At 41.7% G+C, this 576,716-nt stretch overlaps 1 long non-coding RNA gene across 1 annotated transcript; it reads right to left on the reverse strand.

Annotated features, from left to right (window-relative positions):
- Positions 1–114,091: 114,091 nt before the first annotated feature.
- Positions 114,092–451,343, reverse strand: LOC141577372 (uncharacterized). The gene is made up of 4 exons (XR_012506251.1): positions 451,142–451,343; positions 450,401–450,616; positions 411,337–411,392; positions 114,092–114,183 (listed from the first exon to the last, which is right to left on the reverse strand). It is a non-coding gene; the product is annotated as an uncharacterized LOC141577372 (long non-coding RNA).
- Positions 451,344–576,716: the final 125,373 nt, after the last annotated feature.

The raw sequence follows: 576,716 nt of genomic DNA on the forward strand, positions 1-576,716 counted from the left end.
TTGATTACCTGCTAATAGGCTTGATGGTTTGAAAACCTCACCTTAAGAGATGTACAGATATTGAGACGGTCTTCTCTTTTACAGATGTGAAGACTATGGCCAAGAGAGGGAAAGCAGTTTGAGACAGAGCTCATTGGTAATTAGCAAGAAGCCACTAAACTGCTAGTCTAGGGTTGTTTTTTTTTTTTTTTTTCCTGTTGACAGGGTCACCATTCTAAAATGGCAGTCCTACAAACGGAAATAGCATTTATTTTGTGGTCTGAGGACTCTAGATTCAAATCTGAACTCCACCTCCTCCAGCTATGTGACTGGAGGTGTGACTTCGTCTCTCTGACTCCGTCTCCACCTCTGGAAAAGGGGGGGTAACCATACCCATTTATCAGGTGTATTGGGAAGGTGAACTGATATTAAGGCCTAATGCCTCAACACAGGTGAGACACCTCAGGTAACTAGGGGAGACTCTAAATAGAGGATGATAAAGGCTGAGGGTCATTGTGAGGTCAGCATTAACATAACCTCAAGCATTCTCAGAATTCAGTGCAACCTAAGGATCTTAGATGCAGAGAGAACGTTTGTACGTGTTACTGTGGTATTGTGGGGAGAATATCGGCTTTGAAGCCAAATAGACATGGCTACCAATCCCAGTGCTAGAACCTTCTAATTTCAATGAGCCTCAGTTTCCATCTTTGTAAATTGGGATATTAAAACCTCCTTCAAATATGATCCAAAAAATCTCATTCCTGGGCATATATCCAGAGGGAACTTTAATTCAAAAAGATACATGCACTCTAATGTTCATAGCAACACTATTTACAATAGCTAAGACATGGAAAAAACCTAAATGTCTATTAACAGATGATTGAATAAAGAAGTTGTGGTGTGTTTATTCAATGGAATACTACTCAGCCATAAAAATGAATAAAATAATGCCAGTTGCAGCAACATGGATGGACTTGGAGATTGTCATTCTAAGTGAAGTAAGCCAGAAAGAGAAAGAAAAATATGATATAATATCACTTACATGTGGAATCTTTTTTTTAAAAAGACAAATGAACTTACTTACAAAACAGAAATAGACTTGCAGATGTAGAGAACAAACTTATGGTTACCAAGGGGGAAGGGGGTGGGAAGGGATAAACTGGGAGTTTGAGATCTGCAGATATAACTACTATACATAAAACAGAAAAACAGCAAGTTTCTACTGTATAGCACAAGGAATGATAATTCAGTATTTTCTAGTAACCTATAATGAAAAGGAATATGAAAACAAATCTATGTATGAGCATGTATGACTGAAACATTATGCTGTACACCAGAAATTGACACATTGTAAACTGACTATATTTGAATAAAAAAACCTAATATTAAAAAACTAATCTCCTTCAAGAGATACTGTGGAGATTCACTGAGGTATTTTTTCCCATATTTTCTTTTTCTCTCTTAACCTTAGAAATTTTATGTATCTTTGAAATTTATCTTTTTTTAATTGAAGTATAGTCGATTTACAATGATGTGTTAATTCTGGGTGTACAGTATAGTGATTCAGTTATACATATATGTATATTCCTTTCCATATTCTTTTTCATTATAGGCCACTACAATGTATTGAATGTAGTTCCCTGTGCTATATAGTAGGACCTTGCTGTTTATCTATTGAAATTTATCTTTTTATTATGAAAAAACATCAAACATGCACAAAAATAAAAAGCATAGTAAAACGAACGCCCATGGCCCCACTGTCAAATTTCCAGCCTTCAGATGACACTGTAGCCGCAGCCAACAACTTGACTGCAACCTCATGGGAGGCCTTGAGTCCAGAGCACCCAGCTAAGCCACATCCACATTCCTGACACGAAACTGTGAGATAATCAACACTTACTGTTTCAGGTTGCTAGGTTTTTGTCACTGCTTAGTTATCCAGCAACAGAAAACTAAGATGAGAACCAAAGGAAATGATAAATATTAAAGCACCAGGTCAGTGCTTAATACACAGTACATCCTCAGGAAGTATTAACTTGCTATGAATGGTAGCAGCCTCTTAATAGGAAATCATGACAGACTCTGGATAAATGCTACAGCAGAGCACATAGAGGTAGTGTAGGAGCCTGAAGGAGGAAGCTTCCAAATCTGGAGTCAAGGGAAGAGTTCACGGAAGACATGAGTTTTGGATTGTTCAGGATGAACAGGGATATGAGATGGGGAACGGGGGGTAAGACTATGCTTTGTAGGGGACACACTACAAGCAAAGCCATAGACGGTGAGAGAGCTGTCTGTTTGAGGAAGTAAGTGGTGCAGTGCTGAGCAGGCTTACATGGCGAGAGATGAAATTGAAGTCAGACCACAGAGGACCTTAAATTCAGTAAAATCTGCTTTATACTGGACGCTCCCTAGAATCACATACTCAGAGAAGTAGAAAAGACTGTGGACATAAGATAGTTCTTTGCCCACCTCCTCTTTTTCAGGCAGTCCTCAAGGAAAGGTTAATTTAGGTGTTCAGTAAGGTGTTTACCCAAGTCCACTGTCAATTATCTCATTGTGAAATTGACAAGACAGGCAACTGAGGTTTTGTTTGGCCTGCGTCGCCTTGAATGAAAGTCCATACGCCCACACTTGTTGGCATTGCTTGCGTTATACAATAAAACCATGCTCCTCTTGACAGCTGGCATTTCCTTCAATCTGATGGACACTATGAATCATACATCCTTGATAAGTCTTTCCGACTTTGCTTTTAGCCTTTGGAAAATTCAGAACCAAATTTGTATCTCAACTTCCTGCTATACAGTGCTGGAAACCAGCTTTCCTCTGGCTTCCTTCAACTTTTCTAACTATTTTGCCATTCCCGTGGTTTCTTTCACCATTTTCATTATATTGTTTTAAGTCACTTCAGGTGTTTTGGGAGGTGGGGGTGGAGGTAGGGTGGGTTAAACATAAATGTATCTAAAGGATCATATTGATTCTATGGAAATAAAATTGAGGAAAATGAAGAATGAATCTCTATCTCCCTCAGGAATTCAGCAAATACTTGAATACTTTCTTAGGAAATACAAGAAAGAATAAAAAATTTGGGGAGAAGATGATGAATGACTTTTAGGACAGGCACATTTGGGATTTCTGGAAACAGAGGTGTCCAACACTGAATCGGTTTTGTAAGTATGACGTTCAAGAGTAAGGTGGATTCAGGAGGAAGACTTGGAAGTCACGAACTCAGCTGTTGAAGCCACGACAGGGCTGGTTTGTCAAGAGAGGTGGTCTCACCTCAGATGAAAGCAAAAGGAAGAGAAATGAGACATGGCCCTTTAACAAAGCAGCCGATTTCCCATAACTGATGGCGTACACGTGTACATTACCCAGTCGCCCTCGCAGCTCACCCGTGAATTAGGTAACAATGTTTTGATTCCTAATGTTAAATCCCATGAGTGAACTTGAGATGCTAATTTATATTCAGCACTAGAAATGCTTTCCATGATATTTTAAACTTTTGGAGGATTTATTTTCTTTTCCTACTGAGTTTCTAAATCATTTATTTCCCTGTGGTTTAAAAATAAAAATACAATATATTTGGACAAGAGAGGTTCTGCTATAAAAGTTACATGCTCAGTGTTGATGGAGAAATTTTGGTTGTTTCAGGATTGATTTTTTTTCCCCATGTCTGGCGCATGAAAGATAAAGCTAACTTGTATTATGAAATATGATAGGCTTTTTTTTTCATTTTAATGAAATGCTTTAAAAATGTAGAATCAGCGCTGACTTACCAGTATTTCCCAAGTAAAATGCCATCAAGTGCAAATATGACAAAGGACCTCTGAGTTTTCTGGTTGCCTAGTCTACACACTTACACGAAAAAGGATTTTTAAAAGTTTCCTCCACTCCTCATTCCCCAACTCAGTGCTGGTTAAGTAACCATTCATAAAGAAAAGATGAAAGTATGTGGACCTCAAATCCTTGTGTTTTGGAAAAAAATCGAGTCACCGAATGATTAAAATGAATTTCAACTAATAAGAACAATGAGAACAAATGAGAAAAAATGACTAGTGGAAATAGTGAAACCAGTTTTATCTCAAAGGCCAAAATTTCTCAGGAAATGAACCATGGATTGTTCTAGCTTGCTACTGAGGCTGCTTACAACCTTTGTGCTGGTTGAATGACCTCTGGTGGGAGCAGGGGGAGCTCTTTTCTTCAGAGCACACCAAGTGTTCTTTCAAAGTCATTAGCTGAAAGGTTTTAATGTGCCTTTTCACCTGGCTTCCGTCTCTACACACACCTGGCAATCCCTGCCCTTCTGCTGGATTCCACCATCACGAAACAGTCCCTTATTCAGCCAGGCATAGAAACTCCATCCATCCCCGGCTCCTGCAGAGCAGGTGACTGAGGCGCAGAGCTACCATATGACCTGGTTGACCTGCACGAGGAAATCAGTCCATCCTGTCTTACACGCTGCTTACGGCAGTGCCTCTGGCTAGCAAAATCCATTTCCTCTTTCTAGGCATCAGGGTAGGATAAATTTTTCCAGCCTTTCTCGCAGTTGGTTTGGGTCTTGTGACTGAATTCCTGCCAATGGAATGCGGGCAGAAATGAGGTCCACTGGTGCTTTTCACACTGTAACGTGCCTGCCCATCACCCAGGGATCTTGTTAAAACGTAGATTCTGACTCAGTAGGTCTGGGGAGGGGTCCATAATTCTGTGTTTCAACATGCTCTCAGAAAATGCCAATGCTGCTGGTTTCACTGACTTCCTTCAAGTATTCAGAAGGTATACCAGTTCCAGCCTAGCCATAAAATGTCCTCTGTAGACGTCCCCAGTCTCTCAACTATATCTACCCAGTTAGAAGCAGAGACCCTTGAGGGATGGGAGGAGACTGAATCCTGCGTCTCTGACTGGAGGAGCCCTGCTCTGGGGAGTTGCCTAACCCATGAAGGTCTGTGAGTAGAGCCAGAAGTCACTAATACTGTGTTAAGCAGGGAGTGTCAGGGTTTACTTGTTACTGCGGCTTCACTCACTCTAATACTCCCTCTTATCAGCTGCCTTTTCTGAGTCTTTCCTTGACTTACGATTTTGAATTAACTTAGCAAACTTACCAAATACCAACTTTGTGCCAGGCGTGATTCTAGGTGCTGGAGAATGCGTAGATGAAGCAGGCAGAGTTCTTTTTCAAGGAGCAGGGAGGAGAGATAAGAAATGGGCTCAAGTCTTGAATCAACAAGTTTCAAAGCCATCAGAGCCTAAGAAGTCTTGTGGCTGAGCTCAGAAGAGGGAGACAGGAGTCGGGAGTCCTGGTTGTAGGTCTCAGGAAAGGCTTTCTAGAAGTGGTCGTATTGATGTCAGTACAAGATGGATAAGGTTTAAATTTATAATACTTAGAACAGGGAAGAGCATATCGGGGAGTTATGAATGGCAGGAAAATGCACAAGGAAGTGTGGGGCTTGTCACTGCGATCAAGTGTCCAGTCAGTTTATGCCATTATCTCAGCCCTGGGGGTACCAACAAAAGTTATGTTAGTTGCTATAACAAGCAAGTCTTCAAGTTTCAGTGGCTTCAAAATAATAAAGCTTTATTTCCCACTCACCAGCCCAGCTACGTGGGTGTTCCTGGTCTCGGAAGCCTTCCACACAGTGAGTCAGTGGCCCGAGCTCCTTCTTCCTGTGGGTTCTTCCTGTCCCGGATGAGAGGAGAGGGTGGAGAAGGCATGTTGTGACCCAGGACGGGGGACACATCACTCCTGCTCATTGGTGAGAATCGGTCACACGACCCCCATCGGAAGCGAGGAGTACTGGGAAATGGGATCACTGACATGGCAACCAGGTGCCAGTGACAATTCCATGCTATGGCAGGGGAGCAGGAATCTCTGGGAAGCAGGTAGCCGTCTCTGCCGTAGGAGGGGGAGTACTGAGGAGGGATTGGGCTAGGGACCAGGAAGTCGGGTTTAGGGTGGTGAAAACAACATGTCAGTTTTGCGTTTCTTTCCTCTCAGTCTCTTCTAGGGCTCCATCTGGCAGATCCTTTCCCATTTGGAACCTGGCTGTGAGCAAGAAAACATCTGTGGTTGGAAAGCGGGGGTGGTGATTCAGGACTGTTTGGGACTTGGAGAGGATGCTCTTGAACTCTTTGCTCAACAAACACCTCCCTCCCACAAGGAGGCGAGAGGTCATCCGTCTGTCTGCTTTGACACTTTTACCCAGTGACCTTCAGGGCTTCAGACACCTTCCCCATAAGCTGGAGTGAGCACGGCACAAACTGTCCGTGGATTTGACCATAACTGACTCACTAAAGGTCTGGGTGAGAGGAGGAGGCAAAAGCAGACAAACAGGCACAGAGGACTTTGCCATCCCAGACCTGTGTCCTGTAAACAGTCTGTCTGCTTCACAGCCAGGAGTGAGCCCGGACGTGGGTCAGAGCTGGAGCCTTGACTGCTAACATCCAGAGCCTTTCACTGTGCAGTACTGTGTCTGGATGGGGTATGTTGCCCACAACTGGGGCACACAGGAGAGGCAGGATGGTAGGAAAGAATGTGGCTTTGGAATCAGACACAACTGGCCCCTGCCACTTCCTCAGCTTTGGGACTTTAGATAAAAGTTGCTTATTCCCTCCTAGGCTCAGTTTCCCCATCTGTGAAGTTGGCATAACACTATAGACCGTGAATGCTTTAGGACGGTGCCAGCACATAGATGTCCACATCATATACTCCTCCTGCAAACTCCCCTCCACACCCACTCCTTCTAGATGGAGGAGAGAAATCTGCTATCTCTTCAAGTTAGTTCATGCAAATAATGGGCAATAGCCACCTTTCTTGAGTTCCTCTGACAAGTCATTTAGTCCCAGCATCAACTGTAAGACAGACAGGATTATTCCCATTTTATAGTTGTTTATAGACGCTGAGACTCAGAGAGTACACCGGAGATAGTGACTTGGATCTTTCTACTGCCCTGGCACTGAAGACTGAGAGACAACAGAGCCAAAAGAATCCTGAGGAACATGTCAGGGCTGAAGGTCAAGTATGGGAGTCCGGAGACGTAGACTCTAACCCCAGCCTAGCCTCGGATAACAGAACCTTCATCTTAATCTACTTTCCCCCTGTTATAGTCACTTGTATGTTCGTTCATCAATTTATCTACCACCAATTAATTAGCAAACATTTACTGTGAACTTCCTCTGTCCTAGAGCCTTGCTTAGCAAGCTGTGGTTCCTGGGTCAGAAGCCTCAGCATTAACTGAGCGTTTGTTGGAAATGTAGAAACTCTCGGCCCACCCCAGACCTACTGAATGGGAATCTGCATTTTATTTCTTTTAATTTAAATTTTTTAAATAGAGATACAGGGGTTGAACCCAGGACCTCACGTATGCTAAGCATGTGCTCTACCACTGAGCTATCCCGACCTCCCAGAATCTGCATTTTAATGAGATCCCCAGGTGATTCGTAGCACCCAGTAGGGATTGGAAATCACTATCCTTGATGCTTCAATCTTGGCAGAAACATTTTTGGAGGGGACCCCTCCTCCCAGGACCCCTGCCCTCCTAGTCCACACAAGGAACAGTGGGGCAGTCCTAGGAAGGCTTTGCCCCGAGCTCGAGTACCCCTGTAACCACCTAGAGGCTGGGGGACCCACCCATTCTAGAGTTGGACGTGTAGGGGATGCCCCTGGGTCTTGACAGATGGGAGGTGCAGCCAAATAGGCTGTGACCTTAGGAAGTATTTGGGTCCTCTCATCTCCCTCTTCTTTGTTGCACCCAACTTATGGCTTTGGGGCTTCAACTGGAGGTGGAGGGGCAGAATCTGAGGCCTGAGACCTCCACACATGCTTTCCAAGATACTTCTTGTATTATCATAGCACCTACAATTAACTCACAGCCAACCTTGGCATCATAGTAATTCACACAATCATTTACTGAGCTGGGGTAGTAATTCTGTGGCCTTATGATAGCTCTGCCCCCTCCAGCACATAGATGTACCAGTAGGATTTCCCCTCCTGTTCCTTCTACATGCAAGAGAGGAATCTGTTATCTCTTCAAGTTGGTGTAAATAATAGTCAATAGCTACCATTTATTCCTTGCATCAGCTGTAAGACGGACAGTATTATTCCCATATAATTACTGGGCCAGTGGTTATTTCTAGGGTCATGAAACATGGCAAATGGGAAAAGCCATCACTCACTTCCTGCCTCATTTGGAAGAAGTTGGCTATTTCATAAGCAGCAACTCAAAATTAGGCAAAGGAGCCAGTGCCAGGTACGCATTAAGTTTGTTCCTGTGAACACTCTGGGGAAACCCTGCCAATAAGGAGCATCTACCGCATGCCAGGCACCGGGAGGAGTGACGGCACGCCACCTTGTTAAATTCTTGTGCTAACTTGGATAGCTAGCATCATACCCATTTTCAGAAGGGGAAACTGAGGCTTGGAGAGATGACACAATTTGCCCAGAATCACAGAGGCAGTGACCCATCCTGTGGTCAGAAAGGGGATGCTGGTAGATGTGGAGATTGGTAGCTCTGCTGCGGTGACATAGAATGGTAAAGAGAGTTGTCCGAAGGCAGTAAGGGCGCTGGGCAGACAAAAACAAAGGAGAGCTACCCCACCTGAACAGTCCCAGAGACGGAAAGTACCTGCTCCTGGTTTTTCCTTAGGTCTCCCTATGAGTCAGTGCTGGTCCTGGGACGGTCGTTTCTAAGGTCATCAAAGCAAACGCTGTTGGTTTAGAGACAAATATGGCTTCCGAGCAAAGTGAAATAACTTGCAGAAGGAGGAGTTGTTGCTTCTGGGCTGCACGTGTCTGCACTGTAAGCTGGAGCCCCAGGCGAGTCTGTCACTTTGGCCTAGAACAGGTGGGACTCAGCGCAGCACGTCACTCGCCAGCTGAGCGTCGTATGGACGTCCCCTGCTCTACTTGCTTCTAGATCGATGCCGTGCACATCAGGATAGGTGGCATACGAGAAGTTTTCTCTGTGTGTTTTCAGTTGCCTCCTTTAATTTTTTTGCCCAAAGTTTCCAAAATAATAGCAATAGCCAGACACCCGGAGCCAAGCTAACACCACGTGGATGGTTCTTCAGCTCTATGAGCTTTAGCACTGCTTGCCCTGTCTCCGCGGACACTCGTGCGTGGTGTTAGCATGAAGTTAAGGTCGGGATTTGCCTTTGCAAACTGGTGAGGTGAAGTCCACTTCATTTCTGTTTCTACCCTGGTCAGTCCTTCACGGTGGCAGGACCCAGGGTCTTCCTTCTCAGCTTTGTCCCTGTAGTTATTTCATTTGTTTCACAAATACTTGTTGAACCTGTTTTTGTGTAACAGGCTGAGTGAGGAGACGAGGCCCGCACGTGTCAGCCAGACGGGGGCTGTCCTTCGTCCTCTTGCTCGGCTGCTTCAAGTGTCTCCCTGTCTCCACCTCTGCCAACGTGGAGAAGCCTGGCAGCACCTCTTCACTCCAGATTTCTAGTGGGAGATGGGGGAGGGAGATTGCTTTGCACACCCTGGAGCAAACTATTTATAACGTTCTCCTGCAATATTTTCATCCTCAGAGTTGGTTCTGGGACACGGCCGTGTGCCCCAGTCATGGGTCTCCTGCCCTCCCCTTTCCCCAGCCTTGTCACCCTCAGTTTCCTCCATCCCACTCCCCTCCCCTATTCCCATACAGCCAGCTCGCCCCCTTTCAGGAATAGAACAATTCATCTCTGCCTCAGCTTTCATCTCCAATCTTGTGTATGTAAGTAACACTGTAAAGCTTCGAAGACTAGGATTCTCCAGGTTCCAGGATGCACATTCCTTAGAAAGCAACGTTAATCTGCTAGTTTTCAGGCCCCATTTAGATCCCAGGGGCCATGGCAGTAGTTCTCAAAAGTGATTTGGGAACTGGCCCCAAGATGCTGGTTAGGAATTAAAATTGCTGGACCCGACTCCAGATAAACAGAATCGGAATCTCTTTGGAGAAAAGCGGGGGATCTCAACTCTGTCTGCATATAAGAATCACTTGGAGAGCATGTTTGAAAGGCCCCTGAGGGATTCGAATATGCAGCCAGGATTTTTAATCATTGGAGTAGAGGTACCTGCATTGCTTGCAAGAACTCAGGTGACTCATATGCAACTAAGATTTGTACTGTGGAAATTCAGAGGAGAAAAGGTAATTTCCACCAGGGTTAGAGGAGGGAGGAAGGAGAAAAAAAAAACTCCCTAGAGGAAGTGAGTGCTATTTGAGATGGACCTGGGAGAATGGGTGGGATTTTATCAATTGTGGGAGAAAGGGGAGTATGGATGTTTTAAATCACTTCTTTTGTTAAACTCAAGGTTATTTAAAACAGAGCGAAGCCCAGCTCTGAGTGTAGCTCCAGCTCTGAAACGGCATGGTCATTTTCCCAAAAACCTTTAAATTGCCCACCCCTTCCACTAACATAAGCCCTTATCTTCCTTCTCAAGGAGTTGAGTAGCTGTTCACAGACACAGTCACTAAGGGCTACCCGTTTCTCTAAACTTTCTGCCCCACTGATGCTGTAAGTAATGAAACTACGCCAGAAATGCCACTACGTAAACATCCAAATCCATGTCTAAGATTATCTCTGACATCTGAAAGGGGCACAATGCCTGCTGACAGCCGCCTGTTTCAGATGGGGGTTCGAACAATCAGGCCAGTGTTTCCGAGGTGGCGAACACCGGCCGCTGTCATCAGAGGGTGCTGGGGCGGTAGTGGCAGAGGCCCGCACGACAACCATCCGTCGCCATGGAGACGGGCCGCTGAGAGCCTGCCTCACCCTAATGTCTGTTTGTTTAACTAACACCAGCGAGAGTCCTCATTAAGGGCTGTTAACACTCCGGGATGCTGTTTGTGGAGGCTGCCCAAGTGATAAGTGATGTTTGTGTTTACTCTCTTGCTCTCAAGAAGCGTGGAATAGTTTTGAAGTGGTTCATTTTCCATGAACAGGTGAGTCAGGTCTACATATAAGCCAACAGTTTGGGAGCAGAATCGCTCACAGTGAAAAAAAAAAAGTCCACAAGCGTTTGTTGGCTCGTAATGGATTTACTTGATTGTAACTGCAAAGCACACACACTCACACGCAATGCCTGCCCCCCCTCCCACACCCACGACACTTCGTTTATATCAGCATCCACTCTTAGGCTGGTGTTTGCTTAGTCCCCGCTCTGAGTTTACAATTCAAGTGTTTTATTTCCCAGCAGTGTGAGTGAATAGCGCAAGCCTGTGTTCACCCTGGAAGGGGACACCAGGATTGCAGGGCACAAGAAATGAATGAGGGATTGCTTACTCCGAACACATGTCCTCCGAGTACGAGCCAAGACTGGCTTTCCTGGAAGGTTGGCCTCCTTTAGTTCTCTTGTCCACTCTGACTCCAAACGTGTACGCTCATGGAATTTGCCAGTGATTGGGTTGAGGGGGCTTCTCTCCTAGGAAGTGTAAAAGCATCAAACAAATGTGTCCTCTCTGTCTGTGAGCTGCCCGCCTACCTCTGCCACGATACCAATCATATCTTCAGGCCTTAACATTAAAAAGTTGTCTGTAGTCCCTTGTGGGGTTCTAAGACCACCAATAGACTCATGAAGGTTTTGAGATTCCCCAAATCAAGACTGGAAAGGTGACTTTAGCAGATGGTAATAGTCATATGATTTGCTGTCCAAACCAGGACCTTTTGAGAGTGAAAGGGTGTGCTATGATTAATGTTCCAGGACTACCGGTCTTGGGTAGGACATTTGGTCTTTCCAGCAATAACAGTAGGTTAATTGAGGCCGTGCTAATATGCTAGGAATTTAACTCATCCTTCAACACATTCTTCTGTTTAATCCTCACAATAACCTTATTCAATAGACACTGTTATTCCCATTTTACAGATGAAGAAATGAGGGTTCAAGGAGTAACTCGTGTTAAATGATGCTTTTATAGTCATGCCCTGGTAAGAGCAGACATGTAGGGATTTGGACTGAGGTCTTATCCCAAAATGCAGGGGGGAGGGTATAGCTCAGTGGTAGAGTGCATGCCTAGCATGCACAAGGTCCTGGGTTCAATCCCCAGTGCCCTCAATAAAAATAAATAAATAAATAAATAAACCTAATTACCTCCACCCTCCAACAAAAGAGGAAAAAATAAAGTGTTCAAAATGCATGCACTTTGCTCCACACTGTATGGTTTCTCATCCTGTAATTCAGTGCTTTTTCTTTCTTCCTTTTTTTTTTCAAACTAAGTACTAAGGTACTAAGGAAACCTAGGTTACTGGTTCGCTACCAAATACACTCCTAAAGCCAAGGGGGAGACCGAAGAGGAAAGCACCACAAAGAGTAACTCCATCGTCACGTTTAAAGTGTTGGCCAGCTGGATGGGACTTCATTTAATGGGGAAGAGGGGATTCGACTGCTGGAAAGGAAAAAAAAAAAAAAAGGAAGAAAGAAGAAAAAGGAGAAGGGAAAGGAGAAGAGGAAGATTGAAAGAAGGAAGAGGGAAGAGAGGAAGAAGAGGAGAAGGAAGGATGGACAGACCACCATTCTACTTTAAGCCCCTAGTTTCGACATTGAAAAGCTGAGTCCCAGAGAGAGGAAGTTCCGTATCCAATGTCACGTAGCAAATCATAAAGAGAGGAAACAATGATCTGAAAAGTCCAGGTCTTTTGATTTTCAATCCATGTTCCTTTTGCTACGCTTTGCTGGGTAGCAAACAAGTCGAGAAGCCGTGTTGCTGGTTGGAGCTATTTTCATATTTCACCTCATTTTGACACTGCCAGTGAATTGCTGGTCCTTAGGGAAGCTTTTCTTGAAAAGGGGGGATTAAGCTGTTTTTAAATATTGAGCAGGAAAAGCTGTCACAGATTTCAGATATACTGAGGAAGAGGACTTGAATAAAGACAAGTGTATGCATGTTGAATTTTGTTATCTTTCTTAGTAAAAAGAAGAAGAGTATTACTGAAATGCCTTCTTTTTTTCATCACCATGGTCCTGGACTACTTGAAAAAAATTAAATGACAGTAGTTTCACGTTGGAAAGTAGAGAAAGCCACACTGATTCCTCAGTCCAGTCGGATCAGGGGACTGGAATGGAAAAGGAGGCCACAGGTAACTGCAGGATGTGGGGTGAGGGAATTTACAAGGGTGAAGACACAGCAGGGACTTAAGAAGTCATCCCCCCAACCCCCCACAAAGGACTTCCTAACTGTAGATTAACCCAAGGGACTGAGTCTTTTAAGAGAAGAGTCAGTTTGGGGACTGGGCCTTCGAGGGAGGGACAAGGAGGAAAATTCCAGTGGACAAAGCTTTGGGTTCCATCCCACCTTCCTCAGAACGGCTCCACTTTAATCCGCTCACAGTTACGAAGCACTCACTGGGTACTGGGGACGCCTCCAAGTACTTTACACGTGTTGATTGATTTCACTTTCACAACCCTGTTGTAATTCTCAAGGTCAACTTGCTAAGAAGTGGTGGAGCTGGAATTCAGACTGAAGCGATTCAACTTCAAGCCCACGTCCTCAACCCCACGCCACGCTCGCTCTGAAATCTCCAGGCATCAGCTGGAGGCTTCAGGAATGCTGGGGGCTCAGCGCTTGGGGAACGGCCATCCACAACCCTCAGTGTTACTGATGCTCCTTAGCAATGAGATAAGGGACTGGGGGAGCAGCGGGCATCTCCTTTTCTTCCTTGATACTGTTTTCCTAGCTCCTGCGCCTTGACCACTGTGTGGAAGACAAGGAGTGTTCAGCGGGGCCACTGGTAAACTCATTCTCCAGCAGATTCCTCCAGACTCTTCCACGTACTTTGCAGTTTGGGTTAGATGTCAGATTAGGGGGTGCCTGATCTCTGCTGTCCATCAGCTTTGAGCTCAGTGGGTGATGCTTTCCTCTGGGCTGGATCTCAGTAGGGTGTTTTAAACATTGATTTCCTGGGTATGTAAACCTGGCTAAACTTTCTAAACCAGAAATGTGATAACTTAAAAATCCTGTTTTATTCTTCTATAACTATGTATTCTAGGAAATTTGGGAGCCAACAGGTAAAGAGATATGTCAGAAGAGGAACAGACGTGAATAGAGGGAAGCTCATGAACAAAGAAGTATGGGGTCAGAAAGGGAGAAAAGACAACTACGTACTTCTCCCCAAAGATCATCCCTGTTACAACTCTTTATTGAGTGACCTGATGAACACGTGATTTCATGCAACTCTTCAGAACCCATCTATTATCTCAACCCACGAAGAAAGAGAAAATGTGTGTGTGTGCACTCATGTCCCATTGGAGCTTGGCTGGCTCTGTGGGCGTGCGTTCCTTAAGAAAGCTCACCCTTTGTGTGTGGTTCTGGTTGCGCCTGGGAGCCCCAGATCATCTTCCTCCCCAGGGATTCTCTCTTGGTCTTGCAGTGATTCATTTACGAATGTAGAAAATAGATACCGATTTTTCAGATGGAGGCTGAGCATTCTAAAGAAAGTTCAAGTCATTAAAACTGCTCTAAATTTCCAGGATTATGGCAAAAGGGCTGGGCAGAGAAAAAGAGTGACTTCTGTTCTTTGCTGCATCGTCGCTAAACGGTACCTTGGTTTCTCATTATTGCCTATAAAATAAGAGCAATCATATATATCTTTATATATACACACATATTATATGTATATATTTAATTTCCAAGAAGACTCTAGGAAAATGTTGCAAGACAGTGTGGACTAAATGGAAAAAATACTAGATTTGAAATCTGAGGACCTGGATTTAAGTCTTGATTTTATTCTGTATAAAATTACTAAGTTTCTTTCTCTATAAAAAAGATTATACCTACCTCACAGGATTGTTATAAAAATTAAGTGGGATAATGCATGTGGTAATATGTTGTAAATAATTTATTAGATATGGAAGAATCTGATGTTTTTAAGAGAGACATCGATCCATGTGGCAAATACTATATTCCAGACATTGTGAGCCCAAACCCTGAAAGCAGATCTAAGCTTCTACATTTACAGGCACACAGTGCTGCCCAGCAGTGGAGCCTCGTGACAGCCTGCAGAGGCATCTTTCACGGCCAGGAAGTCCAAGCTGACGACAAGGGTCAGGGGTGGGCTGCTGCCTTCCCAAGCACGGCACAGGCAGCATCTCTTGAAAGAGGGATGTGTTCCTTCCACCCATCTGTGATGAAGGCCAATCAGTAAAAGTGCCCTGATATTTGCCCAGGACTTTTTACAAGGAGTGAAGGAGTCGAATTCTGCCCATTCTACTCCAAGCTTTAAGTCACCTGATTATCCATGAGGATTAACACCTTTGTTTCTAATGAGGCTATTGGTCCACGGAAGAAGGAATAACTCCAGTGTTGCAGAGAAAGTTCACTAACATGCTGCATCCATGGTGGTTCTTCATCATGCCAGTGATAGCGGGATACTATTTCCAAGTGTGGATAATTAATCTGGTGTTCCTTTGTTGCCTTCGGAGACTGAGGACCATCTAACGGCAGCCCAGCTTCTTGTACCAGTGGCCTTTGGGGCCAGGAATCTGATTTTATCTTTTCATGGAATCCAGAACTCTCGGGAGCTAGAGAGATGGTTTGCCTTAATTCATTTGTGTAACCATGGGGAGAGATGAAGTGTTCCTCCTCCCAGGAATTCAAACTCCTAGAGCTCTGGAACCATGGAGAAGAAAGGAGAGGAAGGACCAGAGGGCTGCTTGCTCCTGGGGAGCCCAGGTCTTACTTTCGCTATTGGAATGTGGCCCCAGGGCGGGAGGAGGGTTCTTTCACTTGAGGTTTTGCAAACTCTGTGCTCTGCAAGGGGAGTGACCGCATGGTCACATCTGTCTTACGAACCCTTGTTTCCTCAAAGTCCAGTACAGTAGGTGTTCGTTAAATATTGAATGATTGAAGGAATAAATGAAAGGAAGCCTTTCTGAACAGTCCTTAAAACTGACATCCAGTGAGCCCGGATAGGAAATAGAAAGCATTTCGATTATTAGGAGTGAGAGCTGTGTTTGCATGTCTGATATTGCATCCCATCTTGACTCAACCAGGAAGAGAGAGAGAGAGACAGAACTGCATGCGATTCCTGTGGAATGGACAAGCAAACTGAGAATCAGAGTGATCAAGCTCCTTGCTCAGTGTTATAAGGAGACAGATCTCAGGGTCAAACCTAGGTCAGCCAGCACTTCCCCCAGCCTGCTGTGCTGAAAATGCCCACGGTGTAGACAGAGAGAGGTCTGCATTCACGATGCTGGGGGCTGAGGCGGGGCTGTCACTAGACACGCAGCAGAAGGGCAGTCATGGCATTTTCTTGTTGCTTGAAAATCCAGGTTCCCATGTCTTGAGATATGGGATTTTTTGGTTTTTTGAAGCTTTTGCACCAGTGGATTAAATTTGAACGTCCTCAAGATCTGTCACTGATGTTTTAGCAGATATGAAAACACTTGTTGGCTGTTTACTATGCATCTACAAGCTGCTAGAATAGCCCATGTATATTCTGTTATTCAATCCTCATAAGAACTCAGTAAGGTAGTATGATCCCCATTTTCCAGATGTGAAACTGAGGTTCAAAAAGTGTAAGTTATTTCATTGAAGTCATATACTACAGTTGGCAGAGCCAGTGCGTGAATCTAGAAAAGTCTATCAGTTAAGTGTTCTTTTCGCTTCTCAGTTTGATGACATTGCAATTGATTAAAAAAAAAGGGTGGGGGGGCGGGAAGGAATCTAGAAGCCCAACTAACTCTTTGAGAAGCAGACAAAAGGTGCCATGAGTTGCTCTGATCTGATTTCTAGGAGAAACCAATCTTCATTGATGGAAAAAAAAAAAAAAACTATCATCCTTGTGGCAAATCAATGCCTTTTTCAGTTTTCAAGGTTCCTTCTCACTTGTCCTCTCATTCAGCAAGTATTTATTGAATGACGACTCTGTGCTCGATGCTTCCTTAGGCCCCAAGAGTAAAGCTGGGAAGAGAGCAGAGTCCTGCCTGCCTCTGAGAGGGGGAGAAAGAGACTATAAGCTCTTTTCAGTCTATTTCTTTATAAACAGCTGTACTGTGATAGAAGCCACATACTATAAAACTCACCCACTCAAAACGGGCGATTCAGTGGTTTTTATCACATCACAATGTTGTGGGCCTATCAGCACTCTCTGATTCCCGGTCAAGTTCAAAAGGACCTCTGATTTGCCAGAAGTGACAAGTGCTCTGAAGACAAATAAGTGGGGAAGGGTGAAGATGCTACTGGTCTCGGGGTGATCAGGAAAGCCCTGATGGATAAAGGGATGTTTGAGCAGAAGCCTGAATGGGCAAAGGGGTGAGACGTGGATTTCTGGGTGAAGGGCAGTGCAGGGAGAGGACTCGCGGCTGGACCCAGACGTGGGAGCAGGCCCACGTGCTCAAGGAAGAGCCGAGAGATCAGCAATCGAAGGTGGGAGGACAGGAGAGGAGATGGTCTCACCCGAGGTGATAAGGGACGTGTGTGAAAGCACCTGGCGCGATGCCTGGCACACAGCAGGTGCTCAGTAAGTGCGAGCTGTGATGATTATGCTTATTATTCCTGTTCTCATCTTGAAGACACCAGGCACCTTGCTTCTGGAGCACAGGAGCTGTGGTTCCCCTCTGTATCCCCCCGAGAAGCGAGACCAGCTCTCTGCACCTAACACACGCTCATTAAACACCCATTGAGTCAAAGAACAGTGTTCAGCCTTTAAAGTCTTCGTCTTTGTTTGCTACAGAAAGAAGCAGGGATAGATGCCCGGATGGACGGGGAAACCACAAAGGCAAATTAATATTGAACAATACTTGTTTAGTATTCCCACGGAAGGGGCATTATTTTCTCTAAGGCCTTCAAAGTTTCTATTTCCACATGAGAGGTGGGATGAAGATTTTTTTTTTTCCTCTCGCTGGCCCGTTGCTGGAGGCAGTTCTGTGATAGGGTTTCTTTATAATTGGGTGAGGGGGTGTCTGGGTCAAAGTGACAGCCAACGTGTGCTGCTATTACAACACATTACACAAATAACCCCATATAATTGCTACCATCCATCAATTTGGGGAGATCAGTGGTGAGAGACGCTGCCAGTTTCTTGGAATGAAACCTAAAGCTCCAAATAGCTCATTCAGTCACACGCGCTAATCAATGCCAGTTTTTTTAAGGGAGGGTAAAATCGGTCTGGTCACCAATTCAACCTTGAGAAAGATTCCCCTGTGTCTCCTTCATTTGCGTTTGCAAGACTTTGCCCAATGTTCACTTAAAATGCTTTTTGTTCCCTCGTCTCTCCCCAAACTCTTTTTGTTTTTTTTTCTCATCCTAGTATTATTCTGTGCTCTGCCTTCCTGCTTGCTGTAACTTGAAGCCTTTGCTGAGCTGGCTGTGGACAGTTAGCGTTCTGATGGGCTTAGGTTAATCTGACCACTATAAGCAGCAGGACAGAACATCCTGGCTCCTATGCGGATTTGAGGAGTTCAAATCGTCCAGCTTCTCCATACACACGAGTCAGGTTAACCTGATTCTTTCTCAACTTCTTGTTTCATTCTGGGTTGGCAGGAGAGTAACCAGGATTTTAAAAAAACCAAAAACAAATGGAAACAAACATATTAGACCTGTGTCATTCAAAAAGTGTGAATCGGAAAACAGAAAGGCTTTTCAATGGTCCCACCTTATTCTTGAGCCCAGTCAGTGTCATATATGGGTCTTTAAGTACCTTGGGGCGGAGGCTGGATCTGTCCCATTTCCCCAGGGCATAGGGCAGTGTGTCTGTTGCAAAGTGGCAGAATAATCTTATTGAACCGATGATGAAGTAATGAAGTCACATTCTTGTTGATTGTTGCTCTGCAGTAAGTCTGAGAAACTCTGCAAACTCCTGGAACATTGTTTGGTTCCCCTGTGCACGGACCACGGGGTCTTTTCAAGGGCAGTGATGGCGGGGGAGGGTATGTGCCAACAGCTGCATGAGACAGACGAGGACTTTCCAGCCCCAGCACCGGGTCTGGCTTTCTTTCTCCATGAGAAGTTTACCCTCTTTGTTAAAAAGCCCCCTTCGTCAGAATGCCGCTTAGGTAGGAGGCCCTACGCGAGGACGAGAGGGGGCGCCTCCGATGTCCCTTTGGTCTCACGTTCCCTGCTCTGTCTGGGTCTCCCGGAAACATTTGTCCCGATGAATGCTTGAAGCTCATCAGGATGTTCTAGTCTATTACATTAGTCACAAGTACTTTTGTGGATAATTAGTAGGAAATGAAAGGATTCAAAGATGATTTGGTGCTTCCAGAAATCCTTAGAAGTTCTTTAAGAGGGAAAAATAAGTAAGTCTTGCTAAAAGCCCTCAAGCCTAGGGACATTGTTCTTTTTCATGGAAAATTGCTACTTAGAAACATGCTATAAAAGGCGTCATGCTTTTGGGTCAATGGCTACTATGCATTTAAATTTTCTTGGGCCAAACAAGATCCTGCCAGTGATAGTTTTACCTTTTCTAGGGGCTGGTGTAAAAGGATGGCGACATCAGGACCTCTTTCTTCCTGGCCACCGGCACACCGTAACGTAACAACAACAGTAATAGTACCGAACGCCTCATATCTGACCAGCACCTCGTCCTTTCTGAAGCTCCATTCCTGTGCCCTCTCACTCGATCTTCAAAACCAGCCTGCGAGATGGTAAGGCAGGTGTTGCGATGACGAAAAGTGGGGAAAGCTGACAACGACAATGACTCAGGGGCTCACAGGGAAGTGGCAACGCCGGAACTCAGGTCTCCCAATTCCCTGGGACGCCCCCCTCTCTGCTAGAAGAGGACACGTCGGGGAGGAGGTACGTCCTCCCAATTTTAATTTCTGTCCCAGTGGCTGATTAAACTTTTAAGAGAAGAGTCCCTTTGTTTTTGCTCCCAGGAGTCTGTGCTCCGATTGGCCCAACACAGACTTCAAAAAACAAAACCCAAACACGCACAACAAACAAACAACTTTCTGGCTGACCTTGTCAGGCGTGCTGGCTCTCGGGCCAGTGGTCAGGTACACTCACCTCCGCTGTTCATGCCAAGTTCCCAAAGAGCCGCTTGTCCCCAGCTCGTCCTGCGCTGCCACTTCCATGGTGAGCACCTCTCCCCTCGGGCTGCCGTCTGCAGGTCTGGCCTTGGAGCTCCTTTCTTTTCTGAGCTGCTGACATTGCCCTGGATGACATCCCTTTTCCACCGCCGGGTCTCTCACTCCTGTGCCTTTCCCTCCCTCTCCCTGCTCTACACGTGGTCCTGCCTCTCTCTCACTCAATGACACTTTATGGGCTTCTCCCATCTTTTCAGCTCCTCTGCAGTCCATCTTCTCAACACTCCAACATCCTCTTAAACCAGAAACTGTTTACTGAGCCCATCAGGAGAAGTCAAACTCTCCGCTGCATGGCATCGGGGCCCTCCGTGACCTGGACCCAGCCAGCCAACCTCACCCCACTGTCTTTCACTGTTGCCTTGAATGAGCCCCAGACTCCAGCCACACTCTCCCGGGCACTGCCCTCATTGTCTTCATTGAGCTCTTCCACCTTTAAGATTTGGCTCACCGATTCCATTTCTAAGGGTAGAGATCTCATAAGTCAACTTTCGAGCCTCATCACAAATGCTGTCACCTCCAAGAAAGCTTCCAGTCTCAGCTCCCCTAGGAAGGGAGTCTCACAGCTGGTGTCAAGGCCTCTGTTGTCTGTAGAACTGACTAATCTACCTACCACACTAGGTTGGGAGTTCCCTGAAACTCGGAGTCACAAGTTGAATTTTTGGCGAGAGATATTGGGATAATGGTTGCCAATGAGAGTAGAGATGGGATTGACTGGAAGAGGCATGAGGGAACATTCCAGGTGGAAGAGAATGTTCTAATTCTGGATCAATTTCATGAGTGTCTGCATTTGTTAAAACTCATCTAATAGTACACTTAAGATCTGCACAGTTCAGTATGTAAATATTTGTCAATTAAAAAAAAATCTTGTGTGGAATCATTCTAGACCAGACTTGGAAATAAGCTTGTGGCATGGGGAATCCATGACCTTGACAGTCAGTGGGGCCCCAGAAGCAACTTCTTGTAATGTCAAGGGAGGTTTCCAAGAGGAGGAAATATTTGGGGTGAGTTATGAAAAATGAGATAGGAGTCCACCAGATGGACCAGGAGGTAGAGTTTATTTCAGAATGAGGGAGAGCGGAAAGGCGGCAGGCTAGAAAGAGAAGAATCTGAACCCTGCAGGGGGCGGACATGGCAGGAGAGGTCAGTGCAGGAGGTGGAAGACAAGGTCACAGGAGCAGCTTGAGTGACTCAGGGGACGGCAGTTTCACCTGCACATCAAGGCTGGAGAATATGCGGGGCCAGATGGCAAGAGAGAAGTCTGGAGGCAGAAACTGGGGAGAGTAGTTAAAACATTTCAGAATGGATGAGCTGATTCAGGAAGTTAGAAAAACATATGCTATGTGGTGTGAAGATGAATTAGGCTCTTGCTCATAACAACAAGAATAAGGCAGTGACTTGACTGTCAGCTTGGCTGACTCTGACGTGGGCTCCGCAGCTGAGGGCGGACCTGAAGCTGGCTTCACGTGCAGACTCATGGCAAGAGGGATCATTGTTTCTTCTAGGAAGTGTCCAGGGAAATCAAACATGGTGGCCTTTCTCTCTGAGCTGCATAGCATTGTCTTCGTTCAAGGGACCTCCAGGGATGGGACCTTGTACACTGGATTGTCCTCGTGCAGTGGAACGAGACCATCTCTCAGCTCATGAGAAAAGAAGTCCCGGGAAAGGAATAACATCCCAAGATGACCAGACTGTGTGCCTCCTGATGACCACTACCTGGTTTCTCTATGCCTCTATGCTTCACTTGTAGACAGAGAACCCCACTACCTCTAACTCTATCACAAGATTTTTGTGAAGATTCACCGAGGTATAAAGAATCCAGAATGGTACTTGGCACACAATGAGTGCTATACACATGTTTTTCAAACAAATCTATGTAAAGTGTTACATAAAAAGCAGGGTTCTCAATGGGAAGAGCTATAAAAAAAGAACCTCCCAAGTGTCCTGGGGGTTTAGCGGTAGAGGAAAATGCCCAAAGGGAGATCAAATTCATTTTTAAAATCACTTTGTACTTTCGAATCATTTGAGATTTACATAATTGTTGCAAAGAGTACAGAGAGTTCCTCATCAAAATAACTTAAAAAAAAAAAAAGTGTCCAGCACTAACCATGTACAAAATGCTAAATTCGGCTCAGAGGTGAAGGTATGAGGGGGTGAGGTGGGGAAGGGACAAGAACCAGGCAGTAATGGCCCATCTAATCCCTAATACCTGTTCATCAGAGAGAACTGATGTGTTTATGTTCACGCGTTCACCCAGTGACTATTGAGAGCCTGCCAGGTGGTCTGCACTGAGGATTTAGTGGCAAATTCCTACATCCATCAAAGACCACTAGGCACCTGCTGTGTTCCTGGAACTATGCCAGGCACTAGGGCATGCAGCGTGCTGTCTCTGCGGGTTGCTATGATATGAAGCAGGAAAGAAAGAGAGATGCAGGGCTAGTGCTACGTGAGCTTTAAGGAAGGAGGATCATGTCCACTTGGGAGAAGGCATCACGGATGGGGCAGCTTTCGAGAGGCTGAGAGATGGATAACACGGGAGACTCACCTTCCCTCCAATAAACTGGGCTTTTGGAAAAGATATGCAGCCTTTACAGGACTTCAGACATTATACTTGAACCTGATCCCTTTTTGATAGTATGCCATTGACTAGGGAGTAAAAGGATCAAATCAATTGATTTCCTAGCACCTGTGTTCCAGAGAGAAAGAGTTGAGGGTGAGAGGGGGTGGGAGTGTGTGCTTTGGCGGGGAGAAGATGAGAGGGACGTTGGGTGTGGAGGGCAGAGACAGAGGGAGAAGAGAGAAGGGAAAAGGAAAATTAAGTTCTGTCTTCCTCGTAGGCAGCAGCAACATGTGAAGGATTTCTAGAAGCCTGGTCCAGGCCTTAAGCATTTTATGACTCAAATCATCTCTGGCTGTTGATTTCCAAGTTCTTCCTGCAAGAACACAGGGACTTGTTCCTTAAAATGACCCCAAAGAGTGTTGCAAAAGACTCACATCAGAAACCACTTTATTTTTAGTGACTTTCTCCCCTTCCTCCTGTGAGTGACTTCTTATCAGACGAAGGCAGCACAAAAACCCCGTGACCAGCTGGAGAGAGGGGCTGCCTACAGCTAGGAGACGGGTGGGCTCCTCCAGGTGACTCTCACATCCCCTCCCCACTCTCCATTCTCATCTGCTGTCGCTAACGTCTCGGATACAGTGAACTTTCAGAGGATAAAGAACAGATCTGAGCAACTCTGCATCCCAGCACACGCCTGACACACAGCAGGTACTCAGATCCTCACAAATAATTCACTACAGGATGATGGAAGCCTCACATTTGGCCAGAAGTGTCGTGACGCGAACTCTGGTGGTGTTTCAAGGGTGCATGTTATCGCAAGGTTGGCCCACCATGGGAAACAAAGACCCCACGGGCCCCCTGAGTTCCATCTGGCTCATTGAGATTCTCAACACCTACCCAGTGCTCACTGTTTCTAGGACTAAATTCACCATCTTCAACCCTTTTCCCTAAACCTGATTTTATTTTATTTTATTTCTTTTTAAAATCTATTTTTATATATAGTGGCTAACATTTGTAAATCTCAAGCTCCCGTGTTTATCCCTTCCCACCCCCTTTCCCCGGTAACCATAACATTGTTTACTACGTCTGCAAGTCTGTTTCTGTTTTGGAGATGAGTTCAAATGGTACCACCTTCCTCTCAGACACTCAGAAAACTGACAGAGATTCCCAACATTTCTCCTCTTTCCCTCCTCACATGAACTGGTCACCAGCTTTGGTCACTGCATCAACTCTTGGAAATACCCCAGCCTTCATCATCCAGCCCCATGTTGAGTCTCTTGACTCCAGTCTTTCGGAGCAGTCGTGCTGGACCACGTCTCTCTCTGGCTTAACGCTCACTGTGGGTTATGCATTCCTTTCATTCAAGTCCAGAATCAGGAATCTACACCCTCTTTAACACAACTCACAAACCTCTTCAGATCACTTTGCCTCATCCTCCCCATGCCCCCAACTTCTCGTCTGTCCTAACAAACTTCTCTTTGTTTCCTAAAAGCACCCACCAGCCTCCTTCTCATTTTGTGCAGGTTGAATCTTCTCAAAGCTCCGGGGAGGAGTGACGTCAGTGGGATTTGACCAATCAGCTCATTCTGCTGGTCCCTCCACTGCTGCTACAACCGACCAGAAAAACACCCAAACGGGGTAAACCCACGGCCATCGAAACACCACAAAAGTCATTGCAGCGTGAGCTGTGTGAGCTTAACACAATCAGAAATTTTGCATGTCTACCAAAAAAAAAAAAAAAAGAGGAAAAAAAACCCCTAAAACAGCCCTAAAACAAACCAAAGGCTAATTTCAGCCCCGGCAGAATTTAAAATGACCTCCAAAGTCCTGGGTTCAATTCCCAGTACCTCCATTAAAAACAAACAAACAAACAAAACTCTAATTACCTCCCACCAAAAACAAAAACAAAACAAAACAAATTTTAGGGGCGGGTACAGCTCAATGGTGGGGCACGTGCAGCAGATACAGTATTATTTCAAGAACAGTCCAGGTCAAGGGTCATTACTAACCTATCTCCTGAGAAACCAGATGTTGCCAAAGTTTACTTCACTTACTCCAAGTAATACTCAACATAAAATTATATTTTGTCCAATTTGGGGGAATAGAATTTTAGTGTTTGTTATAATGAGATTAACTCATCTATATTAATTTTTACCTTGATTCTCAGGAAACTGTCTCTGTGTCCCCAGCTGGGGCTCGGGACGGCTCACTTTGATCCCACAGTTTCTGCCCATGTCCTTCTGCCTCTCCCCCCAGCCTGACTTGGAGTCACTGGGTGGCAGGGACCATGTTTGACTCACCGCAGGCCCCAAGCACCCAACACAGGGCCTGGCCCTAAGTAGGTTTTCAGTGAATGAACGAGATGAGGGTAAAGAGTGTGGACGGGGCGGGGTCGGACCTCACTTTTACTCAATGATAATATTCAAACATGGGTAGCATCGTGACCCTCTCCTAGGTAGAAAGCAGACATGTGGCAAAGATTTCATTCAATTCATGAATCAGTGAGGGAACCAGGCAGATGTTATATAACCAGTTCAGAGGAGACTCCAAAGAACTGGCAGGGGACAGGTCAGGAATATCGAAATGAACGTGCACATAGAGGCCAGAGAGCAGTCAGCTGTGGACGGGATAGAATTTACATGTCTAGTCCAGAGGGGAGGCAAGCTCGTGGTCCTGCCACTCCACCATCTGTCAATTTACATGTCTATAAACAAGAATTTGTTTGTGTTGCTATTGGTGATCTACAATTTCCAGAGCTGTAAAAGAGCTTCCAGGAATCAATGAGACAAAGGAAGGTATCCTTTAGACAGTATGGAGTTTCCCACCAAAGCACACGTTTTCCCCTCTGGTTCCAGTCTCACCTGCGCTGACAGGTCCTGGGGAAGGGCTTCGGGGTCAGACATAACGGCTCCTTGAAAGGCCCAGGGGCCTGGAGACTTGGATTTCTGTGCAGGGAAGGAGAAGAGTTCAGAGGGAGGCAGCAGCCAGAACATCGTAGCTCTGCCAGAGCAAGGGAAAGAGCGTAGATTCAGCCCAAACTTTTCAAATTGTATTTTCAATATTCAATCCCACTTTGTACATATTTATTTCCTTATATAAGATTCAACCCCCAGAAGGACCAACTGAGACCCTGTAGGAAGGAGGCGAATCATTTGTCCCCAGATACCCTCCCCGGAAATGGCCTTTCTGTATCTCTGATGCCCTGCCCTCCACTCCCTCTCCATTCGCTGTAAAATCTCACTGCTTCCAAAGAATTGGAGCAAGTTTACAGTGAAATAGATGTTACAGATAAACATATAACTTTAAAATATCCTTGACAATTTTAAACTCTTCATGCAGACCTAACTTAGGTGACCAAAAGATGAAAGGGGGCATCTCTGGGACCTGCTTTAAAGAAAAGGTCAGAATGATTTATAAAGTGAGTGTCCCATCTTTCTGTGACGTTAACAGTTTGCAGAGCAATTTCCCACCCAGTCTTGGTAAATGAATATTTAACATGTGAAAAGCCTGTGTAAGTAGAGCTTCTAAAATGCTTAAGTTCTTCCTCATCCGAAGGCTTCTGTTTGAGCTTCTTTGTGAAAAGCACTCAAGGTTCATTGAATGAATGAATGAATGAATGACAAAGTGAGTCTTTCCCCTCCCTTTCAGTACCAAAGGTCAGTTTAAGCCAAGCCCGGGACTGAGTCATCACAAACTCCTGAAGTCACTCAGAAAAATCAAGTCTTACCAAAGATGATACATTCACCGAGACTGGATTAGAATGAGTTCTGTTGAAACTCTTCCATTTAAACCTGGAAGGTGCTGTCAGGGCTGGGCCTGCCCATCAGGTCCTGGATCATGATCATCACAATGGTGCCCTTGCACTGGGCTGGGCAGAATTTAAAGCTCTTTTACATACTTGCCTGACATGGATGGATCAGTCTCAACAGCCTTTTTGGTAAATATGGCGCAGATTCAGAAGTAACTCTGAGGTGCAGAGACATTTCAGAGGCTCATCAGCCCTTGCCCATAAACTACAAGGCAGATGGGCAGCCCCTGCCCCGTAGCTGGAGTGGCTTCTCTTTAAAAGGGGATATCATTCTTTCTCTTCTCTAAAGAGGCACCTCAAGCTTGTTGAGGTTACAGAGAAATCAGCTTCCCAATTAAGTGGCAAGCGGAGCAGAGCAGACCTTACGCAAGTTGCTCATACTTGGATTCTTCATAGAGCCCCCCCCTCCCCCTCCCCCTCTGGGCACGTGGCATTCTAGCAAGTTCAAAATGTCTTAAACTCAGTCTAATCATTCATTTGAAACAGAACTAAAAAATAAAAAAATAAAAAAGTAACAAAGCAACTAAATCCGAGTGTTGCAAACTCCTTTAGCAAATAATTGTGAAATAGCGTTGACTTCGCCAGTTCCTGTTTTCATTTTCCATAAATCTATTCTGGTATCATTTTATTCCCTTGAAGTAGATGTAGCAAGTTTCTCCGTGATTCCGAATAAAGCAGAGGATGATCAAAATCCCCACGAGGTCTTAAACAAGAACTGCAGCGACCCATCTCTGACTCCACGTTCAACTTAGAGACATTCCCTTTACAGGGAAGATTAAACATGTTTTAGAGAAGCTTCCGAAACTACTTGAAGATGTCCCCAGACTAATATGAACACATCTGTAGTGAGTGATTAAGCAGCAAGATTACACACTGGAGCAGCTCAGGTGAAATGCCAAGGTTTTAGTGACGTTTCTAAGGCACTTGGCGGATGGGGCGGCGTGGTGGGGCGGGGCCCTGTGGCTTCCAGCAAGCCCCTCTCTCTGCCTGCCACTAACACAGCTGTGTGCACTTGGGCCATTGACTTTGCTTCCCTGAACCTGCAGAGCCTCATCTCTGAGGAGGGTGGGTGCTGACGACCTTGATCTCACAATTGTTAGGTTGTTAAGGAGCACCAAGTGTGGGAAGGGGGCCTCCAGCTAGTCTAGTAGGAGCTCAGAAAATGATGGCTGCCATTGTTGCGAAGGTGGGAAAGGGAAGGGATGAAGAGAAAGAAATCGAAGCTTTGCTTAGGGGAGGCTTGACGCAGGAGAGTTTTAAGAACATGAGGGAAATACTATCAGAAGCAGATTGCTGTGTAAGCAAAACGCCCCATTATCTGAGGGAGGCTTTTGGGATAAAAATCTGACACCCAAATTCTTTCCATGAGCTACTAATAGCACCACAGAGCACAAATGGAAGGCATTTACCTTCCACCAGCTCTGCCCTGGGCTGGCTTTGAATGGGGCAGTCAGTTCGGGCACCAGGGCCCATGGCAGGCTCAGGCTGGAGGGGTCCAATCTGTAGCCTCTTCCTGACCCGTTGCTTCTCTACTGCAGGCCCACCTTGCCAGGCCTTGGCACCCCTCCTTCGATCCCTCTTTAAGTGGAAAGGCACCTGGCAATGGCCACTGAGAGGGGAGAAGTGCACCCACCCACCCTGCTAAGGCTCCTCATTGTCACGCTGGTTTTGCACTATTGAAATGAGAAGGGGTTCCAAATATCACTCTGGGGTCATCTGCCTTCATTTTGTCTGCCGGCCCAGCGAGCATTTGGTGTCAGGAAGAGGCAGTGTGGGCAGGAACACTGTGTCCCAGGGGATTCCCTTGCAGAGTTCTGAGCTGTCCCAGAAAACAAAGTCTCAGAGCTGGCCGGGATAACAGACCGAGAGTTGTGCCATTTGGGATCATCCTCTCAAAGCCAGACCCTGGGGCTGTGCTCGCTCATGGCACCCTGAGCATCGTGCTCACCTCCCTTGTTCCCTTGTAATTCCTGGTTCTGTGCTGTGGTTGGAGGGGGTTCCCACTCACCTTCCCCTGCTAGCATCTCCTGCTCACTGGGACAGCCCCCTACTCACAGCGCATCTGGCACCAGACGGTACCCAGCGTGCATTCCTAGGATGAATGACTTGAAATGAATGCTGTATTCTGGTTTACAGCTTTTTGTTCCAGGACTTTGGGTCCTCAATGACCTTTGAAAGTCCCCGTTAATCTCTTTCTAGAGGACCATAAAAGCTTGCATCATAAAAGGTTCAGCTTTGGGTCCGCCTACAAAGACGTAGCCTACATGGATGAAGGTGTGGACACCCGGAAAGGGGCGAGAACTTGCATTTACTCAAGGAGGTGACCTGTCGATTCACCACTGGACCCTTGGCAGCCTGTTTATTTGACCAGGGCTCCCCACACCCTGGGAGGCAGTGTGGTGTAATGGTTAGGAACGCAGGCTCCAAGAACCAGGCTGCTGGGCTCAAAACCTAGCTTTGGCACTTACTGGCTGAGTGATCTTGGTCATTAAACCTATCTGTGCCTCAGCTTCCTGATCTGTAAACCAGGGATAACAGTAGTCCCCACCTCCTAAAGCTCCTTGGAGGATTAAATGAGTTAATGAGTCCAAGTGTTAAAACACTTAGCACAGTGCCTGGCACCTAAGAGGCACTAAACATGTATTAAAACTTTTATATTCTATAAGATCTGAATAACCTAATAATCCCAATTCAATAAACATGTTCAGGCTTTGTTCTGTGCCAGGAGGAGCATGTGGATGGGAGATTCCAGATGAACAAGTCATGGATTTGGCCCCCAGGCTGCTTGCAAAATCCTTTTAATGGGAACATCGTGAAGAAATGATGGACCGGACCCAGCCTTGGGCTTGGAGAGGAGCAGACCCCTGTGAAGGCCAAGGGCAGACATCCAAGCTGCAGCTACCCACATTATACAGATGGGAAGACAGAGGCCCTGCCTGAGAATTGTCTACAGCTACCGGCGATCAATTGTATTTTCCAACAGTGGTGGCAACTACGCCTCCCATTCCACACGCATTTCTAGAACCTCACCATTTTCCCATCAAGAGGCGGAGCCTAATCTCCCTCCTCTTGGATCTGGGCAGGGCTCCCAACTTGCTCAGAAGGAACAGAAAACTACAGAAGTGATGCTGTGTGATTTCTGAGGCCAGGTTGGAAAATGCTGGGGATGGGAGGTGAGGTGGGCTCCCGCCTTTGAAGCTGGGACATTTGCCTTTGGGGCCCTGAGCCGACATCTGAGAAACCTGAGGTTGCCATGCTGTGGGGAAGCCCAGGTCACAAGGAGAGGACACGTGCAGGTTCTCTGGCTGACAGCAGCAGCCGAGCTCCTTGCCAACAGCCAGACATACGAGTGTAGATGCTTCCAGATGATTCCAGTCCCTGGCTGCTGAGTCACTCCCAGCCTTTGAGTTTTCCAAACTGAGTCTTCAGACACTGGGGAACAGGCTTCCAAAATCCCAAACCACAGAATCTGTGAGTATATTAACATGGTTATTTTAAGCCACTGAGTGTTGGAGTAATTTGTTACGCAGCAGCAGTGGCCAGAACACTGCCCTCAGACTTTCTGCTAGGACTCATGCTTTTAAGACTCTCAATGCTGCCTGCAGAGATAGCGGAGGAAGAAAGTATATGGACGGCACAGTTCCAAAACTTTGTTTTTCCATGAGCTTACAGAATTCACAGGGATCAAAGATGTTACAGCTAGAAGAGTTTCTAGAGCTGTCATGTATTGGGAAGAAAAACTGTTTCTTCTTTCCTTCTAGGTTTTTTGGGCTTGGGACAGTAAATTAGTGAAGTAACAAGGTTTGTTTATGTAGCCTTCTGCCCCCTAAACGCTGTATCTCTAGTGATAAGGATGTCTCTCTACCTTCTTGTACAGGGAGGGACCTTTCACGTGGGAGGTTTATTTCCTGCTTTCAGGGGGACAAAGGAAGGTCAGAGTGCCTTTCTTGTACCAACTGTTTAAGTAGCTTTAATTCAAAATAGAAGGCTTTGCGGTGACACATTCTGCTCTTCTTCACAGGCTCGCCAGCCGGAGGGTGTCACCACCAGCACCACCAGCAGAAAGGGCACAGGAAGGTGGTGAAGCCTCCCTCACCTGCCCTCACTGATCTTCTGTTGAGGGATCACAGTGGCTCATGCAGATGAAAATGCCAACTGGATACTGGAGCAATGTGAAATCTGCCCGGAGGGATGACAGTCCCTATGAAGAAGAGAGGAACTCTTCATTTGGTTGGCAAGATACTTCCCAACATTTTCTAGCCTCTGTCATTCATTTACTATCTGATACTTGCCCAGAATCCGGTATTTAACGTCTATTCTCTTGTTCAGTCCTCACAATCAGGTAGGAAGTAGTTTGTCAACTTCATTTGAGAGATGTAGAAACTGAGGCTCAAAGACTAACCCAAGAGTGCAAGTAGCCAATCAATGGCTTGGATTTAAACCTGTGCCTTCTGATTCCAAATTCAGGTCTTGTTATTCTTCTCTGAAAAGAATCCCTGCTCTAGAGCAAAAAAAAAAAGAAAAAAAAATTTTTTTTTTTTTTAATTTTAAAAATGTCTATTTGTTTGAAGGTTGTCAGGCAAGTGCTTGTTAAGGTGTGATGTTTCTCACTTTCCCAGGCCAGCCCTAAGTCCTAGAATTCGGTCTTTCATTTGTATAAGGAAGTTAGTTCTCTCCTCTGAGTGCTGGCTTTGTGTGGATGTGAGATGAAACCGGTGGTGAATTAGAAGCGTTTGCTGCTATCCATGGTGCAGGTACTCCCTCCCCACTGACTTCAAGCCACCAGGTGGATGTCGACCTTGGAGTTGAGAAGTGACGTGTACTTTCTGCTCTCGTGAGCGAGTACTGGTCAGCTCCACCAGTGGATGAAACTAAGCAATTACAGGCTTGTTGTAAATCTCTGTTTTTCCCAAAGCAATCAAACACCCTCCACTCAAAAATTTCAAATTTTCCAAGACAGAGAGCAAAGCGGTACAACTATTCCTGAAGTCAGCAGGACAGGGCTAGTCCTGAAGATGCTGTCTGTAAGATGCTGCGGTCCTGGAGTGGTGCACAGCTCTCAGCTCCAGAGAACTCCTGTGTCTTTCACCAGCAGCCCAACCCCAACGATACGGGCACCGAAGGCTGATGCCTCGGCGCGGCACGGCCACCCTGCTCGTGTTGGGATAGGGGTGGAGGGCACTATTGCAGGGCGGGGTAGGAGGAGACAAGCCCTGGAAAGGAAGCTCCCAGACTTCAACTTCCCTCCCCAGGGCAGCCATGTGGGCCTGGAGCCCAGAGGGTCCCCCTGGCTTCCACCCTTCTTGGATGTGGATAAAACGTTGAAGGGAGGAAGGGGTGCCTGGTGAATGCTAGGACCACTCCCCTGAGGCATGACTCTCTAAGAGGTGGGAATGCCCAGTCCTTCCCTCACTGCCTGTCTCCCCAGCGGCCCCTCCCCTACCCCTAGGTGTTGGTAGCATGTCCTGCTATTCCCACAGGAGAGCGGATGGAGTGAGATGGGTGGGAGCCTCACAGGGGAGATCTGGTCTAGATGGAGACAGAGACCTGAGGGGCACTGATGTGCAGGAGGCAGCTGACACCCAGAAGGTGGGGGAGAGGCCCAGCGTGAGGATGGAGAGTTGGTGGAATTTGTCCGCGTTCTGTAGGAATCGGCAGCTGACCCTGAGTACGGGCAGGCCGTCAGGATGAACCCGAGGGTCTCTGATTTGGCTCGTGCCCTTCTCCCTCCCAATCTCCTCCCACTTCCACAGACACACTGAACTCCCTGCAGTCCCTTCAGTGAACACCCAGACTCCTCGCACTGTGTCACTGTCCTCTTCCAGGACACGTGCTATCCCCTCCTCTGTTCTTCCCATGTCGCTTCTGCTGGTCATTAGAGACCCACCCAGGTTTCATCTCCCAAAGAACCCTTTTCTGGCCGCAGCCTCTCACCTCAACACACACACGCACACACGCGCACACACGCGCACACACACGCATGCCAGCCCACCGTCAGAGCTGCTGTGGCCAGTTAAGGCCCTTCACCCGCTCAGCCCCCATCTCCTCATCTGTAGATGAGGTGATGGATAAGCACTTGGGCTATTCTGGAGTTCCGGGGAAGCGCCTGCTGCAAGCCGGTGCCCACACTGGTGCCAAGCAACCACACAGCATCTTCATTCTAGTCCGAGTAGAAGCACCTCGGGTCAGGACAATTTATTTGCAGGCACTTACAATGCAGGCCGGCCTACTGTGGCTTGCATTCTATGCTGACATTTTCAATAGAGCCGGCTTAATGGAGAAAAATGACTTTATTCCCTAAACAAGACAGACTTTGGTCGGATTTGGGGTGGGTGGCGAAGGATCTTTTATTTACATGTCACATTTTTCTAATTCGGAGGAATTTAAGCATCCTTTTGGCCTTGCTTTCCATTTCCTATCCATCCCGTTAATAAAGATTAATGAAAGGACTAGAATCTATTGAGAAAAACAAATCAAAATGACAATTTTCAGTCCTCTTACCTAGAAACATGGCATGCCCAATTTGGGCATCTCATAAAACTCCATCCCGTTAAAACTGGTTATTAGGCAATTGATACTTAGTTTTAGTTCTGCTTACTCTCTGGAGATGCTGTTTTCCAAAAGCATAAATGTGACAGGAAATTTCTTCACTCCGTTTATCCCTAAGTAGTTCGAATATTATTTCATAATTGCAAATGGGCTTTTTCCTTCTTGTGCAGGCAGGCTGTGGCTGGTCTTCTTTTCTGCAGTGTGGGTGTGACAATATGCTTATGTCCAGGGGGACAGAGAAGAACAAGTAAGTTCATGGATGGGTGAACTCGTTCCAAACTGCAAAATGCGAATATGAGGAGGCAGCGTGGCCATGCGTCCTGGACAGGTTTCCAGCCCTGGGAGGTCCAGCGCCCTTTTGACATTTGATGGAAGAGTGAGGTGACATTCAGACGGGACTGTGGGAGGAGGCAGGTCCTAAGGTGCAGCCCCCATTAGTAAGTACAGTTGAAGAATCTGAAATAGAAATACTTACACAAGACCATGGTTTCTCCATGTTCTTGGTTTCTCCTTTCCTTTCACAATGTGTTCTAACGAAGGCCCCTTTACCCTCTACTAGGGGACAGTCCAGTGCCTCAACTTCAAAATTTGAGGAATTTGCACAGTCATCTCATGAAGTTTCCTCGTGAACGCTCTGCCCACGGGGGTTCTGCAGAAAGGGCAGAGCTCATTACTCAAAGCATTGAAGAGGCAGACGATTTAAAGTATCGATCTTTGTGTATTTCAACAAATGTTTTAATCTGACTAGTGTCAAAAACTCACTTTGATGAGACCAAGTATTTATTGATCAGTTACTTTCTGCTAGGTCTTAGGATGGGAGAATAGAGTTGTTTAAAGCTCCAAACCACTGTAGAAATACAAAATCTGACATACGAATAGTGTTTTTACAGATCTTACATTCTGCAAATGTCCATCAGTTTTATATTCTCCTAGGCTACCAGTGGGACAGGCAAGTCTGTGCTCTTTTGTAGAAACCGAAACGCAAAGAGAAGACTTGACTTGCTAGGGGATACACACAAACTGTTTAGCGTCCTAGTCCAAGGCAACTCCCCTGGATCCCTGCTTCTCAGGATTTCCCTGAAGCCATAGGTTGTGTTCCTTGGAAGCAGGGGCCTAGAATTTAGAATGCTTGTGGATGACACATGTTGAATGGATACAAAGAAGGATGAGGTCCAGGAGATCTCAACCAGGGATGGTACAAAAAGCGCATGACCAGACGACGGTCTAGGGAGGGAACGTATGGATGGCAGTGAGCACAGCGCCACTGGACACGGCTCTGGGTAAGGCCACCCTCGAGACCGGTCAGAGGGTGGCCTTCTACATGGACCCAGCCTTTGTGTTACGTTACGTACCAGATGCTCTCAGACATCCAAATGTCTTCCCCCAAACCAAGAACTTTGGACAAACTCACCTGAGATACTGGAAGGTCAAGGGGGCAGCTGAGGCTTCTGGTCAGGGAATGTGGTCCTGGCTGCCTGGAAGGGCCAAAGGTGTGCCATAGTGTTTGCTTCCCCGTCCAGGCTTCACAGACACTGTGGTCACAGTCTGACTGCTCGGCACTGAAGAATCCATTGTCAAGAGCCATGGTAGACCTGTCAGAAGCAAGCCATCCATAAGATCACAAAAGGAGTAATAACAAAAGATTATAAAATCATGGATTGATAAGTAGCGCAAAAATAGAGCTAATGAATAGCCCACCCAGTTTTCAACTAATTCTTCCTTCATGTGCATAAAAGCAAACCCCTGGATGGACTCCTCCTGGGACCCGTGCCCTACAGCATCCGATGCACTTCCATCTGTGCTGGTGCCTGCATGACATCTTGGCATGAGTAATTGTTATTTTCTCTATTTAAGTGATGAGGAAATTGCAGCTCAAGAGAAGTTACTGCTTGACCCAAGTGTGGTGGTGGTGGTGGAGACTTTGAATCCAAAGCCTGGGCTGTTTGCACCATATTAGGGGTCATGCCATGGCACTTCATGGAACTCAGAGAATCTACCAATGTCATTTGGGGACGCTTTGGTGGAGAAAGGGAGATCCTGGAGGGCCATCACCCTAACCCGGGTTCAACCATAGCAGATTTAGTTTTAATTTATTTTATACAGTGGATTTAATATACAGTTTCACTTGAGTCAAAGATTCTGGGCATATGAAGGTGCTGAAATTCATGATTCTCCAGCTTTTAATCTAACATTGCCATGTGAATAAGCCTGAGGATCTCAGATAATTTGGGTGGGGAGCGGATAATTAAGCTTATTTATTTATTTATTTATTTATTTATTTATTTATTTAAATGGAGGTACTGGGGATTGAACCCAGGACCTCATGCATGCTAAGCACGTGCTTTACCACTGAGCTATACCTTCCCCCTAGATTATTTTTTTTATATCCACTTGATTGTAGAGTGGTTGGAACTTGGGACTGATCTTCGTAGATGTCCCTTTGGTAACCTGAGCTTCTGTCATTCATGGCAAACCAGACTGGGTTGGTGCCTTGGTTGGAGCACTGAATCTTTGTGTGACCTTGAGCAAGTCACTTCCTCTCTCTGACCTCAGTCCTTATCTGTCCGATGAGGACATTGGACTAGATCAGCCTCCCGCCCTGACATTGCGGGGAAAGCTTGTGGGAGGCACGGAGAACCTTGCAGTCTTCCAAGATAAAGCATCCATGCTTACTGGCTGGCGGCCTGCCAGTAGGGTTGCCAGATTTAGCAAGCAAAAGTACAGGCTACTCAGTGAGATGTGAATTCCATACATACAGCAAATACTTTTTTTGTATAAGTATATTCCTTGCAATGTTTGGGATAATTATACTCAAAAAAGTATTTGTTGTATATCTGAAATTCAAATTTATCTGAGTGGGTACTTTATTTGGTAACCCTACCTCAGAGGTATACTGTCCTCCCTAATCCTTTAGCGAAGAATTGAAACAACTGAATAAGCGAATGACTAAAAAAAAATTTTTTTTAAAGAGAAAAAAGAAACTTGTTACATTTTGGTCCTGGTGAAGTCTTCCTTCTTGATTTTTCAACTTGGGACATCAAAGCACCCAAAATATTAAATGGACAAGGTAAAAACAATACTAGTTCTAGGTTTTCTTTTCATTTAATATTGATTTGTGTTGAAGAAACACAATTCTGTGCCCGTGTATCACACTTTGTGTTTGCCTTGGGGAGATTTTCCCCCCATATCTGATGATCAAACAAATGGCTCTTGACTTGAATGCGCCTCTCTTCTCCCTGCCTTAAACATGTCCTTTCGACCAAAACCCACACTGCCATTACAAGGAGTTCTGTTGGCTGTCTGGGTTTCCTTCAAACCTTATTATTTGTGTTTTAATATAAGCACACACAATCCAAACTTGCACTTTTTGCTTTTCAGCCAGTGATTGCATGTGGCTGGTGGTTTGGTGATTGTGAAATAGTCTTGAAATATCAGTGAGGAAAGTGTTCCTCCTGCCTTTGTGGCCCAACTCCCTGCAGGAACTTCAGGTTTCTCTCTGCCTCCTGGGGCAGGAGGAAGCACTGACTTGGGGTGGCCCGGGGCCAGGGAAGCAAAGAGGCTGGCAGGACCGAGCTCTCTGTGTTCGTCCGTGCATGTGCTCCAGACAGTTTTTCTGATGTCCTTTGCAAACATTATTTGGTCCTGTTGGGAAATTGTTTGCATCCTGGATAGAATCGGTGTCACACCTGGGCACTGCCAAGCTCGTGGGTGGGGAGGGAGGGAGAGAGGGACTAGCTGAGTGTCCCAGCTGGAGGATGGCCCTCCACTCTGACCCTCTATGTTCTGGACTTCGTCGCCCAGATTTGAATAAAGAGGAGGTGTGCAGAAGGAGGCACCGTGCCTGTGAATCTGGGGGCTTGCATCTTCCTCCTGCTGGACCTTGAGTCTCAGGGTCCATCAGCCATTGATTGTTGGTTGAGCTGATCTGTAAGACACATTCCAGTCCTGCCTTTCTCACTCACTCACCCATTCATCCATTCATTGTGCAACAGTTTGTTCCTCTGAACAGTTCTGGAAATAGAAAATTCTGCAGCTTGTGGAGAACAGCAACAGACTAGAGACTATACTTTTTCCCATTTGTGTTTGCCCAGGGAGACTCTGTGAAATCAAGGTAAGCATCAGAACACAGAGGCATCATCCACTTTCAGTCCATGCTATCCAGGCAGTAATCCTGATACGCGCTGTGCACCAGGCTCTGCATAGGGGACAGAGATGAAGCAGGCAGGGTCCCTGCCGTGGGAAGCTCACAGTCCAAGGGGACAGAGGGACAGGGAAACCGGCAGTCCCCATGAGCTGTGGCTTTTGCAGTGGTGAAGGGAAGGGCAGAGCCCTGCGGGGGAACCAAGGAAGAAGTGGTTCATTTACCTCTGCTGGTTTCTCTTATGGAAGTGACATGGAGGGGGTGGCCTGGACCATTGGGGCAGCAAATAGAGGAAGTATATGCAATCAAAAATAGAGGAGCGAGGAGGAAATAAAAGTTCGCATCTAACAGAAGCACAGAGGGAACTGACAAGGACCAGGGATGAGAGAGTAACTTTCCCTGGTGCTTTTGAAGTCGGGATAGTTCTCCAATGTAGAACAGGGCCCAGGGAACAGACGTGGCTCCTCGGTCAAGAGGTGACGCTTGCTGGATGTCAAAGGCAAAGCACTGGGAGCTCCTGAATCCCTGGGAAAGGGCCTCGGGGCTTCCCATGGGAGGCGGGGGAGGCTGCTCTCGGAGGTTTTGTGTTCCTCTTCAGGCCACCTGGTTTGGCCACTGCCGCAGATGGGGACAGGCTGAGCCCATGAAGGCCTTCTGCTCCTGGGCTCTCCGCTGATGTGTGAGAACTCCCATCCCAAGGGGCCCCTGATGTGTCCAGGCTGCAGCAGTCCACGTGGAGAGCACGGGCTGCCCCAGGGATGAAGAGCCGTCCTGCTGTCCTGACACAGGGCTTCCAGAGGCCTGCCGTCACGGAGTGCGCGTGGGGTCTGCAACCGGCCCTTATTTCCTCCCACCGAGTGCTCTCCGGTCGAACTTCCAAGTCCTTATCCACAAGCCCGGACTCTTCTCCTGCACCCGTTCCTCACCTGTGACACACAGTCCCTGGCACATTGTAGGCTGCCAATAAATATTCAAGAGTATGTCAATTATATCTCAATTTTTTTAAAAAGTGATGATGAAGCCTTCACTTGAATTAGGGTGGCCCCTAGCCCAGGAACTGTCATCTTAAGAAAAGAAAGGAGAGGGAGGTTGACCACAGAGACACAGAAACAGAGATGTGTGGAAAGGGGAGAAGAGAAAGCCATTCGGTGTCAGAGGCTGAGACTGGATGGACACAGCTTCAGGCTGAAGAACGCCAAGGACTGCCTGCAGCCGCCAGGAACTCGGGAGAGGCAGGAACAAGGCTTCAGAGGTAGCCTGGCAAAAATGAATGAATGAATGAATGAATGAATGCAGACCCAGTGGCTGACTAAATACTGAATGGCCTGGATGACTGAATGGAGCAAATGTAGAAAACGATCACAGGCCAGGATAACGGACGGCTCTCTGAGCTGGCATTAGAGCTGGAACCTTAGAATCTCAGGGCAGCCGCTGCTCCCTTCTCCAGGCCTGGGAACCAGAGAGACATCCCGGTCGGAAGGAGCACCTGTGCAAAGCGATGGAGGTGCTAAGTCAGAAAGTCAGTTTAGGAAACATCAAGCTAGCACTTAGGTTGAAGTAAAATATGTGGCAAGAGAGGCTGGCTGAGGACAAATCACGAGGGCGTGCAACAGTGTTTGGACTTGATCTTGTCAGCAAAGGGAAACTACATCAATTACAGTGCAAGAACTTTATTTCCATTGGAACTCAAGAATCTCCTTCTGGAAGCCTTTTATAGTTTATCTGGAATATTCTGAATTGCCTCTAAAAGTTATTTAAGTCATCTCTGAACAATGCTGTATTTCTGCGGACCACTCCTAGGCTTCTGAACCCGGGTAGGCCCTTAACTCAATATAGTGTCCTCGGCAGAAGATACTATGAGGACACCCGGGAAGAAGCCATGTGACGACAGAGGCAGAGACTGGAGTGAGCCAGCGACAAGCCAAGGAGAGTGGAGGATTGTGGGCCCCCACCCCTAAGCTGCCAGGGAGAGGCAAGGAAGGATTCTCACCAGAGGCCAGAGGGTCTCGGCCCTGCTGACACTTGAATAGCCTTCTTGCCTCCAAAGAATACATCCCCATCATTAAAGTCGCCCAGATTGTGGGCCTCTGTGATAGCAGCCCGAGGTAATTAACGCAGGTGCACACTGCTGGGACGGAGGGACTGAGAGTCTTTCCATCCTGCCTTCCTGTCCCAGGGGCCATGCTCCTGCCCGTAGTAGACAGAGGTGGACTGCTTCTCCTGGCAACGAGGTCCAGGGGTCTCCTTCCAAGGACCCTTCTGAAGTATCCGCGGCACGTTGCTAGGTGTCCCACGGTGTTCAATAATGCTTTGTTTGAGCCAGGCTTTAAATTATGGTTGAAGCTTCACAGAACAACATTGAGGGGAATTCAAAACATGGAAAATATTCATCACATCCCTCTCTCATAAAACTTCCCATTTTCCACGGCCCCTGCCAGCACTCTGACATTTGCATACACGTGTATGTGTTTGCAGCCTCAGTGCACACCCGTGCTTGGGAACTGCCCTCCTCCCCCTCCCCCAACATCACATCATCTTACCTTGTCGGCCTGATATCCCATCTGATCGTTATACCACAATCCTCTCACCATTTCACTCTTGTTGGTCATTAATTTAAGTTAATATTTCTAAATCCATTTAGATAATGTTGCAAAGAAATCTTTGTGTTTATAATTTATTTTCCAGTTTTACTGAGAAATAGTTGACATTATCACTGGATGAGTTCAAGGCATGTGGCATGATGGTCTCAGTTACATCTGTTGTGACATGAATATCCCAGTAGGTTCAGCGAACATCCATTTTCTCATCTATTAATAGATGAGATACCATAAAAATTGATGTGTTCACAAGTTTCGCTTCTTTTTGATTATTTCCTTTGGGTAAATTTCTACAATCCGCGTAGTGGATATCGTAGAAAGAGTTCACTATAGTGTTAGAGATTTTGTTACCTATTATTATATCGTTTTCTAAAAGAACAGAACCAAAATACACTGCCATCAGAAAATACGTATCAGATGGTGCTTTTTTACATTTTCGTTTTCTGAGGTTGAAAATGTGCTTATTTCCTCGGTGGGACCGTCCCTGTGTTACCTGATGTTTACTCATTACTCGACGGGTCCTAACTGTATTGACTCTCGGCAGACATCACAGACGTTACAGGAAACCATCTGTGCCAGCGTTTTAGAAATAATAGTTCTAGCCCTTTTCCTCTAATGGTATTTGTTTTTATTGACGAGAGTTGCATTTTATTAAAGAGAACTTACTGTTATAGAGTTGAATTTTTTATTCCTTTGGAAGTGATACTTTTATTTGCTATTTGTCATGTAAACCTTCCTCCAAAATTGTGATTAGAGATCCTGTTTTACTTCTGTTATTTCTATGGTTCATTCTAATAGTTTCCAAATTAATCCATTTGGGGTTTATTTTTTCATATCATATAAGGTGTAATCTCAATTAATTTATCTTCAAATTCCAATCCAGTTACATAAAATAACTGATTAAATAAGAGTTAATTACCCCAACTGCCGCTTCCTTGATTGTATACTAAGTAATCCTAGGTACTTTTTTCTGTTATAAAATTTCATGTTCTTGTCTTGAGTATTGTAAATCTTTATTATTGCTGCTTTGTAATTTGGTTTAACCGCTAGTATGTCTGCTTCTTCTGTTACTGCTCATTTTTCCAGTATTTTCTTTTGTGTATGTATTCCCAAGCATTTATATTTCCTACAAGCTTTAAATTTATTTGGGAAGCTCTAAAAGGAGGCCATTTGATATCTGAGTTGGTGTCCGTTTAAGAGACACATCCGTTATTGGGTGATCACTGAACTTGAACTCGAGTCAGCCCTTCTAAGCAGCATAGCTGTGTGTGAAGATCTGGGCTTTACAATTAGACTGCGCCTCGGTGTGAAAACAGTCCTGCCACCTGCTAGCTTGTCCAGGTTATTTAACCACCCTGAACCTTACTGCCCCTCAGCCACATGATAATAAGACTTACCTCAGAGGGGGGTCATTATAACTAATGAAGGAAGGGATGTGAAGCTCTCAGCACAACGCCTGTCACAATTTGGGCACTTAATTTTCATTTCCTTTTTATTTTCCCTCAGCCACAGTTTGTAGCTTCATTTCACCCTCTTAAGCTTGCCCTCCACTTTTATGCATTGTAGATGGCTTCCTTTGCAGCTTTACACGTCCATGGCTGCTTCTTGCTAGCGCACAAGGATGCTGTAGCTCGTCGCCCTTTTACCTTGCACCCCGCCATTCTGCAAAGCTCTCGTATCACTGTGGATGGTTCTTTTCAGGTTTTTGTGGATTTTTTGGATAGATACCGTGCTACTCTCGGGCTTACAGTTTCTGCAAGCCATTGCTGTGTTCCTTAAAGAGACGCTAGGGACTGGTGCCCTGAGCCAGGTGGAGGGGTGCCTCTGCCAATAGTCAGGAGCTCCTCCTGTTTCCCTCCCTCAAGGACCTCATTCTTGGGTCGCCACCCTCTGAACCTCTCACAGAGCTGAGCTCTTCCATAGGGAGATTCCAGATCAGAGTTCCCCCTCGACTCCTCCCACACCCATCCTCGGCTGGAACCCAGGAAGCCTGTGATAGTTTCAGATTGGCAGTCTTTTTTTTTTTTGACTTCCTGTGGATTTTTCACCTTCTCAGGTGCATGTTTCCAGGAGAACAGGCCCTTCAGGAGCAGAGAACACGTGGGACGGCAGCCGCCCAGGCGCCTGGGACTTGAGCTCTCATCGTGGCTGTGCCGATGCCTGGCTGCTGGACTTCTCTCTCTCTTTCAAAAATGATTCAAGGGTGCTTTATATTACAGGGAAAAATGTGGAAATAAGCATGGGGGGTGGGGAGAAAGAAAACAGGAAAGTAGGGGCTGGGAAAAAAACGGAGTTGGGAATGAGAAAATCACAAGGACAAACCCCTCTGCACTTGTATTTCACCAGACTTAACCTGGAGCTTCTTAGTAGTCAGAAGACAGAGAGAAATACTTTGAGCAAATTACTTAATCTCTAAATCTCAGTTTCATTGTTGATAAGATGCTAATAAAAACACCTGCATCATAGGACTGTTCTGAGGGTGAAATGAAATAAGGGGCGTGAAACCCTCAAGCAGCGTGTGCAAAACACAGAGACTGCAAACGCTGGGTTTTTTTGTGACTGTGATTTCTTCTGGGATTTCTGCTTTGAAGTCGGAAATCAACCAACTTTGGCACCGCGGCTGGTGCTTCCGTTGACGCAGCTCTAGAGTCTTCTCCTCTTTCCAACGTGGCAGAGACTGAGAAAGGATGATCTCTAGTAAACTACGTTACCCATCTATTGGGGGAAGTGGAGGAATCAATCTGCTGGCAACAGGCACGATGGCAGGTAAAAACAGCCGTGTTCCTTTGTGTAAAAGCCTTATTCCAACCCATTTCCCAAGATGAACTGGACTCCACAGAACAGAACATGAGAGCTTAAAGGAGCCTCAGAGGCTCATCCAGCGCCCCCTCTGTTCAGTCGGGAGAGTTGAATTTGCCAGTATTACTCAGCTAGAATTTGATGCTCAAATTCCAGTTCTTTTTCTTTCCAGTTCCCATTCATGAGAAGGACTCACGTGGAACTAAAGCAAACAAACAAACAAACAAAAATGCTGCTTTAGTTATAGTTTAGGGAAGTGAAAGTCAGTTTGAGTTTGGACCGTTCATTGTTTCCCTGTTGTCACTTGCAGCCACGAGTGGAACTGTCCGTCCTTCCTCTTCCCTCTAGTGGCCCCGGGATGTCAGGCTTCAGCTGCCACGGAGGCTCACTGGACGAGCTCACATCCTCTGGAAACGGTGGCCTTGTGCGATTTCCGTGTGGTGTGGAGGAATGCAGGCATTTACAGGACGCTGCTTTCCTCGGTGTTTCCACACTTTTACAGAGAGCGTTGCTCAAGCACGTCTTTGGGCTACTGAGAGCTTACAGAGGGTGCCTCTGAGTGCGCACATGTGCCCCAGAATCTCAGTGGAACCCTAGTTCAATCTGAATCTCAGGTTGAGTTCATCATGCAGGAGTCTGCAGCCGCAAGATGGGACGAAAGAAGCCGGGCCCCTCTCCTGCCTGTTGCTAGAAATTAAAGTCCACATGCGTGGAAGTAAGAAGCAGCCAGATGGTCATGTGACATGATGCAGGAAGGGAATCCAGCTCCCAGCCAGGGGCTAAATCCCTTTTTTTCCAGGCTGACCTGTGCCCAGTGTGTGGCTGGCACTTTGACACGCATCCTCACCTTACCAGCTCGTTAGCCCGAGGAGGTGGGTGGTGTTATCGGCCTCACTTGATTCACGAGGCCACTCAGAGAAGTGGGCTGACAAGCTCAAGGTCGTGGACACAAGCCGACCCAGGTTCCAGGCTCCAAGCCTCGCGTTCGTTCCTCGATACCTCTGCCATCTACTCTTGGTGAAAAGATAAGTAAAGAAAACAAACAAACTCAACCCCAAAACGAAATCAGTGATTTCCAAGCAAGCTTCATTTCCTCCAGTACCTGGTGTGGCCATTCGAGAATGACTTTTGACGTTAGGAAATCGTGTGCCAGGGAGATACTTGCTGATAAGCCTTGGTGCGGTGGTGATGCAACTTGATGATTTTAAAGAATTTATTTCTGAGGCCCCGACCAGCGGAGTTTGTTTATCTGGGGAGTTGTACTTCCTCTCTTCTCTCTCCTATTTCCCTTTCTGAACCGGTCACTCGGGATGCCCAGCTCCTGGTGCATCTGTGTGCACTTGAGATCTGAAACCCAAGCTGGTGCCACCACCAGCTGCAGAAGCACGCCACTCACAGTCATTTTTGGAAACCAAAAATGACGGGTCCCATAACTGTGATTAGATAAAGCTTGTAATTTGTGTTTGCTGTAGTCAGCGACGTGGTATTTTGGGACAAACAGCCGCTCTATGCTACATATAGCTTGGAATTTGCGGCTTTTGTGTAACCCGCCATTGCACGATCAAGGAGGTAAAGGACAGAGAGGAAGAGAGAAGGGCTGAAGGGAGGGCGGCCAGGAAGACAGACAGACAAGAGAACCGGGAGCGCGAGAGCGCGAAGGGCCCACAGGGAATATGTTGTTGACTTGCCCTCAAGAGGGCCCCAGCCCCCTGCTGTCAGACTCCTGAACAGCACAAGCCTCCTTTCCTACACCCTGGAGGCTCGTGACTCCCAGGGAGAGGCTCAGCTGAACCCCAGGCTCGCAGAGGAACCATTATGGAGGCCAGAGCATGATTTACGAAGCCCGCGTCTTTTTAGTTCGGCTGATAGATACTCCCTGATCCAATGCGTCAGTTCTCAAAGGTCGGCCTCCTTCCCTGTCCCCAGTTCTGGGAACCATGTCCTTGCTTTTCATCTGAGTCTCGGCTGGATAAAGACCTTCATTCATTCACTAAACATTGGCCTAAGGCCTTCACACGCCGGGCCAGGAAGGCCACTGGGGACATAGAAATAAAGTCAGTCTGAATTCCGGGCCTACGCACAAAGGCACGGTCAGTTCCATTATATCCTCTTCTCTGAATTTGTACAAAGACGGTGTCTTTCCCTGAACAAAGGAGGTATATCCCCCAGTACCCACTCATCTCTAACCCCAGATAGGAGAGAGAACTGTTGACGTCCTCAGGCTCCCCATTTAATTCTGCCTTAACCGCTATCCTCTTGCGACAGGTTTAAAGACATGACTGCTTTACGGATGGGAAAGAGGGACGAGGAGACTTGTCTAAAGACATAGAACTGGGTGGTGGCAGACCCAGTGTGGGACTCAGAGCAGCCTGGGCCCTAATCCAGAGCTCCGTCCTCCGGTCCCTTGATTTTAGGACAGCCAGGTTATGACTAGAAGTCATAAATGGAAATTATCCCATTCAGTCAATATTTTAATTGATTCTGGGGGACCCAAATATATAGCAGATATAGATCACACCCTTAAAGGGCTTACTATGTGGGAGATGGTAATCTATGTATAGAAAGTTATGCTAAAATGTTGAAAATCCCAAATGATCCCCAAAAGGGAGCAGAGAGAACTTAGTATCTGGGTAGTGAGAGATCACTTTCTGCAGGGAGCAGGTATTTGAGCTGACTCTTGGAAGGATATGGACGGAGAGGCGACTGAGAGAAGAGAGCCAAAGATTTTCATCTGGGGGGTAGCTGGGGTGCCGGGATGGAGAGGAAGGGCTGGGTAGGAACTGGGAAAAGGCACTGTAGAGAAAGGGGTGAGCATAAGCTCAGGGTTAGACATCTCAAGTGCCTGGCGTGTTTGCAGAAGGCTGTTGTTACCCAGCGTGGTGGGGGGATGAGGATCGGAACAGTGAGGTGAGATGCCCCTTCACGCAACCGTGCGGATCAGCGGAAGCACACTGACCAGGGAGCTCTCCGGAGTGCCTGGGTTTTGACAGGTTTGCACATCTCAAGTGTACCTTCCAGATTCATCTCTGCACCACATCTCACAGGCATTTTCTCGGGAACAGTGAGTAAGTCAAAATTCCTGCCCTTGGCTCCCTCTTTACTAAATTTTCAACTCAATTCAAGCTGTTTCCACGGTACCAAACAGCTGAATAAAATGTGACACAGAGTTGCTTGGGTTATATCGGGGAGAAAATCTGGATATCTGGAAACACCTGGAGAGTTTGCCATATATATATAAATACTTTGTATCTGAGTGTTTGGTAGTGGGGGACAGAGACAAAGTCTGAATCGCCAGCATGTCTTTTAGCATTTGGGAAAGGCATTCTTTTGAAGAGGGGAGGACCCTGTCACTCAGAAGCCCCACTTCTGTCTCCAGCCTACTTTCATCTTCCCTGTTTGTTGCAGGTATGACAAGTAATTCCGCTTGAAATGTTATAGAACTGGACTGGTCACTTCCTGTTGTTGTATCTTGAGGGAGGAAAAAATAGGCCATCTCCTTTTTTAAAGAATCCAGTTTATTTATTAAATATGAAAAATATTTCTTAAGACCCTTCTTAGTTTGAGGTCCTGTGCATAACCTGAGGTCAGAGGGATGACCAGGGTGCAGACCCCGCCTTGCAGGAGGTCACTTTTTCATAACTAAGTAATCTCAGCACAGAGTGATTGGAGCAAATAAACGTCAGTGCAGAAGGCTTGAGTGCCCAGATGACAATGCTATCAACAGGGGAAAAGGAAAAAGGCCAGGGAAAGATCAGGTGAGGGAGTAGTGTTTTCTAGGGCATTCAGGGGGTAAATAGGAGTTCTCCAGTAGAGAAAAGGGAAGAAGGCATCACGGGCAGAAGAGCACGGGCATGGAGACAGCAGACAGCCAAGAATGTAAGAAGTTCAGGTGGCGTCTGGGCAGGGTGCGGGCGCCATGGTGAAAGGTAAGGTCAGGAAGAAGACCAGGGCGACAGCATGGAAGGTACCATGGCTTATAAAGCTCTGGCCTCGTCCTGTGCTTCACGGGAAGCCACACAACCTCAAAGCGCCCTGCTCTTATTTCCTACAGCTAAGCACGCACCAACCCAGGACCTAGCCACCCCACTCCCAGATACACCACCAAGAGACGAAAGTGCTTATGACCACCGAAGACACGTTCTAGAATGTTCAACAGCACCTTTATTCAGAAGAGTCCCAAGCCAGAAACAATCAAATGTCCACCAAGAGAAGAATGGCTACCTAAAATGCAACATTTTCACATGCTAGAATACTTCATAGCATAAAAAAATGAATGAAATAATGATACTCGCTAGACATGGATGAATCTCACAGACATTACGTTGAGCAAAAGAAGCCATTTATATGGAATTTCATTTATATGAAGTCCAAGAACAAGAGGCTTAATCTGTAGAGGTGGAAGTCCAAACAGTGGTCACGGGGGTGAGTACTGATGGCGAGAGGGCATAAGGAGCCTTCTAGGGTGCTGGGGAGTGTCCTGTGCCTTGATCGGGTGGTAGTCATGTGGGTATATATGTATGTAAATATTCAACAGGCTCCACTCTGAGATTAGTATACTTTATTGAATATTTCAACTCAATGAAAAAGTAAACCAAAACAAAACTAACAACAATTTAAAATAAGCCTCTCTAAATAGAATTTTAGAAATCTGGTGGTAGTATTTGCCGTGACGAACCAATCCTCTTCCAAGAAGTCCCTTTCCTTGTGACCAGCGCTTCTGTCACCAGGTGATGTGTAGCTTCCATGGGAGTTTGTTAGAGACAAAGTGCCCTGTAGCTGGTGAGAACAAAAAAGGCAGAAACTGAACGCAAAGGCAGCAAAGTGAAGCGTATTCTTGGTAAATTTCGCTCAGAACGTCACCCTCTCCGCCTCTTGAGTGACCAAACTTCACGTGTTACGGGCATCCTCCTTACTACACATTCATCTCTCTGCCCGTACCAGTTCTCCCACAGTCTGTAAGGATGAACTGAAGTCTCTTTTATCTTAAAAAACAAAAACTAAATAAACAAAATCCCCCTTGGGCCCTGCCTTCTTTCCAGCTTTCTTGCTTACCTCCCTCTTCTCTCCTAAAGCCAACTTTCAAAAGCACTTTTTCCAACTCACTGTCTCACATGTCATTCCTTCTTCAAATCCATGGATTCTTTTCCCCCCTTATCTCTGAAGTCTCATCTCACTTGGCCTCTCAGTTGCCTTGGACATTGGTGATAACTTCCTGGAGCTGAAAATCTCTCTTTCTTGACTTTTGTAAGAGCCATATTTCCTGGTGAGCAGAACATGGTTATCATCTCCACCTCCGTGAAGGCTTGTGCTGGAAAGAATAACTGGGACACCAAAGCATATTGAAGGGAAGGCCGGCTGGACCACCTCCTGGGGCACCAATCCTTTGTGGGGCCAAATTTCCTGGGAGTGAATTGGAAACGTGGAGCCAGTTTATTTAGAAACTCTGTGTAACACTTTACATAATTGGCAAAATGTAAATCGGGCCCTCTCTCACCCAAGTACAAAATGCCTTTGAGTGGGAGTTAAAAAAAAGAAAAAGAAAGAAAGAAATGCCTTGCCAGCAATCGCCTGGTTCAGCTGCATATTTTTGCGACATGCTCGGGCAAGAGCTGTCAGCTGAAAACGAGGAGTATGTTGACGTGGTGTTCTTAAGTCAGTGATTCATTTCACTATCTAATTTTAAACCCTTTATTAGTCCTCCCAAGAAGTTAGTTTGATTCAAAAAATCACAAAAGACAATGGAAGGGAGGGCCTGAACCACAGAAAAATGAGATTTTTTTTTTAAAGAACATTCAATCTCCTTTGACCATGGGAGGGAATGATCAGAAGAACCTGTTTCTGAATATAACTTGTATTAAGAGAAAATAATTTTCTCATCAATCCCATTAAATGAATGTTAAACATGTATTTAAAGAATATTGTTTGAAGGTGTCCCAAATTAAGATCCTGCCAGCTCCCACCCATCACCCCAGAAGATGGATTAACTGTGAGCCAACCTTGCAATGAGGTGGGAAAAATCATGCTGAGAACATGGGAGGAGGAAAGAGACTTGCTCGATTCAGACTAGAAGGACGCTGTGATTGGTACAAAGGCCAAGGAAAATCAAGTTTGTGGAAAACAGGCTTGAGAGGAGTGTTTCTCAACCTTCATTGCACTTTGGAATCACCTGGGCAGACTTAAAGATGTTGATGACCTGGGTCCCACGGCCAGATCCAAATGCAATTGGTCCAGGGTGTGGTCTGGATTGTGGGACCTTGTACCACCTCCCCAGCAGATTATAATGTGCGGCCAGGTGGAGGGCCGCTGCTTTAGGGAACGGTTCAGCTGCCGGGAGCAGGCCTTCTCCAGAGAGGAACAAGAGCGGCGGTTCTCAAAGTGTGTTCCCTGGACCAGCAGCATCAGCCTCACCCGGGAACCTGTCCGAGATGCAAGTCTGCGGGCTCCACCCCAGACCTACTGGGTCAGGAGCTCTCAGGGTGGGGACGCCCAGTGATCTGTATTTATCAGGTGCTCCAGGTGATCCTGATGCACTAAGTCTGAGATCTAAGCAAAGGTGGCCTTGAAGGGGGGCTGGGGAGGAAAGCGGGGTAGCGGTGAACCAAGAGAGTGAGGCAGAGTCCAGGGGAGGGGCAAAGACGGCCACCTGGAAGGACCTTCTCTAAGGAGGGACTAAGGTGGGAGCACCTGAGGGAAACAAAAGATGCAGAGAGTCTGGACTTAGGCACAGAGTGATGCCCAACAGGTCCTCTTCCCAGCCTGGGGCCCTGCCGTTGCCTCTCGGTCCCACGTTGCTGGCACAGTGTGGTTTTCCCAGCAAAGTGGCCAATTGAGGATGTGACGCGAGGGCGCCTCTCCCCTTTGTGCAGGGGCTCGGGCTGCTGCAGTGGTCGGAGAAAAGAGGCTGGGGTTTCCCCTCGTAGTGGAAATGGCGGGACCCCGTTCCTGGCCGGCAGGGTGTTGCTTCTGGCCGTCTTTCACTTCTGCTTTCCTTTCTGACTCACCCCCAGCACAGGGGCTCTGGGGACGGTTGTCTCTTTCCCTGGAAGAGTCAGAGCCGGGGAATGACTGCCCTTCTGGGGAGCTCAGGGGAAGCCGACTCTGCAGCAGAGGGGATGAGTTGCTTAGCTTATTCGTTTTAGTTCCAGTTAGCAAATATTTTCAGCATGTCTGCTCTGAGCGGGGCCCTGGGCCAGCCACTGGGGACGCAGAGAGGATGCAGAGCTGGCTCCTGGGATGCTTTCATTCAGGTGGAAAGGATTTGCTAGTGGAGGAGAAAAATCCACAGATCAACATCCTCTGCCTGAGAGGTGTTATAATTAGAGTGATCTTTTAGGTTTACATCCAGATAGCAGAAGTGTGAGCTGCTAACAGTGGCTCCAGGACAACAGGTGTGAACTGGGACTTCCTGGGAGGTAAGGCCATGCTAGCCACACTGCAGCGGGTGGCATCACTAGTTGGTAGCATTGGTTGGCTCTCTACAACTTGGGGCTAGACCCCACTTGGCATGCTGTCCCTCTGTGGCTCCCCTGTATATACCATGCTCCCCCCGACACCAGCTCCCAGAATCAGCTCCAGCCCGCACAGAGTACCACGTCACTGCAGCGAGGACCCAGCCACGGCTCTGACACTCAGATATAATGGCCACGGTCCCCAGCTCTGCTCGCGATCCTACTGTGCAGTGTTGGACAGGGTGCAGACTTCTCCGATCCTCACTGTCTCCTCTATGAAATGGTACTCGGATCTTACAGAGGTTTGTGGGGTCTAAAGAGGCCATTTAGACCTCTTTTAGATGCACATCTTTTCTCCTCTTAAGGTCCAAGTTAAATGCCTGCATTTCCATTACACTATACCCTTTGTATATGTGTAATTGGTCCAGGGTGTGGCCTGAAGTGTGGGACCTTGTGCCACCTCCCCAGCTGATGTTTTACTGAACGTGGACATCAATTCTCCCACTCAGTGTCCACCTACAAAGATTACAACTGACCTAAAATGAGTTCTCTCGCTCCAGTAAACATTTTTTGAGCGTTAACTCTGTTCCAGGCACCGAACCAGGTGCTGTAACTCAGTCAGCCTCTTTTATCTTAAGCCTCACAATAACCTTGTGATGTGGGTGATGCAGGCGGTGCCAGACCCACTTTACAGAAGAGGTGAAACAAATTCCCCAAGGGTCATAGCTCAGAAATAGCAAGAACATCTCTGCCCCTAGATGAGGAGCCGCTTAAGGCAAGTACTTAGACCAGGATCACGGAGAGTGAGGCTGGACTCATGAGGAAACGTGGGATCTGGGTCCAGGATCAGGAATAGATAAGCAAGGCCATCACACAAGTGCAGGGTCAGATCTTGTCTCTACTTCAAATTTTGATATTTTGTTCATCACGGATTTACTTTTTGCCTTAACTTTGATTTTTTTTTTAAAGGGGCTCGGTTAGAATGTTTTTATCTTTATGCCCGAGTTTTGGCACTCCCTTACGTTTCGTGCCTGAGGTCAGCGCCTCACTCATCTTAGTCTAGCCCCAGCCCTGTGGGGACATCCCTGTGAGTCAGGGTTTGACGTGATACAGCACGAAGCCCTCCCCGCCAGCGCCCCTCCCCAGCGCCCCTCCCCCCACCCAGGCCAGTGTGAATTCGTATTAATAAACCACGTGTTCAGGTCTCAGGCCCTCTGCGTGCCAGGAACTTGCGCAGACTGCTCCTCCCCTGCGAGCCCTGAGCAGGACGCCACTCTCTCCTCCCGCCCAGCACCCGCTCGGTACTGCTAGGCACCCAAGGTCTGTTGAGGAATGACCCCAAGGCGAGGGTTTGGACTTTTCCAGTCCATGCAGCCTTTTGGAGAATAAATGCACACACGTCTGTGGACTTTGTAAAATGCTGATACAAGCTTCTGGATCTTATCTCTCCTTGGTAAAACCCTTCTTGACCTGCTGCCTTCTATTGCCTACCACCTCCATCCCAGCCAGGACCCAGCATGTTAACGGATGTCACAATTAATGTGTGTTGAGCATTTATTATGTCCCAGGCACCATCTAAGATCTTTACATACGTTCACCCTGTAGACCCTCATACCAAGCCTATCCAGTTACTGTTAACTCTACTTTGTAAATGAGAAAGTTCAGGCACAGAGAGCATCGGTCATCCTTGCAAGGTCGTGCAGCGAGTAAGTGGCAGGGCTGCGATCTGAACCCCGGGCAGGCTGGCGGCAGAGACCCACCCACCACCTGCTCCTGGCTCTGCCTGCGCTGGTGGAGATGGGTCCTTCCTGGACCACTGAGGAGAGCCTGGGAAATGGCCTTGTTTCACTCTGGATTGGGGTAGGTTCACATGACACTAAGCACGTGGGGGGAAACTGAATTCCTCAGTTATGGTGTGGGCTGAATTGTGTCCCTCAAAATTTTGTATTTAGAGGTCCTAACCCCCATTATCTCAGAATGTGACTGTATTTGGAGAGAAGGTCTTTAAAGAGGTAATTAAGTTAAAATGAGTCCATGAGGGTGGGTCCTAGTCCAATATGATGGGTGTCCTTTTAAGAAGAGGAATTCTGGACACAGACAGGTACAGAGGGAAGACATGTGAGGACACGGAGAAGACGACCAGCCACCAGCCAAGGAGACAGGCCTCAGAAGAAGCCAGTAACTGACACCTTGATCTTGACCTTCTAGCCTCTAGAACTGTGCGAAAAGAAATGTCTGTTCAAGCACCCAGGCTGCGGCTCTTTGAAATGGCAGCTCAAGTGAACCGCTGCATCCCCCAAAGTGAATATCTAAGGCGAGACACGGAGACACCACTCGCCAGCGCTTGGGAAACACGACCTGGGCTGAATCTTGCTGGCACGTGGCTTGCCCCCAGCCTCTCTTGTTTGAGCTACTGCCGATGCCCCGCTAAGGAGCAGAGGGAGGAAACTGTTGTATGTGGTCACATTTCTACCTTCTGGTCTCTCTGGAATGCATATTCTCTGCCCCTTTCCTATCCCACCTGTCAAAGGCCTCCCTTCCCTCGGCCTGCATCACTGTGTCATTGGTCAGCCTGTCCCTCCTCCTCCCACCTACTGCATCCAAAGCTTTCAGTTTAATTTTCTGAAAACCCAGCCCTGATCATGTAGGTCATGCTCCTGCTCTAAAATCTTCCATGGCTCCCCATTTCTTGAAGGGAAAAGCCTAGCTCCTCAGCTTGCTCTGATCTATCACATGTCAGCTCTCAGTGGGACCTGCCACGGCATCCCTTTCCATACCCATCACTGGAATCCAAAGGAAACTACCTGCTGTTTCCCACACGTTCCTCCTGCTTTCCTGCCCCTCTATTCTTGCTCACCCGGTCCCCTCTGCCTAGCATGTCCTTCTCCCCTTTGTATGTTTAAGTCCTACTGATTTCCCAAGCACAGTTCAAATCCCACCTCCTCCTCAAAAGCTTTTGCATCCTACCAACCACTGTCTCTCTCTCTTCTCAAATCCCAACACACCATCTCTCCTGGCTTCTAGGTCCTCTGCACCTTGCATTGTAGGTACTTATGCATTTGCTCCACCCAACCCCTTCCTACATCTGCAGACCTTTGAGAACTTTCTGGAAGGGAGGCAGCGTGGTGGCTTAGGAAGGGGACGGCACATGGAGCTGGTGAACCTGTGTGTTCACTCCTCTCTCAGTCACTTGGTAACCCCAGAGGGACAGGAACACTTACCTCTGCAGCCCTCGTGGTCAGCACACAGGAGTTCAGGAAATAATCAGGGAGCCAAAGGGCAAATCATCTCATCTCGCCGAATCTTAGTTTCCTCATCAATTAAATAGGAACGAAAATAATAATGATGGTAATAATACAAGCTTACAGGATAATCTTTACGAGGGTCAAAAAGAAATTTCTTTATAAATATTTTTTGAGTCTTCAGCTAGAAAGCGGACATGTCTGTATCCAGAAAACCATTCATTTCCTGTAAAGTCTTAATGCTCCACTAGCTTTCCTAATTTGACCAATAGTAAGTGCATGATGTGCTCAGTTGCTCTGCTAAGTGCTGTCACATGTTCCCCCATTTAATCCTCCCAACGGCCTGAGGAGGGAGGTGCAGATATTGTCCCCACGTCACAGAAAACTTGTCTGAGCTAGGTCTGAGCCACAGACTGAACTGGATGGGGAGGAGGAGCAAAAGACTGAGCCTTGATGGGTTAACCGGACGGTGCCTCCAGCTGGGGAGTGAGACGGATTTCCAGGATTTATCAGGACCACGATTCCCCAGCTGGGCTGGACCCAGTCTTGCGTCTCAGCCTTCGTGGGCCTGGCTGGTGACTGTGAGGATTTGGAATTTCTGGGCCTGAGCTGGCAGTGGGCTCCCTGAGCCAGGAGTGGGGTAGCTCTGATGAGTAGATAATTAGGATGCTTCTTTCAGCTGAAGATAAAGTCCAGAGCCTCACTCCAGCCATTATCCTGCCAACCCTAATAGAACCAGATTGATGGATACAGCGCGGAGGGAGTTTGGAACATTCTTGTGCACACTATATCACACTCAATAACCGCCCGTGCACAATGTGGGACTTTTATAAGCCATTACAAAATCCATTTTGAAACATCTCTGGGTGCGACAGCCAGCTGCAAAGCATCTGAAGTATCCCTGACATTTGGGCTTTAGTGGAGCTTGTGAGAAGCGAGGACTCCAGAGCAATCGCGCGCGCACACTCGAGCCAAGAGAACTCGATCGTAAGGAAAACAGATGCTCGCGTTACAACCCACTGTACATCTTATACTGTATTTCGGCAAACGCACTAATCCTTCTTGTTAGACAAGAACAGAAACCCCCCAAATGCTTTCCATATGTCCCATTGTCTTCCTGGCCCTTTAATTCTATCTCACAAGCCCCCAACTTAGCAACCTTCATTTTCATGCTAAACATATTACATCAGTTCTAACATTGATATGTTTAATATGAATACAATTAAAGTTGCTTCAACATAATCCTGGTAAGATAAACAGTGTTGCTATTATTATAAACATCCCTGCAAGGTCTCTTGTAAAATACTATCAATACTAATAGAAGCACCCCCCCTGCCCCCCGACCCAGATATTCGGACTAAACAATGCCACTGCCTCCCTTCTAATAACACATATGTCCAGTGATTTAAACATCGGTGCATCCAATGTAAACACCATTATAGCTAATGTAAAACAGTTACCCAGCCAGGCAGACCTTCAACCAGAAAGTTACTGAAGAGAAAGAACAGTTTCCTCGGCAAGAATGCATTACAGCCTGCCGGTGACATTTGCAATAGATTACTTAAACCCGTAAAGAAATGAAAATTGCAGGCCCATTTTGAGCCAGAAATGATGAAATTGGAGAGCACAGGCTGAGTACAGTGTGGCACAGACCGGCTTCTGCCCAGGGTCCGCAGGCCCGGTGTGGCCTGGAAGGCATCCCGCTTGAGTCTTTGTGCAGACGTGGCCTCAGGTACCGGGTCCTTTCGGTCTTGCATCCTGTCCGTGGTCTCCACCTGTGTGGGCTCGAAACTGAAGACTGGCGTTGGCAGAGGGTCAGTGCTCACGAGGGCTGGGGCTGGCTGAGCGCAGGCACCTGGGTGCCCTTCTCCCTGCGCTGGCCTCGCCTGGCACCACACGGAGCTATGGCTTCTCCCTCAAATTATGCAGCATTTCTTCCTTTCAGATTACGGAGCAGGCCAGGGCTTTAGGGAGGAGACCTAGTGACGTCTCCAGAGTCAAAGCGGGATTATCAGTGCATTCATCTGATTCCGATCTCCCCTGGAAACTCTAAAATAAACAGATGGACCCCCAGATGACAAGCCCTGGCCACGTTCACAAGAAGCTCTTGTTCATTCTTGCCTGCTTCCCCCTTTCTATCCAGTTCCATGATTTACTGACTCCTGCCGTCTTTACATCTCCTATTTCTGGAAACTTCTTGGGTGTGGTTCCAAGGATTCCAGAGCTGGGCTCTCTCTCTCTCTCTTTTTAATCTGTCAAGCCCACTCCTGCTAAATGCCCCAACTCACTGAGCTATGGCTACGGGGACTTCTGCAGGGTGATGCCAAAAAGCAGCAGCTCAAAACTCCAGCTCTCACCAAGTTGCAAAGGTCTCCATGCTACACTGTGAGCCAGTGTTCCTGACCCCCCACTCCCCTCAGGGCCTCCCGGGGAACTTTCCAAATGTCCCCAGAATTGTAAGGATCCATTATGATTCAGAGAAAGGAAAAGGAAATTGCCCAATTATTTCTTCCCCAAATACTTCAATCAAATTTGCCACCTCTCCCTTAAAAAATTTTCACAAAAGAATATTCTTTTCTACTGATGACAGAACTTGTCAATGATCACGGAATACCCATTTTCTCGGCGTGACTATGAGAACAAGCACCTGTATGTGTCCTTCAAAAACACGTGCTTGAGTATTCATCTGGCACTTAGAGTCAGCTCAAGGTTTCTCATCTTGGTACTACTGACATTTGGGGTCAGATAACTCCTTGCTCTGGGGGGCTGTTCTGTGCTTTGTAGGGTGCTTGGCCACACTCATCAGATGCCAGTAACACCCTCCCCTGACCCCAGCTGTAACAACCAAAAATGTCTCCAGACATGGCCAAGTGTCCCTTAGGAAGCAAAATCTCTCTCTGTCTCACACTCGCACGCACACGCGTGTGCACGCACACACACACATCCATTGAAAACCACCAAGTCAGCTGGATGAATCAAAGCATCTGACAAATGAATGAAAGCAAACTCAGATGCAAGTTCTTGTCTCCTTACTTACTGCCTGTGTGGTCCTCTTCGGCAAGGAAGTTAATCCACCTGAGCCTCAGTTTCCCTATTTATATAGTGAGGTCCATGAAATCCATGTACCAGGGGTGTGGGAAACCACCTACGTCTGAGCTATGTAAACCCATGACGTCAAATCCAAGGCACCTGCGATGCTGGTTTGCCTCCTAAACCAAGCATCCTCTCCTTGAAGGAGTCTGTGGAGGCCCAGAGCGTGGACAGGGTGTTCTCATTCCTCCAGAGTCTGGAAAGATGGAGAGCTGGAATTCCATTCCAGCTAAACATCATATTATGAATACCGGGCAACTCTTTCCTAATAAAACCCCAAACCATGTAAACACTAGTATAGTTTTCAATTTGTAGTCAGATTAGATGCCAGGAGTCTTTGGTTCCATTTTTTTTTTTTTAAGTGAAATCTTTACAGAGGATTTGAAAGCAAGCTATTTTCTGCCTCTCTGGAGAAGTGTAAGTTTTGGAAAGTGAGTCTCCCTGGAATGTTTTAGCTTCAACCATGGTGGATGGGAAAAAAAAAAAAAAGCAGGTTAAGTCACGTGATAGAATTTCTGGACTCAGATTCATCGGCTCATTTAGGAAGTGCCCTGTGGAATGAAATATGCACAGAAAGGAGGCTTTGTGTCATTCTAAAAGCTATTTTATGTCTTTGGGAAAGCAGGTGGGTGTTTATGTTCGTGCTCTTTTGAGTGTTCTGTTTTAAGCATCAAACACTTGCAAATGTTGTATCGCTAAAGTCACCCCAGGAAAAAAATGTCTTCCTATTGGGGAGGGGAGCATAATTCTCAACTCCCCACATCCTCATGTCTGTGCAGTACAGAGTCCACACCATTACCGTTACTCTTGGTGCCAATAGCAAAGACTCCACATCCACTGAGCATCTCCTGGTGGACTCTGGGCATCCAAGGATGCGCAGGTAAGTTTCCCACTCCGAGGCTGCCTGCAGCCCTGCAGGGACTGAGAAGACTGACCCCGGGGGAGGACGGACCCTGCTCTTCCCCTTTCCTGCAACAAGGAATTAGGTCTCAGGGGGCTGCTTGGAATGGAGAAGTAGTTCTCATTCCTGAAGCTCTCGGGACAGCTGAGCTCTGGGCTCCACTGAGAGCCCAGAGACCAAGGCACAGAGGTTCCTGTCACAGGAGAGCCTGAAACCAAACTCCCTGTGCTTGACAGTGAGCTTGTGAATGTGGGGAATCTGGAAGAGGGGGTAGGAGGGGGTTGCTGAGCTGACCGTGGGGTTGGCTGGCCCAGAGCCACTGTCCCGCCCAGGGCTGGGGGCTGGCAGAAGGAGCAACCCTGGGGGATCAGGTCACTTCCCGCCCCAGGGCTGGTCTCCTAGAAAGCAAGGGAACACCCAGCAGGGCTCCTCCATGACCTCACCTCCCATCCATTCTCAAGCATGCCCGAAATCAGCCCACAGACATCTCTTGAGCACCGTTCTGTGTTTAGATTAAAGGCTTCACACAGCCGCCTTCTCTTATTCCAACTGGCCCCAGGTCAGGCCTTCAGTTCCTCTAATTCCAGTCACCATCACGATGCAAGGGACTCCTTCATCTGTATCTCTCGCTAAGATCTCCTAGTGCAGCAGCAGGCTGATCTATCCGGCAGACTCCTGGAGAGCTCTGCTGGGAAGCCGGAACCCGTGCCTCCACTGGGAAGCCTCCTCTGGCCCCCAGCCGAGGTGGAGGCCCCTCCACTTCCCATCACACTGGGCCTCCCCCTTCTTGCATCCGCCAGCTTGTCCTATGGTCCTTCTGCTGGCGCATGTCTCCCGGTGACTGCGAGCACCTAGGGGGAAGGTGCCACGTCTGATTTATTTCTGCCTCTTCCGGGCTTGACCGAGTAGGTGCTCCGTGAATTCTTCTGGGGCGAAGCATCTTCACTGACTGGGGCTCTGGGAAGAGGGCAGTGCCACAGGGAGGGAGCTTATGCTGGCAAGTGAGTACCTGCCAGGGATGAACTTAAGGAAATTTGTGAAATTAAAGTTGTCACATGTGAACACTGACAACTTCCAGCTGCCTGTCCATGACAAGGAGGCTCACAAAATGTGGCCTGCATCCTCTCCCTCCATCCCACTCCTTTTCAAACGCCTCTGGAGCCTACAGGCCCACAGAAGATGAATTATCAAGGAGGCAGGGAGCCCAGGGCAGGACAGAGCCTCTCCGAGTTAATTTCATGTTCATTACTGCTTAGCCACGTCTGCTCATCAGTGCTGTTGGGAAGACATCTCCCGGCCTTGACAGGTGACTGAGAAGGGATGTTAAAACCACAAGCAGGGGAATCATAAGGTGAAAACACACAGCTTTGAGCCAGGAGGAACAGTCTGCCGCTCGTCTTCCACGTGCCGTGGGTGTGCAGAGCCAGCTAGAGTTGAGGATGAGTGGGGACCCACAGGGCCCCTCCGTGCCCGTCTGTACGTGCCTGCCTGATCATGGCTGACTTCTGAAAGTGGTAACTGCTGCTTCAGCCTGGTCATCCACATCCCATGCAAGTTCCCCTTTTGGCCACGTTTCTCCTGGAACCACACAGCGAAGGAGATTCTGGGAAATCTAGTTCCAGCTGAGTCGGCAGAGCGGAGTGAAGCACACTGCTGTGCTCTTGTAAGATTTTTCTGTCAGCCACATTGGTGGCTGCTGTTTTGGGATGAGGTGATGCATAAGTAAGTAGTCAGAAATCTACTTTTTGAGCATGACCTCTGAGCAGGAGTGGTTGGCTGGGTGATTTTAGGATAGCTTCTTGAGCTAAGATGGCCTGATGCATGCCCCAGATCCCTACCCCTGAGGTGGCTAGCCCTGAGAGTGGGCCCATAACCCTTGAGCTCCATTGGCTAGAAGGCCCTTATCTCTGGAAAGTGCTGGACTGAACACAGCCAATGCCCGGTGAACGCAGGGGAAAGCAGGACACTTCAGTCTCTGTGCTGGGGACTTGGGTGAGCGCCAAGTACCTCCAGATCTTAAAGCCAGGTGCCATCCATGAGGGGCATGCTAAGAGGGCTCAAGGGAACGGGGGGCTCAGTGTGTGTCCCCTAGGATGTGAGGCTGGATTTGATCCCCACTGGTGTACAAGCTAGGACTGAGACCCCCTTGCCCGGGGCTAGAGTGGCACAAGGAACCAAGTGCGCCCCTGCCCCACTGCGGGAGTCCACTCCGGAAGCAGTCCTGAGTGGCTTTTGCCCTCGACTCAGCTGCAGTGTTATTATCCTGGACAGAACTTATTAATTATTAAAATGAGAGCATTCTCGTCAATTAAAGTAACTGGAAGATTTATTATTAAGGAATGCCTGCAAAGGTCGTGGGCTTGATCTATGTTCCATCCATCCTCCCTATCCCCCTAAGGGTTGAGAAAGAACTTCTTAGTGAGGCTTATAACGGGAGACTGGTGGGAACGAATAAAACTGTCTTCGCCTTGCACCCACGAGCATCTGCCCAGCAGGGAAGCCAGTTACCCTGTACTGCTTCGGTCAACTTAGCCCAAGGTGGAAGGAACACTCCACTGGTGACTACAAACCATCCAGGTAGGTAATTTGAAACCTCTGAGCCTTAATTTCTCAATGGAAGTGTGGATGGTAACAGCGACTGCCTCACGAGGGCCTTCTCTGCATGTTTGCAGCGAGACCACGCCAGGCATTTAGCAGGTGCTCCGCAGGATGAGAACCCAAGGAGCAGCCCGCCCTCCTGCCTGGGCCCGCGGGCTCCCAGCCTAGAGCCTTGCTAAGTTCAGGACAAAAACCAGGACAGAGCTCAGCGCCCAGCAGTGCTTGTCAGGTTGACTAGGCAGCAACAGATGGCCCCGGGTGCAAATTTAAACAAGCACTGTGTGCCCGCTGCTCGCTCACGTGCTCTGCTCATTGGGCTCTGGGTTTACACAGCGAAGTCGCCCCTTGCTGCTCCGGTCACGGCTCTGGGCGAGCTGTGGTGGACAACGACTGGGAGTGAGAGCACGCCTCCCGGCTGCAGAGGCTCTGTTTACACCAGCCATCCTGGAGGGGGGCACAGGGTCCAAGCGGGAGACCTGGCGCTCCAGGACAAGGCGGCCGGGCTGAGACACAGGCCTCTCCCATCAGCGGGGCGTTCCTGATGGTTTCACTTCTCGGCAGAGTGCTCGGGCTCAGGGTAGGAAAGGGGCGAAGAGTGTGGGCTTTGAATTCCAACTGCCTGGCTCATGCCCCGGCTGTGCTGTGTGATCCTGAACGTGGAACGTAACGTTTCTGGGCCTCACTCCCTCTGCCACGGGGGCTCCCGCGAGGGGCAGAGGAAACGGCGCCATGAAGTGCCCTCAGTAATGTTCTTCCTTCTCCCACTTTTGTTCTTCGTCTTCCTTCACAATTTTCTGCTGTGCTTCCCTTTTCCTTCCAGGGGCCGAGCTCCCCGCAGACCCCCCTTCTCACTTTCCCCTAATTTGGGCTCCCTTACCTTGATTTTCAGGCCTCACCCTGTCAGCTGCACCCTGCTGGCCCCCATTGCTGGCGCCCCCTCCCTCCCCACCGCTGCCTCATCCATCTCTCTCCCTGTTGCTTTCTCTCTGTATTTCCACCCGGGTCCTCCACCATCTCTCCCCATCTCTGTGTTCATGTGACTCTGCTCATTCCTTTCCGCTTTCAGAGAGCTTTCTGCACCGACACCTTCTCTCCACTCTCCTTGGCCATTTGGCTGCATCTCCAGGGTGTTGCCAGACCAGCCAGTGGCAGAGGCAGGAACAAAGACGGGAAGGAGGGCCAGGTCCACCAGCCCTCTGGGGAGAGAGAAGTTGTCTCGGAAATTGTATCCCTGTGTGCCATTTTAGCCAGACCAGGACCTGCCCTTTGGGAAGATAACTTAACTTGGACAGTGAATCAATTAGTTACATACACAACCACACACACACACACACACACACACACACACACACACATGAATACAATACTAATCCTAAAAACCAAAACAAAATCAGAGCTTCAGCACCCCCACCCCCCAGGCTAGGAAAAATTATCCACGCATTTGGACTTCTCTTCCTCCCTCTTTTTTTCTGCCCACTGGGTTCAGCTGATGTTTTCCTGGAAGTGAGAATGGCCCTTTGTTGAGCATGAGCCAGAGGGCAGGTCATTTAGGAGGGCTGGTGGAGTGGCCAGAGCGATGGCTTCGGTCCCTGATCCTCTTTGCCTGGCACTTACCATAGAAACAGGCATCCTGCATTTTGACTGCAATGCAATTGAATCTGCAATCATAGAGACAGAGCTGGTGAGGTCGGCCTCACCGCCTGTCTAGCAGGGTGAGAGTCACGTGCTGGAGGGTTAAACTGGATGACGTACGAGGAAGGCCTAGCATATTACCTGGCACAGAGGAGGACTTCAGAAATGCTAGTTTCCTTTTCCTTAAGTTGTAGACATAATGAGGAATCACAACCCACAAGATCACGGCACCTTTGAGGAGGGAGGGGTCTCCCAGCCAACGCGGAACCCCACCTCCAGGGGCGTGGTCCAGAGAGCAGCAGGTGCAGGCTCTGCTTGACCCTCCACTGACGGGGACGCAGGCCCTCCTTCCCACTGCATCTGTGATGAGCTGTCATTGCTAGAAGGTATTATGCTGTCTCATCATTTCTCTCCAGTCCAACCACCAATCCTCATTCGTCTTCTAGACCCACATAGAAACATTCAGTTTATTCGTCCTCGTGGCAGCCTTTCTGAAGTCTGAGACCACTTTATGTGACTTCTGTTGTCCCTTCTCCAGAGCAGACATCCCCAGTGTGCTGAATCATATCGTAAATGACTTGATTTCCTGACCCCTCACTTTCTTGGTGTCTGAAAGTTAACATGACACAAAGGAAATATCAGGCAGAGGCAGAGCTGTGTGTACGACTCTGGCTAAGTCACTTCTCTGTGTCTTAGTTTTTCCATCTGTCCAATGGGCTTATCAATGAGATAAACCAAGTACTGTGCACAGTGCTGGGCCTGGAAGACATTAGCAATCATTGCTTTCCTGACTGTGCTGTTCCTGACATGGAGGATTTGTCCACATGACTCTCAAAGCGTGACTTGGAAGTGAAAGGGGCCGCTTCCAGGGAGCCTGCATAGCTCCCAGGGGTGGACACCACTCTGCCTCTGTCATTTTGGAGATGCTACTCCAACAATAAGCACTAAAGGCAGCTTTGGTGTGAGGCATCGTAAGGCTCCTTATCCCAGCCTGCAGTTGGGTAGGGAGCACGTGTGATCTTTGAACCATTAGGTGTAAATAGCAATTTCTGTTTAGGTTAGACTCAGCTCTGTTCACCTCAGAACATAACATTCCAAGCACAGCTCACACCCACCATCCCCTCCTCCGTCCCGGAGGCGGCTGGGATGGGGTGGGGAGGTCTCCAGTGTTTGTATGGCACCCAGGACTGCAGATGGGCGGCTGGGTCGTGCTCTTCTCCTGGGAAGGTGAAGGGTGCTGAATTCTATCAGTTCAATCAGAGGACAAATTCCAGACTTGAAAATGCGATCAGCAGGCAAGGGGAAACTCACAGCCATGAATGAGAAAAATAACTGCCAAAGGTGAAGGGATCATCTTTTTCCAAGTTCGCCTTTCACAGTCATTGGGGCTTGGACACGTTTTTGGCACCTGTGAGTGCCAGGTGGTAGCAGGTGCCAGAGGCTTAAGAAAGAAAAGATCACAGGTGAATTTAGCATTGAGAAGACTGTCATTGGCTTCATTGTTTCCGTAGCTGGGGAAAAGGCGTCAGTGACTCAGCTGCCGCTCCTGGAGCACCTTGGTCCCTTGGGGCAGGCCAGCTCTCTGGAGAAGGTGGGGACCTTCTGGTCAGGGAGATCCATGCAAGTTCTTCAAAGAAGTGATGCTCAGAGAGGGGTAGGATATAGGTCAGTGGTAGAGCACATGCTTAGCGCACGTGAGGTCCTGGGTTCAATCCTCAGTATCTCCATCAAAAGAAAAAAAGAAGAAAAAAAGTGACACTTATATCTTAAAGAAAGAAGTGTCCCTCTCCAAGCCCTAATTACTAATTATTTCTCATTTTGCATACTCTTCTTGTTCTGGCCTTCCTATACATATATTTTTAATGTGAGAGGTTATTAGGAATTCATGAACAATTTTTGTTTTTTCATTAACATCATCTCACAAAAATCTCTCTGTGCTACTACAGGATCTTTACAACGATCACTTAAAAATCTAAATACCTCACAGATACCGTATTAGGCATCTACTGCTGCCGCAAAAATTACTGCAAATTTAGAAGCTTAAATTAATATAAATGTCTTATCTTATTGATCTGAGGTCAGAAGTCTGGGCTTCACAGGCTGAAATCAAATGTCAGTGGCCTGGGCTCTTATCTGGAGGCCCTGGGGGAGCATTTGGTCCCCAGTTTATTCAGGTTATTAGCAGAAGTCAGTTGTCTGCCGTTGTAGGGCCGAGGTACCGTTTATCCTTGCTGATTATCAGCTGGGGCCAGCGCTTAACTGCTAGAGGACGCATCTGGTTCTCGCCTGCAGGCTCCCGTGTCTCAGAGCCAGCAACGGCGCATCAAATCCTTCTCACACTTGGAATCTCTCCGACTTCCCCTCTGCCACATTTGTCTGCTCCAGCCAGAGAAAATTCTCCGCTTTTCAGGGCTCATGAAATAGTCCTGAGCTCATCTAGATAATCCAGGGTAATCTCTCTACTTTGAGATTCCTAACCTTAATTATGTCTGCAAAGTAAGTGCCCTTTTCATGGCATAAACATATTCATGGGCTCCAGGGATTAGGGCACGGGCATCTTTGGGAGGCCATTATTCTGTTTACCTCAAACACTTAAGCTTTAACACTTAACCATTAGCTCTTGTTGGATATTGAGACAGTCGATGGGTGTGTTACTTATTTCTTTGTTTACTGTTGTAGATAACACTGTAATGAACGTTCTTGACACTTGGTTTTTGCTTCAGTAGGAACAGTTGCTTAGGTAACACCTGACGGTGGGATTACTGGTCCAAATTATGGACATCTTTACAACCTGATATTTATTACTCTATTGCTTCCCACAAAGAGTTGCACCTGATTATATTACTACTGGTTTTAGATTTAATCTGTTCACTTCCACCTTTTCCCTAGCTGAGTTTTGGCACAAACTGTAAAAAGAGGTTACAGGGCGTTCTATTAATTAGGCATTTTTGTCTTCCAAATAAACTGTGAACAATGAAGAAGCAAATTTGATGACAGGAACTCTGACTCCATAGTGCTCTGTGGGATGCTGAGATTCCCGCGGAAGGTGGCGGTATACAGTATTTTTCAAATATAGACTGTGATAGGTTAAGATAAATATATATATAGTCTAGAACAACCACTAAAAACTAAGCAAAGGGAGGAGATAAAATAAATTAAAAGCTTATTCTTTGAAAAGATCAGGAAATGAATAAACTTCAAACTTAAGTGATCAAGATATAGAGATGATCAAATCAGCAATCAAAGAGGCTGTGTGTGCAGATCCTATGAACATTTATTTTATAAACGGGTTTATGGAAATAAATTTGATACCTCAGATAAAATGGGCAAGTTAATAATACACTCTTAGTTTTTTTGTCGCTGCTGTGACAAATTACTACCACCTTGATGGTTGAAAATAACACGCAAATTTACTATCCTAGAGTTCTGGAGGTAAGAAGTCTGAAATGTGTCTCACTACGCTAAACTCAGGGTATCAGGATAATTGCATGCCTTCTGGAGGCTCTAGAGGACAATCCATATATTTGTCTTTTCCAGCTTCTAGAGGCCACTTGGCTCATGGCCCAACCCTTGAAAGCCACCGACATTGAACCAAGTCCTTTTCATGCTGCCATCTTTCTGGGTTCTCTCTTTTCTGCCTTCCTCCTTCCACTTATAAGGACTCTTATGATTGAATTGGGCCCACCCAGGTAATCCAGGGTTATTTGCCATCTCAAGATCAGTTTATTAGCAACTTTAATTTCATCTGCAACTCTATTGCCCTTTGCTGTGTAACTTAACATATTCACAGGTGCTGGGATTACGATGTTGACAGCCGTAGGAAACCATCATTCTGTCTACCATTCACATGGGGAATAGAACAAGGAGAAATGGAACAATAAGAAACAGAAAATATAAATAGCCCCATGTTTACTAAAAATAAATAAATAAGTGACTAAAAACCTGTCCACAAAGAAAAGTCTGAGTATAAATGGCTTTTTAGGGAGCTCCATTAAATAATCAAGGAAGAAATACCAATTCTGTAAAATGTTTCATAAAGGAGAGGTGGAGAGACTTCTTAACTTATTTTATGACTCCAGTATTGCCTTGGTATTAAGACAAAGATATTAACCAGACAGGATATTAAGAGAAAAGAGACTAATGTTTAGAGAGTAATGTCTAGGGTAAATAACCATCTAGGTTTGCCTGGGGCTGTCCCAGCTTTAGCACTGAAAATTGCATGTCCCAGAAAACCTCTCAGTGGCAGGCACTCTACATAAGGAACATAGATACAAAATTATAAACATAGATACAAAATGAACATAGACACAAAATTCCTTAGCAAAGTATTAGGGTATTAAATTCAGCAATATGTCATAAAGGTAGTACAATATGCCCCAGTGGGGTTTATTTCAGGAATTCAAAATTGGTTTAACAATCAAAAATCAACCAATGGCATTTAGCATAGAAAGAATACATGAGAAACAACATACAATTTTCTCAATGGATGCAGAAAAAATATTTGCTAAAATTTAACATTCATTTATGATTTTAAAAACTCTCAGCAAATTGGGAATAGAAGGTAACTTTCTCAGTTGGACCACGTATGAAAACCTACCACTCACATCATAATCAACGGCAAAAGATCAGATGTGTTCTCCCCTAAGATTCTGAACAAGGTAAGGAGACTACCACTATTGCTCAAAATTGACTTGACAGTCTTTTATAAATATATAACAAATAACCATACCAATACGTACAACAATAAATATAACAAAATATGTGCATGACTTCTGCATTGAAAACTATCAGGCATTGTTGATGGAAATTAAAGAAGATTAAAAAAATTAAGAGATACACCTGGTACATTGATTGGAAGAATCAATACCGGATTTCAGTTCTCCCCAAACTGATCTATTAACTCAATGTATTCACAATAAAAAATGATAGGCTTTAATTTTATTTGACTCTAAGATTTTTTTTTGAAAATGCAAAAATTCAGAACAGTCAGAACAGTTTTAAAAAAGAATGAAGTTGAAGAGCATGTACTACCTGGTCCTTAAATATGAAGCTATAATCAATATAGTACGGTACTGGCATAAGGACAGACATATAGATTAACAGAATGGACTACTCTGGACTCAGAATATACGGTTGATTGATTTTTAACAGAGACATCAAGAAAATTCAATGCCGAGAGGATAATCTTCCCCATAAATGGCACTGGAATAATTAGATATCCACATTCAAAACATAAACTTTCATCTTTACCTCACACAACAATTAAAAATTAATCTGAAATGGATCATAGATCTAAACATGAGCCAAAATTTGAAATCCCCTAGGGGAAAAAAAAAAGCATAAGGGAAAACCTTCTCAATCCTGGTACAGGTAAAAATTTCTTAGGCAGGATAGATAAAAAGCGTTAACCATAAAGAAAAACATGGAAAGTTGTATTTCATCAAAAGTAAAATCTTCTTTCTGTCACAAAACAGCATTTAGAAAATTAAAAGGCAAGCCACATATTGGGAGAAAAATTTTCATACAACATATCTGACAAAGGGCTTATAGCGAAGATATATATGTATGTATGTATGTATGTATCTGTATCTATCTATCTATCTATCTATCTATCTATCTATCTATCTAATTATCTGTCTAACTCACAACTAAATATAAGACAAATAGCCCTAATTAAAAAAAAATGGAAAACTTTCAACAGACTTCACACAATAAGATATAGAAATGACTAACACACATTCAACAACATTAACCATCAGAGAAATGCAAATTAAAACTTCAGCAAGATACCACTACAAATCTACTAAAATTAAAAAGATCAACCATGTTAAGAGTTGGTGAGTTCTGGAGCAAATGGGAAATCTTATACGGTGCTGGAGGAAATGTAAAATGCTTCAACAACATTGCAAAAGTCTTTGGTAGTTTTTTTTTTTTTTCCTTGCAAAGTTAAACATACATTTACTATACAACTCAGCAGTTCCACTCCTAAGTATTTCTCCAAAAGAAATAAAAATATTATTTTTTTACCTCAGGCTTGCAAAATTTTGCAGTTTTATTCACAAGAGCTCAAAATTGAAAACTAAACAAATGTTAATCAACTGGTGAATGAACAAAGTGTGGCATATCCATATAATGGAATTCTACTTTGTAATAAAAGAAACAAACTATGGATGCAAGAAAAACCATAGATGAATCTCAAAAGCATTATGCTGAGTAAAAGAAACCTTCCACAGCAGAATATACACGGCACGGTTCTAGTCACCTTAAACTCTAGGGCTGGTAAAAAATAACATATGTCAACAGGAAGCAGATCAGTAGTTGCCTGGGGCTGGAAGTAGAGGTGGAAACTGATGGCAAAGGAGCACAGGGGAACATTTTAGTTGATGAAACTGTCTTGGGGTTGTGGCTACATGCCTGTGTGCATTTTGTCAAAACTCATCAGACTGCACACTTAAATGGATGCACCAGGAAGGAGAGAGTAGATCTCCAAGCTTGGTACAAATGGAGTAGTCTGAGGCTGAAGGGAAGTGGGGTCTGATCACAGGTTAGCTGCTGCCACGCAGACCACTGCTGGTGCTGCCTAGGGGGACGAGGCTGAAGTACAATTGGGTGAAAATGTAAAAGGCTGGTCTCCGTGGTTCCTATGGGAAAAATGAGCCATGGGGCATAGGTGTTTCAGACCTCTGCTCGGGAAGGCTGGAGGAGCAGGTTACAAATGGTCCAAAGTCAAGTAGACATGGCAACTTAAGAGCAGAACACAGTTTGTTCTCTCCAGAGAGAGAAGCTCCATCCCACTGCATGATGAATGTAGAAGCTGTGCAGATGTCTGAACCCAGGCCTCAGGGCAGGCAAGGAGGTGACCAGCACACCACAGGGCTCTGGACAGACTCGCCGTAGGGCCTCCCAGATGGTCAGTGGGGATTTGAATGGGACTGAGAGGCTAGGAGCAGAGCCAGAGAAATACTGAAAGCAGTGTTTATTGTATATGATAGCTCCTAGATGTGGGCGCCTCTGCCAACCCATGATGGGGCAACAAAAGATTCCCTAAGAACAGGCAAACAGGACCGAAAGGGGGATTGTTTGCCTTTGTATGGAAACCACAAACTTGAAGCACTTCAAAACGCTAGATGATAATTTACATAATTGATGTGCTAATTGATTTTAGATCAACAAAGCAGTTACTTAAGATTTAGAGGGTGCCCCAAAGTGTGGTTCACACACTCCTATGGGTCTATCCTTGGTCAAGTCAGTTCAGGCATTAAGAGTATGCATTAGAAACGTTGGTCTCAATTGTCAGTGGACTTGTAGTTTGTAACTCCTTTTTCCTTTTTCCTTTTTATAGTTGCTAATTTCGGTACAAAATTACAAAAGCATTTAACTGAGAAAACTTGGAAATTCAAAAAAAAAATTGGTCCCTTACCATAAATAGTTTGAGAAACATTGCCACAGACCAGAGGACAGGAAAACTACCCCGCAGGCCAAATCCAGCCCATCCATTTTCTACAGACTATGTGGTAAGAATGCTTTTTACATTTTTAAATCATTTTTTAAAAAATCAAAAAAGAATATTCCATGACATGTGAAAATTACACAAAATTTATATTTCAGTGTCCATTAATACAATTTTATTGTGACACAGCGATGCTGATTAATTTTCATACTGTGTATTCTTGCTTTCACACTACAATAGCTGGTTGAGCAGTTGCAACAAAGACCACTGCGCCCGCAAAGCCTAAGATACTTACTGTCTGGGTCTTTACAGAGAAAGTTTGCCCACCCCTGCTCTAGAAATAATTACAACTCACCAGCCTACATTCTGGTTATCAGCTGTTTGAAAATCATCAAAACTAAAGTCTTTCTTCAAAACTTGTCCTTATAAACTCTGGGCTAATCCCTATAATGCAGCCAGGTGGGCGCCCTCGCTGGGGTCGCTCCTGTCCTGCTCATGGCCGCCCCATTGGTGCCCGTGACTGCCAGCATGTGGCTTGGCTCACCCCCCCCACCCCCCCCCCCCCCCCCCCCCCCCCCCCCGTCTCCGGAGGGAAACCGCCTGCTGCCTTTGTTGTTCTGGGCATTCCCATTCACGTTTTCACCAGGCCTAACCCTGCCCGGCTTGTAAAGTCTGATGGGATCCCTGCCCAAGGAGGGATGGCTGAAGGCGGGTGGAAGCGCCACTCCAAGGAGGTGGTAACATCTGAGCGAGAGGGCAGGCTGTACAGGCATGGGAGGCGCCTCGCGCCTGCGCGCCGGGCCTGCGATCGCTGAGCTCCTGGGGTTCCTGAACATGAAACGCACACACAGCCTAAAACAACTCATTAGCGTGCCGGGGAGAGCTGAACAGTTCAGGCTGCTCAAGAGTCCAGCGTTTCCCTAGGAAGGAATTTGCGGAGGAAGGGGTGGGACTGCGGGTAAGAGACTCCTCTACGTGAGCAGGAACATCGCACTGGGTACCCTGGCAGGAGCTGAACTGGATAAACAGCCTCATTATGGCGTAAGCCACATGGGGAGGAGTGAGCAGACGTCAGGGCTGGGCTTTTGATTTTGGGTGCTCGCCCAATCCTTGGATCGGCAGGGAGGTGGCTGGGATGCAGTGGAAAGAATACTACGCTTGATGCCAGGAGGATATGCCACTTACCAGCCGCGTCATCTGGGGAATCTGCTTTGCTCTCGGACCTTTGTGAAGTATGTCGTTCATGGGATAGTTCAGAGGATCACAGTAAATAGAGCAAGTGAAGAGTTTTGTCAACTGCAAAGCCCAATGCAAATGTGAGGGGTTATTATAAGGCAACTTGTGGGAATCGCATCTTTTAGTGCCCTGTATTGACCAGGGAGCAAATTTATGGTTAGGACTGGGTCAAAAGCTTTTTGACTTTTATGAGAATCACTGTAGGTCTTTGCTCAAGTTAAATGCTCAGATTGTAAAGTCCTTTGGAGACCCCATCCTACCTCTAGCCCAGCTTCCTCTGGTACTTGACTTCCTCTCTGCAACATCCTTGCTGGACGGTTTGCCAGACTCTGCTTACATCCTTCTGGGGATAGGGAGCTCGCTCCTAGTCGTGGCAGTCCTTTTTGCCTTGGCATAGCTCAGAAAGCTGTTTCTGGACTGATGTCTACTCGTTGGGCTTACTTCTGGGTCTTTTTTTTACTGTTTGCATCCCTTGGGTCCACTCAGAACACACCCAACCAATGCTGGCTCCATAAGAACCAATCCAATTTTCTGCATAAGTTGCATTATTTTCATAATTCTTCACCTTTTTTTTGGTTTCCCCTAAACTAGTCACTATCAAATGCATTAGTCTCCAGACCCTTTACGCTCAATAAATATCAAGGTCTCCAAATATCTTCATTTTACATGGATATATAGCTACTTATCTTATTTAGCTATTTATTTTATTAGAATTTAAACCAAGAAATTCAGAAAATTATAAACTCACTTATGAATAAAAATAAGAAGCCATTGTATGTTAACATAAAATTTTTTTTGAAAAATAACTGTGGAGTCCAAAAAGTGTTTAGTGGGAAGAATGACTTTTACATTTTTTGCTAATTTCTTTAATACCTAGCTTAATAGATGACAGTGGGGTTCTCATATCTGCTTCTTCGTGCAATCTGTTGCTATCTATTGTTTTGGTTGACAGGTATAAAGAAAATCTGGTTTCACATAGAGATGTAATGGGAAAAGGGGGAAGTATTTTAATAGCATTTCTAGAGAATTGTGTGGATATATCACATAACCTCTAGAAATCCCTGCACACCTGTGAGAGAGTTAAAAAAGGTAAATAATGCCTAAGAATTATTAGAAAAATAATTTTGACCTCCTGGACTCCCTGAAAGGATCCTTGCTCTGGCCCTCATTGGCTGGTAAATCTGATCTCCAGATTTATTTCTTGGGAAATAAAGGATTCTGACCAAATTAGTGCTTTCAGTCCCTTTAAGTTCTACATTCTAGAGCTTGACGGTGGGTCCCTCTGAAGAGGGAAGGAACAGTTGGTAGCAACGGCAGCTCTGCGGAAATGCTCCTGTGGAAGCATCACTTTGAAAAAGGATTTACAAGGCTGAGCTGTCATTTCTTTCCACGCAGAGAAGGAATTAGACAAGCTGGGAGTAATTCTAACACATAGGTAACCTATCATGTTGATCTCACCTGTGATAATAATAAAAAATATTAAAAAATTTTGTCCCACGCTAAGCAATGACTCAGAAAATGTCCATGTGAATGTGGAGATGTGCTGGAGATTTAAAACACTCAGAGCTCTAAGACCCACCATTATTCTGCAGCTTCTAACACTGAGCCTTGGGGGAGACCAAAAGGCTCCTTTGAAAATTATGCAGCAGGATTTAAAGACTCTACTCTGGGCCACTGATGCTCCAGGCAGGTTGACTGCTGGTCTGTTGCCAACGTGAAAGCCTCCACTCCTTTGAGTTTCTGTTTCACACTCAGGAGTTTCATTCTCAGGTACACGCATGCGCCCAGGGCGGAGGGGCTGGGGCAGGTGCAGAAGACAGCACCCACGTTCCCCCAGGTGCGCCTTTCAATGCCGTGCCCCTGTGCACCCAGCACCTGCTTCAGACTTGTGCTCGGGCTTGCTGACGCTCCGTGCTCTCCTGTGTTGTCCAGCAGAACTTCCTGTGATGATGGACATGTTCCATATCCGTGCTGTCCCGTATGGCAGCCATTTAGGGACATGTGGCTGCTGAGCATTTGAAATGTAACTGTAGAACTGAATTTTTCATTTAAAACCTTTAATTACTTTTAATGAGAAGAGCCCCATGTGGCTAGTGCTACCACACTGACCAGTGTCTACCCCACCCTGGTCTTCTCCATGTCTGAACGTTCCCCATCCACTGACCTAATAATCTCTTTCCCGGCATCAAAGCCACTGTTTGAAACCCACCTGGGTCACCCTGCTGGCTGGTGGCAAAGATCCCGGACTAGAATTCAGAGGCCTGAGTACCCTCGTCTGGGCCCCTCAGATCTAATCTGTTCTCTCGTATTTGGCAGTTCTCGCCTGCCCTGCTTTTAAAGAGTAAGCTCATTGGATAACCCACAGGGCAGGTAACTGGCATCCTTAGCTGCTCCCAATACTATGTTCTTCCTTGGGATGACTTACTGTTTATTATCATCTGAAGCAGAAGCAAGGCTCAGGGAGCCTTCCCTTCCTCTGAGCTACTTTCTCCTGCAGTGTCTCCTCCTCCATGCTTAAACGTGCTCTCCTTTCAGTCTAAAGCTGACTTCTCTTCCTGTCATGAGGGTCAACCCGATGGTACGACTGAAGGTATGACTTGACCTCACTGACAGGCTGTCCTGTCATCCAGAAGGACGTGCAGTGTCAGCTCCCCATGAGCTTCTGCTCTCTAACCAGGCAAGAAATTAGAGTTTCTGCTTTTGCCAAGACAAACATCTTGAAAGCCCAAAGCTGTCTCAGGCCCGAAGTGCTTTTTCCTCCTGATGTGGATTCTGCCATTTTATCAGTTCTGTTGCTTTGGTAAATTATGTAATTGTTCTTAGGTGTTTCAAATCATACTGTGACACTGATCCTTTACCAAAATGTCTCTGAGAAAATGGACTACTGAGGAAAGGCAAAGAAAACTAGCATTTTAATGAGCATCTACTTTATTTCAGGGCTTGTTCTTAGCATTCAACTTAACATTAGCTGATTTAATTTTCATAACCACTGTTTTATAGATGGGAGAACAGAGACTGGACACACACACAAACGGAGTTTTTAGGAAGACACATAGATATAATAAAACCACATATTAAGGAGAACAGGGAATGAAGAATACAGGATTCAGGGTGATAGTTACTAGATGTGAGGGGAGGGAGGGGAAGGAGTTGGTAGAAGGACTATGTAATCAGATGAAGGTTATTGTCAAGGTTCTAGTCCCAGTTCTGAGAGGGTGGTTTTGTCAGCACAGATGCTATTTAAAACAGCTAACTAAACAGTGAATGAAATAAAAGCAGGTGGTGCAAAGACCAATGATCAAATGTGTCATGAACCATTAGGATTAATTCAGTTCTATTTACCTGTGGCCTCCTAAGAACAAAGCAAATCTCTGAAAGGCAGTTTCCCTGGCTTTGTGTCATAGAGCTGATTTCTCATGGACATAAAAATCTCGTGAAGGTCTAGAGGCTCCTCCATCCTGCAGTCACACCAACTGGACCATGGGGCCTCCCAGGTAAGAAGGGTCAGAGAAGGATAAAAGAAACACACTGGCTATTAACTCTGTCAGCCTGCAAATAACACATGTCACTTCTGCTCACAGCTCATTGGCCAAAACCAGTCACATGAACTCAGACTAACTGCTGGAGAGACTTGGAAATGTAGAGGAGGGAATGAATATTTAGATGGTACCATCTGTCTCTGCCACATTTCATTTTATTCTCCCCTTGTTAGAGTACAGATGAACAATTCTAGGTGAGATTCTATTTTATCAATCCTTCCTGTGAGCTTCAACAGACAAGACAGCCCCCTGAAAGGAGCTTGGGTTGAGAGTCCGACATGTCTGGGTTTGGGTCTTAGCTCTCCTCTACTGACTTGGGTGGACTTGGGCAAGTCAGGTTCTTTCTCTGAGCCTGTTTTCTTATCTGTAAATTGGGGATGATGTTGCAGGATTACTGTTAAGGGTGAAATTGACCAAGGCTGTAAGGTGTCCACTAACACGTTGGAATCTGAGTAATTTACTAAATGGTAGTAATTATTACTATGAAAAGCTGCTATGAGGTCACTGTTTTAAGTTATCCAAATCTCGGTGTAGCTTCAGAGGTTGTCAACAACATTTTCCTTTATTAATGCTTCAAAATAAAGCCACAAAGCCCTCTCTGTGTTGTTATCTTGAACAGATCCTGTCTAGAACGAGGAAAACATCTGTGCATGCCAGAAGCCTGGGACAAATGGAATAGCTATCTCTTTCTCTGGCCATAAGGATGCTTAGGATTGGTATCCTCAGAGAAGCAAGTAAACACAATAGGCCAGGGTGGTCTTCAGAAGAGTATCTTTTCAGAAACTCTCTGTATTAGTTAGGATAAACTAGGTTATGCTGCCATAACAAACATCCGCAAATTCTCAATAGCTTAACACCAGAGGTTTATTTCTTGTTTATGAAAAGCACACTTAAGATTTAAGAGACTCTGAGCTACTTCCTCTCCACACTACAATTCAGTGGTCCACATATGAGCAGCCTCCACTGTGCTGTAACTATATTATTTGGAAAATACAACCTTTTCAGTTGACGTGGCAAGGGAAAAGGTGCTGGATATTACTGCACTGGCAATTTTTCTGGCCAGGAATTGACACCACTTCTGTACACTATGCATTGGCCGGAACTGGTCAGATGGCCCTGCCTAACTACAGGGGTTGTGGAAAAGTAGAATCTTCTCTTGTGTCCAGAAGAAAAAGGAAGCTGAATAGAGGTCACCACTAGAAGTGTCTGTCACATTCTTGTTCTCCACCCAAACTACAGTATAAAAAAAGGCTGTCTTCCATGAACAAGGGCACAACAAGAAAATTGTGTGTATATACAGTATACTACACAGTCCATATGCATCAAACTCCTCACTCTATAAAATCCTTTGAGTGTTGCTCTTCCATGTCTTCGTTTTTGTTGTTCCATTGGCCCTAGAATGCACTTCCCTTCCATCTCTACACTTCCAAATTCTACCCATTTTTCAAAGTTCCATCTTAAATGCCACCTCCTCATTCCTCCTCTCCTCTTGTGTTTCATTGTTTCACCCATTCTCCTACAGCACGTTAGCCTTCTCTCAAGATCCTCAGACCCATTTGTTTTCACTTTCTAATTTTTTGCTCAAACATTTGAATGAGCTAAATGCAGAGTACTGAAAAGGAACACGTGGAACTTGGAGTTATAATCAAAACCTCAAATCCGAGGCTCAGGAAATATAACTGTGTTCTTTACATGGGTAAAATTCTTCCTGCCTTTTAAAGTCACAGTTTGGTTGGAAATCAAGAAAAGAATGAGCAGAGAAGTAAGTACAGCTTCCTAGAAGAGGCTCTTCCCTGGACTAATGATCACGTCACTCGCTTAGGTCAGTCAGCTCGTCTGGTGGATGTCTGCTCCGTGCCTAGGACACACAGACAGGCACCACTAGCCAGGTGGGCCAAACGGTGAGACCCAGTTTGGCATCAAGATAGCAGTTTCTGGCAGTCACGACATTTCCTTTGGAAAGTGCCATTGCTTCATCATCCAAATGAAACTTAGTTATTAATCATAGCAAGAGCTGGTATCCAAGGACTTTGCTAAAAATGGCAGTGCTCTTGGGTTTCTTATACTTTGGGGGTCAGAGGCAGAATACCTACTGGTGATTGTTCTCGAAATACTTTTTCTAGGGACGGACATTCTTCTTCAGCAGCATTTCTGATGAAGGTTTTCCCACACATGTACTCACGGGGAGTGAAGCCCTTCTCAAGCCATGCCCCTGTGGGACCCTCCCTTGTGAACAGCAGTGACATGATATGTGTAAACCAAACCAAGTTTTCAAGACTAACACATGAAGGAATAAACACCCACTGAACTTCCCTGACGTTCTGGGCACCGAGCCAATGTGTTCACACACTTTCCCTTACTTAATCTTTACAACAGCCCTGTAAAGTAAGGTAGCAACCTCCAGCTCTGTTTTAGAGAAGAGACTGAGGTTCCAAGAGCTGGTGCCCCAAATCACACAGCTGGAAGGCACAGCAGCCAGACAGAGACGTGAACTCCCTATCACGGTTCTTGTGATCAGCGTGCACCATCAAACTCCTGACCTCAAGTTGTCCTGTGTTAGGCAAGAGGATATGGTCAGGCCGGGCTCCAGTAACCAGGTCACACCCTGGGCATCCTCATCCGTTCTTCAGTGGGTATCAGCATGATGCCTGCCTCTTTCAGAAAATGACTTAGAGTCTGAGTGAAGAGCTTCCGGTGTTCTTTACGACTCCAATAGATAGAAGAGAACACACATGCATTATCTCAGTTAACCCCCACGAACACATCACACACAGGCAGAAGTTACACAGGAGGAAGCTGTGCTCAGAGCAGGTTAAGGCGGGGGTCCGAGGGCACACCATTGTTGGGGGTGCTGGGACTAGAACCATCCTCTTATCACCTAGGGTCCCCTCTTTGAGTAACCACATAATGATAAAAGCCAGGACAGATGCTCTAGACCAGCAGCAGGATACTTGGAAGAGCCTGTGCAGAGAGTGTCAGTTTCTCCTCTACTTCCTGGCTATGAAATGGAAATAATAATTCTAATGTGTCAGGCTGATTGTGAAGATGGACTGGGGATAACGTCATGAGGGAGCCCCTAGCCCAGCTCCTGGCACAGAGGAGATATCTGAATTAACATGGGCTGAAATGCCAGCCAAGGATCCCCAGATGATTTCTAGAAGGCTGGAAAGAGACTGCCTCGGGCTCTTCTCTATAAAGCCTAATTCATCATCATGTGGACCTTGAGGTCAGGGTAGAGGAGGAAAAGGTAAGGGGAGGAAGGAGAGACAGGGAGTAGGTAAATCACCCAGGAAGGACCCCAGTTTCTCATTTACTTCTTTTGGATACAGCGGTTTGCAGGGCAGCTGGGGAGGGAGACTAGAATTCATTCATGACCTCAGGAGAGTTTTACCCCCAGTCCTGCGAGGGGCAGGCTTTGCCGGAGCCCTGGGAAGCAGAACTCTCCGGGTAATGGCTGTATTTCAGCACTATCTGGCTTTTCACAGCCAGCTGACTGATAAAAAGGATCTTGACAGCGAACCCACCCCAGCAGCGGGCAGTTAATGGCACTTTCGGCTGAGCTCATTTCTGGCACGAGATGCAGAGGATCATAAAGCAGAACTCTAACCTCAAGATAGATTCGATTTTCCAGATAGGGATGGTGGTTTCTGAGCCTTGGGCAATGTCAAAGCGCCCTGTTTCCAGGAGAAGTTCTGGTCTGTGCGGTGCTTCCCTGTTTGCCAGGCGAGCAAACACTTTGATCCTCCTGGCAGCTCTGCAGGGTAGATAAACTCGCCCAAGGTTATCATCCTCTTTCCTCCAGGAAACCGAGGCTCAGCGAGGGTAAAGGGTGGGCCCGGCTGGCCCGGCTGGCCCTGACCCTTGACTCGAAGACTCCTTGACTAGATTTCCTTTCCCTTAGGATTTGGTTTGCAGAGCAGGATTCCTGAAGGTTTTCTCACCTTTAATCAGTACTTTTGGTCTTCGTACTCTAAAATGAGGAAATTGAAGCTTTAGGAGAGATTACCTTCCCTGCCCCAAATCACACAGCTAGTAAATGGCAAAGCCGGGATTAAAATCTCACTTCGGACTCCTTCACTGACTTGGCCAGTATTTCTCCAAAAAGGATGCATTTGTGGTTCGTTCTCAGAGAGCCCGCAGTTCCACAGTTTTAAACATTTGGCATTTTTGTTTTGATGATGGTCTCAAAGAAATAATTTAACCTCTTATACATTTTTAAAAAAACTACTTTGAACAATGTTAGTGATCATTTGAGATGGAAAGATTTTTTTTTTTTAAATATATAAAATGAGACCTTCATTGCTTCGGTCTGAGGATCTCAGACTGTGTCCCATGACTGAGGTCATTCTCTAGGGTTCTATGAGGAATTTCTTTCCCCATATGAAAGAGCTTATATATTATACAAGTTTCAGGAACTCTGAACTGTGAGTCTCAGCCTCCCTGTCGAGAGCTGTAGCAACATTTCTGCATTCTCTCCTTGATGTCTCTGAATGATTATCATAATCATATTGAAGAAGAGAAATCAGAAGAGAGTTTTACATTTATACCCAAGGTCACACACCTAGGAACTAACAAATTCTAGCTCCACTCTCTGACGCCAAATCCATCCACGCTACATCCTAAGAAAATGAAAAATCCAGTTTGCTAGCCAAAGAATGACTACAAGTCTCCAATTTCTCCCTAAAAGATCTAGAGGGGCACAGATTTCAAGTGGGAGGGGCTGCAAATGAGAAATGTTAGAATCTCGCTGTTGGTCAGCAGGGCCCTCCTAGGAGGAGGGTGAAGTGATGTCAATCCCATTAGCCTTGGTGATCCACCTGTCCCCAAGCAGGACCATCTCCGTCCCTAGGCTTCAAGGTGATGATTCCCAAATTCCACTGTGGTGTTGACAGTTCTGCAGCCAAGCCTCAGCGTACTTCAGCTTTAAGCAGAGAATTGCATATGTTTGCCTCCACTTTCTTATCTGGACCGGTTCTCCCACGTCTCCTCCATGTGGTTTTCATATGGCTTTTATGAAAGCCTGAAGTCTGTTCCAGCTTGTTCTAATGTTGCAGTGTTTTAACTGCCATAACACAGTGGTATCAACAGATAAATCAGCTAGATATGCTGAAAAAATTATGGGCAAGAATCCTGTTCTCTTCACCCGGCCTAATTCATCCACGAGAAGAATCTGCCTTGGGAGTTGCAGGGAGAAGGGGTACGTGGAGCATAGACCAGAGAAATAAGCCAGTCCAACCATCCTATTATTCCTAAACTTCTGGACTGTTTTCACTTAAATCAATGGCAATTTTCTCTAGAGCTGTCCGTTCCCTGAACCTCGTGGTTCCTCCTATTAGAGTGTCAGCTGAGCCGTCTCTCATGTTCACCCGTCTCTTCTTTCTCTCTCAGTGATTTCATTTGCTTAATGGGGCTTTCTGCTGTGAATCAAGGCAGTTCAGGTTGCCGACGCATAATATTTTTGTATCACTAGGGACGTTCTTGTCCAGACCTCGGATTCAGTCCTCTCACTTCCCGAAAGGAGAAAGTGTCTGGACGATTGTTAAGAGGACACAGGGCACAGGCCTCTCTCCCCTGCCCCTCCACCTTCCCACGGCCAGAGCTTTCCTCTTGGCTTCATTCTCAGCATTTTGTTTAGAGTGCGATGTGGAGACTTGGGGAACATTTGCTTTTGCGAAGTCGGCTCTGTAATCCTTGGTCCCTGAAGTGACTTTCAATAGGAAGTCTGAATTCCTGCTCCTTGTCAAATGGATCTCGGAGGCTGAGAAATGAGTATTTGAGAATATTTATGATTTGCTTTCCATAAATCAGGGCTCTTTTGCCTACAAATCATTCTGAGCACTGTATACGGCTTTAAAAAATATGAGTCCATGCAGAGAAGACTGATGGGGAATTGAGGGTTATATGTTGCTCCTTGGTCCTGTCGCCAATTAGTTATGTGACTTTGGCAAGTTGCCCCAAGTTTCTGAGTTTCATAGGGGGTTGTAAAATTATTAAATTACATCCATCAGCAATTAATTCATTAGCTCAACAAACATTTATTGCCTGCCAACTCCCTGCCAGTCCCCATGCTTGTCCTTTCCAACTTTTGCGTGTTAGGAAAGCCTGACCCCGTGATGGGAGACATTGAGAGAAAGGAACTGGCATCATTTAACATTTACTAGGAGTCAGAAAGATCATTTTATTTGACCTTTGCAGAAACTCTGAAAATGTTATAGATGTTACATGATGAGGGACTGAGGCCCAGCGAGGACGAACGGCATTTGCAAGATCACGTCTCATCTAAGTGGTGGCATCTGGGCTGGAAGTCAGGTCCTGCTGGTCATTTCTCTAGGACTCACTGGCTCCCTAAGACAATTACATGTCTGTGTCCATTCTTACTATTTTCCAGTGTTCTAAGAAACTTGCGGTACAACTTGGTTTTCAGGTAAAAATGGAGATTGAGTTGCTCTCCCTGACCGATGTGGCTTTCTCTCACCAGGGCAGACTCCTCCCCATTCCTGAAAGTGGAGCAGTGCAAACTCCCCCGTGCGGGCAAAGGAGGAGCTGGTGGGCCCCCTGGGGCGTGGGCTCAGACTCGCTCCAGGATGCTTTTCCGTCTGGGGGAGGGAGTGTTTGGGAAGGCCCCGGAAGTTTGGAGTCCATCACAACTCTGCTCTGCCTTCGAGGTAAGACAACCTAATAGAAAGATAGCAGCTCACGGCTAGAAAATGCAGGAAGGAGAATCGTTTCACAAGTCAGAAGGGTAGGTCTCAAGGAAGTAAGTTAGTTTTGGGGCTGGGTTATGACCTGAAGCTCTGCACTTCCTAGAATTCTTTCTATTTATGTTTATGTAGGAGATGCTGACAAGTCAATGGCTTTGTGTTCCAAAGAGAAGGCTTTAAAATGACGGACTTCAGATGACAATATATATGTATCGACTGGTTTAAGTCCAGGAATCAGAAATCACTCTAGGTATTTTCAGCAGGATAGGGCTTAGTATAAACAGTTGTGTGCTTACAAAAAAAGCTGTAAAGGCTGAAGGAGCAGGCTCCAGGCTGGGCAATCCAAAACTGACCCACCAGAGGAGCCAGCACCTCTGAAGGTGCCACTGATGCTAGGGAGACCTTGAGTGGGAGCCACCTCCACAGCAGGAGACAGGAGGACAACTGCCCCAAGCTGCTATCCAGGGACAAGGAAGTTGGATCAGGAAGCCCGCACTACCGACGCTATTTCTCAATCCCCGGAACCCTGGAGAATAAACATTGTCACCTACTGCAAGAAAATCACAGCTTTTCTAACAGTAATGACAACCAGAAGCCAAAGAAGTGAATTCTACTTCCCTTCTTTCTTTCAAATCATCTAATTGGCTTTCCAACCTCTTCAAATATAAGAAGGGTAACATGAAGGTTAAAATGTCACTCCAAGTATCTACTGTAATGGGGGAAGGTAATTCTTTAAAAAGCTCCTTTTCCAGAACTACATAAAACTTCAAGCACAGAAGAACTTCCTCCAAAAAAAGCAAAGCAAAGCAAAACCAAACCACTTAAAGACATTCAACATCTACTCCTTTGAGAGGAGAAGCCAGCCCAATAACGGAGTCACTCCTGTTCGGTATTTAGGTTTTCTTTGTTCTATTCAGAAAGGGCCAAGCCATCTGTGCCCAACCCAGGGCCCAGGGCCTCTCCCTGCTTAAGCCCCAAATAGATGGCATCGAACATCACTTCAACCCAGTAGGAAGTTTTCTTATCAAAGAAAGCTGGGTCCAATGGGAAAAAGTGGTATCCCCGTCACCTTGCTAGAACAACAGATAGCAAGTGTAGGTCCAGTTTCATTTATAACAGACTCTGAGCACCAGCTCTGTCCCAGGCCCTGAGACGCTGTCAGGTAGGAGAGACGGTGCATTACGTAAATGCCATGATGGAGGTAAGCCAGAAAAAGTGCAGCCGAGTGGCTAATCCCGGGAATTGGGGGAGATCACACTAGAGGAGCCAGAACTCGGAACTCCGCTCCATGCAGTCGATCTGCTCTAGTTTGCCCACAGTCCACATCTTGAGACAGGAGTAAATTCTTCCTGGTGGCAGTGGTTCTGAAGATCAAGGTGCTCTGGTAACTCCTTGTGGTAGCAGCTTCTGAAATGGCCCCTATGACCCCACCTCCTCCTATTCGTAACTGTAGAAAACCCTTCCCTAGGCTGAGTGACTTGCTTCTAGCAAACGGAATGTGGTACACCTGGTGGGACGTCACTCCTGAGATTAGGTTACAGTCGAAAATGTGAAACGTGCTGACAAGGAGAAATCCTGGGCTCGAACTTGGTCTTTCTTCCCTAGCAATGACCTTGGTTTCCCTGGTTGACCAGATTCCAGATTCTCCCTCTGACTCTTCCACCTCCAGCCACTTCTGGTGAGCCATCTGTTCCAAGCAGCCCATCCTACCCCAGCCCCAGCCCCAGCCCCAGCCCCAAGCACATGCATCGTCCCCACTCAGCCTGGCTCCAGGACATCCTCTCCTACCAGTGTTCTCTCACATCACCTGCTACTGACCAAAGCACTTCCAGTCTCTGCCCTCTGCTTCTCCCAAACATCATCTCTCCAGGGACGTAAGGAGCACAAGGTGGTGGAGGCCGAGCCCAGCCCCATGAGTCAGTGCCCCTCAAAGTCAGCCCCTTTAGCGAAGGTCTGTTTTCAGTTAGCCACACATACTGCAGCCTCAGTTCAGACCCACTGAGAACTGCGCTCATAGTTTCGGGTGAGGACAAATGCATTTTCCAAGGGAATACAATGTAGTCAGGCTTTCTGGAAAAACCAGAAAGACAAATATTAAAATGCAAAGGGGGATTAAAAAAAAGGAAACATACAGAAACATTCAAGACAACCTTTTCTGTTTGTGAAGAGCAGAAACTTCATTGTTACTCTGTCATATTCCCTTGTATTTCTTCTGAAAGCATCAGTTCTAAAAAGAAAGACTTCTGCCACGCCTGCTGGTGGTCTGAGACAGCACTGGTCTCCAGGGAGCAACCCGAGGGCAGGAAGTGAGTTCATGAACCCAAACGGAAGACGCTGAGAGAGGGCTCTCCTTATTGTTGCTGGGATCTATGCTTTGCGATGAGACGGCGTCCCAAAGGTTCTTAAAGAGCCGCAGTCTTGTTTTTATTTTCCCTTCTTGAGATGGAGACAAACACCAGGTATCTGGGAAAGGTCTAATCCATGCTCTGTGGTCATCTAACGTTTTCCTTCCAGGTCTGAGGTCTGCTCCTCACCTCTTACACCTTATCTGTCAAGCTCAGGACTAAAAAGTGGACCACAGGGAATGTTCCACTCAACAGCACACCCTGTACTGATCAGAACCTCAGTCCTGAGTCCCTGCTCCTCTCCCCACCCTGGGAAGGCAGAGAAGGTACCAGAAAGTTCCTGTCATCTTTGTTTGGCTCATTCATTCTTTCATTTAATGAACAGGGAAAGTCTAACATATTGCAGGCTCCCTGCTAGATGATGGAGGTTCAGAGAGGACTCAGACACAGAACGTAACATTTAGCAAGTTTACGGGCTTTGGGATGCAGTGGGGGTACAGACGAGGAGGGGTAGACCAGGAACGGTGGCAATAAAGGGGATGGAGTAGGGAGGTCAGGGATGGCCTCCTGGAGCAGGTGACATGAATGCAGACACTAGATTTATGTCCCCTCCTTGCCTGTTCTTGAGCACTTGAAAAAGTTACAGCATGATCGCATCCTGACAACTTCTTTTTAAAGTACACACACATACCTAAATGTACTCTTTTTTCTTAAAGATAATTTTTTAAGAGCCGCTTTAGATTTACAACAAAATTGAGAAGAAGGTACAGAGATTCTCAAATATACTCTTAAGTCATCTCCATCCTGGGAATTTATAGCTGAGAAAACACAGTAATACATAATGGCGTGAATATACAGATTTGTTTTTTTGCAGCACTGCTCATTAAAATGCTTGGAAAATTAGAGAATTACTAAGTAATTAATCATATGTTCATTTTATGGGATATTTTGCAAATATTAAAAAAATAAAGAATGAATGCAGCTCTATAGGACGGCTTGGAAGTTGGGCTGTGAGCTATCGCTGAATGAGAAAAGCAAGACAAGCAGAAGCGTGTGCAAAATGATGCTGTTTCTGTAAAACAGTGACAAAAATCTCATGTATGATGGATACGAATATCTAGGTACTTAGAGAATTATGTATCCACAGGGAAATCTTTGGAAGGATGCACAGTAGGCGGTGCTGGGGTTTTTTCTGAGTCTCTCCCAAATCCATTCCCTACCTTTCGCCAACCAGCTCAGTGCCCTGGACCCTGCCTGACCTAATGAGCTATGCCTATGGTTCAGTGCACACTTGGGCTTCTGGTTGGTTCGGTGAATGGGAGGTACCAGCAAAAGATGAGAAGGAGGGAGGAATGTGAGGTCAGGGTATAGTCCCCCGGCTTTGTTCCTGCCAGTGGTGGCGGCTGTAGGTAGGTGTCACCCCTTTATGAAAGACCACAGAGCCTGGTTGGGGAGCCTCCATATGACCCCTCTCTCTGTTTAATCATCTTTATTTTGGGTCCTTCAAGTCTAGAGGCCTACCTGCTTTTGCTTCACCGTCTTTTGCCAGTTTTTCTTAACCCAGCTCACACCTTTAAAACTGTCCCTTTAATAAAATCTCCTGGAGTAGTATGAGCGTATCTGTTTCCTGCAAGGACCATGACTCATCTTGTTAACGTGGGGTGTCTGGAGGAGGGGACTGCAGATGTGAGAGGCAATGATGGAGGGGAGAGGAGAGGGAGATGGGGGAGCCGAGATAAAAAGGAAAAGAGAAGAAACACACTTATGGAGCCAAGCCAGTTTATGTAAGTGCGCGGGTATATATGAATGAAGTTAAATAAAACAATAAAAAAGGAGAGAATTTAAAAAGCACTCTACCCCTACGCCTTCTCTCCAGCAGTGATGCTATGAGGAGCCTTGCTCTTTGCTCACTCCTTTTGGCCTCACACGCCTTTTCCCCAAGCCCAGAATAGGAAGCTCACATGGGCTGCACTTCCTGGCTCTGACCCCAACCGAATGGCACGAAAGGGGCAAGGTCACTGTGAGTACATGCAGGATGGGGAAGGAAGACACTGCCCGGAGATGGGGAACCTCCTCGGATGCGCCAGCCACATCCCTTCTTTGACACACTCAGCGCTCCCCGCACCCCACAGCAGGCTTTATTCCTGCTGGTCACCCTGTTTGGTCCTTCCAAGTCCAGTTCATTATCTTTCCTCCCTGCTAAATTTCCCCAGACCTCCCCCTCCTTACTTTTCCAATGTTAATGTCTTTTCCCCTCATCTCTTCCCTTTTCTGTATATCTACTGTCTATCTACTGTCCCCTCACTTTTTTTTTTTCAACTGTGGGCCAATTTTGGCCTGTTTTAGGCACTAGCATGGGAGCTCCTGGAGGCCAGGCACTGGGTGCAATGCCCATGCATGGCGCCAGCACCTGGCCCAGGGCCCAGCGCTCAGGAAGTGTTCACTCATGGTGCACTGGATTGAATCGATTTGTAGATTTCTCAATGGACTGGATCTCTAAGCTGAACCAGTCCACTCTGTCATCTTATGGATGATGATTTCTGAACAGAGAGAGAGGAGGTGACGTGCTTGAAGTCAGGGTTAGCAGAGCTAGTCTGGAGCCCCCCATCCAGTGCCTGTTTTGAGCACATGCATGGCCTCTCGTGGTCTGAACCCTACCGCTCTCTTCCAGTACACGCTCTCAGCTGCAGGGGTCCTGCCTGGAGAGGTGTGTGGCTGGAAGTCCTTCCTTCTCTTGCCATGCTGAGCACTACATGGCTTCTCACTTGGCTCAGACTTGCTCCTCTGTGCCCAACAGTCTCCACTGCAGGATGGCTGCTGGCCACCAGTCCTGCAGGGAGAGGCGGTGGGGTGCATCTCTCCTGGGCCCTGACATCTTATACTTCCCAGAAATCTAGAGAGAAGCTGGTGAGTTGACAGCCCTGTTTTATTTCAGGAGGGAGAGGGGCTACTCTGCACGAATAACCAGAAAAGAAATGCTTATTCATCTTTTTCAGGCTTCCAGAAAATTTACATTTTCTGGACCCAAGGCTTGTTACAAATATCTCCCTAAAGAAATGATGGCCCTGGTGATTTATGGCCCAAAGCTGACTACCATCCAAAAGGATTATTAGACATTCTGGGCCAAAAAAATAAGTTTATGTCACACACACACATACACAGACACAGATTCTTTTTCTCTCTCTTTCAACAAAACTTAGACACAAGCTTCCCTATTAGGCTGCAGATTTGCCAGGGCCCATGATGTCACTGTGGCATTAGAATTCATCTCACTGCCACTTAGAAAGGCTATCCTTATGCGTGTCCTGGTCCCCTGAACCAGAGGCATCCTGGGCTATACTTTATTTTTTTAATTTTTAATTAATTAATTTATTTTTAAATACAATCTTCTTTATTGAAGGAGCCAAATTGGTTATAAACTTTGGAATTCCCACATGCATATTTTTAACCAATATTGATATGCAGTCATACAAAAAGTATTGTGTCATTTTAGGGTACTAGTTAGTCTTTTTATCTCTAATTAAGGTGAAAAGATTTTATTTATGCCCCAAATGCCCAACTGCTTAAGGGTGAGTAAATGATGCCAAACATTGAACTAAAAAATGTAAAATTCAAATGTTCAGATGGTTGCCAATATCCTTCGTGGTCTTGAGTGTTAATTAAACACCTGGATGCTTGATAGGATTTCTTTTTCCTTTTTTCCTATTTGGTCTGAAATTTTGATCCATATAGCAATAAACTTGAGCTTAACTATGACCCGTTTTGATTAACAGTGTTCTAACATGCTGTCTTCTGGCTTGAAAGAAAATTCAACACCATTGATTTTTGCAAACTAGTTATTATTATGGATAGAAGATGGATAGATGTAGTTTTCCCTTCAGCACTTTGAATATGTCACTCGATTTCCTTCTGACCTCTCGTTTCTGATGAGGAAACAGCCGCTGAACTTATGAGAGATTCTTAATATAAGATGACTTGTTTTTCTTAATACTTCAAGCTTTTCACTGTGTCTTGGGCTTTTAACACTTTGGCTTCACTCTCCCATGGTAGACCACCCAGAGAAGAGCGTTCCCATGAGATGGGGACAGAGTCAGAAGAAGAGGTTGTGCCTGAGATGCCAGACTCTCACTATTCTCACAGTGATGCAGGAGGTTTCTGTGAGTGACTGTTTCTTCCTTTGCTAGATGTCCTTATGATAACCTCCAGAGACGTCAAATGATCGGTTTCTTTAATACCTGTACCGAGTGAAATGATTGGTTTCGACGGGGGGTCTGCCAAGCTCATCGTTCTGCCATTCTGGAAACCCCACCTTCTATGATATGGCCTCTTCCTTGTGAAGAAAAAACTGACTGCAAGCTGTGGTGTATCGTGTGACACATCACGTCATTAATTTTGCGTTGAGTTTTTTTCATGCTGTTGACGTGTGATCTCATTAGGCCTTGCTTTATTTTATTTTATTATCATGTTAATAGCTCCCATCCCTGAATTTTTTTTCTCTATGAGTTATATCTAGAATCCATCATTGGCAAGACATCTCGCTTTCTTCTACCAAGATTGTAATTGCTATGCCTCCCTCTCTGGCTTCCGCCTACCTACGAGAGCTGTGAGTCCTGCTCAGTCACACTTCCGGTCTGCAAAACTCCGCTTCACTGTGTAGAAACAGTGTGGTCTTTGAAAATCTATTAGCCTCTCTAAAAATAAATTTCTTCACCTGCAAGGTGGAGTTGATATTATTGATAACTACAAGGATTATTGTGAGGATGAAATGAGGTGAAGTGTTTAGATCACGTCTTGCACACAGAAAGTATTAGTAAGCATAAGCCCTTAGTCGATCAGATTTGGATACTGAGATGGACAAGAACATGAAACATTATCATTGGAGGAGGGGGATATTTCCTAGAAAAACAAATGACTTAATCATAGAAGCACACGTGCTTAAACTTTACCCATCTCTACACACAATTATGTATGATAAGAAAAAGGTAAAACGAAAAATCAATGGCTGAAATAGTCATGATGGTAGACTGAACTGGTTTTAGACTTCTTACACAAAATGTGGCTGTTTGTTCATCTTCTTTCACCTTGAAATATCTTGAGTCTATACACAAGTTTGTCCTCCATCTGTTACCAGCCTATTCTCAACTGGTGTTAGTTAAACACTCTTATCTGTTCTCAGTATATATCAGAAGAAGAAATTACTTCTTGATTTCTTCAAGAAAAGTTTTATCTAGCCTTTTCAGGTCTGAACCCCTACCATGCCCTCTGTCTTGCCATCTCCCTGATGTAATCATACAATTTATATGTTGAATCAACTGGGCACATGAAGTACTTGTACAAGTGCCTAAAGAATGTACTTACACAATCTGGGTCATCACTTCAAATAAATGTTAGGTTCATATTTCTCTTTATACGCTTGAAGTTCTAATGCTTAAACAATACAATCACCAGCATACACCTCTTGGCTGGGAACCCACTGGTGCCTCTCTCTCACAATAAAAAGGAATAACATACAATGTTTACCAATTTCTTACAAAAAGAATCTCTGTCTAGAAATTATGCTTCCTTGTTCTTTGAATTATTTTTAAACAGTAAAGAACCATACAAACATGAGATATTAAGGTCAAGATGATTGTCTAGGTAATTCAGAAGGGATATTCTCTTATCTCGTCAATTGAATAATTTGGGGGAAAACATTCTGACTTGATCACCTGGATGATGACTTCAGTTCTCCACCTCCCATCGTTTGGATTGACAGAGCTTTTGAAATTTGGAAAGGAATTCCGCTGTGAACATAAAGTTGGAAACGTCTTCTTCCCTCACGTGGGTTTTTGCAGTATCGCTTAATAACCCTTCAGGGTCTCCAGACTAGCTTTCCTATGACCAGAGTTCATGTCGGTTAAAGGCAAAACTCACCTCTTGTTAACTAACCCTGCTCTTCTTTACCTGAAGGAGAGTGAGTGCAGGCACGCAATACCTTTAAACACGTTTAGGGTGGTGCCCACCTTTATTCACTAGCTAAAAAGAAAGTTATCTGCTGGGCAGTGTGACAAAATTGCATTGTGATTTCTGGTTCTCCAAAGAGGAAGAGGGAACACAATTCCTCCCCAAGAACTCTTTGGCTTGGCAGTTGGGATTATTTGAGTTGAGATAAAGGCTAATATTTATCCAACCAGCTTTCCAAATCTGACCTGCTATTTGGAATCTGCTCAATGGTGACCAAGTGTTGGTTATCTCAGAGCCCTGTTTGTTATCACAGCCAAGAACCCAGGCTGGTATCAAAAACCAGTATATCATCCGTCCAGGACTGGCTTGTTGAGTCATGCAGCAAAGCCTGAAGGGAGGTTTCCAGTTTAATTCATTCTAGTTTGTAGAAAGATAACACACAAAATAATGAAACCTAGGACTTGACTGTGGGTTTAAAAACCAGTTAATAATCCCAGAATATTACAGATGAAAAATAAGACACCCAGAGAGGATTAATGACTGCTCTGGGTCACGTGGCTGGTTAGTTGCAAAGTCACAGCTGCAGTGGTCTCAGCTGGCGTTACCATTTATTGAGTAACAACTATGTGCCAGGCACTTTGCACTAGAAGTAACAGAAGAGCCACCGTCCAGTGGCTTAGTTTATAAAGGAAACACATTGCTTACATAATTACACACAGTCCCAGCAGGGTTGGCTTCAAGGTTTAATTCGGTGGCTCAAGTGACTAATTAGATAGACTCCTCTCTCTTCTCTCTCAGCCCTACTTCCTTAGCATTGGCTCTCTTGCAGGAAGACTTTTTCCTTATGCTTGCAAGATCACTGACAGCAACTTTTGGGGCAAAAGTCTCCAGGGTTCAAATTCAGCAGATGTTAGAAAGTCTGCTTTGCATATAACTCCATGATAAGTCTCCACTGGTCCCCACTGGCCTGCTTTGGGTTTTGTGTCCATTCCTGAACCAGTCACTGTGACCAGGGGGATGGACTGTGTTGATTTGTTTAAGTCAGGACACACTCCCGGCGATGGATTCAGAACTGAATCCATCTACACCCACACAGCTTACTGTCCATGCTAATCTGATTCTGCCACTTGGCCGTCTTCACTAATGTAGCTACAGTTCCACTGTCCTCATCAATGCAGTTTTACTCTTACAGGGAACGTTTCCCCAGAAAGATAAAAGTTGCGGTTTACGTCATTGTTCATTTCAGGAAATCCCTGCCTAGTCTTTATAAACAACAAGCAAACAAACACAATTCAAATGAACATCAAACTGAATTTTCAACAAGTAGCATCAAATGGCCGTCAAGTCTCCGTGACTCTTTGAAACTGCCTCAAAACCCTTGATTGTCTACCACTCCCAAACTCTTCTATCATGCTCCTTATCCAACCCTAACTAACCTCCTGGCACTGAAAGCCTGTCTGAAACCAGGATCTTACAAACATCCCCACTGTGTCGCCGTGATGTTACTAAGACTCTCTCACGGCAGTGCTCTCCCTTACCTTGATAGGAATACACTCAGCTTGGTCTCACCCATTGTTTATTTTGATGTTATTTTCAGGGAGTCAGCATTCAGGATTAATTCCACTCAAAACACCTGTCTAGGGAAGTCAGTAGGGTTAGGAAGAGGGGAGGAGGGATGGATGGCCAGGACGAGCAGCAAATGTCCACACGTGCTCCGTGAGTGGGGCTCCAGCCTTTACCTCTTACATAGGTTAAATGACTGAGGAAATGGAGCAGGGAGAGCAGGCACTGGGCATCGCTCATTTGACATTTATTCTAGGGAAAGGAATGAATGAGAAGCCAGATGAGCCACAGAGTACAGACAACAGTATCGACTCAGCTGGGAAGACATGAATGCATGATCTTCCCCCCAAAATTCCTCTACCGTCCCTCGAGAGGCTTTCCACTTTAAGACAATGCTTTGAAGACTGGGGAGACTCTGAGTTTATTTCGAGGCAGCAGGAAGAACAATGAGCTTGAAGTCAGAGACCCTGGGTTCCAGATCCAGTCTCCTTCACCTACAAGTTGAGTGGTCCTGAGCAGTCACAGGACACTCTCTCTCCGAACCTTAGTGTCCTTACTTGTAGAACGAGAATGGTAAAACTCATCCTATTTTATTTTGGAGATGTAAAGTGGATAATAAATATGAAAGGAAAATTCAAAATGCAGAGATAACATATAGATGTTCTTATTACTAATTTTGTTAGCCATCCACAAATCCTCACTCTGTAGCTACTGTAACCAGTTTGGCTACACTCTGGCAGGATTTAGGACAGAGAAAAGTTAATTACCCCAAAGCAGGCCCACAACCTTGACAATGCACAATTTCCCCATTTGTAGGGGGACCTCATTTCTCCTGCTTTAATTCCTACATGGTCAGTGGAAAGAAAGAGTCAGGGAAATGGGTATCAGATTTGATATGACATTTACTGGATATCTAGTTTTGGATAAGTTACCTAGCCTGTTGTAGCCTTAACTTACTTATATGTAGAATATATAAAACACAGCCAATTGACATGGCCGTTGTAGGGACTGCATATAGCAGACTCTCAATACCGATGGTCAGACATGAATCTGATACTTAAGTCACATTCTGTGTGATGTCTTTGTGACAAAATTACACCTCTGTGTTTGGCCATCTTTGTGTACCAGTGACCCTAGAGAAAGGAAACACATGAGGGCGTGCATCCATGTCATTGTGAAGCTAACTGATTGTAGCAATAAGAACTTTTGTAATCCTGAGGATGAAACATCCGGCGACTGTTGCAAGGATAATTACTATGCCTTATAATTGCAGGTATTCCTGGACAGGACATTTCTTGGTATTCTGGAATTCTCCCAAAGTCGCAATGGTTGGGACACCTTCTGTCCATTTGCATTTCACGGGATAGTTTTACATAGCAAAGTGTTTCACAATGATCCGTGTCTCTCCCTCTCACACAAGAACCCTGGTGAAATGTCCCTTCTTTTCGTGCTTGTAGACGTTTTGTTCCCTCAGCAGGCTGCTCAAGGATGCACATGAACAGTTTTGAACGTTGGAGGCAGTGTGGTTCTGTCTGTATGGCTGCTGGTTTGTGTGGGTTATTTAATTAACATGACAGTTTAGATTTTGTGGTAGAACAAAATGAAAATTGTATTCAGTATAAAAGTTTAAGAATCAAAGGGAAGAAGTTCATTTTATTAGGGGCTTTGCGTTCTTCCTTTTAAGTGGAAGGATAAAGGGCCAGGAACATGGAGTCTTGGGACTCCCTAGTTATCCTGGGCCAGCTCAGCATAGCCTGTGTATGGTGGTGACTGCTGGTCAAGGGTCCAGATGGGACAGCCCAATGGTCAAGGTAATGATGAAGGGGTGAAAACAGCATGGCATTGAGACACACAGGTGGGGGATGAAGGGAAGAGAGTGAGAGAGAGGGAGGAAAGGAAATCATATCTAAAGAAAATTTTGCTTTTTTTTTTTTTTTGCTGTTGTATTTTTCCAAATCCTTGCATTGATTTAAAGCTGTTACTGAATACAGTTCCATGTAGAAATTGGTCCATGTAAGGATACAAACCCATGGAGGGCTGTGATTCTGAATTCTTAAGGGAGATTTCCCCTGCCACTTTCTATCAGAATGTGAGATATGCAGGTTTCTTTGCAGTCCTCTTGGAGGCAACGAAAGCCAAGTGGATGAACAGCTCACCATTACGATGAGCACGTAGACCTCTGGAAGCCCAGCTTTACAGATCCCTATTAGACTCCTTAGAATCCTGGGCTTATCTTCTCTCATTCACTCACCACAAGGCAGCAAAATGATGCTCAAGTTCATCGGGCTTGGCAAATGCCTTTGAATTGAAAGCTAGTTCCAGGGCTCTACCAGTCTTTTTGAGTTTCCACATTTATTCAGTCCCTGAATATTCTTTTATTTCTTAACAACTCATGTATTGGATGCGCTAGCCAGAGCAGTGAGAAAAAAAGCATCTGCATTGGAAAGGAAGAAGTAAAATCATCTCTGTTCTAAACAACGGAGGGAAAATGAACTGGAAAAAAAAATGAACAGAAGCTCATGGACTCTGGGGATGATAACACAAGATCTAACATTCATGTCACTGGAGTCCTGGAAGGAGAAGAGAACTGTCAACATAGAATCCTGCACCCTGCTAAAATATCCATCAATCAACATGATGCACTTGACATTTAAAGAACACTCAACCCAACAATAGCAAAATACACACTCAAGGGCCCACAGAACATACGCAAAATATATCCTAGGTCATAACACAAACCTCAAAAAACTGAAAAGAACAGAAATCATATGGAATGTGTGCTCTTACCACATGGACTCCAAGTAGAAATCAGTGACCGAAATGTTAGAGGAAAAGCTCCAAATACTTTGAAACTAAGCAACACACTGCTAAATAATTCCTGGGTCAAAGAGGAACTCTCAAAGGAGATTAGAAAAAAAAAATACATTTTTTTTTTTCACTGTAAGCTACCACAAGAAAAAAAAAATGTGACAATGAATATATGTATGTTCATGTATAACTGAAAAATTGTGCTCTACACTGGAATTTGACACAACATTGTAAAATGACTATAACTCAATAAAAAATGTAAAAAAAATAGATAAAAAGAAAAAAAGGAAAAAAATACGATGCATGCAAATAGAAATGCAACATATCAAAATTTGTGAGACACAGCTAAAACAGTACTGAAATGGAAATTTATAACACTGACGTTTAAATTAGAAAGGAGAAGGAGGCGCAAATGAATAATTTAAGCTTCCACCTCAAGAACTTAGAAAAAGAAAAGCAAAACAAATCTAAAGCAAGCAGAAGGAAATAGATAATAAAGACAACTGCAGAAATCAATGAAACTGGAAACAGAAAAATGATAGAGAAAATCAATGAAACAAAGAGCTAGTTCTTTGAGGGTTGTGGTATATTTATACAATGGAATACTACTCAGCCATAAAAAAGAATAAAATAATGCCATTTGCAGCAACATGAATGGACCTAGAGACCATCATTCTAAGTGAAGTAAGCCAGAAAGAGAAAGAAAAATACCATATGATATCACTAATATGTGGAATCTTAAAAAAAAAAAGCTAGTTCTTTAGAAAGACCAATAAAGTTGACAAAGTTTTAGCAAAATTCAAAAAAAAAAAAAAAAAAGGAGAGAAAGGAGAAGATTCAAATAATCAGCAGCAGACCTTGAAAATAAACAAAGAATAATAAAGAAAATGCTACAAACTGTATACATATATCTGACAACATGGATGAAATGGACCAATTCTTTCAAAAAATATGAAGTACCCCCACTCACCCAAAATGAAATAGATACTTTTAGTAGCCTTACAACTATTAAGAAAACTGAATTTGTAATTTAAAAACTAAAAGGAAGAAAATCTCCAGGCCCAAATGGTTTCACTGGAGAATTTTACAAAACATTTAAAGAACTAACACCAGTTGTATACATCCTCCAGAAAATAGAAGAGGAGGAAATTCTTCTCAATTCATTTTATAAAATATGCATAGCATTGGAATTCTAACCAACACAATAAGACCAAAAAAAGAGACATACACATAGAATACACAGAGAAATGGATCACTCACTTTGCTGGTGGGAATGTAAAATGGTACAGACACACTGAGAAACAGTTTGGCAATTTAAAAAAATCTAATATGCCAATACCATATATGTCAGCACTCCTGGGCACTTTTCTCAGAGAAATGGATACTCATGTTCACGCAAAAACCTGTAGACAAATGTTTATGGCAGCTTTATTCATAATAGCTTCATAGTGGAAACAACTCACTTGCCCTTCAACAGATGAGTGGTTAAACAAGCTGCGGTACGTCCACACCGTGGATTATGACCCAGCAATCAAAAGCAACAAACTACTTCTACGTGCAACAATGATTCCCCAGAGTATCATTCTCAGTAAAAATGCCAACCCCAAAGGTTACAACTGTTTGTTTGATTCCATTTGTCTAACATTCTTGAAATGACAAAATTATGGAAATGGAGAGCAGATTAGTGGCTGGCAAGGGTAATGAAAGGAGTGGGGGCAGGAAGGAAGTGAGTGTGGCTATCAAAGGGCCCCGTGAGGGATCCTTGGGATGGTGGAAATGTTCTGTGGCTTGACTCCATCCAGTCAATAGCCTATAGTTGGGATACTGCACTATAATTTTTCAAGGTGTGACCACTGAGGGAAATTGGGTAAAAGGTACATCGGAGATCTCCCTGTATTATTTCTTACAATTGCCTATGAATATACAAGCATTTTTTAAAAAGTGTTTTAAAATTTTGATCAATTAGGATGCCCAAGTTCATGTGATGAAAGGACTTGCTGGCTGCCACTTGACAACAAGTCCACAGACTGATCTGACAGTGCCAACAGATGTCGTCTGCGCAGTTTGTTCGGTAATTATACCTCATGGGCTCCATCGTAATTACAGTGGGACTCACACTCTTATTTCTCATGCCGGAAATCACCATATTCTCTTAGTAATTACTCGGGGTCAAACACCTTAGGCCGTGAAGGGTTTGCAACTGATGGTTGACAAACTGTCAAGAAGTCAAGAACTCAGCTTAATTTGGAGGCAGGACTGGGCAGTGGTCCACATTCCTTATTCGTCTACCGTGACCATCAGCAAGACAGCTGAAAGAAATTGTAAAGAGTGTTCTAACAACAAGTGTGTAGTTTGTTTTCAAGAATGATAGATCCCAGATAGTGCTTAATTTCTCTATTTACTGCTAACAAAATTAACTGAAGGAAGACATGATGACAACTCACTGGCGTGTGGTCATTGTCCATCTTCACTTGTTTCCCAAAGCGGAATGTTGGCAGGAATACTTAGTCCAGGATTCTCCAGAAGAGAGGCACTGCTTGTGTCAACTACCTGCTAGGTTCAGGGTATGTCATGAGCTTCATTCTACTGGAGTCTCACAACACTATGGTGATGTCCATTTTCCAGAAGGAGAATCTAAGTCTCCAGGAAAGTAAAGTAACTTCCCTGAGGTTGCAAGTGGAGTTAAAGAAAACTGAAATTTGATCTTGAGTCATTCCCACCACAAAATTCTACTGGTCATTTTTTTTTTTTTTTTTTTCCCTATAGTAGCAAGTGTTCCAACTTCTTCAAGACATTGGTCTCAGGGCTGAGAATAACAGCAGGTCTATGAGCCTTGTCAGCATTAAAGAAAAGGAGGAAGAAGCCCAGTTGGTGGAAAGAGCAGTGGATTTTGAGATCTGTCGTGGAATTCTTGTACTGCCTTCAGCTTTGAGGCTTTTACGTAAAGTCTTTCAGTTCCATGAGCATTGGTTTCTTTGTTTGTGAAAGTTATTGCAATAATTTAAATTAGATAACGAATGAAAAGTAGAGCGTAGGGCTTGGCCCCTTAGTTCAATACATGATGGATATTGTGGTTGCTGTTAGGAATTCCTTGAGCTTAGGTCAGGGCAGAGCAGACATTCTGGCTTTAGCTAATCATTAACTCCTAGCTTGCGACAGGTCCCTCTAGGCCACCTGCCTCTCAGGGATCTGTTCCAGGTACAGGAAATGTAGGAGCCTCCACATTTCCTCTTTGCAGTTTGAAGGCTCAGGTCCTAATTTAGCACTCTTAAGTCCTGCCAACCCATGTGCTCCAAAGGGAACCTCACTGGCTTCAATATTATCTTCTCCAGAAGACTTCCAGAGCTGGGATCCATCAGCTGTTTGCTCCTCTTCCTCTCAGCCAAGCTCACATGGAGATCATTGTAACTGCCTGTGCCCCTGTCCCCTACTAGAATGCCAAGGCCCTGGAAGTGGTAGTTAGCTTCACTACTGAGGCCTCAGGACCGAGCACAGGCCCTAGAAAAGAGAAGCCATGCAATGTATGTTTAAAAAGAAACTGGCAAATGGACAAGCACATGTATGACCTTCTGGAGGTTGTGCCGGCTTTTTGCCTTAGAGTGATCAACGCTCTCTCTGCTCACTGCCCCGGGGTGTGTTTGATGTCAGAGGGGATGTGTGTTGGCCCCAACCAGAGGCACTCTGCGTTGGGAAAACAGGAACCTTTCCAGCACTGCCGATGTTATCTTATCACACCTGTTAATTTTCATATTTGGCACTAAGTGTGTATAGAGAACCTTTCATGTGATGGACTCAAAGCACTCTGACTCCTGCGCTCACCTCTGTAACAGTATCATGTGCTATTAGCATCTATTTTTTTTATTTCCTTCCTAGAAGCAGAGTCACAGTCAGGTTCTCAGCTTCTGCTCCTAGGCTGCTGGCAAGACCAACAGCAATGGCCGGGGAGGTCTTCACCCAGTTACTTCCACACCTTTCTGAGGTCACGGGAGAAGGCAGAGGCCATGCGGGTTGTGCTTGCTGGTGGGCAGTGTGGATCTGGGAGAGTCCAGTATGGGAGAGGCACCCTCTGCCTCCTCCTCTTTCCTGTCTTCCCCTCTGAGGAGACACTGTGGTTCTGAATCCCAGCTCTGCCGCTCTCTGGTTGTTGACTTTGTGCATCTAAGTCTGATTGTGAGTTTCTGAAGCCTTAAAGTGGGGGTATTAACAGTCATCCCTCTAGGACTGGGGAGAGGGTTTATTTCTCAATTCCACAGTGTCTACTGATTGCCTGCTGTGTGCCAGGCACTCCTGTAAGTGAGGGGAAGACTTCAGTGAACACATTAAATCAAAATGTCTGCCCTCATGGTTCCTATCATCTAGAAGGGGGAGACAGGCGGGGAACAACATAATAAGTACATTCTATAGTATATTAGAAGGTGATAAGTGATGGAGAAAATGATGGCAGCAGGGACATGAGTACTGGGAAGAACGCGGATACAGTATTCAATAAAGTGGTCAGTGAGGCTCGCTGAGAAGATGACCCTGGAGCACAGACTTGAAGTTGGTAAGGAGGTGAGCCACCTGGATACCTGCTGAAGGCCATTCCAGGCAGAGGGACCAGCAAGTGCAGAAGCCACAGGACTGGGGTGGGCCTGAGTGTTCACGGAACTGCAGGAGGCTGATAACTGCGTAGGAATGTACAATTATCTAACCAAAAATTCAAAATATATATATTTTAAAGTTTAATTTAAATAATCAGATCAATTCAGATATTCAAATTCATGCAATAAAAGGGCCAGAGACAAGGTTGGAAGTGGGGAGAAGTGAGATGTGAGGCCAAGGAGGTGGGGGCAGACTGTGTAAGGCCTGTAAGTCATTCGAGCAATTTGGTCAGAAGAGAGACGTGACCTGACCTGAGTTTTAAGAAGACCCCTCCGACTGCTGCACTGAAGGGGACTATAGGCCAACAAGCAAAGAAGCAAGGAGGCCGCTTAGCCAGTTAGGGGTGGAAAGAATCTGTGTAAAGTACATAGAACGATGTTGCGAATGGAGCCTGGCAGGTGACGGGGTACCAGGCAATGTGTTATTAATCTAGTGTTGACAAGACACCGCTACCTGGTGCACACGGCCCAGGGTGATGGATGGCTACACTCAACCACTGTTTCCCCTTGGAGATGGATACCCGATGTGCCCTTTGGGAGAACGGTCTCTTTTGCCAGTGGGGCAACGTAGTAAAATAAACCCATCATTTCTGTAGTCAGACACGTCTATACTGGAATCCTGGCTCCAAAACTTTCTCTGTGGCCATGAGAAAATTTTTTCACATCTTCCTGAGCTGTAGTCTACTCTCTGGCAAACTGAGTAGTAACAGTCCTTTCCACATAGGGTGATTGTGAGCACTTGTCATTATGACACACATAAAGTGTCTGGCAATTGTGTGTACTCAGAATGCTAGTTCTGTTCGCCAGGCCTCGTGCTCATTCACGCTGGACCAGTTTACACTCTATATTTCTCTAAGTGATGCTTATTTCTTTTAAGTATTTTCTGATTCAGAGTCCTTCTGAAATAAAAAGTCTTTAATGTTTACTAAACTTTCATGTTTAATAAAATAGTCTCTTTAAAAGGCTGAGTGTTGGAGGCACGTACTAATCGCTCTTGGCCGAATGCCTGTGGGAAGCTTGTTTGTTCACATTATAAGGCTGACCCAGCACCTAACTGAGTGCTGGGCACATATTAGGTGCTCAGTAAATGTTTGTTGAATGAATGTGTCAGGCTATAATCAAGGACCCACTACTCATGTAACTGATGGCATCTTACTCTAATGATAGGCAAAAGGGAGCTAAGGGACAATTATAATAATGATACTTTATACCTCTAGAAGTTTTCAATGTATTAATCAGATTGATTCTTACAGTTAAAAAAAATTGGTCTTTTAAAATGTGTTTCTATATTACACAATTTTAGACCCTCAACACGAGAGCCCTGAATTTGGAGTCCAGAACTCTGGCTGCCATTTTGTCCTCTCTCTGTGGCCTTGTGTGGCCTTAGACATGTGGCCTATAGTGTCTGGAAAAATCATAATTCAAATATAAATGACCCTCCATGACAGCGAAGCTGAGAATATCCCAGAAGCCAATGGTCTGTGAAAGTCTTCTATGGACCCAAACCATTGTGTGCAGGGCATGGGTGTGGGGTGACTGCTGGAGCACGGACCAGTCTTCCCTTTTTCACTGTTGAACACTGAGGTGAAGCTAGGTGGGCAACATGTAACTGTGGGCAAAATATTTACTATAAATCATCTTCCTCATTTGGTGGTTTCATGTTAGGAAAGCAGTACACGCTTGCCATGACAAGACCAATGCCCAAAAGCTCTCTTTGCCCGCTCTAATCCCCTGTCCTCTGCCAGGTAGCCAAGGTCAACAGACCAAGGTAGATCCTTCCATCATTTTCTCTCTTCTCATTTATACACAATCAAATATAAAGACACATACATAGGGCCCTACTTTTTACTGAAATAGAATCATACCATGCTTGTTAGTATATACATAAATATATACGCACATACACAGGGAAGAGGTTTATTTCATGGGTAAACAAATGTGGGATCATATTATACATACTTCCCTGTATCTAGATTTTCTCATTCAATATGACCTCTAGAAAAATCCCTTCCTAAGTCAACTGGTATAGTTTGAATTTATTCTTTGCAATGACTATTCATGGCTAAGAAAAACCACAATTTACTCAACCATTTCCCTACTGATGGGTGCAAGGCAAGCTACTTCATTTCTCTATGCAATTTCTTCTTCTACCTAATCAAACTTAAAAGCTTTTGCACAGCAAAAGAAACTATCAACAAAATGAAAAGACAACCTATGGAATAGAAGAAAATATTTGCAAATGATGCAACTGACAAGGGGTTCATATCCAAAATATAAAAACAACTCATACAACTCAGTACCAAAAAACCAAACAACCCAATCAGAAAATGGGCAGGAGACCTGAACAGACATTTTTCCAAAGGAGACAAACACTAATGGGCACACAAAAAGATGCTCAACGTCACTAATTATTAGAGAAATGCAAATCAAAACCACAATAAGGTATCACCTCACACCTGGCTATCGTCAGAAAGTCTACAAATAATAAATGTTGGACAGGATATGGAGAAAAGGCAACCCTCATACTCTGTTGGTGAGAATGCAAATTGGTGCAGCCATTATGGAAAACAGTATGGAGGTTCCTTAAAAAATTAAAAATAGTTACCGTATGACCCAGAAATCCCACTCCTGGGCATATATCTAGAAAATACAAAAACTCTAATTCAAAAAGATATATGCACCTCAAAGTTCACAGAAGCATTATTTACAATAACCAAGATATGGAAGCAACCCAAGTGCCCATCAACAGATGATTGCTTTAAGAAGATGTGATACACACACACACAATGTAATGCTACTCAGCCATAAAAAAGAATGAAATATTGCCATTTGCAGCAATGCGGATGGACCTAGAGAATATTATGCTTAATGAAATAAATCAGAGAGAGAATGACAAATACTATATGATATCACTTACATGGAATCTAAAAAATAATGCAAATGAATGTATATAAAGAACAGAAACAGACTCACAGGCATAGAAAACAAACTTCTGGTTACCAAAAGGAAGAGGGAGTAGGGGAGGGACAAAAAAGAAAAGAAAAGAAACATATTGTTTAATAATAAACACATTGTTAAGTCAAAAAAAAAGAGGGGTTACTAATAGAACCTGTTTCATAACGCTGTTGTAAGGATTAAATAAGAAAATGCATGTAAAACACTGAGCAGAATTCTTGGTACATTCTAAGTGATCAATAAATATGAAAAATAGCTAATATTATTATTTTCCATAAAATGCTTTATTGGAGCAGGTTATCCCTTTCTTTTAGATTCAAATATTCAGAAACTTTGAAATGTTGGCTCTCTTGGAGTTCTCATACCCAATTACAGGTTTCTTTTTTCATATGTTTCTCCTACCCTTTTCATGAAACTCCAATGAAGCCTTTCTCTGTGGCTATTTTAATCACTCCCTTTTCCTGTTATCTTGGCTTTTCCCCGAGACATGGCAAATCTTCAGCTCAAAACTTTCTATTTGTCCTTTTTGAGTAAAGTGTCTTGGGGAGGAAGAGGCTTCCTGAGCAAGGCAGAAGCCAGGGATCAGTCCAAAGGGACATGCTCCTCCAGGGGGGACGCTCAATGCAGCATGTGGGGAAGGAGGGCTAAGTCTGGCACCAGCCAGATAAACTGGAAAAATCCAGACACACAGACTCCATGGCAACAGTAAAATAGCATGCTTGGCAGGGAGACTGAGCTAGAAACCCAGTGATGTAGACTGAACTGATGCACAGGGGATGAGGCACTGGACTGATAGGCACTGGTCACAGGAGTATGTGACTTTCCCCAGGGTTCTCTGAGGCTGGATCCAAGGCTCTCCCTGTTCTGGGCTGTGCTCAGAGACAGAGGGCAGAGGTCACTGTAGCTGGGTGGGTCTGGAGAAAGAGGAAATGGTACCATTGTCTTAACCAAACAATCCACATGGCTGTCTGTCGCCAGGCTGCACCTTCCAGACAGGTAAACAAATAATAACACTCAGTGTGACACCTGCTGTAATAGATGTAAGTGTAGGGACTGTGCGAGCACAGCGTTTATATGAGGCCCTCAACAAATGTTTGTGCAATGACTATTGAACGAAGCCTCTGTGCTTTGGAAACAAGCAGGAGAGAGCCTCTGCTTTTCCCTGGAGGAGTCAGGAAGTCTTCCAGAATAGCTGAGATTAAGTGGGTCTTAGGGAAAGAAGAAGGTATGGGAATTTTATACAGAGGGAGCTGTGCCCTGGAGAAGGAGATAAGAAAGCGTATGTGCATTTGGAAAAAGCCAGAAGTTTGATGTTGTTGGATCATGGTATGAATGAGACTTACATGGAGTTAGAGCAGCAGGTAAGGTCCTGATGTAAAGCCTTAATTGACAGGCTAAGGAATATGGATTTTAGAGCAAAGGAAATAACTGTCACCAAGAGAAGGCAGTGAGAAAGTTAATGACATGGTCAAATACGTCAAGCATGTATTTCTGAGAAGCTAAGTATGAGTCAGATAGAGACATCAAATTATCGTCCTGTTCTGCTGTGATACGATGTTTTTTATCTTTATGGCTACTTGAATAACTTTGACTCCTAACACTTTAACATTTCACATCTTGGTCCTTGCCACCCTCGGATATTACCAAAATAGCAGGGCGGTCATACCTCAGTATAGGAAGGTCTGCCAGCGAGGCCATTGGAAACCAAGCACTAAGTACTAAGTACTTAAGTAACTAAGTACTTAAGTAATCAAGTACTAAGCATCAGAAAGGGCCAGAAAGCATAATCAGGAGAGACGTGATACCATTACTGGGGGCCCTGAAAGATCTAGCATTTAGATTAGTTACAAATATCCTAGGGCAAACAAGGTTTTTGAGGGTCAGACTTGACAACAGAGCAAGAGAATATTAAGGATATTAGCTAAGGAATCAGCAAACTAGAGTTAGCATCTTGCTTTAAATCACCCAAGAGTGACATGGGACTTAGGCCATTGAGAGGCAATATCCTGAGAAGTTTATCGAATCCTAGAAATTTGTGGAAAAATATGTGAAGAGTTCCCTGACTTTCTCACCAGAGCTGGAATCTGGAATGCCATCACAGGGTGAGAAGATCATGAGGGGTCTGGTGCCACAGATGGAGCTGGTGGCCCAGGAGATGACACTTCGGCTCCTCATTAGAGCTCACTTCCGCACATGAGGTAGCGTGGCTACTTGATGCAGGAGCCGCTGGCTCCTTCTGCTACACCAGGCTCATGGAGACTCATTTGTATTTGCTTTTTAAAAGTAGTACACCTTCACTATTTAAAAAGAGCACAAGAAAGTGGGAAGTAATACAAGTAGAAAGAAAAAGGACCCTTTTCTTTTTTTATGATCCTACCAGAGGCGAGCATTGTTGACATTTTGTAGTAGTTTCTCCTTGCACTTCTCTCTGTGATTTGCCAGTAGTTGAGCTTGTAAAACCCCCCCACCCCACGCAACAAGGGGTCACCTAAAAAGGACAAGCTCAGTGTGGGCATAAAATATAGTAACAGTGTGTCTTTTAAAAATTCTGAAAATATCAGAATCAGGATAACAGTTGTCTATACTAATAAAAATCAACAGAATCAATTACATTTATTTTCCTTTTTTTTTTTTTTCAATTGGCAGAAGCTAAGATTTATTTAGCGTTCACCATCTTAATCCTAGAAATAAAACCCTGGGAAGTCGGCATCTGGTTGTCACTTTTCAGGTGAGGCTCAGTGAAATGAAGTGACTTACAGGGGTCAAACAGCTGACTAGGGGCAGGTCTGGGATTCAAACTCAGGTCTGGAGGACTCCAAAGCCTGTGGTCATCCCACCTCACCGTTCTGTGGTCACTGTTACACGCTACATGACTGCTTTTAACGCCTAGAGTTTAAAAAAAATTCCTCTTAGGGGGACCCTTAAAATTATCAAGTTCTATTAAGTTTTATTTTGAAATTCTATAATATATTCTAATAATGGATATTTAATTATATGTGTGACTGTCCATCATCTTTTTTAAAAAATAGACTTTATTTTTTAGAGCAGTTTTAAGTTCACAACAAAACTGAGTAGAAGGTAGAGAGATTTCCCAAGTATTTCCTGCCTGCACACATTCATAGCTTCTCCCATTTTCAACATCGCTCACCACAGTGATACATTTGTTACACTTGGTAGACCTGCACTGACACATCATTATCATCCAAAGTGCAGATATTACATCAGTGTTCAGCCTTGGTGGTGTACATTCTATGGGTTTGGACAAATGTGTAATGACACGTATCCATCATTATGGTATACGGAGTTGTTCCACTGCCCTAAAAACTTTCTGTGCTCTGCCTGTTCATCTTTCCCTCCACATCGTCTTTTGACTAGCCTTTCTCTAGGGACAGTCTCCTGATTCCCGATGTAGTGATCAGAAATCACATTTGTAGGGGCCCTTGCAGCTAGGTCACACCATGTTCTTGGTTTCACGAGTTGGATACATTCATACAGGACTTCAGACTGGAAGTGAGGATTCTGTAGAAAAGGCATCTTCCCAGGCACCCCATGTGCGCACGTGGGAGGTGGCAGAGATGCAAAGTTTTCAGAGGAGCCAGGGATTGCTTGGCTGAGTCCCGGAGTCAGAGTTGGCACCAGGGCTGCTGAGAGTGGAGCTTGGGTTTAAACTAAGTTCTTGGCATTTCCTATTTGGCATTGGCTCTGGTGACAGTAATGATCCTCTTTCCATCAGCCTTTCTGTGGTATATGTGCATGTGTATGTATTTTACAGCTTTATTGAGATATATTCCCATACCATACACTTCACTCATTTAAAATGTGCAATTCCATATATATGTTCATGTATAACTGAAAAATTGTGCGCTACACTGGAATTTGATACAACATTGTAAAATGACTATAATTCAATAAAAAATGTTAAAATAAAATAAAGTAAAATGTGCAATTCCATGTTCTTTTAGTATATTTGTAGAGTTGTGTATCCATCATTACAGCTAATTTTAGAACATTTCTGTTAACCTCTCCCAAACCCTCACGCCTCTTAGCTGTCACCTCCCAACTTCCCATCCCCCATGCCCTAAGCAACCATAAATCAGCTTTCTGTCACTTTACCTATTCTGGACATTTCAGATAAATGAAATTATATAATATGTGGTCTTTTATGACTGGTGTCTTTCACTTGGCATAATGTTTTCAAGTTTCATGGATATTATAGTCAGTATCAATACTCTGTTCCTTTTTGTTGCCAAACAAAAATCCATGGTATCCTGGTTTTGGATACTGTTTCTGGAAGCACACCCACAAATCTATTTCTCTAGCTTTTCTAAGGATTCTTTGATATCCTTTTAAATGTCTTTTTAATAAATCCATTTCCTGCTTAAATTAGCCAGAGTGGATTCTGTTGTTTGCAACTAAGAACCCTCACTGACACACTGGAATCTATTAAGATTGTGATTTTGGGGAGTTACTTAGACCGAGACAACCATAAACTAGGCGGTCTCCCAGAGCTATTCAGGGCCTGGTGTTCTGTCAGTCTATCAAAGTGAGACCACCCAAAATGGCAGTGGCCTCTGAGAGCAGACTCTCTCAAGATTGGATTTGGTTAGGGACAAGAACTTCCCTTCCCTTTGTGCTGACTCCTTGCTGCCCACCCTCTTCCCTCAGAGATCCCAGTCCCCCTCATCTCCACAGGGGGCACCCAGCTCCGCTGCCTTTAGCCAGGGCTCTCTTCCAAGTCCCAGCCTCATCCCTCCAACGCTCCAGTCTCTCTCTGCTTTCTTTAAATCCCACTGGGCCAAGGTGAACCCTTCCCCTTTCCCTCCATCCAGTCTCCTTTCTGACCTTGCTCGTCTTCCTTGGTGGTGCCGGCATTCCCTTGCCCGAGGACTGAAACCTCACAGTCAGCTTTGCCTCTTCCTTCTTCTCTGGTCACTTGCTGTCTATGTCCCCAAATGACCAAGTCCTGCCTTTTCTTCCTGGGTGACAGATTCCTTATATCATTTCCTTTTTGTTCCCACTTAAACCACTGTTATATTCAGGCTTTCATTAGCGCACTCCAAATGCCTTTAGGAACTTTCAAATGGGATTCTGCAACTAGCCTCTTCCCTTCTAATGCAGTGAGTGGCCTCCACACTTCAGATCATGTGCCCCATCAGAAAAAACTCTGTCTCTCTGTATCTGTCTCCCTCTGTCTCTCCATATATAGAGATGTATATATGTATATAGTTCACTTATAAAGTACATGAATATACTGCTTTAAAATAAATTTGCCTTTAAAACATACACACAAAAATAATTTTGAAAAGGATGAGATTTAGAAAGCACCAAGGAGATGTTGTAAAAATGTCCTTCCCATACCACAGCAGATGCTGTTGCCCATCAGCTGCCAAGACCATTGCTCTCATTGGTTCTCTGTGCTGATGCCAGAGCTATCTTCACACTGCAGATCTGTCCAGGTTGGCTCCCTGCTCAAGCTTTCCGAGACTCACAGGTGAACTGAACTTCTAATCATCGACCTAACTCCTTTCCCACCTACTGGGATATGAGCCCCTTCTTCGGTTTTATCTCAAGATGGCTCTACTCAGGCTGGTTGGTTGGCTTCTCTGAGCAAGCTCAAGACGCTGCAGTCTCCAAGACTTCCTTCCTGCTCCTGCCCTCCCACCTCAGAGAGCCATCCCCATCCGTCCGTGCCTGAGTTCAGTGTGCTGAGCTTCATTCGTCCATCAGAGCACAGAACCCACAGAGTGCTTTGCCAAGTGTCTGGTGAGTTGTCATAAAAAATCTCATAAGTCTACTTATTGAAGTTTCAACAATCAAATGACTGACATATTACATTTACACGTCTCATCATCATCACCCCCGTTTCCAAAGGGAAAACTGAATTTCACAAAACATGAGGGACTTGCCCAAATTCACAAAGCTGTAAAAGCCTCCCCAGACCTGGCATCCAGAGCTCATGCTTTCCCCACCATCCGCTGCTCCTCTAGTAGGATGAGGAACAAAAATGACTATTCAATTTAGTCCAGCCCTGGGGCCTCTCTCCCACTCTGTACTAGTCACCAGCCAGAACCCCTTTCCCCTCAAATCCAAGGTTCCCAAGTGGGGCTAAGACATTAACACTACCCACTTCACAAGGCTGCTGGCAGGATTAATGAGCTAATGTTTGCAAAATACTTTGAGCTTCAAGAAGAGCCAGGCGCCAAAGAACTACAAAGGGTTATTAAGACGGGAGACTTTAAATCCCCTTAACAAGCTCCCTCCTCTCAGAGCTAATCTGGTGTGGATCCTCCCTTTGCTCCTAAAGCCCTGGAGAGTTGCTCACCTCTGTAGCTCGAGGGTGAAGTGATGTCTTTTCTGCTTCCTCCATTTCCAGGACTTTCATCGCTTATAAATCCTTGAGCCACAGGTATTTTCATATGGCACGGGGAACCACCTCATGTTTAGAATCTTACCGTGATAAGGGCCCTTCAAGAGTTGGTAGCCCCAGCATCTCTAATGACAAAAGGCTCAAGGAGGAATGGCGCATGCCCGGAGATCAGTGGCAAGGGAGGCACAGAGGCCGTGAGCCTCGAGTTACATATGGCCCAGGCACTCAGGAGCGGGACTGGAGAGGCTTATACCATCTGTCCTTCACTCCTCCCCCAAGGTCAATTCCACCAGTGGGAGCAGGGACGGGCCCCCAAAGACATTCAGCCCGTCCCAGCCCAAGTCTAGATCCCCAGGTGGGAAAAAGCAGTGTGGTAGGGGGAAGGATGCCGCACAGCCCTGAGCTCCTTCTCCAGCCCCCTCCCTTTGTGACTGTGGGATCTTGGGCTGGAATTGGTCCATGGGCTCTAGTTTTCTGACCCCTATTTTAAAGCATAAGTCTGAGCATGTCACTTCCATGCTCAGTGCCCTTCAACTGTCCTCCCACTGCGCGCAGGGAGGGACCAGACCTTTGGCAGTAGGAATATTTTCTGTCTATCTCTTGCCTTTGGCATTTCTGCCAACCCCTGGCGATTCCTTGAACATGCCCTGTTTTCCTCATTCCCACCTTTTGTCTTGTCAAGTCCATACAGTTCATTCTTTTCCCTAGAGCAACCTTCCCCATCTTATTCTCCCCCATCTCCCTCTTCTTATCTTTTCGTCAACACAAAGTTCAAAAGTTCCCTTCTTCATTGACCTCTCTTGAGATTCCTCCACCTGTAAGTTAACACTACAGCACGCGGCATGGGCCTGCCCGGGCCAGGGATCAGGTCAGACCGCAGGGAAGCCCGAGTGAGTGGGACACACTGCCCTCCCGGAGCAGACGTGTAACGAGGGGACCTAAGACTGCTGTGACAGAGGAGAGGACCGAGTGCTGGGGAAAACGGAGGGGCTGGGCATAGGGTGGGGGCCAAAGAAAGCTCCCTGGAAGAGATGGAGGCTAAGCTGGAGTCTGAAGGGCACAGACGATTTAGCCAGAAGGAGGAGAGAGGATGAGAAATACAGTAATTCAGACACAGCCCGCAGCACATACAGAGATGAAGGATTCTCTCCCCCACCAGGATAGCAATTCTCCTTTACTCACTAAGGAAGAGACAGCCTAGCTTAGGCCAAAGATCAACAAAGTATGGCCCAATACCTGTTTTGTTTTTTTTTAATGGTTTGCGAGGTAGAAACAGTTTTATAGTTTTTAAATGGTTGAAAAAATCAACGAAATATTTCATAACACATAAACATTCTATAAAATTCAAATTTCAGTGTCCATAAAGATAGTTTTATTGGCACATGGCCATGCTCATTTGTTTTCGTACTGTCTATGGCTGCTTTTATGCTACGACAGCAGAGCTGAGTCGTTGCGACAGAGACCAGATGGCCCACGAAGTCGAAAATATTTATTATCTAGCCCTTTACAGAAAAAGTTTTTGACTCCTGGCGTGGGCTGTGGAATCAGACGGCCTGAGATCAAATCCTGAACCCTCTTCCTACCACTTATGGGACACTGGGGAAAATTCTCAACCTGTTTGTGTCTCTGTTTCCTCACTTGAGAATTAAAAATATGACTGTTATGAAAAACTGAGTTAACATGTTATTAAATATAAAATATTTCAAATAGTGCCTTGCATGTAGTAAGCACTCAATAAATGTTGGTATTATCACCACTGTGGCTCCAGGACCTGGCAGCGGGCTTGGCACACTATTACTCAAAGGATATTTGTTGAAAGAATGAATGACTGAGTAAGTGAATGGAGGTTTTGCCTCATCTGATTCTGTGTAGCCTTTTAAAAAGGCGGGGACAGGAATCCTGGTCTTCAAATGCCTTATTCCACTTGCCTTCTCTCTTGCCAGCACCCCCAGAACATCTGCTAGCAATCTGGACCTTGTGGCACTTTCCTCCTTGTGCTGTTAATTTTTAAATGAATTCTCAGGCCATGGATGATGGAAGAAAAAGCAGAGGGTGTGGGGAGGTAATCCATAAAGTATGGACAGTGGGGAGCCATAATTGTGGGGTGTATGCACAAGAGATCATGTTTCCAGAGAGTAGGGGGCCCCTAACATAGACAATTTCTACAAGCGAAAGAAAGGAAAGAACCATTTCTCAGACCCTCCTGTGAGTCCCACTGGGAAATGGTCCTCTTTACCATTTGGAACTTGTTCCGGCCTCCTAGGGAGGCCAGCACGGAAGACAGGGCCATGGAACGGAAGGGCAGCGTCGCTCGCTGGTGAGCTGTGTGCTTTTGTGCCTGCAAGGCTCTCCTGTGGTTTGGAAGAAGGCTCCCGTCCCTGGCAGGGCATCTGTCCTTTAAAAACCAGCCCAGAATGCTCTGAACACCTCCGGTGGAGCTCTGAACTCATCCTTCAGGGAACGTTTTATCTTTAAATTGACTGGAATTGCAGCGAGTCTGAGCTAAGCCTTTTGGGTCATCCAGTCCTGCTTCTAACTAGTTTTATTTCCCACATTCACCCTAACATTAGTTCGGGAGCCCCACAAAGGACGGAGTCTGTGGATTCACATCTGCCTTCCCCGTATATTCTTAGAAGTTATTAGCACAGACCAGAAGAGTAGGTGCCACAGAGTGTGTGCTGAGTTGGAAAACACACACACACACACACACCAGCTAAAGAATCCTTTCAATGTACTGAATTCCCAGAGGCTGAGCCCTGTCAAAAGAGAAACACCGCAGCCTATGGGCCGACTGGTAATGTTACTGTGTTCACTTCCACTTCCCTTCCTTGTTCTCAGCCCCACAGCTTGTCCTGAGATGGGAAAGGATGCAGCGTGGGGCTCTTAATCACTTACCTCCTGGTACATCGAGAACTAGAATCTCGCTTCAATAGTAATTACTGTGATTACAGCTCCCTGTGGAACTCGTAGGGTGAGCTCCAAACACAGTTCCTCAAGCTTGTCAAATCACTGCGTCGATTTGCTTATGAAAGGCAGTTCTAATCAAAAGGGGTAATTACAATATTAAGTGCCAAGCCTTGGTGTGCAAACTCTTGAGTCATAAGACATTAAACTTAATTTAAGTCCACTGAAGGCGGCTGCAGTACAATGCACTCGGCTTTCTGAGTCGAAGCGAGCCCAAGCTGGAAACTTCACTCCAGGAAAGTGGACAAATTACTCGATCTATTAGCCACTCAACTATCACATATCATAAAAGCCAGAGCACTGGCCTTAGGGAGCTGCTTCCTCTCTGAAGCCCCGACGCTTTAGGGGCTGCTGAGCAAGGCCCCACACTGCCTCACAAAGCTCTTAGCAGGCTGCTTAGTCTTTGGGGACTACAGTTTAGGCTCTGGGTGCGAAACCATTTATTTACTCATTCATTCATTCAATATATATTGAGATTCACCAGTATGCCAGGTCCTATGCTGGGCACTGTGGATGCTGAGATAAATAAGCAAACATGCTCTGGGTCTTCAAGAAACTGACCATGGTTTGGGAAGTTAGGCTCATAAACAGGCGATTAAACTACAATGTGGAAGAGCTATAATTAAAAAAAAAAATTAAATACGAATAGAAAGAGGAATGCCCCAGCCTAACTTGAAGGAGTCAGATAAGGCTCTGAGAGGAGGTACCACCAGAGCTGACTTAGAAAGATGAGTGGCCATGAGAGGCTGCAGAGTGTCCCAGGCAGAGGGACCAGCACATCCAAGACATGACACAGCGAAAGAGCATCACATATGTCAGGAAGCTATAAATCTACTTCACCATGATTTTGAAAAATAATACGTCCACATACATGTACGTGTACACAAGTGCCTGGACAGAGGCTGTGAAGAGGCCCAGGAGAGGGAAGCAGGCGCTAGTAACAGGGTGTCTTGTGGGTCATATTAGGGTCATCCAAGTCCCTCTCCCCAGAAAGAGGGTCAGGATCCAAGTGTTAGATTTTAAGGTATCTACACAAAAATATGGCGGCAATCAAGACAGACTCCACAAGCCCAAGCCGAGACACAGACGGCACACATGGACACAACCACCTCACCCCGGAAAGCCTGCAGGTGCTCCTGCTGGGGGTGGTAGCGGTCAAACACACACCGAAAATGACCCGAGTGCCCTCAGGGAGACACCCTTACCTCACTACCAAGTCTGATCTGGGGTGCATTAGCAGCAAGGGAAGTTCTCCCATAAAATAAGGGCAGGGATCAGTCATCCTGGCTGATGGGTGGCCTAGCGGACAAGTGTGTGGCACTGCTCATCAACACTTGCTTTCATTAACAATTGAATCATCCTTCAATTTGGCTACAGTGCTAAAAACAAAGACAGCACACATTTGAATTCATTTAGTTTAGCACTTGATTTTTTTTTTTTAAGAACATGAAACCAAAGATTTCAGGAGAAGGAGAAGAAAAGAAACATTACATACTCTTGCTGTTCCATGCTCTTAATATATTTAAAAGCTAATTTTCAAAGTAACACTTATGGTGGAGAAATGATTATTCCCATCTTAGAAAAGGAAGACATGGAGGCTCAGAGAGATTAAACAGTTAGTCAAGGACTGGAACCCAGGACAGTCTGACCCCCATACCTGGACTCTTGCTGTAATCTGCTCTCTCTACTGATGAGAATGAAGGAAGATAATTACATTATTTATTTATTCATTTTTCCTTCAGATATTTATTTGAAATAAACAAGCCTCTTAAAATTGGAAATAGTTAGCTACCATAGTAACCGTTCATTGAACATTTTGGATGCTCAAGCAAGAAACTCCAAAACTTCGGGGATGACATGTTCTTTCTCTATCTGAAATGGTTTTTTTTTTTTTTTTTCTCATTTTCTTCTCTTACGCACACATTTCCTTAAGAAACACTGAAAACGTTCTCTCTGTTCCCTGCTAGGCAGTAATTCTCTTTTCTTGAAGGTCCCTCTTTCATGAAGTCATGGCAGTCAGAGCGCATTATATAAGAATCTCACACAGCGTGTAAACAAGAGAATTCCAAGTACCAGCACTTCGGGCAACAGCAGAGAATCACAGAATTCTCAAGGTGAGAGACACCTAACAGATCATTTGTAGTTAACACCATAGAATTTGAATACAGATAAAACCAGAACATCTTGGAGTCCCTTAAGACTATTAACAATGTAATTCGCTTTTAAAAATCAAATAAATCATTGAAGTAAATCATTCAGTATTTCATCAAATTAATAATTTATTTTCATTAAATAAATCAACCCTGGGCCTGACACAGGCTCCAAGAATTGCAGAATGGTAGGTAGGTGTCATTCATTGCCTTCCTTCCACTAGAACCCAAATGAGACATGTCTCATTTGAAACAGCCAACATGTCTGCCACTGGTCATAAGCCACACTGCTTACCACCTTCACTGATACACAGTGACATTCAGAAAGGAGACCTGGCTGAGGAGGGTCTGGGCTCTGAAGGTCAAATTCATGAGTCTGATCTTCCCTTGATCCAATTAGCCTCACCATATTATTCTTTGCTAGATTTCAAAAGAGAGGCTAGAATGAAAAAAAGGGCACTGTTGCACACAAATCCATTCATCCACAGGAATAAACATTCATTCTGAGCTCAGGGGTCAATGACCAGGATATCAGCCCTCAGCACAGGCCTCATGATCTGAGACAGAGATATGGACCACGGGGCCAGTCTTACAGGCTTGAGACTCCCAAAGTAAAACTTAGTAATCTTTTGCTTCTTCGATGTTAGGAACAATTGGAGATGCTTTTGGTTTGATCAGGTTGGAAGGATAAAAGTTTGTTTCTTTAAGCTCTTTGAATGATTAAATAATTGCCCAGAAACCTCTTCTTTTTCACTTGAGACTTTCCCTTCGTTACTAAATGAACAATGACAATGACAATTACCTGTGGTGCTTTGCTGGTTCCTTCCTAATGTCATAAGCAATGCTAATCTCTGTTCTTATTTAGAGTCACTTCCAGTCCTAGACAATGTTAAAAAAAAAAAAAAACCCAACACTATGAGCTTTCATTTACTTTTTCTCTATTTCAACTCATAGCGAGTTGGAATATGAGGAGAACATGTTCTGGCTCCTTCTGGCTCAAGTTTAAAAGCCTGACTAATAGAATTCCATCCTAGGAACAGACCTCCTTGGGAGGTTCCTGGAGAGGTTTGGCAACAAGGTTACACTGGGTCACATCGTCCGGACCTTTCTGATACCCGATTTCCAGGGAGTGGGATCTTGGCTTGGCCTGTCATCGCAGCCTTTAATGTACAGTGTGAAAAGAGCAGTGGGAAGTTATTCAAGTGACAATGTTTCTAGACTCAGGTCTGCTGCAGTCACTAGCTCGGTGACCCTGGATAATTCACGTCCACTTCCTGGGCCTCCGTTTGCTTCCCTAAAGTCAGGGAGCTGTGCCTGACGGAAAACTCTCACAGACATAACATCACAGGTGTAACAATACGGCAAACATTTAATTGAGCACCTACTACGTTCGGGACCCTGGACTAACTGCCACCAATAAAAAGATAAATCATAAATGGTCTTATCTCCTGAGTTCTCCGGATCTAGAGGGGGGGGAGCGCAGATACAGGGAGTGTTGACACAATGTGGATGCTGTACTAGAAATTTATATAATCCATTATTCTATGGAATGCTTCCCTTCTAATCAATGGCATGGACTAAATGGCTTTTGAATCAGTGGAGTAAAAGTACAGGGTGTTCAGGATGGGAGTTCAAGTCAAAGCTCATGGAGAGATTGATTTACTAGGGGAGACTCATTCAGTTCTCAGTGTTGCTGTTTTTCTCTTCATGCAACAGTCTCCTGCGTAAAGGCAATGACAAACTGTGGAGACAGAGCTCCACAAACAAGCCTGTTATTAATCATTATCATAATGATCTGAACCAACCTGCTGAGCCTTTTGATGTTTGCTCAACTCCAGGGATTAAGATGCAAATCTGGGTGTGATCTCTATCATCCCTGCATTAGGAACTGTGGTCCATTAATCTCAGGCTACAAATGACCAGAGGTAACCTCAAATGGACACACAGCATTTGGACTTCCACCCCGGTGGGGGGCTCTATGTACCACTCCTGCCCTCTGCCCTGGCTCCCACAAAAGCCTGGGGAGGGCTTTCTAGGTGGAATCCAGCCAGAATGGTGTACTTTTCCTCTATTTCAGAGTCATCAAAAATATTTACCTTGTGCTTCCCTTCAAGTTGAATCCCCAGTGGCCATGGGAACTTGCCAAATATGACACTTTCCAAGAAGAATATCTTCATAACAAAATCTGTAAAAGATGAAAGAAAAGAGGGGAGGTACACAAACATCAAAACTCCAGGCATGAACCCAAGATCTAAACACACGGCAAAAAGATGTCAGGAATTGCTTTCGTCTTTTTGGAAAAGAGACCTGGGTTTGAATCTCAGTCCTGCTCCTGCTTCGCGTATGCCCCAACGGTGGGGCAGTTGGGACCACAGGATTTAAGAACAGGTAAATATCCAGGTTCGGTTAAGAGCTCTATGACCTGGCTCACATAACGTCTCTGCGCTGCCTCTGTGAAAGAAGAATATGAATATATTCATCCCCTATAGGGTGGTTGTGAGACGACAGCATTTCTGTAACCATTAAGTATAAACGGAAAGGAAGGTATCTCACAGGTGGGAGCTGTCTGTGAGCTCAGAGCGAACATAAAGGGAGCAAATGCATCACATTTATAAGCCTGTCACCTCTGCCCATCCTTCTGGCTCCCAGGAGGGTACAGTAGGGTTTCCCCCATCCCAGCCTCTACCACCCAGCTTCACTTGCCCTGGGGATGTGACTGTGCTGATGGGCTAGTCTGGGGGAGAATGCCAAGCCTCATTTTGGGCTCCTCGGGGTGGGTGAAGATGTGAAGTAGCCAGATAGTGAACGCTCCAGGGGTCTTTCCCAGCGTAGATTAGATTCCTCGTCTTTTGCTCGTCTAGATCAAAGTATCTGTATATCTCTACTGCTTCGCCGTTAAAAACTTCCCTGACCGCCCTGGCTTTCCTTTGGACCAAACATCAGTCAGTGGTCAGAGGGTATCAGTGATTTTGCAAAGACTCCTGGAATTGTCACCCTTGTACCTCCCCCTGCCCCCCCCTCCCCAGTGATGTTTTCTCATGTCAGGACTTTGTTTTTAAGGCAAGCTACAGACAGTTCAGAAACACACCACCAGGACAAAACAACCCTAAAACGGCAAATAGAGTAGCAGCCAACATGGTTTGATGAGAATATGATAGGAAAACATAAAGGCTACACAAAGTAAAACTTGAAGGCATGTTCCACCTCGTTCATGTATAAGGAAGAGTTCTGTGACGTGTCGAGTGTCTGTGCAGACAGCTGTCGGGGCGGTTGCTGTATCATTGTGATGTAGGTCTATTTAGTCTCGTATTTCAATAGTCTGAATGAATATGCTGCTTGGGAAAACCTTGAAATTCTAATGGACAACCTGATCGTAAGTTGTCTAAGAATTAATTGAAAAAGATAACTTAGTTTAGATAAGCAAAAGGCATACCCCCAAGAAATTCTCTGTCTGCATCTATGCCACTGTTTTCCCAGGCCGAGCAAAATGCCTGACACAAAGTGGGTACTCCGCGAATTAAGAATTTATCTCATTCTGTCAGTTTATTTAGGGTAATTTCTAAGGATCCTTCACATTACTTTTATTCCTCTTCTCCCACTAAGCACACTTAAACATCCTTTTTTTTGGTGATTATTTCTGACAGAGCAACACCATAGCTCACTTTTGAGAGAACACGGACTATGCAAACTACGTTACACTTGGTGGTTCCTTTAAGACAACCAAGGATGTATTCTGGCAGGCCTGTTCCTTTAAAGGATGTCTCCCTTTAAAGCTCCCAGTATACACAGAGTGCGTGTGTGAACATATGCTCAGGTCCCCATGTTTTATGGAAACGACACTGAATCATTTTGCAACAAAAGAAAGGCTGTGGATGCTTTTTGGAGGTGTGGCAGAGTGGCAGGATCTGGGCAAACCAGTCCAATGGGTGCACCCCTGAGCAGCCAATGGCCTAATGTGGAAGAAACCAGAATGAACTGTGATTACGGAAGGTCCGAGGCATTCCTCCCCGTGATCCTGGGATGCTGTGTTCTTCACGACACATGTAAGGAGGTTCCTAGCCAATGAATGACACGTTGCTCACCAGACTGAGAGCTACTCACACCTCCCCACTTAGATTCTCCTGGCCAACGAGCCCTTTACGGAGCTTCCAGCCCAATAGTTTTGGGTCTTCTTTCCAAGGAGCCCTAGGGTTTCCAAAAGCTGGCTTTGTGTCAGCTGCAAGGGGAGAGAAGGAAACTTCTCAAGTTCTTGAAGTCCCTGCTTCACCTACGACAGTTCTGATTTTGTTCACTTTCCTATCTTGGGATGCTTCTCATGATTTATTTTAAGAAAAGAGTACTTCTGCTTTAAAAAATGCTTGAAAACAATTTCATTTTCTTTTTAACATAGACAAACTTGGTCCAAGAGATGAAAAGTGAAACTGATCCATTCAAGGTTGCTGAAGATTTCCATGTTGCCAAATCTAATTCTCTTCCTCGTTGACCTCTTGGCAGCATTTGACTCAGTTTACCACTCCCTCCATTTTGAAACACTTTCTCTCTGGCTTCCATGACAACACACTATTTTAGAGTTTGTCCTTTGATACTGGCTGCTTCCTCTGGGTCTAATTTGCGGGCCCCCAGTACTCCAATTCCAAACGCTGTTCTTTCCAGGGCTCCGCTGTGGGCCTGTATCTCTTCTTCAACTACTTGGTGCCCCCGGGTGATCCCACCTCGTCCCATAGCTTTAAATGCGGTCTGAATGCCCCTACTCACATATCTGCAGCGGACCTCTCCCGCTAAACTCAAGCCTTGTGTATCCAACTTTCTGTCTGCTGCACTTGGATATCGACTGGGCATCCCAAACTTAACATTTTGAAGAAAAGTCTTGACTCTCTCACCTCCAGTCTATACCTTATCCATCTGGCCTACCCAGTAACTGCAGCCTTCCATGTCACCTTGTATATGGACTAGAGTAGGATTCCTGGCTGTGGACTGTGTTGCCAACAGAATTGCCTCAAACACTCTGGGCAAAAACTTAGCAACCATCCTAGATTCTTCTCTCTCTCTTGTCCCTACATTCAGCTGATCGGTATCAGGACTCCGGTTCATCAAATTCTTCTCCACAGACACCGTCTGAACTTACACTATTTGTTTCTCAACTACATTAATGGAATAGCCTCTTAACCAGCCTCATTGCCTGTTCTCCTGCCTCTGCTTCCCTCATAATCCATTCTCTCTACAACAACAGAATTTTCTAAAAGTGTAAATCAAATCACATTACTCTCCTGTTCAAAACCTGCCAGTTACCACCCCGGCTGCACTTAGCATACAGTCCACATTCTCTCCTCCAGCCTGCAGGGCCCCTGCCTTCCTCAGTGACCTCAGCTGGTGCAACTCTTACCCTCACTTCCCAAGTTCCAGGCACACAGGCTTTCTTCTGACACCTGGAGCAGTCCAAGCTCAGTCTGACGTTGGACGTTTATAGTAGCTGTCACTCCTGCCTGGAACGTTCTTCCCTTAAGTCTCAAGTTCAAGTCTAAATGTTATTGTTGACTTTCAGAGAAGACTTCCTTGACTTACTGTTCAAGTGTAGCCTCCCCAAACGCCTTCTAACATGTTTTCTTGTTTCATTTCAATCCTAGCACTTACAACTCTCCGGTTCTGCTCTATCCTTTCTCTCCTGTTTATTGTGGAATGGACTTACTCCCTCCAGTCAAGGTCCATGAGAATCGGAACCTGGCCTGTCTTGTGCAGTAATTTCGCCCCAGCCCCTGGAACAGTGCCAGGCACGTGATTGATATTCAACAAGAATGTATGAAGTAAATGAATGAAGGTGACTTGTCCAAGGACACACAGCCCTAGTAGAACCAGAATTCTGATCAGGCCTCCAGACTCCCACTTTAGGGAAGGACTCATGACATCAAGCTTCAGTCGTCTCTGCTCAGGATAGTGTTTTATGGATTCATGTAATGTTTTCCTTTCCATGGAGCAAAAGAAAGAAAGAAAGTTCCTTGAGTTGTAATCTCTGGAGTCATGAGGATATTTTACTGCCTAGAAAATAATCAACGTATTCAATAAACATTTATTGAAGGGCTATTACCTAGAACTGTTTGGCACTAAAATTATAAGCATGAATAAGACACAGTCCCCACCCTCTTTTCTGGGGAGGGAGAAAGACACCTAAATAGATGATGACAATATTACAATTTTAGTGGACATAATAATATTGGCTAATACTTACTGAGCACTTATTATGCACAGGGCACTCTTCTGAGGGTTTCAAGGGCTTAACGCAGTAACCTGTCATAGCAGTCCGATGCAGCATTTACTATTATTATTCCCTTTGTTTTGCAGCTGAGGAAATTGAGGCATAGGTTAGGTAAATGGCCCCAGGTCAGAGAACGAGCATGTGTAGAGGCTGTTACTCTACAATGGGGCGCGTCCTGTTGGTCACTATGCTATCCCACCTCTCTCGGAGAGCTGTGTGGGAAGCGACATAGAATATGGGGAATGAGTCCCCCCATCCTGGTGGCCAGGGAGATTCAGTGAAGGCTTTACTGTGGAAATAACATTTGAGCTTGGAGCTTGAAAGACGAGAGGGGCTTGCCCCCAGGGAGGCGTTGTGGGAGCATGTAAGGCAAAGAGAACAGCTTGTGCAAAGCCACTGAGTTGTGAAAGGGCCCTTTGTCTCGGAAACTTTGCGAAGTTCAGTGCGACCGGCACATTGTGAGTAGCAGGGAAGGGATGGGATGTAAAACTGGAGAGAGGTGCAGGGGCCAGGATGCTGGGTTTCTTCTACTGAAGGTTATGGAGAATGAGTTTCCCACCCAATGGGAGCAAGTGGAGACTTCTAAGCCAGCAATTTATACACTCTAAGCTCACTCTACAAATGCCACAGCCTTCATGCAGAGGGTGGACAGGAGAAGGGGAAAAAGCAGTAGAGAGACTATCTAGGAAGTTCTTGCCGTGGACCGGACAGGAGATGCAGAGGGACTGCAGGGCCTCGTGGCCCCCATCTCCTGCAGGGGAGCAAGGTGTGCCAGATGCTGCACGTGGAGGCAGAGGAAGAGCAGCTGCCCAGGGTAAGCTAAGCGTGTTTGCCTAAGGCGTGTCCGGGCCATTTCTCCAGCGACCAGGGAGGTCAGCAAAGTCTCGCTGGCCCTCGGCTCAGCTGCCCCACCCTCTGACTCCCGCCAGCTGTTGCAAGGGCTCAGGGACAGAGCCTTTTCAGCACTGCTGTGGCCTCGGGCCTTGTTAGGAAAAGACCTGTCTTCTTGGTAATGCCTGTGCCTCGGCCCAGTGCATAAGTGATGTCAACGCATTTTTCTCCTGCGTGTCTGTCACTGCTCTTTCACAACAGGGTTTAAACACATGCTGAGGTCATACGAGGATGGGTTAACGTGTTTGGTGCATTAGTGTCATTTTGTCATTCCTGTAATTGGTCAGAGGGGATGAGTTCTTCTGGTATTTAGACAGGAAAGCACGAGATTTCCATTCTCTCTCTTGTCAGCTGATGCACGGAAATGATCAGACAAGAAAATCAGTTTCAACCGACGGGTCCTTCCATCACCTTCCCTCACCTCTCCTCACCTGAGCATTTCCCAGAAGCGTACCAACATCCCAACTGCTCTCACGGTAAAAACATCTCAGATACTATCTGGGACTTTAAGGGATGAATAGCAGAAGGTGATTTGCTCCCAGTATCCCCCGCTGATTTTAAAGAAGTTATATTTTTTATCCCGTAAGCACCTGGAAGACTAGATATGAGCTTTACTTCAACTCCTGATCCCAACGCCTAAAAATATAGAAGTTGCTATTCAAACAGTGATCACCACAAAATCTCTGTCATTGATTTGGTTGTTTGTGTGTTTCAGTACATTGTGATTTTATCTACATAACACATGCTTGTAAATACCCGCAGTTGTTTTTAGACTTGGAGAGCTTTTACCAGCCTGGGGACTCCGCTGACCTTACCACATTAGAACAGGATGTGAGCTGCGATGTTGGAGGATTCCAGTACACTGAAAGACTGTCGCAGCAGATACACGTGTAAGGATTGTGGTTAGAATCGTTTAGGGCAGAACTTTTTAAAAGTGTGTTTGACACCCAAGTTATAGGAGTCCTTTTAAGGAGAAAAAAAATTCCACTCTATACTGACTTTGAGATGTGGTAGGGATCCTTTTGCCTTGGAGATTAATAATACAACAAAGAAACTGTGTTTTGTCCAAGTTTGTTTAAACATAGCATTTGCTTCTGCTTATAGTGACCACAGAACCATGGGTGTGTGTGTGTGTGTGTGTGTGTGTGTGTGTGTAAAACGATGCAAGAAATTTGTAACGAATGATTTTCTGATGTTTGACTAAGAAATGTGAGGTACAAGACCACAACCAGTATTCTGTCCTATGTATGGATTTTCCACTCAGGTTCTATTAACATTAGCTCTTTTCTTACAGATCTTTCCAAGCTTGGGGTGGTTGGTTTTAGGCCCATTTTCATGACCTTTTGCAATCTCGGATCTCCCATACTGGGTACCATGTATGTGGGGAGAATGCTCTAGGTCTTCTCCTATCTCTTGTTCACTTCCCACTCGCTAGTTAACCGGAGTCCACCGTCAGCAGGTCTCCCTAACACTGCTCTCTCAGCCATAACTAAGAAACTCAAATGCCAAAGATTTTTCTCACGTGCTTTTACCCTTTCTGAGCCAGTTGACAATTGTTTCAAAATAACTTCGCTGCGGGAATGCCGACTTGGGCAAGCTTTCAGGATGTTAAACCACGAAGGTGCTGTATTCCCAGTATCTCAGCCACCCCTCCTCTGCCTCTGTACCTCCCGCTTGCTTTCTTCTTCATCCAAATCATAAATGAGCTACTGCCTCATTGACTACGCCCTTTACCTGTTTCGTCTCATTTGACCTTCACGGTGTAGACTGGGAGGAGTAGCCCCATTTTGCTGTCGTGAAACTGAGATTCAGGGAGTTCAAGATACCTGGCTAAGGGCACAGAGTTAGTAAGAGGCCAGATAAGAAACTGCGTTTGGATTTGTCAAACTCCCAGTTCTGTATCGATTTATGTACTCCTGTATCTCAAACTTGGGTAAGGGGAACCCTGGATGAGGGCATAGGTAACAGGCGTGGAGAATTTCCAAGACTCTCCACACTACTTCAACGTGCTGGGGAGAAAGTAAATATTTTAAAATATTTTCACGTAAAACGAACTAGTTCATAATATGGGCCAGAATACATATTTTCAAAAGAATTTTTAAGATGGAACTGGAGCTGCAGTGAAATGTTGTGCTTTTTGAGGTAGCTTTGAGCCAAGCTCCCAGACTCCCAAGGATGTCAGTTTGTTCTCATATACCATTACAGTTACACCATGGGAAAGAAACTTGGCTTATACCTGGCTACTCCCCATTGCAAAAAACATTATGTAAGGTTCGAAGCTCAGTTCTTGTCTAATATTTTTCTACACTTTTTTGCAGTGGCTTCATCCATTCACATAGTCCTACCCGTGGCTTCCAATCTCTCTTTTGATATATGCCATTGATCTGTTTATTCATTCATTCATGAGAACTTGACTGCCCATCTGTCAGTAACCCACAGGGCATCTCTAGCTTCATGTGCGTCTAGAAACATGTAACAAAACATTCAAAAATAAAATTCCTTATGCACCCCTCCTAACATGTTCCTTCTCAGTGAATTTTACTGCTGTTTTTCCGATCCTTCATACTTGAAACGTGAAAATTCCCTTGGATCCCATGTTTGCCTTCATCCTGACCTTTATAGAGCTGGAAACATCAACTGTTCAGTTGTCACCCTCCTTTTCCTTTGTGGCTGTCTTGGGTCAGTCCCTTATTGGTCCTTGCTAGATCGGTGGTTCTCAGATGGGCAATTTTGCCTCCCAGGGAACAGTTGACAACGTTGTCGCAACTGGCACCTAGTGGTAGAGGCCAGTGGTGCTGCTAAACACCCTACCATGTACGGGACAGGCCCCCTCAACACCGTGTCCCCAAAGTCAAAAGTGTTGTGGCTGAAAAACCCTGGCCTGGTCCATGGGAAATCTTGTTCACTGGGTTCATCCTCTCTGCTTCTGCTTCACCCTCTATCCAGTGGCCAGATTAAGGTTTCTAAAGCATGTATCTTCTGAGGTCATCCCACTGTTGGAACCTTCAATGGTTCCTAGCAAATCTCTCATCCTGTCATTTAAGATTCTCCAAAATAGTTCTAGTCTTAGTTCCCACTCCCTCCCTTCACATCACACCATCACACCACACGTCTTACGTCAGGCTTCCTGGCAGGTGGCGTCCTCTACCCTTGATGGCTTTATTTTTCTCCTCCTTGCTCTCAGCCCTCCTATCACTGTCTATCCAAATCCTGCCCCTCCTTCCAGCCTGACCTCAAAGGCTACTTGCTTTCTAAAGCCTTTCCCGATTCCCCCAAATGGTATTAACTCTTCCCAGCTCTTCTCTCTGTGGGATGCTGCCATCAACAAGCTGTATTCCCCTGAGGACAGCAACTGTAGCCGGCTGCTTACAACCAGATCCACGCAACGCTGAGTCTCACTTGTCATGTTTCAGGGAGAATTAGGAGGGATGTGAAAGGAAGTGGGCATTCACACAGAGAGGGGCAGAGAGGGATGTGCGGGAGCACAGGTGGTCTGATCACAGTGCTGAGAACCAGTGGCTCAGTTTCATCCACTTCTTGAACCCCGTCTTCCATTGTGGGATCACTGCCACTGCCTCAAGTCACTCTCCCTCCCTCCCCCCTTTCTTTCTTCCCTCCTACCTTCTCTCACTTCCTTTCTTTCCTTTAGAACATTCATTCTCAAAGAGAGGAGCAGTGAAAAACGATTAATTTACAGAAAAAAAAAGACGAAGAAGGAGCAGTGAGACTACTATCAAAGGAAAAAAAATTAATTCTTAGGATATGAAAACAAATCTCAGCTATTACAATGGTCTGTGGCCTTCCAAAGCTCAACCTTACCCAAGGAAATCTTATTCACTTCTCTTGTTAGGCTTAATGCACTTTTTAATTAATGTTTTTTCTCTGTGGGGGAGGTAGCAATCTTTTTTTTTTTTTAAGTTGAGAAACTGTTTTAGAATAAGGTAAAGGTTATATGTATATACATATTTACATATTTTTAAAACCTACAGAAAAAAATTTTAAAGGGCTCTAGTCTTTTGTTTGTAAATAATTAGAGGAAATATGAAGCTCTGAAACTTTGGCTGTGATTCACCTCATATGTTACTTTCTCCATTTTGTCAATGAGGAAAATGTATTCATTCATCAAAATCTCAGTGGAGTGCCTACTAATTCACAGGATTTTCAAGGTTTAAGAGCACTAATTCGAGTAAAGCGCTCAGGAGCAAGACTGGCACACGCGAGGCACGCAGTAATGCAGCGGTTAGCATCACCGTCATAGGTACTATGAATATAGCGTTCACTGCATCCCAGGCTCTGTGCTGAGGTGCCGGGGAGTAACATGGCGGTCAGGAAGACAGACATCGTCTCCACCCTAATGTGGCTCACACTCTAGTGGGGAGACAGAAAATCACCCTAGGATGTGTAATTGCAAACTGTGGTGAGTGCAGGGAGCAGTAAGAGCATATAACAGGAGGAACTGATTTAGTGGTGGGAGGAGAGGGCAGGAGGAGTGAGGAAGGATCCCGAGGGCAATGATAATGAACTGAGATCTGAAGAATGAGTTGAGTTAAGTGGGTGAATTAAGATCCGCAAAGTGCTCCCCTGGGAAGGATGAAAGTATACGAAGCAGAAGGGAGATGGAGTGGTTGAAAGGCAGAAACACCAGCGTGTCTGGAGCCTAGAAAACAAGATGAAAAGTGGCTCAGGATGAGTCTGCAGAGGTAGACTGGGCACGGTAGACCACAATAGATTAGTTTTATCCTAAGATAAATTGGAAGCTGTTGAAGGATTTTAAGTCAAGGAGTGATGTGCTATGACTCAGGCTGTGGGGGAGAAGATGGATTGAGAGAGGATGAATGGCAAAAATGGAAGGGGGGTGATCAGTTAAGAGTTCTTGCAATAGTTCAGGTCTAAAGCGATAGTGGTGAAGATGGAAGCAGGCATTTGAAAATATTTAGAAGGCAGAACCAGTAAGAATGGATTCTATGTGGAGAGAGAATGAGAGGGAGGTGTCAAAGACGGCCCCTGGGAGTCTGGCTTGGGGAACTTCATGGATGATGGTAACATGTCCGAGGGCAACTAGTAAGTAAACAGCAGAGCCAGGCCTACGATCCAAGTTTAGGCCAACGTCCTGTAACATCACAGCTAGTTCCCAGTGGCTGGGGTTGATTTATTTCTGCTTCGGTGCTTTGTTGAAACATTGTACACTTGGATACGGACCTCACAAAAAAGTTCCTCCAAAGTTGGAAGGGTCTAACAAACTTGGACTTGGATTTAGTGAATTAAAATTCCTGTACCATGGGCAGGCCACTCAGTATTGCTGAGCTGGCATCTCATTCTGTTCAGATAGTTAAAATAGCCACTTCAAAAGGTCGTTTTGGTGTTGGGGGTAGCAAAGATGTAGCCGGTCCACAGTGGACCAAGTTCATCTGGGCTTGGAGTCCTGGGCACCACATTCCATCCTGCTTCTCAAGTCACAGTCATGTCTTTTTCTTTATAGGTTGTTTCCGTGACATGTGGGCCAAGAGGGACTTTGGGCTGGGTCTTTTTGCTCTGGTGTCCCAGGTGAAGTCAGCTGCAATTTCCTACATGTTAGAGGCTCAGGAAATGGGTGGAGACAAAACTTGCCCCCCCCACCCCGAGTCTGTCCCTCCCTATCAGCAGGTGGGCCACTAGAGTATTCTCTATGTTTGAGGTCTGGAAAATGGTAAGTTAGGAGCCTAAGGCAGATGATCTCAAAGTTGATGGTGCATAAAGGTCACCTGTGATGGCTTTTAAAATACAGATTCCTGGGTTCCACCACCCTGGATATTCTAGTTCAGAAAGCCAGCATGACAGCCGAGGAATCTGCATTTGCATAAGCTCCCAAGGGTGGATCTAAGGCTGGTCATGTAAGTGCTTCACTGAAACACTAGCCTGGGAGGTTGTCAGTTTGGCTGAGATTCTTTGAGGGAAGAAACACTGTCTGGGTCACTAACCCAGGGCCCAATAGGGTGCTAAATAAACATTTGGGTTAAACTGAATAAACACTGAATTTTGTCAGATTGAATTACTGTGTTGTGGCCCTATTTGCCTTCCCACCCATTCCAAGTCAACTGTGGATGAATCGGCTATGATTTTAGGCACCCTGGATTTTAGAGAGAGGGGTGAGGTTCAGGAAAATGTGTGTGCGCGTATATGTGTGTGATATGAGGAGTTGTAGAAATCCCAAAGTTACTACCAAGCACGTTAGAAGGATTTGGGATGCTCATTCTTAAGGCCCTGCTGCTGATGGAACTCCATTCCATTTACTCAAGATTGGTATGAAGATATGTAATTAAAAGTAAGCTCATGGATAAATTTGGGAGTGTGAGATTTACAAATGTTAGCCACTATATATAAAAATAGATTTTAAAAAAGGTTTCTTTTGTGTAGTACAGGGAACCTATGTTCAATACCTTGTAATAAACTTTAATGGAAAAAATATGACAATGAATATATGTATGTATATGCATGACTGGGACATTGTGCTGTACACCAGAGGTTGACACATTGTGATTGACTGCACTTCAATTAAAAAAAAAAAAAGTAAATTCAGCCAGCAGCCCCAGGCTGAACAAAGCACATGGCTCACCCCTGAGGCATGCCCCCTCCTCCCTGGGGCCAGGTGGCCAAATTCCAGGGGTCCCCTGTGCCCTGAAGGCAGCTGCCTGAGGGCTGTCCAGCTGGCTTCTCTTGACCACATAGGGTTTCACTCCCTTCACTGTGCCGTCTCATCCGCAGCGGCTCATCCACACGTTTCCTCCCCTCCCTCCTGCCAGTACTGAAATCTTGCATTGATACTGAGAGTCAGATGCGCCAGGGGCTGGAGCAGAACATCCCTCCAAGCACGGCCCCCGAGCGGCTTTCCTGTATAACTCACAAATCATACACTTGGTAGACACAGGATTTCAAAATACCATGAACAAGAGGATGTACTTACAGGAAACTCAAGGCGATGACTAAGAAGACCTTGGAAAGGACAAGGAAAAGAACGGCTAAGGGGGCTGGTATTTTCCTTCATGCTAACCAAGCTACCCTCTAAGGGTGACCTCATCACCTACCTCTTTATTCCCATAATCATTCTTCCACTTCCTTCTCCCAGACTGGTTCCTACTTTCTGAAGGAAGCTGATTCTGCCTGTGACCTTTGATTGAGCATGGAGTCAATGCTGGCTTATAGAAGGCCACCAGACGTAGGAGGAAACTGGGAGCGGACAGAACCAGCTTTGAATCCTGGATCCCTCACATGAGTGACTATGGATGAAGTCTTCCTCCCTAATAAGCACCTGTGATGTGCTCTATGCCTTCCAGGTGCGGAATGAACATCTGGGCAAGGAGAAGAGTTTAGAACTGACTCTGTGTCTCCGAGGGGTTGGAGGCCTGTCTTTTTATTAAGAGGAGACCCTGGGAGCAGGGTGTAGAGGTGCTGCCTTAAAGGAGTTGTTTGCTAAGTTTTGTTTTAGTACCAGAATTTCTGCTCTCCTTTTTAAAAATCTGAGTTTTAAATAAAAATGTGTTTCTTTTTCTCAGTTGTATTCTATAACTTTACAACATACCCCCCGTTGTACCTGTGAAAGCTCTTTCTAGAGACCTCTGTTGGGTGGGCAACTCACATGTTCGTGGAAAGCCACTGAATGCAGTTTACAGAGCAAGTCAGTGAGTCCTGGCCTGGACTGAAGGGACCCCAGTGGTAACAGTCTTTCCTAATATGATGTTTCCCCTTGCATTCTGAGAGAAACTTGGTTCCCCAAACTGAAAGTCACTCAGCAGAAATCTCCTGGTGTTTTCACTTGTGGTCAGTATCTGGATGAATATAAAGCCGTTCGGAGAGGCCATTAGAGAGAAGCAAGGACAAGTTCATTGGCACTGGCAGCTCTTCTTGGAAGCACAGTTCACTCCCCGCCGTCCCCGCCAAACTTCCTTGTCTGAATCCAGCCCTCGCTCAGAACACGCCCTCCCCTCTGTAATGTGCTTGAGAACATGAGTGCTTTGGGAAGGGAACGACCGGTCTCCCAAAGGTCCAGAGGTTCTGTTTGCCAGAGAGGTTGGACTGAAGAACATTCTGGGCTCCACCCAACCCTATATGAGTAAGAAATGCATTTTCATGCAGGACAAAGGGAAGGCATCTTATCAGACAGGATTTTACTGGCTAGGAGTGAACCAATGATTTAATTCGGACAGTGTGAACTGAGGAAAGAAACTACTAGTCTGTCAGCTGGTGAACCCCATTTCTAACATTCCAGAGCCCGCTATACCATCCAAACATCCAGATTCCTATGGGCCCTCAAGCTTGGCCTAGAACGTGACTCATTTATTGAGAACTACCATTACCTTCTGCTATGTGAGGCACACACACAAAAATGAGAAAACATATTAATACCTTAGACTGGTATCAACGTCCAGGACATAGCGACTGTTTAAAAGAGCTATTATTGTTTTTGTTGTTGTTTATTATTGCTATTATTTTTAGTTGCCTTTGTTCCTGGACAGATTTTCTGCCTCATACCAGTAGTGTTTGACATTGTTCATTATTGCCTTCTTAAACCTCGCTAATCCATAACTTCAGTGTTTTTATAAATAGATATATATCTCTATCTATCTATTATCTATCTATTTATCTATCGATCGATCTATCTATCTATCGATTGATCTATCTATCTGTCCATCTAATCTCCCATGTATTATTCCAGTCTTTTCTCTGGTTTCACTATAACCTAGTCTGGATTATAGCAGAAACTTCTTTAATCTCTCTTCTTCAAGTCAGTGAGCCCCTTGAGGGCAGGGGCCAAGGACAATAGGCTTTCGTGTGCTCAGAGTCGGAGAGAGGTTCCATAACTACTTGCTGAGTGCGTATGTGACCAATGAATGGCTAAGTGAATGAATGAGCTAGCATGCTAGTCTTTCCATCACTAGCCTTTCTGTTTCTGGCTAGTCATGCCCACTGCAAGTAGCTATCTCCCGAAAATTCCATCTTTATCCTGTTACTCCCTTACTCAAAAATAGAAGTGGCTCTCCCTTACCCTTCAAGCCAGCTTTCAAGCCATCTCCATCCTGTTATCTCACTCTGTGCAATGCCCTGTCCAATGCCACCTCCTACTCTTGTGAGCATAAATCCTAGTCTGGAGGTTGGACTCCTCTCAGGTGCTGAATTTCTGTATATTCATTCTTTCCAGATCCTTGCTTACGACTTTCTCACCTTTCTCTCTGAATATCCAAATCTGACCCATCATCCAATGCCCGCATCCCAGACCTTAGCAACAATACAGACGCCCCTTCTCAGAACTTTCCACACCCACGCTGCCTCTGCTTGGCTCCTTGTCAAATGCTGCCCTGTATTACTCTCTGACAGTCAGTTTACAAGGCCTTGAGGTTAAGAGCCATGCCTTATGTTTCTCTGGATGTGGACCATCATTAGAGAGTCTTGTCAAAGTGAACTAAATGCAACATGAATTTTACAAAAGCAAATTCTCTGAAATGTAAAGCTAAGTTTGGCCTTTCTTGTTTCCATCTAATCACCAAATTTACTACTTTAAATATAGAGTGGATCCAAATCAGTTCTTTGGGTCTCCAGTATATCTTGCATAACATGTAGGTCCTAATAATGGTGACAGCCATGGTAGCAGTTAATATATTTGAGTACTTACTATTCTGTGTGCAAGGCCCTGCACCAAGTATTTTAATATTTTAATTTAATCATCAAAATCCTATGAAGTAAGTTCTATTACCCTACTTTACAGATGAGGAGACAAATCAAGACTTCAGACATCATCAAGCCCCGACTTGTTTTCATGCCCAAGATCCTGGAGATACAGGGATGAGTCAGGCACTGTCTCTACCCTAAAGAGTTCAGAGATCAGGAGGAAGCAGGAAAATGAATAATTACAATTCAGTTTAATAAGTGTAATATCAGAATTAGTATTTGCCTTCCTCTATCAAATTTAAGTGGCGACCAACCCTCTCCAATGTCCAAACAATGCCTTAAAGATTTTAATATCAGCATGTAACTTCTACAGCCTTCCTCCTAACAATCTATAATCCCAGTTTAGTGGTGAGAAAACTCTAATAGAAGCAAATTCTAATGGAAGGATGTTCTAGAATATACCTGACCAGCACTCCTCTACATTATCAAGGTCATCAAAACAAGGGAAGTCCGTGGGACTGTCACAGCCAAGAGGAGCTAAGGAGAAGATGACAAAATGTGACATGGATATGGTGTCCTGGGTGGGGTCCTGGGATAGAGAAAGGCTAGCACATAAAACCTAAGGAGATTTGAATGAAAGGTGGACTTTGGCTAATAATTACGTGCCAGTGTTAGTTAATTAACTGTAACAAATACACCATACTAATAAAAGATGTTAACAGTGGAAACCGACTGTGGGGTCTGTGCGAGCTCTTTGTGCTATGGTCCCAATTTTTCTGTCAATCTAAAACTGTTCTAAAATATAAAGGCTACTAAAAAAAAAAAGGTATAGTTTACCCTTAAAATAAGGGTTGTGAGTGATGGTCAGGATAATGAGGCTAGGAAGGCAAGGAGGCAAAGGAGTCCGTTTGTGGTGAGAAGTAAACAGGGGAAGATGGCGGGCTTGGTTTTGGAGAGACTGCCTGGGAGAGTCTGGTGGGAAGCCCCGATGTCCAAGAGGCAGCGGAAGAGTTAATCTGAAGTCTAGAGGAGTGGAAGAGGAAGATCTGGGTTGAAGACACACACTGGGGAGCGTGCACAGAGGTGGTAGTTGAAGCACTGGATATTCTAAACACCATTCTGGAGATGAGCAGCCAGCGACTCTGTTATTACCGTGTGATGGATGAGCCGGCGGAGGCTGGGGAGAGCCAGTGTGATTATAACTACCCAGCAGCTGGGGCGTTCATCCCCGGGGGGAGCCCAGTCAGCCTTGTGGGCAGCCCAGATGCTGTGTTTTCCTTATTCTAGAAGGCATTTCCCGAGATAAACGCTGGATACGATCATTCCGCTGGTGAGTGAGTTGATCTAGCCTCAACCGCACAGACAGGGATCCCACAACAGAATGCATCCATGTTATTTGATACATTGGCTTTTCTTTAAAACAGAAACATTTAAATTCTTTCTTCCTTTTTAGGTTCAGAGTAATTATGTTAGATGAAACTATTTTGATAACCATCTTTCTTGAGGACACAGCACCTCAGGAGTTTTAAAACCTAAGTTAATTAGATATCTGATGTTAACAAAAGCTTCCATTAAAAAAAAAATCCTCAGGAGCTGCACCCCCCAGACTCCCGCTGTAGCAGAGGAATCAATGCTAAGTACAGTTTTCATCATCCGGCTGGCACTCTGTATAGTTAATCATAGATGTCTGCGGCCTCTGGGATGGAGAAGGCACACCCCAACTCTTACCCCCAGCATGAAAGACCCGTCACCATGATAAGATCCATGTTTTTCATGTGACAGTCCCAGTGAGCTGGGTCTTACATACACTAAGATATTAACTTCGTTGCGTATTCAAGCAATGTCTAGTTTGTAGGAAAAGGCCATTTCTCGGGAATACAAGGGGCGACCCTAGTCTTAGTTAATTTTAAGGTAAGGATCCCAGAGAGCCTGAAAAGCTGAGTAGAATTATCTGAAAGTGGGGCAAAATGACCAGGCTCCTAGAAATGTTCTTAGCAATAAATTCTCAAAAATGTAAAGTCTCCTGACTATGAGCAAATGAAGTTTAGAAAAGACAGCTATAGCCTGTGTAAATCCTCCCACCCCACCCCGAACACGCAGGCATGAACAAGCGGACGCACACACACGCAAGCATGCACACGCCTTTGACTTCCAAGCTGAGCAAGGCAAGAGCCGTTTCATCAGCTTTCTTTAGTTCAGAGAAAGAAAAAGTTGGTAGCGGGAAAGGCTGCAGCTTTGGCTCCTGGCAAAAGGCAAAGAGTGGGATCAGGGGCCACGGGCAGCCTGTGTCTGAGCACCTGCTCCGTCTCTCCCAGGCTCTGTAATCCCAAGCATGTTGCCTGGCTCCTCTGAGTCTCAGGTTCCTTCTGTGAGAAATGGGGATAAAGATGCTCATCTCCATTTAGTTAATACACACCGAATGTCTTCCAAGTGTCAGGTACTGTGCTGGGATATGGTGGTGAGCGAGAAAAACACAATTGCCCCACTCGGAGACAGGCGCTCTTCAGGAAGGCTGCCGTGAGTATCCAGGGATTCAGGGTTCTGAGCCTGCTTGTGACTCGGTGCCTGGTCGCTGAGTACACAACGTGACTGTGCTTCTCTCCCACCTCAAGATGAGCAGTGGAACTTGAGTTAAAGGACAGTTGAACTAAAGGACATTTAGCAGCATCAAGCCTAGGACCAAAAGGTATTCATTTACGGAGCCTCAAAAGATTTTAATAGTAAATACACTGAAAATCCAATGGGCTTTAGAGTCATAAAGAGGTGGCCCCCAAATCTTTGCCTGGGCCCTCACTACCTGTCCGACACTGTGCAATATCTATAATCTCTTTGAGGCTAAATTTCGTCATTTGTGAGCTGGGGCTACCGTTAGCGATACTTACCTAAGGCTGATGTCATAGGTGATAAAGGAAATATCGTAGGTGAAAAGGGCTGGTTCCAGGGCAAAGTGACATCCACACGTCAGTCACTATTGATTACGCTCATTGTTGTTCATGATGAAACGCCAGCTCTGACAACAGCCCCTGTGTGGTGCCTTTGGGGCTGAGGTGTTGCAGCCCCAACGTTAACAGATTTCATACGCTCCAGGATGACATCCAGTCACTGGAAAATAAGCCTCCGATCTTATTAGGAGCAGATCCAAGGATTGTGAGTTCTTTCCAAATAATAGCAGCACAAAGAGAAGGCCTGGGGACAGCCTCTCCCAAGTTCTCAAGAGCCACTTGCGGCTCCTACTTGGTCTCTTCCTTAGCTGACTTGCTCCCGCTCCACATCAGGGGCTGAGTGAAGAGCATTTAAGCACCACAGCTGACATCAACCTCTGAAACACCTGTCCCCAGCGATCAACCAGTGTTCTCATCTGAGGCCAGTTTCTTTTGGCCCTTACCACTCAAAGTGAGTCCCAGGCTCACCTGAGGAACCCCTGCAGCACCTGGGGAACCTTCACGATCTCCACAAAGTAGCATTCCGATCCTGACAGTCCAGGAGGCCAGAGTCAGTCTGAGGGATCGGCTTCACCACGTCTTCTAAGAGGCCCTGTAATGTTCATGCAAATAGACTCTTGAAGACTTCCAGAGTTTTACAGCTAGGCCTGCAGGAATTCCCCTGTGCTAGAACAGCATAGGGGGATTTGCTAGGGCTTAGTTATGCCAACTACCATAGTTTCATGAATTTATCATACAGTTTCACTACTCAGTACCTTTGCACATGTTTTCACTCTGCTTAGGGGAGCAATTCCTCCTCTGTTTGCCTGTACATTCCCTGTTCATCCTTTAAAACCCAGCTCAAGCATCCCTCTGTGAAGACATTTCTGATTCCCACTCTCTCTTTGCTTTACCAACAGAGCTGGCTTCAAATCCCCGGACTTGGCCCATTTAGTGAGTTCCCAAGAAGTGATTATTGTTTTCAAATTCTTGGAGTTGACCTGGTTTCTTCTCCAGTCTCTGACAATTAGACCAAGTGCAATTAGGGAGGCTGGAAATCAACTATGCAGTTGTGAAACTTTTGATTGGAAGCAAGATTCTAGGTTGCTCAAATGCGAGTTATGTAACATTGACATTGTGCAATGGGCAGAAGGACCTCACTGTGAGCACAAATTTGGAGGTTATTTCTAGTGTAATAGTACCTCCACCTCATTTCCATTGAGCCACCAGCCCCAGCAAAATTCTTGGTCCAGAGCAGGCACTTAACAAAGATTTGCTATTTCTGGGGAACAGGAAAAGAGGCTCAGAGGGGAGAGGATCCTGGGAGTCCTTCCCTCATCTTTTCTACGAGACTTAGTGACTTATTTGTGGAAACCCATGTTGGCTGCCCTGGAAGCCCTTTCCCCATTTGAGGGTAGTAATTAGGATGCAGGAGGCCATCTCATTACTGACGATGAGGCTGACTCTGTGTAGCAGTGTGTGTCTGGATGAAAGATGCCATCGTAGCTCAAAAGTCATTATTATCTTATCAATGTAAGTACTAATCAAAAAAAATGTTTGCTTTTTTTACGGTATGAAAACCACTATTTTAATATTCTTGGAAAACAATTCCTATTCCATATTCATCCCTCCTAGTTTTTTCTATTTGTATATCCTTCTGCCAAAGATTTCTCCCAGAGGAAAGAGCTGAATCAAGAAAAACTAAACCTAGGACCACCACACAGCAATCAGGATAAAGGGGACTTGGGCGATGCTCACCCTGAGGTGTGGAGCCACTGTGGGTCACGGCTGTCAATCCATCTCAACCCTTCTCAATACTTCCTTCCTCTGGAGGCCTCTCCTTGCTCCTCAACCAGAGGTGACCTTTCTTCCTCCACATCTCGTTTTTCTAAAGACACTTACCATGGCTGTTTGTCTCAACACTCTTAGTAAATTAAGAACTCCCTAAATTTGGACACTGTGACCACATGGTTTGGTGGAAAGAACATGCACTCTGGAAATAGACAAACTGAAATGTCAGTTCATTTTCTGTTGTTGTTGATAAGCTGTGTGACATTAGATAAATTACTCAACCTTTCTGAATTGGTTTCATCATCTATGAACCAGGGATAACACAACCTACTTTGCAAGTTAGTTATGTTGGTAGAGTAAGATAATAGAAATGAAGGGTTTGGCAGTACAAGTTAGTGCTCTGGGATTAAACACACTCCCCGACTAACTAACTCATCAGTCTGTCAAGTTATCTAACCTTTGAAGCCTCAGTTTTCTCTTCTGTAACATAAGGCCAATAGGATGCTCCTCACTGAGGGGCACTGAACAAATATGCACTGAAATGAATGTATAAAAGCTCCGTGTATGAAGCTGATTTTTAAAAGAATAGCTATTTTAAGGATAAGAGTTTCAGGGTCAGATGAGATCTTCTCTGATAAGGAGAGTAAGGACAGTAACAAAACCATTGCTCATAGGTACTATTACAAAAGGAGATTATAAAACATATTCTTTAGCCTTCTCCCTCGTCAGCACTCACAATGATGAACTCTTTCTGCTGATAGGCTCATACTGGTCTTTATTTTTGGGGTTATTATTTTCAAAGGAGAGCCTGACCCCAGGGAAGGGGCCTAGCTCTGGAGTCAGAGGCTGGGTTTGAATCTATGTTGGCCACACTGTGAGGATGGAACAGGGGAGAGAGTCAGGGGACCTGGTCCAGATGCTCACTGGTCTTGTGTGCTTGGAGAGGCACTCAGCATTTCAGCCTCAGGGTGCTACCATAAAAATCCTAGTAAGTAGATTAAAGAAAATAATGGCTGTAAACGTGCACTGAGAACTATAAAGTACCAAAAAGATTTGTTCCATAAAATAGTGGTGATGGTTCATTTTATGCGTTAATCTAGCTGAACCATGGTGTCCTGATGTTTGGTCAAACATTATTCTGGATGTTTCTGTAAAGGTGCTTTTTGGATAAGATTAACATTTAAATAGGTGGACACTGAGTAAAGTAGATTGTCCTTCATAATATGGGTGGTCCTCATCCAATCAGTTGAAGACATTAATTGAACAAAGACTGGCACCCACCCCCTCCAAGCAAGTATGAATCCCTCTAGCAGATGGTCTTTGTATTGGAACTGCAACTCTTCTCTGGGTCTCCAGCCTGACAGCCTGCCCTGTAGATTTTTCACTTTCCAAGCCTCCATTATCACATGAGCCAATTTGTTAAAATACATCTCTCTCTCTCTTTCTCACTATATATATGTGTATCACACACACACACACACACACACACACACACACACACACACAAACATCCTTTTGGTTCTGTTTTTCTGCAGAACCCTGACTAATGCACTAGTTTTTCATTTAGTTTATTGATATTAATAATTTCTCATTTATTTTGTACCTTCTTTCTGTCTGGGTGCTATCCAGTGATTTTCTAAATCACTAAAGAATATATTTAAATCACATTTTCTTTGGTTTGCTTGTTGTTCAATATATTTCAAGTAATAACTTTTCTTTCCATTATTGTCTTGGCCACCATCCATGAGGGAGGAAGGTGGAAGTAATTTTTTTGCAGATGCACTATGCATTGCACTCTGAGCTAGGCTGCTAGGGACATTTAGAGACATTACTTCTTACCACCCCATTAATTTCAGCATGCTATGCTTATTGGTCATGTATCTAGACTTACTGGCTCACTGCTAGGAACACTCCACCCTGTATGACACCAGGGTCATGATTAAATTTCCCTAGAAGATTCAGCGTAAACCCAGGTACCTGAATTGAGTACACCCAGCTTTGTCTGACACTTAGAATCCTTCTTCCTCCCACCACAGTGAACTGTGAAATGTGAAGCTTCCTGACATCCCTCTGGTCCTTCCCTAACACAAAGTTTCAACCCAGAATTATTATTATCATATTTCACATATGCTGATAAATGCAGCTGCCTAGAAAAGCATGCTTTAAAAAATCCAAGAGATGTGGAGGGCTGTGGCTCTTCTTGAAGAGTTTATAATTTCATGGTCTTTCTTGATTCTCTCAGTGATGCTATAAGGTTTACCTATTCCCCTCACTGCTATTCCCACCTTAACCTTGTCCAGAAATGGAGAATTTGAAATAATTAAAGATTTTCTGATAATAAATGGTGACGGATAAACTTGCCCCATTTTAGGTGAAAAAGAACATACCCCCCACACACACACACAGCCAAAACAAATCAAAATGAAAAACAATATAAAAAAAAAAGGGATCCAAATTGGAAGAGAAGAGGTAAAATTCAGTATATGCAGATGACATGGATACTATATATATATATATATATATATATATATATATATATATATATACACACAAAGTGCAAACCCCTTTGGGGTTTTATGTATATATATATACATAAAACCCCAAAGGCACCACACAAAAACTACTAGAATTGATAAAAGAATTTGGCACGGTAGCTGGATACAAGATTAACATACAGAAATCACTTGCTTTCCTTTACACTAACAATGAAATATCAGAAAGGGAATGTAAAAAAAAAATCCTTTTTAAAAATTGCATCAAAAAATAAAATAAAATACTTATGAATAAACCTGACAAAAGAGGTGAAACACTTATATGCAGAGAACTACAAAACAATGATTAAGAAAATTAAAGATGACTTAAATAAATGGAAATATATCCCATGCTCTTGGATTGGAAGAATTAATATTATTAAAATGGCCATTCTACCTAAAACAATCTACAGATTTAATGTGATTCCTATCAAATTACCCAGGACATTTTTCACAGAACTAGAACAAATAATCCTAAAAGTTATATGGAATCACAAAAGACCCAGAATTGCCAAAGCAATACTGAAGAAAAAGAACAAATCTGGAGGAATAACCCTCCCAGATTTCAGACAATACCATAGAGCTACAGCAATCAAAACAGTGTGGTATTGGCATAAAAATAGACATATGGATCAACAGAACAGAATTGAGAGCCCAGAAATAAACCCACACACTTATGGTCAATTAATCTTCAACAAAGGAGGCAAGAACATACAATGGAGTAAAGACAGTCTCTTCAGCAACTGCTGTTGGGAAAGCTGGACAGTTGCATGTAAATCAATGAAGTTAGAACACTCCCTCACACCATACACAAAAATAAACTCAAAATGGCTTAAAGATTTAAATATAAGACAGGATGCTATAAACCTCTTAGAAGAAAACACAGACAAAAGACTCTCTGACATAAATCTTAGCAATGTTCTCCTGGGGCAGTCTACCCAGGCAATATAAATAAAAGCAAAAATAAACAAATGGGACCTAATTAAATTTATAAGCTGTTGCACAGCAAATGGAATCATTAACAAAACAAAAAGATAACCTATGGTATGGGAAAAAATATTTGCAAATGATGAGACTGACAAGGGCTTAATCTCCACAATATAAAGACAGCTCATACAACTTAGTAACAACAACAAAATCAACCTGAAAAGTGGTCAGAAGACCTAAACAAGCAATTCTCCAATGAAGATATACAAATGGCCAATAAACACATGAAAAAAAAAATGCTCAATATCGCTAATTATCAGAGAAGTGCAAATCAAAACTACAGTGAGGTATCACCTCACAACAGTCAGACTAGTCATCATTAAAAAGCCCACAAATGATAAATGCTGGAGAGGGTGTGGAGAAAAGGGAACCCTCCTACACTGTTGGTGGGAATGTAATTTGGTGCAACCATTATGGAAAACAGTATGGAGATTCCTCAAAAAACTAAAAATAGAGTTACCATACAATCCAGCAATCCCACTTCTGGGCATATATTTGGAAGGAACTCTAATTTTAAAAGATACATGCACCCCAATGTTCATAGCAGCACTATATACAATAGCCAAAACATGGAAACAATCTACATGGACATCAACAGATGACTGGATAAAGAAGTTGTGATATATTTATATAATGGAATACTACTCAGCCATAAAAAAGAATAAAGTAATGCCATTTGCAGCAACATGGATGGACCTGGAGATCATCATTCTAAGTGAAGTAAGCCAGAAAGAGAAAGAAAAATACCATATGAAATCACTTATATGTGGAATCAAAAAAAATAGACACAAATGAACTTATTTACAAAACAGAAAAAGACTCACAGACATACAGAGCAAACTTATGGTTACCAGGGGGTAAAGGGGGTAGGAAGGGATAAATTGAGAGTTCAAGATTTGTAAATACCAGCTACTATATGTAAAATAGAGAAACAACAAGTTTATACTATACAGCACAGGGAACCATATTCAATATCTTGCAGTAACTTACAATGAAAAAAGAATATGAAAAGGAATATATGTATGTATATGTATAACTGAAACATTATTCTGTATCCTAGATATTGACACAACATTGTAAACTGACTATACTTCAATTTTTAAAAATGCATGTAAGCCATCAAAGCTGTCAAGGGCTGCCTTGACACACTAGAACTTTGTGGTGGGTAGTGTGGCAATGAGGATGCATGGCTCAACTTAAGTCCCTTCATTGTGACCTGTGATATCACAGCGCTCAATACATTTTTGCTTCTATTATTATCGGTTCCATTTTTCAGGTGAAGAAGCTGGGGGCCCAAGAGGTAAAGGAACTTGCCCCATACTCCGCAGCATGGTGCATGGAGTCAGAGATGAACTGAGAAACCATTAACTCCAAAGTGGGTGCTATGTCTGAAACACTGAAGTGCTTCCCAAAGAACACAAGTGCCATGATTAGAAATAAAAGTAGCTCCTTCTGTGAGCAAAGGGAGCTGCCACTTACATAATAGAACTGTCTTATGGTGGGGGTTGGAGGAAGTACCACAGGCCAACAGGATAATATAATTCAGATACTTTTCTCCTGCTTTCAATTCAGAGAAGCGATATCCCCTTAGGAACTGTTTGAAGGAAGTTTAAAATGAAAGGGCAGGGCCAACCCCACCTCCATGCTATGAATCACTCACCAGGAGGGTTGAGTTGTGCCTTCCGCATCTGGGCTCTTTTATTTTTAACTTTGCAAGCCTTGGTTATTCTGGCTTCCTAGGGGAAACCCCTCTGGTGCCTGCAGCCTTGCTCGAAGTCCCAGCTGTCCTTGTGAGCATCTAGCAGGCGGAAGGGGTGCAGAGAGGACGGCTGTCTTCTTGGCTGGCTTCCCTGGGGGAAAGATCCTGATTGCAGGGGTTTTAAAGCCTGAGCCCAAAAGCCACCATCACTGCTACTCCCTGCCCCAAACACACTCAGTTCAGCTGCCTTCTAGAAGGAATTTCCCCCTCTGGGTCTGGCCTGGCCTTGGAAACTGTGCTGAGCAGGGGGTGCCTTCTCAAGCTCCCACTTCATGGTTACAGATCCATCAGAAGGGCAGCCGACCCAGGGTACAGGTTCCATCCAACCACGCACCTCTTCTCTCCCGAGACCCTGCTCTGGACACCAGGTTTCCGGATTCCAGGCAGCGAAGGGTGGGGGCAGCACACAAAGACCAGCTGCAGCTGTTTTCAACAGAGTCCCAGCCTCAGGGGAAACGAGGAAGTTTCAGTTAGCTTGGGTACAGCACCTTCCAGGAAGATGCCTGGCAAAGTCCTACAGGAGTGTCAGGAAGTGGGGTGTAGAGAGGGGAAACATTAGCTTTGGAATTAGAGAAGACCTCAGTTTGGAATCCCGGATCCGCAATCCAGGAGTTGTCTGACCTTCTACTAGTCATTAGGAAGAATTAACTTTTTTTCAGATACTTACACATATTCAAAAATACTAGTAAATTAACCTCTCCAACTCTGTACAATCAGTAATTCCATCCAAATCAGTTGAGGGGAGCGTGTGCAAACAGCACAGCAGACGGGTGCTCAGTAAGTGTTGCTTCATATCCTTCCGTCAACAACTCTTTGCTGAGCACCTGCTGGCTGTCCTGGGCCCGGTGCTAGCTGGTCATTACTCTGCACTAATGCTGCAAGCGTGGACTCTGCAGTCAGTCCCCGGCCCTAACTTCAGTTCCTCTTCTTACCAGCATGCAATGCCAGCCAAGTAATTTCCCTTCTGAGTCCACATCTCCTCACTTGTAACATGGGGAGGACATTTACAGGACTGCTGTGGTGACTCCATGAGATCACACATCTAAGGCAGCGCCCGGCAGAGTGAGTGAATTCACACATCTCTTCTCTGCTTCTTCCTTTCTATCCATCTGCTAAATACTTAAAATGCTCAGAGATGGGGAACTTGCAAGATGCTTTGGATCGTTGCCTAAACCAGTACAAAGATTGCTCCTCATAACTCACTCTGCTGAGTGAATATTATTAGGAAGATTGGGTGGTCCTCTTGTCCACTGATACAGGTCATCATTTCTGTCCTCTCTCTGAGCGGTGCTCAACTTTGCTTATTCAATCATTTGGGGAACTTTAAAAAATATCAGTGCCCAGGCTTCCCTATAGAAGTTTCTGATGGACAGCCAGGAATGAAAACCACTGGTTCTTTCCCAGTGGTTCAGATTTCATTTGAAGAGGTTAAAGCTCAGAGAGGTTAAGTGAGTTGCTGGAAGGCAATCAGCTAATACGAGGCCTGGCTAGGAGTCCAAGCTAATTGTCTAGCACAACAGCCTTCCCATCACCCTGTGTTCTCTCTCACTGTCTCCGCAACGTTTAAGCACTTGATTGGCTTATCTGATTCAAACTCTAAGCAAGGCTTGAGGAGGGACCCCCAGCGTTGGCCTCCACAGAGCAGAGACAGCAGACTTCTCTGCCTGGCTTGGAATTTCACGGAGCATCTTCATTCCACAGACAGTTGCTGAGACACGTGCTGTGGCCTGCACGCTGGGCTAAGCCTGACGGTGCAGTGTGACTGAGACCCAGGGCCTGTCCTTGAGGAGTGATGGGTGGTTATGATGGGCCGAATTGTGTCCCCCCCCATCTGTATGTTGAAGTCTTAATCCCCAGCGCCTCAGAATGTGACTGTGTTTGGAGACAGAGCCTTTAAAGAAATAATCAAGTTAAAATGAGGTCATTAGCGTGGGTCCTAGTCCAATATGACTGGTTTTTTATGAAGGAGGAGATCAGGTCACAGATATGCACAGAAGGAAGAACATGTGAAGACACAGGGAGAAGACGACGGCCATGTACAGGCCAAGGAGGAGGCTTCCAAAGAAACCATCCCTGCCACCCCCTTGATCTCAGACTTCCAGCCTCCAGAACTACGAGAAAATTCGTTTCTATTGTTTAAACCACCCAGTTTACGGTACTTCATTGTGGCAGCCCAAGAAAGCTCTTACACTGGTTGTAAAAGGGAGACAGATGAGTGAGAAATTAGTCAACTAAAACATCCTGTGAGAAGTGTCAGGATGATCATGGGCTGGGGCTGCTATGGGAGCCCAGGGGAGGTCCCCGACCCCCGGGGGGAGGGGTTGGGAGGCTGGCAGAGATGGCTCCACTGGGGCAGAAACACTGAAGCTGGGCTTTCGAGAACAAGGAGAGTTTGTTGGGAGAAGTGGGAGAGTGTCATGCAGGAAGCCAGATGGCAGAATGTGAAGCTGCAGAAGTATGAGAGCGCATGGCCTGCGGGGTGAGTCGGGGTGGGGGTCTGGGGGATGGTGAGATGAGGCTGTGAGACTGGCAGGGGCAGGTCGTCCAGAGCCTTGTGTAGGTCCAGCTAATGGGCCAAGACCGGGTGAAGAGGAGCCAAGGAAGGGCATTCTGCAGGGGAGTGCCAGCTTACGTTCTGTAAGGGGGCTCTGATGGCCAGGTGGAGGCTGGGTTGGAGAGGAAAGAGCAAAGGCAGGGAGGCCGTCAGGGGCGGCCGCAGCAGTCCTAGAGAGGAATGCTGGGGGGCGGGAACGGGTGCACAGGCCCATGGCACAGAGCGAGTCTACTGAGTCCTCTGGTGAAACCTGGGTACAAAGGAAAGCACATGGAGGCTTTTCTTTAGAAGACACTGTGATTGATTAGGTGAGAAAGAGAGTAGGAAAATTCAAAGATGACTCCCAGATTTCTGCCTGGGACAAGGGGGTAGAGGGTGCCAACTCCTAGAGAAGAATTATTTTCCCCTACTGTCTTAGCTCAGGCTGCCATGGACTGGGTGCCTTAAGCAACTGATATTTATTTTCTCACAGTTCTAGAGGCTGGAAGTCCGGGGCCAAGGTGGCAGCATGGTTTCTGACGAGAGCTGTCTCCCTGGTTTGTAGATGGCCACCTTCCCATTGTGCGTGGCCTTTCCTCAGTGCGTGCTCACAGGAGAGAGAGAGAACAAGCTCTCTCGTGTGTTTTCTTATAAGGCAGTAGTCCCATCAGACTAGAGCCCCACCCTCATGATCTCATCCAACCCTAATTACCTCCCAAAGGGCGCATCTCCAAAAGCCATCACATTGGGACTAGGGCTTCAACATATAAATTTTAGGGAACACAGTCAATCCACAACACCTCCTCACTGAAAAGAGACAAATGATGGTGTCACATAGCCCAGCCATCTCCTCGTCCCAATTGACTTGGGCCTCTTTGACTATTTCAGGAGGAGGTTTGCAAGCGCATCTGTTTACATTCATTCATCTATCCTTCCGTCTATGGGGGGAGATGGTGGAAAAGGGACCTCAGTAGGAAAGTTAGGGCTAAGCTGTGAGTTAATAGTGAAGACTTTTTCTGACACAAGCATGGAAAACTCGGCTCCCAAGGACCCAATCTACGTGAGGCCCCGATCTAGAAATGGGATGCCAGCTGCATTTGATGCACCCCTGCCCTCAAGAATCTCATTATTTTGTAGATCCAGAGGAGACTTCCTCAGGAGACCAGCCTCAGGTCATGGACATCTTGCTTCTGGATATGAACGTCTTTAAGGATGACCTCTGTCGCTCTCCTCTCTGGGACAGGCCCGCATCTGATTCCTCAGGCAAGGGACAGTCTGCTCGCCTGACTCCTAAGGATGAATCACGCCCCTATCCTCTAAGAGGGTTGACTTGTTGGAAAGTGTTCTCTTAGACCTCACAGCTTAGAGTGTGTGGGTTTTGTCTAGTTAATCACGTTGCTGGCGTCAGGCTTTGTCAGCCTTTTTTTTTTTTTTTTTTGAGGCTTTATGGCATTCAGAGGGTTTGGGCAGTGGTCCTGTAGCCAACGTGGCTTCACAGCACCAGCAACTGGAGCTTGAACCTTTTTCCAGTTCTTTGACATAATTGATCGATCAGTCTAGTCTATTCTAAAGTGTCCCTCAGACCTAAGAGGTGACGGAAAGGATGGGCCTGTGAAAGAACACACTCCCCTGGGCGATTCCCACATGGTGGAAAGAGCCCACCCTGATAGACTTAATTCTGCCTCGTGTTTCCCAGTGACAAAGCACGTTCATTCTACCATCACCTTAACCTCTCAAATCAGCTCTAAGATACAGAAAGGGTGAGGTAGGTGGGGTTAGTTTTTGCAAAAGAGAAATTCTAACACTGAATAAAGGATTTACCCAGTATCTCATGGGGTAGGAATTGCAAGACAAACTCACATTTAATGATGTGGCAGATTCTTTGCACACTAACTTATCTAATCCACAAACCAAGCTAATGGGATAGATATTATTATGTCCATATAAAAGATGAAGACATTGAATCATAAGAGATTTAAATAGTGGTTTCAGAGTCCCAGCCCAGGCATAGCTGGGGCAACACTGACCCCCTAGTCTTCTATTAACTAGTCCAGTGCTTTTAATGGTTGTGCTGCATTTAAACTCTCCGAGCCTGACTACAATGAGGAAAATAGTATTTATGCTTAGTTGGATTTTGGGTCAGAAGAACCACAAATGGATATGTGGGTCACCTTCCCTATTTATAGATCTAGAAGTTTTCATTTCTTCGTATATAAAATAAACGAGGCTTAGTGGCATGAACTCGCTGTCCCATGCGCTCTGTCAGAAGTCTGAGCCTTCCAATGACCAGACATCTAGAGCAAGTAAGTGGCACCCCCCATGCCTGACTGCATCGCTCAAGACCACAGGCCAGGGTAGTAGCCCCTGCGTGGAGAAGGCCATGTCTTCTCAGATTCTTGTTTATTCTCCTCCTCTCATGTGCTCTGTGGCCTGGCAAGGAGCTGGGTACCTCAACAGCAAAGCCACCACAGTGGAAATGTCCTCAGTTCCTGGTCTAAGTGAGCCCAGCTCAGTTTCTCAGGCTGACAGAAGCAGTAATCTAAATGAACTGCAATAATTTAACCTATCTGACAGAGCATTTGCTAAGTCCGAAGACACGCAGATGCAAGGTCACAGAACAGGAAGGCGTTCTTCTGAAAACTGAAAGAATGGGGCAAGGGCTTTGCTCTCAGCAGCCTCTGGCCTTCCTTCCTGACACCCCCTCTTGGGACCCATGAGTGTTTGCGCACGGTTATTCCTGGGGCCACTGGATCTCAGCTCTGACCGACGGTGAAAGGGAGAGGGGCTAGGGCTGCTGCAGGTCAGGAGTTCATGTGCTCCGTCTCATTTAATCTCCATTTAACTCCTTTTTTCTGAAGTGGCTGTTGGAGCCCACCTTGCAGTTGAAAAAACTGAGGCTCTGAGAGGTGCAGTACGAAGCACTAAGGTAAATGGCTAAACCCGCGCTCTCGCCATCATGCTACATTACCTGCCGGCACGCACGGAGCACTTCGTTCTATTCCATTCCATTCTAGTTTCTATCCTATTCTACTATAAGTCATGGCTATTTAGACCCACACCGTTCCTCTCCAGTAGAAATGAGCAGTTTAAAGACAATGACTCACCCCTTTTGCTCAACCCTTCACCCCTCACCAGACCCAGAAAGGGGGCTTGTAGACAGTTGGTACCCGATAACGGCTTGTTTTTTTAAATTGGTTTAAACACTTAGATGCACATATACCTCATGGTTGCTTCTGCCCCAAACCCCCAAACCAAAACTCACTGGCCATGAGTGGCATTTTCTGTATCCAGAGCTGGTGGACTCTCTCCACTCTAACTAGATTCCTTGCCTTTCCTCTTGGGCAGCAGAAGCACCACTCATGCAGTAAACTCTTTTACTCAACACGGCTCTAATCAGAAGCGCAAAGGGAAGCTAGGTTATCTGGGGCAGGTTGTATAGGACAGTGGTGTTTTGGACTCTGCATATTCCCAGACCCATCCTGCAAGGTCTGTTTTCAATCTTCAGGCATTGTAGGCATCTCCTGGGGCTATAAGAAGAATGCTCTCATTTCAGGACCAAGTATAGCCAAGAGCCAACTTGGCAAGGGCCAGAGGGATATAAATTCAGAGTGACAACCTAAGGAACATGGTTTTAATAGAAACATACTTCTATTTCTTCTCCAATCACATGTTCACTGTCTGTTTGCATGGGGAGACCTGAACTACAATGAGGATTGTCAGAATTGGTAATTGAGGGGCTCTGCTTCTCCCCTAAAGCTCCCCTGACCTCCAGATGACAACTGTGAGAGATCACTTGGGTGGCTGGGGACTTAGTGAATTCAGCATTGTAGAGCAGCCAGGGGAAATGTAGGTATGATTTACTTTATGCCATGGGGTGCAATTCTGACCAAATTCACTCAAGAACATGTTAACAAATCCCTGGACTGTGTTGGGCACATGCTAGGTGGCAATGCTTCAATGAATAAGATACCTCCTTGAGAAGCTTGTAGCCCGGTGGAGAAGACAGACATGCAGAGAATTACCTACATTAGATACACAGCAGGTGTCACAGTATACATCTTTGGACATGAGATGGAAAGTGGAGAGAAGGCAGCTTCAGAGAGAATGCCTGAAAAGGCTGAACAGGAGTTTGCAGGATGAACAAGGAAGACAAGAGCACTTCAGGAAGATGGAGGCATCTTAAAAGAATGGAGTGTTTGGGGGACTAACACGATAGTTTGCGGGAACCAAGGTTGAGTTTTGGACACGGCGGAGGAGGAGGAGTTGCCAGCTTCACCCCTGGAGAATTACATGGAAGTGAGATTACATATGGCCTCAGGCACCACCCCGAGATGCTCAGACTGTCCCCTGTGGCAACAGCATGGAGAGACATGGTCAGAGGTTCTCCGTGGAACAATCACCGTGGCTGCAGCGTGGCAGGTGAAGAGATGGGGACCCAGGAGACAGAAAGACTAGAAATGGGGCTGATGTGGGGGTGTAAGCAGGAGTTGATGAGGGTCTGAATCAGGACAGGACAGTGGGACTGAAGAGACAAGAAGGACTGGGGATATCTAAGAGGCATCCGTCATAGACCGCTGTCATGTTACCCTGCAGGGAAATCACTTACTGCCTACCACAGACCTCGCCAGGGTACCAGGACTTTAGGAGGTTCACTCCACCTACTCTGAGATGCTTTGGTAAAGAGAAATGCAGAGTTTCAGAAAAGAACAGGTCCTCGCATACATACAGGGTTTATTGTTTATAGGGCTCCTTCATGTGTGTTATTTTATGTGTCATTACAGGAGTCTGAGAAGCACATATTATTAGTATTTAAAAGTATATTTTTGGTTTTCTGATTATAAAAATTTATAGAAACAATAATTGTAGAATGCTTGTAAAACTTAGAAAAAAGACTAGGAAATTAGAATTGCCCTAGTCCCCAAACTGATAATCAGTTATATGTTGGTAAACCAGTTGTTTAAACATGTTAAGTGAAAAAAAAAAAAAACCTATATTTCAATTTCAATTTTATAAGAATAATGACAACAAAAGATACATTTTTAAAGATTTTGTTGTGGTTACAAAATTGGGATTGAAATACAAGTAAGTTTTTTAAAATCCTTTTTTCTTTTATTAGCATTAAATTGCAAGTATTTTTTATGTTAATCAAAATGGCAAGCCTAGTTTTTCATTGCTGCATAATATTCTAACATATAGGTATGTGGAAATTTATTAATTCAATCATTAGTTTATCACCTAGATAAATGTTGATGGACATTTAGGTTATTTCCATGGATGAGAAACTTTGCTCTCATAATGTTTGCTGAATACCCTTTAGCATTCATTTCCCCATTTCATTTCTAATTATTTCCTTTAGAATAAATTCCTAAGAGTGCAATCTCTGGTCAAAGATATGCAAATTTCAAAGACTTGATATGAGTTGTCAAAGTGCTCCCTGGAATTGTTTATTCCAATGCACCACACCTACCCACAGTGAATTAGCCAGCCTATATTATCTACCTTCGTTAGCACTGATTATTCTTTTAAAAAATCTTTGTCAATCTGATACACATAAAATGATGTCTCATTATTGGGTTAATCTGAGCATCCTTATTATGAGTGCGGTTGAATTCTTTTTCTCATTTGATGGATAAGAGTTAGTGACTTGCCTGTACCATGGATCCAGCGAGCATCTGAGAGTGGACTCCTCAGGCAGTGCTCTTCCCACTGTACGAGACTGTCTCTTTGATGTGGGAAGAGGTGCCCTGATGTCTCCGTGTTGACAGGGCTTCCTTTCACTGGGGTCACACCCTCAGGAGCTCCTGGCCTGCATGTCAAGGCAAGAGCACACCCTTCCTCCTGAGGGCCAGCGGCTCCCGCAGCCGGTCCGAGGACCCAACATGCCGGGCTCTGGGTGGAGTCCACAGGTACGGTATGTGCTCAAGTGCTGGTTCCCTTTGAACCCTGGATGGAAAATGACACAAGGAACTGAACCCTATGTTCTTTTGGGAAGGAAAGTTTGAGTTGTCAGCCCTTTGCCAAAAACCCTTCCTTGTTCCCTTGTTGCTCTTAGGATCTGGTCCAGGCTTTGGAGTCTGGCATACAGGTCCCTGGGAACCTGGCCTGGCCGACCTCCACCACGGGGTCCACAGCATCACGTTTGTCTACACTGCACGTTTTCCTAGAATCTACCTGTTTCTCATGCTTCAGGCCTCAGTTTCAGTGTTGCTTCTTCAAGAAGGTGTTCACCTTTTCCTTGCTACCATAGCCCTCGGAGCTTACCTTACCTCCCCTGAGGGTAGGACTGGCTGTTGACACGTCTTCCTCCCTTCTTGAGAGAGAGGGACGTGTCTTACTCAATCCTGAGCCAAGGACCTGCACAGACTTGCCGGAAGGTCGCACATCTAAAGATGTTTGGACTGAATGGACATGAGTCCCACAGAGAACCTACAGGATTCCTTTTGAGATTGGTCTCAGGTTCCTTCATTCACCCAACAAGTGTTCACTGAAGGGCTTCGACGAGCCAGACGCAATCGGGCACGGAGACATTAACAGTCACTCCCGTTCCAGCACTGAGGTGCTCATGTTCCCAGCAGTTCCCAGTATTGGTGGCTCTCAGCTGAGTCCCCCTTTGGGAATGTCTTCAGCTGAAGAAAACCAACTAGTCCAAGGTTTCATCTCCTTCCTCAAGGCAGCCTTCATCCAAGACAAGTCAATGGGAGGGTGTCTCAATTTGGGACAACTCTCAGGGTCCGTCCCCAGCTCCAGTCTTCTCCACAGGGTCAGCCAGTCCTTCGTGGCCACTGTGTTGCAGTTCAACTTCTGTCCGCCCAATCCCGTTTCCCATTCTCTGCCATCCCAAAGACACTCCCCAGTACCCGTCTTGAATGCAAGCTTCCATCTCAGAGTCTGCTTGCTGGGGAACCCACCTTGCAACAACAGTAAGCAAAACAGACACGATGCCTGTTCTCACAGAGCTTCGGGGCTGGCTATGTCCATTACACCCGCCTTTGTTTCTCTCCAAGGAGAAGTCAAGGACCTGCAGCCCCAGTACGGCTGTGCTCATGGTGACACTTGCCAGTGGCCCAAGTAAAGACCCTTGCAGGCACACTATTACCTGCAGCCAACACTAAGGCAAGAACTGGGCTGATTTTGCAAGCTTGCCATCTTCACGCTTTTTCCATAAACCTGTTACTGAGTGTCCCAGATCCCTGTGCTGGTGCCAGGGACAGATGCCTAAGGTGCCGCTCTTGACTTCCAAGACAACCGTCTGGAGAGGAAGGTGGACAAGTAACCAGACGATGGGGGCATATGGAGATAAGTGTTGCCCTGAAGACCTGCGGAGTGCTGCGGGAGCTCAGAGGAGGAGCTGACGGCCTACTTAGGGGGCAGGGAAGGGCTCGCAGGGAAGCAGAAGGAGGGCAGCAGGGTGAGGGTGGGATTAGCAGGAAAGAGAGGGGAAATGATTTCAGATTGAAGCAATGTGTGTGTAACAGCATGACGGGGGGGAGTGAACGAGCATGTTTGTGCCTGTTATCTTATTGCGCTCCACAGCTGAAAGGGACTGCAAGGCCTGCTATCCCTGCCTTACAGGGAGGGAAACTGAGGCCCTTGGAGGCTAAACAGCTTAGACACAGCTGTTGGACAGCGGTTACCTGTGACTTGAACCTGACTCTTCTGACACCAAATCAATGGATCTGTCTAGTGCCTCGGCTGGCAAACACTGAGTTTTTCTTCAACAACCAGCATCATACCCAATGAGGATTAAAAGGACTATAATGTCAAGGGTCGGCTCTTGAAACGCTAACAAATAGCCTTAAAAGATCGATAATAGCATGGGACTAATGCTGGAGTTCAGGCCCATGCAAATGCCCTGGGGTCAGAGCAGAGGTATACCCTGGAGAAATATCCTTAGCCCTGTTGAATATTTGGTACCAGTGATTTGGACAAAGACATATAAGGTCCGCTTATCACATCTGTGGCTGACACACAGCTGGGAGGGATAGAAAAAATGATTGATGACAAAATCAAACTTCTAAATGATCTCAGTTGGCTGGAACGATGAGCCAAATTCAGTGAGATGAAGTGCAGCAGGGGTCCATTCGAGGGCCAGCATTTCCCCTCAAACAGTCAATTGTGCGAGGATAGGAGGGCGGCGCGGCCTGGCCTCCGGCCAGGAGGGAGAGATCTAAGGACTTCCTCAGGCCTCAGTCGAACTCGCAGTAAGTATTTAAGTTAAAAGTGTAACAAACCAGCATACTCTTGGTTTGTGTGACGATTATAATCATAGTTGTGGCTCCTGTCGAATGGCACGTTGAGGGAATTACCTTGTAGATGACTTAATGGGACACTTTACAGATCCCTTTGGAGGCAGCCTGTGGTGGGGGACAGCATCTTCAGATGGAGGAGGAAGTTGCTCACGCATTGCTTCATCTGGGCAACACTCCCTGTGTGCTCACCCCCCTGTGCCAGGTCCTGGACAACATGGAATACCGGCCTAGGAAGCACTGGGACTGGCAGGACTCGCCCTTCCATTCTGCCACCTACCAGTTGTGTGATTCTGGGAAAGTCACGAAGGCTGGCTAGGCTTCAGTGTCCTTATAAAACGGGCACATTCAATCTCATAGGGTCTTGTGAGCAGTGAATGAGATCATGTATATAGAATGTTGGACACAGAGCTTAGCCTGAAGTTATATTAAAAATGTTGCTTACTGTTAGCATCCAGGCAAATTCAGAGACATCTATAAACAGTCAGCAGGAACCCAGGTCCCTTGGACTTTGGTGTAGGGGTTAGGTCTTCAGTCTTCAGGTGGGTTTCAGGAAAGGATACTTTTTTTCTGTAGTTATGCCCTTACTTTATGTGTGTGTGTGTGTGTGCACGTGATACACTTCAAGATCAAGAAAGGAACCCAATCCTCAACTCACTGGGGCATTTAACAGATGAGAGAAAGAGACACTCATCCACTTATCAGAATGACACCCCACCATGGGCCCAGAACCTTAGGTACAAGAAGGTATCTGAATTAGAGTCAAAAGTCAAAACTGTATTGTTAGCCAAGGACATATAGGGCTGATTTCCATAATTCTGGGCTGTGGTTTCCTAAATCTACTTTGTTTCAGGAAAGGTTGATCTCTGGGCCTCCAGGTCTCAGTTTCCTCATCCGGGAAGTCAGAAGATTAGACCAAATTAGTGGTTTTAAAATGCATATGCTTGGAAAGGTGCTGGCCTGTGCTGAGGTTAAGTCCATGACATTCCACTCAGATAAATTCCTGACTGCGCCATGGAGGGCTACCACGCAGAAAACACACTGGCGGGCCTTGTCCTGCCGCCTTCACCTGCCAGACTCCTGGGTTACCGGATGAGTTCTCGTCCCAGCTCTAGGGGAAGGAAAAGGAGGAAGCTACTGGGGATTCACTGAAGTTGAGCTGTTCACCCGGTTCTCTGAGTAGTTCCCAGGATACTGTGAATTGAGTGAAGTAGTGAGAGTGGATACTTTCCATCTCCATCAATAAATCTCTTCAAAATCTTGCTTTTGATAACAGTATTAATAATGAAGTGAGAAAGCTACTTGGAGACAAGCTCACTTTGTGTTGTAATATTGCATATCTATACTAACTCGATTGACAACTTCTGCCAAGAAAAAATGTTCCCTATAGCATAAATAATAAAGCACAACTTCACATCCCATTTTTGTCTTACAGTTTACCAAAGTGTCCTTTAAAGTGACAATGTTAGATTGTCAGCTGTCTTTCCTTGGAAAGGTTGGTTGTTTTTCTTTCTGAGATTATGTCTTTTTTTTTTTGAGGGGGAGGTCTGTGTTAAAATTCTTATCCTTTTATGAAATGATTATAACATTTGATAGAAACTGCTATTTTTATTTTTTTATTATTATTTAATTGTATTACTTGGAAGAATAAAAAGTTAGCAACCGTATGATTGTTTCCCTCTTTAAAAATTTTCCCTGATCCATGACATACAAAAAGTGCCTCAAAGAAACCTAAATTTTATCCCTACTGTAAGGAGGTAGACTCTCCAATGTGGCTTGAGAGGGAGTGTCAGTTCTCCAGAATCTGATGTTGAACTCTGCGTCTGGCAATTGGCTGAGGACACTATGGAGGACGTAACAGGACAATCCCTGACTGCAGAGATCTTGGCATCATGAAGACGAAATAAGGGTTGAAATAATTTGATGTCTAGACAAGGCAGCGTCCCTGGCTGGCTGCTGACTATAGACGGGTATACTACACCACTTAGCTCAGCATTCAAGGCTCTTTGTCATTAGAACCTTACTCCTCTTCCTCTACAGGCTTCCTTATATCCTTAAACTCTGTGCTGGAAACTTCTTTGAAAGTCTGGAGAAATATATGTATATCTATATCTACTATCCCAACTACATGTGATCTGCAAGTCCGCAGAGCACTGTACCACCACTTCTTAGCAGCACGTTCGGCTTTATTGTGCACTTATCTGCGTATTTCTCTTTCTTCCCTTCCCATCAGACAGACAGACCGCCGCATCAGAGCAGGAGTTAATGTCATTCTCTCTTCCTTCCGGTCCTAGCAGAGCTAATAAACATGGGATGAGGTGAATGAAATTGAACACTTCTCCCTAGTTCATCTGACTCAAACAAGCCACACAAAATTACTAGGTCTTAAATTTGAGCAGGAAACCTCAGAACATCCGATGTCACCTCCTACTTGCTGTCTCCCTACTTTGGACTCAGAAAAAGCCTGAAATGGCCCTGTCTGAATCGGTTTTCTTTGGCTGAAGCCATGACAAGATCTGAAGTGTGAGTGGGAAGAAAAAAATGATGAAGTTTTCAAATCTGAAAAACAATAAGAAGTGTTGGCATGGGGTTTTTATGGGTTTGTGAGGAAAACGTGTCCATCCCCATATATTGATTCAGCAAGTGCCTTCTTACTGTCAGACAACCCAGCATGGAGATGCAGAAGCTGGGGGCTAGACAAGGCAGTGACCCTGGCTACCTGCTGATATGGATGGATGTACACACAGTTTAGGATGGAGAAGACCCAGTTCATCCCTTTAAGAGGAACAACATTGAGTCGTTCTCAAAAAGGAGTGATGTTGGCCAAACAGGAAAGGGAGAAGGCAGATGCAGATAAGACTCTGGACCAGACTGCAGAAATCAGTGATGCCAGAACAGAAATGGGCTTGATGGTTGTAAGGCCTGCGGATGCCGAGTGGGTGTACGTTTTCATACAAATGTATGTTTATTTTCTAGTGATTGCAATCACATTTGATAAAATGGAAGCTTTTGTTTTATAGTAACCTTACTCAATTATTTAATCTCTCCGAGCCGTGTTTACTCATCTTTAAAATGGACGTTAACATACACAGTAGCTATCTTAAGCAGCGTTTGGCATCAACAGTGGATAAAAAGTGCTTTGCAAATTATCAGATATTTTATTTTCACCGGTTTCTGCACACATGGTATAAAGCAGTGTTAGAGAGGCTATGGGAGAAAGGAGGGGGTGCAGAATAACTAGGACCTCTTCCAAGTCACGTTCACACATCGCTCGGTGACCCCACATAGATCACTTTATTTTCGTATCCCTCCCTCCTGCCTGATTTAGAAGGCGGGAAAAACTGTATCTGCCTTCTATCTACCTCCTCCAGAGATAGAGAAGATGATTTAGAGTCCAAGAGACAGTGAGTACCTTTGGGGAAAATGGAAGGCAAGAGTCTTTGTCATTCTCTCTTCCTCTCCGTGTTCCTTTTTTTTTTTTTTTTTTCTGGTCTTTGCCAAAGACAGTTTTTCATAATGTTTTTATTTTCCAAGGCTGGCAAGACCTCCAGCTTGGAAAACAAGAGTACTTAACTGCTAGCATGGCCTGGTTTTGATTTCAAACTTGGAGAAGCATGACAAATATATTGAGGACTAGAGATGCATGTCTACCTTAGAAGTAAGCACGGCACTGGGCAGATGGCTGCAGTGGGGAGAGCGTCAGAACTGGGGTCAGGACACCCGGGTTTGAACTCCTGTTCTGTTTTTCATTAGCTACTTGACATTGAGCAAATCAATTTATTTCTCCAGGTTCTTACTTCTCTTATGTATAAAGTAATACTAGCACCATCTATCATAGACAGTTTCGTGTCCACACAGGTACACAGTATATTTGCTCTTGTAGCACGATGCCCGATGGGGAAACATCATTACCTTTCCTTCTCTATCTTCACTGGCTCCCATGATGACCTGGTGTCTCATGGTCTTTAATATCATCTGCATGTTTATGACTCTCATCTACCTGGAGATTCCATGCTTCCACTTGAACGTCTGATAAGCATCTCAAACTTAACATGTGCAGCACTGAACACCCAGTCTGCCCTCCCCAACTTGCTTCACCTATAATCATCTCTATCTCTGCGAAGAGTAGCTTCTTACAGTTGCATAGGCTCAAAGCCTTGAGTCTTTCTTGACCTCTCTCTCTCAAACCCACTTTCAAATTATCAGCGCATCCTGGAGGCTCTTCCTACCTCCACAATGTATTCCAGAACCCCACCACTTCTCACCCCTTCCAATGTTATTATCTCAACCCAAGGAATTGCTGGCTGTCCCCTGGATTCCTGTGAAAACTCCTGACTAGTCTCTCTGCTTCTCTACTTGCTCATGCAGAAACTCTTCTCAAAACAGCTGCCAGTGCCATCTTACTTAAAAAATAAAAGAAAGAAAGAAAAGGCTGATGCTGTCACTTCTCTATTCAAAACCTTCCCAAGACTCCACTTCAACAAGTCAAGCCAAGTTCTTACTCATCATGACCTCCCGGACCAGCGTGGCCAGGCCCCCCATACCTCTCCGACTTCTGGCTCCTCTCCATCCACACTTGTCTCTACTGCCACAGAGCACCCCAGGCTCAGGACTTTCACTGGCTTCTTCTCCTTTCAATTCTAGCCTCCCAAATATCTCCATGTCTCACTGTGCCACCTCCTTCAATCTCTGTTCCAATGTCACCTTCTCATCAAGGAAGGACTTCCCTGACCATCCCATTTAAAGCTGCACCCCAACCCTGCTCTCCTGATACCCTTCCCCAGTTTATTCGTGTCCACAGCACTTGCCACCCGCCGACATTCCACGCTTTACTTGCAACGAGAACGTAAACTCTGTGGCAGCAGCTAGTTTTTACGGTACTTTCTCATTTATTCCTCTGTAACCATGCCTGGCCCCTAGCAGGTGCTTCACAAATATTTGTTGAATGAATGAATGAACAGGGCATTCTAACTAAAAGTGAGGCGCATCAGCACATGTAGTCCTGAAAACAACCATTGGTTACATTGGAAAAACTGAAGCTCTGTGAGATTAAATCATTTGTTTATGTTTACACAATGGGTGTGTTTATAGTCAGATTAAATCAGGCTCACCGTTCTCAAATCCACATTCTTTCTATTATGCTACAAAACATGTGAAAGAGATCCTAAAATTCCTGCTTACAGTTTTCTTTTTTTAAAAAAATGTCTGACCTTACCTCCTTGCTTAGTTCCTTCAGGCTCCGGCACCTAGCAGGATGGTTGGGTAAGAGAGGATTCGTGCCCCAGAGCACAGCCTACAGAGCGCTGTCCGCGGGCTGAGCCTTGGCTCTCTTCCCAGACAGAACCTCCTCTGTCCCCTCTCAGCTGGGGCACCAGAGTGTAGAAAACCAGGCTGGGGAGGGCTGGTGTTTCATGCAAACATCTCTGTCTTTGACGAGTCCCTTGGCTTCACGTCCCAGCCCCTGACACCTCCTTCCCTGTCAGGCGGGCTCCCGTCCCTAGCCTTCTGAAACAACTTTTCTCCTTCCTTCACGCGGCTTTTGTCTTCCTGCTCTTAGCTCGACGTTGTGTCTGGCCACGTGGGCCGTGTCGGCTATTTTTACTGACAGCAGCCACCCGCCCATATGGTTCCCATTACCACAAACTGTTACCTTCTTTGAAACCACTTTGCAAATGAGTGGACAGCAGACAAGCAGGAGGTCAAGTCCACGTGGCCACTCACAGGGCTTCCAGGATTGGCCCGGACAGGTATGTTAGTCTTGATGAATGTCCTTTAAAACCAAATTGGGTTAGACAAAATGCTGATTAATTACTTCATTTCCCTCCCTCCTTCTCCTTTTCCTCTGTGTTCAGTTCAGTGGGTTTTCAACAGGGTCAAGCTTCAAAGGGAGGCTGCTTTTTACTGGGACGTGAATTTGAGTTTTGTTTCTTTCCATTGGGGGAGCTTGTTCCACAGTGATATCTCAATGGGACATGGTGCATGTCAACGCCTCGGGGAGTGACAGACAGTGACGTGCAGCCATCAGCGCAGAGTATACAGGCATATGATGGGATGAGGTGGGCCCTGAGCATCCCCTGCCTCTGAGAAGATGAGAGAGCGCCCATTGCTAACACCTCCTTTGGCATGTAAAACACTTGAATTCACAGAACGTTTCAAACATCATTTTATTTGAGTCTCACAACCTTGCTGTGAGATTGGACTTTTTTGTTTTCATTTTACAGATGAGGAAACTGAGCTGTGAGGGGCTAACTGACTTTCCCAAGGCCGTGTGGCTAGTAAGAGCCCGAGATGGGATTCAACCTCAGCTCCCAGACTTCAGGCGGAAGCTCAGGCACCAGCCCCGCAGCTGCCTGTGTGGCTTGAAACAAAACCGGGTAGGGCTTGTTCAAAGAAGCCAGCAGCTCACAGTGGGGCCTGATGGGGCATGTTGCATCGAAACTGGAAGTTGGCATTGAGACCCAGGCTCACTGTGGCACTATAAAGCTGCCGCCACTCTGGCTGGATGACACTGAAGTGGATGCAAACAAAGGGCCTCTTCCTGCAGCGTGGTTGCCACTTGAACAAGGCCCAGGAGCTCTTGTAGCATGCTGAGCAGAAGCCTTCCAGAGCAGGGAGTGGGTGAAAAGGAGAGCTCTGGGCTGAGAAGGAGACTGGAGGCAGGTCAGGTCGTCCTGAGATGTCTTCCAGCCTGACCGTCTGTGACTCAGGACCCTTCTGCCAGCCACTCCCCGAGGTATTCATGGCTTCTCTCCCCCTTGCCCACCAGGTTCCAGCTCCGCTCATGTCTTTTCAGCTCCTCAGACATACACAGCTTTTTTCTGCTTCAGGGCCTCTGGGCGAGTTGTTCTTTTTACCTGGAATACTCTTCCTTGTTCTTTGCAAGTCAGTCTTTTCCACATAAATGTCCCCATCTCAAAGTCTTTCTTTGGCCACTTAAATGGGTTGAATAGTGACCCCCCCCCCAAAAAAAGAGATATGTTCATGTCCCAATACCTGGAAACTGTGAAGGTGACCTTATTTGGGAAAAGGGCCTCTGCAGGTATAATTAAGCTTAGGGTTTTCAAAGTGAGGCTTAAATCCAATGACAGGTATCCTTCTAGGAAGAGGGGAGAATGCAGAGACATGAAGGGAGAAACTGATGTGCAGATGGAGGCAGAGACGAGGGTGAGCAGCCCTGGCTGAGGAAGCTGACAGCCACCAGAAGATGGACGAGGCAAGGAACCACTCTCCCCTGGAGCCTTCGGAGGGAGCACGGCCCTGCTGACACCTGGATTTCAGGCATCTGGCCTCTAGAAGTGTGAGAGAATCCGTTTCTTTGTTTTTATGTCACCAACTTTAGGGTAATTTGTTACAGCAGCCCTGGGAAGTAATATAGCATCTAATTTACGCCGCACCCCTCCACACCCTCCCCACATACACATGGACACGTATTCGCTATTCATTCCACATGGATCCTTTCATGTCGACGGACAATTTCTAAATATGCCATCATTTGGGATGACTTGTCCTATTCGCACTTCTGGAGGGCAGGGACCAAGTCCACACCTGTCCCTCTCACCTTTACACAGCTCCTAGCACATCGCTGGCATGTAGTAGGTGCTCAAATATACTTATGAAATAAATATGTTCTGACTTCTCTGGCCTCACCTCTCTCCATACACTCCACTCCTGCCACAGTCCCCTCCCACTGCCCTCCCACTTCTCAGTCCCGCAGCTCCCCCGGCCCAGAATGTGGCCAGCCCCTTCTCTACCTAGTGACTCCATGTAGTTCTTCAAGGCCAAGTACAGAGCCTTCCAGTGGAAGCACGGCCTAGTTTCCTTCCACGTGGCCAGTGTTCCCGTCTCTGCTGCAACATGTAAAAGAGGGAACAGAATGTCTGAGTACTTGGCTGATGTCCCACGAGGCTTTAAGCTCTCTGGGAGGCCAGGACCATCCCTTGTAAATATCTGTAACCTCCCCCTGCACGGGGCCTAGCGCTGAACATGGACTTCACACAAGTGTGTTCATTCAGTGAGTCCACAGAAAATGGCTATTATAATCCATTTAAAAAAATACAGTTTACTTTTTAGGACAGTTTTAGGCTTACAGGAAAATTAAGAAGATAGTACAGAGCTTCCATTTACTCTGCACCCAGTTTTCTTTCTTATTAACATCTTACAGTATATGGCACATTGGTTCTAATTTACTGAACCAATAATGATGCATCATTATTATTGACTAAAACCCATGTTCTGCTCACATTTCCTTGGTTTTTACCTTTTTTTTTTTTTTCTGCTGTTGTTCCAAGATCCCAACTAGGACAGCACATTGCCTTTAGTCATCATGCCTCCTTGGCTCCTCTTTTTTTTTTTTTCCCTTTCAAATGATTTAATCTCAATTTAAGATGTACAGCATGATGGTTCGATTTACATATACTGTGAAATGATTACCATGAGTTTAATCAACATATATCATCTCATACAGACATGATAAAAAGAAAAGAAAAAAGCAATTTTTGAATTTATAAATGTTATAGGTGAAGATTTAATACCTTCCCCTCTCCTCCCTCATCTTCTCTTTCCAATTTTATCATATTTTAATTGCATCAATAATTAGTGTTTGCATCATTATAATAATGTGAATATTGTTCCCTGCAGACCCTATTAGAACACTGCGATGACATGTCCTTTTTTTTGTAACTGAAGTATAAATGAGCTATGACACTATGTTAGTTTCTGGCGCACACACAGTGATTCTACACTTCTATACCTTACAAAAGGGTGACCATGATAAGTCTAGTCACCATCTGTCATTATGCAAAGTTATGACAATACTATTGACCATATTTCCCATGTCGTACATGTCATCCCTGTGACTCGTTTATTTTATAACTGGAAGTCTGTACCTCTTCATCTGTCCCCACCATTTCACTCATCCTCCCACCCTTGCTTGGGCTCCTCTTGACTGTGACAGTCCTAGACTTGCTTTGCTTTTGATGACCTTGGCGGTTTTGAGGAACGCTGCTCAGGTATTTTACAGAATGCCCTCATATTGGAATTTAATGTTTTTCTCATGACTGGACTGGGCTTATGGGTTGTCAAGAGGAGGACCTCACAGATGTAAAGTGTCACATCATGTCGTCACATCACATCAAGGGTGCACAGTATCAGTAAGATTTATCGATGATGATGTTGACCTTGATCGCCTTGCTGAGATAGCATCCATCAGGTTTCTCCAGGGTGAAGTTTTTTTTCCCCTTTCCATACTATACTCTGGAGGGGAATTACTATAAGAAGCTACAATTCATTTTTTAAGCTATAATTATGCTTTGATGTAATAGGTGATGCCCTAAACAACATTCACCATTGATTAATTGTCACAACACTCGAAATGGGAGACTGAGAGTCAGAGAGGTTAAATTATCTTCCCAAGGTCATACAGTTAGAAAGAACAGAGATAAATTCAGTTTTATCTGACTTCAAAGTCTGAGCCCTTCACCATGCCCTTTTTATACTGCCTTCCTAGACTACCAACCAAATAAATTCTTAATGTGGCCTTCCAGGTGTCCTGGGTCTTGTTCTAATGAGAGTGAAATGGAAACCTGGGCTGGTGGAGGAATAATTTACCATCTACATTGTCTCTGGCAGCAGTTTAACATGCAGATCTAGCCTGTGTACCAACACAAACCTCTTTATGCCCCCCTAACACCATGAGCAGGAGTCACAAACTCACATCAGCTCTGCTTGGGAATGTCAGGCTATGGCTTTGGCAATCCAACTCAGGTATATAACACACTCAGAGCTGAGAGGAAGAGCAGGGCATAAAGTGCTTCAGGATTATTTTCAAGGGTGTAGCAAAGAAATGCAGTATAACATCCCAGACTATTGGAGTTTAAGTGACTTGAAGGCTCAGAGAGTGATAATGACTCACCATAAGTGACACAGGGAGATATTAATGGAGCTGGAACTAGAAATGATGTCTTCAATTTGGCACAGGATTCTTTTTATGTAACAAGTGGCTTCCAAGAAGAAGCAAAGTCATGGCTGATCATTGTTCGTACAAGACAGGCTCCATTGGTAACAGCAGGGTCTGAGAAATGGGTTTCCCATCACTGGTGCACCACTGGCTTCTTCATACCACCCTGGTGCCATTTTGGGGCCATCGTGGGACATATAACTAATCTCTTATGAGTCTTATCTATCCTCCATGAATAAATCCTTAGCCTCTCGGTGAACCAGGATTGACAGGTGAAGGAACCACAATAGAGTATATAAAAAGGTTGGAAGCACTAAAGAAAGAGGAGGAGGAGATTCAATGATCCAAGATCTTTCATCTTCCCTTCCAATAAGGAAGACAATCTGCTTCTCACTGAGGCCATTTCCAGAGCTTGGATGAGGATCAGTGAGGGAAGATTGTGAGCCCACTAATCTATATGATCACAAACAAAAATCCGGTAACACATGACGGACATATTTTCTTTTAGAGAATTCTATGGGATCACGACATCAAGGGCTACTATGATAAGTTAAGGACATCTAAAACTGTTCAGAGTAGATTCCTTTTAAGGTATTTGTATAATAATAACCTCCATAGTAACAAACATTCATAGAGAAATTTGTCTCCTTTATAGTCTCCTGGGTATGTTCCAGTGAATTTGACATGATTTCTCCTCTTTTACAAAGGAATAAATTAAAGCTTAGAGAAGTTAAATCTCTTGCCTCAGGCTATGGAGCTAAAGCTGGATTCAGAACTTCAACCATGATCTTTTGACAATTTAATGGTGATTATTTTTATTTCTGTTTGTAACATACACCTACGGATTCTACATAGTCCAGATATTCTAATTAGGTAACAACAGACGAGGTCGTTTCAGGAGATGGCTGAAATATTCTAATTCCACAAAAAATAAAAATGGGAGTGGGGAGCTGAGGGATTTAGGGTGGAATTTTAGGGGATCTTGTTGCTTCAGGGAAAGCCAAAGATGCCAGATGCAAAAGGGAACTGGATGAAGAGGAAGAGAAGAAAAAGGCATACATGAAGTTACCAAAAGGGATGAGGTGAGTTTTAAGAGGATAGAGTGGGAGGGGTCTTAGCTTTATACCTCTTTGAAGTATTCTCTGCCTCCCTCAGGCGACTCCACCTCTCTTCCCTCCCTTCCCAACCCAGTCCTGGATGGCTGCTCTTACCGGGGTTTTCTCTCTCATTCCATGAGCTCCCTGAGGACAGGAGCTGGTCTGATTCATTTCCACTAACGTAGCACTGCCCTGTCGGGAGCCTGGCACAATGCAGACCTCAGACTAGTGTTGGCTAAATGAACGAATGAATAATGAATAAATGACAATTGATGAGATGGGCTGAAGCAATCACTGGTCTATGTTCTTCGAACTCTCCTTTCTGGGATAAATCTCAGAGTTCTTTTTCAAGTGTAAATATAAAGGTTATGCAGCAGGAATCTCTAGAAATGACGATGGTGGGACATGAAAAGTCACTGGCTCAGTATGGCTGAGTGGGTGGAGAACTCCTTTGGATAATGGATGAAATGGAGACAAGGCGAAGACAACAGCACCATGACAATAAAGTTTTGAGGGACAGGAGCTGAGAGTTGTATCTTGAGAAAAATCCTAAGACTATAGCAATAGATAGAGATAACACAAAAATTGCAAATAAATTTTTTGAGTCTAAATTCTAAGCAATAATCTAACTTGGAAGTGAGAAGCCGAAGGACAGGGAAGATTGGACAAGGAGGTCTGAGGGAAGAGCTATTTTCCTTCCCCTCCAGAAAGTGGTGGCTCAGACACTGAGTCAGGGAGGGCTGCATTTGGAAGGTGTCCCCTGCTCACTAAAAGGAAGCTTTTGAATGTGGGAATGAGGCTGTTTCCAGATGACAAGCAAATTCCATCGGTCGGTAAATCAGGGCCACTCATACTTCCTTTTTCAAGACTCCTTTTTGTGTAAAAACAAACTAAATGAGCTTTCCTAATATAAGGTTTCTAGTCACAGACATGACAACAGACTCGGCTCACCTTCCCCGTTTCAACCTTCTCTCTGGGGCGCAGGAGTCAGGGATGAGTGGGTGGAGGGTGGAAGGAGGAATAAGGAGACTGAGGTTTCTTGGAGAACACTGCCAGGGGCCGGGGGAAATACTGCTGCTAAGGAAAGCTAACTTACTGTGTGCTGGGCACTGCATGGCACGTTTTACCTAGACCAGCTCGTTTCATCCTTACCACAGCCCTGTGACATGGGCACATGTATTATTTTTTTTTTTTTTAGTACTGAGGAAACTGAAGCTCAGAGAAGTTAGGTAATTGATCCAAGATCATATAGCTCATCCGTGATGAACAATGATTTGACTCCAGGTTCTTTGGTCTTATTACCATGGTGACTACCATCCTCTATCTTTCCCTGAGCGTTAGCAAAATATTGGTGGATATCATTGAAGCAAGCATCACTTTGGAAACAGAAGTCATTAAAACAAGAGATGTCTAGGAAAAACTGGAGAATAAAATATCTAGCATGCCGCCTTGCACGTAGTAAGTCTAAATCAACATCTCCCTTCCTTTTCCCTCTGTCCCATACATGGGTCCTACTATTATGGCCTCCTTTGACAAAGGAAAGATAAGCTCATTAGCGTGTGTTGTTCCCTAAGGTTCCCTTGGTGCAGACGGGGTCTGGCTTTCAAGCATTTGTTATACAGACCTCTCTGAGATGGGGTACAGGCCTTGGATGTGCACCTCAGGCCCCCGTTGGGGCACAAGACCCAGGCCACCTGCACACTTCCTTCTTGCTGTGTTGGTCTTTGCTGCCCGAAGGAACTTTCACAGATATGTGTTTTAATATGTTGACTAGTAATTGTGCCTCCACCAAGAGTTGCTCTATCATACAATTCTCGTATACAAGTCTCATATATATACTTATGAATCAGATTTAAGCACTCATGGGAATCTGGGCTTCTATGTACAAAACTTATCTGCAGTCATCCGTATGAGAAAGGAACTGGCAGTGAAAAAGGATAAAGGAGGTAAGCAGCTGGGAGAGCAGGACTCGAGGTGTTTGCTGGTACAGTTTCATTATAGTAGGTGATGAGAAAGTGTCTTAGGAACCACAAGGAAAAGTAGTAAATTATAAGTGTTCACAGTCCTACCCTCTGCCCTTTTTCGTCAGCCCATGAAAGGCAATTCTATCTTTCCGTATTTAGCTTCTTCCCCTCTCCCACTTGTATCAGATATTATTACATTTTTACAACAGAAAATTAGGCAGACAATAAAATATTTTTGAAGAATCAAAGATGTTGGAAAATGCTCGTTTAAATCTTTAAGTGAAAAAAGCAAGACGCAAAACTGTGTGATTCCAATGACAATATTTAAAAATACATAGGTGTATAGAAAAGATGATTGAAAAGAGCTGTTCTAGGATTATCAGAGTTTTCCCTTTTCTTTCTTCCTTTATTCTTTGTTTTTTCCACATCTTCTCTAATGAGCAGGCTTTATAACCAGACATAATCTTATTAAGAAAAGAGCTCAGCCTTTGTCCACTCCCTGATTACCGCCCCCATCTCCTGCCAGTAAACACTCACTCTCATGTCTAACTCTCACCCCCTTGACCTACACAGGGAGCTTAGGACTACCAGCTACCAGGACAAGGCACACCATTCACCCTCCAGTCTAATTTTGGTAGGGCGATCGTATGTCCAATTTTGGCCTTTTGAATAGGCATAATTATTAATAGTTCTCTCTTTCCTTCTGGAAGTCTCTGGTGTGAATGGTAAGATATATGTTCTCCCTGAATTTGGGGGATAGATAGGGACCCTGCACAAAGTCAGTGATGTACATTGCTCCAGTGCCCCTCAAGACCTCCCAGTTTGCTAAGGTTACAGCATCCGGAAGGCACCATGGGACGTTCAACAAAACAAAGAGCCTTGAGGGGATGGAGATACAGACGCAAACTTGAGCTTCTTCTCTGATAAACTGCATAAACATTGGACCTCCAAGCTTTGGTGTCCTTTCCAGTAAATCAGACTACAACGTCCATTTCTCCAAGCAGTGGCCTGGAGTAAGTGAGAAAATCCATACACAGTGCCAGCGGGTCTAGCCTCAAGCCTGGCAGGCAGAAGTCAGCTACCACCCTTGACTCCTGTCAGACACTCTGAGGTCAGTGACCTCAAATTAATCCTACCCCCTGCACCCCTCCACCCCACTCTCCTTGGGGCAGAAAACAGCGAGGAGGCACCCTGGAATCAAAGTCAGGGTGACTCAGAGAAGCAGAGCAGTGAATGGCATAATCACATCTGATTTATTTGATGACCATGTGGGGAAGAATGTGGGGGGAGATTAGTGACCAGAATTAAGGGGCTTTAAAGAACATGGGTGTCGCTTCCATCAGTCAGCAGTTCTCTAGCCATGAGGGCCATCTGCCAGGTGGTTCGATATGCACTTGATGTCTATTTGAGAACCCTAACCTCTGCATTCCGAATGCTGTCCTAGCCAGAAAAGGGGTTTATTCCGTGAATGGAAATCAAATTATTGAATTGGACTTTTGTGGCAACGGAGGTCTTCCATTCATCTGGCCTGACCCACAGTGACACCTCCTCCCCGTTTCAGACATGTTATAATTTGGGGTTAAGCCAGGATATAGGATGTCAGCAAACAGAAGGGAGGCGAGGAGAAATTATTCTTTCGACTCTAAGTCTAAACTCTCTTCTAGGTCCAGCTAGACTTATCCTCTGCAGACACCCCATTCCCTCCAGGCCCTGCCCCCTGCACCCACATCCCACCACCTTCTCTTGCCTCCCTGCCACAACCTGGCCTTGCTCTGCTGGCCTCCACCAGACTCTGGACTCTGGCCCGCCCCTTCCTACCTCCAGTAGAATTGGATGCTGTTGGTCTTGGCAACAACCTTGAGGCTACACTTGTCCTTCTACCAGGACTAATTAGTTACTGAATAAACAGCAAGAGAGCCTCAGGATAGGCCCACAGGCAGGACTTTCAGACTGGGTGGAAAATGTCAAGATGTAATGAAACTTCTGCTCTGAATCACATCTGGAGAATGAAATGTTGGAGGGAGCCAAATCCTGAAACACATGAGAAAATTAGGAGAATAGAGCACAGTTCTCCTCGGAGTTTCTGTGTCTTTGCAACATCGTTGGGAGGAGAGAAAAATTCATGTGGATGGGCAGGGTCAGGAGCTGCTTTGCTAAACCTCCCTTTGCTCTGGGTTTTGTTCCGTGGAGGCTGCATAAACCCGTGGTATTGATGGAAGCTTCTTCACATCTGTGGATGGTTCAAAAGAGCTAAAATTGGTGAAGAGTCCTCTGAAATGTGGAACATCTAAAATGGGACAGGAAGTTATAGGCACGTGGGTTGTCTGGGGTCAGGGCTCATCTCAAACGCGCTCCTGATCAGAGTCGCTGCAGCTCAGAAGCGAGGGGCAAACAACCTGGAGTCGAGTCCAGGTTCTGCTTTTTTGCTCCTGACTCTGGGTACATTAGTTCACTTTCTGGCCTTCAGCTTCCCATCTGTGAAATGGAGCTGGTAAACCTGATCTTGCAAGCAATTTATGGGGATTAAATGAGCTCATGGATATAAGGTACCTAATTCAACAGCTCCATTTATCAAACTGAGCAGCTACCCTATGCCTGCTCTGGGGATTCAGAGGTGCCAGTTGGATGCCCAGAAGGTGGCAGGTGTCCATCATGGCCAGCTGGTGGGGCGGGTTGGGGGTGCGGATGCCAGTGAAGGCGGCTCCAGTGAAGGCGGCCCCACTGGCTGCAGACACCCAAACCGCAGGAGTTGTCCTCGCTCCGCGTGCACCCTACTGTACCCTCACTTCAAGATGGGCTAAGCTGTTACCTCTGCCCCTCCCCCTCCACATCCCCCCAAGACATGTGGAGCAGCTGACTCAAGCACCAATGAGATAATGTTTTTATTTGCTCTGTTGGTTTCTTGTTTATAAACCTGGGCTCTTGGGAGAAGCCAGATCCAAAGGCAGGTCTGAGATGTGAAGGTGATCGCAGGACCACAGGGCCCGGGCCCAGCTGGGGAAGACACCAGGCCGCCACCCCTGACGGGCCTGTCTCAACTGCCCTGTCCTTGCACGGCGCCGGTGCTTCTCCTCCGTGCCCAGCCCTGGGAGGGAGGCTGTGGAGGCAGAGGCAAAGCTGACAGGGACCCTGCCCCGAGACCCACAGGAAAAGCCCAGAGGCTGTTACATAGTGCAACATGATCGAGCTACAGCAACAAACGCTCATAGGCTTATTTGAGGATTAAATTCATTGAAGCAAGAACTCAAGAAAACTGAACAATGATTTTACAGAAAGGGAAACACAAGCTTCAGAAGCAGCAAGGAGGCTCGGAGTCCAGTCTTAGGGGTGGGATGTGCTGGAATCCATGCTGGGCTCTGCTTTGAGAAGACCATAGAGATGTGCAAGACTCAATCCCTGGCTCCCCCTCTCCCCCCAAAGCTCTTAGGTCTGGTGAGGAGGACACGCGAAGAATCACACGGTGGTGTGAACCCTGCAGGAATACCCTCCAGCAGCAGGCAAGTTCCTGAACCTCCCAAAACCTGACTCCTTCACCTGGACCTACAGCCTCAGTGTCATAATTATTCTTATCTTACATGGCTTTTGTGAGGATGAAATGAAACGGTCTACAGCAGTAAGCAGAGCTCCCAGCCCGTTGTCAGCAGTACATGTGACTTAGTATGAAGATAATGGTGATGACTGGTAAGGTGTTCTCATGACCCACCGAAGTGGGTGGGGATGTGGTGGGGATGGGGAAGTGCCTGGAAAGCACCACAGGGAAGGTGACACTGGGTTGGGATGTGAAAGATGAGTTGGAGTCCAGCAGGCAGAGGAATCAGTGGGGAAGAGAACTGGCAAGGACGTGTGAATGGCAGGGCATTTGGGGAAAACAATGGCCACTTGATGGGAAGGCCAAGTTCCTTCTAGAGCCTCTAGATACGGGTTGGAAAGGTAAGGGGTCACTTCATGGACCTTAAGGACCTGAATGCCAAAGCAAGGACTATACATTTTTGTCTTGCAAGCCAGTGGTTTTCGATCCTCTGTTCCTCCCCTACATTCCTCCCACCTTCCCTTCCTCCTTCCCGTCCTTCTTTCTTTCTTTGTTCCCTTCCTTCTCTCCTTCTCCCTCCTTTTAGCAGTGGAACCTTTTGTTTAAAAGCAATCTTAAACAGAAGCCCAGTATAAAGAATGGATTGAGGTCAAACTGCTCTGTTGGAACGGCAGCCTGGGAGCTGTCATAGCTGGGGTTCCCCTTAGAAGGCAGAGCCTTGAGATAAGGGCTTGTGGGCAGGTCGTTGCGACAAGAGTGAGGATGCTGCGAAGCAGGGACACAATGAAGGAAGAAAGCTGACGTGGGGTGGCTGTATCTAGGTGATCATCACTATGGGCATGGGGGCTGGATTCTGCTGGGACCCCCTAAGGAGCACATAGAAAGTGCTTCAAAATTGTCTTTCTGAGGATGGGAAATGGGGTCACTAATTCACCTGTTTCTCTCCCCCACTGGTTAAGGATTGCTCCACGGGCTGTTAACTCGCTTGCATTTCCAGGCTGGCCCGAGCCTAGGTGCAAAGCAGGTGCCCATGGATGTCCTACCTCATGCTATTAGAGAAACCCCAGGGCACGGTGTGAGTGGGGCGATGGTGCCGCTGGGAGGCAGTGCCTCAGACCCGCCCAGCAGTGGCTGGAGTGGAAGGTGGGTTGAAAGGCAGTGAGGTGGGCAGAAGCAGCGTGAACGCAAGATCTTGGAGAGGACACGTGTGTGGAGCGGTGAGGAGGGAGAGGGAGTCCATTTAGGCAATAGATGTGATCTACCAGGTGAAAAATAGTGAGGGAGGGGACCTCACCACTTGGAGTGAGAAGAAAGGGGAGGTGGCTTTTGGAGAGTGGTCAGGGAGGCAGAATCCAGAGGACCTGGTGCCTGGGTGTGGGAGATAACGGCAGGGGAGGGACTGGAATGATTGCTAGGTGTCCAGCGGGGCAGCCAGCCAGCTGCTGACACCGCTCACACAAACAGGGCACTTAAAAGTGGAGGAGGTTTATTTTTCCTCTGAAATGGAACAGGGGTTTTCCCTTTTCCAGGTGGAGAGAAAATGAGCCCTTAGCTTTCCTGTAAGCCTCGCAACTGTCTGCATGAAACCAAAGAGATTCTAAAATCATGCAAATGGGGCTGGGGCAGGAAGGAGTGTGCACAGGACTTGCTTTTTTTTTTCTTTTCCCTCCACTTACTCTTATAGCTACAGAGCTACTGTCTTCTCCCCTGTCTTACAGACTCACAGACACTCAATTCTGTAAAGGCTTTTTTTCATGGATGGAGAATCTGACCACAATAAAGAGATAAACCCATGTTCACAGAGTGAGTAGGGACCAGAATCTCACCTGTAAACCAGGTGCACTCTCATTCCTCTGCCCCTCCCCTCCCCTCGTTTTTTGCCAGCTTTCTCATCTTACAATGGGTCTATGGATGCTCTGAGGTTTGGGGCCAGCATTTCCTAATCAAACAAGCAAATAAGCAAAAAGTCTTGCCTATGTACAGCCTTTAGAATATCTGATGCCATGTTCCAGATATTACCTCTCTTTTCTTTTCCCCAGGGGCACTTTTAAGCATTCTTCTTCTTCCTCTTCCCCTTCCCCTTCCCCTCCTCCTCCTCCTCCTCCTCCTCCTCCTCCTTGTATATATGTATTTTTCTTGAAGTCTAGTCAGTGTACAATGTTGTGTCAGTTTCTGGTGCACAGCACAATGCTTCAGTCATACATGAACATGCATATCTTCGTTCTCCTACTCTTTTTCACCATAAGTCCAGGTACTACCTCTCTTATGCCCCAACTGTCTGGGGTTTCATCTGGGATAACACTGGTCCACAGAGCAGTAATTAGCTCGAGGTCTCAACTGGTCAGAGTTGAGACCCAGCTTTCCTGGCCCTTTCTTCACTTCTAACACGGGGTTAAAACCATGCTCAGGGTATGAAGCACTCGAGCACGTGGCAGGTTCCCATTAAATGTTATTTTCCTCTCCTTCTCATCTGATCTCTTCCAACAAAACATGTTGTTGCTCCCATAGTTCCTCCAGCCTATGCATTCTGGAGGACTTTCTGGATTACTTTGTCCCTTTATAAAAGGACAAGAATTCTATAGACACTCCCTGCAGCTCAGACAACGTCTCTCATTGCTCTGAGCCCACGTCTCAGGATAAAGCCCAGACCCCTTATGATGTGTCCCATGTGTACCCCAGCCCCTCCAATTCTGCTTTCTTTTTGAAACCATCCCGACCACGCTGGGCACAGTTCGTTGTCCTCTCGGTTACAGCTCTGCGGTGAGAGCGCTCAGAGACCGGAAGTGCCTGCCTCTTTGGGGAACCGTGTCCACCAGGAGGCTGAGCTTCTTGAGAGTCAGACAAGCCTTATTCACGTTGTTTGCCCCTATTGATCAGCACAGAAACTGGCACAGGGCAGGCACTCAGTAAATATTCACTGAATTAATGCAGCAATAGATAAATACACAAACTCAGTGAAGCAATGAATGGGGATAATGATACCTGCCCCCTAATGAACTTGCAGACATTGTGGTAAAGATACAAGATATGTGAGAGCAGGGCAGACTATGAGGTACCAGACAAATATGGACCATCGTTCCCAGGGGTTTATAAAACGGACCCTGAAGTTAGCGTGTGCGCTCACATGGCCTGTGTAGCTGCTGTATGTGTTGCTGTTTGGGTGGCAGGAGCCGAGGAGAACCTTGCAAGTAAGCTCATTTATTCTTATGGAAGGAACCATACTGTAGTTTCTGTATGGAGGTTTGCATAGAAAAAGCATTCAGATCATATTCAGATCAACAGATTCAAGCCATAGGGCAGTCTGCCATTCCCATGGAGTGGGCCCCTGGAAATTCCATCTGGCTCAAGTTGATCTTAACTTCCTAACGTCACTCAATTCTCTGAGACTCAATTTTCTCTACATTAAATGAAGACTTATTAGCAACCGCCTCCCAGAGTCGCTGTGCTAGGATTGTGCAGATAAGACAATGCATGGCTAGAAGGTGCCTGTCCTGGTGTCCGTCCCCCAGTAAGCGTTAAGTGGCGGTGCTCCTGGTGATGATAGCGCTATAGATGAGGCTGGCAATTGGTCGCTCCCGGGTTCCAGGGCAGCACTGGGCTAGCAGGGCGAGCTGAGTACCGCTGAAGAACAAAAAACGTCAGCTCCTCCGGGAGAACGGAATCAGGCGAGAGGGATACACACGTGGAGCGAAAACAGCTGAAGCTGAGACTAAACGAGCTCATGAGAAATCAGGTTTGTTTTGTCATAAGAGATGGATGAAAAGCAGGGTGAAAAAACAGGAAACTGGGATCCTGATGAACCAGAAAGAAGGGCAGTAGTTGAAAAAAGCCAGATGGCTCCTTCTTTTTCGTAGCCTTGGGTCCACCCCCCCAACAAACAGGGAACTACTCTGTATGAATGATATTGTGGTCATTTAACTGGGCTCGACTGCAAGGCATGCTGGGGTCTCGGGGATCCTTCGGGATTCCCTTGGCCGGGTAACTGAGAAGGAGGTGAGATAAGGCCAATCCTTGATGAGATATGAATGGTGGGGCTACAGTGCCTTGGGTATAACTTGTCATGCACTGTGTACTGTGACCTCCCTAACCCAGTAACAACTGATGAAACCAAACGTTTGCTCTCTGGCTGGAATCTAGACATCAGGTAACGAGCAGCAGCCTTGAGAATCCAACTTGAGCATCTGCCCTACAGAACACTTCCTGCTATTTGCTGACAAAGGGGTCGGATCAAGTTCTCTCTAGAGAAGTTGTGCATATGACACTTAGAAAAATTCAGTGAAAAGGAGTAGCAATAGCACGGAAAGCTGTGAGTAGAGGGAGAAGCAAGTGGAGCTAGAAAGAGGAACAGAAGGGAAGCGCTGGCGTAAGGTGCCCTAGAACAGGGAGCCCCATGACCGCCTCAGAGGGGGCAAAACTTCCAGGCTGCTGTTGGGTCCTGTGTCACGAGGCATCAGGGGTGCTGTTCTCCCCGAGGCCTGGGAGAGCAGCTGCCAGTTTCTGGAACTTCCTCACTCCCCTGAGTATCTTTCAAAAAAAAAAAAAAAAAAAAAAAAAAAAGAAACACTCTGTGTCTGAGGCAGCCTGACTTTCTGTTATTTGCGACCGTAAAGAGACACCTATCCACGTGTCCTGCTTGAGGCTTGGGCTGCACCTACACTGAGAGCTACAGACGGTCTGCAGAGGAGAGCTCTGGGTCATTGTCTTCATTCTTCCAATCTGCGTGCACGGTTGACCCTGGGTCTGCTCAGTTTAGGAAACATCCTGCTTTATTGACAAAAGGCCTGGGGTGGTGCAGAGAGCTCAGGACTTAGAAAGAAGGCAACTTGATAGAGATGTGTCCTCAGGACCCTAGCCAAGAGATCTAAGTCTCAGACCAGGCATTTGTCGAAGCAGGAGATGGGATTCACGTCAAGAGTGTGTGTGTGTGGAGGGGGCTGTGGAAAGCCTGGGGTATCAGTGGGTACCACTTGCCTTAGATGGAGATAGGCTTTAAGCACCCCCAGGGCACAGAGCTGCCCAGTGGCTTCAGCCGAGCTCACTGGACAGCTGTCATTACTGGCAGTGATCAGTGGCAGGACCCCTCTCAGAGCTAACTTGCTGTTGTACCATCTCCTCAATTATGAACAAAACTGCTGAGCAGGTCGGGTAGGGCTGGACTTGGAAGCTGAGGGCATCATGGGTTGTTGGAGAGTCAGCCTGGGGCACTGGGGTTTATCCATATCACAGACACTGGTTATATATATTCTCTGCTCTTCTCCAAGCTGTGGTGTTAAGAGAGTCCATGTCCTCATCTTCTCTAAATTTCCAGCTCTCAACGTGGTGTCAGGCCCACAGGAAGTGTTTAGTAAATCACCACAGAATTTATGTGTAGACATTTAGAGCTGGGGAAGCATTGTCCTAAGAAAAGCAAAAACCTCAGATACCAAATCTCATCCTCTTCAACCCGAGGCCTTCTCAGGCAACCAGAGGTAGGATTCACTAACACACTACATTCACCAACGCACTACGTGAAGCAGAGGAAGCTCTGACACGGAAGGAACAACTCATCTGGAGACAAGGCTTCAAATCCTGCCCCTAGCATTTACCAGCTGGGAGCCTCCCAGAGGACTACCTAACATCTCTGGGTTGGTTTTCTCTTCTGTGAAACAAGGAGATAATGCCTATTCCCGGGGTAACTGAGGAACTGGTGAGATGACACGTGAGAAAACAGCAGCCCACAGCGCAGCTCGATAAATGTTTGCTGAATGGCAGGTGCCACTCTGGTGACTGAAGTTCACTATGGCTCAGTTCTGCTTTTGGCCTTGACTCATTCCCCCCCCCCCCCCCCGCCGTTGTCTGTCACCAAATCATTCTGGGTTCAGCCTGGTTCTTTCATAAACTAAGAGGGACATTCACAAGGTGGGCTGGCACCTGGTAGGAAGCCACCCTTGGCCAGCTACTGCCCATCCTTGGGAGACAGGCAGTGATAGACAGGCACTGAGCGTGTGAATCTGTCATGGGAACCGCTTCTTGAGGAAAGCATGGGCACCTCCAAAGGAAGGGATTCAGCAGTGCCAGCTGATGGGCACCCCGGCAATACCCCTGGTATTTTAGCAAGCCTCTGAGCTCATGCAAGTATCACCTGGATTAGAGAAGCCACCGTTTAGATTTGCTAAATACATGATTAAATAAGGCAGAATGGCAAACGAAAGGCAGAGTGAAGGTGGTGGACTTAAAAACTTACAGATTGAGAAAAGGTCATGATAACTTCTTTATATCTCTCCTGGGGAAAATGTGCACAAAGCAACAGATTTCAACCGCAGAGAGCATGTGGATGAATAATATGAAAGGGAATGTATGTATGTACAAGTATGACTGAAGCATTGTGCTGTACACGAGAAATTGACCCAACATTGTAAACTGACTGCACTTCAATTAAAAAAAAATGAAGGTTAAAAAAAACGAAGAAGATTTCAACGACAGAGAGCACGAGGCCTCACACGGAGGACTGCCGGAGGGCTCCAGGCTGGGAGGCGGCCCTGGGGAGTGGGCGACATCGCGGCAGGCATGGCCTGGACAGCCTGAGCTGGGCTCTCTGTGTGTTCTCTCTCATCAACACGGCAGGCCTGCACAGTAGAGGTTATTACGCCTATTTTAGTGAAATGGAAACTGATGCTCAAGCTTGTTAAGCAATTCACCCAAGCTCATGACATTATTGAGAGTCAGAGCTGGGACTTGTCTATCCAAGGGGTATTGTTCCACTGAATCACACTGCCCTGGGATCTTTCTGGTTCATAAATTACCTTTTAATGTAAATGGTATATGCTTATTCTAGCAAAAGTCAGAGGAGCAGGATTGCAGGGTGAACCTTTTAGTTAAGGAGGGTGCTGGGAATATTCTAACCAACTTTCCACTGTACCTCACCAGTCTATGTATTTGGCACACCAATATAATGGCCCAGGTGCCCCACGGCTCTACTGAGAGGCTCTGTTCTCTTTGATCTCTCCAAAGCATCAAACTCTGTGGAGCCATCTCTCCCTTCGTTGGCTGCACCAGGCATGGCTAAGGTGATAACCCCTTAGTTCTACCTGCTTACCACTCTCTCCACTCTAATCTCCCCTCCGGCATGGACGCCCAAGTGATCCTCCCAAAGTCTGGCTCTGCTTCACGTCCCAGGTTTGCATTCAAATCTAGGAGGGCCATCTCTTACAGGTCATATTTGGTCCAGCTCTGTGGTCTGACATTCAAGGACTTCTGCCAATTCTCTCAGTCTCCAACCTCTCACCTTCAGCCAATCAGAACAATCAGAACAGATGAGTCACTGATCCCTAAACTCTGCTCCTCCTTCTCACCTCTGTGCCTTTGCTCATGCCAACCCTAGACATTTCTCCTGGGCATCAGTATCAAAATCACACTGATAATTCAAGCCTGAGGACAAATGCTGTCTCCTTCCCCAATTCCACATCCCTTCCCCTTTGTATTGCTGAATACAGTACCTGGAAAACGACTGCGATCAAGAAATTCTTATACGTTCATCCATATATTAATGAAACTCCTACTCTGGAGCACTGTGCTAGGTGACGAAGGACTGTTGACTGTGTTGCAATTGGTTATAGCATATGTACTGAATTTTACAGTTAAAAAGTATCTTCATCTCCATGCTCTCATTTGATCTTCAACACAGTCTGGTGAAGATATGTAGGTCAGAGAAGTGTTAACAGCTAATATAAGGTTCGGAGAGGTTTGAATGACTTGTTTCAGATCATATACACAAGAAGTTAGGAGCTGGCTTTCCAATCTCTTAAATTCAAATTGCTTGTGTTTTTGAATCTGTCAGTTAATACAGAACTTGAGGTATCTGTCTTTCTTTTTGTTTTTTTCAATCAATTTTAAAATTTTCCAACTGTTGTAATTAATGCATGACTATGATTTTTTAAAAATCAAATACTACTAAAGTTTTTACAATGAAGACTGGCAATCTTTTCTCTCTCTCTCCTTTTTTACCAGTTCTGACCCCACATTCAGAGTTTAACTGTTATTAACTACTTTAACTGTTATTTAATCAGTATTTGTGAATAAAATTTGTATGCTCTTTCTTGATATATCAATTTTAGACATATGTTGAGCTAGGCATTATTTATTGACATTATCCTGATATGGTGATTGAGTAATTAGTTCTCACACCACACCACCTTGGTGGGCGTGAAGTGGTGTTTCATTGTGGATTTGATTTGCGTGTCTCTAATGGCTAATGATGTTGAGTATCTTTTCATGTGCTTATTGGTTACTTGTAGAGCTTCCTTAGAGAAATGTCTATTCAGATCATTTGCCCATTTTTTAAACTGGGTTGTCATTTTATTATTGAGTTGTAAGTGTTCTTCATACATTCTAGACACAAGTCCTTTGTCAGTTACATGAATTACAAATATTTTCTCCTTATTTGTGGGTTATTTTTCACTATCTTGAGAGAGTTCTTTAAAGTACAAAAGTTTTAAATTTTGACCAAGTCCAATTAATCTATATTTTTTTCTATTATTTTTGCTTTTGGTGTCATATATAAGAAGTCTTTGCCTAACTACTGTAATTTAAATGTATTCCTATATTTTTTAAGGGTTATAAAATTGTAGCTCTTACATTTAGTTCTCCACAAATATAGAGCTATTTTATATATATATACATATATATATAGTGTTATTAAATTTATTTTTAGATGGTTTACATCATTCAATTTATAAAACTAATTTACCCTTTTTTTTACCTGTTAATATTCCAATTACTTATAGAGTTATATAGAGAAGTTATTAATTTTTATATATTTATTTGTAACCAGCAATTTTTTCTAAACTCTAAGTGCTTAGTTTTTTTTCTTTTGGGATTAAGAAACAGAATTTGATAATTGACTGTTAAATCTCCTTTTTAAATGTCTTTTTTTTTAATCTCTTTGTACTTTATTTCACTGACATAATTCTAGAACAATCTTAAATCATAACAGATAATAGTCGACATCTGTGTTTTGTTCTTAAATTTAGTGGTAATGCATCTGGTGTTTAATTATTAAGTTTGAAATTGACTTCTTATTTTCTTTACCATGTAAGAGCTATCCTTCTATTCCTTCTGTATTAATTCAAGTTTAGTAAGGACAGCATGGTAAATTTCATCAAGATGAGCATGTTTTCTGTCCTTTACCATCTGATGAATGATGTAATGCAGTTATCAACATTTTCAGTATTGAACCATCCTTGCGTGTTTGAAACGAGTCCTGCTTGGTCAGAGTGCACTATTCTTTTAAGATGCTGCAAGATTGGATTTGCTCACACTTTATTTATGATACTTGCACAAATGATGTTACCCAATATCAGTATGTGCCAAATCCCCTTTCTTGAGCCAAAAGCCAAACTACACTTAGAGAGTAAGGGGAGGTTAGCAAGAAAAGGCCCCGATGAGATTTCATGATCTCATTTCTGCTCATTGTGGAGAACCTGGTCATTGTCTATCTGACAAAGTGCTTCTTCTGTATCACAGTTTCTCACTCCAAGGTCCTGATCCTATTTTAGCAAAGCACAGAAAGAAGTGCTGAAGCATCACAGGGCAGTCCCAGTAACATAAAACGGCAACCCCACAGTAGTTATACTACCATTTACTAAGTATGTAAAATATGCTGTCCCATACTTGACATTACATGTATTATTTCTTCTTCTTCCTCTTCCCCTTCCTCCTTCCCTTTTCCTCCTCCTTCTTCTCTTCCTCCTTTATTATTATTATTTTTTTAATCAGGAAAAAATATTGGGATATTAATTTGTGTTTTCTACTTGATAGGGGGTTAGAAAAATGTGTCTGGAGAAAATTTCCCTCCTTCTGAAGGAGTTATTAAAGGCCTTTGTTTTACAGGCCTACAAAGAAGAGAAAGTATCTAAAAGACACCCTCATGCCTACCTCTACCTCCAGGCCTTTGTTTGAGGGACCTACTGAGGGAAGTCAGCATTTGGGGTGGAGAAGGAGAAAGAACTGGCCCTACGAGGTTAAGCAAAGGTTATCATCCCAGAGGCTGGGGTTGGGGAGCATGCTGTGGCAGGTTCCACAGGTGTCAGGAACTTTTGCAGCATTCTTAGAAGTGCCAGGACCTCTGATGAGCTGGGGCGTGGATGCCACAGAATTGACCACTGAGAGTCAAAATCTTGAGATCTTTACAAAATAGTCCAATACTCATGCTTAGCATGATGGCAAAGACTTTCCTGTCTGTGAATGGAAAAATCTTTTCATTTTAACATCTCAGTGAATAGTTATGAACTTAAGAATAGAGTACATTCTTCTGTCTTTCAGGTACCATGTACAAGGCCAAGAAAGGAAACAAGCCACTTCAATGCCACCTTACCAAAGTAGTGGTTAGGGAGCAAATTCCTATCTTTTATCTATACAACTCTCATTCAAACCTTAGGTAGTTTTTTGGGTTTTGTTTTAATCATTGTTCCCATTTTCAGATAAAGAAATTAATAAATACCTGGAGAGGTTAAGTAACTTGTCTAAGGTCATGATACCATTTTAAGTTGACTTGAGTTCAGACACCGTGGCTCAACAATTCTGCTATGCTACCTTACTTAAAAAAAAAAAAAAGCTATTTCTTACTGACGAACTATTTTGTGCCAAGTAAAAGGCTAAATGCCATATGTATGTATGTATATAGCTAGATATGTGATATACATGTATGCATTTATTAATTTATGTAATCTCCAACCCATATAAAAAATTTTCAAGGACGTTCTTCCTATTATATTAATCATCTCATCTTATCATAAAGAAAAAGGAGAAGAATCATTCCATTAGTTGTTAGACCTAGTATCTAGCCCCAGGTCTGCCGCTAACTCTGCACCTCTGTTTTTTCACATATAACATACGAACAGCAAAATTTTACTTTCTGTACTAATTTGGGGATTAAGTGAGATATTAGAAATAGCAGGATCTTGTTAACTGTTAAAAAAAAAAAGCAGATGTGCACACGTGGACCTTGCCTTCTACTGAGATCACAGTCTGCACTGGTCATCACGACTGACAGCCTTTCTCAGCAGTTACCAGGATACTGAGACATACATTACAATGCAGACGGGACCAGGACACCAGGAGTTGGACGCTGGCCTTGGAAACTGATTGTTTACATTTGTTTGTAGTTTCCTTGAAGCAGAGGTTAGGTCATAGTTCTTCTGGGCCTGGCAAAGTCAGCTGGAAACTGCTAATGGCCAAGCCATCTCATCCGATTGCTTCTTTCCAGTCTTTCTCTGCATTCAGGGAAGACAAACAAGATGCACTCTCATCACCACTCCAAGGAATCTCCCTCTGGCAGATATGCTGGAGACTCATGTATGCAGCCAGTCTACAGGGCTCAGAAAGGGGTCTCCTGGTATAAACCAAGCCATCACAAAGAAGGTCCAAAGAGACTTGCTGTGCAGGTGTCTGCACTCAGGATGACATCAAGGCACATGTCTGTGCTCTGAAGTTGCCACTGAAGTTGCTCAGGACAAGCTGCTCTCCAGGCTAGTGACGGAGGGGTCTAAAGTATTTGTAAAATGGTCACTACAGCCAGCTTCGCTGGGGTCACAGCTCTGTAGCACTCCCCGCAAAGCTGCCAAACCATGTCAAAGGCGATGGGGGTTTCAGGGGGAAAGTTCAGTAGGAAACCACTGAGATTTAGAGACAGATTCTTTTTTCATCAATATTGGGAAAGTGTGTCTGGAAAAGAAGGTATCTGGGGACCCAGTAAGCACCATGAGGACAGACACCTATCCTTTACTCTGTGTTCGTTCTATACTCCAAGGTTCCTGACAATGCCTGGTGCATACGAGATGCTCTATAAATACTGGTTGGCATCTGAGTGAATGAGTATTCTGGCAGCGAGTGGGGTGGTTCCCCTGCTGGAAGTCTTTGTGCAATTCAAAACTTCTTCTTATGAAGAATTAGATTCTGCACTAACCTGCAGTTTTTCCTCATCAAGAATTACAATGCCAGGTGTGAAGAGAGAAACAGCCCTGGGCACAAAATCAAAGGTCCTGGGTCTGAATCTTAATGCTGCCCTGGCCAATTGTGTGGCCCACGGAGAAGTCACGTTAAGGGTTTTGAACTTGAATCCTCTTATCTAAGAATTTAGAGCAATAATTCCTCCCTCATGAGGCTTTTTTTTTTTTTTTTTTTTTGCATAATTCAGATCACACGTTTGTGTGGGATCTGCCAGTACAGTTTCTGGGAGGTGGCATCAGAGCATCAGAATGTGTTTACATCCTGGTTCTGCCACTTATGGACTGCGTGTCCTCAGGCTAGTTACTTAACTTCGCTAAGTCTCCTCTTCTTCATCTCTAAGAAAAAGAATAGTAATATCTATTCCATTGGGTTGAAAAGATAATGAATGTTAAGTACTTAATATGCTGCTTAGAATATGATAAGAACTTATCATTGTCATTATTATTAGAAAGATGAAGCAATTTGCATATCAGTCTTTGATAAAAATGCTTATTGCTTCTTAAAGATTTTTTTTTTTTAATAAGCCTTTAAGACCGTAGCCATTCTATGCCCTTGTGTTTCACCACAGAATTTAATTTTTGCCCTCTTGCTTCTTTTGGAATACAACCACTAAAACATGAAAAAAAAAAAAGTTTATAAACTGGATAACATCCTTTGCCCTTCCCCAAATCTTTAGGATATAATGCAAGTTCATGATGCAGTTAAGAAAGAAGCTTAAGCCAAGGGACACCTATCCCACTGAGGCAACATGTGGCTATTTCTCCAGTGTAAGCTCGCAGAGAATTCTCAGGTCAGACAGGGTTTCTGTGCCTCAAGTTTCTCATCTCTCAAAAGCAGGTTCCTGACAGAGTGTTGGAGTGAGGCTCGAAATACAGGGTCTATATGAAAAAGCTTTTTAACTGGAAGAAGACTGAGGATACAAGTGCTACAATGTGGTCCTCAGAGCAAATCTTTCATTTTCCCTTCTGGGTAGTTGAAACACCCTACACAGATCCACCTCTTCCCTGTTTAAAGAACCATCCATGGCTCTCAGAAGACTTACGATTTCTCCTCTACCCTGATCTCTGCCCACATGAAACTGCAGCATTTCCATGATCTTCTTTCACAGCTGGCATCCTCCTTCTTATTCTAAATCAAAGAGGCTGCTTACAGAAATTCTGAAGGTCAGAATTCTCAATCACATACTCCTGCCACTTTGCAGTCTTAACGACTGACAAATGGCACACCCATAGGGAAGGCTGTCCTTGCAAGAGCTGGCTCAACACCGCCACCTCCCTCCCCTACCTTATTCTCATTTTCCACTTGCTTCCTGTGAAGCCCTGGGGAGTCTCCGAACGAATCCTGCGGTTAGGAGGCTTGGGAGAGGAGCAAGGGTCTGGAGGGCCCAGAATGAGTGCAGGTTCCTATCTTGGCCACACAGGGCTCATGATGCAGAGGGCTAGTCAAGACAGGTTCCTTGGCGCCACGAGTGGGTCCAAACAGCTGGCTGTCTGTGTCATACCCTACTGTTTTACCAGATGCTGTTCTGTGTCTAGCTTTATCTCACCACATTGTGAGGTAGGAATAATTGCCCCGTTTTCCAGATTAGAGGATCAAGGCTCAGAGAGGTGAAGGAACCCATCTGAAATCACACAGCCGGTGAATGGCAGAGCTGGAATTCAAACATGAATCTGCCTGACATTCAACCTCAGGTTCTTTCCCCCCATAACAAACTACATCCAGGTGGTGAGTCAAGATAAGTTTGTGGGCCAAATCCCAGAAATATTTTTGCCTTGGTAGTAAAGACATTCTCCAAATGAAAATAGAGTATTAATGAATAATTTCCCAAGAAACTGAAATGTTGGGATGCTGGTGATAGCACTAAGGAAAACCAGCAATTATCTGAGCTGGCCAGCCTTCCTCCTGAGTCTTCCCGTCTCAAAGACCCAAAGGTTATTTCTGATTACATCACCAGCCGCACAGTCCCCGTTCAGGAATCTCGAAACCACATATGTGACTCACATGGCGTTGTTATAACAGTAGGAAACACAGTAACTCTGCTTTAAAGAGCGTTCAATGAAAAGCCAGGCTTCCAGAAACCAGTTTCTCGGTTTGTGAAGCACACAATCTAAGCCTTCCTCCTGTTGACAGTGTCCTAGCGTGAGGCTGTGCATTATGTGACCTGATGGCTCAACAAGACTATTTGCTTTCACAGACTCCGTGCCCGAGCACGTTCCATTGAACTTAGAGCAAGTGACTAATGAGCATTTCACCACCGTGACATTTTGAATTGCAGGCCATAGGGATTGTCGTTTGGACTGAACAATATATTAGAGATGTTTTTAAAAACTTACATTACAAAATCATTCTGTGGAATTCATAAACAAGAGCTCCTTCAGTCTCGTACAGGGCTGACAATGATGCTGGTCAATTACAGGCATTTCTGAGTGAAGGAAGATGTCACTTCTCTTTTTCCAAGTATATGCTGTTGTTTTTTTTTTTTTTTTTTTTTTACAGATTTTTATGTGCTTAAAATCAGGGCTTTTTCATGGTTGGATCAGCAACATGGGGACTCAGAAATACTCCACACTCTACAGCGTTCACATAGAAGTTGAAGACCCGGCATTTATTCCAGGGAATATAAACAGGGGCGGACAGAAATGACTAGACTCAGACACAGGCAAACATGAGTTCAGTGTCAAGTTCTGCTCCCTTCCTCGCTGCATGATCTTAGAACATTAACTGAATTTCTTTGCACCTCTGTTTTCTTGTATCTAAAACAGGGAAAATAATTTTACTTCACAGGGGAGTCCACGAGGATTAAAATAAGATGATGGGTGGGAGGTGCTACCTGGTACATAGTAAGTGCTCAGAAATGTGGTTTTATTCATTTCTTTGTCTCCGGGGGAGCAGTGGACAACCAGATAAGCAGCGAGACAAGTTCTCAAGGCGAGACACAGGGACTGGGAGAGAGCACGGGGGAAGAGTTTGGTAGGGCCAGAGAAAGGGAAGGACGGAGAAACTGGAAGCCACTCTTGCTTAACGCCTCCCACCATGTGCCAGGGATCAGACTGGGTGTCAGAGGAAATGGGATGAATCCTGTTAAGAGACAGGAGAGTCTAACTCACGTCGACTGCTTTGACTTAAGAGCTTTGCTCTTTGGGGCTTTCTCGCTCCTGCCTTTTTAGGTGATATAAGGAGAAGGGGAAAGGAACATATGCTTTTATTTACTTGAGGGAGGAAATAAGAGAGAGAGAGAGAGAGAGAAAGCCAGAGCCTAGTGATGGCCCATTAAAACTCTGATAGAAACTGAAATGGCAGGGCCTTGAGATTCCCTTGTCATGTTATGGGTTCTTGGGCATAAAATGATAGAGCACCACAAGTCTAGTAGTTATTATTGGAAAATTAAATAAAAATATACCTATCAAGATAAAGACCTAATTTAATAGTTCTCTAGATTTTGCTTTGTTTACTGTAAGGAAAGTAAAAGCAGTTTTATTTGAGTTTGTATTTGTCTCTGCAGAGGAGTTCCGTGTGGCTGATTCTGCGTACACACAGGCAATCTTTTCCAAGAGATGCCAGTGTTTGCAGAACTGGGATACAAGCTCCAGATTTGCTCATAAAAGCATTTATTGTCTTTTGGGGGGTGATTCGACTGGTCTCGATGGGCAGATGGATAGAAAACTCTAGTGAAGGAGGGGAGATGACCAAGCTCATATGTGCACAGAGGCTCAGCAAACAAGACTTTGCAGCAGCCTCTATAAAGTGACTTCAAAAGATTTATCTGAACAGTGTCCATCAAAACGTGAACGTACACTAAAAAGCCAGAGTGGATCTAGACTGCATTACATCTGCTCAGCAGGGTGTGTGATGAGGCGGACCTTCCCAGTCCCACTCTACCCTGAGAACGCCATTAAAAGTTGTTGACCATTTTTCACAGTAGATACCAAGTTATGCTGGAGGTACAGAAAGTCTAGGGACAAGCAGACTCATTGGGTGTGATGTGGGGAATAAGTGGACATGTGGATGCTCTGCCCAGATCCCCAAGGATCCCTTTTACATTTCTATGCACCCCTTCCCTGGCTTCTGGTGCCACTGTTTCTAACAGATGCTACCCTTGGGCTGCCGGGGACACTGTACCCAACAGCTCAGAGAGCCGGAAATACCCAGGAGTTTACAACCTGCGGGGGCAGCCCATTGCCAACAACTGACTGGAGTGAACAATCTGAACACTCAGCTCGCTGGCCTTGGGTCTGGATGAACTCGGTGTAATTTCTACTCTGGAGCCTCCCGCGGGATCAGGCTGAGGCTGGACTTTGGCTGAAATTGCACCTTGCTTGCCTTCTTCCCCTTTCTTATCTTGCTTCCCTCACTCCTTTTCTAAGTTCTCCTGGGAACACTTCCCTAATAAATCACTTGCATTTGTTCTGTGATCTCAGGGCCTGCTTCTAGGGAAACTGACCTAAGGCAATGAATCAATCCAAATGCTTCATATTGAAATGGATGCGTGTGCTCGCGCGCATGCGCAAGTGTGCACGCAAGCAATTTTAACTATTGTAAGCCTACTCTTGTGACGTAAAGGGGGCCTGTTTGGTAGGGGGACCTTATAGCTCTCTTTGGAGGGATAAAATTGATTCTTCCCATCCCTGTGTTGAGAGTGAGGCAGGGATGGATCCCTAGGATGGAATTGTGGACTGCGGATTTTGAGAGAAATCTCTGCTAGGAGCAATGAGAAAAGTGGTGCTTTGGCGCACGGTGAATCAGGGGAGAGAGAATGAGAGAGAGAACTGCTGACAGCCTGGAGTAGCTGCGGGTCCGGGCAATGCAAAGTGTCCTGTGACTCCTACAGCAGCGACTGTTTTGAGCTTTGGCAGCTGGAAGAAGTTGTAAGTGGCCACCTTCACAAACGTGTGGATTATGCAAGTTTTCCTCAGGAATTCCCAGGAAATAGTGGAGACCATGAGATCCTGATATTTTTCAAGAGACAGCGACCCATTCAGTAGGCATTCAGATCACATCATCACACATTCCTAATAATCCAGTCTAAAGAAACAGCATGTGTGCTTACAGACGTGGCTGCCTCTGAGAGTCAGGGACTCACCATCAATAAAAACATCCAAACAGAGACAAGAGGGGCTCTGATCAGGCACTCTGTACCTGGAATGCCAGTGTCAACTGGTGAGAGAGGTAATCAACCAGGGTGGTCCTTTCAGTCCTGGAGATCAGTGATTCCATAATTAACTAGAGTGTGAGCTTGGCAGAGACACTGTGGCATTTGCTGCTTTTTCCCACAAGAAAGTGTTCGTTGATATTTGGTGTGATCTTCATAACTCCCCCTGCTGAGGGGTGACAAGGATGGAAGGTGGACAATCTGAAGGTCCGGAATTCCATAACTTACCAGATTGGCTGGACAATGATCCCCTCTTTCTTCAGTAGCCGGAGTTTCATCAATTGCATTGCCCATCTGGCTGTTCTTACACTGAATTGGTTATTACGGGAGGTCTGGGACATGTCACAGGCAGGCTTGGCCCTGCCATATCTCCACTCATGCTAAATTATGAGACTCTCTGAGTCCCATCGCCATTTGCCTCACTTGGCCCCACCTGCAGGCTGCTTCGTACTGTCATTCCTACCAGGTACACGAATTTCATCATTGTGCTGCTGGTCCAATGGGAGGCTAAGTTTGATCTCCATGGACAATACAAAAGAGATAACAAACATAGGCCAAGAAAGTTTAAAAAAAAAGTGTGTTAAAAACTGACATTGGAGTCAGGTGAACCCAGTCACTTCAATTTTTTAAACTCCTTAATATTTGAATGAGTCTTTGTAAAAATAAAGCCTATGTTGTCTCTGATCTTATGAGAATTAAGCTTCCAATATATGATCTGTTTTCTCTTCAATATCAATGCTCACTTTGGGCTCTGAGCTGGATTATCCAGGGTCTCCTCATGGGATAGTGGCTGGAGCCCAGGCCTTCTCTTGGAAATTATCAAAAAGAGCTGGAAACCCTGGGAGCGGGGGTGGGAGGTAGGGAAGAAACCTCTCTCTACTTTGAGGGGAAATAACAGGGGCAACAGTGTCAAGATCTGCCTCCTCTGTGAGAAGCCATGGGATCTGGGATTGTCAAGACCAAGGAAAGCGTAACTACTGATGGAAGTTACCAAATGGCTCAGAGGAGGACAAGAAAAGCGTCCCATGAAGAATGCTCAGCTGTAAACTCTTGGAACATTTGACAAATCAGGGTGGCAATGAGAAGGGGAGGGGGCAGGCCTGTGCCCTCCACCTTCCCCTGTAGACAGTGCAGCCTGGGGAAGAGAGGGTTACACTGCGTGTGGAGGACTCGCTTACTCTCCATCTCCATTCACCAGAAATCCCACTGGGATATTCTAATCTCCTTGGAACACGCTGCATTATCTGTACTTTTAGCACAGCTCACGTTTCAAATGGCAGGCTGCGGAGCAATCTGATTGTTTTATAGGCACAGCCAAGAGAGGAGCTCCGATTCCTTTCTCTTGGCCAGGTGCCCTCTTTGAGGGAGAAGACCTGTGGTGTATAGGGACCAGCCAAGAGTTTAAAGATTTCAGAGACTTCAAAGGCAGGGGAGGAGCCAGAAACAATAAAAAGGAAAATGATAAACATTCAGCTTAAAGACCGGCTGAGTTAAAATCCCTGAGAAATTACTCTGAGCAGAGCTAGGGGCCGATTCTCAGAGGCCCGTGGCAACATTCCACGGCGTTACACAACGTTCCAAGAAGCAATTATTAGCTTTGTTTTAGTTGTGATTAGCACAGCTAATGACTCGTAGAGGCGGAAAGACAATGAAAGTGGAGAAGGCGAGCCCACAGAAAGGGGTTTCTGCTCCAGGCCAGTACTCTCCAAATAAGGGAGGCGCGTCCCACCTTCCAGGGGGCCTATGACGCCTCCACCCATTTTGAAAATTTGATTTTTTCGAAAGGCAAAAGCCATTGCTGTAGAATAGCTAGATGAGATCTGTATTATTAAAGGACTCATCCCTTCCCGTGGGCAAAGCCATGCCGTGGGACTCTGCATCTTTCGGGTCACGTCTACCCAAAGGCCAGGGGAGAGAAAGCGATCAGCTGAAATGTTAGGTCCAAAATATTGGAAGAGCTCAGACTGATTGTTCTGGGGGACTTAAACAGCTCAAGTAGAAGAAAGAGAAAGGAGATACGATTTAATTCAATTCAACAGCTGTATGTGAGCATTTACTCTGCGTCTGACACTTTTCTGGGGATGTGGGACATACCAGTGAACAGGGCAGAGAGCCCTTCTCTCATAGAGCTTACATCCTAGAAGAGGAGGCAGATGGTAAACAAAAGTCACAGTACCAAACAGTACGCTCAACGTTGATAACTGCTGTGGAGGAGAAGACATGTGGAGTGTGGGAAGGGCACTGGGAAGGGAAATCAGCTGCAGAATGAAATGGGTGGTCAATTTCGGCATCGGTAAGATGGGGAGATCAAAGCAAAGACATGAGGGAAGTGAGGAAGTCAGCCTAGAGGTTTTGGGGGAGGAGACTTCCAGAAAGAGAGAAGAGTTCCCTCGAAGAGGCAAGCCAGGAGTGTGCCCTGTGTGTGCCCTGTGTGTGCCAGACGGCAAGGAAGCCAGTGAGGCTACAGTGAAATGAGTGATGTGGAGAGAAGATGGAGACTCAGAGAGATAAGAGACTAGGGGAGGTCTTGTAAGGTCTTTGAAGCTGTTGTGAAGATGCTGTCAGGGTACCATATTGCCAACACCAAGTCTGAATGCCTGGGGACTTGAATAGCTCAGACAGCAAAAATAGAGAGAAAAAAAAAATCACACAATCCTTGCCTTCAAGCTGCTCACTGTCTAGTAGGAGAGGTACGTAACTAAACATACAATAGCAACACATGTGACAAACAGATAAATTCAGCAGACAAAGACTGATGTCGGGATAGAGAGGAAGGTCCATGATCCTGTTCGGAGGAATCAGGGGAGACTTCTTAGAGGAAAAGATATCCGAGCCAATTGGTTAAAGTCGAGGAGAAGTTTGTTGGGTATTTTACTTTACAGATGTGTCCATGGGAACAGTGAGACTCCCAGGAGGTAGGTGGCTTGCCCCAGATTGCCCGGCACTCAGCCTCCAGTCCAGGCTACTCCCTAGCAGAGCGGCTGCCTCGCCCAGGGACAGACCCAGTGGGAGTTCTGTTTGGAGTGACTCTCGTCCAGCTTCCCGAGGCCATGGAACGAAGAGCCGCTGCCGAGCCTACTCTCTTTGCTTCTGGTGTTACTGGCTGCGCCCCGTGGGAGCATCTCTCAATGAGATACGCCCCTTCAGTAAAACCTAGAACTATGGACATTGCACAGATGACCTTGTGCAAATGAATTTCCCACGGTGCTAAATCCTAGAGCAGAACAAGCAAGATGTACAATCAAAGAGAAAAATGTGTGGGTCATCTCATAAAGGATTCACTGGAAATTTAAGGTCTTCAAGGTCAGTAAACCAGAGCACTGAAATGTATTCTTGGGAGAGTAGAAAGTTTGCAAAAGCTGATATGAGACAGACATGGGTTCATACCCAGTTTCAATCATTTGCTAGCTGTGTGCCCCTGGGCCTGTTTCCCTCCTGTGACATAGGATCATCATACTTGGCTTTCCCGCCTCCCAGGACTGTCCTAAAGATCACAGATATGAAAGCGTGTGGCAAACTGTAAAGCGCTGCATCGCTGCTGTATCTCTTCATTCTAGAGGTGACATTTAAAAACTTTTCATTGGCTTACTTGGTGGATAGGACACGCTCTCGCAGTCTTTTGAATGCACAGCCTCTCTGTATTAGCGATGTAAAACCTCACAGAGGGCTCCTGTCTAAAGCCTTGATGTTACAGATGAGTCAACGAGGGTGCATTTGAGATTGCACAGCAAAGCAGGGGCAGAGCTGGGCCTGGACCCCCTGACTCATCTTTCAGAGCTCTTTCAACCAGACGACGGATTGTAACTAATAGAGCCTGTGAGTGAAGGCTCTCCCTGCTTCTGGCTGAGTCAGAGAGACAGGAAGTATCGTTTCCTCCTTGGGCTCTTCCACTGGCAGCACCTTGCATTTCCTCCCACAACAAGTACTTTCACTGGTTTTTCTTTTTTTTTCATAAAAGACTATTTACCCAAGCACCTACTGGGTACTAGACTGACATAAGCGCTTACATAAAAACTGCTCTCTTTAACCTCCCAGTGACCCAGTGAGTTGTTAGTGACACCATTTGGCAGATGAGAAAACCGAGGCTCTGGGAGCTGGAGACCCTCTCCCAAGATCACATGGTTTGGAGACAGCAAAGCCACGCTGGAGCCCACTTTTGATGGCACCATGCCCTGATGCCTTTCCACTTTCCCCGAACTGTGTATGCTACCTTCTCTTTTACCCTTTGGCAGAAGCTAGGCGTCTGGATTAGAAAAAGAAAAATCTAATTAAAGAAAGCAACTGAAACAGTGGAATCTGTCTTCACAAATAAACGTGATGAGTAAGAATTAATTAATCACAAATTAGGCTTTGGGGAGGACTTGATTTTTTTTTAATTGCAAAAAAATGGAGCTAACAATATTCTCCACAACACAGTCACTTTTATCCAAAGAAGTTTCACACATACGATGAAGATGAATCATAGGTAGGATTTATGAGGGAGTCTAACATGTAGACATGTGGGAGGACCTATTAGAGACCGTGTCCATGTAACAACAGAGGCACTGATTTCAGAACTGCCTAAGTCAGAGGTACTTGGCAGATGTGGTAGATTCTTTGCTGTTGTAAATATATCAACGTATAAAGAGAAGAGTGAAAATCACCCAAGCTTAGCCATCCAGAAGTAATAACTTGTGACACTGCAGTGTGGTACATTTTTTCCTTTTTGTTCCCAAACTCTGCTTTTTGAAAACATTAGCTGGAATTAGACTGTATATAAATTTATATATTTTGGTTTTTTTTTCACTTGGTGTTATTAGTATCATTTACTATGATATAAAACATACTTTAAACATAATATTTAGTGAATAAATCGTATTTCATTATTGGAATGAAAGAAAAAAAATTTCAAATACCCTGGAGGGGTGCAAAATGAGGACAAAAACCAAATGTGGAAAAAAGAAAAGGTGAGATGGGTTCCAGGTTTTTGAAGCAAAAGGTAAGGTCTTCATGAGAGAAGACAGAAAGGATTCTCTCATTTCAGGGATCCCTGACCTCCCCAGGTCTCGTTAACATTCCTGTGGCAACAGTTTGGTTGACTCAAACTGGCTGGGCGCCATAGCGCAGGGGTTGGAAAACCTTTTCTGTAAAGGGCCAGAGAGCGAACAGTTTAGGTTTTGTGGGTCATCCGTTGTCTGTTGGAACCACTCAACTCCACCGTGGGAGCAGGAGCAGCTATAGACGGTACGTGCACAAATGAGCCTGGCTGGGTACCAGTCACACATTTACAAAAACAGGTGGTGGGTGGCACTTAGCCCTTCAACGGCCAAATCAGTCTTGTTAAATCAGTCTTGCTCTGGGCTGGGCTCCGTGCTAGACCCTGTATAGACACAGAGAAGAATACAATTTTGCCTTTGCCCTCAAGGAATAGAGAGAGATAAGAAGAGGGATTGTTACAAGGCAGCCTATTAAGAGCGGTAAACAAGAGTGGTAAATCAAAGAGACGGAAGCAAGGTGGTCTCCTCTGAGCGATGAGGAAGGGAAGGCCTCACAAATGGAGGGATGTCCAGCCTGGATGTCAAAAACAGAGTGGGAGTTGACGTCCATCTGCCCATTCCAGTGGTTGTCTGTTGGGTTTCTTCTCCTATAAGGTTTGGGTGTGTCTCCATGGAAACATCCAAGTCCTAAGCCCAGCCCAGGCCGGTAAAATTTCCCAGGAAACTGGTGGGCACTTTCCAGAGCAAACTTCACTAAACTACTGCCCTGGCTTATTTTTCACCCTTGTTTGATCAACCTATGAAAACAGCCGGTGCCTCTTTGAAACCTTCTGCATTGTGTTTCCTAGGTGTGTATACATGTCCTACAAGGTACTAAAGATTAAATCACAGGGAGTTGTTTTAAGATACAAATTCCACCCCCAGCTATGGGGTAACTGTGGCCTGCATAATGAGTGCCTACTATGTGCAAAAGGAAGTTTTCCTGGGCTCCTGTCCAAGAGAATCATCAGCACTCAGTTTCCAGCACCACCTACAGCAACAGCAGGAGAACTATCAGAGAGACAAAGGGTCCTGCGACGCTGGGCTCAGAGGGAGCCAAGAGAATGCATGAGGACATGGAAGGAAAGGGTAGTTGTGTTGGGGGTGGGGATGGGGCAGGCGGTGGTGATAACCGTTCCTTTTGTGCAGAAATCCAGCTGAGGTGAGTGTTAATAACCATATTTCCAGTCTTGTTAAGAGTAACCAAGCTCTCCAGAGATTCTTGAAACAACAGTGCTCTCTAAATACCCAGTGTTTTTCCCATACTTGCATGTTAATCCCTCCAACTCTGTCTAAACCAGCTGCTAAGAAAAACTTAAAACAATCCCCACAGATTTTTGTGAGAGCAGTGATGTGGGAAAGATCTGAAGTTGGAGGAATGTGTCAAAAGAGTTCTAGAAATTCTTTCTACTTAGGGGACTGGAAGGTTTTGAAATTTACATCTAATTAAAATGTGATTAAAATATGAAAAGAAATTTAATTTCATATTCAAGTCTTCTACTTTGAAAATTGTGAACAGGGAGCACAGTTTTTTGTTTTAAAGTAAGTAAATACGTAATGAGAAGTTAAGAGAAAGATTTTTTTAACATGTTTTTATTGAGTGATAATCATTTTACAATGCTGTGTCAAATTCCAGTGTAGAGCACAATTTTTCAGTTATACATAAACATATATATATTCATTGTCACATTTTTTTCTCTGTGAGCTACCATAAGATCTTGTATATATTTCCCTGTGCTATACAGTGTAATCTTGTTTACCTATTCTACATTTTGAAATCCCAGTCAGAGAAAGATGTTGAGAGGTAGAGAAGGTGATATGGGAAAGAAAGAGGAAAAAAAAAAGCAAAGACTGGAATCCATAATAAAATAGCTTAATTTTCTATAGATGGTGAAAGGAAGAGAGTAAAGGTTGAGGAGAAAGAATCAACTATAAGTAAAGAGAGAAGAGTTGGAAGGGAGAGAAAACGGGGAGGGGGTGGTGAGGAGAGCAGCCACATGCACATTAAACTTGAGAAGAAATTACTATCGGGAATCTTCCTGGATAGAATGAAGGCCAACTGCGTTTAGCTCTTTACATTCTCATCCTTAAACCCCGGATGCTCTGCTCTTACTGGAGCTGCCACAGCAGCCCAGCCAGCGGGAGGGTCTGTTCTGGTTGCTACGGCATTGCTCAGATCGTTCTTCCTGTCCCCATTCTGGCTTCCCTTGGGTCTACGCCTCCCCGCCGTCACCTTTCTAAAACACAGGGAAGGCCATACCACTGCTAAACCCTTCCAAAGCTCCTTCTTGCCCCCAGAATCAAGATGGTTCATCTTGCCTAGCCAGGCACTTGGGGCTTCTATGATCCTGCCCCAATCTGACTCCCCCAACTTTATCTCCAACATCCTCTTTTCCAAACATTCCTTGTATTCCAACCAAGTTACAACACTTGCTCTCATGAGTTGGTGGTTTGATAGAGTCATAACCTGTGTCTTCTTGCCTCTGTCATTTTGCTAAAGCAATTCCTTTTTCTTGGAATGCACTTGGGTTTATCAGTCACGACCAACTCCTACCTCAAGGCGAATTTCAAATGCCACCTCCTGATCAAATTGTTCTCTAATTTCCCATATTACAAATTCTTCCACCTCTGAAATCCCATAGCCCTTTCTCAGTACCTCCAAATTTGAATGCGTGCATGAAATCCTATAACCCAGTACTTCCAAATTTGAATGGGCGCATGTAGGCAGATGATATATAAAATATATACAATATATGACATTATATGCATATATAACATGTAATATATAGAGAGTATTATACAATACATCATACATGCTATAGTAATTTTAGTAGTTTTGAGTACTGATGCAAGAGTATCTATATAACTCAATGGAATAGAAAAGAGAAGCTAGGAATGGACTCAAGGGCATAATTTAGTATGAATTTAGTATATAGTAAAAGGAGCATTTTAAATCAGCAACTGACTATTCACTCAGTATCTATAGCACTTTATATGATTTCAAAAATAAATTTAGATGGATTAAAAACCCAAATTTAAAAAAATCCACTACAATGCTAATAATAAGAGAATATATTCTTGGGGTAGATAAACCTTAAACAATATATCAAAAAAAAAAAAAAAAGGAAAAACAATAAATATGACTTAATTTAAATCTAAAAATTCCTGACTGGAAAACGTTAACCTGAGCAAGGTTAAAAGATAGGAAATATACTAGGAGAAAAAAAATTGTTATATAGGACACAAAGGCTTAATACAAAGAGTATGTAAAGAGTCTATAAAGTTCAAGAAATAAAAAAATGACCCAATCAAAATAATAAGTAAGTGACATAAGGAGGCAGTTCACAGACTAGAAAATACAAGTGGCTAATGAACACAAGAAAAAATAGTGAACTTCAGTGGTAACCATAAACTCGTCTACCATATCCATTTTTAATCTATATGGTTTATAAAACACAAAAAAGTTAATGATATTATAATGTTATGGTGAGGATGTGGAGAAGCAGCACCTCTCATAAAACTGTGGGTCTGAATATAACTGATAAGTTTATTGTCATAAGTAACTTATTAAGATTTACTGAAATGTAAAATGTGTAAATTCTTTGGCTTAACAATTCCATTCTAAGAGTGGATCTTTCTGAAATATATACACATGTACAAAATAATGGAAATTTAAATGTGCAACATAGCGGAGATGGTTAAATAAATGATGACATACATATTGTGGAGTACTATGCAGCCATCAAAAGGGACGAGACAGAGAGATAAATATGGATGTGGAAATTTGTCTCGGTGATATTATATACTGAAAAAGCAAGATATGCTTATGGACAAGGAGGTAGGTATGGACTGTACACTTTCTGCAAGAGTGTACATCGGTGATTAACTTTGGGGAGGGATATGAAATTAGAGAAGATTCTTCACTTTTTATTTTGTGCTTTCACTTTCATTTTTATTGCTATATGGCTTGATTTTAAAAAATGCTAGAGATAAGTATCACTTTTGTGATTCTGTAAATGGTAAAATCAGTATTTAAAAGGATAATTGTAGCAGCTACCATCTGTTAAGTACTTAGTTTCAAAGCATCGTGAAAATTGTCTTAAGTGGGTCATCTCATACAACCCATAAGCTAAAGGTATGTGTTAAATCATGGAACAGATCAAGAAACTGAGTCAGAGAGTTTAAGCATTTGCTGTCCGGAAATCTGAAGCATAAGCTGTGGAGCCAGCTTAGAACAAGATCTGCCTAGTGGCAAAGCCAACACCCTTGACTGCAAGAGAGGGTGAGAATATTTGGGAAGGAGGGTGCCCTGGCAGCAGGGGCTGGGAGAGGTGGGCTGGAACACATGAAGCAGTCAGGGCCAGGCAGAACCAGGGAGATACAGGTAAACCTTAGAAAGCACTGAAAGGCCACGTGGAAGGGTGCATGTGAGCAGTAATGTGAGCCCTGCCTGCTGAGAGGCATTGCATCGTAGTGGCCATGTGGTGGAGAGGGCAGAAGGCAGGTACTTGTAAAGGCACAGGGTCAAAGCTCAGACAATTGTCCTAGAGAAGGAGTTAATTTGTTCCGGAAAAATCCTGTGGGATGGGGAGAAGGCTAGAAACTTCAGCTCAAGGAAAAAAAAAAAAAGGAATAGGTATAAATATATATTTTTTAATATCCAGAAGATTCTGAAGGAAACATTTAAAGGTTGGATTGACTGGGTAAGGAAGGCAATCCCTATTACTAGAGAAGTCCTGTCTTAGTCAGGGATGCTGTATGAAAAACTGAAGCCTGTCCTTGCAGGTGTTTAAAGCCTATGTCAGCAGAACCATGGCATATACTTTTTCATGGAAGTGAACTGGTGTGGAATGCTGTTATTTTTTTTTCCCCTGCCTCATACCCATCCCCCACCACTTCTCTCTTTTATTTGAGAAACGACTTTTCCTTTATTGGATGCAGTCCTGATATATCCATCAAGACGCCCTCACCTCTCCTAAACCCCATGAAGCCAATCCTTCATTCCCCTTGGAATTTGAATCTTAAGCAGAGTCACACAAGGACTGAATAAAATGGTTAAGAGATTTTTTTTTTTTCACCCAAAAGATAGTGACTTGAAAAAGCTATCTAGTCATCTGGCCTGTTCCCTGGAGCCTCTCAAGGGCCTGTCCTATTGCAGGTCTAAGGAGTTAGCTAACACTTCTTATTCCAGTAAAGTCCTTGTCTGACCTAAGGTCGGCCACAGTTAATTTCTACAGAATCTTACCAAAGAACCTCAAGTGATACAGGAGGATTTATAAGTTACTAGTGCTCAGAATTCATCCTTTTGGTCATTCATTCATTCATTCAGAGTGTTAGATTTCTTAGGCTCTGTTCTTGGCACTGGGGATACAGAGCCCAAGAATCCCAGGTATAAACGAAAAACAAGCCCAAGAAGCTAAAGGAATCAACAATGAGGTCTATAACCCATCCCGGGGTGTATGTGTGTGTTGGGGGCGCTGTGTAAGGAAAGATTTCCTAGGGGAGATGACACTTGAAATGAGCCAAGAAGTTAACCTGCTCCATCCCTGCTTCTTTTTCCATTAGCTACTCAAAGTCATTGAACTTGTGTCCCTAAAAGCACCATTAGTAATAAAGGAGTTAAATAGATACTCATAGGAAAGTTTGAGAAGATATGCATTTCGAAAGTTTCTTTGGGAGAATGGTATGAGTTTCAAAAAAGCAACAAAAAATGAACCCCTGGAGTCCAGCCCAATTCTGATTTAGTGAGGCAGGAGTCACTGTGTAATTGCATACTTTTTTTTATTACAAAGATAATGGAATCATAAAATATAAAGAACACTGGTAAAAATTACAGATATGACCTAAATGTGGTCACATGGAGTATTCTGTCTCAATGAAGTGGAGAGGGGTATTATCTCCTTGACTTCAAAGTTGTCCATCTTGCATATTTAACACTTGGTAGGTCTGTGCCATTAATTACAGCTTTTCAGCTTCTGAAATTCCATGAGACTTGGGGGATATATTGTATCCCTGTGTTTATACACAGTTATTAAAGGCAAGCAGGGTTTGGGGCAGACCTTTGGAATGATAATGTTAAACTATAATATAATTTATTTGAACCAACATTTATTAAGCACCCTCTTTATGTCATGCTAGAATCAGAGGATACAAAAATGAAGAGGATATTCTGCCTTTGAGGATCTGTCTGTCTAGTGGGAAGACGGATTCAAAAAGAGCTAACGATGTGATTGAAATGAACTTAGGACTATGCAAACACAGAAGAAAAAGCAATTAATTTCACCAAAGGCTACCTGGAGGGCTTCACAGAGGAAGTGACATTTGAGAAGGGTCTTAAAGGGTATGAAGAAGGATGACCTAGGCAGTGCAAAGACCCTTGAGAGTGAACGAGCCCAGGGGCCTCATCTAGCACTGTGTCTGATACAAAGGGGAAAGGAGGCAGAGGGCTTTATCCGAACATGTGATGGTATCCCCCACTCTACTCTTTATTAAGGATTGCCATCATTACGGTCAGCACAGTGTGAGAAACTCAATTGCTCCAATTCTTCATTCCTTTCCTCTGTAAGAGCCACATCCTTACTTGCCAATGTCTATAAATTTGATGGGTTGCAAATGTTCAGTCTTTCAATGAACATCTTCCACATACATCACAATATGACTTTTCAGAATGTTGTTTTCTGGGTCTAGTTATGGTTTTATATTAAACACACTCAGATCATCACTGAACTTCTACCTGTTCAGAAAAGATAGCTATTGGACCATGGGACTGACAAGGTTTGTGAAAGGTCATCCATCGAGGCCTTTGGAATACTGCTTTAGGACTTTAGATTATAAATAGTGATGGGAGATTTTATTTTGCCTTATCTATGAGAAAAATGATTGATTAATAAACAAACGAATGATAACAAGCACAATTATTGAATTGATATTTTGCCTGCTCGAGGGCAAAAACTTTGGCCACAGAAAGGAACTATTTGCAAACAATTAAAGATATATAAATTAACTCCTTTAAAATACCATATGATATCACTTAAATGTGGAATCTTAAAAAAAAAAAAAAAGGACACAAATGAACTTATCTACAAAACAGAAACAGACTCGCAGACATAGAGAAAAAACTTATGGTTACCAGGGGGTTAAAGGGGTGGGAAGGGATAAATTGGGAGTGCGAAACGTGCACCTCTTGGGGAGGGATGGAAATGTTAGCGATCTTGCTTGTGGTGGTGGCTTCATTGGTGTACATACCAAAACTCGTCAAATTGTTCATCTCAAATATGTGTGGTTAACTGTACAGGAATCATACCATTATGAAGATGTTAAAAATTAATTCTTATTCATCCACTAAGGCTGTTATGAAAAGGACTTCATACAACACCCATTCTAGTGCTTGGGGCTAGACTTCTACGCCCTCACAGCGCCGAATCATGCCTCCCTGTGGCGTGTCACACCACCTCGTACTAAAGACACTCAAGTGAATTTGAACTTTTCTACTCTTCTGTGATCTCCATTGGAATAGAACTTATGTCTGCTTCACCTCTGATTCTTCCATCCAATCAAAGTACCTAGAACTTTATATTATATGACTTAATTATTTAATATTGTGTAATAAACATTTTAATGCATAGAGTACTCTGCAAAAAACTGACTGTTTTTATAATTATAGTAAGTGTGTACTCCTTCTGTTAATTTTTTTTTTTTTACTGCCCCACCATCCAACTACTCCAAATTAAGGGATTTTTAACTGTAAGAGGTTCTATTTGAAGCTGCCTCTGAGGTTAAATAACTCATCATCATACTGCTACTCTTCTGGCTGAATAGAATTGATGTGTCTTATCGTTTAGATTTGATGATTCTTCACTTTGCAGATAAAGAGCTGTGTGAATAACTTTGGACAAGGAATTTCAGCGGTCTGACTTCCAGTTTTCTCAATTGCTAAATGGTGATGTGCTGTCTTCACTGTAGGACTGTGACGAAGATGAAGACAAGGCATGTGACTATGTGAAGGATGACACAGAAGATGATTAGTTATTGCCATTAAGTGTTGAGACCTTGTTCCTCAAGTTTTTGGTAGTATTTCCATTGGCAGAGAAGCACTAAGTCCTAAGAAGTTTCATTTGTTTAGAAGCGTCACTGAGGGCTATTATCAGGCACAAGGAATTAAAAAATGGATGAAACCAGTCTCAGCTCTCCAAATTCTGTGGGGTCAGCAGTTACATAAGCCAATGACTACAAAATATTGTGGTAAAGCCTACAAAAGCGGCAAATTTTCAAAGGACAAGGAGCACACACAAACCCCTTGCTCTGCCTGAGGAAACAGAAAATGCTCAGAAGAAGTAATGTTTCAGAGGAAACATTTCCGTTTCAAACATTTTGAAAGGCAGCAAAAATAAAATACTATTCTTCTCCCTGAAAAATGTCCATGTCTTAATCCCTAGAACCTGAGAATGTGTTATTTCACATGGGATGAAAGGGACTTTGCAGATGTGGTTAAAAGTAAGCATCTCGGGTGAGGAGATGGGACTGGATTGTCCAGGTGGGCCCAATATAGTCACATGAGTCCTTAAAAATGGAGAGCCCTTCTGTCCTGGCTCTGGTCAGAGGGAGAGGTGAATACAGAAGAATGGTCAGAGTAATTGTGATGTGAGGACTCAAACCCACTTCTGCTTTCTTTGAAGCTGGAGGAAGGAGCCATGAGCCAACGAAAGTGGATGGCCTGGAAAAAGCAAGGAAAGGAATTGTGCCCCAGAGCCCACGGTGAGAAATGCAGTCCTGCCGACACCTTGACTTTAGCCAGTGCGATCCACGCTGGACTCCTGGCATCCAGAACTCTAAGACAGTACATTTGTGTGTTTTCCAGACACTAAGCTTGTGATAATTTGTCAAAACAGCCATAGAAAACTAACAAAATGGGGGAAGGTTCACCAAAATGGAGGCACGAGCAACTGCCCAAAGGCATACAAGAAAATGGTAACTTCCAGTAACTGCGAGTGGTTCCATGTGGCTGGAGTGTTATTTGCATGGAGGAGGAAAGACAGGGGAAGGGCCGGAGAGAATCAGGCCGTTGGTGATAACAGGAGCAATCACAATAGCAGCAACAACATAATTGTGTTAACATTTATTGGGCATTTAATGCGGACCAGATGCACGCCTAAGCGTTTTCCATGTATTAACTCTAAACCTCAAAACCGTCCTATGAGATAGTAACTACTATTATCTCTCTGAAATCACGTCACAGAGATGGCTAAGTAGCTTGCTCGAGCTTAACACAATCCGGTCCAGCCAGGCTAGGATTCAAACCCCGAAGTCTGGCTCCAGTGTCCTCCCTCTAACCCCACACTCTGATGGGCAATATTGGAGGCCATGGAGGGGTTTAAGCAGGAGCGAGACCATCAGAACTGAGGTTGGGGAGCAGAGTGGAGAGAAACAGAATGTCATTTCTTTATTATTTGCAAGCTCTCTTTCTCTCTCTCTCTCTCTCTCTCTCTTGTTTGCCATGGAGAGACAGTTAGCAACACAGGAGCAGACAGGAAACTAGGAAAGTCTAAGGGAGAAAAAGGAATTGAGGAAAATGACACAGAGTGAGCGGAAGAGAGATTTCTCAAGGATGGATACCTCTGCTGCAAGTATTTCCAGTGAAATTGGCTGTTATTATTTCACAAGTTCCAGCATCCCTTCCCTTCCTGCTTTTTGACAACAATCAGAAATCGCTTCCTTGGTCCACACTTCCTATCACTAGTGATCACTTGGGGGGCTGTGTGTGTGTGTGTGTGTGTGTGTGTGTTTGTGTGCGTGCGCTTAATTCTTAAAGACCAAAATATTTTCAGATACGTATTGCAACACTGTTAGGTCATTTAAAAATGAGCAGTATCACTTTGTCTTCTTGTGGATCCCACTGGAGATCCCATTTGGATGCCTGTCACTCCACGTGTGCAGACGAATTCCCACAGATCGTGGGTTTTCTCCTGTTAGCTCCTCACCCTTTGTCTGCTTAGGGATCTCCTCAATGAATAAGTGAATGAATGAACAAATAATTGAATGAGTGAAAGAATCCCCTGAAAGCAGACTTTATGCTAGCTCCGGATGAGCCAGGAGCTCCTCGGAAACTATACTTGACAAAACAAAACAAAATTAACAGGTTGCATCTTAGAATTATCTGGAGATTTTAAGGTAGACCAGTGCCCTGGCCCCATCCCAGACCATGAGAACAGAACTGTTAGGGGTGGGGCTTGGTTAATTTTTTTTAACATTGATGCAGGAAGAATTTTTTAGAAGAAGAATTTTAATTTTAATTAAATTTTAATTTCAACTGATGCTGGAAGTTGTGAAATAGTAACGGCCAATTTCACTGGAAATATTTGCAGCAGAGGTATCCATCCTTGAGAAATCTCTCTTCCGCTCTCTCTGTGTCATTTTCTTCAATTCCCTTTTCTCCCTTAGACTTTCCTAGATTCGTGCGGCTGACAGTTGATTTACAATGCTGTGTTAGTTTCTGGTGTACAGCATAGTGATTCAGTAGCTTGTATCTGAAGCATTCTTCTACTCCTTAGGTCATTCCTTTCATGTTCTCTAAAATTAGGAAACCACCCCTCTAGGCTTGTGACCCCCTCCTTGGGTTTGATTAATTTGCTACAAGAGTTTACAGAATTGAGAAACATTTTACTTACTAGATCACTGGTTTATTATTAAAAAAATATAACTCAGAAACAGTCAGATAGAAGAGATGCATAAGGCAAGGTATGTGGGAAGAGACACAGAGTTTCCATGGCTTCTAAGAAGGGGGCGCTCTCCCCAAATCTCCATGTGTTCACCAAGTGGGAAGCTCTCTAAGCCCTGTCCTCTGGGTTTTTATGAAGGCTTCATTACACAGGCATGGTTAATTAAATCACTGGCCATTGGTGATTGAATTCAATCTCTAGTCTCTCCACTCCCAGAGGGACTGGACAGAAAGTTCCCACCCTCTTATCCCATGGTTGGTTCCTCTAGTAACCTGCTCTCAGCCTCAGGGTGACCTAGGGGCATTTCAAAGTCACCTCATTAACATAACAAAACACATCTTTACTGCTCTCATCAATTAGGAAATTCCAAGGGTTTTAGGAGCTCTGTGCCAGAAAAGGGAACAGAGACCAAATATATCTGTATCTACATATCTTATTATAAATCACAGCTTTGCAAATGCACCTAGGAGTTTATCCTTCACAGCATCACTGTCATCTGAATAGTTCTCATGTCCCACTGGGGAAGGAAAAGCAAAAGCATTACTGTTCGCACTACTCTGAAATGCCACATGGCGGTGGGAGACCCCCAGGCTAATCTGCTCATTATGTGCACAGCACTTTACAGTTTATGAATGCTTTCACAGTCCTAACTTCCCATAATCCTCTCCACCCCCATGCTATTGGGATAACAGGAAAAAGACATCATCCCTATTTCACCAAAAAAAAAAAAAAAAAAACCAAAAAAAAACCAAAAACAAAAACAAAAAAAACCCCTGACGCTTAGTGTCAGACTTCAAAACTAAGTTTCCTCTCACCAGATCACATGCAGAATCACAGAAATGTACTTTACATGTTTCAGGTGATGAGTCCTGGCTTTCCTTTACATACAGGCATGTTGATGGGCTGTTTACTCCCAAATGACTCAGTTGAGATAGCAACGGAGCTCAATGAACACATGTCATTATTGCTTTTGAAAAACGAAAAGTGCCACAACCTGGATTGACATGCCGACAGGTAAATGAGGGAGACTCTTCCCTTCTCTCCCCAAATCCATGGGCATTGTCCAAGCTGTTCTAGGTATATTTGCTGACAAAATCTCCAGAAAATTGCTGAATGTCATTAGTCTTTATTTGCATGACAGGAAGAATTTCTCCTCTGCAGTAAATCCCTCCCTGGCTGGGCTTTGGGAGCTAAAATCATCTCCCATTTGGAGATGCCCCATGGCTTTCCTGGGATGTGTCTCCATTTGGCGTAGAATGGATCAAGGCTCTTTCCCTAAGCCCCAGCTATTCATGCCTGAAACCACAGACTCCTTTTCAATAAGACCAATGAGCTGAAATTTCTGGGGCCCTGGAAAACACTCCACTTTCCCAATTCCAACTACTGGAGGATTTGGGCTGGATCTCTGGGTCTTGCATAAGCCGAAAAAGAAAAAAAAAGAGAGAGAGAATCCATCCCTTTGGGGAGCCCTGAACAGCTGCCTTATTAGTTGTTTGTGACAGTCAGCAGATCCTTCAGAGGCACCATTTGGATCTGAGAGACTCTCAGCTTCCTTGTGTCCTGATGTCACAGCCCACCAAGGAAGCCAGGTCCGAGGCGTGTGGGAATCCAGAACATTCCAGACGCCCCTGAGATGGGCCTCAAGGAGAGATTTGCCAGGTAGTCACTGATAAAGAAGACAGATGACTGACCGTGTGACTCTACTCACCAATAAGCCCAACCGGTGCAGAAGAACCAGGTGCAGGAGAGAGTAACTGCAGGGCGCGATCTGCCACTTACTGTGCAGGCACCACTCAGCTACCCCCCAACCCCCGTCACATCATGAACATTACAGTGCTCTCTGAAGAGGGGCACAGTATCCCCATTTCTCAAATACTGAGAAGTCAAAACAAAGCCACACAAAACTCACCTCCAAATTTTTAACTCAACAGCCACTGAAGGATGGCGCATTGAAATGACTCCAGTTTACACCCCTCGGCAAAAAGTGTGCTAACACATTCAGAAAATCTTTTACTGTTCCTAGACATTGTGAAAGGATGCCCAATTTGTGGCTCTTTTTAAATGTGCTCCTCCTCCACAGTTAGAGGCATCCCCCAGAGACCTGGAAGCTGCCAAATGCCACCAGAGCACTCGTCTCAGTGCATTATCATTGCAATGAGAGAAAGAGAGAAATTCCGAGGAGCTTGGCTAGCCAGTCAATGTCATGTTGATATCCTGGAGTTGCCTATGGTTGGCAGTATTCACACCATGAAAATTAGTAAATGCTACAACTGAGGACTTTTCTCCCCCCCAGAGAACTGGTTCTTAAATATTTACCAACACACCCCTGACTTAACATTGCATTCAACTGAGGGGACCCATTATTTTGCTGGATTATATTCTCTTTCTCCCTCATCCCATGGTGCTATTAAGTCCTCTCTCTCTAGTTGTGCACGTCTGGAGAAATTCTGGTGTTATGTTCACAGATGTCAAAGCAACAGACTGTCTATTTGTAGAGCGCCTTTACATTGTTTGAAGTGATTTCGCACACATTTCTTCATTTTGAGCTGTCCCACAACAATGAGAAGGATAGAGTTCATACTCTTATTTCCAGTTTGCCGACAGGAAATGCGCAGTTCGAGTGGCTCCATGGGAATGGGAAGGGCCAAGGTAAGGATCTGGGGATTTTCCCCACCACTTCGCTGCCTCTGGAAGTCCCTAGACAAAGCATCCACTATTTCCAGGACAGACTGTGGCCAGCCCGGGAGAGCCAAACTGCAGTGAGGGCAGAAACAGCTTTTATGTGGTTTGGGGCTGTATTCCGTGATTCTTTATGTAGAAGCAAATTGTCCTTTTAATTATTGTGTGGGCTGTACTGAAATAGATGCACATTCCTTGAGCCACTGGCAGCAACCAGAATGGCCCAGGTGTTCAGCGTGAAGATCCGCCAAGTTTCAAACTTGATGCTCATAATTGGGAGTGGTATCTGTACTTCTATGCAGAAAGTTTTTTTTTTTTTTTAACTAAGCCTTTGGAATATTGTAAATTGGAGGCACAATGGAATCACCAAGGCCTTCGCAACATATTCCATTATGGGAAAGAGCTGGGGACAAGGTCGTGGTGAGCAGTGAGCAGTGGGTGTTCACTGGGACATTAAAGGATCCGGTCTTGCCCACTCTGATCTGCCTCAGGAATGAGAATCTTATAACTGTTGCCAAAGGGTAAGCTCATTTGTTTGAATGCCTGGGACTGTTATCTTTGGAGAATATCCCCCTGTATTCTCATATAAGTTTGACACAGGAAAGCATGTTAGCCTACACTATGTAAAGCCCCTATATAGAATTGGGGTTTCCAGACAATGAAAGCAAAGACAAGACCAGACCCTCATCATGCATTCCTCTCTGTCCTTCTGCCTTGGGGCCAGGGTGATCCTTCCCTACTTGCTTCCCAGCTCAGATGACCATGAACACCCATCCCTTTGCTCCTCCCCAAGTGCTTTACCACAAACCAAGCCTTGTCGCCGTCTCCCCTTTTCCCTCCCCAGAGATTAGGCACCCCCACGCTCCCAAACAACTTGAAAAGGAGGCAAATAGCTCACCCTAAATATGAATGACCCACACACCAAGGCACTGTCTCATGCCTCTGGAGTTTCACAGGATTCCCTGAGTGGGTGTCATTGCTTCGCCAGTGTCCCCTCCCTCCTCCTTTCATAACATCACCTAAATTGCTCAGCAGAGCACTTCTGCTCCTCGGTGTCAGGCTGTCTTTGTGGGATTGAGCGTCAACCTTAGGGAGATGTTTAATTAGAGCTTCTTCCCTCTCCTGGCTAAGGGGGACCCCTGTCCCATCTAAGTCACTCAGACCCTCCCAGGAACTTGAGCAGTCCCACAAGGGTGAGTACAGCTTGCACTAGCTCATCCCAGGAGCTGAGATGTGAGAAGCCCGTCCACAGCTTCCTGCAACCTGGATCTCAGGGCTGCCCTGGATCCTGGTTTACCCATGGCCTCATTATCTTTCCTGTGAATTCACTTATACTCTGCTGATAAATTCTTTTTTGGTTTGGTTTCTCAGGGTAGTTAGTAGATCCATTGCTCGTGATCAAGAAAACCCTAATTGGTTGAGTCCCAGGTTAGTGAGAATTTTACCTGCTGAGGCTGGGGCTCCAGTCACTGCCCACTGGCATCTCTGGGCAGGTGTGCATGTGGCCCAGTAATGGCACATCCCCACTGAGCTACTGTAAACCAAAGTGGGGAGTGGGGAGTTGGGAAAGAACCCGAAAACAATGTAAAACTTTGGGTTATAAATGACCAAGACCTTGACTGACACTGAATGAACACACACTGGGAACTTGTATATCTTCCTCAGTTTGTTTCTGAGATGACTGATTTGTAATGTGACAGAGCGGGGCCAGGTGACCGGATCCTGGGAAACGATGATGCTATCACTGTGGAGTTGTCGTTCGCTCGGTAACCACAAACTGAGCGTCTTCTCTGTGCTGAGCACCGGCCCAAAGAGATGGATAGCATACAGCCTCTGCCCTTGGGTGATGCAGTTAGTTTTGTGCTGGGGGAAAATGGCCCAGGCTGGAGGCACAGGGTAGTGATGTCCTGGCGTAGAATAATCAGGGCTACAGCCATACCGCGGAGGCAGAGGGGGCTTCAGGGACCCGGGGACCCAGTGAGTAACATAGAGAGCTAAGTCACATGAGCCAGTTCCCTGACCTAGGTGATGGTAGTTCCCTTATATTAAATGGCCACCCTTTTGTTCCCCTCTGGTGGGTACTTGGGAGAGAATTGAGTCACTGAGGCTCGGAAGTCAGTCCATTTTTATTTTGTTTCTCTGGATAGTTGCGCTTCTGGCCGCCCAAGAAGAGCAGCCCCTCCACGGTGGCGAACTCGGAGACCACACAGCAGACCTCCTGACACCTGCCTTCCTCACAGTCCTTGTTCTTTCCGAGACAGAGAAACACACACAGCAGGAAACTGCTTAGCAACTGCATGCAGCAAATTAGGATTCCAAAATATTCGTGTGGGTTTTTTCCTCCTCGCTTTGTTCTCCTGTTTTGTTTTCAGTTGTTCATGATTCAGTTATTGTTCCATCACACAACATGCTAACCGGTTCTGCAGGCCCTGCGATGGGAACTACACTGAGACCATGGCTCGGCTTCCTGGGGGGCTGCAGGCAAAGGTCGGCCGCGATTGTCCCTTGGAGCTGGCTGGCCAGGGGCAGCTGCAGGGGCTCGGGATGGGCAGCCCCAGGGTGAGGCTGTTCTTAGGGCCCCTGGGATTCTCTGGGGCCAACGCTGCGGGAGTTTCCTTTACTCTCATCTCTTTCTCAACTTGTCAGGCCCCTTGTCATCATTGTCCCTCCCTATCTCTGTACTCTGGTCAACTCCCAGCCTTTCCATGTTTTCTCTCTTGGCAGGAGGAGTCTCTCACCCATCAACCTCTGACTCTGTCTCTCTGAATGTACATCTCTGTGCTTCTGTGTTGTTCTCTGAGTCTCTCTGAGTTAGTCTCTGTGTTCTCTGTGTCTCTACCTCTGTTTCTCTTTTCTGTCTCTTTTTGGTCTCTGTCTCTCTCTTTTCTGTTTTCTCACCGTCTCCCTCTGCTTCCCTTTATTTCTGACTCGCTCTGTGTCCCTGTCTTTGCCTCCTTCTGTCTCTATAAGTTTCTGTCACTATGTCTCAATCTCTTGGTTTTCCTTTTCTCTCTGTATCTCTGTTCTTTTTTTCTCTTTGTTTTACTATTTCTCTCCGCCTCTCTTCTCTTTCTCTCTCCCTCTTCTTTCCCTGCCCCCAGCCCTCTCTCTTTTCGAATGTTTTTGAAGCTCAGCAGCTTGGCCTGCTTCCCAAATGAAATGGGCTCAGTTCTCAGGAGAGCTAATATTGCACGTTGAGGGTTAATTTTTCTCCCTCCTCATCAACTTTCCTTCCATTGCAGAATCTGTGAGTCTGGCCAAAAGCGCTTCCGAGAAGAGGGCCCACGTGCCGTGGCAGAAGCCACCCAGCCACGCTGCACCCCAGAGAGCTCCAAAGAAGGCGGGATTGACAACTGCAGCATGCAACGTGCCGGGATTTCTCTGGCCTTGCGCCAGCTAGTCAGAGGCAATTAATATGAAATCAATAGGCCAAATCGACGTTTTCAGAAGTTAGCTCAAAAAAATCCCTGAAGATTAACCAGCCTGTGGCCTTTGCTATGAAATTGTTACCACACCACTTTCTTTTCTTTTGAAAGTCCAGATGGGCAGATAAATCCAAAGTGGATCAACCACATCTGTCATTCCTCTGCACAAATTACACCCCCTCCCACCACTTCCCTCTTTCCTCTCCAGCGTGCAACGGCACTCAGAGCCTGGGCTGAATTCACATTTTACGCCGCACTGTAGGTTTTGAATTCCCCATTGTATTAAGAGGAACCGCATCATGACCTCTCTGAGGCGAAGAGCTGGCAAATTCTGAAATCTGCTTTTGCCAAAGGCCGGAACGGCAGAGGTGGAGGGGACTGCTTTCTTCCAAGCTCCAAATGGGCCAACAGCAGAACCCAGTCCCATCGGCTCCCTCCTCCATTGTTCTGAACTAGTATTTCACCCACAGCAGTTTTTATGGCTGTTTTCCAACTCCAAAGCTCCCTTTTCCACATTTGTTAGGTGATGTCGTCTCTTACCCAGTTGAGAGATGAGGTTATTACTCAAATCCTTTCCTGAGTAGGGCGGGGGGGGGGGGGGAGGAGAGAGCCTGGAGGGCCCCTTGGATGAGTGTCTTTTATGCAGAGTGGCCAGAGTAGCCACTGCTGCTGGAATCAGGGTAGCCTACAGGCTACCTGAGACAAGTCTGAAAAGGTTAAGATGGTACCCCAGGATGTCTGTCTAAATGGGTCCTGGAAACAAGGAGGACTTCAAGTAGATGTCAGAAATGGAAACACCTTGGGAAGACACAAATCAAGAGTACCGGGAACACAGCATTAGGAAATGTTTAAGACGTTGCTCTCCATGCTGCCTTTGAATGTTTCGTGGGTGGATACACAGGGGTGTCAAAAGGCTAAGGACAGGTGGACAGAATCTCTAGCAAAGTCAGGAGACTTTTCAAAATCAGTTCCTCTAATTCCAAAACACATGCTCCTTAGGTAGAATAGCAAGTATTTCCTCAAGTTTCTCTATGGCAAAGCAGCCCAGTGAATGTACATTGTTTTAGGTGAAGGACACCTATTACTTTCCCTTTAGGATTATTAAGAAAAATATAAGGAATGTTCTGTTTTGTGTGAACTGAGACTCTTGGCACAAAGATAGGTTTCACATGAAAAACTACATTGCAGAATTCCAGAGTGGGAAGATATTTAGAGATCCATGGATCTATCCTCTTGGTTTGACAGATGAGGGAACAGAAGCCATGAGATAGAATGTCATATAGGAGGTCACACAGCAAGTGTGCTGGAAGGTGACCACACTCCTCAACTCCAGCATCGCAAGTTCACCATGTGGTTGTGTCTCTTCTTCATGCCACGCTCGGAGGACCAGGGAATGAGAAAGATGTTGTCTGAATAGAATGATTCTCCTGGGTTTTGAGGCTATAAAATACAGTTGTCTGGAAAATTGAGAGAGGCTAGACTCACTTGTGTTTTGCATGGCTGTATCAAAAGGATACGCAGCAGCTCTGGTCAGCCCTGCGGTTCTGACACTAGTGATCTTTGTGGTTTGATCGGAATGCCATTTTGCTTCTAATCAGAGCATGGCTTGAATAGCATCCCCTCTCCCTGTTCCCTTTCTAGATCCCACCTTGGATCTGGAGAAGCTCTGGCTGTGTCAGCAGCTTGCCAGGACCAGCAGTCCTGAGCACATTTATCCCTTTTTTGCCTGGGCTGACTTCAAAGCCTGCTGCCTGGTCCTCGTCCCAATGTTGGCTTGAACTGGGCAGTCTTTCTCATTATCCCTACTATTTGTTCAAGGCTACGTGACAGAGATGGCTTGCTGGCACTGGGAATCAACAGCTTCTGCCATGTGCCAGACGCAACCTTGAAGTGCAGAATCAGACCATCACCTGGTCCAATCACAGTTTCTCCCCATCTCTCCCACCATCTGCCAACATCTGTATGCATGCATGAGCCCCTGTGTGCACGTTTCACAGGTTAGTATGTTGAATCTCACAAAAGAGAAGCAACTTGCCCCAAAGCACACAGTCCTTTGTGACAGAGTTTCATTTCAAGGTAGAAACTTCACTATACCGAGCCACCTCTCCATTCTAACGAAAAGAATCCCTTTGGGTTATTGTTTCCACCTGCATTTTATAGAAGTACATTTTTAACTCCAGTCTAAATGTTAGGTCAATAAAACCAGGTCTGGATCATTTCCTATGAATACAAAGTAACTGGAATACAAAAATATATTTTTGAAAAATGTTAAATGTTAAATGTTGAAAAGCCAATATTCATTAAATGTTCCCCAGTACTGGGTCTTATTTTTAAGAGCTTCATGTGTATTAACTCATTCATTCCTTACAAAAGCCCCACGAGGTTCGAACTAGCATTTTCCAGCTTTACAGGTGAGGAAACTAAGCAACGTGGAGATTAGGTTACTTGCCTGAGACCACACTGCAGTAAATAGCAGAGCTGGGAGGCAACCCAGGGACTCCGGCACCAGAGTCACACTTTTAAGTGCTATGCTGGGCTGTCAAAAATATTGTGGCAGCTGAAGAAATAGTCCAAATCAGATACGGTTAGGTTTACTGGAGAATAACTGCTAACCTCCAAGCCGCTCTCTGCATGCAGCTTTGCATCTTTCAGGGTATGATTTCTCACTGGCTGCTCAGACCCACGCGGGACATGGAGTTTTGGAGAGGAAAGTGACTTAAGAGGTAACTAACAGAATCAGTCCAAATGAAGAACTGTCACTTCATCCTCCATTTTACATAAGGGGAAACTGAGGCCCAGGGGCATCCAGTGAGCTATATCTCTCTCTCTGCAGGGAGCCTGGCATGGTCGTTTCCATGGGGCCAGTGCTGTACACACATGAAATTCTAAGTCAGATCCAGTCTCTGGACTGAATGATTCGGGGCCACTGGACTCCTTAGACCCCTTGTGGGAGCCTGGGATCTCCTGCACTCACGCTGGAGAGATAAGATTTGTCTGCGACCCAGGCAAACACTATAGGAGAACAAGAAAAGAATTAAGGAGAGGAGTAAGGTACAGGGTGAGCAGGGCTGAGCCTCTCTGAGAAGTCAAGGTGCAGGTTCCTGTGTGTAGGGGTTGGACCCTTGATCTGGACACCCTGGGGGAGGAAGCAAAGGCATCAGTCTGGTCCTGCAGGACACAGGGTTTGCCATCCGTCAACACAGCTCCAATCTCAGATCAGTCGCTCTGGAGTCTTGCTTGCTTCGTATATAAAATAAAGCTGCAGTACTACTGATCACGCTAAATTGTTTAGTGATCAAGATAATAAGAGTGAGTATTTTCTTATTGACGGTACACAGCGGGGCATCCAAACTGCTTTTTCTCCCCCTTCTCCTCTGCCAAACTCTACCCTCCTTGATAATGATCTAGAGAAGGCGTTAAGGGGATTTTATTTCCTTGCAAGAATGAAATGAAATGAAAAATAATTTTGAATTGTTTGCTTGTGTTAGGGGTTTTCAACTGTGCCGTACAACTGGCAGCAATGGGTAGCTTAGGTGGTGTTAGTTCCTAGGGCTGCTGTAACAAAGTACCACAAAGTGCGTGTCTTCAAACAAAAGAAATGCATTTTCTCACAGTTCGGGAGCCAGAAGTTCAAAATCAAGGGTCTAGTTCTTTCCGGAGGCTCTGAAGGAGAATCTGCCCCATGCCTCTCCCAATTTCTGGTGCCTACTGGCAGTCCTTGGTGTTCTTTGGTTTGTAGACTCATCACTCTGGTCTCTGTCCCTGTCTTCACATGGCTGTCTTCTCTTGAGTGTCTTCTTCTTTTCTATCCTTATAGGACACCCTAATCCTAATCCAGGATAATCTCATTTTGAGACCCTTACCATAATCGTATCTGCAAAGATCCTTATGCCAAATGAGGTACGTTCTGAGATTCTGGGTTGACGTGATCTTTTGGGAGGTGGTCCCTATTCAACCCATCACAGACAGATTCAGCAAGAGAAAACAGACAGGACTGCCTGTGGATCCTGTCTTTGCCACTCACCACTCACTTGGGTAATTCTGACCACATTTCTCTCCCTCTCTGGTCCTCAGGTTGCTCCCCACAGTCTCTGATGAGACTGTGCATGAGAGAGAACTTTGTTAAATGCTACCTGAGACTGAGCAGGTTTTAAAACAGGGTAGTGGGGAAATGAGAACCCAGTGAGAAGAGACTGAGCAAGGAGGGGTTTGCTGGCATCCTGTGAACAGCAGCTGACATCATTTCCCCCAAAAGCCCCTCCACAGTCAGGGTGCCCCACAGCCCTGTACTAAGTTGGCCAGTTTGACCCCCTCTCAACTCAGCTGCTGTACCTTTCTGGAACTCACATCTCTAGGCTTAAGCGAGGAGGCGTGATGCCCGAGCTGCCTGCCCACTGGTCCACACTCCCTCGGATGAGCATGCAGATAATGTATAACCGTGTTGATCAACAGCCATGTGACCTGAAACCCATTCAGTCTGTGTGACTTGTCAGTGGGCTCTCTGTATAGACTGTAACTGCTGAAATGCATGTGTTTCAGATAGCTATCTCCTAATTAAGAGTTTCTGATGAGCCACTGACGGTAATGTACTTGCCCATGCTAATACTGTCTCTTCCCCTGGAGGATCTGCTGGGGTGGATCTGACGCAAGGAGAGACAGAGTGTCTCTAGTGTGTTTTAATTAGGCACTTGTGCCCTAGTCACGGCCAGCACCAGTGCCAGACCTACTGCGAAGCTGTTTAGATCAATAACTATCCATTGATGTCTGTTCTGAGCAGGTAGTCCTTGCTTTTGAGGGATCTCAGCCTTCAGGGAGGGGACACCACAGGCATGGACCACTAACTAGCATGCAAGGTCATCAGGGCTCCTTACCAGTTCTGGGGGGTGGGCTGTGGGCTGAGGGGTACCATCAGAGGCTTGGAGTTCAGTGAGGCTAGAACACCCTAGGTGAGCTTTTCATGTGGGGTGAGCAGGCAATGATCAGGCCAATGTGGAGCAGGCCAGCACTCCCAGCAGAGGACACAGCCTAAACCAAGGTGGGGAGGTGAAAAGGACAGCAATGTTTGGCATGTGGTTGTCACTGGGCTACACGGAGAGAGTGGGAATGGATGAGGCCAGGGAGGCAGGCTGGGGACACGTCAACCAGTGCTTTGAAAATTAGGCCAAGGAGTTGTTCCTGCAAACATCAAAGGAGGTGTGACCATGTTTAATTGGGAAGGAACCCGATCAGGATCGTGCTGTGGAGAAGTCACTTGCTGTAGCCTAGAAGGCCGATGAGAGGAGGCCAAGGGAAGGAGGAAGGGAGAGAAGCTCCACGTTCAGGGTGATGGTGGCCCGAATGGGGCAGTGCCAGGGGAACGGGCAAGTAGAACTGACAGGATGAGAGAACTGTGTGCGAGAGGGTGAGGCACGTAGGCGTGAAGGAAGATACTGACGTTTCTGGCCAAGTCATGTGCTGAATTGTTTTTATCTAAAGCTGCCTTTGATATAAAGGCAACCCCCATCCTGCTGTTACCATTTGGAGATTTTAGGTGCTGGCCTAGTAGCTGGCTAGTGAGCGGTGAACCTTGGAATTGGATGACAGACCCTCTCTCTCCAACTCTCTGTACCACTCACCTCCTTTGAGACATTTTGGAAAGTGAAAAATGCATTTCTAAATGCCTTCTTTGCTTTAGATGAGAAAATAATGTGCGTGGAGTAGGTAATGCACTAAATAGGAAGCCAGGAGACATGGCCCCATTATCTTTCCACTGGGGGTGGGGGGCCTGAGGAAGAGGATGGAGAAGGTCCCTCCCTCGGCACCTTCTGCCCTACGCAGGAGGGGTTCCCTGAACAGAACCAAGGGGACCAGCCACACTGTCCAGAGGCTTGGTGTGGCTCTTACACAGTTACCCAGGGCCCATGCTTGCTTTAACACTCTGCTGTTGCCAACTTAAAATTCTTAACAATTTTAACAAGAGGCTCCACATTTTCCTTTTTCACCAGGCTCGCAAATTCTGTAGCTGGTCGTTCTTGGGAACCAGCTTTCCTGCCCATCCCCTGTCCCTCTCTGGCTGCTGCTCCTCCAGCGATTCCCCACCAGCTCCCCTGCGGCCCGACTGCTCCTTTGATCTGAAACACGGGCTGGTTCCTGGGTCCACACAGAACAGCAGAATGATGGTGTCCAGCACCAGATGTGATTATCCAAATCACTTCCTCCTGTGACCAGGACCTGGCTTAATATTTCCCAGGTACCAGGTGTTCCCCAAATATCTGCATGTGGAAGGGTTTGGGGGGCTCCATTCTTTTCTCTTTCGATAAAACAATTAGGTCATTTAGAATATGAAAAGCTTTGAAATCATGAAAGCACTTTATTTGAAGTTTGGGGAAGAAAGGACTTTGATGGTGAAAGAAAAGACAGCTATTTCCATTTTAAACAAGGAACCAGCAGGAGAGATTTCTGTAAGAAATAGTAGCTTGGCCTCCATTGTCCAGGATGCTGGTTAGGGACCCTCTAAAACCACTCCTTTAGTAAACCGAGACTAGGCCCAGGAGGTAGAAGTTGCAGAGAGAAATCTTAGAACTAAGAGCAATGAAGAGCTTCTAGCATTCAGAAATTTCTGGATGGGGATTTGACCAACTCATAAGGGAGCGGAGTGCTCATCTCTGGAAGCGCTGAGCCCGCTGTATGTCCAGGCCCAATCCGCAGACGGGCGGACGAGCTCCAGGCATCAAATGAGCACTTGGTCCAGATGGAGTTTAAGGGTTTTAACAACCTGGCAACATGTGTGCGATTGATTATAATGACTCTGGGACACTGAGTTTTTCTGACCCAGTGAGTCTGTCATTCTTCTGTTTATACATAAAAGCTAAGGTCACCTCCTTTCTTTTTATATTTCTGCAGGAGGCAAATGGAGAGTCCACATTCCTGTCTCTACCATGTAACTTATAGGCAGGAGAATACTGTTTGCTTCAAATTCTGTCATGATTCCCTGAAGCTTGGGACCCTCTCTGAAACGGCTGAGTGAAGAAATGATCCAAGGCAGTGAGAAGTAATGCAGAAACTAGCAACATGGATCCTCTTGAGATAAACAAGATCGGAAAGGGTAGACCCCGGGGGCGGTTCTCCCAGGACATGGGTTCCCACAATCCTAACCCATCCTCCCGACTCTGCTGCTGCAGGGCTGGCCAGTCTCTGGGGTGTTCCTCTCCGCTCAGAGCAGGGCTAACAGTGTTAGCACCAGCTGGCCAAAGGCCTGGGGAGAGGATGTTCGTGAAACGCTAATAGAAACCTCTGTGACCCTTTAACGTCCCGGTGTTCCCAGCATTTCCTCAGGCATAAGCCACATCCTGGAAACAAGCCACGCACAGGTATATGAAGACGCAGCTGGAAAATGCCTGTGTTTATTCAGTTAAAAGCACGGAAAGCGCGGGTCTCAGAGTCAGGAGGTTTTGGAACTCATCCTGGCTCTGCCTTTGAAGACCTAGGTGGCTTTAGCCAAGTTCCTTCTCTGGGGGCCTCATTTTTCCCATGTTAAAAATTCAGATACTAATAGTCCTACCCGATGTGATGGTTATGAGGGCTGAGGAGGTAACATTACTCAAATGCTTAGCAAAGCGCCTGTAACGTTGTAAGCACTGTATGAATAGTGAGAACAAAAGAATCACTAGACTTTACAGCAACCTTTTAGGACGGGCATTCACATCACCACTTTACCTGAGGAGTCTGATACAGGTATCAAGTGATATACCTAAGATCATATAGCTGGACCCAGGGCTAGATCAGCTACGAGATGACTTGCAATTCTGATACTCAGTGCCTCCGTCTTTTAAACTGACAACTTTGCCTGGATTTCATTTGTCCTTTGGTTCCAGGGGGCACCAGCTAGAGGCAGGAAAAGTTCACTTTCAAGCTCATCTCCAATTCCATTCATGACGTGGCTTTCCACTGAAAGCCACTTCAGCATCAGCATTTTGCTCGGTGTCAGACATGGCCTCAGAGGCTCTGACAAGTCCTGGCTCTGAAACCTAGAACTGCTGGGTCCACTTTACATCAGTGATATGGAGCCTGGGTCTCCCAGCTCAGCAGCCATTCTAAAAATGTTCTGGGGTTGCCAAAATCAGTGTCTAATCCTGTTACCCCCCTGGTGGTCCCTATTGCAGATCAGTGGCATCAACATCTCGATCTTCCAAGATATCAGAATGTCAGAGCCATTCTCTCCCTCATCCTCATAGGTAATTTGGCCACCAATTCTGTCTGTAAGGAAAGGCCCGTCATGCTGCTTGGAATTCCTAAATGAATAACCATTATCTACAACTTATCATTCCAGTCCCTTCGAGTGGGAGCCCCTCCCTAACTTCCTCTCCTCTTCTCCCATTTCACCTCCTTCAGCTTCCTCCTGTTGGCGTCCAGGGCAGCCAGCCCTCCAGACACAGAGAACCTTTCGTATAACCTGAACGCACCACGACCTCCCCAGCCTTCCCATTCTACCCTACACACTTCAGGAGACATGTCCCATCCTTCCCTCCTCTCCTGTTAAGATGCTTAAATGCCCCTCCTCTCTAACTCTAGATCCCTGTTGCCTTCCTTCTCAAGGACCTCACCTTGTCTCTGGTCTCTTCCTTTTTTTAATTTGTCCCCTTCTATAAGCCTAAAAACGCAGACTCTTTCCCATTGTAGCAAAAGCCCCCAATATTCATGTTTCCTTCCAGCCACCACTCTTCAAAGCCAATACTTCCTGCCTCTAAGTCTCGGCCACTTACTTCTCAATTCATTATAATCCAACTTCTGATCTTTCCATCCTACTGAAATGGATCCTTCCCATGGATCCCCAAACCATCTTTTTCCTAATTCTAAAAAACCTAATCACTCCCAAGGTAGTCTGACCTCTCAGAGGTACTGAATGACTCCCCACTTCATGAAAGGCTCTCTTCCTTAACCCTGAGGTTTGTTGATTTTCCTTCTATCTCCCTGACTACTTCTCAGTTCCCACTGCAGACCTCTCTGCCTTCCCTTTAAGTACTTTTCCCCCAATGAGAACTCTACCAGTTACGATGGGCTAGGCTTTGCTGCACTAAAAAGCAAACCTTAAACTCTCAGTGACATGCATTTATTTTCTGTTCGGGCTTCATGTCCAATGCAAGGCAGTAGTAGGGAAGATCCAAGAACCACGGAGAGACAAGAACTATTCCTCAGAAAGAGCAAGACTAAGAACGAGTCAAGGAAAGGCCACCATTTTCCTGGCTAGATTTCAGAATTGCCCTGGTGAACTTTTTAGAACAGGAATATCTACAGTAGCCACCCTATGCCTGTCCCACCATTGTGTGTGGGGCAGATAATTTTTCTCTTGAGTTTACAGGTGTTCAGATCAAGAGGATGAGATTCTGGACTTCAATTTGATGCTGTAATAGAATGAGATTCGGGGGAGCCTTGGGGAGGAATGTGTTTTGTATGTGGGAGGGATATGAGCCATTGGGGGTTGAGATCAGATTGTCACAGCCAGCCTCCAACATAGCCCTCAATGATCCTAGCCTTCTGGTATTTACATTCTTGTACAGTACAGCCTCCTCCCACATTGGATAGGGCTGCCCTGGGTGATCAATAGGATACTTCAGAAATAATGGAGTGTGGGTTTTGAGATTAGGTCATAAAATACATAGCATCTCACTCATCCTGAAGGAAACCAGATGCCATGACGTGAGGGCATCAAGCAGCCCTATGGAAAAGTCCACATGGCAGGAACTGAGACCTGTTGCCAACATTCATGCAAGTAAGTCATGTGGGCAACAGATCCTCCAGCCCCAGTCAAGCCTTCAGATAACTACAGTTCTTGTCAACTTTCCGACTGCAACCTCACAGGAAACCCTGAGCCAGACCCTCCAGATAAGTGGTTCCCAAATTCCTGACCCACAGAAAGTATGGGGGATGTAGATGTTCACTCCTAAGCCTTCTTCTCTCTATTTTTGCCTAGTCCATGTTAACTCTTCTCTAAATTACTGCAGCTGCTTCTCTAATCTGTCTCTTTGCTTTCATATTTCTTCTTTTTCTGCAAATTACTTTCCTTACAGGAACTTGAATGAAATGTCAAAACATGAATCTTAAAATTCTTTAAGGATTTCCCTTGTTCTCAGGATAAAATCCAAACTCCTCAACATAGCCTATAAGGCCTGCATGATCTGACTTCGATAGCCTGTACGTTTAGATATTCAAGGCTCTTTTGACTCAAAATTCAGACAATCCTTTTTTTTTTTTTCATTTTCTAGAATAAGCCTTCCTTTTTCTTGACCCTTGGTTGGATTTCTCACACAAACTTCTCTCTGCCTGGAACACTTCTCTATCCTCTTGTCTCCCCCAAACCTCTGTGCATCTCCCATTGACCCCACATCTCTGAGAAGCCTGTCCTAACTTTCTCTTCCAAGTTTGGAAGGTGACCCTCACCTGTGTTCCAAGACAAATTATACCATATCCCTATCACGGTATTAATCATTCTGTAATATTAGCTTATAATTAACAGAATTATTAAGAAATAACTACTTGAAACATATGCTGTCTACCTCTGAGTCTTTGGCAGACGTCTTCTCTGTTCAAGAGATTCCTGTGCCTCTACCAGAAGGTATTCTTTGGTCACAGAGCATGTTTGACTCACACCCAGGGCAGGCTGGAAGCACGGCGAGGTTACCCTCAATCAAGGAGGTATACAAGTTGACAGATAAAATAACCCATTTTGTCGCGCCATGGGGACAATCCTGAGGTGTGCTCTATGCTGTTTCTCAGGGAGTCCCGGGTGGAACGGAGACCCAGTTGCCCACAGAAGTCACCTGCTCATGAACCCACGCTTTATTATCTGCTTCCTCTCCCTGTGCACCTCACTACATTACTCTCTCATAGCTCCTTGAATCCTTTTCTAAATATAAGCTACTTGCACATAAGCTCTCAGGGACTGATTCTGGAGTAACCTAAACTAACTCATTACTAGTTAGTCAGCACTTACCATGAGCTGGACACTGGGTCAAGCTCTTTATGTGGGCTACATGTTTTAATTTTCTTAGCAACCCATGAGAGAGGCACTAATCCATAAAACTGGGGCAACAATACTCATAGGACTTTCATGAGCATTAAGGGATAATTCATGTAAAGAGCTTAGCACTTGGGATGTATGGTAATGCATGTAAATAGCTTAGCACTGAAAGAGAAGATGGAGCCAAAGAGTTTAGCAAGGTCCTCTGTATAGTAAGCAATTAATTACTTGTCCAAGATCCACACAAATGCTAAGTGGTAGATTTTTACCAAATTCTGCCAGATTCTATTGCTTTCAATCACAATTCTAAACTATCTTCACAGTTGTAATCTCATATATTGAACTATTTTTCCACAGCAGACTGTAAGCTCCATGAGAACAGGAACCATCCAATTATATTCAGCTTTATCCCTAGAACATGGCTTTCAGTGGATGGCGAGATAATTGTGTAAAAAGGAGTTGATTCTTCCCTTCCTCCCTACCAACTCTGTTTTATATTCAGCTTAGGGTACTCATTACTCCAAACAATTCTTTGGAGCTTTGGAGTAGTCATAAAAGTTATATATAAAAAGAAAGTGTCTTCCTTGAAAAGTCTAATTTTTATGTTTATTCTTGTTTCCATTTCAGGATAATAGGGCATTTCCATCACAGGAAGGCAGCATATTTAGTGGTAAGATCATGCTGGTTTTGAAGTCAAAAAGAATTGGTTCAAATCTAGTATTTTCAACTCTATGACCTTGGAAAAAACACTTAGCCTCTCTGACCTGTAGTTTTCTCATCTATAAAACAGGGATGGTCATACCTCCTATACTAGTTATCTACTGTTGTGTAATAAGTTAGCTCAAAACTTAGTAGCTAAAGACAAGAAACATTTATTATCTTACACAGTTTCAGAAGGTCAGGAATCTAGGAGTAGCTTAGCTGGGTGGTTCAAGCTCAAAGTTTCTCATGAGGTTGCTATCAACTTGTCTACTGGGGCTGTAATCAGCTGAAGGCTTGACTGAGGCTAGAAGATCCACTTCCACGTCCACTCACATGGTTGTTGGAAGGGGTGTCAGTTTCTCCCCATGTGAGCCTCTCATAGCATGGTATCTGATTTCCCCAAAGCAGAAGATCTGAGAAGGAAAAAGAACACCCAAGATGGAAGCCACAGTGTGTTTTATAATCTAATTTGGAAGTGACATACCATCATTCCTGCCATATTCTATTGGTCACACAGACCAATGCTGGCACAACATGGGAGAGGGCAAGGATGTGAATAGCAAAAGACAGGATCCTTGGGGGCCATCTTGGAGGCTGAGTACACCACCACCCATATACAGCCGTAGTGGAGGGTTTCATGTACTTAGTAAATTATTGTCTCTCAAAAAAATATAACTTCTGTTTTATGCATTCAAAAGAAGATACATAAATTCTGGAAGCTCCAGAACACACTGAGCAACTCAGAGTTTAACAGTCAGCCCAGCACAATTACCATCAAAGAAATCTAGTTACTAAAGCTCATACTTGGCTGAGGATGAAACCCGTGACACCGATGACAGCCAACATTTATCTACAAAGATCCTTGTAGCCTCCAACATTTATTTACACTTACCATTCAGTCTTAATTTCACATCATCATACATTTCACTTATCTCCACAACTCCATAGCATATAAATTATTATTGTCACACTTTTCAAGTATCAAAATGAGCTTTAGAAAGATTATATGATTTGTCTAAGAGCACTCAGCAGTTCAATGGTCAAGTCAGGATTCAAATCCAGGACTTCTCAATTATCTTATCTCTCTTTCTCTCTCTCTCTCTCAGTATACATATGGAGAGTGGCGAATGTTGTTATTTTTGCCCTTTGCAGTAACATCTACATCAGCACATAGTCGTAACTTTAGGGCTCCCTTGCATGTGATCGTCAAGTTTTAAGCAGCCCAGCATCTCCCAGAGCACATCCTGGTTAGCACACGGATCCCTGCAGTACTGGTAGGACTGCCTCAGGGTTTTTTTTTTTTTTTTTTTTTTTTCACTTTACGGCACATATATAGTAGCTGGTGCATTTTTGCTTGATCCTTTTCCCTCTCACTACCCTCTACACACATATACACACCCAGGGAAAAGGTGGTTGGATAAGATTTCTTCGTCCACAGATTCTCTGTTAATAACAGGCAAGTGCTTCCTGTCAGGGGCCTGCTGAGCCACAGGGTAGTGGATGAGGGCTGTGTGTGTAAGCAGCACGGACCTCCCGCCAGCAAAGAATCCAGACAAAGCCCGCACCCACCGGCCCTTGGAGTCCTGAAAGCAGGTAAGTACAAGATGCAGACCCATAGAGTGTGACAGTTATTCCAGGGACTTGGACTGCTGGGTTCACAGGTCATGACGCAGCCACATGGGTAGGCCTACCATTCAACCTGCCAAGGGAAGAATCAGAGAAGCAAGGCCGTGACGATCGGGGAGCGCAGCTAGGCCAAGGCACTGGGATACTGCCTGTATTGTACTGGCCGCTCCCCCAGCACCCTATCGCTCAGCCCCACCTGCAGCCCCACCTGTGGAGGCATGGGAGGGGCTATTCTTACCCCAACTGGCATATGAGGAGACTGGGGCTCGAGGTAAATGGCTTGGCCAAAGTCTAACAACTAACAGTAACCACACAGTAATGACTTCTAAGTTATTAACTTTCTAACCATTTACACATAAGAAACAGGCCTTTTGGTTGGGACTTATTAGTGTGTCTCTGTAGGTCACTTATCAAAGATCACGATGCAAAGCCCTTCCTCTGCACCCTGGGTTATGCTATCTTGCTGCTTCTGGACAGGGGTGGGTAGCACACTTCTAGCTCGTCCTTTTCAACTTTTTCCTCAGTCCTAGGATTCTAGTGACCCCAGCATCTCAGCAACCACCACCAGTTTCCTTCCCCAATCGAAAACGATACCACTGAGTGAGCAGAAAGATACAAACCCCGCAACACACACACACACACACACACACACACACACACACACACTCTCTCTCTCTCTCTCTCTCTCACAGAATTTTCTTTTCTACACACCCCACAACTGGTCCATAGGAAATACAAATCCCTTGCTCCAGCAACCTAGGAAAGCAGACTGGTGTCAAAGCCAGCATGCTCTCCTGATTCTGACCCTGAAGCTCTTAGTCTCATACTCCGTAGATTTTCCAGGCAGGAAGGACACCTGTCAAACATAAAGAACACACTTCAAGTTTCTCTAAGTGGTCCTATTGAAGTCCCATCGCTTACCTTGAATTGAAAAGAAATTAGCACTGGAATGGTTCTCGCCAAATAATTCTCTTAACAAAATCCACCCACTTTTATTCAGAAGTGGTTGAGGGGATTAAATTGAGACAAATAACAGCTTGGGCTCATGGTGTGAACTTGCCTAGTTTCAAATGCTTGTGCCATATGATCTTGGATGAGTTAAATCTTTTCTCTATGCCACAGTTTGGTTATCTTTAAAATGTGGGTAAGAGCAGGATTTAGCTATAGATTTTCTCTGGGGGTTAACTAAGATAATGCATGGAGAACACGTACCAAATACACTGAAAGTGCCAGCTGTTATTCTGTATAACAAACTGTAAGTCTCTGTATAAACAGTAGATACTATCATTATAACAATGACCTGGTAGGTTCCTCAATGATGTTGGAATCAGAGTTTATAAATTTCCTTGAATCTGTGACCTGAAGTATTCGTAAGTAAGAACCTGCTTGAAGAAAAACTCTAGATAATTTTATCACTATTTCCATACAACTTGCTGACACATTGCAGATGATTATCAAAATTGCAGTGATAATATTTCTGTAGAAAATGAATAGGGCTGCTACTCCCTCAGTCTCTGGTGTGATCATTTATTCATCCCCCTTGCTGCTGGAAATACTGATGACAAGGGCCTGGGATATCCTTCCTTCCTTTTGAGACTGGCAAGTACAAATTCATCAAAATTCAGTTCAAATGTCATCTCCTCAGTGAAAGCTGACCTTGACCAACTTCCACAAAATAGAATCACTTCCTTCCCTCCTCAAGATTCCCACAGTACTTTGTACAATTCCCTCTGGTCTAACTGCAGGGCATCTGGCTTCTGCCTGCCAATGTGGCCCCCTTGGACTGAACCCTTGGCCCTCAGTCTTAAATATGACTTCGAGTCTGGGTGCTGTCCTTCATTCCTGAGCTTCACCCATACTTGGTGGCGAGTGTGACCACACACTCTGGTTTGTCTCCCTTCCGCATCCTGATAACTTCACTCCAGCTTTCAGACCCTTACTTGTATCTGACAATCCAGGGTCTTCTTGTTCCTAATGGAGATATAGAAACTAAACAAGGTGGAATTAGAAGCTAAAAGAGCATAGAAAGTGAAATGCCTGTATTTGGGAGTGAAGAGGATGGAGAAGAGAGAAAGAAGACAAAACGTCTCAGATCTGTGTCTTGAAGGCAGAAGTGTTTTCCGGGTGGAGATGTACACGTATGAGTTAATTTAAGGCAGATACAATAGCACTGGCAAAGCATGGAGAGGCATGGGAAGCGGTGTCATGGCAAGAAGCAGGAAAACACTGATTTATGGGAGTGTAGGACGGGAGGGCCAAGGAGAACCAAAGAAGGTGACTATGGGAAGGAATGAAGGTCAATGAGAGCTGGCTTAAAGAGCCCGGGTTTTGTTATCTATGCATCATGGAGAGATCTAAAGTTGTTAAAAGAAGAAGTGCGGGAGCTCTTCTTCAGGAAGTTCACCCTGACTGCCATGAGGTTGGTTTGGAGGGCAATCAACCTAAGGTCAGCCCTCCAGGCTGTTTCTTCAAAATGATTGTTTCCCATCCCATTAATACCCATCTGCTATGGCTGATGAATGTCTCTAAAACTTGGCTACAATGAGGAAGAGTCTCTGCATGGTGTATGCATGTATATATAGGTGGGGTGGGGGAGCAGTGAGGGCACAAGGGAAGAAGGCACAAGATGTTTGATCCTGGTGAATATTGGAGGATGGATGCAGCCAGGCCTGTGGTCTTTATTCAGGAAGAAGACCAAGTATTCAGGAGGACACTGCTGTGAAGCAAAAGATATAAGGAGCCTTGGGAAGCAGATGGGCAGGAGAGAAAGAAGCCAGAAAGATACAGAAGATGATACCTGAACTGTCGTGGCATGAGTAGGAACCGGTTTCATCACCCTGCTCATTTGTTCTGAGCCTGGGATTTCCCTGAGCCCTGTTTCTCTGCTTTGCAGATAGGGGGATAGTCACTGGGTAATGTGCCCCTCCTTCTGCCGGAATCCTCTGTTCTTGGCTGAAGGCCACAGCTCAAGTCCAGCCTCTTCTGCCCCTTGCAGGATGGGATAGCCAGTGGTAAGAATTTGCACAATGGCCTGAGTGGAGAATTGGGCCCCAGCTTTCTAAATTTTTCATTTCTTCTTCTGGCCCAGGACCTTCAAGGGACTGATACAGAAAGATGGACCCCGGGTATAGAGTTCAGGGGCTGCTAATTTTTTGGCTGATACTGCATTTTGCTTCCAAGTTTGGAAATAGGTACAGCAAGACCTGATCTTAATAACTGTAAATTCATTCTCTGAGCCCCAGAGAAAAAGAGTTACCAGAAAGCATTTCATTAGTATGGAATCCTAATTGTGGCCCCAGGTCATTAGGTTTTAATAAATCAGTGTGCCTGAATGATGGCTTAAGAGACTTTCTATTTCCAGGAGAACTGACAGGATTACGAGAAAAGTTCCTAATAACTGGTATCTCATTGCAGAATCTTAATTACCGCAGAATTCAGAAGAAGCACCTGATGGCTCTACAGATGATTTGATTAGAAACCACATTTTTATATCTCTCCCAGATGAGTCAGTGATAGCATCCTTTGGGAGCCAAGTTTGCCTGTAAGGTCTCATGCACACAATAAATCTCAATGTTGAAGAAAAACAAAATTCCTTCAAAACTTCCACTTTCAATTTCTAGCCTAACAAAACAATTGCTATTTTTTTTTTCTTGACCAGAATTTTCCAGGCTAAGGAGAGGTTGGAGTTATAGTGCTATTCTAGTCAATATTTCCTGCCATTTGTCAATTATTATGTGTAGATCATGTAAATTCCATGGCAGGAGATACGAAGTTCCACAACATATGAAGTCAACCTATTCATTCTCAGTGAGTCCCTGGAATGGCTACATGCTGGGTGCTGGAGCAGGAACAAGAGTGAGCAAAAAGAAATATAGTATCTTGCTCTCTTATGCTTACAAGTTATTGAAGCAGATACACCTAATCAAAAAGCTATCCAAAGAAATGTAAAGGAGCAGATATTGATGCAATGAAACAGTAATAAATAAAGCTTGAAGTTGACCTATATTAATCAGAGAAACCTGGCTTTCTGAGGAAATGATCACTGGGCTGAGATCTAGAAGAGTAGAGGATGATTTAGTGAAGGGAGGTCACGGGAAGGGCTGGGCGGCAGGGGGTGAAGGTGGGAGGTGCATTCTGGGAACAGAGAAAAGAAGGCACCAAGGCACCGGGGCACGACCGAACTGGAAGGTGGTCAGCATGCTGGAAAGCAACGCGGATTGCATGTAAGTTGTCAACCTGGAAAAAGAAAACTGATCATAATAACCATGTGTGCTATGCAGCCAGATGAATACTTCAGAAAACAAGTGGTAAAAAGAGAAAAAGTGTTGAAGTAGTTTAAAGGATTATCAAAACGTGAGCTGGGGTCTGATGAAAAGAAATCAGGATGGGAGTGGGGAGTGGTAGTTGGGTGCCATTTAATTTACGGTGGAGGCTCAGGGAGGAATTTCAGGGGAGGTGGTGTGTGAATCGAGCACCAAATGTCTGGGAATTAGTGGTGAAAATCAGGCAGAGGGGAGTGCGATCCAATGGTGCAGCTCAGAATGGCTGGGGTGAAGGTACATGAGGACACCTGCAGAAGGTGAGGCTGGAAAGCAAGCGGAGGCCCAATAAGAAGAGGCTCTGAAGGTCGGGCAAAAGAACTGTAACCCCAAGAGCACCAAGGAAAGAGGTAATGGTGGGCGGTAGGAAGTGCTGGGGCCTCTGGTGAACTGGCTTGGACCTGTCTGATCTGGGCACAAATTCAATTTGTATAAGTCACGGTGGCTAAATAAAATCTATCTGCAAGTCTTTATCTTCTCCTCTTGCACTGAAAAAATAGTTCAGTGAGAATAAATGGACAAAGGATATTTTACTTGGAAAAGGGAAAAGGAGAGGTGTGTGAACGCATGTGCATATGTGCATGTACAGGTGTGTGCTTGTGTGAGGGGAACAGGAGTGAGGTGAGAAGCCTGAGAAATGGTTTCAGGTATGTGACAGCTTCTGGACTTGAGATATATATGCCCTTTGAAGTCCCTTCGATGGCCAACAGAATGGAAACTAAACTCCCCAAGAGTTCAAACTCTTTACTCTCACATTTTCAGACAACTTTCCCACACACCCCTGTTGTCCCTTGTCACTCTAGTCAAGGGAGGTCACCTGCCATCTCACTTCCATGTGTGGCTTTCTCCACCTAGGCTGTCTTACCCCAGGCATCACCAATCTCTAGCGACCCAAATCCTTCCAAGAATCATCTGAAACATCGCTTCCAGGTAACTTCCAGATCCCCACTGGGAAGGATGCTCTTCCCCTCTGAGCTCACATGGTCCTTGCACTCCCTTCTGTTTTGGATACAGGGAACAGCGTTTGAGTCACAGTCCCTAAAACAGTCTAAACAGATACTTGGCACATATTTTCAGATGACTGAGCAAATATTTAAACAGCTGTGTCCATCTTTTCTTGATACTTGGAGTAAGATCTCAGTAAGTGTCTTACTCCTCTCTGTAGCCCTCACAGCACGTGAAAATTAAAGGTGCACAATCGGCTTTAGGTGCTGAGTTTTTGTAAGATTTATGTGACTGAGACTCATTTAAAACCAAGTTTGGTGGCATCATACAATGGCACTCAGTTCGAGGGGGAACTGTTCCTCTGGGGGTGGGTGTTGGGAAAAGCGTAAGGCATTTCTGGTCATCTTGATGGCTGGTGAGGGCTCTACTCCTGTTTAGTGACAGGGATCAAGAAAGATAAATATCCTAAAAATCAAGGGAGAGTTCGGCACAACAACAACAACAACAAAAAATGGTTCCACCCCAAATTCCACCTGCACCACTTAAGAAGAACTGGCCACTTTAAATGATGTTAAAAGACTAGAAAATGTTTTGAAGAAAGTCACAGACTATTTGCCTCTGGGGAAATTAAAAGAAAACCAGAAAATGTTGTACTGATGGCCTTTCAACCCCACCCAGCCCTGTGATACTAAAATCCTGGGGAATGCAAAATCCAGGCCAAGTGATCCAGACAAGGAGACCCACCCCTTCGCGTCATGAAGGGACCACCTCAGAGATCCCTGCTTCCATCAGCAAGTGCTCAGGCTCGATGGCGCTCTCTCTAGCCAGGAGAGAGGTTGCTTCTCTGCATGTATTTTACTCCTGGAGAGATAACTCCCAGGAAAGGCATATATTTATATTTGGCACACGGATGATACTATAAAGCATATGACCAGCTTATCGTATGTTTTTTTCTTTTCTTTTTCTTCTAACTAAGTGAAAAGCAGGAGTCAGCTCTATGAAGTATGGAATGTGGGGAGGCACTTGAGGTAGTGGCAGGGATAAGGGTGGCTGAATGTCTGAAAGGAGAAGTGACAGATCTTATAGGACTTTGTGAAACTCCTTACCTCTTCACTGTGATGGAACTGACCACTCCTTCCCTCCTTCCCTTACATTTTATATATATATGTGTATATATATAGTTTTAAATGATAGTTAAATTCTCAATCACCGATAATTTTATTATAACAATGTATTTTGATAATATTGTGATATTTAATGTAGTAATATACTGAATCATTAATATTATTAATAATATTACAATAATAATTCTATCATGATAAATAATGACTTTATTTTCCCTACTAGTCCTGGAGTTCCCTGAGAACAGTGACACTATTTTTTAAAAAATTTATTACTGTGTTCCCAGGACCTAAGAAAACACCTGGCAACTTCCTCCCTTATACCTCATATACAATTTCTGTTTTATTCCAAAGCACATATGATTTTTTAAAATTACATCCATGCCACAATCTATGGCACAAAATCTTGAGAACAGTAAGTATATTGCACTCCTTTCTGTGTCCCCAGAACCCAGCTGAGTTCTACATACTCAGAAGGTGCTCAGACAATTTTGGTTGAATCAAATCAAACTGACAGTGGGAATTAACTGAGTATTGAAAGCTCTACTGTGAATGGTCTAAATGCTGCATGATGGTACTATTGAAGAAAAATATATTGAGGAAAAGGGAATGATTAAGCTGAAGGAATAAAGAGTCTCTAACAAATGCCTCACGAGGTAACATTTATGTACCGCGGAAGACGATGAGTTTCTTAACAAAGGAAGGACTCAGGCTGAGTGGAAACCTTGGCAGAAGACATTTGGAGACTCAGCCATCAATTCATAGCAATTGGACTCATTGTCAAAAGACATGTGACTGGAAACATCCCAGATGCTGATGCAAACAAAGGTTTTATCTGGTTTCTCTACAAATATAGATTCATTCAAAGAGTCTCAAGAATATCCTGTCATATTAGTCCAGGAGAGAAGAAACTAGGGATAAATCGAGAAATAAAATACATTCCGCAACTTCAAGTCATTCCTAAGCCATCTCTCTCTCTCACAATTAGATAAACCAAGAAACGTTCATTTAAACTCTTCTGAGTTAGATTTCTGTAACTTAAAACCAAGAGCATCTGGGCTAGTGAAAGCACCTACCCCTGCTTTCCCCAACACATTATTTAAGAAAAGCTTTTGATTTTTTGAATGAAGTATAAAGATAATCCATTATTTTGAAGCCAAGGATCCAGTAAACATTTTTTCCTTTCCCTTTAAGCAACTAATCGGAGGGGTAGCAATTCCTAAGTGTACTGGAGAAAATTCGATGGCTCTGGGTCAATGGTTTAGAAATTAGACTTTTTAAACTGAGAGATCATTGACTGTCCAGGATGTTTGTTCTCAATCAAAAAGGAGCAAGAAGAACTTCAGAGAGAAAGGCCAGTGAGGAGTCTTCCCTCACTCCTGCCACCAATGGTCCTGGCCTGCCTCTTTGAGACAATTACCAAAACTTGACATGGCCTCTCCTTGGTTCTCTGAGTGAAGGGAGGAGTCGGCGAGTACATGAACCAGCCGTTCTTTTATTCACTCCACAGGAGAAAAGATGACAATGTTGAGTAACTGGTTAGCATCTCTGAGTTTTAAAGTCTGTCTCTCTGAAGAGATAGGTTCTTTGTGGCAGCAGCTCTCCTCCCTGTTTTGACCAACGCTAAATACTAATAACCATTTTCTACAATCATGCTGATAGCGACTCCCTGTTGGCTTAATGATGACAACAGAAATCAAAATCATGACCTGGGTATATATGTGCTTTCCATGGAGCGTATCACCATACTGTTTTAAATAAATTTCTATGGCCCTTTTAGAATTTTTTGTCTCAATGAATACGTTTACAATGAAAGCTTGTGAAAAATTACTCCCCAATCCCAGCACCAAACAGTTACAGTTCTCTGATTATTTATGTCTCTCTCTCTCACAGGAAAGTGAAATGCAGCCAGACTTTTCTAATTTGGTCTTCTAGAAGTCAAATCCAGGAGAATATGCATGAGGAAGGCCTCTGGCCAAAGGCTGAATCATCTCAAACGTGTTTTCAGAGACATCGGAGCACCCCACTTTGGCCTTAGGTATTTCAATACATTCAGGTACATTCATCTCCAACAAAGAGAAGTTGGAAATGGTCTGGATCGCTTAGGTTAACAAACACAAAGGCCTAAAAAATAATACTGATCGAGCATTTACTCTGTCTAGACATTGTGCTTAGACTTTTGTAAATATTATCACATTTTCCCCCACAAAAACTCTGCCCATTTTACAGATGAGGACATGGAAGCTCAGAGAGACAAACTGCCCAAGGCCAATCAGCTACTAATTATGGAGCCAGGATTCGAACTCCAGAGTCGCTGCTCCACACTTAACAGAGCGAGGGATTCTCCCTGATTCCCTTACCTGCCGTGGTGTATCCCTCCAGCAGAGTGGTCCCCACAATGGACTGTCATTATTTACCTAAAACTTTGAAGACACTACCAGCTTCTGACCTTTTAATTTTACTAACCTCCCTATGTGCTGAACATTGCTTGGCCATCAGTAGGGGCTCAGTAAATGTTTGGGCAGTAATGGAATGAATGCATGCATCCTTGAATGAATGGAAGCATAAAGCGACAATAAACCCACCTAACATAAATGGTTGCTGCCTTCCCTAGCTTCCTATTTGAAGTTTTTCTCAGACCTTTTCTGATTTGCTTCTTTTCCAGATATACTGGAAACTGTGCATGATAATTTGTACAATTTAGTGACTCTTTACAGAATGGAATTCTGAGCAGATCCTTTAGGTGCAAACCTGATTTAAGCCAAATCCTGCTCAGAAATGCTCATAATGTAGAGAAGCTGGCAGGAACATGACCATCCAACTACAGCCGGTGTGTGCCAAACCAGGATTTGTATGAAGAATCCATTTGAGCAGGATTAAGTATCTGTAGGCTTCACAAAGCAGTTAGTGCTTGAGATGGGCCTTGAAGAAAGTTCGAATGAGTAGGATTTCAGAAAATTAGTGTTTCACGGTCCGAGAATTTGCTTCTTTCTCTAGGGGTTGTATGTTTCCTATGAGCTCTTCAACAGTTCCCACTGTTGGGAAAGGATTGAGAGATCCAGTGACAGTAACGACTGTCTGTGATGAAAGAGGCTGTCACCCGGGGTGACATGGCTGGGAAGAGTCCACATCAAGGCTCTGTCCTCTGGGGTGGGCTAAACTGTCCACGGCACCATGACTGTCTTTGAGGACATCTTTGCATTCCTGGGAAATGGTCTACATTCCTTACTACAGTGCACTCAGCAACTCCCCCTGCAGAGTACAGCTCTACCTCCTGTCAGCTGTGAATGGAAGTAATTTGTTTATGGTTAACAGAGATCCTATCAGGCAGGGAGGAGACGAGGAACCACATCTTATCATCCAAATCTGCCACTGCTTTTCTGCGGTATCCATTACTGTGTTATAACCATGGAACCCAGACACTCGGGGCAAAACAGATGCATGGGCTGGCGATACAATGCTCCTGTTCCAATCTCCGGTCACCATGGGTGGAGGAGGAGCCGAATGAGATACTCATCTGATTGAGATCCAATGGCATGACAAAACAGAGGCAAGCAGGGGTAGGGAGAATCCGGAGAGCTCACATGAACTTGGGAGTTTGTCCACACCCCCAGAGCCAGGGAGGAAGCTTCAAGCTTGGGCTTGGAGCCAAAGGGGGCTCATGACAAGAGATGAGACTGGTATTTCCCTCAACTCTCATCAGATCCCAACTGGTAAACAGCATGAATTACCATGGTCTTCGGCTTCTTGATACTTCACGAGCTGCAAGATAGCCTTGGTGTCCTCCTGCACAGGGTCAGTCCATGCTACAATTCAGTTCTCATTATTTCTTGTCTAGAATGTCACAGTAACTCCCTCACTGTTTTCCTTGCCTCTGCTTTTACCCACTCAAGTTCATTCTACACATCCCAGCCAAGTCTACCCAGGACCATCCCCTTGAAGTCCATCACTTATTCTACATCATATATAACAGCGCTATCCATAGAATTTTCTGCGGTGACAAAAATGCTCTGTATCTGTGCCATCCAATGTGGCAGCCACCGACCACGTGAGCCTACTGAACCTTGAAATACAGTTAGTACAACTGATGAACTGAAGTTTTACTTTTGTTTAACTTCAACTAATTTATATTTAAAGACCCACACGTGTCTAGTGGCTACCATATTAGACATTGTAAGTCTGCAGAATGTATCCAAGCCCTTTAGCCTGGCACTGAAAGCCCCTTATGGTGGTGTCCCAATTTACATTACCAGTCTCATTTCCTATCACATTTCCTGTCTGCTTTCCCCACAAACAGGCTTTTATTTTAAACCTCTATGCTTTTTTTCCCCCAGCTATTTCTCTACTCAAGCATCTTTTTCTTCATTACCCACTTAACAGATTAATATTCAGATTTCAAGATCTAAACTAAATGCCACATCCTCTAGGAAGCCTGTCTCACCTTTTTCCCCACATAATGACTCACTCCCTGCCCTGTGTCCCCAAAGCTCACTGCATCTGCATCTATTACAGCAGTTATCACACTGTATTGTAATTCTTTGTTTACTGGGGCCTCTCACCTACTAGTCTGAGAACTACAAAGGGTGGGGACTAGCTTTTATTCATCTCTATAACCCTAGCACACAAGGAAGTCCACGCTGGCAAATGTGTGGTGAACAGATGCAAATCTGCAGAATGAATTCATCATTTAATCAATCAGTGTTTAGCTCAAAGAGCTCCCTGAAATGACAGAGCCATTAGTAAACCATTGTAACATCAAAGCGGCTGAGGCCAACCCGTGATGTCAGGGACAGATCTGTATCCATGCGATGGTGCCTCTAGTTATACAAAGGGTCAACATGGAACTCCCAAGTCTACTTTAAATCTGAAAACACATGGACTTGGGTGGATGCTGCTCAGGGAGATTAAGCTGGAAGATGCTGGAAACTGCAGACGCCACTAGAATCCTGAGGCTTCTGGGCACTCAGTACCTTTGAATAGTCACTTAGAGGTGTCTTTAATAAGCCACACACAGAAAGACAAATATTGCATGATCTCACTTATATGTAGAATCTAACAAGCAAACCAATAAAGAACCCCTTATTCTTCACTTAAGAGTGGGAGGAGGACCTGTTGTAAGTACAGTATCTATGGTTAACAATGTGGTATTGTACACTCTAAAATACAGGATAGATCTCATGTTAAATGCTCCTACCACTTAAAAAGAACACAAGGAAATTTTTGGAGGTGATGTATACGTTTAGCACCTTGATTGTGGTGATGGTATCACAGGTGTGTCTTGTCCAAAGCCAGAAAGATCTATACATTATCTGTGAGTCTGTGTCTATTTTGTTACATTTGCTTGTTTGTTTAGTTTTTCACACTTAACTTGCCCTCTGGGTCCATGGTTGTCCGTGGGGAGGAGGAAGGAGAAAGGCAAAATAGGTGAAGGGGGTTAAGAAGTACAAACCACCAGGTATAAAATAAGTCAGTCACAGGGACGTCACATACAGCACAGGAAACAGTCAGTAATATTGTAACTGTTATATGCCTGAAACTAGTGTAATATTGCAAATCAACTATACTTTAAAAAAAAAAGATGTATATGTTAAATGTATACAGTTTTCTGGTACATCAAATATACCTCATGCTTAAGTATTTTATTGTTGATGTAAACATTACAGTATGGAAACAGCCAATGCTCAGTTTTCCCTTGGCTAATTAGCCAATAAAGGAGTGATCTAAAAAAAAGCAGCAGTTGGGGAGAGGTGGGGGGATGAGAAGGTGAAGCACAGAGGATTTTTAGGGCAGTGAAAATGCTCTGTATGATACTATAACGGTAGATATATGTCATTATGCATTTGTCCAAACCCACAGAATGTGTAACAGCAAAACTGAGACTTAATGCAAACTATGGACTTTGGGTAATTATGATGTGTCAATTCATTGACTGTAATGTAACAAATGTACCATCCTCTGGTGGGGATGTTGATAACCGGGGAGGCTATTTGTGTGTGTGGTGGGGGTGAAGAGCAGGGAGTATTTGGGAAATCTCTGTACTTTCCTCTCAATTTTGCTATGAATCCAAAACTACTCTTTAAAAAATTCATTCACTTAAAGATGTTTATTTATAAAAATGCACTTGTATCATTTTAGGCTCTGTCCAATAAGGATTCGAGTCAGTTTACAGTAAGGGCCAGGTATGTAGAAATTCACCAAAAACTAAGCAGTAAAGCAGAACCAAATACTTAAGAGAAAAGAAAAGATTGGGAGCTTTAAGGGGTAACATAATTCTCCTTGATGTGGTGGAGCTTCATGTTGGGCTCTGAGTTTCCCAGCAGTGCGAAAAAACAGGAATCCAAAATTCTGCAGCGTTTTTTATCTGAGCAGCAAAAACCTGTAAAAGCTGCTTAAAAAGATAAACGTGTTTGTTTTGGGGGATTGTTGCCATTTTGTTTTGTTGGGTTTTTCTTTTCCCTTTTCCCCTGGGGCTTAATTTTTAAAGAAACATCTTACTTAGGAACTCATGTGAAGAACACTGAACAACAGAGAGGACAGTCTCTTACACTTGGAGTGTGAGCTTTGCGGGGAGGGACCACATTATCCTTCATCTTTAGATTCCTGGAGTCCAGAGGGGTTGCTGGCTCTGACTGCTGAGTGAATGAATCAGCGTATCACAGACTCGTGACTGTAATCTCACAGCAAGTACAAAAGCAAATTCATACAACCAATGCTGGTAGCCACAATGTTCGCGATCATCTCAGTATGTGATCTTAAAGAGCAAGTCAGGGAAGGTACAGTACGTGACTCCAGTTAACAGTCTTCCATTCGTCTAAGTTCCAATGAATAAAATGTACAATACGGTTGAGGCAACACCGCTGTTCAGCCTGAACAGGCCAGTATGGCTGACCCACTTGCTTTCAGCCAGAGTCCACCACGAGTGAGTGGCCAACGTTAAATATTCCGATTATTCCCTGCAGAGGGGAAGGGGCATACCATTCTTTGCTTGAACTCTTCTTCCTGAATTCATTTAAAATTTTTAAATAAAAATTATTTCACTTTGAACAAATTTTTAACTAATAAGAAAAACCTTGAATGCCGCTCTATTATATGTATATCTATTTATCTATCTGTACATGAAATAGAAACCTGTATTATGCCATTGTGCTAATTGACAGTATGAAATATATTATCAAGTGGGATGGACGCTTGCATGGGTTCTAGAGCCCTTTTTATGGATAGTTCACCTACCTGAGAAGCCAAAATATCAGAAAGTAGCCTGATGGACACTGAAATCCAAGCAAGTGGAATTTGCTAAATTTTCTCAATTATTGGCAGTGCCCTTGGATTTGATCCCTGATTTTTTTCTCTCCAATGTACCAGGAAACTTCCAGTCACAAGGTCGTGGCTAGTGTGAATGGGTCAAGATATCTTCTTTCTGGGAGCCTCACACCCTTGGCCAAGTTTTCTAGACAAAGTGCATGAGGGGTATTTCAGGTTAGGAAGAAGCCAGACTGACTCTTGCGTAGGCTTTCTGTATGAGTAAGAGAAAATCTAACCACCCCAATCTTCTGGAGCCGGTAATAGAAACAGAGGATATCTGTGGATATTCGTCCTCCATTAAGGCTCTTAGCCACTCTGATCTGCTTCTCTCTGAATTCCCATCTAAGTGACATCAAGGAGAACAGAAGGAGTATAGTTGTGACCAAAGACCTCACCAATAAACTCTATTTCACAAGAAGGAGAAGAAACCACAAAGTCTTTAAAAAGGCTTTTATAGACAAACTGTTTCTAAGCACGACCACACTCCTGAAACACTCAACGGTCTTGGGATGCAGGGTGCTGCTGGAGTTTATCCAAGACTTCAGATGCTCTGAGGATTGGCCATTATCCTTGCCAGACAGGCTTGTCCATCTTCCCATCAGTTGCAAGACATTTAATAAAAACAGGCTGTGTTAATTCATGCTTGTTTTATGGACTGCTCCACAGGGCCTCAACTGGGTAAGCCTGCAAGACCCAGCCGTGCATGGCAAATGGCTAAGCAGATGGTTTCAGTTTAGATAGTGGCTGTCAATGGTTTGGTGCGAACAGCTCTTGCAAACCAGCATGAAGTGAACAGATTGCATGGTGGCTGGGAGAAGCATATGTAATTGGAAACAGTAGCCACTTACAATGGGGGCACATTTTCAATCTTGATCAGAGTGGCTCCAGTTTTGAAAAAGAGGGTTGATTAACCAAATGTGTTTTGGGCTGTGATGAACCCTATGTTAAGAAAGTTAAGGTAGCATCTCAGGAGGGTGCTGGGCATGCCTGGTTTGCTGCATGAATCAAGGATGTCAGGGGCCTAGAACTAATCCTGTTCCCTAGAGACTGGGAGGCACTGGGAGAAATCGGGAGTATGTTCAGAGGAGCCCAAGTGGCAAGGTGAACACCGTAATAGCTGGAGTTACAGTGGCAGAGAAGGTCTGGTGGTTCAGGCAAACTGCACAGGAAGGAAAGACTAGGAAACACAGAGATCCAAGGTGTGCGGGATTTTTGGAGAAAGAGGACATTTGAAAGTCTGCAGCCAATGATACAGCCAGGGTTCTAGGCCAGGGCTAGATCAAAGAATGCGGATCTTGAGGGTAAGCAGTTTGAGCAAGACAGGAATATGTCCCAGAATGACAGTGAAATAAAAATATTTGCTGAAAACAGCTACAGGGCAAATGGACCAAGGCATTGGTCTTGCCTTGGGACTGGACCATAGCCTCAGAGCCAACTTTGTAGAAAATGTGCCTTCAATATTTGTAAACATTTAGTGAGTAACTCTCCGGTCCTGAGATACACTGAGGATTCAAGGATCAAGGAGACAGGTGTGATCCTCCTTGACCCTTTTGCCTATAACCCCAGCTCTCCCTCTCCATCAGCACTTCTCTGGGGAAGGTTCTGCTGCCCTCCTTGCCTATAGCAAACTCTCCTGCTATTCAGTGTGCCATGGAGTTGCCATTCCCAGCACCTAAATTTTAGTTTTTCATGTATGGGACAATGATCTGATTAACTCCCATACTAGACTGTATGTACCACGACATTGGGAACAATTTCTGTTTGTTTTTTTTTTCCTCCAAGGAAGAATTAGTTTGTTTCTCAGGAAGTAAACAAATGAGAATATTTGCCTAATTAATGTATGGATGAGTGAAAAGGGAAAAATTATTTTTTTTTCTCAAGGTTCTCAGAACTCAGGAAATAGAATGATAATGCCAAGGTAGAAAGAAGTGCTGGGCTTGGTGCCCAATCTAGACTGTGGGAAGTCAAGGAAGACTTCCTGGAGGAGGTGGCCTTTGGGTTAAAGTTTGAAGCTTAAGGTGAAGTCGGCCCAGCAAAGGTGGCAGGGACAGCTGGGGAAACTTGATATAGAAGATGGGCTGAAGCTGCTTCAGTGCTTCCTGTCCAATGCTCCCTGTTCCTGGGAAATGGCAGGCAGAATGAAACCACTGTTGGGTGTCCCCTGGCTCAGCAATGGAGTACACGGGGCAGAAGGAGAGGGGTCCAGGTAAGGCCTGTATGGGATAGAGAACCAGATACTGTGGAAATAGCAGAGTATTTCTTGGGGGGAAATATTGCCCTTCTCTGTCAGAGTGAATGTCAAAATGACAGAGCCTGAAGTCTGATTGCCTGGGTGTTGCAGGAGCCACAAAGAGCAACTGAGCCTGCCTGAATTCCCAGGGCCTGACTCTGCTCTGCACTTTCCCACAGTGGCCTGTCCCGGGCCTGGCTCCATCTTCGCTGAGCGTCAGGAAGGCTGGCCGCCAGCCCATGAGGTACCCTTGGCAAGGAGGGCTGGGATTGCAGGGGCCGCCCACTAATAGCCAGGCTTTCTCTGATACGACGGTGCTATCTCCTTGAGTCAATTTCCTCTGGCGATAACACTTACCCAAGCAAACGGCCCATGTGAAGGAGCTTTTCTTTCCTCTGCCCATTTCCATTGCCTGGCTCAGCTCTTTTGGCAACGTCTGAGTTGCTGACGTGACAAGGTCACCCAGGAGTTGCAAGCCACCCATATGCACTGGTTTTGAATCAAAGCAGGCTCAATGCCATGTGGCCCAACACCCTCACTTGACAGATGAGATAGTTGAGGCCCAGAGAGAGGGAGAGACTAGACAAGGTCCCACATAAAGTTACCAGCAGCAAGGAGAGAGCCTGGGCCTTTTGAGGCTCTCCCTTCAGGTGCTGAGTCACCAAAGAAAACAGGTGATGGAAGCTGGAAGAAACAAGCCACCATCGGAAACCCCAGTTTCAGAAAATGGGTCTTTGGATAGTAATCAAGCTGTTGGACCCATAACCCATACCTAGAGACCCAGCTGTGTGACTTTGGGCAAGTTGCTTTACCTCTCTGAATCTGTAATAGAGGGATGAAAATGATCATAATTTTTACATTGTCCCTGCCCTTGAGAAGTTCACAGTTCAATGGAAAGACAGGTGTCCTCAACGAATTATGATATAAATTTCAATTTCCACAAATGTGTACAAAGTACACAATTAGTCCAGTACACAATTAGTGCAAAGTACACAAACGAGAGTTTCTGGGAGTGCCCGGGTGGGCTTCCCAGAGGAGGTGAAACTTTAGAAGGGTTTTTTTTTTTTAGCAGATCATCAGATGGGCTTGATGGATGGGCATTAAAGGCAGAAGAAACAGTGTATATTCTAAAGTACGTTGTAAGAACTCCCCACCATGTATTGTGATTGGAGTATCATGTGCAAAGAAGTGGACAGGGGCTGGGATATGTGGCTGAAGCCAGAGTCAGAGTCCATATAACAGAGGGCAGGAGGATGGCGGTCAGACCTGAGATGAAAGCAATCACTCTGGTTCATCAAGTTCAACATCAAAATAATCAAGTCAGTAGCAAGTGAAATATACCCCTCTGAAATCTGCTGTGAAACCTAAACTTGCTTCATTTTCAACACACCTTGTATCTTACTATAACTAAATTGTCAGTTTGAATTGTACTGCTTGCAGTAGTTGAAGTTTGATCATTTTAAAAGGGCCACAAATATAGAGTTCATAACTCTTTTATGGCTACATATATTTAAGGAGCACAAAGTCAAGTTTTGTAAAAAGCTCATTTGGAGGATGAAATATTAGGAGCTGGACGGGAGTCAAGGAGGTAGTCAGAGGGAAGTCGCAATCATCCAGGTGAGAAATAGTCTCTGAGACAAAACATTGGTTTTAAAATGTGGACTCCTGTGTCACGCTTTCTGGGGACGACTTCAGGAACTCATATTATTTAATTTGGATAAGTAAAATCACTTCTCTAAACTTCTGTTTCCACTTCTGTAAGATGGAGATAATAATATAGCGGAAGTACCTCATTAAAAAACTATAAAGGTTAATCATAATCCAGATGAAGTACTTAGCACAGAATGTGGCCAAAGTATATGTTCAAAAACAATTAAAAGAAAAATTCACCAAGCAAACACCAACCAAAGACAAGGATTAAACCAAGAACAGTGTAAATTAGACAACCCTTCTGCATGTTGACATGTGATTTTGATGTGCAGGGAGAGAAGGGAAACTGGAGGAGGGAAATCTTTGGGACTGAAGGTTCTGAGAGCCCCAAAGTGCAGCCAACAGAGCCCCAGGTGGATTCCTTTCTGAGCATTTCTCTGGTTGCTCAGCCTGCTCTCCGGGGGTGAGAGGGAGGGACTGCAGGACTCACAAACCACAGCCAGGTGAAAAGGGATGCCTTCACACCTACAGCTGGGCCTCCCTTCGGGGCATCATTTACCCACTGCTAGAGGGTTTCAGTTAGAACACAGAGCGGGAAGGCAAGCAGAAGGCCCACTGAAATATAAGGATTATTTAAAAGTGAGCACCGCACCTGGCACTCAGCTGTCAAAAATAAGAGCCGTGTCTAAATAACCATCCCTGCAAATCTTCAGATCTCCCAGGCTGAGGCTCAATATTTGCCATCCAGTATCCGTCTCTAGTTCCTCTCCCTCTGCTCTATACCAGGAAGTAATGACTATTAAACATGTAAATGATAAATGTGGCAGTTCCTTTCATAGTCACATTTTAACAGGGAAAAAATATTCAAGGATTGTCTTTATTCTTACCCAGATCTCATGGTTTTATAAACTCCATTTTCATCATAAATTCTATTTCCTATAATTGCATTAGGTTTGAAGAAAAGTTGAAATCTTCCAGCTTAAACGAGGAGGAAATGTATACTGTTTGAACTTTAATATTCCTTTGTATTCGAGCAACATTACGCCTCTGATCAGTTTAAACACAGTTTCCAGAGAACTGAAGAAGTGTAATCGAGCAGAATTTGAAAATCTCTAATTTAAAAGTGAGAGAGAGAGAGAGAGACCAGGATTGACTGATTGAATACATTGAACAAATATTTACTGAGCTTTAACTTTGTCATACCCTGTGATCTGTGCTGTAGATACAACAGTCAGCTAAAATCAGAGTTTAAAACCTCCAGGAACTGTTCTTCCAGTAGGGGAGACAGAGATTAATCAAATTCAATTAATAACAATATAATTGTGTTTAACATTGCAAACGGCGTAAGTAGAAGTGTGTGCAGCTGGAAGAGTGCTTAGTAGGGAAATTCGATCTACTCTCGGGGTTCTAGCCCCAGAGAATCACAGTGTTGCCACTTTCTAACCGTGTGACCTTGTCAAGGAACTAAAATCCACTGTGCCTCAGTTTCCACATTTGTAACTTGAGGCTCTGGCTTTCAGGGTTGCGGTGAGGATCTTAAGAGCTAAAGTGTGAATGTGCCAGCACACACAGGATGGTCTACAGTGAGTGCTCAGTAAATAGTCTCTTCCTTTGCTCTTGCTTCCTTAGGTTATTAATACTTCAGGTAAAAACAAATTACTTTCAAAACTGTATATTTTGAAATTATAGAGGTAGAATCAGTCAATATATTTGGATTGACAACGTAACTGCCAAAATATTCTCTCTCTTGTTTTGGGGGGTTTTTTGTTTGTTTGTTTCTTTGTTTTTTGGAATCACTTTAGGCCAGAGGATCCAGGACCAACAAAGATAGAAGGCAGGGTAGGACTTGGGCCCCCGCATCTGGAAGCAAACCCTTGACACTATGTCGCAGGCAGTTCACAGCACGCTTAGTCCTCTTCATCTCTACTCACTGTCGAGTGACTAAGTGCAGCTTAGGCAAGAAACAGGGGTGGAGCCCTGTTAATATTTCTCCAAAGCACCTCTTCCCAGTCACTAGAAACTCAGACACCGCACGAGGCCAGAAGTCGTTCTATGGCCACCAGCCCTGAACGGAAGCGGTGGATATAAAGCAGCCCTTTCACAAAGTATGAATTTAATCAAACTGAAAAACACCATGTATAGAGAAAAGGGCTGCAGAGAAATACACAAAAAGCATAAAATGGGAAACATGATTTTTTTCCTCCTCCTCTCACTTCTATATGTCACCCTAAACATTATAAATATCACATACATGTATGGTGTGAGGGAGTGTTGTAACTTCACTGATTTGCATGTGGCTGTCTTGTTTTCCCAACACCAGTTGCTGAAGAGAGTCTTTTCTCCATTGTATGTTCTTGCCTCCTTTGTCGAAGATTAATTGACCATAGGTCTGTGGGTTTCTTTCTGGGCTCTCTATTCTATTGCATGGATCCATATGTCTCTTTTTGTGCCAGTACCATGCTGTTTTGCTTACTGTAGCTCTGCAGTATTGTCTGAAGTCTGGGAGCATTATTCCTCCAGATTTGTTCTTTTTCTTCAGTATTGCTTTGGCAATTCTGGGTCTTTTGTGATTCCATATAAATTTTAGGATTATCTGTTCTAGTTCTGTCAAAAATGTCATGGGTAATTTGAAAGGGATCACATTAAGCCTGTAGATTTCTTTGGGTAGTATGGCCATTTTAACAATATTAATTCTTCCAATCCAAGATCATGGGATATCTTTCAATTTCCTTAATCAGTGTTTTATAGTTCTCCACATATAATAAGTCCTTCACCTCCTTAGTCAGATTTATTCCTAAGTGTTTTATTTTTTTGGATGCAATTTTAAAAGGGACTGTTTCCTTACTTTATTTTTTTTCTGATATTTCATTGTTAGGATAAAGAAAAGCAACTGATTTCTGTATGTTAATCTTGTATCCTGCTACACCTGGTCAATTCTTAATCATCCTTCAAAACACCTCAGCCACCACCATCCCCAGAAAGTTTTCCTTCATTGGAAGAATAATTCATTTCTAACTGCATTCATTAGTGCATATGCTATACAATCTTGAAACTACTGGTTGCTTATCCATCTATCTAATAAAGCAAGTACTTCCATCAAGCAGGGTGTATCTCTTTACACCTTTGTTTGCAACAAAGGGACTGCAGATGTAAAGATAAAAGAATAGACTTTTCTTAAATGTTGTATGCATGATAACTGTGTGTCACGTGAATAAAAGCAGCAAGAAGATACATTAAGTGTGCTGCAGAGTAGGGATGAAGTGGAGAGACACAAAGGATGGCAGGGAAGCTGATAAATACTGGAGATAAAACATAAAGATATATAGAATATAGAAGCAAAGGGACTTATCTTCACATTATTGGCATTGGAAGACAGAAAATGGTAAACATTTTGACAACTCTAGATTAACCAAAAGGGAGATGGGAAAATTCAGAAAAAAACTGGAATATTTAAGTTCAGCATAATGACTGTTTCAAAATTACTTTATGACTTTTTTTCCTATTATTATCATCAAAATTCCTCCAGGGGAGTCTTATTCTTGTATTTCAGGATCTACAACCCTCAGTATAGTAACTGGCTCCTAGCAGCTACTTCCTACATCACGTTGAATCAGACTTAAAGGCGATAATATAGTAGATTAAAATAAGATGGGAAGAAATGCAGTGAGTACAACTGAGGAAAAACTGCTTTGAAAAGTAAGTATAGACTTTGAGTTAAAGACTAAAAATTGTACACATGCATTTTCCTCTCCTTCTGTCAAAACTCAAACTGAATAATAGTTTAGAAACTGAAAAATAAAGACAGAAACCCACAAGGATAAAAAATGTAGGAGAAAACAGAAATTTTTTGAAAACAGGAAGCAGATGAGAACTGAATTAGCAGACCCAGTAAAGCTGAACTGTAAGCCAGCAGTAGAGAAAGCTGCAGAATGCCCAGATTTGGTAGCAGTAGGTACCTCTGTAAAGGGAATTCAAAACAGGAGGATTGTTTGAAAGTATGTTTGAAAATCAGTGAGCTCTCTACCTTTTACCACGCAGCTAAGTAACTGTTACTGTTACATCCGGGCAGAATATTGAAGCCTTTTTCCCCTCTCATGAGGGTACGACAGCAGATTTCAAGATTAGAGAACACTACACAGAGCTGAAAAGTGGGTGCCATAATGAAAAGGGATTCTTGGATTAAAACGTGCATACCACATATTGTTATTCAGACTTTCCCTTCACACAGCTTCCAGGATGCAGGGATTAGCTTTACATCCTCCAGGAAGAAGGCTGGAGGAGGCTTATCTGGGGAATCTGATCATTTTGAAAGAAATCTGTAAATACTAACACTGAGGTATGAAATGGCACAACCAGAAACCATATCCTGGTTTCGTATCAGGGAACATCCTTCCACGTATGCAGAGATTTTTAGTGTCTCGCACTTAAATATGAGCTATTTGGGGGAAACACTAAACAAGAAAGACAGAGACCAAAACGAATAAGGAAACAAGAAACACAGCCTAAGCAGGGACATGAAGATTTCAAAAAATCATCATCAGTTGTCTCCAAGAGGTGAAAGAAGAATTTGCATCAATGGAATAAAAACAGTATATGAGAAATGAGAACACGAAAGGCCAGGAAATTTTTTTAAATGAGAGCATAATCAAAAGTAATTAGAGGGGAGGGATTAAAGGCAAATCTCAGAAAATCATCCAGAAAGAAAAATAAAGAAAAGAGATGGATAATAGAAGAGGAAAGCAGATGAATCATATAATCTGAAAAAAATGGAACTCAGAGAAAAACAAGATGTAAAACAGAAGGCTAGACATCATTAAAGAAAGAAATCAAGAAAAAAATTCAGAATTGAAGGATAGAGTTTTCAGGTTGAGTGGGTCCAGCATAACAGATGGAAATATACCTACATCAAAACACACCATCATAAAATCTTAGATTACTGGGTACTGGGGACAAAGAGAATCTTCAAAGTCTTTCAAAAGAGAAAAAAAAAAAGTTTTCATACAAAGGATTGAGAAGCAGAAAGGTAATAGACTTTTCCAAGCACACCTAAAAGCTAGAAGAAAATTCAGCTTATACTCAAAATTGATTTCCAGATGAGGATGTTATAGCTAGCCAAACTATCCATTAACCGAGGTGATAAAATATAGATATTTCCAAACTGCAAAGGACTCAAAACATGGCTGATACAACACCCTCACTTAGGAAGCCATTTGAGAATGAATGTATACCATTAAGAGAGAGACAACCAAGAAAGAGCACAGGAGAGGGAAAAGGAGAATCACCAGGATGAAGGCGGAAGTCCCAACGTGTCAGCCACGTAAGAGTTCAAGAGAACAAATGCCCACGTAAGAGAACTTCGTGGGACTCTGAAGTATTTCTTCAGGATGAAATCAGTATTACCTAATGTATCAAAATTGAGATTTGTCATAACTTGGGAAGAATTTGGGGATAAATTAGTGATCTGTAAATGAAAAACTAAGCAAAAAGGAAAATCTTTTGGAAGACCGTAAGATTGTGCAGGAAAAGAAATATACAACATGGACCAACTCTGAATAGCATTTACAAAATCTTTTAAATGTAAACTCTGAAAACTGATCAAACCACAACTGAGGTGTAGTTATCTTGGACTAAATAGGGAAACAAAATGTGCCTGGGCTAAGTGGAGCAGAGGGCAAAAGAGATCTCAATCCTCATTTCCCATAATTGGAAATTAATTGATAATTCCTAAACTAAAATAAAAACTAAGAAGTAGCATTCTAAGCATGTTATCTAGAGGATATGGAGGCAAAAATGAAAAGAATAAGCTAAAAGAATGAGTGTACATACTTGCAAGTAGAATTATTTGATTGTTTAAGCTATGCATGTGAATCACATTGATAAAAATTCAAAATAATTTAAAGAAAATAAATGTTATCAAGTTATAGGGAATAATAAGACATTAAATTTTATCCTTGGTTTTCAGACACCATTTTAATTTCTAAATAGATACTCATATTCACCGACACTCTTGCCCTTTCTTTAAGGATTTAAGATACCCCCTGGGACAATTTAACAATGTTTTATTTGCAACTTAGAGGCTAACAAATCATTGCTTTTGCGATTAGAATTGCTCTGGAAGGCTAAGCCTGGTGGCCATGTTGTCTGTTTGCTTTAGCGAATTAGGTTACAAATGCTGAGCAAAGACTCTGCCTCTCCATTCTGTATGTGTGTTTACTCAGGCAGGTACCATTTTGTGGCAAAGCAGATAAGATCTGTTCCCAGGCCTGTATGGGGTGACAAGTATATTATTTGAACATGTGGGAAAATTATTTAAATAAAAAAAATGCGCAAGATTATCAACACCTCTATCACTCAGTTTAAACAGGAACCAAATAAATGTCACTCTGCCATCATGTGCTTTTCAGCTTATTCCCGAAGCGTCCACAGAGGACAGGGAGGAAAGACGTTGGTAACAGCTAAGAATGTATCGAGGTGGGTTTGAGGAAACTAAAACCTGCAGCTACCATTTATTGGATGTTAACAAGTTTTAGGCACTAGTATCTTATTTAAACTCTGAATCTACCCTATTGGGTATTTACTAATATCCCTAGTTTACAGATAAGCAAACTGATAATTAGCATTTAAGCAACTTGTCTAAGTAAGAGAGTTGGGAATCCAATTTATGTCTATTTCATCATTCAAAGTCTTAATATTTGCACTACTTAGGTGGGAGCTTATAAATTTTGTTAACACGGTGGGGAGTTTGTATATTTGTGAGCATATGTGCATACACATATACACACATACACACACATGTTTGTTGAGAGAGAGTTAAAAGACTAGTAGAGGATCTGGACATTCTATTTTGATCTGTTACCCATGTGTTCCCTCCCCCTTGCAGTTTTTAAGAAATAAATGTACCAAGAATAAAGTCCAACCCACTCGCTCTGTCTTTGCAACTGTGCAGCTTGGTTCTGTGTATCTGTAGAGTCCCTTGGTGAGCTAGGCTGAGTGGTGTGGAAAATGCCTGTGGCCTAGCTGAGACAAAGCTGGTCGCCTGTTCTCCTCTGGCCACTTTTCTAACCAGTGTTGTCCTGGAGAAGCTTGTACTGACTTGTGAGAGTAGATAGCTAAATTATCAAAAAATTTTCCAGCCAGTTGATGTCAAGTTGGTTGCTTGATATGGGCCATGGTCTGGGTAATCACACTAGAGAATTTGGCAAATGCTACAAATGAGAATTTCTTTTTCTTTTTCTTTCCTCTTCTCTTCTCTTTTTCCCTCTTATAGTCATTAAACTCTTCCCCGCATAACACTGCCTAAACCAGTACTTTAGCTCCCTGAATCTAACCAGTCTTCTGCAGAGGAGAAGCCAGTCCAGGAAGAGACAGCAGGTCAGTGCAAGTGCAAAGAGCTTCCCCAGAGCCTGGAGCAGAGCTGATCCATGTCTCCTGGCCCAGACCTTCTGAAGGCAGGCAGGAGCTTCTACCCTAACCTGATTTTGTCAGAGAAGGTTGGGGAGGAGCATACAATAAAAGACAATGAGAAAGTCAAGAGTGAGCCAAGACAGATGGCTGGATCGCCTCCCAGAGCAGCAGCCTCTCTCTGCCTCTTCTTGCCTCACCTCCTTGTTCTGGCCTCAGACTTTAACCCCTTTGCTCCTTCACAGAGGAAGTCCCATTCTCAGGCACAGTGACCAAATACTACCTTTAAACTTTACCCACCTTAAAGGACCTCCTTTTAGGTCAGGGAGTCAAAGCTTGTTCAAAGCTACAGCAACTTACTAGTTGTACAACTGGAAGTAAATCATATTACCTATTTGAGCCAGTTTTTTTGGCTGTAAAATAGGGCTTTTACGATCACCCTTTCAGGGTTGCTGTGAGGAACAAATGTCAAGTTTCCTTACACACTGCCAAGTAAGACAAATGTAAAGGATTGCTATTGTCATTGTTATTGTTAATATTATGGTTGTGGATTTTGGCATTTCTATGAGGGAAGAAATTAGGAGAGCAGAAAGAATCTAACTGGAATTATGCCACCCATCTCAGAGACTCAAACAGCTTATTTGATGAATCTTGAAATGAACAGCCGGGTCAGGAAGACATCGATGCTCTGTAGCCAACATGGCAGAGATCACATTAGCTCATTCCTCCATCCCTCCATCCCTAACAACACAAAGAGGTTACACCATACACAAAGCTGGGCTTTGTGATATAGCCCAGCCACGTAAGATGCATCTGAGGCACACGTGAGCATGAGGACCTTATCTGCCAGTCCATCCGTTTCTTTGCCTAATTAATCTTTAAAGCTGGGTTTTAAACTGGGGACTTTGAATCCTTGAGCTCTTTGTTTCCCCAGCATGGGCTTACAGGGATGTTGTCTTCACAGATGGCACCAGGCAGAGGTGCCTTGCTAGATAGTCCCGTCAGGTAGCAGGTGGGGAGTTGGGAATAGAGTTATCCTAATTTGTTTACTTATATACCAGTGGCCCATAGACCACTGGGCACTGCCTGTGTGTTTCTAAAGCCTCTTGATAAAAAGTAATAGCATCACAGAATGGCTGGGGGTGGGAGAGGTTAAAGCTCAATCCCATAATCTCCATAACACCTCTTTCTCCTCATCAACACCAATAAATGCATAGAGACTGTCAGGACAGCATGCTTGCTGCACAGAGGTGGTGTGATAAGTCCGCCAGCTCCTTAAGCAGTCGGAATATCACCCCTCAGTTCTCTCTACACGGAAGTTTGGAGCTGCCAATCATGACAGCCACCTCTGAACAGCTGAAGGCCTGTAGTTTAGAGGAAGAAATGGAGTTGACTGGTGTGGCCCAGATCTAAAATTTCAGCAGGTGGGTAGAATGTCCAAGGCAGCAGCGGTGGCTCTGCTAAAACAGACCTTCAGCACGAGCAGGAGTCCAGCACGCCAGGCTGCTGGGGGTGCACACAGAGCGCTGAATGTGGCTGGGTATGCACGTCACATTTCATCAGTCACACCGCAATAAGTTTGGAAACTTCTCCCAGTCTTCATGGAAGGGAAATTCATTTCGGAAGCATAATCTTTTTTTTAATCAGAGTATTTCACCATTTATGAGGTCTGGGAATGAACTACAAATGACCTCCACTTTCCTGTAGCCAGGCACTGCCTTGAAAGCTCTGTGAATAATACATGAAGGAAATTCATTGTTCTCATTTGTATCACCGTTGGTGTGATGGTTCTGTTGACAAAAATGACTGTTATATAAGTGTTTTCTGTCTGTGTGTGTGTGTGTGTGTGTGTGTGTGTGTGTGTGTGTGTGTGTGTGTACATAAAGCAATAGATCAATTTCTTTTTTACTTTACTGCTTGAGGAAAGTTCGTCACAACCTATGAAGATGTATGCTTCTGATTCTGAGAGTGATAGGTTATATTCTGTTTCCTTTTTCTTTTTTGTCTTGACTAACAAAAGACTCAGCTCAATTTGGTCCTTACCTGTAGAAATCACCTGTGAATTAAAATTTTTAAATTTTTCCCTCTTCTCTAAAGGGTGCTAAAACTGGAAATATGGCAGAAATTGAATGAGTAAATATATGAATTAAATAATGGAAGAATAGATTCACATATGAAATTTTCTACTGAGCTGGTCTTTTAGAACTCCAAGCTTAATGTTGGATGGCTTTATTAGACTGTGGCCTGTTACAGGTGCCTGAAGTAACTAGAAAAGATTGATGTGTATTTCAAATTCATTACATCTTAGTTTACCAAACAGTAGAACAGGACAGTACCTATACTTCTCCTAGTAGATAAAATATTGTCAGATTCAGTAAGTGTATGTTAGAACTCCCAGGTTATACATATAATTCTTATTATACACTTTTGCTTCTGTGGGGTAAAACTTAACCTCCCCATTTCCTGAGAAAAGAAACACCCTTTTTTTTTTTAATGATGAGTAATAAGCATGTCGAATGTTCAATAAATTTGTACCTCACAGGCTTTGCTGTCAACATAAAGTTTTGCAAGGCCGGATATAAATTTTGCAGTAGCTTTGTGAAAGAAGATGGGTGTCAGTTTTGTCAAACAAACCAACCTGTGTAATAAAACATTCTGTGTTTGATAAGCCTTTTGTCACCAATATATCTTGATTAAATTATCGTCATGCAAAACATGGACTTGGCAGTGCCAATGCCAATATTGATACTGACCTCACCTTGGCCACCGAGCACAGAAGAAATTTTTCCTTTTATTTGACTTGTTATTTTTTTTTCGTAAACACGGTCCTGTACATATTTACTCTCTCAGCCTCCAGTGCCTCATATCCACAGATACTGGACATAATCAGGCTATCACATTTCCTCCAGATTCATCCAGCTCTGACTAACTTTCTTATTTATAAGATATGGCATTTATCTGAACAAATCCACTACTGATAAATAATGATCGTGCGAAAAATTGATTTCCAAAATCACTTCCTGTGGTATACATGATGGCCTCCAAGAGGAAGAGTTTAATTTGATGAATAATATTGATTAGGTAACATACACACACACATGCTGTAAATGTGTAGTTTTCTCATTATGTTGATCAGTGAAGTAACAAGATTGGTAAAAATAGATTATATCATTATAAGCTATAAAAGGAGTAGTCTTCTTGAACAGGTTGATTCAATTTCTAATAATTAAGATTAATATACATGGGTACTATACTTGCAGTTTAAATCCAGAGAAATTATATATCAAGATGAATATCTACGCAAGAAGAGATGTAATTGTATTTTCCCCAGTGTATTTTCAGGATTCTATTAGCCCCACGATTAAATGCCAGTTGCTATGCTTGACACCACATACAGCTTGGAAACTGAAGAGCCAGGGGTTATTTAATGGGATGCCATGAAGTGACGTGGCAGTAACATGAAGAGGGTCCCACTATCCCCTGTCCTATCACTAAAGGGACTACCATGAGACACTGATTCATGTGAAAGCATGGAATGAATTGATCCTAAATGACCTTGAAGGTATAAAGCCTCTGACAGTCTCTGCAAGTCTAAGGTACCTTATTTGTAAACTGGTAAATTATATCTACCACACTATCATGATGATCAATGAGAATGTGTGTGAAATGTTGGTACCATGGTTGGCATATGGTAGGAGTTTAATAATGCTATTTTCTTTCCCTAATTAAAGATTAAATTAGCCTCAACATGTCTTCTCAACCTTGAATTAGACAAAAGATCTGGTTTTACACATGATCTTAGTACAATAGGCACTGGATGAGGAGTGTGAGAATCTGGGCCCTGATCCCAGGCACTAACCTCTATGAGAATTTGGTCACCTCACTTCCTCTTTGAATTTGTTTACCCATCCATAAATGTGATCTCAGCAATTTCACTTACACATCTGCTTTAGTCATTCTAGGCCATTCTGGCTTCCCAAGAGTCTTCCCTAGTAAAGGATGTTCTTGAAGTGAATATTCTGGTGGTGTCTTGGCACCTGTAGAGTCCCTTAAACGGATTTTTTTTTTACTACAAGGAAGGGTTAATATCCAAACATCTTAATCCTCTCAGAATAGTTTTTCAGGGGACATGATGAAAATATTAAGTCCTGGGAACTACAGAGCAGAACATAGAGAAGACCAAGTCTATTATCTACTTAGAATTGTTATCCATCGTTCCCAGTTCTCCTCCTGGCATACTCCTTCCACACCTTGACTGTCTGGTCTGTTCCTTTGGGATTAAACTCCAACTTGCATCATAAGGAAAGGAGATGTTCCTTCTTATTCCTCTCAGGTTGTGTTTAATATTCCTTCCTCATCCCCACACCTTGTGCCAGACCCTTAATAAGCTTTCACTGAGGAATATTAAGTAGCATTAGGCAAGCAGTATAATCAAGTATGTACATTAAAGCGATCATCTGGGTGGCAGTGTTGAGCAGGATCTGAATAGCAACAGTCTGCCCAACATGCTACTGAGTACTTAGGGTAAAATGATGACTAGCCAAAGTCCTTGCCCTCAGGGGGCTCATAGTTTCCTGGGAGAACAGGTACCCTCAGGTAATGAAGAGGAAGGCACAGAAGAAGAAGACAAAATCCTGTAAATCACAACACACTCCCTGTCATCAGCAACAAAACTCATTTTCCAAAAAATTTCTCCCCAGGTAATATGGTGCACTGCAATGGTTTACAAAGTCTTTAGGCTGGAATCCTTTGTTCAACCTAAAGGTTAAGTGAAAGAAATAACAAAATAGTTAAGGAAAAATAGAAGTAGTTCTGATAGAAGTAGGATAAGGAGGCAGAAATCTATCCTTCCATGATTCAATCCCAGTCATGGCTTCCAAGCATCCCGCTGGCTCTATCTTTGCTCCCAGCTGACAAAGGCAGTTCTGTTGAGTCGGACTTGGTTAAATGTAGTTAGACTATCACAACCTATATTCTGTGACAAGACTTGCCATTTTCACTCTTCCCACAGCAGCCCATGGACTGTCTATCTCTAGACTAAGTCACTCACATTTCAAAGGGTCCTTGTCTCTAAGTTCTGGAATATTTTAGGCTGTCCTCTATATACTGACATCACCCCTTGGTTAAATGTCCCTTCTTCTGTAAAACCTTTTGTCACTCCATAAACTGGTATAAATATCCTGTCTGAGTACACTCCTTACTTTCTGACCCTTCCACCACTATAACATCCTTTCCATTTTATTGTCATTTCTTTTTTTTTTAATCTTTGAGATGGACAAGGGGTGGCGCCATGTCTTGAACATGTATTTTTTTTATTCCTAGTACTTAGTACATTACCTAAAATGTTAAAGGCACTTAAATGGTCTCGCTCTTTTTTTATTAAATGCTGACTGAGTGAATAATGAATAAATGAAGAAGATAGAGTATTTAGTGGTCATCCAGACTGCTTTTAAAATTTCCAGGGCAACTTTGGAATTCAGAGGAAAAGAGTTAAACACTCTACATGACTTATTGAACCTTGACTAAAAGTTTGGGGGTGAATCTTTTTATTGTCACTTTACAGATGAGAAGACTGAGGTCAAGATGACACTGTGAGTCAGTGAAAAAGCTGACATTTCAACTTGCACTTCTTGGGCTTGAGCCTATGTTCTTTCCACTCATGACATGGCATTGCCTCCCTACTGGTGAGTGAAGCAGTAATGATATCCTGTCCCATATGTAGTTCTTTAGAGTGTCAAGGATCTTTCACAGCCAGAACCTCCTTTGTGCTGGCAAGGGAGCTGTCACTTGGGGGATGCACTGAGCCCTCTGCTCTGTGACAGAGCCAGCTGCAGAAGGCACAGCCAACAGCTTCCAATCAAAGGAAATCCTGAGAAAACAGCTTCGGGGATCTACTGCGATTCTCCCCGTCACAGATCTTGGCAATAAATAATACATGAAAAGAGATCAGCTCGTGCCAAGGTGGACTTCAAAGAGAGCAGAGTGGCAGTGTTGGAACCCTCCATTTGGCATCCGTGTCGTCTGCCCATTCCAGAAGTGAATTCGCAGTGGGAAGAGTGGGATGAGTGGGATGAAGGGAATGCCTGCCTCCCCTGCAGCTGATCTGTGGGAACTCTGTGCCTGCAAGCTAACTCTTGCTAGTCTTTAAAGAGAATTTCCCCAGCTCCAAGCCTTAGAGCTAGGCCTTGAACCAGTTCAGTGACATGTGTTCTGAGCTAGTCCCAAACAAGCACAAACACAACAGCCTCCACTGATCAATGCAGCAGGACTGAAGGATGGAATCCAAAGCATGAGCCCTGAGAACAGAAAGTTCCAGCTCTCACTCTGTGCAAGCTGCCATGAGCTCCAGCCATGCGTCCTGCAGCCAAGGATGGGTGGCCCCCGAGCAGGAAACTCTTTGGCAGCCTCTGCTGCGTGCTTTGCTTGCTGACAAGAGCACACCCTGGCCCCGGTTATTGCCCTTATAAAACAGCTCAAGTAGGATGTGAGCCAAATGTTTTAAATGTGCCTGGAAGAAAAATGTTAACTATGAATCCATGCAGTAGAACGGTACAGTACGACTGCAACAACACACAGTCCTGCTCCCGGGGGAGGGGCCGACAAGGAAAATGCAGCTGCTGCCCAGGCTTCCAGTGGCTTCTCCTCTTCCTTCCGCAGCAGTCCTACAGGGGGGAGGGCTGCCCTGATAACCACTTTGCAACAGAATCTGAGAAATGGGTGCCCTTGTGGCTATGATTAGAGAGAGAGTCACAGAATTCTCAGAGATTTTCCAACTAGGAGGGTCTGTACTAACCATTTAGTTTGCATATAAATAGAAAACAAAGTTTAAATCCATAGAGGTCATCAGCAAGGTCTAGTCTTTCTTATTAAAATTCATTCTGCAGGTTTCCAGTCCACATTTCATAGAACAAAACTAATACAGACAGAATATCTTCCATGTCCAATGCCTACTGTCTACCAGGCACTGTTTCTAGGTATTTTTCCCATATCTTATTGAATCTTTGATACAGTTTTATAAAGAAATATTATCACCTACATTTTAAAGAGAAAGAAATCAAAATTGTCATTGTTTCTGCAAACCGTCCACCCATTAAGTGTTGGAACAAGCATTCAATCTCAAGAACCCTGACTCGAAAGCACACGTTCTTTTCATTGACTCAGATACCATGCAAACGGCGTGAAAGTTGTCTGTTATTTTTCTGTGCTACCGACATGCGTTTTCTTCCAATAATTCTAATGAAGATATTCAGAGGAGGTAATTAGTACAACCTCTGATTGCTTCCATTAGGAGAAAACCTACTTTGCCCTACTTCATGGTAAAATACCAGAAGCATTACAATATTAAAAAAGATGCAGATACCCATCAATGACATTAATACTCATTATTTTCCTGGACAAGTTAGCCAATACTATAAAGCAAGAATCAGAAAATAAAGCAGAATTCTGGGGAAAAGAATATAAAATTTATTTTTAATAAGTGATTGACTAGATAGTGTCAAACTAAAGGGGAAAAATCCAGAGAAAAAACTCTTAGGAGACTAATAAGAGAGCTCAGTAAATCAGCCAATAAATTAGTAATTAAGATTAAGAATAAAATCATTAACTCTTCTATATAGTGGCAATATCCACTTAAAAAACATGGTGCAAAAGATTGATTTTACTCATATTAAAATATACACCTAGGTAGCTTTAATAAAATTGAGTGATCTTTGGAAATAAAACCTCAGAGTTTTATAGAGATGCAAAAGAAAATTCTACAAAATCAAGAGAAATTTTAAGTTCCCAGATGAGATGAATGAACACTGATGACTGATCTCCCTAAAATAATACATAAACTTACCGTGATCATAGCGGGGATTTTATATTAGGGAAATGGTCGCAAAGTTATTCAGAAGAAAACAGATGAGTAATAGAGCCAAGAACAAGCTTTATCACAAGAGAAATGAGAGAGAGTTTGCCCATCAAAACAATCATTTAATCTATCATTAAAACAAGATCATTTTGTCATGAAACTAGACAGCCGTATCAGTAGAACATAACAGAAAGTTCTAGAACAAGTGTAAAATACTCTTGAACTTCATGCATGATAACAATAGAGGCAGTAAAATTCAATGAGGTAGGAGTATAATATTCACCAAATGATATCGGGAGCATGACTAAAAATATGGGGAGAAATAAACCTTTACTGATCCTCATCTCACATATCCAACAGTTCAAATTCCACATGTTTTATAGGTCTGTGTAAAAACAAGGAAAACAATTATTCAAAAATGACCATAATAGTAAACATTTAAATTATCTTGAAAATGGGGCATAACCTAAATATAACATAAATGAAAGAAATCACAAATGATAACACATTGACCACAAAATATTAGATATTTTTTACACAAAAACATATACAAAATTAGAAGAGAAATAAGGAACTGGAAAAACATTTTCAACAAATCTAAACAATGAGGGTTTAATATTTTTAAGAAATATATCAAAATACGTCTTACAAAGCCTTTTCCTCTAATACCCATTAGAATAATCATAATAGTAACAACACAACAGTCCATTCTCACCAAGCAAACATTCATCTAGCTGCTCTGTACCCATCATCTCACCTAAACCTCATACTGCAGAGATGGGGTTATTATTCATGTGTACAAAGTAGAATAATGAGGCAAAGGGTGGTTACCTTATTTGCACAAGGTCATACAGCTAAGTAAAAAATAAATAAATAAAATAAAAACCAGGCACATCTGTCTATAAAGCTCTCTCACTTCTCAACATGACCCTGTACCAAAGTGGCCAAAGGCAATGAACAATTATTTCACAGAGGAAGAAATGCATTTGGTCAATAAATATATGATAAATGTACACTCTGCTAATAATCAAAAACATATAGGAGATCCCATTTTTAGCTATCAAACTGACCAAAAAGTGATAAGTAGGAAGAAAAACACAGTGCTGGTGAGGTAGACTCCTTATAGCTCATGGAGTCAAAAATTTACAAAATCCTTCTAGAAGGGAATTTGGCAAGAGAAATCAAAAGTCCTCAAAATATTCTTACCCAATAACTCACTTCTAGGAATTTACACTGAGGGAATCATCAGAGAAACTCTTAAGAATGTTTTCATTTATAAGGAAACTCACTGCAGCACTGTTCATAATATTTTGAATAAAGAATTGAAAATAAAATTAGTTAAATTGTGAAACATCCAAAGCGTGGGTGTAAGTTGGCTAAATAATGTCCCTGCTGTCCCCCTAAAACATCCAGGTCCTAATCTTCAGAACTTGTGAATGTGTTACATTACATGGCAAAGGGGGAATTTGCAGATAATGATTAAATGAAGAATATTGAACTGGAGAGATTATCCTGGACTATCTGAATGGGTACAATGTCATCACAAGGGTCCTTCGAGGAGGGCGGCAAAAGGCTCAGAATCAGAGAAAGAAGCAGAGAGAGGAGGCAAGTTGTTGATGGAGACAGAGATTGGAGCATTGTAGGGCCACAAGCCAAGGAATGCAGGCAGCTGGAAAAGGCAAAGAAACATATTGTCCCCTAAAACTTTCAGAAGAAGCCACGGCCCGGCCAATGCTTTGATTTTAGGCCACTGAGACTGATTTAGGACTCCTGACCTCCAGAACCACAAGACAATAAGTTTGTATTGTTTTAAGCCACAAAGTTTGTGGTAACTTGTAACAACAGCAACAGGGAACTAATTTTAGTACCAAAATACCATTAAAAATAAATGATACAGGTCATTTTGAAGATAAATGCCATTTGAAAACAAGGATAATAAAAGCTAGTAAAAATGTTAAATCATAAGTGTCAACTGTCACCAAGATTTGACAGACATAACATTTCAAAGCAAGACACCAGATCAAGATACAAATTTCTAAGGGAAATAGCTATTTTAAAAAGGCTACATTACTCTTTAATCCCTTATTTACCTGTATAGTATGAAAATATCCAGTTTTGAAAGTCAAGAGGAATGGGGGGAGAATTTCTTTGGAGAGAACAGTTGCTGTGGTGTGAGTGCCAGCTATGGATGTCCACAAAGTGTGTGTGTGTGTGTGTGTGTGTGTATGTGTGTGTGTGTGTGTGTGTGTGTGTGTTGGTGGGGAGAGTGCCCTGAAACTCATCTTAAACCTACTAAGAAGAGTTTCAACAGGGTCCCCCAGAAACTTGATGTATGTTTCTTGAATTTGGGAGTCACACAGCGGAAAATCTCCAGGGAGGGAATCAGCTTGGTGAACTCTGCTGATGGCAGGAGTGAAAGGAGATGGCTGTCTCGGATGGCAAGCATTCCTGCAGGAGCAAAGAAAATGTTTCTCATAGAGCAACTATTGAGAGAGAGTGAGAGAACCAGTATGGCGCTGGAGTTCTATTCAACGGACTCCTGGAGGGTAGACAGTTGACATGAGTTGGAGAAGGAGAGTGCATCACCAGCATCAAGAGAACTGAGGATAAAGGCTCTTGGGAGGCATGGTGCAGGGGCAAGAGTGTCTGGAAGAACATGTTAAAGGTCAGCGAGAGCACTGATTTCAACATCTGCCTCGCCAGAGAGTGGTACCCGACTTGGATACCAGTCGCTAAGAAACTACTAGTTCTTCCCTGACTCCAACCCTGGAGGGGTCAGAACTGAACAAAATGGGAGTGAAGGGCAAAAACTGAGAGTGGAAGCCAGCCACACCTCCTTTGCCTTCTTCAGGTTCTCCTGTGGCAGCCAGCATGGCTGGGGAAGTGTGCAGGACAATTTTAAATCAGTTTTGATTACCCTAAAGGGACATGGAATCATAATTTCTGAACTGCAATTGTGTTTGTTGAAAAAGAGACCATCAGCTCTCTTATCACTTAGGCATGATAATGAGACTTCCCAGTGTTTCATTTTAGGACAAGCAGGAACTATTCCTTCCAGTTAATTAAAAAAAGACAGTGGAAGAAATGAAATAATTTTGCTTTGTGATTATATCTCATGATTTGTTCTAAGACACTGGTTACATTATGCTTTTTAAAATATGTAAAGAAAGAAAGAAGAAAAAGGAAGAAAGAAAGTGGAAGAAAGAAAAAGAAAGAAAAGAAAGAAAGAAAGAAAGAAAGAAAGAAAGAAAGAAAGAAAGAAAGAAAGAAAGAAAGAAAGAAAAGAAAGAAAAGAAAGAAAGAAAGGGAGAGAGAAAGGAAGGGAGAGAGAGAGAAAGAAAGGGAGAGAGAAAGAAAGGGAGAGAGAAAGAAAGAGAGAAAGAAAGAGAGAAGGAAAGAAAGAAAGAAAGGGAGAGAGAAAGAAAGAAAGGGAGAGGGAGTGAGCAAGGAAGAAAGGAAGGGAAGGGAAAGGAAAGGAAAGAAAATACACGAAATGTTAGTAGACTTCTTCTGGGTTGACTAGATGATGCACGAGTTTTATTTTCCATTGTCTTCTCTTTCCAATATTTTTACACTTTTATAATCAAATGAATAATTTTTATATGCATCTACCCTCCCATACAAAAGATCCCACTCTTGGTGCCTACATAGCATGTGACTTTCTTAAAGGAGAGTTCCAAAAATGAAAATGTCTTGGCCATGAAGAGACTGGAAGAATTTCTTCACTCTTAAGTATCATGGCTTCAAATCAATGTATTTAATGTAATCAATAATATTAGACTGTTGATTCATTATAGAAAGAACCCACACATAATGGGCAGGAAACAGTTGAACAATAAAACCCCAGTGGCCAAAAAAAAAAAAAAAAAGAGCTGGCAGGTTTTAGCTTCAGTTCATAAAACCAGGGTGGCATTTCTTAATGGAATACAGAAAACACTCAGAGAGACCAAAAAAAAAAAACCCCAAAAAACAAAAACCTCGGGATAACATGGAGAGGGGAGAGGGGGAGAGAGAATTCAATTTAACCCAGAGTGTTAGAGTAACATTTTTGATTTACCCCAACTGCAACAACAGTACCCATCCTAGAGCACAAACGAAGAGAAATGTAAGCAGGAGCTGAAATATAATTGGGAAATCCCTACCTCCAAGAGGATTCTTGGGATGATGAAGTGCATAACGTTTATCATACTCAGTGCTTATCTCCTCGTAGGTGCCCTGTAAAAGTTAGTTCTCCTCTCTTCCCAAGTCCCCTCCTCCTCCCTAGTCCCCTTTCATAAACATATGGGCACCTCACAGGGGTGGTTTGGCACCAGATATCTCCTCATCTCTGCTTTCTTTATTCCATTTCAGACTCTTGGGTGAATTGTCATGCCTGATATGGTTGATTTCAAAGCCAAGTTTAGACGATGTGAATAATTAAAATCATGAAACTTAAACTCTCAAGTGAAACATTTCTGGGTCCTGCACACAGAGGAAACTTGAACGTTGAATTGGAAAGGAGAAGCCAAACCACAGCCAAACGAAAAAGGCTACAAATCCAGCATTTTAGGTACCACAGAAAATTAAGCACAGCAGGCAGAAAGGCAGCAAAGTTTATCTTGAGTCTGGGCCAAGAGTGAGCCAGGAGGAAAACAAACAGACAAACAAAAACTCTCTAGTGAAGTGTACTATTCATCTAAGGTTCTGTGGATGCCACTTCAACCTTTGAGTTAATCCCAACTAGGTGCTGGTCTATGTTTCAAGACTACTGAGCAGATAACCATTTGCAAATACAACTATGCGAGGCCATGCATTGTCTTTAAATACAATGGTAAAATTAAAGGTCTTTGTGGAGACCCAGAATAGTTCACAGAGGGTTCTGTGGTTATCCTGGTGCCTACACTCTTTAATTCTGCAAATGCATGTGCTGAAAAACGCAACAAAGATCCCTCCTGATAGGCATGTGGCTCTTGTGGGATCTAAGATTTCCTTCTATCAGAACAGCATATCCACAAGGAAAATACACCCACAGTTACCCACACACATACATACATGTATACAGACCCTCACGTTTACTCCAGCCAGGCAGGCGCACACAGACACACATACACATCCTGACATGTCAACATTCACATACACGTGGGCACAGGCTGCCATACACAGGAAATTCAAAAACAGAGGACAGAAAGTCATTGTTAAAAATAAAATTCAAGAATTGCCAAATGAGGTAAAAAAAAAATAAATAATGTGATCTGAAGGAAAATCTGGTCACAGTTTTAAGTGTCTTTTTCTTTCCCCTTTGGTTCCACCCATTTTTCAAATGCACTTTGCAGTATTTAGTATAATGGCCTCTGCTGGAACTGGAAAAATTCAAATACTTCTGCTCTGAAACTACATTCCCAGAAATACAGCTCAAGAATGTGTATTAGAGTAGGTTCAGAGGTAATAGCAAGGTTTCCCATCTATTAAGGTAAATCTATCAAAATAAATAAATAAATAAAAAGATCAAATGAACTTCACCCATGAAGATCATTATCTCCAGTGGCAAATAAAAAAGGAAACAAGAAAGAAGATCTTAGCACAGTTGCCAATAATCTTGCTTCTTTAAGACAGCCAATGTCTAAGGTACAGATTACTACATTAGAAAGTCTATACGAACAACATTTGCAGTAAATTATTCTTTGAAAACCCACTTATTCAATATCTTGAGTGTCTACTACTTTGCCAGTCTCCACTGTAGAAGCAGCAGGGTCTTCCCTCCAGGAGCTCATTACCCATATGGTTGCACACTCTGCACCGCCTTCAAAATAATCATTCTTACAATTTACCAAGGATGAGAAAGAGGGATTGCTATTTCCCCTATTTGGCAAAAGAGGAAATGGAAGTGAATCACTCCGGAAGTTAGAGGATTCAAAGGCATGTTGAAACTGGCCTAAAAACTCTGTTGGAACAAACTGTCCTTGCAATAGGCTGAGTACCACATGCAGTGCAGAAATATTCACTTACCAGCTGGAAAACAGCCTGGAAAGTACATGAGCTGCCTTGTTAGGCTTAACCCTGATGGCTACAGCAGAGCTTCACATCTCCGGGACTGGCATCATTTCACAACTCTAACCAACATTCAGTTCCCCCCCCCCCAATCAACCAATGTGCGATGCTCTGTGGTTGGGCTGGCAAAGCTGCATTGCAAAGCTGAAAGAGCTGCTTCCGATTTCAGCCCGGGGCCTACTGTGAGGGTGTGCAGCCTCGATGGTCACCGAAGCAGGTAGGGGGTGGTGGCTGGAGGACTCTCCCCGGGCCTCCTGCTGAGTGAGCCCCCTGCCCTGCATTCTAGAAGAGGAAGCTAATGCACCAGACGCACCCCTGTCTTTCTTTTCATATGCTTATGAGATGCAAACAAACACTGCTGATGCTCCTCCCAAGCTAGATCTCAGGGAGTACTGTATGTCACCAGTGGTATCTTCCTGTCCACAACTTGCCTGCAGACTACTAAATCCATATGTTCAGCCATGATTTCACGCCTGAGGTTCAGGCTTGTATCTACAACTTCCTGCTGAACATTTTCACTGGAATGTTCTGCAGGCACCATACTCAGTGTATTGAAAAACAGAAGCTATCTGCCAAATATCCACCCCTCCAATAATAACAAAAAAGTCCATATTCTGTAGAGCATGATTCAGCCAATGTTTTCCTGTGAAATGTCAGTCATTTTTTTTTGTCCTTATCGGCCATATGTTCTTAGTCATAACTCTGACTCTGCCATTTTAGTGTGAAAACAGACATAGACAATATGTAAATAAATGTGTGTGGCTGACTTCCAATAAAACTTTATTAACAAAAACAAGAAATAGACTGTTTTTGAACAGTCCATGAACCACCCATTCACATTCACTCAAACCAGACACTCCTGAGTTCTTCTAGACTTTTCTTTTCCCCTAATCTTTCACACCTCCCAATCATTCACTAAATCTTACCAGGCTATGTCTCGTAAATGGATCTCAGATCTCTTTACTACCACTCTACCACCAATGCCTTTAGCTCAATTACAGTAGTTTGTGCTATTTTGAGCATGAACAACTGCCATGAGCAAAAATGAAGCATATTGTACGGCCACCTCCCAATGATCACCATTGGTTTTACTTTTTAACTCAGCAAATACTGAGTTCCTGCAATGTATCATACATTGTACCAACCACTGAGGGGTCAGTGATGAGCAAGAAAGACATGGTCCTCCCGTCTGCAGAGCTTTTTATAAAGTGGGTGGAATATTATTCTAAAGACTATAAACTATCTCAGACAATCTCTGAAAGTGGCTTGATTTTATCTCCATCAACAGCTTCCCTCAAATTAAAAGCCAATTTAAAAAGAGAATTTGTCAAACATTTACTGAAGAGAAATAAACTATATACATTCTATATTCGAATATACACCAGTTGTTTAAAGTAAATAATAAGTATGAAAGCAAAACCATCTTGCTCATCAAAAGAGTAAGATATTATTTATCCTGTAATAATTTCTGAAGCATGTGTTAAAGGATTTGGGAATATTTTTATCTCACCTTTGAGTATTTCTGGGTATTCTAAGTATCAGACTTGGTTTGTATCAATGGAAATTGCTTAACACATTTAATCCATTGTAGGAAAAAATCATACTGTTTAACTAAATTTAAAATGCATTCCCATTCTGGGAGTTATAACTCCAGTGGTATAAATAAAAAGGGAAGAGGTGAATAATACCATATAAACCCTTCTTTTTATTCAAGACAGACCAAAGTACCTTCAAAAATGGAAACTGGGATGTTTTCAGATGCAGTTAGATTACATTGGGAGGAAACTGGGTCATCTGAGGCTGGAGAAGATAAGAACTGGGTGGGTGGGGGCATAATCTCTGCATTGAAATGAAAAGCTAGGATAGACAGACATAATGATATAGAGAGTTTGATACTTTATATATATTATGATATATGATATGTCAATATGCTGAGTTTGTGGTGCCTGTAGTACATTCGAATGAGGATGTTCAGCAGGATGTTATAGATACAAATCTGGAACTGAGGCATGAAATTATGGCAGAACATAAAGATTTAGTAGTTTGTAGTTTTGGTTGCCATGTTGAAACAAACAGTGGCTAGGCACCTAAAATGAAGATGTGATATGTACTGTGTATAACATGATACATACAAAAATCTACAAACATACAATGTATAAATAGCATATAAATGGAATATAATATATAAAGGATATATATACCTAGACATGTCTTATAGACATACACATATATGTATCTGTACAAGTGTATATGTATGTAACAACACACAAGACACATATACAACATGCGGAAAATACAGCTTTACCATTTTAAGTCAGTGAGATCCGAGGTTGTGTGTTACTGCAGCTTAATTTAGCTTATGCTATTAATATACTATTTAAAAATCCACTTTCAACTCTATAAAATCAAAGTGATGAAAAAAATATTTTAGAAAACTGTTGAAGTAAATGAGTTGTTCAGGAAGATTACTTGGAACACAGTCTGGCACAGGGTGAGTGCTGAATAAATGTTACTTATCACTGGAACTGAACTACACAATCATCCTAAGATAAATGCCCATAATTTCTCGGTATATGTTTTGCAATTATTGCCTGATACATGAGAAAAAAAACACTGTTAAAACACTTTAACAAGGAAGATTCCACTAATAGATTAATTTAGCAAGACAGTCCTGAGTCAGCTTTTATAAAATATATTTCATCACAGAGGCGCTGGGCACCACCACTGCGCTGGGAATGGAGAATCCTAGGCTCTGGAACCTTCCACTCACTGAGCTTCAGTTTCCTCCTCTTTGACTAAGGGGTCTGAACTAGATGGTTTCCAATGCCCTGGCAACTTGTAAGTCCAATGGCATTCTAGCAGAATACATTTCAATATTACAAATGACACATTCAGAGAATGAAATAGTAGAAGGTGGCCCTGGGGTACATTTGTTTATTCCGGTTCAGCAGTGGTGGAAATTTGAATTCCAGGTGTCCAAGCAAAGTTCTGGAACCCAGAAAGGCTCTGTAGCATACCCAGGAGATGCCCTTCCTTTCATTAGCTCCCAAGCCTTGCAGGGGATGGCAGGCTAAGAGCCAGGCCTTTGTATTATAGCTTTGTCGACATTTTGTGGCCGAGCCTCACGGGAATCATGACTGACGTGTTTGACAAACGTATTCCACATTTGTGTCCCCCAAAGCACTGGCGTGGGGGTAACAATCTAACACCTGCCACAGTGGGGCAGATCAAACTAAAAAGGCCTCTGACATCTCCAACTTTTATTGCTATGATTTCATAGTCAGTCTCTAAGAGTTCACACAATAGCTGAGTGGCTGGTTTTTAGCCACACTTCAACTTAGAGAAATCCTTTCTTAAGATCTTCAATTTAAAAGCCATAAAATGCCCTATGCTGCTAATTTGTAGTGAAAAATGGCTTATGACATCGCTGCTGGTGGCAGTATAAATTGACAAAACTTTTTTGGGGAAGCAATTTTAACAATATCTACCAAGAACAGCAAAATAATTCATTTCATTAGATTGAGTGACTCAACTCCAGGAAATTTATTTTAAGAAACTAGTTCTCTAAAAGGGGAGAGGTGAAGGAAACTAAATGCAATCCTAAATTTATCGTAGTGCCCTCCATCATAGCGAAAAATTAGAAACTTTAAAGTTCTCAAATGGGGATCAGGTTAAATAAATAGTGCCATATCCCCTCAATTGAATTTGATGCAACAAATAAACTGTAATTTAAAATACTATAAAAAAATAAAAAATAAAATAAAATACTAAATATTCACAGGACATGTCTGATATGCAGTTAAGGGACGAAATCCGGATATACCATGACCTTATACAGAAAAGGAATAAAAAATAAATGTGCTTGATCTACTAAAGTGGCAAAATAATTAGTAATTTTTTTCCTTTATTAATTGATTTCTGATATAGTAATACTATTGAATATTTAAGAAATAAATCTTCATTGGTAGAAAACATCTGAGAAGAGTCACATCATTCTAGTTTTATAATCAGTTTATTCTTTTTTCCATTTTATTCAAAGCTTGTACTTATGTCTTTCCTCTAGGGAGGAAAAAAGATTTTAATATTATGTGTAAAGTCTTATAGAGCTATGGGTTTTTTATACCTTTGGTGTTCTTGGAAGAGAATGCATATTGATTTTCATGAATTTATTTGTACTTCCAGTTTAACTGCAATGCAGTTTTGGGTTTTTTGGTTTTTTTTTAATCCAAAGCCAAGGCAAAGTGGTCATGATTTACAAAATGTATAACAACTTTTTTTTCCAACTATAAAGTCAGTGCTTGTATAAAAAGCAGCCTGGGAAACATCACACAGGCAGAGGGAACCATCAAATAAAGGCAAGTTGTGCTGCATTATCCTGGGATGACCATCAGTTTCCATCTGCTGTGAAGAAGGCAGCTTTGGCCAAAAGCAATTTCACTGGCCAAGACATCCTCCCCCTGCACGGCACTGCTTTTCCAGGCAGTCTTATTTAGCATGCCTCTTGCAATTCAAGACCCTTTTTTTCCCTTTTCTGCCAATCCCCACTTCCTGAAACAAATCCTCAGTTTTAGTTTGCAGCCGAGATTCCCATTCTCTCTGCCAAGAAACCTGTGAGAGCGGCGGCGGTGCTTTTATCTTTGAAGGAATGTGCCAGTGCAGGAAGCCAACACCCATCAGAGTAACACTGACGCAGGTCCATTCAAATGTGCTGTACTCAGAGGAGGCGTGGCATGGTGGGAGGGCTTTCTGGGTTACACAGGAAGGGGGCTAAGATCTCACTTCTGCCCCTTGCCCAGTTTTATAGCCTTCACCAAAGTCATTTATGTTCTTTGAGCCTGAGTTTCTTCATTTTAAAATGGTAATCACAATTTCAACCAAGTTGCTGTGATGATTGAACAAGATAATGATATGCAAAGCATCTGACTCAGTAACACGCAATAAATACTATCTATTATTACTATCTTAGGTGTTTTATTTAGTGGGCATAACCAGCACAATCTACCTTTTAATATACGAGCCAACACATGTTGTCAAATAAATGTAAACTGCATCATTGTGCCATTTTCACTTTTTTCTTTCTCAGCGACTTTTTTTGACTGGCACCGAACTCTTCATATAGTGTACATATGTTGAAATTGGTAGGGCAAATACGTAGAGAAGAGGGAGAAGAAATAACAAGGGAGGTGTGGCTAGGCAGTTTGTCCTTTACCAATATAAGACATATAACTTGATTTCTGTTTAAAAATGATCATAAAACTAGATAATAAACACCACTTTTTTGAGACTTAAAAGTGTTCTTATTGGTTTCGTGGCACTTAATACTTTCAGATGTCCATTTATTTCAGCGTTTGAATTTTGAATCTCCTTACGAGACAATTAACGTATGCACTCATTTTATATGTGACTGTGTTTAGGCTGCCTGTCATTCAACTCTCCTTCCATCGGAGGGTAGGAGGTGGGGAGGATTTCCCATTGCATGTTCTCCTAATGGCAAGTGAAGGGAAATTTCCACTCTCCCTTTGGCAGCCAGGGCACAGGCACATAACAGAGACTGAGCCAAAGATACATCTTGACTAAGAAATTAGGATCGGAAGCAAGAGATGCCAAAAAGACATGCAGGCGGAATTGATTATGGTGTCACTCAGCAGCCACGGTGTCCAAGGTTGGTGTCCAGTAGTGGAAGCAATGACCTACAGCGCAAAGCACTGTGTCACAGCAGCGGAGGCCACATGTCACAGCTGCAGTCGTGTCCAGCAGGGGTGGTGCTCTTGCTGCCTGGCTTCCAGACGCTCTTTGAATCTTGTCTGCCAAATCTACTTCTTCAAGCTTCCATGAATTAGAAAAATTCTCTTATATCCCCAGGGAGTTTGATGCTGCTGCTTGTACCCAACGAGTCCGGCTGGAACGCCATTTTTCTCCCTGTGAACTGTCACTGACACCTGTGTCTTCACTCTCTGTGGATCCTTCCCAGCCCAGGTTCTTTATATATCATCCTCAGCCTGGTCTCAGACTTCAGTCTCCATCAGCCTCTCCCCTTGAAAACTCTCGGCGTTAAGGACTTGACTTAGGCGGAGGGGTACTAACTAAATGGGATGATTAATTTTCTACGATGATCTTTAACTGTGTTAGCATTTTTTCTAGACCTAATAGGCTTTTTGGCCCTGTGTCTGTCTCTTCACTTGCATTGCTGTATTTTTCTCTGCCCATCTGTTCACAGTTCCTAATTTCTACTTGTAAGTATCATGTTTGGTGTGTATGAGGGTTTAATTGTGTACACTAGGGCAAAGGCCAAATTCTTTCAGGGCATTTAATGTACAACGTTGTTATACATTTGTAAATACATTCTTCATAACTTGTGGGTTAGTTTTGTTTCATTTTTTCAGAACTCATCCATCCTGCAGTACCTACCAAGTATGGTCGCCCTGTCAGAAATGAGCGAAGGACTTGCCCCAGTCAATAAGCATAAAAACCACAGTTCAAAATCTCTGACTGACATGAAGATCCAAGTGGGGCCTTTCATGGATGCAACTGGGTTTAATGTAGTGAAAAATGATTCTTCAAGACATCTTCTGAATTTTCTACCCTGTTCTATAGATTGGGACCAACTATTCAGTCATAAATATTAGGAAATAGTTCCCCTACCCTTAATTCTATACTTCCCACCCCTACCCCCAACCCCAGGGAGTAGGAAAGATTTCTCTGAAAAGTTTCAGCTCTTTTCTCTCTTTTCTGGTATGTGTGTGTGTTGTGCTTTGCATCTGCTTCCAAATGGAAGTATACCTGGAGCAGAGCCCAGAGGCAGCTCTGGGGACTTCAGTCTCTCTGTTCTTACTCTGAGACATGTCTATGGCCATGATTCTTGAGGCTAATCTGGTTGGTTAAGTAAGCCCATTTACTGAGCTAAGACAGTTCTTTCCAAAGTCTAGATTTGAGGACAAGGAGAAAGAAGCCTGCTCCAGCCACATTCTCTGAGCCAGCATTACTAGCAAAAGAATAGTTATTTTGATCACCTTCTCTGTGACTTCTCTCTCAGCTGGTTTCAAACACAATGTGTGTATGTGTGTGTAGACATGCCCTGTGAGATTGGAAGAGGTGTAGTGAAAGATTCAAGTAGTTTCCGTGTATTAAATCCCAGCTGTGGGTAGAAGTGTGTAGAAGTCATCCTAAACTAAGAGAGAAAAAGTAAAGCTTAATTTGTTCTCTCTCTCTTGATGCCAACAATTTCATTCTATTTCCTTGAATAACTTGGGCTACAAGATGACCTCCCTCAAATGACACATATTACATCATATGCACCAGGCACTGAGCTAGACACCAGATCTGTCCCTCCGAATACAAAGGAGGATACAAAAGCAAGGGATGGGGCTTGGGGGTGGAAAGAATGAGCCACATGGCGAAGAACCTTAAGTAAAGTGCTAAGGAAGGTTGGCTTGACCTGGAAGTTACTAGCTATTTGAGACCTCAGCCACCTACTTACCGAAGCAAGTCTGTGACCTGCAGAATGGCTCCAAGCTCCTCAGAGCCCTGATACTTCACAGATTTCACTTACCGGCCAATCAAAGTGAGAGACAGGCCAGGTAGAAGGGCTCTGGGTTCCACCAGCTCCAATTAGGAAACTTCCACTTTCACTTGAATTGTATATTGATCTGGTGCATTAGGATTCCTCTGAAGAATTTCAGCCGAATTTTGCATCTCAGCCAAAACAAGATAAAAACCAAACAGGTTTTTTAAAGATAAAACTACCAATTTACAACACTCTATCCAGGACCCTTCTGCAAGTAGCTAAGATTAAAGGCTCAACTTATTTTATTGGTGAAAGTGTGAATCTCAGTTTGCATGCCCATGTGTACAAGAAATACACTTGTCTTCTCTTTAAATCAAATTAAATATGACCCTGAGTTGTCAGTCTACCAATGAATGCTTTCAGTTAAGGCTTTATGAAAGGCTATTTTCTACACTGTGAAATTTCATAAAATGTGAAATTAATTAAAACCTACTACCTGCTTGAAATAGAGGTTGAAGAAAACATAAGGAATGTTATCACAGAGTGACTCTTCAATACTATGAAATGCAGGGTCTTGTTTTGAAATCACTATGTAAAGTGTTGACTTTGTCTTTCTAATCGCTGACTCATCTTCCTGGAAAATTAATTTTGAATTACCAAAGAAGAAATCCCATTGCTCAGCATGAAGCCACTCCAGGAACTTGTGATCTTTTTCTTTTCCCTTTCAAACAGGGACAAAAGTCAGCTGCCCAAGGCTAGTCTTCACAGAAGCTCCTGGACAGGGGCAAAGCCTATCCTTTAAGACCAGACTTGGCAGTCTGGGAAGAGGTTTCTGTCTCCGGACCCAGGGCTCTGACAGGCACTGCATGAGGCCGGGTGACTGAGAAAGTCTTTGTTTTTTGTTTTTTAATTTTATTTTTTATTGAAGTGTAGTTGGTTTACAATGTTAGTTTCAGGTGTACAGCAAAGTGATTCAGTTCCACATATACATACAAGCAGAGATGTGTGGCTGAGCTGGCTGAGTTCCCACCAAGACGGGGAGGAGCTGAAATAACAATCAAGAAAGTTAGCTCCTCCCCGTCTTGGTGGGAACTCAGCCAGCTTAGCCATGGATCTCTGCTTGATTGTCATGGGGGGCTGGAGTTCTTGGCTGTGAGAGAGAGGGAACCAGGAATGGCCCTTCTATAAAAGCATAATATCAAGAACTATTCTCAAGTCCCATTAAGAGGCAAGTCAAAGCACCAGTACAATACCAGCTGAGTAGACAGGAGGAAATCAGGTACAAGAAAGAGCCAAAGTGACAACACCAGGACAGAATGTGCAGCTTCAGAATGCTCATCGCCCTTCTGTGCAAGGGTGTGGACTGTCTGTGAATGCTGCCATAACAGGATCCTGGTAGTAGAGGGGGCTGAGGGGAAGGCCAGCAACTCCTGGGACAGGGACAGCCTGGCTCTAGTCTGGGCTCAGGTGTCACAGGTTGTGTCGTCTTGGATGTGGTCCACCGTGAACACTCTTGGTCCCTTGCCCTACACCCTGAGTCACCTTATTGGTGGACCACAGCCATTGAGCTCAATTAATGTACCTAATTCTCTCAAATATCTTAAAATTGTTGGCTTAGTCCCTTTCTTTTTCCATATTCACATGGACCAGTGGGAAAGAGTCCCATGGCCAGACAAACGCCCTCCCCTCCTCAAAGGTGTAGGCTCTGAGAGAAACATGACAGAAGAGCAGAGAATGAATCACCAGTGGTTCCCAGCAAATCCCAGGGATTGATAGAAGTGCCAAGATCATCAATAAACAGGAGCTGCAGTATTGTCGCTTGACATATGACTCTGTTAGTCATTTTCAAGGAGAGGCTCCAAAGGTAACATTGGTACGAAGAACACACGGTTTCCAAAGAAACACAGGAATTTCACATATATTAACTGTCTTCTATATGCCAGGATCTGTATCTGCATTGCCTCATTTGAATCTTAAAACATCCCTGCAAAGTGAGCATTATCTGCATTTTCACAAAGGAGGAGATGGGTGATTTACCTAATGAAACCCTCTGGTAAATGGCTGAGCTGGTGCCCAGTACTCCTCCCTCCCCGTGAAGTGCTCTGTGCAGAACACCGCTCTCCAGAAGAGGACCATCTCAATGGTGCAGACCATCATTTTGATACCTACGTTCAGGTGTGCTGGTCAGAAGACATCAGTCCTATTGATTCACAGTCACCCTTTATAGAAATGTTCTAATTACAGCCAAGAGCCTGGAAGCACATGGACCAAGCTACTCATCATTGGATCAAAACAGGAGCTCATTATGTCCGTCCCAAAGAAGAAGAGAATGTGATTATATGGCAGGCCTATTTATTCCTCAAATCCCATTCTGAGAGTTGCCTTTGAAATTGGTACAGAGTACTTTTAGAAAAAAACCTTAATTGCTCCAGCCTTGGTCTGAGTTTGACAACAGGACACAGACAGGCAGCAAGGCAGTTCTGAGTGGTCAGCCTTCCCCTGGGTGGGGCATAGGCCAAGCAGCTCATCCACGGCCTGCTAAGACTCATGATGTCACTACTTTATTTCAACCTCCAGAACCACAGGAACATACAAGTTCAGAAGAGAAAAGACTGGATGATCATCAGAGAGCATTCTCCTCCAGAGAACTGCACAGAACTCTCCAACTTATATAAAATTATAGGTAGCCAGGGAATCCCAGAGAAAGATGTCACTACTTTCTCTTGGGGCTCAGAGTACTCAAACTGTCATGTTACATCAAATTAGATTTATGGTGGGAACCTGAAGAGCCTGGGGGAGGTGATTCATTTCATTCATTCATTCATTCATTCATTCATCTTCTTCTGTACTTCCAGAGCACGTGCTTATGTTAGGTTCTGGAAATACTGAGATTGCAACGAACAACATAGGTGAGCAATAGGTACCCCCTACCCTGAGTGCCTGGAACTTAGTAGGTACTAAATAAATAGTTACTAAATAAGAGAAGACTCTCGCAAGACACATTTAAAAGAGAATATAAATAAGAACGTTATTTTACTGCTATCCATTTGACCTGGGTTTTGAAGGATGGATAGGATCTTGACAAGCAAAAAAAGGAGAAAAGAAATCCAGGTGGTGGAAATGATATGTACACAGACATGGAGGTAGAAAAGAGGATGTATGTTTGGGTGCTTACCAGCATTCCTGCGACACACCGGGGTGTGTGAGGGGTGCGAGAGTTGCAGCTGGAGAAATGAGCAGGGACATACCCTGCTAAGCCAAATAGCAGGACTCATCACGCAGGCAGTGGGGCAGGGTGGCATCCTGACCAACATTATGTTCAAGAATGTAGCCCCAGAGCAAACATGGATGACTCAGCCCACCCTAGCATTCCCAGGAACCATGCTCAGCCTTCTCCTTGTGCCGGTGGGTGGGCAGATGTCTCTGGGCAGGAAGACCAGCCGCCTGGTGTCACTGCACACACATCTGCCTTCCATGGGGATTCTCCTAAGCCTGACGGCACGAGGAAAGTTTATTCAGAAATCTGGAAGGCAAAATTCTCCCATGGTTTTACTCACGTTTTTGTTCTTTTTTTCCACTTAGTTCACATTATTTTATTACTATAGTCACAGGATTACTTCTTGCTGCTGCTTCTTTAGTTCTCCAACAGAGAAACAGTCACTTTGAACATCTCTTTCTCTGATTGGCAGATAATTCTATCCATACTTCAGCCAACCTCCCTTCAGACTCATCCTTGGACTGATCTCCCCAGCAGACCTCCTGGCCACCACCTTCATCTCACATTTCCCTTGACATGTTGCACGCTGACTCAAACCTTGATTAAAGGTAGCAAAAACACGATCAGAAAGAAACAGAAAGAAGAAAACAGAGTAAGTGCAAAGAGTGGCAAACATCTATTCAGTGCTAACTCTGAGCCAGCCTCAGTTCCGAAGATTTTCTTATCTACTAACTCACAATGGGATAGACAGCAACACAAGGCTCCAGACAGAGGAGCTGAGCAGGAAGACGAGGATACAGGAAAGAGGAAGTTAGCTGCCAAGAGACAAGTCAGCTCTCACCACTTCCTTTCACTCTCACACAGCCTACTCAAGTGTCTGCCCAGCAACTGTCTCCCACTGTCTTCCATCCACCAAGGATTTTGTTTCCAGTGCTTCTATTCTCACTCTCATTCCTCTTCCCTAATGGAATCCGCAGGGAATAGGGGAATCTCAACCTTCCCACTCAAGAAGGTTTATTCTGTTGGAGACGCATCAAATACGCCTCATAACTACTGTGTGAAAAACCTTAAACAAGCTTCACCTCCTGAAAATAAATCATGAAGGCAAAAGGAAGCCACTGAAGGTGTTGGAAGAGGGAGTAACATAATCCAGGTGGTGTTTCAGGATTGGTGACAGAGGGTCTTGGTTTCCCCTGAGTTTCTGGCTTCACATACTGGCAGAACATTCTAAAGGAGAGTTCAAAATGATAAGAAAATGACTGCAGCTAGACAGGATGAGAGTACTGTTCACAGAGTCATAGAGTTGGCCTCACACCTGCTCTTCAGTCAGAGTTTGAAAGACTTTAATGCCTTGAACCGAAACCAGCCTGCTCTATCCTCTCCCCTCCCCATAACTTTTCACCAGGCTGACAGCCAATCAGAGGGAATCAGAAATTTACTAGCTCCCTGAGTACTTGACATGGAATTATAGCAACTTCCCTTGTGCCCTCTCCATCCCACCTTGCATCTTCCTGTCTTCAGATCCTGAGGCATGCTGCTAGCTTCTGGACATCCAGCTGTACTGACCCATCCAAAGGCCTCCATCATCTACAGGATCTGTTGACCATCCTTTCCTTTGCTCCCATTCTGACTGCCCTGCCCCCTCCTGGCCAATCCCCCCTACTTATTTCAGACATTCATTCAACAAACAATTATTTAGTATCCACTACAACCTGAGCATTCTGCTTAAGGACAGTGATACAACTGTGAAAATGGTCTCCAGACCTTCTGCCCTCATGGAGCTCAGGAAGAAGAGAAAAGTCAGCGAGCAGACATGTGGAAGGGGCTGTGATGGGGAAGAAATAGGTAGTATGGAGGCAGAAAGCCACTCTAGCATGTCATCAACTCCCAGGAACAAAATGACCACTGAAATCACACAGTTTGGAAAACTCAGCTGACTTCATGAGTGTGGGTGTGAATTTCATAGTCCCTGACTCAAAGAAGGATGGAGTAATAACTAGTTTAAAGAAATTTAATTAAAATCATGGCAAATTTAATAGCTTCTTTGCATAAACGTGGCCAATTCAAGATAAAAGCTTGGTCAGCTCAAGGTTTTCTCCTCCTCTTTTCCTTCCTCTCCCAACATAATCTAAGTTGGGATAAAGATGGAGAAGTGGTGAGGACTTTCCCAGCACTAGTACAGAGCCGTGTCTGAGCCGCACCCATGCCTCTGCGCCTCCCTTGCCTGTCCCATCACCGGCCTGCTGCCATGTTGTGGACCCACTCCTATCATACCCGAGTCCCTCCTCCTGAGTCTCCTCTCCACTCTGTCTCTGGGAGCTCCAGACTCTGCGTTTCTACCTCCAGAGGATGTAAAACACAGTTAACAATCAAACAACTTCTCTCCCTAATGAGGACTCCTTTTACTTTATATGCAGAGCAATTTATCTTCCTTCTCTCTTAACTTCTGCCCTCCACTTTAGGTCCAAGGCCTTATCTTTGAATAACCACTAGCCTCATCAAAATATTTTTACAATGAAACAGCAATATTCCTCCAAAGATTAACTCCGTTAAAACACATAAATAGGCATTTAAAGTTCTTTAAAAATGAACTTTTGTTTTCCTTTGTCCTGCTACATGTAAAAAAGTTCAGTCTAAAGTCTATTTTCTCCCCCCTGAATTGTACAGCCCTCCAAGCACAAGCCCGCTTTCCTACAGAATGATTTTAGTTTTAGTTGTTTGTTCAGTTGCCCCGGGTTCCCAGGTGATAAAAAAAAAAAATTGCACGAATTATGGGAATAAATTTGCCTAAAGATCCTTAACAACGGTTATGAAAGCCCTTCGTCCCACGGTGACTGTTTTGCATCTTTCCAGTGGTACACGTCCTACCAGTTGTGTCATTATCATAATAAATTCAAGACACAAATATCAAGGACTTGGGGGCTACATGCCCTTCTAGGTCACCCAGGCCTGTATTCCTCCTGTAGCACAGAAAATGGAAAATCAGCTCTGTCCTTACGATTTTAAGAGAACATGTTTTCAGAGGCCTGTTTCCTAAAAAGTTACAGATCAGTCAACAAGATAAATAGAGGAGAACTCAAGACCCACTTATGGTTAGTCCTACAGTTAATTTAAAAACAGAAGGGACTTTTCTTTTCCATACATATCCTCTCACAACCACACTCAGTCTCCTAATATATCCTTGATTGGATTTCAAGAGACGTGTTCTACCTCCAATCCCACCAGCCCAATATGTATCCAAGATGGACAAGTTATGCTGGGCATGGGGTAAAATCCAGGTGGACGGCTGCTTGTACGACAGCTAGCTCTGTGGTGGAAAGGATTCTGAAGTTAAGATCAAAGTAGGAGGGATACTACAGAAGGCAGTCTGAGGCGGCTTAGCCAGGTTATCAAGGTTTTCACCAAGAAACCGAAAGCTCTTTGGGCATCAAGACGAGGACAAAACAGCTGAGCACATAGTGAAATCACAAATGTGTGAAAGGTGTGAACTGCTGATGAGGATGGTGCCAGGGTAAGGCACCTTGCTGAGCTCCTCGGAGCACTGGTCCAGTGCTGGTGGTACTGAGTGCATTCTGCGTGGGTGCTACCTCCAGGAGCAGGCTGACACGTGGCCTCTCCTGAAGGCATGCTGAAAGGCTAGTCCACTGAAGAAAGAGGAAAAACACATCTTACATACAGTGAGCATGAAGTCAGTTGAATTTCTAGGGCCATGTGGTCCCCATCATTCCTTGTCTCTCTTTTCCAGGCCTGTGCTGAGCTATAAATTTTTCAGAGAAAGATTCCAGATAAACACAGGCTCCTTGTTAATGGTATAAGTTCGGAGCTCCTTTAAAGGATGATGAACAAATTACTTCTTTGCTCAGCCACACAAAACTCCGCAATTATGCTCACATTTCAGGACTGCAAACTATGAGGTGTGCAGGTAGCCAAACTAGGCCTTGATATATGCCCTCTAAACAGCAGAAGTTTATGCTCCAACGGGCCAGAGATAACCTTGGTACTCTAGACCAGAAGCAGAACATCCCCGACACTCTGCTCTCTAAGCCATGAGCCCCGAAACATTTGGGTATACCTAAAACCCATCTGCCCTTTTCCACTTAGGAAGAGGAAATGGAGAGAGAAAATGTTTTCTTTCAAAAACATGAATTTTTGCACGATAATGATGATTAGAGACCCATTTTATATAGGATTCTTCCAAGGTCACAGAGCTAGCATTATGGATTTAGAATTTAATCCCAGATCCAAACCAAACATCTACTATGCATTATGTCCAACAAAGTCCTGCCAAAAGGAAAAAGGAGAGGATGGGGAATACGACTTATTCGCCAAGGCCCTGGGATAGCAGGATTTCACAGATTTTCAGTGATGGTGCTGGAGTCTTCAGTAGAGCACTTGATTCTTTTGAAGAAAAGCCAGGATAATGGGAAACACTGAGTTTGCTTTGTAAGAACCCCTGATTTGGCTCTTCCAAAGGCCACCTTTTCAAATAAAATGACATGTTAACAGCATTTTTGCTTTGCTGAGTTTGAATGGCCCCGCTGTGGCAGCAGCCCGGAGCATGCTGGGAAGAGGCAGAGTTCCAGGGCTTGTCCAGTGACCCAGCATTGCCTCTCTCCTGACCAGGACCTGCTGCTCCTGAGGCTAAAGATGAGTCAGTCTCCCTCCAAACCAAACAGTAATTAAGAGAGGACGCATTTTTAGACTGCTGTGGTCTGGTACTCCGCTGGCAGCTTTTGAAAGCTGCCAGAGCCCTGCCAAGGGAAAAGGGAAGAGACTGCCATTTTTTGGTTGAGTGGCTATGACAGACTGGGCACTATGCTAAGTTATCTATGTATTTGATGACATTTCATCTTTTTTTTTTTTTTTAACTTCAGTATAGTCAGTCACATTGTGTCCATTTCTGGTGTAGAGCATAATGTCCCAGTCATGCATGTACATACATATATTTGTTTTCATATGACATGCCATCTCAACAGCATCCCTAAAAGATAGGACTTTCTAGCCTCATCTTTTAGGGTGACAGAATAATGTTCAAAGAGAATTGACTTGCTCAAGGCCACTCACCTGGGACAAACGGCTTCTAGAATTTAACCCTAGATCAGCCTGACTCCAAATTCTATTTTAATTTTACTACATCAATTCTTGGCAGCCAAATTTTAATGCTCACGGAATTTGCCACATGCTCTAGGTCCTAGTTCCTCAAGAAAAAAGATGGGAACAATGGAGGCCTGGGAATTCCATATTAACAAGACCCAACTCACATGTATTCTTCAAAATTCAACACGTGTGTCTTCTCCTGTAGGATCATGCTCCTCCCTCAACATATAACTTGTGTCTGTGCACTCTCACTGATCTGCAGTAAGTACAGAACTGAAAGGAAGTAAATGTTTACAGCTATTTGACAGAGTAATGCTTTGCAGTGAATCAAATAACAAGATATTATGTATTACGCATGTCTTTTATTATGTTTTTGTTTTATGAATGTCTTTTTTCTTTTTCTAGTAATTCATTTTTAATGTGGGTTTACAAAAACATCTTATGTAATGAACTGAAAATTAAGGAAATACAACTGGTTCTTCACCTCAAGTTTCAAAGCACTGCCTTAAAGTTTGAGAGATCTTCGAGCATCCATTAAATGAATGGTATGATGTAGGTCTGTATAACTGAGGGCTCTCCCACTTAATGGGCGGCTTCTTGCTAAAAACCATTTCTGATCTATACCACTAGCCACCTCAAGCATTTCTGATCTAAAGGGAAGCAAACCAGCAAGGCAATTAAAAGCATAGCGTCAGAGGAAATTGGGTTTTGGTCTACAATTTAACAGCTGCTTGATCTTGAATAAGTTAGTTTTGCTCTGACTTAGTCTCCTCCTCCATAAAAAAGACATACATGAGAGAAATGCAAATTAAAACTAAAATGAGATACCAATTCACGCCCAATAGGATCAAACAATGAAAAGAGTAATAAATGCTGGTCAGGGTATGGAGAAAGTGAAATCCTTGTGCGTTGCTGGTGGGAATGTAAAATGGTACAGCAGCTGTGGAAAACCATTTGGCAGGTCTCTAGAAAGCTAAACACACAATTACCATATGATCCAGCAGTTCCACTCCTAGGTATATGCACCAAAGAACTGAGAACAGGGGCTCAAGTAGATATTTACACACCCATGTTCATAGCGGCCTTATTCACAATATCCAAAAGGTGGAAAAAACCTTAATGTCCACTGATGAATGAATGAATGGATAAACAAAATGTGGTATATGCATAAAATGGAGTATTATTCACCCCAGTTAAAAGCTAAACTGAGGCATATTACAATTTTTTAAGAGTTTATTTGAGCAAAACTTGATTCCAGTTGGGCAGCACCAAACCAGAAGTGGTCAGGATGCTCCACTGACAGTAGCTAATGGAAAGACTTTCACAGAGAAAGTGTGACACAAAGCGATTATTTGATATATTGATAAATGCTATAGCTTAAGCATTTGTCTTTTGGAGGAAAGCTTGTTTGTGATTGACTGTATTTATGTTTCAGTTTCTTAACTTTGAGGCATTTATAGGCTAGGGTTTTAATTTGCTTACAAAGGCCATGCAGGTGTTAAAGGCACCCCAGTCTAAGGGCCTCCTTGTTTAATCAGTTTAACAATCTTAAAAAAGGAAGGACATCTGACACATTGTGACATCACGGATGAATTCTGAAGACATTATTCTAAGCCAGACACAAAGGACAAATATTCTATGATTCCACATATATGAGGCGCCTAGAATAGGCAAACTCATAGAGATAAAAAGTTCTAATAGAAGTTACCAGAAGCTGGGGAAGGGGGGCAGATGGATTGTTACTGTTCCATGGGAACTGAGTTTCAGTATGGGATGATGAATTCTAGAATTCTAGAAATAAATATTGGTTATGGTTAAACAACATGGTGAGTACTTAATGCCATTAAACTGTATACTTAGAAATAGTTAAAGTGGTACATTTTGTGCTATGTGTGTTTTGCCACAATAAAAAGAGAGAGAGAGATGGTATTTCCCTACCCGTCCTCCTGATTTCTGACCGTGGTCAGCGTGAGTCGTATTGCTCAGAGACCGGAAGGAAATGTTCCAGACCACTCGATGAGGGACTTGGCAATTTTCCACACTTTTCCAGTGTTCTCTAGTAAATGAGTCTTCCTTTCATGATTGGGAAATAAAGAATATGTAAGAAATAATTTTTGTCTGAAAAGTAGGATTTAAAACCCAGTGTTTTCTCCTATCAGAACTGAGAGGGCTTCAGCTTTCACAGATGACTAGGCCATGGAGTGACTATTTTTATTTAGAGGCATCACCACAACCAGCTAGACCCAGCCCCATTTTTTCTGTGTTTTTCAGTGTCTTGGGCTATTTTTCAGGCATTTAGATGATTGGTGAAACTCCAATGGCGCTTGTCGAGAAGACGGTTGCTCATAATTGCTAAGGCAAATTTAAGGCACATGTATTACTGTCTGTCTTCAGTCATCTGCCTTTGAAGTGGGCTTGCCACTGAGCTTAACCTCAAGGTTTGCCCTGATGCTCTGCTGGTCTCCCAAAATCACTTACTGCAGTTAGTGGTAAAAATGCAGGCAGCACTTGGGGAGTGCAACTTGATGTACTCATTCAGCAAATTCTAATGAAGCAGCTCTTGGGCCCCAGGCACAAGGGATGCAGGGGCACTCAGCGTGGCGTCTCCTGACGACAGGGGCACAGGGTCCACAGGGGCAGGGAGAGGAGTAGACACACAAATAAATGGAACGTGACAGGCTTCATCACCAAGTTAGCCGAGCATACTGGAAGCACAGTCAGGGCGTACACTATTCAAGAAACCTCTCTGTGGCCACTCCATCTAAAGTGAATCTGCTCGGTGGCTCTGTCTGGTCTTTCTCTCTCACTCCCATCTGTCCCTATGTCACATCACCTGTATAATTTCTTTCATCATTAATAGCTTATGCTGTCTTGTTTATCTACTTGCGACATACGCGGTGATGAACGCTCTGGGGGCGGGATCACCTTGTCTCTTTTGGACAGCACCGAATGCTCAGCATCTAGAACAGTGCTCAGCTCTGGGTAGTGACACTTGTAAAATTTCCACCGGGGAACTGTCTAGGGACAGCCACCTGCATGGAATGGGAATAGGACTAAAGCTCTATTTTCAAATAAGCCCTATGTTGCTTGTTTTGGTGACTGCAGGTTTATTTGGCCTGGCTTTGGTGAGGAGACTGTCACAGATTAGGAAAAAGCAACTCAAAACATGTCCTTCCTAAACACTCCCCTGTGACACCACTCTCCCATAGCCTCTTGGGACTCCAGAGGGGACCATATTTGTTTATTTTACACTTGTAATACAATTCAAAGTGAAGCACTGCCAGAAAGAGATTACAAAATTTATGCTGCTTTTTAAATGTCTGCATGTAATAAAAGAATGTTCTAAACCCAGAATACAATGTTATTCTGTTAGTCACAGAATAACTCAACTATTTCTTAAAAATTGAATTACAGTGCACCTTGGACAATGTGTTCCAGTTATGGGACACAAATTTAAAATTATATAAGTGACTTCTCATGATCCTGTAAGTATTCTCGCTTGAAGAAAATGCCTCAAGCCTCAGTTTACCCATATGAAGCCCATGCCAAGTAGTTTCCAGGTCCCATTCCCATTTTAGCGTGCTCTGTTTAGGCCTTTCCTGGGACACAGGAACTGCTCACCAAGTGGCTTGTAAATAAATGTTAAATGAATACACGTATGAAGGAATGAATGAATGAAGTCAAGAAAGGAGAGTACTTGGGTCGCATCTACAGAAATGAGAAGCATTCTCAGAAACTTGGTGGAAGGAAGATAAACAATTGTGCAGGCTGAAGGGACAGGCATGCAAAGGTAGGCGTTGACAAACAGAACCATATGTTCCGGGAACTGCAAATACGATAGTATTGCAAACACTACAGGGGGCACAGTGCCACCTGCAGTGTGACAGCTGGTAAGGGGCCAGATCCACTGGGCTTTGGGAAGAGCTTGGAGCTGACAGGGAGGCAGTGAAGGACTTTAAGTAAGACAAGCAAATATGATTGGACCTGACTTTTAGAAAGATCATTTTGACCCCAGTGTAGGGCAAGGGCCAGCAAACTATGGCCTGTGGGACAAATCTGGCCCTCCACCTGTCTGTAAATACAGTCTGCTTGGAACACATTCCCGTTCACCCTCCTGCGTATCGTCTGTGCAGCTTTCGCACGGTAGCAGCAGCGATGAGTAGTTGTGATGGAGACGATTGGGCCCACGGTGCCAAAAATGTTCACCACCGGGCCCTTTACAGACAAAAAATGCTGACCCCTGGTCTATAGGAAAAGGGAGGAGAAAATTAGTCTAGAGGCAGGGAGACCAGTCAGGAGCCTGCCAGGAGCCCGCAGAGTGAGGGTGGAGACGGGGGCAGATTCGAGAGATGCTAAAGGAGGAGAACTGTCAGGACTCAGTGTTCACTGGAGGATAGAAGAAGGCTGCTCGGAACAATTCCCGTTTCTCTCTTGGGTGACCAGGTAGAGATTGCATCATTTACTGAGAAAGGAAAACTGGTCCGAGGACAGGGATACTGACTTTGCTTTTCAACATGTTGCGTTTGAGGATCCTCTGAGACATTTGGTGGAGATAACCAAGCCTGGGGCAGCCTGGAGACACAGACCTAGGGGCCCTCAGCATGGTGCAGGAGGTGGTTAAAGCAGCAGGGGACAGTAAACGCAGGGAAGAGCTGTGGACTGATGATGGAGCTCTGGGAACCACCCCCCAACTCGGCCCAGAGCTCAGCTGGCAGCAGACGAGGCGTGAGGAGACAAGGGCCCAGGGAAGGCTGCCTCCTATGCAAAGGCTAGTGTCCTACTTCCTCCTCCCTCTCCCACCCAGACATAGTGGGGCTGGGGGCACCCTCTTCTGCCTCCCAGCTCTCAGGACACCACCACTTCACCTTAGAATGGCCTCCTCCTGAGAGGCCTGTGGGAATCTAATCATTTTTCTATATATCTCACCAGCACTGCTCTCAGGCCACATCAAAGTGATGGCAAATGTCAGGATGAAAAACAGACTGCTCCTTGAGAGGCTCGGGAGCGTGCAGTGATGGACCAGGTTACTCTGTTTTCATTCAGGCATAGGCTCATCGGTGGACATTTGTTCTATCAATGTCCGGTTAAGGAACTGTCTATACATTTTCTTTCAGAGACATTTCAGTCAGGCCCCTGTCCCCGAGATCATAACCTTAGCTCTGGGTTTAGAGGAATATATATGACATACACACTATAGATATATGTTTGCATATATTATATATGTAAATAGATACAATATATTTCATATGATATATATGACACATATACACATGCACTTTTTTTTTTTTTTTTTGGTCCAGCTGACAAACTGATGCCTGAAAACAGAAGGAGCTTGCAAAAAGGGTCCACAAATTTATGGCAAAGCTAAAAATTCCCATGTGTTCTGACTCTAACCCTGGTGGTTCCTCTGACCTGGTTCCTTCTCCATGTTTCACAGCCTTTACCATCTTGATGTGGATTTGAAGGCTGTTCCTCTCCCCTTCCCACACCTTCCACTTGAGCCTTCCCTCGCCCAGGATGGTGTCACGTAGACACACACAGGCATAATGTCGAGGTTTCAAGGGATGCAAAGCTCATTCTCCACACCTCTGAGTTTCCTTGAGCACTCTGGCCTCCTGCCCTGCCCCGACTCCTCCCTCAAGAGGTACAGTCCCCTGACAGGGGGATGGAGGGACAACTGTTGCTCCACGGCTCCTTGTGGGTATCTTCATAAACATTCCTGAGCCTGGGGATTTGTTCGACTTTTCCACCTCCACCCCAAGCCAAAGTGATGCGGTAATTATGGTTCAGAGGGTCTTCCCTGCAGACCCCATCTTTCTTATGGTTTAACTCTTCCAAAGTCAGGTGCACTTGACTCTCATGCTAAAACATGCGTCCAAACAAGGTTTTACTATTTTGAAAGACATCTTTTGATATACATCATGCTGACTCTTGCATCTGCCTTTCAGTTTGTTCCAACTGTAGTTAGAGATTAGGGAGCTCATCAACTTTTCAGAACAGGGAAGCAGGGATTTTCACAAAAACTGCAGTGTGTCTGTGTACGGTTTGGGGAAGGGAGAGGTTGGCTCTGATGTTTTGTCTTCGTGGTAATTTATGTGAGACTCACATGCTTTACTGCTCTGGGAAAGAGGAAGTCCGAAGCTGGGAACACTGTATTTGGCTTAGGAATGAGGCCTGTCACAATCTGGCCCTGGGCTGCCTATTCACCTGGGCTGCCTATTCACCATGGCTGGCTGCTGTGCCAGCAAATTCATTTTTCCCTCAAACATGATCCAAATCTTCCAGCCACTAGGCCTTTGCACCTTATGACTCTTCCTACATCTCCACTTTCAACCTTAGCTGGAGCCTCTGTGTGGTAGGTCCTGAACCAGGTCTAAAGGAGACATGAAAAAGAATAAGCTACTTCAAGGTATGTACATTTCCCAGGGCTTCCAGAACAAAGTACAACAAACTAGGTGACTTAAAACAACAGACATTTATTCTCTCAGTGTTCTGGAGGCCAGAAGTTTGAAATCAAGGTGTCAGAAGGGCTCTGCTTTCTCTAAGAGGTAGAATCCATCCTTGCCTCTTCCTGGCATCTGGTGGGGCCCACAATCCTTAATGTTCCCTGGATCACAACCGCATCACTCCAGCCTCCGCCTCTGTCACCACATTGCCTTCTTCCCTGTGTGTCTGTCTGTCTCTGTGCCTTCGTATGGCACTGTCCTCTTCTTATACGGACTCCAGTCATGTTGGATTAAGGGGCCACCCTAATGACCTCATCTTAGTTTGATCACAACTAAAGAGATCCTATTTCCAAATAAGGTCACATTCATAGGTACCTGAGGTTAAGACTTCAGCATGTCTTTTTGGAAGACACAATTCAACCCACCACAGGCCCAATTCATTTTTCAAGGCTCAGCTTATATCCCTGGGGAATACACGCCAGTGCTCCAACGAGATGCAGCCCTACCTTCCTCTGCCCTCTCAGGAACTGGTCTCCTTCCTTTGGTCCTTGTCTTACACTGCCTCACAGACGTGAATAATCTGGAGAAAACTACCAAGAGCAACAGGTTGTGCAGGGAGAAGAAAGCATTCATTTGGGCCCAGGATACTACTTTCTACTTTGCACAGCCTCTCGTAGACCACAGAGGTTCAGCATTCATCCTTTGGCCTGACCAGAAACTCTGCATAGTGATCTGGCCCGAGGAAGCCTCTCACAGAATCCAGGACTGAATGGAGGCGCTGGCATAAACTAACCACAGCTGGCCAGGAAAGCCTTGGCTAACGGACACCCCACGGGTCCCTCTGTGGTGTGCATCTCAGCCTGCCTGCCAGCCCAAGGAGCGTCCTCCCGCTGACTTTTCTGGATATTGCCGAATCCAGAAGGCAGGCTCCTCAGGAGCAGCATGTGGCTTGGCTGAGACAGGGCCACCTCCTCCTCCCACCCCGGTTTTCGCAGCTCCCCGCAGCAGCCCCGTGGCAGGCCCAGGCTGCTTCTCCACCTGCATACCTAAGCCACCCCGCTGGCCAAGATGAATACCTACAGCCTTGCTTCCAGCACGAGTGGGAGACGTGCTGCACCTTGAGAGGCCAGCAACTGGTGATCTGGACTGAATTCTAGATACCCACAAATCTCTAGGTTGCAACCATTGATTTCGCCCAGGCCACAGGGCAGGAAGACGGTGTAACACAGAACTCATCAGAACGAGATCCCCCTGCATTCCAAGCCCCCGCTCTGTCCTTTAGACAAAGCTCTGACCTCAGACAAAGTTATACAATTCTCTAAGCCTCTATGATCGGTCTCATCTTGAAAGTGATGTAGTGACAATTTTCTTGCAGCATTACTGGAAGCCAGTTTAGTGCTTACAAACATGGGTACTAGAGTCAGCACCTTAAATTCAAAACCAGACCATCAAGCTCTAGTCTCCTCAGCTAGACTGTGATTAGTCAGGACAACTGTATTAGTTTCCTAGGGCTGATCTAACAAATTATCACAAACTTGGAGGCTTCAAAAACAAACGTTTATTTGCTTACAGTTCTGGAGGCCAGGAGTCTGCAGTCTGGAACCAAACCACGATGTCTGCAGGGCTGTGCTCCCTCCAGAGGCTCTAGAGAAGAACTCATTTCCTGTCCCTTTTCAGCCTCCAGAGCTGTACTCCTTGGATTGCGGCCTCTCTGTCACCTTCAAAGCCAGTAGCATCTCGCTCTGCTTCTGTCCTCACACCACCTTCAGCCTTCTGTGTCAAATCTCCCTTTGTCTCCTCCTATGAAGACACTTCTGATTATATTTAGGGCCCACAGGATAATCCAGGATAATCTCCCCTTCTCAAAATCCTTAACTTAATCACTCCTGCAAAGTCTCTTGACGCATATCAGGTAACATTCATAGATTCCAGGGATGAGCCCCAGGTATCTTTGGGAGCCATTACTCAGTGTACCACAACCATATAACAAATATGGATCAGCCAGGGTAGCCTGCACAGACCCCTCAGAATGGCCTCCTGCTTTCCTGCCTCTTGGGAGGGGCAGAGGCGTCCAGGAGGGTGGGAAGCCACTCAGGGAGATCAGGTCAGCAGCTATTTACTAGCTGGATTTAAATGATTTCAATGTTTCAACACCCAGCCATACCAGCTAAATGTGAGTCCTGCTATTAGTAAATACCTCAGAGAGCAGTCATCATGATTAGATTACAAAATCCATGGCAAGTACTCAGCACAATGCCTGGCATATAGTAAGTGCTCAATAAATGTTAGCTTTTACTGTTATTATTAGTAGTGGCATGGTGCCTTCCAGGGGGCCTGAGCTCTGTTCTGAGACAACTTGTCCCATTGAAAGATGAGTGCTCCCCCGGCTCCACCAGGCTGCCTCTCTGCTATCCCTTCAGGCAGACAGACAGCCCAGCATACCTGGGTGCTGGCCCTCTTGGATGCCAGCTCTTCCCCTCTTTCTCAACTTCTTCCACCCTTCTCCCCGGATTTGCTTTCACTCTCAGCTCCCTCCGATTTAGGACTCAACCTATCTTCTGCAGTTGGCATTTCAATCAGAAAGTTGGACAATATATCCACTCATCAAGTCCCCAAAGAATAAATTATGCTTCCTGCTTCCTCATCTACATATTATATGCTAAGGCCAAGGATTCATCGGACGCTTCCAACTGCCTGGAAGTGGCCAGCCATCCTAAGCCTGGAGTTTGTGCACTGGAGCCAGGCTCTGACAGTTGGGAGAAGTCCCCTGCTTGAAGATCTATTACTCTGAGTTGATTGACCAAGACTGGAAGAGGGCCTCAGGCCATTCCCACCCCAGGGCTGACTATAAGCCTGCTCATGGGCTCTAAGGTAATTGACTTCTCATGAATCCCACCAGAGGTGGGACTATTGGAATCCTCTCACAAAGGTTCCAGGCATCCTTTGGTGATAATGACTAGTTAACCTTTAAGTTTACGTCCCCAACTTTTTTTTTTTAATCTAATACTTGGAGTACCAATTCTGGGTCAGAACCTTTGCCAGGCTTGGAAATCCAAATTCACTGATAATAGCTATGGTTATTGTTCTAGAGAGGGTACTAGGAACTTATACCAACACTCCAACTATAAAAAGATGCAGAAACTGAGGCTTACACAGGTTAAGTAACTTGTCAATGGTGTTGCCAGGTGTTCAACTCAGGATGTCAAAGTCTTACTTTGTTTTGTACCATACTGCCCACGAATACAAAACAATCCTTGCACTTAGAAGTTTCTATCTAGTGGAAGTATGTTCCATAATTAAATAACCGCCCCCTCCTACCATCTGAGCGAGGTAGTAGGAGCATGGAAAAGAGAGGTCCTCTCTCCTCTGCTAGAGGACAAGAGTCAGGAACGTCCTCAGAGACCCCCGGATTTAAGATCCCACTGTATAGGTGGAGAAACTGAGTCACTGAGGGGGACAAAGACTCCACTGAGGCTTCACAGAGAGCATACAGAAGAGCCAGGACCAGAGCAGCCTCCTGTGGCCCAGCCCACAGAACCTCTCTCCACTACTCCTCCCCACTGCCTAGGCCCCCAGGAAAGGGAAGAGTTGGGATTATGGTTGCCGGATTTAGCAAAAACCAAAACATGGTGCCCAGTTTAGTTTGAATTTCAGACAAACAACAGACGCATTTTTGTATATGTATATCCCTAGCAATATTTGGCAACTTGTCGAGATGGATCCCTGGGCATTGGGATCCCCAGGGCTTTGGGAAGAGGCAGGTAGAAGAAGAGTGGCATCCACTCCTTGGTTGATTTCCAGCTGATTATGTACAATTCAGAGAACTGACAGAAGGGGCCAGAGTGGAAGACAAGGGAGAGGTTCAGTTGATGCGGGATCAGAATCTGCAGCATCCAACGAGGCAGAAGGTGCTCACTCACAGAAAAACGCTCCAGGAAAGGAAGGGAGAAGGAACATGGAATGACTGACAACAGGAGCACTAGGGAGGTAGCACAGAGGAAGGGGAGGGGAACTCGGCCCCAAATAAGGGAACAGTTCTCAAAAGAAGCAAAACTCTTCCAAGAAGTGGCGGTCACCAGGAGGACTGGGTAGTGGTAATGGGGGCAGCCCAGGCCGAAGGAGCAATTCAAAAGTGCCTCCTAAATTTTTGACTCTCCCTTCTAACCTCCTTAGTGTTTGGTAGCTTGCTACAATGGAAAAAAATCCCAAGACTTGACTTAAGAATTTCCAGTCACATCGTCACCACCTCCAAGCTCTGTGACCTGGACACATTTACACATTTAAAAAGAAAAGTTGTTTTTCTTTTTAAAATGGGATTCATGGAGCTGTTGTTCAGATCAGATAAGAAGATGAAGATAGAAATTGATAACGTGCTTGTACAAATGCTAGCTCTGATTGCAGTAAATGCTAAGTGTCTCCTGAATGAATGTTGTTTTTAGGCTTCCTCTCTCTCCCCCTCAAAAACAAGTCAGGATCTTAAAATAAATCCCATTTGTGAATTGAGTCCTCTGCCGCTTCATCATTCCTTGCTCTTCTAGCTTAAGAGGAAAATGCCTGAATGATTGGAGGCTGCGAAAGCCCCAGATCCCCCTGGGTCTCTGGTTTCCATTGCCATTTTGGGGAGCTGCCTTGGCTCTCAGCAGCACACTGGGCACTATTAAATAATTTCCTGTAGCAGCAAGTTGTAGGAGATGGTCCTTTAGTACAGAAAAGTTTGGGGGATGAGGTCAAGCAAGGATTAGTGGCGTTTAAAAGTAATTAAGTGGAGGACAGGGGTGAGAGTTAAGGCAATGGGGAGCCAAGGGAGAAGGAAGATGGGAGGAGGGAAGATGGGGTAAGGGGAGGAGGGGAGGAAGAAGAGTTAGGCTGTGCTAGGATCTGGTTACTCTCTGCCTGCAAGTTGGCAACTTTGGTGTCTACAGCAAATGATTTGAGCTCTCTGAAATATTTTTCTGATCTATTAAAGAAAATAGAACCCATTTACAGATGGGCTGAGCTGATAATGATTGGAAAGCATTGGCAATCTTACTGATATTTATGTAACTCCCTATGGTACACATTCTACATTCTGATCCATCATCTTACTTGGATATCAAACAACTCAAGTGGGCAAGATAATGATTGTTATCCATGCTTCATATTGAGATTCAAGGAGATCAATGATTTTCCCATTATCAACAGGCTGGTAAATGGCACAGCTAACTGCTACTGGACCAGCCACTGTCCTCTGTGACACTGGCACCACAGAGCACCTGTGGTGGGCTAGGCCTTGGGGTGTGTGCTGAAAGTGAGGTCAGCCAGACCAGCCTGGTCCCTGTCTTCAAGGAGCCTGACATCCATCAGGGAAGACGGACATTTAGTAAATAAGCATGCAGTTACGTATATAATTACACACTATGCTAAATGACACAATGAAATAAAATAACTAAGGCTCATAAAAAGTAAAACAGAAGGGAGATAACTTAGATAGGGAAGGGTATATAGAAGGCCTTTATCCTAAAAAAGTTAGGCTGGGACTAAGTATGCATCTGATTTAGCCAGACCCAGAATGAGGTATTCCAGCCCTAAGGTACAGAACTGCAAGGAGTCTTCTCATGGTCAAAGTGCATTTTTTCAAGAGGGAGAGAAGTGTTAAGACTTGGTGGAGAGCTGAAAGAGGGTATTTCAGTGGCTTCACCTAAAAAATCACTGGAGGGAGGTTTGAAAAAGTATCGGTGCCCAGATCCCACAGGCAGAAATCATAATAGTTGGTGTGAAATACACTGTGGACGAAATAATTTTTAAAAGGTCCCCAGGTGACTCTAATGCACAATCAAGACTGAAAACCACCGGGCTAGACCTTTTAGAACAGGATTTTTTCAATTTTCTCCTAGCAGGAAGACACTGAACATTTTTAAGCAAGAGGTGAGTCAATATCAGATCTGTATTTTTAGATAATCGCTCAGGATGCCGTATGGAGGTCAACAGTGGGGATGTGAGTGAACAGACTTTCGATAAGGCAAAATGCTTAGGAGGCAACAGAAATTCCATTTTAAAAAAATCTCCAAACCCGCGAACTAGCATCAAACAACACTAACAAATGTAAAATGGCATTCATGGGACGTGGATCTCATATATAAAATACAAGAGTTAAATTAGAAAAAAAAATCTTAGACTGGAAATATGATGCTGTTGTCTTTTGTAGTTATTTAAGGTTGAGACCCTCCACATCAGTGGCCTACTTGCTTTTTTGTTGTTGTTGTTAAAATATAAAGTAATCTGAGTTTAGCCTAAATCTAAGCCAGCCTTGTCTCCTCCTTCATCACCCTCCTTTCACATTCCCATTGTTTACGCTACTTCCTGATTCTCCCTCCCAACCCCAGAGCTTCAGTTTGCCTGTGTGAGGGCCGAGCAGCCTCCTATCTTTTCTTCCTGGCCTTGAATTCACCCTCCACACTGATAACAGATAAATCTTTGCAAAAAGCCAATCCGTTCATTCCTCTTGCTGCCTACTACTCCCTTTCAGGAGCTGCCTGTGGTCCTCAGAATGAGGTCCTTTAGCATGGCAGGCAAGACCCTCTGCGACTCGGTGGGCTCCCACCTCACAAGATGCTATGGCCCTCCTCACCTCCATCACAGTTCCTCCACTTTAGGCTTTCCTACCTCCCAGCCCTTGCCCAGGTTTTTCTCTCTGTCTTTCCCCTCTCCCTTCATCTGCATAGCTCCTGCCCATCCTTCAAGATTCTAATTCTGCCTGCAGCCCGCAAGGAGGCTTTCCCTTAGACCCCTGACTATATCCCTCACCCACTCCTCGATGAGCTGGCTGCCCTTCTGGACTCCCATAGCGGCACCTGAGTTTGCATTTATCTCACCCAATTGTCAGTGGCTTGCCTGTCTCTGTCTCTCGCTTTCCACTAACCTAGGAACTCCTCTAGGGCAGACATCATTCCTCTTGATGTCACCAGTAAGTCTGAAAAGTGCACAAAAGACTATATGTGAGATTGAATTTTATTCCAGGACTCTGGAATTTGCTTTACAACTGAGGGAAAAAGCACAGAAGAAGTCATGGCTACCTTATTTTCCAAGATTTCCTCCCTCCCTCTCTCTCTCTTTCTCTAAATATATATATATATATATATATATATATATATATATATATATATATATATATATATATATATATATATATATATATATATATATATTTTTTTTTTTTATTGAAGTATAGTTGAGATTTCTAGTTGTACCCAGTCAGGCACTGCACATATACTTTCTAGATGCTTTTGAGGTGCTAAGAAACTTGTTTTGCCTGTAACTGCACATTTTTAAAAAGAAGTCTGTGTTTATGTTTTCCAAATAAGATAATTATTTAGAAAGGCTTCATATTGTATAATTCCATAGATATTACGCTGCTCACTAGTTACAAAAATAATTGAGTAATAAAAAATAATTTATGCCTCAGAAAGATGACTTAATTTCACAAATGAGTTATACTCAAGTAAATATTTACTTCTAAATGCAATTTTGTTGAAAAGCCTCTTAGAACACTTTCATTAAGCTCACATGATGTATAGGCTATGTAGTTATTAAATCATTATTTGGAGAGATGATCATTTTAAATAAAGAGAAACACATGCTTTCAATGCATCATACACTTATTTAGGGCTGCTTACTTGCCAAGTCTTGAGGTGACCACAATACCCTTGATTTCACACACACACACACACTTCAAAGGCAAGTCCAAAACAGAGCCATGACCTCTTCTCTCCATCTCACTGCTTTAACCCTGGTCAGTTGCCACTTACATGGATCCTTGCAGTAGACTTCTACATCTCCTAATTTCACCCTTGTCATCCTTCAGTCCATTTTCTGTACAGCTGCTAAGTGAACTCTGTAAAATCTAAAACACAGTATAACACTCACTTGTTTAACACCTTCCAATGACTTCCCAGGTAACTCAGAATAAAATCCAAACTCCTTACCTTTGGCAAGAAACACCACGGGACCAGTCACTGCCCACCTGTCCCACTCCTGATGCACAGCTAGCCCCTCAGGCTCTCTATGTCCTGGGAAGTTCTCTCTGCCTTGATCACTCAAGCTGCAGAGATTCTGCAGTCACCATTCCTTCTACCTAGAGCGCTCTTTCCCCAGTCTTTCACATGGCTAACACCTTCTAACCATTTAAGCCCCAGCCAGAATGGCGTCCTCTGAGAGAGTCTCCCTTCCTTCCACTCACTCTATCCCATAACTCTATTTCTTCACAATACCTACCTCTTGCTGTTGGAATTTAGCTTGCCGCTTTGCCTATTTTTAATTTTGACCCCCTCCCACCACCCCCTTTGAATAAATATCTCCATGAGAAGAAGGGTCAGCCTTGGCTTGTTCATAGCAGTATCCCCAGGGCTTAGAATGGGGCCCAGTTCATTGTAGATGTTTGACAAAATGTGCTAAATGAATAAATTAAGACACGATCCCTGCCTGAAAGATCATTCATTTGTAAAATTAAACTGAACATGAGACACTCTGGGACAAGTGCTGTCGTGGGTGAAGAATTCCTAGAGCTTTCTCTTCCCCGGTGTCGCCCCCGCGCTTTGATGATAATGACAGCATCCTGAAGAGTCCTGCCTCCTCTGTTCCTTTTCCTCACTGCAGTGAGTGCTCTGTTCTGTACTCATGGCCTTTAAAGATACAGTGTTAACTCATCAGCCCCCATACGAGGTATTTCAAGTTCTGGTTCCAGCCAAGCTCAGTGGTTTCACGTCTTGCCTTCTTCCCTACTCAATGTATCCTTCAATCCTCTGAAACCAAAACACTAGCAGATGCCAATCACCCTAGCTTTGTCTTTCCTCCATGCTATTAACATCCTGTTTCCTCTGCCTCTAATTCCATTCTCCATTTCTTAGCCTGGCTGACTCCTAGTCCTTGTTCAAGGCTCAGGCCAGATGATATCACGTCTAGAAAACCTTTCCTGTTTCTCCCAGCCACCTTCCACATCAGGCTGGCTTGGTGCTTCCTCTTTGCTCCTATAGTTCCCTGTGCTCAGCTTCATCCTAGAACTCATCCCACCTGACTGTTTCTGCCTTTTTTTGTCTCTGCTTTCACCACCAGACCAGAAACGGCAAGAGGCAGTCTGATTTATTTGATTTATCACAGAAGCCTCAGTGTCTAACATAACACACAATAAATAGTTACAGAATAAGTAACTGAATTAGTGAATACATAAAATACATTTTCAGGAGCCAGGAAGAACAGTGCACTGAAATGAGAGGAGGTCAAATCTGAGAGGCTTCCAGAAACAAGCAATACAGATCTGTGGTCACCTATGAGCAATTCCAAACCCAGAACTCCAAAAATCAAGCCTTTTCATAACTGATCAGATGGCAAAACTTCACTTGATCCATTTAGTATCTTTATTTATTCCACTTAGCATGAGTATTCACATGCTTTTCTGTAAATTATTAGCATAACTGAATGCAAGGTACTGCCCTAGACTCCGATGGCAATATTTTGTAACATAAGAATATAAACTCCATTCTTAAGTATTCTTAAATCCAAAAAGGTTCTGAACTCCAAACACTACTGACCCCAAGGGTTTTAGATAAAAGATTACGGCCCAGTATTTGAACTGTCCTAAAGGATGGATACGATCCCAGTAGACAGAACTGTACAAGAAGGAACAGAACGTACATAGGAAAAGCCTTTGGATTAGGAATGGTGATTTGCTGGAAGTCATCTGAGGGAAGAATGTTTAAATTGACAGAGAGATATTTAGGTCTGATGGAGTCCTTGAATTCCAGGCTAGGGAGACCAAACTTTCTTCTTCAGTGGTGGAAAGCCAGCAAAGGATTTTTAACAGCCAAGTGAGGTCAGGTAAAGCGTATCTAACATCTGGAAATAAACTGTACTCATCTTACTAGTTATGTGGTGTTTAACTGTTCTGAGCATCAATTGTTTCACCTGAAAAATGGGGATAGTTTAAAATGAAAATCAAACAAAGAATACATGTGAAAATGTTTTATAAGTTGTAAAGTTCTTTTAAAATATAAAGTGTAATTATTATGAACTGAAGGATGGATGGGCAGGGTTTAGGGGTTCAGTGTTACACAGGCTGAGTATGTGGGATCTCTAAGAAGCAATATCCAATAACCACATGGAAGCCACAGGACTCGGTGCCAAAAAGCAGCTGTGGAATTTGTCAAAAAGATGCCCCCACTAAATTTTAAAAGGGAGTGAATTGCCTCCTGTTTCATTTACATGAATTGAAACAGTGTATTTCTAAATTTAAGTTTCTTTTGAGAAAGGGGTAAGGAAGCACATATACAATCTTTGAGAGGATGTGTCACGAAGAAGCTGGAACATTGAAATCGTCAATCCCTTCATACAGAGGGCTCTGTCGCACTTTATTGAAAAAAGATGGGAAGTCACTGGATAATAGACACTGTTATGTATGGATTTTTTTCCCCTAAATTAAAGGACTGAGGGTTTGTTCTGCTTCTGATATTTCTTTTCTTCTAAATTCTTTTTTTTTTTTCTTCCAAACTACATCTCTGAGAACACACTGAAATTTAATAGACTGCAGTAACTGGAAGGACCATTACTTTTCAAATATCAGTCATTCTGTAGATTGAGACTGAGGTCCAGAGATGGGAAGATCATTGCAACATTAGTCAGTATAAGAACATGGTCTGAAGGCCAGTCAAAGCCTTTTTCATTTACAACAGTGACAGAATCTATTGCATGGCTGCAGACAATGGCAGGAGCCTGGAAAGAGAGAAGCAGATGGTGTCAACCACGTTTCTTCCCCAAACCAATGAGTGGCAGGTGTTTCCATCTTTTCCCCCTGTGTCTTCCAGCCTCACCTGGCACCTCACACGACTATACTTCTAGCTGACTTTTCCCAGCCTAACAGTAGCCTTCTTCTAAATAAGATCTCCTTATCCACATGCCTACCTCTTCCAGATCCAGAACAGCTACCTGATAGCAACAGCTTTGCTCCTAGAAGGAATGATAGAAAATTCTGGAGCATTTTCATCTCTTGTCATCAAAAGACGATGTATCCTTAGCAGTGACCATTCTGTCCCACACTGCTTTCATGCAGGCATTGGCCATGTGGTTCCACATATACAGTTGATGAGCTGCTCACCCAGTGCTACTGAGGATGGACACAGGGGTTTGGGTAGTTCTGGAGGATGAATGGTTATGTCTAGTCCTGCTGTGAGAGATCCACCCCAGTGGGGAGAAAATGGACTGGTCCCGAGCAGGGCAGCAAGTGAGAGCGGGCAGGATGCACACATGGAAGGCGAGTCTCAGGATCCATGACTGAATGCCACTCCGAGGAAGGAGAGAGAAGAGCCTACTCAAATACAGCAGGAATTACCCCTGAGGTGGTCACCAAGCCATTTAGAATACATTTAGCCAGATTATTCTGGAGAAACAGTGAAGGGTTTGGGTGGGGTGGCCAAAGGAAGACAGGAATGGGCAATTGAAGGATGGTCCAGAAATGGAAAGCTTGGCTTTGGTTTGCTCCTTGAGTGTTTTTCTCTTAATGCAGTAGACAGTTATGGAAGAAAGTGAACAGAACCCATCTATGAGTCTTTTCTTTCACCCAATCCCCTTGTAAAGCAATGATGAAAGAAAGTCTACCACAGATAGCTGGGCAGTTTGCGTATACTCTCCAGGTTATACAAAAATCTGTGCTGAAGCCAAGCTGTAATTAACATCCATGCTTTCAACAGCTAGACCAATTAGAACCAGCCCTTTCTGCAAGTGTATTTGCTTCCACATATTATATACATGACACCCACCCCCACACACTTTCTACATGTGTGTATATACATTTTTTTTCAGGTTGTATAATCATTCATTCATTCATCCATTCCATCAATATGCATTTACTGAGTCATCCTGGTACTGATAATACAATGATGACTAAAACACAGAGGAGTATTTACCATACTGTACACTTTGAAGAATCCTAGAGGTTTTTCATTGTTGGGTGTTTGTATTGTTTTGTTCTGTTTTCAATCACCTTGATGGGATAATAGAATTGAGTTTCTAGCTACCTACTGCTCTCTGTTTCTTCACTAGGAGTCTTCTTTGGGGTATTTCATAATTAGGTTCCTCAATCTGCCCAGGGATGGTTTAGTTTTACTTTTTCCAAGTTGCTTTGTCAAAGCTATAATGAATCTTCCTTTTTCCATAGAAACACCAGGCTCTTGTGAAGCTTTTCCTGCCCTTGCCATTCTCAGTATTAATCACTAATAAACTCTTCCTCGATGTCCCATAAACACCTCTGACATTGCATTTCTTTCATTTGATTGAAATGTCAGTTACGAAGTTTCATTTCCTTCTGAGCTCCAGCACATAGCCCAGGGCCTGGTCCACAGTAGATGCTCATAAATGTAGTCCTGAATAAATTTAATTAGGCACAAATGTGTTTGCCCTATTGAAGTCATTGTCTAATTCAAAAGAAGACATCAGATGGTCTGGAAGACAGAAATATCATGCCAGCCCGTTAATCACCCCAAACTGTGGAGATGTGCCCTGCCTTGGTAAAACGACCTCATGGAGAGACACTGATGTTTTGAGCCTCACTCTCAGTCACCATGGGAAGGACCCAAAATAAGTCCCACATCTGAGTGAATGGGAGGACGTTAATGAGTGGCCTGGATGAATTAAACAGGCCTGGTTTGTTTCATACTCAGCCTGATCCAGTTTCCATGCATCTTAGGACAATAAGGACAAATATTTAGGCAATGTTGCAATCCAAATAAAACAAAAATGTTTTGTGATGCAGGGGGTGGTTAGTGAAGGAGCCTATAGAGTACGTACCAAATGCCCAACTGTAGAATCGTTTCAGGGAGAAGCTGGGTGTCTTGGAAGATTTAAGAAGGTAGTTGAGAGTTGTGTGCAGCCCATCAGTGCATCAAGATTCTGTTTCTCAGCTTATATAACGCAGTGCAAATGAGCCCTCAGCTTCCTTCCAGAGGAGAGCAAGGCTGACAGTGTGGATCACTCTGGCACGGTTTATTATTCCCACAGCTAATAAAATCCACAGCCTGGCAGTTGGTGTACGATCTCACAAAATGGGCTCTCGCCCCTGAGCAGTACATGGCCAATCTAACATTTCATCTTTGACACTGTAAATGTTAGGGACCCGAAAGGCATTTGAGGAGCAATAGCTTAATTAGACACATATTTCCTCATCAACTCATTGTTTATTCATTGTGGTTCATTCTAATACAGGAGAAACAAACTAAAAGGCTGTCAAACGAAAGAGATCCTCACTCTTCTCCTCACCCATTCTGTCGTACTTTTACAGAAACCATGAGCGAAGCAGATGAGGGTCAGAAGTATATTTTCTTGACTGCAAGGAAATACACTGAGATGTTTTCAATGGTAGAGTTGAACAGTAGGCATGGGACTATTTTTTCTCGTAACTGCTATTCTTCTAAAAATTTTTAATATGAAATATGACATATGAACATAAGTAAAGAGGTTTACACTGTACAAATAGAGCTTGTAAAATATTGTTGAATACCCATTTACCACTACTAACGTCAAGAGATAGTCACCAGCACCCTAGAAGGTCCCCTTCCTAATCATGATGACTGCCCCCTCCCATCCGTAAAGGTCCACCCTCAACTCTTACGGCAATGAATTAGTTTATCTTCATCGCTTAACCATTTTTCTATACCTCCTGAAACAATATACTCTTTGTCTATTTTATAACTTTATATAAATGGACTCAAGCTGTATGTATTCTTTAGAGTCCTACTTTTTTACCCAACATTATGTTTTTAAGATTCATCTGTGGTGTTGCATGTATCTGTAATTGATTTGTTTTTATTGCTATACAGTATCTCATTATAAAAACTCTTTGACATACTGATCCATTCTAGGGTTGACGAACATTTACACTGTTTCCAATTTGGGGCTATTTGGACCAAGATAATATAAATATCTGTGCTATAATTTCCTGGTATATATGTGTGCACACTTCTTTATGGTATAAACTTAGAACAGAGATTGCTGGACAAATGGTTGTGCATATCTTCAACTTTGATATGTATGGAAAATGTTTTAATATAATATAACAAATATAGTATCTTTAATAATAAAAAGCATTTTACTTTAATGAAGGGAAATAATACTAAAAAATTTTAATGGACAGATGACTCAAGCTTAATTTGGAGATGCCTCACACACAAAAAAAGTCACAAAGTCACTGTGCCTATTTCATCATGAAGCCAGTGGATCTCCTTTAGTGTGATGATTTCCTTAGCCCCTTATTCCAGGGTTGTAGGAATGGAAATGAGGGGTTATGAAATAGGAGATGTACCTATGAGTTCGTTACTTAACTGAGAACACGTATTTTCCAGACTTAGGGTGGTTTTCTGTAATTTAGTAGAAAATAGCATTAGACTTCCAGTACTCATTCTATATTGAAGGTTCTAAAAGAGTAGATAAAGGCATCGAAAAACACAACCGGTGGGAGATATATGGAAAAAATTAGATGAGGACATATGTTCTGGAGAAGAGATAACTCAGAAAAATATGACCCCAGCACTCTAGGCTCAGAAAGGTCTCAGCAGGGAGGAACAAACAGATCTACACAGCAAGACTTTGAAAGAAATATATGCATTTATTTACAAACATTGTCTAGTGCTAATTATGTGCCAGGTGCTTTTCTAGACCTATAGGTGGGGTCTCCCAGAGGTAGATGTCAGACGACTTTTTCAGCAGGCTGGATAGTCTCATCTCAGCAGTTGGAGAACTTTTGTCTCTGGAGGTACAGGGGCTCAGAGAATGCGTTCTGAGCTGTGTAGAGTAATTCACACACAGGGTGCAAGATTTGTTCTGCCCTCACTAACTCTGTGACCATGGGCCAGGACTTAACATCTCTAGGTCTCATATTTATCATCTATAAAAAGGGAAAGGATACTTAATAATAGTACCTTCCTCCTAGGGTTCTTCTAACCACTCTGTGTGTGTGTATATAGGCATGTATATGGATATATAAAGGCTTAGCATGATGCTGGACACAAAATACGTACTCAATATATTAGCTGTTTTGTTTGCTTTTGATGTTTTACAAGATGACCCAAGGGTAACTTCTAATGCTTTTTTGTATTTCCACTGAGCTAGTGAGCAGAGCACAGATTTCTTTGACAAAGACTGTGATCAACCTCCTAGATGCTCCGTTTCTGAGCTGCATGACCTTATGCAAGTTACCACCCTTTCTGAGCCGCAGTTCCCTCATCTGTAAAAGAAGAATAGTCACAGCTCTGCTGAATGGTGGTTGGAGTGACCAATGGGGTAAGTGATGTAAAGAGTGTAGCATGAGTCTTGAGAGCCAACAGGACTTGAGTCCTCTCCTTGCTCCCAGGCAAGCTACTTAATTCCAATCAAATTCCATTTCATTTGGGTAAAAATCATGATAATAACACCTGCCACAGTTTAACACAAGTAAAGCCCTTAGCATAGGCATGATCTGTAGTAAGGCCTCAAAGCCTTTCTTGGCTTCTGTTGACTTTTCTGTGAAATGGAGAAAGTAAGGTCAGTCTTTTCTAACTCAGGATTCTAGTGAGGATCAAATAAGATAATGGAAGTAAAATCACTTTTTAAACTATAAAGTGGCATGATAATAAAATTTTAAATTAGCAAGAGCCTAAACTAGCAGGCCAGGATTTATATGGCCTGGCTTTGATAAAAATAAGTAATAAAAATGCTCTTTTAGCATTCAAGATCCTTCTAAACAGTATATCCACTTATTCATTCAACAATTATTCAACGAGCATATGTTACATCAGAGTATTTAAGTAACAGAATTCTTCTTTAAAATTATTTTGATCTTGTCCAAAAGATGACTATATGGCAATAATTAGAGAGAAAGAGACACAAAAATAAATAAGGAAAGAAATTGGGATTAAGTACAAATAAGAACAAAAAAATAAAATGATGCCAGAGGTAAGATTAATCCATGAAAACTAAAATATAATTCCATACTCTGATTAAGATAGGTTGTATGTTTTCCTCACAGGAGACAATGCAAAGAGAAAAGCAATTGGTTATTATTTTTTCAAAATGTCATCCATTGACCTCAGGGCTGCTTATTTCCTTTCTCCATCACCTGACCATCTGAATTTTCATACCTGCTCATTGTGTCTCTGAATATTTGACAAAAGTCTTTTTTTTTAAATTTAATTTCTTGTGGTGGGGGAGGGGTAGGTAGTTAGGTTTACTTGTTTATTTATTTTGGGGGGAGGTACTGGGGATTGAACCCAGGACCTTGTGTAAACTAAGCATGTGCTCTACCACTTGAGCTATACCCTCCCTCCCAACAAAAGTCTTAATGCCTATGTAAAACTGTCCTGCTATTTGAAATTAAGGATATGGGGAATGGTATCCATAGGTATTCCTGGCAAAGCTCTTTTGGAAAATAATTTGGCAAAAGTGGTAAAAATGTTAACCACCAGTATAAAAATTCTTAAATTTCATCCTAAGAAAGTGATTCAGTTCAAACAAAAAACAAAGGCCAAGGAATAAAGATAGTCATTGCAATTCTATCTATGACTGGTTAAATTGAAAACAACCCACTAATGTGAAAAATGGGGAAATAACTAGTTACAATACAGAATATCTTTTCTACTTGCTTATTCTGGAGACATAATAAATGATAATCATGACTTTGCCAAATTGGCTCCGTTTCCTCAATGAAACTTGGAGAGTGGTATTCAAAATGATTTCATTGATGCAAAATATATAAACTGAAGACTGGAAAATAAAAATTAAAATGCTATGATGTTTTATTATGGAAGAGTTATGGATGATTTTGTTTCACATTTTTTAAATTGGCTTTCATTTTGGTTTGGTTTGGCTGTGTGAGTGTGTGTGCGTGTGTGATGTGAGTTCTTTTTCACCCCAAAATGGGGCAAGTTTATTGTCTCCATCACCATTTATTATTAGAAAAGCTTTAATTATTTCAAATTCTCCATTTCTGGACATTTCTGGGAGTAACCAGTGAGGGGAATAGGTAAACCTTGTAATATCGCTGAGAGAATCAAGAAAGACCATGAAGATATACATTCTCTTCAAGAAGGGCCACAACCCTCCACATCTCTTGGATTTCTTTTAAAGCATGCTTTTCTTGGCAGCTGCATTTATCAGCATATGTGAAAATATTATCCAGGGTGCATTCTGTATTTTCAGAAATGTGACATGATAACATCCCTTAAAGAAAGGGATTTGGTGGTGAACATTCATCAATTTTCTCATGGGACTCCTTGAGGCAAGACCTTCTGTGTCATGTCAACTTTTTCCCCCCTACCAGCAAAACTGGAAGATATAAGGAGAGATAGCATCTCAGCATCTTGTCATCATTGCCTTTCTAACCCTTATTCACCAAACTCCTTTCCTGGAGGAGGCCAAAGTGACAGGAGGAAAAATGTTGCTGTTATTGCCTTTTTTAGGGAAACAATGTCAAAGATAAACAATGTTTACAGATTTAACCCAAATGTTAGTCATAAAATCATCTTCCAATGCTTGGATGTGTAATGAGACATCTAACGCCAAGTTAATACTGTCAACAGAAACCTTATCCAACTTTCTAAACTGTCTTCATCTGAACAAGCAGCTCTCAGGATACTATAAAGGATAATCCCATAAAACAAGTCAAAGGGCACATTTGCCTAGGTTTTATGCTGCTAGATCCTGATCTGTTGTCCCCCAATACAAGAGAGCACAAAGTTCTTTGGGAACAGTGTTGGTAGAGTAAGGACCCTTGTTCAGGCTTCCTTTCTAGAAAGAATAAAACATTTGCATTGGGCTCCTCTTTGAAATGCATGTGAAACTCTCTTTAACCACTGAAACAACGGACTTAACTTGACGGTCACGTTCTACTTCATGAGAGCACGACGAAAAGACACATACCAGGAACTATGTCATGAGTCACAGTCATGAGACCCCAGGTATCAATATGTCTGAACCAGGGGTGAAAAATAGGGTTTACAGAAACTGGAAAGTTGGCTCAGTTTTGCCGAGGCAGCAGTCTGAGCTGAAGTGATTATGATTTCCCATTAACCAAGCCCTTATAACTTTCTACCCTGTCAAAGATTTAATTGGTTCTCTTTGCTGCCATGAAATGTCTCCATTGGTCAAAGTTTCCACCAAGACATTTCAGAAGCAGGTGGCCTCCTTCCAGCTGATCTTCTCTAAACACCCTCCAGCCTATGATGTGAGAAACCAGGTAAATCTTCCAGAGAAGGGAAGCAATGATCATCCACTCACCTGTGTTCAAGGATGAATGAGGAGTAAAGGTCACCCATCCCCTTACATGCATGGATGAATTAATAGACTGAGAATGTTCCCAATGAAATAAAAACTATAGTGACAATAGATAATATAGCACTGCAGAGACAAAGCAGCTATATTTGCAAAAAGTCTTATATAAAAAAGAGCCATTTCTACTTTTTACTCTCAATAAAATTCTGGGTAAACTTGGACTATAACACAAAAGATAAAAAGTGATTAAACAGTTAAATATACTGTTTCAAATTTTTAAATATTAGTCACCCACAGGGATCTGCCCCCGCCCCCCATTTAATTGCTTTCTAAGATGTGGATTTATTGTTAGGCATAAATAAACGAGAGCAAGACAAAATAAGAAAGTCACAAAAGGAAGTTAAAATGCAATAGCAAACTTAAAAGTTGCTTTAGAAGCAGTAAAGGACAGAATTGACAGTGTGTAAATTCCAGGTTGTGATGTAGAAGACGGAGAAAAAACTCTTCCAAAATGCAACAGAAAATGAGGAAGTGGGAGAAAAATGAAGGAAAAAAGATGGTACATATATAAGACAAAGAACGGTGATACTTCATTTGTGTTTTTGAATTAAAATACTAGATCAAATAAAAGAGAATTAATATATAAAATTATAACAAAAGAATTGGTGATCAGAAGCACACTTAATATGGAAACACCACAGACACTTCTACTAAAACAACAAGACAAAGACACTCTTCTCACTGCTTTTATGTTACTTCATTTTGTGTATGTATGTATGTATGTATGTATGTATGTATGTATGTATTTATTTATTTATCCCTTCTCTCATTTCACTTATTTATTTGTTGCTTTTTATCCCTCCACCCAAGACCCATTCCTCTTCTTTCACAAAGATATCATTCCAATGTTTTGGTTTTCTTATGAGCTTTATTAAAAAGTGATTTCTATACGGTAAAATTCACACAATTTAACTGTACATGTAAATGAGCTGTGACAACTGCAGTCATGTAGCCACTGACAAAATCAAGATAAAGTACATTTCAATGACCCACCAACCCCAAATTTCATCCTTTCCCTGTCCAGGCAACTCTCTTCTCCCTACTTTGGCCCCTGGAAGTTGCAATTCTGTTTTCTCTCAGTACAGTTTTGCCTATTCTAGATTTTCATGTAAGTGGACTCATACGGTATGTAGTATTTTGTGTTAAACCTCTTTTACTTCATATAATGCTTTTTAGATCAATACAGAGTATGATCATGTGGAGAATGTTTATAATAGCTCTTTTATTTATTTATTAATTGTATACCATTTTAAAGGTTACTTTCCCTTTACAGTTATTACAAAATATTATCTATATTCACTGTGTTGTGCAATACATCCTTGAGTCTCTCACTCTCCCACCTTATATTGTTTTCCCCCACTTCCCCAATGGTAACCACTAGTTTGTTCTCTATATCTGAGTCTGCTTTTTTTTGTTATATTCACTAGTTTGTCGTATTTTTTAGATTCCACATATAAGTGATGCCACATAGTATTTGTCTATCTCTGTCTGACTTGTTTCACTTAGCGTAATGCCCTCCAAGTCCATCCATATTGCTTCAAATAGCAAAATTTCACTCTTTATTATGGCTGAGTAATATTCCATTGTGTGTTTTGTCTTATATATGCTGGATATTAATCTCCTATCAGCCATATCATTTGCAAATAGTCTCTCATTAATTAGGTTGTCTTTTCATTTTGTTGATGGTTTCTTTTGTGCAAAAGCTTTTAAGTTTAATTAGGTCCATTTTGTTTATTTTGGCTTTTATTTCCCATATTTTAAGAGATGGATCCAAAAAATGTTGCTGTAATTTATGTCAAAGAGTTTTGAGCCTATGTTTTCCTCTAGGAGTTTCATAGTATATCGTCTTACATTTAGGTCTTTAATCCATTTTGAATTTATTTTTGTATATAGTGTTAGAGAATGTTCTAATTTCATTCTTTTACATATGGCTGTCTAGTTTTCCCAGCATCACTTATTGAAGAGACTGTCTTTTCTCCATTGTATGTTCTTGTCATAGATTAACTGACCATAAGTGAGTGGGTTTATTTCTGGGCTCTCTATCCTGTTCCATTGATCTCTGTGCCTGTTTTTGTGCCAGTATACATATGGTTTTGATTACTGTAGCTTTATAGTATAGTCTGAAGTCAAGGAACATGATTCCTGCAGCTCTGTTCTTTCTCAAGATTATTTTGTCTATTCAGGGTCTTCTGTGTTTCCCCACAAATTTTAAAATTATTTGTTCCAGTTCTGTAAAATAAAATAGTTATTTAGCATTCTTACCCATCATCTCTGTCATTTCTCTGTTTGCTTCTATTGACTGATTTTTTTTCCTCCTAGTTATGGGTCATATTTTCCTGCTTATTTGCATGCCTGGTAATTTTTAATGGAGCACTAGAATTCTGAAGTTTAGATTTTGGGGTACTAGATTTTGTTATTGTCCCTTAAATATTGCTGAGAGTTGTTCTAGGATGCAGCTAAGTTACTTCTAATGAGTTTGATCTCTTTCTTGCTTTTAAACTTTGTTAGAGTGAGTAGAGTAGCATCTGGTCTAGGGTAATTTGGTCTCGATACAAAGACAATAACCTTCTGATAACTTTGACCTAGTGCCTTATGTATTAGGAGTCCTTCCTATTCTAGCAGGTGAGAATATGAACTATTTACAGCCCTGTGTGGGTTGTGGATTGTTCCATCTACCCTGTTCTGGTGACTCTTTTATCAGCCTTTGATAGTTTCTCACATACATAAATAGATCAATACTTGGCTGAAGACAACAGGAGCCCTTCAGAGATATCCAGAGTTCTCTCTGCATGCAGTTTTTCCTATTTGATTTTCTGCTCTGTAAATTCTAGTTATCTTAGACTCCCTAAATTCTGAATTCTGCCTCCTGAACTGAAGGAGTCCAGTGGGCTCTGACTGGGATCCTTCTCCTTATCTGTGGCCTCAACTGCCTCCCAGCAATGTACTCCCAGGATGCACTAGCTTTGTTGTCCTTTTCTCAGGAATCACTGTTCTAGGCTACCTAGAATTAGAATCAGCTTTGTTGTCCAATGTCTAAAAACCATTCACTCATACATTTTGTCTGATTTTCTAGGTATTTAGGGCAAGAAAGTATGTCAAGTCCCTGTTATTTTAGTAGCTGGATATTGGCATGAGCCAATATCTCCTACCCCTTGGACAGCCCGTTGTTAAATATTTAGCATCATTGGATTAAAAGCAAGCTTTAAGAGGAAGATAAGATCTACAATTTATTAAGCACCTTTGTTATGATCCTTGACATCCAGGCAAACTTGTGATATACTTATTGTTACCCAACTTTGTCCATTAAGAGATGAGAGTCTTAAAGAAGTTAAATTATTTGCTCAAGGTACCCATTCAGCTAGAAAGAGGCAGAACTCAAACTCAAACCCAGCTTTGTATGGTTGAGTCCAAAGCCCATGATCTTACCACCATACTGTGGGGTTTTACTAAAATCCAAAGTCCACGATTCTCAGATGGCTCACAGACAGCATTTACTTATCACATTAATTCTCTTTAGCATTTTTATTTCCCTCAGTGACATTCAGGCATTTGAAAAACCACTGCAGCACTTCCAGTACATTCATCAGCCTTGCTCCCATAGCTCCAAAGTCAGCCTCCCTATTAAGATTATTTTTCAAAGAAACCATCCCAGAATCAAGCCACTCTGCATTTCTGACATTGAAAAGATATATTACTACACTCTGGTGACTGCAATGTTTAGAACAGCTTTGGAAGAGTATTGTATCAATTATATTATCCCTCTGGGAGCCCTATTAACATTAAAATGTCTTATGAGACTAGCTAAAGACTTAAGCAAAGAAAACCTCTTCTACTAAGGCTTCCTCATATTTTATAGTTGTTAAGGAAAAAAAAAATCCACCTTGCCTCTCCCTTTGCACATGACACTGGAATAGATGACTCTTCTTGAACTATTTAAAGCAAGTTATCTTAGAAAACGAGAGGCCATCTCAGAATGGATTACCTCACAGCAAAAGCCATGCTGTGTAGGAGGTGATGTGGAGACAGCATGGATTGGAATAGCCCATACCTGGGTTCAGATTCTGGCTCTATTACTTACAATATCAACAAAACAATAACAACCATTATAATTTACCAAGCAGCTATTCTGGACAGGGGCTTTACACAGTCGCCTTCATTTAATTCCCACATTTAACAGTGTAATATAGATATTATTCTTACTTTAAACATGGGGAAACCAAGGCTAAAAGAAGGTGACGTAAACTCAGCCAACTCAGACGGGTAGAGAGTGGTAAGTGGCTTATGAAATGACTCCCAACGACCCCTATCTCCAGGTATTCACACCCTTGTATAATCTCCTCCGCTTATGTGTGGGCTGGATCTAGTGATTTTCTACTAGTAAATAAAATACAGCAAGTGAGATGGGCTGTCACTTCCACAATTAAATTATAAAAGACTGCCTTCCATCTTGCTTGTGCCCTCTTTTTCACATGTGCACTTGGACGGACATGGTAGACAGTCGTGTCGTGAGCTGTTCTATGGAGACACCCATGTGGCAAGGAACTGAGGACAGCCTCTGGCCAACAGCCAGGTCCACAGTCCAACATCCCATAGGGAACTAAATCCTACCAGTAACTACTGAGTGAGGTTGGAAGTGGATTTCACCTTGGTTGAACCTCGAGATGGGTATTGCCTTGGCAATACCTTGACTACAATCTTGTGAGAGACCCTGAGCCAGAAGACCCAGCTAAACCCTGCCCAGATTCCTGACTCACAGAAACTATGAGCTAATAAATGTGTTATTTTGAACTGTTAAGTTTTAGGATAATTTGTTACACAGCAATAGATAACTAATACAGCTGATAAGAAACAGAGATGAGGGTAAGAAACAACCTCAAAGAACAAGTTCCTTCTTCTTGGTTAACTGACTCCTTAAAAGCCACATGACCTTGGGCAAATTACCTAAACTCCCTGAAACTCCTTAAGTACATGAATAAAACAGGGATGATGACCATACCAAGGTGTTGCAGAGATCATGTACACAATGCCTTTGGCTTATCTGTCAGTTAAACTATGAAAGATGACAAAATAGTGAAAGGTTCCCACAGGCGAATGTCTTAATAATGCCAGGTAGTATATGATGGCGGGGAGCTTGGGTAATAAAGTAGTTACAACATAGATTTTGTAGGTTGGCATCCTGGGAAACACAAATTTGGGAAGCATCGTAGTTACATAACCCAGGTCCAGTCTTTTCACATCTGTGGTATGTTTCTCATGGGTGCAATGATAATAATGTACACTTCACAGGAGTGATCTGAAGATTAAATGAGATCATGTGTGTGGAATAACTGGGATAATATCTGGAATATAATAGACACAGTAGATTCTAGCCATTTTTATATTATTTTTCTATTTAGTATTATTTTTACTAATAACAATAAGCATTTTAGGGACCTGGTACAGGTAAGTAAAGAATTTCTGGATTGAGGCCTTCTTAGTAACCCTCATCATATTCTGCAGTTCCTCTCTACTTCTTGAAAGCATCAGATAAATCTGAACATATAAACTTTGATTCTCCATTTCAATCTCCTTTCCCCTCTCTATTTAGCAGATGTTATAGCAGGGCTTCTCCACTAAGAGTTATGCCCAAAAAGAACAATGGAAACAGAGAAAGCCTCCATCTAAATCATGTGCTTGACTCCCCACTTTGGAGTCTTCTGAGGGATTAATCACCAGATATCTGGTCTACTGTACGTATCTACAGCCACTTGTGATGCCTCTACAGAAAATATGTGTGGAAGTAAGCTCTCACCATGCCCCGTTTAACATCTTTGAGAGTAATAGCAGAAACCATATCTAGTTTGTTTATTTTCATGCCCCCAAGCAGGTTTTCAATCAACATTTGCTGAATTAATCAAAGAACGGAACAAACATGGTTTTTTACCTTCTCTGGACAATCATTGTTTGATTTTCTAAAAATCATTGTGTTCATGAAAAAGTTTGTACAGAATTTGTTGATGTACTAGGTGCATGCAGCAATTTCACTTCCTTTCTTTCTATTGTCTGCTCTTATGTCCTGACAAATCTGGTTGAAAAACAAAAGAATTTGTCTCCCATATACAGACTCGATATCCACTCAGTTTCCTGTGAAATAAAATAAAAGAAAACAAAAAAGCGAACTGCAATAACAACAATTATGTGTATTTTGTTGAGCTAAGTGTGGGAGTTTACTTAGAAACTGAAGCCACTCAGGACTATGTTAGCCAAGATTCATTTCTGTAGTCATAAAGGACTCATTGAAGGCATGCTTGTTTTTAAACCTCAAAGATAAGCTGGATATATTTAAAGATGTAGTATGTCATGTGGTTAATCTGGAACTAACTAGCCCTATGAGTTTAAGTAAATTACATAATCCTCTAGCCTCAAAAAAGTTGATGAGAAATATCATTGATACTGTATTTTACATACTACCCACTGATTTCCCTTATACCCGTAATCAAAATTATCAAATACATAGACCAAAAAAGTTTGCAGAGATGATCTAGGAATGGTTATTTTATAAAAGTCACAATTTCACTTATTCTCTCTGTTTTTTATGCATTCATTCAGTGGAACCGGAGTGCTCAGGAATTAAAGAAAGATGAGAAGATTTATTCAGTTAGAAAAATCAGCACGATGTGAACCACATTTTAGAATTAGAAACAGCAGTTATATTAAAAGGAAGAAAACTCCTAGACTTAGAATTTAAAGTGTGTGTATGAGTGTGTGTGTATGAGTGTGTGTGTGTGTGTGTGTGTGTACATCCACATGTTCAAATTCCTGGCCTCCTCTAATTGGCTGAGTAAACTTGAACAAATCACTTTACTTCTTAGAGTCTCAATTTCATTATCTGTAAAATGGACAAAATCACTCTAACCTCACTTTGGCCCTGCTGAGAGGTTTAAAGGAAATTCCACATCAAAGTGCCTAGCATAGCTCCAGGCAGATAGCAGGCACGCATTAAAAGTTTGTTAAATCTCAATATGAATAGCCACAAATGAAGTCTAATTAGAAAATAATTACATAAATCAAATCTTTGAATGATTAATAGCAAAAATAAATTTTTTTCCCTCCTACTCCATTTTCTATTTAATGTTGAACATACTGCAACAATTAAGGGCCAGAACTTTGTGAAGTGACTGCCATAAAAACAGAGCTGAATTTATTTAAAATAATAATAAACAGTTATTGCATTCAAAATGTTCATATCATTTAAATTAAAGTCCAATTCTGTGGATTTTGCTAATAAAAATGTATTAAAAATGTCCACTCCTTCAAGAGCAATTTTAACTTTTCAGAATATTTTTATATCCCTTATTGTTGGACCACCTAGCGTCAGTAGAATCAAATAAATGACAGGTTTACAATAATTTTGCAGGTCCTTCTGAATACTGTTTTTCATCCCTAGAGAGCTTGATCCTTATTTTGTACAAGACAGGGCAGCTGTAGGTTACAGAGGAGAAGTTCTCCTGGGACCTGCCTCATTCACAGTGCAAGTCTCTCCTGTGAGCTCCAGCTGCGTCTCTGTGAACATTGACATGCCAGGTGGGCCTGTCTAAGAACTCTGTTCTTCTCTCTTGACACACTTTCAGATGCGGGTTTTAACAACGTCTTACAGGCTTATGTATTCCACATCACCGTCCCAGGTCTGTCATCTCTCCAGCACTTCCTGTGTAAGGATATGACGGACATTTGTGCCACCTTGTCCCATCGTGTCCTCAACTAGATAACCTTTCCCTCACTGAAACTGGTTCCCTCTCTCCACGATTGGTGCTATCATCCATCCAGAGGACATGAGCCAGAAACCTGGGATTACACTTAAACTCATCTTTCACCTTCCTCACATCTCACAACTAAGGCTTACTGGTCTTATCTTCTAAATCTTCATCAGTTAGACCTATTATCTTCTTGTCTGCTCTCTGTCACTGTCCTGCTTCAGGCTCACGGCATCTTTTACCTGCCCTACTGTACTACTTTCCTATAAAGTCCTCCTTCCTCTAGGCTTCTTGCCCTGCTTCAAACTATCCCTCATCACCTGACAGCCATACTGGTAGTCCTAGAATGCAAGTCTGACTATGTCTCTCTGCTGCCTACAGTCACTTTACATCACGCACGAGGTTGGAGGCAATGTAACTTGGCATCTAACACTTGATATGTGTTCCTGCTCTGTTCTCCAGCCTCATCGTCTACCACTCTCATTGTTACAATAATAATGAAATAATACTAAGCTTCTTAGAAGAGCTTTCTCTACAATCGGTGCTGCTTCACAACCATGTGCCATTTTGCCTGATGTTTCTTTACACAGACCATCTTTTCATCTTCTAGCACTTCTTCAAGATTCAGCTGAAGGTTTGCTTCCTTCAGGAATCCTTTTGCAACATCACACACGAGCACCTCCATTCTGGAACTACACTTTCCTTCTGAACTAGTCTGAGATCCTTTTTAGAGCAGAGAACTAAGCAGCATAATGTTATCTTTAAGAATATGGGCTCTGAATTCAGGACCATGGGGTGGAATCTTGTCTCTTCTAGTTATTAAGCCAGATGACAAACTACCTAGACTCTTTGAGCCACAGTTTCTTTATCTTTTAAGAGGTAAAAATAACACTGGACTCAAAGAATAATTATCAAAATTAAATGAGCTGAAACCCAAAGGATGAGAAGGAGTTGGCATGCAAAGACTTGGAGAATGCACATTTCAGGGAGAGAGAATAGCAACAAAGGCCCAGCTGATGAAACATGGGGCACTGAATAACTTACAGTCAACAGCCCCATTTCTCCCCTAATGTTCACTCAGCCTGGGGTTATGGTTTCTAAGAGAAAACAATGAAGGCTCCAGAATTAACACATGGTGCTTTGCAGAATCTTACAAGCTGGAATCTGCTTCATTTCTCCTGCCTCATTTGGATTCTTCCCAGACTTTACTATCACACTTAAGCTTTGCGTTAAACTTAAAAGCCATCAAAAGTGGTGAAAGGGCTACATTGGCAGCACCCCAGAGGATGAACATAAATGCTGAGCACAGCACTCTGGCAAGGGAACTTTGGAGAGGGCAGTACCCAAAATGGTGAGCCTCTGGATGAACACTGCAAAGCACATACATTCAGGGAATGTGGACCTCTTGTCAAACTTGACAGCAGGTTTATTTTCAGCATGAGATGCATTTGCCAAATGAACAGAGACTCAAAGATCTCAATGGTTTTAAAAATAATTTTTACTTTATAGGAGAGAAATAAAATGATTTATGAGTTTGTCAGAGAACGGATGTTGCCTTTTGAAAAAAAATTCCCCCTGTTCCAAAGTTTCATGAATTGCAAATGAAACAGCGGGTGATATATATGTATACGTGTGTGGTATATGTGTGTGTGTGTGTGTGTGTGTGTGTGTGTATGCACACATGTATCTTAGTGCTTGTCCTCTCTCTTCTTTGCCTCCGTGGTTTGGAAGCCAACTCCACTGTGTGCCTTCACTGACGCTGCAAGCAAATTGTAATTATAATGCTGAACAGTTATTTCCAAGACAAACCAAATCTGTGTTCCATTAAAGTCATGGAATAGTTAAACATTTTTTTTTATTCCCAACTATAATAAATAACAGGTTCTCCATTAAATCTGATGCTCCAGAAGTCAGAGGATTCCACATGGTCCCTTTCGTGATATTTGGAAATAGATTTTGATGGTGTCCCAGGCATATCAGCAGGAGGTCAGTTTAACTTAAGGTTTATCACGCTCACTGTGGTTTGGACAGCGGCTACATGGAAGTCCTGAAATGGTAATCGATTTCCTCCCTGAAATGCTAAGCTTGCCTGCCAACTACTAAGCATATTCCCTCTGGGTTGTTTCGAGATGTGAGATGGAATCACAGAAATGAGAGTGATAGCTTCTATGGAACTAGAGAAGAGGAAATGCTGCACTTTGGGAGTTGTCTCAAGAGGAGACCGTAACACTTGAGTTTTTCTGTTCATCAGTTTGCAAGAACAGTTCTGATGATATATTTTTGTAAAACTGTCTTTGAAATGAAATCTTCCTCTATAATTCATCAATTGTTGTATGCCAGTGCTCTAAATTTATGTTTATTCAGAATGTATTTTGATGGTTAAAGTAACTCTTTAAAGAATGTTTGTATAAAAAAAAAAATGTTCTGACACCCACCAGCAACCATTTACTGCCTATAAAAAGTCTAGTTTGCATGCACTTTCTGCTTGCTCTTTAACATGTTGCAACTAGGCTGAAAAGTAGCGACTAATTAAAGTTTTCAATTTAAAAAGACCATAATCTTTCAGTCAGTTCTTTACTCAGCAGATCCATGTTATATCTCCAGAGTAGGGGGATCTTGCTCTGTTTATATTTCTAAAGATCTCCCTAATTTTCTTACAAGCTCAGCTATGCATTTAAACAGTGGGTTTCAAATTCTGGGTGACTCACATCAAGATATACATTTTATACTGTAACCCAGTACACACAAAAACTTCTAATTCACGGAACAATACTTACTCTTAACATCTACACTACATTTTGACATTTTCTTTTCTTTTTTCTTTCCTTTCCCTTTCTTTTCTCCTTTACTCTACTTCATTCCAGTCCATTCCATTTTTAAAATGCTAGTCACATCCATTAAATTGATTTTCCTATACATCAATGGTTCAAGGCCTACAGTTTCAAAAACACTAATTTACCAATTTAAAAGAATGGTTCTCCTCCTCTTTCTTCAACATTTTACCCGAAATGTATTATGGATTTGTAGCCTAAGGATATCCAAGTTACCATGCCATCTCTTAACATTTACAAGTCTCTTTATCCTCATCTCTAAAATGGGAATAAAGGTAAATAGCACTGATAACACAGGATTGTTGTAGGAATTAAATGAGATCATGTACAAAAAGCACTTGGCTCAGCCCCTAGCACATAGGATGTTCCCAATAGATGATAACGAATCACTACAGTAGACTCCCATATCAAATCTCACCCTTGTTGCCCCTCAGGAAATATCTCTAGATATGATCAAAAGGGGGAAAAATTAGTAGAAAATGCCTTTTAGCTCTCCAATTGGTAGTTTCTACTGATTAATATTCTTAATTCTTTTGTACTCCATGTGGGGTAGGGGCCTATCACTGTTAGAAACACTGAGCTCCCTTCACCAGTCTAAATAATGTCCTTCACATCTTCCCATTGACTAATTACACACTGTATACTGAGAGAAGCTTGGCCAGTTATTTATTAAAGGATTCTAATAAATAGCCAAAAGCTGCGCTTTTGAGTTACTTAAGTTTACCTCCTATACCACGTAAGGAACAAGTCGCTGCTGAGTGGGCCAGGGCAGGGTGTTCCATGGGCATTCTCTCTCGTCTCTCTCTCTCCCCTTATCTCTGACTTCCACCCTCCCCTTCATGACCTTCTCTATCTGCTGCTTCTTCCCTTTCCTTACACTGTGATGAAGTTGTCCTCATCACTATGGTTCTTCTTAATGTCTTTCAAACTCTGCACTTCTTCCTTTGGCAGTTTGGTTTCTATCAACCTACAGATGAGTAGACGATGGTGGTTGGGTGTGAAGGCATGCTTTTATTCCAGTCTTCGGCCTTCTGACTGTCTATCTCTGCCATATGGAATGATTTATCATTCTTCCAATTTACTAGACTGTCTCTGTGCCTTTGTCTAGGCTACCTTCTTGTATGCAACTCTTTCCACCCCACTCTACCTACTTCATCTGATCATTTCTTCATTCCTCAAAATTCAGCCCATATCTTACCTCTTCATTCCCTGACTCCCCAGGCAATATTACGTCCCCCATATCACGCCACAAACTTCTCTTTACTATAAGCTCTTACCACCCAGTATTATAACTAGCTACCTTTCCCAACACCAAAAGCTCCTTTTCACTTCTAAACTCTCAGAAATGAAGGAAGAATAGGTATTTAGTGAGTATTGGTTGGGGATTTAGGTAACTTGTTAGTTAATTTCTAATCCAGCCTCCTGTGCTTTGAGGCTGAATCACTTGAATTCTCTAGAACCACAAGGATGTAAAAGAATGTCCTTTTTCTCCTACACCCCATGAAACTTGCTTGGTCTTTCTTTGCCTAAGAGTCAGCCTCCTGTGCCATCAGTAGAAACTTCTTTCAGTGACATTCTACAGGTTGTTTCACTATCGTTTGAATTTGGATGGATACATGTGTGTGTCTGACACTGCAGCTTGAAACAGTCAGTATCTCATCTTCTATTTGCTTTTAGATTCCTCAGCTTGAGCCCATGTACAAAAAGTTAGCTTATTGTCTCCTGATTATTTATTGACATTTGAGGCAATGGAATGTGGCCCAGATGGGGATCTCTGTCTAATGGGGAAAGTGCTTCCTCACAAACTTGACCGGAGTTCCAAAACTGGAGCCTGTGTGGAGGGTGCAGAATTCTTCAGCTGTCAAAGAGCTTGGCTCACCATCAGTCAGCAAGTAGGGTCAGACTCACAGACTACATATCCATTCACCAGTCACTGAGTCTAATACTTTCTCCCTCTGCCACGTCCTAAACCTACACCAAGCAGCAAGCATGACCAGACAGAGGTCTTGCCATCAAAGAGCTCAATGTCTGTTTAAATGAAGACCAGTAAATAGATCATTAGAATAGAGTGTGATAGAGGTATGTATAAAAGTAGGGAAGACAAAATAGTCAATGACAAAAGTATAACAAGACCTAATGTAGGAATAGTAGAACTCATCAGGTCAATAAAGAAATAAATACTTTTCCACGTATGTCATAAGAAAAATTATTTGAGAATGCCCAAGGTTGATGAGGCCTCAGAATTTTGTCCCTATTAACTGCCACTTGAAGCCAGACCGCTTCAGAGAATCAGAGAGGACAGCTGAGCAGGTGGCAAAGGAAGGAGTCAGCATGAAGGCAAGAATGTCTAGAGAAGAGAGTGCCACTTGGGAGACTTTCTTCTTTAATCTACAGGCTGCGTGTTAAAGCAGGTGCAGGAAGCTGAGCAAAATTCAACCACAGTGTTCTGGAGCAGCAGCTAGAAACTGTCCCCTATCACTCTATATCGCCTGGTCTTCCTACTTTTGTGATGGAAAAAGTGGCAAATAGGGTGGTGAACAAGATGACTCCCAAAGTTGCTGCCCTATAGTCACTCTACAGTGAGATCACCAGCTGACTTTAGGATCTATTTTGTAGTGATTAAAGGGAAATCTTCAAATGCTGAAAAGTCAGGACAGAATAATCTACATACTCAATAGCCCCAAATCCGTCCAACAGTTGTCTTAAAATTGTCATTGTTCTCGCTTTGTCTCCTAAGAGTCCCTAAAACTGGCTTGGTGCAGATTGATCCCTAGGCCTTCTTTGATTCTTTTCTTCTCTGATATGTGGTCTTCTCTTGTGATCATTCATATAACAACTGCTAGATGGAATTACAGGTTACTTGAGCTGGATGCAACTCCTCACTGCACACACGTGGGATCTTATACCCAAAGAGGGGAAGGGACTTCACTAAGACCACACAGTTAGTGGCAGACCTAGTCCTCCCAATTCCATTGCCTTGTCTCTTGATGCTATGCCTTCATTTTGGGAGATCTAGTCAATCATCTGTAACAACTCTGCCTCAGAGATGCAGGCCAGAGGCTTGGAGAGTGTTTAATACCATGGCTATGATTGCATAGATAATAAACAATGAAAGGAAGCATTTAAACCAGGAATGTTCAATTCTACTATTATTTCTCTGCTATAGTGTACTGGGAAAACCTACATGAACAAATCAATGCTAGTAATCACTCCTGTCTTTTGAGGAAAACTCATCTCTCAAGTACTGTGAAGTGTCCTTAGACACCTAAGAGGATGTATTTTGATGTGCCCTTTGAACATGATTTTTAGCAAACTTTCTCCTTGAGAGAATAGACACAGCTCCATGGAGATCTTTGTCTTGTACATTCTTCAAGGGGTCTCATGTGGTTGGGTCACATGTCATGTGGCTGGGTCACATGTCATGTGGCTGGAGTGTCGCAGGGAGGGGTTTTTTTGTTTGTTTGTTTGTTTGTTGTTTTTTTTTTAGGGAAGTTCTTAATTAGTCACTAAATGGCTGGAGCAAATGGCTTAGATGCCTCTGTTAATAGAGGCATGCAGCAGGGCCACAGAATCTTGTCTGAACAGTGACAAGGTCATAGGAAAGGAGAGGCTGCTATCGCTGTTAAATTCTCAGCACCAGTGAACTATTTTATGCAGTGTCTGAACAAGAAGGAATCTGGAAGCTCATCTAATAACCTCCTCATTTTAAAGTTAAAGGAGACCAAGGGCTGACAAGACTCTTCTCTCAGATTACAAAGAACAGAGAGAATTTAGAACTTCTCTGACCCAAAGTTTGAGTCACTGGTTCAAGAATTTGTACAGACTAAGAAGAGTCAAGTGCAGTTATTATTTATAAAGAATGAACTGAGGCAGTCATCTGACAAACTGTGTCCCATGGGGTTTGCATACAGCTCTCCTGGCTCACATATGTAGATACTGCTGACTGCCTAACTCAACTGCCATACTCTACTGTTTTTTTTGGCTAACAAAACTCCAATTTTATTCATGTGGTCACATGCACAGGCCCAGATAATCAATCATGATTGGTGTGAGTCAGCCATGACCATTCCACTTCCTTTCATCAGCGATTTACTCAGAGTTGAGCCAGCAATCCAGTTATGGCCAGTGAGACATTTAGGAGAAGTCGCTGGGGACTTCATGATGCTTGGAGCTGTAGTAGCCATCTTGTGATCATAAGGGGAGACACTGCATGCAAACTGAGGATAATAGAGCCAAAGGACCAAGGGAAGTAGAGCTCTTGGTGACATCGTTTAGTTGGCAAACCAACCCTGGGTCCTTACACCTCTACGCAGCACACTAATCCAACCGCAAATGACTTTACTGTTTAAGTCATTCATAATGTTACTTGCAGCTGCCTTTATTTTAAAGATATATGAAGATAATTTCCAATAATGGCCAAAACTGAAAAATTACTTATTCATTAATGGGCAAGTATGTTTCTCAAAAGCAGGAACTGTCAGGACTTTCATTCTTGTATTCCCAAGGCACAGGTCAGTGTCTGGCATTGTATGGATGTTCAGAAAATGTGTAAAGTATATATGACATGTATCCCCACTAGACATATACATTGCAGAATAAAGCTTGGGATGGATGTGACTAAACTTGAAAATCGGCCTTTGTTGAGAACCTAACACAAGTCAGCCCTTGTTCTAGTGGATTTCTGAAACCAGTATGGTACCAAGGGCAGGACGGTGTGAGATGTCTACCTTGGGTACAGGCAATGAGGGGTGTATTAGCCATAAAGATGATAAAACAATACCGAAAATGGACTGAACAAATGATCTGCTCTTTATTATCATCGTGAGGCAGAAATTCTAAACGTCTGTGATAAAACTCCCCCGTTGAGAAAAAATTTTTGTTAGTCTAAATTCTAAACAGTTGTTGTGGTGACTATTGAGTTTCAATAATACATACATGAGCTTTAAATTAACACTTTTTTGGGGGGTTACTTATCCTTTAATAAACATTATATTCTACACAGAAGTTAATTCAGAGAACTCCCAATTACCAAGGCAGCCCTTGACAGGTACAGACCAGCTATGAGCCTTGATGTCTAGATTATGTTTGTGACAATTTGGAACCATTCCAGCTAGGACTAAGGGCAAGTATAGTGCACATCCCTAGCACTTGTGGTATTACCTATCCGTATATTTAAATGGGTGATTCTGAGTGAACATCAACAACATAGCAATTGAAAAAGATGAATAAACAGAGCTAGAGTTATCTCATTTCTGAAATTTTTCGGTGACCCCTTGGAGAACTGATCTGCGTCTAAAACTTAAAACAAAATGAAGGTACAAGGTATTATGTTACTGGCTGTTAAGTGCAAATTTTAGCCCATAAATGAATTTAAATTTTTATGTTGTGAATTTTTAGATGAGGTTAATTAGACACCAAAACCACTATTTACAAGGAGCCAGAATCAGCTTAATCAATGTACATCAAAACACTACACTTGAAAATTAAGCCTTGAGATTCAGCATATAGAAATTGTACAAAAGGTGTGCAAAACTATACAACGACAAGATGCAAGAAAATGAATATTTTGCACAGGAAAAAGATTCAAATTTCAATGAAGAATGAAGAAAAAGCAGCAGAAGATGCTTGTCTTACAATGCTAGAAAAAATCAGAAGTACAAAAGGGTATTTGACTGCCTCAGTCATTTTCTCAAGAAACTGGACACTTGTTCTAAAGCAATTGGTCAAATAATGTCAATATTAGTTATCATATAGACATTTCCTTGATTTTTGCAGAAGATTTTACAAAACATAAGACAGTTTCAATAATTTTCTGGTGAAGCTGTTTTAGTGGATTTGTTTTTTAAATTTCAGAGACATTTGAAAGCTGCTAGAATTGACTTCAAAGACAAAGACACGTCCTATATGACAATTTCTCGAAGTTACTGTGAAATGGGGTTTTCAAGGAATCTTATTCTTTAACTATGTATGTATCAATTGATTCTTGTGAAAGAAATAATTTTAATTAAAATTAATAAAAACAAAGAATTTTTGATCAATTATGAGAGAAGACAGGTTAATTATACTTCAAAAACAAATAAATAAATAAACTCATAGAAAAAGAGATCAGATTTGTGGTTACCAGAGGCAGGGATGGAGGGAAGGGGAGTTAGATGAAGGTAGTCAAAAGGTACAAACTTCCAGTTATATGATAAAAAAATACTAGGGATGTAATGTACAACAGGATAAATATAATTAGCACTGCTGCATGTTATATATGAAAGTTGTTAAGAGAGTAAATCCTAAAAGTTTTAATCATGAGGAAAAATTTTTTTCTATTTCTTTAATGTTGTATCTGTATGAAATGACAAATGTTCACTAACTTATTGTGATAATAATTTCATAATGTAAATCAAATCTTGATGCTGTATACCTTAAACTTAGATAGTGCTGTATGTCAATTATACATCTAAACTGAAAGAAAAATAAATAAATTATAAAATTAACAAAAATAAAGAATTTTTTATCAACTATGAGGGAAGATAGATTGACAAGTCTGGCTATACTGTCTATTGAACATAAATGAGCAAAGAAGACCAAATTTGACAAGAATAGAAATAAAAACTGTAATATTATTATGTAAATGTATGTGTAAGTTTTTTCCCTTTAAAAAATACTTTAATGTAATTAAAAAGCATTAATTCTTTAATTTTTTTCTTTTTTTGTAATGTAATTTTCTATTGGCATGATTATATATATGTTCAAAGAAAAATTTACTGTCTATTTCTTTTCTTGTCACTATGAGTATTATTTCATTTCATGATTATTACTGAAGATCACTTTGTCACTTAGAGGAGAGGGGTGCTCACAATGATCTGTTTTCATGTGTCACATATGTTAGGCTCACTACTTTTAGCAGCTGTGTTTTACAAATGAGAAAACCTAGGCTACAAGAAGTTAGGTGTTCAAGGCCCCACATGTAAGAACTGTCATGAAGACAGTCCTTTGTGAGGAACCAGATGATTGCCGCCTCAGAGCCCGCAGAGCACAGCAAGGCCATGCTTCAGCACAGCACGGGGTACAGTTAACCATAAGCTGACAGAATGTTGTGGTCAACTTCATGTGTATTCATAAATTTTACTTGAATATAAGTCAACCCTATTCTAAAGCCTTCCACCCAGAGTCCCTTGCTTCACCCAAACAAATTGTTCCACTAAAAAAATAAATATCAACTGTGAAACAGCCTATTTATGTAAGCAAAAACATTATCTAATCCCCATTTATTATGATTCATACACATACAATGCACTTGATTATACTTTTTAGTAATGTTACATTTCTAGTAAAGTTTATTAAAAACAGAACTCTTTGAGAGAAGAAAAGGGAATCACTATGAAAATCCACAATAAACCCCATATTCCCAGGCTTATTCCCCTAGTTAATGTCCTTCTCGAAGATACACACAGGAAAGGCGTATGGGGCCCCTTCTCAGCTGTGTTATACTATGTTCTGTTTCCATGGGAATACACACTAAGGAGATGAAATCATGAAGTACTCTAGAAGGTGCTAATATCTCAATGGGGCATAATAACCCACTGAAAACATCTACATTCACATAAAATACGTCACAGGAGAATAATGGAAATTTGGGGGAGGAGAGGGAAGGAGCACCATAGACATGGCAGATCAAGTTGATACAAATGCCATACAAATGCTAGCTTTGAAGCTGTATTTAATAATCATGAGTCACACGTAGTATTAAAATACCACTGTTGTAATTTAATTTGGTCAGGGTCAGTGTCTACCCTTTGCGTATCCAAGTATCTCTCTTTCAGTCCCTCTCTTCTGTATGTTTTCAACCCAATGGATATTTTTCATCATCTTTTCTATCATTGTCATTATTCTCCATCTTATCTTCAGTTATCGTGATATCAAGTGCCAAGTAGTTTACAAAGATCATCCTTTTGTATTTCAGAATGTACTTATCATGTGGGAATTACTTTTTTTTTTTTTTTTTTTTTTCCATTTTGCTGCTGAGGAAGTTGAGAGTCAGGGAGACCAGCACAGCTCAAAAGCAGGATTCAGGACTTGAACCCAGGTCCTTCTGATGTGGTCTCCACTAAACCTTACTTCCTCACTGATGGCACTGATGTCTGAGGTTCCTAATACATTTATTTCAGACTTAGCAGTTTATAAACATCCTGTGAAATAAGACAGTTTCTTGCAGGGATAACAGGAATCCTAGCTTAGTCTCCAGCTATCCCAGCACAGATAGTCAATTGGGAAGAACATGCTCTAAGAGTTTTCTCTATGAATCAAATGCCATGATGGTTTTGGATTAAAAGATAGTTCAGAATATGTATATCTAAGGAGAAGGCAGAAGAGGAAGGGAGAAAACTGCAGTGAATTTATCTGAGAATGTTCCCTTCTGGGCCACATGAATGATAAATGAGCCATGTGAATACAGAGGCCAGGGCACCAGCTGAAGGAGCTCTGCTCATGAAGGACTCTAACACATCGGTACAAGCTGGGCTGATCAGGGCACAAAATGTAAGCCAGAGTGGGAGAAAGGACACTGACCTAGCACTGCATGAAAAAATGATACAGCTTTGGGATCAGTTAGGATCAATTATCTGTAATAACAAATAGATTAAAAAATGTGTAATGGCTCAAGCATAGAACTGTTTCTTGTTATTTGTTTGCTTTTGGCTTTGTTTGTATATTTGGTTTGTGTACGTGTGCATGTATGTGTGCACGTGTGTGTATGTGTGTGTGAACTCAAACAGTGCAGTACAATTCTATGTTGGCAGAATGATTCTGGTCACAAGTCATTCAAAGATTCAGGTTCTGTGACCTTCAACACAGTTTTCAAGGTCATCTCAGGTATTAACATTTAGCCAGTTGATGTAAAGGACATAGAGGACCACCATGGGAAATGCAGTCCTGCTGGGTATTCATAAAGGAAAGGAATCAGGCTGCTGACCAGTTAACAGACTCCAGGAAACTCATCCCCACCGACATGGGAAGCTTTGGGAATGTCAGTTAACAACTCAGATATCAACATTCTCAAAGAGGATTCCAGTCCTTGTGATGGGAAAGCAACCCCTTATTGTGGCTTCACAGTCAGCAAGAAAGGCCAGAGGTAATGGAAATCTACTGATAAGAAGAAAGAAGATGGCTGTTGCCCAGAGAGAGCAGAGATGTCTGCTCAAGGAAAGGAGGTTGAGTAATAATAGTTACAGTGAGAGTCACAGATACCTAAAAGTTCAAGTGCTTATTTTTAAATATTCAGATAGCAAAGGAAGAAATAAAAGGGTAACAAAGATTATTAATAATCATTCCACCTGGAGATTAAAATTATTAACATTTTGGTGAATCCTCTGCCAAATCAAATGTAGGCTCTAGCTTGCTCTCTCTCTCTCTTTCTCTCTCTGTACAGTTGCAGTGTCCCACAGTATCCCTGGGGAACTGGTTCCAGGACACCCACAGATACCAAAATCTGCGATTGCTTAAGTTCTTCACTATAAAATGGATAGTACTTGCATAAAACCTATGCATATCCTTCCATTTACTTTTAAATCATCTGGATTTCTTATACCTAATACAATGTAAATGCTGTGTAAATAGTTGTAAATACAATGTAAATCCTTATAAATAGTTTCAGGCACACGGCAAATTCAAGTTTTGCTTTTGGGAAATTTCTGAATTTTTAAAAAGTATTCTTGATCTGTGGTTGGTTGAATCCATGGGTGGGGAACCTACAGATACAGAGAGCCAACTGTATACGTATATACATATTTTTAGATGACATACCATACTTCTGTTTTATAGTCTGCTTTTTTCACCTAACCATTAAAGATTCTTGCTCTTGTATTAAATAGATGATCATATAAATGATCAAGTCAATTCTTCATAAAAATAAAATCTTAAGTCTGTTTCTTCTTTATTTATCTACATTCTTTTTGATTATAAATAAAGCTGCAATGAATATCCTTGTTCCTATATCTTGAGTCACTCATCCAGTTATTTACATAGGAAAAATTCCCAGACAAAACAATGGATTCATCACATCATTCATACCTACATACTTGGGTGTGTAACCCTAAAAGTATGCACATTTGAAAGTTTGAAATATACTGCCAAGTTTTGCTCAAGAAAATTGTACCCACTTATATTAGCAGTATATGAATCCTCTATCCCTATAGTTACAAATACTAGATATCTTTATTATTTTTTAATATTTGCAAAAAAAAAAAAGCAAAAATGAAACTCCCATTTTTATTTTAATTTGCATTTCTTTGATATGTAGTCAGCATCTATTCAAATGCTTATTGGCCAACCTGCATTTACTGCATCTGAGTATCTGGCAGCTCAGTGCCCTGCTCAATTGCTGTTTCTTTTCATAATTTTTTTTACTATGCTAATTTTTATTTTTCGGTGAACTTTAAAACAATTTAATTAAAAAATCAAGATTAGGTTAAACAGATAGGTTTGCTTAGTGAATAATGGTATCAGTAGAGTGAGTAGTCACACAAGAATCAAGTGTAACTATTTATTTCTCCCTTTTCATGATTTTTGATGGAATTTTATAGTTTTCTTCACGTAACTTTTATTTTTTAAGTTTATTCCTAAGTATTTTATGTGTTAAGCTGTATTTTGTATCAGAATGTTCACCATTGTATTTTACCTGATCTTTTTTTGTGAGATAAGAACTTTTTGAGTTTTGTATATTCATTTTTTCACCTGCTACTTTATTGGTTTCTCTTTTTATATCTATGAGTTTTTAGTTGGTTTCTTCGGTTTTTATGAAGTTAAAAATTTGAATTTTTTTCTGTATTTCTATCACTTTATTAACTGTTAGCATGGCTGATTTTTCCAAAGAGTGATGATAACAGACATGCTTGATTCGTGTCTGACTTTAAAGGAAATGGCATTGTATTGTTAAGGAACCGACAGGCCAGTCAAGAAACAAGCACCACTCTCGGAGGGTTGGAGTACTCAGATGTATTACGCCGGCGGGCTCAGAGGGGCTTCTGCTCCGAAGCTCTGAGCACCTCCAAGACGTGCGCATGAGGTTTTACAGGGTAAAGTACAAGCTTGGGGTATTCGGCCAATAGGCATGGAACAGCTTTAGCAGCATTATCATCACAAAAGTGGAGGTGGGGAGGCAGCAAACCAACATTCCAAAGCCAGATATGTATCTTTGAAAATCCAGCTGGATAGCAAAAAAACATAAACAGCAAACCAACACTAATTAACTTAGATTTACAAGTTAGTCCAGCAGAACTCAGATCAGTATTCCAATACTTAGACTTGCGAGTTATCTTGTTAGCCCAGCCCAGCCTCTCCTTCACATTCCTAGACCTGTGAGTTATCTTGTTAGACCAGTCCAGCTTTTCCTTCACAGTATGTGAATGTGTGTATGTAAATGTGTATATTAAAATATGTTTATTATATGAAGAAAACAGCATCTTAATCTGTTCCTCCTAGACTTTTAATAAGGAACAATCAATAAAAGTTATTAAATGCCTTTTAGCAGCTATCATGGTACTTACAGAAAGTAATTCTTGCACCTAGGTTTTTGCATTTTGCAGGGAGTTTCTAAGCAAAAATGAGGGAATCATGTAAGTTATATTGTATTTATTGCCTGTAACAGGGAAGGACAAATCTTTAATTCTGTGAAGATGCATCTTCAAAATCTCAAGTTTAGCCATCTACTATAAAAACAACTTCAGTGCACTTTTCAAAAATAAATGATGACTACAAGCTGCTTAAGGAGAGCAAAGTCATTGCCATGAAACTGAACAAAGATCAGGCAATTACGCAGAAAACCTGGAACCTTGTTGTCTAAAGAAAGGGTTTATAATGTGAAACCAAAATAAAGATGCCCAGGGGCAGGTAAGAGATAGGTATACAGTTGCTTTGTATGCTACAAAGAAAGCAAATGGTTGCTTTTTAGAATCATCTTTTTTTTTGACTTATGGGATCCTTCAGGGGAATGAAGGAGTTGATCTTTAATGTCCCTTTCAGATCTGCTAGGCCAAAAATCAGGGACCTCTAGAAGAGGCTGCTAACAGCCACTGAAAGCACAGCAAAGAATATCAGAGATTTTAGAGGAAGCGGAGATAGTTTTGTTTTGAAATAACTGGCTTGGAAGGACTGACGCATCCAGTAGGGAGGGAGAACAGTTTTATTTTCTCCAGGAAGCCTTTCCCTACTTCCTTCTCCAGCTCAGTTCTTAACAAAATGAGACTCTTCCCTCCTTCTAATCTCTATACCGTTTAACCTGCCTCTGTTTGGCACTTTCTCTTCTAATTATTTACATACGTGTTTTTTTTCCAACTGGAAAATAACATAATTGAAGGCAAAATTCATGTGTTTGTATCATGCCCACACACACCTGATAGCACCCGAAACAGTTCCCTGTGCACAGCATTGTTCAGTAAGCACTCATTGAATGAATAAACGAGTGATAAACATAAACTTAACTTAAGTCCCTTAACAGTATTACAACTGATACTATTAAGAATAATAGCAAAGGTTAATTTTTTATGAAGTGCCTGGTATGTGCCAAGATTTTAATATGCATTATCCCTTTAATCTTTATAATGGACCTAGCAGGTAGATATTATTCCTACTCAAGAGATGAAGAAATGAGGCTCAGAGATGTCACTTGATTTGCCAAGGCTCACATAAAAGAGACTGGAAGACCTTTCTTGACATCAAAGACCATGCTCTTTCCAACGTGCCAAGTTGTCAGGTGTCAATAGGAATTTCAATCCTACTTATATGAAGTCTTTGGTGTTCCTATTCTGCAAAGATTACTCTGAAGAATTTTAGAAGAAAAAAAAAAAAGTGTGTTCAAATGTGGGTGGGATTTCCAATGAGTTTTGAAATTGGAGAGAATGTATTGCCAAGCACTAAACAAACATTGAATCTGTTTTATGAGTTAATGGATTAAGCTGGATTTCAGTGGCATTCCTGTATCATACACAGCATACACATGTTCATGCTTTTCTCCAGAAATCTGGAGCAGTTGGTGTTGATCACAGACACTGCCAACTAGCTGGATTGTTTCAGAAGGATGCTACATACAGAGTTTGTATCTGGGATTGTTGCTTATCCGAAAAAGTTTATGAAAGCATTTTGACAGCCTAAATGATCCTCCTGAAAACAGAATAGATGGTTCCCTAAAATATCTTTTCTTCTTTTAAAATATAAAGTTTTTGAAGGCAGGAACTCTGCCTTCTACTTTCTGTATAGAGAATACGCTGCTTGTAATACATGCACAATAGTCATTTGTTGAAAGAAATGAGGAAAATTTAGTCCTATGGAGTTTAAGCCCATCTGCACTGGTTATACCAGTAGGTACTACCAAATCTGGTTTTCTTTAAACAATTCTAATAGCCTTGCAAGGAAAACTTCAAAATGAAAGGTGTAAGCAAAAACAAAGGAAAACAAACAAACAAACAAAACTCTTGGGCGCCAGTTCATGAAAGGCCTTCTGTACCATGCCCAGAGAAAGAAAATATCGCTAGAATAAGAAAATTGAAAAACTAGACAACTAGCTTCAAATATTGGGAAAATTTAAAATAAGGCTAGAAAACTTTTCAAGTTGCATTCAGTATCTATAAGTTGTTAGTGTCTTTCTAGAGGTTCTTGCTAAGAAAGGTCTGCGACCAGATGCAGGTTTAGGAAGTAAAAGGTATTATGATCCACTCAATGTCTGATGGTCATAGTCTCTGATCATAGTGTTGGTGCTTTTGCAATGCATATATTAAACACCCTAGGTTTAAAAGGAAAAAGAAAAAAGAAAGTGAAAGGTTATGCCTTTAAGAAATAGCTTGATCTGCCAGAGTTATTTATTCAACTGTAAGACTTAGTAAAGAGGCCATTAATTTCTCTGACAAAATATATTTATTGAGGAACTTAACTGCTAAAAATAATTTTTCCTTTATTGAAAACTAATACCCTCTATGTCTATATATAGACCAGAAAAAAAAAACATAAATTAAAAACTCAGTCAGTTTGATTCTGTTACCAAACTCAAGTCTGGCTGCTCGCTACTCGAAAATCAATACCCGAGACAGAAGCAAGTGTTGGTAGAAGGGAAGTTGCTTTTAATCTGAATGCAGGCAAACTGGGGAAATGGTGGACTCAGTGTCTCCAAAATACCAACTTCAAAGATTCTACTTAGCCATTAAAGTTTTAAAGGGAAAAGGGGAAGTAATCTCAGTTAATCATTGAGATAGGGGATCAGACTCAGCCATCTCCCACTGTGTGCAGGCTGGTGGACTCCCCATGGTCCTTCTTCAGATGCTACCTTATTCACACAGTTTGTTTGTGCGATTACTAAAGCGGAAGCTAGGGAAGAGATCTGGTCATCTGTTAATGACTTATTCATCATTTCTACTTTGATCTCAGGGAAGAACCAACAGGTTAGGCAAGGTATTGTGTGATCAAAAGATCTGAAACGTGTGCTGGGGCCAGAGATGAGAAGAGCATGGAGCACCTGGTTTAAGGTGAGTTACAGCATAGCTTTGCTAAAGTGACAAGAAAAGGGGCTTCCTGCTGAGGGTGGTTTTCTGCAAAGAGCTGCTTACAATTCTTCTATCAAGTAATATAAGAGGGCAACTTTGTGCCTTTCCCCCTGACCCCGTCTAAAACGCATACATATGTTTGCAAGTGCACATACATAGGCAGCCGTGGGACAAGCTAACTAACCAAAGACAAATACTAGCACGAGGAAGCCAGGCTGTGGAAAACTCTAAAGTAACACAGGCACAACAGTGAAGACTCTTGCTGCCAAACCACAAATAGTTTACGAAGACGAACATTGGTACTATGGTTTTCACATGCTCGGAAGCACTGGGACTTAGAAGTTTCCCTAGAGGGGGGGAAGAAACCTCCAAATGCTGCCTAATAGCAGTTAAACTTAGTGAAAGATGGTTATTTGAACCTAACTGTTTGCATGTCCAAATTTTTCTCCAGATTTTATCTTAAATTTGAAAACAGAGGTAGATGCTTAATGATTCACACTTTTTCATTCAAAAATAGTATTGGCTACAATCTGTGTTATCCCTGTTTCTCAGTCATGAATAGCAACAAGGAAACTTTCTTTTAAATCTCTTTTTGTAAGTCAGTGTTTGCCTAGTGGCAAAAAGTTTAAGTGATACAGTAAATAGTAAAATAGAGTGAATTATTTCATACTTATACCTATAGGATGACTCTGTAACTATCTGACCAGTTTTAGAAAGCATATTCGTTGTTTTAGGAAATAAAGTACTAGGGAAGTTCACTAACGAAAATAACCAATCAGAATTCTAACTTGCAAAATACACATTTGTGCTTCTTCATCTTTGGTTTCTAAGGTTTTGTTTGTTTGCTTGTTGCCCAAGTTGTTTTAAAAAAAAAGATTCTCTCCTAATATTCTACTTTATTTAGATTATTGCTCAATTTTCTTTCCTTTTCAATAAATAGGAAAAAGCAAAGAACAAACAACAACAACAAAACCCAACAACAACACCCCAATCTTAGTCAATAACAGTGTTTCATTTGTTCACATTATCTAATTCCGGATGATTTTGTTTTACTCCATCTGAGCTTTCAGCTGTCAGGTGCCTCAAGTCTGTTTTGAAAATAATCAGGATATGAAAAAATAATAAATAAAGGATCATTGCCTAGACCTTCTAACTCCAATTCCAGAGCTTCTCCCCCACATGACGGCTGATTCTGCTAACTTGAATAATCTTGTAAAGGAATATAAAATTTTATTACAAATCATCTCAAGGAATAAACAACTATCCCAGTTGTGCTATGTCTTCAGAGGCTGACAATCTTCTGTAACAACCATACCAGAGATATAGTGCCAAATGGTGTTGCAGCACTGCGCCCAGTGAAACTGTGTATTCCTGGCTACCAGCAAGGACCCAGAAGTGTCTGTTCTTTGGTTCTCCCCAGTTCAGGCTTGCCAGACAGCTCCTTCACATACATACCATCCCAACTCTCCCCTCCAACCATCTCATGAGTCATGAAAGCATATTTTCTACTTAAATCTATACTACCAACTATTTTTTTAACTTTGGAGGCCTTGATCCTGATAATGGCATTATCCAGCCTACTCACTGTTTTTGCTTGGTTTTAATGGGTGTTAATGGAACAGAGTGGCTGCAAACACTTATGAGTCGTTCTACTTGATGTTCTCCAAGTAATCCTATGATCACCCATGCTGTCTTTTGGCTTATGTGTACTTTCCACTGGGATAGTCTTCCTCCTGTGTCCAAGTTCTTCAAGGACTAACTTACTTTTCCATCATGCCTTCCATGCTCAGCCCTGTTGAAAGTGATCTCTTTCATTTGAATTTCTGTATAATTTACTCCGTGTTCCCCTTCCTTTTTTTTTTTTTCATCAAATAAAATAGATTTTAGCTGAATGTCTTAACTTCCTAAAAGACTGCAAGTTCCTCCAAAGCAGGATCTTTGCTTGATTCATTAGGTGCCAAAAACTTAATAAAAGCTCAGTAAGTTACTTATTTGCTCTGTGAATAAATAAGAGAATAGAATTTTAAAATATACTATTATTAGACGTATATATTTTAGATTATGTACTTTTACTAGGACTGAGAGTCAATTTTTAAAACAATTAATCATGGTTCCCAAGATTTTTAACATGTGATATCCTCCCACTGCTTGACTTTGCAACCATGTATCTCCCGAGTCTAGAAAATGATTCATGGCATTTTTAAAAATTATCTAAAGTTAGGTTTCTATTAAAATATTTCTTTGGATAACTGTTACAAAAGTAGGTTTGAGGATTACAAATCATGGTCAAGTATAACAAATGCTTCTAAGCATGAACATACTCATTAGAGGCTATATGAATTTCCTAGGGCTGCTACAACAAAGTGTCACAAGCTGAGTGGCTTAAAACAACAGATACTTATTCTCTCATAGTTCTGGAGGCTAAATGTCTAAAATCAAGGTATTGGTAGGGCATGCTTCTAACACCATCAAATTGGGCATTACGATTCCGACATGCGAATTTGTGGGAGACACAAACATTCAGATTATGGCATGTCATTTGTTCCCTTTGGTTGCAGGATATGACATTTTCTAGCAATAGTTTTCCTAATATGAAACTGTTATTATATTCCTTTCAAAAACCCAACCTGGACATAAAGTAGGGTTCCTTTAATATGCTGCTAAATTTATTTTACTAGTGTTGTATAGAGTACTTTTTAAAGTTAATTTATATATGAGTTAGGTTTGAATATTTTGTTTCTATTGTTTCTATCAGGGTTTCAATATTATAATTATGATAGTTTGTGAAATTAAGTTTTATCTTCAAAAACATTAATGCAAAAAGATACATGCACCCTAACATTCATAGCAGCATTATTTACAATTGCCAAGATATGGAAGCAACCTAAGTGTCCATCAATAGGCAAATATTGAATAAAGAAGATGTGGTATCAATATACAATGGAATACCACTTAGCCATAAAAAGAATGAAACTTTTCCATTTGCTGCAACATGGATGTACTTGGAGGGCATTATGCTAAGTGAATTAAGTCAGGAAGAGAAAGACAAATACTGTATATGTGGAATCTAAAAAATAAAACAAACTAGTGAATATAACAAAAAAGAAGCAGACTAACAGACATAAAAAACAAACTAGTGGTTACCTGTGGGGCAAGGGAAGGGGGTAGGGACTTAAGGGGTACAAACTATTAGGTATAAAATAAGCTACAAGATTGTATTGAGATTGTATTGTACAACACGGGGAATATAGCCAATATTTTATAATAACTATAAATGGAGTATATGTAACCTTTTTGGATAAAGGTGGAAACTATCCTGTTTGCTTAACATTTTTAAAGTGTATTAAAAACATTATTTTATTGTTATTTTGTTTTAAATTTTAATTTTTTTTAAAGTTTTATCCTTTTTTACATTTTGGAACATGTTTTATAGAAGTTATTAAAAGTTTGAAATCACTTATAAAAATGTTTGAACACAGAAACTTTATGTCTAATAATTTGACATTTAAAAATTTTCTTTCCTGATTATTGACCTATTTTTCCCCTTCTCCTTGAGTTCATTTTTTCTAATTATTATTTTTTCCCTCCACTTCTACTTTATCTTGTGTTGCTATTAATAATTCTTGCTTTCCTTTTAATTGTGTTTTCCTGCTATTATCTTTGCCCATCCTTTTATTTTCATTATTCTTCATTATTTAGTTTTGTTGTGTCTTTTTAAAACACCTTATGCTTTAATTGGGGGGCGGGGTGGGATCAGTCTGAAAAACCTTTGTTTCTGAAGAAGGGATTTTGTCTCTTCTATGTTTATTCTTATAAAATATCTTAGTTCTCATTTGGCCATTTTAAAAAGAGTTTGTGACTTTAATGTTTATTTGATTTGCTAAAAATCTGTTTATATATATATATATAGATTATGTTTTCTTTGGTTATTTCTTCCTTGGTGATCAGGAAGGTAGGGAAGAGACTACATATCCTGGATCTTGATGGCTGAGTAATCAGATTGAGTCAGTCCTGGTGTGGGAACTCAACACTTTGTTTCATGAATAATAATAGCAAAACCCAGTAAGGTGAACTGACTAGTCTGAAGTTCCATGACTAATTAGCAATAGAAGTGATACTAAGATCTACTGCTCTTAGCTTCAGGTCAGTGCTTTCTACTGCCTCAACTTGTGAGAAAATTTGCCCTGTTTCATGTAAATGAGCCCTTTCCTCTTCAACAATTCCCAGCCCAAATGGAAGAAGCACTTTTTTCACCATTTCAATGTTCTCTACAGAGGCATGGAAGGCATACACCCACAGAGAATGCAAAAATAATGTATTAGTTGAAGTTGGAACTTAGTGAATTATCAATAAGCTCATCATATTTTCAAAGTTCCTTTCATTTCAGCTTAATCCTGAAATTGGTAAAAGAGATTTAGGGATGGTTTTTGACATTAAGGAGCTCACACCTCATTCAAGGAGGCAGACGCATGAATAAGTAATTATAATACATGGCAGACTCTGTTGGGCGTTACAATTTGGAAAACATCTTTGCCATAATAAATACGGCATTCAGTGACATTTACTTATAATTCTCTCTCATCATCTCTCTTTGAAGAAAATGAGTGTTTCAAAATACTTCTAATAAAGATGAATTTACTCATTAGTCTTATTATAGGGTGGGTATTTTCACTGAAGAACACAAACCTCCATACAAAAACATACACACAGGCACATACTGAAACAGTAAAAGACCCAAGTTTGTATTTATCTGTAGCAGCATGGTTCACTTGCTGAGGGAAAGAAGGAAGGAAGGCAAGGAGGGAAGGAAGGAATGAAGGAATGAAGGAGGGAGGAAAGGCAAGGAGGGAGAAAGGAAGAGAGGAAGGAGGAATTGGGAAGGAAGAAAGGGAAAGGAAGGAGGGAACAGCTGTTTTGAAAAAGTAAGAAAGAAAGATGACTCATGAAGGAAAGAGAACTCCTTCAGTCCACTTCAGTGTGTGTCATCTCTGAAGTGAAACTCTTGTGAGTTTCAATGTCCTTATTTGTAAAATAATGATTATGCCACACTCATAGGGTTGTGTAGAATTAAGTTAAACAAGACAGCAACTGGAGGCTGCTGGGTCGTGGCAAACTCTCAGTAACTGGTACAATAGATTGTTACTCACGTTAATTGAGCATCTTTGAGGGAGCTGCCTGTCATCCCATTTAGTGCCTCTGCAGCTGATTAATTTATTTCAACAAATCTGGGCACAATTACTCCCTACTATTGCAGACACACGTAAAAAAGTGCTTGGAATTTTTACTTTTTGATAAACCCTTTAGGTGACATTGACACACTTTCTTTTTGTTGCACCTCTAGACACTCCCATTTCTGAAATTAACTCATATTGCTCTATGCACAAATTAAATTCCAGTAAAAATGAAAGCTGCAATAAATCAACGCACCAAATTTTGTACTTCAAGGGTGATTCCATAAATCACAGAGAAATTTAGAGAGTTGTCTTGAAGAAAGTTCCAAGTATCAGAGAGATCTTTTTAAAAGTGAATAATTTATGGTTAAAATAGACCTTGAGTTGCCTTTTTAAAATGTATCCGCTGCCTAATTATTATAGTAATCTGGAGATGATTCAAGCTCATCTTCGAAAAGGTGCTACTTCTGAAAACTACTTTATTTATGATGTTCCATAAATGCAAAGCATTACCCTGACTGATAAATGACGGCCTCTTTTTGTGAATGTTGTGCTGTCCTTGCTGCAGGAAGCAATTCTAATAGTTTGTTTTTTCCTCAAATAGATTTTTCCCATGTGTCCTCTATTGCTGCCATGCTAAGAATTTTTGAGGGAGCCAAATACATATTCCAGGTCATTAAGACCTTTTCTTTTGTTTTTAGGAAGCTTTTGGGTTTTTAAAAAATTTTTTAATTGAAGTATAGTCAGTTTACAATGTTGTGTCAATTTCTGGTGTACAGCATAATGTTTCAGTCATACATATATTCATTTTCATATTCTTTTTCATTGTAGGTTAGCAGTTTCTTAAATGCTAAACTGTCATTTTTTTAAGAATAATACATGGTTATTTACTATAAATTGGCTTTGTGCTAATAACTTTACTTACTTGGACATCAGGTGTGCTAGGAGTTTTACATATATTTTTTCATTTAATCCTCATAACATCTTTGTGTGTGGTAGGTACTGTTCTTACCATTACAGTACAGAAACACTGTGGGCTAGAGAACTGAAGTAATTTAACGAAGTTCTTACAATAATGGAAACAGGACTCAAGCCCAAGCAGTCAGATGGCAGAAGCCAAGCCCTTAACCCCTGCTCTATATTGTCTCCAGGTTAGCCATGACATATTAAGAGAAAAATACAAATTTCAAAACAGCATGTAAGGAAGGATCCCTAGTGTGATATAATACATCCCCTTGGAGGGGGTGTGTGTATGTACAGATACATAATATATATCATATATGTATATGCATACACGTATTATATTTTATATAATATAGACATCAAAAATGAGTTATTATGTAGCACTTTTTATAGTAAGCACTTCCTATATGCTAGATATTTCATATGCATTATCTCACTTAGTTCTCAAAATAACCCATTAACATGGACACTTTATTATCGCCCCACTTTACAAATGGGAAGAAGTACAGAAAAGTAAAGAAATTTAACCAAGGTCATAGAACTAGCAAGTGGTTAAGCTAAGAATAAACCAGAAAATGACATATATATATACACACACACACACACATACATATATATATACATGGATGTATATACACATCCATGCATATGTATATATATATGTACATATGCACATATATACATAAATTTAGAAGGAGACTAACATAAGTTCACAAAATGAACTTAAAAAAATTAAATCTTAATATGTGATCTCCACTGGCCAAGGTCACCCTTTCCTGCACTTACAAATGGGTACTGTCCCTGACTGTGCCATGATTCTCCTTGTCTTTTCTTCTGTGGGTTCTTTGGTCAACCAGATTCTTTTCAGACTGGCACATTCATTTTTTCAGAGGTGGTGATATCCTCAATCAGATCACTGTAAAGTCTTATGGCCTGAGAGACATTTTATCTCTTTCTGATGACTATGCCTCTATTGCAGGGATCAGCAAACTATACCTTTGTTTGTTTATTTGTTTTGTACAGTCCATGAAGTAAGAATAGTATTTACTTTTTAAAAATGGTTTAAAAAAATCAAAAGAAGAGTAATATTTAATAACATGAAAATTATATGAAATTCAATGTTCATAAATAAAGTATGATTGGAACACAGCCATGCCCACTAATTTATGCATTGTCTACGACTTTTTTGCACTACAATGGCAGAATTCAGTGGCTGCAACAGAGAACATATGGCTTGCAAAGTCTAAAATATTTACTATCTGGCCCTTTACAGAAAACATTTGCTAACTCCTGCTGTATTCTAATGCGTTGTGCATTTATTTTAATGTTCAACCTTCTGGGAGCTTCTCTTCTTTCCAAATTCATTCAGGGAACTTCATTATTGCCCTATGTCCTGCTTTGATCTCTCAAGGACATGCCAATCTCAAACAATCCTTTTCCAAACATGATCACACGTTTTCCATAATTGTCTCATTACACAGGAACTTGCTACAGTTCCCAGTGGTCTAAGAAAACCTGGGTATAGCAAAGTGGACAAGAGACTGAGAGTCCAGCTTACTCACAGTCTTCCTCCTCTCTGGATCTCTATTTTCTCATCTATAAAATAAGCGCACTGTACTAGGTAGCCAAGATCATTGTTACTGTGGCATCGTGTGCTTACAGTAATTCAAGAATCAGTATTAACTGACTATTAACCATATATGGGTAAGAAAAGTGAACGTGAAGAGAGTTCTTGCCTTCAGTGAGCTCACAGCCCAGCACTTGTCTGGAATTATCCAAAAATTAGCTACCCAGGGGTTCTTGGTAGGATAATACCCAGACACCTACTCCCCACCAAGATGTGTATGCCCTAATTCCCAGACCCTGTGAATATATCACCTTAGATGTAACAGTTTATCAAAGCCACCTTACTGACTACTATCCCACATTGTGTCTCGTAGGTTAACCATCTGACTGCTGTGCATACTTGGGTATGCCCCTCTGCTATTATCCAATGCAGTTTACTGAGGAGAATATGGAATTGTTGGTGCAAGTGACTTGTCTATGGTCAAGGTACTTAAAGGTAGACAAGGATCCAGAAGAAATAGTCCATTCATTCATTTAATGAACATTTATTGATTATCTACCATGTGCAAGACTCCGCTGCTACCCAGGGTGTGGGATTCTTCCTGCTGAATCAATAGTTCCTAATACCCAAGATTTGGTCCCACTGGTCCCCAAAGCAATGCAATGCTTTGAATAATTTCATCTACCAAAGAAATAGAGTCTAATATGTGAAAATTTATTTTACCCCTACTAATTAATGGCATACAGAAAACTCAGAACTCCTGAATTGATAAATTTTCTTTCTAATCACGGGAAAGCACACAATTTTGAACATTTTGAAGTTTGAAAAGGACTTGCTCAGAAACCTCAGACCAAGAACCACTGTTGTTCTGTGCTTGGATCACTAAATGTTGATGTCTTAGCCGCCCTTCAGAGCCAAAAGCGAACAAGGTCTGCTGCTCATTTGGGTCATCAAAGATGAATACTCAGTCTCTCTCTGTTTAAATCTAGAGAGAATTATCATAGCCTTGAACACTTGTCCAAATGTTCTGAGAATTAAACAAGTTCCATGCTATTAAGTTCTTTGGATTAAGAAGGAAACAAGGGAAAACTGTGATGAGGGACAAACTGTCCTCTGGAATCCGAGTTACTGTTTCCAGGCTGCAAAAATGGAGACAAAAAGACTCAGAACAGCAGCTGTGGGAATACAGGGAAAATATAAACAAACTGAGGGTGCTGAGAACTACTAGGATGGATTGCTGAGAAGACATTTATGAAGAACAGAGACACCCATCATCTCTCTGTACTGACCTACCATTCACTCCTCAATATGACTAAATTTTTATTGCCATCATGCATCTAACACTGACTCACCAGGGACACCAACAGCCTTCATCTGCAATAACTGCCAAGCATACACACACTTCAGAATTGCTTTTGCTTGACACTGCTGACCACCTACTTCTTCCAGAAACCAATTATGGGTTTTGATGATGCCATTCTCCCACAGTTTTCCTTTCCCCTTAAGTTATTCCTTCTCAGCTTTTTCCAAGCTTGTCTTCTTCTATCCACTCCTCAGGGGTAGTGTAACCAGAGTCCAAAGGAGAAGACTCTCTTCTCTTTCTTCTCTGTTGGCATCTTGTTTCCTTTCATGGCTTCAGCTGTCATCTAACCACATACCTATAACCATGAAAGCTTTATCTGTATACAAGCCCCTAGTGATATGCCCAATCTCCTACCAGACATTTCAACCAGGACATCCTTGAGGCTTCTCAAACTCAACAAGACCAAAGTTAACTCTACATTCTTCCCCTGCCCCTAAACCTGCTTTATCACCTGGATTAGCTTCCCATTGCTGCTGTAACATGTTATCACAAACTTAGCAGCTTAAAACAACACGTTTACTATCTTAAAGTTCTGAAGGTCAGAAGTCCTTAAATCAAGATGTCTGCAGGGCTGCACTCCTTCTGGAGGCTCTAGGAGAGGTTTCCCTGCCTCATCAGCTTCTAGAGATTGCTTGCATTCCTTGGCTCACGGCCCCTTCCCCTATCTTTCAGGGCCAGCAGTGAATCATCTTGAAATCTCTCTCTTTCTCTCTCTGAGCTCTACTTCTGTCATCATGGGTCATTTTCTAACTCTGACCCTTCTGTCTCCCTCTTATAAAGACCTTTGTGATTACACTGGGGCCCATCCAGATAAGCCAGGCTAGTCTCCCCATCTCAAGGTTTTTAACTTATCACATCTTCAAAGTCCCTTTTGCCATGTAAGGTAAAATACATGGGTTTTGGGGATTTGGGTATGATTATCTTTTGCGGGGACATTATTCTGTGCTTGCTCTCTCAGTAATGACACTATTCATTATCTAGTGATCCAAGCTAGTAACCTGTGGTGATCTTTGACTTCTCCTTCACCCCCACACATCTGGGCAACCACCACATTCTACAAGGTCCACCTCCTAATCTCCCTCCATTATTCCTCTCCACATCCACCTCCTCTAGTGCCATTTGAATCTCTCCTGCTCAGGTAGACTCTATATAATTTGATCCTAGTACTAAGCTTTGAGATAGAAATATACAAGTCTTTGAATACGTTTGGGAAATTTTTTCTTGACATTTTAATAGAAAGGAAAAACACTGTCATGGAGATCTAGGGAAGTGTTCTATTGCAAAGGTACTGTGGTAGAGTAGTAAGCCCCATGGGTGAGGAATTGGAGGCTGATACTGAATTACAGCTTGCCATTTACTAACCCAGTCACATCTGGCAAGTTATTTAAGTTCTCTAAATCTTGGTTTCCTCCTCTGTGATATCTAACTTGTAAGTTATTCAGAGACTCAAACTGCAGTGACGTAGGTATTTGTACTATTCGTATGTAAGTTGTTAGTAACACACTTTGATTCAAAGGATGAGCTGTTATATAAGCATGATCAGCCAGAGCCTGGAAACATTTTAATATTCAAAAACTCAGCCTAGGCCATCTCAGGCCAATAAGCATCAATTTGTCTGTCTCTCAATGGAGCTCAAATACTTACAACTAGGCAGCAAGCAACTTCCTGCTCATTCTTGTCCAGGGGAGGTTCCATTTTTATTTTTAGACAAGTGTGTGGCAGGGGAGCTCTTTAAGAAAAATAACACTAAATTATGAACACAACATACATTATAAAAGGGAGGATTTGGAATGAAAAAGGAAATCACAAAAAATATAAATATCTTTCTTTGCAAATATTATAAAATCATATGACCATGTGAAAGCGGCTTGAGCAAGTAGCCTTGAAGCTTAAGCTTTAGCAGCTTCAGAGTAAATCTTTTTCTGCTTTGTCTGTTCCTGTGTAAAAAAGAAAAATCCACAGTTCTTATATTCTTAAACATCATGGTTATTCCCAACCCCGATGCATATAAAATAACTTCCCTATTTGCAAAATTGAGGTGCTAAATATACTACTAGCAAATGTTACAAATAAATGTCACATGGACTCTGTGGCTTGCTAAGCATTAAACATTCCTGCTACAAATTCGTTTCAGTCCTGTACTAACAAAAATCTGACTGGTATGGGGATTCATCCTAAATTCCAAACAGAGCTGTGAGGAACAATAGAAAACGTTTGCTCCTTAAAGGACTAGATACACATACCAAGAGATGGCTGAGCTGGTGGAACTGCCACACATCCTGGAAAGCGTGATTGAAACGAAAAGGCAATGGGTCTATTGTTTTTTTAAAAAATACAATTTGTGGAGAGAAATGCTGTGGGTGTTGTGGTGCTCGGCCCAGACTAACATTTCAGAGCCAAAGCACCGCTGCAGAAGCTGGGAATATCAGCTCCCCGACTCACAGCTGCACCCTTCACTGGGGACTGCCCTCAGCTTCAGAACTGTCTCTGGCACAGCTCCACCCTCTCCCATTGGTCTGCCGTCGATGCAGGGCTATAAATGCCCAGCCCCCTGCCTCAGTTTGGAATAACTCTGAAAGAGCCATCCTAGCTCCAGAACCTCCGTAGGACTGGTTATGGCCCTACTGGCAACCACACTGAGGGGCAACTCCTCCTTTTTCTCAATCCCGCCAGCCTCGCTCGGTGATCACAGGTGAAACTACTGAGAGCACACACCAATCACCTCTCACCTCAAAGTCTATCTTCAGGAAGCCAGTCTAAGACAATTGACATGAGCGTGCCTAAAAGGCAGACTCCAAAATGAGATCTGGAAATGGATTTGCTCAATGGCCAGCTGCAGAGAATGTTAAATTCTTAGCTCCAGCAGATCTCCTATACAAAATAAGGGTTGAAGAGGGAAGGAGTGGCACAAAGGCAGGGATGGAGGCTTTGACTCAGGCCAACAACTCATCAAGACTGATCTAGCTATTGCTTCTGCCATTGTCTAGTTAATAGAATCCAATGCTGAGCCCCTAATGTGGCACTGCCCCTTAAGGAAACCAGTCATCCACAGGCAAACCTACTATACTGTTTTGTAGCAGACTACAATTCAATCCTTTCCACCATGGAAAGAGCAGTGATTCATATTTCTGGAAATGTGTTTGCCTTTCCTGCCTACAGCACCTTGGCCCCCACAGTTATCCAAGAACTCATGGAATATTTGATCCACCAACATGGGATCCCATACAATACTGTCTTAGATCAAAGGTCTCATTTTCCAGAAAAAGAAGTGCAGCAGTGGGCATATAATCATGTGAAGCCATGTTCCTTTCATAATCTATGCCACCCAGAACCCACTGGCCTGAGGGAATGGTAGACTGGCCCCTTATAGATGTAGTTGAGGTGCCATCTTAGAGAGGATGCCCTGCTAAGATGGGGCACCATCTTCCAGGAGGTGGTCTACAGCTTAAACTAATGATCTTCATATGGTGGCAGATCCTCAGTAGATAGAATACATGGAGGTAGAAGCCACAGGGTAGAATTGGAAGTGAAGCCAATTACCATTATCACCTATGACCTACTTGGAGGATTTACACCTCCTGTCTCTGAAGTCTTAGGTCTTTATAGGTCTAGAGATTCTGCTTCCCAGAAGGTGAATACTTCCACCTGGGAACACAAAAAGAGTCCCACTGAACTTTAAGCTCTAGCTACCACCTGGTTGTCATTTCAAGATCCCCAAACCAAGAGAACCACAGATGACGAAAGAAGTCACTATATTTGCAAGAGTAATTAATATTGATAATCAGCAGGAAGTCCATCAATTCTTGGTTTGGTAATCTTTCCTAATTGCTTTTAAGATGTCTTCTTCACCTTTGTTACTCTGAAATTTAACATGTGGATATATTTTTATTGATCTTGCTTGAGATTTATTGAATCTCCTAAGACTGAGCACTTGTGTTTTTCACTAGTCAGTTTTGGAACATTCTCAGCTATTATCTCTCCAAAATTTGCTTTGATTCTATTCTCTCATTCTAGTACCCCAATTAAATACATATTGGACACCACTGACCAGGGGCCACATTAAACTAAATATATGCTGTGGGGCTCTTGAACCACAGAGACAGAGTGAAATCTAGACCTGAACATGAGTCTAGGCAGGTGTGTGGTTAGAAATTCAATTCTCAAGGGGGACATATACTCCCTTCTGTCCAACTCCCTGCCCAGCCACTCTACCAAAAGCCAAGGCCAAAATGGTCAAGTATACTGCTCTGTCCCTCTGTGGGCAGCTTTTATTTTAAGTGACACTTTTAGGACATCTTGGCGAATCCCAATTTTTTGGCAAATATTTCTGTAGTCACACCCCACTGTGCTCAGGTCCTGGACTTTGTCTCCTACGTTCTGCCTTCCTGGCACATTCAAACTAAGAATTGAAGATCTGCAGCGTCCATCAGGGCAACCCACACTTACTTATACCTTTAGACCACACTTTCTTGTGTTTCTCTCCTCTGAGTGTTTTTCTTACTTGCCACAAGCTCAGTCATGTTTTTACAAAACAACTGGATCTAACTTTCTATGTTCCCTCTCCCAAGAGTGTTTCTCTGCATATCTACTCTGCCTTATTGCCTTAAACAAACAGATGTTTAAAATTCCTCATTTTGCCTCATTTCTGAAACTTCCAACTAATCTGTTTTGATGTTCAAAAGACCTGATTTAGAACCTCAGCCCTGCCACATTCTAGCTTTACAAATGGGACATTACTTCACTTGTCCTTTTCTCAGCTCCCTGGCCATAAATGGAAGAGAAGATGAGCTTACTTCACAGGGCACTGAAGGACTAAATGACCTAATGTCTATGCTAATGCAAACTAGGGGCACAATCTTATTTATTCTGAATCTGGGCTATGATGGCAGATTAGAACGAACTCTGTATCTATCCAAGGCCTACTGACAGCTTCCTTTCTCCAGCTCTTACAGACCTGCTAGGCTGCGTGATGGCCTCTGGCTCATTCATGAGAACAACTAGGAGAGGGGTTACCATAGCTGATAAAGCCAGGACTCCAAAGACCACCCCGGCAGAGTTTCTTTTAATTTTCCCAAAGGTAAAAGAAAGTGAGGGCGTCACAAGGCATTTGTTAAATGTTAACCTTTGTGAGTTCTTCCTAAAAATTGTTTTGAGTTTCTATTTTCTTTTCTTTTTAAAAAATTATTAAACAACTGACATTGCACACATTCCTTGTATGTTTTCAGAACTGCTAAAGTTTCACGGTCATGTTGTAGCTTGTTGGTGCCGAAATGACCACACTGTTCTTTTCGAACTAGGCCAACCTATTCCCATATCAAGAGACTTCACGGAGTGATTAATGTCCATGTTGCATCATCCTGATTTAGTTCAAATATAGATAAATGGTAAGTGTGCACAAAAGCTTTTCATTCCTAAGACTCAGCTTAAAAGTCATCTCCTCTTTGCAACTTTCCCTGACTTTCCCCTCCCACTTCCAGACAGAGTTAGTCACTTTCTCCTCTTTGCTCACTCAGGACTTCATGCAAACATTATCTTAAAAGCTCTTACCCTTGGCTTGGTATCTTGTCACTATTTGTTTACATGTCTAGGAGATGTTCAGTCTCTTAAGAGGAAGGGCACTATATTATTCCTCTTTGTAACTCCAGCACCTAGCATACTGCCTGCCACATAGTAGGTGCCCAACACATGTTTACTGAGTCAAAACAATAAGCTTTTAAAATTATATTACATGCCAACAATTACATAACATTACTGCTTAAATTCAATGAAACTAAGATTTTAAATGTCAAAGTATAATTATTAAGGTCTAGTAAAGAAATAGTACTCTTTAAAAGGTACTTGGATGGTTTTGAGGTCTAATCTTTCCTTAATTCTATTTGGTGTTATTTGGGTGGCTTGATTGCTAGGTGATTTTTTAAAGGAATTAACTTCATAGAGTCTACAAACACCAGAATGAGAAGGGGATTTTGAAATTATGCAACTTAACAATGTCAATTACTTTCCTTGCTTTATTTCCTTCAGAGTACTTATCATGAAATCAAATTATATAATTTTAATGCTTTCAGGCTCTTTTTCTATCACAGCTTTTAGATTATACATTCTAAGAAAGCTGGATCCTTGCTATCATGTTCACTGCTATGTTCCCACTTCCTAAATAATGCCTAAGGCATAGCAATTTCTTAAGAAATATTTGTTAAATAAATGGATAGATGGATGGATGATGAGTGAATCAGTGAATGAATGAATGACATGTGCAGATGGGAAAAAGGACTTGTAGAACTTAGATGTAAGTCTTCTGATTTCCAGCCTAGCACCTTTTATGCCCCCAAATACTGTATCATCCTTATGTAAAATAGCTCAAGTCCCCAGAATTGAACCTCGATAATCTCTGTTTTACTTTCTTTTTGAAGTTTGTTGCCACTGCCATAGTCCAGGGCCCAGCATTTACACCTGTTATATGTTTTTGTGTCTTATTATGTGCAGTGGGACTTATTAGATATCAATGCAGGGTGGCATCAGTCAGGAGCAAGAAAATAGGAGGAAGAAAGAAATAGGAGGTCCCTTTCTGCAGATGTCCTAAACCTTAAAAAAATTATAGGAGCATCCATCCATTCATTTATCCAACAAATATTTTTAGTGAACATCTATTATGTGCCAAGCAATCATTCTAAGTACTTGGTTGCTTAAGTAGAGCTCAGATTCTTTTGGGGGAGGAGAAAAGAGGAGATAGACAAAAATAATAAGCATAAAGAGTAAATTAGATAATTTGGCTAGACAGTGATAAATGCTATGGAAAATAATAGAGCAAGGCAAGCAGGATTGCGAGTGCTGGGAAATTCCATTTTACCCTGGCTACTGTGTCAAGGATGATCTGTAGAGGATTGAGGGTACGGTCATAGAGATCTGTAGGGAAACCAGAGAAAGTTCCACTGTACATAGCATGTGCTCACACACACACACACACATCCCACACACATTAACCTATCCACAGAGGAAGCTGGCTTATGTCAAGCCCAAAAAGAAGTCCTGTGGTTTGCAGAAACAATAGCTGCTCCTCAACCAACTGGCTGTGCATCTCTTCCCATGATTACATCCTTCATAACATCCCTGCATGGGTGTTACCAGCCTCCTCTCACACATTTTCAGAAACAGGGAGCTTGCTGCTATCCAATGCAGCCAGCTCGATTTTCAGACATCTGGGTCGTTACTTTCCTGAGTCAGTCTAACTGAAATCTACCTCCACCGTTTCTACCCACTGCCCTACTTCAACAATCACATTGGAGTAAGATGGAAGAAACATAAGCTTGGAAGCAGCCAAGGCCTAGGTATGAGCTACAGCTCCACTGTTCCCTGGCTAAGTGACTTTCTGCAAGGCACACTTTTTCCTGAGCCTCAGTTTTCTCATCTACAAAATGGAGATAACAGTTGCATGATGGGGGCTCATCAAATGTTAGTTCTTTTATCCTGGCACTAATCTGCATACCATATTTACCAAAGTAAATAAAGCATGGGTTCTGCCTTCAAGGTCAGACCCACTCTTCTGAACATCACCTGTTCCTTCAGCCATTGCTCCTTTATAATAGGCTGAAGTATTCTTGCCTCTAGATTTGCCCAGCTTTGTCCATACCTACCTGTCCCATTGCCTGGCCTTCCCTATTTAGATTAATTGGGTTTAAGAATCATCTTTTTGAAAAACTACCTCTAATCTCAGGTTGGCTAGGAATAGCTTATTCTATAGGGTAGTGGGACAATCTGGACTGAGATTCAAGAGTCCATGGGGCCCTGGCCCAACTCTGTATCCAGTTTCCTGTGTAGCCTTGGTTAAGTCATTTTCTTTCTTAATTACTTGACTACCATATTTGTAGGAGTTCAATGAAATGAGTTTGTACACTTTCTGATTTGTAGCTCAGACACCTAAGATTCTGTGAATTGGATGTGGGAGCAGAGGCAGAGGAGAGGGGATCTGTCCTGAACCCTTGCAGGGACATGCCAACTCTTTGAATAATTACTCAAGCAGACAGTTCTTGACACTTTTATAAGCATTCTCATTTTATTATTTTGAAACTTCAGCAAGACTCTAAGTGGTAATGCAAATGGCCTCTGATTACTATCGGGGAACATTCTCTGAGCTTTTCATTCACTGCCATCTACAACTATAATTGTCTTTTCAAAGAAAATATACTTCTTAATTACAAGGTCACGCACTGAAAAATAAAATTGAATCTAGGATGCGGAATGAGTAAGGGATGTGTGAGTGCCTCAGGGATATGTTTTGTGTGTGCGGTGTTATTTGTCTGATCTTAAGAAAATGAATCAGAAGCCACTTAAAATCCTTACCGAGATTGCATGACCAAAATCAAACTAAAAACTTGGATGAAAACACAGAGTTAAGATAACCTAGCAAGATCAATTTCCAAAAGCTGCCTTTGCAGTTGAAATATCTCAACACCCATTTTTAGAGCTCCAGATGCTCATCTTCACAGTGCTTGGTGAAGGGTTTCTTGGGGGAAGGGAGCGTGAGGGAGTGTAGGGTTCTTTGTGGAGGGTGACTGGAGTAAGGGAATCTGTGCTCTGGGTCTTTTATCCAGAGGTGAATTAGGGGAAGCCACTGCACAGCAAGTCCCTCAAAGAGTTTTAAGGGAAAACAACTGTGGAAGAATGTGGGTTTGTAACCTTCCTCTGTATATCAGCTCTTTCAAATAAGAAGTTGGGGGAGGAGTAGGTCTGGGAATTAAAACAAGCCATTTCCTGTTTCTCAATTTCCTCAACTGTGTTGGTGGGGTGAGGGGATGTTGTGAGGGACATGGTATGGCTTAATCTGAGTATTAATGAAATATGGGAGCAACTCCCAGCACTGGGAAAACTGAAGGTGACCGTGAAGATGAAAATAGACCTTCTGAGGGCAGTAGGATTCATATTCCTTGGCAAAGAACAGAGGTGCCCCTGACAGGAGGACAGAGCTGACACACCTGGAGTCATCAGGAAACAGGGTGCGTTCATGGTGAGTGGAGAAGACATTTGGTGCAGTTGTGGGAGTGACTCCGCTGTCCTATGGACGGGTACCTCAGAAGAGGGAACACTAATGCTAGACGCTCCAGTGAAGGTCTGAACTCACACTTTGGCCCAAGAAACCTACCTACTTTCATTTGCTGAGCCCCATCTTCCTCCCTCCAGAGTCTCAGTAACAGTAAAAGGAGAGGAGCCTGACTTACAGAAGAATTTATATCCCAAATTCTCCATCTTCCGAATTTAGGAACAAATACTCTCGTGAACCTAGGTGGGAGTTTGGTGACTGGTATTGCTAAGTTTGAATTTGAGGAAATAAACGTTACATGGGAGCCCCTCAGGAGAGTAAGTACAGTGGGAAGAAAATAGGGGTTTCCCTTCTGTCTCCTCCTTTGCATTCCTATTTTGCTAAGGTTGCTTTAATAGATCTTGAAGGACTGATTCAGTCTCTCCCACTCCTCACTGTTGGCTCAGTCTTCTCAGGAACAGCAAGGAATCAGAACTGCCAGGGAGGAGAGCCAGGATGGCGGAACAGTGCACAGTTCTCCTGGTGGGTGGCAGGCTTAGATGTCCACCCCCTTTGTGGCAGCTGTAAATCAGGCCTCTCCAGATCTGCACAGGGCCCACGGCCACCTCCGTGGTCTGTATCCACACCAGGAAAGCCCAGCTATGAATGCTTCAGAGCAAGAAAATGTAGGCTCAGCTAGAACTTTTGAGAACTTGAAAGATGACTCTAATGCCTTCAGTTCCTGGCATTTCTTCAGGCCTGGACTGCTACAACCAACTTCAAGGTCAGAATATCTGTGAAAATGCCATTGGTTTTTCTGAGCAGACCTATAAAAGGAATCAAACTGAAATGACCAGGTGAAGACAGTTTCTGGGTGAAATTCTTGTTGCATATTTCCTCATCTTCAAAATTTATTTTAAAACATGACTTTCCTGGGGGAGGGGATAGCTCAGTGGCAGAGTGCATGCTTAGCATGCAAAAGGTCCCAGGTTCAATCCCCAGTACCTCCACTAAAAACTGAAATTAAAAATAAATGAAAAAATATATAAGGAAACCTAATTACTTCCCCATAAAACAAAACAAAAATAAGATGACTTTCCTATGCTTCAGATGATAGACATCTTGCCTTTAAATGGCTCTAAAGTCCAATATCAACCAGAGATTTTAGAAATATCAACTTTGATTAGAGGCTGCGATGAATCAGCTCAATAAAATACATACTTAAAATGTATTCTATTTGAACAGTCTTACAACCGGTGTTATGAACTGAATGTGTATTCCCCTACCCCTGCTGCAGATCTATATGTTGAAATCATAACCGTAATGTAATGGTATTAGGAGGTGGGGGCCTTTGGGAGATGATTAGGTCATGAAGGTGGCACTTTCAGGAGCGGGATTAGTGCTCTTAGAAGAGACCCAGAGAGCTCTCTCACCCTCTCTGCCATGTCAGGACACAGCATGAAAATGGCCATCTGCAGCCCAGAAGAGAGCTCTCACCAGAACCTGACTAGGGTAGCACCCTGGCATCAGACTTCCAGCCTCCAGAACTGTGAGAAATAAAGTTCTTATCTATAAGCCACCCAGTCTATGGTATTGCTATTCTGAATAAGACATCCAGTAGTAGGTTTATATAAGAAATGGTAATTAAGTAAGTTCATTCAGTTGCTTCCCAAGCCTTCTCACAGCTTACAAAGCCTACTTGGCCTGGCCCCGCTCAGACCTCCCAGACCTCATCTATTATTAGTTTTCCCTTCTCTTGCTCTCTCCAGCCACCTGGGCCTTCTTGCTCTTCCAGCAACATCAGGTAGCACGACCTGACTTCAGAGCCTTGCTCTCTTTCTTCAGCCTAGGCCACTCTCCTCCTGGAAAGCCACAGGATCAGAAACTACCCTCCCAAAGGATCAGAAACTACCTGAAACAGCAGCTGCTCCTCCTCCATCTCCCTAGCAGGCTTTATTTTTTTTTTTATCACATTAATTGCTACCTGGTCTTATAGAGCTTTCTGTTATTTTGTATCCGACTCTCCCACTAAAATATAAGCTTCATGAGCCCAGGGACTTCAAATCTTGTTACATCCTCAACGCCTAAAATGGTACCTAGCATACAGAGGCCTCTTAATAAATATGTTGAATTAACTTTTTAAAACTAGCAAGTGAATTTTTTATTTTTCAGATACCATGGTAAACACTTTCATGTATATTATCTCAAAAATGCCGTCTTAAGCATCCTCTCTTCACCACTCCATCTCCTTCTGCACGTCTTTCCCTCTGCTAATGGAGTTTATTGCTTAACTACCAACGATTTCAAAGGGCGTTGTCTAGTTTTCACCCACAGAATTTATCATGTATTTATTTCTTCTTGCCCATACCTAGAGAGACAGGGATGCTTCTGGAAGGTAGCAGCGTGTTCTTTCTTGTTCATCTATTTTCCCAGAGCCAAACCAATTCCCAGGCAGGTAGTAAATGTTCTAGAAGTATTTACTGAGTAAATGAAAAAAATGAATGAATGACATGCCAGGTAAAAAGAAAAGAATAAACAGAGGCAGAGAAAAGAGTCTGGCTTTCAGAGGCAGAGCATTTGAAAATGGAATTTAGAATCTTTCTTATATATTTATTTGTTTGTTTATTTATTTATAAATTGACATACAGTTGATTTACAATATTGTGTTAAGTTTCTGGTGTACAGCATAGTGATTCAGTTATACATATATATATATAATTCCTTTTCATATTCTTTTTCATTATAGGCTGTTACAAGATATTGAATATAATTCCCTGTGTTATACAGTAGGACCTTGTTGTTTACTTATTTTATATATAGTAATTAGTATCTATAAATCCCAAACTCCTAGTTTATCCCTCCTACTGCCTTTCCCCCCTGGTAACCATGAGTTTGTTTTCTTTTTTTTTTTTCCTTTCAGGGATAAGGTAAAGTTTTATTTAGATGCTATTTTTATTAACCAAGCAGACAAAAAGGAAAGGGAATATATTTAAAGGATATCAGTCTTTTTTTAATTAAAGTATGTTCAGTGTACAATGTTGTGTTAATTTCTAATGTACAGCATAGTGATTCAGTTATATATATTTCTCTTCATATTCTTTTTCATTATAGGCTATTACAAGGTATTGAATATTAATTACCTGTGTTATACAGTAGGACCATGTTGTTTATCTATTATTTTATATATAGTAGTTAGTATCTGCAAATCCCAAACTCCCAATTTATCCCTCCATCTTTCCACCCTGGTAACCATAAGTTTGTTTTCTATGTCTATGAGTCTGTTTCTATTTTGTAAACTAAATAAGTTCATTTGTGTCATTTTTTTAGATTCCACATGTAAGTGATATCACATAATATTTGTCTTTCTCTTTCTAGCTTAACTTCACTTAGTATAACAATCCCAGTTACATCCATGTTACTGCAAATATCATTATTTCATTCTTTTTTATGGCTGAGTAGTATTCCACTGTATATATAGATGACAACTTCTGTATCCAATCATCTGTCAATTGAAGTTTGGGTCATTTCCATGTCTTGGCTATTGTAAATTGTGTTATTATGAACAGAGGTGCATGTATCTTTTTGAATTAGAGTTTCCTCTGGATATATGCCCAGGAAAGGGATTGCTGGATCATACAGTTAAGTCTATTTTTAGTTTTTTGAGTAACCTCCATACTGTTTTCCATAGTGGCTGCAAACTACATTTCCACCAAACTCTGTAGGAAGGTTCTCTCTTCTCCACACCCTCTCCAGCATTTATCATTTGTGGACTTTTTAATGATGGCTATAGACTCAGATTTAGATTTAAATCAGTCTCTACCACTTACAAATTCTTTAGTCTTGAGCAATTTACATATGCTATGCTTTGGTTTTGCCTTCTATAAGCCAGAAATAGATCTACCTGCTCATAGGGTTAAGTAATATAATGTAGGTAAGTGCCTGGCATGCTTTTCCTTTCTTTCTGTATGAAGCAAAATGGGTCCACATTCTCAAGGTGTGATAACCGATCTGACTGGGATTTCAGGCCTAGGGAGGGGTGGGAGAATGGGGAAAGAGAAGCTGACTACCTAACTGTCTCTATAATGGGTTTCTCTACAAGTGACTTTCATCACTTTCACATTGGTCATAACAGTTGCAATTCCCAGACTGGTGAGAGTTCCTCCATATTGCTTTAGCACTGATGGTTCCCTCTACCTGGAACTGTGTGACCATCCAAGACACTTCTATGATCACATGAGAAAAACTTGCTCCTTATAGCCTTCCTGGAAGCAAGACACATACATACATTTTCCCATTGGATCTTTCTTTGAGTTTAATTATCTGTCAAATAACAGAATTTTAAGCAGACTTAAGGAAGGTCTGTCCTCAATCCAGCAGCTAAAAATCCTTTCAACATTCATTTCTGTTTTAGTTCTTTGTTCTCAACTCAAAAGAAGATTTTTCTCCTGCATAATCTATTTCTACCTGTATCTCACAATCATGAAAGTTGTAGTTTCTTCAAAACTAAACTACAACTCTGCTTGCAGAATTTTGTTGGAGTTGCTTAGGGAACCAATTAATCACACGTCCTCTGTTTGAGTCCTGAATCTATTAAGAAACAAACACTAGAGCCAAGCAGGAGTCTCAATACCAGTACTAATAATGGAAAAGCAGTATTGGAAAATGTGAGATGAGAACTCTACATAAGCTTCTACTTTTCCCTAAGTTTTAGATCGTGAGACCCACAACTAAAGTGAGTTGAGCTTGACAGCTTCCAGCTACAATGGGCATCACTACTTGCCTCACTGAGTGTAGAGAATGCAAGAGACAAGAGTAACTCATGAGTAGCATTGTTTATCTGACCCAAAAGAGAAATGTCCATTAAAGTAGACTTTCGCTATCTCACCAATGTCTGGAGCCAGGAAGCAGAGCAGTACTTTTAAGTGGGTAGAAGGTCCTATGCTACAGGCTGGCAGGAAGATGAGGGGAGGAAAGGATACTGCTCTGGTTGTCCTAGAGCTTTTATCCTGCCCTTAGAAGACCCCTGACATCTCATGCATTCTTCTTCCAGAATGTAACCAAGTATAAGGCCTCCTCCTATGTCAAATCTAATTTAAACTATACCAGTTCTTTTAATTCTTCCTCACATAGCCCTTCTAGAACCATTCATTATGTTTTGTCATCCCATTCCTAAACTTTGTCTAAATTTCATATTTTCTAAGTCAAAGGATCTGCTTAACGCCCATGGCTAAGATCAACTTTATGAAAATTTAAAAGACTCTCCAGCAATGTAAAAACCTTCTCCACACTGTGCCTGATGCATAACTTGTGACCCACTGTGACTCTGAGCTCTTCTTCCATATTCAGTAAATAGTTTATTCCTCTCTCCTGAGTGACTACTTTGTACTTTCCCTCACCAACCCATCTGACCAACCCCAGTGGTCAAGAATATTCCTAATTGTAATTCAGCTTTTCCAAGGGCTTGCACTCACAGATGAATTTAATGAGTATAACTACCATTCATGTACCTAAGATGTTAATTAAATTCCTAAATACCCCAACATCCTCCAATTCACTCAAGGGAGAAGAGAGCCGCTGAACAACCACCAAGCACCTAACCAAGTTCAGACTCTAATTTCCGAGAGCCATGTAAGCACGTGAACAGCTTGGAAAATGATCCCTGTGGTTGCAAGGACCAGGACATAAAGGGGTGGACAGCTTGACTAGCAGAAGAGAGATGTAATATGCTGAGGGTAAAAGAGACCAAACCAATAACAAGCATGGCAGAAATGATAATAACCTCCTACATAATATTACACCATGAGTCCTTCCTTCGCATGGGGAACCTTGCATCCACTACAGTTATCTCGTCATTAAAGAGGAAGCTGATGGTAGGTAGACTAAGCACTGACTCTGCTATCAATTTTCTAGTGTTACTATTCTTTAGGGCTGTGACCTTCAGCAAATCACCCTACCTCCCTGAGCCTCAGCTTCCTCATCTGAAAGATGGGTATGATAATGACTAGGTCACAAGGTTGTTTTGTTGCTCAAATGGGACTCAGGATACAAAAGCACTTTGGAAACTGAAGTACTCCACAAACTGAAGGAATTATTATTGCTAATAATAGTTATTATTCCATTACCTGCAAGGCATATAAAGGGATGAATATTGTGTTACCCATTTTACAGATGAGAACATAGGGGTATAGAGGCCCAAATGATTGTAATGTTGGAAAATATCATAACCTTCAGAATTGGGTGGACTTGAATCTCATTTACTAGGTGTTTGACCTGGGGGTAGTTACTTTACTTCTCCCAAATTCAGTTTTCTTCTATAAAATTTTTTGTGGGAATTTCCTGAGATAACGCAAATAAAACACCTGCCATATTATCTAACACCTGTTTTTAAGAAACAAGTGTTTAAGAGTCCATGGGCTCTTATTGGTGGCAACATTTAAAGGCCAGGCTTCCTCCATCATTTAAAAATATGGTTCTTAAAAAAAGAAAAACTGATGTGCTATAAACCATGGCAGCTGCAAACCCAAAGGTTTGGAACAGAGTGACGGGGTGCCCCAACCCTTCCTCTGGCCTTTCTGAAACAACAAAAAGGAAGAGCTTAGCTAAGACGGGGTGAGGGTGAGTGCACCCCATGGTTCCGGGCACTGTGACTTTCAGATCCCTTCTGTCAGCTGCTAGGGTTCCCCGCACCTCTCCTGTACTGCTGTGATGGGGTAACACCCCCATCATGTCAGAAGATTCTAGAAAGTCAGTAAGATAATTTTGTTTAAAATTTGTTCTGAGCTTCCTGCAGAAAGGGGCCCTTAAGTATCAACATATAGGGACAGCCCAAAGTAAGAAGCCCTGCTCTGATCTGGTCAAAAGGACTGTGTGTGTGTGTGTGTGTGTGTGTGTGAGAGAGAGAGATGTGTACTAATGCAAGTGTGTGCTTGTGAGTATCTGTATGTACATGCACACACATGTGTGTATGTGCACACACACATGTGTGTGCGTATGTACAGACACACACACAGCTTACACTTCCCTGGAGTCCTGCTTGCTATCCCAAGAAAGTAGTGAAGAGAGAGCCTGAGGTGAGGACAGAAGACCAGAGCCATGGTGTAAACCCGGCTCAAGGAGGCCCAGGTTCTGGCTGCCTCCTGTGACTCCTTCTGCCTGAGACACTCTGCCTTTTCCTCTTCGCCCCGAGAACAACTCATTCCTCCCCTCTCCAGTCAACCGACCTTTTCCAGTGAAACCATCCTTGGCCTCTTAGACTTGGTCCAGCCCTCCCCTGTTACAAACTCCAAAATCAGTTGTGTTCCACTCCCTTGAGTAAAACACCCCCCTTCATGGCATTTATCAGGTGTGTGATCTTGCATTTGTTTGGGTGATTGATCAGTTTGTCTCTCTCACTAGGCTGAAAGCTTCGTGAGAGCAGGGGCAATGTCTGTTATTGTTTACCAGTGGCTAGGAACATGGTAGATCCTACAAAAATATATGTTGAATGAATAAGTGAATGAAAGGAGAGTGAATCAGTGAGTGAACCAATGAACTGATGATTTACTGAAACAATCAATCAGTGATCTTCTCTTAGAGCATTTTCCTCACTTATAAAATGGGAACCATAAAGTCTTTTCCATCTGCCTCATAGATAAGATACTGGATTACAAAAGCTCAAAACCAGCATAGAGCTATAGCTGCTGAAACCATTCTCCTTAGACATCTGGAAGCTGGAGGTCTTAATCACGGCTCTTTTCCCCAGAGTTTCTGATTTAATTGGTCTGGAGAAAGGCCAGAGCATTGGAATTTGCTGCAAGTTCCTCAAGTGACTCTAAGGCGTAGCCAGGGTTGAGACCCATATGCTTGGTATTTCAGGGAACCTCACGTGGAGTCATTCCTGGCCTCTGCCTTCAGTGTCCTGGTCTAATGCGCAGGGGAAGACTGAAGATAGATCCTTACATTAGAATGTGCCAAGGGCTACAATGCAAGTTTGTATTGCCAGTGTTAAGATTAAATAAAGAGAAGGAAAACCTTCTCTGCTTGGATAGATTGTTCAGGAACGGCCCTACAGAGGCCATGCATGAGTTCCATTTTAACAGACAATTCAGAATTCACTAGGTAGAGCCAGGGAGGGCTTCCAGTCCAGACAGCAAACAGCAAGTCCAAAGATGCAGTCCTGAGAGGGAAAGCTCATCAGGGACTCTTCCACATCTAAGAGTGGACATGATATCAGCAGGAAGATGATGTGGAAAATGATGCCAGAGAAGGCAACCTGACTTGCATTCTTAAGAGGAGAAAGGCACTCCCAAAACTCTTTGGTGGAAGACAGGATCAAAACAATGGTCAACGGAAAGAAATGACGTGAAAGACAATTTTGAAGAAATCAGCTCCCAGCGGCTCCATGGACTTAAGCGGCTGCAGTAGATACTTTAGACGATCGGTGGTCCAAATGCGGTCCCCCAACCAGGAGCAGCAGCATCGCCTGGGAACTGGTTAGAAATGCAAAGCTTCAGATCTCACTCTAGAACTACGAAGTCAGAAACTCTGGGGTGCAGCCCAGCTGTCTGTGTTTTCACAGGTCCTCCGGGCGATTCTGCTGCGTGCTACGGTTGGAGAACCACTGGTTTATGGGAAGTCCCTAGAGGGCTGTAGCTTTTTTTTTTTTTTTTCCCCCAGGATATAATTCGCAGAGGTTGATATCAGAAAGGGCTCTTGGATAGTGCATTTGATTTACCAGCAAATTAACATGAGTCTTGACATATTCAAGGGGCCTTAAGTCTTAAGGAGCTTTCCCTTCAGGGAAGCTGAGTTCTGCCAGCAAGAAAACAGCACCCTCTGTAGCAGGACAGGTGCTCTGCCTGACAGCAGAGAGGACAAGGCCTTGCTCAGGGCAACACGCAAGCACGATGCCTCCCCCAGCTACAGGCTGCCAAGCCTGCCCATGGGTCTGGAAATCAGGGCAAGGCAAGATTCCCACGTACAAAATTAGATCTTGGAAACAGGTTAGTTATCTTGGACAGACTTAGCACAGAGGAATGTTATCACTGTACAAATCTACACACAGATCTATATGAAACTGAACTGAAACCATACAGTCTTTCAAAGGGAAAACCATCAGCCAGAGAGATTAGAGGAATGACAGGATGCCTGTGCTATTCCTTGCACAGAAAAGTCAGGAACCAGATTTCTGTAGGTTGTCTGAACTCGAGTTCTCCCCTACCATCATCATAGCCTGGTCTGTCCTCCATTCTGAGTATATGCAGCCTTCAGGGGACACTTACAGATGTAGTGGCCTTTTACAGTTGCCTGTCAAAAAGAAGTTGCCCAAAGTCCAAGGGACAGCAGTCAGTCGCCGTGTTTATTTTTCAGTCGCCAATTGTAATTATTTGTGAATAAGTGAACAAGGAAAGCACTATGGCGCTGCATGAAAACTGTGAAGGAAGCACTGGATGTTGTGAAAATATTTTTTTCCTTCTCCTTAGTCATAAACTTTTAGCACCTCGTTGTTTTGCTGCCTCCCTTTCCATGTTGATCTGGCCACTGCTGTGTCAGTGGGGAAACACAAGAGGTTTAGCACCGGATGGATCAGAGTGGGTCCTACACTCACCAGCTGGGTGACCTTGGGCAGATCATTTCACTTCTCTAAACCTCAGTTATCTGCAAGATAGGGAAAATAAGAACCTACCATTTTCATGAAGATCAAGGGAGGTGATGTTTACGAAAAGCCAGGACAGCAACCGGCCCACTCTAAGAGATCAATAAATGTGGTGCTTTTCTCTTCAAATCGCTGTGAAGATTACTTGAGACCATGTGTGGAAGGGAGTTTGTATGCTGTGAATGGGTTATACAAATGATGGTTATAAAATTCTTTTTCTTCCCTTTCCTTCTTCTTTTTACCTCCAAGCCTCTCTTTATCATCATTTGTTTTTTATAGGAATTACACAATGTCATCTTTAAAAAAACACCCAAGTATCCCTGCCTCCAGCTAGGTGTGTTACAGATATTATCTCATTTAATCCTCACAGCCATGAGTTAACTCTCCCCTTCCTCACAGTTAGGCAAATGCAGCTCCAAGGAGTTTCCTGTGGTTTGAAGGGCTCTGCAGCTAATTATTGCCAGGACCAGCTTTTGAGGCTGGCTAAATCTGACACTCCACCCTGCCTCCCTGGGAAAGACCTTGGAGATCCTTACAGCCCAATTCAATGTTGCATCCACAAGGGACTTGTCCAAGGACACAGAGCAAGTGAGAGCAGCACCAGGGTTAGAACTCACAGATCCTGATGCTCAGGCCAGTGCTCCAAGTTCTCTGCTTCTACATGTATTTGAGTCAGACTTTCCTGACCCAGGGGAGGAAAGATTTAAATCATCTTTTCCCAAACTCTCAACCAGGAATCTCTAGTTTGACAAAGAAACCTCAGAGGCTGCTTTCTTTGTGGAGCTTCTAATCCCGGAGTTGGGTGGAGAGAGTGGTGGGGGTAGGGGGAAAACTTCAGGAGCTTAGTTCCTGTTTATCCATGTGTCATTCTTTTAGTCCCTGAGGCTATAATATCCATTTAGAAAGATTAAATCAAATGGGATTGAGGACAGAGAAAGAAGAGCTAAGGGGGAGGCAGAGAGAGAGAGGGAAGAAAGTAGAACTCTCTAAGCATTAGAATAAAGAACCTAAGACATTACTAATTCTCAAAAAGGTCTCACTTCTTACAGACAAGCTGCTCCTTGGGAAATTGCGGGCAGGTGAAAGCAGCCTGGGTGATTCTTTTTTTGTCCATGAACCTGGCTTTTCTTTCCAGCATTCTCAGGTGCACTGGAGGCCCTGGGAAGAGAGAGGGCTTTTTCAAAAGACACTTCCACCTCCTAATCCCTGTGCCTACAAACCAAATATTGATCTATTTAGTAAACCAGCCTGTGGCAGGAGAGATTGTAAAGCCCTGTTTACTCAGCAGCTGGGCCCCCCTGACAGCTGTTCAATGGGGGATTATGATGTCAGAGTGGTAATTACACTATAAACAAGGGATAGGGAGAATAAAGCATGAAAGGAAACTGTGGGGCTAGTTACCAAGCAACACAAAATATGTAACCTGAAACCCGACAAGCATGTAAATTTCCTTGCAAGCCTCCCAGATGTCCTCACTTTATGGCCAGCGCACAGTTTCAGTTTCAATTTGTTTATTTGCCCTTCTTCAGTCACAAATGTGGAGCTGAGAACGTTGAAAGACAGAAAAGCAAGCAGAGAAAAATGGGGGGGGGGGGGAGGAGGGCTTGTACTTTCTTCCTAGAATGTAAGAGGTCAGGAGAAAGCTCTGGGCTTCTCTCTTCGGAAAGATGCAGAGGTCACTGTTCAAGGAGGGAGCAACGCCAGGTAAATATAAGAAAGTAAGTCAGGGAAGAGGAAAAAGAGAGAAAAGGAACAGAAAGTAACAGGATGAAACTAGTGAAATGCAAGGAGAAGGAAGAGGACTCCGTGGCAGGATCGGCCCCCAGGGCCTGCAAGGGGCCCTGGAGCGCCCACTGCCACAGCCCCACCTAGCGGTTGCCCCACATCTGCTCTCATGCCTCTGGCCATGAAGCACTCACCATAGCGCTTCGCAGCCTTGCCTTTCTTTGGGCAGCTTTATCAAAAAGTTCTTATGATGAACTGGAATCAGCTTCCCAGTTCTGGACACCTTCCCTCATGCCCAGAACAAGTAAGTCACAGCCTTACAGAGATTTGAAAACAATGACCAGAATATCCTGTGTTTTTCTTTTTAATTCTGGATTCTCATCCCAGCAACAGCTTTCTCTCCCAATAGCTTTTTCTAGATGAGATTGTTTCTTGCTCAACCCTCTGAACAATTTTCAATTTGTCAATATCCCTCGTAATTTAGGATTTGAAAATAGACACACTCTATCAGATGAAGTCTGACCTCACAGAACTAAACAGGATCAACCACAGCTCCTCTCCCTGGCCCTGCCCTCCTGTCCCCTTGCTTTGGAGAGCTGTGAAGGCTTGCAGGAGACGGCTGGAGCAGTCTCATGACAGCTGATCCTTAAACTTTCAGGAATTCTGCAAGCCTGTTTTTTAAACCACTGATGGCTTGAAATCCACCACGGTGACAGTATTTACACCACAGATATTGACAAATCTAACAGATCAGGGCTTCCTTTCCCCATCCTACTCAGAGCTGGTTTACCAGCTCACCACTATTTCTAACCAATCACATTCAACTTCTTTTGGAGTTTAGTGATTCATAGAGGATTGGCAGAAACCTGTAGCCAGAGAGCTACAAACCAAAGACCTCCATACAAAAGCTGCAGAAGGATTCACCCCCACTAGATCTAAAGAACATGGAACAGGATTTTGGTTCCCCTTAACTCTCTCCTATGTACACCCTTTGCTGACGGAGAACATTTCTCTTGGGACTAATCACATCATGGCCACATAAATGTCTACAGGGCATTCCCAGAGCCAGATGCTGAATGGCCAGGTTGAGGGGAAAAAAGGTGTTCACTGAGCTGACCTGGGCACACACACAGCAGCTGTACAATCAATGGCTTCTCTGCAAACTTGGGAATTCTGTCAGATTTCTTCTCCTCCTAAATTCTAGTCTTAACTGTCTAGAATGACAGTTTGGTGACAAAACTATTTTCCAGCCCTGGACCAGCCACTCCCTTGGTGTTTGATTGGAAGCCCACCCGCGTCCCTCTCTGGGCCTCAGTTTCCCTGTCAGCATGAGGACTGAGTCTCAGGACTTTAACTCCAGATGGTGTTTGCAGCTGGCTTCAGCTTGGGCCACAGTACTGCTATTCTCACAAGCATTGTGAGCAGAACTCGGCAAAGGATGAGCAGCATTTTTCCATAAGTTAATTCTCACTGTGTGGACTTGGGTCCCGCCTCCACTCCTCCTGTTGTCCGGGGGATGATTTGTTTGTTGTGACTCTCCTCGGATGTACCACAAATGCTGATGAAACTGTCCTCGATATTGCAGCCCTGGGCCATGTTATCTCCCAGAGAATCCCACCCAAGTCCAGGCTAATTTTAAGTTACTTCCCGAAGCTGGGCAACCAAGCCTCAAATGAAGCAGAAGTCTGAAGGAGCTTGGCAACGTCTGCATCCCTCTGCAAAGAACCTCTTTTTGGCCCTTACCTGAGCCCTTCTCAAGAGAAAATGCACAGGGGTGTTTTCTTTTGCCGACGTTATGACAACTTAGGAAGTGTCCCAGTGCTGCTGCCCTGCATCTTCATAACCTGTTCCTTCCAAGAGCCCAGGTTTTGAAGTAAGAGAGCTCAGCATCACTTGCCCGCCCACCTTGATCTCCTCCCCCATCACGGCCCCAGCAATACTGGCCCCCTGCTCAGCATCTTTACAGTTCTCGCTCCCACTTCCTGGACTGCTCTTCCCACTCAGGTCCCCGTGACTTGATCCCTTTGAGCATCTGTTCAGATGTTGTCTCTCAGGCTTCCCTTGACTACCCAGAATGAATAGCAACCCCTCCACCCAACCCTCCCTAATCCCCTCTGAGTTTAACCTGTCTGTTACAGACTGTCAACATCTGACCATGATGTATTTACCTGCATTTAACCCTTCCCCAGAATATTAGATCCACGAGCATGAGGGCTTTGTTTTGCTCACTTCTAAATCCCCCAGTGCCTGGAACAGGGTCTGGCACATGACAGATACACTATAAATATTTACCAAATGAATGAATGTACAGCCAATCCTCATTATTCGTGGATTCCATGTTTGTGAATTCACCTACTTCCTAAAATTTCTTTGTAACCCCCAAACAATACTCAAGACATTTCATGGTCATTCACAGACATGTGCAGAGCAGTGAAAAATTCGAGTTGGCTGATGCATCCATTCCCAGCTGAAGTTGAGCAAAGTGAGAGTCTGCCTTCTTGTTTCAGCTCTCACACTGTAAACAACTGTCCTATTTGCAGTCTATTTGGTGCCATGTTTCTCACATCTTGGTACATTTTGCAGATGATTTTGTTGTTTACAGTGGCCCCCAAGCACAGTACTTAAGTGCTGTCTAGTGTTCCTAAATGCAGAAAGCTATGATGTGCCTTCCTGAGAAACTACATGTGTTTGATAAGCTTCATCCAGTCATGAGTTATAGTGCTACTGGCTCTGAGTTCAATGTTAAGGAATCAACAATATGTATTAACTAACGTGTCCTTAAATAGAAATACACATAAAACAAGGTTATGTATGTACTGATTAGTTGATGAAAATGTTGTGACCAGAGGCTCACAGGAACCTCACAGGCTGAATTTCCCCTAGGAGCAGTAGTTCAGATTTACTAATTCAGTTCACAGAGACATTACAGACCACAACTACCATGAATAATAAAAATCATTTGTACCTGGATTTGAATCTTGAGCACTAACCCATTAGCAGCAATGGTGATTTGGAGAGTGACTGTCATTTCTGAGCCTTAGGTTCCTAATCTGTATATTGGTTAGTAACCTATGCTCACAGCTGTTCAAAAGAATATGTGAGACAATTAATGTAACCAAATGCCTAGTATAGCATCTGATCCGTACAGGGTAGATCACAGACATTCACTCCTCTTAGCTTTCTCTGGTCCATATACATTTTTGCAATCTACAGGTCAAATACACTTTGCTTTCTTGTGTTATTAAAAGTGTTTCTCCATGTAGTCCTCAGGACTTTGAAATGGCCCACCAACTATCCTGATCCATTCTCCTACTGTTGCACATTATGCTTGAATCAAATTTTGAATTATACAACAAAGCAACTTATTTTTTGTTAATGTAACTTCTCCTTCCCTCCTAAGGAGTTCATTTCTTTACGATAAACTCTCGGGAGAGAAATTACTAATTCGATGAGTACAAACAATTATTTGGCCCTGCGAGTAGATTTCAAAAGTGGTGATAAGATGAGAGACTTCCTGGCAGATACTCAGCTGGGTGTGTGTGCACAGGACTTAAAGAGGTTCACCAAGTGACTCACCCATTCTCCCGTGGCTTTCAACCTCTCAGAGAATTCAGACCTGGCAGAAGCCTTAGCAATCACCTCATTATACCTAGGAGGAAAACTGAAGCTAGAGAAAAGAAGTGAATTATCCAAGATGATATGACCAGTCAGTTCCAAATAAGAACTAGACACCAGTCCGCTGACTCTCAGATCAGTGATCTTTCCACCACAACTTGGCCAGAATGAAAAGCAACGTGTTCCTATCAGGTGTAGTAATGCTGCTTCCTCAAGCTTTTAGGATCTATCACTTTAAGGAAAAGAAACATGATAGTCTGTTTTCTACTGAGAAATTTAAGCATGCTGTTCTGTTCTATTCATTCCTTCTCTTTTTAACTTCTGTGTTGACACTGCGACAAACAGGATAAAGAAGAGGCTCTGTATCTTTTCAAATTAGAATTTCCTCCAGATATATGCCCAGGGGTGGGATTGCTGAATCATATGGTAAGTCCATTTTCAGTTCTTTAAGGAATCTCCATACTGTTCTCCATAGTGGTTGCACCAAATTACATTCCCACCAACAGCGTAGGAGAGTTCCCCCTACTCCACACCCTCTCCAGCATTTACCATTTGTGAATTTTTTATAGCAGCGTTATTTACAACAGCCAAGATACAGAAGCAATATAAATGTCCAATGACAGAAGATTAAATAAAGAAGTTGTGATACACACACACACACACACACACACTGAAATACTACTCAGCCACAAAAAAGAATGAAATAATACCAATCGTGGCAACATGGATGGACCTAGAGATTATCATACTAAGTGAAGTAAGCCAGAAAGAGAAAGACAAATATATGATATCACTTCTTTGTGGAATCTGAAAAAATGACACAAATGAACTTACTTACAAAACAGAAACAGACTCACAGATACAGAAAACAAACTTACAGTTACCTAGAGGGGATGGGGGTGTGGAGGGATAAATTGGGATTTTCAGATACTAACTACTGTATATAAGATAGATAAACAATAAGGTCCTACTATATGTACATAGAATAACATTCAATATCTTGTAATAACCTATAATGAAAAATATGAAAAGGAATATATCTATATGTATAACTGAATCACTATGCTGTACATCAGAAACTATCACAACATTGTAAATTGACTATACTTCAATTAAAAAAAAACAAGAAGAGGCTTTGTGCTCAAGTACAGGGTTCAACATCAGAAAGCTGACCAGAACATTTCTGTCCACGCACCTGTCATTAAATTCTTCTCAACTGTTTCCTACAGGAGGTACAAAGACTGCAGCTCCTCTCATGAGACTGAAGCAAAAATTGAGCAGTACTTTTCCAATATGAAAATACTAGATCTATACATGTAAACCACCGCGACAGTAATTAATGGTTCTTAGAGAATGGTTCTTGAGGAATCATCCATTCTTTAGTACAATTTTCAAACCACTCTAGAACTTAGCTGTATACTTTGCCTCAAAAAGTTCCTGATGATATCAGAATAGAACAAAACAGAAGTTAGAACAGTTCCAGTTTCCTATGGAGCTGTTTTGATTTCGGAAAATACTCTCCTTGTTCAATTCCTGCCAAGAATGACAATTACCCAGACATTCAGGGAACTAGCCTCTATGCTGGACCAATAAAGCCAATGCTCCTCAGACACAATGAGTAAGGGAAGTAAGTAATCAGAAATCTATACCTCAGTTATAAGTTTTAGGTATGAGATGGCTTAATCTGCCATCAGAGTGACTGTATTGACATGAGAACAGACTCTACTTTCTCTCTACAGAAGTTAATAGCCCCCTGTGTTTGCACAAGGTTGCCTATCTTTATAGGAAGAAAAGAAGGAAAAGAGGCGGGGAGAGAGGGGAAAAAATTTTCCTTTGAGTCCTACAGAAATCTCATATAAAAGAAAAATATACACTGACCATAAAAAAGAAATGCATATCCCATTTCCTTAACATTCAGTAAAAAAATGTTTTCTCGTAACCAAAACCAAAGCCTTCTTTTCTTTCCATTTGGATACGATTATCTGTCTTTTATTCCAATCAGCAGCTGTCATGTATATCTTGAAAAGGGTCAACTTCTCCATGAAGCCAGTTCTTATTTTTCCATACAGAAACTTATCTACTCTAACAATAGTACCAAGAACATTAGCCAAGATTTTAGCTATGTTTAATAAAGATCCATCAGCAACTATGTATCTAGTGCCCCCTGCATACTCAACACTATGCTAAGGAATGGGAGATGTGCAAATAATTGAACAAAAATATATTCAACTCTTATTTAGCTCCTGTGCTAGGATGACAGAAATACGTCCATCCGTCCATCCTAGATTCTGCTCCTGAGGAACTAGAAGGGAGACAGACAGGAAAAAAAAAAAAAAAACGAAGAAGAAGAAGATATGATATAGCACCGGTAGAAAGAAATGTAAGTTACAGATATAAGACAATGAAGGAAAGAATCAATTCCAGGGGAGTAGGGGGTGATCATAGAAGTCTCCACTGAGGAGGCAACTGCTGACTTGTGAGTTGGGAAGAATAACTGGGGATACTCCAGATGAGTGCCATGAAGGGAGAAAGGACACGGCAGCCAGGGGAACCCTCAATGGAAAAGCCTTGAAATGCACCAATAAAAGGGAGTGCAGAAACAGTAGACTGGAGGTATAGACTGAGGATGATAAAGGCCACTGAATGCCATGGTGAACATTTTGGGTTCTTAGAAGAAGCACCAAAAGGATTTTGAGAACTCTCTCAGGTAGCAATAAGGAGGGTAGACTGAGGGGGACAGGTACCAGAGATAAAGAGATCTTACAGGTAAGAGGTCTTTGCTGCGGCCCCAGGGATTAAGTGAGAAAGGGAGAGCATAGAAAGTCATGTCGGGCACTTGACCACAGAGAACTGCCCAAGAAGTAGAAATCCTCTATGGTAGGTCAGCGTCTCTTAGGAGGAATCAGGAACTGCCTGAGCCTGGTGACAAACTGCAGAGCGGTCCTAGGTACTCTCCTCTAGCCCCTGAGCTTTCCTTCCTCAACTAACTGATTCTTCATTCCACAAAGTGAAGGAAAGCAGACATTCCTCACACGTCTTCTCTGGCCCAATGGATATACAGCTCTCTAGCTGAGAAGGGGTGTTATAGAAATCAGTCCAGGCTGAGTCTCACTGCAGAGCAAATGCCAAGGACTCTAACATGGCAGCTGTCAATTAGAAAGTGACTTGGCATGGAAAATACTGACGAGCTAGGGACATAGCTTCCTCTCTCTGTGCCCCACCTTCCGTCCCCCCAGTCTGAAAGTTAGAGGAAGCTGGATACAGAATGCCTGCTTGATGGTTTTCCTGAGAGGAAAAAGATGATTAGACCACAGTAGCATCCCAAGACTGTGCTTTCACAGGGACGCCTCCACCACCTCATCCTCTGCTGACTAATGTAGCAAATACATGTGAAAATGTACCCACTGGGAAAAGCCAGAAAAGGAAAAGCACACAGACAAGGCACCAGACACCAAAAATGGGAGGAGGGATGTAGCTCCTATGACTTATAGATGTCCCCCCCTCTTCGGTCCCATTGGTTCTATCCTAAAGCGGGGCCAAGCAGACTATCCCATTCATAGCCTGAATCAAAGTAACTGAGGCCTTGATGACTCGCTGACTGCTGCAATCTGTCCTGAAAGTTCAGAAGGGCACATGGGTAAGGCAGTTTTTGGTAAACAATAGCGCAAACAAATAATGAGGGCTATAAACCATCATTCTAAGCGATGCACCATGGAAGATACTGGGAACATTGTTAATTTTTTTTATTAGGCCAACCTTTGAAAGAGTATGCCTCGTTATTTTAATTTCAATTACTATAACTCACATCACTGGATTCTTGTTCTACCAGCCCTACTACTCAGACACATTCACAACAATCAGCAATTCACTTACTTGACGGCCCACAAATTACATTAAAAGGTATTGATAATTTCCACTAATCATTTATTTTGAACAAGACATGAATGGAGAAGAATGTGGAAGTGAAATATCTTATGAACCTTCTAATTTTGATCTAAAGGACAGATTTGTCACCACATAAAAGCACAGTGGGTAATTACCAGATGGTTAAAATGACAATTAACTCCATCCTCAATAATTATAATTTGACAGACAATAAATCAAAATGGCAGCCATTTGTAAATAAACACCCACAGAGCCACTAAACAGCATTGCACAATAGCTTAACCTCATAAAACTAGCAAACTAGTTCTGACTAGTGAGCAAGTAAATCTCCCAAAGACCAGAGAGAAGCAAATTTTTGGGTCACCATGTTCCTACGTTCGTCAGCTGGACACAATTGAGGGCCCAATGTTGTTTTGTTTTGCTTTTATTTGATTTTTTTTCTAGGACAATTATGGTTATTTTCCACAAAACATTAGGTCATTTTAAAATACAGGATTATGACTTTTGGATTCAAGTGAAACTGTTCTCTCAAATAGCTCTACCCCAGGGCCTTATATACGCCTTAGGATACAGACACACAGCCTTGACCACTAACAACATCTACAGAGTTTACTGCCCTCTCTCTTAAAGATTTCTCCTCACTTATCTTCATTGCGCTCTCCTACTTCTGTTTTTCAGGATTCTTTGCTTGATTTTGATAATAATAATGGTGTCAGTATCAATAACAAAAACAAGCTTTATTCTTTTGTTATCTTTTGCTAACTGATTTCTATACATTTTATTGGCCAATTCTCTTAGCTCTCTGAAGTGGAGATCTTTTTTTTCCAATTACTCTTGAAAATATGAAGGCCAAGAATCATCCAGTCATTTGCCCACAGTCATAAAGCTCATAACTGGTGGAATAAAGACAACTCTGCCACTTCATCTGCACAGTCTTTAATTATTATTTTTCCCAAATTTTATGTGGTTTTTTTTTGAATCTCACTAAATATCTTTCCCTTGGTCTGTCTTAGCTATTCCCACATATCTGTCACCTCATTGCTAAGAAATCCCAAATCTACCTTTAACATTGATCTGCCTGCTGAGTACCAGATTCTTGCAGCAACACCCTGCTTTAGTTCCCAGCTAGGTTTATTCTTTCATTCAGCAAAAATCTACTGAGCAACTGTGGTCAGACACTGTTCTAGGCACAGAGGAGAACAATACAGAAATCAGTGCCATCAGGGAACATAAATTATAGATGCAAGACAGTGGGGGGGAAGACAAACAACAGATAAAATCTAAAGGTAAAATAGAGAGTCTGATAGATGGTGATACATACCAAAGAAAAAAAAAGTGCTGAGAAGTGGGGGAAGGACTGGGAGATCATAGGTAATAGGGAGCAGCCAGTTTAGAAAAGGTAACCGGAGGAGGCCTCACTGGGCAGGTTACACTGGAGTGAAGACCTGGAGGAGGTGGGGGAGCTGATTTGATGGGCATCTGAGGAAAGGCCATTCTAGGCAAGGAAGCAGTCATTGGAAAGCCTCATAAGCAGAAGCACACCAAGCATGTCTGAGACACATGAAGGAGTCCAGTGAGGCAGCATGGTGCCAGAGAGGCCTGGAGCAGGAGAAGAGGATGTCTGAGTAACAGTGGGGTCATGGGTTGGGAGGGTTGGGTCATGCAAACCACCACTGTAAATACTTTGGAATTTTACTCTGAGTAATGTGGGATGTCCTTGAGAAGCTATGGACAGAGGCACCATGATCTGACTTCGTTTTATGAGCACCACTCTGGCTGCTGAGTTGTGAATAGGCTGAAGGAAGGCAAGATGGAAAGCAGGGAGGCAGTCTCAGAGACTGTTTCAATAATTCCATAAAAGATGATGGTGGCTTTGATGAGAGTGGTAGTGGTGAGATGGTGAGAAATGGTCATATGCTGTATATATTTTGAAGAAAAAGCCAACAGACTTTGCTGAAGGGTCAAAAATAGGATTTAAGAGAGAGGATTTAAGTCTCATGGGAGACTCTAAAGAATAGAGTTGCCATTTACCAAGAAGGGGAAATTTGCTGGGAAATAGGTCTGGGGGTTGGGATGAAGGACAAGATCGGGAGCTTAGAACTGAATATTCCCAGGTGGATTTTGTACACATGTGTAAAAACAGATACCTATTATTTCCAATTCAAAACATATACACACAAACATATCACATTCCTTCTCCTCTATATTCCTCATCTCCATAACAACATCACTATTCCATCCAGGCATTCATGCCAGATTGAAGGGCCCTTTTTGATGCTCCCCTCTCCCTTCCTACCACATTTAAGTATCCCCTAGTTTATTCCACTGGGTTAGAAAAGTTCTCATGCTATGAATACACCTTGTTTTTCTGTTCCACTGCACAGATCCTTCCCTCAGCCCAGGTGATCCACCCAATCATGTTCTACCCTACCTTGCTTGGCCAATATCAACTTATTCTTCAAGATACAACTTAAATACCTCTTCTTTGAGGCCTTCTATGAGTCCATGGGCAAAATTAGCTGCTCACTCATCTTACTCAAGTATTATTTATTCCTCAAGCCAGTATAACTTTTTCCTTTGGGCATTTGTTGCTACCTGTAGTATAGTGTGCATGTGGGAGTGATGAGAGATGAGGCCAGAGGAGGAAAAAGGAATGAGTTCATGAAGGACCTTGAATATCATGCTAAGGGGTTGTACTTAGTCCTGAAGTTGATAGGGAATAATGACATTGCTTGAAGAAGATGAAGGGTCTGGTTTAATGTGAGTCTTCAAGGATCCACTCCAGGCCCCATGTGAAGGGTGAGCTGGATGTTAAAGAAAGTCAGGCAAGACTTGATTAGCCCCTGAAATAAGGTAGAGATAATGAGGACAGAGAGGTGAAAGAGATTTGTCTTTTCTAAGCTAGACTCCATGGCAATTGGGGATAATAACATTTATTAAGCCTTGCCAGTAAGCGCAGTCTTAAGAATACTTCTTGTACTAACTCATTTAACTTGCTCAACCTTCTCATAAAGGAGATGGTATTCTTATCCCCACTTTATAAAGGAGTTAAACTAAGACACAGATAGACTGACTAAGTTGCCCAGTTCACATAGCTATTAAGTAATGGAGCCTGGGTTTGAATACAGGCAGTTGCTCTGGGACCCATTCTCTTTTCCCCTACCCTATACCCTTACAACATAGTGAATTAATATAAAACTATATTTAGCTGCAAGAGAACATTTTCCTAACAAATATCAATCCAAATTAAATGTTTACTTCAAAATTTTTGCAAAATCACCCTTCTAAAATACACCATTCATGAAGAGTACATGCTGTAACTTGTGTTTATATGGATGCTTAGCCACTATGTGATGTTTTCCTTAGTCTTTTTTCTCCCTCAGTCAAATGAGGGGAAACATCTAGCATATGGAAGCATTTCCACGCTGCAAGTTATGCTGAAGGGGAATATTATGCAATTTGCAAACACTGTCAAATGAAATATAAATATGAATTAGAAAAATGCGACACAGAGACAATAATATCTTTGTATCGATGATTCATTCAGTCAATCATTTTTTCATTCAGCAAACATTAATCAGGCACCCACTCTGTGGCAGGGACCCTGGTCAGCAGCGAAAAGAGATGATTAAGACTTATCCCTTGCCATGAGGAAACTCACAGCCTATGATTTTTATTTTTAAATGGCCACAGCTGAGCTGAATGAAAATCTTGCAGTTGACTCTCCGTAGCCATCTTAAAGATAAACAGAGTTCTATGCTTTGATTCAGACAGAACTATGGTCTCTAGCCCAGCTTCACCTCTTACCAGCTGGACATGTCACCCCATCTAGCTGACCCTCAGTTTCCTCAACTGAAAATAAGACACTAATTTACAAAATGATTATGGGAATCAGTGATTAAGCCCAGTGGATAAATGCTAGTTTGACCCAATGAAATTAAATGAATGACTCCTGTGGTTATTTTTCAATCACCAAGGGTCCAGTCAAAATTCACAAGTAACTAAACATTCCCACCTATTCCAAAACTAGCAAACATTAACAACAGCAAGTAACAATAAACCAAAACCACCCTAGTAGCTTCAGCCAAGAAAGACATGGCCCTCACTATCAGGAACTGAATTGGTCAAGTTCTTGGAAAAGCAGCCTATGCCTTGTCAACAGCTAATGCATACTAGGAGGAAGGACAAGGTTTTGAGCATCAGTCTATGGATGGGGAACTAAACTTGTTAAAGAAATGGTGAAGACTTGTACAGCAGTTCAGGGAACAGTTCCTTAGAACCAGTGTCCCTACAGAGAGATAAAATTGGAATTCTCCTGAAGATGTCCCAACAGGTTTTCTTGCCAGAAATGACACCAGCCAGATGGTTGGTTCTCTCCCGACAGGGGGACCCCAATAAACAGGTTTCCAGGAACAACACAGTACCACCCATTGCTCCAGTGATGAGTCAACAGGGGATTCCCAGCAAGAACTCAGTAAGATAAAAATGGTCAGACTGGTTCTCCAACTTTCATGTAGTAGACATCTCACCATACAAGGATAACTGATAGATGGCTAATTGGAGGAAATCAACAAATACCAAACACATTCCATATGTTAAGCATGGTATCAGGCTCCTTCACTTGGGCAACTTCTTTAATATTCACAATATCTCAATTAGGTAGGTAGGTAAGTAGTTATTATTTCCATTTACTCGATGAAGAAACTGAAACTCAGAGAGGTAAGCTGAACTCTTCTGAAGCTCTCCAACAGGTTTTCTCCAGAAAAGATCCCAAGATTTGACCATTAGTAGGTAGAATTTGAATCCAGATCTTTCTGACATCTAAACCTATGATCATTCTGTTATGCCGCTCTATGTCTCAGAGTAAAATCTGAAGTTGGTTGGTACAGGCTACCCCAAGACAATTTCTTCCCTTCTCTGTCATGGACTCCCAGGAGAGGACCTCAATGATGAATATTCCTAGTCTCCCTTGCTCTTTGGCTGCTGGCTGGGGGCCACCAGCAAATGATCTGAGGATGTAGGGAGAGAGGCTGAGGAATTTATTCTCCTGTTTCCACCCAGCCTTGCTGTCCTGAGCCATGCTTCATTTCTACAGTTACAGGTCCTGCTGGGCCTTCCAAGGTACTTCCACAGCTTCAGCCTCTAAGTCTTTCCCCTTGCCCCTTCTGCCTGGGGCAGTAAGAGTTTCCTGATATTGACAAGTCCTGAGTGCCTCATCATTCCCTGTAGATTCCCTTAACCATGCCCATGCCTCTTAAAAACTCTCTTCACAAAATTATATTCAGTTAAACCCTTTTGAGTGTGCCGTTTGTTTCCTGCTAAGACTCTAATGATATATACTGAGTTAAAAACGATTGTATATTTAATTCCACCATAGTTTAGACTTAAATTGGTCTTGGGTATCTAGTAAATAGCATCAGCTTGCATCTTATGGAAATGAATCAGCTAAAATTACAGTGAACACATTTTGTTTGGATTTGATGAGCTCGCTGGAGGGACAATAAACTCCCCACATGTTACTGGCAACCGCTGTGGTGAATGAAACTTCCCAGTCACACTTGGAATGTGATGTTTTTCCATGAGGCCGTGCTACAAAGATGAAATCCAAAGAATATGAAAGCACACTTTACAGACCCTGCCAAGAAGTTCTCTACAATGTATGCAAAATGGAGCTAAAAGCATTTGTAACTCTGTCATAGAAAGCAGGGCTTCAGTGGGGAAAACTTGACTGAAATCACTTGAGCTCTCCTGTCACTGGCTTTTGGAAACGATGACTGAGTAATTTGAAAATGAACTGAGAAAAGTTTCAGTCTTAATGGTCCTTTTGAAGTTTTCACAGGGCTCCTACAAAATAGGAGTCTGTCCAGGAAAGAAATAAATCAAATGGGCCAAATGTGCGGCCCCAAGTCATACCTCAGTAGGTCTGTTACTTGAGGGCTGAGACTCTGTTTACACATATGAGAATAAAGTTGAGATCTGAGCTCCTTAGCCCCAGAAGTATGCTCCTTCCTCAAAAGAAAACTCACCAAAAACAATTGCCAGCTACTTCTGAAAATTACCTGCACAATCATCTCATTTTCTGCCTTCCCCACACATAAAGACCCACCTTACAGTAGGTTATAGGCACAACACAGGAGAAGTGTTTGTCTCTGGGAAAGTTTAAGGAGACAGTTTTGTTGTTGGGGTTCTTCAGTCTTATGGCTTTAGCATTATTGCAAATATGGTACTTCAATTTTTAGGCACTCTCCCCTGAAGAGAATACGTTTGCTCTTCTAAATCCACCTATGAATGATTTAGTATCTATCTTCCCTCTCTCCCCACCCCATCCCAACAAAGTTTTCTTGCATGGACTTTATACCCACAGTAGAGCACAGAGTAGGTGCTCAAATACTTGCCTGAGTCTATTGATATTTCTAGTCTGTGACAACTTTTTGGGGGAGGGGGGTGGGAAATACGGCTATAAATAGCATAATCACATTTTAATTGCCCTAAATATTGGAAGTGCTCTTTCGCATTCATCTCCTAGCTGTGTGGCTTCAGGCAAGTTACACAACATCTCTAGCTTTCCCCACCCATAGACCAGGGACATGAACTCTTGCTTCATGACACTGTTGTGACGAGTAAATACTACAATCCTTGTGAAAGTCCAAGCATGATGATGGACACATGAAAAAGGCTTCCTAAAGTCCAGCCCATGCCATTCCTTCTGAACTGATATCATGGACATACAACATAAGCAGGGTGAAGAAGACCTTGCACCTAGGCAACCTTTTTCAGGTTTCTGTAGAGGGCCAGCAGTATTGTTAAGCAGCTCACCAGTATCTGGTTACTAGGTATATTTCAGATGAAAATTTTATGTTTCATGCAATTTTTCCATCTCTGAATCCTCTCCTAGCTCTCCAGAAGATGCCACTTGGTACCTGATAGTTTAATAAGTCTTATACCATGTGTGTCTCCAACACCATTTACCTCATTCCATCACTCTCCTACTTCAACCATCATTTACAAACACTTCCTGTGTGCCAGGCACACTACCAGGGGCTGAGATTGCAGTAATGAATAAGACATGGTCCATCAGCTAAAGGAGTTCACATTCCAACCAGGAAGAGAGAACAAATTCTACAGTGCAGTCATGATGGTGGAAAATAGAAGATGCTGAAACCAGGGCCAGGATAGGGTGAGGCAAGCGAGGTGCCTAAGGCGCAAAATTTAAGAAGGCACTGTCAGGGTCATGAGACTTGCAGAGTTGGCACTTGTACTACCCTCAGAATGAAAGCCTGCTTAAATTTATGTGCAAAACACAGAGGAGAAAGACCCAACTCTTCTCTATGGAATCTAGGAAAGTCTCTTGGAGTAGATGACTTAAGTCTCTGGGAAGGGAAGGAGTCAGCCAGGCACAGAAAGGCAGGGACTGAATGTGACAGCAACCTAGGCAGGTGTGTCAGCAGATGCATGACGGTAGAGGTGAGAGAGTGTAACTCAATGGTGCGCCTTCAAGTTGACTGATGTAGCGGGATTACTATAAGGTAGAGGTGGCAGTGAGGAGATGGTGGCAGGACAGGGACTGACTGGGGACGAGTCAAGGGTCAGTTCACAAAACAACTCACAGAGAGACACTTGCTGTATATTTAGGAGGGCCAAATAATTTATCATTGAACCAGGTCACTTTTGAGGGTGAAAGGGGCTACTGTCTACAATTGTTGGGGCAGCAGATCAAATCCGGATATGTCTGTGTGCAACGCATCCACATTACATCACAACTTGATATCTCCCGACTTCATCCTACTGTAGTCTTTTCCCACTCTCCCAGGTGTTGGAGATATTCCACTCCTTTTTTGTATCTAGGGAAGACCTAGGGGAAACAGAAGAAGTCCAGAAAATGGGAAATGGGGGAAACAAGAAGTCCAGTAAAACTCTTTTATGAATGTAAGTTTCTGAACCACGTTGAGGCCAGTTTCACACCCTGTATATAAGGACCATGTTTCCAGCTCAGCAAAGATCTCTCCATTTTTTAACAAATCTAAACATGAATATGTTATTTGAGTTTTGACTTTAAGCAGGAAAAGGACTGCAGTATTTCTGTTCACAGTAGTGAATAGGCCAAAAATTTTTAAAGTTTATTCCACCAACATGATGCCAGTCTGCCAGCTTACATATATTACCCTCTAAGGGATTCCAGAGATTTCTGACCAAGCTTTGCAGATACATGGCTGCTGAATGCAATGAGATTCTGGATTTGAGTGTGGTTTTGATGCACAAACTAGAAGACTGATGTGAAGGAGAATACTCATTCACTTAAATGATATTTAAAGCAGTTATGATTTCATCCATCTATCCCTCTATGTATCTATTTCACTTTTTATTATTAGTACTATTTTTGCCTCAGTTTGCTCATCTTAAAAGTAGTGACAATAATAGGACTCATGATGCTCTCGTGGTGTTTTGGGGAGAATTGAATAAGAAGATAAGGCACTTAGACCAGAGCCTGGCAAATTCACTTTTTATTATTAAATACAGAAAAGTAGAGACAATAGTGTAATAAAACACCTATATGTATAGCGCCTGGATTTAAATGACAAGTTACAGCTTTTCACTACATTGTACTTCATGTGTATATGCACATGTGTGTACACACACCCAGTGCACACACGCACAATTTCGAAAGTGAAACACAGATATCAGGATATTTTCCCCTTGAATACTTTGTTATGCATTTCTAAAAGATAAGAACAGTTTCCTTCAAGTAATAATACCTAATAAAATTAATAACTAACAAAATCAGTGGTAACTCCCCAACATCATCTACTACAATTCTCATATTCAGTCTCCCAGTTGCATTCCAAATTTTCCCAGGTGTACCTTCAAGCTTGTACCAATCAAGGACCATGTATCACATTTGGTTGTTACGTCTCTTTCCTTAACTTCTTTAAATCTAGAACAGTCCCCACTCCCTGGGCCCATAGAAGAGGCCAGGCCAGTTGTTACATAGAATGCCCACTTTCTGGACTTGTTCCCTTATGGTAGTGTTTCCTCACGCTGTCTATACCTTTTGTTTCTACTAAGCTGGAAGTTGGATCTAAAGGTTTGGTTATATCCTAGTTAAACATTTGTGACAAGAATACATCAGAGGTGAGTTGCTTTACTTCATACCGTATCACATTAGGAAGCATGTTATACCTCATTACCCAAAAAGGATATTAGTGATACTGATTGACATCAGTTAAATTGACCCTATGTATCGGGAAGAACCCTGAAGTTAGGGAGGTTAGTAACATGCTTACTGTCATGCAGTGAGTGGTCTTTCCTTGTTCCTTAAACATGTCAGTCTCTTTCCTGCTTCTGCTGTTCCTTTTACCTGGTATCGTTTTCCTTCTACTCTGCTGAACAGCACAGACATCCTTACTATTTCACCTTGAATAGCACTTTCTCAGGGGTGCTTTCCTTGACTGAGGCAGATCTCCCTGTTATAGTCTTCATTTAATGCCTTGCTTTCACTTTGTAGTAAAGCAAGTTACTGTGCTTTACTATACATTATTAAAGTTTGTGATTTAAAAATTGCTTGTATGTATTATGCCTTTCTAACTAAACTATAAGTTCTAAGCTATAAGGAATCACCTAGGTCATAGTTACATTTGTAATCTCTAATAATTCATGAGGTCTAGCACAAAGTAAGCGCTTAATAAAAAATAATTGAAACTATGAATAGAAGAGTGAGTGAATTTATCATTTCATACTTCTAATCACACATCATGTCTAAGACTGGTTAGTACTTCTGGTCCTCAGTCTTCCATACAGTTTCAGCTTTGCAATCCCTCTTTCGTCAATCAGGATGTCTGCAACATTAGGGCCTTGGGGGCCCCGAGATTTGGGCTCTAAACATAGTTACAGAGCAATTCATTCCTTCATTCATATCAATTACGGGGTGGCGGGCACAGTAGTAAAGGATAGAGCAGGAGCCAGGAAAGGTCAAAGGGGATAGCTCACCAGATTTGGTGTAGGGGAAGTAGCGATGTCAAGGGTGATTTCCGAAATGAGCAGACTCCTGATCTGAATTGTAGAATTGTTTACCAGTTGCCCAGGGGAATATGGCTAGCTGAGATGGGCCTGCCAGGTATATGAAACAGCACATGCAAAGACAGAGAGGGAAGAGACAATATGGCACACTCAGGGCCTTGCAGGTAGTTTGCTGTGGCTAAAGAGTGAGCAATGAGACCAGAAGCCAGAGATGTAAGTGAGGTCTGGATCACAAAAGGTCCTCTAGCCATGCAAAGGAGCTTAAACTTTATGCAAAGTGTAACTGGGGGCCAATGAAGGCGGTATAGCAAGGAGTAAAATGAGTACCTATGAATTTTTAAACAATTACACAAACTATGGCTCAAATAAAGAAGAAACACATACTCTAAATTCAATTCAGTGAGTGTATCAAATTCAGTTTGATAATTCTTGACTTTGTCAGGACATGTGTTTTTGTGCTTCTTTCTCCACTTGCCAAATCAAACATGCCTATGGCGCTGTGTCGAAGTAGCGTAATCTGTTACTTAACCCTTCCCTTCTTCAGTGAAGGGAAGGTTGAATTATCATATCACATAATTACTCACACATGGGACAGCCACCCCCCAACCCAGGCTCCCGCCCCTCAAGCTGTCCCAGATAGTTGGGTTCTGCTGCTGGTTTGTCATTTTTATTTATTTAACTAGAGCTAGAAACATGGAAAACAACAGCCTCTGAGCACGTGGATGGGTTTCCTTGCAGGAGTCTGAGCTGGCAGTTATTTTAATTAGTAACACATTTTATAAGGGCAGAATCAGAAATGGAAACATGTCAAGGCCTCTTTAGCTATTGAGCTTGGCAGACTCACAAGAGTGTGCCTGGGCATGGTAATCAGCTCTTGTCTCCTCTCCATCTCTCCCAAGGGAACCATGTGAACAGACAGCCCTTTCCCTGTGCATACAGCTCCCTACTCGGGTACTGGAGGATTTATCAATACCACACACCAAATGCTGAGCATTCAGGAGTCCTCCTGGAGCTAGTTCTGGGAAATAAAGCCTTCTCAGGGTAAGCCAGAGTCATTTCTCTTGTATCTGTCCCCAGACCAATTCCTCTCTTCTCACTCCATTTCAAGAATCAATCCTTCTAGATCTGTATCTCAATTTACTAAGTTTATCTCTTTAACATCTACTTTGCTTTTAAAATATGATTTCTCCTTTTTATTGCCACAATGGTTTCCCAGAATCCTGGAGATATATGTGTATGTGCATACAGTTAAGACTTGAGATACAGCTGAGATGAATCACAGTGTACTCATACCATCTAAGAAGGACAGGCAACTGTGTATACTGTTCTAATAGGAAGATCTCCTCAGAGAATGAACTAAGCTCACTGTGTACTAGCCCTGTTTCCTTATCTTTTCCTTATCTGTTTCAATTCATAGTCACTGAATTTCTTTCTGCACCAGACATATGTTCAGTAAAAAGGATAGAAAGAAACAGGTCTGTGACTACGAAAACTTCTCAATTTAATGGGGGAAATTGACTCATGGACTAGTTTAAAACAAAGTGGCAAGAGTGGTGATAGACACACATGTTTCTTTGGTTTACAAGTGACAAAAACCAATTCAAAGCAGCTTATTAAGACGGAGAGTTTGTTGGCAGACGGAAAATATTGCGTTAAATTCAAAGTCACAGTTTGGGGTCAACCAAACTCCCTGGGATGGGCTAGAAAACCTTAGATACAGCTTCTCTCATGCTCTCACTCCTTCTCGGTGTCTCTTTTATTCTCTGCCTCATCCCAAACCCCTACTATTTCATTATCTAAATTTAAAGAAATATCCCAGACTGAAATTCACCTCTTGGTAACAATTCAGAAATTTCAGAGCAGATAATCCGATTGGATTAGGTATCCTTGATCCAATCAGCTGTGGCCGAGTGGCAATTAACTTATGCAAATGCAAATCAATATTCTGAAACCCCACATATGCAGTCTCTAATTTCCTCTCAAGAGAAACAAACAGTATTTTCCTATTCTGTGTTTTTTTTTTCCAATAAGACAATTAAAGTCAATAAATATCTTTAACATGACTAGCTGGTAATTTAGTCCCATTCTTTGAGGAACACAGAATCAATGGGAGTCAATTCTTGACTTTTAAAAGAGAAAGGGATGGAGGAGAGGAGAGAGGAAAAGAAATCCTCATATCCTAGGAAACAAAATGCACTCAAATTTCAAGTATACATTTGACAAAACACTGCTTTGCAACATGTTCGATTTTTAGGCCAAAGATGCTAAGATTGTGGCTTACCTGGTAAGTATGCCTTAGCACCAATTGGCAGAAGCCCATAAAAAGAATGCTATGGATAGAATGTACTAGAATCCAACTCCCATAATGTCTAGTTTCAAACAAGCCCTTGCTCTGCACCACAGACACCTGCTGAAAGCTATAAGGCCTTTTGAAGGCCACCAACCTGAACACCTAAACTATTATTTTTAAAAAGTCTCTTCCATCCTGGTCCAACCACACATGAGTTATTATGATCTGTCACAATGCCTCAGACACCAAAGCACTTGTTAATTCATTTTGGAGCACCTTTGGGTCAAAAAAGCCTTGACTTTTAGGCACATGGCCTCAGCTTAATATTTGTTGTTTTGATATTTAAAACACTTCTTAAAATATACGACTGCTTTTGCTTGGAGAAGCTGGCACCCACAGCTAAACTGGCAGAAAACCCAAGTCTTCTCAGGAGGCAGTTACAATAAAAAGTAGCGAGGGTATTGGCAACAAACTTTACCATCATGGTAGGTGGAGTCACTCTTCATTCATTTTTCAAGCATTCATTCAACCAACATGTGGTTCCTATTGAGCCTCTTCTGCCTGTGAGATTCTGTGGGGAATCCAAAGCAAACCACAGCCACCAAACACACATTGATTCCAGTCTAGAAGGAGAAATAGATAAGAACCCAGATAGCTAAAAAGTGAAGCAGAGTGTACTAAACTACATACAATGCACTGAGGAAGTTTGGAAGAGAATGTAGTAGGCAAGGTGCCTGACCTTGGAAAATTGAAAAACTGAGGTTTAAACTCCAGGCTTGCCATTCCTAGCTTCCTGACAACCCTGTCAAATTTTTATTATCATTTAACTTTAGTATTTTCATCTGCAAAATGAGGACAATAAGAATATTCACCTCAAGGATTGTGGTATGCATAAAGTTAGAAAAGACTGGAAAATAACTTGTTATTGTGTGGAAGAAATGGCATTTGTCCTAGGCCCTAAGTGATGATTTCTATATTTGAAAAATAATGTAAATAATGTAAAGTTATTATACATGTTAACTGTACAAAATCTAGAAAATATAATGTGTTAAAGAAGAAAGATAAACTCCAATTCTTGTTTTCAAACACCATTGGAATTTTGGTAAATCTCTGCCTGGCCTTCTTTCTTCTCATATATTATTACATATAACAAATAAATAATATAAATTTCCTATATTTTAGAGTCAAATAAACTATTTATTTCTCACAATTCTCTATTGCTTTTTATTTTAGAGGGCCTCATCCATTCCAAAATTTATATACTACATTTTAACATATATTATAATATATTAAGCTGGGGCTTCCTAAACTGTCTTTCACAACTCAAGGATAATAGGACAAGATTCAGTAATAAACTATGAATTAAATAAGCCAAAAGAAAAACAAGGAAAAGCTGCAACAAAGGAAAAGTCCTATATTTCTATCATGAAAAGAAGTTGCTCACTCATTAACTCACATTTTTACATACAGACCACGTGCAGCTCTGCTAAGTTCTGAGGATTATAAAGCTCAGTTAGACCCTGCTCTTCGGCTAAGGTGAGAGAAATGGTCTTTCAATGAAAATCGCCTGACCAAAGGCAGCTAGAAGTTCTTATTTAACTTTATGGTAATGGGAAAAGGAACTAATGCATTACATACAGAGCTTCTACCCTGCATGATATAGAAAATACCATTTTCTTCTCACAGTAGCTCTGAGAGGTGGATGGGAGCCCATTTCACATGTGAAGAGACTGAGGGCAAAAAGGAGATGTGACTTGTCCTATAGTTAATAGGTAGGCAAATTAGAATTAGAATCAGCTGGCTTCATGGATGTTTAATTCATACAGTCACATGCGGCTCAGTGCTCAAAAAGGTTCCAGTTGTCACCATCTTGAAATTTTTAATAACTCTAATTATAAAGTTGAGTTTTGTAAATGAAGTATCATAGGTCAATAGCACATGTTTCGGGAGCTTGGAACCTGCAGCTCGTGTGCTCTCCTCTGCCACCCGCCCCCTGATTGCCTGGATGGGTTCTTGGAGTCCTGCTCCCTGACCCCAGCTCCCCATTGCCTGGCCTTCACCTCTCCACACTCAACCACTGGGTCCTCCACCCAGGGCAGCCATGAGGTTCTGTTGGCAGAAAGAGGCCTGTCTTCTGCCCTTGCCCTCCATACCAGTGTGTGCCTGCGGGCACGAGGAAAGTTAGAGTCAGGCACGTGCCCTGCAGCACCTCTGGGTAAGGCAGGCAGTGGCTGTCCTGGCCATGGGTTAGAAGCACCGCACATGCCTGGCAGGTGCCTCAGTGGGGACCTCTTACTCATTCCCATACAGGTACCAAGAATGTCCCTGCACAGAGGTTGCAGTCTATTAGAGAGTGATGCTATAGAAGGAGGAGACGGACCTCCCCATCTGGAGCCTCATTTCACTTTCCAAGCCCCATGTCCTTTCTTTGGGCTCTGCCAATTATGTAGCAGGTCCTGCCTGGAATCCAGACCAGAATGACTTCAAAGCCTTTGTTTCCTGCAATGTCCCACAAAGTTGGGGATCATGTGCGACAGAGTGTGAGCTTGAGGTCAGAGGGTTTCAGCCAGTCTCGCACTGGAAGTCCTGGCAGGAACCTGGCAGCTCCCCTGCAGTACCTCTGGAGCTCTGCACCACCAGCTTCTGGGAGAACATCCACCCTTTCCCCAAGCAGCAGCTTTGATCGTATTGAAGTTGTGTCCCTCCTTCCCTCGCTCCCCATGGGGGAGCCTCTCTGTTTTACTGTGCAGAAGTAACTTTTTCCATCTACACAATCCTCCAGAGAAATCATGCCAGCAGTACCAGGTGGATAATGTTGGTGGAGGCAGACCTGAGAGATCTTGGAAAGTTCTGAATGCCCAGTAGGAAGGAGCTGAACTGGGGAAGAGGCAAAGGGAACAGACATACGGGGGAGGATGACAATCATCTTGGTTTTCACAGAGCTGAGGAGTTTCCCAGGATGTGGAACTTCTGGTGCTAAGACCAGACAGCCCAGAGCAAAAGTTTGGTCACTCTAGAGGGTCAAACCACAGAAACAGTGAGCACTAATGATGCCAGTGTTTCACAAATGCCAAAGATCTTTCCCTTCCATGATCAAATCTCATTCAGGCAATAACCATGTGAGAAAGGCAGAAAGGGTTACTGTTCCACTTTATTTATGAAGAAACTGGGGCTCAGAGACTACAGTGATTTAACCCCAAAACAAACAGTTAATAAGTACTGGAACAAGACTGCCAATTTATATCAGTTAACAAAATAGAAATAATGGGGTCTGATAACCGACTGAATGTGCTGAGGAAGAAAGAGAAGATGGGCTTTTGAGTTGACTGAGAGCAGAACACCTCCTTGAAAAGAAATGTGGAAATTCAGAGGAAAACACTGTTTGGGTTGGAGTACATCATGCTCTGAATCCCCTGAGTGACACAAAATTCCATAGTGGGCCAATGTCTTGAAAATACTAAGCCAAAATTATGTTTGCCTAATCAGTCAATCCGTCTTGGATGCTGTAAAGCAATGAGACACACCTTGGCAATGGCTTTCTGTCTCTACTCAGGAAATATTCTAGGTCACCTTCCTGACAAGATAAGCATAAGAACTGGCAGTAAATTACTGTGACTATACAGTGGGCAGGAAGTCAGTAATATTTAGCTAATTCTCTGTAAAAGACCTGAGCATGGGAACCACAAAAGTAGCCCAGAAGTGAGAGAGGAGGAGAGGATGGGATGCTGTCTTTAGGATTTCTTTTTTTCATTTACTCATTAGTTTGTTTTTTTAGAAATCAATTTTCAGAAACCAGGTTATATTCAGGGAACGCACAGTCACAGTCCTGCCAGTGAGAATCTCATTTATTCATTACCGAAGAGTACAGGCTGCCACCTGTGCTATAATACAGGTCTGTCAGTGTTTGGGGGAAAGTCTCCAGCAGAAGTAATATAAATGGGACCTTGAAGAACAAGCTAAAAAGTTTCCAAGTAGATAGGGGTAGAAAAGAGCAACTCATTCCCGTACTCAACCAAAATTATTTAGCATAATAAATAATTATGGCCCTCCTTCAAGTGACTTGTCTCAAGGATACACAGCTCAGGAATTGAGTACAAGGCTATCTGACTCCAACTTCCACTATACTGGGACACCTCCAGAGAGGACAATGACCTTCTGAAAAAGGGCAGGGGCTCTGGGTGGAGGATAGGATTTGGGTCCAAAGATGAATTCCCCTATAGTCCTCTGCTGCAAGCTTACCTAAAGTAGGTACACAGGTGGAGAATTTATGGAACGGGTACGACAAACAGAAGCTACCACTTCTTAAAGCACATATGCTCCCAGCACTGAGCCACATCACATTCGAAATTCATCCTAACTTCATTTCTGATGCCAAAATGGAAACTCAGAGAGGTTAAATACTTCACTCAAGGCCACACAGCCAATAAGCCAGTGCCTTTCTGACTCATATCCTATGTTCTTACCGCTGTGCTGGACTTTCCCCAAAGCATGTAACTAATGTGTGAGTATTTAACTATGAAATCCTCACTCCTTCATATCTTACATTCCACCAATTGCTCTACTTTTATAATCATCATTACTCCTCCTACTACTATGAAAGTTAATAACTAGCAAGCAGGACTTTATATGACAATCATATTTTACAACCGAACGACTTCTGGGCTCTTCCAGGCTCTTTCAGCAGGGAATAGCTAAATAAAATTAATCACTGCATGAGGTTTAAGATCTACTCCTACTCTTGAAATGCTCATTTCCTGAGAACTCCAGGATAAGTCTCAGGACCAATTTTGCTGAGTTTCATTGGTGACCAGCGCATTTGAAAACTTCCCTCCCTACTCTCCCAGCTTTTTTTGTTTTTGTTTTTGTTTGTTTGTTTTACTGTACATTTGTTTAACTCTTCCAAAATGCTAGTAGAAGTTAGTAAAGTTGTGCAAGACCTCACAGGATCAATCTAGGCTATTCAAAGCATATGATAGCACTGGGTACTATTTTGTGGATATTATTCCTCTTGGTTACAATATTTGACAACCAGAGCTTTTGCTACAAACAAAGTTGCAATTACAAATCAAAAAAAAAAAAAAAAAGTATCTGGGCAACACACAGAGAAAGGCTATATCGCTGAAATTGACTCTTGGTTTTTGGAAGCAGAAGTGGGGCAAGGGAAGGGGGAGGAAAGAGGATTATGCCTCTTAAATTCAGAGATTCCATTCAGAGAGCATCCCAGCCTCACTTCTGTGGCCGAGAACTTCGACTCCAGCTTCCATCTGGTTTCCATAAGGCAAGGGAACTTGGCGAATGGCTAGCCACGTAAGTGCAGCACGTGCACATCCTGACCACGAGCACCAGTGAAAGACGCCAAAGAGAATGAAGAAATTTCCCTCGGCCCCCTCTGTACCGTGTAGGGCAGGAAAAGTTGCTTTCGAGAGAAATAAAGTTCTCTTCCACCCTGCCGGGCAAGTTCATAAAGAACTAACCATCTAACTGCATCAAAAATGTCCAAACCCTCAATGATGTGGTATTACCAATTATTCTAGAAAAGTCAGGTATATGTTCCAACTCCACTGCTGCAATTAATTCTATACAGCATGCGCACAGGCAGTAGGATCTAAGAGAAAGAGCCTAAACTTGGATCCAAATGAACATGACAATTCTCTCACTCACTAACTGCAGGGCCTTGAACAGCATACTTAAACTGTTTGAAAAGTACACAGAGAATCCCTAATTTATGAGATTATTACTGATGATCCATATAAAACATCCTGTACACGGTGGATATTTAGTAAATAATTAAGGTTGAGGTGATGTTTTCTTCCAAGACTTGTAGTTATTAAAACATGCTTCCCGTGTGTCTGGCCCTAGGATACTGCACAGGTATTGCCTTCATCAATCTCTTTAACATAGCTTTGTTGTTTTTAGTTTACACAACTTACAGTGCTGCAGTTCAACGGCCATGGAAAACTCAGTCTGTAAGGCATCTCCAGCTCCCCTCCCTCACCTTACCAATGAGGACACTGAGGATGCTGCAGCAGAATAAAAGGCCCATGATATACAGCAAGTGGGTGGCAGATCCAGACCAATCCAGTGTCCTGACTCTCATTTTTTCTGTCAGCTATTCCACTTGTTCTTGTAAATCTTTCTGAAGCTACAGTAATTTCAGTCATTCCGCTAAAAGCCTCACCATAGAATTACAGAGCTGAGATGTGAAAAAATTCCTACATTGCTGTTTCGAGCAGTGAGGTAGTCTGAGGCGCCAAAGATGACTGGTTCCCAGGAACCAGTGACTGTGACCTAGTATGAAAAAGGGACTTTGCACATAAATTAAGTGAAGGATCTTGAGATGGGGAGATTATTCTGGATTATCTAAATTGGCCCAATATAATCACAAGGGTCCTTATAATAGAGAAGCAAGAGGAGTCAGGGTCAGAGAGAAGGCCATGTGACAATGGAAGCAGGGGCTGAAATGATGCACTTAGAAGATGCAGAAAGGGGCCAAATCAAGGAATACAGACAGCCTCTTACAACCGGAAAAGGCAAGGGAATAGATTCTCCTCTAGAGCCTCCAAAAGGAACCAGCCTGGACGGTACCTTGATGTTAGCCCAGTGAAACTGATTCGAGCTTCTGGCCTGTAGAACTGTAAATGCATAAATTTGTGTTGTAAGTCACTCAGTTTGTGGTCCTTTGTCACAACAGCAGTAAGATACTAATACAACAGTGTAACAAATTATACCAAAAACACTGAGTTAGAACTGAAATATCCAACAACCAGAGATTAAGTAAATAAATTATAGTGAAATACAATGCAGCCTTTTAAAAAAGTATTGATTCATTTTCACTGAAATAGGAAAATGTGTATATTATAATTCTTAGTAAAAAAGCAGTTTATAAGATAGTATATATAGAGTATGACTCCATTTTGAGAGAGAAAAGAAAAGAAGACTGGAAATATATATTTTAAATTACAGTGATTATCATTGGTGATAGAATTTTTCTATGTTCTTCTATGAACTTTTCTATATTCTCCAAATATGATGCAGTAAATGTGTTGATTTTATAATTAGCAAGAGAAATTCTTTTTTTTTTTTTCAAATAAAAATATACTTTTCCCTGATCCTTTCATTCTATAAGATGGAAACATGTATGTAAAGAAGGCACTGGCTCAGGAAAGGGACAGCCAGATCAAAGCTCTTAAATCAGAATTTGGAAGGTTAATCTTAATTTACAAAACATATACGAAGCCTAACATTGAATCATTCCCATGAAACCCCAGAGAAATGACACACGCTTCCCTCTTCAATTTTAATTCCCCTTCTACAGGCTGCCCTTCAGTAATTAGGAAGCATTAGTAAGTGCTTTCTCCCTTGGACAAGTCATTAAATGTATTGGAAAGCATAATTGGATGTGGCGTTTTGCAGACTTGCATGGAATCTCCCAATGTAAATGCCATACCAAAGGACTCCACTCTGAGGAAAACTGAAAATTAGAGATACTCTGATATTATAGACAAATTATAAAGCTGTGAGATTTAAGTGCTTACCCGTTCTTTACTACTCATTTCTGCTCTATTCTTAGGCATTCTTTGACTCTTATTTCTTCTCATCTCTGTCTCCTCTGATACCCCTTAATCAATTATCCCCTGATCTTTCTTGCTATTAACACTGTTTCCTGTCTAACTCAGTATGGAATATTCCTGAGTTACTACAAAGTTCCAAAAACTGTACAGAGTTCTGGGGTTACAAAGATTCATAGAACAGAGTCCCTACCTTCAATTAATTTTCCAATCTGGTGGTGCATACAAGCACACACAAAAGAAATCAATCTCATATAGGAGAAGTTTCATTAGAGACTCACCGAGTTCCAACAGCACAAAGCAGAGATTGGAGCTGAGTGTAATTCCAACAGAAAAGGAATGATTTCATGGCGGAGGTACCTGCTAGTTATTTGCCTCTTTGTTCTGGGATCCATTCCTCACCCGTCCCCCTGCTCTACACTATGTCACTGCAGGGTTGATGCTGAAAACTACATTTCCCGGGTTCCTTTGCCATCCAGCCTCAGGCCAGGTTCAGCCAGTGGAAGGCTCAAGTAGGAGACTGAACGAAGGCAGAAGGCCAGGGTATTTCTCTTTCTCCTTGCTTTAGGTGACATCTCTGGCTGTGGCTGAATCTCCCTTGTGCCACAGCTCCCACTGGATGGCCTCAGCTCCTGGTCTCTAGGAATATTACCTCCTCTGTTACCCCTCCAGCCCTAGCCCTAGCCATGCAAGCAGCTTCCTGTTGATGCTAGTCTTTCATTTGCCTCCCTCTTCCCCGTTGGGCCTCTCAGCTTTTCCAACAGCTTGTTGACTTGTTCCCCAGGTTAAATACCCTGTATTTAACTACCAGCTGTGGCCTCTGTACTCCAAAAAGTCTGAAAATCAGAAAATTCTCTACAGGCAAAGTAAAAAAAGAAAAACATTCTAGGTGGAGATGAGAGCATGACCACACTACAGAGTGAAGAAAAGTGACTAGGGCAATGGAGCTATGTCTTGGGAGTCACTGGGGAATATACTGGAGAATCTGACTGGAAATCTAGGGAGAATCAGATCATAGAGGCCCTTGAGCTGACAAATTGAGGAGTATAGGTTTTACTCCACATGCCTGGAGAGTCACTGAAGGTTTTAATAAGCGCAGTGAGTGACAGACTCACTCTTTAGAAAATTCAACCTGTAAACAGCAAGAGATTCAACTAAGTAATGTTAAGGAGAGCCTAACGCGGGGTAATGGCAGTACATATAGCAAGGAGCGAGTGGATTTAAGCAGAGCCAATATGACTTGGTGAGAAGAAAGGGAAGTGGTGCTGGTGTCTGGGAAGTGGTAATAAGCCTGAGTGACTAAGGATGTAGCCATCCCAGTGACCAGGAGGAAACTTTGGAAGCAGGCTTGATCTGGGCTGTGATGACAGGAAAAGCATCTATTTTAAAAATATGAGCTTGAAGCTCATGCGAGACATTTTGAAAGACATTCTCACCCCAATAACAAATTAATTTGTGGGACTGTAGGCAAAATTTAGAACATTTATGTTGACAAGAAACAATCATCTTGATTAAATTAATACATAATAATTTTTAATGTTGTCATTTTACTAATGACAAAGTCATAAGACTATGATATAATGAATGTACTATTAACTTGTTTTTATTAGTATTATGTAGTTAGATGAAAAAATATTTTCATGACCCATGTTTTAAATACTGGGATGGAATCATCAGCTTTCAGGGATGATAGAAAGAAGGAAATTCAGTTTGATCCTTTTTCTAAAGGTGATAGGGGTTTTGTTCTCTTCATTTACTCCAGACCAGCATAAAGGGTGTAGAAATAATTAACATATGTGTCCATGTATAGTCTTCTAACTTCTTTATCTTTTTAGACACAGAGAATGTCTACTATATAAACAATTTCCAAATTTCATTATGAGTAAGAAACTTAATTAGAAATTCAGTGCCAGTAATCTGACCTATTAAAAATTAGCATTTTTAAAAGGAGTGATTCATTTCCCTATAATACCTCTTGAACACAATCTTAAAGACAAAGAATTTATGGGGTTTTTTTTAAAGAGATTTGTAAAGTTAGTGTACTTTACAGTAATGTGACTTTGTTAATGTGATTCTGGGGTCCTGAATAATCCCTGAGTTAATCCACTTGTTCCAAAATTTGCAGATGCTTTAAGAGAATTACTGCCTGAACAACATGCATTTCAGAGCTAGAACGTGAAATTGAGATCTTTTATTCTATTTTCCAGAGGAGTAAACTGAGACCTGCAGGGAACTAGATAAGTTGCCTGAAGTGTTGCAGTTAGTCACAGAGTCCAGCCGTCTTCCCTATCCAGCATTCACACCATCACCATCACATGGGCCTTTGGCCTTCCAGCACTGTGGCAGCCTGTGGCACCACACTGCATGAAACAGAGCTTACTAGTTGAGCCAGGGCAAGGAGACTCCCAGATCCATCAGATTTCCTGCCTCTGATGACAAGTAGGCTTCAGCGAAGAACAAGGTTACTCAAGTTCTCCTTTGAGGAATATGAGGTTTTATTAACCTTATTAGACATTCACTCTTCTGGCTGTAGAGCTGCAGGTTTCTGCATGCAGTCTACCAGGCCCCAGTGGGTCTTCCTGCCAATGCTATGTCTAACAGCAGCAGGATGACTCTGTGATGGCTCTGATCAGCCCTCTGGTGCAAGCATAATGGATTTAGGTTTAGATACACACAAGCCACAGAACAGTCAAGGGAGACTCTGGCTTGTGATAAAGTCATGCACATGCTTGCAAACACACTGCACCACTCCCTATAGACCCCGAGTGCCTCCCTTCATAGAAGCTCTTTCCTGCAGGTTGTACATCCTCTAAAATTCTAGAACTGCACAGTAACCAGGCTGCTTTCTTTTCCCAAACAACTCTTTTAGGAGGGTCACTATATTTCACCTCTGTGACATGTTAGGGTCTAAAGACAGTTGAATGACTTTTCTTCCCTGTTCTTTCTCTCACAGGAGATGTGACTGTTTCTTCTCAGTGGCCCAGGGGCTCTGGCTCTAACATAAACCACCCATAATTGACCCGACCCTTCCCTCTACTAAGGGAGTTAAGAGAGAATGGATGTGTTATCAAATCAACTCAGATGCTCAGGTCCTCATAGGGTGTTATGGACTGAATTGAGTCTTTAAAGAGGTAAGTAAGGTTAAATGAGGCCATAAGGATGGGGACTTAATCTGATATGCCCTTGTAAGAACACATCATGTGAGAACATAGTGAGAAGATGGCCAAGATCTGCAAGGAGAAAGGCCTGAGGAAAAATAAACCTGCTTAACTTTGATCTTGGACTTCTAGCCTCCAGCCCATGAGAAAATAAATTTCTGTTGTTTAAGCCTCTGGTTTTTTGTTACAGCAGCCCTAGCCAACTCATACATAGGGGGATCCAGAAAGTAACATGGTTCTAGACCTTGATTCTAGAACCTAGCATCCAAAGGGTGCAAGAAGCTTTGTGCTTTATGTCACTAGACATGATCAAAGCTGACCAATTTCCCTTTGGAGGAAGCATAAGCCAAGGTAATCAACCTCTCAAACAATGGAGGGGAAGAATGGTGGCCTTGCAGCAAGGTGGCAGCCATGTAGCAGGGTCATATTTCATGGAGTGACCCATATCCAAAGACTATCTTGCTCAAGCAAATGTCTATTCTATCAAACATCCTTAGTCTACACTTTACAATCCTAGCATACGTAGTAAGAACTCATTAGCTCAAACCTCTCATTTATTTGAAATTTGTGATAGGAGTTATACTAATGTTTATCTATATACAAAGCATAATTAGGCAATAAATCAATCAACTTCAAGGAAACGGTATATTTACTTAGCTTAGCTTCAAGTGTATTAGAAATATGTATTTTCATGTAAATAATGACCAAGTCTAAAGTGCTCACCTCTCTTCACAGAGCAGCTCGCTCTCTTTGTCTCTCACCCTAGAAGAGTGTGGTTCTTAATCCCTACTCACTTGAAAGTTGATTTGGAGAAATGAGGAAGATAATGAAAATCTAACAGAACCCATAAAAATGAAAGGATCAATATGATTTTTTTTTATGCTTACACATCTTTAAATCTAGCAAAAATATCTACCACATAGTAGGTACTCCATAAATGTTATTTCTATTCTCCTTTCCCAACGATCTAAACAATAAGTTTTACTATGGTGATTGATTTAGGTGCTAAAGGATCACAAAAAGTTCATGAATTATAAAGCTGAAATGGAATTAGAGACTATCACTTCCACCTCCTTTATTCTAAGATATAGGAACTGAGACCAACAGAGGTTAGTGACTTCTTCAAGTTCATTTACTCATCAGTAAATACTTTTTGTGTGGCAAGCACTGGACTGGTCACAGAGTTGGTTGTTGACAAAGTCAGGACTAGCACCCAGGACCTCTGACCTTGAGCTCCTTCCATTCCTACCCCCAGTGCTGCCCTTGAATTAGTTTTTAGTTTTTTTGGTTTTTTTTTTTAAGAAATTATGATCTCGGGCATATCTTGGGTACTTCTGTCTATGTGTATTCAGTGTTGATTTCCTTTCCTTGAATGTGGTAAAAGAAGATACCTAAAACTGGTAAAAGAAGATACCTAAAACAAATCCTAAATACTGACAGGATTACACTTAGAGAAAGGAAGGAAAAAACCTACAAATGCTACTTAGGGTAATTTGAGACTGCCTAAGAAGTTTCATTGACATCGTATCTCCAGAAGAACTAAGGCATAAGTAATACTTGCTAAATGGAACTGAATGTAAAATGTATCATGATAGTAATATCAAGAAAGTGTGAACCAAGTCAGCAGGAGGGCTTCATGATATGAGTTGCACTAAAGCTGTGGAGGTGGAGATGGGGAAGTTGGGAACAAACTGAGATTATTGTTGAAGAATGACTAAAAGTCCAGAGAAAGAAAGGAGTGGTGTTCAAGAGAGAGGGAGCAGAATAAACAAATGTCCATAGAAACATATACTGAGTGTAGAATCTGAAAATGTTTTAGAAAGTAGGATGCAAAAATATGTCACTATTAATAACTTGAAATCCTCCTAAGAATTTATGTAAATAGGCTATTTTCCGTCAGATTCACTTTTCTTGTAAACTAGGATCTTCCAGCCTCCAAGAATGCCTTGAACGCAAATGTAACAACTTTGTTGAATAAGTCAATATTTACCCTTTTTTGTGCTTTCTAATCTAAGCTTGGCCATTCAGCTAATATTCTCAGTAGTGCCGCTAAACTGGCCATAGGAAAGCTTGAGAGGAAAGCTTCCCAGGTTTGTGAATGAACCAAACATAGACAGTATTATACCTGATTTGCTCACAAATCGGTCTTAGATCACTGATGCAAAAAAAAAAAAAAAAAAGGAGTGATAGTGGTAAATTTCTCCAGAAGAGAATTAATGAAATCTGAACAGCAGCGCACACGCGTGCGTGTGCGCACACTCACGCGTGTGAGCACACTCACACACACACATACAATCTGCCCATCTGTTTAATGCTTTGGAATCTGTAACAGGGACCAAAAAAATGTCTGTTTTGTACAGAGTCCTGGAAACATTTAGAAAGAAGAAAAATAGCAGTTCTTGAGGAGACACTTCAACTTTCCCATGGTTATTAAAAATAAAAAATCTCGATTCTGGCATATGACAGAATATCCGGTACCAGGCTAGCTTTCCTATTATAAGCTTTAAAACTAGGAACAAATAATTAGAAAATTAAACTTAAAAGTAGTATTTGCAATACCATGAAAAGCATAAAATTCATTGAAATAAATTAATGAAAGATGTACAAAACCTCCATGTTAAAAACTATCAAATTTTCTGAGATAGATTTTTTAATCTGAATAAATGTACAGGTATACTATGTTTATGGATCAGAAAATTCAGTATTATTTAATATGTCCATTCTATACAAATTCATTCACAGATTTAACGCAATCCTAACCAAAATTCTAGAAGACAAAATGACTCAAAAATTTACATAGAAATGTAAAGGGTCACAAATAGCAAAAGTAGCAGTAAGAAAAGAAAAATGGTTGGATGAGTTACACAACTTAATGTAAAGATCTATCATGAACTTTGTTAAGACATCATTCTATTGACTAAGGATATAGATACAGATCAACAAGAAGGACTATAAGTCAGATATAAACTCATATATATATGGCCAGCTGATTTTTGAAAACTATACCAATGTATTTCAATGGGAAAGTAGAGTTTCTTCAACATAGGGTTCTGGAAATAGTCATACATCCATGTGCCCAAAAAACACCCAAAAAACACCCAAAACCCAAAGAAACCAAACCCAGAATCTCAGCTCCTACTTCATGTTGTACACAAACTTAATTTAAAATGAATCACAGACAAAAGGTAAAACTAAAAATTCTAGAAGAAAACAGGAGAAAAATCTCTGTAATCTTTGTAGGCAAACAAGACACAAATTTCTTAAACAGGATACAATAAGTATGCATCATAAAAGATAAAAATGATAAATTTATCTTCAAAATTAAAATGCTCTATCTTTCATAAGATACTGTTTAAAAATGGAAAATGTCAACCAATAACTAGAAAAAATATTCATGATACAGATATATGACAAAGGACTAGAATATAAAAAGAACTCTTCCAAATTGATAATAAGAAGAGAAAAAACAAAAATAAACAAACAGATTACCAAAGATTTAAACATAAACTTGATAAAAGAAGATATTCAAACATAAATAAAAAGATAGTAATATCTTTAATCATCATGCAAATACAAATTAAAACTACGATCAGATCCCATTATATACCTACAAGAATGGTTAGAATTAAAAGACTGACAATACCAAGTGTTGACAAGAATTTGGGGCAACTCATACATTGCTACTTGGATGGTAAAATGGTAAAATGTCACTTGGTGGATTCTTCTGAAGTTAATCATACACTTAGTGTACAACTCAGAAATTTCAGTCATAGGTAGTTGCCTAAGAGAAATGAAAACATACATTCACAAAATGATTTTATATGAATATTTAAGGCAGCTTTATTCAGAATAGCCCCAAACTGGAAATAATCCAAATGTTCATCAGCTGACGAGTAGATAACCAGTATGGTATATTCAAACAATGGAATACTACTCAGCAATAAAAAGAAATGAACCACCGATAGATGCAGCAACCTGAATAAGTCTCAAACATTATGCTGAGTGGAAGAAGCCAGACATGATAGCATCCCATCCTATCTGATTCCATTTATATGAAGTCCTTGATCTTGTAAAACTCTTATATAACTAATTAATAGTGATAAAAATCAGATAAGTTTTTGCCAGAGGCAATGAGTATGGGGTTGGCTTTGGTGAAAATCTGCCAAAAGCCATGAGAGAAGTTTCTGGAGTGATGGAAATGTTCTGTATCGTACTGAAGTGGCAGTTTCTCTTATGTATACATTTGTCAGAACTCATCGAAGTATACACTTAAAATGTAAGCACTGTGTCAATTATACTGAAAGAAATGTGATTAAAAATAAAAATTATAAAATAAACCAAAACATGCATAGAACTTTAAAGTTTACAAAGGTGTTTCAATGTTCAGTTGATCTTCTTAACCCTTACCACCACCTTGTGAAATAAGCATGTACACAACCTTCTCCTGTGAAAAAATTACAACGGCACAGTCTGTTCATGAGCCACAGTGTCTTACTTGCACACAGAATTCATCCCAACCCATCTTGGAGAAATGAGACCCACTCCTCTATGCACACAAATTATAAAAGCTGCTCAGGATGGAGCATCACCTAGATTTTCAGGGAGAGGGTGCTCATAATAATAATGGTTATACCTAATACTGTTTATTTATAAGGCCCTGCATCATGACAAGCTCTATCCAAACAATTCTCAAAACAATCCTGGGAGGTAGGCCTTATGATCCCCATACACAGATGAGGACAGTGAGCCTCAGTGAAGGGACTTGCCCAAGTTCACACAGCTAAGCAGCAGAGCTGTGGACCCATATCTGACATAGTCAAAGCTGCAGCTCTTTACATACATAACACTGCAATGGCTCCGTATTTGAAAAAACTGGAGCTGTTTCTTCCTGGCAACTAAATTTACCCAAGCAAGTTGGCTGGGAGTGGTACTCTGGAGAAGACTAAGGTGAGATCAAAGGAACTTCAGGATTAGGATCATGTGTTCTATACCCCAAAGGTGTCAGTGCCTCTCCTAACCCAAAGGGTGGACACTGAGCTCCAAAGGAAAGAGGGGTATCACTCTGCGAGGAAACAGGGAGCCTCACCTGGGCACTTGTGCTGAACACTGATGTGAAAAAGGAGGGGAGATTTGAGCATGGCCATGCAAGCAGTAACCCCCTGGTATGAGATGATGTTTCTGGTAGAATACCTGAAGCCACAGTGTCCTTGATGCAAAGTATTGTGGGATGGAATTTTCATGCTGGTAAATAGTAATGCACACCCACTTTCTTTAAAGAACAAAAATTGAAGAGGTATCAAATCACAATGGAGTATTACAACATACTTGGGGATTGAGTGTTAACTCTTCACATTTGGTAAAAATGAGTTTGAGGCTAGATAATGCAAGGTTAAAATTCTGACTCTAATACTAGGTTAAAATCATGACTCTGTACTTGCTGTCTGTGTAAGCATGGGTAAGTTAGTTTACTCTCTGAGCCTCCCTCAGTTTAGCTGGCAGACGTAGATAACGGAACCTACTTCCTGGTACTAATGTTAAGATGGATGTTTGCAAAGTGCCTATGCCAGTGCCTGGCACTGGGTAACTGTTTGACTCTCTTCCTCCTTTGAGTAACCAACCTGTGATCTTGGGTTTCAACCTCATCTTGAATCCCTAAACTTCAGTCCTGGCTGTATTAATTTGCCTGGAACCCCATTTTCCTCCAGGGCATAGAGTCTGCTGGAAGTTAGTCTCTCTTCCTGAGTCTTACATTCCTCCTGCACCCAGGCTTCATATTGTCCACTGCTTGCTTCTGGATCTGCTGGGTCTTCACCGGTTTTGCCCCAATACTGTCATCAAACTGCCCAGGACTCCCTAAAATCCCCTGCAGCTGGCTCTGATGAGAGGGGCAGGAACAAGTTTCTGTTCTGATAAAAACTCAGTCATGGAGGCCCCGGGCCTTTCTGTTGAATCCCCTCCTAATTGGACCTTTAAAAGGCAAACATGATCATGCCACGTTCTTGATTAAAATCTGCTTCATTTACCCTCAAGATCAAGTCCAAATCCTTAGTATGACTTGCAAAGTCCCAGAGGATGCGATTTATGGCAATCTCTCTAACCAACCTCCCCCAACCCCTGCCACAACCAGCCCCACACATGTATTCTACTTTCCCAGCCACATTGAACTACTGCACTTTCCAAATGTGCTGCACTCTTTCCTGCCCCAGGGACATTGTACATCCTAATTCTATTTGCTGGAATCCTTGTCTCCCATCACCTTCAATGTCCTTCTGCCTGGCTCATCACTATTCCTAATGAATCATTTAGCCAACATCTGGAAAGTTATCTCTGATTCCCAAGGCTGATTCAGGGTCCATCTTGTCTGCATCCTTGGATCTCTAAGCTTCTGTTATAGGACAGATCAATTGGCTTTATATTTTTCCCAATAGACTGTGAGCACTTTGAGAGTGAGCCTGAATGTGCACTGCTGTTCCCCTACCAGGGTGGCTGGCATCTAAGGGACATTAAGTGAGCACTTGAAGCATGAATACATGAAAAAAACTACAGCAAGTCAGGAATGACAAATGATAATCATTTAAAGTAGGCTATGGTCCCTGGCAAAGACAGCCCATAGAGGAAAGAAAGCAAAAGTGAGAATTTCTACAATAAACTTTCTGTCAGATTTCCCAAAGGATCCCAGCAAATGGGGTCGACTGCAATCCAAGACCACTGGACCACCCTGGAAAAGCAAAGCCCTCTTCTCAGAGTTGCATGGAAACCCTCTCCACCTACATTGTGTTCTCAGCCCACTCAGTCTAGAAATGGAGTGTCACATTTTTCGGTCTGTGCTGTGTCCTGACCTGATCCAAAGTTGACGGGAACAGCATTCTCTAGGCACAAAGAATGCACCCAGACCCACTGATTAGGAATGCATTTTTCAACCAAAAAGTTTGGGAAGAGTTAAGCAGCCTGGAAGCTTTTAGCGATCTGTAGCAAATGGGATTCAGCACAAAGACCTCCCAGAATGCAGAACTTGTCCCAGACAGGAATCAAATCTGTCTCAGATCTGGTAAAGATTTCCAGGGACTTAAGTAATTACCAAAGATCTATTTGCAGCAGATTCCCAAGGTGGACACTAAGATGCCTAGGATCTGTTCTCATGTGAGACCTGCAAATGCAGGCTTCTTTGTCCCAGTAGACTGGCAAATTTTGACAAATATAGGCTTAGTTGGGTCCTTGAGATATAATTGTACAGAAAGACTTCAGATCAACTTCTAGCCTGGCTGTTATATGGATGACTGATGACTATCTCCTACAAGCTCTATTTCCTCATCTCTAAAATGCAGACCTACTGAAATTGTGTTCCCAGAGGACCATAGATTAGGACACTGGATCTGACAATGCACTGGTACAGCACAGCACTTGAAAGGGTAGTCTCTGGGGTCTGCATGCCTGGGTTAAATCTGGTTCTGTCAACTGTGTATGATTTGTTTTCTTAACCTACAAGCCTCACTTTCCACATCTGTATAATGGAAATAATGAGAGGACGTATAAGAGTAAAGATTCAGTAGGATTTTATATTGAATATATTTTATTTAATATTAAATCCTTGCAAGCTCCTGGAACACAATAGAATCAATATTTTAAATCGCCATGAGTTAAACAGGACTGTCCTTGACAACGTAGGGCGCACAGCAGCCACAAGACTTACCAGAACAAAATCTTTGCTCAAGTGGTCCACCTCACAACGCTGCGAGAGAGCGATGTAGCTTCTCTGTGTCCATCAACACATATTTACCAAGATTATGTGCCCAGCCAGGTCCAAGCATCTGAGGATACAAAGATGTAGGAAGAATGGTCCCAGACCTTTCTGAATTCACTGATAGGTGGGAGAGTCAGGTTTAAAGATGTCATGGCAGAGTAAGATCCATCTTATTGCAGTGAGAGAAGTCAAATGAGAGAGGAAGACAAGGGAATGTGGGCCCAGGGTATGTGGAAGGCTTCCTAAAGGACATAAGGTTCAAGAGGATACACAAAAGAATGAGAAGGTGGAGTTCACCAACTGAAGAAGGCAAGGGAAGCATGTTCAGAGCAGGAAGGTCAGCCAGGACAAGGTCCCAGAGATGCCACAGTTTGAGAATTGTTAGGATGACTAGAAGATATGAGAGTAATTCACCTGGGCTAGAGGCCAGGATATAAGGGCAGCAATGAACCTGGAGCTTAATATAAGTAAAAGCTTATTAGGGAGATCCCATGGGCTGAACTCAGGTTTCTCAACCTTGGCACTATTGATGTTTTGGGCAGAATAATTTTTATTATGGGAGTATGTCCTGAGCATTGTAGGATATTTAACAGTATCCCTGGCCTCCATCACCAGATTGTCAGTGCCACATACACATCCCTTCCCAACCGTGTCAACCAAAAATGTCTCCAGACATTGCCAACGTCCCCTGAAGGGCAAAATCTCCTGGTTGAGAACCACTGGACTAAACTGAGAATTTTGAACTTTATGCTGGGTTAGAGGCTCCTAAGGTGAGGTGTCATAGTCAGATACACATATATATTTAATTTAGATTGTTTCGGATTAGAAAGACAGCACAAAGACAACCAATCTGGCTACTGCAACCGTCCAGGAAAGACATTACAAGTGACATTAGAAATGCTAAAGAAGGGCTGTTCTCTCTATAGCTATGGCTAAGTGGAGATACAGACAAAGATGTAGTGACAGATACACATCTCTGGATATCGATAGATACACGGATACTAAATGATAATTAGTGTATATACTAATATATAATATTACTGTGTGCATATAATACTAATAGTGTGAATTCCCCGTTGCTAACAAATCCTTCTGCTTTATTATATACACACTCTAACATTAGTGTGTTCATAATTAGTGTATATAATACCTATATGTATGATGTATAATACACACACACACACTAAGGCTCTATAGGACAATGAGGGCAGCTGAGGGAGAAGGGGGTTCTACCTCCTCTCCAAAGACAAACAGGAAAAGTTTTTTTGTGTTGTTTAAAAATTCTCCAGAAAAATTCTCAATGCCACCATTGGACTTTAAAATTGATAATACAATTTCACAAACATTAGGTCATAAACTTCTCACAACAGCCCCCGAAATTGGGTTTTACAACACCCATATAACAAATGAGGAAACTGAGGTTTAGAGCTAGTGATTCACCCAGACTCACACAGCCAGTAAACTGTGGAGCATGGACTCACTTCTTGAGTCCAAATCCCATTCTCCTTCCTCCGTATCATGAAAGATGTTTCATAAACATAAGGCTTATGGTATTCTGACTCGTTGCAATCAGTTCGATCTGGGATGTTTTAAAACCAACTCCATCTAGTTTTTCAAACAATACATTTCCAAGCAGATGATCTCATAAAAAATACATAAAGAACAGAACCACAAAAAGTTCTGGAAAGTTTTGTATGCTTTTTTTTTTTATGTGCTTTCTTTCTTTCTTTCTATTCCCTCTGTTATGGTGTTAATTAAGGACGTGCTGTCCCTTTTTTTTTTACTCACTCCAGGCTCTTGTAACTAGAGCTCACCAGCCCTGGCTGGAGTACTCACCCCATATCCATGCTTGTCCCCAGAAATTCTCCAGGTTTCTGGGAATTTCATGCCTGGAGTCCATGTGCTACAAGTAGGCCACTGAGAGGCAGAGAGAATCAAGCCCTCTACTTAATTTGTTTGAATTCCCCCTGCTAACAAATCTTTCTGCTTTACGTTTAGAAGGAGAAAAAAACAAGTTTTTTTTTTTCACTTGGTGCAAAGTTTACAGCTGATAAATCTGTCTAAATGTTGTTAACAGGTCAAGTGCACCTGGGGGCCAAACATGATTTCTCCAGACTCATGAAGAATGTATGCATTTTCCCCATTTGTACCCACACATCATTTGTTACACTATTTGAAAGGCTTGGCCAGTGGCTGTACCCAGCTTCACTCCCGCCCTGAGTTATAAAGCTTGCTTCATTTACGGAGTTTTCCTGCAGTTAGGGGGAAAGATTTCTGGGAGGAACATCAGTATTGTTCTGCACACTGGGCAAGAAACAGAAAAGTTACAGAACGTACTCAAACTACACAGTTGCTCTGTTTTCTTTCTCTTCCTTACCTCCTTCCTTCCTTTCTTCCTTTTTTTCTTTTTACCTAAATTTCTTTTAAAATTGGATTAAAAGTCAGAGGACTAATTCGGCTACTGGAGTTGAAAAGAAAGCAATATTCATCCAGAGCTTTTCATGGACTAGGTCTTATATCACTCCCTTTGCTTGCTTATCTCATTAATTCTCACCACAATCCTGTGAGACATCACCCCTTTATCTCTTCATTTTCTAAAAGAAAATTTGGAGGTCCTGAGGGTATAAAAGACTTGCCCAAGACCACTCAGCCAGTGACAATATTTATTCACTCATTCAACCAATTGTTGAGTGCCTGCTTTTTCCAAGCACCGTTCTGGGCACTGAAGTTACATTTTTGAACATGTCTCTCCCCTCATGGAACAAACGTTCTAGACATGGAGACAGGTAATAAACATGATAAATACATAAAATATGCAGGATGTTAAAGACAACAAATGCCGCAGCAGTCACTGATGCTGCTCAGCAAACATTTCCTGTGCTCAGCTTTCCATGTGTCTGGCTCTTGCAAATGAGTGCCAAGCAGTGTCACTTCTGGGCTGGAATATGTAATTACTAGTTTGAGACTCTCCAGGATACTATCTGTCCCCTGCCATGGTGATCCTTCTATCCAACTGGGTCCCAGGTAAGAACCCAAGAATTCAGCTGCAGGAAAGAAGGGAAAGGCTATATGTATATGCAAGAGAGACATTCAACTGCTACAGTGTAAGTAATGAACATTTAATTAGCAGAAACACAGTAAGGGGAACTGTGAGGTCCTGTCGTGTAGTTCATACCCAGCAGTACCAATAGCCTAGGGCTTGGAGCCGGGCGAACAGGGTCGTAGGAGTCACAGCCCACTGTGGAAGGAGCCCTGTATAGTGGAGGAACTATGGAAAGTGAGTCAGGTAGACCTGGGTTCAGTCTCAGCTGTGCCATTAACCAGCTAAACAAAAGCCTTGACCTTGAAATCATTACTATTTGAACTTCAGTTTATTTGCAAATGCCAAGTAACAAACTCTTGCTTTACATAATTATTGTATTACAGCCAAAATAAGGTAAAGTATGTGAAGTTGGAAGTGGCTGGTCCCATGTTCATTAACTATCAGCATCCCGGCTGTTCCTCTGCCTCCTCTACCCCAGTGGCCTTTTTCAGGTACACTCTTCTGGGAATTAGAAGTCAACTCGTGTGTTGTCTGCATCAAGCCACAAAAGTACAACTTTTTTTCAGCCAAATGGCTGTCATTAGATTGCCTTTCCTTTTAAAAGCCTGGTTCTTGTTTTCCTCACTTTGGTTTCTTTGTTTTGTTTTGTTTGTGTGCCTTTTTTTTTTTTTTTTTTTTTGCTTCTTTTCATTTGTCTTCAGAAAATTATTTATGTATCCACTGTTTAACATTCCAAAGGCTGAACATCCTCTTCAAGATTCGTTTTATATTGTATAACAAATAACATTGATTCTCACTTCTTATGGCAGCTGCTCTATCTCCTTCTCCTCTCCTGGCTCCTCTCTCTTTCTAAAGAAAAGTGAGGCACACAGCTTCCCAGCTCCTCTTCAGTGGTCTCAGTCCTGTGCATCATCCTCCCCTCTCATGGGACCCTGTCTGTTGATTGAAATATATAATTGGATTAAGCAGGTTTATGTCTCTGCATCCTGTTTCCTGTATAATTTATGTCCTTCACATCAGTCAGAAAAAAGGAAGTGCCTTCCTTGTTCACAAAGAAAAATCAATTATCCGCCTTCTAAAATAAAATCATATGTATTTATTTGGTGGGAAGTCTTCAAAGAAACCAAACGTACCCCTCTAAAATATCCAGGCCATCTTTTCAACCCCTTACAGTCTGGTTTAATATTTTATTAACCAAAAGTTTACTAGTTACCCACTAGGCTCTTAATACCAAATACAAACAAGAACTAGTCCCTCCCCACAAGGAGCTCACAGTACAGAAGAGGAAGTAGACATGGCACATTACAGTGCAGTGTGATTCACGCAGTGAGAAGGGGGCAGTGGTCAGACGTGGCCCAGGGGAGGGTGAGATTAATGCTGTGGTGTTTGGGCAGGAGTAGGGGCCTGAGGGCACAGTGAGACGGGAGAAGAGGTTGGGAGAGATCAGCTAGACCAGGTCACAAAGGGCTCATTTTACAGGAGGAAGAAGACTTTTACTGTTCTCCCTGAGAGAGGGGAGGACTAGAGGACTGTAGATGTAGCGATTGATTCCATAGTGACTTTAGATCGGTTCTAATTCAAAAATGGAAAGAGGAGGCTATTTTGTAATACTTTTGGTTTGTGAAGACAGTTTTTATAATTTTTCTGTGCATATTTTCCCACCATTCTTTTTTGACCATGAAGCCAATATCATGTTAAGGTGTCAGAAATAGGTTCTATAGCACTACTTGCTTTTTGGCAAAGTAAATGAGAGAACATTTGTTGTGATTTCTTCATCAATATAATTTGGGAGGAGAAAGGATTGGTTAAAATTAATTAAGTTATTTGCTCAAGAAACACAGTCAGTGATAACAATGAAGACTTGAGTCTAATTTTGTTTCATAGCCCGGCTGTTTTGCACAGTTGGCTTAGGAAGCCAGAGCAGATATCCAGTTTGTTTCTGGGGCTTGGTTTCACATTTTCGTTTTACAAATGGGAGAATAGAGGTCAGAGTAGGCTAGGGACTTGCCCCAGGTCACACAGCAGGTTGATGGCTGAGCTGCAGTGAGAAGCTAGGCCTCCTGTTTCCTCAGGCAGAGTTCTGTCCACTCTTCTTGGGGCTCCTTAGTGGTTTAGAATCATTTCCTTTTCCTCCTCCAAGCAGATGATTACTGAAGCTCAAAGCAACACACACACACACACACACACACACACACACACACACACACACACACAAACATAGTTCTAGCTCCCTGTATGTACATATCCTTGCTACTTCCTCATGGGAACTGAATCTTTAAAAGTATGATATGAAAAAGCAAATCTGCTTAGTTGAAAGGCAATATGGTAAAGAGAGTTTGGGCTCTGAAATCAGACCAACTTGGGCTTTAAACCAGGCTCTATTGCTAAATAGATCACGTGATAGAGCTTCTCTGAGCTTGATTTTAGTGTCTGGGCCGTGAAATTTTCATGCGCTATGCCAACATCCCATGTGTATATGCAATCGGCAATACTGACTCAATCCATAGATAGCTCTTAAGACATGTACAGGTTTCTCAGGTCTTGTCATAACTACAGGTAAAGCCTCCTCTCCCACCAAAAAAATATTCTCATCTCACCCTTGATTCTAACAAATACCTGATTATTCAATGACCACTAATCACATTTTTCCATTTTCTGTAAAGACATACCAAATATAGGTATGTGGTATTAGAAAATATCATTTTTAAATGACAAAAATCTATACTTTGTTTAATAGAAGAATGAAACAGCAGTTCCCATAAATGAGGAATTGTATTTTCTTAGAAAATATGAACTTAGAAAAGATATTTATCTTTCAGCTAATAAAGTTTCGCTAATAAAATCAGCTTTTTACCAGCTTATAACTTAAATGTATAATTTACAATGTAAAAACTATAGTATTTTTGCACATTCCCCTTTCTAAGACTTTCAGATAACTTCCACTAATTTTTTTTTTTTTTTAACATTCTCATCAGGAAGGACAAATACAGTAACTGGATTTACTCAAATGAGGCCCAAAAAAGTCATGTTGCTCTGGCCTGCCCCGAGAGTCAACGTTGGTGTGAACAATTCTGAAGCAGGCAATACCCAGGGTTCCTCTGCCCTTCAGCCTTTCCCCACCCACAGGCATGAAGAGGAGCTGGTGATCATAGTAGTGTCATCCTTCAGTCTAAAATCTGACCCAAGACAAGGATCCTGTGAAAGTCCTTAATAACTAAACTGGGTTCCTTTCTGCCATCACTTTTTACACGGACATAAACCCTCCAAGCCTTTATAGACACTAGGGTTTAACTTTAAGATTTCTAATCACTGCCTCACTTTTTCTCTAGCATCAACCATTTAAAGCTCCATCCAATTTCCTTGTCACTTCTAAGTTATACCAAGTGAGTCATTACTGCTGACAATTATATTAAATGGAAACAGTCTGTACATATGATGATTTGATGTGAATAAACAGGCCACTTTCCCTGATATCGTGGGTCTCTAGGTATGGTAATGTCTTTGAGGTAGAAAAGGTGAATTGAATGAATGTGCTTGCTCATGTGAATTCCCATGTCAAGACTCATACTGCCTAATGCCCATTCTCAAGGAGAATTCTCCACTGCCAATCTCAAATTGCATATTGTTAATGCATGCCATTAAGATTAATCTTTACTTTAGCTGTCAGTTCTTATTTACAGGCCCAATTTTCTTTGCTGCAGTTAACTCTAGTTATGAAATCTCCCCTAATTCTGAGGCCCTCACGCCACCTGAAATTGGCTCAAATTTGAGGATTAAGCTTGTATGGAGGGGATTAAGACCCATCTGAACTCACAATTCAGTTAATACAGATGATACCTCCTTAACTTACAGATTCTTTGAAGGGAGTGTTAATAGTGTGGCCCCCAAATTTTCTCACACACAAAAAACTATCAAGTTCTTGACAAATATAGATGATACGAGGGAAGAAAACTACCATTGTGGACATTGTCTGTGCTCATAGCTTCACATACACTGACTCTTTAACAACAATCCTATGAAGAAATTAATATTTTCTCCAGATTACAAAGAAGGAACAAAATCTTAGATAAAGTAACTTGCCCAAAGTCATAAAGCTATTAAACCTAGTGACTAATATTAAAACAAAAACAAAACAGGGATTTCTGCTCTACTAGTGCTCTCATCACTACAACACACAGAAGAAGTTAAAGGTTTTCCATTTTATTTCTCATTTTCTCAACTAGTTAATTCCCATAAAATTATGGTCTATGAGTCCACATAATTTAGCACATAATGCTAAGTAGTTGTATCTCATATACAGATCATGTCTAATTCCAAAGGATACAAAGAATTAGGCAGCAGATTCATCAGAATCCATATTCTTCACTTCTCTCAAGATTAATTATACATTAGTTTCAGCTGAGGGGGTTCTGTTTTCACCTTGCCAGTCACTCCCACTGTGGGTAAGAATTTTCAATGGTATTCTTAAGGGTCTATTTCACTATTTCTATTTCCTAGAGGGAATTGCAACTCCCTACTCTTGTTGAAGACGGACATTTCCGGATTTCAAGTCTTGAGGAAATTCACAGGTATCCAGCTTAACTCTAATGCATAAGCAGGACTCCTCCTTCCTGTCAGCAGCAGTTTGGTTAGCTCTTAGCAGAGTCTCCGCAGGACTGGAATCAGAAGAGAGCAGAGCTCTTTACCCTAGCCATGGATATCTAGTCAAAGGCACCAAACCAATGACTTTATAGACACAAGATGTGATATAATATAGTTATGCAATTGGTGCCTATGGGAAAGAGTCAAAAAAGAAAAAAAAAGGGAGGGGCAGAAGGAAGCAGCTTTACCAGATAAACTTTTCCTTGAAAAAAATCAAATTCTACTTCTGCTTAAATATGACAGGCTGAATAAATATATTTAACTCCTGCTCTTTCCTTCCCAAAAGTCTAGTTGAATGCCATTAGGCATTATAATGCTTGTTATTGTCTGTCTGCTATCTGTTTGCTTGTTTTAAGGTATAAATATACAAAGACAAAGGAAATAGGAGTTAAGAGCAACAACAATTTGCAAGGTGGAAAGTAACTGGATCAGTAGTCAGCAGACTTAGCAGAATCCTAAACTGAAAGAAGTAATTTCAAAACAATGATAATAAAGGAGATTCTACAAGTTTGCAGAGAAGAAATATAGTTTTCATATAAAAGTTCAAGAATTATATTGGCATCATAGTTCTAAACAGAAATCTTGGAACCAAAAGAAAATTGAGCAATGCCTTCAAAATTCTGAAGGAAAATTATTTCCTATCCAGAAGATTACATCCAATCATGCTATCAATTATATGTGATGGGAATAAAGCCATATCTGGACACACAACGTTTAAAAAATTTTACCTTTCAGATACCTTTCTTCGGGAAACTAGTAGACAATGTGCTTCATCAAAACAAGAGAATAAACCAAAGAGAAAAAGATAGGAGTTTCCGGAAATAGAGAACCCAACATTACAATGCATCAGAGGGAATCTCTAGGGTGAAGTAAGGGATGTTGAAAGAAAACTCCTGTGCAGAGGCCCTAAAGAGTAACCAGTTCAGGTTGATTTCTCCAGAAGCAGAGGCTGAGAAGGAGTCAGGCATGCAGAATACTTATTAGAAAGCAATACTTCCCAGGAACTGGGAAGAAGAGAGAAAAAGCAAAATTGAGCAGAAGGAGAAGCTGAATTATGATGCAGATACAATAAAGCCTTGGCCAACCCCTCAGGGAGCTCTGGGGCACTGCAGTCCATTTGAGTTGCTCCACGGTGGGCTAAAGTGACTTTTATAACCTCTCCATTATCAATCATTGGATATAGGCCACCCAGGGAAAGGCATGCAATTGGGTGGGGCAGCTTTGTGTAGCTGAGGCAAAAGATGAAGAAGCTGACAGCTGGAGGCTGTCTTCTGACTCATTCCCAGCAGCTGGAACAAAAGATTCTGGGCAGCACGTCTCCATGTCCACCACACTGGTCCAGGTTGGAGCACGTTTAGAGTCCAGTAGAAAGTTCTTCAAAGAGATGAAATTGATATACTACCTAATGTGTTTTAAATTTACACAACTGGGTGTTAAGTTTGGGGATGAATGAATGATAAGTACATAGAAACCTAAGCAAAGGATAAAAACAATATTAACTCCAAAGATAAGAAAATATTGTGCAAGAAAATCATCATACAATACGGCATGCCCAGCTATAAATCATCTTTATATGGTCATACAATTACATTGAGAAGATAAGGGAATGAAAAATGTGGATAGGGATAAATCCTCATCTACCATAGTGTAGTACTTAAAATAGTATTAGTTCTTAAAGCAGTTTTTACACATCAAGAAAGAGCAACATAAGCTTGGTTTAAATTTATAGAGACAAATGCTAAAAAATTCTATTAGAAGTGTTGCAAGTCGTTGCCTCTAAGAAGAGGAATATAGGAATAGATCAAGAAGTGCTGCTTTTCATAAAATTATGTACATGTATAGCTTTGATAAAATAGTATCTAAATTAAAATTTAAAAAACCAAACAAATTCTAATACATTCTGTGCTTCCTGATGGCAAGTATTAAGGTCTGGTCCTCACTATACTTCTCCCAACCTATTCAAAAAGGACAGCCAAGGTCATTATATTGTCCACAGTCAACCTTCCTTCCTGACTCTTGTCTTCCAAAAGTGAGACCTTGAGAGGATTTTTCTGGGGAAATTGAAGCAGTGAGTGCCTTTGAGTAGGGAGAGGGGAACATAAAGGGATAGAAGAGGGAGAATCCCTACGGCAAGGAAGGTGCTAAAGTCGGGGAGGTCCTGTGAGTAATGTCCACTCACTGGGGCTCCCAGGCTAAGCAAAGATTCTGGAGTCAAGTTTGTGATGGAGGCTTCAGAACCACCTCAACTTAGGATCTTCTGTACACTTGGATGATGAGAACATCAGTAGTGTCCATGAGAGCCTGAGGAAGTAGACCCCAACCCTAATTCCCCAGCTCTACTTAGTATTCTACTATTCCCTTGGCTCTCTGAGGACTACAAGTAAACCATTCAGAAGTAGTGGTACTACTACTACCATCATTATTATTTAGAACAATGAATAAGAGAACTGAATAGCTTTTATTTAGTGACCCAGAAACCTATTTCAGTAGAAATTATGCCTCCCTATACATAATCTTCTGGACTATCTTATTCCAGAATATTTTAATATATGGCTAACAAGAGGCTCAAATTATCACAAGTCTCACTTCAGTACTTACTCAACAAGTGAAATGACAGAAGAAACGATTATCATGGCCCTTACAACAACCTGGACATTCACCAAATATTCCGGGTTTCTAGCCTTAGGACTTTGCATATGCTTTTCTGGCTTCCTGGACCAGTCTTGCCCCACTTTCTGCAGAAGCTGCTGCTTCTTAAATGAAGCTTAAATGTCAGCCACAGCCCTAGGCCTTCCAGGAGTAGGATCACTCTACCTCAGTAAGTCATCTGTGACTTTCCAGCTGAGTCCCCCAACACTTCAGACAGGCTCTAATTACTTTATTTATTCACTGTCTGTTCTTTCTTAACTCTCTCCCCATTCAAAAGCCATTTCCATGCTTGTCCTTTTCATTCTGTGCCCACGTTGTCGGTAATGGCTCAGTGAAGAGTTACTGAATTTTAAAACCAATGAGTTTCACAGTTAACGAGATTAGGCAGGACTTTGATTTTTGGTTGTATTTCAAAGTTGTTAAAATGTCAATTATGGCAGCTGTTAGACTTAGTTACTACAAATGAGTGATCCAGCACCCTGTTGTTTGTACAATATAAAAGTTGTTGAATTTTCAAGGCTAATGTACAGGTAAGAGCTCACATGTCCCAAACCATGCCTTCCTGAATTTCCAAAGCCAGAGCCACAGTAGGTAATTCGGCATTCAGTATGTGCCAGCCATTCCATCAACATAAGAACTGACTGAGGAGAAAGCAAAAATATGAACAAATTACAACTACCATTTACTGAGCATTTACTACATACATGGTACTTGGATATTATACTTTTCATCCTCCTAATAATCCTGAAAGGCAGTTTTGAGGTTTTTTAAAACCCCACTATAAGATGAGAAAACAGAAGCTCAGAGAAGTGAAGTAACGTGTCGAAGAAGACAAGGTAAGTAATTATCTGAGTGTTGAATGAAAACTCAGGTCTGTCATTTCTAAAGCTGGCACGTCTCACTACAAAATATCATCTCTGAAATCTAAATTTTTACCTTTTCACATCCAAAAGATTAAACCGCAGTAGCTAATACTGAGCTATTATAACACAGCCCTTTTTAGAGGGAAAAGCTAGGAAACCAACTCCTCCTTTAGTTTGTTGTCAAGAAGTTTAAAGAATTTTTTTTTGTTCATGGAGCACTTATGCAATTTTACATGATGACCCCGAGAATCAAGGCTCAATCACTGAGGTCTCAGCATAAATCAAAAGGGAAAATGATAATAAATGTCTTTGAGCTAATAGTGGAAAAGTATCAAAGTCTTCAAGGAGTTACAGGTTAGCAGGAAAAGATATGAAATATAAATGACACTTCATTTACTGTAAGAAAAAGGTACAAATGTTCAGAGTAATTTCTTTCCACCATGAATTCCTAATGAAATATTGAGATCAACGTCAAACAGGTTATTGAAATAGGACCTGGAATATATGTCACAGTAAGTCAAACCGAATGAAGTAAGTTAGAGGAAACAGAGCCATGGGATCCTTCATCTTTGGTTTCAAGAACAAAGAATTGCTTTTTTTTTTCTTTTTTCAAAGCAATAGTACTTAAAGTTATTAGTCATGATGAAAATGCCAAATTTTTAAGGTAGAGTTACAGGTTCAATAGATGCTGGACAAAACCAAAAACAATCTCCCCTTTAAAACAAAACTTCTAAAAATAATTTTTAAAACAACCTTAATGTCAGGTTCTCATATTTGTTATTATTTTGATAGATATACCAAGATAATTTAAAGAGAAATGTTTTCAGAAAAATTCTTTATTCATCAGGACATATCCTCAATTTCCTATTTTCAAAAGAATTATAATCATATGGTTTCTAATTATAAAATACATGTTCATTCAATACTTGAAAAATGAGAAGGAAACCCTCCCATAATCCCACAAACCATGATAATTTTCCTACAAGTAGAAATATGTTTATATATTACATATGTAATATATATTTCAGGCTCAATTTTAGAATGCTCATAATCTTCTCCCTACTCTATGCTTGGGCATTAGGGTTTTCCAGGATGATAATAATTTTATGTAATTTTTTTTTAATTAAGGTGGTTTTTATTAAACACATGGTTGTACATGATTTCATTCATATGTCTTTGAAAAGCTTTTCATATAAATACATTTGGATGTCTTTTGCTGCATGGTGTCTTTATAGTGAATTCAAAAACCATGTTACTAAAAGTCTACAACTATCCTCACTCCACCTATGTTATCACATACTGTCTCACTGGCCTTATTCAGAACGACACGAGTTTAGGGTGTCAAAGTGCTGTCAGGGAAGACCCATCTTGCTGGCCATCGATTCAGCATTATTTCTTTTCTCTTTGCTTAATAGCCATCTACATTAAAAATCTGTTTCAGAATCTCACATTGTATTTACCTGTGAAAAAGGAGTGGGTTTCACCCTTGCTCACTCTCATCCTAAAGCCAGTTCAGAGGCTTCCTCTTCCATATCATCAACTACTTCTGAGGTGTCATGACCCTTAGCCTTTTTTTTTTTTTTTAAAGAGGAGGATTTATCATTGTCTCACACAATGGAAAAAATGGCAGAAGGTACCACTTACAGCTCGTAAAGGTCTTGGGCTGAAAAAGCTGTAGATGATCTTTGTGTAGACACTGCTGTCCTTCACATGGACTCCCAGATCTGATCCTCCATCCCACACCCCCCAGCTCCACAAGGTCATTGTTCCTCTTCCCATCAAACCCCACCCCAGCCACCCAACCACAAGTGAGATAGGGAACTCTTTCAAAATTTCCTGTGTTGGCAGAAAGTTTACACCCTGCTTCCCTCCAGCCTGCCTTTTGGATCTCAGAAGTTCGTGTTGAAGATTGAAAAAGAAAAACTCACCTACTGTTTCCCTCCCTTTCAGTCCTGCTTCCCCCAGAGTTAGTGTGAAAATCACTGAGGAAAGGTCCCATGTAAGGAGGTAGAGAGAAAGAAAGCATGATGGTTCATATTCCAAAAAGTCATTGCACTAATTCAATCACTGTCTGCTCCTCAAGGACTACGAGCAGCTTGAGGGAAGCACCAGTAAGAAGCGCCACTCCTGGTGCCAGCGCCCACTGCTCAGCACACTTCTGGCACAGCCACGTAGCCTCAGAAGTGCTCGCTAAATGGATACACATGTGAGCTATCACAATTTTTGATTATCAGATATGGAGAAAAGTTGGCTGCAACAAATGATATTCTTAACAACTTCCAACAGTGCAACGTTTCAATCAAGCAGAAAAATGCTTTACTTCTAAGTGGAATACTGGAGTACTTAGTGTAAACTGTTGAATTAAACAGATTTATGACAGTTCTGCAAAAGTAAAAGTTTACAAGGTGTTTTAAAGAAACTGATATCACAGGCCATATAATTTCCACAAGCATTTCAATGTAAGACTGTGTAATTCCTCTGCATCTGATGGTGATGTAAGTGCAGGCGTCAAACACTCAGCTCTCCACCCTCAGTCGAATGGGATGACCAATGGATATAAAATTAAGGAAAATCCAGCATCAGCACTGGAAAATAGGAAGGATGCCATGCATATGCCTAACACGTTAGGAAATGTATATTTCATATAGGCTGATGGTAATGAATAGGTTCCATTTAGGCTCTATTCGTGAATGTCCTTGTGACAGACAAGGAATAGCAAGAAAGTGGAGGGATCTAGACAATTCCCATGAGACCAACAAATTTGCAGGGGTGAAAAGAGACCCTGGGACAGGAAAGCCCACAATCAAAATACGAGTTGTGTTGTTAGGCTTTCTTCTTGAGCCAGGAGCCACCTCAAGGAGAAAGTGCTCAGAACAGAAGTGAGAAGCCACTTTCAGTGGGAGGCCATCCCAAACAGGGTCATCCTAGGTCCTGAAAAGATGCTGTAGGTATAAATAAGAAAATCACTTTGAAAAGATGAAATGCTTCTTTTGAAATATTTATTCTAAGAAATAAGAACACAAATATGCCAATTTGTGTCTCAGAAAGGTTCCAGAGGGTTTCTGAATGAGAGTCTAGTAACAGAGTCAGTAGTGGAAGTAAAACAAACAAACAAACAAAAACATAGTTGTTGAATGTGGCATAGATGGCTGATCGTCCACCAAAAATTCATAGTCCCCCTTCCATTATTATTCTTGGGAGGCACTTGCCCCTTGACATTGGGGTAGAGCCATATGAATAGTGCTTGACAAAGGAGTATGAGCAGATGTGAAGCATCTCTCCTGGGCTAAGGTTTTTAAGAAGCCAGTGTGCCTGCTCTATCGAATCTTTCTGCTTTGGCTGGAAACAGAGGACTCAGAGGCCCTCAGGGATGGAAGGAATCTGGGACCCTGAACCGTCAAGTAGAGGGGGAACAAATAAATTTCTATTGCTAAGCAGAATGCTGGAGTTTGCGTGGCATTGTAAATGGTTTAATAGCTGCAAATTCCTTCCCTCCCAGTATCCACACCCCTAGCAATGTGACTTTGCTGTGCCTTCAGAAAAGAAAAACTATTTCCTCTCTATGATTTCTTCACCAACCAAAGGAAAACTCTGTTTTTCCGTACTCTACTATACTCACACCAATGCTTCACTTCTGCTACCAGATGTGTATGTTTTTTCCCACACAAAGGAATTCTCCAGTTCTCTGTGGACACACACTAGGTGTCCTATAATTCACTTAAATTCTGACACTACCTACCTAAAGTCAGCACCAGATCCCTCTAGTTAAGAACTTAGTCCCACAGGATTGCTCCCACTTTAGATGACAAACACAAGTGCAGGTTGTCATCCGTGCTTCTGACTGACCAGCTATAAATCAAGGGCTCCCATGATCTCCTCCTCGGGTTCACTAATTTGTTTAAATAGCTCGCAGAACTCAAGAAAACAGTTTACTAGCTAGATTACTAGTTTCTTAGAAAAGGATAAAACTCAAAGAAACAGTCAAATGGAAGAGATACATAGGGTAAAGTACGGGGTAAGGGGCACAGAGCATGCATGCTCTCTCTCCCTTGGTGTGCCAACCCTCCCACGTGTTCAGCAACCTGGAATCTCCAAACCCCTTTGCTTAGGATTATTATAGAGGCTTCATTACATAGGCACAGTTGATTCAATCACTGGCCATTAGTGATTAGTCTATCTCTAGCTCCTCTTCACTCCCCAGAGGTTGAAGGATAGGGCAGAAAGTTCCAACCCCCTAATAGTAAGGTTGGTTTGCCTGGTAACCAGTCCCGTACCAGAAGCTATTCCGGAGCCCCCAACCACCATCAGCTCATTAGCATCTAAAAATACACAGTCATTTTGAAGATTCCAAGGATTTTAGAAGCTCTGTGCCGGGAACAACAGGGACAAGACCAAATGTATATTTCATATTGTAAGTCACAATATCTCACCTTCTACCCAGAAGTGGATAAAATCTAGCTGGCCTCGTGACTTGTTTAGACCTACAGAATGTGGCAGTAGTAACACTGTGTGGGTTCTAGAGCCTGGGCCTTAAGCTCCTCTCCTCACTTATTGGAATACTCCCATCACCATGTAAGGGGGCCTGGGTCAGCAGAGAGACTGAATGGAGAAAGACCCTGAAGCCATCAGAGGTCACAGAGCCATAGGACTGAGCCCAGGAGAAATCAGTAGAAGAACCACACAATATAAAACTCAGGGGGAAATAACATTAAAAAATACAATGGAGATAAAACAGATGTCTCTGAATTGCAAACTTCCAGAAAACAGTGGAGTGATATCTAGAGCATTCTGAGGGGAAAAGATGTGACAAAGAACTCTGTAACTAAACAATTGCTTTGTATATATGAGACTGAAAATTTTATACTGAAGGATATAAGACATGGAAATTACATCATTCTTACATGCTTCCAGAAAAGCATGTATGGTTAAAAATTTCTTGAAGATTTGATCAAGACATAAACAACAATTTTAAAATTCAATAATGTGGAAGTTGTGGTAGAAAAGCCTCAGTGATACAAGTGTTAAGTGAAACTTAACAAAGAACCGTTTAAATAACTATAAGTGTTTTAAAAACGTAATACAGATGTTAATAATTCTTAAAAGAGAAGCTATATGATTAAAATGATAATAATTTGGGTCAAAGTCAAAATTATTATCAATAAAAAACAGGGCATGTGGGAATAGATACACAAAGGTATGTTAAATTTCTTATGCTAAATTTCTTTAATTATCAACATCAAGAATTAAAGAGAATATATTCAAATATTTTTTTATTTAAAGGGAAAACAAAGCCAAATAAAAAGACTGCATCTTTTATTTTTATCAGTGAGACTTAGCAATATATCCACAGTCCAGTGATTTCTTAATAAATTATATATAAACACATGTATGTGCAAGTTCATATGCATGCATTATAGAACAACATATGGTGATGGAATCATCAAAAGGATGAGATAAACCTGAAATTAACACTAATTTAAAATAAATTTAATTGCATTTATTAATAACACAAACTTTTTTCTTTCACTAAAATAATAATGACTTAAGCAGGAGCAGAATGATGAATTTGCTCTCAATGTTTTAAAAAGTCTTGATTCCACACTTTGCAATACAGCAATTCAAAGGTGTGATTCTGGATCCATTTTTATTTCAAACTTGGTTTTAGTGACTGTAATAGCTGGATAAGATCCTTCACAGATAGACAAACTCAAGGTGAAGGAGTATGTCACTGGCCACACTTAATAATCACAACACTTACGTTCTGTGTCCTCCACCAATTATGTAATTGTTATTGTTGAAATGTGGTAGTAAATTTCCACCTTCCACAATATTAATCAATTACTCTTGAAAACAGATCAGTACATGTTATATTTTTATGCTTCAACAAATGGGTTTAAAATTCTCTTAAACTTTTAAACAGGATAAAAATTCTATTTCAGGTTTTATAAGTGTGTTGATATGAGAGATTATTTTTTATAGGTGTAACATTTATATAGTTTTCAGCAATGTATCAGATAGCAATGGAAACACACCAAGAAACATTTCCAAACATCCGTTTTGAAAATGCTCTCTATTACCTCATAACGTGGCTAATGGTGAATTCCTGCCAGGAAAAGGGAAAGTATTAGCTAGGCCTGGTTTTTTTTTTGGGGGGGGGGAGTTGTTATTATTGTTCCTTGTGTCCGTGTTTGCATAGTGGACATTACTTTCAACCTGCGTGGTTTTTTTTTAGGAGTCATTTTAAGATCTTTGCCAATTCTGTGAATTTGCTTAGACAAAAGTAAACAAATAACAATTAAATCCACTTAACTGAATACACTTAAATTACAGTGAGTCAAGGAAAGTGAGCAAAAAGTGTAAAAGTGTCAATGTCACTCACTCTGATTTCTAGAAATCATTTTCTTCTCACCCCACTTATTACGAATAAACTGAGTCTGTCTTGCATGTGGACCAGAGCAAAGTATCAGTTTCAGTTCACATTCGATATTAGTAAAGCTTAATATCTTTCTTAATTTTTGAAAATAATAAAAATATTTTCTTCAGTCTGCAATGAATACCTTGCACACCAGCTGGGGTATATATATATATATATCCCACTCTGGAAAATGTAATAAATCAGTATGGAAGTATAACAGAAAGATGATCATAGAAATGAGACCAAATATATCAATGATGGCAGTAAATATAAATGATCAGAAATCAAAACCTAACTCTAAGAGATACATCTAAAACCAAAGTATTAAATTATTTTAAAAGCTTAAAAACAAAAAGACAGGGAAAGGCACACTTTTGTTTTAGCAGGCCCAAACAAACAGGAATGAGGAGTCACAATATTAATTTCAGACAAAAGAGTATCAAGTATCGTTACACAGGAAAGGGAGTCTCCTTGCACACTGACAGAAAGCACAGTGTACAGAGATTTCAAGAACAAAAATGCATATGGATTAGAAACTCTAGGCAAAATATACAGGAAACACAACTGTTAGAGACTAAAATACCACCCAGCCTTGGCCATTCAAGTGGATAAAAACCAACCAAGAATATAGAAGATATGAATAATAAAGTTAATAATAAATATATATATAGTGATTTCAGGGGAAGAAACAGAGAATATGCCCTCATTCCAAGATTTTATGGAACATTTACATAGATAGATCATATATTTGACTGCAAAAATAAAGCCAATATAAATTCCAAAAAGTAGGAATTGTATAGGTCATATTCTCAGATCACAATATAATTTAAATGTAGAAATTAATACCTAACATGGTCTCATTGGCTTTTTCTTGTAAGCCATGCTCCCCAAACCATAAACTTTCCACCAAAATATCATAGAAATTCCTACAATCTAGGAATATATGTCTATTATGCTCTTGAAATATTCCTCTTCAAACTTTATGGAAAAAATAATTCAAGGCTTAAATTACTTCATAATTGAAGAAATACACGCATATTATAAGGAATCTGACAATCAACTAAGGTGCAAAGAAAAAAGGCAAAAATCACCCATAACCATACTATCCAGAGATATTTTTGATTTTACCACTTCAGGCTTTTTCCTGTATATACATACATTAAATGCACACACAAACACACAAGCACTCACATGCTTTTTTTATTTTTATCACAGAATAGGGTTATAGTGTAAGTTTATAATTTTCTATTCATTAACTAATGTATCACAGGCATAATTCTATGTCAATAAATAAGTTTCCACTGTTGTCTTTAAAAACTGATTTTTCACAGTGCATGGATATACCAGGAGTTAATTCACCAATCTTCCATTGAACTCTTTATTCACTGATCTATTAATATGCGACCATATATATTGCTTGTGTTGTGCTCCAATTTATCATTTGATGGTGTTAATTTTCTGTGTTGTTTCTATTGTTGTTTGATAAGTTTGGTTAATTTTTTACATTTGTATTTTTGTTCATTTGGTTTGGTTATGCTAAGATATTTTAAAAATTTTATATAGTTAAAACTATTACATTTTTCTTTCATAATTTCTGATTTTAATATCATTTTAAACTGCCTTACATATCCCAAAACTATAGAAAAATCTGCTTATATTTTTTTCTCGTTTTAAATTTACTTTTGAAAACTTCAATCGATTTGCAATGTATCTGAGTACAAGGCATGAGACTGGGAGACAGTATGCATAGTGGTTAGTAGCATGAACCCAGCATCAGACTGCCTGTGTTCAAATTCAAGCTCTATTCCTGACTAGTCAGACAAATTATTTAGCTTGTGTGCGCCTCAATCTTCTCATCTGTAAAATGGTGATAAGAAGAGTGTCCACTCATAGAATTACAGTGAAAATTAAAACCTTTAATTGGTATAAAGAATGTAGACCCATGCCTTACACATAGCACTAGCTATCCAAATATCCAAACTATTTTCCAAATGACTAGCCAATTCTGACAATCCATTTACTGAATAACCTCTGCTCTCACTCCTAATTTGAAATCCCATTTTTATCATTGACTAAAATCTAGTATATTATCTATCTGGCCCTATCCCTATACCAGGACTTTATGTTATTCTAATTTTGTAATGTGCCTTCACACATCTGGTGCAGGTATGACTTCATCACTCCTCTTTTCCAAAGTGTTCTTCTCTCACCCTACCCTGGTATTTTTCTAGATGAAGTTAAAAATATTTCATCAAATTCTAAAAAACAATTCCACTGGAATTTTAATTGGGGTTGTGTTGAATTTATGAATTGATTTAAGGGTATTTAGCCTCTTCACATTAAAATAATTTTAATAACAAATAGTTTACATTTTCCAAAAATATGCACTGCCTGTGTTTAACAAACGGATAAACAAGGTTCAGAAAGTCTCGGGCGCTTACAGAGGAAACAGGTGGCAGAGTCCAAGATTTATATCTGGATCTGTTAAGTTGTCACCTAGGTGACAATTACTAAAATGTGTGATTTAGTGGTGTGATTTATGATCATTAATTTGAATAAAGATATATTCAAATATTATTTTAGAGATTAAATATTTTTTTCCCAGCATGTTCACACTTCCACCTATTTTCCTAGCCATTCCTTTTCTATTTCATGATGTGCATTCCAAAAGCAATATGTAATCTTTGATGTCAATAAATTCTGCAAGTAGTGGCAATGTTCTCTGTCCACAGCATGACTAAAAGCAGAAAAATCTCACTAAATGCTGACATTTATTTTTCTATTTAGTAGTACATTTAACCTAGAGACAATATGTAAATGTATGAGTTTTTTCCTGGTTATATAAGGTACGTTTAACAGAAGAATTTCCCATGTTGTGAGTTTTTTTTAGTTTGCTGCAAAAACCTTTGACAGTCTACTGGGCGCCTGCATATATGTGAAGAATTGAATAAGACACAGTCTCTTGCCTCCAGAACCCTAGAGTTAAATGGTTAGACATATACAAATACTTTACATATATTTGGATATCATTGTATCCCATTTCTTGGAAATATGGACAAGGTAAAGGAACAGAGGGCTCTCTGGGGCCCCCTGAGGTCTTCGCTGAGTATGTGATCTTACCTGGGTCCCGATGGATGAGTAGAAACTAATCACTGGTCAGTGGGAGGAAGGGCAATCTACGAAGAGAGAAAAACAAGAGGAAAAGTGTGAGGTTGGAAAAGCAGGTCATATGTGAGAAACTGCACATGATTTAATATGCTGACCATTCAATATAGTTTCCATCCCCCAAAAGATGTCTTAGAACTTCAGTATATGAAGACTTCATCAGACTCTGGCCAGCCATTCATTTTCTCAAGGTCACTTTCCATTTATACCATCAATTACTTAAAGTTTTATCTCTCTTCTGACTTGATATTTTCCTAATTTTCTTCTTTTATGAAATTTGAGAATATCTTGAGCAGAAAAATTTATAAACACCTTTCAGCTTTCCTTCTGCTTAGGTGAAAATTTGACTAAGCTTCACCCATTTGTACTAGTCAGTTTGATATGTATGGTTCTGTGCGGCATCAACACATCCTTCATTAGAGTAACAGTCCCCTGTATGTTGTTTGAAAGTCTATCTGATCCCCAACTCCCAGTGTTTCATAAATCTGAATGCAGGGCCTAGGTCTTTGCATCATCTCTGCAGGAGACAGAAGGCTGAAGAAAGTATCTAGGCTTTGGAGGGTGAACTTAGGTTCCAACCCCAGTGCTGCCATTTGTCCTGTGAGTGATCTTGGGCAGGCCATTTGTCTTTCTGAGCCTCAGCTTCCTCAGCTAGAAAAATGTATGCCCTTGGATTTGCTTACCTGGGTCTCTGAGGAACAACATTGAATAATATACTCTCAACTTTTTGAGGATGTCTTAAGGCCTGAGGAAAATAAAATCCTAGGAGTGAAAAAAATGGATGACTTCCAGCTCATTAAAAGTTGCCAGTCTTTGAGTAGATTTTATTCTACCACATTGATAAGTCAGTTTATAAAACACCACATGGTAGAAATCATAATTCTTGAAGAGCAAATGTTCCTAAATTATGTCCATGTTGACTTTATAATTAGAAACAACACATTAGGGAAGCAGAAACGAAGTACCTAATAACTGCTAAAAATGCTTGCAAGAATCCACCACTCTAGGTTGTGCTATGTTCTGGGGTGGATCCAAAAAGACAAGAGGGGTATATCATTGCAAGGGCTTGTCTTCTGTCTATCTGATAAAAGCCATCATGGGGTATTTCTGACTCTGTAGCCCTCCATCTTTGTCTCCTTTTCTGCTTCCATTTGACTCTCTTACTCTACACTAGTGTGGTTAGCATCTATGACTTCATTCTCAGACTCATTTTGGCAGATGGCCACTCTTCCGTTTCCAGTCTCATGCACTAAAGGTCTCAGCCATAACAATAAGGCAAGAAAAAGAAGTAAAAGTCCTACCAATTGGAAAAATAAGTTAATTATTTGTTTATTTACAGAGGCATTATTGCTTATGTAGAAAATTTTAAGGAATCTACCAAAAAAATAGAATTACTAGAAAGAAGTGAATTTATTGTGATCACTGGATATAAAGTTAATATATATAAATAATTATACTTCTATATATCAATAAGAAAATAAAACTTTAGAAAGAATGCAATTTACAATTGCATCAAAAACATAAAATACTGAGTATGAAACTCATTTTAAAAAGAAATTTCTGGGGCAATAGAAATGTTCTGTATTTCAATTGAGTGGTGACTGTATAAGTATTTATGGTTGTTAAAACTCTTTAAGCTCTACACTTAAAATCTGTGCATTTCATTGTATGTGAATTTCACCTTAAAAAATCTTTTAATTGCCCAATTTTTTAAAGCTATCTGCAAAACTTTATACTAAGCAAGAGAAGGCAGACACAATAGGTCACATGACATGTATGACTCCATTTATATGAAATGCTCAGAATAGACAACTCCACAGAAACAGTGCAGGTTAATGATCACTAGTGGCTGGGGAGAGGAGAGAATGAGAAACTGCTTAATGGGCATGAGGTCTTACTTTGGAATGACAGAATTGTTTTGAAACTAGATACAGTGGTTGCATGACACTGTGAATGTACTAAATGCCACTAAATTTTTCAATTAAAATGGCTAATTCTATGATATGTGAATTTCACCTCAATAACTTATTTTAAAAACAACAAACATAAAAAGGACGTTGGATTAGAAAACAGACGTGAGTGTGCTTGAGACCTGGAGTTAGTCACTTCCCACCTTTGAGCCTAAGTTCTTTTAACTACAGCTTGGGGCATTTTCTATGTGCCTGGCCCTATGCTACAGGCTTTACATGCTTTTCCTCCTTCAAGTTCCATTTACAGATGAAGAAACAGGCTTAGAGAAGTTGAGTACCTTGCCCAAATTCATATATTTCCATCTGTGTTTCAACAAAGCTGAATTCTGTATCTCCTATCTATTGAAGTACTAGCTTTTTCAGCCGTCAGATCAGCAGACGCCCTGCACCCTTTCAGGGCTAGATAATGAAGTGGATCTCTAAGACCAAACCAAAGGTGAGAGCTCTAAAGAGATCTTGTAATTATAAACCATAACTGGACACTTAAAACCCCTGGTCTAATACCAAGCATCTCCAACCATCCTTGGCTAAAGACTCTATAGCTGTGAAATTCAAAGAACCTATCTTGTCTGAAAATTAGAGCAAAGAAGGAAGTCTTCAAGTGTTTTCCCTGTAATTATATGTGAAAATGAGAACTTCATACCAACTAACTAGTGTACCTCACTCCTCTGAGTACCCTTTTATTTTTTGTTGAGTGTCTTATATGCAAATTGCAATTTAACTTCTTTCTTCCCAAGCTTTTGCATTTTTCCATTTTGAAGCTTATTTATTATTCCTTGCAATGTCATAATAACAGGTTAAACCCAAGCTCTTGCAGGATTTTTGCCAAGATGAGATTTTTTGAAAAATCATATCTAAATTACTTCATGAAATAATGTTCCTATCTGCCTCCAAGCTGCTGTCAAGGCTGAGGCCAAAAGCTGTGCTAAGAACAGAGCAAACTGAGCCAGGGGTCTCCAGGGAAATAGTGGAGTAGAAACAGCTCTGGGGATATCAGTAGATATCATCTTATTTCATATTTTCCTCTAAATGGTGTAGGTGTTACCTTTACAAAGTACATTTCTTAATCAGATTCTGATCCTACAGGGGTTGGAAGCCCCCAGACCACATGCTCCTGGCTCTCGTCGGAACTTCTATTGTGATGAAAATGAAATATGAGGGAAACATCTCAGCTTTCTTCGACTAAGTAATCTGACCCTTAATATAAAATTCTGTCATTCATTTATTTAGCAAACATTCTCTGAATGCCTGCTAAAGTACAGGCACTGAATATAAACATAGGGATAAAAAACATAGTCCCTGCCCTTCAGAAAAATCACACTCTGATAGCAGTGATAACCATAAAAATACATTCTTACAGCACAAAGTGATAGAAGGTATTATTGCCCAAAGGTGGATTAGTGATAATTTGAGGGTCAGTGGTATATTATCCTTTTAATTTTGATTTGTTTATTTATTCTTCATTCACTCAGCAAAACTTTACTAAGTAACCACAATTTGCAATGTGCTATTCATTGCTTAGGGGTGCACAAAAATGAACTGGATAAAATAGTGTGCACAAAAATCTTTTGTCAATTTTATTGACTTAACAGAGAGACAATGCACATGCTAGTTATTTTCTGTTGCTTCTCATATCTATTATCAAACTTTTCATTCTGCTCTGTGACCCATAAAGTACACTCTCAGTGGACTTCAATATGGATAAATTTTCCTCCAAAATGTGTTTTATATAGGCAAACCACTATATCATTTGAATTCCTTGATCAATAATCTTTATAGCATAGTGAAACTATATTTATTTTTCTATTTTAACATCTACTTAAATTATGTCCACATTGTCTTTTCCATATACATCACAACACAGACATTTTTTAAGTTATCAGGTTTTTTCCAGTATTAAAATTTTCTAATTATACTTTCTGTACTGTGATTTGTTGTTGTTGTTGAGGTTATTTCTACCCAGTCCAGTTTTTTAAAATCTGGATAAATTCTGTAGATAAAAATCCCTTTAAGGTAATATAATCTTTTGTCAGTTTTTCTTCAATAATAAATTTAACTATACATATATTTGTTATCAATATTACTTTAAGTTCACTATCTCTACCTGCAATATTTAGTTGTGATTTCATTACCTAAAAATAAAATTAATGCTTTTAGAGTTGTTCAGTTTCAGAAGACCTTTTAATTTTACCTCAGCAGGATTAAAATGGCAATGTCAAAATGATGAGGTCAAAATATTTTGCTTTACATTGTGCAGCTTCTTGGATTTACACATCTGTAAAAGCACTTAGCACAGTGTATTTAGATTCGTGTCTGCCTCCCTCAGGAAAATGTGAACTCCTTGAGGGAAGAAATTAAGTATTATTCACCTCCGGGAAGTCAACACCTTGCTCAGCCTTTCCCAGATGGTGCTGAGTAAATGTAGGTTGACTGTAGAGTCATAAATGTTTTGGCTTTCTTTACATGCTCGTCTGTGTGTACGGCTTTCCAGGTGTTTCATCTAAAGAGCTAACCAGCATAATGTTGTCAATGTTCTTAAATGCAGGGAATCCTAAAGTACAGCCCTGGTACCCCCTTACTTTGATGAACTCTGTTCCTACTCCTGTCACAATTCATGCTCATTTGTCCACACCCTTTCGCAAGCTCTGGCCCTCAAGTGAAAACACTGAGTTTCACACCCCAGTCCTGACCTCGGAGCCATCACTCTTGGGGCTAGGTTCTAGCCCACCAGGATCTACAACAGGAGCTGAGAGCAAATGGGTTAAAGAGGAGGGGAGAAGAGGGAGGCGGGGAGGAAGGAAAGGAAGAAATGCTGTGCTAGTGTATGTTCATCTGACTGTTTACTGAAAGCTCCGTGGAGGCAGCAAGTTCATCTGTTTTATTCACTGTTACGTACCCAGCTCTGCGGACACTGCCTGGTACATAACTGGTGCTCAGTAAACATTTTTAATGGATGGGAGACCTGATAAAAGACACTCCAATTTACTGAGAACCTACTATTCAACAGGTTTGGTGCCAATCATTCTCACCGATGATCTCATTTTAAATGTCACCCTCAAGCCATCTTGGTGAGGTAGGTGGTATCAGTCCTGTTTTACAGAGAAAATACAGGGCCCTACACACTAGTGGTCAGTAACTCTTCACAGACTAGGCACCATGGAGTGAAAGCTTTGTCAGAGGAAAAGGGAACTTAGAGATGACCTAACCAAACCCTTTCCTTTTACTGAAGAAGATAAGCCCCGAATAGCTGAAGTGACTTTGCCGATGTCTCACAGGGCTTAGGGTTGGAGGCCGGACCTGAACTCAGATATCCCACCTCAGTTAGGGACCTTTCCCTCTGTTTTGATGCCTCCTGCTTGTTCCTAACACTGCCACATGTAGAGAAGACAGGAAACCATCAGTCATAGTCTTACCCCCCAAAAGAGCTAATTCCAAGTGTTCTTTAAATCATGTTCCACAGTCATCTACTATACCACTTTCTGATCCCCATAAACTCCATGACTTTGGTCTACTTGGGTGAACTTGTGTGCAGCTCTTGGCCCTTTAAGCCCCCAGCCTTGTATACGGCCCTGAAAATTGCGGAACTTTTTTATACTTGGCAGAGGAACATTTACAAAAGAACAGAACATGCTCTTTTTCTTGTCTTAACTTGACTCCATTGTTCACCAAATATATTTTTCTTTCTGTGGAGTATAACTGGAGAGTTTATGACACGATTTAACATTGAAATCTGTAATATAAAGATCGCTCTTTATCCCTATACTCTGACGGTTTGTCAAATAAGGTTAACGTAGATTGCCAAAAGCATGACTACATTATTAGATAATTCCTCAGGTTAGCTCTTTGCTAACATGAGCATGTTGCAGACAGAGGAATCAACAAGAAGAATGGGGATCAGGAAGCAAAGGAAGGGGAAATGCAAACACAAACTTGTGTTTCTCACGGGCCCCAGTTCTTGCTGTTCTGGAGGCCTGCAGTCTGGATTCCTGAGGCGGGCATCACACACTATCTACCTTACTTCCTGGGCAAACCTCTGCTTTGCATTTCAAACACTTCCCTAGTGCCCTCTGTACTGCTTCTGTGCTAATCTAAGAAAGGAAAATTTGTCATTCAGAACTGTATAGTTTTATTGTATTTATGATACATAACATGAACTAAGTGTTTTGCCAAGCAAACAACAAGAGACGTTGGCTAATGGTAAATTCATACCCACATTGTGTCTTGGGTGGACTGTTGCAAGAGTCTCCTAACCAGTTTCCCTGCTTTCCTCCCACCTCCACAGCATCATCACAGAGTAATCTTTCTAGAATATAAATCTCATCATGTCACTCTCCTGCTCAAAACCTTCAAATGTTGCTTTAAAACTTACAGAATGAAGTTCCACCTCATCAACATGGTGGATACTAGGCCAGACCTCCACCTCACACCGGATTGTCTCTCCTACACCAACACTGTTTCTCAACAAGACAAATTGTTACTTTGCAAATATTACGCTTGTGCCTTTTCTCTCCCTCATGATCTCCTAATAACACTTTAAGATCCGGTACAGAAGCCCCATCCCCTGGGAATCATTGAGACCTTTCCAGGTAGAGCTGGCCATGCCTTTCTTTCTTTAGAGCACTGATCACACTGAAACCTAGTTATCTGACCCCTTATCCATCTACCCCACTGGACTGTAAGCTCTTCAAAGTAGGAGACTATGGTTAATACTCACTTATCACCCCAGTTATTAGCATAGTGCTTGGCAAAATAATAAGAGTCTAAAAAAATACTCATCAAATGAATATTTACTTTGTTCAAAGCACTGTTAAATGCTATGAGAGATGCAAAAATTATTCAAAGTCTGTCTTTAAGAAACTTGCCCCTCATTAGTTAATAATAATCTAGTAATTAATGGCTAGTAGTAATGTACTGATGTTGGTTTCTTAGTTATAACAAGTGTACCATAGTGATGGAAGATGTTAACAGTCAGGGAAACTGGAGGAGGAGTTTGTAGGAACTCTCTGTGCCATTTTTGCAGCTTTTCTGTAAATCTGAAACTATTGTAGTTTTTTTTTAGTTCATTAAAAAAATAAATTACTGCAAGCCTTGTTGAAACTGGCTCAGTGATTAATCAACTTCCAAGAGACAGCTTTGCTAGGGAGATAAACATTAAGGCTAATGAAAACTCACAAGTTCAAATCCAACCTGGGACCTTAACAGATGAAAGACCTGAGAACTCTGAGCCTCCACTTTCTCCCACAAAAAACAGGATTGGCAGTACTTGTCTTGCCTACCTACTTCAAAAGAAAAGGGAAAAAGAGAGAGAAATATACACTGAGTGCCAGTCCTGTGCCAGGCAGGCAGCTTACATACCTATATTATCTTCCTGAATCCTCAGAACGACAACAGACACTGTAAAGCCCATTTTGCAGACTAAGGAGGCTCAAAGAGGCTAACTTTTGCCTAAGGTCGTATTATTAGAAAGTGTTGAAGTCAGATTTTGTTCACAGGTTCTCTATCTCCTGGATTGTTCCCTGCTGCCTTCCTTCCTCCCGGCCGCCTCCCACGGAATAGAAACACAAATGCTTTGGAAACTGCCCAACAAGTCTACACTCCTGCATGAACAGTGCTTCCAACACAAAATTGGAATTGCCCAACTGACTGTCCAATCATAAATGTGGGAAAGGGTCTCTCACTACTTGCTAGTACTCAATAAACAGCTCTCCAATAGGGCAAGGGGTACTTGAACAGCCTTCCAAGGCACCATGAGCCAGCGCCTCCTGCGAGCTCTCATGTTCCTCTTTCTAGGTCGTTGGGGGCTGCCCTGGGGAGCAGCCTTTTGGCAGCTCCACAGACTCCCTTCTGCTGCAGAGTGCTTTATTATCGGGGTGTCCAGGGCAGGAGCTGCAGAAGTGTATTGGTAATGCGATGCGATAATAGTGTATCAAATTCAAAATGCCACTTCTGCCAAAAGGAATTTAATTAAGCACGAAAGTGGGTTACTGCAATGAAATACACATGTGTTCTTTAAAGTCATGCGTGCCTTTGGGTATTTGGAAAATACTCTAAGTGCATGTTATTACACGAATCTTGTTATCAATCAGAAAGAAGGTTTTAGATCCTAGGTATATGTTTTGAAAAATGTGAGCATCTTGAAACCTTGCTGTTAATGTGTCAGTTTATCTGCATGAGATAAACTGCATTTTGCATCCAGGCCAAGACATAATCTTTCCCCTCACTAATCAAGATACAATGGACTTTTCTAGTTTAAAGTTTCAGCTTTGCTTGCAAATCCAGACCAAGCTTCCAAAATCTAGACAACTAAGAAAGTTGCTATTAGTATTTTCATTTTTAATAAGAGTATTAACTGCCTTTAAACACAAGCATTTGTTATTATAGGTTCACAAAACATCATGAATGGTCTAACCCAGAGGGCTATTAAAGGCCATCTAATTCAATCCCTTCTTTTTGTAAACGAGGAAACTGAGGCCCAGAAGGCTATTAGCCCAGGATGGCACAGTGAGTGACTGGCAGGGCTGCGCCCGTAACTCAGGCTCCAGGCTGATGGCACATAGCTCACCCAGATATCCTCTTTGGGACTAAGTGATCCATTAAATTACTGTATATGTGACTGAGCGTCTTTTAAAAGTCACATATCCAGGAGAGAATGAGTAACATGACTCTAACTGGGGGGAAATATGGGATGTACACCAAATGAGGAACATTCTAATTTAAAAGGGGGTAAGAAATTAAATTCTCCAAAAAATCAGTGTTATAAAAGACAAAAAAAATTGATATTGAAATAGACCATGAACTGAATAAAAGTATGTGGCACAGTTAAACTTATTAAGGTCGATAACCGTACTGTGCTCAAAGAGAATATGCTTATTCATTAAAAAATGAACAGTGAAGTATTTAAGGATAAATGAACATGACATACAATTTACTCTCGATTTGATCAGAAAAAAGACATAGACAAACGGACAAAATAATTAAGGCAAAATGTTAACAATAGATAAATCTGGATATAGGTTGTAAGAGTGCTCTTTGCTCTATTTTTGTAAGTTTGAAATTATTCCAAATACAAAGTAAGAAAAAAATTTAAGCCATGCAAATGATTACCACCAGCACCACAAAATTATAACCACTCTTCATTCAAGAGTAAAGGAGGGCATTTTAAGAACATCTCCAAAAATACAGAATCATGACATCCTTCATGCATATTTACTACAAAAGCAAAATCTCAATACATGAAAGCAGTGAACAGGGTCACCTTAGAAGGCCTCCCAACTTGGTGTTTTTGTCTTGATTTGGGGTTGGCTCTACCCCTCTGGGACTGCTGCCATTTACCAATTTTGTTATGATCTTTCGTAGTAAAAATAACTTTCTATTATCCTAAAAATTACAATGAGAAAATTGATGCCCACTGATTGCAGCAAAATCATTAACCCACACGTTTTTCTCTTAAAAAAAAAACAAAAAGCTAAAAGGGACATTTCTGGATATAAACAGGAAAATGGTCACTCTGGGCCATGCTGAGGGTCCTGGTTCTGAGGAGAGACAATAACCTTTTCCCTGGAGGCTTGAACAATCAGCTTCATGGTAGAGCTTCATTTACACTGGCCATTATTTACACTGGCCCATAACAGCAGTGCCTGCTCATCCCAATGGGAAGCAAAGCCTCTTCTCTGAATCTGCCATCTGTTTCTGGGCAGTGCCTGTCAGTTGTCTGCTTCATAAGTTCACACCAGTACTGACTGTCCACACAAACCATGCAGCACTGGTGTTGCCCAAAGATAAAAACAAATTCTGGCCACCACTCCATATCCTTTGGTCTTAGAGAATGCTTTACAGTGTTTTCTGTGAATAGCAGGGTAACCTTACTAAGTCATTCATGGATAAGTTTATTCCAACAGGTCTACACAGTATGTTTGTGGCTAATGGAATGTGTTCTGTTCTGGAGAAGAAACTAAGTCCAGAGGCTGGGTCCTGCCCTCGGGAAGCTTGTAATTGCACTGGAATCCAAACAACATACAATGCATCCACAAGCAGCCACACTGGCCATAAGCCATACAGCCCGGACACTCTGTGTGCACACATGTGTGCACACACACACATGCACACACAGAGTTGTAAATGCAGTAATCCTGGCACAGAAGGTACTTGCATAACAACATTTCTATCATATTGTTTAGCTACATACGACTACATGTGCCTAATCAAACTAAATGTGCCATGCTGTCTTGTCTTCTGGCCTGTGACCCACTGTTCCTTCTGCTTAGAACATTCTCTCCCACCCTACCCTCACCACCCAATATCCCGCTTTCCCACCACCACCCCACCTTCCCTTTGGTTAATTCCTATAGCTTCTAGTTTGGATGTTATCACCCTTTGAAAAGTTTCCCTGACCCCTTCCCTCTTGGCCTGGGTCCTTCCTACGTTCTCCCGTGATAGCCCCTATTATGTTGCAACAGGGCCTCTAGAGTCAGACTGGTTAGGTTCAAATCTTGGGTCCCAGACCTACTGGCTTTGAGGCCTAAGTCAAGTTAGTCAAGGGCATAACACTTCTGTATCTCCTACGGTGTATTATCTCATTTAAGTTCTAGCCAATTCTCTAGGAGAAGTGAGGAAACCGAGTCACAGAGAGGTTCCATAACTCATCCAGTGTGACATACCCGGGGAATGGAGATCCAAAGCCAAGTCTCGAGGATATTAAAGACATTGGTTTTAAGCATCACCCTGAACTTAATCAAGTGGTACTAAATCTCTGCTACAGTCAGGGAGGAGTCTGGGCAGAAGGAGTTGGGACTGCCTTTCTGGAGGAGGTCACGTAGAAGTGCCAAGAGATTGTGAGCTGGCATCCAACCCCTGGGACAATTGTAAGCAATTGTTTGAAAGCCATTAGTTCAGTTTTAATATCACATTTAGTCACACAGTCCAATTTTTTAAATTTATATTTTCACTTTCATTAGGAGTAGGAGAGAGAAAAACAAATTATGCTGATAGAGGGCCCTGGTCACTCCTTCCCACAGGAGCTTGGAATATGTTCCCCATTTCCTAGAGAACAGAGACGATCAGAGTTACATAGAAATCCACAGGAAAATTATTCACAGTTGAAATAGGAGACAGTAAATCACAGAGCCTAAAATCGTGGGTTTTGGAATCAGAGCCCATCCTGCTGCTTCGTCGCTATGGGATCTTGTGAAAGAAAACTTAGGAACTCAAGTTTTCTCTAACTAGAGTTAAACTAAGCGGTCCAAGTCAAACAGGGCTGTTAGCCAGATATCAAAGGAGGGGAAAGACAGGAGTTCAAGGATGAGGGGGTAGTGTGTGTAAAGACAGTCCGTCCTGACTATCTGGTAACACCCCTAAATAGTGCTCAGGAGACCCTGCTCCTGTTTATCATGATGTAGCCACTTCCACTTCACAGATGACCCAGAATTTTTCTCTGGGAAACATGCTGCTGTAATTTCATCTCAGCTGTTTGTTTAGAGGTTTTGAGTGCTAAATTTTGATTCTGAGGTTAAGTTATCCTTTGAAAGTAGTTTTAAGATGCCTTAACTTGAACAGCAACTAAAAGGAATATCTGTTTTAGTGTTGTAAGCTTCACTAGTTAAACACTAGGGTCTTCTCTCAAAAGATTTTCTTCCGTCAATAATATATCTCCAGAGATCTATATTTCAATCATATTCATTTTCTCGTTTTCTATACTTTCAGAATCACTGTTATTCACTGCTGAGAGAAGGAAAGGGAATGTAAATGTCTTTGCTGGTTCGATACATAAATTCATTTTCTGAAAGCCAGTTTAATAGATCCTACCTGACCAGCAAATGATCAGTACACGTGATTAGTAATGGTAATAAGAGAGGCTGTGTGAGGGAGGGGACCCAAGGTGAGGCTTCCGGGAAGGGTGTCACATAGTGGGCTTGGACACACAATGGGTGGACACTGCTCGGCAGAAAGTTGTGGAGATACACTGGACAGCCCCTGGCAGGCTGAATTCACACCTTGACTCCCTGCTTGATTTTGGTGGCATGAACCAGGTTCCTGTATGTGATGAGAGCCTCTAGGGAGTTGGCATATTCCACCGAGCCTGTGTTAGTGCCTTTAGTGAAAGTATCGCTTGTTACTCCCAGGTAGATGATTAGGAAGGGGTAGTTTAAGATGTACTGAGTCCATCTACCTCCTAATAGCATCAACTGAATAAATTTTAAAAACTACGTGAGTAACAAAATACCTCTTTTCTTCGTAATTGCCCACATTTTAGCACCAATAAGATTACAGCATGGAAACCTTTTTTAATTTTAATTTTTAATTGTAATATAGAAACTTTTTTGATATGCAAGGTATTTTAATTATTGGGTAACTAGCCAGCATCCCAGCTGTTGCTGGTACAACTCTTTTCCTGTCATTAAATACATAAGCCCTTGCTCAAATTTCTCATCAGCTTTCTACGCAGTTGCCCTGTAAGGAAAAGTTGCATCATATTCCATACCTACAGTTTGAAGTAACTGTCAGGCAACCACTGACTTGGGTTCACACTTGAAATTATTTGCCCTCTCTGGCCACAACTCAGCAACCCTGGACTATAACTGCCTGGTTCTATGAGCTCCTCCCTAAAATCTCTCCCAGAGAAGGCAATGAAAGCCACAGGGCTTATATTTTGAGTCAGATTCACCCAGATATAGTTTTGAATTTGACAAAAACTTTCAGTCATAGGACACATTTAGAAGGGGAAATTATGTGTGGAATCTAAAGGAAAAAAGACACAAATGAACTTACTTACGAAACAAACAGACTCACGGACACAGAGAACAAACTTATGGTTACCAGTGAGGGGAGGAGGTGAGAACGGATAAATTGGAAGATTGTGATTTGCAGATACTACTATATATAAAACAGATAAACAACAAGTTTCTACTGTACAGCACAAGGAACTATATTCAAAATCTTATAGCAATATATAATGAAAAAAATATGAAAAGGAATATATGTATGTATATGTACGACTGAAACATTATGCTGTACACCAGAAACTGACACACTATAAACTGAATATACTTCAATTTAAAAATTGTTGAAAAGAATAGAGGGGGGAAAAAACAGAAAATTAATTTTATTCATACAAATATTATTAGGTTAATAAGGTTTGTTTATAGCTTTGCCCTTCCTCATCATAAACTATTAGGACAACAACTACACTTAGCAACACAGCAAATTTAGATTCTCAAGATTATTTACATTTTTATTATAAAAGCAGTAACAACTTTAAAGATTAAAGTTGGAAGGAAAGCTTAAAGAATAATCATCTCAAATCCCAACACTCCATCAAAAAAATTTTATTTTCACTGTATCCCCATTCCTAGCTCTAGTTTACATAACTGAAATCATAGAACACATAAATTTTTATAATCGGCTGTTTCACTTCACTCTCAATTTCAAATATTTTTAATGTTGATATGTAATTTTTATTTTCATTTCATTTTTTGGTACAAAATCTACAGTTTTTCTGGCTGCATAGTTCATCAAATACTGTAACTTTTTTAGTCAACCTTCTAGTAATCTGGACTCTTGATTTGTTTCCAATTCTGTGCTATTTCAAAAAAAAAGCTACAGTAAATTAACATGCAGGTATAATTTTTCCTTTAAATAAACACCCAGAACTGAGATTTGTTAGATAAAGGTAAGAACATTCTTTGGCTTTTACTCAAACCATTTATTAGCAGCTTGGATGAGTCCTCGGTGAAAAGCTTTGCCAGTTCTCCTCTCTTCAGTCTGGGACATGACTTCTCTGAGCTCAAAGTTCTCTTGGCTCTCCCATTCCCCCTCCATTCCCAGATCCAGCCCAGGCAAGTGAAGGATGCTGACCAGCATTTTAACATTTGGCTAAGCAAATCCCAGGCAACTTCACACTTCATTATTTTATCTCCACTCTCCTTTCTTTCTAAAGAAATGCCATTTCTTAAAATGAATGAGGTGTGTACAAATCTCCGTTGTTTGGATGCAATTTTAAAAATTCACAACTATGGCAACCTAGCAAATTACCTGAACTATAGATGTGACTGACACACCCATGGGGCCAATTCTACTCCACACATACTGAATAGGGTTCGGTGAGGAGCGAAGAAGATAAAATATGGAACCATACTTTCTAAATAGCAAAGGAACATGCAGAAAGTATAACTACTATGAAGCACACCTAAATTTACCTTTACATGTGTAGCATAATGGGAAAAAAAATACATATATATATATATATATATATATATATATATTTGGTCTTTGTCTCCATTTCCTGGCACAGAGTTCCTAAAACACCAGGAATCTCCTGAGGATAGGACTGATAGCAGTATCTTCACAACAAGCCACTTCAGACTAAGTATTTGCTAATGAAGCGACTCTCTAGAGGGCCTTAGACATCTTCAGGATGGAAGACGGTCAGAGGAAAAACCAAGCCATGATAACAGGGCTGAAAATTTCACCCCTCACGCTTACCTACCAGGAGGGGAAAGGGGGCCGGAGACTGGGTTCAATCACAAATGGCCAATGATTTAATCAGGCAGGGCTACAGAATGAAACTTTCAGAAAAACTCTAAAAGACAGGTTCAGAGAACTTCTGGGTGATGCTAGGAGAGTGGTAAGCCTGGAGAGGGCACAGAATCTCTGCACCTCTTTCCGTATAACTTACTCTATACATCTCTTCCACTTGGCTGTTCCTGAGTTTTATTCTTTGTGATAACCAAGTAATAGTAAGTAAAGAGTTTTCCTGAGTTTTGTTAGTAATTCTGGCAAATTGTCAAACCTGAGGGAAGACTCGAGGAAACCCCCAAATCTGTAGCTGGCCAAGCAGAAATGTGGGCAGCCTGGTGTCTGAAGTAGGAGCAGTCTTGTGGGACTAAGTCCTTTAACTTATGCGATCTGACACTAAGTCCAGGTAAATAGTGTCATAACTGAATTGTTGGACATTCAGTTGGTGTCTTGATAACTGCAGAACTGATGCTGGAAATGACACCACACATTTGGTGTTGAGGGAGAAAGCTTCTCAACATGACTCATTCGGTGACCTTGATGAAATGCATTCTGATTCAGGAGCAAAGCCTCTGCTGCTCACAATGTGGTCCATGGCTCAGCAGCACTATCATCACTCAGGAGCTTGTTAGAAATGCAGAACCTCAAATTCCATCCCAGATCTACTCAGGTAGACTGCGTTTTAACAAGATCCCACGATGAATCATATGCACAGTAAAGTTTCAGAATCAGTCTGAGTCTCCATTTTTTTGGTTCCTAAATGCTTTGTAGCTGGCACACAGTACACACTCAGTGCGCAGAAGCTACTATAGACTTTGCTCCAGGGTTCAGAGCTTAGATTCACAAAAGCATTCCTTATAATGGAACGAAAAGTAACTGCCAGTAGGTTTGAGGTTTGTGAGCAGGTTCAGGGATGGGCTGCACACTAGGTGCTCTGAGCAGGCCCTGCAGACTCAGCACAGCACTGCAGAGGCAGCTGCTTGGTCAGCAGGGAGAGGGAATATCCAGCAGTGCTATTAAGTGAAACACAAAGAATGTCCTTCTTAAGAACAGAATCCCGTGAGGTGGAATCAGGGTGCAGCTACCGTGCCGAGTCCCTAGGAAGGGAGAGTTGGATACAGGCTGCCTGAGCCTCACACCCATGGCCCAGACCAATCTCTACACCAAGATGCTGACCAGAGGCAAGCACCTTCAGCTGCAGGTCAGGGCTTCCAGAGGCAACTGTTTCATAATGACCTTTCTTAATTTTCATTACAATAATCTTTTGGGGAAAATGGTCTTCCAGAGTTAGATTGAGAAAATAAATGTTGCGGCCAACTGTAACTCAAGGCTTTAGAACCACGGTCTCAGCCTCACCTCCTGTAGACACACCCAGGCCATGTGATTCCCCATCAGCACTACCCCAAACCAGGGGCCTACCTTGTTTGGAAGCAAGAGGGATTTAAGCAGCCCCACGTCAAAAAGAGAAATCATCAAACATCTTCTGTCCTCTCCAAGCCCTGACTTTGAACCCATCGTGATGTTAGGGTCAGACAAGCATGGTTTCAGTGCTGGCTTTGCCTGTTTTTACTGTGTGTCTTGTGGAAAGTTACTTCACCTTTTTATAACTTAGTTTATCTCACCTAATAAAACAAACCCAGTAACTATCTTACAGCATCATTGTAAGATTTAATAAGAAAACCTAATTATGGTAGCTAACACTTAGGGTGTAAAATGAGCCAGGCTCTGTGCACAGCTCTTTATGTGGATTCATTCATTTATTTGATTCATATTTACTGAATACCTACCATGTTATTGGGAACTGTTTGCTGAGGTCTAGAATAATAGTTAATACTACTGAACACTTAGTATGTGCCAGGCACATGTCGAAACAAGTTTTTTTTAAAAATTCCATCTTTATTGAGGTATAATTGATATGCAAAAAACTGCATATCATTAATGTATACATTTGGACATGTGTATACACCCATGTTATCATCACCACAATGCAGGTGGTAAACATACCCATCGCCTGCAAGTTTCTCTGTGTTCATCTGTTGGATAACATGTTACTTCTCAACAGTTCAACAGTTCACATTTCTAAACATGCTAAATTTTCACAATACTCCTCTGACTTTCTTCAGACCTCACAACAATCCAATGAAGAGGTAATATATTATCTCCCTCATTTTTACAAATGGGGAAACTGAGGCATAAAGAGTAAATATCTTTCTCAAAGTCATATAGCCTGTAAATGGGGGACTCTAAAGTCATAGTCCAAACTACTGGGGTATGTTGTGTGACGTATGAGGTTAAACTGTGTGAAATCACCAGTATCCCACCATTATTGATCCATGCAAACAGTAATTTTATACATTTTTACCAACGTATTTTAAAGGGGATTTTGTAGAGTCCGAAATATAAAAATAAAAAAACCTTTAATAAAAGGTCTTTTGTGTTCTCTTTTTGTTTTGTTTTGCTTTACTTTGTTCATTAGGACAGCCTTTCTGCCATACTCCCCTAAATCAATCTCAACTTTGTGCCTCAGGTCTACTGTCAGGCCTCTGTCTGGTGCTTGAACTGAGCCCTGGGGATGGGGTTATACCCTGTTCTAGCCCATCAGATCTCCTGACTCTGCCCTCAGGAACTGGGACTCCTAGGGCCTTGCCTTAATACTATGACTAATACTAATTACCAATAGTAATATGAGTATGAAGAGCTAATATGCAGTGAGTGCTGCTCTGTTGTAGGCCCTGCTCTAAGGCTTTTACATGCATTTATGCATTTAGTTCTCACAACAATCCTATCAAGTAAATGCTATTATTTTTCCCTCTTCATAAAGAAAACGAGGTAAGTTGAAGTTAGATGATTTGGCCCCATTCACTTCCTTCAGAAGGATCTCTCTGTCCAGCTACATTTCCAGACATCACTTCTCCCAGATTCCCATCCTCCATCACTCTGATCATCTGCCTATCTGGACCTCTGTGTCTCTAGGTACCACCTTCTCCCAGACCCTCTTTGCACTTTTTGCCATTTTCTTTCTGTATCACATTCTGCTGGCCATCAGGGGTGTCCTTGAGAATCATCTCCAGCTCCTGCCTCAACCCCACTTGGCCAGTCTAGGGCACAGTCCAAATCCCTTATCAAACCAGACCCCGAGCAGTTACAGCTTTGTCCTGAGTAATTCTTCAGGACTTAGTGTCTTTGTAACTTTTACAGATTAAAGCTAAAATGTAAAATGTTCAAAAGGCTCTGGGGAATAAAACTTTTAAAAGAAGATGGATACAACAGCCCAGATGTACTCTAAACAATTAGGATATGATATATTCCTGCAGGAAACTAAAGCATTTTTAATTCATTTATCCATCTTTCCATTGGAAGGAAATTTACTGAGTGTCTTCTCCATACCACACCCAAAACAAAGTGCTAAGGACACTGAGATGAATAATAAAACACAATTACCATCCTTTTGGAATTCCCAATCTAGTATGGCCAGGTAGATCTTTGAATAAAGTAATCTGACCTAGTGTGTTAATGTTACGTGCCTTAATAGAAGAGTACAAGAGGAGCCTGGAGGGCCAAGAGAGAAAGTAAACAACTTTGTGGGACACCAGGGGAGATATCTCTGGGGGCCAGGTCTTGAAGATGACAGGGGACTACCTACCTACCCACCAGGCAGAAAAGAGGGAAGACCATTTAGGCATTAGAGAAGGACAATCCAGGTAGAAGAAACAGCATGAGCAAGGATGGAGAAGTGTGGATCAACCAGAGTGATCTAGGTAATACAGTGAGGCTGGAACCTAGGGCCAAAGAAGGAAGAGCTAAGAAGCCAGCAGGAGCCAGGTCATGGTGAGTTTTGTGCCACTGGCTGGGAGGCTTAAGGATGGTGGAAAAGAGAGTCTTTCCAAACAGGGCAGTTAAATCACCAGATCTGGGTTTGGGAATGGCCAAGTCAGCAGTACAAAAGGTAAATGAGAGGGAGAGACTTTGAAAGTCATTGGAATAGCTCAGTCAGGAGGTGAGGACAAAACAAAAGCCTAAACTGTGGCTCTGGCTGTGAGATGGAGGGAAGAGGGCAGAAAGGAGAACTCTAGGGCATAGAATACAGCAGTATCAGTACCCACTGGGTGAAGCGAGAGTGGAAGGAGAAATTTGTAAAGATTCTCTTTCTTTGTCTATGAATACCCCTCTATTTAAAGGGGGATAATTTGGTAAATTAACTATAGTCACTGGAATAAAAAAATCAACTATTAGTCACTAAGCAGCCCTTTTATTTGGCTGTAGGATAGACTCCCATCTGTCTAAGAAGGGCAAATACCATTTCCCATAAAATCTTGACCCAAAGGGTGAAATGGACCTCAATAGGTTATTGTTTTTCTAACACCAAATTAGTTATCTATTGCTACAAGCCAATCACCCCAACACTTAGTGGCTTAAAACAATAAATATTTGCTATCTCACAGTTTCTATGAGTCAGGTATAGAAGATGAAAAGGAGCAGCTTAGCTGGGTGGAAAGTTGCAGTCAAGATGTCATCCATATTGCAGTCATCTGCAGCTTGACTAGAGCTGGTAAGTCCATGTCCAAGATGGCTCACTCATATGGCTTGTGGCTAGATGAGTTAAGCTCCTTTCTGGTTGTTGGAAGGAGGCCTCAGTTCCTTGCCATATAGGGCTGCTTGAGTGGCCTCAACACATGGAAGATGACTTCCTCCACAGCAAGTATTCCTAGCCTTAAAAGTGACACACTATCATTTACAGATTATTCTATTGCTTTACCCAGGTCAGCCCTATTCAGTGCAGGAGAGAACTACATAGGGCATGAATACCAGGAAGTGAAGCTAATATGGGCAATTGTGAAGGCTTGCCAGCACACCCTCTGATTTCAGAGAAGTTGGTTATTACCATCAACCCCATTTTACAGGTGGAACAGCAGAGGTTAAGTGTGAAGACAATGTAGTGCAGTGGGAAAAAGCACTTGTTCAGGAGTCAGATGGCTGAACCTCAACTCTATCTGTGTGGCCCTGAGGACGTCACTTCACTTCTCAGGTCCCAAATTCAACTATAAAATCAGGCTAGCTTGTTTACTTCCCAGGAGAGGAGTACTGGAGCTTGATATTTGAGTCTTGAACACCAGAAGAAGAGGTTGAGCAGTGTTCCAGTAGGCAGTCAGCGAGCCTTAAAGGTTTTTAAACTTAGAGATACAGAGTAAAATTATGTATTTTGAGGACTACTCTGGAAGCAGTATGGAAAATTAAGTAGAGGGACTAAGACAAGATGTAAGCAGATCGGTGACACAAAAGATTCAAGAATAAGGTACAGGAACCCATTCTCAGCTGGCTGTGTTAGGAATGAAAGCACACAATCAGAAGGGCTCGGGAACCCACCCATCACATCTCTGCCCTATTTCTATCCATGCAGTGTTTACAAGGAAAGATCTACTTGGTGTCTAAAAGAGTGTAAATCTCTATACTCCCTTTGCTTTTTTCTGAAATGACAACCTGTGTCCTGATGAATTTCCTGGTTTTATAGCACCATTAATCTTTGCCTTAGGACCCAGGATCCATTGGAGGCTACAAAACCAACAGAAAGACGGGAACTATAAACAAGGTTGTCTTCATTAGATGGTCTGCATTTCACTTCAATTCCTTGTTCAGACTCAGTGAAGGCTTTTACTCTAGTCATTAAATGCTAAAAAATAAAACCCACAATTCTAAATAGCAAAATAGGATATGTTCATCAGTCTGGCAGAGAGAGAGGAAAAAAGGAAAAACAAAAGGCTGGAGTCTGGTATCCACTGAAAATATATGCCTGTTTTTTCCCCCCTCTGTATATTCAGATAGAATTTCAGTATTTGCTACATAAAAAGTGCCAAAAATGAGCTGATAGGGTAAATGTTTTAAAGACATAATGAAGACAAGTATGAGTTCAGAAATAAAGCCTTCATTGAGAGTACAGCTAATATTATCAGTTTAAGTATTTTTTATTTGCAGTGTACATAGGGTTGGGGGTGGATATAAGCTGCTCTAATAGCTTCTCTTTGAATAACAGGAATGTCTTCTACTAAATGCAACTCTGAAAGATTAGAGAAGAGCCATAAAAAATAATTTTAACAGCCATGATCCCCTGTCCTCCCACTTAAATAAACTTTGTCTATTCTATTAATTATTGTATTAAACCATAAGCTACAGAGCTAGGAAACTCCCATTCTTTCCACAGACTCACTCATGCATAGAATGTTTGTGATTGATGGGCCAGTGAGGTTGAAATGTGCAAATGGAGATGAAACATTCCAAGATTAAACATCTAGCAGGTAAGGGACTGGCATGCTTCCAGCATCTTAAGCTTAGCCAAACTCTGCAGGGATGGGTATTCAAGGAAAGATGCTTGGTCTCAACCAGAGACTGGAATAACCCCTCCTCTTCCTGAACCTCTAAATATGCCCCCCAAACTTCCTCTTTCATGATCTAAACTCATTTACTCAACAAATATTGACCGAGAGCCTGGAAAATCCACTTATCCAGGCCTTGAGGAGATACACTGTTAGTTAAGAAGGAGTCCAAGATCAGAGGAACTTAGAGTCTGGGACAGTGTTTCTAAATCCTGAATGCACATTAAAAATACCTGAGATTTTTTAAAATAAAAACTGATGAGCTCCACTGCTAACTAATTAAATTATAATCACTGGGGTGAAGCCCAAAGAGGAGCCAAAGTTGAGAATCACTAGGAAAGAGACAAACAGATCACTGTTACACACTGCTTTTGAGGAAAGTGCAAGATCTATCAGAGCCAAAAGGAAGGACCCCACCCCAACTCTGAGGGAGTGAGAGGCTGGCTGGAAGCCACCTGCTATCTTATGTTATACCTGAAGAGGGAAGGAGATAGCAGAGGAAGGCAGGGTAAAGAAGAAGGGCTAAGGGAGCAGTGTGTGCAAAATGAGAGACAGTATGATGTTCTTCAGAATTACAAGCTGTGCAATGTAGCTCTAACAAAGGGTTCCGTGGTAGAGAGGTAAGTGATAAGACATGAGGCTGAAGAGATAGACAGGAATCAAAGTGCATTCATCCTTGATCCCTAAGCTTGTCAGGTATATTCAGGTAAGGAGTTTGTACCTTATACTGAAGGTTATGGGGATTAATGAAGGGTTTTGTTTGGGGAATAAACTAATATGTCAACCAGATTTCTATTTTGGAACCATCCCCTGTTAGCAAATGAGGAGAAGTGATGGATGGAGGGCAAGTGTATGAGATGAGAAGAGGGGAGTAATAGAGGAATAAGGACAGTTAAGGCACTGGTGATACAGAGAAGGAGACAGATGATGTGGGACTGAACCATGGCAGGGAGGATGGAGAAAGAATGGATTTGAGAGACAATAATGGCAGAGTAAATGAAACTTACTGATTGATTAGATGTGAAAGTAAAACAAAGAGAAGACTGACTCCCCCTCCCTGGCCTGGGTGGCCAGATGCCTGGAAGAGCAGCATGAGTAACGTGGGGATGACTTGACTCTTCTGGCATCTTGTCCTGCTGTGGTTCCTGCCATCCTTTCTCTTTGACCACTTCATGACCTAGTCATGTCTTCCATAGGCATTTGAGGCAAGGACATTCAGACTTTATTTCTACAGGTAATACAACAATGGGAAGCCACAGATAAAAGAACTTATTAAATCCAGTCCTCACCAGGACCCTACAATCATCAGTGAGGTCCAGTACTTTCTCTCTCCCAATTCTTGTTCCTGACTAGCTCAGAAGACACTCCAGAAATATCTGAGAGCCTATCAGCCCAGGCCAAGAAGGCTGAAGGACAGCTAACTCCTCCTATCCATAAGTAGGATGGAAGAACTGCAAGAGAATAGTGGTTAACTCCTCTTTAGCCTTGTTCCAATCAGGAGCATTCAATTTTGGGGGCTCAGATGATGCAGAGAATAAAAAGAGAAACAAAAAATTAAAACCAGTTCTAAAAATAAAAAGACTTCCTAATACTTTATGATCTGCAATTTCACTCCTAGGTATATCCCTAAAAAGAAAAGCATATATTTCCTCAGCAAAAGGCATGTACTCAAGTGTTCATAAGCAGTATTATTAGTAAATCCAAAAGCAGTAAATTACCCAGATGTCCATCAGTAATATAATTAATAAATAAATTACAGTAGTCCTACTGTACCCACAGTTTTGCTTTCCACAGTTTCGGCTACCAGTGGTCAACCTCAGTCTAGAAATATTAAATGGGAAATAAGCGATTCATAAGGTTTAAACTGCGTGCTGTTCTGAGTTGCATGATGAACTCTCACACCATCCCACTCCATCTCCATCTTGCCCAGGATCCCCAATCACTGATGTCTGCTCCTTATAGCAAATCATTGTCATCATCATGGCTCCATGATCCAGGCTCACCCAAAGCAGATGATCCTTCTGACATATTGCCAGAAGGTCAACAGTAGCCTAACACTATGTCACAATTCCTATACCATTCACTTCACTTCATCTCATCACATAGGCATTTTATCATCACACATCACCACAAGAAGAAGAGTGCATACAGTACAATAGGATACTTTTGAGAGAGAACATATTCACATAACTTTCATTACAGAATATTTTTATAATTGTCCTTTCTATTAGTGTTGCTGAGCCTAATTTATAAATTAAACTTTGTCACATGTATGTATGTATAGGATTTCATACTATCCACAGTCTCAGGGTTCCACTGGCAGTCTTAGAGCATACCCCCAAAGATAAGGGGCAGACTACCATAATGGTCTGCAGTTATACAAAACAATATGGATAAATCTCATAAGCATAATGTGAAGCAAAAAAAGTCAGATACAAAAGAGTACATACTGCATAATTCCATTTATATAAAGTATAGAAACAAGACAATCTAATCTTTGTTGTTAGAAGTAAGTATAGTGATTGGAGGACTGGGGTAGAAGGTGGTGAATAGTGACTGGAAGGCAGATCCAGGGTAGCTTCTCACGTGCTAGTCAGTTCTCTTTCTTGACCTGGGTGCTGATTACGTAAGTGTGTTTAGTTTGTGAAAAGACATGGAGCTGTGAACTGAGAATATGTGTATATTACATGATTCAAGAAAAAGTTTTTAAAAATCTATAGCTGGGTTTTTCTTACTCTTATTTTGATAAATGAAATTAAGAATCCTATGTGTGGGGAAAAATAGAGGGAAAGTATAATGAGTTTAATCTTTGATATTCTGAGCTTGAGATGTCTATGAAATGCCAAAGAAATAGTATCCAGTAGACATTAGTTGAATGAGTTGGTTGCTCAGAAGAATGATTTATACAAGAGCTTCATGGAAACAAACAGGGAACTTGTTCTTCCTCACTTTCTGAAAATACACTTCGTAGAACTGGTATACAGAGTTAATTATCCCTTTAACACTGATGCTTGCCTTTTAGCAAATCTCCTTTTTTCCTGTTCCTCATGGGTGTTTCTATAGCAGCATTTTCCTGATGCTCCTAATTGGCAAGAGGTTGGTTATTTTAAACTGTTATGTACATACTCTTAAAACATACACAGCTATTTTAAATTCTTCATGAATTGAGATGGAGACTGGCTAGCTGTTCACCATACCCATTTCCTCTTTGCTCTGCACACACAGTGAGATTATTATTCTTCACCTCCCTTGTAGTTAGTCTTGGGTTCTAGACAGCACAGAATGAGTGGAAGGAACAGGTGCCACTTCTAGAACTGACCCATCAAAATCTTTCACATGTCATCCTCAATGCTTTTCCCCCTTTTGCCACCCAGAATCAGACAAGCATGACCACCTTAGAAGTCACATGATGAAGACGGAAGAATCACAAATGGAAAGGTCCTAGGTCCTTAAATGTCTTCTAGCAGAGAGCCACTCACCAACCAAACTTTAAACTTTATGAGATGAAGAGACAATACTCTGATGCCACCTTCTTCAACTGGCCTTTCCAGTTACTCCTACATAAAGAGAGCTCTACATATACCTTCCACCTCAGATTCTGAAAGCACTTTATTTGTACCTGTGTCACTCTGTACCTTCTATTTTGATCAAGTGTACTCTTATCTACTAGGCTAGAAGTTCTTGAGTGACAAGAATTGACCCTTTAGCTTCCAACTGAGAAACTAAAATGTTTCTAAGAATTTTTACTCAGGCACTCAATAGTTGTAGAATTAATGAAATAAGTAAATGTACATTGAATGAATTCATTCACACAGAGATAGATGGGTATGAGTGGCAAAGTAAGGAAGAGATGCCTGAGGTTTGAAGCCTGGCAAAAATGGAGACAATTTTAAGTACTAACAGATAAAAGAAAGTCAGAAAAGAGAAACTCAATCTTTGGGTATTTACTCATATACTCAGTTCTCTCCATTCATCCCTCCACTCATCTCATCCTCCGTCAATGAAAACAAACTGAGCAACTCTGGTAATATAATGAGACAGCATCACTCTACGCACTTTTCATGGAGTAACTCATCAAGTCTTCATAATAACCCTGTTAGTTGGGCATTATTATTTCACCCATTTTATAGATGAGAGAAACTTAAATAAGTAATTTGTCCAAGTCACATAGGTAGCAGTGAGGCAGAAATTCAGGCCCAGACAATGCCAGTCTAGAGCCCAAGTGCTCAACCACTATGCCACAGCTACGCCTACATGCCAACCATGATTCTCCTCATGGAGTTACAAAGAAGAATAAGGAAACAACCCTATTTTTTAAAACCTCATCATGTAACAATGTAGTAATCTCACTGTGATGTCTAGCATGACATACTTTGTAGTGGAGATGCATAAAATGCTGTGAAAGGGGATAAGAGTATAAAGGAAAGATTGGGAGATTCCATCCAGAAGGTGACATCTGAGCTGAGCCTGGAAGATGAGTAGCATAGGTCTGTACAAGCTGAATGGATATACTGGAGAGAGTCAAGCAGACGGATTACCAGAAGCCAAGGCACGTGAAGAAAGTGTTCCCACTGGTAAGAGGGTCTGGATGCTTGCAGTTCGGAGTGTGTGGAAAGAAACAAACTTTAAAGGAAGTTTGCATCCAGATCATACAAAGCCTTGATTTCCAAGTTAAAGGATTGCTCTTTGGCTGGTAGACAATTAAGAGTCATCCAAGAGCTTTAAGTGGGGAAATAGCCTGATGAAATCTGTGTTGAAGAAAATTCTCTGTGCTGTGTGTAGTAAAAACCATGGAGTGGAGAGAGATGAGATGCAGGCTGCATAGATGGGCTGAATGGTGCCTGCCAAAAATTCATGCTCACCTGGAACCTCAGAATGTGGCCTTATTTGGAAATAATGTCTTGGCAGATGTATTTAAGGTATTAGGGCCCACTTTAATCTAATATGACCTCATATTAGACCCTAAATTTAATGAAAGGCTCCTTATAAGAGGTAGAAAAGGATACAGAGAAGGTAACATGAAGGAGGCAGAAACTGGAGTGTGCCTCCAAGGAATGCAAAGGATTGCTGGCAACACCAGAAGCTAGGAGAAATGCCTGGGACAGTTTTGCCTTCAAAGCCTCCAGAAGGAATCAACTGCTGAAACCTCAATTTCAGACTTCTGGCCTCCTGAACTATGAGAGAAAAAAGAATTGTGGCTTTAAGCTGCCAAGTTTGGTGATTTGTTACGGCAGCCCTAGGAAATTAATACACAGGGAGATTAGTTAAGTGGCTCTTGCTCTATTCTGGGAGAGAAAACAAATTCAGAATTGGCATGAAGGGCCACGGACAGAGAGGAGAGGCCAGACTAAAGAAACGAAGTAAAGCAAGAATGGACTGAAAATGGTCACTTGTTGGTTGAGGAAGAAATGAGGAGAGAACATCAAAGACAGTTTTGTGGCTTCTATCTGGATCATTAACTGAAACTGAGAATATAAGAGGAAGAGCTGATGTGGAAGGAGGGAATCAGATGTTGAAAGTAAAATTAATATAGTTTATTGTCCCTTAAACTTTCCATTGAAAAGCAGATACGTAGGCTATTAGACTTTCTCTGGGCACATTCAATTAAATAGGAAGGAAGAAAGGAAGAAAGAGCTCTTTAAAGTCCTGCAAATTATGAGGCTTTGTGGTATATTTAGAAGAAGAACATACGGGTTATAGCAGACACTCCTGAATCATAGTCCAGAAGCCAAAGTATAAAGCTGAACATTTCAAAAGAACAGGAATATTGAGACAACTCCTAATGTCATTTCTCCAAACAGACCACAATTATAGATTACATGTGAGGTATATCTGCGTCATTGAAAAAAAAAAATCACAGCATCACTGCCATGTTTAGAAGGAGCATGACATTAAAATGAGAGTGAGAAGAACGCTCTAAAGTTGATGGTGGAGAGTAGGTCCCTGGCTTAGGGAGGAAGAGGCAGGAAATAACTGGTCAAATAGTGTAAAGAACCTGGAAAACAGATCAGAGTATGCTTTTCAGACTCAGAAAAACTGGGTGGATTAAACTACTCTTGTTCAGCCCCATTTGTGTCTGTTCTTCTTGGATGCTTGCATGACTACCCATGATTCATGCAAAGGCAAAAACAAAAAAACAAAAAGATGAATTACTATGATAATATTTGTAGTCACTATAAGCAAGGGCTTCTTCATCTTAGATTTATTTTAACTCCACTCCACAAATCATATTCAAAACCTAAATGACTCAGACGATACTTTGAGTACAGTTTTCATGAGCGTCCTAAGGATTACTATGGAAGATTATGCCAAAACTACATTTTTTTGCATGTTACTAGGCACAAAAGTATATATTAAGATGAATAATTATTCATTTTATTCACTAGGACATATGACATATTTGTACCAAACTCTAAATTGGAAAAGTTTACAGTTTTTTTTTCTTTTTGGCATGGGCCCTACATGAATACATGAATTTTTCTCTTGTGACTACTTGTTCAGAAAACATAAAGTTAAAAAAGCATTTTTATAAAATCGGAAAAATAAAGCTTGTTTATTTATGCAATGTGAAGTGCAGCCCCAAAGAATACTTTTCTAAATCATCTGCACTAATCTGACATTCAATCAAACAGTGTCCATTTTGGAACACAAAATATTTATTTCTCTCTAATTATAATTACTTGTTAGTGTCCAAAACCAACTGAATGATAAAGACTTCTCTTCTCCACCTCCTCAGCTTCCTCTTCTTATATGAAAGACTTAATAAATAGAAGTGACCATGTAATTTAAAGGTGAGTCTAGAAAGAGAACTAAGTCATTTTATCCTCTATTTTCCACCTTCAACCTTCACTCCCACACACACCCCCACACGCTCACCACAAACACACAGAGCTCACACACCAGGATGATCAACTGTCCAGGTTTGCCTGGGACAGAGAGGGTTCTCAGGACACGAGATTTTCATTGATAAAACTCGGAAAGTCCCTCACAAACCAGGATCATTTGGTCACTTAACACAAACCCACACACAAATTTCCCTCTAACTTCAACTGCTTTAAATCGTTTGTAACTACGTAAAACCCCCTTGATAGTCCACTGCCCTCGTTTCTACGCAGTATCACGTGGGAGGCCCCAGCCAGTGCAACACAGAAAGAAAAGGAAATAAAAGGCATACAGATTACAAAAGACTTTCCGTAAAAGAAATAAAATTGACTTTCTTCACAGAGGTGTCCACATAAAAAGTTCCAAGTAATCTTTTTAAAAGCTACTAAAACTGGTAAGTGAGTTTAGTAAGACTGCAAGATACAATATAACAAAAACAATTTTTATTTCTATATATCAGCAATGAATAATTATAACTGAAATTGAAAAAAACATTTAAATTAGCACCTGAAAACATGAAATACTTAAAATAAATCTTCAAAATATATATAAGGATTATATATTGAAAACAAGAAAATGCAAATAAAAAAATCAAAGAAATGCTAAGTGAATGGAGGTATTGTGCTCATGTACTGGAAGACTCCATAAAATTAGGATGACAATTCCATTCAAATCAATCTAGATTCAACACAGTCACAATTTTAGAACAAACAATTCTAAAATTTCTATGAAAAGGCAAAGGAAGAGAGTAACCCGCATAACTTGGAAAAGAACACCACTGGAGGATTCACATTACCTGATTAAAAGATTTACTAAAAGTCATAGTAATCATGACAATGTGGTAATGGCAAAAAACACAGACACATAGATCAATGAAACGAAATAGAGTCTAGAAGTAGATTCACATATTTGCTTTTAAGCAAAGGTAAAAGGTACATTTCCAATAAATACTATTGAAAAAAATTTGATATTCATATGCAAAAAGTGAGCCACAACCCATATTAATACATATAAAAATTAACTCAAAATGAATTATAGCACTAAAAGTAAAACCTGACACTATAAAAATTCTGAAAGAAACAGGACAAAATCTTTGTGACCTTTGGTTAAGCAGGTATCTTAGAAACACTAACCAAACATAAACCACAAAAGAAAAGATTGATTAATTGGACTCCATCAAAATTAAAAACTCTGTTCTTCAAAAAACACCATTAGGAAAATCGAAAGACAAACCATAAACTGAGAGAAAATATTTGCAAAACACATATCCGATAAAAGACTTGTGTCTAGAATGTAAAAAGAACTTTTAAAATTCAACAATAAGAAATAAGCAATCCTACTTTGTCAAATAGGCAAAAATGTGAAGACATTTTTCATTTCACTCTAAAATTTAAATAAAATTATGAGGTCCTACCTTGGTGGTTTTGAGAATAAGCTTTAGAGTCAGGCAGGATATGAAAGTGCTGTAAGATACCACTCTCCCACTTTGGGATGTTCAAGTTGCTTCCAACTTTTGTTTATCATAATTAGCATTATAAAAAATAGATTCGTGCTTGAAACTTTACCTATATTTTGGATTACTTCCTAAAAATCAATTCCTAGGTTAAGGCATGTAAACATTTTTAAGGCACTTAGTAATTCTTCTTATCTATTTAAAAGGTTACACCTACTTATACTCCTACCCATCAGTAGATGAGAGTTTCAGTTTCACTACAAATCTTCTTCACAATATTAATTTTTTATTTACATGCTTGTTATAGAAAATGCAATTATTACAGAGATGTTTACCACTATGGCAAAATGGTGGTCAGTTAATGGGGAACTATTTCTCACTAAAAATGCATTAACATGCTGTGTTAAATATAATAAGTAAAAAAATATAGAGCCAAGTTTAAGAGAAAGGAAAATAAAATCCAAGAAACAAAAGCAAAACTCAAAGTCTGACCAGGAAGGTTTAATGAGCAGCCTGCTCAGCATCTTACGAGTATTAAATCCAGAAACAAGCCAGAGGGCCACGAGAGGGGAGTTTAACATCCATTTTGGGAACAGGAAACATGGCCAAGTGGAGAGACACCTGCATTAACTCTGGAACTTCAAAAGGCTGTTTCTTTTCATGAAAACAGAATTAGAAAAATCCTAAGCAAAGGCTCTCAGATATATCAAGAATATCAATTTGCTGTATTCTCAAGAGTTAGAAAATAAAAAAAAGATTCTGTAAGAAATCTGGACTCCCAGTCCACCCACACGTGGGTGTGGCATTAGGGTGACCAACTTATCCCATTTGCTAATACTCTCCTGGTTTTAGCACTGAAAATCCTGTATCTTAGGCAATACCTCTGTCCCAGGGCAACCTGGAAGTTTGGTCATACATACAGCAACCAAATGTACACAACCCACATTTTCTAGGAATCCCAAGCCAAAAAAGTATATAACCATTGGTCTGACCCTTGTGAGTCCCTGTGGCTTCAAATGGACTCAATTATATAATCATTCCATGGACAGACTTTCATAAAGCAGGGTACTAAAGACCTACCCAGGTAGAGATGTCAGATAAAATACAGTTTACCCAGTTAAGTTTGAATTTAAGTTAAATAATATTTAAGTGGCAATTTGGGGGCATTCTTACACTAAAAAATTAGTTGTTATTTTTCTGAAATTCAAATTTTATTGGGTATTCTGAATTTTTATTTGCTAAATTCAGCAACCCAGCAGCACCAGAAATAAACAGCAGCAAGCAGCAAATAACCGTGTGTCCTGGAGATAAAGTCACTTGCAAAATTTTTAAAATTACACAAAGAAATGAGCTACAATGATGGATAGTCAGTAGACTTAGCAAATGCAATAATTTGCACTTCAAGAACCAGAAATTTTAAAGTGAACTCACTCAATACAAAATAAATGCCTTAAATTATTAAAGAGATAAAAGAAGAAATGAAAACTATAATGAAAACACAGGGCACTGAAAAAGAATAGATGGATCTGTAAAGGAACCAAATAGAACTTGAAAAAATGAAAAATGTAGTCACTGAAGCTAAAAACTTGAGATCTTTGTTAAACAGCAAATTAGATAGCCGAAGAGAGCTATATGACCTTGGGCTAGTTAATTAACTAACTCTCTGTGCCTCAGTGTTCTCATTTGCAAAACAAGGACAATAACCTGTCTTTTAGGGTGAATGTATAAAAATAAATACAATACATGTAAAGTGCTCAGAATAGTTTCTGACTTCAGTCAATCTATCAATTAATAATTACTATAGTCATGACTTAAATAAGTATCCAGAACATCCTTATACAGCAGCATTCCCTGAATGTTGGCTCAGAAATTTAGCCCTATAAGATGCTCTGAGAGAAAAAAGTACTCCATGACGAAGTATCTTGGGAAGTTCTATATTACCCTAACAATCTCTCAGAGATTCATAGTTGACATTACCATATTAAAAACCCTAAAAAGTTCTGCTGTAAAGAAACCTGTTCAGCCTTGTCACCTGAATAACTAAAAAGATGACGCGATGGAGACTCGTGGAGGTTCTGTCACTTGGAAAAGGTCCTTCAGCTGGTAAATGGCAGAACTGGTCTGCAAACCAGGGTGGTATGGATCCAAAGTCCATGATTTTAGTAACTGTATAAAAATATTTAAGAAGGAACTTAAAACAATCTTCCTGTAAGAAAGTTTCCTTCTGAAACTGCAGAAAACCAAGGATAAACTTCCCCAGTGTCCCTTCATACCAACAGCTGCATGTCTGCCTCAAAAGCCCCCAGCCAGTCCCCTGAATCCCAGAGGAAAAGCTAAGTGTCCTTAGAATATTTTCTCTCTTCCTGAGGCACAGGCAGAAGGACAGTAGGAAAATGACTGGTTTCTAGAGCCCTGCTTCTAAGAAGTCCCACTGAGCCCCATTCGATCACAGGATGGTTTTTCTTCCACAACACACAGCTCATATGGCTGTGCCCATACTGGGCGACATCTTCACGTGGTTCCCCAGTCAAATGCATGTTTGAGGCTCCCTCAACAAGCAGTTTGAATCCACTAGTATTGTTGGTATTTTTCACCTCAAAAAAAATTTTTTTAATTAGGTCCATGATTATTGTGCTGTTCCTGTCAGAGTCAATGTCTTTTTCTTACACAAACATTCAAGTATCCTACTTGAGGGAAATGAAGGCGGAATTTTCTGCATTTAATTTGATTCAAAGCAGGGATTTGAATTTGGAGAACTGAGAGGACTTGAGCAATGCTACTAACTCATTTCCATTAAAGGTTAATCCTACCCCAGTTGTGAGTAAAGCTGGAATTTATGTGCTAGGTGTATCACTTCTGTTTTCCTAAAGCTGTGCTTTTAAATAAGACTATGTCAAAACTTTGCAACTACACTCAGAAGTCCCAAGGTAATTATACTTATGACTATGGCTCATTGGTATTAAGTTGAAGTTAGAAAACCTAACTAATCATCAAAGATTCTGACAACATAGAAATTCTTCCTAAATGAGTCTTTAATATCTATAATTCTTGGCTGCTTCTCTCATTAACATTTCATTCCTTTCAGTTCACCAAAATTTTAATTAAACACTGCTATTCGTATCATATTTTCAATTCTCAACACAAATTGCTTAAACACTTTTTAAGTGCCAGGCTCTAAACTTGGCATTGTAGATTCTAACATTAATAAGTCAAGTATAGCCAGTTTACAATGTTGTGTCAATTTCTGGTTTACAGTGTAACTTTTCAGTCATACATATACATACATATATTCCTTTTCATATTCTTTTTCATTATAGGCTACTCTAAGATATTGAATATACTTCAATAAAAAAAGAAAAAAGAAATAGCAAGGTCATTTATTCTTGAATTAACAAATTAATTTAATAAAAAAAATAAATAAGCCAAGTTTGGCCTTAAAGGAGCATACTGTCGATAAAGAAAAGAATCTAGTAGTTAGAAGTAACCAATCAATGCCTTACTGGTGTAGGCAGAGCAACATAAACGGATCTTAAAATATATGTTACTGAGCTAATTTAAAAAGAATGAGCTGTGTAACACAATGGCATTTCTGTAAATTTAAAAAGCATCCATACAAAAATACAATGAATATTTTGCAAGAACACATACAAATAAAAAAAGACACAAAAATGTCTGAATGGTTGCCTGTGGGAGAGGAGGAGAAGGGAAGAGGGGAAAGGAAAGAAAAAAGGCAGAGAAGGAAAGAAGAAACAAAAGAGGAAAGGAAGGGAGGATGAATACGTTTAACTTTCAGGCAACTGGCAGAGTTGTCTGGCACGTAGATTAGTATCCTTTATATGTCAGTTTCTTCACCTAATCACTCCCTTCTTTGTCCCAAGTTTCTAATTCTGAGGAATTTTCTTAATCAGAAAATTGTTAAAGAAATAAGCCAATAATAAATGATGCAACCATGTAAGTGGTTTGACTTTCAATTTCAATAAAACAAGGTCCGCATGTAGGTGAGCAGATGGAATGGTGTTTACCCATCTTCTGTAGGCAGCGGGTACCTTAAGACAGCCAGTGGCTCCCTTCCCGCCCTCCCCTCAGCATGGATGAGTGCTCATGTTGAACCTGACTCAGATTATAACCTGTACCTCTTTGTGGAAGATCATGCCTCAACCCACTTCTGGTCAACTAGTAACTGGAATCTTCTTCAAAGCTTTAAGCTTGAGAGAGACCAAGGGAAAGTAATTTCTGAGCCAATCTTTTCTTTCCCTGGGATTCAACCCAATCATTAATCAGTATTTATTAACTGCTCCCCTCCCCCAACAAAGGCAAGTTCTTCTAGTGGGTTCCCAAAGTAGCATGCCAGATAAGACAGGGGACGCCCAGTTCAATTTGCATTTCAGAGATACAGCAAATAATTTTTAGTTTAAGTATGTCCCAAAGATTGCAGGGGACATACTAAAAAAATTATTGTGTATCTGAAACTCAAATTGAACTGGGAATTCTGTATTTTTATCTGTTAAATTTGACAGTTCTACCCTAAAGTGAAACAGCAATGGCTAGGAAGCTTGGTTGCTGGGGCACACCCTAGGGGGAAAGCAGGATGGGGCTAAATTCAGGAGCCAAAATATTCCACATTTAAAATTTTATCTTGTTTTGTTTTTCATTGGGCATACAATTGCAAATAGAATAAAACAGTTTGGTCCCATAAATGAACTATAGTTTTTTTCACATGAGACATATCTGGTAAGAGAAGCAGTGTGGAATAGGGAGAAAAACAATGGCTAGAAGTCAGAAATGTCAAATTTTAATCCCAGCTCTACTTCTAACTAAATCTGTGGAATTGGGCTACTTATATCCCGTGTGGTCCTCTGTCTTCTCACCTGCAGAGTGACAGCAGAAGCCTAAATGACTTCTCATGATTACTTCTGCTTCAGCCCTCAATGGCTCTATGGAGTTCATCATATTTATCTAACCCAGTGAAGACACTTGTGTTGTTCTTAATCCACGCGTGAACAATAAAACTAACACAAATTAAGATTCCCCTCTCTTCCCATATTCCAGTAAATATTCCTCTGTGAGGTATTATGGTTGGGACAAAAACTGAAATGAGAAGTTCCGGCTCAGTAAGGAGGCCAAAGATTGTAATGTCCTGTTACTGAAATAGAACCAAAGCAGAAGCTTTGCTCTAAAGAGCATTTCCTTTAGGCAGACAGGAGGAATTTGGTCAGAGGAGATCTTAACCCTTACATGGGTTGCTGCAGGCTAGAAGGGGATCTTAACGTGCTCACTCCCAAACAAGCTATTTATCTGTAAAATAGGACTAATAATCCCTCCTGCTTCCCTTGTGGGGCTGTCTTGAAGGTTAGTGTGTCTGTGAAAGTGTTTTGTAAAACTGTGAAGTTTTATACCAAACAGAACCATTTGTGTCACGATATGTGGTATGTACTGTGTCAACCTGATATGGACATGTAACGTTCCTCGGCCATCCCTCACCTATTCCCCTTTCTTTTGTTGACCCGTTTTCATTTAGGAGAATCAGCTCTTCTCTCATTCTTGTACAATGTTGTTTGGAAAGAGCTGAATGTTTTCCTGAGAGGGAATGCATCCTAGGCCTTAGCCAATCAGTACATTATATTACTCTAAACATAGAAATTGGTTCAAGGATGAAAATGTGACTAAATATGAGCCAGTGAAAACCAGGCTAAGGAATTTTACTTCAAACTGTTTGTAGAAAAGGAGTATTCATTTTCTCAAGATTCAGAATTCTGCAGATGCAAGCTGGGTGCTATTGGCAGCCATTTTGTCACTATAAGAGAAAGACTGAGAATGAAATCCACACAGAGAAAAACAAAGAGGAGCTATGGGAAGAGACTGGTTTCTAAAAATATCACTGAGCCACTATATCCAGGCTTGTTTAAGCCACGTTTACCCCTAGTCTTCTCAACTGTGTGAGTAAATAGATTTCCTTTTTGCTTGGGCAGGTTTAATGAGATTTTTCTGTCATTTACAACTAAAAAGTCATCCTAACTAATATAAATCCTACCCTTGATGAACCTGTTTCATACACTCCAAATGCTATCTTAAATGCCTTACGCAGAAAGTAAATGCTTATTAGGAAGGCCGACTACAAGTTTGACCTTGAAGCCCATGTATTTCCAGGGTATATATATATTAATTAATGAGGTTTGAAGAGCAAGAGTTGGATTTGCTTATGTTTAAAAAAAAAAAAAAACTAATAAACTATGTTTGTCCTAATATTGTTAGCCTAAATTATTCTATGTATCCCCTAAATTATGTAATATAATATAGTTTAGGGAAAAAAATTTTATCCAGGATACTTAAAATCAGAAATGTTGTATTATTTATGGGGATAAATTTTAGTGATCTGGAAAATTATTTTATTTACAATAAATTCTATGACTTAATTTTTTTAATACCAGTAAAATAGATCATAATTTGGCCAATCATTGCTCTATGGCTAGAGGTATGAAAAATGTGTAAATTCAACCAACTTTTGCATTACCACTCCCAAAGTATTTTACTATAGCCAAAAGATTCTGCCTTTAAAGATGTTTCTTGTGTCTCAATTTTAATGTTCAATCTTATTTAGTCCAAAGAGAGGTAGAGAACTAAGGGTCCAAGAGGGAAGATAGGATGTTCTATCTACCTGAGATCCATTCAATAGTCAACTACTAATTGTATTTCTTGTACCAGAACTTGGTCACATAGAGAAGACAAATTGGTGAGCTGCACCCTTCCCAATACAGATTTAAATGAATATAAGCAAAAACTTCTTTCTGACATCACATATTTAGAAACCATTTAAACTCAGAGCACATCACTGATAAATGCTATAAGATATGCTCTAAGGATTCCCTCAGTTTCTTCAGATCTTGTTTCTTTTGCCTCAGATAACAGCAATGCATCAACTATACTGAGAAAGAAATCAGGAATATGTTGTGCTTATGAGTTTGTTTCTACATTAAGTGACGTCTAGTGCTCAGGAGGCACACCATGTGCTCTGAAATGTCTACATTAGGTACAAAAGCCTCCTACCACGCAGAAACCTCCTGTCCCAGCAGCTTCCGCCAGCATCATGAAATACAATGAGAATGAAAAGAGACATGACAACTAAATTCAGTGTGTAATTCAAGATTGGATCCTAGACCAGAAAAATACCGATGGATATCAGTAGGACAATTGGTGAAATTACAGGATTTGTAAATGAGCTAATAATACTGTATTAATGTTAATTTTTCTAATTGTGACCATTATACTGTGGTTATATAAAAGAATTCCCTTTCATTTAGGAAATACACACTGAAGCATGTAGTGATAAAGAGGCCTGTATATGTAATTTATCTCAAATGGTTCAGAAAGAAAAATATATATATAGAGAGAGAGAGAGGGACAGAGAGAGAGAGAGGAATGAAATGAGAAAGCAAATAGTTTAAAACAGAAATATATGGGGAATCTAAGTGAAGGGTATACGGTAATTCTTTGTAATATATTTTCTATTTTAGTGTTGGTGTCATTTGGCAACCTAACCAATTAATAAAAATTAGCATCCCTAATAGTGGGACCAGCTGATATTTTATGCCCCCGATGTGACGCAATGTGAAATATCCAATGTCGCCTATGATGCATTCTCGCCAAAAATGTTTTATCTCAATCTAATTAAGCTTTCAGACATAGTTTCCAATTTATAGGAAATAAAGGGATAGAGGAATGAATTAAATGATACCAAGTTTAAATAATCAGAGAAACTCAGAATGCAGAACATTCTATAAGACAACTAGCCTGGACTCACCATAATGTAAAATATCAGGGGCAAAAAGAAGACAGTGGGGAAAGGAGGGGGTGGGGGGTGTGATTATTCCAGGTTAAAAGGGTCTAAGAGAAACAACAACCAAAGGCACCGTGTGATCCTAGATTGGATCCTGTTTTCCAAAACATTTTTAAAAGGTCCAAAAATGTTTTTGAGACAACTGGGAAATTTTAAGTCTGACCTAAATATTGGAAGATACAAAATTATTGCTAATTTTCCTATGACTCATCATGAGTATGTAGGAGATGTTATGTTTAGGAGATGTCTCCTGAAATATTTAGAGATAAAATGCTATGATATATGCAACATACTTTCAAAGGATGCAGAAAATTTTATGGAGCGAGAAAGAGACACAGAAAGAAAGAATAAATAAAATAGTATGTTAATATTTGTTGAATTTAAATAAAGAGTATATGGATGTTTATTATACTATTATTTCAACTTCTTATAGAACATTTGATTCATTAAAACATTGAGGGAAAACAGAATAATAATGCTTTTTATCTTCATAATATATTCCTTTCAGTTTTAGAGGTTTAAAGATTTGAAAATAAAGAAATGAAAAGATGAAAGCACACCTTTGTTTACTAAGTTTGGTTCTAAACTCTCTAAATTTAACAAGATTAATACGGTTTATCCCAGGATTGTGGCTGTAGCAGAGATGAAGGAAGGTTGATCAGCAGCAGTGGTTTCCTCAGTGACCAGCAAGGTAGGGAATGGGATGTAATTGTGGATACTACAAAAGTTAACTCCCTCCAAACCCAAGGGTGACTGCCAGATCTTCCAGTCTGAGACTGTCTCCATGTCTCAGGTACACAGGTGAAGTGGATGCAGACTTTTATAACAGGTAATCATTAAATGTTAGTTCCTCTGACCAACTCAGAATTACATAAAATTGTAATAAATATATTTATGGATTGCATTATGGTCAAAGAAACTAATGTGGCCAAATCTGTTCATAGTTAATGAAACTATGGGTTAGTCTGATTATTTCTTATTTTCTCAAGAGCAACAGAATAACATGAGATTTTTCATTGTATCTCAAATGACCTATATGAACAAGGTGTCTTTAATATTTCATTATTAACTATACAACTATACATTGATCCAGGTAGAGTTTGTGGTTTAGAGGCCTCCTAAACTCAGTTCACATTCCTGATGCTAGGTTCACCACCAACATTCTCTGCTTCCTCCAAAGTAGAGCTAGATAAACCAGGTTCTTTCTTGCTACATCCCAGCGATTGAGTATGAAAATTCTTTGATGTGACCAATTCCATTATTCATCAAAGAGAAGGAGTAGAGCTACCCAGTAACATTTCTGTCAAAATACATCAATCCATGGGTTTCATAACCATCAAGAAAAGCACTCAAGAAAACATCTTTTGTTAAAAGATCCCATTGAGTCCTTTTAAATGTGCAACACAGGAGGTCTCAACTCAAACTCATTTCATAACTAGTTCCTTCACTTGGCTGCATTATGATGTTAGTTGTAAAAGCAATGGACTTGAAAACAAGAAATCTAGGATATAGACCTAAACCTACCCCTTACCAACTATATGACCTTAACAATTCATTTGGCATCTATGAGCTCTAGTTTCTTCACCTGTAAATTAGAATAGCACTTCATCTTCCTAAGAGCCTCATCATGAGAATCAAATAGATATAAGATATGAAAAGTGGGACTCTATTCAGATGTAAACTACAAAATGAGTCAACCTCACTATGTTAACCAATATAGAAATTAGTAAAAACATAGCTCGTGTTCAGGGAACTCAAAATATAAGTAGCAATATTTGAAATTATTGATGTGCTCATTATTGAATCTTTGCACAAACTGATCAACTCTCAGAGAAATAGCCCATTTCCTAACCTTTTAAAATGGTTTGTATTTCATCTGAGACACCAGGCTGAGTTTGAACTCCAAAGAAAACATGGCATAGTCATTAACATGAAAAAATGTTTAATCCCACACAAAAGGTACATTATATGGCTGATATAACCAGCTGCCCATGTCTGTTACCTCTAGAAGCCGACTCTTTCAATGATTCAGAAGAAGCAGGGTGATCACAAAGCCAAATTTCAATTGTCTTGCCCACTCAATGTTGGCTATTTCACTTGTTTGCCATATGTGTTTCTCCCTTGGGGAAACCTTCTCATACTACAAAGGTATGTGGTTGTACAATACACATCACAGATGTGCAGGCAAACAGGAGAAAGCTGGATTTAGTTTTCATATCTGAAAAAGAACCAGACAAGTTTCATGGATCATTCTTTAAAGAGCAGTTAAATACTGCCAACTGTCAGAGCCCTAGAGAAGATGTGAGAGACTAATTATCCACTTCTAAGCCTTTTTGGTGGGTGCAGTCCATAGTTGACTGGCAGAATTAGAAAATGTACACACGTTGTCCAAAAGCCTAAGTTCATAACTAATCATCCCTTTATGAACATTTGTCATCTTTGACTAAGCAACATCTATATGTCCTTCCTATATAGGGGCAGGGAGTAGGAGAGGGAATCACTATAGGGTGAGTCCCAAGGACAGGTAGGAACTTGTTTCCACTATGAAATCAACAACTCTTCCCATCTGCCGTCCCCACAGGCTGGGACATCAGCCCATGACGTAGGCTTGGCTTAGCCAATCAAAGAATAGCATGTGCCTCTCTGGAACACTGGATCTCAGAGGAGTGATGCAAAGATGCAGGGTCATTTGGGAAATTATGTACAAAGGAGGTGGGAGCATTGATAATCTAGAGACACAGACCAAAAGTGTCCAGGGCCAGTGAAGCCAGTAGTGGAGGCCTAAGGAGACTGTTTCCAATGCTGTTCCCCAGTGCCAGTTCTTCAGGATTCCTGTCCATCCTTTATGCTTGATTCTCTAGGCTTTCAATGATCATACATCCAATATTCATGATAATCCAAATATGTGCCAGACTCTCCATCAGGGAATTATTTGGAGATGTGCAAGGACACACTGTAAATATAAATATAAATAAGACATGGTTTTTGCCTTAAAGAAGCACAATGCAGTGAGGATGGTGATAAAATAAAATTCAGTTCTGATCCCACTTCCTTCCAGATTCCCATCCTCTTCCCTTTCTCCCAGCTTCCAGGTTCTATAATCAGTAACTCTCTCTTGAAATACTTTCCTTTCTAATCTGTTTTGTAGGAATTTCTTGTCAGACTCATAAGACTGTGAGCACATTGGGCATATAATCCCTGGAGATTTTATTTTTAAATCATCATAGCATTCAGCTCAGGGTCTGCAATATGGGAGGTTCTTTGCACAGAAACATTTACTGACAATTGCCTTAAACATCCCTTGTATCATAATAATGGTGCTTTGCTGTACTAGCCTGCCTCTTAGAATATCAGATTCCAAACAATTCAGTTATGTGCCCACATAAATGTCCTTGTGTTAGGTTCTCACTTTAGCATAGCTGATGAAGAGCCTCCATAATCTGATGATCTTCCACCCTATAAACACATCATACTGGCACCTACTCAGTTCAGGCCCTGAGCTAGGAAATGGAAACACAAAGATACATCAGAGTCCTTCTGCTCAGGGAGTCCACAATCACATGTAAATCAAGACATTAAAAATGTTCCCTGCTCCTAGTTTGAGAGTCAGGATTCTAATAGCATTTATTCTGTCAATTGAATGACAATGAGAAAGCTGAAAATGGGAAAGAGAAGTCATACATACTGAGGAGAAAGGAAGAAATCAAAACCTTTTGAAAGGAACTGAGTAGCTGCTGTGACTGAATGGAAGTCAGGCATCAAATCGAAGATAAAGGAATCCTCAAGACCAAACAGAGACCAAAAGCCCGGGACAAATTCCTGATCAGAGCTGGCAGGACTGGCTAAGACTAAGGCAAGGGCATAAGGATGGGTAAGCAGATAACAAATTCCATGCGCAGCACATGCGGCAGGGTGGATGGGTCACTGGTGGTTTAAGGTCATGGTTCTCTGAGTTCATCACCTGACATTTAAGTGTGATGGCCAAAGCAAGCATTAGACACTCTATAGAAACAATGGAAGAAACTGAACTTCAAAAGTGATATTTCACTTAAGAATTTATCGGGTAGATAAAAGATGAACAGCCATTGGCAGAAGAAGAAAAGTATGAATTAAGAGTATCATTTATTGTGGGCAGGGAGAAACGTGACCTGTGGCAGAAGTACAGGGGCAAAATATTCTCAGGGAAGATTCAAGAGAAGTAGTTTGAGGTCAGACTGAGAAGGGCCCTGGAAGACCTGCTAAAGAATTTGGACTTCATCCTGGAATCCATAGATATCCATGCAGGCTTTTATGTAGGGAGTGTTGTGTTGCAAATTGTGTTCCACAGGAAGTTGATTAAGAGGCAGAGATTTGCATACAGGGAGATTACTGGAGAGTGCCAGAAGCTCACTGCCTAGGGGGCAGTGAAGGAAGTTGAACTAGGCAGAGGGAGAAGTTGGGCTGAGATGCCATCACAACAACGGCCTCAGCTGATCCCCAGGTGCTACTATGAGCAAGCAACAAGTAACTGCTGCAAGGCCCAAAGGTGGAGATCACCTGTTCTCTATTCATCGCTACAAACGAAACAATGCAGCACACCAGAGTGAGCTCCCTCCATGTGCCAGGGACTCTGCTAAGACATGTTTCATATTGTACTTCTTACAATCCTCCCCCAAATCTTATATATCATTTCCCTTCAACACCAGACTATTAAGGACCTGAGAAGTAAATCCAGGTAAAATCAATGGGTAAAATAATTTTTCTGCAACCATATAACAAAAGAATAAAAAAAGATAACATAAATATTTTTGTGGGATAATTTTTAAAAGAATTATTTGGAATTTTGGGTAGAAGAAAAGGAGTGGTAAGTTTTGGCTTTTGTCTGTGAGATTTTTTGTTGTTGTTGTTTTACTGTGTGTGAGACTGAGATGAGGAAAACAAAGGACATTCCTCTGCAAATAAACTTGCAAACTGTCAGCCAGCTTTTTATGAAACAAAAGAAAACAGAACAACAGAAGAAAAAGATGAAGAAGAAAGAAGAAAAAAAGGAACTAAATCAGTGTTTCAGAATAGAGTCATAGTCTAGAATAAGAGTCAGAGTCTAGGAGGGAAAGGAAATAGGTAAATGAAATTGCTGTATTTTGGTTTACTTAGATTCTGCTCCTGCAGATATATGTGCATGTGGGTAACAAGGCTTGAACTCCTGATAACAAACACTGGCATATATCCTGGCATAGAACGTAATGACTCTAACAATGACTAACCTTTGCTGGGTACTTATTTTGTGCAGAGATCTTTACATTCACTTCCTCATTTAACCTTCAAAAAAGATGAACAGAGTCATATTAAAATTTTTAAGAGTTTATCTGAGTAAAAATTGATCGAATTGTGCAGCACCAAACTGGAAGTGGTTAGAAGCACTCCTTTGACAGGTGCAAGGAAGTGCGGCAGGGGAGACTTACATAGAGAAGGTCCAAAAGCAAGAAAGGAAAGGATGTGGAGGCAGCTGAAAGCCTAGCTGGCCGTGTGGAATTGGTTGTCCTTAGCGTTTTGATTCTGCAACCGTGAAGCATTTACAGGCTTAGACTGTGCTGTGCTTTGCTGAGGTAGGCACCAGGGCATTAGAGCCACTTTTGTCTCATGGTCTTCTTGTTTAATTAACTTAACAATTCTCACAGCAACTCTGCTTTTAAAACCATTTTATCTCCATGTTTTTATTACCACGTATATGTTTTATTCCCCATTTGTACAGACGAGGAGACCAAGTCTCAGAGAGATTAGAAATCTGGTCCAGCAGCAAATAAGTGGCTGAGGTGACACCTTTCTGACTGGAGAACCCACTAACTCAGCCATTCTGCCAACATTCCTACAGAATTTACATTTACAAAGCCCCTATCCAGGCTTCAATTCACGTGCCCTTCACAACTATGCATATAGGAGTGTCAGTCAGCACTTTGCATCGGAGGCCCAGAGAATTTGAACAACTTGTCTTGATCACACAGCAGGTAAATGGGGAAACCAAGGCTTGAACTCCTGATAACTTTTGCTACATAAACCGCACTGATACTGTATTTTAGAAAAACAAAACAAAATACAAGATTGTCAGTCAGATGCTTCAGAGACACAAAAATCAAACATGACTGACCACCAGCACAGGCAGACAGTAATAAAAATGCTTGGCTGAAAGAGTCATCTCTGTGAAACATCAACAATACAGATCCAAGAGCAGCCCTGAGAAAAAGTTTCTTGCTGACAGAAGAGCAGATCAGTACCAAGTTTTTGGAATGCTGTTCAGCAGCCTCTACAGAGGGTTTTAAATGTACGGACTCTGTGGCCCAATCGTTTTATTTCTGCTTTACAATGGCATCTGGCTAGCAGCCCCGGTCAGAGTTGCTGCCATTAAAATGTACATGAAGTCAGAGAAAAAAGAGGAAAACCCCCATCAACATGAAAATTAAGCCTGGCAGGAACAACCAGAAAACTTGGAAATCCTTCTCTGTAGCATGGGTATTGCTTTTTGAAGTAATCAAAATGCTGGTTTGTGCCTATCTGAGGACTAAAAGTCTGAGCAATCACATGTCAGGACATGGGAGAGGGTCTGATAGTGACGTGGTGCACCTGGGAGGTGAAGAAACCACCTGAATTCAGTGGCAGCAGGAGTAGGCGGGGGAGCCGGGGCACAACGCCTGCTGGACTCAAGAGCGTCATCATGCCTTCCATCAGTTTCAAGCGTCAAAGGGCCAGGTGGTGAGGGAGGGGAACATTCTACCCCAACCTGACAAAACCCCTCTAGTTAAAGGCCAAATCTATGCAGAGTTTTCCTTAAGAGAACTCAAGGCAAAAGTCAGTCTAGTACTGCTGAAAAACTCTATGGAACAACCAAAAAAGAGTATTAACTGTGTAACTCAGATAATAGGTTATTTCCTTAAAATGATTTATGACAGGAACCAGAAGAAAATTTTTAGAAAGCTATTTGGTACCTGTTGTAGGATAAAGAAAAAAGACATGGTTGCTTTGAAATGGGGTGAGGGTTGGGGACCAGGAGGGAGACGCCATAAGGAGAGAACAGGATGAGATGAAAAGAGAAAAGAATGAGATGAAAGGAAAGGATTACACAATTGAGTCACGTCTACAGTGAACTGAGAGGGCAAAAATTTAGAGACCAAGAATTTTATACCAACACAAAATGCCACTGATTTGTAAACACAGGAGACAGATATTCTCAGATTTGTAAGTTCTCAGAAAATATATATGTCTTAAAATATTTTTTGAAGATATACATCAGCCAACAGAAAGATAAGAACTCAAGAATAAAGAAGTCAGGGTATAAAAAGACCAGTGTTAACTACTGAAATGTAGTAAACACAGAGCTCAGGTAAAAGGCTGTAAACATGGTTATAAAGCACAGCAATTGTAAAAAAAAAAATAAAAATAAAAAAAGTATTGAAAATGAACAATACAACACAAAACTAACAATACCTTTAATATAAAGTCCGTGTATGAGGAGGAAAAGAAATTAGGGAGAAAGTAAAAGGGTGCTGAATTCTCAGTGTAAAATGTTTGACTCCCCACATGCCCGAAATCAGGTGCCATCAAAGTTCTCCCAGGCTGTCATTTTACAGAATGGGGTATTAAGGTCCAGAATGGAGAAGGGCATGGTCCACTGTCGTAAATCTACTTCAGGTGCTGTGAAAATATGGCGTTTCCTTAATTTTCCACCTTCTGTATAGTGCCAAGAGTTCTACTGACAGGATTTCTGGAGAAGAAAAGATTAAGAGGCTTGCTTTTACTGACCTCTATGAAATTAGCGAAGAAGTGTTAATAGAATGAGAAGTACTGACGTCAATGCTAACAAATGCAACAGGAAATGTTCTTCATCATCATTTACTTTGTTTTAACTTAGAAGCGGATTGTTTGAAATCAATGCTTCCACTATCCAAAAACTTTTAAGGATCCAGCAAGTATAATCATTTCTTTTTTCTCCCCTTTTTGTACCCTACCCTCACCCATCATATTACAGGAAAATGCTTTCACTTGTCCCACAAGATACTTCCTTTAGGAATTGCAGGAAACGTTGCCTATAACTTAGAATATATTCATTAGCGTAGGGCTGCTTACTTATAAAAAAATACATCCTCATTTGCTGAAATAGATTCTAACTATAATTGTTATTGTATTCCTTGATGGTCAGGATTAATGAGGACATTTTCATTATCAATTAAGAATACGCAAATAAGTCTTATTTTGGGACTCATTAAATTTGGTCCAAAGACTACTTCAAGATAGACCATGTCACGAAGTTTCTTGTATTCTCTAGTTCTTCCCTGGCCATTTTTAACCTCGTTTTTAACCTCGTGGAGACTTTAAGAGACATCAAATACTGTGGTATGTTTCTAATTTATTTACACTTAAATCATCAAAATGCTCTTTTGTAAGAGTCATTTGACGTCCAAATATCCTTATGGGGCCTTTTCATTAGCCATGTCCCTGCCCTGGAAAAAAAACAGGAAGTTACAATTTGCCACAATTAAAAAGACTGAGCAGGAAAACAAGGTTTGAATTCAGTTCCACATTAGTCTCAGAACACTCCTACCTCTCTCCAAGTAGCCTTCTTGTTTTTCAAAGATGTTTCAGAACACAGTAATTTCCTTTAAATTTAAACTTAACCAGTGTAAGGTAGAGTTCATAATAATTGCACTTGGATTATAGCTTACCTTCCCATTATGTGTGTGTGTTTGGGGGGTGGAGGGGTGCTCAGGGACCATGATCCCTTAAAACAGAGGCATAAACAGGAGGGGTAAAGAGTCTTTGCAACTGAGATATACTGATGTCCTCCGAGCTGAATCGAAGTGCTTCACTGCTGAAATATAACTCTGGCAACTCTGTTCTCAAGGGAAAAAAAAAAAGTAGCAGAGAGAAGTTTCAAAATTTTCCATTTTTCTGACATGAATGTAAATTAGATCTTTGGCCTATTATTAATTGTTAGTAATGAGATAAGACAATAGCAGCTGAAGAGAAAATGATGTCTTCTCTCAGTGTAGATGAAATATAAGTCTTTCATAAGGCTTTGCTTCAAGAATCATAAGCTTCAGGTGTTCTGCTTCCTGAATGAACCTAAGATTCCTTAGGTTTCCGATCAGGACTCAGTCGTAGCCAGAAACCACACCAGTTGTACAAACAGAGATAATTCAGTATAAAGGACCGCTAAATAGTCTAGATAAAGTGGTTAACTAGCTAGGAAGAGGACTCAAAGGTGTCAAAGAGGTAGCAAGCTCAAGCTCTCACTCAAGCTGAGGGAACAAAGGAAGAATTTGGCGATAGTAAAATGCAGAAGGCACATGAAACTACACTCCAGTTCCTAAGGCGGGGTTGCTGTGGCAGAAATGAGGTTTGCAGGCTCCCCATCCCAGCTCCATAATGTAGGGATATGGAAGGGTGAGTTTGGAGATGAAAGACAATACTTAATAATCAATCCTCTGAGATACAAAGTAACTTAGGAAGGTGCTTGAGCCGCCTGAGAGTTACTATTTCCATTTTACTCATAAAAAGGCAGGCTGAAAAAGTGAGTGCCGCAACAGAGTCAAATAGCCACATGTGGTAATAGTGATAGTAATGATAACATCAATAATGGTAATAGTAGTAATAATAATATCAATATTTACCAAATGCTATATGCCAAATATGGTCCTAAGTGACTTGTAGGTGTCAATGCTTTACAATAATCTTTACATCTTCAATAATTCTGTGAGGGAAGTACTACAATAAGCACACTTCTATCTGTGAGGAAACTGAAGTACAGAATGGTTAGGTAACTTGGCCAAGGTTGCTAGCAAATAAGAGATGAATGGGAATTCAAGTTCAGGCAGTCTGGCTCTGAAATCTACCATCTTAACCATTACACAACGCCACCACTCCAATACCTTGTCTTCATGTACCAAGCTCTCTTTAAAATAATAATAGCTAGTTATTATAGCTAATTAGCTGTGGCAAGGCTCTGTTCTAAGACATGCATGTATTTTCTAACTGAATTCTCGTAACAGCTATTTGAAGTAAGTACTATTATTTTCTTTGCTTTACAGATGAGTAAACGGAGGCACAGCAAAGATACTTACAGCCCAAAGTCTCAGGCCTAGTAAGAGGCTGAGCTGTGATTGAATCCCGACTATCTGGCCAGAGGGCTCATGCTTTCAACCACAATACGATGATGCATGATAAATTTATGACATCTCTCCTTGAAAACCCTTTGGCTAGTTTCAGTAAATGGGCCATTTACTCCCATCTTTTTAGATAATCAGGTCCCATCTTTCTAGACATATTCCATAATGCAGACTTTTACCAATCAAGATTACTCTTCCTTTCAGATTCTTGATGAGAATTAAAGAAGCTTTGCTTTATGTCATGGCCCATGAAAAGGGAGTTTCACTGAAGATTATGCATTTAAGAAAACTGAAAAGGTCTGAGTCAGTGTTTCTTTATGACCACAATCATCCTGATAAGGGCAGCGAAATCAGATTGGAGCTATAACATTGTGTTGATCCCACTCCCTCTGGCTCTCCTCTAGACCTGAGCCGTTGGCTGAGAAGCCAGACACCAACTGAAGTAGCCAATCATCCAGTTCTCCTGTGCCATTTAGCCCATCCTAAAGGGAGTAACCCTCATATTCTTTTGGGGATCCACACTCTGAGAATTAGATCAAGTGGCCAAAATGCTTTCCCATCTATAAACTCTAATCTTCCTCAACAGAAGGCTCAGTAAGAAAATTAATAAACGGTCTTTCCAGAACCTATAAAGATACACATTTATCAGAATAATTGGGTGAAAGCATCTCTCTCTTGAACCCCAGCAAAGAGAGTAAAATCTTTTAAATTACAAAAGCATTCCCAGATAAAGGAATGTTTTCTTCTTAAGAGAAATCTCCCAGCTAAGACCCCAAGGAGAGTGATTCACTGAAGATTGAAAATGTAGGTATTATCCATGACTTAGAGGAATGTTTTGTTTCTCTCTCCCTTTAGAGATGATTCACTCAATTGTAGTAGAGAACAAACATAAAGATAGCCAATACCTTTACCAGTTTATATATTTAGCTTTGTGATAATGCCCATTCTTTTCAATGGTTATTTTTTAGCAATATATTTTATTTCCTTGAGTCATATTATTAATGGAAAACTAGCCTGTGAAACTTTCAAAAAGGAAAATTTTGTAACATTATTTCCTTTTCCAAAAGAATTGTTTTTTGTTGCTTTGCAAGAAAAGCTATGTCTCTAAAGCCTTCTAAATAGAATTTGTTAAACCTTTATACACACAGCATATCAGAAATCCATCCACTATCTAAAGTGAGGTTATACCTATTTAATCACAGATACATTCGAACAGTTAAAATTAAAATATTTTAAATGAAGAAATGAAACATCCTTTAATTAAAATGCAATAGGCACAAGATAAGAACTTTATTAAAACTAAATAGTAATAATAATAAAAAAATAGGACATAGGAAGGAATATAAGTTTCCTAAAAATCAGTAATAAGACCATGACAAATTACCAGCTCTTTTATACACTGCATTCATTACAGTGTGTTCTTTGCAGAAAAATAAGAAAATACATTCAATTATGAAGAATATGAAAATGAGAAGAAAAAGAAGAAATGTGAAAACCACCCATTGTCCAGGAAAAAAATACTGTTAAAAATTTTAAGTATCTTTCTAATCACTTGTCTGTGCACACACATACATGCATAAATAAATGCATAGTTCCTCTTTTCAAAATTTAGCTCATACTGAACATACTGTTTTGCAACCTGCCAGGCCTTTTTAAGCCCTGAAATTCACAACTCAAGCCCTTGAGGCAAAGTCTGGAAGGGAGGAACAGGCTTGAATAGCAATCTTATAAGAAAAAGAAAGGGAAGGAAAAGTGGAAGGCAAATGAGATCAAAGAAGACAGAGGATATGGAGCTGAAAGGATATCACAAAGGAAGCAAAAGATAAAGACAGTCTTTTTCAATTTAAACTCCATTTTCTAATTTTCTTAATTGCATCAACATTGCACTATTGTGTGTTTTTTGGAAATTCTACTCCTCTTCCTCCCCCTTCTCTGTGGCTGGGGTAGTTCACAGCACAGTGTAGAGATGCCAACCGCTGGAGCCAAATTCAATTCCAAATCCAAACATAAGCAATGTTTGCGAATCGAGAGTCCTTTGAGGTTCACCCAACTCCAATTTTACCAATTCCCTTCAGGGAAAGATTTGCCTTTGAAGCTTCTGTGTATCCGAGTGCATTCTGGGATGCAGGTTTGAGTTTCTGGTGTGGGGCAATTTACGTATAGAATGAATACACTCTGCACCTATCCCTCTCACTGCTTTATGTGCATGCAGCCTGTGACCATGTATAGTAAAGTTGGTACTTGAAGGCATGGCTGGAAAACATTTTTGTTCATGTGCATCTAAATTAAAATTCAAAAGGCAAATCGAGAATATTGAATTAGCCAGATGTTGTAAAGTTAATACGCATGTTGATTTCTTCAGAAGTGCTCTTTGGCTTTAAAAAAAAAAATGAGATGGGGAGAACTTGAAACGAAACTTGATTTTAAAATGGTAGATTTAAAACTGTTAATTGTGTGAAGCATTGTCTCCTAGATAAATGCCACAGGCCACAACTTGAAATACTTACACACAAAAAAACTTTTTTTCTAAAGAAAATACCCTACTAAGTATATGGGTTAGAACATGTTTCTAAGTGGACTTGAAAAAGGGGGAGTGTAGTTGAGCAAGTTTAAGGGAAACTACCTGCCCTGAAAGTCCTGAAAACACAACTGGAAAAACAAATAAACTTGAGCTTAAAGTAAACCAGGAGTTGGGGGAAGGCTGAGAATTGTGCCTGTGCTGAGAATTACACGCTGACAAAGCCCACGTGTGGGGTGCCGGGGGTTGGGGGATGGTGGTGGGTAGCAGCATTCACTAGTGGTTACATTATCATTTGTGGCTGAACTGAATCCAAGGAGAAGTCTTTAAATAAACCCAGCTAGGAATCTGAGCGCCCTGTTTTCCTGGCCTTCTGGGAGGCACCTTCCCTCTCCCTTTATACCAGGTCAAAATGACTTGTGACCAAAAAAAAAGACAAGGTGTTGACATTTTCAATCTGAGTCTTGGTTGACTCCATTCTTAATCACCCCCTACCGTGCATACCTGTTTGAATGTCTCTTCTCAGATTAAACTTCTAAGAGGCTGAGAGTTTGTCTCTTTGTTTAATCCTTAGACACTACCCACCAGGGCCTCATCGCAATGTCACACACCCAATGTGCACTCAGGAAATATTTGAGAAGAATGGCTTCCATTATCATTTCCTTCTTAAACTACTGAGAACAGATTTGGGAGTGGGCCTGCAGAATTACGTCTCCTGGGCCTCTGAGTCTTTATTTTATACTCAATTATTTTGCAATATCTCAGGCAGTTTCATTTGGCTGTTTGATCACAAATAAATGCTATTTGGTTGAATTACTATCATGAACTTTTCCAAAATACATCAATTCTTAGGAAAATAAATATCTCTTCTTCACATTATCCTGCTTGCCTCCCTTTACAGATCTTCATTTACTTGTCAATTTGGAATCGCCATCTTAACAAAAATCCCATGTTGCTCACATTAACTTTTTCATTAATATTCTCCCTGGACTTTCCCAAAAGAAATATACTTTTGACACAATATGTATTTGTAAAATAACAGTGCATACGTATCATTTTATAACAAATATATTGGGTAAACTGAAGTGTACTTTTATGATCAGAAGAATCGTCATCCCCTTAAAAACTATACTAACCTTGTCCTAGTCATCAAGATGTGAAAGGTGAGGTGTAGTGAAGAATAAGACATAGTCAGTCCCTTTACCATACTAAGCAGACTATATACATTAATTTTTTGCTAAAAACTAAAACTTTTTCGTTAAAATTGCATCCATATCATCCTATTACAAGTTGAATGAAATTAGTATGGCTCCAAGTTTTATTTCAATTAGGCAAGAAAACATGAAAGGGCAGATGACAAGATTGTTGATGAGTGGATTCCAAGGTATGAAATAAGGTTATTAACTCATAGAAGATGAACAATAATATAAGGTATGGCCATGAGTGTTACTCTCTCTACAAAATTCAGTCCATATGAGACAGTTGTAGTACACAGGAAAGAATACCAAGGTTAGGTCAAAAGTCCAAGGTTCCTTCCCATTTCCAGTCCAGCATATAAGGAGCTTAAAAGTCACCACTCCATCCTAACAACAAGTAAGAAGCTATGTTGAAAAACCACAACTCTTCTTAGATCTCTCAGAGAAGAGAGGTCACAGGGTAAACTGGTGCCTCCCAAGTTAGAGAGACAGACAGGTGGAACAGAAACCTCCTTGGAAACCAGTGCCAGGGTAATAAAGACTGAACTGTAATCAATGAATTTATGGAAGTTCAGTGTGACCAACTCTGAGAATTACAACACCAGGGGGACACAGTCATCAGGAGGCCTCAACACTTTGGTGAGTTTTATTTCCTGGAGCTCTATCAGGTTTTCACAGTGAATATCAGAGACAAATCCTTTCATGCTTCTGGCAGAAAGAGGGGAAATGGACCAATTTGTTGAAAGAAATAATCAGTCAAAACTCACACAAGAAAAACAGACAATCTGGATAGACTTTTAACAGCTAAAGAAATTGAATCAATAATTGATAACCTTCCAAAAGCAAAAGCTCTAGGCCTAGATGTGTACACTGGCGAATTCTACCAAACATTTAAGGAAGATACAACAATTCTCCAAAATCTCTTCCAGAAAATAGAAAAGGGAATACTTTCTAATTTATTCCATAAGGATAGCACTATCCTACTAACCAGATAAAGACATTATAAGTAAACTTCAGACCAATATTCTTCATAAATATAGATATAAAAACCTTCAGTGAAATATTAGCAAATCAAATCCAACAATGTATGAAAAGAACTATACACCATGATGCCATATATTTATTCCAGGTATGCAAGGCTGGTTCAACATTTCAAAATTAATTAATGTAATCCACCACATAAATAGACTAAAAAAGAAAAGTCACCTAATTACATCAATAGATGCAGACAAAGCATTTGACAAAATCTAACACCTATTCATGATAAAAAAAAAAAAACACTCAGAAAAGTAGGAATAGAACTTCCTCAACTTGGTAAAGAACACCTACAAAAATCTACAGCTATCGTCATACTTAATGGTGAGTTTTCTGCTAAGGCTAGAAACAAAGCAAGGATGTCTCCTTTCACCACTGCTTTTCCACATCATCCTAGAAGTTGTAACTAATGCAATGAAACAGGAGAGGAGAGGAGGGGAGGGGAGGGGATGGGAGGGAAGAAATAAAATTATCTTTGTTCATAGACAACATGATCATCTATGTAGAAAATCCAAAAGAATTGACCAAAAAACCTCTTGGACCTAATAAGTGATTACAAAAAAACTGCAGAATATGATGTCAGTATACAAAAGTCAATTGGTTCCCTATATACCAAAAATGAACAAGAGGAATTTGAAACTGAAAATTAAAAACATACTACCATTTACACTGGCATGTAAAAAATGACATACTTAGGTATAAAAATAACAAAATACGTACAAGATCTATATGAGGAAAAATACAAAACTTTCATAAAAGATACTAAAGGAGAACTAAATAAATGGAGCAATGTTTCATATTTGTGCATAAGAAGATACTGTCAAGATGTCAGTTTTTTCCAACTTTATCTATAGATTTGATGCAGTCCCAATACAAAACCCTAGCAAGTTATTTTGTGGATGTTGACAAAATTATTCTAAAGTTTACATAGAGAAATAAAGGTCCCGGAATAGACAACTCACTACTGAAGGGTAAGAACAAAGTAGATGACTGACATTATTCTGAGTTTAAGACTTACTACAAAGCTACAGTAATCAAGACAGTATGAAAGAACAAATAGATCAATGGAACAGAATAGGGAGCCCAGAAATAGCCCACATAAATACAGTCAAATGATCTTTAACAAAGGACCAAAGGCAATATAATGGAGCAAAGATAATCTTTTTAACAAATGGTGCTGGAACAGCTGGACACGAATGTGTAAAAGCCAAATTTAGATACAGAGCTTATACCTTTCACAAAAATGAGTTCAAAATGGATCACAGACCTAAATGCAAAATGCAAAACTATAAAACTCCTTAAAGATAACAAGAAAACCTATATGACCTTGGGGATGGCAATGACTTTTTATATATAACACCAAGGCCCAATCCATGAAAGAAAGAATTGATTGAGCTAGACTTCATTAAAATAAGAAACTTCTTCTACATGAGAGACAATATCAAGAGAATGAGAAGAAATGCTCCAGACTGGGAGAAAATACTTATAAAAGACACAACTGATAAAGGACTATAATGCAAAATATATAAAAAACTTTAAAAACTTAATAATAAGAAAATGGAAGAAATCAATAAATTAAAAAATAAAAATAAATACAATAATTAAGAAAAGAAAATGGACTGTCTAGTTAAAAATTGGGCAAAAGACCTGGACAGCTCAACAAAAAAAGACACACAGATGGCAAGCAAGCATATGAAAAGATGTATAACATCATGTGTCATTAGGGAACTGCAAATTAAAACAACCATGAGATATCATTATATTCCTATTAAATGAATGGCCAAAATCTGGAATACTGACATCATCAAAGGCTGGCAAGAATATGGAGCAACAGGAACTATCACTCATTGCTGGTGGGAATGCAAAATAGTAGTACATCCATTTTGGAAGACAGCTTGGTAATTTCTCATAAACTTCAACATACTCCTACCATATAATCTGGCAAATACACTCTCATTATTTACCCAAAGAAGTTAAAATTTATGTCCATACAAAAACCTTCACATGGATGTTTATAGCAGGTATTTTCACAATTGCCAAAACTCGGAAGCAACCAAGATGTCCCTCAGTAGATAAATAAACTGTGGTATATCCAGCTGATGGAATATTATTCAACACTAGAAAGAAATGAGCTATCAAACTATGAAAAGACATATAGGGAGCTTAAATAGATCTTACTAAGTTAAAGAAGCTGATCTGAGAAGGCTACATGATTACAAGTTATGACAATATGGAAAAAGAAAAACTATGGAGATAGTAAACATATTAGCAGTTTCCAGGGGTTGGGGATAGGGTAGAATAAACAGACACAGCATGGAGGATTTTGCGGGCAGTGAAACTATTCAGTATGATACCACAAGGGTGGATACATGTCATACATTTGCCAAAACCAAGCAATGTATAAAACCAAGAGTGAACCCTAATGTAGACCATGGACTTTGGGTGTTAATGATGGATCAAGGTAATGCATCAACTGTAACAAATGTACCACTCTGGTGCAACCAAAGACACTGGTAGTAGGGGAGACTGCATGTGTATGGGGACAGCAGGTAAATGAGAAATCTCTGTACTTTCTGCTCAGTTTTGCTATGAACCTAAAACTGCTCTAAGAAATAAAAGTTTACTGACTGAAAAAAAAAGTCCTCGGCTTTGAGTTCCGACTCTGCTGCTTACTAGTGAAGTTGCCCTGGGCTAATAACTTATTAGGCCTTGTAAACTGCTGGTACAAGTGGTATTCACTTCCCAGGCTTGCCAAGAGACTGCAGTGAACCACTGGGTGTGAGAACACTTTGTAAAGTGCTATAGACCCGTGCTTCCTCCAGAGGCAACCAAGCAATTTCTCACCATTTTCCACTGAGCAAGCATTGGTGGTTGCAGATGTGGAAATACCTCATCCTTTTACGATCTTAAAGAAATTAGTATGAGCTCCAAGAAAATCCCAAACAAAAGCTGATGAAACTTCGTTGGATGCCAAGCAAGCAGCTGGCACCATAAACACTGTGAGAGCTTTGCTGGCACGCCTCCGCCTACTGTGCTGCCAAACGCTCTTGATAGGGGGGCCTGGCATTGCAGTGGGGAAACCAACATGGGAGAGAAGAGGCCATCCTATAACCTGCCTCTGGCCTGAAACAAGAGGATACCTATGGAGAACTCCTCTTGCAGGATCCCACTAAGTTTAAGTGCACATTCCATGATATGCCCCTTGGAAGAATGTGAGGCATAGCCCAGATCCTTCAAGATGAAGTATCCAGGTAACAAAAGTATTGTTTTTGCTTCAAACATACTGTTAATTACCATCAGTCTCCACTTCCTTAAGTCTCTGGATAGAAACACAATCTTTCATGACCTTCTAAATGTTTGTGTTTGTTTACTTTTGCCTGTATATCTTGTACGGCATTTTCTAGACAATTTTAATAAGCCTTAAAAATAATTCCATTTTGAAGAGGTGAGCAACAATTGTAAACCAAATGTTGCCAAAAGAAATTAGAGGACAATTATTGTCTTCCCATATTTAGGTAAACCTTGTCCCATTTCCTCCACCTTCCTTTATTAATCTAAACAGGCTTTATGTAACCCATTTAGGATAACCCAAAAATTCCTAGTTACAAAAAAAAAAGTTTTTTGCCTCCTGTATAAGTGGCATGCCAGGTAAGAACAAGAATGGGAACCCTAAATTACCTTTGCTCATTGAGTTCACCTTCCCATGCCCCTAATGAGAAATATGCTACCCACTCAGACGTGGGTGAGCAGGTAAGTGTTCTCCCAGGCATTCCATCTCCTGGCCCCTGGCCCAAGGCTTGACGCTGGTCAGGCCCAGCCTGGGGTCTGCCCCAAGTCCCAGTCTCCCACGCTTGGCAGAGATAGAGATATGATTTAAAGGGGAAATAGGTGAGATGGGACCCTGGCTTTTCCCTCAAGTCCTTCACAAGTAAGTTTTCCTGGAAAGACTAGAAGACCTGTGTCTGTGTACACTGGAGTTAGGGTATGTTCAAAGCAGAAATGATGTCTCTAGAGCTTGTCAACTGAAAAGCCTTCTGCCTATGGTAACAGTCATAGCAAGAAGTCTCACCTTCATTTCTAAGTTGGATTTTAAGTATAAACTTGAAAATTTACGAACTGATGCTCAGAAACATCTTCTTAAGGATCAAACTGACCCTCAAATTGAAAAGATTCCATTTCAAATTAGAAACTATGTGTATTTTTTTAAAGAAAAGAAACTATGTGTATTTTAAAAAATATTTATCTATTGTATTAGCTTGGAAATTCATTCAAGAGTTTTTATATGCTATATATACAAGTGGTACATTTTCCACTGGACAGCCGAGCTGATGCTTTTTTTCTATTTCAAAAGCACTGAAAAAAAAAAGTGTAATTCATTCATGGATTTCTTCAACCCAACAGCAGTCTGCATGATGATATCTCTGAGCACAACAGAGAATAGCTGAGTATGTAACTCTGAGGATTTTTACATATTCATAGGTCCTTGTGAAAATATTCCTTGCCCAAAACTTAAAGGTCTACTGACTTACCTACAGCTAACCAAACACTGGAATATCACTTAGATGTTAGACTGTCAATCCCAGGAAGAAGAAAGAATGAATGAGTCCAAAAAAAAAAAAAAAAAAAAAAAAAAGATGAAAGAAAGGAAGGAAAGAAGCAGGGGAGAAGGAAGGAAGGGAAATGAGAAGAAAGGGGCAATGGAGGCAAGGAGGGAGGGAGGGAAGGAAGCAGGAGGAAAGAAAAAATGACACCAATCAATATGTGTTTCAAAGTACACCGGCTGAGGCTAGCTTTCTGACTGGATCCAATTACTTTAAATTCAACAAATATTTATGGAGTACATACTATATGCAAGGCATCCTGATGAAAAATCAGTAGTCAGATAGCATCCTCAAACCTTTTTAAAATAAGATTCAATCAAAAACAAAACCTAAAACAAACCACACAAATGCATAGGCATAAGTCTTCATGCCATTTGTGCATAATATACGTTCAATATGGTGTTATATAAACCCCCAGAGGACTGAGGCTCACAAAAACACAAGTAAGAACATTTCACCGTGCCAATTTTAAAAAATATTTGAAAAAATAATAATACTGTAAAAGTTTAAGGCATAAAGCGTGCCCACCTACTGATCTAGCTACCCACCTAGTCTCCTGCCTTCTGCCTATCCACCCACCCTTCCCCTATGACATATTCCCCTAAAGTCAACCTGTCACTGTGACTTTAATCTATTCATGTTTTTAGCAATAGGATAGAGCTATCATTGGAAACAAGTACTGTAGACAATTTCTGATTCCACCACCACCCCTCCCCAGTCCAAGCCCCTGTCATCTCTCAGCTGAACAATCACAGTACCTTTCTAACTGGTGTCTTCTTGCCCCCCCTTAAATTTATTCTCACACAGTAGCCGGACAGACATTTTGGAAATATATCTGATCATGTCATTCACTTTTTTAAAACCCTACAAACATTGCACTGATAATAAAACCCAGAGTCCTCATTATAACATCAAAGGCTTCACCGAATCAGTCCCATTAACTCTCCAACCTTGTCTGTGCCCTTCCGTCTCCACCACTATCTCCAGCTTTTTCCTTCCTTAAATACACCAAGCTTTGTCCATGTTAATACCCCTTGGACCAGTGACTCCATCTTTCTCAGGTGCCTCCAGTAGTCCCCTTCTCTTCATTCCTGGATTAGCTAAAATGTCACCTTCCCCAAACATGCTGCCTAAAGTGAGCCCTGCCTTCTTCATCCGTCCATTCCTTCTCTATCACCTCTCCTTGCTCATTTTCTACATAGAACTAATGACATTCTCAAGTCATTTTCTTATTTCTCTCTCCCCTGCTAGAATGTAAGTCTTCCGAAAGGCCAACAAAATAGACAAACATTTAACTAGACTGACTAAGAAAAAAAGAAAGATGACTCAAGTCACTAAAATCAGGAATGAAGGTCTTACTACTAACCTTACAGAAATAAAAAGACTATAAGGAAATACTATAAATAATTGCATGCCAAAAAAATGAGACAGTCTAGACAAAATGAGCAAATTTCTAGAAAAGCACAAATTACCAAAACTGACTCAAGAATTAAGAGATTATCTGAACCTATAACATAAAAGGAGATTTAATTATTAATCAATTCAGCTTATCTGATTTTTCAAACACTTCTCAATGTTTCCATTTTTAAGAATTCTTCTATGTCAGTTGTGAAGATTTGCAAGATGTGATGTAAAATGTTTTGCCCCTCTAGATAGAGAGAATGACATTTATGTGAACACCACAAAGATATGGTTAACAAAACTGAGTGTTATACTGTTTCTATTTGCCATAACATTTGGTTATTTTGTTCCCCACCAAAAGGAAGCCGATAAGCATTTGTAATTCTCTCCCAGGTTTCAGGACCTGAAAGAATTACAGCCGACCCAATACTTAATCTACATAAAATCAGTAAGAAGAAGGGTTTTGGAATGAAGCCTAGGAGACAAGTTCCAGCCCTTTTGCTTGCATTACCTGTGGGACCTCAGGACAAGTCTCTGAGAATTCATTTTCTCATTCTATGGGACACTATGGGTACAATACGGCTTGCTTCTAGAATTTCAAAGAATAATTGGGGTAGCATGTCAATGTGTGTCACCTAACAACTAATGTGGCAGCTATTCACTAATCATCTGTACATACCTGGTACTCTACTGGGGGATACAACTATAAGCAAAACACGGCTTCCTTATGGAGGCGACAGAGTGGTTGAAAAGATATTTTCAATATTCATTAATAGTCTTTTCTTCATTTCTATGTTTAAGGTAGAATTAAAATTTTAAAAATTAATAATGCAATCAATCGATAGTCCTATACATCATTGTGGTTAACAGTGAAAATGATTGATGACTATTTTATAGGTGGCAAAATGCAGGTGATGTTTTTATCCTCTCTTCAGAGAGGTTCTTTATGTGTCTCTTGGGAATGGAAAGTGGAAAAATACACTATAGAAGTTGGGTTAAAATATGAACTTCCTGTACATAATGAATGACATAAAATGAAATATGTAGTAGGGCTTATATATTTCCCCCAAAATATTAAGTACTGAATGATGTTTGTAGAATTAAATTCTGAAGCTCAGAAATAAAACTAAAGGGACAAATGATATTGGCACCCATAAATCCTTAATAAGGATTAGGGAGAGGTCACAGGGCAGGGACAGAGACATCTTCCAAATGAAGTGTGGCAGAGCTCAAAGGTGCAAAAGATATGGCAAAATCTTTATGACCAGAGAAAAGTTAACGCATCTTCCACCACTGGGGAAAGCAATGCTTAAATTAAGTGGCAAATGATGATCTTTCTTGGTGGAAAGCATTCACCAACCCCACAGACAAAGGCAAGGAAAGAATAAAGTCAATTGGAATATCCCAATTTCAATTTGATGACAACTTCTGGTTATAAGAAGAAATGATTTCCTCAGAGGACACCCAGATTTTCAGCTGACACTTGCCCTAACTCTAACCTATATACAGCACCATCTAGTGAAATAACTTGGAATACTTATGCTTTTCAAAACTTAAGAAACTTAATCAAAACTTGAAGAAATAGTTAAAAACCTGAATCAATGAAAGATGTAGGATTTTAAAAGGATGGAATGGTGGGGGGAGGGGTGTGCTTATTGTCTTACCTGACATATATTTTTAAACTTTCAGATAATATAAGGATGCTTTTAATTCAATCAGTCATTTGATACAGCGGCCATTCTTAGGTTTGGCATTACGAGGAGAGAAATGTTAGAGTAGGGGAGAATGGAAAATATTGGCTGTGGAGGTGAGAACTGGGGCAAAGCTAAGGGCCTGTGAGTTCCTAACTGGGAAGGGGAGAATGCACAGTGGTGTGCAGGAGCCAGCTGGCACCGCTGGTGATGACCAGTTGGGCACATCTATTCTCAACCTTTTGCTCGGTAATGTGTCATTTATAACTTGAAATTGGCTGTGGTGGGACTATTTACACAATGGAAATTGGCAAATGCTACAAGTCAAGATCACCCACCCTTAGAAAGCACACCACTAGAACATACCAACCTCTGGTCCTCCCAAAAGACCACAGTCCTTATCGATGGAGGCCAGAAATGAAGTCTGGTGGTGGCCAGAGTCCCACTAGCCAAAAAATTCTAAGTCTAAATGGTATATGGTGGTTGTGCTAAATAGTGGCTACTAAGCCCTTGTTAAAAATGTCAAAATTTCCCAAACTTATAAAATAACAAAACAGTTCAAGCTACTTTAACTTTCAACAAGCAATTGAAAATGCCTCTAGCACCTTTGAGAAGAGAGAAAGCCGGTGCTAAACCAGGTAACTAATGTGCACACAGTACAGGAAAGGGCTTGGAGACAACCAAGTCAGGGTCTGGGGACTGCCTTGACTTTCTTCAAGAGCAACCTTGGATAATTTAGACATTGGGCTGGTTTTTCAACTGAAAGTCAAAATGAGATCAGTGGGGTTTTCTTTCTTTAATTAATGGAACGCTTTCCTCAAATGACCTCTATATACAGTAACAATACTCTATAATAAGCTTTAGAGTGTCATTTAAAAGGCCAGTATCTCTGGAAGATCCCCAAACTCCTCTGAAGACTGCAGAGCACAGTGTGAAAGCCACTGAATTAGACTGTTTGCAAGAGTCCATTTTCCCTTCCAGCACTGGTATTCTAAACAAGGAATTGGCTATTAGCTACACTTCTCCCCACCACGCCTCCCTGCCAATTAGTTAAAGGAGTGAGCCTCCTCCCCTTCCACCCAATCTAAGGGGGTGAGAGAGTGGAATCTGAAACCTGCTTCTCTCCATAGATGCCCCAGTGGCTCCACTCAGACTGGGTTTTCATCCTGCAAATTGTTGATCCTAAATGGGTCTTTAAGTCAGAAGAACTTAATGCTGATGGAAATCATATCTGGGCAAGACCTCTCTGTCCCATTCCAAAAACATACTGGTGTTAGGAGTCTGTGTGCACAGATGAGTCACCCATGCTATTCTGAAGTGCTTTTGTCTTATATAAACATGATTTGAAAATTGTAATTTTTATCAAGAGATAATGATCAAGGAGGGTTACATTTTATTAAACTTTTCAAAAATTATTCAAGATAATTTGAATAGTCAAAAAACAGTATAATATTAGAGAATTTCAGAACTAAAATCCCGTCTATGGGAGTTGGTGGCTTTTTCGTTTAAAGGTGATTATGATTCTAAGTGACCTAAGTTCATGCAGATAAAGGCAGTGTCTTCTGATCCATAGAGTTACTAGAGGCCCACAGGACAGCACTGGAGATCAGAAGACAAACACTGTAAGTCATGGGACAACTCTAATCTCTACAGAGTTAGATAGTAATTAGGATTAGTCGCCAACATTTAAAAATTGGAAAATATCACATGAAAATTCAGATTTGTGGTTTTTCTGGGGGAAAACAAACAAGATAAGTAAAATTGATCCTGCGTTCCTGCCTGGCAACCATCAGCTGGACTGAGAGCTGCCATTCCCCATTCTCCTTGGTCTTCTTGCTGCCCCCTGCAGCACTCATTTGGTTACCTCTCTGCCCTCGCTTGAGTCTGCACTTGCTGACTTACAGCCACGCCAGACTGAGCTGTAAAAGACATTGGGCCTTTCTGAGGAAAGTGAAGACAATTCTCAGACATGATAAATTGAAAGTTGCTCAGGTCTGAGCCCCCACCTGGCCCTGGGCTCTGTCCCAAGGGATAAGAATGCTCCTTGCAGGCAAGGGCACACTCTACTCAATGTGCAGACCAAAAACCTGAGCTGCCTTTGGAGCAAGATGGGGAGTTTGTGGTTGAGCACATTTATTTCTGAACCTAATGACATGGAGAACCACAAGTCTACCCACAGTATCAATTTTTCATAAAAAAAGAAAAAAAAAAAAAGGAGAAAGACTATTGAGTCAAATGTTCCAAGAGTGCCTGGGTCAGGGAAACCTCTGGTATATTTATAGCTTGGATATATAAACAGGAATGCCTTGTTCAGTGGAGAAAAGTAATAAGAGCTACCATCACTGAACACTTGTTTCCATGCTCACAATCACCCAGAAGGGTTTTTAATTTACAGATGAGGAATTCAAAGCTCAGAGAGGCTAACTAAATTGGGCAAGTCACACAGCTTCTTACTTGACAGAACCAGCATTCACTGCACAGGCTGACTGCAAACCTGTGCCTTTTCTCTACTATACTGTGCTGAAATTTCATATTTTAAAATGGCCCTTTGTGCTCCCCAGTGCAATTTCTTATATATTACTTCCCTTGAGCCCTGTTACAAGTTTATGAGGTAGAGAAATTATTATCCACATTTTACAGATGAAGAGCTGAAGCACACAGAATGAATGTCTTAATAATCAGTAACATAGAACTAGTACCCAGGTTTACTGACTTCTAATCAAGTGTTTGTTCTTTTCCATGCCATCAAACTAAAGGCTGACTCTGGGCTGAGTGTTTGTGTATTCCTCTTCAGATGCTTAATGTTAGAGTTAAAAAGTCTGCATATTATAAAAATGGTTTGTATGTCTTTTAATGAAGATTTTTTTTTAATTTGAAAAGAGAGCTGGAAAATTAAGAAAACAAAAATTTCAGATTATTCTACCCATTAAAATAACCATGCTTCTTTTAAGGTAGCCAGTAAAACTTCTCTGTAACTGAGCTCTATTTATAATAGAGACGAATTTAGTCTTTTGTGGCAAAGGCAGTTGACAAGGAAAATAGGTCTGGGTAAAATACTTTTTTTGTTTTTCAAAATAGTACAACCCAGTTTAGAAGCAATAGAAGTTACTAAAGTGATGCCACAAACTGAAATTCTTTCTTAAAACAGTGGTAACGGGGCAGGAGGGGATGCTGAAAAGGATCACTGGATTAAACAGATTGATTTTTAGTGTCAGAGAATGTATTTTCTTTATCTGCATATGGTTTTACAGGTGAGGAATTTCCACAAATAGGGATATTTAAAAAGGCAAACCTGAACACAACAGAAATATTGAATAAGTTATTATAATACTCTGTAGAAACACAGTCTTTGTGGATGCAGTCATGTTAGGAGAGCATCTTATAATTTTCCTTATAGTGTTTCCACTGAATTCACTGATCTCCCAGATTGGAAGGAGCCATCTATTCTACCCTCATCTATACATGCCACTTTCTTCTTTCACGACAACCCTCAGACAGAAGATGCCTACAAGTCCAAATCCAATCTATTCTATAAAAGGAACAGACTTTGATTCCCCACATTTGATATGAAGGCAGAGCCTTGAAATCCCTTCCAGGACGAGGGTACATGTTGGGGTTGGGCTGCTATGTGTTTTGGAGGATATGGGGAGGAGAGGCAGAAAAACTAGAAAACAGCAACGTCAGGGGCTCCATCAGCCTGGAGACGGCAACCATGTGCTAGGAAGATGACTGAGAACAGGATGAAACTACATTTTGGAAAATTCTTACAAGGATGGTCACTGAAATAAGGAATTGGTAGACTTCAGGCATGGGTTCAGGGTTAGCCCTGGACTTACAAAGCTACAATTTAGTTAAGCTAGTCTATATTTATTTGTTTTTGTTTTCTTTTGGTCCTGGAGGCATAGCTACGTTGATGTTGCAGGAAGAACTCAAGAAGCTCCCTGAATGCAGTGAAGGAGTGGTTGCAGGGATAGCAAACCAAGCAAATCATTATACAGCAACAGATTGGTGAAGGACCAAAAGGTACCGTCTCCTTAAACTGGCCTGACAAGGACACTGGCTCTGCAGTCAGTGACAGAATGAAACAGTCTGTCAGGGAGCAGATTCATCAGAAGAGCATTGATACCCACAGGTCATAACAAGCAGCACTCACTGAACACAAGCTAGGGGCTAGGCATGGTTCCAAGCCCTTAACCTATAATAACTCATTTAATCTTCCTCCAGCAAGGAAACTACTACTGTCATCCCCATTTTTCATTCAAGGAAACCAAGGCACAGAGAGAATGAGTAATTTGCTCACAGCTAATCACTAGGTCACATAGCTAGGAAGTGTAAAGACGGGATGGGAATCCACTGTGGTAGACAGAACAATAACCACCTAAAAGTGTCCACGATCTAATCCCCAGAACCTATGACCGTGTTACCTTATATGGCCAAAGGGACTTTGCTGATGCAATTAAATTAAGGAATTTGAGATGGCAAGATTATCCTGGATGATCCAAGAGTAACTGCAAGGTAATCACTAGAGAAGCAAGAAGGTCGAAGTCAATAATAAGAGATGTGTTGCCAGAAGCAGGAGGTTGGAGTGATAGAAGGAAGGGGCTATGAGCCAAGGAATGGCACGTGGCCTCTGAAGCTGAAAAGAAAAGGAAATGAATTCTCCCCTGAAGCTTCCTGAAGGAAAATAGCCCTGCCAACACTTTGATTTTAGACTTCTCACCTTCAGAACTATAAAAGAACAAATGTGCATTATCTTAAGCCACCAAGTTTGTGATAACTTGTTATAGCAGCAATAGGAAACTAAAACATCCAGGCAGCCTGACTCCAGAACCTGTACTCTTAAATATTTAATTACATCATCTTTCTGGTGTTAGATGTCAATATTTCTAGAAAAGACTCTATAAATGGAGTCTCACATTGGTTTTGAGGGTTCCCTTTTCTGTCAGTTGGTAGATAGCTCCCCCTCCCTGAAATCCTCCCTGCAGTTCTGGATACCTTATCGTCTCCCTTGGGACTGCCTCCACCTACGCCACCCTCTAAGCAAGACCTTCCCAACCCCTGAAGGGTTAGAACCTGACAAGGAAGGCTCCTCCTCCAATCAGTCCCCAACTCTGCAGGCTGAGTCCTTTCTAACAGTCAGTGGCCATACCAAAAGCAAATGTTCAATATTTTGAACATAACCCCATAATATATACATGCTGATTAATAACTCAGGATACCCTAGAAGCTTCCAAAGAATTTTTACTTATGACTAAACTTTCAGAAACATTTTAAAAGTATCAATGAAAGTAAATTATCACAGAATACTAAGCAGCATCCTTTAATAAAACCATTTTCGGTAGAGTGCACTACAGTGAAACTCTCAGAAGCCCAGATCTAGGTCTCTAGACTCCACACTTGAACTACAATGGCCTCAACTGTAAAGAAGCCACTCCCAACAGATCGTATCAGCAAATACCTGAAAAGTTTGACTTTAGCATGAGTCCCTTTTTCAAGTGAAACTATGTGGATGTCACACCCCTTATCCTGTCCTCTTAACTAGGACAAGACAACTTAAGAATCAGATAAGTACACTGTGTATAAAGCATTATGAAATGTCATTAATTGTGTTTTCTCTGACATCTCTGGCTTCATGGAAAAGGAATTCCACTGTCTGTTGATGCCTCATATTCTTAGCTTCCTCTGAATAATATAATAGAATCAATCAGTGGTTTCCTCAGAAGATGAATGCTGGGTTATAGCCTAAAACTCTTCTCTACTAATAATCCTACCCTGTGGAAAGAATCATTTAAGGAAAACTGTCAAGGGAACACATCAATATCCCTTATTCTCCTAAAGAGGTATCATGGTATGCTGGGCACGCCAGGCCTCCATGGGGTTAAGAGAATGGAATATCAGACTTGGAGTCATATCAACGGCAGTCCACAGCTATCAACTATGTGACCCTCACAAGTTAGTGGTCCTCTGAAATCAGTCAACACCAGTGAGCTATAACCTATGGATCCCTGGTAGTTCACTTCCCATCTTCCCCATGTTAGACCCAGTGAGAGACCTGGCTTCTTGCCCAGTACTTTCCAGATTGCTAAACAATATTCTGAAATGATAAAATATCAAGCACTAGTCTCCTTGATAACTAAGTGTGCTTTGCTTCATCACACTACGCAGGAAGCAAAAGGAGCAAAAGCCACACATATAACCATAGGGTTTTTTTTAAAGTTTTGGCTTTCATGAACCCAGAGTTAAGCACTAGTAGTTCTGCCTCTAAGAAAATAAGAACTATGCAAATGAAAAATGCGAGGTGGAGGTAGTGTCATCGGGTTAAGTAAAAGCTCCCCAAAGTCCCACCCAACAGCAATTCTGAAAGTGGAGACCACCACCTTTTTATTGCCCAATAATCAACGCTCCTGCGTCTCCATCAACATTTAAAAAATTTTCCATAAGTTTGAGACAATGGAGTAGGTGGCCCACAGTTGCCACTTTTGCCACTTCTAAGTCAGCCATTTAGAAGGTTGATCACAGATTCTGTTCCTTCCTTCCTTTTCCCTTCTTTCTGGGCACGCTGCAGGGATAAGATGAAAGAGCAGCCACTTTTCAAACAGATGGGGAACTGGAGTCCAGCTGTGACCCCCAAAATAGACATGGGGATACAGAGAACGTATTTTTCTACCCAGTAGCCCAAGGGAGAACCTCTTCAATTAAAAACACTTTTGATATGAAGCCAGACTGCCCAAGATGACCATCTAAAAATATACGAAAATCTAGGAAAAACAAGCTCTCCATCCTGGAGGGAATGTCAATGGAAAATAGTTACTAGGCTTTTCCAGTTGCCAGTAATAAAAGGAAAATAGGCTCCCCATTATAAGCCCAGAGCTGGAGGGGTCGTCAGCTGGTTCTGAGCCAGCCTCAGGATTTTCTGAGTGCGTGGTTACAAATTACAGGAACAAAATGTGGACTTTTCACTCTAACCAAGTTTTCTGAGTCCAGACAATTTATTATTAGGTTTACTTCCTAGTGGGCTAGTGTTGAAAAAGATGCGTCCATGTATGGCTAATGTTTATAAGCTTTTAAAGTATATACATTCTTATACTGAACAGCAATTGTACAATGCGCATAGACTTTAAAGGAAAGAATTAAGAAAAACACAAAAACAAATAAGGCGTTAATCCTTTCATTCATCAAACATTGATGATATGCCTAAATAGTTATATGCTTGTCAAAAATTTCTGCCCCTTTATATCTAGTAAGCTGTATATTACTTTTGTTTTCTAGCAAACTGTGAAGTCTTTTGAAGGCAGGATCATATCTTATTCATCTTTGAATCTTTGTCCCAGTACAGTGTCTAACATACAGGAGACAGTCAATAAATATTTAATGAAGAAATTTCTCTTTTGTGAGCTGCAGGTGAAGGCATTTTCCATTATGTTTTTCATGGACTCACTTATATAAATATATATGCAATAAATTCCTCTTAAAGTTTAATGCTAGGGGAAAAAACTGTCTGCCATGATGGTCTCTCTCTTTACACAGCAATAAGAGCAATATAGCACATTATGTTTCCCTTGTTTTCTTGAATCCCAGGAAGCTCAAAGCTAAGTTTTAAGGTCAGTTAGTCACTTTCTTTTGCCTAATATTTTTGATTCAACACTTTCCCTCCTTACTTCCTCTTTTACCTGGCTCTTTGTCTTTCATCCTTACTTACATAAACTTTATTTTAAGCTGCCTCAGATCTCTGTTGGAAGAAAACAGGAAGTAAATAGGGAACTAAAAAATGATAAATAAAGTACTAAGAAAAAGTAGCATATTTCTTCTCAATGGTTTCTAATAAGTGCTGCAGAAATATCCTCAAGATGCTGTTATGTTTAATCCATGATCATTTAATATGTTTCAGTTGAAATAAGCAGAGCAAACACAGCATGATATTAAGGAAAGACTACTGGACTGGGAGACCAGCATCGCAGGCTGAAGTTCAACCTCTGCACCCCACTAGCTGAACTAAGTGAACAAGACACTTAATTTCATGAGCATCAGATTCCTTATGTCATAAATGGAGTTTTTCAACACTGAGTGCTTACTATGTGACAGTGACAGCGCCCAGTAATAAAATGAGACCCACGTAATCAAGTTAGTGCACAGTCTAGTAAGAGACAGAAAAGCAAACAGATGATTACAGTAATATGTGATTGTTGCTACACTACATGCTACAGAAGAAGCACAGAAGGAAGACTTCTAAATCAGACTAGAGGATTCCAGAGGATTTGAAAAAAGGTGGCAGTTGCATTGATTTTTAAAGTTGATTGGGAATTAGCTAGATAAAAAATGGCATGGAGGAGGGGTAAGAGGGCATTCCAGGACTCAGGAAGAGCACATGTGAAGTCACAAAAACACAAAACAGCATGACAGGAGTGGGTAACTGCAAACTGCTGGAAGATAATATGTGTCCCATCTACCTCCCGTCCCGGGGTGGTTTCAAGGATCAGCTGGGTGGATGTATACACTGAAAGTGCTTTGTAAACTGTAAAGCACTATACACATGTTCAAACGTAGAAGATTATTATTAGACATTCATTTTTTTTCTCCCTCCCAATTGGAAACATTTGCTGAAGTAAACATTGCTGATGCATTAGCTGTCAGGATGGTGTATTATATTTGGAAAACATTTGCCAATGCCTGTTCAGTTTTTAAATTCCCAGTCACATGTGTTTTTTGTTTGAGAAAATACATCAAGTAATAATGGATTTATTGTTAATTGTGCAACATTGAAACTTCAAGATTTAAGTAATCAATCACTCTTCCATGTTGACTTTATTCCATGTTGCCTGTGGAGTTTGAAGTCATTTATTTATTAATGAAAACTGATAAGTCAATACTATTACCACCTTGTAGTGATCAAATTTTGTTATCAGAGGAAATTCAGGATTCTTTATATGGACAAATGTACAGATAAAAACAAATTCCTTATGAGAAAAGGAGGAAAAGAAGTGTGGTTACCTCCACTTAAGACAGCTTCCCAAAGAGGTCCAATGAAGCTCAGATCCAAACACTCAACTCCCTGTTCAACATTTCAAGAACCAAACATTTCCTTCCTAGGGACATTTTTCCATGGTTAGAAAAATCAACAAAAAGCATTTGGGGTAGAAAAATTAGGATGGATAACTCATGTTCAAAATTCTTGACATTCATACACTATCAGTCATTGGAGGGTTTGAAACACTGCATTTTAAAAGTGCATTCTTTTTTCCCCTCCTTCCTGTAAGAATTCCTATAAGAGGAAGATCTGAAAAATAAAAAGAAAATAGGATTTTTTTCACAATGTCAATCAGATGTCTTGGCTTTACCTTTTCATACTTAAACTCTCAGGAAATAATCAGATCCTGCCCCCTCTTCTCCTTGCAAGAGAAAAATGTTTCAAGTCTGGGAAGGTCTGTGTTAATGGTGAAATCTTATATTGAGTCATGATTAATTAGGCTACTCATTAGCAATTCTGGTCGCCAGGATCTAATACATCATGTTGATGAACTAAGTAATACATTCACTTACTACTTTTTGTGTAGAGGAAAACCAAATCATAGCTCATCAAAAGATGGACAGGATCTGAAAAGTTATTAAGACCTGTATAATACCTCAGTTTATGGATGGGAAAACCTGAGGAAAGTCAACTCATCTATTTAAAATCAGGCCATGAATAAATGGCTCAGTTGAGATTAGAAGCTGACACTGTTGTCTGCCAGGGCAATATCCTCAGACACAAGGCCAAAATCCAGAAAAACGACTTAGAAATTGCAGTTTCTTAGGTGAACGGCTTCAGACAAGGGGTCTAACTGCTGTCATTCCATTTCCACCACTTGAGGGGGCTGTCAAGTCCCTTCTTCCAAGGACTAGCTTAAGAGCACCACAGCCACATTTGCAGACAAGAGAGTTGGTCCACGATGCACTTGAAGCAGGCAGTCCCTGCTAGATGATCTAAGTGGCATCAGAGCTGTGGCAGGACTCCCAGTTGGAGCAATAAACCCTCTGTGCCTTTACAAGAGTGGTGGCTGCACAATTCTGGGCAAACTGACTTGCTTTAGAGGCAAGCTGGGAAAAAATGATTTGTTGTAGAATTCCTGTTAGTCCAGTCAGCTCCCATTCTCTTGTGAAACCGGATTTGTAGGCACATGCACTGGCCAATGAGTCAGCCCTTAAAAAGTCATTCATAATTTATGTATAAACAAGAATAGCTTTTGTTTCAGAGAATTTGGGAGGTTTTTGTAGCCTGCTTTCTTCCAGTATCATTTCTGAAGAACTGTTCCTGTTTCAAGGCGGTTCCTGTAGGCCTATAAATACTTTGATGTTCAGACATCTGGAACTTATATTTGGTGTTGACTAATGAGTATTATTATTTTATTATGTATTTATATATGATCTGAAAGAAATTTGAGGTTATATGCCACATAACTCTGTATACACACTGAACAATGACAAATTCTTTTTACCCATTACACTTATGATTTATTACTTGGGCAGAAGAAGTTCTGAGTCATTCAATTGACATATAATTGTGTTTTGGAAGATAGTAATGGGATAGAGAGAACGTAAAATTGCCCTTAACATATATTGTTAAAATAATTTGTAAGTGGACAAAATGGACTCCAGAGATATCATTTCTCTCATTTTAAAAATATCAAAGGATAACCAATATGGCAACAAACTCTAGTGCTCATTTTGAATGAGTAAAGAAGAACTTTGGTTTTAGAAATACATGTGGGTATGTCTGAAAGGGCAATAAACAATGCATAATGGATCTGACTTCAAAGAATACCTATTGGAGAATGAGACATTTCAAAGTCAAATGCTCAATACCCAGTTTGCCTTGGTACCAATAAGCTACAGGTAAACACCAAGATCAAAGGGAAAGGTGGGTGTGTAGAGGGGCGTGAGATGACATTACTTTGTCCACAAAGCATTTTCCCCAAGGCACACTGGGGACGGCACCTTGTAACAGCCTCTGTTGTATATTCAGGAATTTATTTTAGAGGAGTGTCAGAGGTATTTCAGTCTGTAAGAATTGCAGCTCAAAGACCACTAAACACAAGGCATACTGAAGGTGGCACGCAATTAGGGAAGAGGATACCAAGCTGGAAAGGGATAAATGGTGCCTTTACAGGCCACGCTGATCCATGCTTGCTTGCTTTCTTCTTCCTCCCACGAACAGCATCAGTGTAAACTGGTTTGGCCCATCAGCAGGCTGTCTGGGCCTTTGTGGAAGAATGAGCCCTCTGTGCATACAGGCAGAGCAATTGCCAACAAAGGCCCACTGGAGTGTTTAAAAGCTCCAACTTGCTGCTGAATCAAAGCCTTTCTAGAGGCTGAAGCTGTGAATAGGAGATGCCATCAAAAGGGAGAGGAACTCTTTTGCAGCTCCTCTAGAGAATCCTTAAAACTGACTTATCTGCCTTGCCGACAGTCCCCAATTTCAATGCCCTCAGCATGGGCAGCACTCATTTAACGTGATTACCCAGAGTTCTATTAAATCTTACTGAACTGCATTTTGGGGCCTGACCAGGACACTGGCAGACACTATAGCAGGGAAAAAGCCAAAAAGACCCAGTAGATCCCATAACAGAAATAAAGAGTTCTGAAAACAAAACAAAATCAAAACTTGGTTTTAAGAATGTCATAAAATGAAGTAATATTTCCAGTCTCCTCCCACACACACATACACCTTTCAATGACTTGATTGTCCATGACAAACAGATTAGAATATTGCTCAGAAACATAAACTTAAGAAGAAATATTAGCCTTACTTTGAATAGATGCAAAAACCTGAGATAAAGAAATAAAACTTTAAGGCTATGTTAAGATTGCATGAAAATTATCTGTCCTATATATTTTAAAATGCATCATAATATTTTTCTTTGACTGTCTTTCAACGAATGTCTTTCTTATCCAAAGGATTATGTGAGGGTTTAGTTGATTAGAAGTAAACAAGAACTAGATACACTGAAAGTAAACAGAGCAACAGATGAATTGCATGAACCAGTCTCATTACAAATGATGGAAAGTAGATGATGTCAGCCTCTACCACTGACTGCCCTAGTATTGCCCCCAAATGCTCTCTTCCTGAATAGTTATTCCTGCCCCAGTGCCTAAGCTAGTACCTGCTAAACAGGTCAATATATTAGCTAATCTTCCCTATCACACCTCTGTTGGAACTTGAAATTAGGACATGCTTCCAACTCAGCTTGGTAAACTTAGGTTTCTAATAAAATTACAAGTTCTAATTCTAGCCTTTTAGGTCATCTGTGTAGCTCCATATTCTAACTCTCAGTATCCATCAATCTAGATTTGTCCCACCTTAAGAATTGTGCTTCTGTTTCTGATCATGTATCTGTGACCACATCATCTGACCTGGAGTTAGAGTTGCCCAATGCTGGGTCTCACTCCACCTTACATGACACTGGGACCCTGCATGATTTTGCTCAGGCCACATTCACAGAACTATATCCCAGTTCAGCTCCTCCAAACTTTGAGGAGCTGCTATTTTTCTGCTTTCTAGCCTCACCCCTAAATGGTACTTACTGCCTGGATTCCTAGACCCTGAATGACCCAGATGAGATGGTGCAGTATCAACTGCTTCCAGAAATATCCCTGTGATGCTAGACCCCAGAGGTATTTATTTTTCCAGGACTGTCCCCTGACTTCTCCAAAGCCAGGCATGATCCTGGATCTACGTTCAGCCCTGAAGAGTATGTCTTTGCCCAACTCTGGTTCCTTTCCCCTCTCCATTGTCCACTGTTACCAAGCTTGATCCATAATGCGTCAGGTCTGAGCCATCCTGAGTGCTTATGGTGAAGTATCAGTGATGAAAGAAACAAGGCCTCCTCACTATTATTTTCACTCCCTGCATCTCATTGCCAATAATAATAATGATCAGCATGTCAGTCAATCATCAACCCCTCAAAAGGGTATCTTTATTTTCAATGAGAAAAGAAAGGATTTTTATACAACAGCCCACTTTGAGAATCTATTTCAAACAAAAGAGGAATCACGGAGGGGAAAAAAATGGACAAACTGCCTGACCCAGAGTGGTGAGAAAATGCATTAATTTATCCATTCAATAAATATTTATTGAGTACCTACTATGTGCCAGATCCTAGATGCTGGGGATATAGAAATAAACAGAACAGATTAAAACACTTGCTCCCATGGAGCTCACATTCAGAAAACCACTAGCTCTATGATCCTGAGTATGCCATTTTACCTTTCTGAGCTACATTTTCCTCATCCACAAAGTAGGAATTTTAGTTTAAATGGAAAGAAATTTTTTAACTCTCTCCTGCTCTAAAAATGCTAGGTAAATATGGACAGAACCATATATTATGCCAAATTTTTAAAAATTGCAGGAATGGATGCCAAGGAAAGATGGTAGATAAAATTCAATTTAACTTCAATAATACTCACTAAGCACCTACTAGGCACCAATAGGAGTTAGAAACACAAAGATTAATGAATTATATGCTCATAATCCCTTAGCACCTCAATATGTAGTGGTGAAGTCAGGCATATGAAATGAATTATTTTTACCAAATTGGCTCTTAATAAATTATCTCTTAATTATTATCAATTTATACAATACACAAAAATACGCAGAATATAAAAATCACCAGAAATTCAACCAACAGACTGTCATACTTAAAAAATTAGTGAACCTTCTTCCAGACAATCCCCTATGTATGTATACAAAGATTCATATATTTTCTATAAATTGGAAAATAAAAATATTTAAATATTATTTTCTCTCAAATACATGCCGTTGATCTCTCTCCTTGGCAATAAATATGGATACATATAATCATTTTAGTTGCTATAAAATACTTCATTATTCATCTGTATTACAGAATACTGAACCAGCTTCCTATTAATGGGCATTGTATTCTCTTTTATATTAAGAATATCATAATGCTTACATTTTTTTGTCATTTGTGCCAATATCTCCTTCAAATAAATTTCTGTAAGTAGAATGTGGATTTCAATGTATGTTTATATTTTAAAACATATTGCGAAGCTACACTCTTAAAGGTTTGTGCAATTCACATTTCTAGAGACCATATAGGAAATTACATCATTTACCGATACTCTAATTATTTTTGAGTTTTCTTTTCTTCTTTTTTCTGAACCTGTTTAATCTCACAAATCTGATAGGTGAGTTTTATGTTCATTAACTTTGACTAAGTAAGGTTGCAAATATTCATATATATTTATCGGCTATTATTTCTCCATTTGTGAAATGTCTGTTCATGTTTTTTGCCATTTCTTTTTTATTTGTATAAGCTTTCTTTCACGCATTGGTTAATAGTTTTTTGCATATTAGAAATATTGCCCCTTGTTTTGTCTATTGGTGATGCAAATATTTTCCAGTGTGGCATTTCAGCATTTTATGATTGTTTTTAGCCATATAAAAGACTTTTTTAATCATTAAAAACTTCAAACATACAAAAAAAGAGGAAAAAGTATAAATGAACCCCAATGTACCTATCATTCAGCTTCAACAATTAACTCATGGACAATCTTGTTTCCATTTTAAACTTCTCCTTCCTTCAATCCTGTATTCTTTTGTAGCAACTCCAAAACATCATATTATTTCATCTACAAATACCTTAGCCTGTATTTCTAAAAGATAATAATGGTCTTTAGAGGTGTTTTTTTTTTAATGTCATCAAATTTATCATAATTTTCACTTCATTCAGTTTCTGGTTTTTGTGATATACTTAAGTCATTCTCAAGGGCAAATTACCTTTTTAATGTAATTATGATTTATTCAGGTATTGTTGTTCTGTACTTAACATTTAAAAAATATTTGATCCATTTCAAAATTAGTTTGGAACAAGATAGGGACACAGCATTGTAACACTATCTCCCAATTTATCCTCATTTATCAAAAATTTCCCCCAAGTAATGAAAATTCAACTTTTATCATACACAAAATTCTCTACATACCTAAGACTGCTTCAGTACTGATCCTCTAATCTACCGATTGGTTTCTCCATCAGTAATATCACCTGTTTTAATTTCTGTCACACTCTCAAATAAGTTAGTAACTGGTATAAGTTTTCCTCATTAGAAGTTTTTCCAGTGGGGGGGAGGTATAGCTCAAGTGGTAGAATGTGCTGGAGTGCATGCTTAGCATGCACCATCCTGGGTTCATTCCCTAGTACCTCCTCCAAACACAGATAAACAAATAAGCCTAATTACCTCCCTTCTCCAAATAAATAAATAACATAAATAAACAAGCAAACGAATGAATGAATGAATAATAAAAAAAGGAGTTTTACCTAATTTTCTATTTATTACATCTTTTTTTTAAATTTTATTTATTTATATTTTTGGTGGGGGGAGGTAATCAGTTTATTGATTAACTGATTGATTGGTTTTTAATCCAATGGTGGTTGTGGTACTGGGGTTTGAACCCTGGACCTCATGCATGCTAGGCACGCACTCTACCCCTGAGCTATACCCTCCCCCCATTACATCATTATTCACCCAAATTTTTAAAATAATTTTGCTCCATCTTTCAAAATCCTACTGTGATTTTAATTGGTAATTCATTGGTATTATAGATTAGTTTAGGGAAAATTGATAGTTTCTAAGGGTGAATTTTTCTAGCCAGAAATAGGTGTGTCTTGTCATTTACCCCAGTCTTCCTTTAACAATCAGCAGTGTTCTCCATTTTTCTTCATATAGATTCTATACTTTCCATTGTAAGTTAGCTAGTTGATGCTTTCTTTCCTGCTATTACGGATCAAATATTTCTTTTAGAATATTTTCTAATTATTACTTATACATAGAGATCAGTTATATATGCATGTATAATTTATATGATACATAAAGTTATATATAATTATAATCATATATAAATATGTAATATATTCTTATATATAAAACATGTATAGTTGTATATAATATAAATATAATGCATATAATAATACATAATATAAATAAATATATTTATATGAATATACATACATACAAATATATTTATCTATAATATTGTTATAACAATATATAATTATAATATTTACATAAATACTTAAATATATAACAAATATATTTTACATTTAGTCACTGTGTCAACCAAAACTGATTGTCATAAGTAAGAAAGGACGAGGGTGCCAAGTATTATCAAGAGAGCAGATGACAGATGGACCAGGGAGAGCCATTGTCAGTTGTAACTTTTCGGACACAGAACACGAGTCGGAAGCTCTGGAACCCCAAGAAGCAGAAACTAGCCCATAGTAGGTCAAAGTATACATAAAACAACATTTATTTATGATGAAGAAAGAGGAGAATTCAAAAAGCTTAATTCCTTGCTTGAAAAATGCCAACAGTTGAGGGCAGCACTGGAAAAATATGGGTAGGCCTGAGTCTGAGAAAGAGCAGGAGGATAGCCTTGGCACTCTTTCCATGCCTCATGAATAAATCAGCCACAGCAGGCCCTCACCCAAACCCCGTAGCAAAAAGGATTTCATTAAAGCCCATTATGTTGCAGTGACACAAGCGGTTCCAGAGCTGGAACAGACTTTAGAGCATCTCATTCAAACTCATTTGTAGAGGAGGGAAATAAGGCTCACAGAGAGCAAAGGACTTGTCCACCGTCACAAGGCTAGTTAGTGGCAGACTGGAGGTTTTCTGGATTTAGACTAGTCTGGGCCTCCAGATACCAAGTCCAGAGCTCTGTTCTTTGTATCATGCTTCTTCAGGGGATTTAAATCTGAGTTTCTAGGGATTTTTTTTTTTCCTAGAGTAGTACTCAGCCTAGTGGACTAGGCTGTTTCTGCTATGTTTCAGTGCATAGAGGCTTGGATATAAAGTGCTTTACTTTACTCTCCGTATTACTTATGAATTATTGGGAGCATCTGAAAGGAAGCTGGTTTCCAGGCAAAATGCAATTTCAGAGATTTACACAACTTCTCTCTGCAGAGATGTGAACAAATGTGAAAGCCTAATACAGTATGATCAGTTTCATCAATAGTGGAAACACCACTGAACCAGTGGCTTTCAGTGGAGATAACAAATGTCCTATTTTGACATAACTTTAGCGTCATTTGCAAATGTTCTATCTGGTATGATTGAGATGGCTGTGTATTATGGCATTCATTTATTTTTTTCTGTGCAATCATGGAACTTAATAAGCCTTCCATTCTTATTTAATTTGTTTGTCACTATGATATGTTGCTACCAGGTGAATGGAAGTTCCCTGGTGATAGATTAGTTGGAACTGTCAGGCAATCTATAGATACAGTTTATTGAGAATATGACTGATGGTCTTTCATAATAAAATATGTTAATTTTTAAAATAAAAGAAAAATTTCATCCATTCATCATATACGTTAAGAAGTAGAAATACTGTGCATTCAAAACAGCAATTATTCAGATCCAGGGAATAAAGTAGAAATAAAAGAACAGTAAAAATAGGTGTTCCCTAAATACCATGAATTTAAAGTAATACTCATACTCTTTACTAAAGCTGTGGATCTCAGAATGCATTTACCTTATTTTATACATATTTGTAAAAACTGCACTACCCTAATACACAACATATCAAGGAAAAAAACCAAACAACTGATGGATCAGAATGAAGAGAGAAATAAGAAGTAACAGGTAATAACTTCAGAGAAGAAGATGATGAAGCCTGTCACTAAAAGCACATGCAAGAACTCAAAGAACTAAGGGATCTGGTGGCAAAGAGGCCCACACATATAGCTGTGAAGGCTTCACTGTTCCATGACATTGCACAACACTCAGAGTGACCACCCTGGGCATGAAGGGAAAACTACTCAGAGTAGATAATTTACCATATTCTTTTTAAGATAGCATGGAATTAATTTCTTTTATTTCTTTTTTTCTATTTTTAGTCAAATTATTACACTAAAATTAATTTTCACTTTAAGTATTTTGATAAAACGTCATTTAAGCAGTTCATTTCTTCATTAAGTCATGTAATTTTAATATTAATCGGTAGCATTTAAAAATTATATTCAACTGGAACAAGATTTTTAAGTAACACAAACTCTTAAATATATTTCACACTAATTTACAAACAGTTTAATATAATTTTTAACCCAACACTGCCTCTGTTGCATCATGTCAGTAAGATTTGCTTGACTTCAACCCTTCTGACAGAGAGCATCTCACAAATCAAATCGTTTTTTGAGCATTTAAGAGAAATGCTACCCTGGTGCTCTATAAATTTTACAACTTTATACAAGAATTTAGTAACCACTACTAACTCAAAAACTGCATTCCGAGTACAAAAATTTTCTATGTAGTTTGAAATTACAAAAACAAGATGAGGAATTGGTTCAACCTAGTGAGCATAAAATACACTCTAGAAAGAAAAGAAGTAGAATTCTGTCAATAGGATATTCTTTCCTGCCTTTGCCTGCATTAAGTCAAAGTTCCTGATTCAAAGCAGATAGATTAGTCAATCTTAGACTAATGAGTTTCTGGTCACCAGCAAGGAGGCATAGGCAGCATGACATTTTACAAATACATATTTCTACTTTTTCTTAAATGGATTAAATTATCAATTAATTTTAAAGATCATCCTTGAAGGCCTGGTTTCCAACTATTATTTGCTACTGTGAACATCAAACCAAGGCCTTGAGTATTCTCTTCTCATTTTGTGCAGTTATGATCTAAGCCCATAAAACATTTCTGTAGTCTCACGTTCCCATGGTCACATGTATGTAAGAACAATAATTGGCCAAGTTTCTAAAGGTCTGTGTCAACTGTTAGGCTAGTTGTCATTTAATCTTGGCTTGAGTGGCCACTGGGACCTTTCAGTGACCTGACTCAGCTTACTGAATTCATCCATTCACTCAACAGATATTTCTGAGGGCCAACTATGAATCAGGCAATGCAGAATGTCAATCAACCAAACAGGTGGCAAACCAGAGCCACTCACAGTTTCGGCAGAACAACCCAACACCCTCAAGGCTACTGTGTGTGCAGAGCCTAGTATGCTACAACACTCAGTGGTCTGATACAAATCTGCTGAGGGTAGCCAAATTGTGTAGAAATACTGCACTGTGAAATATGTATATGGTGTGACTGCTTTCCAGATCTTAAATCCAGTGATGCTCTATGAATTGGTTTAGATGCATTTATGGTTACAAGAAGTATAAAAGATGGGAAGGAAATCTGATTTCTGTTCCTAAACGCAACTCCTGACTTCCTTTGAAGTCTACTGTATCTAACATTACCGCAAGTTGTTCACCTATAGATAAAGAATAATCTTACTTAGTGCTGAAATATATTAAGGAACTATTCGGCTTTTGTTTCTGTTTTTCCAAGAAAACTTTTCAGAAAGAAAAAAAAGCTGAACATGGATTTTGTGTGTGTGCTGATTTTCATTAAGCTATTGCCTTTGCTTCAGGTTGTCATACAGAATTTCGGAGCTGGAAAAGATCTTTGATATAATCTATTACAGTGGTGTTAGAACTGTTAAACACAGGACCCCAGGATCTACCATGAGGTAGGGAAGATGGTGGGCATGGGTGAGACCCTGAATCCCAGAGCCATCCTGCTTTAATATTTGATTTGTTTATAATCCCAAGAACATTTATTTAAAGAAAGAAAGGGATATATAAGTATTTTAAAAGAGTTTGAAAGCATTGAATTAGTCCAACTACCTTGTGTTATGAACGAAGATTCTGAAACTCAGAGTGAAACCTGACTTGCCAAAGATCACATAGTGGGAAGCTGACAGTACTTGGACTCAAATCAGGATCTCCCCATTCATTGCTCAAGAATTGTCCAGTAGGCTATGCTGCCAACTGGTAAGATACTTAAATGGCCAAAGTACTAAGGTTATGACTGTATTTCAACAGATTGTGACATGATAGAGTTTCCGTCCCTTTCAGGATCTTTGGCATCTTCTGTGATCTCCTTTCTCGCTCCCTCTGGAGGTGAGGATATCTTATGGCATAGTAATGATTCAGTTCTGCTTTAAGAAGGTATCAATACTACCAGGAAGTTTTGCTCATCTGGAAAGACTCTATACTAAAGAATGTGAGAACTCTCAGTTGTGCTGTAGGATGGAGCCAGTAAAGCATCAGGTTCTCTCCAGGATTAGCTACAAAGGGCAGTGGTAAGAGTGAGCCAGGACCCTGGTGTGGGAAGGCAGAGGTGATGAAAGGGAAGGATGGAGGAGCATCAAAATTAAAGAACTTCTAGGTGTTTATCTGAAGCAGAGTATGTTCAAATGGAAAGGCAGCCTGAGGAGAGAGGTGAAGAAACATTTTACACTGCCCTTTGGTCTCCATGTGTTTAATACCGAGTCTAATGCTGTACTACAACAACCTTCCAAATAAGAGACCTTCACGTGAATTTCACATGGTTTTATAAAATATATGACAAACAAATGTTAGCACCTACCTACCCCTAACCTTTCAGGATATAGAGAACCATTATATAATAACATTTAATTACTATGATCACAACTAATGATTAACAAGTAATTTCTAGAGTTAGTGTGTCTTTCTGAAGAGGTATATTACTGTCTCATGCAGAAAAAAATAAAACAAAAACTGTCTTATGTAAGAATGAAGATATTCAAGAGAGAACATCATAACTAAGTTTATACAAAATGGATCAGAAAGTAATATAACAGACTCAAAATCAAGTCCATGTTAGTGTTTCCTAGTCCACTGAGAATTCTTGATGCCTTCACTTTGCCCAATTTTTAATGAGGCAATAATTATATCTGAGAATGGACTACCATTTGCTGGCTCCAGCCTTAGAGTCTCAGTCTTCCCAATCACTCAGATAATGTGTCTATATCTGGATCCTTGATTCTAGCCAACACCCTGACTTGTACCTTTCTCATTCTGCTTTATCCATGATCTTATTCTACCTTACTGATCTTATTCTTCTCTTGAGTTTTTTGATTCACTTATTTATAACTTTTGCTTAAAATTAAAAGTTTAATTTGTCTTAATGATCAGTGAAAGAATGAAGAATACAGCCTAAGTTTGTAATGCCCAGTTTTCCAAGGTGATTACAGCTCACTTTGTATCTAGGGCCCCATACTTTACTGCCTTGTGTCCCAAAGACAACAGTAGTAGTTAAGAGGGTAGCTCTGGAGTCACACTGCCTGGGTTCAACTCCTGCTTCTGCCAGTTACAAGCTGTGTGACCTTGAGCAAATCAGTTAATCTCTCTATGCTTCTGATTTCTCATCTGTAAAGCAGAGATAATATTAATACTACAAACTTCTTCAAAGGGTTGTTGGAAGGCCTAAATGAGATAATAGATGTAAGCTGCTAAGAACAGTGACTGGCACACATGAGTACTTAATAAATGTTGGCTATTATCAATTTTATGCTACTGTGTTTATTATGGGAGTAACTCTCCCTCTGATTTAAGTTTTCTTCATCACTGTCATTGCCATTATCAACTTCATCTTCAGCATCATTAGCATCATGTAAAGTGCTAAAGACCAAAGTCAGAAAGTTCAATTCCCTAAAATTTCAAGAAGCTACAATGTAACAAACAGGCAGTATATGAGACGTGGGACAAAGCAAAGAGTGACATGCACATGCGACCTAGAGAGATCCATGGTCTAAGTAGTTGGGGAGACACTGTAGAGTCTCATTTAACTCTGATACAGGATTACTAAGCTCCAGAGGGACCCACAATCATCATCGATTCTTCCTGTCACACTGTTTGGAGCTCAGAAGTCCTGAGCCTAGGGGTGAGGATCAGAAGTTAGTGGCACAGAGGTGAGTCTAATCATGACTCTGACTCTCATCTTATCAACCATGGTCCCAAGATGGTGACAGTTTCACAGACACACCACCAGGAGAACAAGTGGCCACCAGGAGATACTGTGAGCCAAAGGACCAGGTGACTGGCCTTCAAAGACCCAAAGGACACAGACAGTGCAATAGTAGCCTTTCTTTGGGTCCTTCATTGCCTCCTGCCCAGCACAGGCCATGCTGGAGGCTTGGGACTGAATGAAAAGGCTGGATGTGATACTGTGGGCCACAGCCGAATTCCTAAGAAGTGAGCCAGAGCTGTGGCTAAGACCCAACCCCTGCCCGTGGAATCCAAAGGCTAGTGGTTAAGAAATGCTTTGTTGGCCTAGTCAAAAAGGTACTGAAAGTGGTGCCAAAGTACCATCATAAGCATCAGCATCTTTACTACAATTTATTATTTACTTATTCAAGCTGGACCCTGATTCAAATACATGCTTCATACATAGAAACTCACAATATGTATATTGTTTCCTCCATTTTACAAAAAAGGAGACTGAACCTCTGAGAATTTTGGAAAATTGTCCAAGATCACACAGCTATTACACAGGAGCCCAGCCTCTCTAGGGGATGAAGTCAGTTAATTAAATATATATACCCACCATGCCCACCAGCTGCCACAATGTTGGTGGCTGAGACAAAATCAGTTATTTAATTGCTTTTATTGCAATTCTATTTTGTTTATATTACACTAAGAACTGTTCATTGTCATTTTTGTGTAGCTATAAGGTATGATGAAGCATTAATTGGCTTTTTATCTGACCTGAAACATTGTTTGCTCTTTTTTTTCACTTTCACCTATAAAAGAATTTTTTTTCAAATTTAGTTCCATTAGATAATTTCATGGCCCCTAGACGGAAAATCAACAGTTTCTCTAGAATTTGCAAAATCTATCACAGTATTTTACTACAGAAATCAGATGTCAGCATTAGGTCTAATCTGGCCTCCTGACCTCCATTCTTTTCTCTTTAAAGAAATACATTTGTTGTTTGGTCTGTGAGATATGTTTTACATTCTGAATGTATTGCGCTGTGTTGCATTAATCATTACACAGCTACGGGGAATGAAAATAACCAATTTCCTTACTTAAAGGGTTCTGGTAAGACAAGAGAGGCTCTATTCACTACTTTTCATTTGTCTTGGCTAATAGTAACAGCAATAATAATAATACCTTGAATTTATACAGTTCCTTTCTTCCAAGAAGTTCAAAGCTCTAGTATGTCTAGTATATCATGAGAACAGACAGATGAGTAGTAGTACATTGGCAAAGAAAAGATGTTATTTGTGCCAAATTAAAACACTAAAATGAGACCATAATTTATGTGATGAATATATTATCTTTCTTAAGATGAATGTGTTGTGGTGTAAGGAAAAAAACATAGAATTTAGACACAGGCTAGTGTCTGTAAATCTTGGCTCTGTCATAAACTAACCGGGGATTCACATTTAAGCAAATTTTAACCTTGCTAAACCTCAAGGTTCTCATCAATAATGAAATAGTGAATATCATACTTATCTCATATGATTATCATGAAGATATAATAAGAGTTAAGTATTGCACCTTATAAACCATGAAGTTTTATAACACAAATATCATGAAGCTACTAGAAAAAAATTTCAAGCAAGCTAGCTTGTATAGGTGCATCTATGCTCAACTTTTTATTCTCCAGTCCCTCCCTCTGGTACCTGGCATCCATTGGAATTCTAGTCAATGTTTGCTGAATTGGGATGGATTAAATCAGACTGAGTTGATGTTCTTTTATAATGATTCATACAAACAATAGATATTGTAATCTGATGTCCCATGCCTTTAAATTCTAAGGGATCAGATAAGCAGTCCTAAATTGAAGTAAAAATTTTTTCAAAGTTTCCCATATATAATTTATCATTCAAGAAAGGATTAAGATATGTCTAAGTACATAGTATTTGGTGTTTATATTTCTAGTCCCAAATGATTCCATGGACTATTAAAGCTAACTACTGCCTCTTTGGGAAAATAGTTCTGCAATAGGATTTCAACAAGGGATAATAATCATCTGCATGTGTATGTTACATTGCCCTTAAAAAGGGCTCTAATATCTCTTACCTAATTTGATCTTCATAGTAGTTCCCCATTTTACAGCCAAGGAAGCAAAGTCATAGACTGACTATGTGACTAGATTCTAAGTTATAAGGTTAGGATTAAAAATTAGCTCTTCATTGGATGAAAGAGACAATCACTCTAGGAATAAGAAATATCATGAAAGGACACTTAATTCTAAGCATTAAAAGGGAATAAACAAATAAAGGACTGGTTTAGCTGACTCTATAAGCAGAAAGAGTGGCTTTACCACTACTGCCAACTAAAACTGAACAGCACAGTCAGCTCTTTGAAGTTGATCTATTCAGTGCCTTAGAGAAAGTCTGGATGTAAGGTTTGACAGTTGTGGTTGGTGGTAATGGTAGGTTAGGTTTGTTTGTGTTTTGGGTTTTTTTTTTTTTTTGGTTTTGGTTTAGTTTTGCGGTTTTGAATTTTTTTCCTATAATTGGATTAACAATTATTTGACTAACTGACCAAATGAACTAGGTGTCTTAAAAAAAAAAACCTAAAAATACTAAAGGGGAGAACAGAAGTAGAATAAGGAATATGGAGTTAAGATGAAAATATAATGAAGGACATTAAAAATGAACAGCAATAAGTAAACAAAATGGGAAATGGAGGACACATGTTGCACTTAAAACAATTATGTGCTCTTAGAAAGCTGAAGAAAAGACAACTTTTTAAATATTTAATCCCTTTTACATTTTTTTACTTAATTGTTTTTATATCTTTTCCTGGAAAACAACATGACAGAATAGAAAATAACTTTTAAATAATTACCCAAGATACTAATATAAAATGTATTCCTTATTTTACATTTAAGCCTTCCCAAACTAATTTTGGGCAGATTTCAAATACTCTTTCCAAGTCCTTTAAGAAGGGAGTAACTGCATTCTGATTTATCTATGTGTAAGTAAGGCCTCCATACCGTAGGTTTGTTTAGAATGACATCTGAGGTGGCAGCAAATCTCTTCTGAGCTTCCCTCTGGCTTCTTGCATATTCCTCTCTATAATGTCACAGAAAAAGCTAGAGGAATGAATCTCTCTTCCAAAGAAGAACTTATAAAAGTATACATATCACATGGACTGTTATCCAAGACTAATCAACAACCTTCTTATAAAAGATGTAAACTTTCTTAAAATAAAAGCTACCACTCACTGAGAGCTTCTCTTAGTCAGACACAATACCGAGTGCTGTATATAATTTTTATTTTCATCTAACCTTACAACTGCCCTGTGACTAAGTACTATTATTTCTGTTTGACAGTGGAGAAAATTGAAACTGAAAGAAATTAAGTAACTAACCCATGATTGGAGAGCACACAAGCGTCGGAATTAGGATGTAAAACTACATCTGCCAAGTCCCAAAGCCTTTTTGGATGTGGCGACTGCTGTAGAAATTACAATGAGCATAAAGTCATGTTGCTCTTATCTGAAGGCACGTCATCAGAAGCTCAAGTTCAACAGTCGCTGGATGCAGGTCTTCCCTGGAATTTGACTTGATCCCAGGAGAGAGCTTAGTGAATTGTGAAGAATGGCAGATTGGCACATACTTCAGACTAGTCATCTACTTTGTTAATCACTTTTCCAGCATCACTTTAATGTCACTTTGCCACTTCATTCTCTAGTCTACTTGCATCTTCAGTTTTTATATTGAGAAGCTAAATCAAAATATGCTGTATCATCTTGCAGGGAAACAATATAGAGCTACAAAAAGAACATGACTCTGGGTGGGGAGCTTAGACACCCCTGAGTCCCAGTCCCAGCACTGCCATGCACTATCACTGTGGAAAGCAATAAAAATAACAACAGTAACTAGGTGTGAGGCACTGTGCCAGGGTTTTACTTATGCTATTTCATTTAATCTTCAGCTGTTCCATGACATATTTATAGTCTCCTCACATAACAAACTAGGAAACTGAGGTCCAGGAGCTTCCAGAGTTTGAATTCAGGCCTGACCACTCAATATCTCCATGATCCTGGGCAAGTTACTCAAGCTTTAAAAGCCTCGGTTTATTATCTATACCAAACTCATAGAACTATTGTAAAATTATAGTGTAAACTTAGCCCACAAAGGCTGCTTGTCTTACTCAGTTTGATATTTCTTCTCAACATCTAACAGAGTGCCTTGAAATAGTAGGAATTCAGTTATTGTTTGATTTAGTATCAATATATAGATTGATTGATGCACAGCCGGAACAGTGCTGAAAGGATGATATGAAATAAGCACTTGTGGATTAAATCCTTAGGAAGCAGGACTGCTGGTCAGACCTCTCGAAGGAAGGCTCATGTGGACTATGCGTCTCATCCCTGCCTTCAGCCTTCTTACCTTGGAGCTGAATTTCAATATGGATGCTGGAGATGGGAGAGAGGAGAAGTGGAAGATCCCCTGTCTCTGTCTCTAGAGTGTAAAGTTCCTCCACGGTGTGGCTCCAATACGCTTTCTCTACTTCATGTACTTCCTTCAACACCTAACGTGTCCTCTGTTCTAGACCAATGGCTTCCTATGCCTCAAAACACCTCCATCTTTCAGACCTCTAATGAGTCCACCCCACCTACCTGGAATATACTTTCCATCATATCTTCTGGTCAATCTTCCAGATTCTCTTAGATAGAGCTCAAATGGCTTTTCTTTTAAGGATCTTCTTGCATTTTAATACAGCTAACTGGATTAACCCAGCACATTCAGCCTGATATTCCAGTAAATACCCACCATACAGATGTATATCCCCACAGGCACATATCCAGGGAGGTAAATTTGTCTTATTCCTCTCTGTACCCACAACTACCACAGAGTCTGGCCCAGGATACATTTTATATAGTTGAATGAGATAAAATGAGATATAATTAGGACACGTCCTTAACCTCTGCAATGAACCATAAACCAGGCTCTGTGTTCCCTGAGGGACTGCCTTCATCTTCTCCATCCCCTTCAACCTGTGCTTTAAACATTACTAAACTCAACATCGCTGAGTTTTGCCCCCATTATAATGGAAACTAGATTGGGTCAGAGTTGTTTTAATAGTGAAAGCAGCACGATTACTGATGAATCATCTTCCTTAGTCACCATAGGGTCAAGCTTAGGACACAATGAGAGGAAACTCTGTCCTTAACCACATCTGAAAGAGATAATGTCAACTGAGCTCTCTGCCAGCCATCTCTTTCCATGATCCTTGGGTTGGGTTTCATCGGAAGTGTTGCGGGGCTGTTTTCTACTAACACCGAGGTACTGCGTGGCCAGGACAGGCCACAGTAACTGAAAGGCAAGCAGTGAGGTTGCAGTACCAGGTCCTGAAGTTACAGTCCTATTGTCAGCTCTACTCCCCCCCATGCTTCTGTGGCCTGAATATAAAAATACCAGACGTTCTGAAGGCAGAGTTCTAACCACCAACGTTAATGTGAACATGTATCTGTCCTCTTCCCTTCTCCCTGCAACAAGGAGCAAAGAAGCTCTAAAATTAAGAAAAAGCAATTGGTCAACTTCCATGAATCAACATGTATTTACTAGGACCTGCTGAACACCAGGAGTTGGGCATGGAGGATACCACAGTAAGCAAACACAGCCACAGCCCCTAACGTCATGGCAGACAGCAAAGCAGTGAAGACTGTGGGCTCTGGAGCCAAACCACCTTTCTGGTCTGCTGACCAACTCTGCGACTTGTATGTCATGTGCCTTTGAATAAGTGGATTAAATCTCTCTGTGCTTCAGTCTCCTCATCTGTAAAATGGGAATGATGATCATGATATCTACCTTTTAGAGTTAAATATTACATAATATATGTGAAGCCCCTGGGATATAGTAAACTTTCAGTAAATTTTAGCCCTTTGTGTTTCAGTTTTGTGAGGGACACAAGCCTCAACCAAAATTGTCACAATTACACTGGAAATAGACATATTATAAGTGAGCCATATATGGTATGCTAGTGAGAGGGAATACCAGGGACACCTAAACTGGTCAAATGATCAAAGAAGGCCTCAAAGGGGGAAAGTGAGGCAGGAGTTGCTCAAGCAGAAGCCCTGTGGTGAAGGACATAGAGCACACTCCAGAAACTGAAGGAGCCATGAAGCTGGAGCACTAGCAAGAACTGGGGAGCCTGGTCAAACGAGAAGTGAAGAGGTGAGCTCACATGCCTTGATGAGGGCCAGGTGATGTAATGGAGGAGTGCGGCTGAGAGCATGGGGAAAAGGTAAGGGGTCTTTTAGAATCAGTCAAAATTACTCTAGCAGGAGAAATATAGAACTAGTACAGAGACCCAAAGAGGGTTTCCAACAGGACATACATCTTTCCTATGTGAAACTGTATTTTTAAGACAGTTGGAGGAAAAAGTAATCCTTGGAGGAGCTCCCTTCCCAAAGCCTCACATCCTTCCCTCAGACCTGAGTCTCAGCATGTAACCCCAGTAGCAGAGAAGGCTGATCAGAGAGAAGCCTGCACTCAGGGCAGAAGCTGCAAGACACGAGTATTTACATGACACGGGGGGGGGGGGGGGGGGCTTCAAGTTTTCAAGGGAAGAGTCACTATGGGAAAAGGAGATGGAGAGGATATTGGCATTTGGTAAAGGAGATGTTAAAAGCCTAAGGAACTATAGGAAGGAGGAGGACAGAACAGCATTAGGAAGGAGAGAGTGCCCACAGGGAATTCAAAGGGCAAGCCAACCCTGGGAGTCCCCAGAGGATATATAGTTGGCCTGGGTAGGCATCTCCCTATTTCTCTACACCGATGGGCTCAACTTTCTACCTAGGATTCTAGGTGGTTTGGATTTATCACTGGTACTCTGCACCAAAGCTGCTTAATTCTATTTAGAGTGTATGTGTGTACTTCAGGGAGCAGGATAAAGGCAGGCACTGGAGTAAGGAGGAAAATAGTCTGATCTCACTCTCCGTGCCCCATCGCTGGCCATATTCTTGCCTACAGCCATCACCTTCCTGGTGGGCTCCTCTGAGGAGGAGATTCACCTCCCAGAAAACTGTATCCTAATGTGTTATGGGACTTGAAGAGGCCATCTTCCCTTTTAAGAACTGCGCTTCTTCCAATATAAAATGAAACACCTGGAATAACTAAATTCAAAAAACCTGTGTGAAGCTTCAGGCCTACCCACAATTCTCAACAGGGCCCACTGCTCCCTTCTACCTTTTCTGTTTTAGACTCATAGATTGCAAGACATGGAATCCCTTTCATTTTTCTTACAACAGATATGAGGTGAGACAATATGCCAAGACTGGAGTTGAGGGGGAAAAATTCCTCATCAAGATGGATCAGCTGCAAAATTTGTTGGGCCTAGTGTATTATGAAAATGCTGGCCCCCTTCTGCAATAATTAAGAATTTCAAGATGGCAAGAACAGAGCATTAAGCCAAACACAGGGCTCTTCTGAGCACAGGGCCCAACATAACTGCACAGGTCACATGCCCATGAAGCATTCTTGCTCCTAATGCAGTGCTCTTTCCTCTATTGCATGCTGACTGTTCTTTCTGCCCTCTTCCCCAAACCCAGGCTCCACTGGATTGTAAGTACTAGAGAAATAAACGACAGTTTTTATTGAAGTATAGTTGATTTACAGTGTTGTGTTGCTTTCCAGTGTACAGCACAGTGATTCAGATGCATACACATGTTCTTTTTCATATTCATTTCATATTCTTTTTCATTATAGGTTATGACAAGATATTGAATACAATTCTCTTGGCTATACAGTAGGATCTTGTTATTTATCTATTTTATATATAGTAGTCTGTATCTAATCCCGAACTCCTAATTTAACATTTCCCCCAATCCTTTCCCCATTAGTAACTTTAAGTTTGTCTTCTATGTCTGTGAGTCTGTTTCTGTTTTGTAAATAAGTTCATTTGTACCATTTTTTTAGATTCCACATGTAAGTGACATCATATGATATTTGTCTTTCTCTGTCTGACTTACCTCACTTATTATAATCTCTAGGTCCAACCATGTTTCTGCAAAATGGCATTATTTCATTCCATTGTGTGTGTGTATGTGTGTCTTTACCAAGCATCTGTCACATCTTGGATAAAGATCCACACCTTTATCCAATCATCTGTCAATGGATATTTAGGTTGTTCCTTGTCTTGGCTACTGTAAATACACTACTAATATTGGGGTGCATGTATCTTTTTCCGAATTAGAGTTTTCTCCAGATATATGCCCAGGAGTGAGATTCATATGGTAACTTTATTTTTAGTTTTTTAAGAAATCTCCATACTGTTTTCCATAGTGGCTGCACCAAATAACATTCCCACCAACATGGTAGGAGGGTTCCCTTTTCTCCACCCTTCTCCAGTATTTATTGTTTGTGGCCATTTTGACTGGTGTGAGGTGATACCTCATTGCAGTTTTGATTTGCAGAGAAATAAATGACATTTTAAGTTTGAAAAACAATGACTGGATTCTTGAGAGGAAAGTATGTAATCCCTGAAAACAAAGCAAAGAAAGAAGAAGAGTTTAAGAATATCTCCTCTGTTTTTCACCCTCTCCAAAGCTCTTTTCACTTCTAAGAAACTGACCTGTGAGCAGAAAACAGAATCTAGAATTCAGTAGGTTGGAGATTTGGGAGTGAGAAAAATCACAAATTGGGTTTTCTGAGTAAAAGACAGTATGCTACAATAGGTGAACAATATGGGCTATACCTCACTTCAAGGAACAGCTCAGGACAGTCCTTATTTCTTGATATTTGAGTGAGTTACTGAGAAAGACCATCTAGATCCAAGACAAAGTTAAAAGAGGTCGATACAAAGTTCTGCTCTTAGGGGTGTCACAGCACTGATAGATACAACTGAGCTGCTACATGGAAAAGGCCAGGGTATGAGTAGTTGGTTGACACGATGCTTGGTATGAGCCGAAGGTCTGGCAAAGACAAAGCTAAAGGTACCACATGCTGGCTGTATCAACAGAAGTAATACATTCTGACAGTGTTGGGGGTGGGGTGCAGGAAGAAAGATGTTTTCTATTTTAAGCCCTTCACTGTAAGTGAGAAAGGGTAACAAAGTGGAGAAGCATTGTAGGTCAGGATGGAGAAAGATTTCAAAACAATGCCACATGAGGAATAGCTCAGGGAGGAAGGAGTTCTTCACCTGAAGAAAAGCAGAGTCAAGGAAGTCATGAATGTGTTTAAAAGGCTGTCACGTGGAAGCTGGATTCAACATTGTCAGTTGGCTCTGGAAATCAAGAGACTTGGGTGGGTGGAAGACAGGATAGGCCCCTGTTACTGGAAGTGAAGGCAATGAGCACTTGTACATGCTATTGCAAACCGGAAGTTCTGCTGGGTGGGGCCCCTGGGTTCTCTTCCAAGAACTCCTGGGAATCAAGCACATGAAAAGATAGTGGGTGTCCTGAGTCTTGAGGTGATACATTTCATAACCAAAATCAACATCTTTCAAAGATTTCATAACTTCCAGGATGGTAAGGGGGAGGAGGAGCACCGGCATCTACAAAGAGTTAACTGGAAGAACACGGGTTGGACACTTTACAAACACCTTCCAGAGTGACGAGGCTCCCAAGACACTGCTGCAGGCACATGATAGGTACTAGCTAGGACTAGGGCCAGGACAGAGTTTTGGCTTAATACTGAGTAATTCATCCTAAGGTTACCTAAGGCTGGCCTGGAATGAGAGAACAGTGGCTGCTCTCCAAAGACATTTTCTTTGACCAGTCTTGAGCACAGATCAGCATCAGCAGTATCTTTTGGCTGTGAGAAGAGTGAAAGAAAAAGAAGTCCTCTTTTTTTTTTTTTTAAATGCAATGCCTAGGTCCTGTTGCCTTTTACAATCATACAGTGCTTTTGTCAAGCCAGTCTGATTTCTCGTTTGTTTTCTTTGGACTGCTCCACCCTGCTGTGGGAAAATTAACTCTTTGGCACATCCACAGGTATACAACCCTGTAGACATCCACCCCCGGCAACACATCTTCAGGAGTTCCACTGAGGCTACCAGGTTAAAAGAAGGGCTTAAAGTCCAATTAGAGTCTAATAAGCTATGCTAATTGAGATTATTCTTGCAAATTGGTTAAAAACCTAATGAGTTGGCCTTAAATGGAACCTCCAGTCAATGCTTACTTTGGCTCTGCCCCAGCAAATTTGTAAGACAAATGCAACATCTCTGTCCTTGCCAGCCTCAGTGAAAATGGGGGATAACATTACTGGATGCCAGAAATTCACAAGCATTAATCATCATTTTAGGCTGCTAAAAATGCTGTCAGCTACTGATATAAAAACTGATATCAAATACAATGGGTGTTTTCTAGGAAAGAAGCATCCACCATGTGCCAGGCACTGAGCAAGGGGTTTCTAGAAATCAGGGAAAACACAGAAGGATACTTTCCTGATTTGATCAGAATTTCCAAAGTTGATGCTTGTGTCCTGGGGGACAGAGGGATAATGAGGTAGAGGGTGGTAGAGTTGTTCAACTATTCCTTCTATTCAGGTACCAAAACCTTTACAGCAAGAGTTGGGATCCATTCACTCCAGATCACAGTAACACCTATGGGGAATTTTTTTTATATAGGGCTTCATGAAGACAATGAAAAGATTATACAAGACTGATGGAGAAAACACTATATACAGATTACAAATTGGTTGACTTGGTTATGAATATATGCATACGCATTTTTATGCAGTAGTAGCTGCCAATGAAGAAAATCTGAACATCAATGAATCATGGCCTTTGGAGTCATAGAAAAGGAATGAGTTAGGTATCTGCTCCTGTACCCCCTCAACCCATAGGAGACACATGATATCAAGCTTCATATGATAATTCCTTCAAAGGCATTCTCACTTGGATTGAGATCCACAGGGTAAAGACAACTCTCTCTGAAGGAATTTGTCACTCTCCTGGAGGTTCAGTCTCTACCTCTTACATAGCATAGAAGGGGATTAGGCTATTGTCAGCAGATCCAGACCTATGGTTGCTCAGGTAGTCTGGCAGAGATGCCCAGGACCTGGCTTTAGGAAATGCACCTATTGTGTTTTCCTTCTTTGGGATTTTTGCTAAAATTCCAAAGAAAATGGAAGAATCACATTTAAAATCCTGTCATATAGAATTATGTCCCCCTTACTAGTCAGAGGTCTTGGTGCAACCAAATGAATCCCTCCATTGAATTTAAACAGAAGAGATTTATTGAAATAATACACAGAACCTCTGGAGGAAGCCTGAGACCCAGTTTGGAGTCTACCTGCCAGGAGCAACAATCAAACCATTCTGTCCAAGCATGCTGGTAAGTATCTGTGTCCCTGCAGCTGCACATAGACACCATGGCTTGCCCTACAAATCCTGGGGCCTAGACACAAAGGGTCAGACACTGCTGACCCCAAGACCAATGCCAAACCCCCATTCTCACTAAAAGACGGAGTTCTTACAGCAGCCGATTCTCAGATCTCTCCAATTAAAATGAAGTCTCACATGAACAGTTCTGGCTAATGGAGCCTACGGTCATATGCCTACACGTCAAAAAGACTGGCTTCTTCCTTGAGAAAGCAAAATTTGTAATTAAAATAGTCCCCAGATATAAGAAGGGTAGTCAAAGTTGGGGAGCATCACAAACAGGATAAACTCCCTTTAGTTTGTCTTAACAAATGAAATACTTAGGGCCAGAAATTTTAGACGTAGAGCCAGAGCTTGCCTTAAACTTTTTTCCTGAGGCAGACCTTCTAGGATGGATCCTACTTTATCATTGCTCAAATAGTTTAAATGGCTCAGTTTCTCCTTGAAATGGACTTTCTTTTCAGTTATCTATTTTCTTATGATTCTCTCATTAAAAATAATCCAGTATTCAGAGGAGGTATCTATATAAACTTTTATATAGCTTTGTATTCGTGAAAAACAAAGCTCTGTTACATGAATATGATCATTTTGCCTATACACCAATAATGATTATAACAATTAAATTGGAGTAAAAGCAGTGAGAGAGAAGCACAGTTTAAATGCTATTGAAGTTTAGAAGTGGGAGACCATCTGACTGAAGAAAGATCAGAGGCTCCAAACAAGAAGTATCATCTGTGCTGGCCATGAAGGACAAGTAGGATTTCAACCAGAGAAAGGGGGAAGGGCATTTCAAGTAGACAGAAAAGTGTGAACTAAATAAGAAGAAGCCGCTGATGGGTAAAGATGCCCAATGGAGAGAAAAACTGCAAACATGAATCAAGGGCCTTGAATAGCATGCTAACAAGTTCAGCCCCCATTCAATCAACACTGGGAAGTCATGATTTGTTGATGAGTGGACTGAACTATCAGATCTGGGCTTTAAAATGATAAATCAGCATATATGTGCCCTGTGGGCTAAATAAGAGTAGAGAAGACCACAGACCAGATCTGAAAAAGTTCTGACCAGTTTCACCAGAACCAATTTTCTTCAAAATATTCCCATCGTATAGAAACAATTGCCAAGATCAGGACAGGACTTTTTTAAGTAAAAGAACTGCTTTCAACTAACTTTGGAAAGTCTAAATCATTTAGCATATATCTTGGTGCAGGAACCAGGCCGGACATTATAAGTTGCCGTTGCTGTAAATTCCTGGGCCCTGAAATTATCAAATATTACTTCTATAAATTTCTTAGAAACTACTTTATCAAATCCCTTCATATGATGTGTGGGGAAACCAAGATCCAGAAAGAAGCCACTTCGGGCTTGTGCAATACAGTAAAACATAGTGTGTATCAATAATAGGGCCTACTAGTGAATGAATAATGAATAGTATTCTCCTGTTCTCATCAGTCCAAAGATAGGAACAAATGTTCTTTTTCATGCAGGGCCTTATAATACAGGGTAGGCCAGTGTCAAATCCCAGTGTCAAATCCCAGTGTCAAATCTCTCCTTACTCCCCAGGTGAGCAAATTACTATTTATGCCTCTGTTTCCTTTTGCCTAAAAAGGGGGATAATAAGAGAACCACCTTCATAACTTCATCGTGAAGACTGAATTGGCTAACTTACATATGTTCTTAGAGCAGTGCCTACTACAGAGTAAGCCCTCCATAAATGTTAGCCATTCTTAACTACAATTCAGATGACAGATCATAAGGGGATACTGACCAACTTCCGTATGTCTGGAGAAGCTAGGCCAAAATGTTGAAAAACTTGGAAAATAGCTCAGGCAAAGAACAGTAGAGGGAATTGAGGTGCGGAAAAGAGAAATATACTGGAGGGAACATGACAGTTGTCTTCAAAATCTGAAGATGTATCACAGGAAAAGGGTATAAGTTTTTTCTGTTGTCACTATAGAAGGAAGGACTAAGATCAATGGAAAATAGAGAAGCAGATTTCTATTTATAGAAAGAATTTCAGAAGTAGAGCTCTTCCAGAGTAGGAATAGTTACTTCAATTAGTAGGGAGTGTTCTATCAATGGACATGGCCAAGCCCTGAAGGCCTGGCAGGATGGTGTCCAAACACCAAATGGTCTGGGTTGGGATGCTGGCCCGCCCTACACTACGTCTCAGTCTTGGAAATAAGTTCAAAGTGTTTAGTGCCACCATTTTATGGAACAAACAAAATAAGAAGATAATAATATAATAGGACTTTAAATAGTTTACAAGGCAATTTCAACTTCAGTGTTCCACTGAAACTATATCCCGCAGAGTAAGTCTTTTAGCCATTTTATTTAGAGGAATCAGAGAATTGGAGAGTTAAAATAACACAACCGGGAGCCACACAGTGAAGATCTTCTGACTACAGTTCCAGAGATCTTTCTCCTGCTATACTGTGTGCGGCCATGCAAAGGTCACAAGTGAACGTAATTTTCTAAGAAGTAGGGCACAGGCCAGATAGGGGGATCAGGTGGTGCGGCCGGAAGTTCACAGAAAATAACCCACAAGAATTCTAGGGGCTTCTCAGTTTGAGAGGCTTCAGCCCGCACTTTAGAATTTGGGTAGAAAAAGAATCACCTTCATGAAATTGTAGCTTAAAAAACAGTAAAAAGAAATCTAATTTGGATGCAAAGCAATTGTTTACAACAAATTTAGTTATTGAATTCTTCACATAATTTAAATACTCAATTATGAAGTTTTGAGCAAGCTAGGGCATTGCTGGCTGTTTTTTCAGTAACTGATAGGTTTCCATACATTATATAACAAACTAAATTGGCTCTCCACTATCTAGAACATAAAAGATTTCAATTTGCTTGCATTTCAAAAATCGCTCACACACAAATTTCACTTTTGGATCATAAATAAAGAAATAACATTACTCTGTAAGTCATTTTAGTTTCCAGTATACTTTTCCATCAATCATTGCAACTACACTTATAACAATGCTGTGTGTAAATACTATTATCCTTAACTTCACTGTCAAAGACCCAAAGAGTTGGCTTGTGCAAGGTCACCCAGATAATGAGTACAAGACCATAGCACTGAAACCTGCTGACTCCAAGTTTAATGTTTCTCACACCACAACAGAGCTATGATGAACAGTGATATGAGCTATCTCTATCAAGCTCAAGTCAGTACCTGAAACTACTCAACCCTCGGTGGAAGTCTGTCAGGCTTCCATGTCTCTCTGAGTTCTCTGGCCTGGTTCTTATAGTACTCACCTTGCTGGGCTCTGCTGCCTTACCTAAGAGAACAAGAGTGGTTTTCTCAATACCAGATGGAATGGCAGGGCAATGCAAAAAAAATGAGTGAGCTGCCACATGCCAGGAGAAATATAGCTCGTAGCACTGATGAGAGGAGGCTGAGAGGATGCCCCACAAGGCCCAAAGGGGACTGTTATCTTGGGCAATTCACAGGGTCTACAGTCTGGCCCCTCCCCTCTTGGGCTCATAAATTCATCTTATCAAAGCCATGGATATTACTGGATCCAGAGCACTGACTCATTCTAACAATGCTCACAGAAACATTCATCAAATTCGCTGCCAAATCTGCTAATTCACAATGAGGAAACTCATTGTCAAGTGGATGGATGCTCATGTCAGCCTGACCAGCTATGGACAGACTGCATGGAGAGCCAAATGACCAACAGGTTCTTTTGGAGGCCTAACCCAGATTAGAATCAGAAAATTAACCTGATCTAAATACTTACTGTTATCAGGTCAGGATAACATGATGATGCTTCCAATTTCCCATGGGTCAGACTTATCAGGAAGAAAGAGAAACTGAGGCCAGTCTGACAGCACAGGTTATTCCTGGGCCTGCTGATAAGGGCACCAGCCGTCTTTGTGACTTTCCTTTAGATACATCTATCCTTTATCAACTCCTTTCCAACAGACACGTTCTGAATTGCATTTCTGAAAGTCAAGTTTGGTTGTAGCCAGCACTAATTCTGGCCTGTGAGTCATTCAGATTCTTTAAAAAGATTTCACTCGACTCAACACTAATATTTTTCGATGTTGATTCCTGAGCCTAATTCTCAGAGTGTAATCTGAGTCCCTTGTTTCCGAGTCTGTGGTGAGAGCACGCTCATCACTGTCACCCTATGTCAGGGCACTCTGACTCATCCATTCTGCTTTTGAGAATTAAAAAAAAAAGCTTTAAAAAATTCTTATTGGAAAACCAATACAAGCACCATACAGGAAAACTAGAAAACACATATACATACAAAATACATATATTTTAAAAATCTCCTCTAATCTCATTGACATAGGAATAACCACTCGATATTTTGGTGAACATTCTACCAATTCATTTTATGCACATATTTTAATAAAATAATATTTTGGAAGTTGTTTTTTCTCTTAATATATTGTAAGCATCTTGTTGACAAATACAATTCTAAAACTTCAGTTAAAATAACTGCCTGGTATCTCATTCTGAGGCATCAAAATTATTTAAGTAATCTTCAATGGTTAGATATTTAGGCTATTTCCTAAGTTTTGCTTCACAAGTAGTACCATAATGAAAATCCTCATTTTTAATAAAGCTTAAATTTTAATATATTTTTAAAAATTTTAATTAAAATATTTTAATAAACATTTGGTTTTAAAATAATTTTAGATTTACAGAAAAGTTGCAAAGACAGTACAGAGAGTTCCCATACACCCCATACCCAGTTTCCCCCAACGTTAACTTCTTATATATCTAGATACTGTCCCAATATCATGCCATGGAAGCATATTCCAACCATCCCTTTCAATTTTCAGTCAGCAAATGGACTGATTCCTACGTGCTGGGCCCTGCACTGTGGATGAGGGAGAAAACAGAGACGAATCAGGCACGCTCTCTGCCTTCAAGGGACTCACGGATACTTATGCAAGAGAGACGAAGAGGTGAGCCTGTGCTCTGAGCTGAGAACTAACTGAACCAGCAGGCAGGGCGCTACTTAAGGGAGCAGTGGCTGTAAGAAGTGCGCCTGGAATGCGTGAAAGAACAGGCCTGGGAAAACCCGTAAACAGAGCCCGGGATTGAGGAGGCAGGCACAGAGACAGGCGGGTTTCAGCTCCCCTATCTTTATCTAACTTGACATTCAGGCCTGTGAGGACGACAAATGGGCCACAAGCAAGACCAATCCCCCAGAAATCCAGGGGTAGCCAGGAAGCTGACTGGGTAAGAGGGAGGCACGCCTCCGCAGCAAAGGCATGGCTTAGGTTTGGTCATAGGTTGAGGCCCCTTGGCAGGCCTTCCACAGCCTCTGTGTGTGGAGGGGAGGATGGGGAGGAGAAACATGACGAGTTAACAGTTGGTGTGGGGACACAAATCTGGAGGAATAAGGCAGGAAAAGCAGCTCTGTAGACTCAGATCACAACAGAGAGGCTGCCCTGTGTGCTCAGGAGTGGGAATGGGGGAGTGCTGAGAGGAGAATGGTCAAGCTGAACAAAAGGAGATGGGGGTGAGGACTGTGAGGGGAGGGTCTTGCAGCAAAGAGAGGATGTTGCGCCGGCCTCAAAAGGCTGCAGGAAGACACCAAGATTCCCACTTCTACATAAATGCTTACAATTAGATCATGCTTCCCAGCTCTTGTGAACTCGAGAGGAACCTGTGAGGCCTCAAACCACAGCAGGAAGGGGTAAGCTGCGAGGTTGGGGCCAGGTCTCTGTTATCTCTGTGGTGTCTGAAATCAGGTGGCCACAGGGGGTGACCCTGACCTGACTCATGAGTCAGCCAACCCTTTCAGGTCACCACACACTTGTGAATGCACCTTCCTGTCTGTCTGGGCCGTGGTTTGCATTCACTTAATAGAAAGAAACTGAAGTGGAGGGCAAAGGTGGGTTTTTATGCTTCAGAAATTTCTGCATCATCTACAATAAATAATTGCTCAGGTGCACCAAACGGAAAGTCAATCAGCAAACATACAGGCCTTTCAAGAAACAGACCTGGGAGATTCCTGGAATTTTAAGTGTCCTAAGCCAGAACACAGATAGGAAAAGCCTATCTATCCACAGGTAGGAGGGGAGGAAAAAAAAAAAGTAAAGTAAAAGCTCATATGCTTTTGGCTTCCGGGGGCTATCATTAATCATTTTCCTAGGAATGGAGGATAGTTTCCTTGCTGTAAGAGGAAAAGAGAAACAGATTCCTTTGACTAATATGCTACCCAGATGTTCACCAGACCCCAGTATCTTTTTCCCCACTTGATTTGGAAAAGTGAAACTAAGATGACAACTGAGCGGAAGTAGTTCCTGAAGACAACATCACCAATCACTTTTCAGATGTGGCAACACTCCACCTTCTTCTGGGGGAAAGGGATTACATGACGCCCTAAGACCTTTCAAGAGCAGTATCCAGCCGTCTTCGAAAAGAAGCCATGGACGCATTTGGTGGTGGACTAACTCTTTCCTGAATCAGCCATGAGTTAAATTACCTCCTAAGAGGGAGAAAGGCTCGCATGAGGCCTGCTGCCAGCAGGCCTGGCCCCAATTTGGAATGCTTTGACACATCCCAGCCTTGCCTGGCTTCCCATTGCATCATGTATTCTTGAGTTCATTGCCACAAGGAAGAATTAAGTCACGTACTTGATGGAAATAATTCCCAGAAGCTTCAAATTAGAGGAACAAGGTAAGTCACAAAGACTGTGAGGTTCCAACAATTTACCTAATTCAGAAGAGAGTGGGGACTGCACCTTTAGTTTTCACCATGGACTTGCGAAAGCTGGGACTCTGTAGGTCTCAATAAGTGTCATTATTTCCTTTGTAGTTAACTCACAATTTTACTCATGTAAGTGTTCGTAATGGAAATCTTACATCACCACCTTAAATAGTAAATGAATATCCCTTGCCACAGGTAGACATTAAACATGAGGAATAAATATAGTGACAACAGGCATTACAAAATTCATCTAATAGAGAGGGTTGTCTGTAGAAGGCTTAAGCCTTGTGTTTGCTTTTACTTTACTTAAAAACAAATGAATAAATAAAGATAATTAGTAAGTAACAGAGAGGTGATAAGGACATCTGGGCTCCAAATTTCAGCCTTTTCCTCAGTTAGTCAGAAGGCTGGAGAATTTTAAAAGGGAATGCCTTTTACCATGTGAGTCAATAGTACTTAGCATTGTATCTAGATACCCCACCAAAATGACCCAGAGCCACCAGGGTGTAATCTCTCACTTAGGAAAACACTAGCCTGTTATGGTCTCTGTGGGTCTTTGAACTCTGACATTCAGAAATCTAACATGTTACAGTGATATCTTTTAAATTACATCATCAATGAAATTATCAATGTGAAGTAGATGTTAATAGATAGAATGGATTTTGAAAGCGATGAACCAGATTTTCTTGCCTGACTTTGGAAAAACAATCTTATATCTCTACAGCTTACCCTATCCTTAGTCATGCCATCATACTATGGGGCCCTACTATGATTTACCAAGTAATTACAAGGACGTGAGTCTCCCAAAGCTACAACTGTTTAGGAAATGAGTCTACAAATCTCCAGTAGTTTTTGTTTTTTTTCCTTTTTTTAAAAATTAAAGTATAGTCTGTTACAATGTGTTGATTTCTGGTGCACAGCACTCCAAAGCAAGGTTTCAACGAAACCTGATGGATAAATAAAATCTCTGGAGAGAGTATAATGTCTCCGCAGTTTAATGCTTCCGTGAGTTACTATCAATACAGTGAAAAACGCCCCACTAATAAAGCCAAGACAGGTCCAATAGTAGAATATAGAAAGAAAGTCCCAAAGAATGGATTGAGCTCAGAAGTGTTTTATCCAAGGTGATCGAAGAGTCTATCATCACAGCAGAAAGACCATGGTGTTAGGAGAAGCCATGATCAAGAGATAAGTTGAATTATTATCCAGGGAAAACCAGCTGTGAGTATTGTGGGGAAGTTTTATGGGAGACTGAGCAGTAAGATGAATCAAAAGAGAATTAAGAAGTAAGAAAGAAGGAGCCAAACTGGTGGTTCAAGAAGCTAAATTGAAATACAAGACTCATGTGCCAGAACATTCTATCTATATGGCACTTGCTGCATATTACCAAGGCAAGCATGTGGGCAAAGAAAGAGCCACTTCAAAATTCACAGACAGCATGTGGGTTCAGCATGCCTACATACCTATAAGCATGTATCCATCCATCCATGCTCATGGACCCTTTCCATTCCTCACTGTGTAAGGCTGTGATGAGTGAATGCTGAGATGAATAGAGTATAGATCAAGATGCTGAGAAAGAAACAAGACAAGGCAAACTACAGCACTTAAGGAGACCGTGCCCAGCAAGCCAAGAGAGATAAAGAAAATGCCATGGGAAGGGGGTCTAAGGAGGATGGGGTCACAATTGGTTGGGGTGGGGTAGAGGCAGACAATGCCTAGAGTTTTCCCAATATCACCAGCTCATCATGAATGCAATAAAAGGATCAATTTTTCTGGGAGTGAGTCCTTTAAGCACTGTTCTGAAGGATTAGGGGAGCCCAGGATGGATGTGACAATGAGGAAGGGGGAGGATTTTCAGGCAGAGAAAACAGCTTGAGAAAAGGCAGGGAGGCCATTATTTACAGTCTCCTAGATGTTCTCTAACCACAGAAACCAAAACCTAAAGAATCTGTCAGCACACTCAAGGATTACTGACTGAATCTGAGAAATTTATAGGCAACTGACACAGGAGGGTTGAGCAATTCCACTGATTTTATCATGTCACCTATAATCTTACATGAGGAGCAAGGGGCAAATGCCTTAATGATTTAAAATACTTTCCTTAAAAAATATGAAAGCGAATATATGTATGTATATGCATGACTGGGACATTGTGCTATATACAAGAAATTGATACATTGTAACTGGCTGTATTTCAATTAAAAAATAAATATAAATAAATAAATAAATAAATAAATAAGTAAGTAAATAAATAAATAAAAAAACATTTTTCTTAAGATTCTCCAATTTGAAAATTCTTTTCAATGTAACGCTTTGACATGTTTATAAATACCATAGTACAGAAAAGTGATCCTTTCTGGACCAGGCATTGTGGGTGGGGGGGTGGTTTCTTGAATGAAAAGTTAGGAAATTCCTAAAAATTTTTTGAAATAATGTTTAAGGCAGTTAGAAACCATAGCTGGGCTTGAATACCTTTCCATTTCCAAATACTACAAGGTACCACAGCTTACTTCTACTGATGGGGAATTCTTCCCCTTAACCACATTAGTGTGTTGCAACTAATTCTTTTTATATTGTAGGTGGAATAAAAGGAAAATGTTGATCTTTAATGCAACATCTTAGGAAAATGGTAAAATAAATTATATTCTCAAACACTTCAGGCTTATTTCCCCCTTGGAGTTTGTTCGTAGCTTTCCTTCTAACAGGCGTTGCCTTTTTGCCCTATTTCCCTATTTCTGCAAAGCCAATTCCCCGTCATTCAATTTCAAATTAAATGTCACCTTCTTCAAAGGCCTTACTGGCCACTGAGAAGAAATCACCACCTAGCAACTTTTCATCAAAGCACCTAGCCTTATTTGCACACTAAAGATCCAGCACTGTCTGATAGCTTTCTTGTTTACTTGTTGTGTGGTTGGTTGTTCATTCTTTGATCATCTTCCCCATGCCCACTAGAATATGTGCCCTAAAATCAGGAATCTTATCCATTTATTCACTATTAAATCCTCAACACCAGAACTTTTTGGAACATAGCAGTTTCTCAATAAATGCTTGTTGACTGACCAAGTGAATGAATGAATGGAAGTTACAAATGCTTGAAGACTCTGAAATGGGGGTGGCTAATAAGATATAGTTGTTGAAACCCTCTTACAGGGAGAGGGTCTCTGAAATAAGATGAATACCCAGGAATGTCTACAGATACCTTCTCAGGCTTGGGGCATGAAGAACAATTAAGGGCAAGAGATTTCCAACCGCTAGAGAATCAGATCCAGAACCTTGCTTTCTTACCTGCACCTAAGTGTACATAACTGTACGTGCTGGAGATGATTAGAAGATCAGTGTAATTAAGGAGGGCATGGACATCAGGTTATAGATCCTGAAGAACTTAGAATAAAAACTAAAACATGGTTTGGCCATGAAAAATAAAAAGCACATTTATGACAAATACAATATGGATTTCATGATCCCCATGCAACATAATGATTACATGTCTCATTAAATACATGCCAAAATAATGTAATTGTAAATGTTTATGACAGCAATAAGTCACAGACCTTTCTAGCGGGCAACAGGATGTGTTATTTAAGTGATCTGAGACCCACACAACCAGCATTGGGAGTTGCCAAAAACTGAGCCACAGGGCAGTCAGAGCAGCTTTGAAATTAGAGGTCAAAAGAGACATTGTTCTGACTCATGAGATGAAAAAAAGAAGGACGGTCATGGGGTGAACAACTTGTCCCTATTTGCCTGGGAGTTTCTTGGTTTTAGCATTGAAAGTCCTATGATTCTAGAACCCCTTCAGTCCTGGGCAAACTGAGACAGTTGTGACCCTAAATGGTGAGGTTTTAAGCTGAGACTTCACATCTGTTGAATTACTAGGCCAGTGACCCTAATTCATTCATTCCTAACTCAAATGTCTAAATAATATTCACTGTTGTTTCATGTGCTCTGGCTTCTCTCTCTTACTAATTGTTAAGGACACTATTTTAAAAATGCTCCTCCCAGCATTGTCAGCCACCTGAATCCTGGGCCCATCTTTCTGTCTCAAAGAACTCACATGCTACTTTTGCCTGGGAACAAATGCCCCCTCTCCTACCCAGCAAGCGAAGTCAACATATCTGGTTGCTCCCTCTATGGAACCCCCATAACCTGCCCTGTCAGTATCTCCTGAGCTTCCTCCAGTCCCAGAACCCACACATGCTTGGTGCAGCTCTCACTTTAATGGTGCAATCCTCTCACACCCATCCCAGGCTTTTCTTTCATCTTCAGTCCAAACCCATCTGCCTTCTGTCTTTCGGAGATTTCTCATAGCTCCTGATTTACTATGTCCCTTCTTTCCCTATATGAGGTAGATATAGATTTATTTTAATATCTGCCTTCTCTATTATTTCCTGGATTCAGTAACACAGGAATGACTATAATATATGTTCAAGATAAAACTATACAACTTGCATGATTTAATCCCAATTTAGGGACACTTGACAAGGCATGTAGTGTAAGAGGGAAAAGAAGAATGCAAAAACACATAAAATAAAGCAAATAAATGAAACATCCACTACTTCCAAATGTGTTGACAGCAGTATTTGCTGCAGAGCGAGGAGAGTATCTTGAAATTGCTTTTCTACCTTTGATGTGTTGTGCATTGACTTTATGCCTGAACATCTCCTTTTCCTGTACTATTTAGGCACAACTAGATCATGAGATCTACACATGAGCTCAGAAACTCTCTATACATGAGTTACTGGGGCAAAAGTAGCTTTTCGGTTTTGTTTGTTTGTGTTTTGTTTTTTAATGTGTCTCAGCTAGGTAGCTGTAGTCAAATGTGGGCAAAGGAGTAAGTGTTAACTGAGTCCCTTCCATGGCTTGCTGCTGGGATCAATGGATGCTCTCTGGATGCTGATGGATATGGCCCAGGCTCTGCCCATAGGGAGCCTGCTATCTGGGCAGGAAGATGAACACTCAGATAAGTCAGAAGACATAAAAACAGCATGAAATAAACACACCCAAATCAGGACTGTGGATGCAGAGGAAGAAGTGACCATTCCTGATTAACAGAACGAAGAAAAGTTTCACAACAAAGATGATTTTTTTCATATTCTTTTTCATTTTAGGCTATTACAAGACACTGAATATACTTCCCTGTGCTATACAGTACATCCTTGTTGTTTATCTATTTTATATATAGTAGTTAGTATCTGCAAATCCTGAATTCCCAATTTATCCCTCTCCCTTCCTCTTTTCCCCCTGGTAACCATAAGTTTGTTTTCAAAATGTCTGTGAGTCTGTTTCTGTTTTGTAAATAAGTTCACTCATGTCTTTTTTTTAGATTCCACATATAAATGATATCATATTTTCTTTCTCTTTCTGGCTTACTTCACTTAGCATGACAATTTCCAGGTCCATCTACATTGCTGCAAATTGCATTTTTTAATTCTTTTTTATGGCTGAGTAGCATTCCATTGTGTGTGTGTATGTATATGTGTGTGTGTGTGTGTGTGTGTGTGTGTGTATAGTATCTGTATATATGTACATACACACACAGCTTCTTTATCCAGTCATCTGTCAATGGACATTTAGGTTGCTTCTATGTCTTGGCTACCGTATATAGTGCTGCCATGAACACTGGAGGACATGTACCCTTCCAAATTAGAACTTCCACCAGATATATACCCCAGAGTGGGATTGCTGGACCATACGATATGTATAATTGAATCACTATGCTATACACCAGAAATTAACACATTGTAAACTGACTATACTCCAATAAAAAATAAACAAAAATTTTAAAAACCTTAGAAGATGATTTTTAAGTTCAGTCTTGAAGAGTAAGTATGAAAAAGTAAGGAAGGTATTGCTGGGCAGCATGAGTGATGACAAAGGTGCCTGTTCTTGAAGGGTCTTGAACTCCATGATCATGAACTTGAGCTTTATTCTGTACACTGTGGACACGTCATGAAGTTCTTTGAGAAACAATATGACGTGAAAAGAGCTTTCCCTCTGAAAGCTCATGCTGGTGCCTATATGCAGAGTAAGTGGGACATAGAGAAATGGGGCAGGGCCCTGACCAAGGTGAGGATAAACTACAAGACAGAGACTTTAGGAAGGGAAAATCAACAGAGTTCAAGAACTAACAGGACATAGAGGAAGAAGTAGACGGAGGTTTTAGATAACGATGAGGTTTGGAATTGAAGGAAATTTTTGCTTCTCATTGAAATTGAGAGCAAAAAAAGATTAGAAGGGAAAAGATAATTTTGCTCTGGGTCATCTTGGCCTAGTGCTCATTCTTACTCGGAAAGATTACCATGACTGAACATCATTTCTTGCCACAACTGCAAGGAATGGCAACTGTCTTTTTTTTTCCCCCCAAATAGATAATACTTAGCACTCCTCTCGGGATAGGTCTATTGCCCATTCCTTCAGGGACTGGTTCTAATACCAAAAGCTAAGGGGGCTTTTGAGTTTATCAGGATGTTTCTGCCAACTCCCCCCCCCCGCCCCAACATACTAATTAACCCCCTTCTGTCACCCCCAAAGGAGGCAATGAAAGGCACAAGGAACACAGCTTTAGAATCAGATAAAACAGGCCTCCAAAACTGAGTCCTCCACCTCCATACTATATGACCTTAGGCAAATTTCGTAATGGGTCTATAGGTGCTGAGGCTCTAAACGCAGCTGGGCTTTGTGTTCTACATCTTCGGAGGGATGGGTAGTGATGGTTTTTGACACCACCCAAGGTCACAACCTCTACTCTGAGACCCTGGCTTCATCCATTATATGCTTATCGCAGCAGCATCCTTGTTATTGGCTACAGCGTGACTAGAACAAACACCCTGCTCAGGGCAGCATGAGTAGATGAGCAATTATCAGCTAATTCCAGGCAGTGAGAGAAGCCAGGGCAGACAGATCAGGCCAACCATCCAGGAGAAATGAGCTGCTCCCTCAGCAATGACACAACACTGGTTCTGTATGTGCGCCTGGGGAGCATCTCAGGTCATTGTTATCATCATAATTTATATCTTACATTTGTACAGTGTTTTATAGCTTTAAAAGCATTTTCATATTCATTATTTGATCATCACAGAAACTCTCAGAGCTACAGATTTTTATGCCCATTTTTGGTTACTAATAATAATTATGTATTAGTAATATAATATGGTGATTACATTACATTATTAATCAGTTACTGTATTCAATATATTGTACTAAAAGCTTGCATCATCTCATTTAATTCTCACAACTCCAAACTTTAGTATCCCAACTTTACCGAGGAAGAAACTGAGACATTGAGAAGTTAATTCTACAAGACCCTACACAAGTTTGCACTGACTGCAGAACCCTCCCTGTCAACCACTAACCAGGCTGCTTTTCTAGGGACCAACTGAAGGAGGCACAGCATGTTGAAGAGCTGCCTCATTAGTTACAGGGTTAACAAGTACAGAGCCGTGAGTCAATTTATGATCCTTCACTCTAGACCTTAAGTTGTCCCTACTACCTCTGCCTCCACGTGTGCTTGGAAGAACAAAACGGTAAAGGCCAATTCCCATTATCTCATGATGCATGAGATAAGAGCATAAGAAAAAAACCCTCTTAGGTGTCACTAATTTTACAGTCTCTCCTACCCCCAGCACCAATCCTATAGCTGAGTGCTGCCTGCATTGAGGCTTCTTCCATTTGACCCTCTAGCTAACTCCCTTCCTTGTTTCACTGGGCTTCATGGTCATGATTTCAGTTGAATTCTCACAAGAGTCCCAATTCCTTGACCCCCTACAGCCCACTGTATGAGTAGTACCAAATGTAAACCCAGATACTGGTCATTCTTTCAAATCTTCTTAAGGTCTGTACATATTCCTAGGATGATGCAAGCTCAACTAGTTTCTGTTTTGTCTTCATTGCCCTAAGAAGTCCATGGCCTCTGAGGTGGTATCCTAGTGGTGGTAGATTGGCTACTGCAATGGCCTTTTTCCCAACTGGACTCTTTTCATTCTTTCTCCTTGCCCAATCCATATGACCCCATGACACAAGGGCAATCTTTCTGTAACAGAGATCTGATTTTGCCACTTTCCTGCTCAAAAAACTTCACTGACTCCTAGTTACATAAGAATATAGATTGTAAATTCTTCATCCCATATTGATTCAGAACTTGATTCCTGCCTTCTTCCCATCTGCTCCTACCCAATACCATCATTTCAGTTATTCCCTGTAGGCCCTGCACTTTCTGCCCCTCTGCCTTTGCTTAAGCTGTTAACTCTGCTGCAGTGTCTTTTCCCCCATGCTTAAGTCTGAGCATCATTTATTAAGGTTTAGTTCAATCTCACCCCTCCATCAATTCTTTCCAAAATACTCCTCTTAGAATACTCTCTTCTTCATGGTATTCCCCAAACATCTTATTTGCACTTATTACAATATGTACTACATACTGTGATATACTGGAATTATTTTTATGAATGAAGAGTCATACATGTACCTAAAACCCCTACATGATTGAGAGTACCTAGAGGGAATGGATTAGGTATTATCCATTTTTGTCTTTCTTTTCAAACATAAAGTAATGCTTTATACAATATGGAGCCTGATGAGGTGGAAACTGCTAGATTTGGGAGTTAGAAGTTGGGTAGATAAAATGTTAGCTGAGGATTGATGACAATGAACTAGCAGGTTCCAGTAGAGAAGTAGTTCACCCTCTCTGGGTTTCTTTCCATTCCCATACTAAGCCCATGGTCTGTGTATCTTCAGAGATGTGCCAGAGTTAGTGGTGATAGGGGTCAGCATTGATCCCAGGTCCCTCCCTCCTCACGGCCACACCAGCTCCTGCTGCTTCTCACTGACTTCTGGCCACTATATAATCAGTGCTACCTTTGACACTGGTACATCATAAATGCAGCATTCAATCACCAAACCAGGCAGGACTCCAGGTGGACTCTCACTTCTCTCCCCTGTTGATAAGCCCTGGCTGAACAAAGTGGATACTGCATTAGGAAGGGCAGGAGGTACTAAGTGGAAGTGTTAGTTCTTTTTTCTTTCTCTCTGTTTGAAATTCAAAATGGGCCGATGTTGATGGCTTACTAAAAAATATCTTCTTTTAAACTAAATTTTAGCAAGGATAAAATTGGTGATCTTATATCTCAATCATCTCACTTTTAAAATGAAAAAATTGAGGTACAAAGTATGGGAGTCAATATCTAGTCAGGAAGACAGAGCTCAAGCTAGCTATATAAAAAATTAAGTCACAAAGGTTTCAGAGGCGCCTAAAAGCCAAGTACAGAATAGAAAGTCAAATCAGAAATTATCAACAGCTAAAAGCTACCACCATCCCAAGAGCTAGAGGAATAAAGGTGTGGTATTACCAGAGCCCAGGAGCTGAGGTCATCAAAAAGCAGTTGGAACCATGGCAGAGCTTCCTGGCAAAAGTAGGGAGCACAGAGAGATGGGTTATTTGATGGCAGCCAAAGTTGTGCAGAAAACTCGGCTGCTGTCTTTAGGAAAGGGACACTTTCCTAAGTACAGAGAGGAAAGAAACACTCTGACTTCCCTCTTCCTCTTCCCTCCTACTTCTCACTGGTGTCTCCCAGTGACTGGATCTAGTCAGAAACCAACTGGTAGGAGTTCCTGGGAAATGTTGTTTGCAGGGGTCAGCCCCCCCGTAACACAGAATGGAACAAAGAAAGGGCAAGAAAATAATCTGAGACCAAAGTGGCATATGAACGGTGCAGGGATTTCTCAATGTCAGTTCTATTCTATATCATCTACCCAACATTTCTTGACCTTGCTTTCTGCACCAATCGCCAAGACATAAAAGACACAGGTGAGAAACTGACTGTGCCCATCCTAAAGGGCATCACGGTCCTGAGGGGGAGGGGGAGATACAGAAGTAAACAACTTTAACGTGACTGGTGCTATAATAGAAATCAGCAATAAGGAACATGAAAGCTGGACCCATAAGGATAAGTATAGATTTTATAGGGATGGAGACCCTCCAAGCACAGAAAACAGCATAAAGTGAAGCACAGAAGCCTAAAAGTACAAGGAGAATGCAGGGAGGAAGAAGTCACCTCAAGGGGCTAATGGGTGAGACATATTACGGAGTGGCAGGAGACAGCAGAACATCAGGGAGCACAGGAAGTAAAAGACTAGAATGTGATGCAGTTCTGACTCCAGGGTGCAGGCAACAGAGAGTCCTCTAAGCTTCGTTGGGTGAAAACACCTATTTTGTATCAGAAAAGGGACTAAAGAAGGACACTTTTTTTTTCTAGTTTACTCTATCCTGGTTTATTCTACTTATACTCCCTCTTTGGACATCTATTATTTCATTTTCTGACATTTTTAATGAAATATTTCAAACGTACATAAAAGTTGAAAGAAATTCATCATGGGTACCCATGATATCCACTGCTTAGATTCTACATTGGCATTTACTATACTGGCTGTATCACATATATAGTCATCTATCCATTTCTCTCAATCCATCAAGCCATTTCATTTCTGATGCATTTCAAGAAAAGTTAAAAACATCAGTACATTTTACTTCTAAACACTTCAACAGGCATATAATTAACTAGAGTTCAATATCTGTTTGCAATGTTTTAGGTAAAATTTACACACAATGAATTGCACAAACCTTAAAAATGTACCTTCTGATGAGTTTTGACAAATGCATGTCCCTGTGTAACCTAAACCCCTATCATGACACAGAACATTTCCATCACCCCAGAAAATTCCCCTATGTCCTCTCCAATCATACATCCCAAAGGCAACCACTGTCCTGATGTTTTTCCACAAAAACAAGCCTGTCCTAGAACTTCAAGTGGAACAACACAGCATGTACTTTTGTGGAAGTATATACTCTTCATTCATCATATGGTTTTGAGATTCACCCACGCTGTTGCATGTATCAGTGTTACTTAATTTTTATTGCTGAGTTATATTCTGACACGCCACAGTTTATCTGGTCTCCTATTAACAGACATCTGGGTTGTTTTCAGTGTTGCTATTATGAATGAGGCTACTATTAACACTCTTATGCAAGTACGTTAGTGGACTATCACTTTCATTACTCTCATGTAAATACCTAAGAACAAGAGTGCTGGGTCACAGGGTACCTGTGCTAATCACATTTACCTCACAAGGTTGTTGTAGGGAGTAAATGGGATGATGCTTAGAAAGGACTTGGCATAGTGTCTGGCATGGAGAAATCACCATGATGATATGCTATCAACAGCAACATTTTCCTGGTAATAGCACTATATAATGACAATGTACAATTGTTTCATTATATTTTCACGTTTCAGAGTATTTTAAGATTACTCTTTTTCATAATTACTCTCACCCATTCTCTCACTACTCCATAGTTGAAGAAATTACACACAGACACAATTTAATTTTCCTACTTCTAGACAGAATGTCAATATCAAAGCAGCAGTGCTTCATTTTAACAGATGAATTATGTGGCCTTTCTTTGAAAAGATAGCAGAATTTTTCTCAAAAAAGTCTTCCACCTGAAATAGACAAGTATCTCCGATCGCCTGTATGTACACAAGCTATCAGTATACTGAATTTCAGCAGAACGGAGTAACAGGAAGCAGGAGAGCTCTGGAATTGGGCTTCTCTGGTTCAAATCCTGGTCATTTGAAAGTGTATCAGCCCAAGGAGGGAGGGTATAGCTCAGTGGTAAAGTGTGTGCCTAGCATGCACAAGGTCTTGGGTTCAATTCCCAGTACTTCCATTAAAATAAATAAGTAAATAAATAAACCAAATTACCTCCCCCCAAATAAAACCAGAAAGAAAGAAACAAAGTGTATCAGCACAGAAAACTTAGTTTAAACTTTATGAGCCTAACTTACTCCACCAGCAAAATGGGTGTACCAGTATCTACCTCATAGGATTATTCTAAGAATTAGAAATGAGGGATGCAGAGCCTGGCACATGGTAAGACCTCAGTCAGTGTCTGCTACCAATGTGTGTAAGGGACAAGCGGGAATAAGTGAAAGTCTTTACATTTGTGACAATTTATTGAACAAATTAACTCATGAGTAATGTCAAATCAGGAATGAAAAGCTGAGCATATTAGAAAGGAATGTGGTCATTTATTATTACCCTTTTTTCTGATTCTTTTACAAAGGAACTCACTTTCATTTCACCCTCAACCCTTTTCTCAGATGAAAAACAAAACATATGTAGTAATATTTATTCATTCAATAGACACTGAATGAAGCTCTCCCTTGTGACAGGGCTGACCTAGGCATAGGGTACACCTAGATGACTGGCAGAGTCCCTGGCCTTAAATTGCTTTCAGTACTGGAGGAGTCAGATGCAAAAACAAGTAACTATAAAATGTTGTCTCTTACTTGAGGTGGAAGGTATTTGGGGCAACTCTGATATTATTCCTAAGAAAGGCTGTGTAACTCATCTGATCAAGCAAGAAGCTTTATTGTGACGCTGATGTTGGTGTGCCAGTTATTTTTAGTCAAATAATTAGAGCATCTCAGGGTAAGTGATAATAAAGGCCTGCATAATGAACCTGAGAGAAATCAGAGAAAACGGGGGAAGAGTTGCACAGGAACAAGGAAGAGAAGCAAAAGTAAAAAGAGGCGAGAAGTAAAGGAAAGGAAAATAATATGAGTAGAGAAAGAAAAAGTAGAAAGGAAGGAACATGGGATGTGAGAACCCAAAGAAAAGAAAGACTTCCTGGAGACATTCCAGACAAAGGGATATTTGACCTTGGCTTTGAAAACCAAGTAAGAGTTTGAGAGAATAAAGATATCCCAGACAGAGAAGACAGGGTATATAAAAGTGTATATTCAGCATGTGAAAATGTTGACGTAGCCGGAATATGGTCTGTATTTCTTAGGTCATGGACAAGGGTGGGGAATATTGTCATAAAGAAAGAATAAATATTAAGATCAGATTGTAAAAAGCCTTGAATGCCAAAGTAAGGGTCTGGTTCCTATCCTATGGGCAATGGAGAGCCACAGAAGGATTCTCAGCAGCAGGTTACATTATTAAATTCATGTTTTAATAAAAAATAATCTGACTTCAAGGTGGAAGCATGGTGTAATGTGTCACCCAGATCCCATTTCAAGAATGAAGGGCTTGAGATGAAGTTGCTAAGAATGCTGTCAGCACCCCATTGGGACTGCCTCAGCTAAAGAGATATCCTCTCATCCAAGGTCATGCCCCTTTCCTGAGGTGGCCAGCAGCCACCTGATTGACATGTGGTATAAAGGTCCAGTCCTATCACCCTACCTTGGAACAGCTCTGAAGGGTTATTATCTCACCTTCGTGACTCCCTGCAGGGTAGCTTTATTTCAGCAACTCTAAATCATAAAAACCATGGTGTCCAATGTTAATAAAAGCCCCAGGTATACAGAGAAAAAAGACATTTGCAAATCATTGTCAGGGTTTCCATAACATAACAGTCCTGCTGGAAAACACTGTTCTTTTCCATTCCTCTCACCACTCCACTTCCTGCAGGGACACTGGGTCCTGCCACCAATGTCACCATGGAAAAACGTGTCCAGTGAAAACACCCCTCTCGGTGAGCCAGGCAATTCAAGGCCCTCTGCACCTGAAGGGGGAGGAGGGACTGAACGGACCTGACCACAGCTTTCTCAGGGAACGCTCCTGAAGAAGAACAAATGGCCTTGGGGGAAGCTACTCTGTGCTAACGTTCTGGATTGGTCATTTCACTTGGCATTTTGTTTCTGAGCCAGTTTTCCAAGTCTAAAAAGCGACCCCACATGGAAGAAAGGTCATATCAAGGGCCACTTCCCCCTCATTTCAGCCAGATAAAACAAGTTTTGTTCTGTCAGTCTTCCACATTTAGCATTTCCACTGCAGTCGCCGCTGGGAATTTTCCTTCCCTGAAGAAGACCAAATCAGACCGACTGCCAGGCTGGCTAGCCATGGAGCACTCTGGATCCCAAATGTCAAAGATTTCCATCTAGGGGACTCTGATCTTTTTTTCACATTACTCCGTCTGCGAAGGCCTAATTAACAAACCATTGGCTTCTCTTTTCCAGAGAATCTATTCCCTGGTCTCAGGGAGGAAATTTGGTTCTGAGCGAAGGATTCTTTCTTTACACAGGATGTCCCTGGGGACTCAGCACCTTATCTCTAAAACCTTCCCCAACCATCTCCACAACCCTGGCAAAACTGACTTGCCCCTTCTCTATGCCCCTCACTCACTCCATATGGATTTCTCTCCGAGCACCTACAGCACGTTACTACCTTTATTTATTTGGACAGTTTTCTTCCCTACCAGGGAAGGACATTTAGGACAGGAGAGTGTCTAATCCATCTCTAGATCCCAACTTAGTCCAAGGCCTGGCACAGAGGAGGCACTCAGGGAATCTATGATGACTGCCCTGAATTCTCTATTCCTGGGCCACCCCCACAGGGGACCTAGAAGGTCATCCAGGGTGCCAGCTACCAACCTGGAACCAAGAGGTGAGTTCTAAGAGGCCAACAAAGTTATCTTTCTCTGGGAAAGAAGCTCAAGAACATGAAGGAAACTCCAGGCCAAGTCCTTAAGACAAAAGCAGGAATCCGTCCTAGGCCTACCAAATAGTCACACTGAGGCTCAAGTGTCAAGTGGGATAGTTACTGGAGACAGAGTCAAGTGTCAGCTGGATACTAGAGTAAATCACAGCAAATCAGGAAGAGGCTAGGAAGACTTAGAACCAAGAGCCAGCCAGGCTTAAACATGGTTAAAATTAGCAGGTTGTAACTCAAGTTCAAACAGCCTTGAATGCCAGGCTATTGAGTTTGGGTATTATTCTGGGCAACAATGGCCAAATGGCCCCATGATACTTGAGGTCAACTGGTTCCCCGCAAATGGAGGCTAGTGTGAAACAAGATTGCTTAGCCACCTCTCATGTTAATAGGATTTTAACTTGAATTCTCTCTCTGACTCTAATACAGGGGAAGGCAACTTCATGACTCAAAAGATTCTTGCCACAATGTTAGATTAACTCCTTAACCTGAAATTTGCAGGTTTCAAACGGGGAGAGAGAGATGGAGTCAGGCCGTCGCAGCTTTCTCACTTACGCATTCTCTGGACCTTAGCATCACCCTCTGTGAAATGAGGATATAAAGTTTTCCTTACAGAGTTCATAATCTATGAAGCTATAAAGCATGTTTCTTAAGAAACAAAAACTCTGTGATTCTTCCTGTTAACAGTTCACTAAGGTTTTTGTGATATAATGAAAATATCCATCTTCCCAACCTGTCAAATTATGACACTGAGCAATACAGGAGACTGCACCTGATAGATTGTCTCCAGCAATCTAGAGCTGAGATGGCTTTGCCTGGACCATTTCTGAGAAACCCAAGACATCATACAGAGATTACCTTAAGCTAAGGCCACCCTGACCAGACCTACCTGGTCTGGTATGTTTATACAATAGAATACTACTCAGCCATAAAAAAAGAATAAAATAATGCCATTTGCAGCAACATGGATGGATCTGGAGATTGTCATTCTAAGTAAAGTCAGCCAGAAAGAGAAAGAAAAATACCATATGGTATCACTTATATGTCGAATCTAAAAAAATGAACTTATTTACAAAACAGAAACAGACTCATAGACATAGAAAACAAACTTATGGTTACCAAGGGGGGAATGGGGTGGGAAGGGATAAATTGGGAGTTTGAGATTTGCAAATACTAATATATATAAAATAGACAAATAACAAATTTATACTGTATAGCGCAGGGAATTATGTCTTATAGTAACATCGTGAAAAAGAATATGAAAATAAATACATGTATGTTCCTATGACTGAAGCATTATGCTGTACACCAGAAACTGACACAATATTGTAAACTGACTATACTTCAATAAAAAAATACATACGCAAAAAATAAGTGAATAGTCAGTTACAGTACAAATAGTCAACTATAGTACAATCTCATTCACAGAAAAGACTCTGAACAGTTACGTACCTATTCCTAACTATACTTATCCCTGAATCATGAAATTATAGTTCTTGCTGTTTCCATTTTCCTTATATGTATTTTATAATTTTAAAAAGTGAATATATGACTTGTATAATATTTTGAGGCTAAAATAAATTTATGAGTTGATTAGTCTTGATGGCATTTAAACATTCCTCCAACATTGAGACTAGGAAACTAATTGCCTGAAACTGAATAATGTCGTGATCCCTCCTCCCCTCCAACAAACCAACCAACCAACCAACCAACCAACCACACACACACAGCTAACTTGGAGGCTCTTTTTCATTCCCTGCACATATGTCACTAGCAATGGCCAGAAAGCCCATTCCTGGGACATGGGGTTACAATGATAAGTCATACAGTAATGGCAGGAACTTCAATGGTCGTAGCAGTACTGCAGCAGCGCATTCAAAATGACAACATGGCTGAAATAGCACCAGCACTCTGCAAATAATAAACAGGATGGAGCACTGCTTGTTCAGGTGAACTCCACAATTTGTTTTCTTTTTGTTGTACTCCCCTTTTCACAAAACAAGGACCTGACTTTGGATCTCACAGGCCTAGGACACTATTATTTTGACAGTTGTTTGGTGGCATTGCAGAGGATAAAAGGGCATTTTCTAGCTTTCCAATTAAACACACTTCCCACTCCAGGCAGCATAAGCACTATTATTTGAGTTGATGAATGAGATGTATATATGTGTATATAGAGGGAAGCTGAAAATTCGCAAGAAGAGTCAAGAATTAGAATGAAAACAGTAAATGTGATCCATTTTGTCTACAAAATAGGCCAAAAATTGTATTTTTAGATGAATTCGTGAAAAGATAAATGCATTTTAATTAGAGGCTGATATCTCAAATATCAGATGAAGATGAAGGTCAAAAGCACATTCTAATCCTCTTACCTCTCAGAGTGTTGAGGATTTAGTTCTAAGAAGACAATGGGCCTGAAAGTCCTTTGTACCTTCTGTGAGGAGTTGTTATTGTTGTAGGAATAATACTAAGAAAACAATATTTAACTATACTCTCAGTTCTTAACACTAACTTTCACCAAAGATCTGTTCTTGCCTACTGTGTTAAGATATACCAAATCACATTTTCCTTTGTAGAAAAACAACGAACTCAACTCCTAAAACCCCACAGAATATGTAGAACATAAGGAAAAACATCTTCATTCAAACAACCGTGTCAGTCCTTGTTTTAATATATTAAAAATATTGCATCGAAAAGAAAAATAATAAAATGTGATAATGAATATATATATGTTCACGTATAACTGAAAATTGTGCTCTACACTAGAATTTGACACATTGTAAAATGATTATAAATCAATTAAAAAAGTTAAAAAGAAAAGAAAAATACTGTATTATCATTTAAAATATTATCCATACCAAGCCACTTCTGAAAAAAGTATTAAGATTTTAAGTCTATAAAAAACCTTTTATACAAAGTAGTATTTTTGGAGCCTATACATATGGGCATTCCGCATGCTTTTCACTGTTGACCTAAGAAAGGGATATTAGAACCATGTTTTATTGTTGAGAACTCTGACTCTTAAGAATGATGAGATGATCTGTCCAAGGTTCCACAGGCAGAAACTTTCAGGACCAGGATCCTAATCCAAATTATTTGATTCCAAGGCTCATGCCCTTTCTTTAAATAAGCTGCCTCTTTTCCTACCCCACTGGGTAGCACCATGACATACAGCATAGGTTTACTACTTGAAAACCCCTAGTTTCTATGGAGGAGTAGCGTATGGAAAATGGCTTGTGCTAGGCAGGTCATCCTCTGCTCCACATGTGACTTCCTGGTTGCTTAACTCATGATTGCAATGAAGTCACAGTTATCCTCATTATCCACCATCACATGATCAAGCCATGCAGGAAAGGTGTTTCCACCTAAACACTGAGCATTTGGATCACTGTTTATGAGGAAAATAACGTTAGGGGCTGAACGAAGATAAAACAGCAGTCATGTAATTTAAAGACACATTCTATTAACAGGAAGATGTGCAGGTTACTGATACATAGGGGTTGACTTGATACTGTCATTCTTTTACAAGCTCCATCTGAGTTGAAAGAGAACTGAAATAATGAACCAAGGCCCACACTTAGATACTTTATTCAATTAAGAGAAAAGTGTCCCCCCAAAACCAAATGATAGAAAACATTTGAGAAGTATTTGGGGCAATAAAGAAAGCCCAAATTCTATAATCCCACCACCCTGGGTTTTAATACTTACTAATTCCTAAGACCTGGGGCCACTTTTTCAACCTTTTTGATCCTTAATTTCTTTATGTGTTAATGAGTTTTTTACAGATCTCACAGCTAGGTCCTGACAGAGCCGGGACTCAAAAATCAGATTCAAGAGAGGCCTGTTGCACATTACCATCCATGTGCAATTCAGAAGACAAGTGAGCTTGCATGTGTGGAGGGTGCAGAGCAGGGAACCTGACCTACCCATGAGGGATACAAGGGACCAAGTAATGACAGAAGGTACGCAAGAGAAGTTGTTTTAGGAAAAGAAAATGCTGGGGGAAAGGTAGGTGCCTATTTGAGAAAATTCCAAGCCAAAACTACTGCAAGACTCAAAGTCCAGAGGACTGTGATGAGGCCATCTGAGGTTCCACTCACATTCCTGGATCTACTCTCCGAGGGTTTTAACTCAATAAGTCTTGGGTTTGGACTAGGAATGTGTATTTTTAACATTGTACCTGGGCAATTCTGGTGTCAATGAGCCTCTTACAAGAGCTAATTGCTGAAAAGCTATCAAGCTTTGAATCTTCATGAAGGAGAAAGGAGAAGAAAACAGGATTTCAAGTTTTATCCCTCATATTTCATGCCTAGAATTTGGTGTCACCAAAAGTATGTTATTTACTTAGGGATTTTATCCAATAGTGTTTATAGTTCTGTCAAAATCAAGGCAATTTTAATTGCATACTAACAATATCTGAATAAATAAGCATTATGCTTGAAAGACTAGAGGAATGCTAAAATTACTTATGGCTTGTTTATCTAACAGTTTTGATGTACACTGATGCGAGTATTCTGTGGTTAAATCAGGTATGCTACATGTTCATTGTTAAAATACTAGTTTAAATTACTTTATTTTGGTTTTGATATATACGTTGCTATTTGGATATTTTACTCCTCTGGGGAAAGGGCATCACAACTTTTTGGAAAAAGGTTTTTATAAGTGTTTCATGTACAAATGTCTAGTGCTTCATGTTCTAAGAAGTATAGGAAAGACTAGGGAATATAAAAAATCCTTCTGACCTGAAAGTGATCTCTTTAGATTGAAGCTGGACAGAGAAAAGAAGTAACCTTATTTTTCTCCCTGCTGTTTGAAGCAAGAAATGTTCATAATTTTAAGATGGTTCTGAACTTAGGATATTATTTTTTTTCTTTCCTTTGTACTATAAGCTTTTAATTCATATTGATGGGACAAAATGCCAGAAGAAAACATTTTTTAGGGATGACCGAAGCCATGATAAGTTGGAACATTTGGAAAGAGCTAGACAGGCATTTGGATGAATATCCCTTAAAAAATCTACCTTCCAGTACCATGAGGGAAAGAAGTCCTTGGGCTATTTCCTGTATTCTTTGGTTTGACTAACCAAAAATACCTTCAAAAGACTTTTTATAGCAGTACCATGAAATCTCTAAACCCAGTCTTCAGTAAAATCAAGAATCACAATGCCAGTAACAAATGGAAATAAAATTAATTTTTTTAAAAAGTTTCCCAATCTCAGTCAATATATCAGTCATCTAATACTCAGTGTAAGGACTCTTAACCACATGTCAGACTGTAGAGAAACAAAACACAGCACCTCACCCAGATTCACATATTAGGTGCTAGGGTTGACCCAGATGGCCTCTCCTGTCTCTTATGACTTAGTGTGTGTTGAGAGTTGCAGGGAAGAGAGGAAGAGTTCCTAATTAGGCTCCGCCGCCCCAAACACTAGAAAAGTCAGCAAAAAGATCTGACCATTAGTGAGCACCAATATGGCCAGATACTTTACAAATGCCAGTCTCTGTAGGTAAATGTTACCTCTCTGCCTTTTAACAAAAGAGGAGACCAAATCTCAGAGAACTTAAGCAGTTTGCCCAGGATCACAGGGGACCACACTTCAGGAACATTTGCATGGCAAAATTCATTCAGCTGAAAACCATTCCCTCCTGTAGGCATCCATAAGCCTATTAAACCCGGAGCCAAAGGCTGCTGGCTGGCAGGAAAGCAAAGATGCTGCTTGCATGATCAATCTCTGACAAAACAAACAGAAAAAAGAGGATTTGGACTCCAGTGTTTCAACTCCAAAATCAGACTCATTCTCCTACTTCGGAAACCTAAGAATGAACCAGAGGAACTCTAAGCATCATGGATGCTCTAGCACCCCAGGCCCTGATTCAGTCTGGGGTTCAAAAAGGAAGGCCTATATCTCTAACCACATTCATACTCTGGGTGTGCCCACGTAGCAGTAACTAGCTCCACCATATCTGCAGTGCCCCACTTAAACCACACACAGGCCTCTAAAGTTAAAATGCCCACACCAGTTTTGGAAAGAGCCTCGAACATATGTCCATTATTTTTCTAGCAACCTCTCCTTTCTGGAAATGATGCTAATGGGATGTAATGAGAAACTCATAAAAAACAAAAAAAATCATTGCTCCCCATTCTTGAAAGTTCATGTATTAAACCTTTATAACTAATCACTCAACAGGTATATTACCATTGAGGCTTGCCAGATTATAAACAATGACCTGTCAAAGTCCAGAGCTATGACAGAAAAGAAAAACAACAATGCATTAAGCTACCCAAAAGCAACAAAAAAGATACAACTAACTCCTGAGAAAACTGACATGTTAAATTTTACTCAAATACTATTTAGACGAAATGGTCTTGAGATGTGGTTAGTTCTGATGATCTACTATTGCCAGGAGTAAGAAGTTCTGTATGAATTGGTCTGAAAAACAGTTGTACTTGGTAGGTTTTCATTAGGTTTTATATGGTAAATCTTAAAACATCTTGATCAATAGCTTAATATGGCTCAACTACTCTCAAATACCAGTTACAGGTAAAACAAATGGACATGCCTCATAGGGTCCAGTTTCTCAAAATTAAACACTATAGTGGAACTACAGTATAGATGAGCACAGTGGACAGCCCATTACTCTCAATTTTTTTCCCAGGCTAAACTCTCAACCATTCTTAAGTCATTCCCCTCTGTTCAATTAGCACTTGCTTGGAATCAGGCTCCATGAATGGCACTGAGAATGAAGAAATAACCAACACACAGAGTACTTCCCTCCAAGAGGCACCAAGTCTAACTGGGGGCACAGTCAAGTAAACCATCAACTGCAGGATAATCTGTTGGTGTTAAGTCCAGAGAACTCTGTGATTGTCAGGTTCAGAATGATCTTCAGCCAAATTCAAGGAATTTTTTAAGAAAATGCGATGTTTGATCTAAGAACATGTAAAAGTTTATCAGATAGAGAAGGTAAAGGGAACCGTATGTGGGAAGGTACAGAGGTAGGAGACAACACTGTATGTTTGAATGAGGCATGGTGCAGAGTCCTCTAGGAAACACACAACAGACAAACAGCATGAGCAAGAAATAAAACTTTATTGCACTCAGACTTTAGAATTCTTATTACTGCAGCAATAACCTGCAATTCTGAGTGACACAACAGCCACATGACCTTGGGCACAGATTTCTAGCCTCAATTTCCTCATCTGTAAAAAAAAGGGGGGGGGGATTATGATGTCACTCTTACTGGACTATTATAAAAATAAAAATAAGCTAATATTTGTGAACTCGCTTTGTAAACTGACAACTGTTTTCCTTTATTCAGTAAACTTAAGATATTATTATTGATTTCTTTTGAAAAGAGCAAATTGCAAGAGAGGAAAGAATTGCTATCCATGTTACTTTTTTCTCTCACTTAAAAGAAAACTTTTATCTTCTGTTTCGACTAGTCTTCTACACTGACTGCAAGATCTTTAGATAAAACTCTGTATGCCAAGTGATAATTTCAGGAAGATCTACCTTATCCCTGGCTGATACTAAACAGACCTCCAGTAAACCTGGGCCTCCTTTGATGAGCCTTTCTGAAATGTGTACATCCATATATGAGTAGACATACCACTGGCAGCTTTAGCTAAATCAGAATTTCCTCTAATATGTAATTCACACTGCTGCCAACCTCCTCATTCTACCAAACGTTGAATTCATTTACTTATTCAATTAGAATTACAAAATATATTGAGCACTTTCTCTAGGCACAGAACGCTGCTACAATCAGGGTGGCTATGTTTTCTGAAACTCAAATTAGAACAAACATTCAAAGAGCTAAAAATGTATAGGTAAGAACAAAGTGCTTGCAATTGAGCCCATCATGGATATGTCCATTTGGCATATATTATAGCTAGGGGATATTCATTCACTAATTCATTCAAATAAACAAAATAGACATCACTTCTGCCCACAAGTTACTTAACCATCTAAAATGTGAGAGAGATGTTAGTGAAACAGTCAAAGGTATAAGAAAACTGGCAACTGTGATGAGTCATAACTGCTATGATATCATAAAGTGTCAATGTATTTAATTTAGTCAAGGAGGCCACGGAAGCACTCCTCAGGAAGTAATGCTTCAGCTGAGATTTGAAGGTAAGTAAGTAGAGAGGAGAGGGAAGAGCATTCCATGCAGAATGACAGCTTGTGCAAAGGCACCGTGGCAGAGTAAGTAGAAAATACTGGGGGGGGGGGGGGAGCACGAATAGAGAACACTAGAAGGACAATGATATGAAGTGAGGTTATATCTAAAGATCAAGTAAGGAACACTCAGCACTTATGTGCTTATACCAAGAGCATTAAGAAGCCACTGAAAGGATATATAGGTATCAGACAGGACATCAGTCTGACCTTGAATGGCATAATGTCTATGAGGAGAACTAGATATATCCAGCATTGACAATAAATTAAGGGAAATACCAGAAGATAAAGTCTCTAAAGTCAAGAATCTTTGTCCACTCAGATAACCCAAATACCTAGACTTGTACCTCGTTCATGGGAGGAACTCTATAAATATTTGTTGAATGAATAATGAAGAGAAGTCTTTGAGTGGCTAGAAAATGAAGCATCACTTCCAGGAATAAGACAAGATGTCAGGAGGCAGCATGTGAGCTACATCTTGAAGACTAGGTAGAATCAGGCTAGTAAAGATGAGAGTTCAGGTATTCCAGGAAGGTATTCCAAGGAAAGAGGCCTGTCTGAGCAAAGGCAGGGAGGCCATCAGGGAACTGACAAGATAAGCCATTCATCTTGGCTGGAACATAGGGTGAATGAAGGAACATCAAGCAAGGTAAATTTCAAAGGTAGGCTAAGGTTAAATGCTATAGGGCTACCTTGAATGCCGAAGTTATTTCCCAGGTTTATCCATATATCTTCTCTTGGCACTAGGAGTTGCTATAGGAACTAGCAAATAGTTCCTACTGGCACTAAGAACACTGTGTGCTATTGCCAGAGGAGACAGGCTCCAGGAAATCCAACTCTTGAGAAGTAAGAACTCTACACCAATGTGATGATAGATTTTTTGGTCTGTTTCTATTTGGGAATTCCAGCATATGAGCCAGCCCTCTCCAGTATACCCTCCAGGGAGCCACTGAGACCATCTTCCCTCTGTCTGACATATGGATTTCACCACCTCGGCCTACACACATCCTACCCTTGGGGAGGTAGAAAAGGGGATATGGAACTGAACAAATGTAATCCGGAATTTTAGGCACTGTCCAGGAGGAGCATGTGCGACAGCTCAGTCATGCAGAACTTCTAAAGAAGTGCTTTTCCCATTGAGACTCCAAACCCTGTTTACTTGCCACTATTAATATATGTTGAACCAGAGTTGGAAAAATCAGGGCTGCTGGAATGAACTACTGATCACAAGAGTTATGAATGTGAGTTGGAGACAAGGGTGAAATTCCAGAAACGCTCTTTCACTCTGTGTATGGGTGTATCTCATTCCTTTCTTAATTTTTAGATATTGGGTTTGCTAAAAGAGTTAACAGTCTAGAAGTAAGGAGCCCTAGATGGTAATCCTGGGTTGCCACAAACTAGGTTAAGACGTAGTCACTCACCGTTTCTAGATTTCCTCATCTATTAAAAACAAATAAAGCAAGAGCAGAAGGTGAGTGGGTAGGGAGGGAGTAGGGGGAGTTCAGGGGAGGTGGAGGGCCAAGGGTTGGGAGATGGATAACAGGAGGCCTGCTGTGGCTGGAATGTGCCAAAGTCTTTCATTTCAAAAATGAAAGTCTTTCATTTGGGTGAGGGATGGTCCAGGGCAGCAGAAAGTACGTGGTATGTGGAGCCAGATCTGGCTCTGAGTCCAAGTCCTCTGCTCTCTGGCCATTCATCCTTCCAAGCTAGGTTTAACTGAGTGCTTCACTCTGTGCCTATTTCAAATGCTTTACAGTATTAACTCAATTAATCCTTGTAAGTAACCCCATAAGGGAAACTATCCCATTTTGTACATGAGTAAACTGAGGCACAGATGAAAACTTGTTCAAGGGAAGCAGAACTGACTGCAGAGCCTTACCACTCTACTCTTCTGTACTAAAAGAAAGATAGTAACTCACTGAACCTTTTTTAAGATTTTGTGTTCCCAAAATGTACATGAATAACTAATACAAATAATACCCACCTTAAGTTGTAAAAAAAAAAAATACTATATAAAGGTGAGCTGGAAAACACTTCAGTCAAATCATAGGCTGACATCTACAGGACCTTCTAGCTCCAACTCAACAATACTAATAATCACATCTACTGAGCATCTAATGTACTCCAATACTCCAAGAGGCATCTTTACCCCTATTTTTCAGGAAAGGAAATGAGGCAACTAGTAAGCACTGGTCCTAGCATCACCCTGGAGCATTTGAACCCAAGTCTGTCTGGGTCCTACGGGCTATACTTAGGATTTAATGCTGAAACCGTCCCAGAAATGCCAGGAATCTCAGCACAAAGAGGCCTGAGCCCACAAAGATAAACTGGGCTAGTATGTGTCTAAGATGATTCTAGAACTCTTTGATCTTCATTCAAATCACTCCGAAGTGAAGAATAAGAAAGGCAAGGTATCTCCAGATCATTCAGTTGAGAAAGATGGATGTCCTTGGAGACATTCAGAAGATGCTCTGCCTGCCTTCTAGGATCACAGAAGTACAGGCCTCTGCTCCAGAGAACTAGTCCTGTTTATGATCACATGGTCACCAGCCAGGCTGGGAAATCAGGCTGAACACCTGGTAGACCAGAATGTGGTCTGCTGCCCAGACCATGGTAAACAGCAGTGCTCAGGCCTCCACATGTTTCAGATGGCCCAGGAAGATGACCTGGTACCAAGTGGGTGCTAAGAGCCAGGCACCAAGGGCCTGCTCACGTGCGTGTCCTGGACAGAACTGAGGATACAAGGCCATGGGCCTGGTGCCGAGGCTCAGCCAGTTTTCACCATAACCTTGTCAAGAGACCAACTTGGTGCCCTGTAAAGATAATCAAGTCTTTGGAGCCAAATAGACAGAGGTATTCTAAATCCTACCATGCTACTTACCTGCTTTATGACCTTGGGCAAGTGATTTGCCAGTCAGAGCCTCAGCTTCCTCATCTGTAAAACGGGGACAGTCATACCTGCTTCAGAATGTTGCTATGAGGACTGCCTGAGGTAACGTATGTACGTTCCTGGCACAGCAGGTGTCCAAAAATGCTCTCATATCCCCTTTCCTGCTGAGGAAGAACGATTTTCCTCTAACACATCAGAAGATAAGAGGGTGCTCAGAGAGGCCCAAGAGAGAACACAGCTTCCTCAGGGTCAGCATCAGTTACTTAATACTTGCTCATTCACTCATTCATCTGTTCATTCAGTAAAAGTTTACTGAATGTTTGGGAAGAATCAGACAGGGAGCCTTGATACCACCACCCCACCACACACTCTCTCTCTCCTTGCCAGACAACAGGAGGCAGAGAAGAGGGTTAGAAAAAACCATCTCCCTCTCCAGAGGCAAGAGGTCATACAGAGCCATTAGTCCAGTGAATCCATAGTGTGGTTTCAGGCAGGAAGGGCAGCAGTGTCCAGGTGCTCAGGGATTGCTCTATATGGAGAGAGGGATGGAGCAAAAGCCACTCCTTTAATCCCTTCCCCAAGCCCCATCCCTGCATGCACTTATGAGGTACTTATCAGGAAGACAGACTGGATACTAGGGCAAAGCTGATTGTAGAACATTGTGAATGGGGCATTTGGGGCCTAAAGCAAAGAAATTTATACTCTGTGATCCTGACCTGGGGAAAGAGTCCCAGTAGGAAACCACAGCATGCTCAAAAAGCCCCTGGAGACGGATCACTGACTTCTATTAAGTCAATTATAAAAGGTATCAAAGGATTTTGGAATAATGGGGTGTCACACTGGTGGGAGAGAGTTTAAGTTGTGTTCTGATATTTTTCATATGTATCCCAAATTCATTTCCATCTGTAATCAATACTGTGATCCACATTCTGAGATATGCCTTGCTAAGAAGCACCATCTCATTATATGACCACATTGTAAAGTCCAGTAACATCCCTTCCATCCTAAGCCAGCCATGTGTGTTCCCTTCTGGATGCAAATTTCAGGAACATTTAGACAAAGAGGAACATGAGCAGAGCACAGGACATAGGACATTAACAGCAAAGAAGACTTGAACCTGAGGACACAATCCCTATTTTTAAATATTAGTATAGCTGTAGAAGGAAGGAGGAAGTAGAAGGGTTGCGTTTAGGACATCTAAGGGTAGATATCTTGGGAGTTCACTACCATGTCCCCATTGCTTAACATGGTGCCTGGCTCAGAGTACATACCTAGTACAGGTTTGTTGGACTTCACTGAACCGAATAGAGAAATTTCAGAGTCAAGCTGCTTCTGGATAGGATGGGATGAGATGGGATGGAATGGGTGAGAAGGGAGGGATCAACAGAGCACTCCCTATTAGTAAAGGTGTGCATGCCACATGCCACGAGGTAGGCCGTGGAAGGCTGGACTGGTCAGCCATCAAGGCTTCTCTGAGCCCTAAGGTTCCTTGCCCTTGGCTCAAAGAGATAAAGGATTTCCATTTCCCTGGGTACTTTGAGCCTCACTGATATTATTCTGCTCCTTCCGCTGCAAGCCAATTCAAGAACACACATGGTTTGGAATCAAAGCTGTTGGGAGGGTAGCACTCTATACTCTGCAGCTGATGGACCCCCTGAACTGCCAGGGAGGTCTAGGGGGTGACTGCCAGCTTCAGCTTCGTGGTGGGACTCAGGCTCTCCATCTGTGGGAGGCCACCTGGGGGAAGAGAGGCCTTATCACTGCTGAGCCTGGCTGCCAGTGTGGGCCCAAGAGGACTTCCTTCTCCTCTGCTGGAGGAAGTCAGGCTTGAGAGCAGAAATAACTTCAACTTGTATATTCCTTACAGCTCTCACTTAGCAGCTGCAAGTTCAGAGTCCTGAAAACTGGGGGCACTCTACACAGCTTCCATGGGTCTTAGAAAGTGTTTATCCTTGGTTTCACCCAGAAAAGAGCACATAGAAAGTAGCACCAGAGGCAATCTCTAAAGCTTCTCATTAGGGCCCCTTGGGATGAAGGCAGGGGTTAGTCCTAGAGGGGAATAAAAATGGAAGACAGTTTGTTAACTTCTGCTTCCAAATCTGTCACCCCAAAGCCAGTGCAGATATTGGCAGGGAGCTCCAAAACAGGGTTCATCTCATCTTTTGATTCCCAGATAAAAATTCCATGCTGGGTGGTCAGGTTGGTTTCAGTGTGTGATCAGCATATTCAAAGGCAATAATGTTTAGTACAAGCATGAGCATGAAATCTGGAATCTGACAAATGTTTGAAAGAAAAAAAAAATCCCAGAATTCTAATGTGTTGTAACTGTTTTGCTCTGCCATGTTTACTCAAGTATTTGATCTTTCCCTCCTCCCAATCTTCTGAATTTTGAGAAGGAAATACTTTTAAATTTTATTTTCATACCATATCCTCCCACTGAGATTCCAAGGCTGTCAGCAGCATTACCTAACATGGGAAGATTTAGGAAGAACATTTGAAGACATGTGAACAGTGAGGGATCAAACGTTGCTAAGGGAATGGAAGAGAGCCTGATCACATCATCACCATTATTAAAATAATCACTTCCTTTTTAGTTTAAAGGACGGCAATAATTTTCCTTTCGGTGCATTTCTGTAAAGTAGTTTATTTGCCTATTAAAAATTCTAACCATCATGAGAGAAAATTAGTTTAGTCACCTTTATAATTTAAAGAGTAAGTGTGCAATAACCACTCTTGACTTTGGAGAGGCAGCAAAATAGAGCAGAAGGCCTACTGACCAGGCCTTACGAGGAGGGGAAGTCAAGTTTCAGCTGTCCACAGACCTGGAGCGTCGAGCAGGGCAGGCCACCCTAAGCTTCAGGTGCCTTGCCTACAAATAGAATGACAGCTTCTTCTTGGCCTAAGGGTACCTTATTGTGAGGACCACTTTGGAACCCTATATGTGAAATGCTTTTATCAACTGTACTAGACCTTCTCCAATCTGGGTCATGACAGACATAAACAATAGGGTGACCCCTGGCTTACTATAAGAATGAAGGAACTGGCCTTTTCATTATGACTACTAGTCCTAGATTAAAGATTAAAATCGTGGTCATTTTGAGTAATAAGGAAATGTGGAATGTGGTGATGATGATACTAATCCTGGGCCTGAATGCTGCTGAAATCTTTAAAATAAATGCTTTCCTTCATTCATCGGGCACTTCTTTTAGGAGGTACTAGGGAAACTGAGTCATGAGCCCTCAGTGTGAAGGGAGACCGCAGTCTCGTGAAGAGATCAGCAGAATGGGCAGGTGTTTATAACAACATGGGCTGTGATATGGGTTAGTCCAGAGAAGGACACCTGACCCCGACTGGGTTGTCTGGGACAAATTCCCTCTGGAATAGATTTGATAACTGAAGTCCAAAGGTACACCTCCAGAAGCAGAGTGGATCCTATTTAGCTTGTTCTAGAGCACCCAAGTTCACCTTTCTTCCTTTTCATACCAAGTGTCAGCAGTTCATGGGGTCTGTTTGGCATAATCTTGCCTTTGCACTTGTCTCTCAGGTGCACTTGTCATCCCCACCTGCTTGCTGTGTTGATATTTCTCTCAAGGCTGTCTGCCTTCAGGGACCAAAGGCTGTGGACATGGTGACTGCTGCTACTAACATCAGTCTGGAGGTCACAGGGCCCAGTTCCACTGGGAGATACTCACCCCCACCTCCCAGAGGCAGCACCTAAGACTATGAGTGGAGAGTCAAGTCCAAAGAACGTCTCCACTATTGTTGGAGAGCTGTTCCTCCCAGTTGCTCCCTGTGTCATTTGGGCAAGGAGGATTAGGGTGTGTCTGAGGTTGGCCTGGGGAATGCCCTGTTTCCCCAAACACAGTACACAATTATAACAGAGGGAGGTCACAGGGCATGATCCTGTGAGCAAATAACGCTGTCACTCAAGAAAAGGAAGCTAATGATTTATGTCGTTTTCCTCTAACCCCTTACTTTCACAAAGCTCCATTACTCAGACCCAGGACAAAGGTCTGAGTAAGCTGGGGCCCGTCTCACAGACAAGCCATGACATGAAGAGCTGTTTGGGGCCTCGTGCCTTCTGCTTAGAGTTCTCTACCTTCATTTCTGTGCTTCATGGATGCTCCTATTCATCCCACAAGGCCCCAATCAAACATCACCACCTATCTGCAGTCTGCACAAGCAGAGATAACTGAGTTACAGCACTAAGCTCTGAACTCCCAAAGACCAGCTGCAAAGGAGCTGGGCATATCTGATGCCATAAGAAGTAAGGGTTCTTATAGTAAAGAAGAAAATAAAAAGGGGTATTAGGTAGGCAATAAACAGGGCCTGCCAGCAAAATACTGTATTTTATACACTCTACCCACTACCCTCCCCTTTTGGTGATCATAAAATATTTTAATATATTAAAGGTTTGAGAATTTTATATATTTTGCCCAACCTACACTTTTCAATACTCACATTGCCACAAAATGGATGTTACCTTCACTTTCTTATAACATCAAAAGTCTACAGAGCACACTACGGGAAACACTAGCATGGTATATTTGAGCCTTACAACATTTCTCTGAGGTATGTATTATTATTCACATTTTATAGATGATAAAACTGAGGCATCAAATAATCAAGTAAGTTGCAAATGTTTACCTAGCCAGAAGTAGCAGAGCTGGGATTAGAAACCAAGGCTTCCAACTACAAATCTAGATCTTTTTCCACTAAAACCAAACAAGAGAAACAAAGAAAAAAAACAGACAGGCAGATTATGTTGTAATTAACAACAAAAAAAAAATAACCACAAAAAGGAGAGAAAGTAAATGAAAAGGCCCTGTTCCATGAAGGATAGGTCTACAGTCAGCAGGTGAAGAGCAGAAAGTGACATCATTGGCCAGATCCCCATTAAGATCTGATTAAAGTAAGGGGTTCCGGGAAGGGCATAGGTCTTCCCATGACTTCTTTTGTCCTTTCATTTGTTCAATCACCAAAGTTGATTTCATGTAACAAATTATTATTATTTTTTTATTTATTGAAGTACAGTCAGTTGTAATGTGTCAATTTTCGGTATATAAGTATAATGTTTCAGTCATATATTTGTTTTCATATTCTTTATCATTATAGGTTATAACAAGATATTGAATATCGTTCCCTGTGCTACACAGAAGAAATTTGGTTTTTACCTGTTTTATATATAGTAGTTAGTATTTGCACATCTTGAACTCCCAATTTATCCCTTCCCACCCTCTTCCCCTACTGATAACCATAAGTTTGTTTTCTATGTCTGTCAGTCTGTCTCTGTTTTGTAAATAAGTTCATTTGTCTTTTTTTTATATTCCACATGTAAGCGATACCATACGGTATTTTTCTTTCTCTTTCTGGCTTACTTCACTTAGAATGACAATCTCCAGATCCATCCATGTTGCTATAAATGGCATTATTTTATTCTTTTATATGGCTAAGTAGTATACCATCATGTAAATATACCACAGCTTTTTTACCCAGTCATCTGTTGATGGACATTTAGGTTGTCTCCACGTCTTGGCTATTGTAGATAGTGCTGCTATGAACACTGGGATGCATGTATCTTTTTGAATTAGGTTCCTTCTGGATATGTGCCCAGGAGTGGGATTGCTGGATCATATGGTAAGTCTATTTGTAGTTTTTTGAGGAATGTACATACTGTTTTCCGTAACGGCTGCACCAAACTACATTCCCACTAGCAGTGTAGGAGGGTTCCCCTTTCTCCACACCCTCTGCAGCATTTATTGTTCGTGACCATTCTGACTGGTATGAGATGATACCTAATTGTAGTTTTGATTTGCATTTATCTGATAATTAGCAATACTGAGCATTTTATCATGTGCCTATTGGCCATTTGTATGTCTTCACTGGAGACTTGCTTGCTTAGGTCTTTTGCCCATTTTTGGATTGGGTTGTTTGCTTTTTGTTATTAAGTTGTATGAGCTGTTTATATATTCTGGAAATTAAACCTGTCAGTTTCATCTATTGCAAATATTTTCTCCCATTCTGTAGGTTGTCATTTTGTTTTGTTTATGGTTTCCTTTGCTGTGCAAAAGTTTATAAGTTTAATTATGTCCCATTTGTTTATTTTTGCTTTTAGTTCCATTGCCTGGGTAGACTGCCCTAGGAGAACACTGCTAAGGTTATGTCAGAATATGTTTTCTTCTAGGAGGTTTATAGTGTCCTGTCTTATGTTTAAATTTTTAAGCCATTTTGAGTGTTTTTTGTGTGTATACGGTGTGTGGGAGTGTTCTAACTTCACTGATTCACATGCAGCTGTCCAGTTTTCCCAACACCACTTGCTGAAGAGACTGTCTTTTCTCCATTGTATAGTCTTGACTTCTTTGTTGAAGACTAATTGACTGTTAAGTCTGTGGGTTTATTTCTGGGCTCTCTATTCTATTCCATTGATCTATATGTCTGTTTTTGTGCCAGTACCATACCGTTTCGATTACTATAGCTCTGTAGTATTGTCTGAACATGTAACAAATTATGATTGACCATGCACTCTGGTTCAGTCCTTGCTATATATACAGACAGAACTTAGCCTTTGGCCTCCAGCAGCTTCTAGTCTCCACAGGCATCCAGACTTCCAGCCATATGAATCTGCTAACTACTGCCCTGAACACTCAGGTCATTTTCTGGCTTCCATGCTTTAAACATGCCGTTCCCTCCTCCTGAGGAATGTCTTTCCCATCCTCCCTTCTTAGAAAATTCTTGCTCAACTTTCCAACTCCAGTCACATGGCCCATTCCAAGCCAATCTGACTTACCTTCCAATTCAATAGAGGGAGCAGAATACAACCACGCAATGATGGAGAAAGATGTAAACCAATCCATGGCAAGAAATCCTTGTGGAAGAGAAGCTAATGAAGAGAAGGGAGGGACTCTATTGCTTTTATAATTCAAAAGCACCCCAGGCAGTGTTATATAGCCTGGATTCTGTTGATAGAGTACAATTATTACACCTCGATTTGTCAGAGTTGGAAGTTAACATACTGACACTTTGATCTCTGAACCAGTACTCATATCTGGAGGACATGTGCTAGTCTAGAAAAACGACCCTTAAAGATGAACTTGTCAGAGCTTGTGTAGCCCGCCTAGGTAGCCAACACAGACCCCAGGTGACAACAGCTCTCTGGTTACCGGAATGGAGGTTCTATTATGAGCAGGGATTATTGTGGCCCCAAACCATCCAATCCCATCTGTTTTGCTTCCATGCTCACCAAAGTACTTCAAGGATTAATTTCCTCTCCTTGCTAGGCTGGCAGTACAACACAAGGAGAAGAAGCATGGCCTATGGTGTCAAACCCCACAGAACTCAAAACCCCACACTACCATTTTCTGAGAGACTTTAGACAATTAGCATAACTCTTAGAGGCCCAGTTTCCTTATCTCTGAAATTATAAACACCAACATTACAATATTACAAGGTGGTCATGGGATTTGACAGCATAATGCACAGGAAGTGCACAGTGCTTTGCACTTAGCCCTCAATACATGGCAGTTATTATTAGTGATAAATTTTTATTCTTATGTCTTTGATACAGTATCTGGAAGGTATTTTTCTATCTTATGAATTCAGTCATGAACATTTAGCTTCTACATCACTACTGTGAAAGGTACGAGTTCACTCAGCATGAGAGTGAGCTTGCTAAGGTCTAGGGACCTTGATGAGATAATGTTCTTGGACCTCAAAGCCTTGGGTCAGTCCCTAAAGACATTATTGCCCTGGCAGCAACTTCCACTCCATCCTGAAGTCCTTCACTCCCACTCCATTGGTCTCTGCAAGTTCTATATTGTTTTCCTGCTTCCATAAACTGCAAATACCCTTTTCTGTGAATGCTTCCCCTACCCAAATAGCAGCTTCTGGAGGCCAAGGCATGTGTCCCTCCTCTCTCTATAGCTCAAGATCTGGCCCAGAACAGGTCTTACTGTGTATTTACTGGACAAATACCTATAGCAAGGAGATAATAATGAATCAGTGAGGGTATCACTGACTGATTCTATGAATGACAGTGTCTACTGGGACCAAAATGGAAGAAGACTTTAGTCCTCTTTGTATATTGCTTTCCTAAGTCTAATTATTTTAGAACATTCGTTATTCCCACAGTGTCTTATTCTCTCTCTTCTCACTCCTCTTTTTAAACTTCAGTTCCTCCTCTGCCTCCTATCCTCAAAGCCCGAAACTGGAAGGAGGGAGATGAGTATTATATGGCTTCTTGGCAGCATTTATCAGCCCGGAATTCACGGAGTATCTCTCTGGAGAGTTCAATAAACATCAAGGCAAACCTAGACTGTCCACGAAGCACCTAAGGTTTACAAATAAAGAACAGAAGAATATAGGATTAAGTTGTAAAAGAGATACAAGATCCAATCTTGTAACCAAACAAAAGAAAGAAATAGGCCAGCCAGGTACCTGCCCAGGATGCCAACTATATTAGTCAGGATGCCAAATAGATCCCCCAAATCTCAGGGAAACAACACTACAAAGGTTTCTTTCTTAGACATATGTCTAATGCAGGTTAGCAGAGGACTCTGCTCCATCTAGTCATTCAGGGACCCAGCCTGGCAGTAAAAAGAATAACCAAGCTATGACACTACCATTGTTAACACATAGCTTCAGGGTTCAGCACCGTCGGGGAAGGGAGAGAGCAGGGGACTCATCCTTGCTTTTAAATCCATTTGCCAGATATGTATCACTTCCACTCAGTACTCATTGGCCAGAATTAGTCAATAGCCCATCTAACTTCAAGAAGACTGGAATGTGAGGTCTTCCTAGATGCTCATGAAGGAGAGAAAATGAGACTAAAGATACAAACAGAAGTCGCCACCACAAGTTTTTTAACATCACAGGAATAAATTAAAAACCAGTGGCAATTACCTCGGGTTTCCACTTACATAACTGGTACAACTGAACTTAGTTCTACTTTCATTGAAATAGAGAGCACTTTCAATTAGAAACGTTATAAGCACTGCCCACTGGGGTCACCCTATCTGTGTTGGTTAGTTTTATTATGGAGGTTGCACAGTGCAGTGAATGCAAAGCCATCAAGCCTGAGACCAACCAACTGGTTGTTCCTAGAAGCCAGAGGAAAATCTGAAACCACATCATACCTGGGGTCATGTTATTTACTGATAACAAGTGATTTTGTGTAATATTTAAATTCTAATCCCTTTAGTAGGCTCCCCAAGAAGCTGTCTGGTTCAGTAAATCATACCAAAAAAGCTGAAGAGACAATGAGAATGAGAAACAGGAAAGTGGGAAACTTGCTGAAAGGCAAACCAGGAAAAGCAATTTTCAACTCCTTTTAAATGAGACCATGCAACTATATTCTTGAGAGTTACCTTTATCCTTCTGAGTGTGAGTGACTTATACTATCCAATTATAGGTGATGGAAAATATGTGAATTAGACAGCTATGCCAAATACATTAAAATGTTACGTTAGCAACAATGCATGCAGTGAATTCCTCATTTTAAGTTTAAACAGAGTAATTTAATTTAATAGAAAACCAGTTTCTCTCCTTTCCCATTAAAATAAATGGGGGGGCATATATATTTTAACATTGATATGAGCAAATGCCAAATTTGCTGCCTGAGGCACCAACATCTCAACCTAGTCCTAGGCAACACTATAGCTTTGACAGAATCAGAGCCAATTTTATCTTTCTTTTGGTAAAGGAGGCATCTTGATGTAGACAAAGACACTGAACTCATATACAACACTATACAAGTAGAGGCATGGCAAGTTACTAGTCAATTTGGATAAGCAATTTAAACTAGCAAACAGCAGTAATAATGTTTATCAAATAAGCTACCATATATATAGTGTCTAGCATGAGCCTGCTTGGGTAGATAATAGGTCTTCAGTGCCTAGTCTAAGTTGATTAATGACTATTGTATCAGGCAGGCAACTTGAACTTGAGCCAAGCAATATCAACATGAAGTGGGTCAACTAAATAAAATGTGCCTCAGCTCTCCTTTCTCCAAAACAGGGATAAACACCTGCTCCTGCCTTCACAACAGAACTATAAGGATGACCAAGATGAAGTAGAAGAAAGACCTTTGAACTCTTAGAAAAGAGACACCAGAGAAATTCAAACTCTTACTACCTGTCTTTGCTGAGTAATACTAGGGGATTTTCCCTACCAGGAAACAGCTTCCCACACCTGAGAATGCATATTGTCCATATCAAGCAAATGCTACAGTGCTGACCTATTTACCAATGTCAAATATAATCTTGGCAATGCTTTTAGTTAACTGAGTTCATTATGCTCAAGGACACAACATCAGACGAACCAACAGGAAAATACCAAAGGAGCCTCCTCCTGCATTCTGCGTGTGGGACTGACCGGACAGGTTTGGAGCATTGACTCGTCAGCAACGAAAGAGAATTAAACCAAACCTTCCTGCTTAGTTTTCACGCCACTTTGACAGTCTTAGGATTTCCCATTTTCTACTCTACCATCCAATGGCAGAGCCCTTCGCTCCTAAGAACGCAGATCCAAGGCCACTTTTCTTGGTGACTTATACTTGGCACTTGGCTGACAAGCATTCCAACAGCTGCCCTTTCAGAGTCAACAAATGGGATTTCACTCAAATAAAAGCCAGCACCTGTACTTCCACAATGGGAGAGAAACATTCATGAAAACTTGGGTTTGAACTGATTGAGAGCCCACTTTGGCAAAGGGGGAAAATATATTTTCACAGTTGCTCCAAATGGTAGCAAACTCTCACACAGGCCCACAGCCTGAAAGAGGCAGCTTGTAAAATCTTCTTTGAAACCCTGTCAGTAAAACAAATTTTATTTCTCTGGGACCAATCCCTCCTAAAAATACCATGCCAGATCCTTGCTGGAATTTTGAACAACGAGCACACCAGCAGGAAAATACAAGTCCCTGACTTTAAAGAAAATTGAAGTCTTTGAGGATGCACTGTCTCCTTAATCTATAAAGAAGTCAAAAACAGTCATTATGTTTTTCCCATTTGGCAGATTTTATGGATTCCAACACTTGCCTAGGGTAACAGGACACATTTGTGGCAAAGCCCAGCTTCCAGGACTGGCCAGACTCCTGGGAAATTACTGCTTTCTGCTTTCTTGTGTCATCATATGGTCACTCTCTTATTCACACACTAGGCAAACATGCATTGAATGCTGACTCCATGCCAGGCATTGAGCTGTGTGCCGGGATAGGGAACTGATTAAGGAAAGGTACCGCCCTAGAGAAATTTACAGTCTAGGAGGGGGGAGTCTGGGAAGTAAATAGACAATTACAAAAAGATCTGAGAACCACAGACAGCACAGCTGAGTGGCTAAGAGCATGCCAGGTGTAAGGGAGTTACGGGTTTAAATTCCTACTCAGTCTCACATCTGCATTTTCGCGTAGCACTTATCTTCTTCAAACATATTATATAATTTACCTATTTATTTTTTATGCACACATTCTTTCTCTCTCCCTTCCCCCCACCCCCTCACACACACACACACACACCACTAAAATATAAATTTTATGAGAACAAAGATCTTTCCACTGTCTGTTCAGGGATGTGTCTTCCAGGGCTGGGCACATAATTGGTGTTGAATAAGCATCTGTGAATGAATAAATTCACTATATGACCCTGGGAAACTTACACTCTTTGAACCTCAGTTTCCTCACTTATAATACAGGGGTTGTCAAGCGTATTGGGTTAGATAACAGACACAAGCGCTCAGCACAGAGCCTAGACCATAATAAGGTAAGCAGCCATAACTGTTAAATACAGATGATAGTGGTCTCCAGCGCTAAGCACTAATAAACATTAGTGATCTCTACTTGAGGATGGCAGGCAAGCCTGTGACATTGCATCCTGAAAAATGAGTAACAGAATTAAAAAGGAAAGGAAAAGGACTCAAATCAGCAAGAAAGACAAGATTAAGGCTAAGAGGACGTCATTGGAAGGTACCTCGGAACCTCCATTTTTGTTTACAGCCTTCCATCCCTCTCCTCCCAAAAACTCCTGTACTTTCACCTGGATCACTTTCAGAGCTCAGCATAGAGCAAAAGTCCCCTAATTCCCCCTACACAAAAGCCTCTCCTTTGGGACCCAGCATGGGCTGGATTCTATGTGCTCAGTACAAATCCACCAAGATGAGGCTGGCCATGTAGTGACTGCAACAAGTAAAACAAGAGGCTTTCTGCTCGATGACACACCTCTGATTCAGTATGCCCTGACAAAGCTGGAGATTAAGTTTCCTTGCCTAAAGCTGCAAGGAGAAACATGACACCCTTTATTGGCTATGAGTGGAACACGCTTTATTAACCCGGCCTTAATTATATTCCATTTTCAGATTCAATAGTTTCGATTGCAACACCACATGAAACCAGGGGGAAATGCACCCCATGGGACTCCGGCCACAAACGAGATCAGAAAAGTGCCTCCAAGGCAGTGACCCGCTTCTGCCAACTAGTCAGCAGTGAGCAGCCTAGCGCTCTTGCCCAGCTCTGGGAAAGCCCCAGAGGTGGCCAAATCAGGGCAGCGCTGGGGTGGCAGTCAGCTGGGTAACGTGAATCCAGTCTATTCGTGAAAGAAACGATGTCTCACTCTGAAAAGTAAGAAGCAAATGTGGAAGGATTTATATGCAGATTAACTTGCCAGGAATACAGTGAACACAACCATCTCCACACAGATGAAATTCTTTTTCATTTGGTCATCACAACCCCTCTCTTCTCACCTTCAGTTCTAACAACAGGCAGAAAATGTCCCTATACTTTTCAATAGCCAGATTAGAATCAACTTTATTGGAGGCAAGGAGCAAATCCTGCACTATTTTATTGAGGTCAAATTTTCTCCAAACATTTTTGCCTACCATCCTGCACTTTTCAAATGAGGTCACTGAGGCAGCTGAATGGTCCAAGGGTTCAGTATCTTCATTATAATAATCAATAGCTACAAATTATTGGACATTTACTATGTACTAATAATTATGTTAAGGGTTTTACATGAATTGTCTCATTAAATCTTCACAATAGCTTTATGAGGTGGACATTTTGCATTTCATGTCTCTAGCTTCCACAATCAAAAAAAAAAAAAAAAAAAAAGGCAGAAGCGCAGCTCACACCAAAATCTACATGAAGCCCAAGTTAGCACCATTATTGCTACACTCTGCCTCCACTGCGTTTCAGGATCTGAGAAGATGAAGAGCATGCCTGAGCTATCTGGGTTTCCCAGTGCCTAGCAGAAGCTCTGATACATGGTAGGCCTCAGTGACGTTTGGTTAATTAATTTATTGAGTAATTTTAAAGAATCTTAGACTGGGAACAGAGGGGCTAGTTGGAAGCCCGCTCTCCCAGTAATGTGGGTTTGAGCCAGGCACTTCCCCTGGGCCTTGGCCTTCCCACTTGAACAATGAAGCAGTTAGACTAGATGACCTCTGATGGTATCTGCTTCAGGGTCTTACCCCAAGTTCACTGAGCCAGCCAGCATCCAAAGCCTGCATTGGAAGCCTGCCTGTCTCCCTATCTCCCACCCCAAACTAGAATATACATCCTCAGAAATGGGCCTTTAGTTTGACAGCACCTTGGCAGGAGCCCTGATGAGTCATATGTCAGGCTAGGCAGGAATGTAGGCGTGCACATTAGTTACTGCTAAAAATGCAAGGTTGATGATTGTCTCCCGAAGGGAAGAACAGCTAGCACAATCAAGAACCAGGGTTCTCTTTAACCTCTCATATTGTGAGCCCAAGGGAGACCCTCCCTTCAATCAGGGAAACAAGCAAATATCAAAAGAGCCTTTCTGAAAACCAGTGAGGTGTATAAAATTTAAGTATTATCATTTAGTCACGATCACTAATACATTTAGGCCATTTTGCCACATTCAGCAAATTGTTTTTATTGTCTACCCTGTAGCAAATATGAGATGAGGCAGAGACTATAAAGAGAAGAAAATAAATTATTCTCACCTCAGTAGCCCCAATCTTGTGAGATTTAACTATCATCTAAGTTGGACTAGTAAGAGTGAATCAAGAAAGAACTAATTCTGACAGGGGAATGGGAAAGGAGGAAGAGTGGCTAGAAATTGGGGCTGGTTTCTCCGAGGACATGACATTTGATTTAAACTTTGACAAAGGAATAGGTTTTGACGGATGGAAGTGAAGGAAGACTATTTTACCAAAGGCAAATGATTAGTGAGTGTTAGTTGTTTCCCCATGACATGCACATATGTACACCCACAACGTAACCCATATGCAGAATGTCCCTTTGCACACACCTGTACCCACTCAACTAGGTTTCTGTGGGCCCAGCCTCAGAAGTGCTCACAAGCCATTATGACAACTGGTCACACTTCTCAGAATGGCAAGATGGAAACACATGTCTCTGTTAAGTACAATTTAAACCATATGCTTCCATCTTATTTTTGCCTAGTTCATCAAAGTTGTCTTTCACATTTGAGTTCAGATAGCTAGAAGCATTCCAAGTTCCTTTTTTTTCCCCTCTTGACATATAGTTGTCTTTTTCCAACGGGAAACACGTGAAATTACAAAAGATTCCACGCTGCTCTTAGATGAAATTCAATGTGTTTACATTCATACACAAAGTCTGAAAAGGTAAAGATTCTTCCAGGTTAGGTTTATTGATTCTGCATGGTCCCATACTGCTTTGTGTTTTCCTCTATTTTACCACTTACTACAAAACTTAATGTGGATACATAATTTTATAATATGATACAGGACCTTAGTCAGCAAACTCCCACCTGTGGGCCAGATATGGTTGGCCATCTTTTTATATGACCTGCAAGTAAAGATTGGTTTTTACATTTTTAAACAGTTTAAAAAATTAAAGGAATAATACGATTTTGTGATATGTGAAAACTATATAAAATTCAAGTTTCAGCATTATTAGAACATAGCCTTAATAAAGCATTATTAGAACATAGCCATGCTTATTTATTTATATTTGTCTATGGCCACTTTTATACCATAGTGGCAGAGTAGAGTAGTTGTGACAGAATATATGACCAGCAAAACCTAAAATATTTACTATCTGTTCCTTTACAGAAAATGTTTGCCAACAGCAGGTGCTCTAAGGTAATAGGATGCTGTCACTGAACTGGACGCTAAGATTTTTAACATAGTTCTTAATTCTGAAAAAACAAAATCATCTTTAAGTTCTGAGTAGTTTTTATCTTGTAGGAGCTAAAGGGCTGAATTTATCTTTGGGTAATTCTACGCTTTGTCTTTTATTCTTGAAAAGTGAATCCAGTGAGGAATTTAATTACCTGGACGTAAAGCAATATACCCTGCCATTATATCCGAAAAGAAATGAAGTCACTGTTAATCTGAATGTCAATGTTTACACTAAAAAGTTAAAAATTCTCTTTGGTATGTAAGTTAGATGCTTGTTTTAGCATAGCTGTATCTCTGCAGACTTTGTAGCTTCTTTCGAGAAAATATTTCTTTAGTTTTCATCTTCCCTATAATTGTTTATTACTACTCTTTCTTGGGGAAGAGTGTGTTTGTGTGTGTGTACGTGTGCATGTGCATGTATATGCATATGTGTGTTTTCTAGAATTTTTTCACTTGAGATTGGAAGTACAGATCTAAAAGACTACGGGAAAAATGAGGAAGACTCTGCCTTCAAGGTGTGGTTGAGATTAGATTGGCTATGTTCAAGTCATCTTGAATAACACCGTAATGTTATTCAAGATGAACAACAACAAAGCCTTTGTGAAATGTTGATAAATACTGCATTCTGATGTGATGGTCTTTTGGGGACCATGGGCCCAGGGGCAGAGTTTCCTCTGAAAAGTACGGATATCCTTGGTGTACATTATCCTCAAGAGAAGGATAACATATGAGGAGTAAAGAGACAAGACTGGTCAGTGAGGGAGGCAGGAGAATAAAACCCTTTATTACTCTGAATCTTCATAAATTGAAGTCTAAACTCTGGTGAAGGAGATACACTGTAGGTCAGGGAACCTCCCATAGAGAAAGTAAATAGTCTCTTTGAAATAGGAAGGGTGGGCAATGACCATTCAAAGGCCTTCGAAGAATGAGTCTGGACCTATGATCCTACAAAGCAGACACAGGAACAGCAGTTTTTCAGTATTTTCTGCTTGTACTTAGCTCCTATAATCCCTAACATTCAACAGAGTTGTGTTCTAAATTTACAACCTAGGCTCAAGTGTGTGGTCATAAATTAAAAGAAGAAATTGTTCTATATTTGAGTGAGATGATAAAGAAGAGAGCAGGGCCCTCTCCTAAAATCAGCTAGCAGCCATGATAATCAGCTGAGGAAGGCCATGCGCAATGGAGCAATGACTGGCAACAACAGAAGCTCCATAGCACGGCAAAGAGGCATAATAGGTCTACACTATTTACACACATAAGCCAGTTTCCAAACGAACTGTGAGAACCAACTGAGAACGCTTCAAGGAAAATACATGTTGGCCATCAAAGCTGACAAAGGGTCAAGCCAATAGCAACAGGTGTTAAAGGAATGTGATCTCATTTTATAGTTCTATAGGTTGTGCTAGTTACTTCTGCTGACAGCCTCCACAAAACTGCAACCTTCTAAACAGTGGGTAATCTTTCCACCCGTATCATTGTAATTCCTGACTCTGGAGGATTTGAATACAACAAATTATCCAACAGAAAAGTATAGGGACTTGTACTTCAATCACGCTCAGGGACTTCTTTAATAAAGGCATTGGAAGTTCTTTAGACAAATCATCTGACAGCTATTCCATTGAGAAACAGATACTTCTGCCTGCAAAACTTATCTTGAGAAATCCGCAAGAACAAAAGTGAGTAATTTCTAATGCACTGCAATGGCATGTAGGCATATCTTAGGAGAACATCTTAACTACACAGAAGGTATTAAATGAATTACAAAGAAGTATTTCCAAATATGCCCTGTCTGCTTACGACTACTAAATTGATTACTTGAGATTTTTTCCCCACATTTTAGTTATAACAACGCTTAATCAGCATCTCACACATTAACCATTAAAAACAGTAATTATTTTTAGCTAGGTAGATACAGTTTACATACGTACTGAACATGGAATCTCAGAATGTTCAAGCAGTAAAGTTTACACACAGCTCACCTACTGCTGCTCCCCTTTCCTGTGCCTGTGGCAGACATCATTCAGCCCTCCTTCCCACTGAACATGATCTTGGCCTCACCATCCCTATCAGCAGAGCCCTCTGAGCCATGCAGTCTCAACCAGGAAGTACAGCACCCAAGGGGCAAAAACTTGGTTCTAGGAAGATGAAAAAAATTTAGGCATCACATTGGTCTGTGTCTTTTTTTTTTTTTTTTGAACATGTTTTATTGAGTTATAATCATTTTATAATGTTGTATCAAATTCCAGTGAAGAGCATAATTTTTCAGTTATACACGAACATACATATATTCATTGTCACACTGTTTTCTCTGAGCTACCATAAGATCTTGTATATATTTCCCTGTGCTATACAGTATAATTGTGTTCATCTGTTCTACATTTTGAAATCCAAATCTGTCCCTTCCCACCCCCCATCCCCTTGGCAACCACAAGTTTGTATTCTATGTCTATGAGTCTGATTCCGGACAGACTTCTTATGAGATTGAGAACCACCACTCTGAGCAATCACTACCAAGCCCCTGAAGTTGGCACATAAAAGGAAAGCTATCTGCCATCCTGAAGAGTCCAAGCATCCATTTTAATGATGGGGAAAGTAAGTCTCAGGTAAAGCGAATTGTCTCAGATGACATATATAGGAATTGGTCTAGCCAGTCAAATTCTGACTTTGAGTAAAGTGTCCAGTTCACTTCACAATGTGTCATGTTACCATTACTGAGAGAGCCTACTTTCCAATCTATTCAGTCAAAATTACATTTCTGTATAAAGTAGACAGAAAGGAATAATACCAACTATTAAAGGAAAACTAAATCATTATTTCACATTGTAAATGGTGTAGGGAAAACGGTACAACTAATGCAGAATGCCTATGCTCCTTTACTGAGCATCTACTGTGATCAAGAACTTGTGCCATGTCTCAGGTTCCCATAAAAGTGGGCTACATAATTTTGAGGATTTCCTTGTTCCATCATGCTATGTGGATCCTCATCTTAGGTGTGTATCAGTGAACTGAGGAAACTGGAGAAAGCAATAATAATAATAATAACACACATATAAGCAGTCCCTAATCACTCAAGTTATTCAAAGTCAAAAGGAGGCTAAACTCCTCAGTAATTGCTTGGTTGTGAAATGCATGTTATTTTTTTCCTAAGGTACACTTGAAACAGTCCACATGGGCTGGACCACTTTTATGAGGCAGTTCTACAATAGTAAAAATCCCAGAGCAATTCTGCCAAGGTCAAAGCAACAGACTCTCTCTTCAGAGCAACATCCATTCTGGTCAGAGCTGCCAAAACACTTTACATAAGCAAGGAAAGCTAATGAATAGAATTTGCATGGAATAACTTGAGCTAATATTGGCATTCCAAGGAGACATCTGTGTTGACATCTTACTTTCTCATCTCTCCTCACTGTTACCAGAGTGACCTCTCTAAAACTCATGTCTGAGCATGTCATTTCCTTGCTTACATAATCTGGATGGCTCCCTACTGTCTACATGACTAGTCTAAACACCCTGGCAAGGCACACGAAGCTCTCCTCAGACTGGTTTGTGTCTATCACTTCTGCTTCCTTTTCTGACACCTCCCCTCCTACCCCATTCACTTCTCTCCCTTTTGGCTCTATACTTTAGTCAAGCCAAGAAACTAGTTGCTCCTCAAAACAACCACGTCCTTTCCTACCACTGTTTCTTTATAGAAGCTATATTCTTTCTGGGAGACCTACAGCTGATAAACCCTTATCCTTCAATACCCAGATTAGATATCACCACATTTTGGAGCCTTCCATCATTTGCCCTCAAGCATAGTCGATGATATACACCTAATACAGGACAACCTAAAAGTTAATACCATTGTTAATGTTAATAAGACCACAAATTTCCTTCAGGGATGAGATTATGTATTCACCTTTCCATGGTCAGCACACAGTAGATGTTCATTAGATATTACTGAGTAGATGAATAGTAAATACTGATTTACAGAATTCAAGTAGCACAACTGCTACCAATGCCCATGTAGCCTGTCAGAACTGCCCAACTTACAGTCCATGTTTACTTCTTAATTATGTAACTATGGTATTCTGCAGTGCTTCTTACAGGGTGGGACCCAATTGAAGAATTTTTAAATAATGTGAGAGAATTCTACACGGACACAATATTAAATAACACTGATTTGCATTTTGGAAAAGTCGTCCCTTTTCAAACTCTGTTTCAGTCCTTCTGATGATATAAAGGAGAAAGTCTCAGTTTTTTGATGCCATGTGACCACAGCACCTCTCTAAAAACATGCTAAAATGTCCCTTTTAACAAAGAGAGAGCAGTACTTAGGATTTGAGATTTCAATGACAATAAATACTTTGCTAAAATGTAAGGACACTGCTTCTTTCTCATTGTTTTTATTTTCAAGGTTACTTTTCAGTTTTAGAAAGCAGTATTAGTTTTTTGTTTACTGTAGAAATATGAAGTTTTCTTGTGAAATGTATTTGTTTAAGTTAGAAAATGAGTCAATTTAAAGGAAAACAATAAATGTTATTACAGGTATCTGTCAGTATTGCAAAAACAGAGGAGATGATATCCAAATATCTAGCTACAGTGAATAAAGTCTTAGAGGGCAAAAGACTTGAGGGGCTCACAAGTCCTCTGCTTTTGGGTAGGTTATAAACTTCTTTAAGCAAGTTTTTATGCATTAGCAGAGTACAGGTAATAACTGCAACTTTTTCTATTCAAATCTGTTGTAGAAATCAAATGAAATAATGTGTGTGGAAATGCTTTGGAAATGTACAGAAAGCAACATTATGATCATCAAAACAACCAGCCTCGTTACATACAGTATATCATTTCTTCCTAACCTGCCTCAACCAGTGGCAGTTGAAATTAAACTTTATTGAGTTCTAATTAAAAATATCCATTTGTGTCCATGGATTTAATTCTCCCCATCCCCAAATTCTTATTAAAATGACAAAGGCCATTTTTAAAATAAGAAAATATCTAAGGAATGATTATCATTAATTGATCAAAATAAATGAGAGATTTCTGCCAGATGAAGGTCAAACAGGGCCATCTGAAGAAATCGCTGACCCCCTACCACCCAAGACGAGTAAAGGAGAAGACCACAGGGCCTGTAACAGCACTCCCAAGTTAGCCCTCACACCCTGGAGAACAGGGGCATGGGGTCCCATTAGGCTGGGATGCAGATGGAGGGAACTGCTAACCTCAAGCCCACAAATGACTTCTGGGAACTGCAATAGTTCAAGCAATCAAGATGAGTAGGGCTGAGGTCGGGGATGGGGTGGTCTGTTGAGGGGGAATCACCAGAGTCATTTATGCCCTCCAGCCACACACAAAGAGGATAAAAATGCTAATCAAATAAGTGATCTTTTCACTTCCAAGTAACCGGACCTCAAATTTAACAAAATAAAACGGTAAGATTCAAACCTTTCCTTCCTTTTCCCCTTATACTTTTTCCAGAAAACTTCAACCAGAAATACATAGGATCTGTGAATTTACAGAACCTATAAAATCTGTGTCCACCTTAACCTCAGGTCCTGGGTAAGTTCTGTAAGGCTTCTGAATTCATGGGAAGTTCAAGATAGGACACCAGGAGAATTTGTATGCCCGACAATTTTATTTGATGCTATGTACTGAAAGTAGAGTGTACAGAAGAGGGGATGTAGATGGGTTTGCTCTGCTTTGCATAGATCAGGCTTTGCTTCTGGTCATTCATGCTGACAAATTCTAAATACATATATAACAAAGTTTTTCTTTTCATTATGTGTCTGCAGTCCCTCCCAACCACCCCACCTTGCCCCAGTAACAACTGAGCTTAAGATGGGTAAGCAGAGCAGAACTTAAAAGAGCCTGATTGGGCTGATTTGGGGAGCTGTCTTAGAATTTCGATAGAGGAAGATGAAAGACTAAAATGGAAGCAGAGAGAAACAAAGAAGATAGAAAATGTCAATTTCATGTTTTGCTCTGAGTCAGGAAATGAACCGTTTGAGACTTTCAAATAACTTTATTAAATATCTCAATTTTCTCTCAGTCACTTTTGGTTGTGAACAAGGGCTTCTTTGAGTGTAACATGAGCCTTCCTGCTTTATCAGGTTACACATACTTCAAGGAGGGCAAACTGGAGGGTATTCAAAGAAGATGGGCTCAACTGGTAAATGTCCTAAAGTTGCAGGCAGGAAAGTCTAAAGAACTGGGATTTTTGGCTTAAAAGAGCACAAGACTAAGGGATAGGGACTCAAGGAGCGTATCTGTTATATATGGCCCTGAGAGGAAGAATTGAAATAATCTGTAGAAACAACAGTAGGGACAGGAATCTTCTCAATATTAGGAGAAATTTCTTTTTTAAATAATAGTACTGTGTGAAAAAGAACAGAGGGCTGGAGGGAGGCAGAGGGAGGGTTTGGAGATTGCCTGTAAGGTGTCCAAACTTCGCTTGGAGAACTAGTTCACTGGGACAATTCAAGCAAGTGGGAACCAGGGGATGGGCCTTGGTTTAATGACTTTCTTAATGGATACAAAGATAAGGATGAAGAGGGGAAAAAAACAAGTATCTGGGAAAAAAACAAAAAACAAAAAACAAAACAAAACAAAAAACCAAGTATCTGCATTTTAAAGATACCAAAGCTTTAAGGCCCACAGACACCGAACACCAACTTTCAAATGCAAAGGGAGTTTTTCCAAATAGAATCATCGAAAGTCATTTTCTTTTGCTAAATTGAAGATGTTCCTCTTTATTCTCTTGAAAGAAAAATAAGCAATTTATGGGCTCTACAATTCCCCTGCCTTAGGACTTTTTTCCAGACACATTGTGTTTCCTCCATGGTGATAAGTTACATTTCCACAGTCCATTATATCTCTGGCCTGAGAAAGATCTGAGGTTTGCCTGGTAGGCTGGGCTACAGCTGAGAATTCATAATCTCACCTTAGATTAAACAGACTCCTGCAGGGCAAACTCTCTTCTCCCATGGGTATCTGCCTCCATAATTTCACCTCAAATGGACCAAGCCAAACTTAAAGAATCATTGGAGAAAGTAAGGTCAGGGGTTTAAAACAACAGCTGAAATCTCAAAAGAGGCTGCAGGCAGGAGCTGGGTCTTCTCCATCCTTGGACTAAGACTCAGGCAATAGCTGTGCTAAGCATGACTCAGAAGACATTTCCGTGCTTGTGAACAAAGCCCAGGCCTTTGAGCTGCGTGATTGTCACATCACATTCATACTAGTGAGCCAACAGCTGAGCTGCTCTGACTAGCACATCAGAATGCTTTCTGGACAGGATTTCTGCAGAGTCCGCTCCTCACGGGGAAGGTAAGAAATCTGAGTAACACAATAGGAGCAACCACAATGAATCAACAATAAGATGAGTAAAAATTAACGTGAGCACCTACTACACCCTTCACCCTGGGTGGGCTCAGGAAATTCACAGATCAAAGAGAGAGATGGCTCCTGTCCTTGAGAAGCTAACAGTCCATTGGGAAAAGCAGACACGTAATCTCTTAATGGCAACATAACATGGTGACGCTATCATAGAGATGGGTCCATTGCAAGAGCATGGATAAGAGCAGTAAATCATTCATGGAGGTCCTCATGGACACTATATTGTCTGAGCCAGAGGTCCCAGGTTGTACGTTCCACTGATGGAATACTAGTGAAAAGTGATTGGTCTGAAGAAGATGTAAATTTGGCTCTAGAGCAAATTATATATATGCCCATAAAAATAGACAAAGGGAGTTATTAAGAAAGGAAAAAGATTTCTTCTCTTAATTAGAGAGGTTTTTTGTTTTTGTTTTTTTTTTAATGTTTGCTGGGCAAAGACTTACACTTGGATATAGAGTAGTTAAAATGGTGAAATTGAAGGGGAGTGGTTCAGAAAATGCTAGAAAAGTAGACGGGTCAGGCTGTTAAACAGGAACATGACTTCTTTTTCTCTCTAAAGGAACACTGAATAAATATATGAAAAATAAATTTCCAGCAAAATTCAGCTGCTTCACTTCTTCTTTGACCATGTTTTGGATGAAGATATTTGACAAGATGAAGCAGCTTGTGCTTCAAGCCTACAGGCCTGCTGGCTTCTGTCCAGGATAAACACTGTCAGTAAAACTATCCCTTCCCAACCTCCCAGGAGACTGCTGAATAGGGCTACCAGCATTTCCTAACTTTTTCTCCTTATGAAGCTTAGAAAGGAAATCACATCACGGGTCACCAAATGAGCTGTCATTGAGTTGGTCAAAGAAAAACAATAAACAGAACAATTCCATCAAATACAGGTGGCACCACTCTCTTGTTTTATCACCAGTTTTACCTGAGGGGCAACTGGATAAACATATCTTTCTGTATATTTCATTTTTGAAGATATTTGAGGATAGTTATCTCTGCTGAAAGATCAAAAGAAGTGGTTTTGGAGTAATACAACATTCTGTAGATCAAAAGTCAAAAAATACGTATGTATATGCATGACTGGGACATTGTGCTGTATACCAGAAGTTGACACATTGTAAGTGACTATACTTCAATAAAAAATAAATAAATAACTGGGCTTAACTTAGAGCCACTGAGTTTTTTTTATATAGATTAAATCATACAAATGATTTATTAAGGAAGGGCTTGCTCCCAGGGGGGACCAAAAGGGAGTAGGGGAGCAGAAAGGGGAAGAGGAGGAAGCCAAACATGGGTCCAACGGAGTCAGAGTCCCACAAAAGGAAGCATCCTCCTGATCTAGCAGGGGAGCTCTGGCGTGGATGTTCTAACTCAAAGTCACGCCAGTCCAAGGCAGGGGAGCCGGGCTTTCACACTCCCGTGCCGGGAAGTCAGCAGTGAAGGGCTGCCTGCCCTAGGGGGATGTACTGCTGGCTCTTCGCACCCGTAAGCAAAGTGGCTCCAGCTGGTCTAAGGCAGTCCTGCAGAGAAGAGCTGTAGACACTGCCTGTTGGATATCAAAGTACAGCAAAGGTGGGAAATTGGAGTGTGGGGGTACAGAGGGTAGGAGTAGAGCCACTGAATTTTTGTGTCATCTTGGACAGGTCACTCTGCCTCTCTAGGTCTATTTCCCAGAAGATCTTCCCATTTATTTCAGTTCATTTTGAGAGACTGTGACTTTCAGGCTGACTGACAGATTTGTTTAAACACTGAATTCAATCTAAAGATTCAGATGTAAACATCATTCACTCATTTATTCAATAAATATTTTGAGTTCCAGAATTTGTCCCAGACATTGCCTTAGACTTAGTGAGTTTCCCCCATTCCTTGTTTCAAAGAGAATTTGAAGCACCTTGCAATAATAATTCCATACAATAAACATCAGGTTTGAGGAAAATAAAGTGAAAGCAAGCATCATATAATCACCTATGTGATTTATATATAATCATCTAATTGATTATATAATCATGTGTCACATAAGGTCTTATCATATAATTACATAAAATCATATAATTGATCATATAGTCAAATATGTAGCATAAGGTTTTTCTTAGTTATTTGCCAGAGGTGGGCCACTAACTTATCTCTGAGCTTCCTAGAAGCCAATGTGAAAAGGGAAGCACAATCTATTTCATAAAATTTGGTGTCTATAAGACACAAATACCATCAAAGCTATTTCTGATGCTGAGATCTGAATATTTAGTATCAGCTTGACATTGTTAAATACCTCAAACTACAAAAAACTTAATTCAACAAACATTCACTCATACCTACTCTGTACCAGGCCGTATGCCAATTATTAAAATGAATGAGATTAGTAAGATCTAGTCTGTGCTCTTCAGGTCTTTCTTAAGTATCAACTGCAGATCAGGATTTGCAAGCTAGCTGATTCCTCTTTGCTTCATCAATCCCTGACGAAAGAGGGAGATTATGAAGCAACCTTCTAGAGGTCATCCTAGCTTAGAGGAAATTCCAGCAGTGTGTCAAAATTAGGGATACAGAGATGGGAAGATGAGAGTTAAGAACTGGGGGTGGGGAGGTGGGGCTTCTGGGGTTTAGCGATTCCTTCACTGACCCCTAGTCCTGCTGATCTGGAACACATGCCTAGAAAACAAGCACATGGAATTTGTATATGTTTTAAAGGCTTTATCATCAACAACTAATTTTCTCTACAATGAACTAAAATGCAAATGGGAACAGATAGATCCTAAAGCAGCAGCAGGGCCCCTCTATCTTGCCTGAAATGCTGAGCTAATGCCAGCCCAAGGGAGTCCAACCCTCCTCAAAACAGCCAGATTGTTCCTGGGTACACACACAACTTGACTGAGAAAAGATATTCCCCTTAGGAGCATATCTATATGGATCTTTGGAGGCACCTAGCTCATCATCCTTATTTTCCCAGTGAGGAATCCCATCAAAACCTATTTAAGAAAGTGAGTCATGGAGTGGTCAAGTGACATACTCAAAAGCATACAGGACAGATCAGGGACTGCACTGCAAGAATGCTTCACCACACACCCGGATCCTATACAGAATTTTAATCTCAGCCCCTTCGGAACTGAGTCTTCTTGAGTACATAGACCATGACTTAATGTCTCACTTTTTCCTGCAGCCTCAGTGGTCTGCCCCATCCCTGGGAACATCATTAGGAGCTCACATTGTGCTGCTTTGATTGGGTTATTGCAACGCAGGGACGGAAGGCTTTCATCCAGCAGATTATTGACACCAGGAACACACTGCAGCTCCTGAGCAGCTTTAACAAAAAATATCCATGCCTGGGCCCCACCCCAGACAAGGTGAAATCAGAATGCCAGATGACTCTAATGTGCAAGTCGGGCTGAGAACCACGGATCTAGCTTCTCGTAAAAACAAAGCATGGCCATCCTGCCTTAGGCTGGAGCCCAAAGTCACAATAATCTCTGAATTCCTTGTTCAGGGAAGGTTAGTTCCAACTGGATGTCCTTGCCAAGGCTTTCACCATGGCAGTCCCAAGGTATCTAAAATGAAGAGTGGGATACTTCTTCCCTTTTAATGTTCATACACTGCCATCTAGTGGTTTCTTTGGCTTTTCCAGAGGTGTGCCTCATAAAGACACAACTGTGCCTCAGCTGTAGCTGAGAGATTTCATGGGATGCCAGAACCCCAAGCCATTTTATTATCTGGACGCTTCTAACTTGCGAAGTACTCCGTGACTTCTTCTCCCAGGATGTATATTTAATTTTGTTTGGTTAGAGTCCAGGGTGGAACTGGACACAAGCCCAAACTGAGAAGCAGGATGACAGCTTTGCAGGTTCAAGGATCTGTATATAAGCCTTGGCTCAGCAATATGTTAGTCGTGTGGCCTTCGAAACATCATTTCACCTACTGATGCTTCCGTTTGTTCATCTGAAAGACAGAAAGAATAATTCTGCCCTCTGCAAGGCCAGGAAATTTTTATAATTAATGAGGTCACTAATGAGCAAATTTTTTGTAAATTTTCGTAATCATGAAAATAAATCCATACACCTACACACATACTCACATAAACATAATACGATAAATGGAATGACTGATTCATTCATTGTTATGCAGGTTCAGACACATATAGTACAGGCACAATCAATAAGAATACATTGATTAAATATCTATGTGCTAATCCTATGATCTTTTGGTGGGGGAGGGCCCTTTTTAACCTTCTTTTACTAAAGTATAGTTAATTTACAGTGTTGTGTTACTTTCAGGCATACAGCAAAGTGATTCAGTTATATATACATACACACACACATACATATATATTCTTTTCCATATTCTTTTCTATTATATAGGTTATAAGATATTTTTTCCAGTTTTATTACAGCTGGACTGCACACACATATTATATTGCATGTAAATACACATAAACAGTATACTACATATTTTTTTAGTTTTCATATATGTACTAATTATTGTTTCTAAGAACAGATTAGATCTTTAGCTTTTTAAACTTACACAGTTATCAAAGGAATTAAAGCCAACTACAAAATAAGGAACAACAGAATGTGGTAATCCAATCATAAGGGACAGTCAAATGTGCTTACACATATAAGATATTGAATATATTTCCCTGTGCTATACAGTAGGTCCTTGTTGTTCAACTATTTTATATATAGTAGTGTGTATATGTTAATCCCAAACTCCTAATTTATACCTCTCCCCACCCCACTTTTCCTTTAGGTAACCATAAGTCTGTTTTCCATGTTTGTGAGTCTATTTCTGTTTTGTAAATAAGTTCATCTGCATCATTTTTTTAGATTCCACATATAAGTGATATATATTTGTCTTTCTCTGTCCAATTTATTTCACTTAGTATGATAATTTCTAGGTCCAGCCATGTTTAATTCTATGATGTTAAAAATGACAAAATTATCTTTCAAACGGGTGGTTACAACTTTTTTGTATAATAGATAAAGTTCATATCCCACTGAATTTTAGTGAAGATACACTAGCTTGACTGAGAAGTCACCAAAACAGAGAATCCAAGATGAGATCATCAGAGGCTCCCTAACTCCATTTTTGATTTAGAGGGTTACCAGGGAAGACCTGAGGGAGGAAAGACCTGTGGGAGGATTCTAACCAGGAAATCTGTGCCTGACAGTTCTAATCAGGAAAATCAAAGGAGAAATCTCCCTCCCAGGCAGACCACCAGGAAAAGCAAATCAGGAAACTGCAAAGAGAGAAGCCCTGCAAGAGCTTTCTAACCAGAGAATTTCGGTTCAAGTTCTACCTGGGGACAGGGCGGCTTGATAAGGGGCACCTTCGAAGAGTCCTGCAACTTTAAGATCCACTTAGATGTAAACGTTTTTACTGCACAATTTGTTATTTTTTAAATGAATTTTATGGGGAAAAAAATCAGGGAAGCTAGTGTTGGCTTAATTTTATATCTTTCACTGATTACACTGGATTCAAGACTGTGGTTAAGGCAACTTAAAAGGACTTGTTAAAAAAAAATTTTTTTTAATGCTCTAGTTGGAACACCAACAGATCTCCAACTATAGTGTTTAATTTAAAATGGAGCCCAGAGCAGAGATCTTGACTCCAGAGCTCTGGATGGGGTCCAGGAATTTCCATTTTTAATGGATTTTTAATGGACATTTTAATATCCAGGTGCTTCTGAAGAAATCCTACTCAGAAGATGCCCCTTTTCTTCTAGGCTTCAGATGTTAGAGGACCACTGATTTTTATCCAGTGGGGTGGGGCAAGAAGTACTGAGGTAGGTTAAAGCTCAGATTGAAGAGCAGATTTCCCTAAACATGTAGACTGGAAGGAACTCCAGTTCAGCAAAACACAGTAGCCAATAGTTTTGGCATCAGACAGCTGGTGGAGGTCAGGATCAAAAGATGTCACAGGACACAGCCAAGCACTGGGTGTCTGACATGCAATTTCTCTGATTCTCGCTATAAGACAAGGGGCTGCTATTGCCTCAATTTCACCATTAAGGTAGAAAAAGCTTATCCCTTGCTATTTCTGCTATATCATCAACCAGGGATGCAGCAGCAGCTTCCAGGGTCACTTTAACATCAACCTTTGCTCGCATAGGGCAACAACATCTGGGTCTCGTAGTTGTATCCTATCCAATTGGTTTCCAAGGGTGATCCTGAAGCAAGGTGGGGAACGAAGCAAACCAAAAATCCTAGAACTTAAAGGCTTAATATTGTTAAAAGATGTGTACTTTTTATTAAGAGTGCCCATCATTTCATTGAAAAAAAAATCAGTTAGGGCCTTGACATATGCTGTTTCCTAGACTTGACTATTCCCTCTCTAGCCCATCCCTAACTGCCCTCCTTGTCTGGAGGACTCAGATCCAAAGACTCAACTCAAATACCTCTTTTCTTACAAGACCCTAAATTAAAACTACTAATTGTTGAGATTTTTAAACATTTATTTAACAACTAATCATGGGGTAGGCATGTTTCAAAGATATTTTATATAATACAATGATTGCACAAGCTAGGAATCATTATCTAAAACAAAGGTGAGCATAATATGACAGCCAGATCAACCAGACAGGCACTTGTTTTTATAAACAAAGTTTTATTGAAACATGGTTATACCTATTTGTTTACATATTGTCTTTAGCTATGGCACGCTGAGTAGTTGAGTATTGCAGAAACTACTATGACCCGAAAAGCTGAATATTTACTATCTGGCTCTTAACAGAAAAAGTTTGCCAGCCCTGACCTGGAAAGATGAGTAATGCATCTAAAACAGTACAGCAGACATTTTGAATTCTTCTTAAAGAAATAATTTGAAGCCAGACTCTCTGACTTCTGAACTAATGCACAATTATGTTTCCCCTCTTTCTACTCTCCGAATCTTGTTTATGTCTCATTTAAAGCATTTATCATCATTTCACTCATATAGAGGCCATTCACTTATTCAACTAATTTTTGTTGAGCTCCTGTAAAAAAAGACAGGCTTCATGCTTTCTAGAATTTAACTACTGGAGCAATGACCTTCAAACTTTTCAGATTATTAACCTCTATCAGTAAACAACTGTTGAACACACAACCACAATATAGGTATGTTTATTAATCATGAAGTATATATGTGTACCATTGTACCAACATACTAGGCACAATACAAAGCACACAAAAAATAGATTTGGGAGTTCTATTCTTCCCATATCCAACTTTGGAAACCACTGGACTAGAAGACTTACAGGATGCTGTGGAAAGTGCAAAGGAGAAAAGTGAACATGGCTTAGAGAGAAAAAAAGATACAAATGCAGGAAGGGGATACCAGAGGAAGGACATTTGACCTGAGACTTTAAAATGAGAAGATCATCAGGTAAAGAAAACAGAGGAGAGGGCATTCTGTACCAAGGAAGACAGCTTGTCCAAAGACACAGAGGTAAGACGGAGCATTCTGTGATCAGATCTGTTATTTATAAAAGAGGGATAGAGGAAGATGAGACAGGCCACTGTGATTGAAACCAGACTCTAAAGGGCCTCAAGTGTCAGATTAAATCTGAAATTTATCTTTAAAGCAAAGAGGAGATATTTAAGCACAGGAATGACATTATTGGGTTTATGTTAGAAAGATCTCCCTGGAAGCTGGGTGAAGGAAATTTTAAAAGAGGAAACTGGAGGCACAAAGGTTAGTCCATAGCATTCATTGAACGCTTATTTGTTCCAATTGTATAATCAGGCCTCATTTTCACCTGAGAACTCCTTGAAAGCAATGGCGGCCATATTCATCTTTTCATTCTCCCCTTCTGCAACCAATATTGAGCTGATATATGGAAGCTGTGACTGTTGAATTATACTGAACTGACATTTTCTCCCATTTCAAAAAGGACATTTCCCAGGGTGAAATCTTTGCCACCAATGGAAAATCATCGTGGCCCCAGGGTCTATGCAAGAGATGGGGGAGATAAACGGACTTGAGGAGACATGATTCCATACTAGAAAATCACCGGCCTCATGAAAGACCAGCACCTGGGCTGACTTGGCACTTGGAGAAACTGCTGAGGATGCACGTCAGACCAGCCTAGCTGAGTCTGCATCTCCAGGCTGTGGCTAGATGAATCAGACGGTGCCAGTCACACCCTAGGCACTATTGGGAGGTTGGCTGTTGGATGGCTGCACATTTGTGAGGCAAGTGACCAAGCACAGGTGTAAGACTGATACTGAGTGCCTCCTGCCACGAAATCAGTTTTACTCTTCCAGACCACAATTTTCTGGTCTGTTATTGGGTATGGCCTTCTAACAGGTACACAATTAACAGGAGGGAGCCCAGCACCACTGGGTTGTCAGAAATAGAAATTCAAAAAGTGGCTTTTCACCCTCCACCTTTTTCTAACTGAGTATTGAAGAACAAAGTGTTTGCAAAGGGCCATAGAAAATGAGTTGCCCTAGGAAGAGAAATCAGACTTGAATGGAAAAACCACCCGTGTTGCTTGACCTAAGGGCCCCATTTAGGGGCATTAGGAAACCTCTGAGTAGAGGAGCAAAAAAAAAAAAAAAAAAAAAACAAACAAACAATGTAACTGCAGATATATAACCCTGGATAATCCACCTCCTGGGCCTCAAAGAACCCTTCACATACTAGATATCAGGAAGACAATTTAAAATATACAGTTTAATATAATTTGTCATAGTAACAGGTCAAAGAGAAAAATCATATGTGATCCTATAAACACTGGAGAGGTGTTTGAAAACTTCAAAACACACCCGATTTTTAAAAAATATTTAAAATAAGAACAGAAGGCTGCTGATTTAACACTAAAAAAGATATATCTTAATCAAAAGTCCATCATGCTTATCAGGAAAATAGAAGCAGCATTTCCATTAAAGCCAGAAGTACAACAAGGAAGTTCTTTGCCGCCACTAATATTTACAACTATTTTAAAGCTATTAACCAACATGACAGATAAGAAGTAATAAATATAAAAATTGGAAAAGATGCAATAAAATTATGAGTACTTGCAGATAATACTATTTGCTTACAAAAGTCAAGAAAAGCAACTGACAAATACTTAGAAAAAAGGAGAGAATTCACTAAGGGTGGATGGATACAAAACTAATATATTGAAACTAATAGCTGTCATATATGCAAATAATAGTCAATTAAAAGGTATCATAAAAAGAAAAAATTTACAATGGAAACAAAAAAAAGATAAAAGATCTAGCAACAAACAAGATCTAGATGAAGAAAACAGATCTATATGATCTACATACAGAAAACTTTAAAATGCTATTCATAAAAAGAAAGCAAATGAATGAAAGAAGGTATGCTGTGTTCTTTGATAAGAACACTCAATATGATTTTTAAAAATTAGCTCTCTTATATCAATCTATAAATTTAACACACTTTCAATAAAAATACCAATGGGAGTTTTTTTAACCAGGTAGGCACAGACAAACATATTCTAAAGTTTACATAGGAAATACACAAGTAAGAGTAGTCCAAAAAAAAGGTTTGATGGGGGAAAAAGGAGAGACAAAAGTAATCATTGGGGACCAGCCCTACCAGATATTTGATGTTTTAAAGGTTGTTAAAATTAAAATAGTTTGAGAAAAGCTCAAGAGCAGGTAGATCCATGAAACAGTGTAGAAAGTTCAGAAATAGATGCAAGTATATGTTAGAATATATGTAGGAAAACGTAGCCATTTTAAATCACTGAGTAGAAGAATTATTCAATAAATGATGTTGTGGCAACTGGGTAGCCATCTGGAAAGAAAGTTGGATCTATATGTCACATCTTACATGAAGTTAATTTCAAGTCTATTGAAGATTTAAATGTGATAAAATGTGTAAAAAAAAAAACCCTTAAAAATAAAAGAAACAAATACAGGATAACTGTTCTTTATATTTCAAAGTAGGGGAAAGGGTGATTCTAAGTATGACAGAAAACACACACAAAAAAAACCCTGATAAATGAGACCACATAAAAATGATCGTCTGATTTTTAAAGTCAAAAGAAAAACAATGTGGAAAGTTGCTTGCAATTCATATTAGAGATAAATGACTAATTTCCTTTAATTTATAAAGAACTCCAACAAATCAATAAGAAAGATGAACAGATAGTTCTTAAAAAGGAAATGTGAATGCCTCCTAAACAATTGTTAAGATATCTTAATATCATTAATAATACAGAATGCAAATAAGAAACACAATGAGATATCATTTATCACCTATCAGCAAAGATCAAAACGTTTCACAACACTGTGTGGGCCAGCATGTGGGAAAAAAAGAATCCTAAACGTGGATGGTGGGGCGAGACTATGGATTGCCAAAACACCAATGGAGAATAGTGTGGCACTATCCATCAACATTTTAAATACATATATCTTTTGAGCCAACCATCCCCCTTCTAAGAATTTACTGTACTTGTTTGAAATGAGACATGCTCACCAAACACTGTACTAACCAAGTTTTAAAAAATGATATCTAGCCTAAAGGACTGTTTGATTAAATTATAACATAGTCATATGCAGTTATTTTTATAGTTGCAACAGCCCCATCTGTACTAAAATAATTTCTATGATACATTTTTAGGTGAAAAGAGTAAGGTATAAAAAACAGAGAAAAGTAAGAAAATATACACTTGTACATGCATAAGTTACCTCTGGGAAAGTATACAAAAAATTGATAATAATGAGTGTTTCTACAGAAAGAATCAAGGTAGCCAGGGAACAATGGTGGGAAGGTAATTTATTTTTCACTGAGTACCCTTATGTATCTTTTAAATTTTATAGCATAAGCACTACCTATTAAAAAATAATAATACCAATGTAATTTAAATGTATGTACCACCACCACCCCTCCCTGGTGCTATTACAATTTGTAGAATTGTGAACGTTCTGTCCAGACACAGATTGAGAAAATGTGCAGACTCAAAGGGGTCTCCAGCCCAGTCTCTACTATAACTCTTAAGTTCCCCCTACAATCATGTAACTAAAAATATGGTTGCAGGCCAGCAGCCTGAGCACCACCTGAGAGCTTGTTAGAAATGCAGACCCTCAGGCCCCACCTCAGACCTACTGAATCAAAAACTGCTTTACCAAGAACCCCAAGTGATTTCTGTGCACATTCAAGTCTGACAAAGACTCCCGTACTATGCTCCGGTCACATCAGCAGGGAAGGGAAGGGGAGGTGTCTTCCTTCTGAATTTGCCTATTCATCTTTAATAATTATCATATGCTGAGCACCAGTAATATGCCGGAAGGTCACATAAGTAGTTAATCTTCATTAATCCTCACAGAAGCTCGCTGAGGTGTGTAGTCCCCCCAAGGTGAGGAACAGGTACCACCAGTGGTGTAAGAGACAATTCTAGGCAGAACACTTAAACTGCATACCATTTTTTTACAAAGCGAGATTACTCCCTTTTCAAATCTTTTCAATGCATTTAATTATTCAAGAAGAAAGTCACATTTTGGTGCTAGTATGTCTCTCATGGCTCTTTAAATTTTTTAAAATCCCTCCATCTAACTGTTTCCCTCTTTACAACTTAGACTCTCTCTCAACAACTCAGTTACTAAGTTTTTATTAAAAGCCTAAGCTATCTTCCTGTAGCTTCCTCTCACTGATTATAATTTTACCTCTTGGGTCCACATATAGAGAAGAACTGAGAAGAGGACTTGACCTATGAGATGTTAAAATGTTCTCCATTCAGACGATAAATAGGTGATGATGATGCAGAAATTAAAAGGCAGATCAACAGAAAGCAAAAGTTAGTTCAAAAACAAACTCAAGTTTATTTTAGACCATGTTTAGCAAGTAGCCTCTCAAATCAGAAGTGGGAAAAAGTTAATAAATGGCATTAACTGGGTAATCAATTGGGAAAATGTACACAAATATTAGATTAATGATTTAAATGTGAACAAAGCATATATCAATATGTGTATTATCTTAGAAAGGGAAGGATACTCCTAAACATAGCACTCAAAGCACAACCTGAAGGATGAAACTGATTTAAAATTTTTAAATTTCTGTACATCCTAACCATCACAAAGTTAAAAGAAAACTGATGTCTGGGATAAAATACCTGCAATAAATAGTTATAACATCATAACTATTCATAAAATATACATCTCACATATCAACAGGAAAATAAACCCTCTACATTTTAAATGGGCAGAGAAGAGCAAACAAGTCCAAAATATGAAATACAAATAACAAAAAAATACACAAAAAAGTTTATCACTATTAATTAAATAAATGTATTGTAAAACACCATGATTATCAACAATAAATTAGAAAGTATTAAAGAGCATTAAATTTGGAGATGTGAAGATATATAACAAAATGGGCATGATTACATACTGGTGGCAGAAGTTTAAATTGGTATGGTTTTCTCAAGTACAATTTGGCTATTTGTACTTAAAAAATAAAAATATTATTTGACTTGGCAAATCTAGTTCCAGAAATTTAACTTGAGAAAATAAAGATTGGAATAAAGAAAAAGGAACGAAGAAAGGAAGGGAGGGAGGAAGGAAGGGGAGGAAACGAAGGAGAGGGAAAGAGGGAGGGAAGAAGAGAAATAAATAAATGAAGACAGACAGGGAAGAAGAAATGGAAGGAGGGAAGAGGAGGGGGTATGTTTAAATGTCCAACAATAGGAAACTGGTTGAATAAATTATGGTATATCTGTCTAATAGGATAAAATGCAATCATTTAATAGGTATTATAGAGGTGGCTTTATTAACAAGAAAAAAATGGTCATGTATTACTGAGTGAGGAGGAAAAGATCTGAAAACATCATTTTCAAAGCAATCCCTATATGTGTGTGTGTATGTGTGAGAAATATATAAAAATACGTGTACAGGATTTTTATTACGGCATTGTGATGATAGCAAAAACAAATCTGAAACAACCTAGATTTCAAACAAAGCAGAGTGGTTAAGTGACTTAATTATGTTATAGCCATATCACACAGTATTTAAAATAAAAGGGGTATATTTATGTGTGCTGATATGGAAAGCTCTCTGAAATATTTAGCAGAAAAACCAAGGTAGAATACAGCATAAAGAATATGATCTCATTCATGAAAACAAAAAAGACATACAGCTACAGGTATGATTTCATATATATATATGAATACACACACACACACACCCCTCTTCAAAGGATATCCAAAAAATATGAACAATGGTTAATTACAGTGGTGGGAATCCAGCTCAGGGGAATGGAGTAAAACTCACCATTTTATACCTTTCCATAGTTCTTAAAATTTTTTTCCCATGTGCACTTATAATTATGTGTATATACAGGCTCAGCTGTTTACAGAAAAAAATATAAATTTTATAGGGGTGTGTGTGGGGGGATAACTCCCCCAAAACTAATAGTGATTATCACCAGCTATTGAGATTGTATTTTTATCTTTTTATTTACCTTTATTTCCCTATTTTTCTATAGTTAACACACATAAATTATGTAGTTAACCATTTCAAAAAATAATTGATAACATGGGGAAAATACGATATAGTACTTTTAAAAGGCAGAATACAAGGGGGAGGGTAGTAGCTCAGTGGCAGAGCATATGCTTAGCACACACACACATGAGGTCCTGGGTTCAATTTCCAGTACCTTCATCAAAAAAATTTTGAAGTAAAAGGCAGAATACAAAACGTTATATAAATCTTGATTTTGTTTAGCATATATTTTATATACTTATAGAAAATTAATGGAAGGAAATGTATATAACAGAATTATCTGTCAGTGGGTTAATAGACAATCTTTATTTTCTTCTTTATACTCTCCCTATTTTACCAGTTTCCCATATTTAATACTCACTATTTTATAATCAGAAAAATACATGTTTTGAAGTAAAATGAAAAAAAGAAACTAACACATCCCCATGTTGGAATACACTGATTCAACAGGGTGGAAGAAAGGCACAGGGAGGGGACTCGGCATTAACAGACAAAAGCAAACATCACAGTCTCCAGGCGGAGCTGGCACTGGGTAGGAGGGGAGGCACAGACACTGAGGGAGTTCCCTTGATAATATACTCCGAGTGCTCTAGAATCCTGAAACTGGAAGGCATTTTCTAGGCTACTTTATTAAATCCTTCAGTTGAACTCTGATCTTGCAGAGTCCTCTGTTGCTCCAGCTACACTGGGAATGCTGACCTGGTCCTTCACTGGTCAACATCCTTGGGGACAGGAAGGGAAAGGAGGTAGCAGCATTATGCACTAATGAGACCAGCCTGCTCCTTGGGGTAGCCCAGTTCCCCAAATACATCTTTCAGTTATTCACCTGTCTAATATATGCAAAGTATTAGATATAGTGGATCGGCCCCTACTTCAACTTCTCCCAGACTCTGGCTCCTCTGCCTCCTCTCTACAGTACTTGTTTCTGCTGGTATGTGGGACAAAATAGGAAGTTTGTCTGGGAGAGCCTTCTCCCATGACCAGAGACCCATGGGCCATGATTATCTAAGTGTACAGAGAAGCAGATGGCTCGTGGGAACATCTGACAGAGCTGTCAAACCCATGATGCCCTGGCTGTGCGGGCTATCATTCCACTTCCCTGGAGTTCCAGCTCAGTTCAGATAGGACTGGGACACTCTCTTATTACCAAGCTCATGCATTACTCACTCCTGCACAGGTGAGTGGAGGGATGTTTGCCACTGCACTGTTTCCATGGACTGTGGCACACAAAGACAGTCTATTAAGCCCAAAGGGCAAAGCATTCCTTTGAGAAACGAGGCAACTAGTTTTGAAGGGAATCTATCTGTGGGTGGGTATGAAATAGTTAAACTGCAAAATCCCCAAAGAATATCAAGTAGGCAATTTTCATTCCTAGCTTCTACTACCCAAGGAGACATTTGCAAGCAGGAAGGAGGAAGCAACAACTAAAGAAAGAGCTCGTGGGTCATCATGGAGGGTATCCCATGTAGCCCTCAAACTAAAAGTTGGTTTTCCTCCAATAGAGCCAGGGATATTGTAATACCCCTCTAATCATCAAAGTACAAGAAACAGGGAAAGAATAATTTGCATATAAGAGGACAGGGCTAAATGTCCTAAATGTAATTAGTTCACGCCAATCTGTGTAGTGGCAAACAGAAACAGGTCACAGTGGTTATCAGTCCTCAGTGTGCATGAGAATCACCTGGGATGTATCTACGTATTACAGATAACCAAGCCATAAAGATTTTAATTTAATGATGCCACTTGCAGCAACATGGATGGACCTAGAGATTGTCATTCTAAGTGAAGTAAGCTAGAAAGAGAAAGAAAAATACCATATCACTCATATGTGTAATCTAAAAAAAGAAAAGAAAAGAAAAGAAAGGACACCATGAACTTATCTACAAAACAGAAACAGACTCACAGACATAGTAAACAATCTTATGATTACCAGGGAAAGGGAGTGGGAAGGGATAAATTTGGGAGTTTGAGATTTACAAATGTTAGCCACTCTATATAAAAATAGATTTTAAAAAAAGTTTCTGCTGTACAGCACAGGGAACTATGTTCAATATCTTGTAATAACCTTTAATACAAAAATATGAAAATTAATATATGTATGTATATGTACGACTGAGACATTAAGCTGTACAACAGAAACTGACACATTATGGTACTTCACTGACACTGATGGTACTTCAATTTTAAAAAAAAGTTTTTAATTTAATTGTTCTGGGACCAGGGCTGGGCATTGGTGCTGTTTAAATGACTCCCCAAGTGATTCTAATGAATAGTTGGGATGCAAGTCACTGAGCCAGTGCAATAGAAGTCTAACGGATGAAACACGTAAAAGAATAGACTTCGAGCAACTTTGAGCAGAGAGAGACTGAGACCCAAATTTGGCCCCTCTAATCTGTTTCCACTCAGTTGCCAGAGGGGTCTTTCTAAAAGGAAAATCTCATCACCTTACTCTCTCATTTGGAAAACATGAGAGGTCCCCACAGTCTATGGGATAGAAGCCTCCTTAGGCTAACCTAAAAGATCTCTCATTATTCAGCCCCTGCCTTTCATCTGTTCACAGCCTATGCTGTCACTGTGCTGAACTATTTATTTTCCCTAAATAAAGTGCCATGCATTGTTAGGTCTCTGCTTCTTCAATATAAAATTTCTTCCCTCACTCTTACATCACACTCACATATTAATCTTTTAAGGGTCAGGTCAGAAAGTTCCTACTTCTATCACCCCAGTAGACCATTCTACCATCTCTTTCTCTCTCTCTTCCTCCCTCCCTCTCTCTCTCTCTCTTTCTCTTCCTCCCTCCCTCTCTCTCTCTTTCTTTCTCTCTTTCTCTCTTCTTCCCTCCCTCTCTCTTTCTCTCTTCTTCCCTCCCTCTCTCTTTCTCTCTCTCTTCCTCCCTCCCTCTCTCTCTCTTTCTCTCTTCCTCCCTCCCTCTCTCTTCCTCCCTCTCTCTCTCTTCCTTCCTCCCTCCCTCTCTCTCTTTCTCTCTCTCTTCCTCCCTCCCTCTCTCTCTTTCTCTCTCTCTTCCTCCCTCCCTCTCTCTCTCTCTCTTCCTCCCTCCCTCTCTCTTTCTCTCTCTCTCTCTCTTCCTCCCTCCCTCCCTCTCTCTGCCTCATGTACAGACCTCTCTTTCAGCATCTGTTACTATGATTTTCAGCCATACTGTTACTGTGATTGGACATTTGCTTGTGTCCCCACTAAACAGAGCTCCTTGAGGCTTGGGTCTTTAAGGCTTAGGTTTCCTAAGGACCTAAATCAATGTGCAGCCTGGAGACACCACACTCAGTCATAAGATCAAGCCAGCCCTCAATATCTGTAGGGCCCAGGAGAAGAATACAAATGGTGGGCCAATTAGTAGATGTCTCGACTACTGAAAAGTTACGTTAAGCCAGCTGCCTGTTTCAGTAAAAAATGCACTATCCTCCTATCCTGAAAAACATACCTTCAACAAGGAGGGACAGGTTCAAGTACAGACTTCAAAGACTCTGCAGGGATCTGCACTAGAACTGTAAGATCCAGGGAAAACAGACACTTGCCCCAGCCTCCAGCCTGCCTCCTCATCTTCCCCAAACGAGCTCTAAAACTGCAGTATGAGGAGTCTCTTGTGCACAGAAGTGGTTGCCCCAGCCCACGTGTCCATACACCATCCATATCTACCTCACACAACTACTCTTTGACTACCCTCCAGGCCTAGGAGTTCACCTAGTGATGCAGTGAGCCCAAGGGATAATGGGCCCAAGAAAGAGGCCCACACCTTGGAGCCCTGGGAGGAGGCCTTTCTTGTACAAATTCAAGGGCAGTTGTGTTTAAGATTCATTTTAAGTGTCATCATCTCATCTGAGACGCTTTCCCAGATTCCCCAAGCTAGGAGCTGTCCCTCTCTACTCTCAAATCACCTTGTGGGTATACCAAATTCTGCACCTGACCAATGTATTACAATTATCTGTACTTAGGTCTGTTATCTCATTATTCTGGGTTCTTCTTGAGAACATGGACTGTACTTTATTCATCACTGTGGACTCCCAGGAATCTAGCACAGAGCATGGCATAAGGCAGGACCTTATCCAATGGCCCATGACTGAATTCACAAAACAGATGATGGTGAAGGAGAGAATACTCACCTGACCCAGACACTAACTCCCTTTACCTCTCCAGCCAAAGAGTTTTACCAGACTCTTTGAAGATTAAGTAGCAATTAACATTAGCCATTGTAATAAACATTAGTCCCACCTATATACAATTTTTGATTTATTACAAATACATTATGGGGAAACTGAATTGCTTCATTTCATACTGGAATTTCAGTTCTCAAGTAATCCTTCTGCTATCCTCATAAAGTGATATCCCCCAAACAATGACACTCTGAGGTCCTGTTGAGGAGTAAGACTTAAATGACAAGCACATGGGGTAATCTCTGAGCAAACCACAAGTACAATACC

Source organism: Camelus bactrianus, chromosome 4 (assembly GCF_048773025.1).
Source record: "Camelus bactrianus isolate YW-2024 breed Bactrian camel chromosome 4, ASM4877302v1, whole genome shotgun sequence".
NCBI classification, from domain to species: Eukaryota; Metazoa; Chordata; class Mammalia; order Artiodactyla; family Camelidae; genus Camelus; species Camelus bactrianus.